Here is a 576,716-nt window from a genome sequence, read left to right on the forward strand (position 1 = left end):
TGAGTGCTCTTTTCATATGCTTATTGGCCATTTGTATATCTTCTTTAAAAAATGTCTATTCAAGTCTTTTGATCATATTTTGAGTTATTTAGGGGTTTTCTTGTTTATTTTTAAAACATATATTCTGGATATTAACACCTTAACAGATTTTGATGATTTGCAAATATTTTTCCAATTTAGTAGATTGTATTTTCACTCTATTGATGGTTTTCTTTGATATGCAGAAGTTTTAAAATCTCATTTGTCCTTTTGCTTTTCCGTCCTTCCTTCCTTCCTTCCCCCTCCCTGCTCCAGTGCTAGGGATTGAACCCAGTACCTTATGTGTGCTAGCCTTGTTATCTGTGGGTTTTTTGTTCTTCTTGTTGTTGTTGTTGTTTTGGTCCTAGAGATTGAACTCAGGGGCACTCAACCACTGAGCCACATCCCCAGCCCTATTTTGTATTTTATTTATAGACTGGGTCTCACTGAGTTGCTTAGCGCCTTGCTTTTGCTGAGGCTGACTTTGAACTTGCGATCCTCCTGCCTCAGCCTCCCAAGCTGCTGGAATTACAGGGGTGCACCACCACACCTGGCTGTTATCCATGCTTTTGATACCCATTTCTGTGTCAGTCACTGAAGCACATGTTCTATTTATTTGGGAAAAAAATATATTTAAAACTTTTTAAGAACATAGTGAAATAAGATTTGAAAACTTCAGGAAATTTCTTGAAATATATAACATGGAAGTTGTTATAGTTTGGCGTGGTAAACACAAGAGGCTAGTTTACACAACTATATAAGAAGAAATGAGAGAAAAAAAAGAACCACCCCCTCACTATCTGGGGGAGTGATAATCTGCACACAGCATTGGTGCCTCTGCTCCTGCCGCACCCCTGGCAGTTGCAGCTGATGAAATGTCTTTTTTCGTGTTGAACCAAAATGTGCTTCAGAACATTCAACACAGAACTTCAGGAATCCTTTCACAAACAAGCAAGGTGGAATATTAGACAAAATCTATTTGTTATCCTGTCCTCAAACACTTCCCCAAACATGCCACACCGAAAAAGATGCACAGCAAGTAGATTTGTAATGATTATAAGCTTATTAAACTCACTGAGAAATCCCATAGAAATTTTACCAATTCATCATTCTCTAAATTGACTTGATCATGAAACTCTTTTTGTCTCATTCTTCGTATTAAAATACTATGGAATTTGATTTGTATGAAATGTATTATTGAAAATGTGATATTTCCCATGGGACAATCATTTATAAATTTCTGTTCTCTGAAAAATGTTAACCAACTTTATATCTATTTTGTAGAAATTTGGTCTCCACAAAAATGTTTAATTTTTAAAGTTTAAAAAACAAGGATATGAGGACACATCTTCAATCAAGAATGAAAATTTCAAAAAGTGGGGAGAAAAAATTCTAACACTGGCTTAGTTTTAGTGATTATTTTAAACCAAAAGTGGTTTAAAAGATTGAATAACAAAATCATTAAAAGGATGATATCATTAATAGGGTATCTACCTAGTATTTTAAACAAATGAGATTTTGTGGGTCCTCAGACTGACAAACTAGAGTCTGGTTTTTTAATTCTAGATTTCTGTATGTTTAGATATAGTTGTGGTGAGCATTTATTATTAAATTGGCCTTTTTTAAGAGCTCATAGAAAAGAAACCATTAAAAAATATCATACCAGGGCTGGGGCTGTAGCTAGTGACAGTGCTTGCCTACCATATTGTAAGGCACTGGGTTCAATCCTTAGTACCACATAAAACTAAACAAAGTCATTCTGTCCATCTACAACTATAAAAAATAATTTTAAATCATACCAACAGTTGCTCTGAATAAGCAATGTTGAAAAACATTTAAGGCTTAATGTTTTCTAATCTCAGATGTGTTCATAAGAATACCTACTAAAAGAACTAAATCTAAGCTGGATCCAATTGTATGTGCCTGTAATCCAGCACTCAGGGGGCTGAGACAGGAAGATCACTTGAGTTTAGGGTTTTGAGACCACGTGAGGCAACACAGTGAGACCCTGTCCCCACCTCCCCAAAAATTAGATAACTAAACTAGCCTTTCTCTTATAGTAATATACTATGTGATGTTGAAACAAAGAACTGATTTATTAAATATAATTTAACACTGAAACAATTCATCAAAATTAAATGTAAAAATCTACAGTGGTTCTCAATTTTTGGTTCCAAGACCACAACATCAGCACCACTTGTCAGAAATGGAAGTTGAGGGGCCCTACTCCACGCCTACTGAATCAAAATTGATTCAAAAATCTGGTTTTAATGGGTGATTTCTGCTGCATACCAAGACTTGGAGACTCATGCGTATTCTAGTTTGTGTCTGGTGTTAGGTTGGTCCATCTTACCTAGAATTGTTGAAGCTTCTCACTCTGTGTGAACTAGGCAATAGAATTCCCCCATATTTGAGGAGCAGAATATGGAGACATCTTTCCAAATATAACATCTAATGAGCAATTGGTGACCCTCCCTCTGTAGCAAATTAGAGTACACAAATTGCTTATGTATTTTTAGAATACACAGAGTTTGCTTGTATTTCCAGAAAATGAACCAACTAAAAAAGATCCATTCTTTTATCCCTCGACATAGATAATTGGTCTATAAATAACAAGAAAAACATAACAGGAAAAGATTATAGCTACAAAGTTGACTAACATTATCTGCGACAACTTAAGGAGAAAATTATGTAGCTATTCCCAGTTATGAACCTATCTGAACTTACATAAGTAGAAAAAAGAACATTTTAAGTAACAGGGCCGCCTCCAAGTCAAAAAAGAGGGAATCTTTGCAGTAGGGGTGTCCCATGCCACGGGGCAGATGCAGTGGCAGAGCTTGTGTCTGTAGGAGGCTGCTTGTTGTATAGAGGTGGCACCTGGTACCAGGCCACGGTGGGTGGCTTGAAGGCTCTAGTCAGACACTGCCTTCAAGGAGCTCCTGTAATCTAACTGCCTTCTTAAAATCTTTGTGCTCACTTTGATAGCATTGCAAACCATGCTGAGAGACCAGGACTCCAGCCAAGCATATTTTTAAATTCTTGGGTAATGTTTCCACTTGCGGGGGATACTTTATAGTTTTCAGTTTAAAATAGCACATTCTCTAGAGCAGGGTTTCTTCCTTTTGGCACTATGGGCATTTGGGGTTGGATAATTCCTTGTTGTGGGAGTCTGTCCTGCGCACTGTAGAATGTTCAGCAGCACCCCTGGCCTCTGCCCACTAGATGCCAGTAGCACATCCCAGTTGTGATAACCAAAAATGTCTGAAGATATTGCTGAATGTTCTCTGGGATATGTGTGTGTGCACACATGCAAAATCCCTCCAAGCCCCAAATTGAAAACTGTTCTAGAGAGATTTCTTCTTTTTGCTAAATGGGGCAGGAAAAAATAATCATTCCTCCCGTGAAGGATTGTTCCACTCCTGGTAATGGGTTGTCTACATGCCCTGTTAAGCCCTGTAGGGCGCCTTAGCTGGTGGAGGAAGAAGAACCCAGGCCACCCTCCCCACTGGACACCCGTAGCTAAGGGGTCACCAAGAAGATTATTCCCTGACTCCAGCTATCTTGTTGTCACTCACCTCTGGTAGACTCTACAGCTGAAAGAGTTGGTTGGAAAAAAGCCCTCAATGTCACCCTATCCCCAGGCATGCACTGCTAGGGGTTGGCCAGATGTCCCACTCCTGGGCAGACACTCTCAGAGTAGCAACAGAGAAAAATCATAGTTCCTTTTGTCACCCATACAGAAGTTCCCACAACTCCCACATCTTGTCTGATCACACACTGTTGACAGGGCTGCATGTGAGAGCCACAGAGGGGTTGTAGTGGTTCCTGCTACCACCTGTTTTCAAGAAGAACCTGGGCCTGCAACACTGTCTAATTGGAGGACAAGTGCGTTAGGTCCCTCGCCACTACTGGTGCAGCCAGTGCCAGAGATCCTTATAGGCAACAGAATGAATTTCAACAGTTAGGAAACCCCTATCTTCTGGTAGGTGTTACTATTCCCATTATAGGGGGACACATAGTGTGTGCCCACACAGACCTACTCTCTACACCACACCTGCCTAGATTGTTAAAGTGTCCCCACTCTTGCATAGCCCACAGATATGGTGGGTTTCTGATCCCGACACAGTACATGCTGTGCCTGAATTCACTAATCATAGTTAAAAGAAGCTACAGGGGGATTACAATATGGTACCCAGCTGGAAACAAAGGCATAATTGCAAAACAAATTGATACTCCAATATGTATTTAGGAGAAAGTTGCTTACCAAGAAGGCCTCACTATAAAAGTAATAGATATACTTGATGTAGGAATACAAGAAATATGAAAAAGGTCATATGACATCTCCAGAAGATAATGCTAGTGACAAATTACAAAGAAATTGAAATAGATGAGGTGCCTGTTAAAGAGTAAGAAAAAATAAAATTTTAAAGTTCAATGACAGCAGATAAACAGTTAAATAAAGTTAGGAAAACAATCATGTTATGAATGAGAAATTCAGCAAAAGTGATTTTGAAAAAGAACCATACAAATCTTGGAAATGAAGAGCTCAATAAGTCATAAGTTTGGTGGAAAGTCTCAATAACAGTAGAACAAGCACAAGAATGTCTGAGCTTGAAGACAGGCCTTTTGAAATAGTCCATTTACACAGGAAAAAAGCAAAGACAGCAATCAAGATCTCTAGGACACCTTTAAATGACCAAATGTCTGCATCATCAGAATATCTAAAGGTGAGAAGATGAAGCACAGAAAACCAGTTTTTATAAACAAACCCCACACACACACACTTTATTGCATAAATTTGAAAGTTATAATTATAGCATTTGAGTCTATGTTAGACAGAGAAGCACTATGATTTGAAATTCATATATTTGCCTCTTTATTTTGATGGTGGATTGATTTTCTTTTAAAGTAAAATCCCTGAACTTGTGCATTGGTAGCATGAAATTTATCTGAGGCATCTTTGTATGATTGTGTTTTAGCTCAAATAATCAAAACTAAAGTGAAAAAAAGTATAAGTTTGTTCTGTCTACTTCTAAGAACTTTTGTTCTTCATAATAAGATAACCTTATGTCACGGATTTATAGGGAGTTTAAATTAATTCTGTGGGTTAGAACACCAGAGTTATTATTCTCCATTTTCATCTAAAATCTTTATTCTCTTAATGTTCTTATTCCTATTGAAAATTTCAGTATATAAAAATACTGCACCATTAATACCCAACAGAAAAGCCATTATTATGTATATGCTGATCATCATGATCATAGTGTCCCAGAGATTCTGGTATGTTGTACCACTATTCTCATAGTTCAAGAATTTTTCTTGAGTCCAAGAATTTTTAAATTTCTCCCTTGATTTTTTTTATTATTCAAGAATATTATTCAATCTCCATGTCTTTATGTAATTTCTGTGGAGTTTTGTCATGTTGATTTCTAATTTCATTCAATTATTATCTGATACGTACAAAGAATTATATAAAATTTTGAATAAGTTTTCTATGCTCTTTTTTTCGAAGAGCATGATAGTTTATTTTTTTATTTTTATTTTTAGAAATATTTTTATTAGTTATTGATGGAGCTTTATTTATTTATATGTGGTGCTGAGAATCAAACCCAGTGCCTTGCACACGCGAGGCAAGCACTCTACCACTGAGCCACAACCCCAGCCCATGATAGTTTATTTTTAAAAATTGTACCACACTGATCATGATGACCATAGAAGAATAGTCAAAGGAGAAACTAATTCAAATTAAAAACCAGAAATAAACCAAACTGACAGGGAATAAAAATAATTTCTCAATAATAACATTGAATGTAAATGGCCTAAACTCAATTAGAAAACAGACTGAAAGATTGAATTTAAAAACAAGACCCAACAATATGCTGTCTCCAAGAGACTCACCTCATAGGCAGAGACATCCACAGACTGAAGGTTAAATGATGGGGAAAACAAAACCTTATCATTCACATGGATTTTGTAAACAAGCAGGGGTTTCTATCTTCATATCAGATAAGGTAGACTTCAAACCAAAGCTAATTAAAAGGAACAAAGAAGGACATTTCATACTCCTTAAGGGAATTATACATCAACAATACATAATAATGTTAAATATGTATGCCCCAAACAATGGAGCATCTACCTACATCAAACAAACCCTTCACAATTTCAAGAATCAAATAAATCACAACATGATAATACTGGGTAACTTTAACATGCCTCTCTCATCACTAGATAGATCTTCCAAACAAAAACTAAAGAAGTTATAGAACTAAAGAATACAATTTATAATATAGACTTAACAGACATATATAGAATATTTCATCCATCAATAACTGAAATACAATTTCTTCTCAACAGGACATGGATCCTTCTCTAAAATAGACCATATCTTAGGGCACAAAGCAACTCTTAGCAAATACAAAAACATAGAATACCTTGTATTTTATCAGATCATAATGCAATGAAATTAGAAATCAGTGATAAAATAATGGTGAAGACACCATCAAAAGCCTACCAACAAAGAAAACCCAGGACCAGAACCTCTTCCACAAATGGTGCTGGGAAAACTGGAAATCCATTTGTAGCAAAATAAAATTAAACCCCTATCTCTCACCCACCCTGCACAAAACTCAACTCAAAAATTGATCAAGACTTAGGTATTAAGTGCCTACTAGAAGAAAAAGTAGGTCCAAATTTCCATCATGTTGGCTTAGGAACCAAATTCCTCAGCAAAACTCCTAAAGTGCAAGAAGTAAAATTGTGAATCAGTAAATGGGAAGGTATCAAACTAAAAAGCTTCTTCACAGGACAGAGAGCCTACAGAATGGGAGAAAATCTTTGTCACCTGAACCTCAGAGCATTAATCTCCGGATATACAAAAAACTCAAAAAACTTACCAAAAAATAAATAAATAATCCAGTCAATAAATGGACAAAGGAAACGAATAGGCACTTCAAAGAAGAAATAAGATCAGTCAAATGTTCAACATCTCTAGCAACTGGAGAAATGCAAATCAAAACTACACTTAGATTTCATCTCATTCCAGTCAGAATGACAATTATCAAGAATACAAGTAACAATAAATGTTGGCAATGATATGGGGGAAAAGGGACACTCATAGATTGCTGGTGAGACTGAAAATTTGAGCAATCACTATGGTAAGCAATATGGATATTCCTCAGAAAACTTGGAGTGGAATCACCATTTGACCCAGTTGTAGGCCCAAAGGACTTAAAATCAGTATACTATAGTAATACAGCCACTTCGATGTTTATAGAAGCTCAATCCACAATAGCCAAGCTATGTAAACAACCTAGGTGCCCTTCAACAGATGAATGGATAAAGAAATGTGGTGTGGGGGCTGGGGATGTGGCTCAAGCGGTAGCTCGCTCACCTGGCATGCGTGTGGCCCGGGTTCGATCCTCAGCACCACATACAAACAAAGATGTTGTGTCCGCCGAAAACTAAAAAAAAAAATAAATACTAAAATTCTCTCTCTCTCTCCCTCTCTCACTCTCTCTTTTTTTTAAAAAAAAAAAAAAGAAATATGGTGTGTGTGTGTGTGTACACATATGTACAGAATAGGATAAATGTGTACATATATGTACATATATGTACACACACAATGTACTATTACTCAGCCATAAAGAAGAATGAAATTATGGCATTTGCCAGTCAATGGATGGAACTAGAGACAAATATGCTAAGTAAAATATGCCAATACCAAAAAACCAAAGGCTGAATGTTCTCTTCAATATGCAGATGCTAACACACAATAAGGGAGGAAGGGAAGAATAGAAATTCATTGGATTAGACAAAGGGGAATGAAGGAAAGGGAGAAGAGACAGTAGAATGAATTGGACATAACTTTCCTAGGTTCCTATATGAATACACAACCAGTGTAACTCCATATCCTGTACAACCACAAGAATGGGAAATTATACTCCACGTACATATGTCAAAATACACTCCACTGTCATGTATATCTAAAAAGAAGAAATTTTAAAATTTTTAAAAAGAATACAAATAATAAATGCTGGAGCAGATGTGGAGGAAAAGGAACACTTTTACACTATTGATGGGACTGTAAATTAGTACAACCACTATGGAAATCAGTATGAGAATTCCTCAAAAAAACTAGACATGGAACCACCATATGACCCAGCTATATCACTGCTTAGTATTTACCCTAAAGAATTAAAGTTATCTTACTTCAGTGATACGTGAATACCCATATTTATAGTAGCACAATTCACAATAGCCAAACTATGGAACCAGTGTAGGTGTTCATCAATGGATGAATAAAGAAAATGTGGTATATATACACAATGGAATTTCATTCAGCCATAAAGAAAAATTAAATTATGTCATTTGCAAGAAAATGCCTGGAACTAGGACCATTGTGCTAAGTGAAATAAGTCAAACTCAGAAGGTCAAGTGTTGTGTGTAAGTTTTCTCTCATATAAGGAAGCTAGAGAGGAAAAACGAAAAGAAAAGTGGGGTGGGGCTGGGGTTATGGCTCAGCAGTAGAGTACTCACCTCATATGTGCAAGGCCCTGGGTTCGATCCTCAGCACCACATAAAAGTAAATAAATAAATAAAATAAAGTTAAAAAAGTGGGGTGGCACTCCTTAAAAAAGGGACATCAGTAGGAGGGACTAAGGGGTGAGAGGTGAGGAGTGAGGGACAAGTGCTGGGAAGTGATAATGGCCAAATTATATTGTTAGATTGTGTGCATGTACTAATATGTAACAACAAATCCTATCAGTATATACAACTATAATGCATTAATAAAAATGTGTGTGGGGGGGAATCTATTCAATGAAATAATAGCAGATAAACTCTTTATCTGGGGAAAGACATGGACATCCATATTTAAGAGCTTTCAGAGCTCCAAGAAGACATGATAGAAAAGATCTTCACCATGATATTAAAGTCAAACTGTTAAAAGTACAGAAAAATTTTTTAAAATTTGCGAAAGTACCAAGACATCTTTAAGGGATACCGTGTTAGACTAACAACAAGTGTCTCAGAAGAAACCCTACAGGCTGGAGGGAAGAGAATGACATATTCTAAGTACCAAAGGAAAATAAATGTCAACCAAGATTGAACTCAGTGTAGCTATCCTCTAGGAATGAGGGGAAGGAGAAAAGATGGTGGACGAGAAGCACTTAGCATTTATTGGCTGCTCCATAGGACTGAACCAAATTGATGTGGGCAGCGGCGTGAGGAGGTAAGGGACATAGAAAAGAGCTGGCATGCAGCTCAAGACAGTCAGTGACTCGGAGAAATCCAGAAATACTGATTTTTAGAATAAAGGAAATCATAAAAGTATAGCAGCACCAAATGTGTGGCAGCTCAGTGAGGGAGAGGAAGCTCCCTTCTGGGGCTGAAAGAGAATCCCAGCAGTCTCTAGGAATGCGGGCTCTGTTAGCAGGCAAATGTGAAGTCTGAGCAGATGGGAAACCTGGAACTGCATAGCAAGCCAGGGCAAAAGAGCTTCCCTTTGGGTTCAGATGGTGCCATGACAGGGAACCATCTTAAGGGTCCTATTGTCTAGGCTTGCTGTGAAGGAGACCAGAAACCTCTGCAATTTTTTATGTCTTAAAACTGCTTTTCTTCACTGGATCAGGGGGCACTCACCTTGAGAGTAAGACATGAAAATTATAGCAGGAAAACTGAAAAAAAAAAAGAGAAAGAGGATTGAGAGAGAGAGGAGGAAGGGAAGGGGGACCAAAGATACGGAGTGGTGGGTGAAAATTATAAAAGTATTGTATGAATATGTCACAAAGAAACCCATTCCTCTGTACAATATACACCAATAAAAAAAGAAGTGTCAAGATAAAAACCTTCCAGGATAATCAAAAACAGATCAAATGACCACCAAACCAGCCTTACAAAAGATGCTTAAGGGAGTCTGACATCCAGAAATGAAAGATAGATAATGACCATCATGAGCATGTGAAAGTATAAATTCCATCAAAAGACTAGATACACAAAAGATAAAAGAAACATTGTCAAAACAGTAAGCCATCCAACCAGAAAGATTAATAAGAGGAAGAATTATTTTTTAAAAAACTAGATGGAAATCAACAAAATGACAGATATGAAGCCATACCTTTCAATAAAAATCTTGAACATAGGTGCTGGCGTTGTGGCTCAGTGGTAGAGCACTTGCCTAGCATGTGTGAGGCACTAGGTTCAATCCCCAGCACCACATAAAAACCAAAACAAATAAAATAAAGGTATTGTGTCCATGTACAACTAAAATTTTTTTTTAAATTGAATATAAAATGGACTGGTATCTTCAATTAAAAGATAACAGACTGAGCTGGGTGTAGTGGCACATGTTTGTAATCCTAGCAACTTGGGAGAAAAACTAGAAAAATGACCCTGAAATTCATATGGAATCGCAAAAGACCCTGCATATCAAATGCAACCTTGGGCAAAAAGAGCAAAGTTGGAGGCATCACAATACTCGATTTTAAACATATGACAGTTGTAGTAACCAAGAGAGCATGGCGTTAGCATAAAAACAGATACATGGATCGATGGACCAGAATATGGAAATGGAGATCTACATCGACAGCCAACTGGTCCTCAACAACAGTGCTAACATCGTTCATTGAAGAAGAAACAGCCTCCTCAACAGGAGTGGTACTGGGATTCTGAGCTGAGCCTGGGCCAAGTGCACCTAAGCCTAAGAGTGGCAGTGACAGCCTGAGCTCTAGAGAAGCCCACTCCCTCCACCTCCCTCTCCTTCCACCACAGTCAGCCTGAAATCCTTCAGTGAGGTTAATAGGAAAAGCAGCATCTCTGGGAGCAAACCCCCAGTGGACAAGCTGATGAGGCTGCTGTACAACATGAAAATCTACCACCCCAGTTCAAGAAGCTGGTGCCTAGCAGCCCCACCCCAGAACAAGGTAAGCAAGATGGAAATCCTGCAGCACCTTATTAACTACATCTTGAGTATGCAGATTGCTCTGCATTTACACTCCCATGAGATCCAGGCAGAATCTGGCATCCAGGATGCTACTGACCACCCTAAATGTGAACATCAGTACCCCGTTCTTGCAGGCTTCTGAATTCCCTTCTGAGTTCATGTCAATAAACAAAACATTTTTGCTGAATAAATGGTGCTCCTGACTTTTTTTTCCCCACAAGAGCAAATCTACAGGATCTTTTAAGACACTGAACTTATTTTCCAACCTTCCCACCAGGAGGATGACAAATTGAAAGAATCTTTCCAAAAAGAAAAACAAATAGAAGGAAAACTAAGACTTATCCTCTTCTCAGGTGTTCTCTGACCTGGACTGTGACATTTATTATTTATGAAAAAGACTCAAATGCCCTTTCTGCAGTTGGAAGTTTTACTTTATATTGTATTCCCACCATATACATTTCATTAATTCATTCATTTATATATATATATAGTATGTATGTATATATATACACACACACAGTTCATATATATATATATATATATATATACACATTTTATATATCTATATATACATTTCAAATATATGGGGGAGCTTGTAAACTACAGTTTTCTTGTATAGTGGCAGATGTATATTCCTGCATTAAAAAAAATGTAATGATGTACTTATTATTCATGCTAAACTTTTACAAAAAGTTTAGTTGTAGACTATTTATCTGTCAGATATTTATCTGACAATTAACAAACTTAACCCTTTTATACAAAACATATCAGGTATGTTTATTAAATGGTGATTGCCTCCTTTATGTCAGAGAATCAGTGATTTTATATTATATTTTAACTGAACACAAATACAAGTTCAAGTTTATTGACTGTATCAAGATAATAATAAAATGTGTCTGAAGGGAAAAAGTGGTGGTAGGAAAAACTGGACATCCACACACAGAAAATAGAAACTTGACCCCTCTTACCCTGTGCAAAAATGAACTGAAAGTAAATCAAAGACCCTAAGAGCTGAAACTCAAACTATTTGTAGAAAACACTTCAAATCTTTGTACAGGTAACAATTTTCTGGATAGAGCCTCAAAAGCACAGGAAGCAAAAGCAAAAATTGATAAATGGGATTACATCAAACTAAATAGCTTCTGGACAACATAGGAAACAACAGAATGAAGAAACAACCTACTGAATGGGTGAAAATATTTTCCAGCTATTTATCTGACAATTAATATCTAGAAAATAAAAACTCAAAATATTTAATTAAAAATTGTCATCTGATTAAAAATTCAGCATATGATATGAGCAGATATTCTCAAAAGAAATAGGCCAATAGACATATGAAATAATGCTCAATATCATTAGCCATCTGGTAAACATAAATCAAAACTGTAATGAGATTTTGTTTCACCCCAGTTAAAAGGGCTATTACCAAAACCACAATAAAATAACATGCTGCTAGGGGCTGGGGATGTAGCTCAGTTGGTAGAGTGCTTGCCTCGCATGCACAAGGCCCTGGTTCAATCCCCAGTACCACCAAGAAAAAAACTTCTGGACTAGGGATGTGGCTCAAGCGGTAGCGCGCTCGCCTGGCATGCGTGCGGCCAGGGTTCGATCCTCAGCACCACATACAAAGATGTTGTGTCCACCGAAAACTAAAAAATAAATATTAAAAATTCTCTATCTCTCTCTCTCTCTCTCTCTCTCAAAAGAAATAAAAATAAAAAATAAATAAATAAATAAAATAACATGCTGGTGATTGTGTAGAGAAAAAGGAACTCATATACTCTTGATGGGAAGGTAAATTAATACAGCCACCATAGAAAACAGGATGAATGTTCCTTAAAACAGTAAAGCTAGAACTACCATATGACCCAACTAACTATCCCACTCCCATGTTTATTGGTTCACAAGAGCCAAGACATGAAATCAACCAAGACATGAAATCAGTGTAGGTGTCTATCAACAGATAATTGTATGAAGATAATGTGAATAAAATTCTGCCATTTGCAGTAAAATGGATGGAAACTGAAGATAGTCATTTTAAGCAAAATAAGCCAGATACAGAGAGACAAATGTTGAGAGCCACAGCCAAAGGGGCCCCAGCAAACTTCCAGCTGCCAGCAAACTTCCAGCTGCCAGCTGATGATTGGCTCACAGCGGCCCCAGCAACTTCTAGCTGCCAACTGATTGGCTCCTCTTCGGTGATGCTCATTGGGCTGTTTCCCCGCCCTTTCAGACCATGGAGCTGCTCATTGGGGGACTTTTTTTGGCTCTGCCCACTAGACCCAGCCAATGGGCCTCAAGAGCAGGAGGAGTGGGGGAGGTGGAGAGGCTTATGGGAAGCCGGTGGTGGCAGTTGGGCTCTGAAGGTTTTTCCTGAGGAGGTGTTTTGTTTTGCATGTGTGGTTCTAAAAATAAAGTTCGTTTCTTTTGACAAGTGGCTCCTGAATTGTGCCCAGCCAGACTGCGGCAGACAAATATTGCATGTTTCCTTCTTCTCAGGTGGAAACAAACAAAATGTGAACCTGAAGTTAGAATAGTGATTACTAGTGACTGGGAAGGATGCCAGGGCAGTGGGTGGAGCTGGGCTGTTAGAAGGGTGGTGGGATTTGATCAATATACACTGTGAGAATATACAGATATATCATACTGAAACCAGTACTATGTACAATTGATATTAATTAAAATAAAGCTTTGTTGTCTTTCCCAATCTCCATTTTCATCTATTTCAGACTTTTCTTGTGCTCTTCAAACTTTCTGTAACCACTTGACCTTTCAAATATGACCTCACACATCATTTAACCTTGTTCACCATGAATATAAAGCAGATACAAATTGCTGTTATCTGAACTATACATTGTAACTGAGAACATTGAGTAAAAGAGAAAAATCACCAAAAAGTGGAATGTGTGTAACTTAAACATTTTAACTTCAAACATAAATGTGCAACCATTTGTTAATCTTCTGAGCTAGGGCCAAGAAGTTTTTTGAGAGTTTCCATAAATTCACATTCTGAAAAAAATATATACATGATTTTTCTTCCTGATGTCCAATTTGGACTTAAGGGAAAAAACATGAGTGCAAAATCCTATGCAATATTTGGTTTTGGGTTCTTTTACTCCAAAATTTTACGATGGTTTTGCCCATACCTACTTTGACCAGAAAAAAGAAATAGCAACTCACTTTTTAAAAGATTCTCAAAGTTTGGCTTTCATGAAAACAATTTCATTTTAAACTCTTAATCCTTCAACTTACATTATTAGGTACAACTGGCATGTGCAAACAGGTCACAAAGGAAAGATGTCTTTGGGGGAGAGAATGAATTTACAGAGCTTCTGCCATGATTTGATTTCCTTCCATGGAACTGACCAGTTCACCACAGTCCTATCTCCTCCCACCTCCTCTTGTCAATGCAGTAGAGGGCTCCTGTGATCTAAATACCCCTCACCCAGGCTCTGCATCTGATCTCCCTATACCACTTCAGACACTCAAGCCTGTCCACGGAAAATAACTCTGCTTTGAGGAAATTAAAAATGGCTTATTTTAAACCAACAGAATGACCACAGCCCAAGAACACAAACTCAAGCTAACAATATGAGCTCCGGAAGGATGTGGTTCCCCAAGGTCATGGTTGTCCTGTGAAGAGGTTACATAAACTTTTTTTTTTTAAATTATTTTTCAGTTCTAGATGAACACAATACCTTTATTTATTTATTTTTACATGGTGCTGAGGATCAAACCCAGTGCCTCATATGTGCTAGGCAAGCCCTCTACCACTGAGCTACAACCCCAGCCCCTCACATAAGCTTTTATTGTCCCAAAATTAGGCAGGATCATCAAGTGAACCACAAAAAGGTGGGAAAAAGCCAGGCAAGTGGTGCAGTGGCTTGGGAGGCGGAGGCAGGAGGATCGGGAGTTCAAAACCTCAGCAATTTAGCGAGGTGCTAAGCAACTCAGAGACCCTGTCTCTAAATAAAATACAAAATAGGGCTGGGGATGTGGCTCATTGGTTGAGTGCCCCTGAGTTCATTCCCTGGTACTGGGGGAAAAAAAAAAAGGTGGAGAAATCTTCCACAAGATTCTTTTTTTTTTCAGGGGGCAGGGGATACCAGTGATTGAACCCAGGGGCACTGAACCACTGAGCCAATCCCCAGTCCTTTTTATAGTTTTTATTTTGAGACAAGTTCTCACTAAGTTGCTTAGGGCCTCGCTAAGTTTCTGAGGCTGGCTTTCAACTTGCCACATCCCCAGCCCTATTTTGTATTTTATTAGAGACAGGGTCTCACTGAGCTGCTTAGCACCTCGCTAAATTGCTGAGGCTGAGGTTTTGAACTCCCAATCCTCCTGCCTCCGCCTCCCAAGCCACTGGGAATACAGGCGTTCACCACCTCGCCTGGCTTTTCTCCCCCTTTTTGTAGTTCACTAATTTGGAGACAATAGAAGCTTATGTGAGGGGCTGGGGTTGTACCTCAGTGGTAGAGGACTTGCCTCGCACATATGAGGCACTGGGTTTGATCCTCAGCACCATGTAAAAATAAATAAATAAATCCTCTTGCTGAACCCCTGGGATTATAGGCATGTACCATCGTGCCTGGCTCAGTCATTGCTTTCAATGAAGCAGGTGACTTTCCTACAGGATTTGGGTGCTGTCTCCTTCTGTCAAGCTTAGCATATGTTTATCCAGCGTTACAAAAATGCTAGGTCACACAGAGGCTACTGATTCATGGTTGTCAAACGAGCCTAAAACAGCCCAATACAATTTAGTCTTCTTAATCTACAACATGTCATCTTTCCAGAAGCCTCAATGCTCCAATCAGTGAAATTCAAACTTCCTGAAGCTCCCAAATATAAATATAGCCTCTTTGGGGAGGCTTCAATTCTTGAGCCCCTCTCCCTCTTGTGTCTTCAACATCCCCCTCCTTGTATTGCTGTCCCTTAGGCACTTAAACCTACTCTATTTACTTTAATTTAAAAACAATCATCTGCTGGGCTCAGTAGTGCACACCTGTAATCCCAGTGATTCTGGAGGCTGAGGAAGGAGGATCATAAGTTGGAAGCCAGCTTGAGCAGTTTAATGAGCCCCTGTCTGAAAATAAATAAAGAGGAATGGGGATGTAGCTCACAGGTAGAGCTCCCTGGGTTCAATACCCAGGACTGACGAAACAAAACTGATCATCTGTGGGTCCCACATCTTCCTCTTTATAATTGGGTTTGTGTAAACTTGCCCACGCTTCCAGGCTTCCTGTTTTCACATCCTCTCCTCAGATTCACTTCCTGTCTCACACTCCTCCATGGAAATGCTTCTCTTTAAGGTCACCAATAACCTCTAGCATTTATTCCTTTTGAACATTTGTCACTGCAGGCCACCTTCTCCTTTTTGGAATCTTCCTCCCTCGGTTTCTGAGATACCTGGATACTGGTTTTTCTTCAACCCTCTGGCCATTCAAGAGTTGGAATTCCTTCAGGCTTCATCCTAGGCTGCCTTCCTGCACTTTCTGTGACCTCACTCTACTACAGCTTTGCTACCACCAAGTTACTGATGATTCTCAAGTATGATTCCATCCAGATCTCTCTCCTTAGCTCCAGAACTATATATCCAACAATTTCTATGTTACAGAAACACCTCAACCTCAACTTTTTCCTTTCTTTCCAAACTGTCTCCTCTTATTTTCCTGAAGGGTACCAGGATTTGCCCAACTTTCTAAACCAGGAACCCAGAGGATATCACTTATTCATTCATTCCTTCCTTTCTCTCTCTTTCTCTCTCTCTCTGTCTCTCTCTCTGTCTCTCTGTCTCTCTGTGTCTCTCTCTCTATCCCCCTCTCTCTCCTTCTCTCTCTCCCCACCCCCTCTCTCTTTCTCCATCTGATCAACCACATTGTCCGTTCAAGAAACATGAATCTATTTATGTCAATTTTTTACAGGTTAGAGTTGCCAGCCAGTTCAGCAAAGAAAAAGAATACCCAGTTCAAGTTGAATTCCAGATGCACAATGAATACATTTTTTGTATAAGTATATTCTATGCACTATTTTGAATATATTATACTGAAACGTTACTGTTATCTGAAATTTAGCTGGGAATTCTATATTTTATCTGACAGCCCTATTATGCTTTTGAATTTCAATTACTCATATCACTGTCTTGGTTTAATATACTAAAATAAATAAAAGTCACAATTCCAAAAGTGATAACAAGCTACCTTAACTCTATTTGTTAGAGCTGCTCCTCAGATCCATGTGTTCCCAGATAAGAATACAGACTATTTTAAAAGTTAACTCCACAGGGAGTTAACCACAAGGTCACTTTGCTGTCCCAGAACAGCTATCTCAGCTCAGGCTGCTGCAACAAAATACCATGGACTGGATGACTTAAACAACAGAACTTAGCTGGGTACAGTGGTACAGATCTGTAATCCCAACTACTCGGGAGAATTGAAAGTTCAAGGCCAGCCCAACCACATGGCAAGACCCAATCTCACAAAACAATAGTAATTAATTTTCTTATAGTTCTGGAGGCTGGGAATCCAAGATCAAGGTGCTAACACGGTCTGCTTCTGGCTTGTAGATGTCTAGCTACCACATGTGTCTTCATGTGGGGAAGAACCCACTCTCTCATGTCTCTCCTTATAAGAACATTATTCCCATCATGAGTGACCCACCCTCATGACCTCATCTGAGCCTAATTATCTCCCAAAAGGCCCATTCCAAATACAATCAAAGTAGGGGAATTATGGCTTGAATGTATGAATTTGGCCAGCATAAGGGTGACAGGAAGATGACGATTCAATCCAATGTCATTTATTAACTCCTGCTCTGAAACTGCCCCATGACTAACCAGTATCCTAACTGCCTCACTTGGAAACACTGCTGGAACCCATCAATGTCCCTTGATCATTGAGCTCAGTGAAACTTGAGGTGAGGTCTGTGACAGAATCATCATCTCTGTTTCCTAATTAATAAAGTAGCTTCTTTCCTTTTCCTCATTCTAACACAATGGTTCTCAAACAAAAGTTGCCTCTGAGTCACCTGCGGGCTTATTAAACCTCAGACTGCAGTGCCCACTCCCAGAGTTCGTAATTCAGTAAGTTGGGGATGGGACCTGGGAATTTGCATGTCTAACAATTTCTCAGGTGATGCTGATGTTGCTGGTGCAGGGAGGAGACTTTGAAAACCACTGCCTTAGAGATCTTCTTCTAATTGCCTGGTGTAGGAGCTAAGTATCCTCACTTCTTAAAGTTCTCCAGGTGATTCCAGCATGCAGCATGCACTGTTCCAATGCAGTTCCACTCTCTAGTGAGTGTGTTTTTGGAAGTGCAAATCTGATAAAGAAACTTATCATCGGAAAACATTAGTATCTCAGGGTTAGAAACATCTCCTTATCCAATCCTACCAGGTCTGGATCATGAACCTCTGAAGTGCTCTTCAATCTCACTTCCAGGGCCATCTCTGGCTCCTTCACCACTCCAGGCTCTACAATGCAGGCTCATTGGATCAAGCTGTTCCTGAAATGGATCTTGTTATTTGTCTATCTGGATTTTTACACATTTGGCCTCTTTACTGGGAAAGTTCTTATCAACTCACCTCTTCACCTGACTATGCCTTACCTTCCCTAATAGCCTTACTTCTAAAAAGTGTGACACATGGACCTGGAAGCCTTTTAGCACTGCAGAATTACCCCAGACCTAGTGAATCAGAATCTACTTTTTAGCAAGATCCCAAGGTGATTCATATTTACACTAACATTTAAGAAACACTGTTTTCAAACTCCCATAGATATTCTTTCTCTGGATGATGCTTCCAAGCCCCAAAGACTCAGCCAGATGCCTCTCCTATGAGCTGTCATGGTATTCTTCCCTAACACTTAATACACTGCATCAGATCAGCTCCTTTTGTACTGTGGGGCAGTAACTGAACGTTTATTCATCCTTGCATTCTCCACTGTAGCACAGTACCGGGCACCCAGCAGAAGTTCAATAAATAGTTGTTAATTAAATGAATGGAAACAAGTAGAGAAAAATCAGCTTTTAAGTTAGAGAAAACTGGACATAAATTTCGAATGGCTACTTTATTAGCTGACTTTGTAATTTACCAACCTCTCAGAACTTGTTACTAAGTTGAGAATACAGGGTGTTGTCAGGACTGGTGATATAATAAATATAAACTCAGAACACAAGGCCAGCTGGGACAAAGTTCCTCAGTAACTATGAGAGTTACTTCCCTTTAGTTCTCCCAAGTAGCAAGAATTTACTAAGTTCAGTAGAATACTACTTAGGTTTTTTTGTTTTGTTTTGTTTTGTTTTTGTTTTGTTTGTTTGGTACTGGGGTTTAAACCCAAAGGCACTTAACCACTGAGCCACATCCCCAGTCTGTTTTATATTTTATTTAGAGACAGCTCTTGCTGAGTTGCTTAGGGCCTCATTAAGTTGCTGAGGCTGGCTTAGAACTCACAATCCTCCTGCCTCAGCCTCCTGAGCTGCTGAAATTACAGGCGTGTGTCACTGCACCTATCACTACTTGTTAACATAGAAAGAGTGTCCAGATTCAAATTCAGTGCCATGTTTCTTCCTGTTTCCCTCCTATTTCATACAAGGAAAAACAAATTTTAAAAAGTGAGAATTAACCTGGAATCAATGCTTTCCTCTGCTTTGTGTCAAAATAACAAGATTCAAACCTGAGCCATCAGAAATTGTCCTTTAGGGATCCATGTTTGCAAGGTGACCCCGTCAGGCTCTGAACCCCTGGAATTGAACATTTTAAATTATCGCCTAGATAGAGGTGAAATTTGAGAAAGCTCTGCTATTTTTTTGATCATTCACCTTGAGTTCACTCTAACATCCTCCACCTTTATTCTCCAACCACATGATTCTAAATCCTTTAATCTCACACTTCCACACTTCATATAATAGTTGACCAAATAATTACAAAAGTGAGATGGTCAACATCAGAATCAAAAGAGTGAAGGACAGAGGGGCTTTGGAAATAGAAAAAGAGAAGGCATGCGGAGGGAAACTCTCAGTCCACTGCTGACTTCACAGTACTTGGCTAAAGTTGAGGACTAGGGCTATCCCAGGTCTCAGCCACCCTCGGGGCTTTTTATAGGTCAGAAAATTGTGTCACTTGACCTGAAGTTACATTCTCAAGTGTTGTACTAACCGAAGGCTTTCATTATAATTCACATTCCATGATCAGAAGCAGGAGATGATGTTAGATAAACCACAAAGGTCATAAAAGATGTTCCTTTGAACTGCTATAATCAAACCAAATAATTTGCTTTAGTCTTTGCATAAACATTTGGATAAATAAACCTTTCATGTTTTCAAACATTTTATATCTTTATCTATCTAAATGACAGAGTAATTCATTACCCACTGCATACTTTTAATTAAAGGATAGAAACAAGTTGACTAACTTTCTCTTTTTTTTTTTTTTTTTTGCATCAGGGATTAAATCTAGGTGAGCTTAACCACTAAGCCACATCCCCAGCCCTTTTTTATATTTTATTTAGAGACAGGATCTCGATGAGTTGTTTAGGGCCTCACTTAGTTGCTGAGGTTGGCTTTGAACTTGTGATCCTCCTGCCTCCTGATCTGATGGGATTACAGTCATGCACCACTGCACCGGGCAAGCTTTCTCAATTATAAATAATTTCTCTGCAAACAGTAAGTTATTAAAATTAGTTGTGAATAATACAGCAAACTGCTTATGGAGGGTTAAAAAGACTGACATAGTAATGAGGCTCCTCTCCCTGTTTCCTTCTTGGAAAATTTTTTCTGCAGAGAGAAAATTTAGCTTAAAATCCATTGTGCCTTGGATTGAGTTAAATGTACCACACTTGAGGATTTATACTAAATGAGGTCTTCTCTGATCCCTTGAAGTGGGGAAAATGTTAAAATACCTGATATCAATTCAATGAGCAACACACCAGCAACACAACTGTCTCACTTCTCTCTTTATACATTACAATTCCATGGCTTTGGGTGGGTATTTCTGTTGGTCCTATAGTAGAACTATAGCTTCTTCTAAAGCTAATCTTCCCCCCTTCAGAGAGCCTAGAGAAGAGGATGAACCCATTTCTTGGGCTTCAGTGCCTGGCTAGCTGTATCTAACATCTCTAGCCAAGACACTCCTACAGAGCAGTTGGTTCCCTGCCTCTGCTGCCCACTCCTTATCTTTCTCACGTCTGACCTTCTCTTCATCTGCCAATTTTAGTTCATGACCCCTACTCCAACCAGAATAGCCTCCTCTCAAGCCAATCTTATCAAATGCTATGAGGAATAAATTCTGTGGATCACATGCAGGAACACAGGGTTCATCCAGGGCTCGGTTCTGTTCCTCTCAGGAGCAAAGTCTGTGGAGGTCACTTCCCTGGCTGCCTCAGCCTGCCTATTCTGTCCTGACAGTCATACCTGGTCAACATACTCTATTCAAGGCTATGGAGTCTCCATTCCTGGTTCAGGCCTGCTTATCCCTCCTTTGCATATGAGGCAAGCACCTTATTTCTCCAGCATCCCTTCCTCCAGCCCACCCCTGCAGACTGCACTGGGCTGTCTGACCAGCACCACTTGACCTAACCTCCTTCTGATGCCCAGTTTTCACTTAGCCACTTATGAACTTTCACTAACAAACTTTATCAACTAGCTGAGGCTTTTTCTTACCTAGTATATTAGGGTTCTTTAGAACAACAGAACAAATAGGATACATATGTGTGTGTATGTATATATGTATATATACATATATATGGATTTATTGCAGTCTATTGAACCATCCCATTTAGGGCAAATTTCCCTCCTCAGTCTGAAGTCCCCTGTCTCTGGAAACATTCTCAAAGACACACCCAGAAATGTTCTTTGCCAATTTCCTAGGTGTCTCTCAACCCAAACAACTTGACAATCAAGATTAACCATCACATCTAGTTTGTTAGCATCCAAAGCTATTAAGTCTAGACTGTTACTTCAATGCAAATAGTATGACGAATATGCATGCAAATTAACATCAATCTGAATCCCCAGGGACTCTTGGGAATCTATACTTCAGAAGTGTTAAATTAGCATGAGCAAGAGTTCTAACAGAGAGAACAGCTCTGCAAGTCTTTAAATCAGGAATTGAAAATTTCTTAATTATCTGGAGGGTGTTAGAAATAATGTTCACTGGTGAAATACTGTCCCTATAGTTATTTAGAAACTGCATTTCAAGAAAATAAACCTATCATATAAATAAAATTATAAAAATTATGGGTATTAAGGTAAAATGAGCTAAATCTTTTTAGGTAGTGATTTCTTGGCCCTTTTGTTTTGCTAGCTCTATACAAGTGAATACTGCAAAAGTGTTTCTGTAAATGAGATTATCCTCATAGGGAAAGAATAAGTCTTTGGGGCTGGGGCTGTAGCTCAGAGGTAGAGTGCTTGCATAGCATGTGTGAGGTACCAGGTTCCATCCTTAGCACCACATAAAAACAAACAAATGAAATAAAAGAATGCTGTTCATCCACAGCTACAAATAATAATAATAATAATTCCTTGGGGGAAGTGCAAGAGAAAATTTAGAATCTTCATGAGACATTGATCTATTCCAATGCATTCCAGATTTTGACAAACCTTATAAATTGCCAAGCCAAGGCTGTCCTTTACCTTTCTCAAGTAAATAACAGAAAGATACAAATACATTTGTCATTTATTTTATCTCTAAAGACAACTGATCAGTTGCCATATGTAGTCCTTCCAAATTTTCAGATTACAGTCAATTCTCATTACTCATGGTCATTGTGTTCTATTGAGTCACTGTGAACACTGAATTAGCAAATATTGAACTGCCTCTCCCAGGGAAAATACAGTTAGGTCCCATGAGCCTCTGCTCATATTTTTATCAATTGATAAGTATATGACCTTGTTTCATGGGTATTCCTGCTTAAATCCATCATATTTAAGATATGCTGTTGATGTGAATTTATGACCAACATCCCTGTAACATGTGCCTGAATGAAATTTATGTCACACATGTATTTTCTCTATAAGGCACATCACAGCCTTCTTGTGCTTAGGGACACTACTAGCGCTTCAGTGCTATGCTTGAAGGCCCTTTTAATCAGAGAAATTACCAACAAAAGCACAAACTGCAAAACAAAACACAACACATGGTAAAGTGTCATGGAAAGGACATTTTATGGCAGAAAAGCTGAGAGAAGAAGGCAGAGTGTCACCCTGCTCAACCTCAGCTAGGAAGATCAGTGTCAGGTGATTCAATGAATTACCATGAATTCTGCACATATCCATGAATTAGGTCGAAAGCACCAAGAGCCTTTATTTTGGGGAGTTACAAATAAATTTTACAGATTAGGTAAATTAATAAATACAAGATTTACGACTAATGAGGATCGATGAGGAATAATGAGAAATGTAGATATTCTTGGTTTCCAGACACCCCTTTCCCAAGTCCCCTCATTCTTTGTCTCCTCTTCTAGAATCCTTCTGAACATGTCTCCCTGAGGCAGAGTCCATAACAGGAGTCTTTCTTTCCTTATTGTTACAGTCACCTAATATGTGTCCCCCTCTTCAGGAAATATTTGTGAGGTAGTGGGAATTGGGTACAATAAAGTAATCACATTTAGGGGTCATAGCTGATCTGCTGCATTTTTCTTCTTCAGTGCTGGGGATTGAGCACAGGGCTTTGCACATAAAATACAAATGATCTACCACTGAGCTACACCCCAGCTCCAGTCATAATGAATCTGATACCCGTTCCAGGGATAGTCATAATTTTGAAAGAATCTACTGACTTTAACAGAAGGATTGCAGAGTGGTAGGGAGGGTACTAAAGGAAATGAGGGAAAGAAAGCACATTTCTGACATCACATCATATAAGAAACCGTCTAGTTTGGTAATTAAAGCTTTCTTTCTGGGCCCACATTGTAAAATTGGTTCCATTGAAACCTATGGTTCTGGAGTTCTGTTTGAAGCTGACAATCTCGGAGCGTTAGTGCTCACATCTCACCCCATCCTGGGTCTCTCTCCCAGAGCATTTCAAGCTGTCATCTAAGTTTCCAAGGAGAGGCATGCCTGTAGGTGAAATCCATCAGATCATATAAAATTCCTGGTCTCAGGAGTGTGTGCTCCAGAAATTGGCTGATGGGAAGGTGCGACCCAAAACAGCCTTCCCTTCCTAGTGTGGTCAAGATTCTTCAGTTTAGCTTAGGTATTCTGTCTATTGTTCCAAGGCTTATCATTACAAAAAGACAATTTTAAACAGAACCTGCCAAGATAAAAGCTATGACCCCATCCTGTGCTGGGGAATATAAGTGTTATTTCAAGGGTGTTGTACACAGCTCTGAAAATCTATACCTTGGATTAAAGCCCAGCTGGAAAATGGAACATTCCCTTATATATAATCCCTGGAAAACAGTCACATATGCTCAGATATGAAAGAGCAGAAAGGCTGACTCTGGCAATTCCCCTCGCTACAGAATTTCAAAAATGCCTGCGGCCTCACCAAAATGAACTGTCTGAACGAAAGTGAGTAGGAAGAGTGAGGAGAAACTGAATGTTGGCTGGTTCTGTGGCCTCTCCCCTTTCCCTCTTTCCCTACACATGTTTTTGCTGGGCTTCCCTCAGCCTTCTTGTCTTACTCTTTGGCACCCATCCTGTGGAGCTGAATTCAGGCAAGTGTGGCAAATGTCACATGAATCGAGAAAAAGGGTTGGCTCTTGCTAGTTAATTAACTTTATTTTAGCTTGCTCTAAAAACAACATTTGTTCTCCCTAATTACAAAAGTTGTCAATCATTGCAAGGATTGCTGATTATCCCTAGAGACACATTTGCTGGATCTAAAAATATGATAGACTGTGGGGCTTTTAGTATTTAATTCCAAACAGTTTTTCAAAAGTTAATGCAATTTGGGCTGGGGATGTGGCTCAAGCGGTAGTGCGCTCGTCTGGCATGAGTGCGGCCTGGGTTCGATCCTCAGCACCACATACCAACAAAGATGTTGTGTCTGCCGAAAACTAAAAAATAAATATTAAAAAAAAAAAAAGTTAATGCAATTTGCAATTCTGCCAAGATTAGCTTTTTGACTGACTTTACCATTAAAATTTGTGTGCCACAGAGTAGGTTTTTTGCTCAGTTTCTCTTAACCTACTTTCATATGGGTTGTTTTATCCCAGCTGAACCCAAACCCAGAGTTGCCCCAAAGGCAGTGGCAGGGAGTTAAAGCAGGAGAAAGCCCCAGCCTTTTGGAAACAGGACTGGTTGGTCTTCCGTAGAAACACTCATGAAATGCCAAGGTGATCTGTCCAGAGCATTTATGAGGGGAATTTAGAGAATGCGATAGTGTACCCTCACTAAGGTCAAATACAAGGGAGCTTCATGGCTGAGCTACGTCTTCAGGAGAGAACTTCCTGCTTCCAGGAGTGTGGTTGGTTGACATGGCTCTGTCCTCGTTCCCTGCAGTTTCCACCTCAGCTTTTGCCTGAAGGTCACCTGATACCCAAGGCAGCATTGGCCAGCCACTGAGCAAGGCAGGGGTACAGGGGTCTGGCCATTTCTGCCCAACATAGGATTCCTTTAACTGCCATTCTTTCCTCTGAAGCTTCCTATTGACTGGCAAAGATTTTGTCACTGTTCTTCATGATTCAATAGCTCCTGACACCCAACCCAGGTTCCTTGCTTTTGATTCTGGCAGGTGTTAACTTCCCAATAAACCTCTTTGTATTCCTAACTCTGTCTCCTGGTCTGTCCCTGGAGAACCTGAGACAAATTACAGCATTTCTTATCTATCTGTCTGTCTATCTACCTATCATCTATCCATCTACCTAAATTTGTATTTTATTACATATCAGCCATAAGTAAAATATTTCTTCCACTAAAAATTAGTATTAGGATAATCAATCAAAACAGGGAAGGACCTCATCCTCAGAGATGAGATTCAGGAACAAAGAAGAGAACACATGAAAACTGTGCAGGGTGCCAGGCAGATTTGGGTCAGAATTAATGCCAAGAAGGATCTAAGTCTCAGAAAAGAAAAAAAGAAAAAGAAAAAAAAAATACACCAGTATTCAAAGCACAGAAGCAGATGAGCAAAGAGTGAGATAAGAAATACCATAACATGTCGAGAACAAAAATTGTAATAGTATTAACTTTTAAGGTGTAGTCATTTAACCAGCTGTACATCCACTCAATTTTCATTATTTCTACCACTGTTTCTCATATTGATCACAAAGTCATGAAAGACCTTTTCAAATGCCTTTTTGAAATTTAGACCTGAGCTGTCAGTTAAGTTTCCCTAAAAGAGTAGCAAAGTAACTATCATTCAAAATGAAACGAATGTCACAGGGTTTGTCTGGGAAAACCCATGTCAGTGCCCAGGAATCACTGTTTCATTTCTAACAGCTCAGAAATCATGTCTTCCTTTATAAAACCTTGCCTGAAACTGATGTGCTTCTACAGCACAACTTGGGTCATATCATGGCCTTGCACAGAAACTTCCCTGCTCCCCATCTCTGGCACACTTGTCTTCCTGCTTTCCTTCCTTTCTTTCCTAATTTCTGAAATCTGGACTGTACAGAAAATCATAAAAATTTCCATCACTCTAAAATTGCCACTTTTAGTGTTTGGGTGAACATCCTTCAAGTTACTGCTCTATGTAAAGAAAAAATATAGATATGGATATGAATATATACTTATGTAAATGTTATCTTTCACTGTTGCCTTCACTTCTGTTTAAGTGATTAAGGCATTAGTTAATTTCCAAATTAATAAAATACAATGAAATTTGTTAGGAAAAAAACTCTCTCCCTTCATCAAATTCTATGTAAGTTTGAAAGTCTTACTTTGGTATTTAAGACAGTTCCCCTCCTCTGGAAAACTTTCTTTCATATTCTTTATTAACCTGAACAAATTTTTTATTTTTTTAGTTGTTTATGGACCTTTATTTTACTTATTTACATGCAGTGCTGAGAATCAAACCCAGTGCCTCACACATGCTAGGCAAGCGCTCTACCACTGAGCCATAATCTCAACCCCTACCTGAACAATTTTTGATTCAGGTCCCAACTACCATGTGAAACTCTTAAAAAGCATTAGAAAAGCTACTCTACCCCTATGTAGGGATCGATCCTTCCAGTAATCCTCCCTCTACAATCCTGTAGGACAGACATATACCCCTCACTGCATTCAACCCACACCAACTGTTGTTATTTATGTCTTTCTACACAGAAGATAAAGCCTGTCTTTGGAATGCTTTCAGACACTACCTTACTTAGCACAGTGTCCTAGATCAAATAAGCAACTGCTCAATATTTGATAATAGGGATGAAGATGCTATTGCCACCACATAAGGAACTTCACATTGATGTTTTATTCCTAAATATCTCTATTATTCAGCTTTTCATTTCTGTGACCAAGATACCTGACATGAACCACTTAAAGGAAGCAAAGTTTATTTTGGGCTCATGGTTTCAGAGGTTCATGATTGGCTGATTCCATTGCTGTGGGCCCAAGGTAAAGCAGAACATCATGGCAACAGGGCATGATGGAGGAAAGTTGCTTACGTCATGGCTGTGGGAAGCAGCGAGGGAGAGAGGAGATAGGAACAAGTAGTCAGTGACCTACTTCCTCTGGCCACATTCCACCTACCTACAGTTACCACCCAGTAATCTATTCAAATGATTAATCCATCAAATAGTAACAACATTCATTATCTATCATTTCACCTCTGAGCATTTCTGCATTGTCTCACACGTGAGCTTTTCAGAGGGCACCCCATCTCCAACCATAACAATATCAGTGACAATGTAGGCACTAAGTTGCCCTCATCTTTCTCCTTCAAGGTGCTAACAGTTTCTTTAACTCCAATTCTGACATCACTCTTGGTTAGAGACTTGTCTAAGGGGAAGTTTCTTTAATATCATAGAACACCACAGTTTCCCTTCCTCCCTGACTCCCTTTCCTCTTGGTTTGAACTCAATTTCCTTAAATAGAGTGACTTCATCATTTTACTAAAAGGCTAGAAGCCAGGGGCTTCCCAGATGTAAAATGATTAATGCTGTCCTCTCTTGGTGGTCAAGATCCTCACTACCTTCGGGTCCATAGAGTCTGTTCCTCCAGGCTCTTACCTCTCTTCTCCTCAGTGCCTACCACGGTCCAGGTGCTTTATGCACAATTAATCCACTTCATGCTCACAATAAACCTGCAAGGTAGATATGATTCCCCCATTTTGTGTATGAGAAAAGGGAATCTGAGAGACATTAAGTAATATGCAGTTATTGCTCTGTCCTGGCACAGTTTCTTAAGAGGCACATTCAAACCAGATTAGCCTACCTAACTACTGGCTTTGCGCCAATATTTGAGAGAAAATTAAAATATCACAAATCCCTCTAAGAAAAGGTACTCGTTCAAAGGTTCAGATTCCTGTGAGACTAATAATGTATTTATTCCTTCCTAAACTTAATTCCTGAAATCTCTGGGCTCTCAGGGGAGCCTTTTGCTAACACACTCGAGAGTTAGGGTTTTCACAGGACTCTGGTGTCTTTTTTTGCTAGTAAGTATAACCATCTCAGGACAGGCTGGGCTGGCAGTGGCTTGGTGCAGGGCAGGTAGGACAAGCTGGGACTAGTGAGGACCTCCTGCTGGGACAGGACCGACGTTATGGAGTTAGACCTGGGAGGAAGTTTATTTCTGTTGCACTGAGAGGTGATGTGACTGGGCAAGATGAGGAAGTTCAGAAAGTGGTTAAGGTTGCAAAATCCAATTACTCTAGTAGGGATGCTCCATGGCTGTGGCTGCCCCTGTTTATGAGTGCTTCCTGTGTGTCTGGAACTTCACTTATGTCATCTATTATCTTACAAAGGCATTTCTCAAAGTATGAGCCTAGAAACATAGCACCTAAAAGGCTCTGGGATCAAATAAGTGTGAGAATCAAAACATACTATTTCCAACTAGCCAAAGAGTTTAGATTATTAAAATCTCTAGAAATACAAAAACAAAGTAAACAGAAGGAAAAAAATAGAACTTGTGATCAAGAATACTGCTATAGGGGGCTGGGGCTGTAGCTCAGTGGTAGAGCACTTGCCTTGCAGGTGTGAGGCACTGGGTTCCATCCTTAGCACCACATAAAAATAAATAAATAAATAAAGATATTTGTGTTCATCTACAACTATATATATATATATATATATATATATATATATATATATGTATTGTGTCCAACTACAACTAAAAAATAAATATTTTTTTAAAAAAGAATACTGCTATAGGGCTGGGGTTGTGGCTCAGTGTTAGAGCGCTTGCCTACCATGTGTGAGGCACTGGGTTCAATTCTCAGCACCACATATAAATGAAACAAATAAAATAAAGGTCCATCAACAACTAAAAAATTTAAAAAAAAAAATTTTTTAAAGAATGCTGCTATAACAATTCACAATAGCAAGTCTGTGGAACCAACCTAGATGCCCTTCAATAGATGAATGGATAAAAAAATGTGGCATTTATACACAATGGAGTATTACTCTGCATTAAAAAATGACAAAATCATAGAATTTACAGGGAAATGGATGGCATTAGAGCAGATTATGCTAAGTGAAGCTAGCCAATCCCTAAAAAACAAATGCCGAATGTCTTCTTTGATATAAGGAGAGTAACTAAGAACAGAGTAGGGTCGAAGAGCATGAGAAGAAGATTAACATTAAACAGGGATGAGAGGTGGGAGGGAAAGGGAGAGAGAAGGGAAATTGCATGGAAATGGAAGGAGACCCTCAGAGTTATACAAAAGTACATACAAGAGGAAGTGAGGGGAAAGGGAAAAATAATACAAGGGGGACAAATGAATGTCAGTAGAGGGGGCAGAGAGAGAAGAGGGGAGGGGAGGGGAGGGGAGGGGGGATAGTAGAGGATAGGAAAGGTAGCAGAACACAACAGACACTAGTATGGCAATATGCAAATCAATGGATGTGTAACTGATGTGATTCTGCAATCTGTACATGGGTTAAAAATGGGAGCTCATAACCCACTTGAATCAAAGTGTGAAATATGATATATCAAGAACTATGTAATGTTTTGAACAACCAACAATAAAAATTAAAAAAAAAAAAAGAATGCTGCTATAGTTTGAATTTGGTTTGTCCTCACCAAACTCATGTTGAAGCTTAATTCCTTGGTGCAGCAGGATAGAAACTTTTAGAGGTGAGTGAGTTGTTAGGAGGGACTAATGCCTTTCAGGGGGACTGTGCAGAGCTTAGTAAATGGATTAGTTCTAGAGAGACCAAGTTATTATAAAGGAGGGAATCCCAAGTGCTTAGCCCCTCTGCTTTTCTACCATGAACTGAGCAGCATGTGGCCCTCACCAGAAGCTAAGAAGATGCCAGGACCATGCTGTTGTACCTCCAGAACTGTGAGTTAAATAAACCTCTTTTCCTTATAAACTACCCAGTCTCAGGTGTGTTGTTATAGCAACACAAAATAAACTAAGGCACATATGATAAGAAGTTAAAATATGAATACGTAATAAGCAACAGAGATGGCAAACTTGAGAAATTTTGTTAAATGGTAGAGAAAAGATAGGACAGTTGTATAAGTACACAGAGGGAAGGGGAATTTTTTGTCTGTTTGTTTTGGCAGTACTAGGGATTGAACCCAGGGGCACTTTACCACTGAGCTGTAGCTCCAGTCCTTTTATGTTTGTTTTGGTTTTTTTTTTTTTTTTTTTTTGGAGATAGGGTTTCAATAAATTGTCCAGGCTGGCCTGGAACTTGCAAATCCTCTTGCCTCGACCTTTTGAGTGGCTGGGATTAAAAGTATGCACCACTGCACCTGGCTTGCTTTTTTTTTTTTTTTTTTTTTTAAGAAAGGAAACAGGAACAGGCTTGCATATATAGGCAGAGCTTGAAGATATAAAAAGTATATTGCTGGGCTGGGGCTGTAACTCTGCTGTAGAATGCTCATTTAGCGTGTGCAAAGCCATCCCCAGTACTGCAAAAAGAGAAAGAAAGTATGTCTGTTTCCTCAAATAAATTGTAAATTTCCAGTGGCGTGCTGAAAGAGGCATTCAAAAAGATTTTCTGAAATTGCAAAATGAAGGGAATACAGTCCTTAAGAATAAACAAGAGTCTGAGGGAAGGGAGGGAGCCTTAAGAAAAAGGGTGGGTCAGGACTTTCCCTGAGAGACAAGGGATGGGAAACAGAGAAAACACAGGGATGTTATGAATGGAGAAGAGGCTTCAAAGGAATTGTTTGGCAGTGGAGAGAAGAGTCACATCAGCTGGCCTTGATCAGGCAGCGAGGTCACTGCTTGCAGAGGGAGCTGGCAGCAACCAGGAGCCAGGCAGAGTGGGAAGGAAGCAGCAAGACAGAAACCAGCTGCTGGGCCCATGTGTTTTGGAGTCAACAGAGATGCAGCAAAGCATTACCGTTACCGAGTAGCAGTGGAAAACCAGAGTGAACAGTGGTGGTATACAGTGGTGCCAATATACATGGTCCTTAATGCCAGGGTTAACTGGGTTTGGATTTGAATCCCAAATCCCTTCTTTTTTTTTTTTTTTGAAAAGTGAGAATTAAATTAGGTAATGTATGTAAAACAAAAGATTGCCTGGCATGTTAGGAAGCATGCAATAAGAATTCACTATTATGATGATGGTGGAACGAATCTGAAGAATTTTGTGATTTCTCTTAAAGAAACATGAGGTCACCTGAAACCATCAAAGACAGGAGCAGATTCATGAAAGGAAGTGAAGATCCAAGGCTGAAGACTGGCCCAGCAGGCTGTTGGAGGGCAGAGGCTAATGGAGTCTGGCATCCTAACTAGACGGAGAGTATAGTCAATCCATTAGAAGAAAGATGAGACACTGAACTGAACTTTCAGCTGAGAAAATGCTCAGAGTGATGATGAGACCTAAAATGTTGCCATAATCAATCATAAACATCCTGGCTACTCTACATGCATTCATTCCATTTCTTGAACAGCTTTTTTTTTTTTTAGCACATATATACAGGCCACTCTTCTGGGTCTACTTAATGGGTTCATTGAGAGGATTAAGGCAATTATGTAAGGAAAGCATTTAGGGCAGAATTGGAGAAAATTGGTCCAAAAACCCCACAAACATCCCTCTCCTTGTGAACCCTAAGTTTAAATGGGAGCACTAGCAATTGTCCAGCTCTGCCCTGACCTCCTTCCTTACATAATTGCCTTAATCCTCTCAGTGAATCATTAAGTAGATACTAGCCAATCCTTTTTAGAGATGAAGAAGTTATATTTGGCCCCAAATCAAATAGCAAAACTATGTAATCCTAAAATTCATGCTTGTAAGAACCATTCTATATTTTATCTCCATGTTGCTGGATAATTTTGGTAGGTAAAGAGGAAAATCTGAAGTGCTTAGGATTTGTAAGGTCAGTATTTTAGGCTCTTCCTTTGGGTGCTCATTTTCCAAAGAATGGGAAAATGAGAACCAGTGAGAAATGTGAACTTAGCACTGAAGTCTTGGAACAAGGTGAAAGAGTGAAGGAAGTATGGACTTCAAATGAAGGAGGCCAAAATGGCAAAACCTATAGGGTAGAAGCAGCCATGTTTTGCAAGATCAACTGCTTGCTCATTCCTGCCTGTAGGGAAAGAGTGGGGGAGGTCTCATCCTCCATCATAGAAGATCTTTGAGCCTCTGTAGAAAGCTGGATTCTCTGAAAGAGAATCAGATGATGCGGCTAGAGATGAGAGGGGCAGGTATGGCAGAAAAGGCTGGGGTTGGAAGAGCACCCAGGTTGCCATGTCAGAGGTCAGTAGCTGGGTGAGCAGAGGACAGGGTGGGAGAAGTTGGCAAGCGAAGCGAGGAAGCCCGGAGGCAGGCTGGTGTTGCAAGTTAGAAGAAAGGCAGGAGAGAGCCCAGCTGCCGGAATCTCCTGAGAGGGGGTTGAAGGGTCCATGTGCCGAGTTCCAATTGGAATGTCAGAGAGGGAAGGCCCAACTGCAAACTTACCTGCCTATGTGTGTACCACTCTTCAATGGCCTCCTCTTTCCCGTTGATGCTGGGGAAAGGAGGCTTTGCCATCACCAAATCTTTCCAGGGAAACTTGACTGCTGCTAGTCTACCTCATTGAATTCAGAGACATTACTGATTACCAAATTGGGAAGAAAGAAGATATCACCAGGTATAGAGACTTTTCCCCAACTGTACCAGCTCATTTTGACCTGGCCAGGAGCCTAGGCTGACATCAAATCCCTGATGCTTTGATGCTTGCCTAGCATGTGTGAGACCCTGAGTTCAATCCCCAGTACCAAAACCAAACAAACAAATAAACAAAACAAAACCATGCTTGGTAAATTTCTGAGATCCCGAATAACCAGCTAGCAGGGACAGAAGAGGGTAATTTGAGTTATCAAGCCTAGAGAAAATTCCCTCAAATTATAAGTTAGAGATTTCATTAACTGTCTTTCTATAGTTTATTCATTCCTAAAATGTATGAATGCTTCTCCAAATTTTTTAAAAAGCTTTTATGGACCTGGGCACAGTGGTACAAACCTGTTATTTCATCTACTTGAGAGGCTGAGGCAGGAAGATTACCAGTTCAAGGCCAGCCTAGGCAATTTAACGATCTATTTCAAAATAAAAAATATAAAAGGTCTGGGGAGGTAGCCCAGGATAAAGCACCCCCCTAAGTTCAATCCCCTGTACTGGAAAAAAAAAAGTTTTTATGGGGCATGAATGAAGGAGGAAAGATTCACTCTGGTGTACCAAACAGTCCTATAGAATAAATGAAGAAAGTGGGTAGGGAAGGAAGAAGATGAGCCCTTCCAGACTTTCCTATGTGTATGGATCATCAGGGATCTTGTTAAGATGCAGGTGTTGATTCAATGATCCTGGTATAGAACCAGAGATTCTGCCTGTCCAGCAAGCTCCCAGGCCATGCTGATACTGATGCTCTGCAGACCACACTTTGATTAGTCAGGACTTTCACTATATAACTAGCCAAAAGTTATGACTGCATTCAGAAGATGAGTTGTTTTAGTGGTAAGAAAGCTGTTAATGAGTCTATGAGAACAGATTGTCCATCAGGGTTGGGTAATACAGTAGAATGATTGGAGAACTTAGAATCAGAATTGGCAAGTTTAAATGCTGCTTCTACCATTTGGTAACAATAAAACTTTCAATAAGTCATGGTTGTCTCTGAGAGACAGCTTCTTCATCTAAAATGATAGATAAAAATATCGCCTTATTAATAGACCATGAGATGGTATGAGGATTACACGAAACAATTTGGTAAAAGTGCTTTATTAACTGAAAGTGCTGCATATGATACTGCTTATGTAGCAGTTATTATTACTGCGCTATTTGAAGTTAAAGAAACCTTCCTAATTTCTCCATTTCCACTACTTTCATTTTGATTGATAGGTAGGTAATTTTGGTGTTTGCTGTCTACCTGATACTGTGTTAAACACAGTAAGAGAAAGATACTTGGCTTACTCCTCACAGCTTCAATAACATTGACAGTAGTATTGTCAGCCCCATCTTATAGATGAGGAAGGAGGACCAGAGGAATAGAATTATATCTGGATGCTGAGGGTTGATACTAGGATATGAACTCAGCCTGACTTTCCAAAATCCAACTTTCATTCACTGTATTCAACTGATTAATCGTAGTAAACACCCAACACCATAGAAGAAGGTGATAGTGTAGAACTGGAGTTGGCAAATTATTTCTGTCAAGTACAAGACAGTAAATATTTGGGCCTCTGTATGCCAAATGGCCTCTGTTGCAACCCTCTAACTCTGTCACTGCAGTGCAAATGCAGTCATAAACAACATGTCCAGGAATGAGTATGATCCTGTTTCAGTAAAATTATTTACAGAAACAGGTGGCAGGCTGGATGTGGCCTGCAGGCCATGTTTTGCTTTGCCTACTCCAGAAAATTCTGAGTTGTGCAATATAATAGTCACTAGATACATGTGGTTACAAAATTAATTCCTCAGTTGCATTAGCCACATTTCAAGAGCTCAGTAGAAATATGTGGCTAGTGGCTATTGTATTGAACACCCTGGAGGACAGTTCTATTATCACAGAAAGTGCTATTGGAGAGTCCTGGTCTGTATCATTTTTGGAGGTAGTCCTAGGGGAAATCTCTTACAAGTAGCTCTGAGGACATGGAAGATGAGTTCTGGCTTTGCTGTGTAATCATCCAAATAAATTATCTCCCAGAGCCTTAGTTAATGTGTACATAAAATGAGGATCATACCTTCCTGGTGGTGGTGGTTTAGGAAGGGAGTGAGAAAATATGTGGAGAGCACTGTGATGTCTTAGGGGGGGGGAGGGGGTGCGGACATAGGAGCCATCAGGATTCTATTGTTATTGAAATGTGAGAAATGTGAGATAGAATTTGTGGGGTGTCCAAATAGAGATCTAGGTTTTTAAATCACTCCGGAGGAAGCCCTTAAGATTTCAGAGAGTTGATGAAATAAGGAAATTTTATTTTTTGTAGAGTATTCTATTTTTGTGTGTGTGTGTGTGGTGCTGGGGATTGAATCCAGGGCCTTATGCATGCGAGGCAAGCACTCTACCAACTGAGCTATATCCCCAGCCCTAGTATTCTAATTTTTGAACAAATTATGGTGGCACAGTATATTGGTTAAACCTTTTAGATAGCAATCTGCTTCCCTAAATCCTTAAAAACCTGTACTTTGTACAATGTGAGGCAGCAATTCCACTTCTAAGCAATATCCTAAGTTTATAGTTTGTAGCCTATAAACATATATATAGATTTTAAAGTTTTTTTGTTTTTGTGTTTTTTTGTAACAGGGATTGAACTCAGGGATGCTTAACCACGAAGCCAGATCCTCAGCCCTTTTTTATATTTTATTTAAAGACAGGGTCTTGCTGAGTTGCTTAGGGCCTCGCTAAGTTGCTGAGGCTGATTTTGAACTTGTGATCTTCCTGCTTCAGACTCCAGAGCCACTGGGACTACAGGAGTACATCATTGCACCCGCCTCATTATTATATTATTTATATTATAAACAATAAGAAAAGATCTGGTTGTTAATAGTGGGAAAAGAATAAAACAAATGTCAAATTTAGAAACAAAGATAATGTACCAAAATACTAGCAAAGGTTAAATTGGGCAATCTGGAGTTATCTTTGGTTATCTCTGGAGTAGCAGTAATTTTATTTTCATCTTTCATCTCTTCTGTTTTTTGCGATGAGCATATTATTATATCATCAGAAACAGGCTATAAAAATGGAGATTCCTGGGCTGGGGTTGTAGCTCAGTGGTAGTGCGCTTGCCTACCACGTATGAGGCACCAGGTTCAATCCTCAGCACCACATAAAAAAATAAATAAAAGTACTGAGTCCATCTACAACCAAAGAAATTGTTTTTAAATGGAGATTTCCATCCCTTCAGCTGGCTGTTATATATTCCTCTATAGTATTCCCATTTGGGGATTCAAAATACATCTCCCAGCCTCAGACATGGGTGTGTCCTTGGGGAGACATACATACCACCTACTCTCATTTATATGGGCAGAGAAACCTCAGAGCCAGTTTCAGGTCCTTTACAATGATGGCCAGCATGGAAGGTCAAGGACCTTGGTTATCTCCCTGAGGAGGAATCAGCTAGGTGTCAAAGGAGATGATGGAGTTGCCATCTGGCATGAAATTACTCTTTTGTCCCTGTCCCTGCAGTCTGAAGGAATGGAGCTCACACCCCCAAGTCTAAATGATGGGACATCTCTGCAGACAAAGACAGCTGGGAAGGAACAACCGTTGACTGAAAAAAACAATGGCTTTCTCCAAAATCTCGGTGTGACTGAAGGTGCAATGAAGTAAGTGGGGCTGCGCCTGCAGCAGCTGCTTCTGCGTAAGTGTCTGGAGGCGTCCTCAGGCCAGTGGGATGAAAATGATGAGATCGTGAGCTTTTTCAAGTTCAGGGTCTGGGTGGATGTTCTTCCTACAATTCACCTAATTTTAATCTCATGAATATTTATTGAAGGAGGCCTAAGGACACACTGAGGAGGCCTGTGATCATGAACTAGGAAGACACCACCAAGTAGAAACTGTCAAGACTCTGATCTTGATTTGGGAAAATTGATAGTTTCAGGGCCTCATTATCTTCACTTGCTAAAGACGTAAGCCATTTTAAATACTTTCCAGATTAGAGCTAGTACAAATATTATATAAGTGTGGGTATGTATGTACATATACACACATATTAGCATACAATAAAAGTATGTACATATAGGCTAATGATTAACAACATTTTTGATTAGGAAACCCTCTCTCTCTCTCTCTCTCTCTCTCTCTCTCTCTCTCGTTGGTTTGATACTGGGAATTGGACCCAGGAGCTCTCTACCACTGAACTACATCCCCAACCCTTTTTATTTTTTATTTTGAAGTAAGATCTCACTAAGTTGCTGAGACTGGCCTAGAACTTATGCTCCTCTTCCTGCCTCAGCCTCTTAAGTAGCTGGGATTACAGGTGTTCAATACACCCCTATCCCCATCCAGTAAGAAAACTTTTTTTTTTTAGTTTGTATTCTTTTAGATGTTGATGGACCTTTATTTTATTAATTTATTTTTATGAGGTGCTGAGAATCAAACCCAGTACCTCACACATGCTAGGCAAGCGCTCTACCACTGAGCCATAACCTCAGCCTTGGAAAACTTTTTTAAAATGAAAGATTTTCCAGAATTCCTCACATATCAGAAAACCTATTATGATAAGAGATTTAAAAAAAAAAACATTTTTGTAGTCATAGAGGGACACACTACATATTTGTTTATTAATGTATTTTTATGTGGTGCTGAGGATTAAGCAGTGCTTCACACATGCTAGGCAAGCGCTCTGCCACTGAGCTACAGCCCCAGCCCCACCAAAGATGTTTTTAAATGCATTTATAATTTATTGAAAATAGTAGCTTGTACATCTGGAAACTTAGAGAAGTATTTATTCATGTAAGCAATATTTATTCAGGCTGAAGAAATATACATAGATTCCAGAATCCCTTCCTACATCACAAATGTATTATGATTCATTGAAAAGTGTGTGTGTGTGTGTTTGTGTGTACATATGTGCATTTTAGCAAAACATCAACAGTTCAAGAGGAAATGGACAAATGATATCAACATGATTGTTCCAGGAAAGGAAATATAGCTGAGTTGTATACATACAAACAAAGACGCTCAACTTCACTCTTTAAAAAAAAAAAAAGATTAAAATGAGGTACCCATTTAAATATACCAGGCTGGCAAAGATATGGTTCTAGAAAAAGAGTGGGAAAATAGTTACTGTCATCATTTTTCTGGAAATGTACATTAATTCCACCTTATAAAAACATGATTTGGTAAAATCTATCAAAATTTGGAATGTATAAAACTATTGACCTAGCAAGTCAACTTTTCAAGGATTTCCAATAGATGTACATATATATAACATACAGATATGTAAGGTATTCACTATAGCATTGTTTTTAGTAGCAAATGCTAGGAAACAAACTACACGTCCGTTAATAAAGAACTGAGTAGAAACTCATCATACAGGGGCTGAGGTCATAGTTCAGTAGTAGAGCAATTACCTCATATGTGTGAAGCACTGAATTCAATCCTCAGCATCACACAAAAATATTGTGTCTATCTCCAATTTTATATATATATATATTAAGAAATTTATCATATGGTCTTACCAGATAGTCATTTCATAAATAAAGCAGTTTTGTATATACTAATATAAAATAGACTCCAAGGGAGTTTGTTAAAAAAGAGATTTACTGTATTGGTCTCCCTTTTAGAGAAAGGGGATTGAAAGGGAGGGATGAAAGGAGGGCACAGGAATTGCAGAGGAACAAAATCTACCAAATGATGCTAGGTCTGTGGATGAATATGCCATAATGAATAGAACTTATTATATAATTATGATGTACAAAAAATATTGATAATAATAATAGAAGGAAAATCAGTAAGCAAGCAAAGGGGGGAAGGAAAGGGAAGATAGTGGGGAATGAGGCTGATCACATTATGTTACGTGTATGTACAAATACGGCATGATAAATCCCACTATTACATATAATTATAATGTACCATTAAAACTGCTAAAGATCAAAAATAGAAAGTAAAAATTAAAAAATAATTTTAAAAATGTGGCTGTGTAGAATACTCCTCTAGCACATGCGAGGCACTGGGTTTGATCCTCAGCACCACATAAAAATAAATAAATAAATGAATGTCCAACTACAATAGAACACACACACACACACACCATCACACCATGCTCTTGGGAAAAAATAATAATCATAAAGAAATTGAAGGCACAGAAACAGTATATAAATATCCTCCCACTTCTGATTTAAAAGGCGCACACACACACACACACACACACAGACACACACTTAGATAAACAACCACATCTGCTTATTTATCATGGACTGTCTGTGGAAGAATAATAAGGGAGAAACATAAACATTGTCAGGAGACGAGTGGGGGTACGAAGGTCAAGAGGACATCATAAACTTACTCCCCTCTCCCCATTATTTTGTTTTTTAACTCTACTTGTTTATTTTGAACACACATTTATACATCCATATACACACAGCTGCAATGACTTTGAGATCTCATTGACAAATAATTGATTGACTCAGCCAATAAATATTTATCCAGCCCCTCTATTTCTCTTTTTTGTGTGAGATGGCCTGTGTGGCATTATTCACACAGAATGAACTCAGAACCTGACCAGCAGGTGCCCCTTGGGGCTGGGAAGATCCCAGGGTCCTCCTTTAGAAACGGGGAGGGCAGGCCTGAGCTCTGGCCCGTGACATAGTAACAGCCTTGTTTCCATTGTGTGGCTTACAGTTTGCTAAGGGAAATGACCAAAATGGACCAGAGCTTGGACGGATCGGACAATAAGGAGAAAGTTTGCTCTGAAACTCCTCAAACTGACTTCCTTCACAAAGTGGACACCAAAAAATGGGTAAGCAAGACACATCTCCTATCTCAATGTGGTAAGAATGAGGATTTCCTCCCAATAGGGACAAGACTTCAGAGCTTGAAACCAGAAAGGAGGCAGGGTGTGGCCTTATTGCCACTGTAGTCTGTTGTTAAAACATGAGGTAATTGCTAGTGTTCCCGTGGGAAAAAAAAATGTGAATTATGTGTTATTTTTGCCCTCGGTGATTTATGAAATAACTAACATTTTTCACCTTAGAGAAGATTGCTACATGAAAAACCACTCTGGGTTGCAGATTGTCTTTCAATAGGCTTCATCGCTATACCCTCGATTTAATCTCTCAGGGAGAATCCATCTTCTTCCTCCTTCTGGTGGCTTTAGGTCTTCACTGACTTGCAGCTCATACCTCTAGTCCCTGCCTCCACCCTACAAGGCCTTCTCCCCTGACGCTATGCTTTTCCTCTTCTGTCTCTCATTGAGATATTTGTCATTGGATTTAGGATCCATCCAGGTAACCCAAGATGGTCTTTACTCAAGATCTTTAACTTAATTACAGGTGCAAAGACTCTTTTTCCAAACCAGGTAATATTCACAGGGTCCTAGTATGAGGACACAGATATGTCTTTGGGGGCTACCACCTAACTTGCTGCATTATGTGAACTTGGATGAGTCATTAATATGAATGGCCTAGAGGATTTCAAGTGCCTTTATTCACCTCAAATCTATCATGAGAATGAAAAGAAATAATTCACTTGACAGTGATTTGTAGAGTTATGTGGGTGGGAGTTATCCTTCCTGACTTGGCCAGTAGTTTATGCAGATATTTCAATAAGAAATTGATCTGTTCTCCCTACTCCAAATTTTTCTCTTTCCAGTTTAAAAAGAGTTATGCTGAAATTCAGGAATTTCAGGTCAAACATCTTCACAGGTCAGAGAAATATTTCTCAATAGTTTCTTTAAAAAAAAAGAAAAGAAAAACAACATGTTCAAAGACAATCTATTGTTAATCTTTGTATGTATAGAACTGATGTGCCAGAAAATGCCTTGAATGTTTTTCTAGAACAAGGCAAATAAGAAAGAAAGAAAGAAATTTTGTGGCTCAAACTCAGAGTAGGCTGTTACCCCAAACTCTTTGATATGAAAAAAAATTAAATCAAAAGAGAGCTTAAAAGAATTACACAGTGATCCACCACATTCCACACCTACCCTTTAAAACCTTTTAAAAATTGCCGAAGTCTGGCTGGGCACAATCAGGAGCCACTTGTCAAAAGACGCAAACTTTATTTTTAGAACCACACACGCCAAACAAAACAGCCTCTCAGGAAAAACCCTCAGAGCCTCAACTGCCACCACCGGCTTTCCACAAGCCTCTCTCTCCCCTCCACAAGCCTCTCTCTCCCACACCCCACAATCCTCCTGCTCTTGAGGCCGATTGGCTGGGTCACGTGGGCGAAGCCAAAAAAGTCCCCCAATGAGCAGCTCCGTGGTCTGAAAGGGCAGGGAAACAGCCCAATGAGCATCACCGCAGAGGAGCCAATCATCTAGATGTTGCTGGGGCCGAGGAGCCAATCAGCTAGATGTTGCTGGGGCCGCTGTGAGCCAATCTTCAGCCAGCAGCTGGAAGTTTGCTGGCAGCTGGAAGTTTGCTGGGGCCCCTTTGGCTGTGGCTCTCAACATCTCCCCCTCTCTGTTTAAACAACAAGCATGTGGCTTAGGGACCGTGCCTGTTAGGCAGTCCAATTCAACATATGGTCCTTACCCGTCATCGGATGAACTGACCTCTAGGCGTCAGCCTCCTGTCTTAGGTTGGTACCACTGCAATTGGATCATACCCGTCACTGACTACCGGTCCAGCATACAGCCATACTTGTGGATAGGCCTTTGCACCTGTGGGGGGGTGAGGTTCTTTGCCTCACCTCTGTTGGCCCCCAAATTTTAGACCATCACTAGTAGAGGAGGATGCAAAATGCCATGACATTAAGCCAATTGAGGGCTCCTTTGAAAAATTGTACCACCGGTGACACCATCAGCAAAAATACTCCAGCACTACCACAATTCGCTGTACCAACAGATAGTTCACAATGCATACAGGTGAGCTCACAATGTGTCCAGGCAAGTTCTGCAAGCAGTTCAGTGATGGCTATTGTAGAAGCTGTAGATTGGTTTTATCTTTGACTTCACTGGGATGAAGATAGGAATTCTGGCAATAATGGCTCTAGAAAAAATTATGTAACATTACAGAAGGCACTAAAAGAAAACAATTTTCTTAACAATTTACATTATCTTTAAGAGAATTATTAAATATAATGAAAAGGAAAGGTGAAAGTAAACAAACAGATCTGTTAACCTTCTTTTTTGTTTACATATTAAAACAATCCTCAACAGTTGTTTACCCAATTTAAATTAAACCATATAAATCACGTGAAAAAAAATATTTGGATCCATTTTATCATGAGCGCTCATCATATATGATATATGGACATACGTACATTCAAACATATAACACAAAACACAAGTGTGCACACATAATATAATACATACAACATATAACATTATAGTAAAGGCCTTATAACTTTTTACAGGTGAAATCTCCATTGCAATGTTTAAAAACTCTATAGTCAAAAAATAGAACTGATCAGCAAAACATTAACCTAGGTCTGTATGAGCTCAAAAAACAAAAAATGTTAACTTTCACCACATTTGCTTAGTATTTATATATATATAAATAGATGGAATTTTCTGAACCATTTAAAAAGTAGGTCAGAGACAACATAACACTTCATCCCTGTTTACTTCAGAAAGCATCCCTAAAAATAGACTTTCTTTTACATATCTGAAATACTGTCATCACATCTAGGAAGATTAACAATAATTCTATAATTTATTCCTGTATCCTCAATTCTCTCACTATTCTAATTTCTGCAATTGTGCCCGAAATTTAGGGCACAATTTAGGGCTGTATTTTTTAAACCAACATCCAAGCAAGATCTATGCAATGCATTCAATTGCTATATCTCTTTAGACTCTCTTGATATATGGGACAATTCCTAACACCTTCTCTTTTCCATTAAAATAAATTTGAATAGATCTGGAGAGTCATCTTATTTGAGTAGAGTTTTAGAGTCCAATGGTCAGGTGGAATTCTAGTACTCATCAACGCTCAAAGGAACTCTGGTTTGTTGTTGTTTTGTACTGGGGATTGAACCCAGAGCACAATACCCCAGAGCTACATCCCCTGTTCTTTTTATTGTTTACTTTGAGACAGGACCCCACTAAATGGTTGAGGCTGGCCTTGAACTTGTTATCCTCCTGCCTCAGCCTCCTGAATCACTGGGATTACAGGCATGAGCCACTGTACCCAGCAAGAGCTCTGAAGTACGTGTCTCTGCCCCAGCCTTTCATAAACTGAAGGTGCAGGCCTCAGAGGGCTGTGTTTGCTCTCAGAGAAGGGATGTTGGGTGGAGCTAGAGGAACCTCTACTTCTTGTGATAACCCATTTGTTCTGCTTTGCTTCCTTCGTCATCTTGATCAGGATATGTTGGAGCCGAAAGCTGAACAGGGCCAGGACCTTCAGAAAGAACAGGATGAACAAAAACCAGATCTTGTTCATGAAGTACCTCAAGTGTCCACATCGATGCTGTTTCCAGAGAACAAGATCCCTGAGCTGTAAGCCTTGGCACCTGCAGAAAAAGTGCTTAATGATTGGGGGGCAGGAAGGATGAAATTTAGCAAAGTACTGAGGGAAAACCTAATGGATTTAAATTCCATACATGTCTTGAACCACAAATCACTCGTCTCTTTGCAAACTTATCCTTAAAGCTTGAAATTAATACCTACCTCAACCCTCTCATATAACTTTCTAGATATGGAAATCATTCTCATTATCATGACAAATATATGTGAAGCCCTTGTAGACCCTTTCTCCATTGTATACTTCTTCCTCAACAAGATGCAACCATTATCCTGATACCAAAATTTAGCATTTGCCCCATGGAAGGAAATTAAAACTACATCCATGTTTTGTCAATAAATACGAAATATGCTTTGTTTTATCCAGCCTTTTAAAGACCTGTTAAAATGGATATCAGATAAAGGCCCAAACTTCTTGAGTCCTAAGTGCCCACCTGTTCCATTTTGATGATAAGAAATGAATAAACAGACCCATTTGTCATTCGAAAGAAGGGAGTTTGGGGCTATGTCAGCCTTTCCCACTTGCTTACCTACCAATGGTTCTAACATTTCTGCAGGAGTCCACAGAGGATATTTCTCAGGCTGAACTACTGGAATGCAAAGATGGGTCTGCAAGTGAAAGACGTTGGAGCCGATCACATTGACTGGATGGAGAAAATCAACAACATTATACAAAAGATAAATACAACGGAAAGCACAGTGAAAAGGTAGGATACTGAAGTCGGTCAAAAAATAGTGGAATGTTTTATAGCTTCCAAAACGTAAGATGTTCTGGATTTAAAGGGATGAAATTTTTAGGATAAGAAGTATAAAGTCCTGTGATCTGTAATCAATGCCACAAAATCTTAGAGCGGAAATTGAAGTTATCTGCATCTTTGCTCTGTGTTCTCTCACACACTTTCTTTAAGGCTGAGTTAGTTACCACAGTAATGTGTTCAGGTCTTCAGTACCTTTGAAGGTTATTCAGTATTGTTGACAGGACATGCTTAGGGGGAAAAAAAATGTGAAGCATATTTGGTAATGTGCCTCTGGATTTCAGTGGGACATTTTAAGGTGAAGAAAAAGAAAAGGTAATTGTTATTGCTGAGCATGGTGGCACATGCCTGTAATCCCAGTGACTCAGGAGCCTGAGGCAGGAGGATCACCAGTTCAAGTTTAACCTGGGCAAGTTAATGACACCCTGTTTTAAAACAAGAAAAAAACAAAAAGGTTTGGGGGTATAGCTCGGTGGTGGAACACCCTAGCACCAAAGGAAAAAAAAATCATAATAATAATTGTTATTCATTTAACCACTAGAATAAATAGAATGGGTTCTGGAGTCAGAGGGACCTGAGTTTGAATCCTGACTGACATTTCTTGGCTAAATCACGAACCTTTTTAAAGCTGTGGCTCTCCTCTTCTATGCAGAGGAACTAAAGGACACCTCACTGGCATACTGTAGGGACTCAATACAATTCCATATGTAAAGATCGTAACATAGGACCTGGTCCATAACAAATGATTAATAAATGGAAGTCACTGTTAGAAATGCGTACCTGTAGAGCGCTCGCCTCACATGTGTGAGACCCTGGGTTCGATCCTCAGCACCACCTAAAAATAAATAAACAAAATAAAGACATTGTGCCCATGTATAATTAAAAGAATTTTAAAAAGAAAAGAAATGCGTACCTGTGGCCTTCTGAACTTACCTACTATGCTCCAAACCCTTCCTACTGCAGGGCTACCTTTCTCGCTGTTCTCCTACCTTTCAGGGGTTAGCTTTTCAGCAAAAGATTCCTTCACAGAAGCCTTCTGACCATCCTATCCTAAAGGGTCCTTTTCCTCTACTGAAGCATTAATAATATTATCTTTTAAAAGGGCTCTGTGGTTTTATTAATTCAAATCACATATATCAAGTTTTTTTCCCATTTTTAAAAGGAAGGTATAATTCACATACAGTTAACTATGTCTTTTAGTGTATGGTCCTGTAGGTTTTGAAAAATGTGTATAGTGGTGGAGCCAACGGAGTGAAGATGTGGGACACTTTCATTGCTCCACGAAATCCTTCATGCCGTCCTGAAGTCCACCACTGTCCCCAGGCCAAGCTGCTGGTGACCACAGATCTATCTGTCCCCATCGCTTTACCCTTTCTGGAATGTTGTATGATGGCATCTCAGCACATGAAGCCTTTTGAGCCTGCCTTCTTCCATTTAGTAGAGCGCACTTGACATTCACCTATGTTGCTGTGTGTATCAGCAGTTTCCTCCTTTTAACTGCTGAATAGTATTCTTTTACATACATCTAACACCATTTATTCATTTAGCAATCAAAGAACTTTTAGGATTTGGGGTAAATATGTATAAAAATAACATAAACATTCATATATAGGTTTTATGTGTGAGCACACATTTTTCTTTTTCTTGCATAAACAACAAGGAATGAGAATGTTGGGTTATATAGGGTTGTATAGTAAGTGTACATTTAATTTTTTTTCTGACAGAATGGCTTTTATTTTGGAGTATTGTGAGTGGAAGAGGGGGGAGTCACTCAAACAAGGGATTTTCTTTACATATATATATTTTTATTTTTAGATATACGTGACAGTAGAGTATATATAATACATACATGGAATATAACTTTTTCTAATTAGGATCCCATTCTTGTGGTTGTACTTGATGTGGAGTGTCACTTGTCATGTATTCATATATGAACATAGGAAAATTATGTCTGATTCATTCTACTCTCTTTCCTATTCCCATCCCCCATCCCTTTCCTTCATTCCCCTCTGTCTAATCCAATGAACTTTTATTCTTCCCTCCCCCTCCCTTATTATGTGTTAGCATCTGCATGTCAGAGAGAACATTCTGACTTTGGTTTTTTGGAATTGGCTTATTTCACTTAGCATGACATTCTCCAGTTCCTTTCACTTGCCAGCAAATGCCATTATTTCATTCTTCTTTATGGCTGAATAATATTCCATTGAGTATATATACCACTGTTTCTTTTTTTCATGTAAATTTTTTATTTATATATGACAGCAGAATGCATTACAATTCTTATTACATATATAGAGCACAATTTTTCATATCTCTGGCGTATACATAGCATATTCACACCAATTCATGTCTTCATACATGTACTTTGGATAGTAATGATCGTCACATTCCACCATCATTAATTACCCCATGTCTCCTCCCTTCCCCTCCAACCCCTCTGCCCTATCTAGATAGAGTTCATCTATTCCTCCCATGCTCCTGCTCCCTATCCCACTATGAATCAGCCTTCTTATATCAAAGAAAACATTCAACATTTTATACCACTGTTTCTTTATCCAGTCATCTATTGAAGGACACCTAGGTTAGTTCCATAGCTTAGCTATTTGAATTGAACTGCTATGAACATTGATGTAGCTGTGCCACTGTAGTATGATGATTTTAAGTCCTTTGGGTATAAACCAAGGAGTAGGATAGTTGGGTCAAATGGTGTACATTTATATTTTTAAGAAACTGCCAAATAGTTTCAAATGGCTATACCATTTTGCATGGCTTCAGCCGTGTATTAAGAGTTCTAGCTGCTCTGAATCCTTACCAGCTCTCGGCATTGTTAGGATCCTTCTTCTTTCTTTCTTTTCTTCTTTTTTTTTTTCTTGTTTTACTATAATTATTCTAATAGATGTGTAGTGGTATCTTATTGTCCTCAATTTTCATTTAGCTAATAACTAATGATGTTAAGTCTTTTCTTATACTTACTTGCTATATATATATATCATCTTGGATGAACTGTCTGTTTGCATCTTTTGCCCATTTAAAAATGTGGGTTGTTGGTTTATTTATTATTGAGTTGTGAAGGTTCTTAATATATTCTAGATAAAAGTCCAGATATTCAGGATGTAATTTGCAAAAATTTTCCTTCCTAATTTGTGGCTTGACTTTTCATACCCTTAACCATGTCTTTGGAGCAGCAGTAGGTCTTCATTCTATTAGGCCTCACAGCTCTTTCATATTATCTAGATGACATTGGGTGTTTTTTTTTTTCTTTCTTGAATTTAATTTAATTTACAACTTCTCATTCCAATACAATCATTGCCCAAGTATCTATATAGGAACAGCACTTCATTTTTGAAAAATCAAAAGTATCGATTCTATTGAGTGGCTTTTCTTAATTCACAGGACTTAGTTCATCCCTTAATCTATTTGCAGCTTATTAAATGAGGTGATGTCCCTGGAAGGCCAAACTGAAAATCCGGGGGACCGGGGCCTTGACCCTGACAAGGAGGCAAACATTGAGGTAAGCTGGAGGCTTGGGAGCTTCTGCCGTTTCCCCCTACCCCTTCTATCATTTCACAGGCTATAACAAGAAGTAAGATGCCTCTCTGTCACAAAGAGGGGTGCTCTCTCATGGTCAGTTCTGAGCGCCTCCTGGGTAGCACCACTTCTCTCATTCCTCAAGAAGCCTAGACTTCCCATTCTACCTTCAAACTAGGTAAGACAGAGACGATAAATCTCTATTTGGTGTCATCTTAAGGTACGTATAAGTACCTTAAGGGAAGTTCTTTCCTTAATATTGGTATCCCACCACCTAACAGCACAGAGAAACCACTCAGGAAATAAATATTCCTAGAGAATTGCATCTTTAGAATATAAGTGCTTGATGAGTTCTTGAGTGGTTTTCACAATCTTCAGTTTTCCGATTGCTTTGTCTCCTTGCATTTCATAGAAACTCTTTTTAGAGAAAGCGTTTATTTTCTATTTTTAAAAGAGACAGGATATGAAGCTGAAAGGTAGTGATCAATTTTGAGCATGAATAAGACTTCAGAATTCTAACTGGTAATTCTTCCACTATACTGTAAGCCAGGCCTTTAAAGAGAAGTCCAAAATGAAAATTTTCACTTTTTTCTAAAAAAAAAAAAAGTCTGTATTTATCTCTTTTCTTTTTATTGAAATTGCCAACCTCTGCTTTGTTCAAGCTCTAGAATTTAAAGTGGATTTTGGAAGAAGTAAAATTTACTTTATGTATTGTAGGAAGGTAATTTTTTTTAGATTCCTCACATATTAAAAGTCACCTCCAGACCAGCACAGATTTCTTACCTAGAGAAGAAAAAATTACTTTTAAACATAATATAGTCTAATATTCTCAGTCATAATCTTATTTTGCACTAGTTAAAAAGAAAAGAGCTCCCCACCCACCCACCCACACACATGCACTATTTTGGGCTTTGGAAATTGCAAACTCTGGAAAAAAGAAGCGGACAGTCTCCTTCGACATTTTTCCCAAAAGTCAGCTGAATGTATTATAGGAATGTGGTTTTCATCAGGAAGCAGAGATTAGGAAGGACAAATATCTAAAGACTGGGGAGAAAGATGGAGGAGCAAAGTTAAATAAAAGTGAGTTTTTTGTTTTGTTTTGTTTTGTTTTGTTTTTGAACAAAGGAGGAGTTTGGGATAATAGGAAAAGGGCAGACATCATACCTATGCCTGGAAATTGTCTGTAATGGAAATATGAAACTTTGTATACACATTAAAAACAAAACTAAACAAAACCAGGCCTGTGCTTAAAAACAAGAAACAGTCCCAGTATCCACCAGTGGGTATGTGGATAAACTGTGGGTTCTGTGTGGTGAAATACCACTGTGCAATAAAAAGGAACAAACATCTTATTCACCCAAAACATGAGTGGACTCTGATGCCTTAGGCTAAGTGAAGGACCCCAGACTCAGAAGGCTATGGGCGTATGACTCTATTTAGGTAACACTCTGCAAAAACCATAGGAAGAGAAAATAGGTTAGTGGTTAGGGGTTGAGTGGAGAAAGGGAGGAGGGGATTGACAAAGGGCACAAAGAAATGAAAAGAAATGAAGAAAACAGTCTGTAATCCTGGTGGCAGTGATGACTATGTGACAGTATACAAGCATCAAAATTTAGGAACTGTATGATCTTGAAAGGTGAGTTTACTGTACATAAATTGTACCTCAATAAATATGTTTTTTTAAAAAAAAGACCCAATCTCTGTTGTCAAGTGTACGGGCTGATGGAATTTCCTCTGGTGAGGAAAGTAAGGAAGTTAATAAAATTAAAATAATATCACAAGTATTGGCTTATTTATTCCTCATGATAAAATGGAGTAAGAAAAATGTGAAAGAATAATTTAGTAAAATTATTTCTGGAAAAAAAGAAAAACAGAAACAAAGATGGGTTTATTTAAAAGACCTTTAAACTGTGGACTGCCTTTTTTAAAAAAATTATTTATTTTAAAAAGTTTTTTAAATTTTAATTCGTTATATATGACAATAGGATGCATGACAATGCATATTACACATATAGAGCACGATTTTTCATATCTCTGGTTGTACACAAAGTAGACTCACATCCTTCGTGTCTTCATACATGTACTTAGGGTAAAGATGACCATCGCATTTGTGGACGGCCTTTTGAGGTGGCCTTTGGGTATCACCTGATCATTGAGTCCTCACGTCCATGAAGCTTTCTGAAATCCCCAAATAAACATCTAGATTTTTATTCTGAGATGAACTCTATCCTAGTTATCTTTGACAAGTTCTGCATAAGATGTTTGTTGTAAACAGTAAACCAGAACGTCAATTAAAATGTGATCAGTGTAGCATAACTCCTTCCTGAGTAATTAAATCACATGATCAATTTGGGGTTGGTGACAAATTAACTTGGTACGACATGGAGGTGACTACTCACTTTCCAGGGTAGCAATAAGCTCCTGGTGAGTAAAAACTGCTTGAGGAGATAAGTACTCCTATTACTTGTGTCCAACTCGCTCAGTGTCTACCTCCGTGGCCATTTATGTAGGATGCAGCTAGCGATATCTTGATTTAATGCTGTTTTGTAGATTAATACACAGAACGGCATTGGGGGTGGAACAGCTTTTATTCAGTCTGAAACTTTTTGACCTCACATGTACTTTCTCCTAAAAATAATTTGTTTTGTTTCACTTCCACACATCATTCATTATAACTTCTACTTTATATGCTTTTGTTTTCTAGGAGAAGATCATAGAAATTAGAAAGCAATTAAGAGAAATGAATAACAAATTGACCCAGGTAATGATAAAATGGCTTTAAGGAGGTAAATAATTCTTCAAGAAATCTCAAATTTCGAGAATTTCAGGGAATGGAATCTAAAATTCAATGAAAATACTCTCAGAAATTGAAACCAAGAAGGGAACTTACTGTCATTTAGTCTGTAGTTTTACTTTCAAAAAAAGAAAAGTATGATTCAAAAAGACGAAGTGATGAAGTCACTTGCCCATTTTTCCAGATGAAAAGAACCAGTCTTTGTCATGCTCTCCATTTATATTAATATTATACATAAACATGTATATGCACTTTTCTTCTAATAGAAGTAATACATACTTATTTTAGCAACTAAAAATTGTGAGACTAATTGAGATTTTTTAAAAAATGAAAAATAATCCCAGTCCCTCAAAAGGGACATGTTATTTTAGGACATTTATATTTTAAAATGTAATAGGACCTTTACATCTTAGGACATTTATATTCTGATATTCTGAATTTTTCTTGTACATATATTTGTGTATTATTGTTATTTCAATGAGATCATATTATACACACTATTTTGCAATTGCTTTTTCATATAACAATTTTCTTCAATAGTTTTCTATGCTTGTAGGTGTCCTCTTACCTTTTTTTAAATTCTGACATATGTGCAGTTGGCATTCATGTCTTAGAAGTGAATGGTTTGGTTTTGGCCCCTGTCTTGTTCTTTTTTTCTTTTTAAAGATTTTTAGCTTGATATGGACACAATACCTTTATTTTATTTATTTTTATGTGGTGCTGAGGATCGAACCCAGTGCCTCACACATGCTAGGCAAGTGCTCTACCACTGAGCCACAACCCCAGCTCCCTGTCTTACTGACAGAAACCATCTGTGTTCTCTCCTTGATAACTTATTGGAAACATGGGAAGAAAATAGGAACCATAACTTTTTTATGAATAGCTTTTGCTAAACCAGGGAGCCTGAATATTCAATTAAATAAAATAGGACTTCATAGTTATAAATTTTTTTAAGAGAGAGAGAGAGATAATTTTTTTAATATTTATTTATTTATTTTTTTTAGTTCTTGGCGGACACAACATCTTTGTTTGTATGTGGTGCTGAGGATCGAACCCGGGACGCACCCATGTCAGGCGAGCGCGCTACCGCTTGAGCCACATCCCCAGCCCTAAATTATAAATTTTTAAGTATTTAAAAGAAATACTTTTTGCCAGGCACTGTGGCACATGCCTGAATTGCCAGTGGCACAGGAGGCCAAGGCAGGAGGATCACAAGTTCAAAGCCAACCTCAGCAAGTTAGTGAGGTGCTGAGAAACTCAGCGAGAAGTTGTCTCTAAATAAAATACAAAAACGGGCTAAGGATGTGTCTCAGTGGTTAAGTGCCCTTTAGTTCAACCCCCCGTACCAAAAAAAATGTGTGTATATATATATATATATATATATATATATATATATATATTTTTTTTTTTTTTTTAATAAACACTTTCTGGGCTGGGGATATAGCTCAGTTGGTAAAGTGCTTTCCTCTTGTGCACAAAACCCTGGGTTCAATCCCCAGCACACACACACAAAAAAACCCTTTCTTATTTTCTCAGATACATACTAATGTCCTGAAGAAGTTTTGTTTTGTTTTTTCCTAAGGAGCAAGGAAGGAGTACTGCAGAGAGAAAAAGATGATTTATAACAAGTGGCTAATGTGTAAATGTATACTTTCAAAGTACTGAAAATAATCTTGGTAATCTATTGATTAATCTTTTGGCAGTTTGCAATTCATGGTTCATGAACAATTCATGAATTTACTCTAAGAGGAACAATTTCACCAAATAAGAGTAAATTTCAACCCACACTTTATAAGTGGTGTCAAATGAAATGAGGGATTTTATTGTATAAACCAGAAATTATAATTTTCATTTTGCTCAGAAATATGGATATCCTTTCAGGTAGATGCTTGTAATGAAGCTCATGAATTAAAGGAGAAACTCACTGAAAGAATAGAGGTAAGATTTTACAGATACACCAGTTCAAATAAATCACAAGATTTCTATCTTAACCCAGAGGTCATTTGTTCCCTTAGAACTTGCAGGTACACCACACTGCAGTCTGTCTTTAGTCTTATCTCCTTCTCCCTTCCTGGCCTTCTGCTTCAGGCCAACAGAACATCTCACAGTTTTGGTGCACTCTTGAGCTGATACCCCTGTGCTGCTTCTACTCTGGAGCTTTTCTCCATGTCCACGAATTACCATTCTGGGTGTTCTCAGTTCAAATGTCATTTCGTCTTCCAGACCTCTCTTATTCTTCCCTGGCCAGGAAATGACTTCATCTTTGAATTCCTTCCCCATAGTCTCACACATCCAGGTAAATGTGAACAAATGAATGAATGTATCAACCTGCTTCCTTCTCACAGGTACCTATTCATCCCACATCTCCAGTAGATGCCCCCAAACCTTCAGCTACTCTCTGTTTCATTACCTAGTTTTCTCTTTAGTGTGTATACTAATCCATAGCATCTAATGTATGTGTGCATTTAGTTATTTGTTCCATAGCCCCTATAAATGTACATGTAATTGATTGCACCTTCCTTGTGTATTTTATTACTACTGTATCCTAGAAGAGTGCCTAGTTGGCAATAGTCACCCAATGAATATGACTACATATGTATTTACATAAATGAACAAATTAGATTAATTCAGTACACAGATATCTTCCTACTTAAATAATCCAATGAAGATTAGCATGCAGGGGGGATGGGTTGTAGCTCAGTGGTAGAGCACTTGGCTAGCATGTGTGAGGCACTGAGATCTATTCTCATCACCACATATAAAATAAAATAAATAAAATAAAGGTCCATAAACAACTAAATATATATATGTGTGTGTGTGTGTGTATATATTAGAAAAATATTTAAAAAACAGATTAGCATGTGGGTTTCACTTAATTGTCTACTATGGTGCTTCCTTACACTGTGAATGTGTAAGTCCCCTCTTATTGAGTATGCCCTTACCAATGATTTCCTCATGTCACATGCACATGATTTATCATGCAGGCACCTGAAGTCTCCCTACTTGGGAAGTTGTGAGGCAGAAGGATCACAAGTTCTAGTCCCTCCTGGGAAACTTAGTGAGATCTGGTCTCAAAATAAAACAAAACAGCGCCTGGGGATGTAGCTCAGTGGAAGAGTGCTTGCCTAGCATGTGCACTGCCCTGGGTTTGAGCCCCAGGGCTGGGGTGTGGTGGGTGAGGACTAGGAGATGGCTAGAATGATTTAAAAAAAAAAAAAAAAAGTTGATTTCTCTCTCTCTCTCTCTCTTTTTTTTTTTCCAGAACTTTTATAAGGAAATGACTCTGCTGAATACTAAGTTGGGAATGTACCAAATTCAAGAAAGGGAAACAGATTCTTACAATTCTGAAGAAATGAATGTGGAAGAAACAGATCCACTGCTTCCTGAGGCCTCACCACCCCCTTTGGAACAGAACTCTCCTCCCCACATTGCAGCATGGTGAGTTGGAAAGAGGGGCCCTTATGGGCTGAATTTTCTTTCTTTCTTTTTTTTTGGGGGGGGATAAATTTATCTATATATGATATCTATATGTTTATCTATATATGAGATTTATCTACCTATTATCTAAATCAAGTTGTGATAAACCTCCACCACCAAAGGAACATTCTCACTAAGCAGATTTGAAAACCTTTGGTTGCTGGACAGGATGCCTTTCTCCTGTGTGGTATTGGAGACCTGTATATGGTAAATTCTGATTCTTTGGGTCTTTTTCTAGAGATGCTACATTATCCTAAAGACTCTGAGCAATATTCTCCTCTAAGAAAAGAATTCTGATTCTTCATTTCCAACCAACTAACCCATGTAGAAGCTTTAACACTCTATTTTCTCAAGTCCTTTCCTTTTAAAAGCTGAGTTGTCTTTTTGTTGTTGAGTTGTCAGAGTGTGTGCACCCTGCCTTGCACATAATCTTATTATACAGCCAAGAGCATATTACTGCACTTCAGGTGTTGCAAATCTCTTTTCTTGTAATACTCAATGGGATACACAAAGGCAGGGAGCTTATCTTCATTTGGGGACATATATGGAATATTCTTATAATTCTCAGCAAATGTCAAATTAATAAATAAATGAGGAGTACATTCAGTGAAAATGATGAAGCAAAAACCTCAGAAAGAGCTGGGGATGTGGCTCAAGTAGTGCGCTCGCCTAGCGTGCGTGAGGCACTGGGTTCGGTTTTCAGCACCACATAAATGTGAAATAAAGATACTGTGTCCACCTAAAAACTAAAGAAATAAATATTTTTTTAAAAACTCAGAAAATTTTCTCTTCCTTAAACCTGAAGAAAATTATCAGAATCAACTTTTTCAGAACTCTCAAAATTAAGGATTTAGTATCTGGAATCTATAATAATCTCTTTAACGTCCAAAAGAAAAATAACCCAGTTTTCAAAATAGTCAAAGGACTTAGATATGACATTTCTCCAAGAAGATAGATGTGTGGTCAATAAGCATACTGGTCAAAAACCACAATGAAGCACATGAAAAGATGATTGATGTCATTGGTCATTAAGGAAAAGCAAATCAAAACCACATTGAAACATTGTGAGATGCTACTATATACCCAGTAAGATGATCTACAGTCATCTCAGCCGGGTGTGGTGGTACATGCTTGTAATCCCAGCAACTCGGGAGGCTGAGGCAGGAGGATTAAGAAGTCCAGACCATCCTCCACAATTTAGTAAGACCCTCATCAACTTGGCAAAACACCCTGTCTAAAAATTTAAAAAATATAAATAAAAAGGACTAGGGACTTAGCTCAGTAGTAGAGCACCCCTGGGTTCAATCCCTAGCACCAACAAAACAAAACAAAACAACACACATCACACACACACACACACATACACACACACAAAAGCATTAAAGAAAATGTGGAGAAACCAGAACCCTCATACATTGTTGGTGAGACTGTAAAATGATACAGCCACTTTGGAAAACAGTTTGATGATTCCTAAAAATGTTCGACAGTGTTACTATGTGACCCAGCAATTCTACTCCTCACTCCTCGGTATATATGATCTAGTCAGACATATGTCCACACAAAAACCTGAACATAAATGTTTATGGCAGCATTATTCATAACTGCCCCCAAATAGAAACAACCCAAATGTTCATTAACTGATGAATGGATAAACAAAATGTGGTATATCCACACAATGATGTATTAGACACAAAAAAGAATGAAGCACTGATACAACATGAATGATCTCAAAAAAACATGCTAAATACAAGAAGCCAGACACAAAAAGACATGTTTATGATACCTTTTAAGTAAAGTTCAAAATAGGAAAATCCATACAGACAGCAAGTAGCTCATTGGTTATAAGAGCACATTATAATAGAGAATAGAGAAAGAGTGACTGCTCGTGAATATGGATTTTCTTTTGGGGAAGATGATATTTTCCTGGAATTAGTGACATTGGTGGTACACCCTTGTTACTAAACTAAATGCCACTGACACATACACTTTAAAGGGTGGATTTCGTGGGATATGAAGTACCTCTCAAAAACATAAATAAGTAAATAAGCAAATGTCTCTCAGTTATTACTTCATTGTTATATAGGAAGATTATGATCCAGTTGAGTTAGCCATCTTTTTCTCAAATCATTACATCCTAATTAAGATTTTGTCCACTCTCTTGTTAAAGAACTGGAAGCATATTAGTTCCATTAAAGCATATCTATGTACTGCTAAATTTTGAGGAGGTTTACCTTGTGCAAATATTCAATCATTATGTATCATTTTGTGCTATTTTGGCTTCAGAATGTGGCCTCTTCTTGGTATTGTCCTCCAATCCTTTGATTCTCTTTCTATACTGACCCCTTGTGTAATGACCACAAATAATATGAACACTTTGGAAAAGACTGAAAATTTTTTTGTACCACAAGATTTGAAAATTAAATAAATAGATAGTATTCAAAAGTTAAAAGAATATTTTTAGTCTCATAAAAATAAGTTTTAAATGAATAAAATTATTAAAAACACTAAGGGGATGTTATAAAAACCTTATTTTAATTTAATAGCTATGATGTTTTCCAGAGAAAAAATAGATATTATATACACTTATATTTGCTTAATAAAATATTGAAGAGCCTTTAAATTAAAAGTTCAGTTATTATAAATTAAAATCAAGTGATTCAGTAGTATCAAAAAAACAAACATGAGTTCATCTATACCTAGAGAATTCACTGTAGGGAGGAAAAAACCTGGAATGATACAAAGAGAAAAAGAAGGGGAAAAAAGGAAAACAAAAAAATACAAAAACAAACAACAAAACCCTAAAGTACAATAGAAATAAAAAATGAGGGGCTAGGGTTGTAGCTCAGTTGGTAGAGTGCTTTCCTAGCATGCACAAGGCCCTGGGTTCAATCCTTAGAACCACCAAAAAAAGAAGGGGGGAAAAAAGAAAGAAAGAAAGGAAATAATAAGGGAAGAAAGGAAGGAAATATTTTTTTAATTGCTTATATTAAAGCTATGGGATTATAATTTCTTCTTTTCTCTGTTTCCCAAGTTATCTATAATTCAGAAATTTGCATCTTTTTAAAAACTTAAAAAGTGTTTTTTAAAGAAAGTATTCTAATTTCATGTTTTCAAAGATGACTATTTTGGGAAGTTAGGAAGAATAGAGTTTTTTACATTTTTTTTTAGTTGTTGATGGACCTTTGTTTAATTAATTTATTTATATGTGGTGCTGAGACTCAAACCCAGTGCCTCACACATAACTAGGAAAATGCTCTACCACTGATCTACAATCCCAGCTCTATATATGTTTTGGTAATGAGTATTTTTCCTTTTCATAAGAAAGAATAAATCTAGACTTAGGGGCCCTTAGGACAGGACCTCTCTACTTCATGTTAGCAGCACACAAAGCTCCTTCTTAACAGAGTATCTTTAAAATGTTGGTTCTTTAATAAATGTGTGAGGTAAAATCAATTACTTATGCAACTGCTACGAGGTAGCCAGGGGGTATAATACTAAGAAACTTGGCTCTGGTTTCTAAAATCCACCGAGTTAGGTCACAAAATAGATCCAAAGCTGGCTTTACCTGTGCCCCAGATTTTCTCTTACGAAATAAATCCTACAGTATTTATCTCTAGGTAATTAGATTATCTGTGACATTTCTTTTCTTCTTTATGTTTTTCTGGATTTTCTAGATTTTTCTGCCCTAGTCATAGATTGCATGTACAATTAGAAATTAACAACGCAAGGACTTAAAATCAAATGAGCAAAATACACCATGGGTCCAGCCCAGAAAAGGATTTGAAAAAGCTTAGATTACTTTATAAGGGAAAATCTTGTGGCAGAACAAAACTGGTGACAGAGCTTCATTCCTACCTACCATCATGATATATTTTGTGTGATATCTGATATATTTATGGTTTGGATACAAGGTATCCCCCCAAAGCTCCTATTCTCAGGAATATTCAGAGGAAAAGTGATTGGATCGTGACAGCTGTAACCTAATCACTTCATCCTAGTTGGAAGAGACTTACTGGTGGTAACTGAGGCTGGGGGAGGTGGGTCACTGGGGCATGCTCTGGAAAGGTTGTTTCTCCAGCAGCCTCTTCCTCTCTCTGCTTCCCAACCCCGCGATGAGCTAAGCAGCTTTCCTCCATTGGTCCTTTTCCTCTGATGTTCTGTCTCACCTCCAGCCCAGAGAAATGGGGTCAGCTGTCTATGGACTGAGACCTCTGAAACCATGAGCCCCAAATAAACTTCTCCTCTAGGTTGTTCTTGTTGTGTATTTTGGTCATAGAGATGCAAAAACTGACTAAAACACATGGGAAGAAAATCTAACTGCCAGTGTCTTTCCATGCCCCCAAATAGGCATCCCACACCTCAGGACAGGCAGAGCTGGGACAACCTGTGGGAGTGTGAGAAGAGCCCCAACACATCCAGGGTTTTGTTGCCTTGTGGCTGTCCCACATTAGATTCCATTGCCAACCCCCGTGTGGGCTGTGAGCACTCATCTGTTCCAAGCCCCTTCTTTTACAGATGTGAACCAAGGTCAATTTTTTTTAAATATTTATTTTTTAGTTTTAGGTGGACACAATCTTTTATGTGGTGCTGAGAATTGAACCCAGTGCCTCACGCATGCTAGGTTAGCATGCTACCACTTGAGCCACATCCCCAGCCCCCAAGGAGCCAGGAGTCCTATCAATGCATTCTCTTCAGGTGTTTTTTTTTTTTTTTTAACACAGATGTTTTCTTTCCTCCTAGGAAACGTGCACTGAGAATTTTCATCATGTTTTATGTCCTCACCTTCACTGGAATTTCATGTTACGTCCTGTTTGTGGATGCTACATTTATCTTTGAGAGGGTGCTCCCTAGCATACTTGGGCGCCGCACAATGTGGGAACTTCGGGAGATGATCGGGCCTTTCTTGAACTTGGAAGTAGAAGACTTGTTACCCTCCTAAAATTTCAGAAGCTACTGTTACCCTACTGACTTTCTCCCCAATAAAATTCTGGCTGTTCCTGTATTATGAGGGTTGACTTATTTTTTTAAAATACTCTTCAGTATTTTCTGAAGCTCATTATAATTACTTGAATATGAAAAGTTTATCTTTATCCTAATGACTCCTGGTGACTTCTTGAATCAATGCACACACTGTTTAAAACATCTGAAACCACTAGCCTGCCTGCCTTTCACCAACATGGGGACAGTCAACTGAGACAGTCAAGTACTAGCACTCTTGAGCTATTATTGTCCCCATTTTGACCACTGATGTCTCAGAAAAGAAAAGCACAGAATTCCTCCCCTCTGTGTCCAGTTTTACTTCATTGGATTGGGACCCTTTTTGGAGTATAGTAGATATAGATATAGATATAGATTTTTCTCCTTAATATTTGTTTCTTCTTTTGGTGACCACACCCTGATTTTGCCTTGAAGGAACTATCTTTCTCCTGTAAGTATATTTATAGGTGGCTTTTCAGTTGATGCCCTGTCTTCCTATTAATAAGAATTAGAACTATGTTGCATCAGATGACCTTTAAGAATGAGAATTTTAAGAAGAATCATGCAAACAATGGAAATGATTGCAACTTCAATTTTGTGAACTTGTCCGTATCTTTTCCTGCTTAATTAGAGTCAGTTCTGTCGCTTACAATCAGAGGGACTCTATCTCATACAGTAAAGAATTTTGAACATTAAGCTAGAGCATTTTATCCCTAACTTTGTAGGTATTTTAATATAAAAAATAGTTTTAACTGAACCATGCAAAATTAATAGAACCACAAAGACTAAATGGTGTAGGAGGGCAGATGGAGAGCTGGAGATTAAGTTAAGAGTTAAAAGTTCGATCTGAGCAGTCTAAAGAAGTTGAAAAGGGAATGAAAAGGAGGTGATGGAGAAGTGGACAGGTAAATGTGAATTTTATGAAACATGGTAGTGTAATGAGCTTGGGGTGGAGGGCAGTGACAAAGGAATGTGAAATATGATCCATCTAAATAGATCTTGAAGGGTGGATATTTTCATGGCAGAAAGGAGGAAAAAGCATTTCAGAGGGGGGAAACACCATGAGTACAACTTAGAAGTCAGGCATATTAGGCAGAGTTAGGACAGTTGCTATAGCATAGAGCTTGCCATGCTGGTTTGTTCATTCCTTAAAAACAAACACCACACTTCACTCATTTTTGTGGTCTCAAGAATAGACCCAAATGCTAGCCCGCAGACTGGATGAATCAGAATAATTTGGGGGAACTTTGTATTTAGAGATTTCCAATCCCACCCCCCCAGATATTTAGATTTAGCAGAACTAATGTGGAATACAAGAACTTTATTTTTATTTTATATATTCATTTATTTATCTATCTATTTGGTACTTGGGATAGAATCTAGGGCTATAGGCTATCAAGATAAAACTGATATTTGAAGTTTGTACTATCCAAAGCTGTGTGCATAATGGCAATCTTTTTTTTAAAGACTCTAGCTTTCTATTTATCTCTCTCTCTCTCTCTCTCTCTCTCTCTATATATATATATATATATATATATATAGAGAGAGAGAGAGAGAGAGAGATAGATATAGATATATAGATATATGTATATATATATCTATATATCTATATATATATTCCTTAGTTGTATGTGGACACAATACCTTCGTTTTATTTATTTATATGTGGTGCTGAGAATCGAACCCAGGGCCTCGCGCATGATAGGCAAGCACTCTACCACTGAGCCACAACCCCAGCCCATAATGAGAATCTTTGGGAGTAGAAACAACAGGCTGCATTTCTCAACAGTGATGCATTTGTACAAGGCCTGTTAGAATGGTAACAATATAAGTACGAAGAATGGTAGCTGATCTAAGAAAAATTACTATAGAAGAATTGGTATGACAGAGCTTATGACTAGGAATACAACATTCCTAGTCACCCCCAACACACACAAACACACACACACACAACTTATTCTAATTTTGAGGCAGTCTCACTAAGTTGCCTCAACTGGCCGTGAACTTGTTATCTTCCTGCCTCAGCCTCTTGAGTCACTGGGATTACAGGCAAGACTTTTGTTTAAAAAATTCTCCCCAGCTAGGGAGTGTAACTCAGTGGTAGAGCATCTGCATAGCATGTGCTAGGCCCTGCATTCAATCCCCAACATCAGAAAAATATAAAATAAACAAAATATATCTCCCCAGCTATGTTTGATGTAAATCCGAATTTGGGGACTTTACCTTAGTACAACATAGGAAAATGCTGTGTATATGGTAAATACTCAATAAATACTCATTAAAGTAAATTAAACTAGGGGGCTGGGGTTGTGGCACAGAAGTAGAGTGCTCGCCTACCCATGCGTGAGGTACCGGGTTCGATCCTCAGCATCACATAAAAATAAAATAAAAATTTTTTAAAAAAGTAAATTAAATGAGGTGTTCTTATCTTTGTAACCTCCCTATCACCTCAGTTAGTGCTGTATTCAATATTTATTTGTTCAATAATTTGTCAATAGTTATTTTTCCAACATTTCTTCACACTTTGAAATAACTTTCAACTCCTTCACTACCTTTTTTAAAAATATTTTCTTAGTTGTAGATGGACACAATATCTTTATTTATTTTGATGTGGTGCTAAGGATTGAACCCAGTGCTTCACACATGCAAGGCAAGTGCTCTACCACTGAGCTACAGCCCCAGTCCTACTTTGTTGTTGTTCTTTTTAGTTATACATGACAGTAGAACGTATTTTGACATATCATACATATATGGAGTGTAACTTCCCACTCTTGTGATTGTACATGATGTGGAGTTACACTGGTCGTGTATTCATATATGAACATAGAAAAGTTATGTCTGATTCATTCTACTGTCTTTTCTATTCCCATCCCTCTTCCCTTCCCACCATTCCTTCCCCTCATCCAATCAGGTGAACCTCCACTGTTCTTCCCCTCATTGTGAGTCAGCCTCTGCATATCAAAGCGAACACGGGGGCCTTTTATTTTTTTTTAATTTATTTTTTAGTTGTAATTGTACACAATACCTTTATTTTACTTATTTATTTTTATGTGGTGCTGAGGATTGAACCCAGGACCTCACCTGTGCTAGGCATGCATACTACTGCTGAGTCACAACCCCAACCCCATGGGGCCTTTGATTTTTTTGGGATTGGCTTATTTCACTTAACATGATAGCTTCCAGTTCCATCCATTTATCAGCAAATGCCATAATTTCATTCTTCTTTATAGCTATTCATTACCTTTTTGATTTTTGCATCAAAATCAAATCCCTTAATCACTGGGTCATACCAATTCTTCTATAGTAATTTTTCTTAGATCAGCTACCATTCTTTGCATTTATATTGTTTCCATTCTAACAGGCCTAATACAAATGCATCACTGTTGAGAAATGCAGCCTGTTGTTTCTACTCCTAAAGATTGCCATTATGCACACAGCCTTAGATAGTACAAACTTCAAATGTCACTTTTATCCTGATAGCTATAGCTAGAAAACTTTATTTGTTGCTAGAAATGTACAATTTGTTTGTGAGTGGTACTTAAGCTGTGATATTAACAGAATTCTAAAAAGAGGCATTTAATTATACATTTACCTGTGCATTGCCTACAGAAGTTCTGATTCTTTAGAAATAGGATGAACCTCTGGTATTTTCTATTTTAATGGATTCCCCGGTAATTCTTATGATCCATATTATGTTGTGGGCTAACAGAGATTACAAATTAGTCATTAACCATACAAGGTTAATCCAGAGATGACTAACTTTCTTCAGACTGGAGGGGGGTGGAGGGGCATACAAAAAGGGAAGGAGTCAACAGTTCTGGGAACAATGATTTATATGTTCAAAGAGTCTTGTGATAGTGTGTGTATATGCTGGCAGACATACTTTAAAAGTCACAGCAGCTTGTTTACAGATGAAGGAACTATTCAGACTGATTTGTACAAAGAACTTGGTGTATGTTTCTGATAATCCTTAGGTAAATTCCCTAACTAGATACAGTACCAACTGATTTAGTTGTACAATCCAAAAGGGAAATACTAAGTTTAAATAGGTCAAATCAAGCTAAAAGTTGTGTGATAATCATATAACATTAGTGGGAAAATATGGTAGAAAATAAGGTTGTTTTAAAGAAAAAAAATCAATATTTTAGTAACTTCCAAGATCCACTTTATTAAATTAAATTTTGATTAAGATGGAATAATTGTCCCTGGAGGTGAATATCCTTCAAGTGGGAATGGCACTATTTGCACATTAATTTTTATTTTCAATTTGTCAGCACCTCAAACTGGAAAACTAGAAGTCACACTGTTCTGTTCTATTGAGCGAGGGGAACATTTGGTAAGGACTGCGATATTAAAATGGTCTGACTCTCCACATGTGGTTATTCAGTTAACTGCTTTTGGTTGGTTGGACTGGGTTTTATTTCAAATCTTTTAATGCCATATTCAGTTGAGCCCACTGCCATGCTCTGGATCATTTATGAAAAATGTCTGAATCATTGTACAAATATGGCCTCAGTTTTTGATTATGAGAAAAGAAAACAAATGTTCACACAATTCCATTTGTCTGTTTTTAAATGAAGACAGCTATGCTGTAGTGATAAGAGCTTTGAACTTAGATTCAAAGTTGGGTTAAAGACATGGTCTGCTGTGAACTGTGTGTTTGGTGGCATCATCCAATCTCTCCCCCTGGGAGAGGTCCCACTACCTGCTTCTTAGCTTCTTAGATTGTTGACTATTGAGAACTGAGAGTTGAGACTCTTTCTTGGACTTGCTTTTGCTCAAAGAGAGCTGCCTTCTAAGGTTCCCTTCCTTCTGTAAGGGTGTCCAGTGTCCAGTGACTGATCCAGAGCACAATTCTGATTGGTCATCCCAGCCCCAGAGCTCCCCATGGGGTCACCTGACTCCTCTAGTTCAATTATGTCATATATCAACTTCTCCATCTGCCCAACCCTATTCCCATCACCCCCTTCACAGGTTCCATCCTGAGAGTATTCCCCAATACATCTGTCTGCAAGTCTTCATCTCAGAGTCCATTTCCCAGGGAACTTGACCTATGACATCTACAGAAATAAACAAAGACCAGCAGTATCAAGGGAATTAGTCACTATTATTCACAGTATGACAGAGACTCAAAGTGGGCCAGAGGAGTGAGCAAGTTTTACAGTAGTAAATGGGAAGGCTTCAGGTAAGTTCTGATTGAGGACTGCTGGCTGGGGAAGCTGTAGGCAGGCTAACTAAAAGTAGGGCATCCTGTGTGAAGGTTTATAGTGCATACTTGGTGTATTAGTCAGGGTTCTCTAGAGAAACAGAATCAAGGTAGATATTTACCCCAAAGAACTGAAGACACATGTCTAGATAAAATCCTGTATGTGACTATTTATATCTGCATTATTAACAATAGTAAAAAAAAAAGTAGGTGGGTGTGGAAGCATATGCTTGTATTTCCATCTACTCAGGAGACTGAGGCAGGAGGATCACTTGAGCCCAGAAGATTGATATTAGCCCCTTTCAAAAAATAAACAAATAAATAAATAAATACAACCTAAATGTCCATCAACTGATGAATAGATAAATTGTGGTATATCAATATAATGGAGTATAATTCAGCCACAAAGAAGAATTAAATACTTACACATACTACAACATGGAAAACCACTGAAAACATGCTAAGTAAAAGATATCAGACTCAAATGTCATATATTTTATAATTCCATTTACATGAAATAAATTTGTCTCTTCAGAAGAGACAAATCCATACAGGTAAGGTAGATTAATGGCTGTCAGGAGCTGGAGGGGAGGGTTAACTAGTAATCAATATGGGGCTTCTTTTTGGATAATTGAAAATATTCTGTAATCTGATAATATTGATGGTTACATAATCTTGTGAGTCTACTACAACCCACTGAATTGTACACTTTAAAAAGGTGAATTTTAAAGATGTCATCTTTTTAATGAGGCCCATGTGACCATCATGGTTAGATTGCATTCCTCCCACTCTTATCCCATTTCTCCCAGTCTTTCTTTCTTGTTTTGTTTATTTATGAGGCTTATTGTTTATATGTCTTTTTTCATTTTTAAAATGTAAGTTCTACAAGAACACAGACTAAATTAGGACTATAAAAACATCCAATATTATATATGTAATATCAAAAAATATGCCCATTTAGAAAAAAAACAATAGCATTGAAATTAATAAAATTTCCTAAGAGTGATTATTTCACCTTGAATGCCAAAGGCTCAAAGAAGAGGAGAAAGCTGTAGATGAGGGTGTCAAAAACTTTAAAAGGCTAGGTAATCATAGGGAGGAAAAGGGTTAGATTCACCAGAGGTTTTTGCCTAAATGAAACATAAAAGAAAAAGAGAACATGTTCTATGTATAACCAAGTGTGTTTCCCATACCTCGTTCATGTATTCTATGTCTCCACAGTAGGTTAAAGAGAAGGCAGATCAGCAGGGAAAATGTACTCATGTGTCCACTTGTTATATGTGTTGGTTAATTTTTTTGTGCCAACTTGACTTGGCTAAGAGATACCCAGAAATCTGGTAAAAAATTATTTCTGCATGTGTCTATGAGCGTGTTTCTGGGAAAGGCTAGCATTTGAATCAATAGACTGAGTGTAAAAGATCTGTCCTCACCAACACAGGTGAGCATCCTCCAATCATTGAGGGCCTCAATAGAAACAGAGGGCAGAGGAAGGGCAAATTTGTTCTTTCTGCTTGAAATGGGACATCCATCTTCTCTTGTTCTTTGTGTTCCTTGTTCTGGGACCTTCAGACTCAAACAGACTTACACCATTTGTGCCTCTGGTTCTTAGACCTTCGAACTTGAACTAGAATGTCACCACCAGCTTTCTTAGATCTCCAGTTTGTGGATGGCAGATTGTGAGACTTTCCAGCTTCCATAATCAAATGTGTCAATCCTTCACAGTAAATATCTATCTATCTATCTATCTATCTATCTATCTATCTATCTATCATCCATCTATTGATTTACCTATCATGCATCATCTATCCTACTGATTATGTTTTTTGGAAGACCCTAATACAGGTCCCAAGGAAGCAAAATTAAATTTACTTATGGGTAGAATTGAGACTAAGATTACATTACTCACCTTGGATTGGGACCTGATAAGACTGTGTCTTCAAATGAGGGGCTTTGGGTTTACAGCCAAGCAGAAGTGGGGGAAAGGCAGATGGCACCTTAATATTCATATCTCTGCTTAACTCTGAGTGGGATCCTAATTGGCCTAAGTCAATCATAGTGACCCTGAGCACCCTGCCAATATTGGTATAGTTGAAAACATATGATTCAATTCTGATCAATGAGATTGAAGGTACGTGTATGTGCTGAAGGAGGGGAGATTTCTGTGTAAAGCTTTCCTTTATCTTAAAAGAGACAATAGGAAGAAAACCAATATCTCTCTCCCCCACCACTCCTCCCTGCTTCCTTTGGATATCACTGTGTACCTGTGTACACATTTGATGTTTGAAATTCCTTAAGTATTTCTTGCAACTGGTTTGAGCATGCAACCATTAAGATAAGGCCAATAGATACCACAGAAATATAGAAAAAGCCTGGCTGTTCACTGGTATTAATGAGTACTGAATTAACCCAATCTGTAGTCCTAGTATGAATGCCTCTTTCATGGTTCAAGGCTCTTAGATTCAAACCTGAGGAGAGCAACTAAGAAAGAGGGGGCAGAGGCAGATGAGATAATTACTTTTCAAAGTTCAGTTTTAATTCCTTATACAATATATATATATATATATATATATATATATATATATATATATATAACCATTTTTAAAATAGTTTGAGTGATTTAGGGACTGAGGATGTAGTTTAGTGGTAGAATACTCGCCTAGCATGCACAAAAACATAAATAAATAAATAATTAGAGTGATTTTTATTTTCTGTATATTTTACTTATGGGTAGCTGTCACCTTTGTCCTCTATGCAATATCTCTTCCATTAACCACTATTCCAAGAGGCCAGATTGATGCAAAGATCAGACACATAGACTGGGAATGGCCTATCGCCCCATTCTTCACCCTGGCTGCATTTGAGACGCAGGCATTGAGATTCTCCAGGGATAAGAACCTTTTCTGTTTCCTCCACATTCTATAATCCCAAACTGAATCCCCTTCTGGAAGGAAAAGCAAGTCTAAAGTCCAGTTACCTTTTTCTAGCATTCAGGACCTCTTCCACTTCAGGGCATGAACATAGCTTCTTTTCCTATTTTTAGGCAAGACCTTACATTGTCTGTCCCAATCTGGAAACTTGTGTTTCTTTTACCTTCTGGATGGTGAGATTGCCACGTGCTCAAAAATCACATTTGTTATCATGACTGTAACAAAATTCCTAAGTAATATTGGCTTAAAGAACAAGGCTATTTATTATGTCATTTGGCAAAATATCCACAACCAGGGCGGTTCCAGAGTCGGTTAATTAAGCAGTTTAATGATCAGTGCTCTGAATCACATTATCTTTCATTCTTTTGGATTTTCCCTTATGGTCCCAAGATAGCTACCATTGCTCCAAACATTGTTATGTGACACAGCATGCAGAAGAACAAAACAGGGGAAGGACATCTTTCCCAGAAACTTCCAGCACTTCTCTTGGGCACTATTAATTAGATTAGATTATGAACCCTAACAAACCAAGTACTGACCCAACTTGCCACCCTTCCCGATGCACAACAAACATTCACACTACCCATTTCTTCTAAAGAAATAGGGCACTTGCAAAAAGTAATAGCTATCTCTGGGTGGTGAAATTGCAAGTGATTTTTTTCTTCTTTATTCATTGAATATTTGCAAGTGATTTTTTTCTTCTTTATTCGTTGAATATTTGTTCTAAAACCATTTTTTATTTTAAAATAATATTAAACTTAGGCTGGGTGTAGTGGTGCATACTTGCAATCCCAGTGGCTGGGGGTGCTGAGGCAGGAGGATTACGAGCTCAAAGCCAGCCTCAGCAAAAGCGAGGTGCTAAGCAACTCATTGACACCCTGTCTCTAAATAGAATACAAAAATAGGGCTGGGGATGCGGCTCAGTGGTTGAGTGTCCCTAAATTCAATCCTGGTACTCGTCCCCCAAATAATAATAACATCAGGGGCTGCAGTTACAGCTCTGTGGTAGAGCACTTGCCTGGCACATGTGAAGCACTGGGTTCCAGCCTCAGCACCACATAAAAATAAATCAATAAATAAAATTAAGGTATTAAAAAAATATCAAACTTAGAAAATTTGCAAGTATAGAATGAGGAAATTTCATAAGCTCTCTACCCAGATTCACTAATATTTAACATTTGGCCACATATTGCTTTAATGATTTCTCTCTATATATTGTTCCTGAATCATTTGGAAGTCTGCATATATCATTCCCTTTTCTTCAAAATATTTGAATGTGTATATCTAAGAAAAAAGAATATTCTCTTACAACTCAACAGTATAATTATAAAATTTAGGAAATTTAACATTGATACATTATTTTAATCTACTACACATATTCTAGTTTTGTCAATTGTCCCAATACTGTCTTCCTAGACATTCTTTTCCATATAGAATCTAGTTCAGGCTGGGTGAGTGATGCACACCTTTAATCCCAGCGGCTAGAGAGGCTGAGACAGGAGAATCACGAGTTCAAAGCCAGCCTCAGCAAAAGCCAGGCACTAAGCAACTCAGTGAGATCCTGTCTCTAAATAAAATACAAGAATGGGCTTGGGGGGCTGGGGTTGTGGCTCAGTGACAAAGTACTTACCTTGCACGTGTAAGACACTGGGTTCGATCCTCAGCACCACATAAAAAAATAAAATAAACAAAATAAAGATTAAAAAAAAAAAAGAATAGGCTTGGGATGTGACTCAATGGTCAAGTGCCCCTGAGTTCCATCCCTGGTACCAAAAAAAAAAAAAAAAAAAAAAAAACCCATATAGAAACTAGTTCAATATTATATTATGTGCCGTGTCACATCCCCTTTTCCTTTTTTATTGACACATAACAATTGTACTTGTTATTTTTTAATCATATTTTAACTGAATGACTTTTTAAATACTTTTTTATTGTTCATACCCATGACATTTTTTAAAACAGTAGGCCAATTGTTTTACAGAATGCCCTTCAATTTGGGTTTGTTGAACATTTCCTTGTGATTAGAATCAGATTATGCATTTTGACCCTCAGTACTACCTAAGTGGTGTTATATCTGTGAAAGTGATGTGAATTTTAATCCCTCAATCAGGGTATTGTTCTCTGGTTTCACCAGATGTATGATTTTTTAAATCACAAAGGAAATTATTTTAAAATAGACAAATGCATTGCAACAACAAGGAACTAATTTTCTTTTTCTTTTTGCAGTACTGGGGATTGAACCCAGAGGAACTCTACCACTGAGTACACACCCCTAGCCATTTTTAAATTTTTTTATTTTGAGACAAGTTCTTGTTAAATTCCCAGTCTGGCCCTTAACTTGCAATCTCCCTGCCTCAGTCTCCTGAGTTGTGACATATGCCATAGGAACTGAATTTAAGTGAAAAACTCTATCTAATGCTCTCTCATTTGGACAAAGAATATTTAATATACCCCATGGATGATGCTGAATTTGAGAGCTAGAGTGGGACTTGAAAGCATCAGTTTGCATAAAAGAAATGAAGGTTTGGAGAGGTAAAGTAACTTTCTCAGAATTAGTGGCAAAGACAGGACTAGGAAAAGCATCCTCTGTCTCTGATGTCACCCTTCTCACCCCACTGTCCTTGTGAGCAAAGCATAACAAATGCTTCTGCTTCTCAGCTGTCACCAAAAACTCTTCAAGAAAAGAAACCTTGTTCGTCCTCTCCTTGCCACTTGTTAACACTCCCTGGTCTTCAGTTTATTCTTCAGACCTTTTCACATTAAAAAACTATCCATGTCCAAACTGGAAATGAGTTTCCTGTCTTATCATTTAAATGAGTTACCTTAATCCCTGGTTATCTCAGCAAACTCACCTCTCCCTGCTCGGCTTGGAGCCAGCTAAGAAGGAGATAAGGAGCCTGGACTACAGTATGTTGGATTCGGTCCTCAGAGGTGTCTTTGTATGACTTGTGAGTAGAAGAGTCATGAAGTTTTCTTTTTTCCTGGCTCAAAGCAGAGTTAACTGTGCTATTTTGAAATCTACCAAAGGCAGACAGCCGAAGAACCTATAATTGCAGAGGGACTGTCATTCCTGGCAGCTGTGTCTGTGTATGTAGGTGGTGAAGGGCAGGACTGGCCCAGCAGTAGGGTCAGTGCCAGGCAAGCTGAGATTTAGATTCAGTGCTATCTTGATTCTAGCATATTTCCTGTATTGTTTTGTTCACAGTAGCAGAACTGACCTTTCTGTGCCTCTGCTTCTCTAAATGGAGATTAAAAAAAAAAAGAGCTGCTTTTACTTGTCGACATGGGTATTTCATAAAAGCAAGTGGAGAATACTCAAGGGGACAAACTTCAGTGGCTCTTCCACTTGATGGTAGAACTTCTATGGCTGAATTGTGTCCTCCCTGAATTCACATGTGCAAATCCTAATCCCAGTACCTCAGAACATGACTGTATTTGAGAGTCTTTAGAAAGATAAATTAAGACAGACATGGTATAAACCTGCAATCCCAGCTAATCAGGAGAATGGAGGATCACAAGTTTGAGGCCAACTAGCCTGGCCAACTTAGAGAGAACCTGTCTCAAAATAAAATTAAAAAGGGGTTGGGGACGTATGAGATCGTGGGTTCAATTTCCAGCACCATATTAAAAAAAAAGTAATAAAGTTATAATGAGGCCATTATTGTAGGCCCTCATCCTGAAGACCACATAAAGACACAGAAGGCAACTATCTACAAACTGAAAAGTGAAGCTCTGGAAGACACCAATCCTGTGGGTCCTTTGATCTTGGACTTCCAGTCTCCAGAATGATGAGAAAATAAATTTATCTTGTTTAAGTCTCTCTGGTAGTGGAAGTTTGTTATGGCAACTCTAGCAATCTGATACAGGGACCCTGGGGAAGTGACTTAACTCTTCCAGGTAGGATAAGTGACATAATTCACAGAACACAGAACAAAATGTAGAGCCCCTTGTTAAAAAGATTGTTAAGAATTTCAAAATGGCCATAGCAGAGCATTAAACCAAGTTAAACCCCTCTAAGCTCAGAGGTCCTGAACAGCTGCACACTTCAAACCCTTCCCTCACCAGGAAGCTGCCTCTGCTCTAGGCCTCAGTTTAGACATCTGCAAAGTGGTGCTAATAATGGCACTTACTTTTAGGGTTGTTGGGAAGATTAAATCAGATTCTAAGATAAGCTCTCAGAGGACATGAAAGGGTGTTCAAAGTTTCACATTAATTGTCTTGCCTGGGTTGAGTCCCGGGATCACAGGAAAGAAGAGTTTGTTTTCTTTTTCTCGATTTATGGTCAGTGAGCCATTAGTCAGTGGGACAGAGAGTGTTTATGGCGGGGTGGGGTGGGGTGGGTGTGGGAGCAGAGACTTTAAGAGCTGAGAGATTCTGCCAGGTGAGCCATGCAAATCATCTGCTGACTGAAGTCTGGGGGTCTCTGCTGCAAGGCAAGTGATTTCTTTTTCGGCCTCCCCGTCTCCTGCCGCTGCCCAGGAAGTATGCCCCAGTGCAAGTGGCATTTGGATCCCAGGCTTCCGTGTTGTTGCCTGACTTTCTGACAAAAGTGTTATTATTTCCACACACATGACTCTTTTATTCTATAAATAAATAAAGCTTTAGAAGGCAACTGAACACAACCCTGATTTCTAAAATGGGACAGGACAAATAAAGCAGATCGTTATAAGGTTGATACCCACGAGGAGACAGAGAAAGTCAGGGGATTCTGAGTGGCATTTTGGAAGGGGCGATTATTTTATTTGACATATTTATTACTTTCTAAAATCATTTCGAAGCCAGCGGTTTGAACATTTAGGATAAAAGGCCCTTTTCAAAATAGAATAAAATGCCAACACTAATAATTTTTCAAACTATCACAAGGAGATGATTTTTTGTTTAAGACATAAAGTTCTAAGTAGATCTTTTACTGGTATCAGCAGATTTTGTGGCATAGTGATCAGAACACACCTTACTGGTTCTTCTTTGCAATTTATTTGCAATTCACCTTTCCTACAGGAGGGTTAAATCTATGGGCCCAGCTCTTCTTTTTTAATACGATGGTAGCATTTGTTGATTGCCCTTCTGGTAGGAAAGCTCAGAACTTTACAAATGAATCTACAAGAAAGCAGCATCTTTCTTTGAAGTGCTGGTCACTCTCCCAGATATACTCAGTAAAAGCAAAACAAGGTTTATGGAGGGAAGTTATTTGGATTTATTCTTAGTGAAAGAGATGATAGTGAGTTATGTCCTGACTTTGTTTTCATTATAATTAGAATAAATCTATATTCCTTCAAGACCCAAAGTGATCTGGCTGCCGAGAGACTGTAGAAAGATAAAACAATTTCCAAGCTCCTTTTCTTTGGTCTTTATTCATCGCCCCTATAATCATAGCCTCTTCATTCTAGTTGCTTACGGAAAGGAATGAGGTAGGACAGGGTCAGTAATTAATATAATGATATTTAATTAATATGCAATGATAATTACATGTTGTAAACTAATATATTCTTAATTCCCAGGGTATATGGCAAATATACCTCCATGACAGCTTGGGGCTAACCCAAAGTAATGTAACATCATAAAGAAATATGAGTTAGAGATAAACTCTGTCTCCATCACCAGATAGTAACTTCAAACACTTTCACTTTGTTTCAAAATAAAAAAGAAAACACTTCACTTTGTCTAGTACATTTCTTTCAGGGCCGGTAAATTGCTCTCACATGTATTATCTCACTTAAAGTTGGAGCATTAGTTACGCTCTTTCAAGTGGAAGGCATTAAGGGGTGGGGGGTAGTCAGATGATCTCAGGTGATAGAGATTTAGTGTGTAACTACCCGGAGAATGAAGGAAATCGGGAAGCCACTGAACTACTAGGCCTCAAGAGAACTGGGGACTCAAGTCACTCTACTAATCTATCTTTCTTGTAACTCAGGTTCTCTTTCAGCACAGATTCTAATGCCAAACTTGAATTATGCTACTTCTTAGCTATGTGTCCTCAGGCAAGTTACGAAAACTCTCTGTGGCTGTTTCCTCTTTTAGAAAATGAAACAGACCTCCTCCACATGGTTGAAGTTTATACACTTAAAGTATTTAAAACAGTAAGCAACCACTGGGCTTGGTGGAGCATGCCTGATCTCAGTGCCTTGGGAGGCTGAGGCAGGAGGATAGAAAGTTCAAAGCCAGCCTCAGCAACTTAGTGAGGCCCTAAGCAACTCAGTGAGACCCTGTCTCCAAATGAAATACACACAAAAAAAGGGGCTGAGGATGTGGCTCAGTGGTCGAGTGTCCCTGAGTTCAATCCCCGACATCCACCCCCCAAAATAAATAAGACAGTACCCAACACACAGAAATTGGAATTTGCTTTCATCATTTTTGTTATTGTTACGTTTTCGATTACTTCAGCAGATACTAGCTGTCTACTACCCCCATGGTATCTACAAGACTTCTGATTACTACCTCTTCTATATGTGACTGTTAGCATCTGCCCCTTTCAGTTTTATTGTTTTACTTCAGTTACTGGATACTTTTGTTTATTTTATTTATTTAGATTTTTAAAAATAGTGCTGGGCATTGAACCCAAGCCCTCATGCATCCTAGGCAAATGCTTTACCACTGAGCTACACCACAGCCCTGACAACTTTCTATTGATCTCATCTTCTACCTTCTCACGCATGCTTCCGTTTATTGCTTTTATTCTTTGTGCCCCTTTCCTTCTGCTCTTCTCTATCACAAGGCTTTCTGGGTCTCACTTTTAATATCTGTAGAGAAGATTTCATTGGGCCAGCTAGTGACTAGTCAGTGTGGATTTCTGTCAGAGTTCCTATCTTTCTTGCCCCAGGCTGTTGGCAAGGTTATACTGGATTGTCTTTGAATGTGATGAGAATCCATGGTCCAATCAGTACTATGGAAGGTGGCAAGGGTCTCAGCATGTTAGCTGAGGAATCCTGTGCAGAGAACCATTTCAGACTCTGTTAGGAGGAGGCCATGGTGGGAAGCAACATCCAACTTTCATGGCTCCAATTTAAGACACGCTTTTGCACTATTGCCACCCATTTATGATGGAGAAACTGAAGCTCAAAAAATATCAAGTGATGCTAGGTCGTATAGCTTAGAGCACATACTTTATATTTAATTTTACCAAAGGAGAGGTGCTATTTCTTACACTTTATTTAGTCAGTAATGGGTGATGATATTTTTTTCCTCTGGAAATGGCATCTTGAAATGTAAAGAGTACTTCTCTTGCTATTACACAATATCTCATTTAGGATTCAAGCAATATAGAGTCAAATGGAAATTATCTCAGGTGAAATAGAGGTAAAGAGGTTTAATTCACTTAAAAGACAGACATACTGAAGGATAGTTGTGTCACTTTGTCTTTGTTTCCTTAATACTCTGGCTAGTTTAACAAACCAGAATATTAATTATCTGGCAATTGAAATGCCATAGAGTCAGCATCCTTCTGTAGAAAAGTTTTTTCTGAAATAGAATTTGGAGGGGCAGGGGAAGGCAGCAGAAAATCCAACTTTTACAGGACTTGGGAGATAGACACTTCAGACTAAAGATTTATTTATCAGCAACTTGTTTCAACTTGCCAGGGAAATTCCTTGAGTGAAAACATTTATCTAAACCAGTTGTTCAATTCTCATCTTACATCTGTTTTTAGCTAAAATTCATTCCTTAGTCCTTTTAGACAGAAGTTTGTGGATTGAAATGCCACTTTAAAATGTAAATTCTAGTTAAGTGGAAGAATTCCAGTTAAGGATTAGGAGAGACTAAATAAAGAAACAGTAAATTAATGATTGTCCAGGTGAAAAGGTGAGCGAGCGGGGTAGAAATTAATGAATCAATCTGAGGACTGGGAATCACGTATGGCACTGGTCCAGGGAATGGCATGCACCACAATGTCGAATTGGATAAATTTTGATTAGTAGTGAACCATGAAATATTATTTGAAACATGAGCCTTACTTAATATTGTGGCTTGTGAAAATCAAAGGGGGAGTTACTGGTTATGAATAATGCTCTGTTGTTGATTGAGCATGTTTCTGAGAACCCTAAAGAGGTTGTCCATAATGCATGTTGGGAGGAAGGATGGCAGCCTTGGAAAGGCCTGACAGTTTGGGGGAAAGACTGGGCCTGCTGGGGATGAATGCTGTGCAGATCATCTGCATGGACTAGAAAACAGGAATTGCTTCTCTATATTAAAAAGGCTGGCATACTCTTTGGGTACCTCTATCAGATTATAGGAACCTAACTTTTTGTTTTTTGAGACAGGGACTTGCTCTGTTGCCAAGGTTGGCCTCAAACTCCTGGATTCAAGTGATCCCCCTTCCTCAGCCTCCCCAGTAGCTGGGACTACAAGAGCTTGCCACTGCACCTAACATATTTTTTAGAAAATTTAATTAACTAAATTTATAATGGGGTTAATTGTTTAAGAGAATTTAATTTGTTTAACTTAGCTATTAATTGCACATTAATCAAAGATCATGAAAAGAGATCATTCTTAGTTTTAATTAATTAAAAAAACTTATAAATGGATTAATGAGATGCGTAAGTTGAATGAAACTAGGTTTTTTTTTATTTATCTGGTGGGCAATCAGAGAATGACCTTGGGTTGTAAGGAAAAAGTGATTAAAATAAGTCTCTCCCTGTGGAGCAAGATGTGTACCTATTTCTAACCTGTCTTAATAGGCAGAAGGAGGGCTGGATTCATAAATGATGTTTGGTAATAGTTGAATAATGATTTGGTATTCAGCTAAAAGATATTAAAATAGTATCTAGGTTGTCACCAATGCCATGCTTACAATCAGAACAAGCAAAAACTTCCTTTAGAAAGAATTCTAAAACAATGATGTTTCATGTAGACTTGGTTCATGACTTATACCATGGTTTAGCCCATTCTGTGTTGGCAATATGCCTGGGATCAGAACAGCAGGAGGATGCAAAATCCTTTATTATCAGTCCAGTGAAGTTATTCAATTTCTAAAGACCTAGCCATAGCAGGTTAGGAGTTTAAAGCAAACAACAGCATTCACTTATTCATTCAGTGAATTTTTTATTGAATATCTACAGGACAAAAAAGAATCTATCATAAAGGATGTAAAGGTGAAAGGACCTAGTGTTCTACCCTCAAGGACTGTAAAGGACTTATAGTCAGTGAAGGATATAAGCCATCTATAACAATAATAGTACAGTTGTTTTATGTCACAAGAAAAAGAAATATGTTTATCATGATCTATTATGTGTCAGGCAATATGCTCTTGTCTATGACATCTGGTCAGATCCTTGTAACAACTATGGGAGATGGATTTGAATAGAAACCTGCAAAAATCATTCATAACTGAGGATATCTGATTGGGGAATACAGGTGCAAAGGAATTCAGGTCGTGCAGTCTGTGTGGTGTGGGCGGACAAAGAAGCTTAGTTCAGAGAGCTAAGTGGGGGGCCAGGATGTAAAGGCTCTTGAATGTTAGTCAAGAAAGTCTAGGTTTTGTGCCTTACTAAAGTCAAGAGTGACCAGGCTGTGTTTTAGATAGCTGCACCTGGAAGCCTGAGAAGACCAGGCAGGCATGATGATTAGGGCAGCAGTTTCTTGGAGTCTGCATCTAAACAAACTGAAGTAGGGAAGGTGCCCTCAGGCCTGCTTTTGGAACATATTTCTGTTCCAAAACAAGCTGAAGACTCAGCTTGGTCTTTGTTACTCCAGAGGGCAGAACTAATAGAGGGTAAATCATGGACAAACAATGTTTTAGATATGGAAAGGAAAAATAGCTTGGGAGTCTAGCAGACGTTGGTTTCAATCCCAGTTCCTGGTGTTCTAAAGCAATCCATTTACACAATCTTGCTGTGCCTTTGAGTTAGTATGTTACAATGCTGCTAGTAACATTCACTTTACAGGATGGTTGAAGGATTAAAACAAGGTGGAGACCTTTTGGGAGAAAAGTCAAAAACAGCATCTGGCTCAACTGGAGAAAGATCTTCAACAGTGGGCTGCTTTCCTAGTTTGTGTCCTCCTGTTGCCAGGGAAATTCATGCAGGGGCTGCAGGCCACCTGTCAGGAATGCTGTAGAAGGAGTTCTTGCATCCGATAGGGGTTGCATCAGAAGACTTTTAGGACTCCTCTCTGCAGAATTTCTGCTGCTTTGGTTGTGCCCCATCCCCAATAGTGATGATAATACCTGGTAATGTTCATGGGTACCAAAGGGAAGGTTAATCATCAGAATAGTTAGGCAGAAAATAGTTACCTAGACCTAATTAATGTTGAAACCATAGACATTGTAAAGGGGACATTTTCATTAAGAGAGCTAAGACCCAGGATAGTGGGTAAGTCCTAGGTTCCTGCCCATCTGCCATCTGTTTTTGCTTCTGTTGCAGTGTCCTGATCCTCTGGAGTCTTCCCAAGACACCATAGGCCAGTTATTTAAATGTGTTAGATTCTTTTTTAAAAAATAAAATCTTATAATGAAGCCTAAATGGGCTGGAGTTGTGGCTCAGTAGTACAGCGCTTGCCTAGCATGCGTGAGACATTGAGTTCAATCCCCACCACCACATGCAAAAATTAACAAATTAAAAAAACAGCTGTCAGTGGTTAAAATGGGCTGCGGTGGGGTAGGAGAGGTGGCTGAAATCTTCCCTTTCTCTGGGTAATCCCTGGTTTGAATACTGCTGCTCCAGACCTGGCCTGTTTTCAGCTCTCCTCTGGAGTCTTTTGTTTTCTGGATTCCGATGGCAGCTGTTATCATTCCAGCTGCAGAGGGGATGGGAGGCAACTTCCTGTTATTCTATCCTGCCATCCCTACGGGGGTGGACATTCCTCCCCCATCTCCTGTGTTCAGCAGTAATTTGGAAGAACTTGAGCCTAGAGGCAGCCAATCTATTTCTAGGGCTGGAGGAATGGCCATGGCCAGTTTGAATGGCCAGTTTGAATGGCTATGGCCAGACACTGAAGGCATCTGGGGAGCAAGGCAGGTAATGGGCACTGACAGACAAGTGCATCTCCGACTTAGAGGAGGAAAGATGAGTGGCAGAGAGAGGTTGAATTGTAGATTCAGAAGGTGTCTGAGTTAAGGGTTGTTAAATAAATGGTGGGTGGGTGAGTAGGGGGAGGGAAGGGCTCTGATCCAAGCAGAGATAGAGGATAGAGGGGGTGTGGGGAGGTGAGGGTGTGAAGGAGGGGGGGCTTGAAGAAATCAACGTTGAAGTTTTTGGTCAAGGGATTATTTGGAAGGAGAGCACATTTAAGATGTAAGAATGGTGATCTCTGCATCCTGTACAACAAGAGAAATGACAAGTTGTGCTAAAAAAAAATGAAAGGAACGCAAGAGGGAAAGAAATGATATGAATATATATTTCCTGGGGCCCTAAATATTAATCAAGGCTTTTCATTGAATTGACTATAAGGAACACAAAGAGGAATGAACCAGGGAGCTTACTCTTCAGAAAGCAAGAAATGTATTCAACAGGAAGGCAGGAAATGTATTTAACTGGACATGTAAAACCACATATTTATTTATTTATTTTTTTGGTGGTGCTGAGGATTGAACCCAGGGCCTTGTGCATGCGAGGCAAGCACCCTACCAACTGAGCTATGTCCCCAGCCCCAAAACCACATATTTAAACATCTGTACAATCTCAATTATGCTTATAAAAACCTCTGACATAGGTATTGTCAGCCTCCTTTTAGAGAGGAGGTAACTGAAGTTTAATTTTAGTGACTTCCCCAAAGTTACTGACCTCAGTGGCAAAGCTGTGCAAAGGACTCACTCCCTATTCTTGTTCATTGTAGCACAGCCAAATCTTGGCAGAGGACAAAGACTTTAATTTAATTAGGCTTTGAGAGAAGAGTGGGGATTCCAGTTATGCCCAAAGATGAGAAACAAGCGAAGATCTGTGAGAGACAGGTTTGATTGCAGCAGAGGGGTTCCCAGGAGTGATGTAGTAGATAAGGTGGGAATTTAAATAGAAGCCAGATTGGGGAGTTTTAAGAGCCAACCTGAGAATTGCAGGGAAAAGGAGCCCCGAGGAACGCCCCACTTCCATTCCTTATATTTAGTAGTGGTGCAGAGAAAGAATTAGAGCTGGGTGGGTGGGTGGGGAATGGAATCAGGAATACAAGTGAGGAGTTTGAAATATTTTATATTATAATAATACTTTATATTATAATAAAATAAAGTAGGTGTGAAAGCCATAGCTCAAGCCTGTGGGTTTTTTTTTTTAAATAGCATTACAGTGTTTGAAAGAATGTGGAGTACAAACACGTGTGTATAAACACAGGATGGTTGTGGGGATTAAATATAACACAATGCTGGAGTCCGCACATCTACAAATTTTGACAGACTGGTGAAATGGATGACCAGTCATCAATTACAAAACAATAAAAAGCAACAGAAAATCAATAATTAATTCATTGCATTTCCAGAAGATGATGGATAATATGCTACCTATATCCTATAAAATAGAGCCACTTTTCAACATTCGTTTCTGCCTTGGATAAACTGAAAGAACGTGGTCTGAGAATCTTTGTTTTCTCAGCCAAGGGAATTACACAGCGAAATACCCGCCAAGGGTAAATGTTAGTTAATTCTTAATGATAGCTCAGCCAATGCAATTGGTTCCATTCAACAGTAATTATTCTCTTGTGGTTTGTTGAACTCAATTGTGAGGTTTCTCCCCTTTCCCCCTTTTCAGTTGTTGCTTCGAACAGCAGTCTTAAGGTCCTTAAAAAGGTAAATAATACACATATGTGTATATATATATATATATATATATATATTTTTTTTTTTTTTTCTTACTCTGGAGATTCCATCCTATTTGCCTTGGAAGCTTGTGTGGCGTGATTTTTTTCATCGCCAAAAGGAAAATCAGTCACATTAACCCACCAGTTAACAATCCAGAGCTGGGTCGCCGTTTCTAGGGATTCTCTTCCCAGTCTCTGGAAGTGCTTTTAAGTTTTAAATTCCCCTTCTGAGGCAACACCCAGCAGACCCACGAAGAAAAGGCAGGAGGGTGAGCTGGCGTTTCCTTTATTTGCATGACTTGAAGCTAGCCATTTTCTGCACCACGCGCCGCCGGGCTCTTACTTGCCCGTGACACAGAGGCAATTGTTTTGCCTCAAAAAGGGGGCTTGGGTGGGTTGGTTTCGTTTCTGATCTGGAATATAATAAATACTCCAAGGGGGAAAAAAAAAAGTTTAAAACTCGGCTCGCCAGGTTCTTCGCCATCCCATTATCTCCGTTCCTCACAGATAGCAGGAAGGGCAGCATTTTTTTCTATCAACACCCACTTCCAGCCCAATCTCGCTCAGCGAGGAATGTATAAAATTAGTGGACTCCTCTGAGTGACGCTCGTCCGGCCCAATCAGTGGGGGGCGCAGGCGCAGCCGCCCCGCCCCGCTGCCAACGCTCTTTGGCTCATTCCTGCAGGCGGGGACGGGAGAGGGCGGCGGTGGGAGGAGGAGGTACCTGGGGCTGGGAGTGATGTCAGCTCCCAGCTCGGTGCCTGCCCGGATTCCTGACTTGGTGTAGGGCAGACAGGGTGGGGACTGGCCGGGGAAGGAGTCGTGCGCTGCTGGCCTGCGGCGGGGCCCTGTGGCGGGGCTTTGAACTGGGAGCAACGGTGAACGGAACTTTTGGAAGTAGTGCCGGCGGCTCTCCACCCCCAGGTAAGGGCGGTTGGCCGCGCTCCCTCGGCCACCGAGCAGAGTGGCACAGCTGCGCGGCTGCAGCCGCCCCTCCCCTTCCCGGGGTCGATTTCCTTTTTCCAGCTCGCTCCTGTTTCCCAAAGGGGACCCGCACTTTTGGGGGGCGGAGGTGGGGGTAGGGCTTAACTCCTTACGGCGCCGCGGCGGCGGCTTCCGTGTGGAAAACGCCCGCACGGCTGGGCGCCGGGGGTCTTGTGTGTGTGTCCGTGGGCCCCGGACCCTGCTCCCGCAATAATTCCAGAGAAGCCCAGTCCGAGAAGTGTGGGTGAGGGTGGGCGACGGGGTCCTTAACAATGCCACAGATATCTTAGGAACCATCCACTCAATAATTAAGCTTTCTGAGAGGGAAAAAGTTTTGTAATTCTTCAGTCTTCCTGTGGCCTGTTGTTACACGTTAAGTAAAGTAATATCAATCTTTTGCTTAGAGATCATCGTACAATCTTTTTTTTCTAATCTGGTCAGGATGTGAGAAATGCACTTGGGGTGCATTTATTGTGAGCCTGTGGGAAAACTGGTCTCCTTGGGCACACTCTAAAACTGACCCCTGTTCGCTTGCATTTCTGCCCCAACTTTGGGCTCCCTGGGGGGTTAGGCAGGCCGCCCAGAATCTTCACATCTGCTTCCTGTGGCTGCCTGACCTGACGGAAGGATGAAGGCTGTTAGTTGTGTTTTCAGGAATCATTTTTTTTAGATAAGCGAGTTTTAAGAGGGAAATGTGGTGGAAGGCATACAAGCTCTTCATTATACGGCGTGTGAAGTTTTCAACATGTGGGACCAAATCAAATCCTTGCTTTCACTAAGAACCCCAGACAGCAATGCCGAGAGAACTTGATTTAAAAGACTATGTATGGTAGTTAGAGGAAAGCTTTTGCTGCCAAGAGGGAAAAAGTCACTTTAAGAAGTGTAAGACTGTGATTCCTATGTTTATTTCCTGTTTCAGACCTATTCTTTTTCCTGCGTGGAGATTTTGTGTGTGCAGGTCACTAGCTGAATGTGATTGACTTTTTGAAGAAAAGAATTGACTCTGCACACTGATTCAGAACGCTGCTTATCAGTACTTCAGGGCTCATTCTTTTGGCTGAGACTTGCGAGTAGTTTCCCTTTTCTTTCTTGCAGTCCTCTGTAGTGAAGATCCTCCTGTTGCCAGGTCTGGAGGAAATGGAGTGGACTTCACTGTGAGTCAGGAGCTGTTTCCCAGGCCTCTGACCAAAAGGGCATTTCCAGCAGGTGGGGAAAAAAAGAAGCCACATTAGTGATGGAGGACTTTATGGATGGTTCTCTTGTCTTTGTAGCAGATGACAGGTTTCAGAGCTAGAAAGACCTTGTTGTGTTTTGTTCTGTTGTTGTTTATAAAACACCTGGGTGTGTATTGTTCTTAGTTCCTGCAAAAATTAAATAGCACAGGGTGGATCAGAGCAGGCTTTTTGAAAAGAGAATGCATACTTTACTGGAAAGACCAGAACATTTTAATTTTGGTTTGTGTTTTGGATGGAAACACAGAAATTGCTAATGGCTCAGCAATAATGGTGAATAAGATTTTTCTGTTTATGTTCTATGGTGAGTATGGAAAATGTACTGAATTTTCCAGTTTGTTTTTTTCAGTAGGAAAGATGTGGAATTCTTGTGGGCTAAAGTGAGCTCTCCCTACTTTGGTTGATTAGAGTATTCAAACTGCAGCTTATACTATCAAAAGATGGAGCTGCAAAAACTAGACAGGCAAGCAAAAAGTATCTTTAGGATATTATCTTCATGCGCCAAATTCAGATTTACACTTTCTTTCCAAGAAGCTAGTCTCAGTTTAGGGACTTGAATATTTCATGGCTCTAAATTTGATTCACAGTGTTTGTAATAACAGTCATTTTACCTTATTTTTCTTTCTCCATCCATGTTTATAGGGACAGATGTGGTACAGTATAACATGGTATTCTAAAGGACAATATTTTAAAAAAAAAGTTTGCATTATTGACAAAGGTAGGATCAGGGTTTGGTTAAATTCCTTTTGATAAACAGCTAACATTGTTCCAGTGTACTTTAAAAATTAGGGTCAATTGGCCTTAATGAACAAGTATGGACTTGAAATCCAGGCCACACTGTAGTTTCAGATCAATAACGCCTAATCACAGGGTATCAGACAGTTCTTGGGAACAAGTTCAATGAGGGGGATTTAGTCAACTATGTGGTCTTTTTGTCACTCTTTGTACCAGCATGAGATAAATCAGTACAAGATTATTTCCCCATTACTTACTGATTTATTATTTTTTAAAAAAATCTATCTTATCCATGACATGAAATATTTGTTTTTGTAGTGAATTTTGTTGACAGTTTGTTATATTAAAATTAATTTTTGAGTTTCTCATCTTCATTTTTAAAGGTACCTTGTCTCAGAATACAGCGTTTTTGAACTGCTGACTGAAAGAAGACCTCATTCAACATTCTGACTTTTCAGAAATATTAGTACATGTCTCTGACCTGATTTGGATTACCTTCTCAAAACAACAAATGAATGAGTTAATTAGAGCATATTCATTCATATGTCACCTCAAATGAAAGCATGGGCAAGATGCATTGTATAATCCAGAGATTACCCTAGAAAGTTCTATCAGTTTTGAATTAAGAAAAAAAAAATCACAGTTGTGCAGCTAATTATGAAATCTTGCAGGGAGCCATAGTTGTTATATGAGATGGGTTTAAACAAGAGATTCAAAGCTGTTAAGGCTAGTGTCACATTTTGATGCTTGGCATTGTTTGGAAATAAAGAACAATGTGTTTGTCCTTTGACTAGCGGTTCTGTTCAATTAAAAGCTGATAATTTCACAATTAAATCAATCATCAAACTGTCCAAAAACTGACACTACCCCAAAACTGCCGCAGGCTGATGCAGTTTTCTCATCTGTAGTATTTTATGTCATTTATTTCTCACACTTATTGTAGTGTGTGTCAGAACCTGTATTGTCACATATATCACAGAAGTTGATGCTTTATTAATGGAGCTCATGGCTCAAAAAAACAAAAAACAAACAAACAAAAAAAACCCCCAAAACTACTTTGAGTTAACTCACTCTACAAAATACAAATATTTTAAAAATATTTTATTTTAAATACAATAATTATTGATGTAAGTTTGGCATTAAATGTTGATGTTTCAGAAAGCCAAATGGTGAGGGTTTTTGTTACTTCAGTATTTTTTCCCCCTACCTTAAAGGAACTGAAACACCAAACAGCTGGAATTTAAGAAATGGGCTCTTCCAGAAGTTTAAAGTTTGCACACTTGGTAGGTAACTGGGGGGGAGAAGGGAGGGTCTGAGTTAAACATGTAGCACTCTGTACTTTTTCTGAAATGTGGGCTTGGACTCTGAGTGGTCCAGGTGGGTGTGTTGTCACAGTTTGCGACTGTACTTGGGTTATGAGTCTCCCTGGAACGTGGTGTGACTCACGTTTTGACTGGCGCATATGCACATCCTTGTTTTTGTTGGCAAGTGTAAAGGGTTGAGAATAGAAAGACCATTTGGTGGTTTCTGTACAGTGGTACACCTAAAAATGTCCGTGACTGAAGGAACTGTACAGACTCAAATTGCATTGAGTATCAGTCATGCTGGCAAAGGCTCATAGCTTAAATATGGGTGGTGTAGGAGGAAGATCAAGTACTATAATGTTTGGGGCTGACTGTAGATTTCTTGGACATCCTCTGAACTCTAGGTTTAGGCATATTTACCTCTCCTTTAATTTAGGGAAATCAAACACTGGACATAAAAACACACAAGTTTAGGGAAGCAGGTATGCTTATTCCTAGAGTATTTGTTAAAAAGGCAAACTTAACTTCACCTGGTGAGAGACTGAGAATTTGGTTACTTATTTCTGAATAAGACTTGCCACTCTTTTCAGAAATAAGTAACCAAATTCTTTAGTGAGGGAGACAGTTCTTGAGAAGAAGTAGGTAGGCCCACTGGGAAATGTGTTAACTCTTTCATAGGAGGGTTGTTAGGCTGTACAGTATCACTCAATGTGCCTACATTATCTTGTGTTTCTGTGCCTAGGATGTAGATCACTGCAGTTCTTTTTCTGGCCTTTTGTCATCTTTATCTTCATCTGTATTACATCGTACAAATGTCATCTCACTGCTACAGAGTTGTATGAGTATTTATGAGGAAAGTTTATTGAATCGCGTTTATTTGGAAAAAGTGAAAACTATTTTTAAACTCTGGCCTACTTTCTTCATGTAGTAGCTTGACAGTGTAGCTGCAGTTATACAGATAAAGTCCCTATAACCACTATCTTTTTCTAAAGATGCTGATTTTTAGAACAACACACAGTAGAGAATTTTATTTCATTTGAATTGGAATTGAAACATGTTCTTTTCTTATGAATGATAGAAGAGTCAAATGGGCTTCTAAGTTAATTCTGGGAAGTGAGAAGGGAGGTAGGGAGTCATTGAGCAGTCAGGGGAAAACACTCTGTTTGAACCTGTGATTCCATTAGGACCATATGTGTGAAGTCACCTGGGTCTCAGTGTTTTTCCTCTGGATCAGCTGCTTGGATGTTCTTGTCAAACTTTTACATTCTTCCATCCTCCACTTCCAACAGTGTATGACTTTGCATAACTGAAAAAGCTTCTAAATACAGAATTTAGGTTCTTAGTTGTTCTTTACTATTTATTCTTTGCCCAAGATACTTTGATTCTTTAGGTTGACTTGCCCTCTACATCACTCTGTGGACTGGACACACCCAGATGTGTATCCTGCCCATGTCTTCCCTACATCTAACCCCATTTTGTTTAATTCACCACCATGGCCAGTTAAAAGTGCCCAATTTTCCAGAATCCCCTGCAGCGGGGGTATCTTAGTGATGTAGTCTAGGCCAGTGAGATGTAAGTACCAGGGTCCTTCCTCCCTTATCCCCAAAGCTCTGATAAGGGGACAGCCTCTATGAGCTCACCTGTTAGGCCTTTTGTTTGTATTTCTTTTTTCTCCCTGGAGAAAGGGGACAAAGCATCTTGTGACCAAAGACAAAAGGCTTGAGGATTAAGAATGGCTGGGTAGAAGATAAGAAGGAGGCTGAGAAGCTGATGGCATTCTGAAACTGCTGTATTAGACCTTGTCTACCCATGACTTTGATGAGAAAAACAAAATCTCTAAATCACAGAAATTGGATATGTACTTGTAGCCAAATGTGGTCTTAACTTGTGTCTAAATTTTAAAAAGTTATCTGTTCTTTAGGAATTAAAAGGCATTATTCTGTATGAGGGGAAAAAGGGTAGGACTTTGGAGCCACACAGATCTCAACTTGAATCCCCACTTCCAACTTGAATTCTGACTTTGCTGTTTATTACAGTCTGATATTGGCAAATAATTGAACTTCCTTGGGTCTCACCTTTGCATCTATAAAATGGTAATAATAATGTTTGTGTCAGACAGTTTTTGCAAGGATTAGACATAATTAGAAATTATTAATAGAAATAATAATGTATATTTGGCCTTGGTAGATTTTCAGCAAAGAATGACATGATATTACGGAAGGAGAGTGTAGTGGGGAGCCTGAGGAGGGGGAGGGAAGTAACTCAATAGCCCTTCTCCTCATAGGGCCTCAGTAAACCTAGGTGGAATGGGTGAATGGTAGGCTAGTATTATAGCTGCTATCATTTGTCTCCATCTGCTCATGATTCCTTTTAGCTCCCATCTTAGTCCCACATGCCCAGACAAGGATTCTTGGAACTTTCTATTCTCCAATATTGGTTGAGAAAGTAAAGGATGTTTTTATGAAACTTTTATTAACTATAGCAAAGGGATAAAGGTGTGGGCTCTGGAGCCAGACAACTGTAGATTAGAATCCCCTGTCCTTAATAACTGTGATTTTGGTTAAGTCTTTTGTGAATGGAAATAATTGGGTGGTTATGAGGATTAAATATGATAATGTGTGTGAAGCACTAACAGCTGTTTTCCTGGCTAGCTACCTGTACTGGACTGAATATAGTTACTGTTATTATTTGTTGAGCATTTGATGAGCAATTCTAGCCTTGGTATAAGGTCCTCTTTGAGATGAAAAGATGAACAAAACATATTATTTACCCTTTACAGTATTCATGTATAGGAAATGAGGACAGAAAAGGGATGGCATATCTTATACATAACCATTATAAAACCAGATTTTGAATACTACTTAGCTGTTAAAAAGATTGAAAAGAATATACTGAGTTGTACAGGTATCTGTATATTTTAAGGAAAAAAACTCCCACATACATAACGTGTTTGGATTTGTCAGTGCATGGGGAGGGGGTTAGAATGTCAGAGAAGATGAAGGGGGCTTCATTATTTATTTTACAGCATAATATGTTTCCTTTACAATTGCTGCACTTGACTTTGTTTGCCCATGCATTTCTCTTGCAACAGAAAATGTGTTAAATTTAAAAACAACACACTGTTGGACCCTTTGGCGGTAGGTGAGGAAAGATCATAACTTAAGCTAGAATAATCACTCAAGCAAAGGAAGAGTGGGTTTATTGGGGTCCCACTGAAGGAGGTAAGGTTTGAATGGGTAGGTAGGAGATTTTGAGGAGGAAGTGAGGATACCTGGGTTTGGAATAAAATTTAGAATACAATGATTAGATTAAGAGAGATGGCTAGAGAGATTGGTATTGTTGGGAGGTAAGATATGTTGGGACTAGATCTCAAGAGGTTTTTAACAGGATTAATAAGATTAAGCTCTTCAATGGAATTTTTTTTTTTTTTTTTTTTTTAGATGAGGAGGAAGGTGATTATTTTATAAAGATGACTCTGGAAATAGAATGTTGAATGTTCTCTGGGGTAAATGTGGTAAGAGGAGTGGGAAGGACAGAACACCTTTAATTAAGAAGGGTACACAAGCAAAAGTTGAATCTTAATGGGAAATATGATGAGTTAAGATTTGACCATCTGGAGTTTGAGATTCCATCATGATCCACAATTATCCACCTTAGTTTTCTCATTAAGTGAATTGATAAAATAATAGTACTTGCCTCCTCAGGTTATTAGGAGAATAACAACAATGTAAGAACAGATAATGTTTACATCGCTCTTAAAATGTAGCAGGCACTGTTCTAAGATATTTAACTTAGACATAATTTCACATCACTCCTAAGAAATACATAATGCTATTGTACCTGTAGTACACATGAGGGCTCTAAGGCTAAGAGAGGCTAAGTAACTTTCTCCAGGTCACACAGATGATTCATGCTAGACTCAGGATTTAAACTCATGCAGTTAGGGCTCCAGTGTCAGTATCCTTAATCTCAGTTACTTCATATACCTGCAACTGGCTTGCTTCTGTACTTGGTACATTAAAAGCCATTAAGAACTGTTGGATGGTATTATTCACATAAAGATTTTAAGTAAGAATTTAGATTTGGAGTATAGGCATAGCCTAGAATAATAGACCACCTTCAAGGAGCTTTCACATAAAGAATGAGGGTAGCTGAACTCCTCAAAGAAGATCATGAAGAATAAAAGAGAAGCAAGCACCCAGCTTTCAGGGAATTATTGATGTTTAGAAATGGTCAGGCAAAAGAAGTAGACAGTGGTGACAAAGGGAAGAAGCTCAGTCAACATAGGGAACTGTCCACACCACCCAGTGCAGCAGACTGGTCATGAGGACGGGCCTGAGATCTATACCTAGTCCACTTACCAGGCCATTTCGTGGATTTGCCGGGAGTGGTTTCAGTAGCATGGAAGAGATGGAATTCAGAGGGCAAAAAATTGAGCAGTACATAGGTGGCAGTAACTGCAGGTGGCCAGTTAATCTGTTCTTTCAAGAACTGATCAGAGAAACATGGAATAGTAGCTTAGGTTAGAGGAAGGTACAGAGAGAAAGGGTGATATTATAAAATGAAAGAGAGCAAGGAATGAGTGCAAGGTGTGGGCGAGAAGGACAGGGATAGACTGAAAATTGGGAGGAAGGGTGACTGGTGAGTCTTAAATATTTAAGGACACTTCTTTGGATGGGCTGGAAGAAAGAATGGGGGAGGGGGGAATGGGGAAAAATGGTTAAAAGTTGAGTGAGTCTACTGCAGGCAGTGTGCAGTAGAATAGGAAGCAGTGAAAGGAAATTCATAGACAAGTAACTGGCTCCAGAAAGGCTAGCTGTAGGGATTACTGGTACAGAGGAAAAATTTGACAGAAATCTCTCATCTAAACAATACAGAGTGACATATTTGCAAGGATGTGTCTCCAGGCAGGAAGGTAATTTATTGAAGTGGAAAGTAGTGGTCCAAAAAAAAAAAAAAAAAGGAAATCAGACAAAAGGAAAACTTGACTATATTTGAAGTAGGAATATTTAAAGACCAGACCAGACTTAATGTTCACAGACCAGCTTCTTGGAGAAAACCTGAGAAACTGCCTGGGTTTGGTGCCACAGTCAGAATTTGGTTACAATGGAACCATCAAGGCACTGGGAAATATTCTAGAAAGGAGTTGTCCAGAGGAGAGACTACTGTGTTAAATATTTTCCTGACAAGATTGTGTTTAGACTTCATTTTAACTTATTACTTTTAGTTAACACTTTAGTTGGAAACACATTATGTTGTGGTGTTTAAGTAGATTTGTTGTGGTAATGACATCAGGGTGATAGAGAAAAGGCTTGAAGCAATCTAGTAATTATGAGTGCAGTGCAGTGGTTCCCCTCTTATTCTTGGTTTCACTTTTTGCTGGTTCAGGTATCTGCAGTTAATTGTGACTCAAAGATATAAAATGGAAAATTCCAGAAATAAACAATTCATAAGGTTTAAATTGTGTTCCATTCTTAGCAGCATGATGTAATCTCATGCTGTCCTGCTTTGCCTTCTCAGGACATGAACGATCCGTTTATTCAGCATATCCACCCTGTATATGCTATCTGCCTATTAGTCACTTAGTAACCACTTTAGTTATCAGATTGATTGTAGCAATATTGCAATGCTTGTGTTCAGGTAACCTTTATTTTGTTTAGTGACCCCAAATTACAAGAATATGATGCTGGCAATTAGCATATGCTGAAGAAACTAGCAAATGTTCCTTTAAGTGAAAAGGTAAAAATTCTTTTTTTTTTTTTTTTTTTTTTGGTGGTGCTGGGGATTGAACCCAGGGCCTTGTGCATGCAAGAACCCAGGGCCTTGTGCATGCAAGGCCCCAGGGCCTTGTGCATGCAAGGCAAGCACTCTACCAACTGAGCTATATCCCCAGCCCCCGGTAAAAATTCTTGACTTAATAGGGAAAGAGAAAATACCATATGCTGAGGGTGTTAAGATCTACAGTAAGGGGCTGGGGCTGGGGCTGTATCTCAGCAGTACAGCTCTTGCCTAGCACGTATGGAGGCACTGGGTTCAATCTTCAGCACCACATAAAAATAAAGATATCATGTACATCTACAACTAAAACATATTTTTAAAAAAGATTACAATAAGAACAAATCTTCTATCCATGAAATTGTGAAGAAGAAAAAAGAAAAGAAGTTTGTTAGTTTTGCTGTTGCACCTCATATTGCAAAAGATATAACTCTGATGTTGTGGTAAGTGTTTAGTTAAATTTTGGGTGAGAGACATGAATTGAAAAAGTTTGCCTTATTTTGTAAATGAAACTTTATCATAGGTATGTATAGGAAAAAGTATATGTATAATGGTTAGTACTATCCTGGGGTTTCAGGAATCCCCTGGAGGGTCTTGGAAGGCATTCCCCTTGGATAAGCGGCGGGGGGGGGGGGGGGGGGGGGCTACTGTATCAAATCAACATCACTCCATCAATCTTTGATGGTTCTTTTGGAAGTTGCTTTGAAAGATATCAGTATTTATTTCTGCTGTTCCTTCCTAATAGAAGGATAAAAATGCTGATAAAGGTACTAAGATAAAAGATTTTTCCTTTCTTCTATAGTCTCTCTCCATGGTATTTTCTTTTTAATGTCATTCTAAGTCAAAGAAAATTAAAAATTATAGCATGGATTAAATTTAAGAATTTAAATAAAAATTGAGATTATTAGCATAAATTTTACTATTCATCTTTATATTGTGCAGTGCTGGGGTTTAATACAACTATAAGACCATTGAGCTTATATGCAGAATTACTGAAGTCCTGTAATTTGTATTTTGTAGTTGATACATCCATGTGTACATGTTCTTACCAGAACAGTAGAAACACTGCATAAAACTCAACTATTTTTATTTCCCTTATTGATATGCACACAATTTATCAGCACTGTATGTTTGACTTACAGGGGTGTAAGGAAGGACTGAAAGAAGAAGAAACTGTGGGTTGCCCTATCTTTTTTTTTTTTTCCTATGCCATTATTTTCAGAAAGCCTAAGTTGTTGGCTAATACAGGGAAGTAACATTAGTAAGAGTGATAGAATTCCTTGGTCATGTGTATTTCTTAGAAAAATGTTGCCGCCTTTCTGTGTGCAAAGCAATTCTGGTTTGAATGGAAGACACCTTAGAGCTGTCAGTTCCCACCCACCTGCTCACTCAGTTGTATTTGTAACATACTTACCTTGAACTTGCTTTGAGTCTTGTTGAACTCCTGTGCATTGTATCATGTCACTGGAATTTTGTGCTTATGGAACCTTGCAAATGCTTTGTGTGGATGGGGTGACAAGGAGCAGTGGTCATATGTGTTAACTTGGATCTCTTGCCTGTGTGCATTTTCCATTGTCCTGTCAGATTTCATTTACAAAATACAAGTTCAAAGTTAAAATTAAGATTCTCAAGATGGAGGCAGCAGAGCAGTAAGCCTAGCATGGTGCCTTTTTGAGCATGGGGTCCTGGGTGACAATCTAGGTCACAGGTCCATGAAGATAGCCCCACTTGTCAGAACTCAAAATGCTTCCTTTTAAGCCTGAGTTTTCCTCAGGTCTCAGAGTTTCAGATTTATCATCGAAGTTTGCAGTGGGTCAAGTTTGTGTGTTATATCTTAGAGACTCTCTGTTGGCCATCAGCACTGTTATTACCTTTCAAATATTTTCTGAATCACTGTCTGTTCTCTCATTGCCTTGGTTCTCATCCCTATCCTGTCTGGTATAGACACTGCAGTTGTCTTGTACTCAGCCCCTGAAGTTAGTCTCTTCTCTCTTATTTGCGTCTTATGACTAGACAGATTTCTAAACAAGCCTTTGGTACCAACTGCCCTGCCTGCTCCAAATCCTTGGACTTCTTGTGAGCTATATGGCTTATAGTAGAGTTCTCATATTGGTGGTCCTGGGATGGAGACTGCATGGAGACAGGTTAGGTGTGGACTACATAGTCTTTAAGAAATTTTACACAACACTTAGTTTGGGAAGTTCCACTTATGGAATTAAACTTCTGAAATTCACATTTAAAAGAGAAGATCTGGCTACTGTGTCTCTTATTCTGGTGCCTTAGAGAATAAAATGAACTGAACATGAGGAGGAAGATGTTGGGTTTATGTTTAGGGAAGATTGATTCTTTGTTCTGGCAGAAGCTTTACTTTCAGCTATGTAAATTTAAATTTAAAGCAAATATTTGCCTATTCTCAGAGAATGCTGTGAAGCAATCTGAATATTGATATTTTAGTCTGAGAAATTTCTCAGTTCATAATGTAAGTTGAGTATATGCTCTGTAGCATATTTTTATATGAGAAATATTGCTTGGATTTTGCCTGGCCGTTGTCACTGTTTGCCTCTTGTGATCTTGACCTCTTCCCGCAACAATGTCTTTAAGTCCCCTTGTGCTCCAATTCCTGGTGTGCATGAAGTACCCTAAACCTTTCTGTTTTTCCCATTGCTCTTAAACCCACCTTTTTTTTTTTTTTTTTTTTTTACCACTTCAAAGCAGTTCAGCAGGAAAATTTTGCTGAGAGTCTCAGTCAGAGCTCAGCCCAGGATTTCTGTGGGAATCAGGTAATCAAATTTTTGGATTTTAAATGTTCACCTACATTTAAAATCACGGGTCATAAGTTTAGTTTCTCTTCAGATTCCTTCATCCCAGTAAATTTTGAGATGCTTTGATTCCTACAATGCCTAAGCCTACTTATTGACACACATTCTTGGTATTTAGTTGTTTTTTCAAATTGTATTTTTTAATAGGCATTTCATTGCATGATCTGAGTTAATTATGAGAACAGCCCTAGCATTGTCTCCATTTTACATATGAGGAAACAAAGTTTTCTTTGAGTCTCCAAATGGCTTATCTCTGAATATGTCTTACTTTTTCAAATAGACAATGATGAACCACTTGCAGGCCATGAGTCCCTTCATTGCCTGGGCCTATAGCCCAGTTTGAAGTAAATAAATATTATGTGATGAGAGTAATGGTTTGTTCAACTAACATGTACTGAAGTTTGTCCTTGGCTCCATGGGGGTGCAAAGGTGAATCAAGTTGAAAAGAGATGTGTGCGTCTTCTGCCTGTATGGAAATGTGGATCTTACGCTCTGGAGTTAGATGGGTCTATGTCTCAATTTCATTTGTCAAATGGGGGCAGTAATAATATCTTCTTTGAAGCCTTGGTTTTCAACTGAGGGGATTTTGACCTATAGGGGCCATTTGGCAATGTCAAGAGACATTTTTTTTTTGTGTTACAACCAAGTGGTGTAGGTGCTATTGGCATTTGGTTGGTAGAATCCAAGAATTCTGTTAACTGCCCTGTGAGGCACAGTACAGCCCCCTTTAATAATTACCTGGATCCAAGTATCAATAGTGCTGTGAAGCCCTGCTTTGAAGAGTTGTGAAGACGAAACAAGATACCGAATGCAAAGAAAATTTGTCACAGTTAGCTGTTCCTCCTAGAAAACTATCTCAGAGACCACGAAATCAGCCTTTGAGAGTGAGCTCCAAAAGGCTTATTTTCAGTGATTATTGCCAAGGAATTAAGCCTGATGCTCAGGGTTTCATGCTCTCCTGTTCAGAAGTGGGGACAGACTCTGGAGATTGTTTATGTTACACTGTGTACTGACACAAACTGGCAGGGATTTAGCAGATCTGTAAAAACAATTGTTAGTTTTTAGGGTGTTCCTAGTAAACATCCTGCTTACTTAACTAGCTTGTTCTAGTGTACAGATTTAAATATTCTGATGGAAAAGGTTTTGGTTAACGAATTTCCAAAATGTGTTTTGATACATGAGACATGCAGAGTTTTTGTTTTTATATCAAGAAGCCTAATGCTTGTCTAGGCTCAGATGTAAGAGCAGCTTACCCCCACCATGACTGCCCTACCTGCCAACCAAGGAGCGTTTTGGTATCTGTGGGAGTGGGGTGGAGAACTGTGAGATTTCCATCTATAGTTCATTGTGCATTTACACTTGAAATAAATATTTTTTTTCAATTATAAAACCAATGTATGCACTTTATAGAAGATTTGAGTAGTACAGAAAAATGCAGAAAAGATGTTTGTTTTTTTTTAAAGTCATCAGCAGTCCTACCACACAAAGGTATATCTGCCTTTTGTGTTTCTTTCATTCATTTCTTTCCATTCATATTTTTTTCTGCAATTGAAATATATTCTGAGTCATGATTTTGCATCCCACTTTTTAAAAACTTAACACTGTTTTATTTGCATTTCTTCATGCTATTAAAATACCTGTAAATAAATGTATTCCTTTTTTTTGGGCGGGTACTGGGGATTGAACCCAGGGGTGCTCTACCACTGAGCTACACCCCTAGCCTTTTTATTTTTTATTTTGAGGCAGGGTCTCACTAAGTTACTGAGGCTGGCCTTGAATTTGTAGTTCTCCTGCCTCAGCCAACTGAGTCGCGGGGATTATAGGCATGTGCCACAAAGCCTGGCTAGTATTTCTAAGGACTGTGAAATATTCCATTTGTGGATGATTTATTTAATCTCATTGTAGAATGTGTTTTCCGATTTGATGGGCTTCTATGTCACCAGCATTTTCTGTGTTCCACCTTGCTCACATTTTCACATTAAATGAATGGAAAGTAAACCAAGGGTTTAGATTGAATGTATGTGCATATCCTACTCAATATCGCCGTCATTTGTCAAAAAGTTTCTACTAATTTTTGTTCCCATTAGCAGATCTCATTTTACTAAAATTTGGTAATTTTCTAGGAGAAAAGTTATTTCATTTTTTGTATTAATGAGACCAAACATGATCATATGCCTATTGGCTGTATTTCTTATTTAACACGTTGTTACCCATTTTACCTTTTGGAAATTAGTATTTTTCTCATTTGTTATAAAATCTAGTTCAGTATTTCACTTATCAATCCTCTGTTGTCATTGTTCTAAATATTTATACCTTTTTTTTAGTATTTTATTTAGTTTGTCTTTTAATTTTGTTTTTAGTGATGTAGAGATACAAAATTTTTGTGTAATCCGCATTCTTGATTATTTGTCTATTTTTATCTATTTTCTTTTCCACCTGGAATCTTCAGTTTGTCTCTTCCATATTGATATTGATTCCTTCTGCTTAGGAAATCACTTCTGTGTAATCACTGTTTAAAAATATAACTCATAGTGGGTGACTGCAGTTTCCTAAGGAGAATAAATTCTTCACGTGGCTAAGGCTACCCAGCGTGTGCCATGGAAAAACTTATGTGTGTGGATCTTTTTTTTTTTTTCTTTTTGGTGTGTGTGTGTGTGTGTGTGTGTGTGTTCGCTCATGAACTTGTGATAGAGAGGGAGGGGTGTGGGGTGGGGGGGAGTGGAGAAAGAAAATGAATGAATAGGCAGGTGTAATGGCACTGGCGTACGCCTGTGATCCCATTGGCTCAGGAGGCTGAGATAGGAGGATCATGAGTTCAAAGCCAGCTTCAGCAACAGTGAGGCGCTAAGCAAGTTAGTGAGACCCTCTCTCTAAATAAAATACAAAATAGAGCTGGGGATGTGGCCCAGTGGTTGAGTGCCCCTTTAATCCTCGGTATCCAACCCCACTCCCCACATCCCACCCCCCACCAAAAAAAAAAAAAAAAGAAAAAGAAAATTAATGAATGAATATGAATGAATAGGAAAAGTCAGTGAGGAAAGATGAGGTATAACTGGGTCAAGCCTTGCTAGCTTGGTTTTTCTGTTCATTTCCCATTTCCCAGGGTGGAAGTAGGCTTACTGAAGGCAGATGGGCTTCGTGGATTCCCAAGTGGCCAAGTAGCTGGGTCCAGTAGTTTGCTGGTCTGTGGCATGGTCTGTGCATGGTCAGAGTTGGCCCACAGTTAGGGTTTTTCTCTCTTTTTGTTTTTTAGCAGCCTCTGATTTATTCATCTACTCAGTAGATGATCTTGGGAAGCATGAAGGTAAGAGATAGACAAAGGAAAAGCCATTGAAGGGTACATAACTGAGTTGGTTACCACTTTGGTCAATATGAACTCAGTTGCAGTAAGGACTCTGCGAGGAATCCTGTAGGATAAATTTTGGAATTTTCCCTCCCTGAGAGGAAATGCTGACACATTCATCCACTGATTCCCTTCACTCATTGGTTGAGGTTGGTTCCCAGGAGAATTAACTCCCCTGAATATAATTCACTGTGCGTTTATTGAACATTCCATGGTGAGTTTTTAAGTGTTTCGTTGATAGGTAGGCAGACTGAGCAGAAACTGTGGTGAGACCCATCCAGGCCTCTCCTCTTCGGGTCATTCTCTGGGGCTCCAGGCTTTCTCCAGCTTCATTGAGGTCCTTTGAGTACATTCAGCGATGCTAACTTGGCTGACCTATCTGAAGAGGGAAGGCGACAAGAACTAGTTCTTATTGAGCTCTTAACTGTCTCTCCAAGCCCTTTCACTGGGGCTTTTATAGATGCTTCTCACCTCAATGTTATGAAGTTAAATACCATTTTCATCTCCATTAATTTGTGGGAAACCACCACTCATTGGAAGCTTCATTAAAATCTAGAGCTTCTAACTCTAAGGCTGATCTGCTATACTTAGGCAACAATTCCATCTTTGTAATTTGTGCTTGTGTAATTTTTGGTGGAATTATGAGGTAGAGGGTAGCAGCAAGTGTTTTAGGTTTTGAATTCAGGTATATCTTGAATAGAATTCCAGACATAGTACTGCTTTAGTATTGTGACTTTTTTCTTTACTCATCCTGAGCCCAGGTTTTCTGGTCTTAAAAAGGGAATAACCTCCTTGGTCTATACCCAAAAGACTTAAAAACAGCATACTACAGGGACACAGCCACATCAATGTTTATTGAAGCACAATTCACGATAGTTAGTCAGTGGAACCAACCTAGATGCCCTTCAGTAAATGAATGGATAAAGAAAATGTGGTATATATATACACAATGGAATATTACTCAGCAGTGAAAGAGAATAAAATCATGCCATTTGCAGGTAAATGGATGGAGTTAGAGAATATAATGCCAAGTAAAGTTAGCCAATCCCAAAAAACCAAATGCTGAATGTTTTCTCTGATACAAGGAGGCTGATTCATAGTCGGGTTGGGAGGGGAAGCATGGGAAGATTAGACAAACTCTAGATAGGGTAAAGGGGAGAGAGGGGGAGGGAGGAGGCAAGGGGATAAAAAAAAAGATGGTGCAATGAGATGGACATCACTACCCTAAGTACATGTATGAAGAAGACAGGAATGGTGTGAATATACTTTGTATGCAAGCAGAAATATGAAAAATTGTGCACTATATATGTAATATGAATTGTAACGCATAAAAAACCCCCTAAACCTCATAATGAAAATGTACCAGATGCTATAGTTCATATGTGAGGAATTCCCCAAAGCTCATGTGAGATGATGTAGGAATATTCAGATGTGAAATGATTAGATTATGAGAGCTGTATGCTAATCAGTGAATTAATCCATTTGATGGATTGATAATTTGAAAGGACTACTTTACTGGCTGGTAACTGTAGGCAGGTGGAGCATGCATAGCTGGAGGAGGTGGGTCACCGGGTGCATTGCCGTTAGGGAACATCTTTTTTCCTTGCCCTTCTCTCTCTCTACTCCACCCACCTCTCTTTCCCAGCTGCCATGAACTGAGCATCTTACCTCTGTCTTTCCTTTGCCACACCCTTCTGCCACTATGAGTCTCACCTCAGGACCAGAGCAATGGAGTCAGCCAAACATAGACTGAGACTTCTAAAACTGCGAGCCCAAAATAAAGAACTATTTCTTAAGTTAAAAAAAAAAAAAAAAAAAAAAAAAGGAAAACCAAAGTCTACCTGTAGGAATATTCTAGATGCCTAGCAGATTACCTGTCTCATTCAGTAATGATTGTGTCTTAGTCTCCAAGCCAAAAATGTAACTTTTTTGTTGTTCAAAAGTTTCATATTAAGTGATAAATCTTCTTGGACTTAAGAAATTTTAGTATCACTTACATTTAAATGCCTAAACATTTATGTGAACTCCTTATTTTCCCATCCATTAGATTTTCTTTTCTATGTGAGTAGTTCACCTGCTTCTCTGAAATCCTTCTGCTTAGAAAGTTTCATAGTGAATTCCTAGCTTAGGATTGTACTTATAGCCAAAATAAAACATGTTGTGTCTACATGTTCATGTAAAAAATACGGACAGTCATTTCTTCACACATGGTTGAGATTTTTGGCATCATGCATGGATTTATTATTTGTCTCTGCTTTATAAATACTCAGGTCACAGAGCTGCTGAAAAAAAAAAGGATTGTAGAAAATCAGAAGACAAAGTTGCTAAATAATTCAGGAGAGAGAATTGCTAAATAAATCTTCATTTTTTTTTTTTTTTTTTTTGGTACCAGGGATTGAACCCAGGGGCACTTAAATCATTGAGCCACATCCCTAGCTTTTTTATTTGTATTTTATTTAGACACAGGGTCTCACTGAGTTGCTTAGGGCCTCCCTTAGTTTCTAAGGCTGGCTTCAATCCTCCTGTCTCAGCCTCCTGAGCTGCTGGGATTACAGGTGTACACCATCTCACCTGGCTTTTATGCCATTTTAAAATTAGGTAAGATTTGATTGGTGCTTATGCTGGACCTTGTTAATCACACAAAGAACTCTAAAATTATAAAATCATTTTTTGACTGGAAAATTTGTCTAGCAATTACTTCTACTCTGTTTATTCAGGCTTTTCCATTTTAATAAATTTAGTAAAGTAGTTACAGATTTTTTTATCTTTTATTGATTTTATTTATTTTTTTAAATACATGACAGCAGTGGAATGTATTACAATTCTTATTACACATATAGAGCACAATTTTTCATATCTCTGTTTGTGTATAAAGTATGTTACACCCAATTCAAGTCTTCATACATGTACTTTGTATAATAATGTCCATAGTTACAGATGTTCTTAGAATTATATTTTATGGTCTGATATAGTCTTTTTCTATAAGGAGAGATACCCTTTGGGAATCTCTAAAATATGTCTTGGACTTTCTTACTTTTTGTCCCTAAAACTGTGGTTGCATGGCTTTTTTTTTCTTCCTACAATAAATCAACTTAGTATTGTAATATGGGAAAGATTATGTTATCACAGATGAGGCTTTATTGGGTTAATAATTGATGTCCTTGCTTCTGTTTGGGAACTTTAGATCTGTTGCCCTATGATTTTTCCATCCCCAACCCATCTTGGTAGAAATGAAGAGACAAGGCTGTGAAAACCATTTTTAAATAATTTATATAAATTCATATGTCAGAATTTTTAAATAATTCAGGCCATATAATCCTTAACCAAAACATGGATACAGTTAAGTATGAGTGATTATATAAGTTTAAATTATTTTTGAGATCCCATTTATGTCTAGAGTTTAAGGATCAAAGTGAGTAGCAACCGTTGGCCAGATAAATCTCATGACTTTTGCACACAGAGTGCGGGACATGGTAAAATGTCACATCCAATTTTAATGGTCAGTAGGAAATTCTTTTCCTGAAATTACAAGCCTATTGCTTAATTTCTTAATTAATAACCAATGTGGACATTGCTAGCTGAGATGATAGCAGTGATAATGGTGAGAAGAGAATGGAAGAATAAAATGGATACTGACTTGACTATTAGTTGACAGGCTATAAAGGCCTGAAGAATATTCTTTGTGATTCTAAGATAACAATCCAGTTGGGCAGCTCTGTCCTGATCACTTGAAATCATTTTAGCACCAGCCCTTTGAAACGAAGCCTGGATGGTGGGTATGAGTACACAGCAAGATTTACCAGGCGTTTCTTGTTGCTGGCTGGGTGGCTTATGGAGTAAATAGAGTGATTAGCTTGCATTAGTACTCCCACAGCTGTGCTGCACCTACTGAGGCAGAGATACTTGCCTCTGTTCTTGAAAACATGAAAATCCCCATCTGATCTCTTCAGTCCAAGCATCTTTGCATTGCAGAAACAGAATGCCAATTTGTTATGAGTGATATCCTCCAAACAAAAGTAGGTAAAACCTAAAGACTAGGGACAAAGGTTTTCTTAAGAAAAATGACTATGTCTAAGAAATTCGTGAACTGTTTAAACCTTTTTCTTCTTCCCTTACCCTTTTGTTTATGCAACTGGCATGAACCAGATTAACAAGAGATGGGGAGATAGCCTCTTGTCAGCTGTACTTCTGTACTTCAGAAGTTGTGGTCTGTATCTGCAGAGTGTCTGGAGTGTTTAGAGGAGGGAGAGAGAGAGAAAGAGGAAAGGGGGGAGAGAGAGAGAGAGAGAGAGAGAGAGAGAGAGAGGAAAGGGGGGAGAGAGAGAGAGAGAGAGAGAGAGAGAGAGAGAGAGAGAGAGCGCGCGCGCACTTAGATGATGATTTGTGCCCTGGCTAGGACCCTTTGCCATTGATAGTCCTTGTTTCTGTGAAATATTGGTCTGTAGTATAAAGGTGGGAGTCAGAGAGGTGAAAAGTTGGAGCTGAGTTTTGGGGGCTTTATACACAGGCCTGGAAAAATATATAGACAAATTGTAAATTGGCTGAATTTTAAAAAGAAGAAACCTGAACCAAGAATCTGGCAGTTTGTTCCCAACATTGATTCTGGGCAAATAATTTAACCAGTATAAAGTTAGTATAATACCAGGCCAATCTTCATAGGAAGGGCTTTCAGTGTCCCATGAGATCAGATGTGAAATGCTGTAAAAGTAAAACATTAGGCAGCAACATGAATTTAAGCTGAGTTTTCATATGGAGTAGGTTATTTATGTTTTTAACATTCTGAGCCCAAACTTCTTGTAATAAGTAGACACTGCTTTTTCTCTTGACTTCGGGTGCTGTGACAGCTCTCATTCCACCCCTGTGTCTTAAACTGGACTGCAGCCTGAATGCTAGTTAGTCCTCGAGGTTTTCTGGAAGGTGGGCAAGGCAGTGCAGGAGCTCCTCATTTCAGCTATGTAATGTCTACTACCTACTTTTCTTGGGGATGCAGTAAATATCACAAAGTCCTCAATAGTCTATCAAAACTAGCCATTGTGCCCTGTTGTGCACAAGGTATTCAGGACTTAGTTTTATACTTTTATATAGAACTATGGTCTCTAGGTAGTTTTAGAATGATGATCGACTGAGATTTGAAGTTACAAAGCAAGCATGCCTTGTGTCTTTAATGGTGAAGGTTGGCAGTCTCAACCCTGGCAGAGGCTAAGACCAGGAGTTGGATATTGAAGGATTTTAGAGTGAGTTCTTAGGAGCTACTTCTGTAAGGAAGGAAAAAGATGCGGTTGGGTAGAGAAGCTCACCAGCAAATGAAATTGCAGTGAAGGCCCCAGCTGCTGCTTTAGGTAGGTTTGCATTTCAGTCGGCCCTTCATGACTGTCCTCAGTTGAAGCGAGGGACTGGACCTTTGTGTGCCCATATCAGCCTAGTATTGGCAGCAGGCCACCCTTGTGGTGGCATCACTTTGGGTGAGGCTATATCCTGCAGCTGGCTGAGGACCAGCCTTGTGATCCATCAGCAACCAAGTCTGGGTGCAGTGAAGTCCAGGTGGAGCAACATATACTGTTCCAAAGACTCTAAACCTGGGCTAGGAATATAGCTTAATTGTAGAGGGCTTGCGCAGCTTGTAGGAGGCTTTAGGTTTGACCCCCAGCACCACAAAAGGGAAAAAAGTGCCCCTGCCTCCGCCCAAAAGAAGAAAAACAAAAAGAATCTCTCCCCTTGAAAAAAAAAAAAAGAACAACTCCCCTTGAAAAAAGAACAAGAGGGAACACTGGGAGCTTAGCATGATAAGTCCCTTTATCTGCAAAGTGCAAAAGTTTGGATCCCACAGCAAAACTGAAGGAAGAAATTAAACCCCCCTTTGTTAATGTTAAACAACAGATTTCTGGCTTCTTAGAAATTGATGAAGCACTTGGATAATGTTTGCATTTGATTGTGTGTGGTGTAATAGGTTGTAGTGTCTGTATTTGTGGAATGGCTAACCCAAAACTGAGTAATTTCCCCCAAGAATGAATTACTGCATGTTGAAAATATCAATCGTAGGTGTACATAAGTGCACTTGGTTCTGGAATATTTGTTACATTGGGCTTGCAGAACTGTTGGGTCTCTACCCCGAAAGGAAGGCGAACAGGCAAGGCACAGAACCTATCAAAGCCAGAACCTTCTGGGGACCTTGAGGATGGAGGGCAGACTGAGGAGATCATAGCTTCTACTGAAGTTTCAACATCCCTGATATGTTTTAGTCCTGGTTGAGAACAAGGATATGAGTAGGAGTTTTATTGCCAATATGCTTTGAAAAAAATAACGTCTTCTGGCATTTCTAGAAACTAGTTGTATTCAGCAAATTTTTGACTGTCTGGCATGGTTTGTGGTATCAGTGGGATAAGTAAACAAGGCCCAAGTCATACATAATCATACTCTTTCCCAACTACAGCTTAAGTCATATCTGTAAAAGTGAACATGGTTGTTCTGCATTTTCCATCTCCTAGTAAGTAAGGGAGGTAGTGAGCTCAGCTCACCTATTGTATCAATAGTCTGAGTGTGTTGCAGGGGCTGGTGGCAGGGAAGCCTGAAAATTTGGCAGAGCAGAGGCATGATATGTCTGGGAACTTGGCTTCCCAGTGAGGCTTCCTCAACTCCTAGATAACTTTGTATTCTTAGCCTTGATCTGTATTGCCACCTGGGAACTCTGTAATGCCAGGTTTCCGAAGATGTTACTAACCTATTTCCATTATGGGTATAGTGGAAAGATAAATAGGTCACTGATCTTTATTCAGAAACCAGCAGATACAAGCTGTCATAGTGACAATTTTTGTTGTATAAAAACACCCAACCCCAATGTAACAAAGCACAGAGACTTGGCTGTGGAGAAAGACTCAAGCAAAGCTCTGGAATGTGTGCTCTGTTCTTCTGGAGCTCTCCATTTGCCCTTTGTGTCCCTAGAGTATTTGGTGGTGATCTGAGAGTACCAGTAGCAGAAAGTTCTAACTTTGTGCCCATCTTCTTCTCACTTTTCTATCCTCCTAACATGCCTGTACTCTGGTCACTTGTCCTTGGCACACTGGAGTTAGGAATATTACCTTTTGTACAATTCAGATTAGGGCTCTCCAGCTATGCATTTTCACTGTGATTTAACGTCTGCAAAGGATGAAAGAAGAATTTCCTGGCCAGGAAATGTGGTTTTGTGCAGAGAGAAATGCCTGTTGTAAGGAGAGAAACTTTTGAAGAACCAGAATGTTTAAAAAAGGATGAAGGAAGTCTGTCAAGAAAAGCGGGACCAAAGTGATTTGCAGTGTTGCCTGGAGATCTGGGAAATAAATCAAGACAAGAAATGTGAAAAGGTCAAATAAACAACATTGCCAGTTAGGACTGACTAGAGTTCTCCAAAACCCATGGACACTCTCACTCCACACAGAACTGTCCATCACCTTCAATTCACCTGGAGTAGGAGGCAATGACACTCCCAGGGAGGACATTCTTGTGCTGTTTGGAAGGCCAGACCTCCAAGTGTGGGAGAACTTTGCTTCCCTTAAGCTAATGTTGCCTAACATCCCTGGGAGGCACAACATAGTGGTTAAGGACTGGCTTTGGAACCAGGCAGACTGCTGTCACTTGGGTGTGACTTAAATGCTGGGCCTTTGAAAAATGAGTTATTGTGAAAGGTTTGGCTGAACATAATGAATAAGTGCTCAAAATTGTTGTTATTAAATGCCAAGAGTTGTAACTGAGTTTGTGAAAAGCACCTTCTTCAATTCTCAGGCCCTACTATATAAATTTTGAAGCTGAGCTCAGTCTCAGCAGGGAGCTGGATTCTAAATGGCCCCACTTGCAGGGCTGGGCAGTATTCCCAGGTGCTGGGCACGGTGTTTATAGCAGCTGCAGGTACTTTCAGGCCTGGGTACCCATATTCTTCCTGGGGAGGGTTCTTATAGACCCTGATCTTTAAAAAAATAAAATAAAAGATGCTTCAGCTGGGACATCTATCTGCACACTCGCACATTAACCTAGAATTTTAGTGAATAATGGATTGCTCTGCAAAATATATGGATTTATTCATCTCCTAAGCATCTTCTATACAGAAGACTTTGGACTCACAAAAGTGCAAAATTCAGTGCTGTTGGGCATTATGTTATGGGTATGGTTATGTTCTTTTTGCTTTATTACACAAATTATGTGTGTGATTGTTGTTTGTGCCTTACATCTCTAAGAGAGGTAGGTAATATTACCAGTTGTACAAAGATTAAATAATTTGCCCCAAATGAGAATTTGGACCCTAGTGCACTAACTCTAAGACACCACTGATTTAAGATACATTATAATATGTAAGATGTTGAAATTATGAAAAGTGTGTAATTTTAATTAATGAAGTATTCTAAGCAGCAGAGCCTGGTTTCTGCCTCATTTCTGTTTGATTTAAAGTTTTTAGTCCCCATGCTACGTCTCACATAAGAATTCGCTATCTATTTAACTGGTAAAGATAAAATAAGAACAAATAAGAGACAATTAATGTGTAAGACTTGAAAAAGTGTCATTAATAACAAGAATTGTGTTTACTGTTTACTGTAAAGTGGCCACACTTTCATTTGCTTTAGTTCCTAAGACCATTTTAATCTTTATAAATCAATCAATCCAGGAATTTTAATTTTTTAAAAACACACAAGGAAACTGAGATAGGTACTATATTCCCATTTTCAGATGAGAAACTGACAAAGGTTAGCTCTGTGACATTAAGAATTTACTAAAAGTAAATTCTGTATCATGGTAGTCAAGTTTATTTATAATCATTACAGACTTGGTCTGGGTTCCAGAGGGTGTGATCTGATGTGAGGGGTGGTCAGTATTTTCTGGGAGCAACTAACCTAGACTTGTGGAGGTCAGGAAGGATTCCCAAAGAGGGTGGCACCTAAACTGAGATGGGACTGTTTGTCTCTCTATCCCTAGCCACTAAACTGCTAAAAATAAACATGGTTGTCCTACGTTACAGACCTCCACTAGTACTGTATCTCTAAACCTGGTATTAGCTAGAAGGAACTGGCTTTATTTACAATTTACATCCTTTCCACTTCCCAAGAGCAATTAATGTGGTTTAAAAGGGACATTGTAAATTAGACAGTTGTTGGAGAACCAAGGGAATGACTGTAGAAGTTCTTAGGAATAAAAAAAAATTATCATTTGATGATATTTTGTCATTTAATGTACCTGGAGATGAATGGGTGGATATTCTTTGTGTAATTTTAATCATTTCATGCTTTTTCAGGTCCTGGGAAAGCCCCATCCCTGCTCAGTGCTCACATTCTGGTTAGCCAGTTTCTCTAACAACTCAATTAGTTGATTTTTCATGTTTCTCTAATATCTTTAATGGAATTAATGATTTTTCTTTTTTGTTTTGTACCAGGGATTAAACCCAGGGGCGCTTAACCATTGAACCACATCCCCAGCCCTTAATATTGTTTTTTAGTGTCTCACTAAGTTGCTGAGGCTGGTTTTGAACTTGGCGATCCTTCTGCCTCAGCGCTCAGGGCTGCTGGGATTATAGGCGTGCACCACTGTGCCCAGCCAAAATTAATGATTTTTATTCAAGTTGATGTGTTGTGAAAGGCTGTGAAATTGTGCATCAAGCTACCATCCTGAAATAAACAGAATATTTTAAAATGGGTAGATTATTTCAATCATTAGAAACAAATTATTAACTGCTCAACTCACAATAGCTACCTATGGAACCAACCTAGATGCCCTTCAACAAATGAATGGATAAAGAAAATGTGGTATATATACACAATGGACTATTACTCAGCCTTGAAGAAGAATGAAATCATGGCATTTGCAGGTAAATGGGTGGAGCTGGAGAATATCATGCTAAGCAGAATAAGCCGATCTCCCCAAACCAAAGGCCGAATGTTTTCTCTGATAAGCAGATGCTAATCCATGTGGGAGGTGGGTGGGAAGAATGAAGGAACTTTGGATTGTGCAGAGGGGAGTGAGGGAAGGCAAGGGGGGATGGGGATGGGAAGTACTGTGGAATGAGATGGACATTATTACTCTATATACATGTATGATTTCACTACTGTTTTGACTCTGTACCATGTTCAGCCAGAGGAAGGGGAAGTTGTGCTCCATTTGTGTACAATGTGGCAAAATGCATTCTACTGTCATGTGTAACTAATCAGAACAAATTTTTTAAAAAGGAAAAAAACAAATTATGCCTGTTTCAAAATATATATGATAAATATGTATGTCCAATTTTTACTTATCAATTAAAATTTAAAAATCAAAATAAATTGACAGATTCTGGTCTATAAGCAGAAAGAGATTAGAAGACACTGAAGAGAGTGCATGGAACATAGAGCCTGAGTTCTAGGTATGTGGTCACTCCCTCAAGATCCTCACCTTTAAAATGAAGGACAGAGGGTTAGATATTCCCAAACCTCTTAGAATCTAAAATTCTTTTGTCTCAAACATTTCTAATCAATTTTAATACATTTTTTTTGTTCCCAGTAATTCACCACAGTGGCTGCCTGATGCCAAATGTTGAAATTTGTCTATCTCTGAGTTCTGTTGTTAGTGAATTGAAATGGATGCTGTATTTTAAATTCTGATCACCCACAGATAACATTTCAAAGGAAAAGGATGTGGCCATTTCTTCATCACATCTTTGGAATTGAAAGACTTACTGTTAATGAAGAGAATTGAGCCACTGATGGTTTGGGATCAGGAGGCCTTTTTGCTATAGTAATCCTGACTGTCAGTCCCAGCCACCATCTAGTTTAGTTGTCCTGAATTTCAGTCAGGAACCATCACTAAGTATAGGGTTATTGGAGGGATGCCTGGAGTAAAGAGAAATGGTTGGGTTGCTTTGAGAGAGGCCCAGCTGCATGGAACTCGGAGAACAGAACTAGGAACAGACAGGGCTGAAGATGGGAGAGGATAAATGTACTCATACTCGGCTCACTGGACCAGAGGTATAATTTTAGTTGGGATTCCAAGTTTATTTTTCAAAGGAGAAGGGGTCTTTTTTCTGGTTCAAGGTTGTTTGATAACTAAACTCATTTGATAAATCTGAACTTGTGTTGAAGAAAAAATTATCCAGTAATACTTGTTAAAGTACAATAAGGAGACCTTTATTTAGGAACATCACGATAGGTATAGAGATCAAGGCAATGAGATCTTGCAGACGGGGAGAGAGAATGGTCTCAACTTCAAATGCAATATGAGTAAACAGGAATTGACAGCCAAGGAGCAGGGTTGGGGGTGGGGGTCAGTGGATGGAAAATTATCAAAAGGTAACATCATGGGTAAGGGTGATTCTGGCTAAACTAACCTAAGACGATTTTGCTGAAGACAGGCCAGGGTGATCTGATATCACATTGGGGGTGATACAGGATTAGGAACCCACCCAATCATACATAGAGGATGATTGGGTATTGGGTTTCGGGAATTCTTGCTAAATTGACTTAGCTGAGTTCTTTGCTAAAACTGGATTTTACAAGGAAGTACACAGATGGGCCTAAGAGAAGGTTCAGAAGTCTGACTAAAGTTTCGTCAAGCAGAGAATTTGGCACTGAATGCACCTCATGGCCGTATGACCTTGGTTTCTGCTGGGGTGGGAGGCAGTGGTTAATTGACAAGACATAGAACTTAGGCTTACATTGATATAAAGACAAGGCTGATCTCTCCCACAGGCCCTCAACAATGCCATCTCTGTCACCACTCACCCCAGCTGGGCTAGGAATGCTCAGCAGTGCCCTCTGTGAATGCTGTTTTGTGCCCTACTGTTGCCGTTCTTAAGGATAGGTTGCTGTCACTGCTCTCTAACTGCCCAGAGGCTGGCTACCCTGCTGGACAGTAAGAGGTGACTTCATGAGTTCCCTGCAGAAGCTAATAGTGCCCAGTGTAGCTTTCTATGTGGATGGGACTAATATGCTCTATGACATGTGTTGTCCCTGGAACTTGATGAGTCCTTCAGCAGCCTTGAAGTTATATGGCTAACCCTCTAGGACTGATTGATTTCCTATGACTTGGTGACTTAGGAATTGCATAGAAAACAATACTTGTCTACAGAGTTTATCTCCAGTGATAAGAAAAGGCTGCTAAGAAAGCTATTTGATTACTAGGACCTTATACTCAGTACTAGGCATCCATAACTATCAGGGGTGATGTTCACATTTCCCTAATTTGATCCTCTTAGTAATTTCCCATACCTCTTAGGACATTTTTGGCTGATCCTCTGTTGGAACAGGCAGAGGGAGGGGGAACTTCCTGTGGCTAGTTATCAAATGATTCCTTGGGAATTCTTACTTTTCTTCCTGAGAGGCCTTCCAAATTGAATAACAAGAATGCTTTCTAAATTATGTGTGTTATTTAAAAAAAATATGTATAAAGAGGAAGTTTTTCACAACTCTCACTAAGTGTCTTGGAAAACCTGCTGTCTCACAGAATTGAGCAGGGCAGAAAAAGGCATCTTATAGGCATGCCAGTGTTTCAGCAAAATTTAATTTGATGGTAAGGGCCTCTTAACAACACCCATCTGGTTAGCATTGAGTGCTTGGATGTGCATTTGGTAACTGGCTTAAAACTGGCAACTTGAGACATCAACTGGCAGTTGTGTTAAGATTCCTGTTAAGTGTTGGAGACAATGCATAACTTTGGTGTGATCAGGAAAGCTGAAGTGGAGGCACAGGTCTGGTAGAGAGAGCTGTGTTTCTCATTTCAACAAACTTGTTTTAGCCAATTATTCCTTCCTTACATGTTGCCATTTGCCAAATTTCTCAGCCTAGTGAAGCTGTTTGCTTCATTTAAAATGATAGCTCTCTAAGATTTCATCTCACTCCAGTCAGAATGGCAGTTATCAAGAAAACAAGCAACAGTAAATGTTGGCGAGGATGTGGGGCAAAAGGTACACTCATACATTGCTGGTAGAATTGCAAATCAGTGCAACCATTATGGAAAGCAGTATGGAGATTCCTCAGAAAACTTGGAATGGAACCACCATTTGATCCAGCTTCTCACTCTTCAGTTTATACCCAAAGGACTTAATATTAGCATACCACAGTGATGCAGCCACAGCAATGTTTGCAGCAGCTCAATTCACAGTAGCCAAACTATGGAACCAACCTAGGTGCCCTTTAACAGATGAATGGATAAAGAGAATGTGGCATATGTACACAATGGAATATTACTCAGCCTTAAAGAAGAATGAAATTATGGTATTTGCAGGTAAATGGATGGAGCTGGAGAATATCATGCTAAATGAAATAAGCCAACCCCAAAGAACCAAAGGCTGAAAGTTTTCTCTGATATGCAGATGCTAACTCACAGTAGGGGGTGGGGCTTTAGGGACAAATGGAGATACTTTGGATTAGGCAGAGAGGAGTAAGGAAGGGGAGGAGGCATGGGGGTAGGAAGTATAGTAGAATGAATCAGACATTATTGCCCTATGTACATATATGATTACATGACCTGTGTGATTCTACATCGTGTACAATTGGAAGAATGAGAAGTTACATTCCATTTATGTATGATGTGTCAAAATGCATTCTGTTGTCATGTATAAATAATTAGAACAAATAAAAAACTTAAAAATGTTGACTTTCTGAAAATTTGTATCCTTTGGTACAATGATGCATATTAGGAGAAAATGATTTGGAATTTTGATGCTCTTATCATAGGATTTTTTTTTTTTTTTTTTTTGTGGTGCTGGGGATTGAACCCAGGGCCTTGTGCATGCAAGGCAAGCACTCTGCCACTGAGCTATACCCCAGCCCTTATCATAGGATTCTTATTCAGCATTTTTTTTTTTTTTAATCAATGACTAGTTGGGAGTTGTGGTTTAACCAAAGCCGGGAGAGACAACTGGTGACAGTTAAAATTCAGAAAAATGATCTGGACAAGATGATATGGTAAAATAAAGCTGTTAAAAATTTAACAGAGCTGCATGCCATGTGAATTTACATTTTTAAAAATCAGCTAAAAATGGGAATGTGTTGATTTGATTCACACTTTGTGAGGTTTGTAGTTCAGCACAAGCCAAACTTGCAGTGTCTCTGCTAATGGAAAGTTAACCTAGCCATGGTTCACAGATTTAATGCAGCTTAGTGCCCAGTGCCCTGAGATAATGGTCTCTTTGTGCTCCAGGTCAAAGATTATACATCTGGAGTCTGCTCCACTCCATGTTGCCTGGTGGGATTGTTTCCAGTGTTGGGGTGTGGAGCCCATGCTGACCAGGGGCCTGGAAAACTATTAGGAGTGGTTTGAAGAACTGGAGCTGTGGAGTCCTAAGAAGTTCAGGGAGACAGAGTTGCTATTATAGAACATTTGTCTGGTTGCCAGGAAGAAGGACTAGACTTGTACTTTTTGATCCCTGAGGACAGTCCTCCAACGAGGCCAAGCGATTGGGGTGGGGTGGAGTCTGACTGAGTTAGGGAAAGCTGCCCTTCTGGGAAGGTGATGGCAGGGCTTACAGAGATGGCTCAGAAAATACTCAGGCCCTGGGGCTAGCTTTTTAGCCCCTTTAACAATTAGGTTCTTTGATTTTGTAAGCTAGCCAGCTCCTCCTGTTTTTTTTTTTAATGAAAAATCATTTTATTCATAGAGAGAATGAAAGAATGATGGCAGAAAGGCTGTCTTTCCTGTGGCACAGGTCACACAAAGTGCAATTTTTTCCAGCTCTGGAAATTTCTCTAAATGTGTCTGTCTTTCCTTGATCTTTATGTTCTATAGATCTTGTCAGGACTCTAGATCCTTTATTCCTTTGTTTGGTTTGATGTTTTACTTGAGAGGACTAAATAGCAGTGGTTATTACATGCAAAAAAAGATTGCTACATATTTTTCCCTTGATGTGAATGCTAAGCCTTGTGTTTCTGTTCTTGGCAGACAGTGTGCTTTTTTTCCTCTGAAGGAAATCATAACTCAGTATTAAAGGCAAAAGATGTTGTGACTCCTCTTGCCCTTTTCTCTAAGTAGTAACAGTCACTTGGTTGTGATATAGCACTACAGAGATAGGTGATCTAGAATTAATTATTTTTATCTATTAGCAATCTAGTATTTTTTATTAACTCATGTCTTTTTAGGAAATAATATTTGGGGTTTAAGCCCCTACTTTATGTTAGTTTTTCTGATTCTATTTGGCAAGTACATATATTTTAAGCAAGCTGGACACCACTTTACATTAAATTATAGCTTATCTTTTTTAATATAAAATGTTATATTTTATGTAATTTTACATTTATATAAGTTTATATAGTTTAACATTTTATGTAATTTCAATTTTACATAAAATTAGACTTATAATTGAGAGACTGCTGGGGGGAAAAACTCACAAATATTTATTTGTCCATATTAAGCTTAGACACAGTGTTTAGAACTTAGAATGTGAAGTTTGTGTAATGAATAGAGTATTTTGGGATTAGCAACTAGCCAAACAACTAAAGTTGCTTCCTGAATACATCTGTTGCTTTGGAGCATTTTCTTGGCTTAAATATACCGATTTTTAATAATCTAGTTGTGATAGGCTGATTTTGAGATCTGCAGCCAAACTTCTACTATACATTTCTGACTTCTCACATGCCTCACTGTAAGATTTCTGACATACTTATATCTGTTATACCTTAATAGTATTTCCCATGGTCCCCTGGGAGTAACAAAGAAGAAAACACTTTTTTTTCTGGTGACAAACATAAATATTGAAATACATTGTAGGATTTGGGTCTTTAGTAATGCTTCTGTTCTTTGCCAGTGATAGCACTTGTTATCAGAGTGGAAACAAGTTTGTGGGTTATTACCAAAAGGTTACTACCATGGTAATACCCAGGAAATTGATGCAAGACTAGCTGTGTGCGTTTAGCTTGCAATGCAAGTTAGACATATTTATTTATTTATTTTAGATATTTTCTATGAGGTTAGGTTTATAGGAATTAGGAATTAAAAATGGAGTCTTATGTTTATTGTTTCTTCATCCACAAACATCAGGTCTTGCTTTTGAAGCATTGACGAGAAGAGAACAAGTTACAAGAATGATTCACAGAATTGCTATCAAATCACCTATTTTATGCTTCAGTTTTCAAACGGGACACTTCTTACAATTATTGAGAGCTAATAAATTCATAATGTAGGCTTGTACTTCCAAAAGGAGTCATTATTTTACAGTTGCTTGGGCATATATGTTTGGAAGTGGGAGAGAGAATTAAGAGTCTTAAAATCTCAGTAAAGACTCCCTTCACTCCTACATATCATTCCCCTCAAATTCCAAGATCTTGAAATCATTTTTACTCACATATTTAAGTTTAGGCTTGGATTTTTTAAATTTGAAAATATGAAATTGTGTTGAGTTTTCTTATTTGAAACCCTTCATGACTGCTTCACATGTATTTTAGGAAAAAGAAGGGGGTTTGCTGTAGAAATCTCTTCCTAGCTAGATTTATTTTTAAATTAACGAAGGACAGAATTTTCTCTCTTCCCACTGATGTTTTTAGTATCAAACCCAAGGGTTTAGAAGTAACATAATGGTGACAGTACTTACTTTTATAATAGGGAAGGGGATAATCTGGAAAATTAAAATTGTAGTGTTTCCCAGAAATGCAAAAAGAACTGTAGGATGACACTTAACATGGATGTTTATACAGGCACATCTACTACTTAAAAGAGCACTGTCTTTAGAATATTAGCTTCTATATTCATGCTGTTTTTACCTTTGGGTCAGCTCATGAAAAGTGTCCAATGTAGTAGACATGATATATTTTGTCTATTTAAGTGCTAAATGCTTTACTATAATGTTTTCTATGAGAAATGAGTGATTCAGATATATTTGGGACAAACTTACAATTACTGAAATGTGAACTCCCTTCTTATATTTCTTTTTTTTGGGGTACTGGGGCTCAGGGGCCCTCGACCACCAAGCCACATCCCCAGCCCTATTTTGTATTTTATTTAGAGACTGGGTCTCACCGAGGTGTTTAGTGCCTCGCTGTTGCTAAGGCTGGCTTTGAACTTGCAATCCTCCTGCCTTAGCCTCCCGAGCTACTAGAATTACAGGTGTGTGCCACTGCGCCAAGCTACTTCTTATATTTATCAATTTTTTTTTCTCTCTCAAGAGTTCTAAAAACATTCTCTCATTTTGTTCCATGGGATAATTCTGGGAATTGAGAATCACTCTGTTGTTTAAGGGATCCCATGTATTTGAATTTGTAAATTCTTTATTTTCCAAAGTTGGTTATTTTCTTCCATGTAGTCAAACCATACTCTATATGACTAGGTATTTTGAATATATAAAGTGTGCATGGTTCATAAGATCTTAGTTATACTGTGGGTATATTTGACAAGTTGGCTTTTGAATTGTTTCGGAGTAAAATTATTAGGCATTTTATCACTTATAAATGCTTTATTAGCATACTCACATATTCTATTTCTGATACCTGTTTCTTTTCCCTAAAAATCTTCTGGGTTTTTCTAAGATTATTTGGTGCTTGGAACCTGTAACTATGATTTTAAATGAACATGGCTACTTCTAGTAGTTTATATCATATAACTAAGGATTGAAAGTGCTAATTTTTATCTCTTCCTATAATAACAATGTAGAAAAGTGGGACTATATGTAATTATTTAGGATATTATGTATTTTACATATATTATATAGGACATTACACACAGTGTTCTAATAGGTTAAGAAATACCTTACTCTTTTGGAAGTACGGATTGAGGAAAATAGTTTTTGTACATAACACTTCTCCTTTTACCCCTCCCAACACAAACATGCTGCTTACACTTGAGTAAATTATGAAATGTAAATGTGTTTATCTTCTGCAAATTGGAAGCATAAAGGAGCATGTGTAAGTTGGGTGTGGTAGTGCTCACTTGGAATCCCAGCTACTGGGAAGCTGAGACAGAAGGATTTCAAGTTCAAGGCCAGCCTGGGCAACTTTGTGAGACCCTGTCTCAAAAAAAAAAAAAAAAAAAAAAAAAAAGTGTTGGGGATGTAGCTTGGTGGTGAAGCACTTGTGTAGCCAGCTTCAGTCCCTAATATGGGGAGGGAGAGAACATGTTCACAGTGCATTGTCCTGGCCCTAATTAGAAAGTTGTGTGATTACAGTCTCATTAGCATTACCAGAAGGAATAAGGTTAAATGTAACCTAAATTTGCCATTAACCTGTTTTTCTTTATGTAACTCATAGTTATAACAGTGATTTTTTTTTTTTTTTTGGCTAAATACTATTAACAGTTGTATTAGGTTAGTTTCTATATTTAAAAGGAAAATTTCTTTTAAAGGTGTGGCTGTGTGTGGCTCGGGATCGAACTCAGGGCCTTATGCATACTGGGCAAGTGCTCTACAACAAAATCTTTGAACGATCAGATTTTCTAATGCTTCCTGAAGTCTGAAGAATGCAACGATTCAAGGGGTGGGGAGCAGCCCCATAACACAGTACCAGAACTCCCTGTTATTTTACAATTGGATCATAGGGATACCTATGGTATTAGAAAGCCTAATTATAGTTATACCTCATGGTATAATTATAAGCTTGTCTCCTTGCAGACACGAAAATTAAATAGTGAAATTTCTATGCACATACACAGCACCAATGTGGAACAAACCCTGCAATTTCCCTACATGAAAAATAAATGTAATTGGGCTAAGTTGACATTCTCTAGAGAGGACACATAGGCTAGGAGATGGTAGTTGTTTATTCCTCCCTCTCCAAAAACAAAACACTGTAATTGTCATTTAAATTAGAACATGGAATGCCAGTAGCTGAGGCTTTCCTTAATGATAAAATGCAGTCTGTGTACTATTCTTCTGTGGAGAGAATTTGTGTGGATAGTAAATATTACAAATGGAAAACTTCACTCATTTGAATGTTTTAAAACTCAACATGCTGAAGTTTGTCCTTATGTAAAATATAGTGCTGTCTTTCTATCTACACCAAGGTTTTTTTCCTTTATTATCAAATAGTAGTTAGTAATCCTGCATTTTAAAATCAAATTATTGGCTGGTTTATTAAGATCTTGATAGGACTAAAAGATGAGCGGTTGGTTGAGAAGAGATGAGTTTACAAAACCTCAATAGTGAATTAAATGCAAAATAAATCTATTTGTTTTGGTGGTCTGGATTTTGCATCCTTTGCAGCAAAACCTCATGACTTCTATTAGTGTGGATTTTGGGAATACAGATGAGATTGGTGTTTTTTTTTTTTTTTTTTTTTTTTTGAGAGAGACTTGCAGAAGGTAGACAGAAGGGGAAGAGCCAAGGGGAACACTCACATCCAGTACATTGCAGATTTTGGTTGGTCCTTAAAGAAGGTTCTAGCTGGATCTGTGCTTGCAGGTAAAACTAGTGGATGCCACTTGCTGGGCTTTTCCTCTGAGCTCTTAGTGCTGTGTGAGTGCTTTGCTTACAGCACAACAGTCAGATGAGGTGGATATTATTACTACTCTTTTAAGATGAGTAAATTGAGGTCAAGAGGGATTGGGCAGTTGGAAAGGGCCCCACTGGAGCCACAGTGTACTTTTCTTCTTTGTGCTTGAAAATTTACTTGAGAGTCTTTTCTTTTTTTATAACTTTATTTTATTTGTTTTTCCTTCCTTCCTTCCTCCCTCCCTCCCTCCCTTCTTTCCTTCCTTCCTTCCGTGCTGAGGATCGAACCCAGGGCCTCACACGTGCTAGGTAAGTGCTCTACCACTGAGCCACATCCCCAGCCCCAGAGAGCCTTTTCTTTTAATAAATATTTTAAATGATAAGTAAGTAAAACTGTAAAACAAAAGTTTATAAATCATCATCTCATCCTGAAGAGATAATTATTGCCAGATTTTGTATATAGGGAAAAAACTTCTCTGCCCTATTATGTTCAGCTTCTGGGGGCCTGTGAATTAAATTGATAAAAGACAGATTGTCAGCAGAAGAAAATCTTATTTTTATGTGACTTTCTAAATGATTAGAGGCTTTATATACCTAATTTAGTAGGGAGTAGGGTCAGAGAGGTTCTCTGGAAAGAACAACTGGTTTTCTTTAGGAATGGACAAAGGTTTCTAGAAAGCTTGCGATGTTTTAGCATTTGCGGAGTGTTCCTTTTGTCTTTCTGTCTTCTTTCTGGTCATAAAACTCACTGGAGAGAGGATTTATGGTAGGCTTACTTTTGGTCTCCTTTCTGAGAGTAAAAGCCACCTGAAGAGGGAAATTTTGACGGCTGTATTTTTCTAGAAGTTTCTGCTTTTAGTCAGATAAAGGAAGTCCCAAGAAAGCTGCTTTTTGTATGTGTTGAATCCCAGATGTCTTTAGCTTAAAATAGTCATTATGCCAACTTTGAGATTCTGAGAGCATCCCTATGGGAGTATTAAACTTCTATTTTTTTTCTTTATGGATAAAATAATACCATTTTTTTGTTCTTCTTGTACTCAGAGCCCTCTGATGGTTTCTCATCTCCCTCACCAGGAAATCACAAAGTCTTTAAAATGACACAGAAGTCCATTATTGTCTCTGATCCTCGGTTTCCTCTGATCCTGCTTCTGCTGCTCTTCACCTTGTATACTTTGCTGTGTCCAGAGTTGCCTGCTTTCTGTTACTCTTGTTCTCCAAACACAACTCTGCCCCAGGGCCTTTGCACCTGCTATCTTCTCTGCTTGGAATGCTTTCCACCAGAGAGCTGCATAGCTTACTCCTTTATTGCACAGTGTTCTCTGACTAGCTTATGAACATTACAGTCCTCTATCCTAAGCTTTCTTTTTCCTTATTCAACTTTATTGTCTCCATGATATTATCACTGTCTCTTATATTTTGTTTATTTGGTGTTTCTAGGCAGGGACTTTATTTTGTTTACTGCTCTGTCCCCAGCAACTAGACAATGGACTGGCTCATTAGGAGGTGCTTCATAAATATTTGTTGAATGAAATAAATAAATGAAAATGGTTGTGTGAAGCATACATATATGCACATACCTGTGCACACATGTATGCAGACTGTTATACAGTATTTTGTAGCCTGAGCATTATGTCAGGACTAGTATTATATTGGGTGGGTCTTCTGAAATTTTTTAAATTAAGACTTTTGATTTTGTATATTGTCTGTCCTATCCCTAACTCCTTGGTAAAAATTACTGCAGTTTCATTGAACCTACGTAATTAGCTTACCTCAATTTGTTCTACAAATGTTGGTTGGCTTTGGTTTATCTTTTTCTTCGTCTTTAATTTTCAGCAGTAAATTAGCAGTTAATCCAGTAATGCCCTACCTAACCTTAGATATCAGTATTGCTTATTCCCATCCCTGCTAAGTCACTCTTTAATAAAGTCATAATGGTGCCATGCTTCCAGAAGTATCAAAGGGAATGAGCCTTCTAGACTGCTAAAACTGGGTTTAATTCTGATTGTCCCACTTCCAGCTCTTGTTCTCTTGGGCAAGTTAATTAACTTCTGAGCCATGGTTATTGATTAAAAGGATGGTTATGATAATACTTAGATAGCAAAGTAATTTGCAGGTTTGATTGAAGTAACTCTTATAAAAGCAGTGAGAGTTCATGACTGCTCTGAAAAACAACTGCCTGGGTGAGGCACAGTGGCACACACCCGTAATCCCAGCTTCTTAGCAGGTTGAGGAAGGAGGATCGTGAGGTCAAGTCCAGCCTTGGCCACTTAGTGAGATCCTGTCTCAAATTTAAAAAAGGGACGGGGGAAGGCTGGGTATGTAGCTTAGAGATAAAATACTCCTGGGGTCAGTTCCCCAGTCTCAAACAAAACAACAAAAACAGACCTATTAAAGTTGATTGGAATGCTTGGGCCCATTTTTTTTCACCTCAGAATATATAAACATATGATAGATGCTTTGGTTTGCCTCCCTAGAGTCCACATGATGCAGTCTTGGTCCCCAGGGTAGTGGTATTGGGAGGCGGTGGAACTTTTAAGAGATGGGGCTTGGTGGGAAGTCCTTAGGTCATTGGGGGTATGATCTTAAGCAGGATAAAGGTATTTTTGGTGATATCCTTGAGTTCTGGCAATAGGGTTGTCATAAAAGAATGAGCTTGGGTCCACTGATTCTCTACTTTCTGGCTTGAGATGTCATCTTTCTTCCCTTTCCTGCCTTTCTGTTTGTCATGGGTCCTCCAAAACTATGAATTAAATAAATCTCTTTACTTCGTAAGTATCTAGTGTCAGATAATTCATTATAGTTATGAAATGTTGAATAACACAGGCATAATTCTAAAGATGTCCCTCCAGGCCTCCTGTCTTCTGGTTGTCCAGTGAAAGACTGGTCTGGATACTGCTGTGGAGTTTCTTTGCAGATGAAACTAAGGTTACTAATCAGCTAGGTGACTTTCACATGGTTCATTTTATCCCTGTAGGATTATTGATTTCTGTTAGCTTTGCTGGTTTAACTTAATTTTTGAAACTCTTATCTACCAAAGCAATATGTGCTCATTGTAATGTTGAAATAATATCTTAATATTAAGAAATAGAAATCTTTTTCTCCTCTTTGCTTCTTTCCCATTTCCATTCTGTAATTATAAGTTAAACATTGTTTGCATATTCTCCTAGACATACAGTGTTCATGTACACAAGTGTATCACATGTGTATCTGGATATTTCTGTTTACAAAGATGCTGTCATTCAGTTACTTTGTTTAATAGCTTCCTTTCCCCATGATGTGCCATGAGACACCTTTCTGTATCTGTATGTATAGTTCTCTTAGGTTTTTGGGGTTTTTTTTGGGTACCTGAGATTTATTTATTTATTTATTTATTCATTCATTCATTCATTCTAATTTGTTATATATGAGAGCTGAATGTGATACAGTTCATGTTACACATATAGAGCACAATTTTTCGTATCTCTGGTTGTATACAAAGTATATTCATCCTGTTCTGTCTTCATACGTGTACTTAGGGTAATGATGTCCATCTCATTCCACCATCTTTCCTACCCCTATTCCCCCTCTCTTCCCCTCTCACCTTTTGTCCTATCTAGAGTTCATTTAATCCTCCCTTGCTCCCCCTCCCAACCCCACTGTGGGTACTGGCGATTTAACTCACGGGAACTTGACCACTGAGCCACACCTCCAGCCCTATTTTATATTTTATTTAGAGATAGGGTCTCACTGAATTGCTTAGCACCTCACTTTTGCTGAAACTGGCTTTGATCTGGGGAGGCTGCTTCAGGTGTGTTTCATAATATCCCATCAGATGGATAAACTGTATTTATGTACTTACATTTAGGTGGTTTCCAGTTTGTCATTATTTCTTAAATGTTGCAGTGAGCATCTAGGTAGTAGAGCACTTATGTAGAGTCCAATAAGCAGTGTTAGTAGTGAATAAAGCCTGTGTATTTAAAGTGTTACTAAATGCTGCTATACTGTCTGCCCACTAATAAAGTGTACCAATTTGTACTTCCACCCATGATTTGATATGCTCCGGAAAAAAGTGCAAGTTCTCCTTTCTGTATAGGATGATGGGACATAATGGATTAACAGTAGAATTGATTCCATTGTGAGGAACTGGTGTCTGGGAAATTAGGAACATGAAGGATACTTAATGCATCTACAAAGGACCTGTTGTAAAAATTATCTATTCAGAGAAGAAAGAAACAGTGACTCCTAGACTTCTTGTTTGCCCAGCCTTCTATGAATATCGTGTGTATTACAGGCTACATATCTCTATCTAAAAGGCTTGGGACCAGAAGTGGTTCTTGCGGGTTTTTTTCAGATTATGAAAAATTTTGCATGGATTGACTATCCCTAACCTGAAACTTTTGGTGGGGAGCATTTGGGATTTTGGATTTTCCGTTTAGGGCTGTTCAATCAATATCACTCTTTTTAGTACTTGAAGCAAAGGGTCTCATTTTAATGTACAATTCTTAAGATTTAAAAATTAAAATTGTTATATACAACTGACGGCACCCCGTAGTTTACATCAGTCCCCACCTATTGCCTTATTCATTTTGGTAATTCTAATGGTCCCAGTTGACATTTGAATTTGTGACCCCTGACTTAGATCTTTTCAATAAAAAAGGAGATGACATAATCCTTAGTAATTAGGGACTGTAGCTTGGAACTTGAAAATTGTGAAAAAAATATATTGCAATATCCATTGAAAAAATTGGGTTAGAAAGTCAATAAGAGATGAAAATTAAAAAAAATCAAAGGACATTTGTCAGTTGGGCATAACTTTACAGAGTTCTTCTCTGCGTTTAATGTCATTTTGTGTGTATGTTTTTAAGACATCAAGGAACTTTCAGAGTATGTTGATCCCAAAGGTTCAGGTACTAGCTAGACAGGCCAATCCTAAACACTGGATACCTTTCCATTTTATGTGCATTTGATATGTGAGACTTTGAGAACTTTATAACTTTGAACTTTGGATCTTCTTTCTTCTTCAAAACTTGAGATAATGTATACAGTCCTGTGCATAGATATTTGTGTGTGTGTGTGTGTGTGTGTGTGTGTATGAGTGGGCTTTCAGTCTCCGGAATTGTATTTAAGAATATTTGAAGTCAAGTGTGTAGTTTAAAAATAGTCTCCTTAAGCATTCATTTGGGAGGCAGGGTGTAGCTCAGTGGTGGAGCACATGCTTAACATGGGAGAGGCCCTGAGTTCACCCTATCCAATCCAAATGAAACAACACTCACTTGGTTCATTTCACAAAAATATAGTTCTTTGAGCTTACTTCATTATATCAAGTCTGGTCTTATTTTCACCACTAGATTTTTATTTTTATTTTTTTAAGAAAATCTATAGATGATTTCTAGAAGTTAAATAGTAGAGAGATGAAGGTACACTACAGAGACATTTTTGCATGACTTTTGCCTTTTATGCTAATTATACTTTCACTTTCCTTCATAGGTCTCCCAATTCATCTTAGCTTTTTTTTTTTAAATTTTTAATATTTATTTTTCAGTTTTCGGCGGACACAACATCTTTGTTTGTATGTGGTGCTGAGGATCGAACCCAGGCCGCACGCATGCCAGGCGAGCGCGCTACCACTTGAGCCACATCCCCAGCCCTCATCTTAGCTTTTGATGTGTCTATCATCTAATTTTTTATACAGATAATATTTTCAAGTTCTGGCCAGAAAAATTCCAGGAAGAATCTTTTTATCTTGCCTTCCAGATCCCTCCCTCCCTTCTCTTGATCTGTTCTTTGCTCTCATGAGGTTTTGTCATCTTTTTTCCAGGCCACTATCCCCTTTATCAAGGCCAGACACTGGCCAGTGTCCTCACTGATGTTCTCACTAGCACCCTAGATGACAACCTCAGAACACCTAGATGACAAACCCGGAACAAACCACCGCCCCCAGTCTTGTGCCACAATGCTTTGTGATCTCTGTTTGCAGGCTGTAGGGCTCTGCCAAGTCAAGTGAGTAATCACTGCTGTTTCAGCTGCCCTTTGATTCTTTTTTTTTTTTTAAATTTTCATCTCTTACTGACTTTCTAACCCAATTTTTTTCAATGGCTTTTGCAGTATATTTTTTTCACAAATTTCAAGTTCCAATCTACAGTCCCTAATTACTCTCTAAGGATGATGTCATTTCCTTTTTTATTGAAAAGATCTAAGTCAGGGGTCACAAATTCAAATGTCAACTGGGACCATTAGAATTACCAAAATGAATGAGGCAATAGGTGGGGACTGATGTAAACTGCAGAGTGCTGGCTCTCTCTGGGGGCTGGGGCTGTGGGGGAGCAGCAGTGGTTGTTGTCCCATGGAATCTTGGGCCTAATGTTGTTCCATATTCTGTTTTCTCTAGAAAAATCAAATATCTAATTTGGTATATAAAATCTCAAATTGTTTGAGTCACACTTTTGGAAACACTGTGTAGACTACCAAAACAGACCTGACAGTTAGGCATCTTTATTTAAACCTCAACATATTTCTCTGTTTTTATTTATCACTATTTCTTTGTCTTGTCTGTTGTCATCCTTCCTGTCTCAGATGTTTAAAGTCTTCTCTCCCCACCTTTTTCTGCTTAAAAACATTCAGGATGTCTTATTTACTACTGAAATAAGTACTACCTCTTCTTCAGTGCCCTTTCCTATGCCCCAGCATCCCATCTTTTCTCGTCTGGCTGATTGTATTTATTAGACAGGGTGTTCATTTGTTGCCTGTACCTGTTCTTCTTCACTCCTACCCCTGCAATCTGCTTTGGTCTTTATAACTTCTCTGAAGCTCTTGCTTTCTTCAGATTCTGTCATAGCACCAACTAGAATTTTCCTCTGAACACTGCTTTGCCACCTGCTTTCGGTAGCTCACTGTGCTATACCTCAAACACTGTACTTCTTAAAGACTTTCTCAATGGCCTTCTTCCTGTGTTTGTGTTGATTTTGATGTCCCCCTGTGGCATTCTGCTGGAACTTCAAACTCCGCCTGTTGAGGTGGAATTCATTCTGTACCTTTCTCCCGATCCCCTCTTCTCCAGCTGATTTTATTTCTGTAAGCTGCCCCATTTTCCTCCTCCCTGCCTCAGACATTTAGGTTTCAAACTCTGGATCCATCCTTGAATTTTCTTTATCTCTTCCATTTCAGTCATGGAGCGACTGTGTTTCCTTCAAAACACAGCTGGTATCCATATCTTCCTTCCTAGGCCTTTGTCTTCTAAATAATACAGGTGGTCTCTGATTCTCCCTACTTTCTGCAAAATCAAACTCTCCTTAGTTGATTAAGGGCTCTGAATACATAAGGGCTCTGAATACTCAGCAGTCTAGGCCCCCCTTGTTACCACCTTTTATCAAGTGTCTTCAAGGTCTAGTCAGGTGAAGTCTTCTAGTCTCTGTCTCACTCCCCCCATCCCATTAGCCAAGTGGATCCACTGCCATCTCCTGAACATGCTTTGCTTTGGCCCTTCTGTTTCTGATTCCTTTGCCTGGAATTCTCTTCTTCTTTCAGCTCTTCCTTTAGCCTGATGAAATTCTACACATTGTTCAGATTTTCTTCATATCCACCATTCTTTCTTAAATGCCTCCCATAACTACCCTTAACTTTAAGTCATTTCCCCTGTTTGTCTAGCATTTCACCTGGCCATTTTATGTGACACCTACCATGTTGTTATTCTTCCTGTCTCAGATGTTTCATGTTATTAATAATTAAAACAGAAGACCATTGAATTTCCTCCCCTTCCCCCCTAAATTCAACAGATTAGAATTGATGAAGTTTTTTGTGCTACATGTCACATTATATTGCAGATCATTAATAAGCCTCTTTTAGCTGGGCATGGTGGCAGACGCCTGTAACCCCAGTGGCTCTGGAGGTTGAAGCAGGAGGATTGCAAGTTCAAGGACAGCCTCAGCAACTTATCGAGGCCCTAAGCAACTTAGCAAGACCCTGTCTCTAAATAAAATATAAAAAAGGGCTGGGGATGTGGGCTCAGTGGTAAAGTGCCTCTGGGTTAAATCTCCAGGAGCCCTCTCCCAAAATAAAAAGATAAAAATAAACAAACCTCTTTTATCTCCTATTGGACAATAAACTCCCCCCCCCCACCAAAGATGCTGTGCCTTATTATTAATTTTATATCCCTGTAGCATGTAGCCCAGTGGTAGGTACAAAATACATATTTTATTTTTAAATATTTATTTTTTAGTTGTAGTTGGACACAATATCTTTATTTTTTAAATTTATGTGGTGCTGAGGATCAAACCCAGGACTTCACATATGCTAGGCGAGCGCTCTACCGCTGAGCCACAATCCCAGCCCCTACATATTTTATTTTTTTATATTTATTTTTTAGTTGTAGTTGGACACAGTACCTTTATTTTATTTATTTATTTTTATGTGGTTTTGAAGATCGAACCCAGAGCCTTGCACGTGCTAGGTGAGCGCTCTACCGCTGAGCCACAACCTCAGCCCCAAAACACATATTTTAAATGAGAACTTTTCACGTTATTAATAATTAAAACAGAAGACCATTGAATTTCCTGCCTGTCCCTCCCGCTAAATTCAGCAGATTAGAATTCATGAAGTTTTTTTGTGCTAAATGCCAGACTTGGCACATAATATAAGCAGTTAGTCAAAGAAAGTACATCTTTATCTCTTGTGTAAATGCTTCTTATATAGTTAAGATTAGCTCTGTGATAGTATTTAAGGATAGCTGATTTTGCCAACTGTTTGCAAACTATGTAAAATATACGATTACATAGCAGGAGTAAGTTGTGTTCAGAAGTACCATTATGAACAGAGATTGAATTTATGATACAAAAAATTTAATGTTCAATTTAGAAAAATTTTGGCTCTGAGCTAGGCATGGTGGTGTATGTCTGTAATTCCTGCAATATGGGAGGCTGAGGCAAGAGGATCTTAAGTTAGAGTTGTTCCTGGTGAAAGTACCTCAACTTATTGAGTCTGTGTCTCAAAATAAATAAAACGGGCTGTAGAAGTAGCTCAGTGGTAAAGTGCCCCTAGGTTCAATCCCCAGTACTTTACAAAAATAAATAAGCAAATAAATAAATTTTTTGGTTCTGTTTTTTTCTCTCAATAACATTTTTTTTTAAAATTTTTAGTTGTAGATGGACACAATAACTTTATTTATTTATTTTTATGTGGTACTGAGGATTGAACCCAGTGCCTCACACATGCTAGGCAAGTGCTTTACCACTGAGCCACAACCCCAGCTCAATAACAGTTTCAATTAGAGTAATTATTCTTAAAAATTTATTTCTGCTGGAAATTCATATGCAGTAGAATGAGGTTGAACCCCTATCTCTTACCCTGCACAACATTCAGCTTAAAGTGGATCAAGGACCTAGGCATTAGACCAGAGAGGCCCAGCTTTCTACCTTGTCAGCTTAGGAACCGACTTCCTCAATAAGACTCCTAAAGCGCAAGAAGTAAAATCAAGAATCAATAAATGGATGCTATCAAACTAAAAAGCTTCTTCACAGCAAAGGAAACAATCAAGAATTCGAATGGACAGCCTACAGAATGGGAGAAAATTTTTACCACCTGCAGAGCATGAATCTCCAGGATATACGAAGAACTCAAAAAACTTAACATCAGAAAAATGAATAACCCAATCAGTAAATGGGCAAAGGAACTGAACAGGCACTTCACTGAAGAAGATATACAATCAGTCAATGAATATATGAAAAAATGTTCAACAACTCTAGCAGTTAGAGAAATGGAAATTAAAACTATATCCATCCCCAGTCAGAATGGCGATTATAAAAAATACAAGTAAAAATAAATGTTGGTGGTGATGTGGGGAAAAAGGTTCACTCATACATTGCTGGTGGGATTGCAAATAGTGCAGCCACTCTGTAAAGCAGTGTGGAGATTCCTTAAAAAACTTGGAATGGAACTACATTTGACTCAGTTATCTTACTTCTCAGTTTACACCTGAAAGACTTAAATCAGCATACTACAGTGATGCAGACACATCAATGTTTATAGCAGCTCAATTTACAATAGTCAAACCATGGAACCAACCTAGGTACCCTACAACAGGTGAATGGAAAAAGACAATGTGTTATATATACACAATGGAATATTACTCAGCCATAAAGAAGAATGAAATTGTGGCATTTGCTGATAAGTGGATGGAACTGGAGGCTGTCATGCTAAGTGAAATAAGACTGCCCCCAAAAACCAAAGTGTGAATGTTCTCTCTGATATGTGGATGCTAATCCACAACAAGGGAGGGGAAGATTAAAAGTTCATTGGATTAGATAAAGGGGAATGAAGGGAAGGGAGAAAGGATGGAAATAGGAATGACAGTAGAATGAATCGGGCATAATTTTCCTATGTACATATATATGAATATATGACAGTGTAATTCCACATCATGTACAACCACAGGATGGGATACTAATTAGAAGTTATACTCCATGTATGTATAATATGTCAAAATATATTCTACACTCTACTATCATGTATATCTAAAAAGAACCAAAAAAAAAAAAAAAGTCATTCTATGCTTAGGAGTAGCAACAATCTTAAGAGGAGTAACAGGGAATATAATCTCTGAATAAAATACAAAATATGGCTGGGGTTGTGGCTCAGTAGCTGAGTGCTCCTGAGTTAAAATCCCCAGTATGCCCTCCCCATTAATATATTAATATATATGTATATATTAATCTGTTTCCATTTTGTGGAAGTGGAAAATTTGGTTTATTTAGATATTTAGATACTTATTTTTAAGCTGTTCATTATTCAAAAGTTAATGTATTAATATAGTTGTCCCTCAGTATCTGAGGGGAATTGGTTCCAGGAACCCCAGAGAATACCAAAATCTTTGATGCCCAAGTCCCTTATATAAAGTTGTAATAGTAGTTGCCTATAACCCGTGCGTGTCCTCCTGTATTCTTTAAGCCATCTTTAGTTATAAAGCCTAGTATAATGTAAATGCTAAGTAAATGATTCTTGTACTGGATCATTTGGAGAAAAGGACAAGAGAAACAATCGGTATGTGTTCAGTATAGATATAACCATTGTAGGTCTGACTATGGAGCACATGTCAGCAATAAGGCAAAGTTTTTCTTTTTAATATTTTCAGTCCAAGGTTGGTTGAATCCATGGATGTGGATTCCACAGATATGGAGGGCTGAATGAATATAAAGGTTCAAATGGGAGAAATACTGTGTTAGCTACTTGCTCATTTTTACCAACCAACTACAGCAGGTTTGTTTGGTAATCAGCCAGTAAATTGTAGTCTAGTGTAGTACTCAGAATGGTTGACGGTAGACTTTCTAGAGTTAAACTGCCTAGGTCAGAATCCTGTTTTGGGATTTACTAGATTGGGCAATTTGCTTCATCTCTCTTTCTACTCCTCAGTTTTATGTCTGTGAAATGAGGTAATAATAATAATGTTTCCCTTATGGGTAGTGTTGCCTATTGCTTAAAGGATACACCCCTAAGCACAGTGCCTGACCCCACAGTGGTAGCTGCTTTCTTCTTTAATGTCCAGCAATTCTTAAAAAAAAAGAAAAGGCAATATGACACCTTTTCATATATTTACTAGGGCTTTAAAAAACTAATACTTTGTGGCATAGCACTTGCCTAACATGCACAGGGCCCCGGGTTTGGTCCCCAGCCCTGCAGGGGAGGAGATGGGAAGCTAAAACTTTCATTTTGTAAATTTTAATACTGGTTAGAAAATTTTGTGTTTTGTGGATATGAGATTATTTGGGAAATATTTTCAAACTGCATACTTTTCCTTCAGAGTACTTCCTCTCTAGGACAATGTCATCTTTACTTTAGAGGGACAAAGGGTACCATTTGGGTTGTACAATGTGATCAAGTAGAGATATTGGTTTTGCCAATTTCTTGTGTTCACTGTGCGTACATTGTTGATGTTATCACTGTTGTGGTTCCTTGAAACCACACGACCATTTTGTAGGAGTGAGGTTGGATGAATTGTAACAATAACGTAGTCCATTTGTCCATACACCAGTGCAGGTGTCAATAGTAACACTTGTAGTTCACTGAAGGAGACCAGGAAGGTTGCGCCTTCTACTCTTCCTTCAGTGGACCTCCTACTCTTCCTTCAGAAACTCTTGCTGTGTCTAAATGGCATCTGGATTGAGAAGAGGGTGCCAGTGGCAGTCCATGCACAAAATATCAGTAAGTTGTGATTTTTTTTTTGTTTCCTTTAAAAAGAAGAAATAGAACTCTGTTACCTTCCATGCAAAAGAAATAGCATGGTTTATCATGTTCACTCAACTCACTAGTGAAGACACCATGTGAGTCCATCCTGTGCTTTGTACCCACAGTTCCTCAGCCTAGCAGTCTCCCCACCTCATTCCCCTCATGCTCCCGTCACCTTACTATTCCTGTGCACAGTTTACACAGTGACAAATTGGATTCTGTTGTTTTCATTTAGGTTTTATTAGCATTATAACCTTATTGGTTTTCTAATTTTATTATGTTGACATTGTAGAATTAACTTTTGCTATCCTCTAATAATGGGTACTCAGATAGATAGTTCTAATTATTCTTTAGAATTCTGTAATAAATAGCTTTTGTGTACTTACAAAAAAAAAAAAAACTTTTGCAAATTAGTTCCTGAAGACAAATTTGTTATAATGGAATTATTAACTCTTACTACATGGTACATTGCTTTCCTAAAGGGTTCACATTTAATATGGTGTCTCTAGTAAAAACAGCAGCTTCACTACAACATTTCCACCAGTGAGTGTTAGGATATTTTTGTGTGTGTGTGCATTTTAGTATATGTAAAGTGGTAACTCATGGTCGTTTAATATGCATTTTTGCTTACCACAGCAAATGAAACATTCCCTGTTTTTATTTATATATTTTTTCTCCTATAAGACTGAGATTTAGGTTTTTTAGTAGACATTTAAGTAAAGTTGCATTTTATATAGCAAGAACTTCCTTTGTCCAACATGGAATTCTGTTAGCTTCTCTAATAAAATAAAGTTCTGGGGACTTTTATTAATACATAGGATTTTAACAGAAGGTAGTTAGCTGGGTAGGACCTGTTTTAGGCAGAAAACCTCCAGTTTTGGACATTACTCTGAGACACTTCTGCATTGTAAAATGATACATTGTTTTGAATACCACACTCTAAGCCTTTATGTGTAGCCATTCCTTATGATTCGATAGCTTAATTCTCAGGAAATAAGTCAATGAGCCTGCCAGTCCATTTCTTTTTAAACACATAGGATGTAGAGATGATGATTACAGTCTGATGGCAAAAATACATGTGCTCCTTGTGGGGCAGATTAAGGGGCAAAGCCCTTACTGTCTTGCTGGCTCAAGTTCCTGATGGGATAGAGTTCCTAATGGGCAGCCCACTTTCCAGACCTGTGACCACCTCACTGGGGTGTGCTGCTTGTGGAAGTTCCACTGGCAGGACAAAGTATTCTGTGCCAATGGGCTGAAGTCATTGTTTTTATTCAAGTACTCACTATTTTAGATTCATATTAGTTCAGAATGCCCATTCAGAATGCTCATGGGACCAGAGCAGTTTCATTTTATATATTTTTAATGATATTTGAAATAACACATAAGCTAATGATTTAGAAGTACTTGATTCTATAAGATTTCTTGGGCAGGGGTAGCAGCATTTGGGGGATAGTCCAATCATTTCTCCTATATTTTCAAGAGCAATAGAATGCATTTCAGGCCATTTATGGAATTTTTTTTTCTCAAGAAATGGTAACTATGACAGCAGTCTCTGATTTTGTTTTGGTTTGTTTTTTGGCCATAAAAGTAATTTTTTTTAAAAAAAATTAAATTTATTTGTTCTAATCAGTTATACATTATGACAGCAGAATGCCCTTTGATTCATTGTACACAAATGGGAACAGTTTTTCACTTCTCTGGTTGTACATGAAGCAGGATCCCACCATTCATGCCATCATACATGTACCTAGGGTAATGATGTGTGTCTCATTCCACCATCTTTTCTGTCTCCATACCTCTTCCGCGCCCCCCTTTGCCCAATCCAAAGTTCCTCCATTCATTCTATGCCCCTCCCCATTAAGGATTATCAGAGAAAACATTTGACCTTTGGTTTTTTGGGATTGGTTTACTTTACTTAGCCAGATATTCTCTAACTCCATCCATTTACCTGCAAATGCCATAATTTTATTCTCTTTTATTACTGCATAATATTCCATTGTGTGTATACACCACAGTTTCTTTATCCATTCATATAATGAAGGGCATCTAGGTTGGTTCCACAGTTTGGCTATTATGAATTGTATTGCTATAAACATTAATGTGACTGTGTTGCAGTTTTTAAGTCTATACTGTGTTGGGTATAGACCGAGGAGTGGGATAGCTGGGTCAAATGGTGGTTCCATTCCAAGTTTTTAAAGGAATCTCCATACTACTTTCTAGATTGGTTGTACCAATTTGCAGTCCCACCAGCAATGTATGAGTGTCTTTTCCCCTGCATCCTTGCTAACACTTATTGTTGCTTGTATTCTTGAGCTGTCATTCTGACTGGAGAGAGATGAAATCTTAGAGTAGTTTTGATCTGTATTTCTCTGATTGCTGGAGATGATGAACATTTTTTCATATATTTGATGATTGATTGTATATCATCTTCTGAGAAGTATCGGTTCATTTCCTTAGCCCATTTATTGATTGGGTTGTTTGTGTTTTTTTGGTGTTAAGTTTTTTGAGTTCTTTATGTATATTGGAGATTAGTGCTCTATCTGATGTGCATGTGGTAAAAATTTGCTCCCATACTATAGGCTCTCTCTTCACTTGAGTGATTGTTTCTTTTGCTGAGAAGAAGCTTTTGAGTTTGAATCCATCCCGTTTATTGATTCTTAATTTTGTTTCTTGTGCTTTAGGAGTCTTGTTAAGGAAGTCAGGGCCTAATCTGACATGATGAAGATTTGGGTCTACTTTTTCTTCTATTAGGTACAGGGTCTCTGGTCTAATTCCTAGGTCCTTGATTCATGTTGAGTTGAGCTTTGTGCATGGAGAGATTCTGGGGTTTAACTTCATTTTGCTACATATGGGAAATCTCTGATTTTTACCCAACTACACTAATGCTCCAAATATGCAAATAATAAAAGCATCTACACTGAAGTTCTTGCCCCAATCTTAATTGAAATCTGCATAAGTATATTGTTATGTAATTTTTAAAAAATACATGGCAGCAGAATGCATTACAATTATTATTACACATATAGAACAAATTTTTCATACCTCTGTTTGTATATAAAGTGTGTTCACATCAGTTCATGTCTTCATGCATGGATAATGATGTTTATCACATTCTACCATCCTTGTTAATCCCCTGCCCCCTCCTTTTCCCTCCCACCCCTCTTCCCTATCTAGAATTCATCTATTCCTCCCATGCTCTCCCTCCCCACCCCACTATGAATCAGCCTCCTTATATCAGAGAAAACATTCTGCATTTTTTTGGCGGGGGGCGGGGATTGGCTAACTTCACTTAGCATTATCCTCTCCAACGCCATCCATTTAGCTGCACATGCCATGATTTTATTCTCTCTTATTGCTCAGTAAAATTCCATTGTGTATAAATGCCACACTTTTTTTTTTTTATCCATTCATCCACTGAAGGGCATCTAGGTTGGCTCCACAGTTTAGCTATTATGAATTCTGCTGCTATAAACATTGATATGGCTGTGTCCCTGTAGTATGCCGTTTTTAAGTCCTTTGGGTATAGTCCTAGGAGAGGGATAGCTGGGTGGTTCCATTCCCAGATTTCCAAGGAATCTCCATACTGCTTTCCATATTGGCTGCACCAATTTGCAGTCCCACCAGCAATGTATTAGTGTACCTTTTCCCCCACATCCTCTCCAACACTTATTGTTGTTTGTCTTCATAATAGCTGCCATTCTGACTGGAGTAAGATGGTATCTTTGGGTAGTTTTGATTTGCATTTCTCTGATTGCTAGAGATGATGAGCATTTTTTCAAATATTTGTTGATTGATTGTATATCCTCTTCTGAGAAGTGTCTGTTCATGTCCTTGGCCCATTTATTGACTGGGTTATTCGTGCTTTTGGTGTTTAGCTTTTTGAGTTCTTTATATACCCTAGAGATTAGTGCTCTATCTGATGTGTGGGGGGGTAAAATTTTGCTCCCAAGATGTAGGCTGTCGGGCTGGGGATGTGGCTCAAGCGGTAGCACGCTCACCTGGCATGCGAGGGGCACTGGGTTCGATCCTCAGCACCACATCAAATAAAATAAAGATTGTGTCCATCGAAACTAAAAAAATAAATATTTAAATAAATTCTCTCTCTCTCTCTTAAAAAAAAAAAGATGTAGGCTGTCGAAGAGTATTGATAGTAGTTCTTCTTTAAACGTCTTGTAGAACTTGGCTGTGTAACCGTCCGATCCTGGGCTTTTCTTGGTTGGTAGGCTTCTGATGGCATCTTCTATTTCATCACTTGATTTTGGTTTGTTTAAATTGTATATATCTTCCTGATTCAGTCTTGGCAAGTCATATGCTATTTTATTGAAGTATAAGTTTTCAAAATAATTTCTAATTATCCTCTGTATTTATGTAGTATTTGTTGTGATATTACCTTTTTCATCTTGTGTGCTGGTAATTTGAGTTCTCTCTCCTTCTCTTCATTAATGTAGCTAAGAATCTGTTAATTTTATTTATTTTTTCAAAGAACCAACTTTTTGTTTTGCCAATTTTTTCAATTGGTTCTTTTGTTTTGATTTCATTGAATTCATCTCTAATTTTAATTATTTCTTTCCTTCTACTGCTTTTGATGCTGATTTGTTCTTTTTCTAGGGCTTTCAGATGTAAAGTGAGGTCATTTATTTGTTGACTTTTTCTTCTTTTAAGGAACGAACTCCATGCAATGAACTTTCCTCTTAGAACTGCTTTCTTAGTGTCCCAGAGATTTTGATATGTTGTGTCTATGTTCACATTTATTTCTAAGAATTTTTTAATCTCCTCTTTGATGTCTATTGTTTATTCAGTAGGATATTGTTCAGTCTCCAGGTGTTAGAGTAATTTTTATTTTTTATTTTGTCATTTATTTCCAATTTCATTACATTATCTGATAAAATACATGGTAGTATCTCTACTTTTTTGTATTTGTTAAGAGTTGCTTTGTGGCATAGTATATGGTCTATTTTAGAGAAGGATCCATGTGCTGCTGAGAAGAAAGTGTATCTGCTTGATGCAGGTTGAAATATTCTATATATGTCAGTTAAGTCTAAGTTATTGATTGTATTATTGAGTTCTATAGATTCTTTATTCAACTTTTGTATGGAAGATCTATCCAATGGTGGGAGAGGTGTGTTAAAGTCTCCCAGGATTATTGTGTTGTGATCAATTGGACTCTTGAATTTGAGAAGAATTTGTTTGATGAACATAGCTGCACCATTGTTTGGGGAATATATATTTATGATATGTCTTGTTGGTGTATGGTTCCCTTGAGCAGTATGTAATGTCCATCTTTATCCCTTTTGATTAACTTTGGCTTGAAGTCTACTTTATTTGATATGAGGATGGAAACCCCTGCTTGCTTCCGCAATCTATGTGAGTGGTATGATTTTTCCCAACCCTTCACCTTCAGTCTGTGGATGTCTTTTCCTATGAGATGAGTCTCTTGGAGGTAGCATATTGTTGGGTCTTTTTTTTTTTTTAATCCAATCTGCTATTCTGTGTCTTTTGATTGGTGAGTTTAAGCCATTAATATTCAGGGTTATTATTGAGACATGGTTTGTATTCCCAGCCATGTTTATTTTTGTTATTTAACTTGACTTGATTTTCTTCATTGATTAGTTTTTCCTTTAGGGTACTACCTCCCTCTGCTAATTTTCATTGTTGTTTTTTCTGTCGTCTTCATGGAATATTTTTCCAGGGATGTTTTGTAGTGCCGGTTTTCTAACTATAAATTCTTTGAACTTTTGTTTATTGTGGAAGGTTTTTATTTCATCTTCAAATCTAAAGCTTAATTTTGCTGGATTCAAGATTCTCAGTTGGCACCCATTTTCTTTCAGAGCTTGATATATGTTGTCCCAGGATCTTCTAGCTTTCAGGGTCTGTGTTGAAAAATCTGCTGTTATCCTGATTGGTTTTTCTTTATATGTAATCTGATTCCTTTCTCTTATGGGTTTTAAAATTCTCTCCTTATTCTGTATGTTGGGCATTTTCAGTATAATGTGCCTTGATGTGGATCTGTTGTGATTTTGTACACTTGGCGTCTTGTAGGCTTTTTGAATTTGGATTTCCAATTCATTCTTCATGTTTGGAAAGTTTTCTGATATTATTTCATTGAATAGATTGTTCATTCCTTTGGTTTGGACCTCTATGTCTTCCTCTATACCCAGTAACTCTTATTTGTTTTTGTTATGCTATCCCACATTTCTTGAATGCTCTGCTCGTGGTTTCTTACCATTATTACTGTGTGTTCTATATTTTTTTCAAGATGATATATTTTGTCTTCATTGTCTGATGTCCTGTCTTCCAAGTGGTCTACTCTGTTAGTGATGCTTTCATTTGGGCTTTTAATTTGGTTTATTAATTTTTTCCAAGGATGTCTGTTTGGTTTTATTTTAGGACCTCTATCTTCCTGTTAAGGAGATCTTTTGCTTCCTGTATTTGTTTATGTAGCTCCTTGTTGAAGTGATCTTTCACTGCCTGTATTTGCTCTCTTATATCTTCCTTGAGTTCCCAGAACATTTTAACATTATTTTATACATTATTTAACATTATTTTATACATTATTAGGATAATGTATATCCTAATCTCCTTCTCTGTCATTCCTTCTGCTGTAGCTGCCAATGATTCTAGTGATGTGGTGTCTTCATTTGTTTGGGACACTTTCTTCCCTTTTCTTTTTTTTTTTAATCATTATAACAAATCTTCAATTTATTTGAAGCAATTTTGTTTCAAAAACTTAAGTTACAGCAGTCACAGGAAAAATATCGAATAGTTAGAAACAATAAAAGAATGATCATGAGTGCTGCTTTTTGATTCGTTTTTAACACTGTCATGGCTTTATTCAAAAAACATAGTTGCACAAAAGTATTAACCTCAACGTTTACAGAAAGATTCTTTTTTTTTTTTTAAAGAATTTTTTAATATTTATTTTTTAGTTTTTGGCAGATACAACATCTTTGTATGTGGTGCTGAGGATTGATCCCGGGCCTCATGCATGCCAGGCGAGCGCGCTACCGCTTGAGCCACATCCCCAGTCCTACAGAGAGATTCTTAAAGAACTTAACGCACTATATACATACTGCAATACAAAGAGTATTAAAATAGGACCCCAAATTTCTACAAAATATAAAATCCCCTTATTTATTTGCATGAAAATACCACCCACAAAGCTAAATAAGTTCTTAAAAGTTATCTGGAGGTTCACTATGTGTTGTTTTCAAACCAAAGAACTCTAATTTTGATTGCACAACAAGATGATTGATAAGAAAGTCAATATATAGATTTCATTTTAAAAATAAGTTTTTTATAAACTGTACATAGTATGTAATGAGAATTCTTAGAGACTAAAGCAGGGCATATCAATTGTTAAAAATTAGGAGAAAAAAATGTTAATCTTTTGTACTTTCTGATCCCCCTACTAAATTTATTCCAAGTGTTTTATTTCAGTCAGTTGTGCAACTGTTTTAGTTTCTCCACAAATAACCTTTAAAATGCCAAGTCATACATTTTAAACTAAAAAAAAAAAAAACAAACAAGCAGTATCAGTACTACACTCAGTAATTTAAATGTGTCCCAGTAGAAGAATAGCTTCAATTAGTTTACTGACACTAACTTTTAAAACCTTACAAATATTCAAAACAAAGAAAAAATTTTAAGATAGTCAATGTGAACAAAGCAGTTACCTTGAACATGGAGCCTCCATGACAAAAACAGAGATGTACTTGTGTACTCGTTATATTTTATTTAGTAACCATGTAAGTAAGCACACACTCATACTTATCCCAAATATTCTTCTATTTTAATGGACATTCACTTGAAAATAAGTCTTAATTTTAATATTTAATCCCAAATATTTTTCCAACTGCCTGTAATATTCCAATTAAATGCTACATCTGGTAATGCTTTAAAACTATAGGAACAACTAAAGGTTCTAATCAGAAAAATTATAAATACTGTGCAGGGTTTGTATCCAAATAATTTGGGGATGCCAACTTAAAAGTTGATTTAAATGTCTCATTAATTATCAACAGGCAATGAACATTGATGCTAATCCAAAAACCCTCCCCTGCTTCTTTACTTTCTTCATCCTACTTATATGGTCTTAGAGCTTGCTGCCTAAAATTGTATCAATAACAATATTTGTATCTCTGAAAATTCTCAATTTCTTCCACTCTGTTTAAAACCCAGAGAGATCTGAAAAGGTGGTTGAGGTATAAGACTAAAGGTTTTCTGGGTATCCAGAAGTTCCCAGCTTTCTTTTGGGATAGAGGGGAATCAATAAGAAGGGAAGGTGATCATAAAGAAATTGATGAGAAAATGTACACCTAAAACAAAACGAAATAAACATCCATTGGCATGTCATGATCTGCAGCCTAAAGCGAGGGCTCACCTGCGTGTCTTACTTAGTATAGGCAATTTTTCCTTCAAAAATAAAATCTTATCAATCACCAGAAAATCCATGAATTGTATTACTGACTAGAACTTCCCCCAAATCCACAAACTATATTGCTGAATAGAACCTTTATTATTCTGCTTCTACTTTTCCAACTTAATTCATGTGACAAAAAAAACCACTCAAATATCTTGAGCTATTTAAAAAAAGTCAATGCCTTCAAAATAAAGATCCCTGGATCATCTCTAAATAATAATAATAATAATAATAATAATAATAATAATAATTAAAAAAATCAACTTATTCAAGAGACTACTGTCATTTCATATTATAGATGACTGTAATTTCAGTTAATTTATAAATAACTTTAAAATCTTATGAATGAAATGCATCAAACTTCACCTGTGTAAAAGCAATCATGTTTTAATTACAGACTAAAAATTACTAATACAATGAACTTGAGTTTGAATTAGAAAAAATTAAGCTTCTAAATATAATTGCTAGAGAATATCTTAATGGGGGGAGTGTCAATGAAATTTTTTCTCTATATACAATATGATCATTAACAGACTAGTAAATCTTAACTGGAACGATAAGGCAAAAATAGTAAAACCACACTTTTCTATAAAAAGTTACACATTATCTTCTGTAGGGATAGCTATCGTACATGAAAAAACAAAGATGTGATCACTCTATTGCACACCCAGGAATGCTGGGGAATCTGGTCTTAGAATGATCTAGTCATCTTCTTCCTCTCCATCATCTTCAGCATCTCGTTTCCTCTTCTCCCCCCAGAGACCTTCTTCTTCCTCTTCCTCATCTTCTTTCCCTTCTTCATCCTGAATTTCTTCTTTCATCAAGTAAGAAAGGCCCACTTCTTCTTCTCCCTCTCCCAGTTCTGACCCTGCTTCATCTTTATCCTCCTCCTCATCATCTTTCTCCTCTTCCTCGTATCCTTCAGGTGGACCAGCTTCATCTCCCTCTTCATCTCCATCATCTTCATCTCCATCCTCATCATCCTCCTCTTCGGAGTCAGGTGCTTCATTCTCCTCCTGATCAAATCCATCTAAGTATGTGATTTGTTGCAGCAATTCAAAAATACTTTCTCTGTAATCTTCCAGATTTGTGATCTCACCGTTAAACAAGTCAAGACTTTTCAAATTTTTAAGATTTTGCAGAGCTTCTACTATACTGAGATCTTTGATTTTGTTTCCACTCAGATTGAGGTAGATAAGATTTGGACATTTTTCTGCCAGGACTTCCAAGCCTCCAGAAATTATATTGTCACTAAGTTCCAACTTTAGAAGTTTGTTTAAGCTGGGAAGTTGGGCCAGTGAACTTAATTCCACATTAGTCATACTCAGAAAGTCTAGTAATTTAAAAGTGTCATTCAGGCCTTCAATTTCCCCATTGACATACAGGCAATTATCAAGAACTAACTCTGTCACCTCCTCCGGGGCTCGGTTCCTTAACTCTTCTTCATCTCCATGTCCTCCTCCTCCTCTTCTGTTCCTACTCTCCTCCTTTCCCCTTTCCTGCTCTTCCCACTACCCCCCCCCAACCCTAAAATTTTAAAAAGATTTGGAAATGAATGAAAAGAAACGCAAATTTAAACTCCCACTACCACCAGATAGATGTGGGGGAGAAAGAAAAGAATAACAAATGGATTCCAAGGAGTTGGGACTCTAACTTGGCTGCCCCCACCTCCTTGTCCACACACCTGCGCTCACACACACACCAGCAGTTCCTTTCCCTTCAATGGCTGCTCAGAGACCTTCCCTTGTCTTTTCATGTTGCTCTTGTGTCTTCCTTTTCAGCTCCGTGGTTCTAGATTGTTATTGTTTTTACCGTATAGGTTTGTAGTGCTCTTGTAGAGTTCCAAGACCTCTCCTTTGTGGGGAAGGACAATGTTAACAGATCTTAATATCAACAATATACCACCTGTGAACAGTTTGTTGTTATTAAGACGTTCACAGTTTTGTCTTGATGTAAAGAAATGTTGAATTCAATTATTATCTAAAATATAATCAGTAGTTTTGTAAAAATGTTTCTGACAGTGGACAATAACCTGGGGGTGGGGCTTAGGACCATATGCTGAGGAGGTAGAATCTGAGGATATAGAGTCAATGTATCTTAGGAAGTATGAAGGAGAAATCTAGTGAAGAGGGTTAGTAGGAAGAGACTAGACAGGAAATAATTTAGGGTAGGCAAGTAGGTGGTAAGACAGTAGAGTACATAAAACAAACACACATATGTATTTAGAAAAATACAGGATGTTAAAACAGTAAGATTTGGAGGGGGAAAGAAATGAAAGAATAAAAAGGAAAAGAAAAAAAAAGAGCATGTATAATACCTCTATATTATATCATTCAGATGACTCAGTCCTCAAAGTCCTATTTCATGCAAAGTTCTTGGTTTCACATATGTTGGGGATGTGAGGGCCGTAGGATGGAGGGGTAGAGGAGAAAAAACCAACCAACCAACCAACCACAAACAAACAAACAAAAAACTCAAAGGAAGAATCCAGGGTTGTAGCTAGCTTTAGAGATCCGTATCTTTCCTGCTTCTCTTCTCATCCAGTAGGAGGCATCGTCTGTTGTAAGCTGGTGTCTCTGTCCTCTGGATGGTGGAGATAACCAGGGTGGAAAGTCTGGTACTGGTGCGGGGCGCCTGGATGCGGAGGGTGGCACCCACTCGTTCCCTGGAGAAAGACTGCACCTCACGGGTCTCTTTTTGGGACCTCTCGCTGGTATGATGGGAGCATCCCGTACTATCTCCCTCTCCCTCTCCCCCTCCCTCCCCCCCCTCTTTTTTAGAGAGAGAGAGAGAGAGAGAGAGAGAGAGAAATTTTTTAATATTTAATTTTTAGTTTTCGGTGGACACAACATGTTTATTTTATTGTTATGTGGTGGTGAGGATGGAACCCAGCACCCAGCGCATGCCGGGCAAGCGCACTACCGCTTGAGCCACATCCCCAGTCTATCTCCCTCTCTTGCCTGGAGAATTCCCAGTTCTGGGTCTTTTCCCTCTCCCCTAGCAGTTCCCAATTGAGGAAACTCTCACCCAGGGCTCCCGTGGGCGGCTCCTGGTCACACTGCACAACTATGTTGGGCAACTACTGTGTTGGGTTACCACTCCTGGGGAGGGGGGATGGTTGGAAACCTGGTACTTGGCTGCTGGAGATCCGATCTGGAAATTGCCCCCAGCTAAATGGCGAGACTGTTGAGTCAAGGTGGCAGCGGTGTGCTTTCAGCGCCTGGGTGTCTGGTGAGGTGGAGGGAGCCTGGTGAGGTGGGGGGAGCCGGGTGATGGCTTTGTGCTGAGGGTAGGCAACAGCTGAGTCACTTGTGTGGGAGCAGTGCGAAGACTTGGCAATCTGCAGATGTGTTGATAGGTGATTCTGCTAAGGCTCACCAAATCTTGTGTGGACTGGAACTTTGGGCTTTGAGCCTGCTCCAACGCAGGGTGTCCTACTGGAACGCTGAGGCCTGGAGCCCCATGTGGGGTCACAGTGCTGGTGATTTCTGTAGATAGCAGCTGGATGGTGTCCTCTACCACTCTCGGAGATCTGCAGGTCTGGCTACCCTGGCATGGGGTGGCTCACTGTCTTCCCGCCACTATGTTTGGTCTTGTTACGTAATTTTTACATTATAGTCAATGATATTTTTCACATCAATTTTAATATATTATTAGTAAGTTTTGTTCATAATATTTTTCATATTGTTTTAATACATTATTATGTAAGTTTTGTATATATGTTTTCATATAAAGTTTAAAAATATTTGCCACAAAAGATGATGAGCTAAGAATCTGAACCATATTAATTCCCCACCATCCACATACTGCACCATATAGAAATGAACCATTTGTGTGTTTATTTTTGAATTTTTAAATATTTATTTATTTATTTTTAGTTATAGGTGGACACAATTCCTTCATTTTTATTTTTATGTGGTGCTGAGGATTGAACCCAGTGCCTGATGGTGGGAAGAGTAATTGCTGTTAGCAGCAAGAGCAGAGGAATACTATATTAGGACATAATATGAAAAGGTTTCATGATTTGGGCAAGACTTAAGAACACATGCTAGGTGAGTGCTCTACCTCATCCCTATGTGTATGTTTATTTTAATATAAAACTTTATAGCAAACTTTAGTCATTTCAGTTAATTCAGTCACAACTTTCAAAGAGTAGCAACTTTTGAGTTCCTAATTGCTTACAATCTTTAGAATTGTTAGAATCTTTCTGTATAAAATTCAAAATGATTTGCCAATATTGGCAAAGAAAATAAACCATTACTAAACACTTCAAATATGATTACAAAGCAACATTCTAATTTATAAACATGTGGGCTTTGTAATAAGTCAGTAAGCATGGCAAATCCTGCACTTTTGGAACCTTAAGAGAAACTGCCTGTGTTGACTTATATTTTGTCATGGAAGGTGAGTTCACTGAGGACTTTGAAATATGAGATTATCAGATTATTAATTCAGCTTGTATTTATACTGGTATTGTGAAAAAATACACACTAAATCCTTTGAAAGCATGAGTGATGGATCCCAGGCCCTTCATTCATCCTCAGGTTTGGAAATATACTACAATAGCATATAATTTCTTCTGCTCTTTAATGTCTATTTATTTGTTTATTTTTGGCTAATGGCCGTAGCTTCCTTGTGCCACTCAACTTGATTTTCAGTTTCATCAATAGCTCTGACCATTAGTTTTTTTCTGACTATCCCACGCGCGCGCGCGCGCACACACACACACACACACACACACACACACACAAAACAAGCTGTAAGTCTGTTTCTAGGAGTTACTGGGTAGGCAGAAAACAGTGCTGTGTTGGAATACAGATGTTTCTTTGGCTGGGCCACATGTAACTAGCTGCAGACCCCAAGCTTGTGACTTAAATTTGTTTCACATTTCAACTGGCAGTAGTTGTCAAAGACCAAGCATCTGTTTGAAAGGATATTTTATTTGATAACAAAGTCTTATTAAGAAAGCAAAATATACTTTCAGAATATTTGAAGAGTGAAAGTCAATGTGTGATTAATTCCCTGAATGAATGGGTGGTGGGAAGAGTAATTGCTGTTAGCAGTGAGAACAGAGGAAGACTGTATTAGGACATAACATGAAAAATTTCATGATGTGGGCAAGACTTAAGAATTGGCTACAAATATGATTTTGAACATGGTTAGGCACCAAGATATTTGATCTTACCTTCTACAAACCCTATTCCAATGAAAGGACACTGAGATTTTGGACTCCAATCTGTTTTCAAAATTTGTGATTCTGTGTGTTACCCCTATAACTTTGAGTTCAACCGCTCTTCTTCCTTCAAGGTCCAATTCAGTGATGGCCTATCTAGTCTTTCTAGATTTGCTTGTCAGGGACCTGTAGCATTTTGAATCTTTCACATCCAGCTTTAGTTTTGTCTCTTTTGTTACTGGTTTCCCTGCTGGATTGTTAGAATCAGGGGGCAGGAAATACATATTACATCCCACACCATTGATCACATTATTTAGCTTGTACACTGAATGTGATGTTGATAGAAGAGGAAATAGAATGTTTAACAAAGAAGACAGAGTGAGTGTGGCCTCAGAAGGAGGAGTAGGTGTGATATGCTGAAGAAAAGCAGCCATCCTAGGTATATGAACCACCACAAATCAGAAAGAGTTAGGTTGGAAAAGCAGGAAAGGAGTTCAAACTCAAGGATTTGGCTTTTATTCTGCAGTCACTGAAAACCAGGTAGAGACTAGCCTGATTAAAAAGAGGGTTGAGACCATTTCTGACTGTGCACAAATTGGTGATGAAGATAGTAGTGTATTTCTCCCTTTTATTTGGAACCACATCAAAACCTGTCTTTTAGTACAAAGGGGTACTAGGTCACATTTATGTGACACATTTCCTCCAGAAATCCCTGAGAACTTGAGGAAGTGATGGAAATGATTCATCAAGGGGACTTCTTCCTGCACATGCGACGGACAGTTGTGACTGGATAGAGCTCTTAGCCAGCCCACAAACAGTCTTTGCGTGATTTCTGTTGATGCTACTTCAAGCTTTTCCCAGATGGAAACTCCACAGAGGATGAGACTGAATGGAAATACATTTGGAAGACTTAGGGTCCTTCAGGTAAATTTCATCCTGAATGCTGACCGAAGAGCCTGAACTACCTGGAGATGACTGACTCATCAAGAAGATAGACATTTTGGTCATAGCCTGATTCTTTGATTACGTATGGCAATAAAGAATATAATGGGCCAGTTGCTGTGGTATACACCTATTATTCATAGAAGAAAAATCCTTAGTGTAAAGACAAGTACTTACAAACAGCTTTTTATATGACTCAACAAATCTTTCCTATACAGAATTATAAGAGAAAAATGCGACACTGGAGTGACACTGGAGGCTGAGGAAGGGGGGGTCTCAAGTTGGAGGCCAGTGTGGGCAATTGAGTGAGACTGTCTCAAAATAAAGACTAAAAAGGGCAGGGGATATATCTCAATGGTAGAGCATCCCTGGGTTCAATCCCTGGTTCCATCAAAACAGAAAAACAGGTGGTGAGCTGTGCTTGTCTTACAGACCTATGCTTTAGACACTTAGGTCATATCTAAGAGGAGACTTTGGGTTCCACTTAGTTTTGGAGCATGGACTGCGACAGTATTATAATAAACAGTAACTTTCCTAATGATTGTTTGGCATCTTCCTCCTAGTTACAATGGGCATGCTTTAGAATATCAAAGAGTTTTAGAAATAAGAAATAGTAATAATGTGTTCTTCATCTTAAAGGGATGTATAGGTGTCACTTATTTCATGGTTTGGAGGGTTTTCTTGGAACTCAAAACCTGAGATTGTGGGAAGGATGTTAAGGGTTTGTTGTATTCAGTGGACACAAATATAGACTGTATTTTTTTCTCTTGTAATTCTGTATAAGAAAGATTTGTGAGTCATATAAAAAGCTATTTGTAAGTACTTGTATTTATACTAAGGATTTTTCTTCTAGGAATGTTGTTTGCTTGGGTTTGGGTTTTTAAATGGCTTACTTTTCAGTTTAATAATGCACTCTTGTTTTTAAATTAAACTTGTCAGTGAGCCTTTTTGTGAGTGGCTGCCTGTGTTGGTTAGTTAGTATTTATAGCTTAGGTCTGTTTTTGAGGAAATGACTAAAGCCTCTTGCATTCGATCAAAACTGTAAAACAAAGAACATCTTTGACTTACTTAAACAAGGCCTGTGATCACAACTAAAAATTCTAATGGTTCATGTTTATAAATGTTTTTATGTATTCTATCTCAGTTGGGCTAAATAATTGGAACTCTGTGCTGAGGGAGGAATTGAATAAACTCAGTGTCTCTTGGTGTCAATTCCTCTGGAGCAAGTTCCGGCAACACTTCTTACAGAACATAGGTGTACTCTTTTCTTCTCTTTAATCTACTCTATAGGTTTTTTCCATTGACATTTCTATCCAAGAACCTTGACATATGTTCAGCAAAGAGACTAATGGGCAATCGGGTAGGGCCTAGGAAGTGAGTGATTGACAGACATCTATTGTGTCTTGTTCCCTGCCAGAGCTCCCTGCTGCCTTATCTATCTGAATCTGTTTTGTGTTGTTATAACAAAATACTCAAAACTGGTTAAATTATAAGGAAAAGAGCTTTAATTTGGCTCACAGTTTTGAAAGCCTAAGAACATGATAATGGCATTAGCATTTGGTGAGGGCCTCATGGCCAAAGACATTACATGGTGAAAGCTTGTGATATATAGGGGAGAGAAGGGATGGGGAGAGATTGGTTGGTCCGTCACTTGGTGGGAGAGGAAGCAAAGGAAGGGAATGGGCCAGGCTCAATCTTTTTTATAACAGCCAACTCTTCTAAAAATTAGTTTACTCTTTTTAAGAACTAATCCACTTCCAGAGACCAGCATTAATCCCTTCTTGAGGACACTCATGACCTAGTTACCTCACACTAGGCCTCACCTTTTAGAGGCCCCACCACCTTTCGATACCATTACATTGGGTACCAAACTATTACATGAGTTTTGGTGCAGACAGACCACATCCAAATCATAGCACCATTTCTGGAACATTCACAGGCTCTTCTACTCTAAACTCACCCTCTCACCATTGACTCAGTCCTCATGGAAATGTAGTTCTTCCTTCTCTGCTTCTTCAAGCCAAGAGATGAAGGAGGTTTTCAGAAAGTAAGAGATAGCTTAGCTCCTGTCTGCTCAACCTCTGACGGGCCTGTGCTTGGGGTCCAAGCTGGAAGTCACATTTTCCCATAAAAGTTGAGATGATGATTGGATTCTGTGTGTTTCAATCAGCCATGTTGTGAACTCAGTTGGGATTTTCTGCACTAGGTTTTCTTGATAATGAATATTTGGTTACATTGATTATTTCAACCCTTTCATAAGCAACTCAAGAAACCACTTCTCCAACTAAATGATTAATCAAAGTGAAATTGCTCTGCCCACATATCACTGGCTTCTGCCTTTGTTCTCAGAAATATTTATATATTGAGATTCCTAGAAGCTCACTTTGAAAGCTGTTCATTAATGGAAGCATTTTGGAGCATAATTTAGTCTTAATCAGGCTTGCCTAAGTAGACACCATTAATCACTTAGAATTTGGATTGGTGTGTATGCCTAGACTATATATGAAACCAGCTTTAAGAGAGGGAAAAAAATGGACAGATGCTTACCTGATGTGATGGAAGAAATTCCTTCAAGATGGTTCACACCCCAATTCATGACTAAAATTCTGTTGTGAGCAAAGCATTTTAAGCACCTGCTTCTCTCTCTCTCTCTCTCTCACACACACACACACTCTCTCTCTCTCTCTTTAAAAAAATTTTTTTTGTTTGTGGATGAATACACAGTGTCTTTATTTATTCTTATGTGGTGCTGAGGATCGAACCCAGTGCCTCACACATATGAGGCAAGCGCTTTACAACTGAACTACAGACCCAGCCCACCTGCTTCTCTTTCTCTTTTGAAATTCTTTTTTTTGGTGGGGGTAGAGAGAGAGAGAGAGAAGGGAGAAAGGAGGGAAAGGGAAGGGAAGGGAATGTTGTTGGAAGGATATCCATTGTGTTGTTGCAGCCTTGGATCTGACCCTTTTGTTTCCCTGCTGGATTCAAAATCTGGGGTCATTGGATCCTCTATTCTATCCCTTAGCAGAAGGAAGCAGTCACATTCTTGTGTCATAACATTATCTAGGACTGGCCCTTGTTCTTTAAAAAAATGCATGTGTGCATTATCTCTTGTATTTAACTTGAAGAAACCTTACTTTCTCATTTGGATGGAGGTAGTTAAGAGAATTTTGAAGAGTAAGCACCTAAAAAGGAACATTTACTGTTCTTAAATATTCTTTTCCACCAAATTATCTATATCATCATAGGGATATATGTGCCCGTTGTAAGGGACCGGCGAATGACGGAGGAAGAGACCACCAAGAGACTGACTCATGCAACAGCAAAAGGGGGTTTATTGCGGATCCAGCGCGCTGGTGCTCCGTGCTCACCCAAGAAGGGAGAGCGGCCCAGAGCCCCGAGCAGGGGTTAAGCAGTGCTTAAGTACACTTTTTGGGGAGGGCGGGGGCTTTGCATACATCAGAGCAAATCATCATGAGGCGTGGGAAAATCGAACAACAACTCTCAAACATGATTAGCACATTCACTGGCGGGAACAGATCGGGTGGGGGTGATAGGTCAGTCCTAAAGCGGGGTACACATTTAAACTGATTGGTTTAGGCCCTGAGGTGCCCACATGCTGAGCTGCACTGGGTCCAGGTTGTTAAACAACTAAGTGGTTGGGGGGATTTTGTCACATATCTAATGGGCAGTACCGGGTATTGTCTTAACTGCCTCAGGAATTTCAGGCTTTGAGTGTAGCTTAAAAACTTAACAATACCTGGTCCTTTACATTTTAACTCAGGCTTTGCAGCTTAGAAGCTTTACACAGCCTGGTCCTTTACATTTTAACTTCAGTTTCTTTTATCCTTTCACCCGTATACACTAATGCGGGGATTTTTTTCCCTACATGAGTTATTTAAGAGATAAGGGAATCAGAAATGCATTTCTGAAAAACAGTATATTTGTTTCTGTGCATTGCCTTTGTACTATTCTTCTTGGAAGACAAAATAATAAATGAATTGCAAACATTTCTTTTTTTCTTTTTTTTTTTTTAGCTTAACAACTAAATGTACTTGACTTTTTATACCTGTGGTTTCCAAATTGCAAATTCAACCAACTGCACATTAAAAATATTCAGGAAGAAGAGTTGCGTCTGTAGTGAACATGTGCAGACTTTTTTCCTTGTCATTATTCTCTTTGTAAGGTCCTTGCTTAGCATCTGGACGGCCACCTTAAGCGACAGCAGCCATTTTAAGAAAAATTTTGCTTTCCTGCCCAAGGTCATTTCTGAGAAAGGCTCACCACTCCCTCATACCAACCCCACCCTTAACTACCCGAATTAGGACCCCTCTGGCTCTAATCCCTGAGCTTGCTCCTTAAAAGTCCTGAACCCCAAACCTCTTGTGTGTATCTCTTCTCTTTCATTTCTTGCCTTCTGTCTGGCTTTCCTCGCCTTCCTTTCACTCTTAACTACTATTTACATGGCATTTACATTATATTAGGTGTTGTAGGTAATCTGAAGGTGACCTAAAGTATTTGGGAAGGTATACACAGAGTCTACACATATACTGTGACATTTTACATAGGAACTGGAGCATCCTTGGAGTTTGGTATCTGAGGGGATCCTGGAACCAATCCCTTGCAGATTCCATGGGATGACTATTCTAAAAACATGATTACTTTACTCAACAGATAGTCATAGAGTATGTACCATATGCTAGGTAACTTGATGATGGTTTTAGCAGAATATCAGTTTTCAAGGAACAATTGAAGCTGTTCAATAACTAAAGAAGGAAGAGAAGGAAGGAAGAGAAGGAAGGAGAAAGAGCAGGGATGCTGGATGGGGAGAAGGAAGAGGAAGGGAGAGGATGGGTAGATAGAGGTCAGTCCTTAATACATATTTTCTTGTTTTGAATTATACCTGTGTTACTTGGTTTGTTCAATAATAGCCATCTATACTTTTTTTCCCCCCTGGTGTGTTATAATTTGGAATTAGTTTTGATTTGCCATTTTTTATTTTTATTTTTTTTCAGTACAGAACTTGTATGGATCAGTTTGCTAAGGACGTGCGAGATTTGAAGAGCTGAAAAAAGTCAGTATTAAACCTGTTTTTTAAAAATGTAAGTAAACTCACTCCTCACCATTCATATCTGACATCTTTAGAGTGTAAATTTCTTCGCAGCAGTAGCGGTACTTGGCTATAGTCAGTCTGCTCATTTTATCTTGAAATTGTATGGCCTACCTGTCTGTTTTAGAACTTTAAAATTTTAAAGGGTTTGGACATGTTGTGGCACCCAGTGAACAAATCTTTATTTGGCACTGATAAAGAAAACGCAGACCTGGTAGCATATAAAAGGCATGAGCCTCTTTGTTCTTAGGTTCTTTATTGCTCTGTACCTCAGACAATTTCAGTGCCTCATTTAAGCCACTGAGAATTTTTGACCCATTAATGACCTGATAGGCTGAGAAAATGAGATGGTAGTTTTTACAGACGCTTATTCCTTTTAATGGTCATAACTGCAGTTTATTGAGCTTCCGCCAAGAGATAAGCATTGATTAATTCAAGTCAGTATTCATTCTGCAAATACTTTTTCTAAATATTTGATAGGTGCTTTGACATTCTGACCTTATCCTCATGACAGCCTTGCAGAGTGGAAGTTAATATTTCAAAAATCTAGATGAGGATATTGAGGGCCAGAGAGAGGTAGGGAGCATGTCCTCAGTCATTCAGATGGTAGATGTGTACACAGTGCTGTGTGAACTCAATAGTGTCAGTGCTCTTCCTGGCATGGGTGTTAGTAGAAGCGTTTTGGGTTGTGTTCTTTTTTTTTTTTTTTTTCTTTCTTGGTGCTGGGAATCTAACCCAGGGCTTTGAGCATGCTAGTCAAGCACTCTACCATAGAGCTACATCTCTAGCCCTTTTTATTTTGAGATGGGGTCTACAGGATCTTTCTAAATTACCTAGATTGGCCTTGAACTTGTAATTCTCCTGCCTCAGTCTTCCAGGAAGCGGCATCTTGTACCTGGCCTTGGGTTGTATTCTTAATAAGAACAGGAATCAATCCTTCTAATATTTAGCTGTGGTAACAACCAAGAAGGAAGTTAGAGAAACATTTCCATGTTTGAGAGGTAGCTTGAATACCTAGATGGAGAGTTAAGAGATCTGCTGTCGAGTTCTAGCTTCTTCAAGGATTTCCTCTGTGAACTTATTAGATTAGATTAATTTAGCAGGAAACAATTATTTTTAAGCCAACTGTGTGGATAGGCCTGATGCTCACTCTCAAGGTCTCCTTCCATGGATTTTTTTATCCAAGTGTCTTACACATGGAAGAAAATGGGTACATCATAACTGGATAGCTTGATGGAGCAGTTGTCACTAAGTGGACACACCTGTGTAATTGCAACTCAACTAACTGAACCTTTGCAGTACTCTAGAGTCCCCTTTTCTTCCTGTTCAAGAGTAACCATTATTCTGCTTTTGGTTAGTTTTGCCTGGTGTTGTTTTGGTACTTGGAGTTGAACCTACCACTGAGATATACCTGCCTAGCCCTTTGTATTTTTTATTTCAAGACAAAGTCTTGCTAAGTTGCTGAGGCTGGCTTTGAGCTTATAATCCTTCTGCCCTGGCCTCCTAAATTACTGGGTTTATAGGTGTGTACCACCAGGCCTGGCTAGTTTGCCTATTTAAAAAAAAATTTGTGGAGCTATAAATATATCATACAGTATATATTCTTTCATGTCTGGTTTATTTTGCTTATTATGTTTGAGCAGCTTATCCACAATATTGCACTTAGTTTATTTATTTTTTTTAATTCCTCTTGTTTAATGGTATTATGTGTCTGTTTTATGGTTGCTGGACATTTAGGTAGTATCTGGTTGAACATGTTACTCATAGGGCTCCTACAAATATTTTGTGTGTATCTTTTGGTGATGATGTTACTCATAGGGCTCCTACAAATATTTTGTGTGTATCTTTTGGTGATGATGTTACTCATAGGGCTCCTACAAATATTTTGTGTGTATCTTTGGTGATGGTTTGTTTAGGGACTACCCAATAATTTAGGTTCAGCAGCCTTCTGGAATGATGTTGGAATAGACTTCTCTGAAAGCAGAGGAGCTGATTTTAGATAGAGCCAACTGAATTGCCTGCTTCGAGGGCATGTTCTAAGCATGCTCACTCATCAGTAACGGATGAAGATATTTTCATAGGTTATTTGGGGATGTGGCCAGGTATCTGAATAATTTGGTGAGGGTGTTCCCTTGGCAGAGAAGGGTTTTGGGTCCGTGGTATAGGAAGGAATTACAAAGGGGAAGAGAAAAGAGATTCTGAAGACTGATGTGTCTGGATCACCTTAGAAATTATCAGGACTTCTGCAAACAAGATCAAGAACCTGGGAAAGTGACAACCCAGGAGAAGACTCAACTTAATGAGACCTGGTAAATCTAAAGAGATGAACAGAGAAATAAAAATAGATTTGGTCAGGCAGGCTGGAGCTCAGAAGGAGCTCCCAAGGTGTTTCCTGTACAAATTCATTACTTTTGTTTTAAGGAAGCTTTGACAAAATAGTCCCTATAATCTAAATCTTTAGTTGAGCATAAACATAGCAAAATTATTGAATGGGGAAAAATGTATTTTTTTAAACAAATGGGGGATGTGAATATAGGGACTCTGCTGTGAGATTGTTCTACCTTCAAGCCCCAGCTCTTTCATCTTCTTGTCCTATGACCTCTCAAGTTTGGCTTCCTCATCTGTAAAATGTGACTGTTAATATGCCCACCTGTAAGTATCATGAATTTGCTGTGACAACTTATTGCAAAGGTGTCAGCAGCGTGTCTCTGGGCACATAGCAATAGCATTAAAATCACAGTCATCATTTTTAGTATTTTTCCCACTCTTATTTCTAATATCTGTATGACTCTGTATGGTGCTTTATAAGAATTTTCAGATACTTTTTAAAAAATATGAGACTCTTTTCTTCTTATGTATGGTGAATGCTAACTAATATATTTTTCTACTTGCCTTACCTTAAAATGAAACTTGGAGGAAGGATGAAGGAAACGTGTTGTCCTTGGCGTATCCTTCCGCAGGGTGAGCCAGTGCAGATGCTCTTGTTTGTCTGCTTTGCTTGGTTAGTTCAAGAAGAAGCCAGTGGGGCTGAGAATCAACAAGAAAGTAGGGCTATTTTGCACAAAGGAAAAATTTAATTTTATGCATTATATTCCTCTAACTCATGCTGGCATTCTGTATATGAGTGTCCTAATGGATAAAGGTGCTTGGTGAGGCTCTGTGGGTGGCTGACTCTGAAGACCATGGCAACTTCAGAGTGTACGTCCTAGTTCCAGTTGACTGTGCTTGGTGACCTCTTGAGACCACTGTGGGTAAGGTCTGGACCAGTCCTGCGACTGTGGTGTGTAGATGAAGATTGAGTTTGTCCTCAGTGAGACTGTCAGCTAACAAACGAATAACCCGATGTTTTAAAAAGCAGATTTGTAGAGATACTTAAGTCAAAGAGAACATTGACCCAAGACTCTGATTTTCTAGTTCTGGCTTCCCTACTGTCATTATTTAAACTTGCTGGGTGTCATTTCCTCATCTGTAAAATAAAGACATTGGTTTGGGTTGAGACTTTGAAGCAGAGGCAGATTCTGTGAATCCCCCAAATGTAATCTCTAATTTGGGAGGTATTTATATTTTTCTAGATGCTGGATTCTTTCACAGGTCTGTCCTATATCAGAAGTTCTTGTGACACTAGATTGTGGTACTTATGACAGTAGGAGAAGTAGTATTAAGATAGGACCTAAGTTTACAAAATAGTTTCCACAAGCAGATAGAAAACCATATAACCATATAGTTAAGACTTTCTGAAGGCTCTGAGTATATGCAAATTCATTTTCACACTGATATTTACTTTAATCAGCTCTAACACACAATCAATTCATTAAAATGCACATATGTTTCTGTTTGAAATATGTACATACATATATAAGATATTGCATATGGACATGGAATATTTAGATTATGAAAGCTACATTAGGACTCTGTATTTAAATTCTCAGTCCCCATACTGTCATTACAGTCAAGAATCTCCCAAATAAAAGTTGGGTTCGTTTTGTTATTTAGATGTTAAAGAAAATATTTATTAAAAAGCAATACTTAAAATTTAGAATTTAAGTTAAATATTAGATTAGTGGAATTAATAAAATAAAAATAAATAATAGTGTTCTCACTTAATTACTTTTAAGTTCTGAACTTTATTTTCTTTCATACAGAGGTATTTTCATGAAATAGAAATGTTCCTGATAGCAGGAACAATCATTTAGGAAAGCAATTAAACAAAAAACTTCAGAATCTTTGTACTGTCATTGTTCAGGTGTTCTAGCAACTGGCAAAAAGATGAAATATCATCTACCTTGGAGCATGTGCTGATGATGGCGAAAGCTTCCTTGGCCCCGCTTTTGAGGCTGGATGGACCCATGCACAGGAATGAGGTGGAGAGCTTGTCTTGCTTTATCCCTGCCTGGTCTTCACTAGGCTGAGGAAGGTTGTGGGATTGTGTAGTTAGTGCCTCACTCAGGCCCACCTTGTAGGCAGGCATCATAGCCCCTGGCTACGAAGATGATATGATAATATCATTTTCAAGGAAAAGCACCTGCCATAGCTCTGTCCATTTGTGCTCTTTTCTCTATTGCAGTCTTTATTACTTTAATTATTACATGGGCTTGAATTTTCTATCTTTTGTGGGCCAAACGTTCTTTATATTAAGCATTTTGTACAAAAATTTCTGCAAATACAGGCTGAACATTCTCAATCTGAAATCCAAAATATTCCAATACCCAAAATATTTTGAGCATGGTACTTTCACATTTTGATTTTTTTAAAAAATATATTTAGTTGTAGATGGATACAAAATATATTTAGTTGTAGATGGATCGAATCCAGGGCCTCACACTTGTGCGGCAAGTGCTCTACCACTGAGCCCCAACCCCAGTCCTCACATTTTTAATTTTGGAGCATTTTAGATTTTGCATTTTCAGACTAGGGATGCAGAATTGGTAAAGTCTACGCAAATATTCCAAAATCCTAAAAGCTTAAAAATCTGAAATTCATCTGATCTTAATGTTCAGGATAAAGGATACTCAACCTGTGTTGCTCTGAGATGGCAGTCTTATTTGAAATTGTGTCATACAAGGAGGTTTGTCTTGTGTTTACTTTTTTCTTTATAGCTTGAGACAATGTGTAAATGAATTTTTTCATCATTCTAACTCACAAAAGGTTTTCCTTTCCCCTTTTCTCCCTCTAGTGATCTCTTCTACCAAATATCTAGGAACATCTTTATAATCAAATGCTTTTGACTGAGGGTATGGATGGAGTTTGAGAGTTGCTAGTACATTTGCTCATCTTGCCAAGGCTATGACAGTCTTATGATTTTTAACTTATTCAGAAATTGACATTCAGGGACTTTGATTTGTTTTTTTTTCTCTGTAAGACAAAGATGCTAGAGTGTAAGTGGAACAGAGAGAGGAATAGGAAGAAACAGAAACAGTTTATATGTTTGGCAGATAATCAGGTGTGTGATGTATGGGTGCACATACGGGCTGTATAACTGGAGAGGTGGTGTTTTTTTTCTTTCTTTCATGTCACCATGCAGTTATACATTTAATTAGGAGACCTTAGTATCTTTGTGCATGGTTTCTAGTTGTAAGTCTATAAATAGTTTTTGAGAAAGGGGAGAGTCTAAGGGAATTTTGTTTTACTAAGTGGATTTGTGGTTTAATATTATTGCATTTTTGGAAGACCTAGGTTCTGACACCAGAGCTTCCATGAGCCAAGGCCCTCCATTGCTTCCAGAGAAGAGAAGTGGGGAAAGGATTTTAATAGTTCTTAAATCCATTATTTAGGAGTAACTCAAGGCTCTGTGCATCTTAAGTAAAGAAATGAATTTGGGTCCCCTGGGAGCACTCAGTGGTCCTTTAGTATCGTCATGCAATCTTCTCTTGGTCAAATCACATTACAGAGTTTCTTCAGCCAAGAGGAGAGTTAAATTAAGGATATGGCAGTTTACAGCCTTTGTAGCATTATCCCTCTGGTCTCTAGGGAAAACGTAACATGTCTTCTCTGTAGAAATTATGGCAGCTTTTGGGTTGAAGTAGCCTTGACAGCTTCCTGGCACTCCTACCTTGAACTAGTTTGTAAAAGCATGAATTGTCATTGTACCATCAGCTTTTCTCGTTTGTGTTTGTTTTATACTTCATTTCTTTGCCTTTGTAGTGGTAATTATGTGCTTGATTTTAGATACTTTGGTCATTTGATTCTGTGATATTTAGAGATTTTAGAGGGCATTTTTGTCCTATATTTATTTTGGATCTAATTTTTCTTGCCCTTGATTTCTAATTAGTTGTTTCTCTTCTTTGCCTTGGTCTCAACTTGCTTGGAAGTTTTTTAGACAGTTTTGTATTTGGATGACTATTTTGTTCAACAAATAGACATTATCTCAGCCTTGGGGGAGAGTTAAGAAGACGTAGGATGGAACTTTCCACTAATGCTTTGGTGTTGTATGTGTGGGATTCCTCAAGCAAGGAAGCAGCTTCCTATGTCCTGACATCTGGAAGTGGTTTCTTGCTTGAGGTTAGCTTTTATTAAGGGAAATATAAACTCTGAGGCATTCTCAAATGTTTTGGATGGTTTGGTAGAGTTTAAGTTGTCTTATTCTTTATATATTTTTAGAAATTACAGAATAAGTTATTCGCTTACAAAATGGGACCTTAGGATTTTCATGCTTGTTCCAGGAAAATCTAGTACATGAGAACTAGCCGCCAAGGGCAGAAAATGCCAAGAGTATGAAGAAAGAAACAGACAAATCCGGGATTACACAAAATGCAATTTATTAGGGACTTAGGGATAGAAATATGTCTTGGGAGGCAGCAAGATAGGAGGATCCCAGCAACTTGAGAAGGGGTTTTTATGCTAAACTAGAAAAAGGTAGCTTGTGGCCAAGCAGAATGTATCTGGGCTTTGTCAAAAAAAACAAAAAACAAAACAAAACCAACAGAAAACCCAAACAATTACTGATATTTCCAGTGTCAACTAAAAAACAGTCTAGGGCTGGGGTTGTAGCTCAGTGGTAGGGAACTAGTCTACCATGTATGAGGCACTGGGTTCAATCCTCAGCACCACATAAAAGTAAATAGATTTTAAAAAGTATTATGTCCATCTACAACTAAAAAAATATCTTTTAGAAAAATAGTCGAGTTATTAATGGCTGATCCAAAGTCCCCAGGTGACCATCTTCATGACTGTTTATAGGGTTTGCTCTGTGTGCCAGGGTCACCCAGTGGACAAAATGGCACTTATTACCAAGATAGCTGAAGTCATGTCAAGCTGGATCTCTGCAGTTGTCTGCATTGGTCTTGTCAAGGCCTAGATTGGAGCACCTGTGTGATTGAGGTAGTTAAAAAATCAAGTCTCAAAGACAAAATAGCCACAGTGGTCTTACAAGAGAGAACAGCAGAGGCCTTCCCTGACCCACAATACCCACTGGCTTGTTGGACTCCTTTTCCCTCCTTTCCTTGGTAGCCAGGAGAGTAGCCAGCTCTGCAAAACCAGAGGGACAGAGGATACCAACTAGTTCCACCAAAATGTTACAGGTTCCAGTGGGTGATTTTTGTTTCCTTACTTTGTGGCGCTATTGAAATCCTCAGAATGTAGAGCTGAAAACAAAACAAAATAAACAAAGAAACCAGTGTACATGACTGGGTTTTTGTTGTCTTTCCCTAGGTGTAATCAGATGCTGCTGGTGTGTGTGTGTGTGTGTGTGTGTGTGTGTTTGTATGGTAGTTTTGGTCCATAAAGTCACTATGAACCCTGAATTACAGAGTACTTCTCTTAGGGGAAGTATAGAGTTAGTCCTGCCCACCTCAGGTCATGTGTTTGTTAACTCATCAATACATAACCTTGTTTTATGGGTGTTTCTGTTTAGACACTCATATTTAACTATTGAATCATTAACATGGACCTCATGGCCACCTGCACTATACAGTGCATGCCTGAATGAAGTTTGTCTAACATGTATTTTGTCCCTGAGGTACAGGGCAGCCTTGCCCTAGGAACATTGGATAGCATTTGAGTACTATGCTTGAAGGCTGTTTTAAACAGCAAAAGTTTCAACAAAAAAACTCAAAAATGTGAAAAACATGACACAGGATAATAGACTGTGAAAAGGACACATAGAATATGAAGACTGAGCATTGTGTTGTTCTACCTCAACTGGGAACATGTGTGAGAAACTCCATGTATGTCTGTGAGTGACCATGAAAACACCTTTGTAGTGTGAACTGGGGATTGTAAATAAATTTTAGCAAGCAGGCAAATCCATAAATATTGACTGTATAAGTAAAGTGATTCCAGTTAGTGTGTCAGGAAACCTCCTCCATCTAACTCTACAGTTCATGTAGAAAATCAATCATTGAAGGCAAAAAGGAGTTACAAGCTGGTATAGCTAAACCAATTAATGTCCCAAGTACATTTTTTAATGGACTCACATAAGTGAAGACAGTCAAGGAGAATTTGACCAATAAATTATTATTTGTTGTTGTACAAATGGTAATTAGCAATACTACCAGGCTTTGGACAATACCAAAGATCAGAAATAGTAGTGTCTTAGAGCTGTTGTATTTTGAGGGTACCACAGCTGGGCCTGAGTGGAATAGAGAAGTACCATCAACCATATTGAGAAAATGATTCTGTATGGAGAAAACTACTTTTGGGCCAGGACTGCATCTGACTCCTCCTTCCATCTTGCCATGGAACCTGATTGGCAGGGTTTTTCCTCTGACGTTCTGGCTGCCAACTTTAATGTACTCCAGTCCTGTCCTAATACTGCTGTTTTTAGAAAATTCTCTCTAGAACACAGATTCAGGCATCCCAGTCTCTTGATTTTGCCTCTACCCTGGCCCAGGTTAAATTAAAAATTCCTTAATTATCTGGCTTCATCCTTCCACTACAGACTCTTGTTTCTTAGCATTGCACTGAAATATACCTTTTGCTCAAGCCAAGCTGGACTTGTACACTTTTCAAAGTCTGCCTTTTAGGACTTCTGGACTCTGCATAGCCTTTTAAATTCAAAAGAGAGGATCACATACTAGTTTTTGCTCTGGCAGTTAGGAATATATGGTTATTCTTTTATTAGCTAGCTTTGTCTATTGTACAAAACTGCGCTCTTCTACCCAGGAAACATCTACACTATGCTACCTCCATCTGCTCCAATAAACATCTAGAGACTAGTGTAATGAGTAGGAGCAAGTTAACTGTTATGAGAGGAAGTAACATTCCATTTTAGATATTATCTGTTTAAATTATTTCCTGCAGATTAACTTTGCATTTCACCAAATATTTATTGTGGAGATTCTATGTACAAACAACTGGACAGGGGCTTTGGATCATGCAAAGATAAGCAGAACATAGGGGCTTTTCTAATGGGATAGAAAGATGTTGATGTACATTTTTTTTAAGACCACTATAAAATCTACACTGGCACACATAAAAGTAATGCTGTGGTGGCACAAAGAGGGTGAAATTAATTCCAACCTGCTGTGATCTACTGAGGGGCTTGAGTTTAACCTGACCCTTGAATGATACATTTGAGAGTTAGAGGAATAGCAGCGCAGACTGGAGAAGTAGCATGGTTAGGGTAGTAATTAGAAGAGGGAATCACAAAAGCAAAGGCACTGAGGTAGGAGGAGACAGGAAGTTAGTGCTATGAAGGTTCTGGAGGGTTAGCAATGAGGCATGGGTATTATGAAATAAGACTGGAGAAGTGTGACAGGATCCAGTTGTAGAGAGATTTATTGGCACTTTGTTGGAATTTATAGTTGTTAGGTGCTTTGGCAGATTTTTACAACAAAGGAATCATGGGGCAGCAACCAGCAGCAGCTAGAATTTGTAAGCACTTCCTGTGTGCCAGATACTTTTACTAAATACTCATTTTTACCTTTTGAGGTTAGTGCTGTTGGTATTGCAGTTTAATAGATGAGGGGACAAAGCCCAGAGAGGTTACATAACTTCCTCAAGATTCATAACAATAAGTGATGGGCTTGGGATTGAAGCCCAGGAAGTCTTATATAAGAACTTGGGTTTTAACCTGGATTCAAAACATGAGATTCAGTAAGTCTCTCAACTTTCAGTTATTTGCAAAGTGTTCAGTATATATGAATGTTTAAGAGAGGACCTGAAGCTTTAGTCATTTAATAAGTACATAGCATACACTGTTGTTAAAGATCACAGCACAGAGTGGGTACCCTCTCTCCCTCTCACAAGTCCCCAATGTAGACAGTACAGGATCTGGGGGCTCTATGCCTGAGGTTGGAAGAAACACAACAATCTAGTAGTGCTCAAAATAAAAGGAAATGTCAAAACAATTTGCAGGAATTATTAGTATTATAAGTGTCGGGCTGTTCCTGATTTGTGAGAAACAAAATGTATATAGTAAGTGCTTTTCAAGGTAGACATAAGACATTGAGGCTTTGAAACTGATGATAATTTTAAAGGGCAGGGGACTTGCCTCCCTACTGGGTAAAAATTGTTCTTTTTAAATCTCAACAAAAGCTAAATAAACTCCTTCAGTCTTGGTGCTAGTCTGCTCTCATCTGGACCATTTTGCCTTTTTACAGTTAGGACTTGAGAGATAAGTACTTACTAATCCGTGAGACCGAAAATTCCTTACAGTCAAGGAATCCAAAGGTAGGCAGGTCCCAAAATGAATCAGTGAAGCCATATTAAAGAACTGCCCGATTTATATCACTTGAAATCAAATTAATGTCCATGTCTTCATGTTTTAAATATAAAATGTTTTTATATTTTGAATATGTGTATCTAAAATATTGTCACACAGGTGGAGCAAATACATTTTGATAGCAGAGATGTGGATTCTTTTACTTACTGAAGCTTTTCGTAATATTTTCCTCATCTTTGCTTTCTGATTTTTCTCTCCATGTTTGTATTTTTTTCCTGGACTACTTGGAAGTAAGTTTCAGGTATCATGACACTTTACCCTTAAATACTTCATCCTAAATTTCCTAAGAACAAAACACATTCTCTTATATAGCCATAATGTTATTGCACCCAATAAATATTCAGTCATTTTATCTATTAATAAACATTTGATCTTATCTAATGCTCAGCAGGCATTCAGATTTTACCAATAATAGCAAAAATGTCCTTTACCTGTAGTCTTGTCTTGTAAGACTTAGGTCTGAAATTTAAAACAAAACAAAACAAAATCCTGTCAAAAATCAGAGATAGTAATCAGTTGTCATGTCTTTTTAACCTCTGATATGACATGTGTTGTCTTCCTGCCTCTTGTGCTTCTTCTTATGTTACATGACATTAACATGTTTGAAAAGTCTAAGACAGTTGTCTGATGCAACGTCCTATAACCTCAATTCATCTGACTGTTGGTGTCCTCATGACTAGATTCAGATCAAACACTTTTAGCAAGAATGCACTGCTTTGCTCAGAAGGTGTATGATACTGGCTAGGCCAAGTTTGCTCACTTGCCTAACCTGCTATTATTCATCAGACCTCTCCATTGTAAAGATGCCTAATCCCCTCTAGAACTAGAAGGTAACCTGTGGGACAGTTCTTGGATCTTGCGCATGTACTGTCCCTTGACAATCATTTGCCCAGTGGCTTTGGCACCCAGTTTTGATCCTTACGCGGATCAGTTATGTTGGTTGTTCCAAGATGGTACTAACAATATCTGAAGTCACTTTATTGAAGAAAAAAATTTCCTTTCCACTGCTAGGAAAAAATCTAGGCCTCAAAGACAGAGTGCAGTAGAGTTGATAAAAATGAAACTTGAGAATGAACATCTAGACATATATTAACCACTAAGATGTCTGAAGCATTTTATTGTTCTTTGTAAGGGAATAGACAGGGAAGTCGGAGTAGGGGTAAATGAGAGCATATGCTCTGGTCCTATAGAAATGTATATTTAAAATAATAAATCTTCATTGATGCGGATGAGAAAAGCTAGGTAAATTGCCATTCTTATTTCTCCTAGACTGAGAGAATTCACCAGTAATGAGATTTTAAAATTTAAACTTAAATTTAAAATTTTCTTTTAAAAGCCACAATCTAAGAAGACCCCCACTTGAATATACCAAGTTCTCTATCAGACCTATTGTATTGAAATCCAATAAGCATTAAAACCATATAATTCCTTTGAAAGCTGAGGGGAAAAAAGGAAATTGTTTAGTAAGGAGACTTCTTGATTTACGCTAATAATCTTTTGGGGAGTTTATACTTAGGTCTTTGTACTCATTCTGCTGGTGATGGGTTCATTCAGTGAGTGTTATCTGATGAGGATTTTCTTTCACCTTTGAAAGCAAAGCATTGTACTATATTTGTTGGGGTATTAGGGGAGATAGTAGAAAAGATTGATTCCAGGCAATGCTGTATAAAACCTACACATTCAGCTTGAAATTAGAGACTATCCTGCATGCTATAAAGTTCCTTTACTTGCTTTTTTACAATGAGAAGACTTATATTTTGTTTCTTGTTTTTGTGGTGCTGGGATCTAACCCAGGGCCTCATTCATGCTAGGCAAAGTGCTCTACCACTAGTTACATACCCAACTCAAGACTTCTATTTTTGAAACAACAGTTCCTCCTAAGTAAACAAAACTGTTCTTTAATCTCAAAGTAAAGCTCTTAGCACTTTCCAGGAATGAATTTATAATTTGCTTTATTTTTCTTTCCATTATTCTGAAAGAGGATTTTAGAAGTTCTTGTGTCCGTATAGATTAGGTCCTGTGCATATTCTTGAGCCATGTATTCACATATCTGTTTAAGTCTGGAAAAAAGATTTTGCACCTATTTTGCAGATATGATTCAATGCTACATTTTCTTCTCTGGGATTCTGCCAAGCAAAAATCGGCATGACACAGGTAGATTATGATGTATTTATATTAGCCATCCCAATTCTGAATACCCGCTACATTTGATTGATAAATTCCCTTGCTCATTCTGGCATATTATAGTATCATTATGGATTCTAGACTATGAATATTGAAGTTAATACCCAGGTAATTCAAGCAGCTGAGCTGATGGTCTTCAGGGTTGAGCCTCTCACTTGAAGGAATGATTTTACTTTTTACTCATGAGATAGTGAATCCCAGAATTTATTGGTTAATTTGATTAGCATGTCCTTGGCAATTACATCATTCTTGAGAGACTGAAAATTATGGTGAAGCAGTTCTTTTTTAGTGATCACTTCCAATTAGCTCTCAGTCTTTTTGACACTTGCACTGGCCTCCTCCAGTTGCAGCCCCCACCCCATGTGTGTGACACCAAGCATAGGACTTTGTTTGACACACAACTAAGCTTCATAATATATCTGACACTAAAATGAATAAGGAGGTACTGAAATGTTTCCTATTTTAAAATATTTTGTCTTTCTTTCTGATATGGGGCATTTAACCCCCTGGGGTATTTAAGGCTTACTTTATAATAAAGGTTAAATCATAGGGACAGGTTCATACCTGTCAGGTTTATACAACATGGAAAAATAAACACAAATATGTAAAAAGTCTTACTGAAGAACAGGACTTCTTATTCAGTGTAGGAAATCTTCTTGAAATTATTATCATCATTATTATTTTGGTACAGGGGATTAAACCCTGGGGCTCTTAACCAGTGAGACACGTCCTTAGTCCTTTTTTTTTTTTTGTACCCAGGATTGAACTCAGGGGCACTCCACCACTGAGCCACATCTCCAGACCTATTTTGTATTTTATTTAGAGTCAGGATCTCCCTAAGTTGCTTAGCACCTCGCTTTTGCTGATACTGGCTTTGAACTCGCGATCCACCTGTCTCAGCCTCCTGAGCCACTGGGATTACAGGCGTGTGCAACCATGCCCAGCTCCTATTTCGTTTGTCTATCTATCTATCTGATATCTATCTATCTATCCATCCATCCATCCATCCATACATACATACATACATACCAGGGATTGAACTCAAGTGCACTCAACCACTGAGCCACGTCCCCAGCCCAATTATTTTTTTATTTTTTATTTTTTTGTATTAGAGACAGGGTCTAACAGTTGCTTAGCGCCTTGCTTTGCTGAGGTTGGCTTTTTTCAGGATCCTCCTGCCTCTGTCTCGGGAGCTGCTGGGATTAAGAGGTGTGTGAAACTTTGCTGGGCTCTCAGTTATTTTTAACTGACATTACATAATAATTATACATATTAAGGGGTACAGTGTGGTAATTTGATACATATATAAATAATGAGTAATGCTCAAGTCAGGATAATTAGCATTTACATCTCCTTAAACATCATTTTGTTTTGTTTTGTTTTGGGAACCATCAACGTCCTCTCATCTATTCTAGTTCTTCATTGTTTGTTCTTGTTCTTTATAAAATATATAATGAGGGTTGGGGTTGTAGCTCAGCGGTAGAGCTCTCGCCTAGTATGTGCAAGGCACTAGGTTCGATTCTCAGCACCACATAAAAATAAATAAACAAATAAACAAATAAACATATTGTGTCCAACTACAACTACTATATATTTTTTATATATCACATATATAATTTTTGTAAAATACATAATTTACATATAATATATTATATATAATATATGTAATATATATGTAAATTATATAAAATAGATATAATTTATAAAAAGTATATAATTTTTGTAAGCTATAGTCACCTTGCTCTGCTATAGGACAAGAGAACTCCTTCCTCCTGACTGTATTTTGATACTGATTATACAACCTCCCTCTATCCTTCCTTCTCCTACCCTTCCTACTCCTGTGCTAATCAGTCACTCCTCTAGTTTCTTCTTTTGGGAGGTCAGCATATTTTAGCTTCCACATATGAATAAGATCATGCAGTATTAACCTATCTATACATGACTTAGTTTTTACTTTGGACACTCTTTGAGTCATATCTCCATCCTTTCTCATTTTTTATTTTTTTGAGACAGGGTCTCACAAGGTGCTGAGGCTGGCTTTGAACTTGTGATCCTCCTGCCTTAGCCTCCGGAGGAGCTGGAATTACAGTCATATATCACTGTACCTGGTTTGGACAGTTTTAAAGTGATTCATTTTGGTTGAATTTTTTTAGAGCTTGACTTAATTACTAGAGAAAGAGCTAAAATAATAACAAAACTCTGGTTGCAGGATCTCTGAGGTCAGGAGACTCCATCTTTCTTTTAGACCTATTATCGTATTCAAAAGCACTGTAACAGTTCCATGCATATTTGTTGAATATGTGTATTTGTTAAATTTGCAAATGAGGTTTTAAATTCATTTGTTCTCAATAGGCTTCTCAATCTGCAGTTCATCCTATCATTTGATCTTCTTCTGATGGCCATTTTCTCTTTTCTTTTTCTTTTTTTTTTTTGTACCAGCAATTGAACCCTGGGGCACTCCACCAATGAGCCACATCTCCAGACCTATTTTGTTTTTTATTTAGAGACAGGATCTCCCTAAGTTGCTTAGCACCTCACTTTTGCTGAGACTGGCTTTGAACTCGCGATCCACCTTTCTCAGCCTCCTGAACCACATCCCCAGCACTTTTTATTTAAATATTTTATTTAGTGTTGCTAAGTTGCAAAGTCCCTCACTAATCTGCTGAGGCTGGCTTTGAACTCTTGCTTCAGCCTTTCTCCTCATTACTCTTAACTCTAGACATCAATCACTTTTGATGTAAGGAAAAGCAACTCAATTTAAATTTGTTGTGTTTCACTTATAAAGAATTGTTTTAAAAAAATTGAGAGCTGTAGGATGTATTGAAAGCATTTTGAAGAATTACATAGAGCCAGAGAGACAGATTACTGTGGACTAGGCACTGTGTTTGGATTTCAGTCTTTAGGTAAAATAGATTTATAGGAGAATTGGAAAGTACAAGTCATGCTGTGGGGACCAGAAGAAAGGGCATATAGCCAGCTTTACCTAGAATGACCACTGTTGGTCTACAGTAACCCTAGATCAAGTACTTGAATGATGAGTTGCCCAGGCATTCTGGGAAAAGAGAAGGAAATCTCAGTAATTTTGTGTGATGGTCTATGAGAAGCGAGAGTGTCCTCTAGGGGAATTGGGTGAGTAGAGATTAAAAACAGATGTGGAAGAAGAGAAGGGCAGGCATTGTGCATGTGACTAGAGGTGGTGACACGCCACACTTTGGGAATGAGGCACATAGAAAGGATGAATATTAGGGACAAGTGTGGTGATGGGGCTGCAGGTGTTGGTGAAGTAAAAGAGCAAGAAGGTGGAAGGGGAGGAGTATATTGAAGTGATCTGGTGGCATGGGATAGAGTTCTCAGATAGGTGGGGAAAAGACAAATCTGGCTTTGAAGAGACTCGTGTGACCTTGGGCAGGCACTGTATTGGTCAAAGGGCCCTGTTCTTTGATCTTTTTCATCCCCTTTCTGTTGTCTTTCCTGGGCCATATCAGCCACACGTCTCTCACATGTGTGATTAGCCAGGCATGATCTCACCTCCACTCCCATGTATCTGGCAGCATAAAGTCCTCTACCTCTAACTACCATATTGCTACCTTAGGGAGCCTCATGTATGAAAACCTTGAAAGTCACCCTTCCTGTACTGAATTTCTTCCTTCAGCATCCTCTGTATGCCTCCTACAGACTACTCTCACATACAACCATTTATGGTCATATGTTTACGTGGCTTTAACTCTTAAATAAAGAGCTCTTTGAGCCCAAAGATCTAGGCATCTTTTTTGGTATGTTAAGGTAGTAGGGTTTCAGACATTTCTATGTGCTCAATGTTTGGGGAAGGGAGGGAGGAAGGAAATGAGAGGTTGGGATTGAGGAAAGGAAGGCCTTTGAGAATAAACACTCATATGCTTTTCACTTGAACTCTGAAGGTCACACAGGGTGGTAATAGAAGCTGGAGGAGGAGGACCTTTGGGGGAACCTGTGGTGAGTGAGGAAGATGACGGTGAATTGGCAACACAGGAAGAATGAGAAGAATGAGTCAAGCTTCCTAAAAGAAGTTGACTGGTAGAGGGAATTTTAATGACACTTGCAAAGGGATTTCAGAGACAACCTCACAATGGATCGAGGGAGTACTTGGTTAAATCAAGTTCTGCTGAGAGAAATCTAACCTTGGTAAAATGGCTTCAATGAGAAAAATAGCTTAAGGAGAGTTGACTCCAAATCTCTCCCTTAGATACTCCTTAAATCAAGACTAATGGAGAGATCCTCAGGCACATGACCACCACCACCACCAATAGCATATATGAAGTGCCTGCTTTGTCTGATTCGTTCTCCAAAGAATCCTGTGAAGTCTGTGGCCCTATCTGCCTCAAGAATGAAGAAAGGCAGGCTTAGGGTGGTTAAGCAGCATTCCCAGCCCTCATCTTTCATAAGTGTAGGCCACTTATGCCAGCCAACTTGCTAGAACTGACCAACATGCTAGGACCAGTCTGGTGCTCTAGGAACATCACAACTGCTTTTTTGGGGGTGCTGGGGGAGGTTACCGGAGATTGAACTCAGGGGCACTTGACCACTGAGCCACATTCCCCAGCCTTATTTTGTATTTGCCATTGCTGAGGCTGGCTTTGAACTCATGATCCTCCTGCTTCAGCCTCCAGAGCCTCTGGGATTCCAGGCATGTGCCACCATGCCTGGCACACAAGTGCTTTTTGAGAGTCTGAAACACTGTTGATTCCCTAGTGACTTGCTGCCCATTGCCACTTGCTCTAGAATTAGAAGTTCCTCTAAAACCATCCTGCCATTTGGGAATCTCATAGGTGTCCTGCTGCGTTGTGGCAGTGGGAAAATGAGTTAATGATAAAAAGAGGATAAAATGTATGAAATAATAAAATAGATAAAATGGGGGCAAATGTAGTATGAAAGGATGGTGGGAGAGAGAAAAATTATGCCTTCTGTTTAGGAAGCATAATGACACCCAAAATATCCTGAGAATGAATTTCAGTTTTCTAGACAACATATGCACCTTTTTTTTTTTTAATTCTTTGGTTGTCAATGGACCTTCATTTTATTTATTTGTGTGCCGTGCTAAGAATCGAACCCAGTGCCTCACACATGCTAGGCAAGCACTCTACCACTGAGCCACAACCCTAGCTCCCAACATATGCACTGTTAGCCTAGGCCCATATGTTATGATGGAAGTAGAGGATGATGTGGATAATATTTATTTTGTTTATTGGCAAAACATAAAACTATGGGGACTATTCAATAGGGGCAAAAATTTAAAAATCTGGGGTTATAGGTTGTAGTGATTCAAGGGATTCTTGAGGTTTGATTTTCTTCCCTCTAAGGAAATATCTTTTCTTTGGCTCCAGCAGACTGGGGCTCTTGGTTGACCTTTCAGGGTGCTTTCTCCCAGGTAGGGAAGCGAAGAGCCGTGTCCTGAGCCAGTGAAAGATGGACCGGAAGTTCAGACAGGATGTGGTTTCTGTGATGGAAGATATGTCAGTCTCCTTTGGCTGCCCTGCTGAGACTGAGGGAGTCTCTGCAGTGCCACACACCTCGCTTATCATCTGTCAAGAGAACACGCATGAGTTAGATACATGTAACCAGCAGCAGTGGAGTCAATATTTACTCATTTATGGAAACCTAATTTTTTAAATGAAGACAATGCCAACTGTAAATGCAGTTTTCAGTACTCCTTAATAATTAAACACACACACAGTTTCTTTGTTTGTTTCATAAATATCAGCCCTTCTCTTTCTTTCCTTCTTCTCATCTCCCTCAGTGCTCCTTGGCATTTCCCTTACATATCCTCCCCAGCTCCTTCCTTGTTACTCTTCTCTCATTCTTCATCTCCTTAGACACTGGGGTCACAACTGCTTCCTAGCAGGTAGAATGACTCCATGCTGTCCAACCTGGTACCCCCACTGGGTCTTTCACTTGCTCTGCAGTGAGGCAGCTCTCTGCTCACTTCAATAAGTTCAACTTTCTCAAGCCTGGGTAGCATTTCTAGAAATTGATTGACATTTTCATTTTCTGATGGTTTACCCTCAGGCAAGGCCTGACAAGTTTAATATTCTTATTGACTGACCTGATACATATTGAGAGGGAAGTAGCTGGAAGGTTGGAGATCTTCCTCCTGAGTAGATTGAGAGAGCACAGAGTCATCATCTGTATCTTCTTTCTGATTTTCTAGAAATGCCTTAAGCTTTTGCATTAGATTGTCCAGTTTGCAGAGAGTCAGTTTTGTCCTCTCCTGTGGCCACTTTCCTATCCACTGGTTGTCTCCATTTAGATCTAAATTAGATAGTGAGTCTTGATGATCAGAGCCCATATCAACATCCCAGGCCAGTGAGATGGTTAGTTTGGAAAACATCTCTGGGTTGTCCTGAATTTGATCTCTTATCCCAACAGGCCTCCTTAAACTTTTAATCCCCCATGTCCCTTGGATGGGAGGGAGAAAGTGGCAGGAAAAACCTTCGGAAGTCAAGTCTTCACAGGAGGTTGTGTCTTCATAGGCAATGCTGTCCTCATAGGGGAAATAGCCTACAGAGAGGCTCAGGTTGGATTCAGATTCAGAAATGCAGTCCTCTTCATCAGTGCAGTTGCTATTGGAGGATGAGTCTTCCATGGAGGCCAAGGGCTCAAACACAGATCTCCCAGAACTCAGAGAACTTCAAAAGAAAAACACTTTAGATGATACTGGAAAATACTTTAGCAACAATTCCCATTGATTTTTCCATTTAGAACTATCCCACAGGCAGAAGAACATCCTTTGTTTGCACTCTTCAGTCAAGGGCAATTTTAAAGCTTTCCTTTTGAAACATATTTTATTGTAAACTAGCTCTTTGTACTAAACATCTCTACCAGCTACATCTCATTCTTTGTCTTCCTGAGATGGAAAGAACTGCCTGTCATGCTGGGCATGGTGACGTACCCCTGTGATCCTAGCTGCTTGGGAGGCTGATGCTGGAGGATTGAAAATTTAAAGCCAGCTTGAGCAACTGAGACACTGAGCCTGTCTCAAAATTAAAAATAGAAAAAAGGTCCAGGGATGTGGCTAAATGCCCCTGGGTTCCAAAACCAACCAACAAACCAAACAAACAGGAAAATAACAACAAAAAGAAACTACCTATCATGTAGTTGTATAAAATTTGAAAAATACAGAAAAGTGGGAGGATGTAAACTACCATCCTTAATTACAATAACCTTCAGTAAAAGAGTTTTATGGGTTTCCTTATCACTTTTCCTTTTCTCTCAATGTACATAAATGTATATTGCACATATATTCATACATATATTTATAGATGACACATCAAGATAAACTGAGATTAAATTTTGTGTCATAGCTTGTAAGAAATACATTCGTGCCTATTCTGTAATTCTTAACTAGTTTCTCATTAGTGAGTCTTAGGTAATTAACTATTAATGATCATTAGGTTAGGTGATCAATGACCCTTATATTATTAAGACTATTAACAGTAGTCTTATTCATGACAGTAAATCCTCTCATTCATAAATATCTCTTTCTTTATAGTCCTAATGGTTGGATCATTGGACCAAAGATCACAAATACATTAAATTCTTATGGTAGTTGATACTAAATTACTTTCCAGAAAGAGTATAACTATTTCAATACCCATCCTCCCATCATCTCATGGTATCTTTAGTCCAGCATTTTTCATGATGCCCCAGCAAATAAGTGTGGAAGAGAATACATACATGTTGCAGACTCTGATACGACCACCTTTGATAGCCACCCACACAAAAAAGATGCTGCCAACTCCTTCATCATAAACAATATATGAGAAGTCCTTCAGATCCCTCGTTGTGGTGGCTAAAATGTCCAACTGTCAGAAGTTTGTGTTCTGAGACTGTTGGCTACCGTGGCAACAGAGGAACCAAATTAGAGCCGTTAAGTGTGGAAGGAGAAAAAAGGAATAAAAAAGCTAAGTACCCATCCACTTTTAGTCAGTTTTTGTGTTGCTATGACCAAAATACACAACAATAACAAGAACAACATAGAAGAGAAAAAGCTTTTTGGGCCTCACTTTTTCAGAGGTCTCAGTTCACTGGCCAACTACATTGCTGTGTACTCACAGCGAAGCAGCACATTATAGTGGGGGAAGAGCCCATGGTAGGAAAGCTGCTCAAGTGGTGGCAGAGAGAGAGACAGAAAGGGACTGTGGGAAAAGCAACTTTCCAGGCCGTGTCCCCATTCACCTGTTTCCTCCAGTCTTGTCCCACCTGACTACAGTTCCCATTCAGTTAGTCTATTCAAATCAGCATGGACTGATTAGGTTACAGCTCTCACACCGACTTCTTTCACCTCTGAATATTCTTACATTAATAGGAGTTTCTGAAGGAAATCTAGTACCCAAACCATAACATTCTGATCCTAGCCTCCTGTAGCTCATTTCCAGTCTTACAATGCAAAGTGCTTTTAGATCCTATAGTCTCAACAGCTCTGGCATGGCCCTAAAGTCCAATTCAAGTCCAAAGGCTTTTCTGAGACTCAAGGCAAAGTTTTGGCTGTAAGCCCCTGTAAAAGTAAAAAACCCAAGTTTTATATATCATTACAGTGGCCCATAATAAACATTCGAAAAGGAAGGATGAGGAACCCCAAAAGAAGGTTTAGGGCCAAAACAAGACTGAAAACTTATTGGGCAAAAAGGATTCTCTAGCTCAGCATATAGCATCTAGGACACATGGCTGGGAGACATTGTTTCCAAATGACTTCCACAGCTCTGCCCCTTCAGCCTTGCTGGTTGCAGCACACATAGGTCTTTTTAGCTGTAGCCCTCAGATTTTCTTGTACACAGTCCATGTTAGTGGCATCTCTTGGTTCATGTAATCTCTTAGTTCCTAGAATGTCCATTCAAAATTTGGCTTCACCTTTACAGCTGTATAAGTTGAACTCTCAGGGACAGCCTGAGGGATAGGACCTGCCCCTCTTTTCCTGTTCTCCCATGCCTTCCGAAATCTTGGTAGAAGCATCCATTACCATATCTTGAGACTCCTGCATCAGTAGAACCAGCACCATGTGGATGATGCCAAGGTCTGCCTCCAGCTCATGCAATGCCTATGGCCCCTGGGATCACAACTACAGTGGCCTGAGTACATGTTTGGCTCTGACATGGTGAAATGACTTCCTAGACCCCCCCGTGTAAGCAGGTCCCCCATGTTGTATTCTGAAAAGTGTTTCAACTTTTATACCCTACAGTCTGTAGGGGATTTAGTTCCTGAAATGCCATCCAGGTATCTCTCTTATCTTCTGTGTGCACAGTAGTTAGCATCCCTTTAAGGGATGTTATCTCTTAAACAAGCACACCTCTTTCATCCCAGCTGTACTTGCACTTTTGTGGCCAAATGCCAGTTTTTAAACTCCTTTAGTTGTGCTTCTATTACTGATTCTCACAGTAATCCTGGTTAAAAGCTTCCTGCAATATCCATGCCACCAACCAAATGTTGTAGTGCCTTGAAATTTCCTCTGCCAGATTAATTAGTTCATTACTTTTAAATTTAGCATCACACAATTCTTAGGACATGGGTAAAATATAGCCACGCTCTTTGCCTGAATATAACAAGAATGACCCCTAGTACAATTGTGAGTCAAGTTCTAATTTCCCTCTGAAATCTCATGAGCACGTCCTCATTCTTATTTGCTTTCTGGTATACTGAACTAGTCTCACCTGTTAGGCTCCATTCACAACCTTCTAAGGATTGCATCTCTAGCCTTGTTAGAATTGCTTCTGCAATCCATTTCCAAAGGATTTTGAACCACATGGTCAGGATAGTCACAGCAATAACCTCACTTCTCGGTATCCATTTCTATTTCAGTCACCTGTTGCATTTCTGTGACCAAAATACCCAAGAAGAACAACTTAGAGGAGGGAACTTTTATTTGTGGTTTAAGGGTTCACAGGTCTCAGTGCATAGATGGTAGACTCATAACTCTGGGCTCAAAGCAAGGCAGCATATCATGTGGGAAGGGCCAGTGGCAGAGAGTTACTCAGCTGAAGGTGGTGTCAGGAATCAGAGAGTAGGAAGGGACTACAGAAAATGCAACCCTTGCCAGGAAGCCACAAGAAAACCATATCACCCACCCTTGTACCAATTGCCAAGAGTTACCACTCAGTCACTCCATTCAAAGTAGAGTGGATTGATAAGGTTGTACTCTCATTCTCTAATCTATTAACTACTTAATTCCCTTGCATTAACAGGAGCTTTTAGAAGTCATCTCATATGCAAACAATAACACTTTTCCTTCCAACTATTTTGTACACATACTGTGAAGGGCTGAAGAGGGTCCCTCTCTGAGAGAGAGGAGGAATGTGTGGGTGTATCACTTCCTTCCGGAAATGTGCTTTTCTAAGATGGCTCCTCTGTCTAGCGAATTGAGAGCCTGTTTGGTGAAATGGATAGCAAAAGCCTATTATAAAACAGGGTGTTATATTTAACAAAAAATGTAAAAGTAATTTCAGGCAAAAATGAGGTTATATCATATAGCCTTGTTGGGAATGTGATAGGAGTGCAAGAAAGGCATCCAAGGGCAGATGGTTTCTGACCCAAGAATTTCTGCCATTATGTAAGTTACTGAGGTGAAACAGAGGTAGGGATGTGATGAGAGGCCACAGGTCAAGCAAGGGTGAGAAGATGAGAAACGACCTCCTGTATGGGGAAATGATGTGCAGTGTGGTATATGGGTGGGTATCAGTGAGGAAATGAAGGCCTTCCCCCACTGCCAAGTGGCCTGGATTTTGTTCTCTCAGTCTGTAAGGATTGTGGTATTCAGTTATCATGTACCTTCCTGAGGTACTCAAGATATATTGGAGGGTTGGACATGCTTTAAAAGACAACTTCCATTGGTTTGACTGTCTGCACATCCATGGTTGACCTAGTGGAAGTAGAAAGAAAGGATTTTTAGGGCAGGAGCCAGGCTGCAGGGGCTTGAAGGACCAATGGAGGAAAGCAAATGGCAATTGAGGAATGTCAGGGTGAGAAACAGGGGAGGAGGAAGCTGTAGAGAATGAGTGTCCCTACCTCCTCCCCCAAATGAAGGAGAGTTTAGGAATCAATAGAGAGGGAAGAAGTTCCAAATGGGATGCCGAGCTTGGCCTGTGGAGGTGACTATAAGGGCCAGCATGGGAAGGTGTGTTGTAGTCAGAGAAGCATATCATCCCTCCATGTCAGAGGGAAGCAAGCGACAGTGGGTGTGAAATGCTTGGAGGGGTGCACAGTGGAGGGCTCCTGCTCCTTCAGATATTTCCAAGTAGGGCTTCGGCCATATTCCTGAAGTCGAAGTCATGTGTGTTTATACCATTTCTGTCCACCTATTCTCTGTGTTAGATGTCCTTGTTCCCTTGTGCCCACATGCTATGTGTCTTGACAGCAGCTTCAGTACCGAGAGGTATTCTAGTCCTTGTAGAAGCAGAGTTTTTATTTTACTGGGGCACACCAAGGCTGTCCGCCCTCTTCTCTGGATCTACACCATGGGATGCTGCTTGTTTGCTGATGGCATCACGAAATGAAATGGATCTTGACTGACTCACAGCTCCGCAGTGAGGCAGTCTGGCCCCTTTGTCATCCCTTTGCCACCTGGACCCTTGACACCTCAGTGCAGTATTCAACACAGTCAAGGTAATTACCCCATGCAACGCCTTGCAAAGTTGTGTTTTGGATATGCAACCCTTTATGCATGGTGCGAACACTTACGGTCTATTCTCTTAGCCAGATGATAGTGTATGAGGTTTGTAAGCATGGCCACCATGCTGTATGCCAGCCCTCCAGAACTTAGTGGTCTGAGGGTACCAGTTTGACAATTTCAGAGAGCAGAGCAGGATAGCATCTCATTTTCAGTCCCCACAGTAGTGGGATTGTCCCTACAATACCCACATCTCTTTGTGAGAACCACTCTCTTGGTGAAAAATCATTTGTAGCAGATCGTGTGCTAAATGACACCTGTCTGGTGTGGGAGGGCGGGAAGTGTGTGTGAACATATTGTTTGTTGTTGATTTGATTTTCTGTACGTATGTGTTTTTTTTTTTTTTTAATTTTTGAATTTGCATGACATTAGAATGCATTCATGCGCATTGATAGATCATACATAGATGGGATGTAATTTCTCATTTTTCTGGGTGTACATGTTGCAGAATAATATTGGTCATGCAGTCACATATACATACAGTAATAATGTCTGTCTCATTCTACTATCTTTCCTTTCCTCACATCCGCTCCCCTTCCCTCCCATCACCTCCCTCTACCTAATCTAAGGGAACACTATTTTTTTCCAGTGGGCCCCCACCCCCTGCCTTGTTGTGAATTAATAGCCACATATTATAGAAAAGATTCGGTTTTTAGTTTTGTGGGATTGGCTCATTTTGCTTAATATGATGTTCTTCAACTATAACCATTTACTGGCAAATGCCATAATTTTACTCTTCTTTCAAGGCGAGTAAGATACCATTGAGTACATATACCACATTTTCTTGATCCATTGATTTATTGAGGAACACCTAGGTTGATTCCTCAGAAAATTGGGAACGGAACCATTATTTGACTCAGCTATTTCACTCCTTGGTTTATACCCAAGGACTTAAAATCTGCATAGTATAGTGATGCAGTCACATCAATGTTTATAGCAGCTCAGTTCACAATAGCTAGAGTATGTGTGCGGTTTTGATTGGTCATTCATGTGCTAACTACCACACGGTATGGGTTAAAAATAATTGTCGATCTTGAATCACCAGTGGTCATGTTGATGTCTTTTAAAATACTGTCTATGTACAGAAGGTCTTTCAACCATTCGGGTTTTTTGGTTTGTTTGTTTTGTTTTGTGTGTGTGTGTGTGTGTGTGTGTTTGTGTGTGTGTGTGTGTGTATATATATATATATAAATATTATATAAGTTGTAAATGAACACAATATCTTTTATTTTTATGTGGCGCTGAGGATTGAACCCAGTGCCTCACCCATGTGAGGCAGGCGCTCTACCACTGAGCTAGGGCCCCAACCCTCAGCCATTCATTCTGTAAACCAACCTTTTCTCCTAGGCATTGCTGGCATGAACCTCTTTTTAGCTTTGGTTGAATTCCTCAGGTTCTATGGCCAGGCTGTTGCGGGGTGGAGCCAGTTCCTTTATTATTACCTAGATGAGAATTAAATGCCAATCATTTCAACTTTTGCCAGACACACACAGTAGATAGCCTTTCTTCTTTCATTTCCGAAGTTCAGGGTCAGCATACTCCTTACTGAGTCTCATGGCGACTCTTGCAACACCAAATCCAGGCAACCTTTTGAACTCTTCCATGTCCCTTGTAGAATATTTTCTGCATTGTTTCAAAAGAGTTGAAAAGAAGTGGCCACCACTGTGTACCCACCCGATGAGTGCCTGTCAAGTTCCTGGCCCTGTATCCTGCCACTTCTAGCAGCAGTAAGTACGTTTTTAACCCAGCCTTGCTTCATCTATGAAATAGAGATAATGGTGTCTTCATTGCAGAGTGTTTTGGACTCCAGATGTTGGTGAAGTCAGGGAGCCAGCAGAAGGCGAGGAGGGTGTTTTGAGTGAGCCAGTGAAATGGGTTGGCGTTCTCAGAGAGGTGGAGAAGTGAGAAGTGTGGCTGGAAAGAGACTTGTCTGTGACCTTGAGCATGGACAGTATTTGTGGAAGGGCCCTGTCCTTTGATCTCTTCCAGACTTTGAAAATCAGTGTTCCCATGCTGCATTATTCTTTTCTACTACGGACTACTCTGACCCACCACCGTTTATAGTCCCGTGCTTACATGGTTTCAACTCATTTTTCAAAAAAGCAATATTAACCCAAAGATACGGACATTTTAATCTATCTATCTATCTATCCATCCATCCATCTATTTATGGGGTATGTTAAGCTGGCGAGTTATCTGGCATTCCCTTGTGCTCAGTGTAAGTGCCAGTAAGGGAGGAAGGGAGGGAGGGAGGGAGGAGCTAAGGAAGTTGAAGTCGAGGAAAGAAAGGCCTTTGAGACTAAACGTTCATGGGCTTTTCCAGTGAACAGTGAAGGTGTCTCACAGGCTGGTAGTCCAAGCTGGAAGAGGGCGACCTTTGAGGGAACCTGAGGTGAGCGAGGCAGAGGATGTGCATTGGTAACACAGGGAGAGTCAGCAAGCAGATGGAGTCCAGGCTTCCTCCAAGAAGTTGACCTGTGGGGACAATTTTCATGACGCTTGCAAAGGAATTTCAGAGAGAACCTTGCAGTGGGTTGAGAGAGGACTTGGCTAAATCAAGGTCTGCTGGGGGTGGGGGGCGGTTGGGAACAAACCTTTGGTAAAATGACTGCAGTGAGAAAAATAAAAATAGCTCAGTGAGAGTTCACTCCAGATCTCTCTTGGAGAGAGAATCAAGACTAGTGGAGAGATCCTTAGGAACATGACCTCTGCCACCAGCAAGAAAGAGTGTGTATGGGGTGCTTGCTTTGTCTCATTCACTCTCCCAACAACTGTATGAAGTCTGTGGTACCATCTCTCTCATCTCGTGAATGAAGATAGCCAAGCTTTCGAGTGGTTAATCAGCATTCCCAGCCGTCACCTTCCTCCTCTGTGGGCCATTTAGGCCAGCCACCTTGCAAGAGCCAACCAACATGCCAGAACGTGTTAAAATGACATAATAGAATAAGTCTGGTTCCCCAGGATCATCAGAACTGCTTTCTGAGTGTCCAAAACACTATCAATTGGAACGAGCTTCCCCTGTGCCTCCCTGTCCGCTGCCACCTGATCTAGACCCAGTAGTTCCACCAAATCCATCCTGCCATGTGGGAGTCTGACAGGTGTCCTGCTGCCTTTGGCAGTGGGGAGATGAGTTGATGATAAGAGAAGATAAAATGCATGAAATAATAACACAGATGAGACGTGGGCAAATACAGTAAGACGGGATGTTGGGGGAGAGACACAGAATGCCTTTTGTTTAGGAATCATACTGCCACCTGAGCGGTTCTGAGAATGCACACCACTCTCTAGACAACATATGTGATTTGAACCTGGGCCCACATTTTATGATGGAAGAGGAGAAAGATGTGAATAACAACAACATTTTTATTGGGGGAAAAAAGCGTGAATAACAGCAACATTTTTTATCGCGGAAAAAAATGTGAATAACTACAACATTTTTTTATTGAGGGGGGAAAAAACCTTAAAACTATGGGGACTATTTGAATAGGGATTGTCAAAACATTTGAAATTCTGAGTATATAGGGTTTCCTAACGGGGGTGGGGGGTTTACTGAGGTTGAATTCTCTTGTCTCTAAGGAAGCAGTGCTTCTTTGATTCAAGCACACCAGGGTCCTTGTAGGCCATGTCAGGGCGCCTTCTCTGCCTCAGGGAGGAGAACATCCGCTTTCTGAACCATTGGACAATGGATCGGACATTCAGACAAGATGTGGTCCCTGAGTTGGACCCCTCCGTTGACTGCCCTGATGAGACTGAGCGGGTGTCTTCAGTGTCTCTCTCCTGGCTTATCATCTGGCAAGAGAAGGAGGATGAGTTAGAAACGTGTAATGTCAGCAGCAATGAAGTCAGTATGTGTTCCTTTAGGGAAATCCATGTCTTTTTCCTTACCCGTTTAGCCCAACTGTAACTGTAACCTTTTAAGCACTCATTAATCATTAGACAGTCAGACAGACACACATATACACACACACTTTTGTTTTATAAATATTATCATTAGTCCTCCTCTTTGTTCCTCCCCCTCCCTTGTGTTCTCTCAGTGCTCCTTGTCATTTTCCTTATACCTCCTTCCCCAGCTCTTTCCCTTGCTGCCGTCCATCTGTCAATCTGTCATTGCTCATCTCTTGGTGGACTGGGTTCTACCTCTGCTTCACAGCAGGTAGAATAAGTGAGTCCGTGCTGTCCAACCTGGCACCCCCACTGGGCCTATCCCTTGCTCTGAAATCGAGGAGCTCCATGCTCACCTCAATAAGTTCATCTTCTCGCCTGGGTGAGATGTCTGGAAGCGGGATGATGTCTTCGGTATCTGGTAGTTTCCACCAGGGCCAGGCCTGACGAGCATCACGTTCTTGACAAGTGAGCTGATCCAACTGGGGAGAGGCACTTGTGGATGCCTCTAGGTCCTCATCCAGAGCAGAATCAGAAAACGTTTGATCATCATCATTATTGTCATCATCGTTGTTGTCGTCATCGGCATCGGCATGGGCACCGTGTTTGTCATGGTCATCGTGTTTGTCCTGGTCATCATCTTCGTCGCCTTTCAGATCCTCTAGAAATGCATCAAGGTATCTCATTAGACCTTCCAGTTTCCAGAAATTCTGGTTTCCCCTCTCCTGTGGGTACTTGACCATCCTTTGGTAGTCTCCATGTGGATCTGCAATAGCTGGTGAGTCTTCATAGCGGGAGCCCAGATAATCCTCCACGACCTGGACGATGGGCAGCTCACAAAGCTGCTCTGAGTTGTCATAAATTTGTTCTTGCCTTCCCATGGGCAACCTGCTTCTTTCAGTCACCCATGACTGTTGGACAGGAAAGAAGAAGTAGTAGGAAGAAACGTCTGTAGTCGAGTCTTCAGAGGAGTTACTGTCCGTCCAGTCGATGGTGTCCTCATAGGGGGTATGGCCTCCAGAGAGGCTCATATTTGATTTGGATTTGGAAAATCCAAAAAGAAGTCTTCCTGGTCAGCGCAGTTGCTGCTGTACGGTGTGTCTTTCGTGGTGCGCAAATCCCAGTTCTGCCTCAATCTGGAAGCTTCAAAAGACAAAAACCCTTGACGTAAGATATTGGGAAGAGATCATGCACTTTAGCAATAATTCCCACTCCTCTTTCTGTTCGCAGTTCTTGCGCTCTGTCAGAAGCTCATCCTGTGTTTGCACCCCCCAGTCAAGGGCAGAAGGAGCAGGCCTTTCTATCTGCAGTGTCTAATAACCCTCTGTACTGAGCGTCTCCTCCTGTTCCCTCTCACACTTTGTCTTGTTTAAGTTGAAAGATCTACCTGTTATTCAAGATAGTTGAATAAAATTTGAAAAATACAGGAAAGTGTGAGGTTGAAAATAAAAATCTGATGCCTCGATCCAGAGGAAATGAGAATGAGTACTATTCCTAGAAGAATTTGGTGGATTTCCTTATAATCTTTCCTTTTTCTTCACACACACATACTTGTATGAGTGTACATTTTACATACATACACACACCCATATACATTTGGAGTCACATCAGTAGAGAGATTATTAAATGATAGCACAGCCAGCAAGAAACCCATGTATGACTGTTGTGTAGTTCTTAACCCTGTTCTTATTAACGCTACTTCAGCGATCACTTATTAATGACCATTAGGTTACATGTTCACGGGTCCTTAACATTGTCTTATTAATGTCAGTCAGTACCTTTTATCTATCAAACTCTGAGTGTCTCTGTCTTCCTATTCCTATTTGTTGGATCAGTGGACCAAAGCTCACAAGTCTTACGATAGTTGCTACTAAATTTCTTTCTAGAAAGTATGGCTGTTTCAGTGCCCATTCTCTCATCATCCAATGGCACCTTAATTCAGCATTTTCCTTTATGTGCCAGGCATGGAAGTGGGGAGAAGCCCAGGCACAATGTCTATGCGCCCCATCCCCTACGCGCGCGCGCACACGCCCGCATACACACAGCACACACACACACACACACACACACACTCACATTGAAGATGAGTCTTGCTGAGCTCTGCGTGCTGCCCACACCAAGAGATGCTGCCAAACCCAGTGGCATAAACGAGCTGTCTGAAGTCCTTCAGACCCTTCTTCGAAGTGGCTTTAAACATCAACTGTTAGAAGCCTGTGTTCTAAGACTGTTGGCTAACATGGCTACCGTGGCAACAGAGGAACCTGTTGTCATAAGCATGGAAGGAGTTAAAGGTATACAAACCCAAAAGGACCTATGCCTTTATTTTCAGTTATTTTTTGCATTACTGCGACCAAAATACATATTCAGAACAACTTAGAGGCGATACAGTTTATTTGGGGCTCAGGTTATCAGAGGTGTCAGCATATGAAAGGCCACCTTCTTTGCTCTGGGTTCACATTGAGGCGGCACATCATGGGGACAGGGCCCAGGATAGGAGAGGTACTCTACTGATGATGGGTTAGGAAGCTGACAGAGAGGAAGGGGCCCCAGGAAGAAGAGCACTCTCAGGACACCCCTTCAGTAACCCACCACCTCCAGCCATGTCCCACTTGCCTACAGTAACCACTCAGTCGGACTGATTAGGTTGTAGCTGTCATAATCTACTCCTTTTCCTCTGAATATCATTGCAATAGCTTGAGCTTCTAGGGGACACCTCATCTCCAGATCATAATATTCTGCCCCTGGTCCCTAATAGCTACTGTCCATTTCACAGTTAAAGAAAAAAAAAAAAAGTTCCTTTACAAGAGGCCCATCATTTTAGCAGATCAGCACTGCCAAAAAGTGCCCCCTGAGACTCCAGGCAAGATCTTGACCGAGAGCACGGGTAAAATCAAAACCCAATTTCCTACATCCAGTATGCAGTGGTACAGAATAAATATTCCCCTTTGCAAAGGGAGGAATATGGTTGTGGCAGAAAGAAGGGTTGTGGCAAAATCAACCCAGTGTTGCACACTGGTCACCTGTTTCTGAGAAAATCATCTGGGATTCGTGGTTGTAAGACGTTACTTCGAGAGGGCTTTCTCGGCCTTGCCCCTTTAACCTGGCTGGTTGCGTGCACATGGGCTCCATTTAGACTTACATCTCTGTAGCCTCCAGGTTTTCTCAGCAGCCAGTCATGTGATTGGCATCTCTTAATTCCTGGTGTCTCCTTTGCAGCTTGAGCCTCAACCTTTCAGCTTCGCACACGGGCTGCTTAGACGCAGTCGGCAGGGCCTCTGGCTCTGCTACACTCACTCTGGCCTCCCAGACCCTTCATTTGAAATCTGGGTAGAATTGTCCATTGCCCCCTAACCTCAGCATCTGCATTCCAGAAGAAGCATTGCCACTTGAGTAAGGCCGAGTTCTGTTGCCAGCTTGCGCAATACCTCAGGCACCTGGGATAATGACCGTTGCAGGTCCTGGGCAGCTGAACATGCTGAAAACAACTTCCCAGTCCCCTCTTTTGAAGCAGGTCACCCACATAATCTCTAAGAAATTTGCTTTCCTATACTCTGGACCTCTGGTGGGTATGGTCTTGCAAATTCCTGAGATGCCCTGCAGGTTACCCTCCTGTCGTCCCTGTATATATATAGTACTTCGCGTCTCTTCCAGAGCTCAACAAACACACCTCCTTGGCCCCAGTGTTACACACATTTTTCTGGCCAAATGTTGTTTTTTTCCAATGCCCCGTAGCTCTGCTTTCTGCTCCTGATTCTCACAGTAAGCCAGGCTAAAAACTGCCTGCACTGTCCATGGCACTGACTGAATGTTGTGCTGTCTTGAGATTTCCTTTGTCAGATTAGTCCATCACTATTGAATTCAGCCTCACACAGTTCTCCGGGTGTGGGTGAAAGCTACCTATGCATTTTTTTAATTTTTATTTATCTGCCAGAATATGGCAAATGTGGAAGTGGTTTGCAGGAGCAATTTTGAAAAGGTTAGAGCGACAAGGTGGAAATGCTTCAGAACGCTGTCGTCCAAGCTTAATGGGCAATACCGGTGGGAGCTCAGAAGCCCAGAATGCCAATAGGAACCGGTACCATGCTCACGAAGTTTCAGAAAGCAATGAGTTCCTGTTAGGAACTGGACTGCAGTTCTGGAGGGCTGGCATACAGCACACAGCTTCAAGGCTGTCCGCCCTCTTCTCTGGTTCTACACCGTGGGCTGCTGTGTGTGTACAGAGGTCTCCATTCATTCAGGAATCACTTGTACATATTTCTTGGAAGAAAATAAATTATATAAAATAGGATAAAACACTGTTAGAAGGGAGGAGAGGAGAGAAAAAGTCATGATACTATCTAAAACCTCCCAGAATGAATTTCGGTTGTCTAGGCAACATACATACATTCTGGGCTAAGATGTTATGATGAAAGAAGATGATGACATGGTTAATAAGAACATTTGTTTATTGAAAAAACATAAAACCATGGGGGCTATGAACTATGTGAGTCTATAGGGTGTCCTAACTGAGGGATTCTTCAGGGTGAATTATCTTGCTTCTACAGAAATATCTCTTTAATACATAAAACCATGAACTGTCTGAATCTATAGGGTGTCTTAAATGAGGGATTCTTCAGGTTGAACTTTCTTGCTTCTACGGAAATGTCTCTTGGGTGCCCGCTCACCAGGGATCTGGTTTGCCCTCTCAGCGTTCCTTCTCCCCTGAACACAGGGAAAAAAATGCTTCCTGAACCATTTGCCAATGGATCGGAAATTCAGACAATTTGTAGTCTCCGTGTCGGTAGGAATCTCTGTCTCCACTGGTTGCTTCGGTGACCCTGAAGGATCCTTTTCAGGGCAACTCTCCTGGCTTGTTATCTGCCAAGAGAAAATGGATGAATTAGATCTAGGTAATGCCAGCAGCAATGAAGTCATTATTTACTCATTTATGGAAATCTAATTTATTTTTTACCAAGAATAGCCTAACTGTAAATGCAAAGTTTCAGTACTCATTAATACTTAAAACACACACACACACTTACTTGTATGATCATTAGTCCTTCTCTTTGCTCCTTCCCACTCTTGCCTCCCCCCTCAGTGCTCCTTGGCATTTTCCCTACATCTCTTTCCTGGCTCCTTTCCTTACTGTAGTCTCTCTCCCATTGCTTATCTCCTCAGACACTGGGGTCCACATCTGCTTCACATGAGGTACCATGACTCTATGCTGGCTAACCTGACCCCCCACCGGGCCTATTTCTTGCTCTGCAGTGATGCGGCTCGGTGCTCACCTCAGGATTTTCTTCTTCATCAAGCCTAGAAGGTACTTTTGGAAACTGGTCGCTGTGTTCTTTGTCTGGTGCTTCCCACTCTAATATATCCTCAGAACTTTCATTTTCTTCAATACTGTCCATACTTACATGGAATGGAGTGCCGGTGGACAGCTGGACATCTTCAGTGGCTTCACTGTCATATTTTTCATCTTCTAGAAGTTCCTTAAGTTTCTGTGATACATCAGAGAGTTTGGAGATAGTTTGTTTTACCTTCTCCTTCTGGTTTTTATCTAACTTTTTGATTTCTTCCTTTAGTTCCAACGTAATTGGTGAGTTTTCGTCGTTAGAGCCTGTAACAGTATCGAAGATCAGAGTAATGAGTAGTTTGCATAGCTTCTCCGTGTTCAGATTTTCATCCTTTTTTCCTAAGAACTCATTTTCCTGGTTTTTGTTGTCTTCACGGTCAAGGTTTAGAGCATCCAATAATTTGGCGATATTTTGTTTGCAGATTTTCTCTGGCTTGTCCAAATCTTGATCACTTATCTCAGTGGGGATACTTAAATTTTCAGTCTCCAATGACCCATGGACAGGCGGGCAGTAGTGGGAGGAAGAGCTAGATGAAATGACGCCTTCGTAGGGCGCTATGCCCTCATAGGCAATGTTGTTGTTTTCAGAAGCAGTGCCATTATCATAGGCAGTAGCAATCTCAGGGGCTTCGGCAGCCTCACTAGCAGTGGTGTTTTCATAAGCAATGCCGTTGTCATAAGCAACAACGTTGTCATAGGCAACAACATTGTCATCGGTGACAATGTTCTCATAGCCAATGCTGTCCTCCAAGGCTAAATAGTGTTCAGAGGTGCTTGGGTCTGATTTAGAATCAGAAATTTTGTCCTCTTTTTCATCATATTTATTAGTAGAGGATGAGTCATCCATGTTGTTTAAGGTATCAAAAACCGTCTCCACAAACTCAGGAAACTTCAAAAGAGAAACATTAATAGGTGATATTGGTAAGACAGTCATGTAATTTGGCAAGAATTCCCATTCAGAACTATCCCACTAAGGCAGAAGCACATCCTATGTTTGCAGTCTCCAGTTAAGGGCAGAAGAGACAGGCCTTTCTCTTTCTAAACTTATGGTATAAGAACCCTCTGTACTGATCATCTCCATCTGATACCTCTCATATTTTTTCTTATTACACTTCAAAGAATTCCTATCCTAAAAGATGGTTGTATATAATTTAAACAATTCTGGAAAGCAGGAAGAAGGAAATCACTGCCCCTACGATCTCACCTCATCCAGAGATAATGATAACCATCAATAAAAGAGTTCTTTTTCTCTATATATACATACATATACAGAAATTAGGTCATGGCACAGCCTAAAAGAAGCACACATGGCTATTCTGTAATTCTTAACTACTTTCTCATTAATTACTCTTAGGTGACCACCATTAATGACCATTATTTAGCTGTCAATGACCCTTAGAGTATTAAAACCATTAACAATGGTTGTATTAATGACAGTAAACCCCCTTATCCACAAATCTCTATCTCTCTTTTTGTAGTCTTATAGGTTGGATTATTGGACCAAAGATCACAACTACATTAAAGTCTTATAATCATTGATTCTAAGTATCTTTCTAGAAAGAGTACAGCTATTTAAATGCCTGTCCTCCCATCATCTGATGGCTTCTTTAGATTAGCATTTTCCATGATCCCCTGGCAAGTAAGTGGGGAAAAGCACACGTGTACAACCGTTCTCTCTCCCCCTTTCTCTCTCATCCTCTCTCTCTCAATTTCTCTCTCCTCTCAATTTGTCTCTCCTCTCAATTTCTCTTTTCTCTCTCTCTCTCTCTCACACACACACACATACACACACACACACATTGCAGTCTGTCACACCCAGCTCTGAGGGTTTCCACACGAAACAGATGCTGCAAACTCCAGAGGCACGAACGAGGGACGTCTGAACTCGTTCAGGTCCTTGGTTCAAGTGGCTAAGAAGCAGCACAACTATGAGAAATCTATGTTCTGAGACAGTTGGCTACCATGGCAACAGAAGAACCATATAATAACAAGAAATGTATAAGGAGGAAAAGGGGATATAAAAATCAAAGGACCCCTCCTCTTGTTGTCATAAGTTTTTGTGTTGCTGTGACCAAAATATCCAATGAGAACAACTTAAAGGAGGGAAAGTTTAATTTGGGCTCAGGTTTTCAGAGGTCTCAGTCCATAGACAACATACACAACAACTCCCTTGTTCTGGGCCCAAGATGAGGCAGCACATCATGGGGAAGGTCCCAGAGGAGGAAAGCTGCTCATCCATCCCATGGTGTGGTCAAGAAACTGAGATAGAGGAAGGGGCTGCAGGATGAGTAACACTCCCAGGGCACTCCCCCAGTGACCCAACTCCTCCAGCCATGTCCCACCTGCTTACAGATACCACCGAGTGAGCCCATTCAAACTAGGATGAACTTATTAGGTTACGGCTCTCATAATTTACTCTTTTCACCTCTGAATATTCTCCTTAACAGGAGCTTCGGGGGGCCATCTCACATCCAAAGCATATACAAGGTCCATCCTTATACCTGTATATTTTCATATTGTCTACTAAATTTGTAAATATTTACAAATATGCTCACACAATTTTTTAAATTTTTAACAATGTATATTATATATATTTTTAGTTGTAGATGGACACAATATCTTTTTATTTATTTTTATGTGGTGCTGAGTATTGAACCCAATACCTCACATGTGTGAGGCAAGTGCTCTACCACTGAGCTACAACCCCAGCCCTCACACAGTTTTTATAAAGAAGTTAACGTCCATTAAAAGTAGCTCTCACTGCATTAATCCAGCTTTTAAATATAGGAAAAACACATTGTAAAAAAATAAAAACTTAATATTTAAAACTATTATATACAGGATTTGGCTATATCACTTGCAGGGCTCTATGCAAATTGAAAATGCAGAGCTCCTTTTTAAAAAAGTTATTAAGAATTTTGTCAGGGATAGCAGAGCATTAAGCCAAGCATAGCCCCCCTTTTTTTATCAGTGCAAAATATTTGATTCATATTTTTGAAAATAGGTAATTATACACAAAAAATATGGACTTCCAGTGTAACTCTCCCAGTCTCCTCCTGCAGAGGCAGTTATTGCTGTCAGTATTTATGTGGCTTTCCAGAGCTGGTCCATATCCATTTGCAGGTATATATATTTACAGTTTTTTGAAACAATTAGCACATATTACATACTTACACAAATTGTCTTACATGGATTGATTTTTAGTTTAGCATTTAGAGTTTATCTTTTATGACTTCCACATTTTTAATGTTTTTATTAGTGCATTATAGCTATATATAATAGTAGGGTTCATTCTGAAGTAATCACACATGCGGGGAATATAATTTCTCCATTTCTGTTCCCAGTACCTCCTCCCTCATTCCTCTTCATGCTGCCCACCTCCCCATTCTCCACTGCAAAGGTCCCTTTAAGAGTAGGCCATTTGCAAAACCCCAAAACAAACAAACAAACAAACAAAAAACAGCCTGGCTTCTATAAAATGTTAGATTATTTGGTTGAAAAGTTTGAAGAAAATATTTTTATCATGACTAAGTAACTGCACCTTCAAGATCCTTTCATCTGAAAAACTATATAATTCTTAGTAACTCCTACATGCAAGCTTTACCCTTTACACCACATTTTTCTCTTACTCCTTCTCCCCTCCCACCCCTCCTTTTTTTTTCCTTTTTTTTTTTGAGACAGGGTCCCACTAAATTGCCCAGGCTGGTCTCAAACCGGTGATCCTCCTGTCTCAGCTTCCCAAGTACCTATGATTACAAGCATGCACCACCACATCTGAGACAGGGTCTCACTAAGTGGTGCAGATAGCTTTGAACTTTCTATCATCCTGTCTCAGCCTTCCAAGTAGTTGGGATTCATGCTTTATCCTTTATACTGCATAAGATAGATATTATAGCCTATTTATAGTCTTACAAATGAAATTTTAATTTTTAGTATAGAATAAAATTTACTATACTTGATTTACTATACTATACTGGGGAAAATAATAAAAAGTATTTTTTACTCCTCTAGCTCTGGTCATATCTATCCTCTTTAGACTTAAAGAAAGATAAAAAACAAAAAGAAATCATAACAAAGTAGAATAGGGATATAGTTCTATTTTTTTTTTTCAGTACTGGAGATTGAACCCAGGAGCACTCAGCCACTGAGCCACATACCTAGCCCTTTTTTGTATTTAATTTAGAGACAGGGTCTCACTGAGCTGCTTAGCATCTCACTAAATTGCTGAAATTGGCTTTGACTTGAGATCCTCCTGCCTCAGCCTCCTGAGCTACTGGGATTACAGGCCTGTACCACTATATCTGGTGAATCTAGGTCTCTTAACATCTTGCTTATAAATTGAGAATTCTCTGAATATGATCATACTCTTTTTGCCACTAGATTTATATGCACTTATGTACTAAAATATACAAATTTGATAGAGAAAAAGAGGCTATTGCATTGACCCTGAGTTTAATTCCAGTGGCCACCATTTATTCTATGTCTTCTGAAATGTATCTCACTTCATAACAACCAGGACAAGGAAGATATTACTGTTAACCTTTTCCTTGAAACTGAAGCTCAGAGAAGTTAGATGAATTTGCCTGAGATTGCATTCACACCCCACATCCATCTTATTAAAAGGGCCATGCTTCCAATCTTTAAAATGAGGAGAGGAAACACCATGTGAAGACAGAGGCAGGTGTTGGTCTAATGTTTCCACAAGTCAGGGATACTAAAGGTTGCTGGCAAGTATAGAAGTTAGGAAAGAAACATACAACAGATTCTCCCTTAGAAATTTCAGAAGGAACTAACCCTTTGGACACCTGGAATTTGGATTTCTAGGTACCAGTACTGTGAGACAATAAGTTTATGTCCTTCTAAGTCACCTAGTCTGTGGTACTTTGTTATAATCCTAAAAAACTAATATTCCATGCTTCTACTTTAGAGCAATAATGAGATGGTAAGAGATCATAAAAGATGAGGATGCTAGTTAATACAGATACTTATCCATCTCATGCCATTTATCCCCCCACGAACACACATATGTACTGAATGGTTCCCATGACACATTTAATGCTCATAGCTACAATACTGTGAGACACATGCATTCCCCCATGTTCTAATGGTTGTGTGCTTACCAAGTAGTTGGGATTCATGCTTTATTCTTTATACTGCATAAGATAGATATTATTACCAAGAATCAGTTGTGTTTATTCCCAGTTGTTCTTGCTATAATAATTTTGTAACTTGCTTAATAAAAAACAGGGGTTCTATGAGGCCAATATCACCCTGATCCCAAAACCAGTCAAAGACACATCAAAGAAAGAAAACTGCAGACCAATATCTCTAATGAACATAGATGCAAAGATTCTCAATAAAATTCTAGCAAATCAAATACAAAAACATATCAAAAAGATTGTGCACCATGATCAAGTGGGATTCAACTCAGGGATGCAAGGTTGGTTCAACATACGGAAATCAATAAATGTAATTCATCACATCAATAGACTTAAAGATAAGAATCATATGATCATCTCAATAGATGCAGAAAAATCATTTGACAAAATATAGCACCCCTTTATATTCAAAACACTAGAAAAACTAGGGATAATAGGAACATATCTCAACATCGTAAAGGCTATCTATGCTAAGCCTCAGGCCACCATCATTCTAAATAGAGAAAAATTGAAGGCATTCCCTCTAAAACCTGGAACAAGACAGGGATGCCCCCCCATCACCACTTCTATTCAATATAGTTCTTGAAACACTGGCCAGAGGAATTAGGCAGACAAATGAAATCAAAGTAATATATATAGGAAAAGAAGAACTTAAATTAGCAATATTTGCTAATGATGATATGATTCTACACCTAGAAGACCCAAAAACTCTCCCAGAAAACTTCTAGAACTAGTAAATGAATGCAGAAAAGTAATAGGATATAAAATCAACACCCAATAGGAACCGGTACCATGCTCACGAAGTTTCAGAAAGCAATGAGTTCCTGTTAGGAACTGGACTGCAGTTCTGGAGGGCTGGCATACAGCACACAGCTTCAAGGCTGTCCGCCCTCTTCTCTGGTTCTACACCGTGGGCTGCTGGTTGTTTGACCACTGTCCCGCGCACTTTCCTTGCTGATGGCATCACGGAATGAAATGGATCTCGACTGACTCACAGCTCCCCAGTGAGGCAGTCTGGCCCCTTTGTCATCCCTTTGCCACCTGGCCCCTTGACATCCCGGTGCAGTATTCAACACAGTCAAGGTAATCACCCCATGCAACGCCTTGCAAAGTTGCGTTTTGGATGTGCAACCCTTTGTGCATGGTGCGAACACTTACGGTCTATTCTCTTAGCCAGATGATAGTGTATGAGGTTTGTAAGCATGGCCACCATGCTGTATGCCAGCCCTCCAGAACTTAGTGGTCTGAGGGTACCAGTTTGACAATTTCAGAGAGCAGAGCAGGATAGCATCGCATTTTCAGTCCCCACAGTAGTGGGATCGTCCCTACAATACTCACAGTTTAATAATGCACTCTTGTTTTTAAATTAAACTTGTCAGTGAGCCTTTTTGTGAGTGGCTGCCTGTGTTGGTTAGTTAGTATTTATAGCTTAGGTCTGTTTTTGAGGAAATGACTAAAGCCTCTTGCATTCGATCAAAACTGTAAAACAAAGAACATCTTTGACTTACTTAAACAAGGCCTGTGATCACAACTAAAAATTCTAATGGTTCATGTTTATAAATGTTTTTATGTATTCTATCTCAGTTGGGCTAAATAATTGGAACTCTGTGCTGAGGGAGGAATTGAATAAACTCAGTGTCTCTTGGTGTCAATTCCTCTGGAGCAAGTTCCGGCAACACTTCTTACAGAACATAGGTGTACTCTTTTCTTCTCTTTAATCTACTCTATAGGTTTTTTCCATTGACATTTCTATCCAAGAACCTTGACATATGTTCAGCAAAGAGACTAATGGGCAATCGGGTAGGGCCTAGGAAGTGAGTGATTGACAGACATCTATTGTGTCTTGTTCCCTGCCAGAGCTCCCTGCTGCCTTATCTATCTGAATCTGTTTTGTGTTGTTATAACAAAATACTCAAAACTGGTTAAATTATAAGGAAAAGAGCTTTAATTTGGCTCACAGTTTTGAAAGCCTAAGAACATGATAATGGCATTAGCATTTGGTGAGGGCCTCATGGCCAAAGACATTACATGGTGAAAGCTTGTGATATATAGGGGAGAGAAGGGATGGGGAGAGATTGGTTGGTCCGTCACTTGGTGGGAGAGGAAGCAAAGGAAGGGAATGGGCCAGGCTCAATCTTTTTTATAACAGCCAACTCTTCTAAAAATTAGTTTACTCTTTTTAAGAACTAATCCACTTCCAGAGACCAGCATTAATCCCTTCTTGAGGACACTCATGACCTAGTTACCTCACACTAGGCCTCACCTTTTAGAGGCCCCACCACCTTTCGATACCATTACATTGGGTACCAAACTATTACATGAGTTTTGGTGCAGACAGACCACATCCAAATCATAGCACCATTTCTGGAACATTCACAGGCTCTTCTACTCTAAACTCACCCTCTCACCATTGACTCAGTCCTCATGGAAATGTAGTTCTTCCTTCTCTGCTTCTTCAAGCCAAGAGATGAAGGAGGTTTTCAGAAAGTAAGAGATAGCTTAGCTCCTGTCTGCTCAACCTCTGACGGGCCTGTGCTTGGGGTCCAAGCTGGAAGTCACATTTTCCCATAAAAGTTGAGATGATGATTGGATTCTGTGTGTTTCAATCAGCCATGTTGTGAACTCAGTTGGGATTTTCTGCACTAGGTTTTCTTGATAATGAATATTTGGTTACATTGATTATTTCAACCCTTTCATAAGCAACTCAAGAAACCACTTCTCCAACTAAATGATTAATCAAAGTGAAATTGCTCTGCCCACATATCACTGGCTTCTGCCTTTGTTCTCAGAAATATTTATATATTGAGATTCCTAGAAGCTCACTTTGAAAGCTGTTCATTAATGGAAGCATTTTGGAGCATAATTTAGTCTTAATCAGGCTTGCCTAAGTAGACACCATTAATCACTTAGAATTTGGATTGGTGTGTATGCCTAGACTATATATGAAACCAGCTTTAAGAGAGGGAAAAAAATGGACAGATGCTTACCTGATGTGATGGAAGAAATTCCTTCAAGATGGTTCACACCCCAATTCATGACTAAAATTCTGTTGTGAGCAAAGCATTTTAAGCACCTGCTTCTCTCTCTCTCTCTCTCACACACACACACACACTCTCTCTCTCTCTCTTTAAAAAAATTTTTTTTGTTTGTGGATGAATACACAGTGTCTTTATTTATTCTTATGTGGTGCTGAGGATCGAACCCAGTGCCTCACACATATGAGGCAAGCGCTTTACAACTGAACTACAGACCCAGCCCACCTGCTTCTCTTTCTCTTTTGAAATTCTTTTTTTTGGTGGGGGTAGAGAGAGAGAGAGAGAAGGGAGAAAGGAGGGAAAGGGAAGGGAAGGGAATGTTGTTGGAAGGATATCCATTGTGTTGTTGCAGCCTTGGATCTGACCCTTTTGTTTCCCTGCTGGATTCAAAATCTGGGGTCATTGGATCCTCTATTCTATCCCTTAGCAGAAGGAAGCAGTCACATTCTTGTGTCATAACATTATCTAGGACTGGCCCTTGTTCTTTAAAAAAATGCATGTGTGCATTATCTCTTGTATTTAACTTGAAGAAACCTTACTTTCTCATTTGGATGGAGGTAGTTAAGAGAATTTTGAAGAGTAAGCACCTAAAAAGGAACATTTACTGTTCTTAAATATTCTTTTCCACCAAATTATCTATATCATCATAGGGATATATGTGCCCGTTGTAAGGGACCGGCGAATGACGGAGGAAGAGACCACCAAGAGACTGACTCATGCAACAGCAAAAGGGGGTTTATTGCGGATCCAGCGCGCTGGTGCTCCGTGCTCACCCAAGAAGGGAGAGCGGCCCAGAGCCCCGAGCAGGGGTTAAGCAGTGCTTAAGTACACTTTTTGGGGAGGGCGGGGGCTTTGCATACATCAGAGCAAATCATCATGAGGCGTGGGAAAATCGAACAACAACTCTCAAACATGATTAGCACATTCACTGGCGGGAACAGATCGGGTGGGGGTGATAGGTCAGTCCTAAAGCGGGGTACACATTTAAACTGATTGGTTTAGGCCCTGAGGTGCCCACATGCTGAGCTGCACTGGGTCCAGGTTGTTAAACAACTAAGTGGTTGGGGGGATTTTGTCACATATCTAATGGGCAGTACCGGGTATTGTCTTAACTGCCTCAGGAATTTCAGGCTTTGAGTGTAGCTTAAAAACTTAACAATACCTGGTCCTTTACATTTTAACTCAGGCTTTGCAGCTTAGAAGCTTTACACAGCCTGGTCCTTTACATTTTAACTTCAGTTTCTTTTATCCTTTCACCCGTATACACTAATGCGGGGATTTTTTTCCCTACATGAGTTATTTAAGAGATAAGGGAATCAGAAATGCATTTCTGAAAAACAGTATATTTGTTTCTGTGCATTGCCTTTGTACTATTCTTCTTGGAAGACAAAATAATAAATGAATTGCAAACATTTCTTTTTTTCTTTTTTTTTTTTTAGCTTAACAACTAAATGTACTTGACTTTTTATACCTGTGGTTTCCAAATTGCAAATTCAACCAACTGCACATTAAAAATATTCAGGAAGAAGAGTTGCGTCTGTAGTGAACATGTGCAGACTTTTTTCCTTGTCATTATTCTCTTTGTAAGGTCCTTGCTTAGCATCTGGACGGCCACCTTAAGCGACAGCAGCCATTTTAAGAAAAATTTTGCTTTCCTGCCCAAGGTCATTTCTGAGAAAGGCTCACCACTCCCTCATACCAACCCCACCCTTAACTACCCGAATTAGGACCCCTCTGGCTCTAATCCCTGAGCTTGCTCCTTAAAAGTCCTGAACCCCAAACCTCTTGTGTGTATCTCTTCTCTTTCATTTCTTGCCTTCTGTCTGGCTTTCCTCGCCTTCCTTTCACTCTTAACTACTATTTACATGGCATTTACATTATATTAGGTGTTGTAGGTAATCTGAAGGTGACCTAAAGTATTTGGGAAGGTATACACAGAGTCTACACATATACTGTGACATTTTACATAGGAACTGGAGCATCCTTGGAGTTTGGTATCTGAGGGGATCCTGGAACCAATCCCTTGCAGATTCCATGGGATGACTATTCTAAAAACATGATTACTTTACTCAACAGATAGTCATAGAGTATGTACCATATGCTAGGTAACTTGATGATGGTTTTAGCAGAATATCAGTTTTCAAGGAACAATTGAAGCTGTTCAATAACTAAAGAAGGAAGAGAAGGAAGGAAGAGAAGGAAGGAGAAAGAGCAGGGATGCTGGATGGGGAGAAGGAAGAGGAAGGGAGAGGATGGGTAGATAGAGGTCAGTCCTTAATACATATTTTCTTGTTTTGAATTATACCTGTGTTACTTGGTTTGTTCAATAATAGCCATCTATACTTTTTTTCCCCCCTGGTGTGTTATAATTTGGAATTAGTTTTGATTTGCCATTTTTTATTTTTATTTTTTTTCAGTACAGAACTTGTATGGATCAGTTTGCTAAGGACGTGCGAGATTTGAAGAGCTGAAAAAAGTCAGTATTAAACCTGTTTTTTAAAAATGTAAGTAAACTCACTCCTCACCATTCATATCTGACATCTTTAGAGTGTAAATTTCTTCGCAGCAGTAGCGGTACTTGGCTATAGTCAGTCTGCTCATTTTATCTTGAAATTGTATGGCCTACCTGTCTGTTTTAGAACTTTAAAATTTTAAAGGGTTTGGACATGTTGTGGCACCCAGTGAACAAATCTTTATTTGGCACTGATAAAGAAAACGCAGACCTGGTAGCATATAAAAGGCATGAGCCTCTTTGTTCTTAGGTTCTTTATTGCTCTGTACCTCAGACAATTTCAGTGCCTCATTTAAGCCACTGAGAATTTTTGACCCATTAATGACCTGATAGGCTGAGAAAATGAGATGGTAGTTTTTACAGACGCTTATTCCTTTTAATGGTCATAACTGCAGTTTATTGAGCTTCCGCCAAGAGATAAGCATTGATTAATTCAAGTCAGTATTCATTCTGCAAATACTTTTTCTAAATATTTGATAGGTGCTTTGACATTCTGACCTTATCCTCATGACAGCCTTGCAGAGTGGAAGTTAATATTTCAAAAATCTAGATGAGGATATTGAGGGCCAGAGAGAGGTAGGGAGCATGTCCTCAGTCATTCAGATGGTAGATGTGTACACAGTGCTGTGTGAACTCAATAGTGTCAGTGCTCTTCCTGGCATGGGTGTTAGTAGAAGCGTTTTGGGTTGTGTTCTTTTTTTTTTTTTTTTCTTTCTTGGTGCTGGGAATCTAACCCAGGGCTTTGAGCATGCTAGTCAAGCACTCTACCATAGAGCTACATCTCTAGCCCTTTTTATTTTGAGATGGGGTCTACAGGATCTTTCTAAATTACCTAGATTGGCCTTGAACTTGTAATTCTCCTGCCTCAGTCTTCCAGGAAGCGGCATCTTGTACCTGGCCTTGGGTTGTATTCTTAATAAGAACAGGAATCAATCCTTCTAATATTTAGCTGTGGTAACAACCAAGAAGGAAGTTAGAGAAACATTTCCATGTTTGAGAGGTAGCTTGAATACCTAGATGGAGAGTTAAGAGATCTGCTGTCGAGTTCTAGCTTCTTCAAGGATTTCCTCTGTGAACTTATTAGATTAGATTAATTTAGCAGGAAACAATTATTTTTAAGCCAACTGTGTGGATAGGCCTGATGCTCACTCTCAAGGTCTCCTTCCATGGATTTTTTTATCCAAGTGTCTTACACATGGAAGAAAATGGGTACATCATAACTGGATAGCTTGATGGAGCAGTTGTCACTAAGTGGACACACCTGTGTAATTGCAACTCAACTAACTGAACCTTTGCAGTACTCTAGAGTCCCCTTTTCTTCCTGTTCAAGAGTAACCATTATTCTGCTTTTGGTTAGTTTTGCCTGGTGTTGTTTTGGTACTTGGAGTTGAACCTACCACTGAGATATACCTGCCTAGCCCTTTGTATTTTTTATTTCAAGACAAAGTCTTGCTAAGTTGCTGAGGCTGGCTTTGAGCTTATAATCCTTCTGCCCTGGCCTCCTAAATTACTGGGTTTATAGGTGTGTACCACCAGGCCTGGCTAGTTTGCCTATTTAAAAAAAAATTTGTGGAGCTATAAATATATCATACAGTATATATTCTTTCATGTCTGGTTTATTTTGCTTATTATGTTTGAGCAGCTTATCCACAATATTGCACTTAGTTTATTTATTTTTTTTAATTCCTCTTGTTTAATGGTATTATGTGTCTGTTTTATGGTTGCTGGACATTTAGGTAGTATCTGGTTGAACATGTTACTCATAGGGCTCCTACAAATATTTTGTGTGTATCTTTTGGTGATGATGTTACTCATAGGGCTCCTACAAATATTTTGTGTGTATCTTTTGGTGATGATGTTACTCATAGGGCTCCTACAAATATTTTGTGTGTATCTTTGGTGATGGTTTGTTTAGGGACTACCCAATAATTTAGGTTCAGCAGCCTTCTGGAATGATGTTGGAATAGACTTCTCTGAAAGCAGAGGAGCTGATTTTAGATAGAGCCAACTGAATTGCCTGCTTCGAGGGCATGTTCTAAGCATGCTCACTCATCAGTAACGGATGAAGATATTTTCATAGGTTATTTGGGGATGTGGCCAGGTATCTGAATAATTTGGTGAGGGTGTTCCCTTGGCAGAGAAGGGTTTTGGGTCCGTGGTATAGGAAGGAATTACAAAGGGGAAGAGAAAAGAGATTCTGAAGACTGATGTGTCTGGATCACCTTAGAAATTATCAGGACTTCTGCAAACAAGATCAAGAACCTGGGAAAGTGACAACCCAGGAGAAGACTCAACTTAATGAGACCTGGTAAATCTAAAGAGATGAACAGAGAAATAAAAATAGATTTGGTCAGGCAGGCTGGAGCTCAGAAGGAGCTCCCAAGGTGTTTCCTGTACAAATTCATTACTTTTGTTTTAAGGAAGCTTTGACAAAATAGTCCCTATAATCTAAATCTTTAGTTGAGCATAAACATAGCAAAATTATTGAATGGGGAAAAATGTATTTTTTTAAACAAATGGGGGATGTGAATATAGGGACTCTGCTGTGAGATTGTTCTACCTTCAAGCCCCAGCTCTTTCATCTTCTTGTCCTATGACCTCTCAAGTTTGGCTTCCTCATCTGTAAAATGTGACTGTTAATATGCCCACCTGTAAGTATCATGAATTTGCTGTGACAACTTATTGCAAAGGTGTCAGCAGCGTGTCTCTGGGCACATAGCAATAGCATTAAAATCACAGTCATCATTTTTAGTATTTTTCCCACTCTTATTTCTAATATCTGTATGACTCTGTATGGTGCTTTATAAGAATTTTCAGATACTTTTTAAAAAATATGAGACTCTTTTCTTCTTATGTATGGTGAATGCTAACTAATATATTTTTCTACTTGCCTTACCTTAAAATGAAACTTGGAGGAAGGATGAAGGAAACGTGTTGTCCTTGGCGTATCCTTCCGCAGGGTGAGCCAGTGCAGATGCTCTTGTTTGTCTGCTTTGCTTGGTTAGTTCAAGAAGAAGCCAGTGGGGCTGAGAATCAACAAGAAAGTAGGGCTATTTTGCACAAAGGAAAAATTTAATTTTATGCATTATATTCCTCTAACTCATGCTGGCATTCTGTATATGAGTGTCCTAATGGATAAAGGTGCTTGGTGAGGCTCTGTGGGTGGCTGACTCTGAAGACCATGGCAACTTCAGAGTGTACGTCCTAGTTCCAGTTGACTGTGCTTGGTGACCTCTTGAGACCACTGTGGGTAAGGTCTGGACCAGTCCTGCGACTGTGGTGTGTAGATGAAGATTGAGTTTGTCCTCAGTGAGACTGTCAGCTAACAAACGAATAACCCGATGTTTTAAAAAGCAGATTTGTAGAGATACTTAAGTCAAAGAGAACATTGACCCAAGACTCTGATTTTCTAGTTCTGGCTTCCCTACTGTCATTATTTAAACTTGCTGGGTGTCATTTCCTCATCTGTAAAATAAAGACATTGGTTTGGGTTGAGACTTTGAAGCAGAGGCAGATTCTGTGAATCCCCCAAATGTAATCTCTAATTTGGGAGGTATTTATATTTTTCTAGATGCTGGATTCTTTCACAGGTCTGTCCTATATCAGAAGTTCTTGTGACACTAGATTGTGGTACTTATGACAGTAGGAGAAGTAGTATTAAGATAGGACCTAAGTTTACAAAATAGTTTCCACAAGCAGATAGAAAACCATATAACCATATAGTTAAGACTTTCTGAAGGCTCTGAGTATATGCAAATTCATTTTCACACTGATATTTACTTTAATCAGCTCTAACACACAATCAATTCATTAAAATGCACATATGTTTCTGTTTGAAATATGTACATACATATATAAGATATTGCATATGGACATGGAATATTTAGATTATGAAAGCTACATTAGGACTCTGTATTTAAATTCTCAGTCCCCATACTGTCATTACAGTCAAGAATCTCCCAAATAAAAGTTGGGTTCGTTTTGTTATTTAGATGTTAAAGAAAATATTTATTAAAAAGCAATACTTAAAATTTAGAATTTAAGTTAAATATTAGATTAGTGGAATTAATAAAATAAAAATAAATAATAGTGTTCTCACTTAATTACTTTTAAGTTCTGAACTTTATTTTCTTTCATACAGAGGTATTTTCATGAAATAGAAATGTTCCTGATAGCAGGAACAATCATTTAGGAAAGCAATTAAACAAAAAACTTCAGAATCTTTGTACTGTCATTGTTCAGGTGTTCTAGCAACTGGCAAAAAGATGAAATATCATCTACCTTGGAGCATGTGCTGATGATGGCGAAAGCTTCCTTGGCCCCGCTTTTGAGGCTGGATGGACCCATGCACAGGAATGAGGTGGAGAGCTTGTCTTGCTTTATCCCTGCCTGGTCTTCACTAGGCTGAGGAAGGTTGTGGGATTGTGTAGTTAGTGCCTCACTCAGGCCCACCTTGTAGGCAGGCATCATAGCCCCTGGCTACGAAGATGATATGATAATATCATTTTCAAGGAAAAGCACCTGCCATAGCTCTGTCCATTTGTGCTCTTTTCTCTATTGCAGTCTTTATTACTTTAATTATTACATGGGCTTGAATTTTCTATCTTTTGTGGGCCAAACGTTCTTTATATTAAGCATTTTGTACAAAAATTTCTGCAAATACAGGCTGAACATTCTCAATCTGAAATCCAAAATATTCCAATACCCAAAATATTTTGAGCATGGTACTTTCACATTTTGATTTTTTTAAAAAATATATTTAGTTGTAGATGGATACAAAATATATTTAGTTGTAGATGGATCGAATCCAGGGCCTCACACTTGTGCGGCAAGTGCTCTACCACTGAGCCCCAACCCCAGTCCTCACATTTTTAATTTTGGAGCATTTTAGATTTTGCATTTTCAGACTAGGGATGCAGAATTGGTAAAGTCTACGCAAATATTCCAAAATCCTAAAAGCTTAAAAATCTGAAATTCATCTGATCTTAATGTTCAGGATAAAGGATACTCAACCTGTGTTGCTCTGAGATGGCAGTCTTATTTGAAATTGTGTCATACAAGGAGGTTTGTCTTGTGTTTACTTTTTTCTTTATAGCTTGAGACAATGTGTAAATGAATTTTTTCATCATTCTAACTCACAAAAGGTTTTCCTTTCCCCTTTTCTCCCTCTAGTGATCTCTTCTACCAAATATCTAGGAACATCTTTATAATCAAATGCTTTTGACTGAGGGTATGGATGGAGTTTGAGAGTTGCTAGTACATTTGCTCATCTTGCCAAGGCTATGACAGTCTTATGATTTTTAACTTATTCAGAAATTGACATTCAGGGACTTTGATTTGTTTTTTTTTCTCTGTAAGACAAAGATGCTAGAGTGTAAGTGGAACAGAGAGAGGAATAGGAAGAAACAGAAACAGTTTATATGTTTGGCAGATAATCAGGTGTGTGATGTATGGGTGCACATACGGGCTGTATAACTGGAGAGGTGGTGTTTTTTTTCTTTCTTTCATGTCACCATGCAGTTATACATTTAATTAGGAGACCTTAGTATCTTTGTGCATGGTTTCTAGTTGTAAGTCTATAAATAGTTTTTGAGAAAGGGGAGAGTCTAAGGGAATTTTGTTTTACTAAGTGGATTTGTGGTTTAATATTATTGCATTTTTGGAAGACCTAGGTTCTGACACCAGAGCTTCCATGAGCCAAGGCCCTCCATTGCTTCCAGAGAAGAGAAGTGGGGAAAGGATTTTAATAGTTCTTAAATCCATTATTTAGGAGTAACTCAAGGCTCTGTGCATCTTAAGTAAAGAAATGAATTTGGGTCCCCTGGGAGCACTCAGTGGTCCTTTAGTATCGTCATGCAATCTTCTCTTGGTCAAATCACATTACAGAGTTTCTTCAGCCAAGAGGAGAGTTAAATTAAGGATATGGCAGTTTACAGCCTTTGTAGCATTATCCCTCTGGTCTCTAGGGAAAACGTAACATGTCTTCTCTGTAGAAATTATGGCAGCTTTTGGGTTGAAGTAGCCTTGACAGCTTCCTGGCACTCCTACCTTGAACTAGTTTGTAAAAGCATGAATTGTCATTGTACCATCAGCTTTTCTCGTTTGTGTTTGTTTTATACTTCATTTCTTTGCCTTTGTAGTGGTAATTATGTGCTTGATTTTAGATACTTTGGTCATTTGATTCTGTGATATTTAGAGATTTTAGAGGGCATTTTTGTCCTATATTTATTTTGGATCTAATTTTTCTTGCCCTTGATTTCTAATTAGTTGTTTCTCTTCTTTGCCTTGGTCTCAACTTGCTTGGAAGTTTTTTAGACAGTTTTGTATTTGGATGACTATTTTGTTCAACAAATAGACATTATCTCAGCCTTGGGGGAGAGTTAAGAAGACGTAGGATGGAACTTTCCACTAATGCTTTGGTGTTGTATGTGTGGGATTCCTCAAGCAAGGAAGCAGCTTCCTATGTCCTGACATCTGGAAGTGGTTTCTTGCTTGAGGTTAGCTTTTATTAAGGGAAATATAAACTCTGAGGCATTCTCAAATGTTTTGGATGGTTTGGTAGAGTTTAAGTTGTCTTATTCTTTATATATTTTTAGAAATTACAGAATAAGTTATTCGCTTACAAAATGGGACCTTAGGATTTTCATGCTTGTTCCAGGAAAATCTAGTACATGAGAACTAGCCGCCAAGGGCAGAAAATGCCAAGAGTATGAAGAAAGAAACAGACAAATCCGGGATTACACAAAATGCAATTTATTAGGGACTTAGGGATAGAAATATGTCTTGGGAGGCAGCAAGATAGGAGGATCCCAGCAACTTGAGAAGGGGTTTTTATGCTAAACTAGAAAAAGGTAGCTTGTGGCCAAGCAGAATGTATCTGGGCTTTGTCAAAAAAAACAAAAAACAAAACAAAACCAACAGAAAACCCAAACAATTACTGATATTTCCAGTGTCAACTAAAAAACAGTCTAGGGCTGGGGTTGTAGCTCAGTGGTAGGGAACTAGTCTACCATGTATGAGGCACTGGGTTCAATCCTCAGCACCACATAAAAGTAAATAGATTTTAAAAAGTATTATGTCCATCTACAACTAAAAAATATCTTTTAGAAAAATAGTCGAGTTATTAATGGCTGATCCAAAGTCCCCAGGTGACCATCTTCATGACTGTTTATAGGGTTTGCTCTGTGTGCCAGGGTCACCCAGTGGACAAAATGGCACTTATTACCAAGATAGCTGAAGTCATGTCAAGCTGGATCTCTGCAGTTGTCTGCATTGGTCTTGTCAAGGCCTAGATTGGAGCACCTGTGTGATTGAGGTAGTTAAAAAATCAAGTCTCAAAGACAAAATAGCCACAGTGGTCTTACAAGAGAGAACAGCAGAGGCCTTCCCTGACCCACAATACCCACTGGCTTGTTGGACTCCTTTTCCCTCCTTTCCTTGGTAGCCAGGAGAGTAGCCAGCTCTGCAAAACCAGAGGGACAGAGGATACCAACTAGTTCCACCAAAATGTTACAGGTTCCAGTGGGTGATTTTTGTTTCCTTACTTTGTGGCGCTATTGAAATCCTCAGAATGTAGAGCTGAAAACAAAACAAAATAAACAAAGAAACCAGTGTACATGACTGGGTTTTTGTTGTCTTTCCCTAGGTGTAATCAGATGCTGCTGGTGTGTGTGTGTGTGTGTGTGTGTGTGTGTTTGTATGGTAGTTTTGGTCCATAAAGTCACTATGAACCCTGAATTACAGAGTACTTCTCTTAGGGGAAGTATAGAGTTAGTCCTGCCCACCTCAGGTCATGTGTTTGTTAACTCATCAATACATAACCTTGTTTTATGGGTGTTTCTGTTTAGACACTCATATTTAACTATTGAATCATTAACATGGACCTCATGGCCACCTGCACTATACAGTGCATGCCTGAATGAAGTTTGTCTAACATGTATTTTGTCCCTGAGGTACAGGGCAGCCTTGCCCTAGGAACATTGGATAGCATTTGAGTACTATGCTTGAAGGCTGTTTTAAACAGCAAAAGTTTCAACAAAAAAACTCAAAAATGTGAAAAACATGACACAGGATAATAGACTGTGAAAAGGACACATAGAATATGAAGACTGAGCATTGTGTTGTTCTACCTCAACTGGGAACATGTGTGAGAAACTCCATGTATGTCTGTGAGTGACCATGAAAACACCTTTGTAGTGTGAACTGGGGATTGTAAATAAATTTTAGCAAGCAGGCAAATCCATAAATATTGACTGTATAAGTAAAGTGATTCCAGTTAGTGTGTCAGGAAACCTCCTCCATCTAACTCTACAGTTCATGTAGAAAATCAATCATTGAAGGCAAAAAGGAGTTACAAGCTGGTATAGCTAAACCAATTAATGTCCCAAGTACATTTTTTAATGGACTCACATAAGTGAAGACAGTCAAGGAGAATTTGACCAATAAATTATTATTTGTTGTTGTACAAATGGTAATTAGCAATACTACCAGGCTTTGGACAATACCAAAGATCAGAAATAGTAGTGTCTTAGAGCTGTTGTATTTTGAGGGTACCACAGCTGGGCCTGAGTGGAATAGAGAAGTACCATCAACCATATTGAGAAAATGATTCTGTATGGAGAAAACTACTTTTGGGCCAGGACTGCATCTGACTCCTCCTTCCATCTTGCCATGGAACCTGATTGGCAGGGTTTTTCCTCTGACGTTCTGGCTGCCAACTTTAATGTACTCCAGTCCTGTCCTAATACTGCTGTTTTTAGAAAATTCTCTCTAGAACACAGATTCAGGCATCCCAGTCTCTTGATTTTGCCTCTACCCTGGCCCAGGTTAAATTAAAAATTCCTTAATTATCTGGCTTCATCCTTCCACTACAGACTCTTGTTTCTTAGCATTGCACTGAAATATACCTTTTGCTCAAGCCAAGCTGGACTTGTACACTTTTCAAAGTCTGCCTTTTAGGACTTCTGGACTCTGCATAGCCTTTTAAATTCAAAAGAGAGGATCACATACTAGTTTTTGCTCTGGCAGTTAGGAATATATGGTTATTCTTTTATTAGCTAGCTTTGTCTATTGTACAAAACTGCGCTCTTCTACCCAGGAAACATCTACACTATGCTACCTCCATCTGCTCCAATAAACATCTAGAGACTAGTGTAATGAGTAGGAGCAAGTTAACTGTTATGAGAGGAAGTAACATTCCATTTTAGATATTATCTGTTTAAATTATTTCCTGCAGATTAACTTTGCATTTCACCAAATATTTATTGTGGAGATTCTATGTACAAACAACTGGACAGGGGCTTTGGATCATGCAAAGATAAGCAGAACATAGGGGCTTTTCTAATGGGATAGAAAGATGTTGATGTACATTTTTTTTAAGACCACTATAAAATCTACACTGGCACACATAAAAGTAATGCTGTGGTGGCACAAAGAGGGTGAAATTAATTCCAACCTGCTGTGATCTACTGAGGGGCTTGAGTTTAACCTGACCCTTGAATGATACATTTGAGAGTTAGAGGAATAGCAGCGCAGACTGGAGAAGTAGCATGGTTAGGGTAGTAATTAGAAGAGGGAATCACAAAAGCAAAGGCACTGAGGTAGGAGGAGACAGGAAGTTAGTGCTATGAAGGTTCTGGAGGGTTAGCAATGAGGCATGGGTATTATGAAATAAGACTGGAGAAGTGTGACAGGATCCAGTTGTAGAGAGATTTATTGGCACTTTGTTGGAATTTATAGTTGTTAGGTGCTTTGGCAGATTTTTACAACAAAGGAATCATGGGGCAGCAACCAGCAGCAGCTAGAATTTGTAAGCACTTCCTGTGTGCCAGATACTTTTACTAAATACTCATTTTTACCTTTTGAGGTTAGTGCTGTTGGTATTGCAGTTTAATAGATGAGGGGACAAAGCCCAGAGAGGTTACATAACTTCCTCAAGATTCATAACAATAAGTGATGGGCTTGGGATTGAAGCCCAGGAAGTCTTATATAAGAACTTGGGTTTTAACCTGGATTCAAAACATGAGATTCAGTAAGTCTCTCAACTTTCAGTTATTTGCAAAGTGTTCAGTATATATGAATGTTTAAGAGAGGACCTGAAGCTTTAGTCATTTAATAAGTACATAGCATACACTGTTGTTAAAGATCACAGCACAGAGTGGGTACCCTCTCTCCCTCTCACAAGTCCCCAATGTAGACAGTACAGGATCTGGGGGCTCTATGCCTGAGGTTGGAAGAAACACAACAATCTAGTAGTGCTCAAAATAAAAGGAAATGTCAAAACAATTTGCAGGAATTATTAGTATTATAAGTGTCGGGCTGTTCCTGATTTGTGAGAAACAAAATGTATATAGTAAGTGCTTTTCAAGGTAGACATAAGACATTGAGGCTTTGAAACTGATGATAATTTTAAAGGGCAGGGGACTTGCCTCCCTACTGGGTAAAAATTGTTCTTTTTAAATCTCAACAAAAGCTAAATAAACTCCTTCAGTCTTGGTGCTAGTCTGCTCTCATCTGGACCATTTTGCCTTTTTACAGTTAGGACTTGAGAGATAAGTACTTACTAATCCGTGAGACCGAAAATTCCTTACAGTCAAGGAATCCAAAGGTAGGCAGGTCCCAAAATGAATCAGTGAAGCCATATTAAAGAACTGCCCGATTTATATCACTTGAAATCAAATTAATGTCCATGTCTTCATGTTTTAAATATAAAATGTTTTTATATTTTGAATATGTGTATCTAAAATATTGTCACACAGGTGGAGCAAATACATTTTGATAGCAGAGATGTGGATTCTTTTACTTACTGAAGCTTTTCGTAATATTTTCCTCATCTTTGCTTTCTGATTTTTCTCTCCATGTTTGTATTTTTTTCCTGGACTACTTGGAAGTAAGTTTCAGGTATCATGACACTTTACCCTTAAATACTTCATCCTAAATTTCCTAAGAACAAAACACATTCTCTTATATAGCCATAATGTTATTGCACCCAATAAATATTCAGTCATTTTATCTATTAATAAACATTTGATCTTATCTAATGCTCAGCAGGCATTCAGATTTTACCAATAATAGCAAAAATGTCCTTTACCTGTAGTCTTGTCTTGTAAGACTTAGGTCTGAAATTTAAAACAAAACAAAACAAAATCCTGTCAAAAATCAGAGATAGTAATCAGTTGTCATGTCTTTTTAACCTCTGATATGACATGTGTTGTCTTCCTGCCTCTTGTGCTTCTTCTTATGTTACATGACATTAACATGTTTGAAAAGTCTAAGACAGTTGTCTGATGCAACGTCCTATAACCTCAATTCATCTGACTGTTGGTGTCCTCATGACTAGATTCAGATCAAACACTTTTAGCAAGAATGCACTGCTTTGCTCAGAAGGTGTATGATACTGGCTAGGCCAAGTTTGCTCACTTGCCTAACCTGCTATTATTCATCAGACCTCTCCATTGTAAAGATGCCTAATCCCCTCTAGAACTAGAAGGTAACCTGTGGGACAGTTCTTGGATCTTGCGCATGTACTGTCCCTTGACAATCATTTGCCCAGTGGCTTTGGCACCCAGTTTTGATCCTTACGCGGATCAGTTATGTTGGTTGTTCCAAGATGGTACTAACAATATCTGAAGTCACTTTATTGAAGAAAAAAATTTCCTTTCCACTGCTAGGAAAAAATCTAGGCCTCAAAGACAGAGTGCAGTAGAGTTGATAAAAATGAAACTTGAGAATGAACATCTAGACATATATTAACCACTAAGATGTCTGAAGCATTTTATTGTTCTTTGTAAGGGAATAGACAGGGAAGTCGGAGTAGGGGTAAATGAGAGCATATGCTCTGGTCCTATAGAAATGTATATTTAAAATAATAAATCTTCATTGATGCGGATGAGAAAAGCTAGGTAAATTGCCATTCTTATTTCTCCTAGACTGAGAGAATTCACCAGTAATGAGATTTTAAAATTTAAACTTAAATTTAAAATTTTCTTTTAAAAGCCACAATCTAAGAAGACCCCCACTTGAATATACCAAGTTCTCTATCAGACCTATTGTATTGAAATCCAATAAGCATTAAAACCATATAATTCCTTTGAAAGCTGAGGGGAAAAAAGGAAATTGTTTAGTAAGGAGACTTCTTGATTTACGCTAATAATCTTTTGGGGAGTTTATACTTAGGTCTTTGTACTCATTCTGCTGGTGATGGGTTCATTCAGTGAGTGTTATCTGATGAGGATTTTCTTTCACCTTTGAAAGCAAAGCATTGTACTATATTTGTTGGGGTATTAGGGGAGATAGTAGAAAAGATTGATTCCAGGCAATGCTGTATAAAACCTACACATTCAGCTTGAAATTAGAGACTATCCTGCATGCTATAAAGTTCCTTTACTTGCTTTTTTACAATGAGAAGACTTATATTTTGTTTCTTGTTTTTGTGGTGCTGGGATCTAACCCAGGGCCTCATTCATGCTAGGCAAAGTGCTCTACCACTAGTTACATACCCAACTCAAGACTTCTATTTTTGAAACAACAGTTCCTCCTAAGTAAACAAAACTGTTCTTTAATCTCAAAGTAAAGCTCTTAGCACTTTCCAGGAATGAATTTATAATTTGCTTTATTTTTCTTTCCATTATTCTGAAAGAGGATTTTAGAAGTTCTTGTGTCCGTATAGATTAGGTCCTGTGCATATTCTTGAGCCATGTATTCACATATCTGTTTAAGTCTGGAAAAAAGATTTTGCACCTATTTTGCAGATATGATTCAATGCTACATTTTCTTCTCTGGGATTCTGCCAAGCAAAAATCGGCATGACACAGGTAGATTATGATGTATTTATATTAGCCATCCCAATTCTGAATACCCGCTACATTTGATTGATAAATTCCCTTGCTCATTCTGGCATATTATAGTATCATTATGGATTCTAGACTATGAATATTGAAGTTAATACCCAGGTAATTCAAGCAGCTGAGCTGATGGTCTTCAGGGTTGAGCCTCTCACTTGAAGGAATGATTTTACTTTTTACTCATGAGATAGTGAATCCCAGAATTTATTGGTTAATTTGATTAGCATGTCCTTGGCAATTACATCATTCTTGAGAGACTGAAAATTATGGTGAAGCAGTTCTTTTTTAGTGATCACTTCCAATTAGCTCTCAGTCTTTTTGACACTTGCACTGGCCTCCTCCAGTTGCAGCCCCCACCCCATGTGTGTGACACCAAGCATAGGACTTTGTTTGACACACAACTAAGCTTCATAATATATCTGACACTAAAATGAATAAGGAGGTACTGAAATGTTTCCTATTTTAAAATATTTTGTCTTTCTTTCTGATATGGGGCATTTAACCCCCTGGGGTATTTAAGGCTTACTTTATAATAAAGGTTAAATCATAGGGACAGGTTCATACCTGTCAGGTTTATACAACATGGAAAAATAAACACAAATATGTAAAAAGTCTTACTGAAGAACAGGACTTCTTATTCAGTGTAGGAAATCTTCTTGAAATTATTATCATCATTATTATTTTGGTACAGGGGATTAAACCCTGGGGCTCTTAACCAGTGAGACACGTCCTTAGTCCTTTTTTTTTTTTTGTACCCAGGATTGAACTCAGGGGCACTCCACCACTGAGCCACATCTCCAGACCTATTTTGTATTTTATTTAGAGTCAGGATCTCCCTAAGTTGCTTAGCACCTCGCTTTTGCTGATACTGGCTTTGAACTCGCGATCCACCTGTCTCAGCCTCCTGAGCCACTGGGATTACAGGCGTGTGCAACCATGCCCAGCTCCTATTTCGTTTGTCTATCTATCTATCTGATATCTATCTATCTATCCATCCATCCATCCATCCATACATACATACATACATACCAGGGATTGAACTCAAGTGCACTCAACCACTGAGCCACGTCCCCAGCCCAATTATTTTTTTATTTTTTATTTTTTTGTATTAGAGACAGGGTCTAACAGTTGCTTAGCGCCTTGCTTTGCTGAGGTTGGCTTTTTTCAGGATCCTCCTGCCTCTGTCTCGGGAGCTGCTGGGATTAAGAGGTGTGTGAAACTTTGCTGGGCTCTCAGTTATTTTTAACTGACATTACATAATAATTATACATATTAAGGGGTACAGTGTGGTAATTTGATACATATATAAATAATGAGTAATGCTCAAGTCAGGATAATTAGCATTTACATCTCCTTAAACATCATTTTGTTTTGTTTTGTTTTGGGAACCATCAACGTCCTCTCATCTATTCTAGTTCTTCATTGTTTGTTCTTGTTCTTTATAAAATATATAATGAGGGTTGGGGTTGTAGCTCAGCGGTAGAGCTCTCGCCTAGTATGTGCAAGGCACTAGGTTCGATTCTCAGCACCACATAAAAATAAATAAACAAATAAACAAATAAACATATTGTGTCCAACTACAACTACTATATATTTTTTATATATCACATATATAATTTTTGTAAAATACATAATTTACATATAATATATTATATATAATATATGTAATATATATGTAAATTATATAAAATAGATATAATTTATAAAAAGTATATAATTTTTGTAAGCTATAGTCACCTTGCTCTGCTATAGGACAAGAGAACTCCTTCCTCCTGACTGTATTTTGATACTGATTATACAACCTCCCTCTATCCTTCCTTCTCCTACCCTTCCTACTCCTGTGCTAATCAGTCACTCCTCTAGTTTCTTCTTTTGGGAGGTCAGCATATTTTAGCTTCCACATATGAATAAGATCATGCAGTATTAACCTATCTATACATGACTTAGTTTTTACTTTGGACACTCTTTGAGTCATATCTCCATCCTTTCTCATTTTTTATTTTTTTGAGACAGGGTCTCACAAGGTGCTGAGGCTGGCTTTGAACTTGTGATCCTCCTGCCTTAGCCTCCGGAGGAGCTGGAATTACAGTCATATATCACTGTACCTGGTTTGGACAGTTTTAAAGTGATTCATTTTGGTTGAATTTTTTTAGAGCTTGACTTAATTACTAGAGAAAGAGCTAAAATAATAACAAAACTCTGGTTGCAGGATCTCTGAGGTCAGGAGACTCCATCTTTCTTTTAGACCTATTATCGTATTCAAAAGCACTGTAACAGTTCCATGCATATTTGTTGAATATGTGTATTTGTTAAATTTGCAAATGAGGTTTTAAATTCATTTGTTCTCAATAGGCTTCTCAATCTGCAGTTCATCCTATCATTTGATCTTCTTCTGATGGCCATTTTCTCTTTTCTTTTTCTTTTTTTTTTTTGTACCAGCAATTGAACCCTGGGGCACTCCACCAATGAGCCACATCTCCAGACCTATTTTGTTTTTTATTTAGAGACAGGATCTCCCTAAGTTGCTTAGCACCTCACTTTTGCTGAGACTGGCTTTGAACTCGCGATCCACCTTTCTCAGCCTCCTGAACCACATCCCCAGCACTTTTTATTTAAATATTTTATTTAGTGTTGCTAAGTTGCAAAGTCCCTCACTAATCTGCTGAGGCTGGCTTTGAACTCTTGCTTCAGCCTTTCTCCTCATTACTCTTAACTCTAGACATCAATCACTTTTGATGTAAGGAAAAGCAACTCAATTTAAATTTGTTGTGTTTCACTTATAAAGAATTGTTTTAAAAAAATTGAGAGCTGTAGGATGTATTGAAAGCATTTTGAAGAATTACATAGAGCCAGAGAGACAGATTACTGTGGACTAGGCACTGTGTTTGGATTTCAGTCTTTAGGTAAAATAGATTTATAGGAGAATTGGAAAGTACAAGTCATGCTGTGGGGACCAGAAGAAAGGGCATATAGCCAGCTTTACCTAGAATGACCACTGTTGGTCTACAGTAACCCTAGATCAAGTACTTGAATGATGAGTTGCCCAGGCATTCTGGGAAAAGAGAAGGAAATCTCAGTAATTTTGTGTGATGGTCTATGAGAAGCGAGAGTGTCCTCTAGGGGAATTGGGTGAGTAGAGATTAAAAACAGATGTGGAAGAAGAGAAGGGCAGGCATTGTGCATGTGACTAGAGGTGGTGACACGCCACACTTTGGGAATGAGGCACATAGAAAGGATGAATATTAGGGACAAGTGTGGTGATGGGGCTGCAGGTGTTGGTGAAGTAAAAGAGCAAGAAGGTGGAAGGGGAGGAGTATATTGAAGTGATCTGGTGGCATGGGATAGAGTTCTCAGATAGGTGGGGAAAAGACAAATCTGGCTTTGAAGAGACTCGTGTGACCTTGGCAGGCACTGTATTGGTCAAAGGGCCCTGTTCTTTGATCTTTTTCATCCCCTTTCTGTTGTCTTTCCTGGGCCATATCAGCCACACGTCTCTCACATGTGTGATTAGCCAGGCATGATCTCACCTCCACTCCCATGTATCTGGCAGCATAAAGTCCTCTACCTCTAACTACCATATTGCTACCTTAGGGAGCCTCATGTATGAAAACCTTGTTTAATTTTTTGAGTTCTTTGTATACTCTGGATATTAGGGCTCTATCTGAAGTGTGAGGAGTAAAAATTTGTTCCCATGATGTAGGCTCCCTATTTACCTCAAAAAATTAAACAATAAGAAAACAAATAACCCAATCAACGAATGGGCCAAAGACCTGAACAGACACTTCTCAGAGGAGGACATACAATCAATCAACAAGTACATGAAAAAATGCTCACCATCTCTAGCAGTCAGAGAAATGCAAATGAAAACCACCCTAAGATACCATCTCACTCCAGTAAGATTGGCAGCCATTATGAAGTCAAACAACAACAAGTGCTGGCGAGGATGTGGGGAAAAGGGTACTCTTGTACATTGCTGGTGGGACTGCAAACTGGTGCGGCCAATCTGGAAAACAGTATGGAGACTCCTGGGAAAGCTGGGAATGGAACCACCATTTGACCGAGCTATTGCCCTTCTTGGACTTTTCCCTGAAGACCTTAAAAGAGCGTACTACAGGGATACTGCTACATCGATGTTCATAGCAGCACAATTCACAATTGCTAGACTGTGGAACCAACCCAGATGCCCTTCAATAGATGAATGGATAAAAAAAATGTGGCATTTATACACCATGGAGTATTACGCAGCACTAAAAAATGACAAAATCATATAATTTGCAGGGAAATGGATGGCACTAGAGCAGATTATGCTTAGTGAAGCTAGCCAATCCCTAAAAAACAAATACCAAATGTCTTCTTTGATATAATGAGAGCAACTAAGAACAGAGCAGGGAGGAAGAGCAGGAAGAAAAGATTAACATTAAACAGATACATGAGGTGGGATGGAAAGGGAGAGAAAAGGGAAATTGCATGGTAATGGAGGGAGACCCTCATTGTTATACAAAATTACATATAAGAGGTTGTGAGGGGAATGGGAAAATAAACAAGGAGAGATATGAATTACAGTGGATGGGGTAGAGAGAGAAGATGGGAGGGGAGGGAGGGGGGATGGTAGAGGATAGGAAAGGTAGCAGAATACAACAGTTACTAATAGGGCATTATGTAATAATGTGGATGTGTAACCGATGTGATTCTGCAATCTGTATTTGGGGTAAAATTGGGAGTTCATAACCAACTTGAATCTAATGTATGAAATATGATATGTCAAGAGCTTTATAATGTTTTGAACAAGCAATAAAAAAAATTAAAAAAAATATAGTGAATTCTTGACCATAGTTCACGAATACAAACTACAAAACTTTAATATAAAAGATATAGCTTTTATTGTTGTAATTAAGACAAAGTGGGGGGCTGTTTGTAGCTTAGTGGTAGAGCAGTTACCTAGTATATGTGAGGCTCTGGGTTCGATCCTCAGCACCAAATAAAAGTAAACAAACAAATAAATAAAGGAATTAAAGGTACTATTAACTAATATGTCCATAAATAAATGTATTAAAGGTACTATTAACTAATATGTCCATAAATAAAGGTATTAAAGGTACTATTAACTAATATGTTAATAGTGTCCATCTACAACTAAAAAAAATTTTTTAAAAGACAAAGTAGATTGAAATCAGTACTATTTTTGGCTCCTGGGGTGCAAAGTATTAGTAGTTCAAGTACATTACTCCAATTGATGTTAATTTCATACAACCAGAAATGATTTCTCTGTCACCTTCTGATCTTAGCAGTGCATAATTGTCACTAGTGCTAGTTTCTGACTTGCCATTTAATTATTTTCATTATTGTATCTTTGTGGAAGAGAGCCGAGCTGAACTTTGCTCCCCAGTTGTTGTGGTCTTCTTGGTTTCTATGCTGCCCCTTCTGCATGTCCACAGATGCAGTTTCCAATCAAAGCACTGTGTACGTGTGTGCCCAAGATTCTTGGTCAGTGCATTCTCCTGAGCAGGGCTGCTTGCTCACACTATGTTTGGTGAAGAAGTGTTTTTTCTTAGTTCTACTTGATTGTGGATTGATTTCTTTTGTAAAATTTAATACAAAATAAAATTGAGTTGCCAGGAAAATTATCACAGGTGGGCATCACAGTGAAGTAAAAAAAAAAAAAATACTTATTCCCAGTTTCTGTACTTATCTTTTAACAGACCAGTAAGTTTGTGGACTAATACCAGTCCATAGACCACATACTAAATAGCAACATCCTAGGCAATGTTTTTGACCCAGTGTAAAGTAGACTTTCTTATATCAGTATGCAAAACATGTTTATGTTTGCACATGTAGACTCTCTCATTACTGAAATGGCAGCTACTACCAAAAGGCAGAGAGCTTTTCTTGGCCTATCTTTTGCAGTCTTCTATCTCTAATACATGGTAGGTCCTCAGTCAATAGTTGTTGCAGGCGTGTATGTGTGTGTGTGTGTGTGTGTGTTATGTGACCAAATCAAAATTTCACAAAATAAGACTTAAACTTGATTCCATGTGAAACAATCCTTTTTGTTTTATAATTTATTTAAATGAATGTTGATTCCATGCTATTAAATATTTCATAACCTTCTAATCTTAGGGATCTTGACCCATGGTTTATAAAATATTCCTTTAGCGGGTACTTGTATTTAGCAACTTGTTTCTCTTTTCCTCCCTCCTGAGTTTTCGTAGCTCTTAACCCACTCCTGCCTTCCTTAGGGTACAAGACTCTCACATATTCCGCACTGGGCAGCAGTCCAAGTAGCCAGGATAGGCTGGGTTGGTACATCTGTGTAGGGAAATAGGAAACGGATGAGTCTCGAGGTTTTTAAGAGCTAAAAGGAAGAGATATATGGAGTTAGGGTTACAGTAGATAGAACAGTTACAAGTTGAAACAGGCCCCCAGGTACTCCTCCATCCTACTGGGAATCAAATTTGCAAACTTCGGAATAATGACATTCTAAAGCAACATCATGAATTTGATTCATCTACATCTTGAGGAGCATGACATTTCACTTTGTAACGTTGTGGGCAGCAAGGCTGATACCAGTTATCACATCTACCCCAATTTATCTTCAAAGTCATTGTTGCCTGGGCCCGGTGGTGCGCACCTATAATCCTAGCAGCTCAGGAGGCTGAGGCAGGAGGATTGTGAGTTCAAAGCCAGCCTCAGCAACAGCAAGGTACTAAAAAAAACTCAGTGAGACCCTGTCTCTAAATAAAATACAAAAAAGGGTTGGGGATGTGGCTCAGTGGTTGAGTGCCCCTGAGTTCAATCCCCAGTATGAAAACTGGAATCGTCAGGACATTAATGTATGTTTGAGGAGCCCCTATATTTGGTGTGTATCACGTGAGACAGTGGGATCAGATATTAGAAACATGGTCTCTGTTTTCAAGCATTTTACAGCTTAGGCAAGAAGACAGACACTTTAAAATCAGGGCTCTCATACAGGCGTGTCTGGGATGTGATAAGAAGTAGGATCAATAAAGCTTTGAAGGACAGAATGCCTGAGCTGAATCTTTTTTTTTTAAATTTAATTGATTTTATTTTTTTAAAAACATGACAGCGGGATGCATTACAATTCTTATTACACATATAGAGCACAGTTTTTCATATCTTTGTATATAAAGTATGTTCATGCTAATTCATGTCTTTGTACATGTACTTTGTTTTTTTGTATTACAATTCCTATTACATATATATATATACACCACAATTTTTCATATCTCTGTTTGTATATAAAGTATGTTGACACCCAATTTGTGTCTTCATACATGTACTTTGGATAATGATATCCATCACATTCTACCATCCTTGCTAATCCCCTGCCCCCTCCCTTTCTCTCTCACCCCTCTTCCCTATCTAGAATTTATCTATTCCTCCCATGCTGAGCTGAATCTTAAAAGTACAGTTGGCCCTCATTATCTGTGGATTCAATCAACTGCAGACTGAAAATATTCAGAAAAAAAAATTATATTGTACTGAATATGCATAGACTTTTTCCTCATAGTTATTCTCTCAACTATACAGTAGAATGGGTATTTGCATAGCATTTACATTGTATTAAGTATTATAAATAATCTAGAGATGACCTAAAGTATATGGGAAAGTTGTGAGTAGGTTATATGCAAATATGGTACCATTTTATATAAGGTACTTGAACAGCTGTGGCTACTGAGGGACAACTGTATGTGTCCCAGGACATAGAGGGTGGTCCAGACAGGGAAGGAACAGCACATGTGATGTTTGTCACAAAAGTAAGAGAGTCAGGATGTGTTCAGAGAGGAGCATATCATAGAGTACTGTGCAAGACCAGCAGGGATGGTATCCTCTGGGTAGTTTGAAGTTTGGGTTGGAAGCTTATGAGAGAAATCAGGTATTGCTAGTCAAGGCATAATAGCCATTTGAAAAATACATACGGAGTCAGCGAGAGGCATAGTTGGGAACAGCATGAGTCTTACACTTAGTTATCACTTCTAGAGTGACCTTGGACAAATTTCTAACTTCCATGTGGTATGCCAATAGCTTAGATTAGGTAGAAGGGCAGCATTCTTTCATCTTGTCATAAGATCGTAATTTACTGACATTTAATACACATCAGTTTAAACAACATCCTTTTATCAAAGAAGCAGAAGATCTTAACTTATCGTGTGGACCTTTTCATCAACTCCATTCTGCTTACCATTCCTAAGATTAACAGCAGAGAATTGGAAGGCTCATTTCCTTTTTCCTTGTCTTATTTTCCCTTGCTGCTTCATTTGTTTCAATACGTACCAACTTTGCCACAGCACCTTTTGTAACTGTATTTTAGTGAACAAAAGAAGTAACTATTATTAAATCAATGCACCATCATTAATACTCCTTCTATGTTCTAGCTTCCTTTGAACCCTCTTAACTGTAAGAGCCTGTTCCATTTTGAGAGAGAGAGAGTGTGTCTGTGTGCATGCACACATGTAGATAGCTAAAATAAAAAGTATTTTACTATTTGGTTTGTAAATACTTGGGGAGTTCCTTAGTATGATAGAAAAATGAACAACTTAAGACAGTGTCTCATGGTCAAAGATGTTTAATTGTTCTGTGGTTTAAAGGTATAGATGAAAAAATCTATAGGAAAAATCTAACATTTTATTATAGAAATCCTTAAATACATAATAGTATAATGTAGTTTCATGTACTTATTATCCATCTTCAACCATTATCAAGCCATACCTAATCTTGTTTCATCTATATCTTTACTCTTATTTCCTTCTATATTTTAAAGCAAATTCTAGATGTCAATATCATTTCATCCCTGAATATTTTGTCACTCATTTCTAAAAACTGACAACTTTAAAAAAGATTACTATAGTAGCATTATAAACAACTTTAAATTTAAAAATTCTTAATTCAACTGCATAGTCTTCAGTTTTCTAATATACTAATTTGAGTATACTAATTTTATAGTCTGACCAATTTCACACCTGTGTGTGATAACATTAGACACCAGCCCTGCCATCAACACCCCACCCCAGCCTTTTCTATTTTCACTTCTTACCCTGTTTCCCTTTTCAGGTGATTCCAAATTATTTTTATCGGGTTTTAGAGCATATTGGGGTTAAAAACTTTTGAGCTGATGGAAGTGGGGAGTAGAAAATCTGTGATAATAGATATATCATAGAGAACTAGAAAACAAAGGGAGCTGTGTATAAGAATCCCTAAAATATTACAGACATAAGGAGTTAGTGGTTGAGATTTAAAGGGAGAGGTGTTTTTTTTTTTTTAAGTTAAAACCTGAATTGCTACTTCAAAACTGTTAATTTTTTTATGTATATTTTTAGTTGTTGATGAACGTTTATTTTATTTATTTATGTATATGTGGTGCTGAGAATCAAACCCAGTGCCTCACACATGCTAGGCAAGCGCTATACCACTGAACCACAATCCCAGCCCCCAGAACTGTTATTTTTAAATCAGAAATTAGAAGCAAAGGCAGGCAGAGAGGAGTTGAGCCCTTATTTATCTTGTAGCCAGTTCCTGCCTCATCTTGGCGTGGTGGTTGTCTCAGAGAGGAAAGGCTGGCCTCTTGCTTATTAGTACAGTGATTAGGTCTACCTCTCCATCTCCTGGTTTGCTTCGGCAAACAGACTGGTTAACTAGGTCTAGAGAGGGGCCTAGAGATTTGCATTTCTAACTGGCTTCTAGGTGATCCTCTGTGAGTGCTGATATAGTAATCCACTGATGTAGTTCCACTAATGTAGTAATCCTTCCTGTTCCGCTTTGGCTGTACACTTTTTGTTTTGCTGCATTGGGGCCCCTTGCATATCAGGCAAGTACTTTACCACTGAGCTATATCCCCTGCCCTGGTCCTTTTGTCTTTAAGACAGTTTATCTTTATACTGTTGCACAACTTTGGAGCTCAGTGTGTAATGGATTACCCTCCCTGAGTAGCTTGTTGGTGGGGAAAACCTGGTAAGAAGTATGTGGATAACTTATATGAAAATATATTCTGTTTCATGGCGACCACATCATAATGTGGCATTCCACCATCCTTTTCAAATATATGTCAGCACTCATTCTTTCTCAGAAGGGATTTCTTGTTTCCAGTGTTTGAATCCCAGTGAGTTGGGCAAGAAGTTTGAAACCCATTTTCAAACCCAGACCTTTTACCTAAGGCACACTAATAAAGCTAGGACAAATGTAATTCTCATTAAAGGTTAAAAACAGATTTCATGTAGCCTTTCTTTTCATCCTCACAGAATGACTAGGTAGCTTGCCTGAGCTAGAACATTAGTTAGTCAGCAACCCTGCAAAAAATTGTGGTTTTCTGCCAAACCTTCAGCCACCACATCCACTGCTGGAACTCTCCCTGACATTTCATCCCATTGAAATCTGCTCTAAGTGGGTCCTGACCAAGCTTGAAATATACCCTACACATACTTATGTTGGTTGTTGTTCTTTTGGGGGGAGGTTCCTTTAAGATAATAAATGAATATTATCCCCAGAAATTATTTTTCCAAAACTTTGCTAATTTTTATTAATTCAGTAGGATAGAAAACCACTAGACTCAGGACACCTGCAAAACAGAGCTTTGCTTTGCTGTTTACATGACCCAACAAAAAAAGTGGCTTCTTCACTTTGAACCCAGGCTCTACTCTTTTGTTGTGGTAGTTATATTTCCTGGTACCTTTTCTTTTTAGCAAGTCATTTAAAGAAGTATATACTAAATAGTTTTACAGAAATAAATTTGCTATCTTGTGAGAATTATTGAATGGTGAAGTTTTTTAAAATTTATTTATTTATTCTGATTTGTTATATGTGACAGCAGAATGCATTTCGATTCATAGTGCACATATAGAGCACAATTTTACATGTCTCTGGTTGTACACAAAGTAGAGTCATACCATTCGTGTCTTCATACATGTACTTGGGGTAATGATGTTCATCTCATTCCATTGTCTTTCCTACCCCAGCCTTCTCCCTTCCCCTCCTTTTCCTTTTTCTATCTGAAGTTCCTTCATTCCTCCCATGCTCCCCGACCCCATCTCCATTATGGATCAGTATCCTCATATCATAGAAAACATCCAGCATTTGGTTTTGGGGGGTTGGCTTACTTCACTTAGCATAATATTCTCCAGCTCCATCCCATTTACCTTAAATGCCATGATTTTATTCTCTTTTAATGCTGAGTAATATTCTGTTGTGTATATATGCCACAATTTCTTTATCTGTGAATGGTGAAGTTTTAATGGTAAAGTTTCTAAGTGGTCTTATCCACTCAAAAAACTTGAGTTATAATCAGGAACTTTCTAAGTAAGCATATAAGAACAAGGGCGAGCCTTTTATTTTAGACCTGAGGTGCATGTGATTGGATCTTTTATCGTCCTTTATTCTTGACATTATTATAGCTCCATCAATATCCTACTTATATTTATTTTTAAATATTCATTTTAAAAATTTTTAAAATGTGATTTTATTTTTCATAATCATCTTTATTCTTACCACTTTAAAATTTGAGGTGAAATTTGCGTATAGTGAAATGCACATCATAATTATACAATTTGAAAGATTTTTTCCCCCCAGATAGAGAAGATTTATTTGGAAAGTAATTATAGGAAAGAATTAGAGAAATATGACAAGAAAAACAAAAAGGAGAGCTAATAAATGATGCACGTAAGTCTCTAGTATTTCTGAGAACCAGTGTTGATTATGACATGAATCAGAGTTATCCCTTTCAAGGGGAAAATGTGCTTGACTATTTAAAGTTGATGACTGTTCCCAGAAGCCTTAATTCTCAGCATTTCCAGACCAACAGGTGCAATGACAGAGCACTTCCTGAAATCTTGGGAAGTTAAAAGTTGGGCTGACATCTGTGGAAATATCTATGGGGTTCCAAAAGCATCTGCTTTAGTTAGCAACTGAACTGTGCTATTAATGCATATATTGTAAAGGAGCTTCTGATTAAGTAGGCTTTGAACTAATATTATGCTCTCAGGAGTTAACGAACAACTAACACTTCTTTCCTAGTTAAAATAAAGAATTTAGATGGGATTGATAGTGGGCTTCTTAATGCAGGACAAGTTTTAAAAACCATTACTTACTTGGATGAATTGGCAATATGTGTAAACAATACCCCAATCAAGTTATTAGAAAGTTCCCCCATGTCTCTTTCAATCATTCGCCATTTACTTCAAGTAATTACTGTTTTACTTTCTATAACAGATTGCTTGTTCTTGAACTTCTCTAAAAGGAATCATATAGTAGATGCTCATTGGTGTCTGGATTCTTTAGCTCAACTTAGTATTCATGTCTTACCAGTCATTTTTATTATGGAGTATTATTTCATTATATTAGAATAATATTCTACTATATTAATTATGTGAAGAAATCCAGGAAATCTTCCTCTCAGAAATGTTTGTGAGGATATAGGAAAATCTTTTGGGGACACTGGGTTTTCTGAAGCCTTTTTATTTAACTTTACCATGTAAAAAAAAAATGCTTGACTAAATACTGAAAATGAACATAGCTTTATCAACACTAGATCAGGCTGTCTCTAAAATAGCTTAAGTCATGGGCAAGGCAGAATTTTAATAAGTAAAGAAAGTCTATTCGTAGTACTTTACTACTTCTCATTGTGGTTTTCATTCTTCCAGGTAGTTCTTTAAAACCCCATTTAAAATTTATTGACATTTTCTGGCCTTGTACACATGGCCTGTGCTGGTAAGTATAATGTGGGTACTTGTATATTCTGCATTTGGATACTTTTTTATATATATAAATTGAATTAGGTTAAGATGGGTTGCTAGTGTTATGCAAATCTTCTATAATACTAGGGTGTTTTTTTCGCCCTTGTCTGTTAATCCAAAAAAAGGTTAGAAAGGAGGAACAAATGATAAATAAGACAAACAGAAAAACATGGTAGAACAGAAAGAAGATTTAAATCCAACTATGTCAGTAATTGCATTCTACATAAATATACTAAATTTGTCTAGTTCTCCTGTAATTCTACCAGTTTTTGCTTCTTGTATTTTGAAACTCTATTACTAGTTGCAAAAGCTTTTGTGCTTCTTATGACTTCTTGATTAATTAACTCTTATCATTTAAAAATATTCCTTCTGGGTGTGGTGGCTTGTGCTCAGGAGGCTGAAGCAAGAGTATCACATGAATTCAGGAATTGATGGCCATGATGGGCAATATAATAAGACACCCTGTCTTAGGGGGGAAAAAAAACCAAATAAATAACCCTGCCAGATGCAGTGGCTCATGCCTGTAATCCCAGTGACTCAGGAGGATCGTGAGTTCAAAGCCAACCTTAGCAAAAGTGAGGCGCTAAGCAGCTGAGTGAGACCCTGTCTCTAAATAAAATACAAAATAGGGCTGGGGATGTGGCTTAGTAGTAGAGCATCCCTGGGTTCAATCCTCAGTTCAAAAAAAAAAAAAAAAAACCCACAATCCTATTTGTTTCTCTTAATATTTCTTGATTGTGGTTGTTTCTGAGGGATGAGTGTAAAGCTCAGTGGTAGAGTGTGTCCTTAGCATGAATGAGGGCTTGTATTCAATCACAGGAAGGAAGGGAGATAGAGAGAGAAGGAAGTGAAAGAAAAGAAACATAGTTTTTTTCTTATATACTCATTCCTACTTTTCTATGCTTACTGCTCATGATTTGAAGTATACCTCTGTTAACAGCATATAGTCCAACAAGCTCAGGCTCTTATTGAAAAGCCAAGGTTCGTCGTCAGAGATTAAAATGCACACACACAGATCACAGTGACAAAGATGAAGCACTTTATTGCAAGCTGGTGCTAGCTTATATAGAAAGTGAAAGTCAGTTATCTTAAACCAGGAAGCTCCCGGGGCCAATCATAGTAAAGATCAGGTCATCACCTACAGTGCACGCACGTCCGCCCTGCATAAGATTCATGGGGGCCACAAACTCTCCAAGAGCACAAGAGCATGGAAGACAGGAGGACCAATTAGAACATTTTCAAAACAACTTGTTATCAGCCCACTGGCAATTTGCCTGCCGCCATGTTACATTATGGGCTCCTTATCTGAAAGGCCTGGAGAGTTCTTAGCCGGCCACTGGCAATTTGCCCACCGCCATGTCTAAAAGGCCCGGGGAGTTCTTAGGGAAACTCCCAACATTCCCCCTTCTTTGTTATTATATGGAAAGGGACGTTGATTTATTCTAGGTACTTCCTGCTGAGTGGGGGCGTCACCGGCGAAGGGGTCTGAAGGAGGGAAGTTAGGAGTCCCCACAAGAGAGCTGAAAAGATTGGTATAAGGTCAGATGTGACATCACAAAATGTTCCCTGAAGCCAAAGTCCATTATCACTTCATTCCAGTTGGTATAAGTCTCTACGTGTGGTACAAGCCAGGCATCATCAGATATCGCTCTCAAGAGGGTATCCCAGGGATCTTTGAAGGGTTTTTCAGCATTGTGAGGGATATTCTCTGGAGAAGGCGGTTGATTCATCTGTGGCCAGAAGCTGATAATTTCCAAATAGAAGCTGGTTAAAAGTCTGGTTAGAGGTTTTACCTACTTGAGTTTGAATAAACTTTATAATACATGGTAAAAATAGACACATTAAAAAGATTACACATAGTGGTCCAAGGAAGGGGAGTGGACATTAAGGAAGAGAAAAGGTTTTGACTTGTTGGGGTCCTTAAGGTGGCTGCCAGGTCAGTGAGCTTAACAACATTGTTTTCTACAAGACCCGATTAATTGATATAATAACAGCATTCTTCCCTAAGGAAAAGATAGGTTCCGCCCTTTTCAGTGGTGAGTAAATCTAGGGCCCTGAGATTCTGAAGGGTGACTTGTGCCAATGAGGTGAACTGTTTTTGTAAGGATGTTAGAGATTCTGCTGTGGAAGTAAGTGCTCCTTCAAGCTTTGAATTAACGTCCTTGACAGCCCATAGGGAATGACCTAAGGCTTCTCCCGATATCCCTGCGCTTGCCACTGAGGCCGTTAATGAAATGCCTACCACTAACAGAAGAAATGCAGCCCATTTTCCACATTTTAGAGGGTTAAGGATGGATTTTACTTCAGAGTTGCTATAGAGAGTGAGCTATGGAACTATAGTGACTAATAAACATGTGCCAGACATGTTGGAGAGTATAAGGGTGGTGAGAGTGCCATTGCACTAGAAGAAGAGACCAGGTGGGGAATAAGTGGTTTGGTTGATGGTTAGGTTATGGTGGCAAAAACCTGGCAGAAGGGAATTGGGAATTGTGGATCCCAGAAGGCAAACCCGAGGAATTATGGTGAGGTTATTTTCCTCAGGTTCCCATAAAGGAACATTCTGCAGGGGTTTAATAGGATCGTTTTTGTAGGATGAGTTGGGCAAGCTGGAAACATCTGCGCTGGAAACTTTTATTGGAACTGCGGCAAGTAAGGGCCGTGCTAGGGAAGCTCCCAGAAAGCAATTTGCTGGACTTGCAGCAGGAAAAGTTTGGTTTAGGTAGGACAATGTGTCAGTGATGATCTGTAAGCAGGTATAGATCAATGAAGCCTAAGAGTCAGAAGTGCGTTGGCTTTCTAGGGATGCAAGCAGCCGTTGTTCTGAGTGTTTTATGTTGGTTCAGACAAAAGAGACTGGGGACTCTATGGAAATATATTCCCGGGTAATGGATAAGGAACCACAGGGAGTGGAAGCATACCCCCTGCAATAAAAGGAAGCTTTTACTCCTGCTGCTCAGCGTGGGTTCCCAGGGTCTGGATGGTCAGCTTGTATTGGTGGGAGGCAGACTCAAATTTGAATTTTCTTATATTTAATTGTCCTGAATATGCATCATGAATTCTGCATGACCAATAGGGGCAGCCTCTATAGGTTTCCTGCCACTGTTTGCAGTAATCCTTATTTTGGTCATATAAAAAACATAAGTAAGGGCAGCTGGCTTCCTTAATGAGCTCAGAGGAAGAGGAAGAGAGTACAATATAGATGGCTGAGGAGCATCCTGTTAGGGGACAGTCAGAAGTGGTAGCCACGCGGGTGGTCTGGGTGTTTTTTTGTGTGTATGTTTCTCTCACCTTGAATCTCCAGATATAACGATGGTGAAGGCATTACCCTTGGGGTGCGGATGAGGATGAGAATCAAAAAGTTAAGGTACATTTTTGGATATGTTCTCAGCTATGGGTGTATGGGCAAAAACACCAGAGAGACAAATTTTTAAAGGGTCAGTAGGGCGGGGAGAGCCAGAGTATGTAGATGTGGATTCTTGTGAGTCCTCTGGTCTGATGTTGCCAGAATCAGTTTCCCATATGCATGGTTTGAGCCTGGAAATGTGAATCCATGGAGTTAATTGATTATCTGTGAGTTTGAGTTTTGCTGCCGAGGGAGTGCACATGATGACCGAGGTGGGGGCCCTCCCATTTGGGGTGTAGTTGGAGTCTTTCACCTGGGGGGCAGTAATATGCCTGTTAGCTGGGCGTTAGGGTGAGGGGGTTTTGAGTAATGGTTGGGTCAGATAAAAGCCAGTCCTGGTATTTCCAAAGTTCAGAGCGTAGATGGAAAAGGAGAGGTAGAGCATAGGAATCAGGTATAGGTAATTGTTCAGTCTGTATTCTGGGGGATAAGAATGAACGGCCGTACATAACCTCAAATGGGGAAAGGTTGGATGGTTTCTTTGGTAAAGCCTTGAGACGCAACAGGGCCAAGGGGAGGACCTTAGTCCAGTCTAAGCTTAATTGATGTTGAATTTGATGAGGGTTTCTTTGAGAGACTGATTAGTTCTCTCAACTTTCCCAGAAGCTTGGGGACGGTAAGGGCAATGGAAATGCCAAGGGAGTGATAGTGCGCTAGCTAGCCCCTGAGTTATCTTCGAGGTAAATTCTGGGCCATTACCGATTGGATGGAAGTGGGCATCCCGAAACGAGGGATTATGTCAGATATCAACCAATCCACAACCATGGATGCCCGCTTATTGGATATGGGAAATGCCTCTATCCACCCTGAGAACGTGTCCACCAGTACTAAGGGATATTTGATGTTTTTTACCCTAGGCATGTTTGTGAAATCAATTTGCCAATCAGCTCCTGAGGTGTGACCATGGGCCTGATGAGAAGGATAGGGTCTGGATTTTAAGGGGGTGTTGGTATTGGTTCTCTGGCAGATCTGGCATGTGGATGTAACCTGTTGCAGAAAGGTCCAGTCGTCGGAGGAAAGAGGGAAAAAAGATTGAAGGAAAGTCGATAAGCTTTGGGGGCTAGACTGGAACAGTGAATGGAGAAATCTAAAGAGCTGGTGAGGGTCAGGATGTCGTTCTCCAGAGGAAGGATGAGGGTCAGGAGTTCGCTCCTCAGAGGAAAGATGGAGTAATGAGGAAGAGGATGGGGCCTGCAGGGCGTCTGAGCAGGCTGCCTGAATTCAGGTGAGGGCCAACAGCAGGAGATTGGGCCAGAAGGGCCTAAGTTCAATAGCAAGTTTAGTGAGATGATCCTTGAGAATGCCATTAGGCCTCTCAACCTTACCCAAGGATTGGGGTCGGTAGGAGATGTGGAGCCTCCAAGTGATGTTGAGGCCTTTGGAGACTAGTTGAACAACCTGAGAAGTAAAGGCCAGACTATTGTCTGACTGGATGGAGGCGGGAAGTTCGAACCTGGGAATGATCTGCTGGATGAAGATGGAGGTGACAGTGTTAGCAATTTCCCTGGATGTAGAGGAGGCTTCTATCCAACCTGAAAAAGTATCAGCCAAAGTAAGTAGGTAGCGAAGTTTTTTGTGCCTAGGCACATGAATGAAGTTGATCTACCAGTCTTTGCCTGGCTAGTGGCTCCTCATCTGAGGTGTGGGGAGTTTAGGTTTGATGCTTCCTTGTGGGGATGGATATTGTAGAGCAGACAGAATAAGCAGAGTGGACCTGCTGGAGAGTAGTTCTCATTCCTAGGAAGTGAAAGAGGGGTTGTAAAAACTGGAAAAAGGCGTTAGAGAGGGTTTTAGATGGGCACAGAGTCTCTGGAGCCAGAGGAGTTGGTTATGAGTCGTAGGTCTCCATCTTGGGCATCAGGGCTGGTAGTCTTAAAGAAGTAGTTGATTGTCCAGCTTGTTGGTGAATTTGTGTATCTGATCTTGCAGGAACTTCTGTGGGCAATTTGATAGACATGGTCCTATTAGGAGAAACATAAAGAGGACTAACAGAGATTCTGTGAGCCGGGGGAACCAAGGCCATACTTGACTGAACATTCCCCATGGAGACCGTTGGCTAGTTGCTGTCTCCTCTTATTTAGCTGTTCTAGTCTTTTATTACTCCTCAGAATGACTTTTTGGCGTAACTGTTTTTGTTAGGTGTTTAAGATCAAGCTGGTCAAAATTGACTTTGTTTCTATCTATTGTTAAGAGTCAGCCGAGTTCCCATAGGGGTCACTCGAGGGTGAACTTGTGAACAGCTTCTTAGTTCTGCTAGTGCCATTTGCGCTAGGATGGGTCCAGGTCTTGCTTGACCATGTAGCTTCCCTTGGAAGCATCAGGGATGTCTCCTGTCTCCAATGACCCTCCTATTCACAGAAAATGTACGGATTGGCTTTTCATTCTCCAGTGGTCTCATTAATCTCCCTGATCAGGAGGTTATGTGGCCCAAAGCTCTTTAGAGAAGTTCCCTATTCTCTGGATTCGGATCGACTCAGAGGGCCAGAGCCAAATATTGGTTTTCTTGGCCATTTTAATTTGACTTTAAATCTTGATCATAAACATCCAGCAAAGTCAGTTTCACCTTAAATTGAGAGTATTGGGCTTTACCTGAAGCCTGGCTCACTTTGGAGTCATTCTTACATTTAGTAAGATGGGGAGGCACAGCCTTATCTCAGGTAAGCCAGGGCTCTTTATAAATTTTAGGTAAAGTGTTCTAGTATTGAAGTTGATATTTGTTTTTAAATGTCATTTTATAATGTTTATATATATATATTGTTGCTTGATGTCACATGAATACTACTAACACAATATGATATTACATTTAAATTGTACCCAGTGTATAGAACTTTATATTAATCTTATTGATAACAGGTCCATTTATAGAACATTAAATGATATAAATAAATCTCCAATATGTTATTATTATAAGCCTAAAATTACCATGTAGCCTTTTGGAGAACATCAGCTTGATATCATTTTTTTTTAAAGCTTCTATCTTAATGACTTATATACCTGGAAAATATGAACACATTTAATATACAAAGAAGAGTAATAAGTACCACAATTATTATTGATGTTTTTATATTAATCAAGTTTAGCTCTTAAAGAAATAACATATCACAATATTGCAAAATAACAATTGTTGTTTAACCATAGTTGTATAATGTTTAATTCCTTTAAGATTACTTGCTCAAAAAACTTACATATATAACCCACTTACATAGACCTTCTTTATCATTTACTTAAATCCTCTTATTTACTTAATTGTGTAGACTCTCTTATCCAGGAACACATTTTCCTTCTATTAAATCCATATTTAGAATTTTCTAATTTCTCTTTCCCATCTGTTAACTCCTTCTTTATTCACATTTTGAAATAATCCTTGTAAATTTCTGTATTTAGGCAAATTATTCCATTTTAATGAGAGATATTTTGTTATTTGCAGCACACAATTAGTCACATCTGTTTACCATTTCATGAAACATAAACAATGTTTAAGTATATAGAATTATACTGTTGTAGGGACAGACAAGGCAAGGCACCTAAGATAGCAGTGAAGATAGGGAAACAGTCTTATTTGGTTGTAGCCAGATTCAGAGGGAACATCTTCTGCTATAATCTATTAATCCCCTGAACCCCAAGTTCAGGTAGTTTCAGAATTTTGTACCCAACATGTAAGGGAAGGGGCTCAGAAGTTCACAGTCTGCAGAAGTTCACAAAAAGCAGTTTTTTTTTTTTTGTTGTTGTTGTTGTTTGTTTGTTTGTTTTTTTGGTGTGTGTTCTGGGCAAGTTAACCTTTCAAGGACACTTGGGAAAGGGAGACCTTTTTTTTTTTTCTTTTTCTTTCCTCCCCCTGCCAGCTGTTACCATGGAGCCCAGTTGGTAACTTTGTTATCTTAGAAATGTAGCCATCTTTGTGAAGCCCCAGCTCAAGGCCAGAGGCCTTATTTATATATTTTGTGAAAAACTAGTAAGGGGGTGTCTAGCTTTTGGAGTGCTGATTCTTCCAGCCAGTGGCCAAGTAAAACAGGGTAATATGAAAAGAGGAAGTTTATCTACATAGGGGAATGTCCTTCCACTTTTTTGAGTGCTCGCAGAAGTTAAAAAGGTCACAAAGAATTTGAGGATCTAGAGACCCCTCTGGGGGCCATCGGTTTTGGTTGTCTAATTGGTAATATGGCCAATTCTGTGTACTGAATTTGATGAGGAGTTTGGGTTTGATGTCAGGAGTGAGGGACAACTGGTTAAGATTAGCCAGGAGGCATTTGAGAGGGGAATCATCAGGGAGGGAAGAAGAGGCTCCCATAATGCCTCTTGACAGGAAGAAAAGAGGTGAATTGCCTGGACTGGAACAGATTTTGGTTGAGTTTCCTATAGGCGTCCCCGAAAAGAGAAGTCAACCAAAGAGACTCGGGCCCGGAGGGCAAATGAGTCGTCACCAAAGAGCCCAACCAGTGAGACCTCGGAAGGCCAGGAGTCACAGGCCGCCTGAAGTCAGGGCTTTTCCCAGGAGAGGAGAAGGAAAATTTAGATAAAGAGAGTCAGAGAGTGCCTAGTCTTCTGTCCCTTATAGCTCATCAACCATGAAATGGGCATCCACAGAGTCCACCGTTACTGTGAAAGTCATGGTGGGGTGCGTTCTCTCCTCCAAACTAGGCTTCAAGAGCCTTGCTGGACGTTCACAGTCAAGGCCTTTGCATATAGCCGTTTGGAGATGGATTCCCAAAGAAGGGGAGGGGACTCACCTATTGTCTATCAGAAGGAATCACCTATTGGAGAGCCGATGTTGGGTGGAATGTAGCAGCGCTCAAAAAGGTAAACAAGGACGGGGAACCTTGAGAGAGGGGGTCCTCAGAATGAGGAATCTCTCCTCCCAGGTTTCGGCACCAATGAAAAGCCAAGATTCGTGGTCGGAGATTAAAATGCACACACACAGATAGCAGTGACAAAGATGAAGCACTTTATTGCAAGCTGGTGCTAGCTTATATAGAAAGTGAAAGTCAGTTATCTTAAACCAGAAGCTCCCTGGGCCAATCATAGTAAAGGTCAGGTCATCACCTACATCACGCACGTCCACCCTGCATAAGATTCATGGGGGGCACGAACTCTCCACAAGCATGGAAGACGGGTGTGGGGGGGGGACCAATTAGAAAATTTTCAAAACAACTTGTTATCTGCCCACTGGCAATTTGCCCACCGCCATGTCTGAAGGCCTGGGGAGTTCTTAGGGAAACTCCCAACGTTTATTAACATTTATTTCATTTATATCTAACGTAATAATTTATATGGTTCAACTTAAGTCTACCAGCTTGGCATTTTGATATTTTTCTTTCTCCTTTTTATCCATTGTTCCTCCATTGCCTTCTGGGTTTAATGAAATTGAAGATTTTATTAGTATTCCTTTTCATCATCCTCATTGTTTTTTTACTTATATCTTTTTTTTTTTTTTTTAGAGAGAGAGAATTTTTTTAATATTTATTTTTTAGTTCTCGGCGGACACAACATCTTTGTTGGTATGTGGTGCTAAGGATCAAACCCGGGCCGCACGCATGCCAGGCGAGCGTGCTACCGCTTGAGCCACATCCCCAGCCCCTACTTATATCTTTTTATTGTTTGGGTGGATTATGTTTTATCTTCTTGTCATAGTCTGCCATGTGTTAGAAATTAGATATCTTTGTATAATGTAAGGATTTTACCCCATCCTGTTCTTTGAGCCAATAAGCTTGCAGTTGTTTTCTCCTGATTCCCAGCAGGCACTCTGTATCACAGGGTCTGGTGATGCCCTAGGGGAGAGCTGTATAAAGGTAAATCTTATTCCTGGTTCTCTTTTTCTGAAGAGCTGAATTCCCCCCACTGTCTGTCTGCTTCTAGTCACCTCTCCAACTTCTTCAAAACATGTTTTTATATTTTATTTACCACTTTGTTTTGCTATTTGTGAAACAGTTCATTTAATAAAATCTATCCCACCATGATCAAAACTAGAATTACCCTTGGTTATTTTCAGTATTGTAATAAACACTTTTGAATTCATCACTCAAAAATTTGTGAGTAACTTTGTTATCATTCCCTTTTAATCTTTTTGTATAGTTACATTGAATTTGTATTTCTAAAATGTATAATCAATATTTACTTACAATATAATGAATATTTATTAACAGATATGTATGTGTGTATGTGTGTGCATGTGCATATAGAAAACCAATTAAATACATAGTTGTGAGAAGAAAGGAGTTAGAGAGTACTGGGATCTGAATTAGAACAAGATATATTCCATGTTTGTATATTTATGTCAAAATAGATTCTACTCTTATTTATAACTAAAGAACCAATGAATAAAAAAATTATGCATAGCCCTCACCCTTTTAATTATAATTAAAATGAATTACCAATAAAATAATTAAATACATATATGTCATTGCTTTAACTTTATAAAACAATCTTGTTACTGGAAACTCTTAAATTTACTATTGTATTGCATAAATTTGTCCATACTGCACATATGTTGGTTTTAGTTTGTTTTGACAACTGTGTGTGTATCCTGCTGTTGTGCTATGACACGAGTAAACTGGTTAGGGTCACTCCAGGAGAAGTGGGCTGTCATGAAATAATGACACATAGACAGAGAAATGCCTTTTTTCTTTGGGTTCTGTGATGGCCCCTCTGACCCAGCTCCCACCAGGTAGGCAAGGCAGGCAAGAAAAGGAGGGAGCACACCTCGAACCCGGGTTTTATTAATGGAGGAAACTAATCCCATGGAACATTCTATCCAAAAAAGGGCAGAAGGGTAGGATTACTACAAACATGTGGGTGTGATTCAACCCCATCAGGTGACATCCACTCCCCGAGCTACACCTTTCTTATCCAAGCAGAGGTAAAGTCCAGTTGCATTGCAGGGTGCAATACCAGTCCAGTACCTGTTTACTCAGGACTTAAAGGTGTGTTCATAGCTCCTAAACAGGGCAGCCCTGACACCACAGTTTGTTTATCTTCTCTCCTGTAGATGGATATTTGAGTGGTTTTCTGTGTTTTTGTTCTTGTAAAGATTCCTTCTTGTGAAGATTTGTGTATTAAAATCAACGCAAAGTGGGTCAAAGACCTAGGAATTAGATCCCAAACTGCAACAGCTAGAAGAAACTGTAGGCCCAACACTTCAACAGGTTATCACAGGAACTGACTTCCTTAACAAGATCCCTAAAGCACAAGAAATAAAAACAAAAGTCAGTAAGTGGAATGGTATTAAATTATAAAACTTCTCACAGCAAAGAAAAAAAGAGCATGAAGAGAATCCCACAGACTGCAAGATCTTTGCTCCTCAGATAGGACAGAATATTTATGAAAAGCTCAAAAAAACTTAACACACACAAAAGAAAAAGAAGTAAATAACCCAGTTAATAGATGGGCAAAAGAACTAAACAGAAATATCTCTTTCTCTCTCTCTGTCTCTCTCTGTCTCTCCGTGTATCTCTCTCTCTCTCTCTCTCTCTCTCTCTCTCTCTCTCTCTCACACACACACACACACATACACACACACACCAGGGATTGAACCCTGACTTAATCATTGAGTCACATTCTCAGACCTCCACTTTTTTTAGTTGTTGATGGACCTTTATTTTATTTATGTATATATGGTGCTGAGAATCGAACCCAGTGCCTCACACATATTAGGCAAGTGCTCTACCACTGAGTCACAAACCCAGCCCTTTTTTACATTTTATTTAGAGACAGGCTCTTGCTGAGTTGCTTTAGGGCCTCCCTAAGTTGCTGAGGTTGGCTTTAAACTGTGTTCCTCCTGTCTCAGCCTCCTAAAATGATAGAATTGTAGGTGTGCACTGCCATTCCCACCTAAAAAGAAATTTCTCAAAAGAAGAAATACAAATAGCCCCAAACATTTTTTTTTTAAGTTCAACATTTCTAGCAGTTAGGTAAATGCAAATAAAAAAAACAAAACACATTGTGATTTAATCTCAGAATGGCAGTTATTAAGAATACAGATAATAAGAATTGATGGTGACGGTATGGAGAAAAAGTATATTGCTGGTGAAACTGCAAATTAGTGCAACCACTTTGAAAAGCACTGTGGAGATTTCTTAAAACAACAACAACAACAACAACAAAAAACTAGAAGTGAACCCACCATATGACCCAGCTATCCCACTCCTTAGCATATTTCTAAAAAATCTAAAATCCACATATTATAGGAATGCAGCCACATCAGTGTTTATAGAAGCATAATTCACAATAAACAAGCTATGGAAACAACTTAGATTTTAAAAAATGTTGGATATAAACACAAGGGAGTATTACTCAGCCATAAATAAGAGTGAAATTATGGAATTTGCTAGTAAATTAATGGAACTGGAGACTATGGTGCTAAGTGAAAGTTGGACCCAGAAAGTCCAAAGTTGAATGTTTTATTTGATATGTGGAAGTTAGTCCAAAATAAAGAGGGGTAGAGGCAGGATGGGAGATTTCTATCAAAATAGAAGATCAGTGGAGTAGAGGAAGGGGATTGAGGGGGAGGGAGGAAGGACAGGATAAGGCAAAAACAGTGGAATGAATCTGACCTAACTTTTCATTTAGGTATATGGTATGTGGATATACCATAGTGAATCTCACTATTATGTATAGCCAGAAGACACTAAAAGAAAAAAAAAAAACTAGCAGAAAGATCAGCAGAGTAGAGAAAAAGGAACAGGAAAAGGAAGGCAAATGAAAGTACTGGGGACCAAATAAAAGCAAATTATATTCCACACTTTTATAATTTTGTCACAATGAGTTTGTTATATATAATTAATATGAACCAATAAAATATGAAGGAAAAAAATATTATGTATTGTTCTTGGTTATATACTTTGGAGGAAATAGTATTGTACTGGCAATGAATGTGAATGTTTAATTTTAGATGATAATGCCACATCATTATTCAAAGTAGTAGAACCATTGTACAATCCCACCACTGCTCTATAGGAAATTTTGTGACTTCACATCCTCTGTAACACTTGGCAGTGGCCATTTATTTTGCTAATCAGGTAGCAAATGATATGACATGTTTTAAGTTCTTTGATTATTAAAGATATGAAGAATCTCCTTACGTTTTTATTAATTGAAAGTATTTCCTTTTCTTTTACATGTCTATGTGCTCACCCCTACAATTTTTTAATTATCTTTAGGAATTCTTTACTTGTATAATACTGATCTGTAGATCACCTATATCCAACTACTCTCTTTATTAGAGAGCTCTGTGGCCTTTGAATCTGTCATTGTTCCCTGACCACCTATGTAATTGCAAGCCCCTCCAAACCCGGGACCCTTTTATCCTACTCCATCTTTTCCTCCTTAGCACCTACCACCTTTGCCAAATTATATATGCTTTATTACATGTCTTACTATTGTTCCCTTACTGTTACTTGTAGGCTGCTGTATGATAAATGTAGAGATAGAAAGTAAGCATTTGTAAGCTCTTTTAGCAATTCAATATTGTCATTATTTTAAACAAAGGATTTGGTCTCTAATGAGCTGCAGTGGTTTTTTTTTTTTTTTTTTTTTTTTTTAAATTTTATTTCAAGACAGGGTCTTACTGAGTTTTTTTAGTGCCTTGCTGTTGCTGAGGCTGGCTTTGAACTCTCGATCCTCCTGCTTCAGCCTCCTGCACTACTGGGATTATAGGAGTGGGTAGTCATGCCCAGCTTGGAGTATTTTTTAAAATTGACTCCTCACCCACTTGACAAACATAGTTGAGGCTGTCTCACCCCTCCTTGTCATAGCATTTAAAAGGCTCACTGAAACACAGATGAAATAGAGAACTACATGTCACACTTGAGAAAGTGATTCTGTTCTACACAAAATACAGTTACTAAACAAGACAAATATTGGATTTTGTAGTTTAGTGAAGTGGTAAATGTTTTTCTAATGTGGGCATTACTTTTATTGGTATTCCTATGTCTATAGCTGAGCCTGATGTGTTTGTCTTTGTTTTATATGTACACATATGTACACGTTTATGTATGTACATATGTGTGTATATATTGCTACTTTTAAAATGAAAGGGAATGGGAGCCACTTAATTATGTGAAATTCAGGGATTGTCACACTCTTCTACTTAATCTGTTATACTCTCAGTTTTCATATTTCAAATATCCAGCCTGAATTGTGGCTATTAAATTTGTGTCCCATCTCTTTGGTCTGTGACAGCTGAGTATTTGAGTAAAAATTTAAAATTTCTCCAGGTTTGTAACCTAGCTTGTTGACCTCTTGGTTTCTGATTAAACAACAACCAAAACAAACAAACAAAAAAACCCCCACAAGATATGGACAGCAAGTATTTTAAAGCGTTTTGCCCGTCAGACACCTATTTGATCTTACTATAAGCTAACATTTTAAAAAAATCAAAGTAATATTTCAGAAGAATTATGTGGCATTTTATTAGAAAGAATAGGAGAGAACTGATCCAAGAAACTGATAACAGAGCTATAAATATATTTATGAAGATAAAGTGGTAAGTACTATGTGGCTGCTTGGTAACAGAGGGCAAAGGTTTCTGTTAAACAGCGTGTTCTTTATTTCCCAGATATTTAGTACACCACAATATCTACAAAACAGCAAGAGCCTTATTCAGGCCTTTTGGGAGAATCCACATGGCTGCCTACACTGGTACCTAAAAAAGCATTAATTAACTAATGTTGAAAATCATATAATCTTGACTTTTTCCTATCAGTGGCCAATTTTTTAGAAGTATAATTTCAATATATTTTCACAGGTAAAAATTGTGACACAATTTCAGAATAAATCTACTCCTGAGATAGAATCAAATAAAAATTCACCATTATAATGGAAGTCAGAGAGACCTTGGTTCTATGAAGGGCATTCTTTTCTCTATTTACTTGCTGTTTCCTTACAAATATCAAACATCTCAGTCCTCATTTATAAAATGGAGAGATAAATTTATCCATTCCATAGAGTTGTTGTTATGAATATTATAAATAATTACGTAACAGTGTGGGGACCACTACAGGTACTCAGTACATGATAGCTGTTGTTATATTACAAAGTACCAGTAGTTGGGGGTAGGGGTGTTTAGTACAGTTGGTCCTCTGTATCCACAGATATAACCAGCTGCAGATGGAAAATGTTTTTAAAAATTGCATCTCTGATGAACATGTACAGACTTTTGTTTTTGTTTTTAGTCCCTAAACAATGCAATTTTACATCTATTTATATACCATTTATATTGTATTAAGTATTATAAGTAATCTATGCAGATACCATGTTATTTTATATAAAGGCATTTAGGATCCATGGATTTTGGTATCCAAGGAGGAGTCCTTGAACCAGTCCCCCAGGGATGCCAAGGGATGACTGTGTATATACAGTTAAACCCTTTTCTTAGATCTTACTATAAACTTGCATTTAGAAAAATTTTAAAAGCAAGGTGCAGTAGAACACCCTCGTGATTCAACAACTTGGGAAGCTAAGGCAACTTAGCAAGACCCTATCTCAAAAAATAATACAAGGGCTGGGAATATAGTTCAATGGTAGAGTACCCCTGGGGTTCAATTCCCAATACTGAAAAATTAAGAGAGCAGAGATTGGGTAGAAATGGTACAGTCAGAAAGAAGTCTTTCTGAGCCCCCATGGCCCTCATTAGGCTTCTATCACCTTCCTGATGCCCTTTGCAGACTCCTGGGGCTCTAAAGAGAACAACATGGAAATCATTGTGTTGGGTTTTTATTGATTGATTAATTGATTGATTGATTGCTGTGCTGGGGAGTGAAAACGGAGCCTTGTACATACTAGGCAAACGCTCTACCTGTGAGCTATATCTGCAGGCCTCTACTGAACTTTAAATAACCTTGAGTGCAAGAACTGAAACTTATTTTATTAACTGATATGGGTACATTACAGTAAATGATTGGCCACAGCCTATTAAAAAATTCAGTTAATTCAGCTCCACTACTTCTGAAGTTCTCTCTCTCTCTATTTGACTGCCAAGTGGAGTTATAATTTGAAGTGGAATTAGCAGACTCCACTAGCAGGCATGCATCATTTTAAGCATGTAATGATATTATTTCTTTTCAGATCTTCATCCAAATTTGCCATTGACAAATAAGAAAATGATGAGTGATGCAAGTGACATGTTGGCTGCGGCACTAGAGCAGATGGATGGTATTATAGCAGGTAATCTGATCTTCTGAAGAATGGAATAACGACAGTTCCTCTGCTCATTTGACTTTTTCATTACAACTCTTCTATTACTTCCTACACTTTGTCTTATTTTCACTATTAGTTCTCTGCCCAATGTCTTTAGGTTCCCCATGATTTTATCTTTGTTCTTCTCCATTCTTTACCAGAATTATTCTCAAATTTTATTTTTAAATATCAAAAATTCCAATTTTATCCTAGATTTTTCATCAAGGTTAAAGAATTTGCATCTCAGGCTGTTCTGATGTAAGTGATTCATGGACTTTATTTTGAGGGTTAGTGCTCTACCCCACATCCATGAATGATCTGTTCTCTTCAATATACACTTTACCAGTGACTCTGGTAAAGTCCCAATCCACTAAACTTCAGGTCTATAACTCTAATTGCCAGCCAGATCTCTCCCCTGAAATGTCATAGAGGTACATCAGTGTCATTATTTAAAACATTGAGTTATGTAATGTGTGCCTGGGTTCAATCCCTAGCACAAAACACCAACCAACCAAACAAACAAAAATTGAGTTTAGTATCTTTCCCTGGAAGTCTCTCTAGTAGCCTGTATCTCACTTCATTTCATAACCCTCTATCTACCATTTCCTAAGCCAGAAATTTAAGTCATTTTGGACACATGAGAAAATAAAAATAAAAGAGACAAAGAGCAATATATGCTTGTTTTCAGAATGGGCTTTGGGTCAGTTGTATGAATTTAAGCAGTTGTATGAATTTAATTCTGGCAAGTTAACTGGGAGTTGGACTTCTTGTCTTTGGAATTGTGCTATCAAATTTCTGCCTCCATGCATAGCTCCTTTTCAGGGAATTTGAAGACTATAAATTCTCTAAAATTTTTTTTTTCTAAAATGCATTACTCTACCAAAACTGCTGTGCCACCTTTTCATCTGTCGTTTTCTGGGCGCAGCACACCTTACATCAAGGACTACCATGTTCTTTTTCTTTTTATACCATACAGTTGGCCTCCTTGTTAGATATTGCACCATTGATAAGTATCATCAATTAGATGGTTTTATTTTTCCATCAAATATCTGTGACTTGGGAAGATTTACATGATAAAATTATTGTCTTACCCTGTTTCTTGTTTTGATTAATTAGGTGGTTTACCCCCTTCAGCTATGATGTTTTATCGATCATAAATTCTCTTGCTTTCTGTCTTATTTTTTTTTTTAATCTAGGTTCTAAGGCCCTGGAATATTCCAATGGGATCTTCGATTGCCAGTCTCCCACCTCTCCATTCATGGGAAGTTTGCGAGCTCTACACCTTGTAGAAGATCTTCGTGGATTGTTAGAGATGATGGAAACAGATGAGAAGGAGGGCTTGAGATGCCAGATTCCCGATTCTACAGCAGAAACGCTTATTGAGTGGCTTCAGAGTCAAGTGGTAAGTGTCCATGTGCAGTGTATTTGTGCTGTGAATCTTGGTTGCTTATTCCAAAATTTAAAGCGTAAAATACCTAATTAGAACTAGAAAAAAACTACAGGGTAACATGTTAGTTTCTCTTTTATCCCTTAAGAGATTCCAATTTGTTTTAAGAATAACTTTTTAAAAAAGTGCCATTTCCGTCTATGAGTGCCAACCTGTCACTAATTTGCTCATAAGTACTGGCTTTTAAATTGTGTCTGAATAACCAGTTATGGCTTAAAACAAATGGTCTTGTAAATATAATAATAGATGCTGTCTCAATGATAATGGGAAGTTCACTACAAATGATTCAATGACAATTCTCTATGGAAAGTGTAATGAGGGGCTAAGGTTATAGCTCAGCCATAGAAAGTGTAATGAGTAAGACACTTCAAAAAGCAACAGAAGGGGCTGGGGATGTGGCTCAAGCGGTAACACGCTCGCCTGGCATTTGCGGCCCGGGTTCGATCCTCAGCACCACATACAAACAAAGATGTTGTGTCCGCTGAAAAAACTAAAAAAATAAAAATTAAAAATTCTCTCTCTCTCTAAATTAAAAAAAAAAAGCAATAGAAGTTTAGTAGTGTCATTTGATATGAAGTGCCATCTAGTAGTTAGTGCCAATCATTTCATTTCAATTCCAGTTCTGGATTTGGGCTTTAAGTGGTTTTTAGAACAAGGAGCCTTCTTTTAAGGTCTTCTCAAAAATTGATGATGTGGTAGAGCTGCCCTTCCTTTAGACACAATGGGAGCAACTAAGAACAGAGCAGGGAGGAAGAGCAGGAGGAAAAAGTTTAACATTAAACAGAGACATGAGGTGGGAGGGAAGGGTAGAGAAAAGGGAAATTGCATGGAAATGGAAGGAGACCCTCATTGTTATACAAAATTACATATAAGAGGTTGTGGGGAATGGGAAAAAAAACAAGGAGAGAAATGAATTACAGTAGATGGGGTAGAGAGAGAAGATGGGAGGGGAGGGGAGGGGGGATAGTAGAGGATAGGAAAGGTAGCAGAATACAACAGTTACTAATGTGGCATTATGTAAAAATGTGGATGTGTAACCGATGTGATTCTGCAATCTGTATTTGGGGTAAAAATGGGAGTTCATAACCCACTTGAATCTAATGCATGAAATATGATATGTCAAGAGCTTTGTAATGTTTTGAACAACCAATAAAAAAAAATAAAACCTAAAACCAAAATCTGTATACAAAAAAAAAAAGAATATCACAAAACAGATTCAAAGATAGGAGAGGTGGTATTTTCAAATATTTAAAGGATACTTAATTTTTAGTAAGATGTATGAATAGTTTATGAATTAATTTTGTTTATATAAAAACTAATGACAATTTGTGTGGAAGGATCAAGATCTGTTTCTGGATCTGTGGTAAAAGTAAAAGCTGCTTGCTCCGGAAGGCTTAATAGCTAAAATATTTTTTTGTAATGTGTAGCAAATGCTGGTACTCCCAGCCCATCCTGCACTGAATGTTCTTTCATTGATACCCAATTTACCTCTCTATATCTGAGTGCATATTGTATGATCCATCCTTCAGTGGTGGTGCTTAATTTTTCTGTTAAAGTTTTTGTGAGAATGATGAAAAGTGATGATGATGATAATGATGATAACGAAGATATCTGAATATGTTAGGTCCGTCACTCACTCCTTTTTCAGAAACTGCAGTGGTGGTATCACTGATGTTCAGACATGCCAAGTACTAGCCTCAGGGCGTATTCACGGCTGCTCACTCTCCCTGAAAAGTTTTCTTCAGGTGGCTAGCAAGCACCCTTACAATCTTCTGGTATTTACTCAGAAGTTGTACTCTCAGTGGGGCTCTTTTCATCTTGTCTAAAATATTCACATTCATTCTGTCTCCCTGCTTAGTCTTTTTCTTAGCATTCACCACTTTCTTATGTACTATGTATTTATCATATTTATATAATTTATTTCTGTCTTTCTAGCCACAATGTAAGCATCATGAATTACAGAATTTTTCCTTTAAGCCACAAAAAAAATAAACCATTGTATTTCTGATGTCTGGAATGACATCTGGCATACGTTAAGTGCTCAATCCTTATGTGCATAATGAGTGATACTCTGTGAATGATAGAATAGTATGTATATTCAAATGAACTAAAGTCATTTGTTTATTCCTTGGATGAGTACTGATTTGTTGGTTTGTATTTTTGGTGGCTTTCTATCTTATTATTTAACATTTTGAATCCACAAAATGACAAATACTTCACTGAACTCACAAAGATTCAGGTATCATCCTAAAACTGGCAACAAGAAGTGAATGTGGATTTAGAGAGATAAGGGTTTATTGTTGTTGTTGTTGTTGTTACATTTATTTATACCTATCTAATTTACTTATATCTATTCCCTTAACTTGGTCCTAAACCTTTCAAATTAAGTGTGCTTTCTCAAGTACAAAGAGAAGGAAAGAATAAAACAAGAGGCAAAAACCAAAGATGCTTCATTTACTTTATTTATTTAAAAAAATTTTTAGTTGTAGTTGAACACAATATCTTTATTTACTTATTTTTATGTGGTGCTGAAGATCAAACCCAGGACCTTGCACGTGCTAGGCGAGTGCTCGACCACTGAGCCACAATCCCAGCCCTCATTTACTTTTGATCTAATTAGATGAATTACCCTGGAAAGTTCTTGCAATATTTTCTTTCAGTCAATGAAACTGAGGACCATGACCTGATCCTTATCAGCAAGGGGGTCAGACAATGAAATCCCAAATGCATCTGATTATGTGGCAGTTTTAATTTTGAGACAATCTCAGAGTCAGCAGAAGTTCTAAAAATATAATTTTAAACAAAAGGAATGAAAACGCTTATGGTGATAACTCCAAATCATGGGGGAAATGAGACATTCTTACCAGCTTCTCTTATCTGTTCAGTTATCATAATATATTACTTTTTTGTATACTTTTTTTAAAGTAGATAATATTAATTCCAAATATGCATTTTTGAAAGTTTCTGTAAAGAATGGCAATCATCAAGAATATAGGCAACAATAAATGTTGGCAAAGGTGTCGTGGAAAAGGTACACTCATATATTGCTGGTGGGACTGCAAATTGGTGCAACCACTATGGTAAGCACTATGGAGATTCCTTAGAAAACTGGAAATGGAATCACCATTTGACCCAGCTATCCCACTCCTTGGTTTATACCCAAAGGACTTAAAATCAACATACTATAGTGATGCAGCCACATCAATGTTTATAGCAGCTGAATTCACAATAGCTATACTATGGGATCAACCTTGGTGTTCCTCAATAGATGAATGGATAAAGAAAATGTGGTATATGTACTCAATGGAATATTACTCAGCTTTAAAGAAGAGTGAAATCATGGCATTTGTCAGTAAATGGTTGGAATTGGAGAATATCATGCTAAGCAAAATAAGCCAATCCCACAAAACCAGAGGCCAATTTTTTTTCCTAATATAAGGATGCTAATTCACAGTAAGGTGGGGGTACTAGAGAAGAATAGTGTTATCTTAGATTACCTTAGGTAGAGCGAAGTGATGGGAGGAAAAAGGAGGGGATGTGGGGATAGGAAAAATAGTGAAATGAAATAGACATTATTACTGTATGTATATATGTGACTGCATGACCAATATGATTCTGCAAACATATACACTCAGAAAAATGAGAAATTATATCCCATCTATGTATGATCTATTAAAGTTCATAAATGAAAAAAACAAAAAACACCATGAGTCACAGTGGCTCACATTGGTAATCCAGGGACTTGGGAGGCTGAGGCAGGCGGATCAACAAGTTCAAGACCAACCTGGGTGACTTAGTGAGACCCTATCTCAAAGCAAAAACAATAAAAAGGGTTGGGGATATAGCTCAGTGGTAGAGTGCCCCCTGAGTTCAATTTCCAGTCTGGGAAAAAAATGTAGAAACAAGCCAAAATTTATCAATAAGCATAACATGTAAGTTAAATAAAGGGACCCATTAAGAACCACCCCTCCAAAAAAAAGTTTCTGTAAAAGTACCAATACTCCTTAAAGAGTTCAACCATGGGACATGTTCTCCCCAGGGCTGCTGGCAATACTCCCTGGGTCCCTGACTCCTTGCTGCACAGTTCAATCCATCCCACCCTCCTCCCACCCCTGCTGCTCTCTGACCAGCCTCTCTCTTCATGTGTGCCTCTGGAAGATATTTTCTCAAGCCTTGGCAAACAAGATACATCTTAAGCTTGTGTCCTATAAAGGATCACAGTCATCTGAGTTATGCAGTATCTCAGGGAGACGTCCTAGCTAAAATTGTAGCAGTTTGCATCTGAGGTTCAGCATAGGAAAACAAATTGACCAAGTCAGCAGAATTCTCAGTTGAGAGGCCAGGGCAGAGTAAGAGATGAGAGGTGTGCTTTTAATGGTATCCCAGACTGCTGGTATTTGTTAGGATTGAATGGAAGGAGCTTTCTCTGTTACTGTATGTAAGTATGTAAGTGAGTAAAGAACCAGTAAGTGAGAAGGACAATAGGGACAGCATTTTTTCTTGCTTTGTATTATCCTTCCCAAAGTTGAGAGACGCTTTTTGCTGGATATGCATCCTGTCGCATAGTTGGCTTTCAACAAATATCAAATAAATGAATGAGATGGGTGAATGAATTACTGACTGTGCTACTACACCAGGATAGTAGCTGGTGCTTCTCTACTAGGGACTCGGGGACCTTCATTTCTTTATCAACTCAGAACTTTGGAATATACCTCTGACCAGGATAATGTACTCTCAACATGTAGCCTTTTCCCAATTGCAGAAGCTTCAGGAATCATGGTCTGCATACAAATAAGATCAGAGGGACCAGAGCTTGTCTTTCTCACTCAAGCAAGGTATCTATAAGAGCCTTTTAGGAGACACTAGGAAATCTGTCCAACTTGCTCACCCTCCAACAGCCATGGCTACACACATGCCAGGATGCTTTGTATGCATTAACTGTAAAACCAAGCAGCCACTGTGTATTGGCAATTGATATTTTGGTAACAGAACACCTAAATGCTGTAAGAGAAGCCTCTCAAGATATTTCTGTCATGACTGGCAGATGACAGCACGTGGCATCTGCTTTTTGAGGCAGAATTTCGGGTGTAATTTAACTTTTTCAATAGTAAATTTTGGAGACTGGCCACCTGGTTTTCTCACTCCAGAGCACTGGTTTTTACTCTGGTTTACACTCTCTGTGTATTGAAAATAAACACTGAGAAAATAAAACTCAGAAAAACAAACAAAAGTAAAATCCATTGTCTGTTTTTGACTACATATGCAGCTCTACTTGAAAAGTGCAGGTTACATTTAAGCTTGTCCTAAGGTTCTGTCTCTAAAGCATGTTCTGACAGCACTTAATAAACTGATGTTTTTTTTATAGCTGAAGGGTTTGGTTGGGCTTTGTGGGTGTGATGAAGTATATGTGAGGTATTTCCCTCCTTTTTTTCTTTTTGAGCAGAAATAATGATGAGATTTGGTGGATAAACAAAGGGCTTCTAAAGAGATTGTTCCTATTGTTTGAGGATCTTATTTAATCTTTTGAGTTACAATAGAAACTTAGGAGGGGAAAAAACAATCGAGCTGTTTGCAGGACTGACCTAGAGTTAGAGGTGTAGTAGTACACTATAGGCACTGGCAAATCGGAAGGGATGATTGAATGGCAGCCAGAGTGGCCCTGAGAGTATTACCTATGTACAGCATAAAGATGAAGCTTTGCCACTCACATACCCTCATTCCATCACATCTGGTGAGAGGACATGGAACAGATTGCTGTCTCTGCCTGAAGACTGATTTCCAATATTGTTGGTATTGTGCTCTTTCTTTCTTGGACACAAACTGTGTGAGATGCTTTATTCTGTTGGACTCAAGTGAAATATGATTTCTGTATTGATGGCTGAAGGATCAAGTCTCAGTCTCCTTGAACAATGTCTAACAGAAAGCAGATATGCAATAAATGTTTAATCATAGTAGTAGAGTTATAATACTGATGAGGACAAGAAACACTCCAGTAGTAGACATGTCTTTTAGTGACTAGAGATAACATTTAATTAAAGGAGACAGTGGGACAGAAAAGGCCCAGTGGCCCGCGGAGAGGCAGAGCTGCCAACCACTCCTGCAAGGTAGGCGGGCCTGCGACCCACCGGCAGAACAGGAGCAGCGGCCTGCTGAGAGGCAGAGCCGCCCCCTCCCCCCACGCCTGCAAGGTAGATGGAACTGTGACCACCCACAGAATAGGCCCAGCGGCCTGCTGAGGGGCAGAGCCGCCCCCCACCCCCCGCGCCTGCCAGGTAGGCGGAACTGTGACCACCGACAGAACAGCCCCAGAGGCCTGCAGAGGGGCAGTGCCACTGCCTGCGCCTGCAAAGTAGGCAGAACTGCGACCACCGATAGAACAAGCCTAGCGGCCCGCAGAGGGACAGAGCCACCGCCTGCGCCTGCAAGGTAGGCGGACCTGCTACCGACCGGCAGAACAGGCCCAGCGGCCTGCCGGCGTGGTAGGCACATTGCCCCAATTGGAGGAGGGGCAGAGCCGCCGCCCGCGCCTGCGAGGGAGACTTTGCAACTATACAAGAACAATATAAATATATAGGGGGAAAATTCAATAGCACAACAGTTTCACCAAGCAGAAAGAAATGCGAACAGTATGAAGAGACAAGGAAAGAAAGGACCACAAGCAATGCAGGTCAACTCAACGTTAGAAGAGGTAATATCTGCAGCAGATGGAATGTCAGATAAAGAATTCAGGATATACATGCTTCAGATGATCTGGAGTCTCAAGGAAGACATCAGACAGCAAAATCAGACAATGAAAGATCACTTCAACAATGAATTACATAAACAAATCCAAGAAGCAAAAGTTCAACTATACAGGGAGATAGAGGTTATAAAAAACAAACAAACAGAAATCCTAGAAATGCAGGAATCAATAAACCAACTTAAAAACTCAATTGAGAATACTACCAGCAGAGTAGAACACTTAGAAGATAGAACATCAGACAATGACGATAAAGTATTTCAACTTGAAAAGAACATAGACAGCTCAGCAAGACTGTTAAGAAACCATGAGCAGAACATCCAAGAAATATGGGATAACATCAAGAGACCAAATTTAAGAGTCATTGGGATACAGGAAGGGACAGTTTCAAACCAAAGGAATGAGCAATCTATTCAATTAAGTAATATGAGAAAACTTCCCAGACTTGAAGAATGAGACAGAATCCCGAATCCTAGAAGCCTACAGGACGCCGAATGTGCAAAATCATAAGAGATCCACACCTAGACACATTATAATGAAGATGCCCAACATAGAGAATAAGGAGAGAATTTTAAAAGCTACAAGAGAAAGGAAGCAGATTACATTTATGGGTAAGCCAATCAGGATAACAGCTGATCTTTCAACACAGACTCTGAAAGCTAGAAGATCCTGGAATAACATATTTCAAACACTGAAAGAAAAGGGGTTCCAACCAAGAATTGTGTATCCAGCGAAATTAAGCTTCAGGATGGAGAATGAAATTAAAACCTTCCACAATAAACAAAAGTTAAAAGAATTCGCAGCTAGAAAACCATCTCTTCAAAACATCCTCGGCAAAACATTACAGGAAGAGGAAATGGAAAATAACAATGAAAACCAACAGTGGGAGGTAGTACAGTAAAGGGGGGAAAAATAATCAAAGAGGAAAACAAACCATGTTTAGTAACATAAATAAACAAATATGGCTGGAAGAACAACCCATATCTCAATAATAACCCTAAATGTTAATGGCTTAAACTCACCAATTAAGAGACACAGGCTAGTAGAATGGATCACAAAACAAGACCCAACAATATGCTGCCTACAGGAGACGCATTTGATAGGAAAAGACATACATAGGCTGAAGGTGAAAGGTTGGGAAAAATCATATCACTCATATGGACTTCGGAAACAAGCAGGTGTGTCCATACTCATATCAAATAAAATAGATTTCAAGCCCAAGTTAATCAAAAGGGATAAAGAGGGACACTACATACTGCTCAAGGGAACCATACACCAACAAGACATAACGATCATAAATATGTATGCCCCTAACAATGGTGCAGCTATATTCATCAAACAAACTTTTCTCAAGTTCAAGAGTCTAATAGACCACCATACAATAATCATGGGAGACTTCAACACACCTCTCTCACCAATGGACAGATCTTCCAAACAAAAGTTGAATAAGGAAACTATAGAACACAATTAATAACCTAGACTTAATTGACATATATAGAATATACTACCCAACATCAAGCAGTTACACTTTTTTCTCAGCAGCACATGGATCCTTCTCAAAAATAGATCATATATTATGTCACAGGGCAACTCTTAGACAATATAAAGGAGTAGAGATAATACCATGCATCTTATCTGATCATAATGGAATGAAACTGGAAATCAACGATAAAAGAAGGAAGGAAAAAGCATACATCACTTGGAGAATGAACAATAGGTTACTGAATGATCAATGGGTTATAGAAGACATCAAGGAGGAAATTAAAAAATTCTTAGAGTTAAATGAAAATACAGACACAACATATCGGAATCTATGGGACACATTGAAAGCAGTTCTAAGAGGAAAATTCATTGCTTGGAGTTCATTCCTTAGAAAAAGAAAAAACCAACAAATAAATGATCTCATACTTCATCTCAAAATCCTAGAAAAAGAAGAGCGAAACAACAGCAAAAGAAGTAGAAGGCAAGAAATAATTAAAATCAGAGCTGAAATTAATGAAATCGAAACAAAAGAAACAATTGAAAAAATTGACAAAACTAAAAGTTGGTTCTTTGAAAAAATAAACAAAATCGACAGACCCTTAGCCATGCTAGCAAAGAGAAGAAGAGAGAGAACTCAAATTACTAGCATACGGGATGAAAAAGGCAATATCACAACAGACACTTCAGATATACAGAAGATAATCAAAAATTATTTTGAATCCTTATACTCGAATAAATTAGAAGATAGTGAAGGCATAGATAAATTTCTTAAGTCATATGATCTGCCCAGATTGAGTCAGGAGGATATAGACAACCTAAACAGACCAATATCAATTGAGGAAATAGAAGAAACCATAAAAAGACTACCAACTAAGAAAAGCCCAGGACCGGATGGGTATACAGCAGAGTTTTACAAAACCTTTAAAGAGGAACTAATACCAACACTTTTCAAGCTACTTCAGGAAATAGAAAAAGAGGGGGAACTTCCAAATTCATTCTACGAGGCCAACATCACCCTGATACCTAAACCAGACAAAGACACTTCAAAGAAAGAAAACTACAGACCAATATCTCTAATGAACCTAGATTGAAAAATCCTCAATAAAATTCTGGCGAATCGGATACAAAAACATATCAAAAAAATTGTGCACCATGATCAAGTAGGATTCATCCCTGGGATGCAAGGCTGGTTCAATATACGGAAATCAATAAATGTTATTCACCACATCAATAGACTTAAAAATAAGAACCATATGATCATCTCGATAGATGCGGAAAAAGCATTCGACAAAGTACAGCATCCCTTTATGTTCAAAACTCTAGAAAAACTAGGGATAACAGGAACATACCTCAATATTGTAAAGGCAATCTATGCTAAGCCTCAGGCTAGCATCATTCTGAATGGAGAAAAATTGAAGGCATTTCCTCTAAAATCTGGAACAAGACAGGGATGCCCTCTCTCACCACTTCTATTCAACATAGTTCTCGAAACACTGGCCAGAGCAATTAGACAGACGAAAGAAATTAAAGGCATAAAAATAGGAAAAGAAGAACTTAAATTATCACTATTCGCAGATGACATGATTCTATACCTAGCAGACCCAAAAGGCTCTACAAAGAAACTATTAGAGCTAATAAATGAATTCAGCAAAGTGGCAGGATATAAAATCAACACGCATAAATCAAAGGCATTCCTATATATCAGCAACAAATCCTCTGAAATGGAAATGAGGACAACCACTCCATTCACAATATCTTCAAAAAAAATAAAATACTTGGGAATCAACCTAACAAAAGAGGTGAAAGACTTATACAATGAAAACTACAGAACCCTAAAGAGAGAAATAGAAGAAGATCTTAAAAGATGCAAAAATATACCCTGTTCATGGATAGGCAGAACTAACATCATCAAAATGGCGATATTACCAAAAGTTCTCTATAGGTTTAATGCAATGCCAATCAAAATCCCAACGGCATTTCTTGTAGAAATAGAGAAAGCAATCATGAAATTCATATGGAAAAATAAACGACCCAGAATAGCAAAAACAATGCTAAGCAGGAAGTGTGAATCAGGAGGTATAGCGATACCAGACTTCAAACTATACTACAGAGCAATAGTAAGAAAAACAGCATGGTACTGGTACCAAAACAGGCGGGTGGACCAATGGTACAGAATAGAGGACACAGAATCCAATCCACAAAACTACAACTATCTTATATTTGATAAAGGGGCTAAAAGCATGCAATGGAGGAAGGATAGCATCTTCAACAAATGGTGCTGGGAAAACTGGAAATCCATATGCAACAAAATGAAACTGAATCCCTTTCTCTCGCCATGCACAAAAGTTAATTCAAAATGGATCAAGGAGCTTGATATCAAATCAGAGACGCGCTGTCTGATAGAAGAAAAAGTTGGCTAGGATCTACATACTGTGGGGTCGGGCTCCAAATTCCTCAATAGGACACCCATAGCACAAAAGTTAATAACTAGAATCAACAAATGGGACTTACTCAAACTAAAAAGTTTTTTCTCAGCAAAAGAAACAATAAGAGAGGTAAATAGGGAGCCTACATCCTAGGAACAAATCTTTACTCCTCACACTTCAGATAGAGCCCTAATATCCAGAGTATACAAAGAACTCAAAAAATTAGACAATAAAATAACAAACAACCCAATCAACAAATGGGCCAAGGACCTGAACAGACACTTCTCAGAGGAGGACATACAATCAATCAACAAGTACATGCAAAAATGCTCACCATCTCTAGCAGTCAGAGAAATGCAAATCAAAACCACCCTAAGATACCATCTCACTCCAGTAAGATTGGCAGCCATTATGAAGTCAAACAACAACAAGTGCTGGCGAGGATGTGGGGAAAAGGGTACACTTGTACATTGCTGGTGGGACTGCAAATTGGTGCAGCCAATTTGGAAAGCAGTATGGACATTTCTTGGAAAGCTGGGAATGGAACCACCATTTGACCCAGCTATTCCCCTTCTCGGTCTATTCCCTAAAGACCTAAAAAGAGCATGCTACATCGATGTTCATAGCATTACAATTCACAATAGCAAGACTGTGGAACCAACCTAGATGCCCTTCAATTGACGAATGGATTAAAAAAATGTGGCATTTATACACAATGGAGTATTACTCTGCATTAAAAAATGACAAAATCATAGAATTTGCAGGGAAATGGATGGCATTAGAGCAGATTATGCTAAGTGAAGCTAGCCAATCCCTAAAAAACAAATGCCAAATGTCTTCTTTGATATAAGGAGAGTAACTAAGAACAGAGTAGGGTAGAAGAGCATGAGAAGAAGATTAACATTAAACAGGGATGAGAGGTGGGAGGGAAAGGGAGAGTGAAGGGAAATTGCATGGAAATGGAAGGAGACCCTCAGGGTTATACAAAAGTACATACAAGAGGAAGTGAGGGGAAAGGGAAAAATAATACAAGGGGGACAAATGAATGACAGTAGAGGGGGCAGAGAGAGAAGAGGGGAGGGGAGGGGAGGGGAGGGGAGGGGGGATAGTAGAGGATAGGAAAGGCAGCAGAACACAACAGACACTAGTGTGGCAATATGTAAATCAATGGATGTGTAACTGATGTGATTCTGCAATCTGTATATGGGGTAAAAATGGGAGTTCATAACCCACTTGAATCAAAGTGTGAAATATGATATATCAAGAACTATGTAATGTTTTTGAACAACCAACAATAAAAAATTTAAAAAAATGAGACAGTGGATTGAGCCTCATGTTTCCCCCCTCAATGCTGAACTTTTAAAAATAAAATTGTGTGTCAAGACTGTGAAACAGTTTTTAAAACTGCTTTTAACAATAAGGACACTGGATAGGATATGTGTATTTATGTATATGTAGTAATACTAGTCTAACTATTTATTCACATTTAGTGTCATTATAAAAGGACTGGGGTTTTTCCCCCCATTTTCATTTAGATAGCACCCTGATTTGGGTCTATTGCATTCAAATTATGTTGCTGTTTTCTAAATAACTACCATTGTGGCAAATCACTGCCTTGTATGTTGATTTTGGATTTAGATAGGAGAATAGAGCCCAGGAAGAAAGAAAAAAGCAAAATGAAGATGGTGAAACAAGGAAGAAAACTGTAGTCTAATGCAAACCAATAGAACCCAGAAAATCAAGGGAAAACAATACTCTAAGTGGAAATAACAGGCAAAGGCTCCCACTTACATGAATGAATAACTATGGAAATTAAGTTGTGTGTGCATGGGGTTTTAAGATAGTCTAATTTTACATGTATTTGAAATTTTCTAATAAAGTTTTAAACAAGTACAAAGGGAAAATACTAAAAGTTATTACATTTGATTTTTCATTTTTAATACTTACTAATTCAAGGAAAATTTATAAGAAAGATTTCACTTAGATGGTGAAGAGTAAGGTAGGTGGTACTCTAATGTTATGTATAGCACTTGCCATGTGTGTTCAGAAAATTCACATTCCCAGGTGAGATTACTGGCTAGTTCTCGATTCAATAATTCTATGAAGATTATAGCTTTTTAGATGTTTTTCTTTCCCCCATGCCAGGATAATCTGATGAACACCATACATTTCCTAAAGTCTCACTACTGTTTCAGAGCTGAATTTCCACTTGATCCTCCATATACACCATTATTTGGATGTTGTACTTTGAAGTCCTCATTGATTCCAGTTTGACTTAAACTTTCAAATGGATGTAGGTCAATAGGGGTTGCACAATGCTTAAGTATACAGGATGGTCTAAAGGAAACAGGAAATCAGGGTTCCAAATAGAAGGGGAATGTTGAGCTTTTAGTTATCCGGACACTGGCTGGAAGGAAGGAAAGATGGAGAAGTAAATGTAGTGAATTGTGTACTAAAAAACTGTGTAAGAAAGGTGCCAACTTGTCCATCCAAAAGGCTCCAAGACCACCTCCTAAGCATAGTGGTGAAGGATCACAGGCACAAGGAGAAAGGAGCTCATCCAGAGGCTAGCCATGGAGTAATACATGGTTGGAGGGACACGTGAATAAAAGTCTTACCAAGAAGCAAGAAGGCCAGGTTAAAAATGAACATGCATTCATCTTACATTCAACCAGTGTTTGTCAAACACATATCATTGTTCCTTCATTCAGCAATTATTTAGTTAATACCTATGGTGTAAGGTACAAGATGAATCTACTCATAAAAAATGTAGAATCTGCTGAGAAAGGGACACATCCATAGCCAAGTGTAAACTTAGTCCATTTCATGTGATGCCTGCTGTAATGAAGGTGCATTTGATGCTGTAACTTGCACAGAAGTGAACCATTATTTCAAGGAAGACCTCACCTACCACCTCCCAGTGGAAATGGACCCTAAAGCCTCAGAAAAAAATAGGAAAAGAAAAGAAAGACATTTCATGTAGAAGGAATTAGTATGTGAAAAAGCATGCCATATTTGGGAAGGTTTTGAGTGATCTGATAGTGGAGCACAGGAGTTGAAGGAAGAATGGAGGTGACAAGGTATTAACCTAACAGATATACCTCCAACACAGTCTTATGGCAGAGGTATTAGTAGGTAGAACAGATCTTTTCCTGCATGAATAAGTTAACACAAGTATGTAACTATTCCAATAGTGACTCTTAAATTTTGCTTTAAAAAATGTGTTAAAAATTTTAAACTAATCTTGAGTACAGCAAGTGTTTATAAGTGTGAGTATATTGAGAAACATAATTTTGCTCATTTTGAATCAGTTTCCATCATTTGTTTTATTTTGATGAACTGATTTTGGAACATCCATTTCTCTGTCATACTTAATAGTTTGAAAGGAAACTCTGCTAATCTGGCTACATTTCTTTCAATCAGAAAAAAAGGAGTTAGGGGGATAGGTCACTGGTAGAGTGTATGCATACATGCGTGAGGCCCTGAGTTCAACCCCCAGCACACTAAAGAATAAGAATATACTTTGGTGGAGTGCCCTGGTATGTACTACCCAGCTACTTGGCCTTAGCTATTTGGGATACTGACACAGGAGGGTCACTTGAGCCCAGTATTCAGCCTGGGCAACATGGCAAAATCTCATCACTTAAAAAAAGGAAAAAGAAAAGTTTTAGTTCTTGTCTTCAATGAACAGAAAGCATTTTTTTTCTTCCTGATGAGAAGTATGTTTATAAAAATTTGCTTGTGTGGCATTTTAAAATCAGATGCCTGTTAGTATTCGTAATCAAAATGAGGGATTTAAAGTTATACTGGGCATGTCTCAGCATTTTTTCAATTGAGAACATGCATTATGCCTCCTGGCTGTTTTCCAAAAAACTGTCCTTAAGAAGTTATGTGAATTTCATTTGCAGCAGTCTACAGGGATGGAAGTCATTCAGACCACTCCTTCAGACTCTTGTAATTTAATTCTGGGCACTTGAGTTAACAACATGAACAGAGTTTTGTAGTGGTAATTGTATAGGTATGTGGTCAAATAGATGATCTTAATTTTTTTTATCTACCCTAAATGTACATTGCACACTTACTAAATTAGCTTCTGATTTTTCTTTGGCCTCTTGGGAAATATGATCCAGCATGCCTAAGTTTGTAGAAAAAACATTCTGAAATTTGGGTTTTTTGTTGTTGTTGAAGCCTCATTTTTGTCTGATTTTTCCTTCCCAACAAATGACTTTTGTTATTCCCAGAAATAATACTGGAAAGTGCATTAATTGGAAAGGTAGAACAATGGCACCAGTTAATTGGAAAAATAATAGACATCATATCAGATGTAACATCTTATATACAGTTTGTATTTTTCCTATGGTTCTAAAGGTGTTACTTGCTTTTTCAGTTGAACTCTGGATGTCCCCATCTATCCATTCTGGACTCCAGCTAGCTTTTATTTCTGTTGTATTTGAATAAAGAATCTAGAAATTCTGTGAGGATTGCGTATTAGATGATTGTGAACTAGTTAAATGAGATTACAAGACACAAATCACATATTATATGTTCAAGTGGTATTTTTACACTTCTGCTCTTTGTGAGCTTTTTCAAGTGACTTGCCAGTGAGATAGCTGAGAAAAGGAATCTATACTTCCTTCTTAATCTATACCTCTTTTGGCATTTGTACCATGCATGTGGTATAAACATACCCAAATCTGACTTTAAAAAAAAAAAAAGTAGGCAGGAGAGAAAAGAAAGATTTGAGTGTCAGTATGTGCAGAGCACTAAGCCAGATGCTATGGAAGTTATAAGAGGATACCAGTTTAGGGGCTTTTCCCAGGAGCTGAACATGGCATTACATGAACAAACAAACTCACAAGAAGTTAACGAGGTGAAGAGAGAAAGTGGTAAGACACTGATAAGCAGAGTCAGTGCTATGAGTGTTCACTGAATGGTTAAGATTTTGGGAGAAGAAGGAAAGGCTTCCAGGACTCAAGGCTTCAAAGAAGTAGGGAACGTTTGTTCTGAGATTAGAAGACCTGAGGGAACAGGAAGAAGTCCATGGTTTAAGTTGCCCCTGTTCTCTCCTACTTAAAGGCAGGCATCTGCTGTCCTGGATGTGGAGCCTGGGGATGGATATAGTGGGAATAGAAGAGTGTCAAAGATCTGAACCTCTCTCTACACCCAGAATTAGTGATACTGAGGGTTCAGGGAAAACAGTGATATCAGACCCCACCATATACTCTCAAGACCTTGTATGATTCTGAGAGTGTGTCAGTTGTCACTGAAGAGTATAAGTAATGCTGTTCCTGAGAGTCATTATTTTCTGATTGTTAAGAAGTTGTTTAGGTTGATAAAGTCATATCCAAATGTCCAATGTGCCTTTCTTATGTATATTAGTAAATGAATTCTCATATATTCCATTAATGGCAGTGACATTTGTGCTGAATGTAATTCCACTTCCTTGGACTAAAATATACAATTTTTGTTTACTCACAACATCAATCTAAAATAGAGAGTCAGTCTTAACATTATTATTTCCTTTTTCAGACAAATGGACACTTACCTGGGAATGGAGATGTATATCAAGAAAGGCTAGCTCGCTTAGAAAATGATAAAGAATCCCTTGTTCTTCAGGCAAGTAATTTTAAATGTCACTTTTCTCATGATGTACAGTTGGCCCTCCAAACTTTGGATCAAAAATATTTGGAAAAATTGAAGCTGTTCTAAACATGTACAGACTTTTTTTTTTCTTGTCATTATTTCCTAAACAATATATATGACAACTGTTTACATAGCATTTACATTGTGTTAGGTAATTAGAGGTGATTTAAAGCATATGGGAGGATGTTCATAGACCATATTTAATACCATGCTGTTTTATATAAGGATTTGAGCTTCTACAGATTTGGTATTTGCAGGGATGCTGGAACAAATCCCACACAGATACCAAGGGAAGCCTGTACTTACAAGATGATTTTAAATTGAGATGGTCAGTTCAGATACTTACAAAAACAAGGTTGCTAAATAAAAGTGCAGTAGACCATCTGTACACACTAGGAAGTAGTGAGGATGGTGGTGGAGTGTGTATCCAGCCTAGAGGGAGCAGTTCTTAGCCTCAGCCCTTCAGGGCCAGTCTGAATACAAGCTCACTATCATCTGATAAGACTTTCTAATATCATCCATCATTTGATCTGATGTTTTAATATGTAACAGAAATTCAAATATATAACTGTAGTATAAAAATGTCAATGTTATAATTTCTGAATATGAATATATAATTTTTCTATTTATAAAATGATACCATGGGTCAAACAGAACAGAACACAACAGTGAGTGGAATCCTGCTTGTAGACTAAATTTACTTACTTCCTCATAGTGTTTGGACAAGTAATTTTTACTTTGGTATTTTGACTAAATGAATATTTATTATATTATTATATTTATTAGGCTGATGATCAGTGAGGAAAAACATGTAGATCTCAATAAGTACTAAGGATGAAGGAGTAAGCCTACAGTTTCTTGTGGATCTTTGAATATGTTTCATTGTACCCTGGGTGTTTTTTTGTTGTTGTTGTTTGTTTGTTTTTTAATACTTGGACTTGAACCAGGGCTTATGCATGCTAAGCACATACTCTAGCATTGAGCTACACCCCTAGCCCTGCATCTTGGCTTTGAATACATTTGCAGTCAGTGTGATCTTGAAAGATATTGTGGAATTTAAATTCCCTGGATTCTTTTCCTTATTCTTCAAGCATCATATTTGAATACTCATTGACAATATCTGCTTCAAATATTAACTTAATTTCCTCTCTTCCATTCTAATACTATCTCCTACATCCCCCCAAACAGAAATTGTGTTCATAAATTTTTTCATCAATGATTGAAATCGATAAAGCATTGCACATCCCCAGTCAGCACTAATTTTCTCATAAACTGAACAGGAATTCTTAGATCCAGAAGCAACATGTAAATAGTACTATAAAAGACCTCTGTAGTCTTCTCAGATTGTTTTGCTTTTCTTTTTCTTTTTTTTAATATTTATTTTTTAGTTGTAGTTGGACACAATACCTTTATTTATTTATTTTTATATAGTGCTGAGGATCAAACCCAGGACATCTCACAAGCTAGGCAAGTGCTCTACCGCTGACCCACAACCCCAGCCCCTCAGATTGTTTTTCTTTACCACCATGAGTAGTGAGATTATTCTAGTTTGTGTTCACTTAGAGAAATAAACTATGCCAATAGAATCCAAATTCTGTTTTTCTTTTTTCTTTCCTTCCTTTTTTTGGGGGGCAGTGGTGTGGTCCTAGGAACAAACCTAGGGCCTCAAACATACTAAGCAAGCATTCTACCATTGAGCTACATCCCATACCATTTTTTTTTTTTAATTTTAAGACAGGATCTGGCTAGGTTTTCCAGGCTGACCTTCAACTTGTACTCCTCCTGCCTTAGCCTCCTAAGTTGCTGGGATTGTGTGTACCGTCACACCTATTGGAACCTAAATTCTCTCTCACTCATTGCAGTATTTTACTCTAAATATAGGTCAGTGTGTTAACAGACCAGGTGGAGGCTCAGGGAGAGAAGATTCGAGATTTGGAGTTTTGTCTTGAAGAGCACAGAGAGAAACTGAATGCCACAGAAGAAATGCTGCAGCAGGTATGTGTAAAATATGATGAGGGTAGAGGTGGTGGTGAGATGTGTCTGTCTTTACTCTGATGGAGCAGCAAATTTCCAGACTCACTCTGACTGGCACATCTTAAGCTAAAAACTAGAGTAAGAGGGTCCCAAACTACACAGACAAAAAGTGTTTAATTAGAATCAAAATATTAATGGAATTGTAGGTTATTTTCTTCTTTTTGCATTCACACAATTCCCTAACTCAATCATGGACATATTTTATGATTAAGGAAAAGATAATCACTATACATGGCCTATGTTATTGGGAAAAAACTTGTACACACAGTGCTCATATATGAGAGGCCCTATAGGTTGTGGACAAAATAAAATCGCTATTGCAAAACAGCTTAGTTTGAATTCCTGCTCTGTCATTTCCTTGCCATGGAACTTTGACAAGTTCTTAACCTCTCTGTTCTTCAGTTTCCTCTTCTGATGAATGAGGATAAGAGTTTCTACCTCACAAGACTTTTGAGGCGATGGAATCACTTAATATATGTCACATCAGTACCTGGTACATAGCAGACGTGTCGTCGTCGTCGTCGTCATCATCATCATCATCATCATCATCAGGCTTAGGAATATGTAAAGGATCTGGGGGTGTAACCCAGTAGTAGAGTACAGGCTTAGCATGGGTTCAATCCCTTGTACCAAGGCAAAAAAAGAATAGACAACAACTGAGTGCAGGGGTGCACTCCTGTAATCTCAGGTACTGCAGAGGCTGAGTTCTGTAGGCCAGCCTGGGTGTGTGTGTGAGTGTGTGTGTGTATCTGCTTTAATAAACTGATATGTGTTCTCTTCAGAGAATAGTAAATAATCTAAAAGTACGTATGTCTAGTAATTATTCTTCAAGGCACCCTCTTACTTCAGATCTTCGCTGCTTTGCAATCAGAAATGTCCCAAATTTACATGTGGACATTTATAATAAAATAACTTCTGAATGTGTTTCTTATATTCTAATAGGAGCTTCTGAGTAGGACATCCTTAGAAACTCAGAAGTTGGATCTAATCGCTGAAATATCCAACTTGAAGTTAAAACTGTCAGCTGTAGAGAAGGACAGACTGGATTATGAAGACAGGTTTCAAGACACAGAGGTAAGTGACCCCTTCTCTTTGTCTGTGTGTCTATGTCTGTCTGTCTCTCTTTCTCTCTCTGTCTCTGTCTCTCTCTTTCTCTGTCTCTCTCTCTCTCCCTCACACACACACACACACACTCTCTCCTAGGGCAAAGTTGAAATTCCCTGAAGGTGTGAAGGAGAAGTAGCTCATTACCATGTACTTTCATCCTACTTCTTTTTAATAATAAACTTTTGGGGGTTTAGCTCAGTAGTAGAGCACATGCTTAGTATGCGCAAGACCCTGGGTTCTATCCCCAGCACCAAAATATAAGCAAGTCAACTTTATTATAATGAATTTTATTGCTAAATGCTAATGGTAATTTTTATTTGGGGACTTTGATTTGAAATATTAATCCTTTCTTTTATTTATTTTTTAAATTTTTAATTTGTTACATATGACAGCAGAATGCATTACAATTCATATTACATGTATAGAGCACAATTTTCATGTCTCTTATTGTACACAAAGTAGAGTCACGTCCTTCGTGTCTTCATACATGTACTTAAGGTACATTCGAGCTTCTTTCCTACCTCCGTGCCCCTTCCCTTCCTCTCCCTCCCCTTTTCTCCTTTGCCCTATCTAGAGTTTATTTAATCCTTCTATTCCCCCACCCCCACCCCACCACATTATGAATCAGCATCCTTAAATCAGAGAAATCATTCGGCATTTGTTTTTTGGGGAATTGGCTAATTTCACTTAGCATTATATTCTCCAGTTACATCCATTTACCTGCAAATGCTGTTATTTTATTCTCTTTTATTGATGAATAATATTCCCTTGCGTATATATGCCACATTTTTTTTATCCATTCATCTATTGAAGGGCATCTGGATTGACTCCAGAGTTTAGCTGTTATGAATTGTGCTGCTATAAACGTTGATGTGGCTGTGTCCCTATAGTATGCTGTTTTTAAGTCCTTTGGGTATAGACCAAGGAGAGGGATAGCTGGGTCAAATGGTGGTTCCATTCCCAGTGTTCCAAGGATTCTCCATACTGTTTTCTAGATAGGCTGCACCAATTTGCAGTCCCACCAGCAGTGTGCTTTTTTCCCCACATCCTCGCCAATACTTATTGTTGTTTGGATTCTTAAGAGCTGCCATTCTGACTGGAGTGAGGTAAAATCTTAGAGTAGTTTTGATTTTCATTTCTCTAATTGCTAGAGATGTTGAACATTTTTTCATATATTTGTTGGCTGATTGTATATCTTCTGAGAAGTGTCTGTTCAGTTCCTTGGCCCATTTATTAATTGGGTTATTTGTTTTTTGGTGCTAAGATTTTTGAGTTCTTTATATATTGTAGAGATTAGTGCTCTATCTGACGTGCGCGTGGTAAGAATTTGTTCCCAATTAGTAGGCTCTCTATTCACCTCACAGATTGTTTCTTTTGCTGAGAAGCAGCATTTTAGTTTGAATCCATCCCATTTATTTATTCTTGATATTAATTCTTGTGCTATAGAAGTCTTATTAAGGAAATTGAGGCCTAATCTGACATGATGGAGATTTGGGCCTACATTTTCTTCCAATAGATGAAGTGTCTCTGGTTTAATTCCTAGGTCCTTGATCCATTTTGCATTGAGTTTTGTGCATGTTGAGAGATAGGGGTTTACTTTTCATTTTGTTGCATATGGAAAGAAAGAGAGCATCCCTGGCTTGTTCAGTTTTTAGAGAGAATGCTTTCAATTTTTCTCCATTTAAAATGACGTTGGCCTGGGGCTCAGCATAGATAGCTTTTATGATGTTGAGATATGTTCCTGTTATCCCTAGTTTTTCTAGTGTTTTGAACATGAAGTGGTGCTATATTTTGTTGAATGTTTTTTTTCCATCTATTGAGATGATCATATGGTTCTTATCTTTGGGGGATATATATTTATAATTCTTATGTCTTGTTGGTGTATGCTTCCCTTGAGCAGTACATAGTGTCATTCTTTACCCCTTTTGATTAGCTTGAAGTCTACTTTATTTGATATGAGGATGGAAACCCCTGCTTGCTTCCGCAGTTCATGTGAGTGGTATGATTTTTCCCAACCCTTCACCTTCAGTCTGTGAATGTCTTTTTCTATGTGATGAGTCTCTTGGAGGCAGCACATTGTTGGGTCTTGTTTTTTTGATCCAACCTGTTAGTCTATGTCTTTTGATTGGTGAGTTTAGGCCATTAACATTCAGGACCATTATTGAGACATGATTTGTATTCTCAGCCATTTTTGTTTATTTTTGGTATTTAACTTGACTTGGTTTCTCCTCTGATTAGTTTTTCCTTTAGTGTAATACCTCCCTCTGCTGATTTTCATCATTGTTTTTCATTTCCTCTTTGTGGAATATTTTGCTGAGGATGTACTGTAGGGCAGGCTTTCTAGTTGTAAATTCTTTTAATTTTTGTTTATCATGGAAAGTTTTTATTTCATCACCAAGTTTAAAGCTTAATTTTGCTGGATATAAGATTCTTGGATGGCATCCATTTTCTTTCAGAGCTTGTTATATGTTGTTCCTTGATCTCCTGGCTTTGAGGGTCTGGGTTGAAAAATCTGCTGAGATATGAATTGGTGTCCCCTTATATGTGATCTGATTCCTCTTTCTTGCAGCTTTTAGATTCTATCCTTATTCTGTATGCTAGGCATTTTCACTATAATGTGCCTTGGTGCAGATCTGTTGTAATTTTGTACATTTGGTGTCCTGAAAGTCTCTTATATTTGGTTTTCTGATTCATTCTTCATGCTTGGGAAATTTTCTGATATTATTTTATTGAAGAGATCGTGCATTCCTTTGGTTTGAAACTCTGTGCCTTCCTCTAGTCCTCTTAGCTTTGGTCTTTGATGCTGTCCCATAATTCTTGGATGTTCTGTTTATGGTTTCTTACTATCTTCACTGTGTGATCAATTTTATTTTCCAGATTGTAAACTTTGTCTTCATTATCTGACGTTCTTTCTTCCAAGTGATCTAGTCTGTTGGTTATGCTTTCTAATGAGTTTTTATTTGATTTATTGTATCCTTCATTTCAAGGATTTCTGTTATTTTTTTTTTCAGAGTCTCTATCTCTTTCTTGAAGTAATCTTTTGCCACCTGTATTTGCTCTTTTATCTGTTGGAGTGATCAATTTTTTGCTTATATTTGTTCATTTAGGTCATTCTTTAATTCACAGCTCATTTTAATTATGAGCCTTCTGACAATTTCACTGTCCATGGGTTCTATTATTATAGTATCCTGGTTTGTTTGGGGGCACTTTCCTCCCTTGTTTTTTCATGTTGTCTATATGTCTTACTTTCTTGCAGTGTGAATCTGAGATACTACAGTTTCTACCCTATGTTCTTGTAAAACCCGTGCAGATTGTCTGTACCTCACCTTGATGTTGGGCTTCCAGACCCTGCTGGTGTCCCTCAATGTATGCTACTGCAACTAGACGTGGTAGTGGCAATATTGAGATAATAGTGGAGGTGCCCCAATATGGATGCAATGTCTTACAGAGATGGGGCTCAAAGGGTAGGCTTCATGCTGTCTTTGTGATGTCTGCTCTGAGATGCAGCTGCTTCTAGGCTCTGTCTGTTGTCAAAAATGTAGGGGCTACTGCGTGCGGAAGACTATGGTGATGTTTGCAGTGTCCCAAGATGCAAGTGGGTTAGGCTTCGGGTCCCAGGTGCGGCGGAGGTGGCGAACTTGGACGTACCCTGTCCGTGTGGGCGAATCTGGGCTGGGTGTAAGCTCCTGCAGTGGTCTGCTGGCTGGAAGAGGCGTTCCTGTGCTGGAACCTGAGCTCCAGTGGTTGTCTGCCTGTGGCAGGATGGACCCAGACTGTGGGCCTGGGTCCCGCACAGGTCCCTTAAGTTTTAAAATAAATGTATTTATATGCATGATTTTATTAGTAGCCCTTATTGAGGCACACTGATTATTTACTTACATAATAAGAGGATTTTTAAAAAATATTTTATTTTTTAGTTGTATTTGGATACAGTACCTGTATTTAATTATTTTTATGTGGTGCTGAGGATCGACCCCAGGGCTTTGTGCATGCTAGGCAAGCACTCTACCATTGAGCCACAACCCCCACCCAAGAGGATGTTTTTATATATAGAGAGAATATGTCCACATCATGCAATCATACAATCACAAAGCTTTGTGGAGGTCATTTAATTTGGCCTTCTATTTTTGGTCTGCTCCACACATAAATCAATTAAATGAAATTCATTGTACCTTTTTGAAACTCAGGGTAGATTCTATAACCTGAAATACCTGTGGCTGGCTAAGCAAACTTGTCTGTTCTCCCCATTTTATTGTTAACCCAGGTGTTCCAGTTTGTAGTTTTGTTCTTTAAAATGAAATGTAGGGCCCAGGATGTAGCTCAGTGTTACAGTGTTTGCCTAGCATGTGAAGGGATCTAGGTCCAGTCCCCAAACTAAAATAAGTAAATAAAAAGATAAAGAAAAAAATTAGTTAAATGTAAAGAGCTGTAGAAATTCTCCAAATTCTCTCCTCCTTTTCTTCTATTTCATTTTCTTCCTTAAGAGGATGGGGAGGTACCACATTAAATCATAAAATGGGAAATAAGAAAGAGGGGAAGGCAATCATTTCCTTATGTTTCCCTTCTCTGCATATCAAATATTAATTTTATATCAACTATGTACTACCATGATCCCAGATTAATCATGTATATTATCTATTGTCCACAGTTTGAAAGTCTAATTTGAGGTAATGCGATTTACCTCATTATTATTTGCAAAATTAAATTTCCTGTCAAAGATTTAGCTTTAATGAAAAGTCTTGTTTTTATTTCTTGCTTCCTCCATAGGAAAAGGAAATCCCTAACTCATTTGTGTTTCAATCTTGAAGCTCTGTCACCTATGTGAGCAATGTTTTTCCTTTGATTGAGACTGGAGCGCTTAAAAAGGACTTAGAAAGTTACCCAATGTCTTTAAAATTCTTGGTTTTGTGCTTTCTTTAAAAATCCATTTGGATATTTTTCTTTCTTTTTTTCTGTCATTTCCTGACTTCATAGTCACTGCCTAACATAATAATAGAACTCGGTCAACAGGTAGACAACATGGCAGGGAAGCTAGTTCTACTACAGGGGAAAAAAAAAAGGAAAAGGGATCAAGATGTGGCCTTCTTCATAACATCTACAAAGATATGCAAAGTTTAAAAGAAGTCTTAACTTGTTCAACTGTTAGTTTAATTTGGGTAAGAGATCCCAACTTTGGGACTAAATTGCAGATGTTTTGGGATTTCTTGGTATGATCCCAGAACAATGTTTACATTTCTGAAGTTTGTCTGTGTTAGGTGCAGAACAGGCTGAACTATGTTGTCTGCAGGGCAGGCTGATCAAATGTTAGCTGCAGGATGGCCCATGCACTCAAACCTCCTTCTGTCTGGTCCTTTATCACCTGTTTGCATCAAAGCTGAACATTCAACCCCCACTCAAGGCTGAACACTCAACCCCCCTTTGTGCCAACAAGGCAGCTTGCAGACCAGAGGCCCTGTTAGATTTGGGCTATAAAAACTCCCTCCTGCTGGGCCCCTCTCTCTCTTGTTCTCTTGCTCTCTTGCTCTCTCTGTCTCTCTTGCTCTTGCTTTTGCTCTCTCTTTCTCTCTCTCTCTCTCTCTCTCTCTCTCTCTCTCTCTCTCTCTCTCCTCTTTCTCTTTTTTCTCCTCTGTTGCACTTCTGCAAAAAGAACTCTTGGTCCCTCCAAGTGTTGTGGTCACTTCCCTTTCAGTCTGCATTTTCTTTCACATTCCCCCACTGCTTTCTTACTTTACTCTTGAATTCTCTTCCGTAGGCAAGGTGATCTTGTCATCACACTTCCCATAGAACTCAGTTTCTGATGATTTTCTAATAAATATTGAATGCTATTGGTAAAATGTAGTATGCACATACCTACAAATTATAGACTATTTTATATTTGTGATGTTATATAAGAAAATAATTAAAAGTCTTCAGAATTAAAGCTGAATTGGATGTGCATATGTTCCTGTTATTATTGTTCAATAGAAACAAAATGTTTTCCTAGCTGTATCATGAATCCCAAATCCTTTAACTTTGTCTTAGAATTTAAAAATATATGAATAGTAATTTCTAATAAAACATTGAATTGAGAAAGAAATATAGGCAGTTTCCAAAAGATTATGAGTTAATATTGAAACCTTGAAAGATTCCAGGCTTGATTGTCCCAGGAATTGCTGATGAGAGATGGTTAATATTGTTCAACAGTGCCCTCTTCTGGTAAGAACTCAGATGTCAGAAACTGAATTGCTGTGGGAGCCCTAACTTGAGTTCTTTATAAGGACAAAGGGGAAGATAACACGTTTTCTTTAGGACTGAAATTCTGATAAGTTAATTGAAATAATCAATATTCCCCTGTTAAGATTTTCATACTAAGGATCAATTTCCATGTTTTCCAACTTGAGTTAATATGGAAAGATTTATTTCTTCTAAGTTGGAAATGTAGATTCATGTTCAAAGTATTGCCATGAAAGATAATTGAGTAGTTTGTTTGTTTGTTTTTCTTTTTGGTACTAGGGATTGAACCCAAGGGTACTTAACCATTGAGCCACATCCCCAGCCTTTTTTTATATTTAATTTTGAGACATGGTCTCCCTAAGTTGCTTAGGGCCTTGCTAAGTTGCTAAGACTGACTGAATTTATGATCCTCCTGCCTCAGCTTCCTGAGCCACTGGGATTTCAGACCATGTACTACCATGCTTGGCAAGTAATTTTGTTTGTTTAGAAGTATACACTATGCTTCTTCTCTTTTGGAAATTGCCACTAAAGGAAGTGGTAAAATATGCAACAGTGCCAGATAGGAACTCAAAGCTGTTCTTTAACAGTGAGAAAGTAGAAAAATATTTTGTTTTAGTCAGCCTTTCTCCTTCTGTGACCAAAAAACCTGACAAGAACAATTTTAGAGAAGGAAGAGTTTATTTACAGTTTGTTCACCATTTCAGAGGTCTCAGTCCATAGATGGCTGGCTCCATTGCTCTGGGCCTGAAGTGAAGCATAACATCAAGGAAGAAGGGCATGACAATCAGGAAGCAAAGAGAGCACTGTTCATCACAGACAAAATACAAACCCTAAGGCACGCCCCCAGTGACCCACCTCTTCCAGCCACATGTAGTCAGCACCCTGTTAATCCTTATCAGTGGATTGATGCACTGACTAGAGTAGGGCTCTCATAACCCAATCTTTTCACCTCTAAACTTTCTTGTAGTCTCACATATGAGCTTTTGGGGGAATATCTCTTATCTAAACCATAACATATATTTTAAAGACTGGATGAAGGAAGATCACTAATGACTTGTATTATGCAAGGATGATTACTAAGTGGGAGAAACTGACTTTCTTTGAACTTCAGTTCTGAACTTAAAATAAGGGATCATAACTAAACTTTTTTTTTTTTAGTAGTCACATATTCTTGACCTCATAAAAGGAAAAAAGTCTATTTTCTCTTACTGAACACATTATATAATTATCATTAAGCAATTTTATAAAGGTAGGGAATAGTTTTACCCTTTTTACAAGAACCCTTTTTATAGTTTTACTGGGAAGTATATTCCTATGTAGCATCCCTTTCCCCAGCGTTTATGACTTGGAATCATTACACTTATAATTTTAGAATAATCTGTTAATAAAGTTGTTAAAGCATTATTCTACTTTTTTGACATGTTTGTATACTTCTGCTCTACAATCAATGAACTCGTTGTCCAGAAATAAATGTCATATAAGATGAAAGAGATATTAAGATATTAACCATGGAGGAATCTTTGTGATGTATAGCTGAAAAGAAAAGGGGGAAACAAAAAGTCTCCTTTGCAATGTATCTGAGCTTCTTATTTGGAGGAGTTATTATTGTTTAACATTCTAAATTCCTTTTCTTCCTCTCTGGGCTCTAGACAATAAATATACTCAATATTTAGGCAAAATTTACAGGCAAATTAGTTTTTTTTTAAAGTGGCAGTAGAAAGGTACCAAGTTTTTTTATATTCTATTATGAAAACATTAAGATTGTTTTCTTTCTCATTTTCCCAATATAAAATTGTATTATGTAAAATATATGTGTAAACTACAGTACCTTCATCTTCAAATTGAGAATCTTTTTGTTTAAAGTATTTAAAGGTAATCTGTATTTTTGTAGACTAAGGAAGAAATTATTTAAAAAAATTTTTTTATAAATACTTACGTATCAATGAGAAGGCCTTCAAGGTAAATGGCTTTACAAGAAAATTTATTTGGTTTATTTTAAAAGACAGAGTTCATAGTTTTAGTCTAGAAACATCCAAGAAATGGTTGTGAGTCAGATATGAAACTACTTTTCTGTGTTACTTAGCTTTCCATCACTATGTCAGATACCTTAGATAATGTATAAAGAGAAAAATGTTTATTTTGGCCCAGTCTTGGAGGTTCCAGTTCATGATCAATTGTCCTTGTTCCTTTTGCAAGTAGGAGAGCATCAGGAGAACATGTTGAAGAACAGAATTGCTCACTCCATGGCCAGGAAACAAAAAAGAGAGAAAGGGGTTAGGGTCTTACAGGCCCTTTAAAGGACAAAGACCTCAGAACCTCCCAGTAGATCCTACCCCTTAAAGGTTCTACCACTTCCCAGCAGCTCCATACTGGGGATCACAGCTTGTGTCCTTGGGGACACTCAAGATATAAACAGTAGAACTTTGTTAATCTTTTATTTTTGTAAGCCCACCACTTTAGGGCAGAAGCATTGGGAATTTAAAGCAGTGTTTAAATAAGAAAATGGTTTGATTTGGGGCTGTAGCTATAGCTCAGTGGCACAGCATTTGCCTAGCATGTGTGGGGCACTAGGTTTGATCTTTAGCACCACATTAAAAAAAAAAGAAAGAAAGAAAGAAAATAAATACGCTGTCCATCAACAACTACAAAAAATTTTTTTCTAAACAGTTTGGTCTTAAGGAAATACATTTACTGGTTTTCCATTTGTCAGACCTGATTCACACAACTTAAACCCTAGGAGCTATTTACCTCTTAAGATTTCCACCTTCTTAAGATCAGATATTCGGTGGCACAGGTAGTGCATACCCATAATTCCAGTGACTCTGGAGTCTGACACAGGAAAATTGCAAGCTCAAGGTCAGCCTGGGAAATGTAGCAAGACCTGTCTCAAAATAAAAAATTAGAAGAACTTGGAGATGTGGCTCAGTGCTCAGTGGTAGAGCACTTCCCCAGTACTTAAAAAAAGAAAAACTAAGCTGCTACTTTGGTACAGCAGGTAACTGAGGTAACTGCTACCACTTTCCTAATGTGTTTCTTGTTTTTTCTTTTTGGACAGGGACTAATTCAGGAGATCAATGATTTAAGGTTAAAAGTCAGTGAAATGGATAGTGAAAGACTTCAATATGAAAAAAAGCTTAAGTCAACCAAAGTAAGTTTCTTACCTATAAAAACAAATTTGAATAGCTCCACTACTCATCTGTCACCAGTAATATAAATGAAAATGTTTTCTACTTAGTATATGATAATAAGGTATTTTATAAGTAAATGATATTTTTCTCCAAGCTGGAAACTTTGAAAATAAACACTACTGTTCTGAATAATAAACAAGGCTTAACTAATCTCCCAGAATGTAACCTGCCATTTCTCTGAGTTATCTAACCGCCTTTATAAACTGATACTGTTTTCTTGTTTATTTAGTATGTCTGTTTCTCTCTAGTTTTCTTTCACTCCTCTGTCTCTCTACCAGTCTTTAATGGCCAAACTTTCTAGCATGAAAATCAAGGTGGGTCAGATGCAGTATGAAAAGCAGCGGATGGAACAAAAATGGGAGTCACTGAAGGTGTAGTAGACTTTGGGTGATGGGCTCCATGGCCTGTCACTTTCTGGCTTGTGTTGTTTTGCTGTGATAGTGTTTTTAGTGGCATGTGCATTTATTTTGTATATGTGTGTATGTCAGCTGTTTATTAAAAATACATACAACACTGATGAAAGAGACAATGAGATCCCTAATGCTATTTTCAGAAATATCCAACATAATAAATGAAAAATAATAAACAAATAAAATAAAAGTATTAGCTAGGTGTGGTGGCATGTACCTGTAATCCCAGTGATTCGGGAGGTTGAAACAGAAAGACACAAGTTTGAGACCAGCCTTAGCATCTTAACGAGATTCCCCAAGCAACTTAGCAAGACCCTGTCTCAAAACAAAAACTTTAAAAGGACTGGGGATGTAACTCAGTGGTAAAGCACTCTTGAGTTCAAGCCCCTAAATAAATAAATAAATAAACAAACAAGCTTATAAATTAAATCTAACCCTCAGGTTCTTTGATCCCCCGAACATCATAAAATAATTGTAAAAGTTCATCTGTGAAAGAATTTTTATTTCATATCAGTAGTAGATACTGCTTTTCTCCTTCAGGGCTTTCTTGAAGATATATAATGTTATGTTATCATGGCCTTGAACAGAAATTACTGCTAAAAAGCAGCACAATGAGAAAAGCACAGCAAATAGTACTACTGAAAATGTCTTGGACTTGGTGTTCATTCTTACCATAAGTCAGAACTGTAGGGCAAACCTTCTACCTTCATTGGTGTACTACATCTTCTCATAATACTAAGTGTAATAAATATCTGTAGACTCTGAAAATGAAATGTGATATTGAATATAAAGTTATGCATATTAGCATTGCACAGCTCTAATTTTTTGCATTAAAAATAGACAGTAGAACTTAGATTTGCTAAAACTAGTTCTTTACTAAAATGAAACAGAAATCTAAAATATTAGCAAAAGGGATGGGGCTATAGCTCAGTCAGTGATAGAGCATTGTCTAGTATGCACAAGACTCTGGGTTTCATCCCCAGAATTGCAAATTGAATAAATAAATATACAAATGACATTGAAGCCTTTATAGTTGACTAGTTTGATATTTAAGTCCTTTTTTGAAATTTTTCTTTTCCCATTGCCATAAAAGGTTCTGTTCTTTTGCTTAATTATAAGAATGAATAATTATGTCCTATAATTTAGCTAAGGTGGTTCATGACTTCTACCTTGCCCACTGGTTAAAGCTCAGTGCTTGTCTAGGAAGCATTAGTGTGCCATGTTGAAATGCTGAGTGAATGTCAGGAAGTCTTTTCCATTTGCCTTTTATTTTGCCTTTTATGACATTAAGAATGTAATTTTGATTATCTTAATCATGTTTTGTAATTTAATATAATATACTAGCCAGCCTTAATTATACTTTAAAAGATTTCTTTTTAATTTACTCACAAAGAAACCTGTCATGATTATTATAAAGTATACTTTTTTTAATAGTCTTGCCTCCTGCTTTTCATCGCTACTGTGTAATTTCTGATGTTTGTGTCTAAATTCTTGTAGATTTTTGTTTCATTTGTCCAATCAGATTACTGATCTAAAGAGTTAATGTGCTCTTTAAATATTCCCTTTCAGTCATAATATACAATTTTAAAATAAATTTACAATTTGTAGGATGAACTGGCATCTTTAAAAGAACAACTGGAAGAGAAGGAATCTGAAGTAAAAAGGCTGCAAGAAAAGTTGGTTTGCAAGATGAAAGGAGAAGGGGTTGAGATTCTTGATAGAGGTAGGAATATTTGTTTAACTATTGTTATCTTACTTTGTTAAAATCCTCAAAAATCTAGGAGAGAATCTAAAGTTAGTCAACATATAATTTCAGTATGAAAGAAATGGGGAAAGTAATAGACCAAGTATGCCAACAGCCACAGGGAGTTCTCTGGGACTCTACTGTGGCAAGAGAAGTCCTGACCTTTCTCTGAAGCAGCAGGGGTAGGGCAGTTTTGTACTTCATTGGGTGTTCACTTTAATTGACGAAATTGTACATTTTCATCACAAGAGCATACTTTTTCAAATTGCAATACAAGGGAATGTTGGAAGAAGCAAAAGGAACAATTACTGTGTCCCAAGATTGTTTTCCTCTGAACTGAACTTGAGAAAAGATGAAATAAGGGATCTAGAAACCTCCCCTACTCTTTTAAGAGAAAAAAAGGAACGGCTCTCTATCTTTGGAATATTGGTGAAAATTTCCTACTGTGGGCCAAGCTCTCAATCTTTTAGAGAGCAAAGATAGGCTTATTCTGTTTTGGAAAAATGTATGAATTTATCCAAAGATTTTTTTTTCATAACTAAGGAGGATTTTTTTGAATACTGTATTGTTTGTAATCCTGATAATATAGGTTATACATGATAAAAAATAACTTGATGAAACATGTTTTTGTTTTAATGATAATTTGTAAATATAATGTATAACATCTGACAATACTAGGTCAAATTTAGCCTTTCTTTGTGATTATAAAGGAAGGAAGACTGCAACACTAAAATACCAAAGCAACTTCTGAGTCATTTGAAACAGAACAGATTTCAGTTAGTATAGCATTGGCATATTTTTATCTGTTATGTGAAAATGAATAACATTATTTTCTGACTCGAATTAGATTGCCTCTAAAGTCCTTCTTGGCTCTAGAATACTGTGGTTTTATATACCTGCAGGTATCATAATTCCCTGTTCATCAGTTCCTCAAACCTGAAGGGAATGGAATCCCCTCCTCTCATCTCCCATATTTTGGAATATGTAAGATATTGTCAAAGAGCATTCAGGAATAGGCTTGCTTCCCCACACACACACGCTGAGGATTAATCTAGGCACAAGGCCTACTACTGAGCTACAGCCTCAGCCCCACTTTAGTGCTTTGAAAAGAAAATGGAATCACAGGACTTGAGGATGTATTAGAGTAGTGTTGCCCACAGTCTGAACTGAGGACTGGACCCAGTGTATGAACTTCTTGTTACCAGTGTACAAACAGATAACGGCAGATACAGAGAAGAGTCTTGGAAATTTTGTGGCAGTCTGCTACTGGCATATATAACTGGCTCAACCATGACTCATCTCATTGAATGGCTGATAGACCATTTCAGTGTTGCAGAACTTGAGTGTTGAATTCAGTGTGGCATAGCATTGTACTGGCCACTTTCCAGAGGACCATGTTTTGAACATGTAACATTTCTGTTATAGAAATGAAAAAACTACCAAAGCAACATTAACTCATTTTTCACTTCATATGGTGTTTAGGAAACACTTGGATTTTGTTATGTCTGATTTTCCCACAAAAAAATCAAGGTTCAGAAATATGAAGACTCAGATGTAGTAATATGAAGTTAGATTTTTCTGATCAGTCTCCTCCCATCAGTCCTACAGTCACAAAATAATGCTTCTTATAATGTTTTTATAAGGTTAGAATCCCTTCATTTTAGGTAAAAGGAGACTAATAGTATGTTTAAAATATTTTTTATTGCTGTAATGTTTGCTGACTTTCAATTCAATGGGTTTTCCCGCACAGATGAAACTTTTAAAAAGAAGCTCAAAGAAAAAAGTAAGGTTTTGGTGTATTTCCATCAGCCTTTGCATCACCAGAAGTACTACTTTGTTCTTTGCATGTGTTTTAAAACATTTCTCACCAAAGATGTAATGTTGCTTCATCAATAAGCCCTCCATTTCTTCCGAGTGTACAAAATAGAGGCTAGACAAACAGACAATGAAAATGAAAATATGGAAGAAAAGATCACTTTGCAGATTTTGCCCGATTCAACCCTTTAGCTGCGCAGGATAGAGCAAGGCATCCAGTAGGGTGGAGATCAGAGAACATTTTCTCTGTCATCCAGGTAAAGAGGGAAAATTTTCTATGAAAATGCATTGTTTTTAAGATTTACCACAGTTGAAAGATCATTTTGAACTTTTCTTTAGCTTTTCCATGTTTGGAAATCCACTATTTCATGAGATCTACATTAGAAGCTTTTTTGCATATATTTTCTTGGTGTTTCAGTTATTTAATTTGTACTTTCACTTTTGGATGAATTTTTCATTTTTAAAATATTTTGTTATTCAAGTAATCTGCTTTTGCATTTGAATATCAAATTTTTAAAAGATGGACACAATTATCTTTACTTTATTTATTTTTATATGGTTCTGAGGATTGAACCCAGTGTCTCACGTGTGCGAGGTAAGCGCTCTACCACTGAGCTATAACCCCAGCCCCTGAATATCAAATTTTAAGGAAAATTACATTCAGCTTACTTTGGTCCTTATGTCTTGAAGTTTGCTTTAAAATAGTGTTGGAAATGAAGTTTATAGATGAAGCAAAGTATTATTCTTTTGTATGGAACCTACAGCCAACTTCTAAGCATGACTATTCATGTAAATATCACAATCCATCAGGCTCTTACCATCCATGCCTCCATCTTAGTTATAAATGAGCATCATTTTCTCTGCTTTAGTCATTATGTATACCATTCGTTGCTTTCAATCACTGCTTTATAGCTTCCATTTTTGAAAACTGAGCTTTTATTGTTACACAACCAAGTTCCATCTTTAGTGTACTAGGGAGAATTTCATTGTTGCTTGAGGGAGAACTTAGTTCTCCTGTACCCATATCGTTTTTCTGGAATCACAGCTTTTAAGATAAGAAGTGTTCACCTTTTAGGTTTTCCTTAAAAGAGAATATAGATGTTAAATGTGTTCCTTTTTAAAAACAAATAAAATAAACCAATAACATCTTTACCTTAAAACATTTCATCTGAAGAGTAAGTAGCTTCTCAGGATAATTAAACTGATTTATGATTCAATATTGTATTATTTTCAGATATTGAAGTACAAAAGATGAAAAAGGCTGTGGAATCTTTAATGGCAGCAAATGATGAAAAGGTATTGGATGAAATTTAAATATGTACATTAATGTTATGTGACACCATTTTGACCATTCCACACAATTTCTTGAGCTTTCTCAGTTTGAAAGAACATACCCTGAACTCTGCCCACATTAAGGGACAGCCTTCTCCCTCCCTGCCTGTGTGTGCACATTCTCAGCAATGGCAGTTGTAATCATGGCTTTACACACAGAAATAGGGAGCAGCGGCACTAGCTCCACTGAGATTCCTACCTTCTCCTATTCCTGTGAATATAGAAAATGTTCAGGCCATCAGAGGAGTTCTGCATAGTCAGGTGACAAATAAAAGAAAGTACATTCTGAAACCAATGTCACTGAAACCAATGCCTCCAGAGGTCTTTTTCCTGGCTGGTTTACCTCCCCAACATCTGATGTTTCATCCTGTCATGAGCAGGGATGCAGTTACCCACTAAGGTGATGTGTTTCTTTGTGGCCTACATGATCATTCATATATCCAGCAGACCAGAACTGTTAGGTCCAGTTCATGTTGTTAGAACTACTCTCCCCTTTGTATCCCTGAATGAACAAAACAAGGGGACATGTTCCCCCAACAAGAGTAGTTTTAGGGAAGTAAAAAAGCAACAAAATGTCAAGAACTTTGGCTTGATCATTTTCTGTCATCATGACTTTCTCTAATTCTTGCCTGTTCTGTTTTTCTTACCTCCTTATTTATAAAAAATGTTAATCATTTTGTCTACCATTTTCTTTATTTTCTGTGGAAATAAACTCATTGTCATACTCACCTGCCCATCTGCAGGTTTCTTTTTCTAGTCTTTCCCAATATTGAATAAAAACAAAAATAATTAGCAAGCTGCCCACCATACCTTTTATTTAAACAACAACAACAAAAATGACTAACGTTCATTTTGTTTTAGTTTTTCTTCCTAAAAAAGCAACAATAAGCAAAACTCCTGATGTTTAATGAACTCCTATTAGATGCCCAAGCTGCCAAGAACACCAAGAGTAACAACTTTCTTGAGGGTTCCAGAGTTCAAAGAGGAAAATTCCAAGGAGAAACAGTAGTTCATCAGGAAAATGAAGGCTTCTAGCCAAAGGGCCCATGAGCCAAAACACACATGGAAACCCAGGCTTGAAATATCCTAGGATATAGTGGGAAGGTGTTGAGCGTGATATCCAGGGGTTGTGGCTGGGTGTGTGGCTGACCAAAGCAACTTTGCTAATCTCATGATTTGGGGACTGAGCTTGTAGACCTTGAGAAATGATGAAATTAAATTGCTATTTTTAGAAAGCTAACTTTGGTGGCAGAATGGAGGCAAGAATAAGAGGGAGAATGAACACAGCACAATTAAGAGGATGTTGATATAGTCATGAGAAATGATGAGGGCTTACAATCAGGCAATGGCAGCAAATTGGTAAAGAAGGACAAAATCTTAGAGAAAGTTACAGATTGACAAGCTTCTCAGATCTCTGGATTTGAGAAATGAGAATAAATTTTTGGTTTGAGCAACTGGGTGGATGATGATGAAGGAAATCCAAGCAGAGGCTTAAGTAAGTCCTAGGGGGAAATAATGAGCTTAGTTTTACATGTATTCAATTTTATATGCCCATGGGACATTTTAAAGGAGATTTTTCATAGAAAATTGGCATACAAATTTAAATTTTAAGATTTGTGGAATTATAAATTAGTGGGGATTGAACCCCTCCATTTCTGAAGAAATCCAGAATTGTAAATTGGTAGACGCTAACCTACAGTTGATGTGTCAGTTAGCTTTTGCTTCATGAGAAACCACGTTTATCATTTCTAATGCTTCTGTGGTTTGACAAGAAGGTTCTTCTGGTCTAGGCTGGCTTAGCTGATCTCTAAGCTAGCAGCTCAGAGGCATTACATGGTCTAGAATAATTTGACTTAACACGTCTGGTAACTGAGGCATTGGTCTGAGTTCACCCTATCTTGAATGACTTGTCTCTTCTCCAAATAATCTCTCTTCCTCCAACAGACTAGCCTAGGCTTTTTCACATAGTTCCTCAGAGTTCCCTAGAGCAGCACCAGAGGGCAGCCTCAAGGTGCAAATGCTTAGTTGCTATCTTATTGGCCAAATTAAGTCACATGTCCAGTCCCAGAATCGGGACTAGGGGAGGCCATTTTAATTGCCACAATTGAGGGCATAGGAAAAGAGTCAAGAAGGTCAAGGACAGAACTTTGGAGCTCCAGCATTTTATAGCTCAGGTTGAGAAATAATGGGGGTTATAGAAGTAGACTATCTAAAGCTGGGAATGTAGCTCAGTAGTAGCAGCTCTTACCTGGCATATATAAGGCCCTGGCACCACCAGAAAATAGATAGATAGGTAGATACATACATAGGCAGATAGATAGATAGATAGATAGATAGATAGATAGATAGATAGATAGATAGAAGAGAAGAAGACAATGACAAATATCTAGTTAAAGGATTAAGATATCAAAAGAAAGAGTGGACAGAGAAGTGAAAGGAGTTAAGAGTGGGGTCAATAAAGTTCCAGACAGAGATTAAATTAGAAAAGGGATGAAAAATATTAATTAGTAATATATTGTTTAATAGATTGAAGGTCAATGATGATGAATCAAATCTGCTTTGGTGAGTTGATACCTATTAATAGTGGATAATAAAGATAGCTAACACAGGTTTTAGGTTTTTCTTTTAAGACGGAACCTCTAAGTTAGAAGAGTAATTAAAGCTGATTTTTTTCATGTTTTTTTAATTGTATCTTATTACCATGTTTTGTTTTTGTTTTTTAAAGATGGCAGCTGAAGGATAGGATCTCTAAATTCAGAGGTACTTTTTCCATATCTCTGATATATGTAGGAAAAATATTCTAGATATTACCAGTTTTACTAAAGTTTAGAAGTATTCTTTGAATAATGTATGTAATTTATGTCTGCTTATTCTTTCTGTCAGACTTACCACTACTGTTTTAAAACCATAGTGTTAAAGATGATAATTTATTTTATTTATAGGATCGAAAAATAGAAGATCTCCGACAGTGCCTAAACAGGTATAAGAAAATGCAAGACACAGTGGTACTGGCCCAAGGTAAAAAAGGTAGAGACTTTTCTAAAGACTTCTCTACTTTACTTGATTCCGAGTGGCTATGAACTTATACATTTGGTCCTAATTTCTTTCTTTTCTTTTCTTTTTTTTTTTTGCTAAAGTAGTATATTTATTTTGTTGAATTTTTAATTGACACATAACAACTGTACATATTTTTTAATTAATTTTTTATTAGTTGCTCAAATCATTACAAAGATCTTGACATATCATACATTTGATTCAAGTGGGGTGTGAATTCTTTTTTTTTTACGTGTACAGATTGCAGTATCACATTGGTTTTACAACCACATTTATACATACAGCCATATTAGTGTCTATTGTATTCTGCTACCCTTCCTATTCCCCCCTCCCCTCCCATCCCCTCCCATCACCTCTCTCTACCCACTCTATGACACTTTTCTCTCTCTCTCTCTTTTTTTCTTCCTCACACCATCTTATATGTAATCTTGCATAACAATGGGGGTTTCCTTCCATCTTATGTGCAATTCCCCTTCTCTCTCCCATTTTCATGCATCTCTCATTCCTATTTAATGGTAATCTTCTTCTCATGCTCTTCCTCCCCGCTCTGTTTTGAGTCTCCCGCCTTATATCAAAGGAGACATTCAGCACTTGCTCCTTAGGGATTGGCTAGCTTCACTCAGCATAATCTGCTCTAATGCCATCCATTTCCCTGCAAATGCCATGCTTTTGTTATTTTTTTTAATTTATTAATAGTTTATTTCTTTTTTTATTATTAGTTGTTCAACACATTACAAAGCTCTTGACATATCATATTTCATACATTTGATTCAAGCAGATTATGAACTCCCATTTTTACCCCGTATATGTATTGCAGATTCACATCGGTTACACATAGAGAGAGAAGATGGGAGGGGAGGAGAGGGGAGGGGAGGGGGGATAGTAGAGGATAGGAAGGGCAGCTTTTGTTATTTTTTAGTGCTGAGTAATATTCCATTGTGTATAAATTACACATTTTTTTTTTATCCATTCATCTATTGAAGGGCATCTGGGTTGGTTCCACAGTCTAGCTATTGTGAATTGTGCTGCTATTAACATTGATGTAGCTGTGTCCCTGTAATATGCTCTTTTAAGGTCTTTTGGGAATAGTCCGAGAAGGAAAATAGCTGGGTCAAATGGTGGTTCCATTCCCAGCTTTCCAAGAAATCTCCATACTGCTTTCCAAATTGGCTGCACCAATTTGCAGTCCCACCAGCAATGTACAAGTGTACCCTTTTCCCCACATCCTCGCCAGCACTTATTATTGCTTGACTTCATAATGGCTGCCATTCTTACTGGAGTGAGATGGTATCTTAGAGTTGTTTTAATTTGCATTTCTCTGATTGCTAGAGATGGTGAGCATTTTTTCGTGTATTTGTTGATTGATTGTATATCCTCCTCTGAGAAGTGTCTGTTCAGATCCTTGGCCCATTTATTGATTGGGTTATTTGTTTTCTTGTTGTTTAATTTTTTGAGTTCTTTGTATACTCTGGAGATTAGAGCTCTATCTGAAGTGAGAGGGCTAAATATTTGTTCCCAGGATGTAGGCTCCCTATTTACCTCTCTTATTGTTTCTCTTGCTGAGAAAAAACTTTTTAGTTTGAGTATGTCCCATTTGTTGATTCTTGTGCAATAGGTGTCCTATTAAGGAATTTGGAGCCCGACCCCATGAGATGGAGATTAGAGCCAACTTTTTCTTCTATCAGACGCAGAGTTTCTGGTTTGATTCCTAGCTCCTGGATCATTTTAAGTTAACTTTTGTGCATGGCGAGAGAAAGGGATTCAGTTTCATGTTGTTGCATATAGATTTCCAGTTTTCCTAGCACCATTTGTTGAAGATGCTATCCTTTCTCCATTGCATGCCTTTAGCACCTTTGTCTAATATAAGATAGTTGTAATTTTGTGGATTGGACTCTGTGCCCTCAATTCTGTACCATTGGTCAACCCGCCTGTTTTGGTACCAGTACCATGCTGTTTTTGTTACTATTGCTCTGTAGTATAGTTTAAAATCTGGTATCGCTATACCGCCAGTTTCACTCCTCCTGCTTAGAATTGCTTTTTCTATTCTAGGTCTTTTATTTTTCCAGATGAATTTCATGGTTGATTTTTCTATTATATATATATATATTTTTTTAAGGAGAGAGTGGGAGGGAGGGGTGGGAGGGAGAGAGAGAGAGAGAGAGAGAGAGAGAGAGAGAGAGAGAGAATTTTTTTAATATTTATTTTTTAGTTCTCGGCAGACACAACATCTTTTTGGTATGTGGTGCTGAGGATCGAACCCGGGCCGCACGCATGCCAGGCGAGCGCGCTACCACTTGAGCCACATCCCCAGCCCAGCTTTTTTATATTTCTGTGAGGAATGCCATTGTGATTTTGAGTGGGATTGCATTAAACCTATAAAGTACTTTTGGTAATATGGCCATTTTAATGATGTTAGTTCTGCCTATCCATGAACAAGGTATATCTTTTCATCTTCTAAGGTCTTCTTCTATTTCTCTCTTTAGTGTATTGTAGTTTTCTTTGTATAGTTCTTTCACCTCTTTTGTTAGGTTAATTCCCAAGTATTTTTTTTTTTTTTTTTGAGGATACTGTGAATGAGGTGGTTGTTCTCATTTTCATTTCGGAGGATTTGTCACTGATATATAGGAACACCTTTGATTTTTGCGTGTTGATTTTATATCCTGCCACTTTGCTAAATTCATTTACTAGCTCTAGAAGTTTCTTGGTAGAACCTTTTGGATCTTCTAGGTATAGGATCATGTCATATGCAAATAGTGCTAATTTAAGTTTTTCTTTTCCTATCTTATGCCTTTAATTTCTTTCGTCTGTCTAATTGCTCTGGCCAGTGTTTCAAGAACTATGTTGAATAGAAGTGGTGAGAGAGGGCACCCTTGTCTTGTTCCAGATTTTAGAGGGAATGCCTTCAATTTTTCTCCGTTTAGAATGTTGCTAGCCTGAGGCTTTTCATAAATAGCTTTTACAATGTTGAGGTATGTTCCTGTTATCCCTAGTTTTTCTAGTTTTTTAAACATGAAGTGATGCTGTACTTTGTCGAATGCTTTTTCTGCATCTATTGAGATGATCATATGGTTCTTATCTTTAAGTCTGTTGATGTGGTGAATAACGTTTATTGATTTGCATATATTGAACCAACCTTGCATCTCAGGGATGAATCCTACTTGATCATGGTGCACAATCTTTTTGATATGTTTTTGTATCCAATTTGCCAGAATTTTATTGAGGATTTTTGCATCTATGTTCATTAGAGATATTGGTCTGTAGTTTTCTTTCTTTGAAGTGTCTTTGTCTGGTTTAGGAATCAGGGTGATGTTGGCCTCGTAGAGTGAATTTGGAAGTGCTCCTTCTTTTTCAATTTCCTGAAATAGCTTGAAAAGTATTGGTATTAGTTCTTCTTTAAAGGTTTTGTAAAACTCTGCTGTATACTCATCCGGTCCTGGCTTTTCTTGGTTGGTAGTCTTTTGATGGCTTCTTCTATTTCCTCAATTGATATTGGTCTGTTTAAGTTGTGTGTATCCTCCTGACTCAATCTGGGCAGATCATATGACTTAAGAAATTTATCGATGCCTTCACTATCTTCTATTTTATTGGAGTGTAGGGTTTCAAAATAATTTCTAATTATCTTCTCTATTTCTGTAGTGTTTGTTGTGATATTACCTTTTTCATCCCGTATGCTAGTAATTTGAGTTCTCTCTCTTCTTCGCTTCGTTAGCATGGCTAAGAGTCTGTCGATCTTATTTATTTTTTCAACGAACCAACTTTTAGTTTTGTCAATTTTTTCAATTGTTTCTTTTGTTTCAATTTCATTGATTTCAGCTCTGATTTTATTTATTTATTGCCTTCTACTACTTTTACTGTTGTTTTGCTCTTCTTTTTCTAGGGTTTGAGATGAAGTGTGAGATCATTTATTTGTTGGCTTTTTCTGTTTTTGAGGAATGAACTCCAAGCAATGAATTTTCCTCTTAGAACTGCTTTCATTGTGTCCCATAGATTCCGATATGTTGTGTCTGTGTTTTCATTTATCTCTAAAATTTTTTTAATTTCCTTCTTGATGTCTTCTGTAACCCGTTGATCATTCAGTAACGTATTGTTCATTCTCTAAGTGATATAGGATTTTCCCTTCCTTTTTTTATCGTTGACTTCCAGTTTCATTCCATTATGATCAGATAAGATGCATTGTATTATCTCTACTCCTTTATAATTTCTAAGAGTTGCCCTGTGACATAATATATGGTCAGTTTTTGAGAAGGATCCATGTGATGCTGAGAAAAAAGCGTAACCGCTTTATGTTGGGTGGTATATTCTATATATGTCAATTAAGTCTCAGTTATCAATTATATTATTGAGTTCTATAGTTTATTTATTCAACTTTTGTTTGGAAGATCTGTCCAGTGGTGAGAGAGGTGTATTGAAGTCACCCATAATAATTGTGTTGTGGTCTATTTGACTCTTGAACTTAAGAAGAGTTTGTTTGATGAACATAGATGCACCATTGTTTGGGGCATATATATTAATAATTGTTATGTCTTGTTGGTGTATGGTTCCCTTGAGCAGTATGTAGTGTCCTTCTTTATCCCTTTTGATTAACTTTGGCTTAAAGTCTATTTTATTTGATATGAGGATGGACACTCCTGCTTGCTTCCGAGGTGGTATGATTTTTCCCAAACCTTCACCTTCAGTCTATGTATGTCTTTTCCTATCAAATGAGTCTCCTGTAGGCAGCATATTGTTGGATCATTTTTTTTTTTGATCCAGTCTACTAGCCTATGTCTCTTGATTGGTGAGTTTAAGCCATTAACATTTAGGGTTACTATTGAGATATGGTTTGTACTTCCAGCCATATTTGTTTATTTTTATTACTTACCATGATTTATTTTTCCTCTTTGATTAGTTTTTTCTTTACCTCCCACTGTTGGTTTTCATTGTTATTTTCCATTTCCTCTTCCTGTAATGTTTTGCCAAGGATTTTTTGTAGCGCTGGTTTTCTAGCTGCAAATTCTTTAACTTTTGTTTATGGTGGAAGGTTTTAATTTCATCTTCCATCCTGAAGCTTAATTTCGCTGGATATACAATTCTTGGTTGGAACCCATTTTCTTTCAGTGTTTGAAATATGTTGTTCCAGGATCTTCTGGCTTTCAGAGTCTGTGTTGAGAGATCAGCTGTTATCCTGATTGGTTTACCCCTAAATGTAATCTGCTTCCTTTCTCTTGTAGCTTTTAAAATTCTCTCCTTATTCTCTATGTTGGGCATCTTCATTATAATGTGTCTTGGATCTCTTGTGATTTTGCACATTCGGCGTCCTGTAGGCTTCTAGGATTTGGCATTCTGTTTCATTCTTCAAGTCTGGGAAGTTTTCTAGTATTATTTCTTTGAACAGATTGCTCATTCCTTTGTTTTGGACCTCTATACCTTCCTGTATCCCAATGACTCTTAAGTTTGGTCTCTTTATGTTATCCCATATTTCTTGGATGTTCTGCTCATGGTTTCTTATCAGTCTCTTTGAGCTGTCTATGTTCTTTTCAAGTTGAAATACTTTGTCTTCTTTGTCTGATGTTCTATCTTTTAAGTGTTCTACTCTGCTGGTAATACTCTCATTTGAGTTTTTAATTTGGTTTACTGTTTCCTTCAATTCCAGCATTTCTGTTTGTTTTTTTTAATATCCTCTATCTCCCTGTAAAGTTGATCTTTTGCTTCTTGGATTTGTTTATGTAATTCCTTGTTGAAGTCATCTTTCATTGTCTGAATTTGCTGTCTAATGTCTTCCTTGAAACTCCAGATCATCTGAAGCATGTATATCCTGAACTCTTTATCTGATATTCCATCTGCTGCCGATATTACCTCTTCTAATGTTGAATTGACCTGCATTGTTTGTGGTCCTTTCTTTCCTTGTCTTTTCATACTGCTCACGTTTCTTTCCACCTTTGTGAAACTGTTGTGTTATTGATTTTTCCCCCTATATATTTATATTGCTCTTTTTTAGTTCCATAGTCCCTCTTTTGTGGAGAAAGAAATGTTAACAGTTCCCAATATCAATAGTACATCATCTAAGCACAAGTTTTCATTATTAATACAATTATAGCTAGGTCTATGTCTACCGATTTAGCTTCAATTGTCATTTAAAAATATAGTCCTTAGTTTCATAAAAGGCCTACCATTTCTGGTAGCATGAAGAAAACTGAATTTCAGGTGTAGGATGCTATGTTTAGGGGGAAAAGAGTGAGGGTATGGGGTTGATCTAACCTAGCAACTTTGGAGAGCTCTAACCAATAGATGGGTAATTAATGGAAGAATGTATAGATTCAAACTCCTATCTGTATTTATGAGATTACCCTACTCATAGATAGTAAAATTTAGGGGGTTGAAAGTGGGATAGAGGGAGTAAGAAGGAAAGAAGAAGAAAAAATAACAAGGAAAAAAAAGAGAAAAAAGAGGGAGGGGAAAAAGAAAGTAAGTGAGGAAAGAAAAGAAAAAAAGTCTCTCCGAACCCAATTTTATTTTATTTTATTTTTTTCCCCTTCCAGTAGGTGGCTTTGTCTAATCCTAGCTTGAGTCCCTGTGTTCGGGGTGGTGGATGTAGCTAGTGTGAGAGGACTTGAGCTTCCACATGTAGCCTCTCTAATTTTAGTCTCTGAGATGGAAACCAGGTGCTTGATCCGTCCCAGAACGCACTGGTAGCCACGCCCACCGGGTGATGGGTTTAAAGGGTTGGTGGGATTTTCCAAGATGGGTTCCATCTGTTTTTCTCCTAACGTGTTTTATGAGGTGGAGGATGTTGGGGAGACCTTATGTTTGTCCAGAGCTCGGTCTGGTGACCCGCAAGCCAAGTTTCTGCGTTCTGTGCCTCCTTTGGTCTGACCCCAGCGCCCCATGACAGCTCCTTCTCCAGGTCTGCAGGGCGGGTGGCTGGGCCGATGGCTGGCTGGGCGCCCTCCTGCCTCCAGCTAGGCTCTGGATGTCTGCTTACCGTGTGGGCGGAGCCAATGGCTGGCTGGGCCCCGGGCTAGCCTCTGGTCTTCTGCCTACCAGGCGGGCAGGCAGAGCGGATGTCCGACTGTGCCCCCTCCCACCTTCGGCTGGGCTGGGCTCTGGACGTCTGCTTACTGCATGGTTGGAGCAGATGTCCAACTGTGCCCCCTCTAATTTCTTGCATTATTCTAAATTCAGTAGCTCGTTTATTTATTGAATAATATTATCAGGCAGTTGATTTCTACCAGAAAGTATCCAGGCTAATGAGTATAAGAATAGTGGATTAGTTGGCCAGGAAGAACATCTATAAGAAGTTGATTAGATAGCATTCTAGAAAGGGAGAATAGCAACATGTGCAAAGGGCCTACATCCTGGTATATTTAAGAGTAAAAGGAAACCAATGTGACCAGAAGGTAGTGAGCATTGGGGAGAGAGATATGATGAGATGAGCAGCAGCTCAATAATGGGGATGAAGGGTTCAGCTCTTGTTCAAGTGTGGAGAGATCCACTGCAGGATTTTTAATAGTCTTCAGCATGGTCGTATAACAACTGGACCAGGTGGAGAACGATATTGGGAGCAGGGGAAAGCAATTAAGACTCTTGCAGTATTCCAAATGAAAAGATCTAGTGGGACCGGGTCTGATTGAAAATGTGGTATGGTGTTGAAATCAACACAGTGGTGTGGGATAAATTAGATGAGAGTAAAGCGGAAAACAATTAAGAAAGATAGATGATTTTGACTATAGCAGTTGTGCAAGTGATGGTACCATTTACCAAGATGGGGAAGCCTTGAGAAAGAACATTGTGGTGATTAAGGGAGATGAGTTCAGCTCTGAACATGTGTGTTCAAAGAATCTATAAGACATCTAAGTAAAATTAGTTCTATTTATTACTGCTTTATCTGCATGTGGGACAATTAGCTATCTTCGAATGTGGAGAAAATTTGAGGGTCATTCAAAGCAAAAATATGAGGAACTTTAAAAGTGCTCTTGTTTTGTTTGTTAGTAAGTCATGCGTAATTATTTGCTCTGAAAGTAAGCACTGGAACTGAACATGTCTTTTGAAAAATACTCATGAAACACTCGGACTTTGAAATTTTAGTTTTGATAAATTCATGAAGAAAAAAATAAATGCTTTGGACCAGGATATTTTGGAGGGAAAAAAGAACCTTTTTCTTTTCATACTAACATATGAAGATTTTATAAACATCTAAATAAGCAAATCACCCTCTAATTATCCATGTAGTCTATGACAGTTCTCATCACCCAGCATTTTTCTGTGCCTTCAAGTATCTCTTTTAAGGATTGTTGCAAATTTGTAAGTGATTAATTTTTACACCTACATAACATTTAAAATATTATGGATTTTATGGAATTTCAACCCAGCAATTCTTATGTTTGAAACCCAAGAAAGATGTGGAATGAGATTTGTCATGTACAAATACAGCATAATGAATCCCACTACTATGTATAATTATAACGCACCAATAAAAAGGAAGAGTATTAATTCCCATAAATAGTCTGTATGCCAAAGTATTTAGAAAATAGAGAAAAGGGGGAAAATACACTAAACATTTGTACCAGCATGATCACTATTGATATTTTCACATATTTCTTTCTAGTACTTTTTTCTTATGCACATAAACATGTAGATTAGAAAGGTAGTTTTGGAATTGGGGATTTAGCTCAGTGACAGTATTTTCCTAAACTTGCACAAGGCCCTGGGTTCAATTCTTAGCAACAGAAAAAAACATAATAAGCTAGTGTTATGTTTGTAGGTTTTTGTGATGCTGGCATTCAAACTCCTTACATATGCTAGTGTTCTACCTCTAAGCTACATCCCCTGCCCCAAAGGTAGTTTTAAGCTTTAAGTTTTAAGTAGTTTTAATTTTTAACCCCAAAGGTAGTTTTAACAGTGCATAGGTTTTCATAAAACATTACAGAGAATGCCCTGTTCCAGTAAAGAGTTACATAAACAGGGATGTCTCACTAGCATTTATATTTATTTATTTAATCTTGACACAACTCTTTAATAACACTTAAGTTCTGGTAAAATTAGAATAAAATTCTAGTAATATTTCAATTTAAGAAGTTATGGTCTGATTAAGATCTTCAAGCAAGTATATGATTTAGCGTTTAGTGTCATTTAGAGACATTAGTTCTACTTTTTAAAAAAAATGACTATCTGGCTCCATGTTGTTCATCAATTAATCCTTTTTATTTCTATAACTATGAAGAAATAAAGTCACTGCTTTGCTGAATATGTGGTTGCTTTTCTCTGCTAAGCTGTTCTTTCTTCTTTGAAATGGTATAAAAAGATATTTTTGAAGATTAAATTTCATTTTTTTTCTATTTCTATTTTCCTCTCTCTGTATTTTCCAGAGTAGCGATGAAAAATGAGTCATTTTAATAGGGGCTATGTTCCTATTCAAAATTAGTTTGTTGTGTCAGCTTGGTTTTTCTAAACTAAAAATGTGTAACCAGCCCCCCCCCCCATTTTCCATGTTTGTTGGAATAACTTAACTTTTTGTTTTATTGCAGTCTTGTGAGTTAATAACCCTAACAAATATGATTTTTTTCCTCTACTAATAACACCCCTGGGTACTCACTGGCCTTAGGTGCTCACAGTTTAAGATGCTGTTTGTACATGTAGCTCTTTTTCCAGTGATGCCAGGAACAATTGACTCTTGGATTTTTGAGAATCAGAAAAATTTTTTATATTTTGGAATGTGGGTGGAGCTCAGTAATAAGGTACATATTTATTATGCATGAGGCCCTGAGTTCAATCCCTAGCACCCCCACCCCCTCAAGAGAAAAAAAAGAAAAAAATTCTGGTCACTCTAATTCCTCTAAAAGTGAAATAAGTGAAGAGCTGCTATTATCTTCTTCTTACTTTTGTCTTTTTCTAGGCAAAGATGGTGAATATGAAGATCTGCTCAATTCCAGTTCCATCTCTACTTTGTTGGATGCACAGGGCTTTAGTGACATAGAGAAAAGTCCATCATCTTCCCCAGTAATGGGATCTCCCAGTCGTGACCCATTCAACACAAGTATTCCAGAAGAGGTATTTACAGAATGTCAATATTTTCTTCATGTTGAAGAGACTTTGTCATTAAAACACTGTTGATAACATGAAAGCATGGATTCTCTTCTCAGTTGAATTACTAAATTGGTTCTAGCAATTTTTTGTGTCCTACAGGTCTTTTCTCTTCTCCCAGTCTGCCCGTTCTTCTTTCCTTTCTTTAAAAAAATGCTGTGAGCATTGTCAAAATTGCTTATAAAATTCAGGAAAAACAAATCGTTCATAGTGCCATGCACCCATGGTTCCAGGTACTTGAAATGATGAGGCAAGAGAGGATCACTGGAGCCCCAGGGGTTTGAGGCCCGTCTAAGCAATATAGCCTGTCTCAAAAAATTTTTTTCTTGAAAACCCCCCTGGAGGAGGTAGATATCATTTTACATAGGAGATTAGAATCTATTTATTAAAGAATACATAGGAAATTAATAAAGGGGGGATAAAGTGAGATATAAATAGGTTTATTTTAATCATTTTTTTAAGTTGTAGATGGACACAATACCTTTATTTTACTTATTATTATTATTATTTTTTTTTATGTGGTGTTGAGGATCGAACTCGGGGCCTCACACATGCCAGGCAAGCGCTCACCACTAAGCCCCAGCCCCAGCCCACTATTTTAGTCATTTCTGATGATGACTTTGAAAGATGATAGAATAAAAGTTCCCTCAGGCTTGTTGAGACTTGGAAAAGGCCACTGTAGGGAATAAACCATCTTAAATTCATCTACATTACATCAGACTCGAATGTCCATCAGTTTGTTATCTGTTGTACACCAGTTCAAAACTTTGCAGCTTGAATGACAGTACCTACCTTGCTGATCAATGTGCAAGTCGGGGAGGGCTCAGCAAGCATGTCTCATCTCTCCTCCACTTGGCATCAGCTGAAGTGTCACAAAAGCCATGGGGCTTGAGTTCTCTGAGTGCTACTTACTCATGTGTCCTTTGGTGGAGGCTTTCTATTGGCTGAGACCTCAGCTGAGGCCCTATCTTCCCTCTAAGGCCTATTGCATGTGACTGCTTGGCTTCCTTGGCTTCCACAGTGTGGTGGCTGTGTCCTAAGGGTGAGAATCCCAAGAGGACCAGGCAAATTTGCATCCCCTTTTATGACATCTCACAAATCACATAGTCTCTCTTCTATGTGACTGAGAATCAAAGAGAGGGAACTTAGATGTTGTCTCTTGATGGACAAATCACGGTACCACATTGTCAGAATACATGAGGTGGGATATGTTGATACAAACATATTTGGGATATATAGTCTATCATTTTACTCTCTGGCCATAATTTATGTCCCTGTCCCATGCATAGAGTCAGTCTTTCTCCAAAGACATCTAGGAGCTGGTCATCCAGATCAGATCAAGATATAAGTGAAACTCCTCAGGTACAGTTTTGGGCACAGCTTCTTGACAATCATTTCAATCAATTAAAGTAGCTGGGAACTTAAAGAACAAGTTACCTCCCCTCTGCACCCCCACTCTACACACAACATACAGTGGTGGGGTAGATGTGCTGCAACCTGCTATAGGCACTCCCATTTTAAGGAGAGGAAATTGGCTGAGCTCAGTGGCATATGCCTGCAATATCAGCTACTCAGTAGGCTAAGGCAGGAGGATCTCACATTCAAGGCCAGCCTGGGCAACTTAGCAAGATTCTGTCTCAAAAATAAAAAGTATTAGGAATGTTTCTTAGTAATAAAGTGCCCCAGGGTTCAATTCCCTAGGATGGATGGATGAATAGATAGATAGATAGATAAATAGATAGATAAAATTAAAGGCACACAGTGGCCATAGTCTGTGGCAATTTCAAAATCTATCTAGGCAAGTGTTACCAGTTCCTATATGAGGGCCCAGTCTTCTATCCAAGTCTTCTTTCCTTTTCCAAGTATTTGCAGATAAGTATTTACAGGCAGTTTTGTGACTGTAAAAATGCCATAGAGGTCCCAAGCCACCCTTTCATTCGCTACCTGCTCTCTCCTTTTGAGTCTGACTTGGTGTCCTACTTGGTTTTTTTTGTTTTTTAATTTTTTTATATGTTCTTTTTAGGTATACATGACAGTAGAGTGTATTTTGACATACATACAAAGGAGTATAACTTATCCTAATTAGGATCCCATTCTTGTGGTTGTACATTATATGGAGTTTCAGTGGTTGTGTATTCATATATGAACATAGGAAAGTTATGTCTGATTAATTCTACTATCTTTTCTATTCCCACCTCCCCCACTTCCCTTCATTCTCTTTTGTCTAATCAAATGAACTTCTATTCTTCCTCCCCCATTACCCTTATTGTTTGTTAGCATCCACATATTAGAAAGAACATGTGGCCATTGGTTTATTTCACTTAGCATGATAGTCTCCAGATCCATCTATTTATGGGCATATGTCATAATTTCATTTTTTGTGACTGAGTAATATTCCATTTTGTGTGTGTGTGTGTGTGTGTATCACATTTTTTTTACCCATTCATCTGTTGAATGGCACCTAGGTTAGTTCCATAGCTTAGCTATTGTGAATTTAGCTACTATAACATTGATGTGGCTGTGTCACTGTAGTATGCTAATTTTAAGTCCTTTGGGTATATACCAAGGAGTGGGATAACTGGGTCAAATGATGGTATGTCCATACTGCTTTCCAGAGTGGTTGCACTAATTTGTTGTCCCACCAGCAATGAGTAAATCTTTTTCCCCCACATCCTTGCCAACATTTAATGTTAGTTGTATTCTTGATAATTGCTATTCTGACTGGAGTAAGATGGAATCTCAGTGTAGTTTTAATTCACTTTTCTCTAATTGCTAGAGATGTTGAACATCGGTATACTACTTAAACCCTTGGAATTGTCCACGTCTTAATAAGAAGCTTTTCTCTTAGTTTCCCTCTAAGGTTGCTGGGGGACAGCCCCTGATTTTCAGTCTTTGGACTTTATAAAAGGTTCAGTGAGACATTCAGTCTTCCTGTGATGTCAACAAAGGGCTTTACTGCCATGTTCCTGGATTCATCTTGAGACCAGGTTTTTTTTTGACAGTACTTGTGCTTGTTTTTACCATGAAACCATGTCTTAATTTTAGTATATAAAATTTAAGACTAGGAATGGGAAATAGTTTTAACTAAACAGTCTCAACTCCTTTATATTTATCAGTTCCTTCTTTGGTCATTTCTCCTTTCACATTTTTCTATAGTTAGAAAAAACACATGGGTAACTTTACTTTTTTATATCTGTTCTTGATAATTACATAATGAGAAAGTGAAATTTGAATTGAATGAAAATGAATTCAAGGAGAAAACAACTAAATTTCCTTCTTAAATGTCATCGATCAGGAATTAGTTAAGAAATAAACTAGTTTAGAAGCGAAATCCTCTCCTTATTAACTATATATTCATACTGAAGGGAAAATGACATTTGATGATGAGTGTGCTTCATTTATAGAGAGGGGACACATACCACACACCCAAATGATCTCCCATCTTTAAACAAGTGTCTTTGCTACATGAATGCCAGTTTAATGATAGGTTTTTAGTTTGGAGCAAAAATAATTGGATGAGAATTGAGGAGTTCAGCCACATTACTTAAAAGCCAGAAGGGAGATTTGAGGCTGGAACTAAAGCCTTAAAGTTTCAAAATCAAGAAAGCGAGTCAGATTGTTAGTATCATTGTTTTTTCCCCATGATTAGGAATCCAAGGAGACATATGAACTTCAGGAAACAGGAACAATGACTAAATAAAATAAATTGTCCAGGATTAATTATAAGACTCAATTTGAAAAACTGATAGTGAAATAATATCCTATTTTATAATATGACTTTGTTTTATAACCTTTGATATACACTCACACACATAAATATTCTTTTTTTTTTCCAGTGGGAGAATTGAACCCAAGGCTAGGCAAGTGCTCCCTCACCCCTTTTATAACCTTAAATAGTGTCAAAGGATGAGACCGCTACTCAACAACAGAAATAAAAATCACAAAGCTGAATTCATTGCTTGCTTAACCAAATGAGCTTTATGAGCTGATCCTGTATAGGGTCTTTAGATGCTTGCTGGCTCCCTTTCGGAATTGAGGAGCTGTCACTAACTGCTTAACTTGCAGGAGTTCATTGGGATACATTTTGATCATTTTCTTACTGGAATATTTCACAAAGTGTTTGATTTATTAGCTCTGATGTGACCTACAATCTAACTGAAACCCTGAATAAAATTCTTTTACACACTCCAGTTTTAGGATATATGAAGCATTCGAGAAAATGTGTTATACATTTTACTTGTTGCTGTAAATATTGTTATTAAGCAAAATCTTTTTTAGTGATAGCCACAAAGTACATTTTAATTGGTTTTAATTACATTTTTTATTAATTCTGTGAATTGAAATTAGTCAACTAGTTCACACATGGAATAATGATTAATTTGACCAATGTACCATATTAGATTAATGGCAGAAATTAAAATGAAAGTTGTGCTTTGTCTACAATAAGTACTTTTCTCCAACTCTCATGTGAAGTCATTGGAACCCTGAGGAGGGTGGGCACTGTCATCCTCATTATACAGAGGAGGAGATTGGTGCAGTTAAAATCACATATGCAAGTATGTCAGAGCCAAGGATTTAGCCAGGGCTCGAAGCCATTAATATTTGCTGTAAACTTGCTTAATGGTACTTGATATGTCTTACTCACAGTATTCAGTGTCTTACTCAGAACCAAGTTTAAAAATTACCTCTCTCCAGGATATTTTCTTTGATTAATGCTTCTTTTATATAGATGCTTGTTTCCTGAAATAATTTTATAAATATTAGAATAGAGTTCTAAACAGAGATATATGAGGTATAGGATTTTGTCACTATACCTTTTATTCATCTTATTTATGTTTTGTTTCTCTCTGGCTTAAGTCTTTGCTTGTTTGTTTGTTTGATTGATTGATTGATTTTTTTTTTTTGGTGTATTTTTGTAATTACAGTTCCACACCAGCATCTTGCAAGTTTCAGTCCCTTCATTATCGGCAGCAACTATAGGAGTGGAAACTCCTGAAAAAACCAAGTTGCCTCTTAAACCAGAGACTTCATTTGAAGAGAAGTATGTCATTTGTAGCCTACCATTGCAATATAAGTGTTCGCAAAAGTAGATCCAAAAAAAAAAGGCTTCACATGTATTTACAAACATAGTTTTTACTCATAAAACAGGAAACAGGAAGAGATGTGCCAGGAACCCATAATCAGTTGTGTATTATTGAAGTAAAAGGCATAAAGCAGGAAGTAATAGGACCTGAGACTGAAGATGTGAGATGGTCAGGTTAGAGAGGGGTTTTAAGGAACTTGGATTTTACTTCCTAAAGATCATGGGTCACCAACAATGTGTTATAAGCAGGGTAATAATAGTGATGTGCCACAAGGCTGTTTAGAAGATGCCTATGAAGGAAACAGAAGAGGGAATCTATCTCTATAGGCCAATAGAATTTTTGCTGGCATACTTCTAACTGCCTAATCGTACATTTAGGCCAACTAAAATAAAGCAGAATATTAAAAAATAGAAATATCTTCTTTTACTATTCTTTCATTCTTGACAGTTCTGTTCACATAGAATATATAGGCAGTACTAACCTATATTGGTTCAACTCAGTGATTTTTCAGCTTCTACAATGTTGCTGGTTTTCACTTTCAATACGGCATTCAGTAAATTAGACAAATTATTCAACACTTCCTTGTAAAATAGGATTTGTGTTAGATGATTTTGCCCATCTGTAGGCTAGTATAAATGTCCTAAGTTTAAGGTAGGTAGGCTAAGCTGCATTGTTGGGTAGGATTGTTCAACACTGATGAAAAATCAGCATGATTTTTCCACTTATTATGGGTTTTTCAGGACTTAACACCATTGTAAGTCAGGGATCATTGGTAAGATTTTTTTTATTCATGACATTAATAAATACCTTTTTTTTTCATTTTAGTGAAGGAAAAGCAATCCTTGGTGCTGCTATTGAAACCCAGTTGTGTGATGGTCTTTTGTAAGTTACATATTATTGAATGTCAAAAGTGTGATTGAGTCTTGAGAAAGAAAAGGGTCTCTTACACTAACAATAATCAATATTAACAGTTAGTGTATTAGTGGCAATGTATGTGTCTGTTAAACTAATGAATAAATTAATGCAGCTGTAATGACTGGGTGGGAGTGCAGGGTTGTAAGTTTACAAAGAGACACTCTTTTACCATCAGCTTGTGTCCTGTTTTTGCAGATCTTTATCCTTTATTAGTATTTATTTGAACTTCAGTGCTTTTAATTCTTTTTTGTACTGACTTATACTTTTGATTCCAGCAGCAAAACATCCCACAGAGTGTTGTGATGACTGGAAAAGTTGAAATAGTTTAGGTTGTTGTTGTTTTCTGGGTTTTGTTTCATTTGTAAATTTTTTTGTATTTTCACTTATAAGACCTAATATGAATATTTATCCAAGTTGCAGTCTGTATTAAATTAGGAAATCCTTTTTATAGAGCAGTACTCAAAGATGAGATCATTTCTGTTTTGCCATTATCTTTTACTTTAGTTGGTAGTCAACACTTCTGGCAATTTACATACACATAAATACAGAAGAAATGCTTTTAAAAGTTTGCATATTTATAATTTTTAGAACAAATGCATTCCTTTTTTTTTTCCTTCTCTCTGTCTCTCCCTTTCTCTCTTCTTTTCTCTTTTTTTGTGATACTGGGGCTCAAATCTAAAGCTTCATGCATGCTAAGCAAGAACTCTACCATTAAGCTACATCCTCAGCCCCTTTTTTTCTTTGTAAACTGGTCATATATTCCTACTTTTAGTTTGTGAGAAAGTCCATTTCCATATCTGTTTACTGAATGCTAATAATGTGAAAGAGAAAATCTCTTGAGTATTTATAGTATCATTTTGCCTTCCCTACGATAGCTAATGAATTATTATGGTCAGCAATAGGGATTCTTTCATTTTGCTTGGGTCAAACTATAAGTCAAATTGCTTTGCCAGGCTCAAAAAAAAAAACACAATTCCTTTGTGAATTGGAAAATAAAATTGTCATTCTTGATTTTATTAAAAGAATTAGTTCCTGATAAAAATGTATACATGCAAAGGATGCACCATTAGTCCATGGAAAACACTGGCTTGTTTTAAAATGTTGACATTGTAAGGATAGTCCTAAGTGCTTTTCCAGCTATTCTAATATGTAAGAGACATTTAGAGCTATTGGCAGGATAATTAACCACCCTTGCTTTTAAAAGAACTAAATGTTATAATTTAGTTAAGTATGTAAGTGACTGATTCCAGATTTTCTATTATTTTCAAGATTCAACCCACACACACACAATTTTCGTTTCTTTCTAAGATGATCTACTTAGAAACAGGAATCAGAGTCACATATTATTAATACTAATTATTATTATTATTATTATTTTTTTTTAGAACTTCAAGTCTGCAAAAATCCAGCAGCCTAGGCAGTCTGAAGAAGGAGACAAAAAATGGGGTAGGTTTTGTGTTTTCTTCCTGTTACCCCTAGAAGAATATATTTAGGGATCTTCATTTTTTTCATTTTGCAAATAAAACTTATAAGAAGACTTGTAGTTTCTTTAATGGATAATTATTAGCAACCATGGCATAATTAACAATAAATATTAATTATGAATATAAGAATTCAAAGTAGTTAATAAAACCAAGAATGGAGATTGTAATAGAACATTTTAGGAAATAAATGAAACTAAGATTTTGTAGCTTAGAGGTGATGTAAACTTCTGATTATGGAACAGTATGTGACAAATTCTGAATATATGAAGGATTCCTGTAACAACCTTAAATGTTGTCATTGTTTTGAACAGGAAAAGGAGTCTATTCAGAAGCCTTCAGAGGTAATTTTATGTCCAAATTAAAATATTAAAATGTTTTCAACTTCTATTACATGTAAATTGCTTAAATGTCTCCAGGAGACCAAAATCCTCAGAGCCACCAAAACATCATGCTAGATGGAAGACACAAAAGGCCATCTTCTATGATTTCTTCTCTATGCAATATCCAGAATAGATAAGTCCATAAAAACTGGTTATAGATTTGTATAGTGGTGAAAGGAGTAAAAAATGGGGGGAAACTGCATAATGGTGAGGGGTTTTGCTTCAGAATGATGGAACTGTTTTGGGACTAATTAGAGGTGGTGATTACACAACATTGTAGATGTACTAAATGCCACTGAATTATTCATTTTAAAATAGTTAATTTTATGTTATCTGAATATCACCTAACAGTTATTAAGCAAAATCAAAATTAAAAATTCACAGTCATATTACTTGATGTTCTTAATGACCACAAATGGGTTTCCTTAGGCCTTATTAAAAGCCCTTCTTGATAGGGCATGGTGGCACACACCTATAATCCCATTGACTAAGGAGGCTGAGGCAGGAGGATCACAAGTTCAACTTCAGCCTTGGTAACCTAATGAGACCTTATCACAAAACAAAACAAAACAAAAAAAAGGACTGGGGGTGTAACTCAGTGGTAGAGCACCCCTGCATTCAGTTCCCAGTAATATGTGTGTGTGCGTCTGTGTGTGTTTTTAAGCCCTTAGATTACGAGTAGTTTATTTTATAACACCATTTCCATTGGAGGCATACATTTTGGTATTTTTAGGATATTCATCTACATGTACTTCTTTGCCCTCCTTTTCAATCATGAACTTTTAAAGGTTCCAGTTGGGTTGACAGGCTACTTCCAGAGGTGGTCTCCTGACTGTCCACTCTTAGTACCTGTGTTAAACATAGATAGAACTAGCAAGGCAGTCAGTAAAAAGGGCTGTCATTTAAGTCCTTTTTGTCTTGTCAGCTCAATAAATGGTTGAATTTTTGACATCAGTATTGAGACACAGATAACAACCCTGCTACTACATTGCATCATCTGTAAACTTGCAGTTACTATGTGCACTAGATACATAGAATAAAATCTCTGTCTTAGATGCTTGTGTTTCCCCTTACCCTTTTCTCTACCTATGCAAAAGAAGGAAACAGAATGCAAAAGATATGAGGGACAAAAACATGAAACTAGAAGCATTTTGGGATAATACTAAAACCATATAATACTATGATACTATAATTGCCAATTCAGATAACCAAAAAGCCCAAAATAAGCAGTTGCTGTTTATATCTGCATTTTATTACTCTTCGAATGGTGAAAATAACAGAGTAGAATCTCCTTATATTGCTAATATAAAAATGTGGGCTAATGCTTGCTTTGCAGAATTACATTAGGCTTCTGTTGATAGAGTTGTAATATAAAAATGTGAACTCTTCTGGACTTGGTGGCACACTCCTTGTTATTCCAGTGACTTGGGAGGCTAAGGCAGGAGTTGAAGGCTAGCCTCAGCACCTTAACCAAGACCCTGTCTCAATAAAAATAAAAATGACTGGGGATATTCTCAGTGGTAAAGCACCCCTGGATTTAATCCCCAGCACATCCCACCTACCGCCTGCAACATGTGAACTGTATTCTAGTTCTATACCATGATTGCTAGAAAATTTAGAAATATGCTATTCTGGTTATAATACCTTCATTCCATGTCTTAAAGAATGAGGCAAATAAAATAAAATTTGGGCTGGGGTTGTAGCTCAGTGGTAGAGTGCTTTCCTAGCATGGGTGAGGCACTGGGTTTGATCCTCAGCACCACAGAAAAAAACAAATAAATAAAAAATAAAAGTTAAATTCTTTAAAACATAAAAAAGTAAAATTTGATGATTTCTCTTATCTTAAAAATTAAAACTGTAAATACATTGATTATGGATTAGTGATGAAGGGTGTTTATCTTGTTGCTATTGCTGTTTTTTTAAGTAGCTTTCATTGTGGATTTCTTAAAAAATACTTCTATTTTATTTGATATTGGTAATCAATGTGTTACTTCAGTCCCCCCCCCCCCCCCCCCCCCGGTTCTGGAGATTGAAGCCAAGTACCTCAGTCTTGCTAGGCAAGTAAGTGCTCTGCCACTGAGCTATATGCCCAGCTCTTAGTTATTCTTTTAAGCAAAACATGCATATATCATGGTCTAAGGCTTAGTGCGGGGCCTGGTGTGTTGCAAGGATTGTGCACATCAGTGCTCTGTTTCACTGTTGTCACCCTTCTCTCAGGATAAAGCTTCAGGAGAAAGTAGCACATTTGGGAGCCTCCCTCCCAAAGTTCCAGGACGAGATGCCTCCGTGGATGACAACCCCTTTGGCACTCGAAAAGCAAGATCTTCCTTTGGCCGGGGCTTCTTTAAAATCAAAAGTAACAAAAGGACAGCAAGTGCACCAAACTTGGGTATGTGTGGCCAAGATGCATGTAACCTGATCTTTGAGGGAAAAAATAGGGAAAAGATCAGTCTCTTCCTTCCCCTATTCATCTATTTGTACATGATGGTGAATGACTTGGGGAGGGGCAGGTATAGTTAGCAAATGATGTTTTTTTCAGTGGATTTAATTTAGCAGTGTGAGGATGTATCAACTCGCACCATACGCTGTTTCCTGTGGTATAAACAGCAGAAAGACCTAAAAATGTGATTGTCCATGGCATCATTAGAGAGTGTCCCATCTGTTTTGATAGTAGATAAGCTAACCCCTTGCTGACAGCCCTGGTGGAGTCTATGTGTAGCCTCAGAAGCACAGTGTGTGCCTTTCCTCCATGGTGCACATTTGTTAGGAGGAGTCTCATCTGTGTTTCATTTTGTCACCCCCTGTGTTCTCTCCTTTGGGCTGCGTGTGATTGTGTGCATTGTTGGGATTTCTGAAGATCGTAAACGAAGTGCCAGTGCACCCACCTTAGGTATTGTACCCCTGCATGTCAACCTTCACCAGCGCTGTGCTCCAAACCTATCTAATCCCTGCTCTTGGCCTCTATAATCTCTAGAGAGGGAGCTGGCAGCAATCAGAAAACGTAGTTCTCCATTCCAGATTGGTTTTTCCATTTTCTACAAAAAGTTTTCCATAGAACCTTTGCTTCCAAGCTTAACCACAGTTTTAGCCAAGGCTGTTGACACCTTGTGGGGAGACCTGAGAGGCCCCCCAAATGCCCTGCAGATGGCAGAGTCAAGGGTAGGAGTGTCCTGGCATTGTCCATCCCAGCTCTCTCACCCCTGGTACACATATCATCACTCATTCACTTCCAATCCCTTTTCCATGTGTACCTTTCCCCCAGCCTTCAAAAAGAAATGTTTTTAGTCAGGTAGGAAGCTTTATAGAAGACACTGAAATGATAAGTATGGACTCAGTTACCTTAGGGAGCATTTCTCTGACATCTTACTGCTTTGAAGATGGAGACAGCATTTAGCAGTGACAGAAGAAACTTTACATGTTACCTGAAGAGTCACCTGAAAGTGATTTTAGGAGAGGAAGCTCAGTGTTTGTTTTTTTTTTTTTTTTTTTTTTTTTTTGTATGGCAGTGTTCGGTAGGGAGAGAAAAAAAGAGTCTTCAGAAGGAAAATATGATTCTCTTAAAATGAGGGTTTGCTAGGCAACATTTCCAGGGATACCAGTACCCATCTTGTCTGTAGGGTGCAAATGGGTAGGTTCCCTTGGTTTTCCCAGTGGGTATTGTCACCTCATATAGACATCCACATGTGTATTCATGTGGACCAGCAAAAGTGACATGCTCTCTTGTAGTCTTAAACATCTAGAATGAGCACTGGATACATAAAACAAGATGATCTATTTAGACAACTCTTTTCAAATAATCTGCTTCATCTTTCTTAGAATTGGATTGTTGTTGCTTAGAGGCAATTGCTGCTTATTGTATAACCTGTAATCACAGCCCTGCTTCATAGAAAAGTCAACTTCTGCAACTTGTATATCTTGCTGAAACATTGTTCCTGTGATTTTTGTACAACTTTTACTTTCCTTTACTAAGTATAAAATCTCACATCGAAGAAATAGTAGCCCTTGTATTTGTTAATGTACAACTAAGAGACAGTTAACAGAACTAAAATAGATCTGGCAGTGGCAAATATGGATGTTATTATTTTAAAGCAAAATAAATAGGTACTAACTATATCAAAAGGAAAATTTATGTATATCCAGTTTAAAATTTTCTCACTGCCCAAATCATAATAATTGGGATAAATTTCTTTAAAAATTGCTAGGCTGGGTGCCATGGCTCATGCCAGTAATCCCAGCTACTCAGGAGGCTTAGACAGGAGGATTGCAAGTTTAAGACCAGCCTAAACAATTTAGTAAGATCCTGTCTCAAAATAGAAAAATAAAAAGTTTAGGCACTCCTTGGTTCAATCCCCAGTATTGGAGAGGTAGGTAGTACTTGATAACTGAGGTGATTAAATGCCAAAGGAAAAAAAGGGATAAAAAGAAAATGACAAGAGTTTTAAATGGAGTAACAAAGAGAATATTAGTTAAATATAAGAGACTCTCAAGGAAGTTGGCTGGATTTGAGTACAAAATGTCTCTGGCACATTGAATTGGGAACATGTACAAATGTTCAGATACTGAGACTGGGAGAAGAGACCAGGCCCAGAAATTTTATTCCACCTACTCTTAAATGATAAAACCATCATTTAGTGCCAAGCTTAAGCTGGGCATAGAGGCACACACCTCTAATCCTAGCTGCATGGGAGACCAAAGAAGGAGGATCTCAAGTTTGAGGCCAGCCTGAGCACTTAGTGAGACCCTATCTCAAAATAAAAAATGGGCTGGGAATGTGGCTCAGTGATAGAGTGTTAGCTTACCATGTGTGAGGCCCTGGGGTTTAATCTCAGGACTACACACACAAAAGCAAAAGCTATTTTTTAGTGCCAAGTTTCAAGTGGATGAGCTTGTCGAAAAGATCCTACAGAGGGAACTTCCAATCTTAAAATGGAATAAGAGGAAAAGAAACCAGGAATGCATTGAGTGCAGTGGCACACACCTATGATCCCACCTGAGAAAAAAAGATAGCAAACTAGAGGTCAACTTCAGTAATTTAGAGAGACTGTGTCTCAAAAAAGGGGTTGGGATGTAGTTCAGTGATAGAGGAGTACCCCTGGGTACAATCCCTAGTACCAAAAAGAAAAAAAAAAAAGGAGGGGGATGCTACAGCAAAGGAGATACTGTCAGATGATGATCTAGGAGTGTCAGGGCAGCAAAAAAGAGAGAGAGTGCTTTTAAAGAGCGTGGGAGGTAGTCAACAGTGCCATGAAACTAACTGTAAGATTGGAGTTCAGATGAGTTGAAGAAAGTTTAGAAGTCCCATCTTACACTTTTAATCTCAATGCAATTGTGATTTTAAGTTAATCATCTTTATACTCAAGAAAGTAAACTGCAGTGTAGAATATACATTTGTGTTACATTTTTCATATTTATCAAGCTCTCGATTAGTCACTGATTTATAGACCAACAGAAGAAGAATCCCTAACAGTTGCTAAAACCAAGGTTGATTTCTAATCATGTTCATTCTGCATTTTAAAATTCACCAACTCTTCTCTTCTGTTCTTGGAATAGCTGAAACAGAAAAGGAGACAGTGGAGCACCTAGATCTGGCTGGGACATCTTCTCAGCCCAGAGATTCACAGGGAAACAGTCCTTTCCAGATATCTCCACCATCTCCAGATTCCAAAAAGAAATCCAGAGGTATCATGAGACTCTTTGGAAAGTAAGTGAAAGAGTGAATGAGTAAAGTGGAATTTGTCTTACTTGCTCAAATGAAGGGATAATTGGAAATCTGGCTGAAAATGGGTATGAAATTTTTAAAGCTTTTATGTTCCTCTTATGGAAGGAAGATTGTGATTTGGGATTCATTAACTCACTGGGCTTTGGTTCAAGTTTAAGTATAGTTATATACATTACTACACTACAAGGAAGAATAGCTCAAATCTACGTACCAGTTAAAAATGTTCTGATTAGTTGGGCTCTGCAGTGCACCCTTGTAATCCCAGCTACTCAGGACTGAGGCAGGAGGACCATAAGTTTGAGACCAGTCTGGGCAACTTAATGAAACCCAAGTGTGGTGGCACGCGCCCATTATCCCAGTGGTGCCTATAATCCCAGCAGCCCAGTAAGCCGAGGTAGGAGGATCACTAGTTCATAGCCAGCCTCAGCAAAAGCGGGAAACTAAGCAACTCAGTGAGGCCCTGTCTCTAAATAAAATACAGTAGGGTTGGGGATGTCGCTCAATGGATGAGTGCCCCTGAGTTCAATCCCCAGTTCGAAAAAAAACACCCAGTATCAGAATTTTTAAGAATAAAATAAAAGGAACTGGGGATATAGCTAATCAGTAGGGTGCTCTTGGGTTCAATATCCAGTACTGCCAAGAAAATAAGTTGATTGACTTTAAAGTCTAAAGCTTCTTCAGTTCTAATATATGGCAATGAGGGGTTGTGTCTTCTTCAGACTTAGGAGAAGTCAATCGACTACGTTCAACCCAGATGACATGGCTGAGCCTGAATTCAAAAGAGGAGGGACAAGGGCAACTGCAGGCCCCCGATTGGGTTGGTCTCGAGATTTGGGACAGTCTAACAGGTAAGTATAGCCAATGAATGAACGTTAGCATCTATACCTAAGCATCAAGGCTCAGGGACATCTGCAGTATACTGTCACTAGGTTAAATTATCAAAAGTATAGCTTATCATCACACAGGGTTCGTCATCTAAAAAGTGGTGTGGTTTGTCCATGATTGGTAAGAGCTGGAGAGAAAATGAGGACTGGGTGAGTTAGGTAAGGAGCCAGAGCTAAAGTGTCAGCCACATCTGTATTACAGTGGTTCTTGGACATAAATTTTATATAATTATTGCTTTGGAAGTACTATGAAGAACAGCCATGGATAGCATAGTGCTTAAAAGTAGACTCTAGGGGCTGGTATACAACTCAGTGGTAGAGAGTGCTTTCCTAGCTTGGTGTGAGACCCTAAGTTTGGCCTTCAGCCACATACCGCCCCGCCCCCCTCACACACACACAGAAGATTAAGTTGAAACTTGGGTTTGGTTTCTGTCCTTACCGCTTTCTACTAGCCAGATGATCATAAACAATGACTTCCATGCTGTGTACCTCTCAATTTTCTTGTCGTAATAGTTAAGACCCATCACAAAAGGTGATTGTGAAGATTAAATGTTAATATGTTTTAAGTATCTGGCAAATAATAACTATTCAATAAATATTTGAGACTAGTGGAGTCTTCGAAAATACTTAAAGACAAATTCTATCACATTTCTTAGACTTATCAAGGCTATGTAATGTTTTATATATTAAGACTCTTAAGAACTTTTATCACCCTTATCAAAGTGGAGAACTATTCTTCTGACCTTCTAAGCATGGAGAGGTGGGGTTGGCAAACATACAGTACAAGGCGTTGATACTAAATTTAAAACAGTCCCTCCCAACAGGCAGGTCATTGGACACAGATTTCAGCAAGGAGGAAACTCCCTTTGCCTTTTCCAAATACCTAGTGATCTCGTTTGCCATATGTTCTCTTTGAATACAATGAAGGACTTTCTTGTGCATTAAAAAAAAAAAAATTCAAAGTCATGTTCATCTTTACTTGTTTTCCCTCCAAATAGGAACACTGTGTCTAAGTAAAAGCAAACAAATTTTATTTTGATTACTCTATTCTATACTCAATGGCAGCATATTGTCCTCTTCCCATAAATTATCATCAGGAAAAAAACCATAATTCTGTCAAAGTTAATTCCAGTTAGACTTGAGTTTTTTTGTCCTAGAGTTTTCTCTTTGGGAATACAGTCTTAAAACAACATTGGTTGAAACTGGTTATAGTGATTTGTGTTGGTTCAACTTAGTGTTTTTCTATAGAACATATTCTTGCTAAATCACATTGAATCTTTTGTGGTTTCATTTAAAATGAAGACAGTGGTCTTAGAAGATAACTTTCAACTCTGGTACTACTTCCTTCTCCAAATACACATTAAAAATTAAATTTTTCATGGTCAACTGTGTATCGCCAGGGACTTTCCATATCTATTGAATGTAGAGTTGTTAAAAATTGATGATAAGCTACACAATTGTCTTTGAATTGTTTCTCTTGCACTTGTTCATTTTCCTGCAGTGATTTGGATACACCATTTGCCAAATGGACCAAGGAGCAAGTTTGTAATTGGCTTGCAGAACAAGGCTTGGGATCCTACCTGAATTCTGGCAAGCACTGGATTGCGTCTGGTCAAACACTTTTGCAGGCTTCTCAGCAAGATCTAGAGAAGGTGACTGCTTCTCTATTTTATTTATAAAATACTAAGAGAAAGTGAATATAATTATATGGTAACTTTATACTCCAGGAAGGGGCATGGGTGGAGCCAGTGTTAGTAATCTTGAAAAGGTTTGAGTTTTCAGCCACTTTATACTTATTTCATTTCATGGACTTAAAAGGAAGGGCCTGGTCTTAATGATTCTTTGTGGAACAAAAAAGCCACTGAGAATTCTAAGGAAAAATAATTATATAGCTATACTAATAAACCTTAAGCTCATATGACTTAAAGTCATTTTGTGGCTTTATCACATTGACTTATCTTTTCAACGTAATGTATGCAATTCAACTTAACTTTATAAAAAGAAAAAATGTTCTGTGTCCCATTTATTTAAAATTTTACACAAAATAAGAGTGAAGTTCCTATTATGCATGCCACAGTTGCTATCTTACAAAAAAATAAGTCACTGGGGAATGTCTAATATATCACTAAATTAATTGGGGCCATCTTAGCTCTCTAACAACCTCTTATCCAGCAACATTACTAGCCTGAGTTAGTATGTTATTTAATGTAGATTGAATCCTTACTGTTAGTTTCATTTTGGAAGAATTTGCATCATTTTCCAGAGTCATAAGCCCACATAGTTAGAATTATCAGTTTAGTTATTTTTTATTGTTTTAGGAACTTGGAATCAAGCATTCACTTCATCGAAAGAAACTCCAGCTGGCACTGCAAGCTCTAGGATCCGAGGAAGAAACCAATCATGGGAAGCTGGATTTCAACTGGGTCACTAGTAAGAGGTTTTTATTTTTAATAAAATAATAAGTAAATAAATATCGCTGCCTTTTCTTTTTAATCACAAAAACAAGCGTTTTGTGACACTGTAATGATGCTGGTTTCTGTTCTTTAGGATGGTTGGATGATATTGGCCTCCCCCAGTATAAGACCCAGTTTGATGAAGGACGGGTGGATGGTCGAATGCTACATTACATGACAGTTGTAAGTGATTTTTTGCTAGGGTTTGGAGGAGTTAAGACTTTTTTCCTTTGAAAAAACATACAAATAGAGTAATCAAAATATAATGTTTTCCTAATGGTTCCACCAGAGTATGAAGATGTCACTTTAACTTGAGGAGTGAGGGGAAAATATTTCCTGTGACTAGAAATTGTAGGATTTGGCAATTGCAACTGCTCTGGGATTACCTGAAACCTCAATTTAAGCTAAGCAAAACTTAATTTAAACTAAGCTGTCCAGAAAATAAATATTTTATTTATATATATGTATATATATATATATATATATATACATATATATATATACACATATATATATATATTCAACAAGATGAACATTGAAGTGTCTACTTGGATGAGTTTTATGGTATATGAATTAAATCTCATAAAGAAATTTTTAAATTGAATGTGGAGTTCTGAAGCCCTGGAAGTTTTTAAGTTATGTATTCCTATATGCAGTGACTATTCAGAAGAGGCTTCCTTTTTGGCCTGACATCAACATAGGGACTTGCCTTCTCCCCTCCCTTCTCTTGGACATCTATTTCCCGAAACACTTCTTGACTTCAGCCCAGTTCTGTGAGGGCAGGAGTTATCAGGGTAAAGGAGAAGAGCTGAAGGCTAGACTTTCACTCTGATTCCTTCTTTTACTGTCAATGAATAGAAAATGAATAGAAAAACTCTTTCCTACTTTAAAAACAATGAGAGAGCCTGTTGTGATGGTACTCAGATATAATCCTAGTGACTTGGTAGGCTGAGGTAGGAGGATTCCCAAGTTCAAGGATAGTCTTGCAACTTAGTGTCCCTCTTTCAATTTTTTAAGAAAGGGATGGGAATATAGCCAATGTTATAGCACCTCTGGGTTCAATCTCCAGTACCACAAAAAAATAAAGAATAAAATAAAATAAACAATAAAACAGTGGGGAAGATAAATTCCAGGACAATATTGTTCTAGATAATATGATTAAAATTGTAGTGAAGGTACTTTTATTTGAATACCATTTTCAGATGGTATTCTATAGATATCATATTTTTTACATAAGAGGAAAGAGTGACTAGCTAACTTGGATAAGAATCTTTTAATGTCTAAGAAATGTGGAGTTTGAGTCATGGCATTTGTTTTCTTCTCTTACCATTGAACTTTAACCCTTTTCTTAATGGCAATATCATGTGAGCCTGCATGTGATAATACTAATGTGTGTAACATGTTGTATATTTGTTGTGTTAGTCTCTTCTAAGCATTTTACACATGTTAGTATTTGATTTTCAATAACCCTTTGGGTTAGTACTAATAATATCCCCATGATTTGGATGAGGAAACAGGAATCAAGAATTTGGATTAACTTAACCAAGTTTCCACAGTTAGAAAATGGTAGAAAGCCATAAAGCATTTAAACACAATCTGATTCCAGAACTGTTTCTTAATAGTTTGCTGTTCTACCTGGAACAAATTCAGCGACTATTTACCTGTCTGTCTAGGTGTAAGTATCTTCCCCTGGAAATTGAGCAGATTAAGACTTAAAGTCACAAAAAGGATGTGCATAACTTTTGTGACCAGAAATATGTAAATTACCTTGAAAAATCCAATCCCATAAGTCCTAGGCCACAAAACATCTGCTTTAAATATGGTATCCTTGATTGGATCCTGAAACAGAAAAAGATCCTTAGTGGAAAAACTGGTGAGAATTACGAAATAAATATCTGAATAAGTCTGTAGTTTAATTATTTATTGTCTATGTTAATTCCTCAGTTTTTACGATATAAAGATGTTAATATTATATACCGTATTATTATAAGATGTCAATATTAGGGGAAACTGGGTAAGAAGCATACAGAACCCAATACTATCTAGCAACTCTTCTGGGTATCTAAAATTACTCCAAAATAAAGTTTTTTAAAATCCCAAATTAAAAAGAATCACAAAGTCTATTTTGATTTGAAAGGAAATGGTCTTTCTTATTTATTTATGTATTTATTATTGTTGTAGGTGGACACATACCTTTATTTTATTTATTTCTATGAAGTGCTGAGGATTACACCCAGTACCTCACAGGTGCTAGGCAAAGGCTCTACCACTAAGCTACAACCCCAGCCCCTGGTCTTTCCTTTTAAGACCCTTCAAAATATAAATATTTTCAAAAGTAACTAACATTTTATTTACATTGGAAACATTGTACATTAGATTTTTTTTTAATCTGATATATTTTAATTAGATTAAAATAGCCAACAGTGAAATGTTTGGGCCATTCTGTACCTCAATTTTAAATTAATATATGTTAAATGCATTTTCTAATTTATCTTAAGATCCTGTCTTTAAGAAATTAATCCAGAAAAAAAATTCAGGAAATGATTTTTTCTCAGTTAGTAGCCTTAAGAATTTAAATTGCTGTCTAATATTTTTATTCTTAGAAGTATTCTATAGTAGATTCATTTTTTTCTTCTTCTTTTTTCCTCTTATAAGAAATGTCTTGGGCTGGGTTTGTGGCGCATCGGTAGAACGCTCCCATCACATGTGTGAAACCTGGGTTTGATCCTCAGCATCACATAAAAATAAATGAATAAAATAAAGGTATTGTGTCCAGCTACAACTAAAAAATAAACATTAAAAAAGAAAACAAGAAATATCTTATCAGTAAGGTGTGCCCAAAGTAGGTGTTTTCCTTGTTTACTTTTTGGGTGTGTTTGGAGGTAGACTGGTACCCCAAATCACTATCTTCAGAAATAATTTGTTTTGGTGTGTTTGAAAAAGTTCCCAGTGGCTGCAGACTGGTGAAATGTTTTCCTTGAAAGGGTTGATAGGTGATATATGTTGATGCTTATAATTTCTTCATTTCTTTTCTCTTTTTCACTTTTACTAAAACCTTTGCATCAAGTGACATAGTATTTGCAAAATTGGTCATAATGTCTAATGAAAGCATAGTAATATAGAACTAGAAGACTCTTTTAAGGCCAGAGAATAGTGTAGCAAGTGCATTCTTCTGAGTTTCCCTAAAACTATCATGTGCTTCTTAGTTCAGAAAACCAAACCTTGGCTCTTAGCTGAAAGAAAAAAGAGAGGGCAGTTGTCAGATGCCTTTTATTGTACTTCTTAAGTCTCAACCTTACCTGCAGATAAAGTTGTGGAAACTAAGGAGGAAACAAAGAAATTCCTTTATTTGCAGTATGTGCAAATTATAACAGATAGAGCTGGAAATGTATGTTCAAGGCCCTGGGTCCAATCCTCAGTTCCAAATCAAAAAACAAATTATCTTTTATACTGTGACCCAGCGCTATTCTCTCTCTCTCTCTCCCTCCCTCCCCCTCTCCCTCCTCCCTCCCTCCCTCCCTCCCCCTCCCTGCCTCCCTCCCTCTCTCTCTCTCTCTCTCTCTCTCAGATTTTTTTTGAGTGAAAGGAAGATACAGCTGATGAATTACTTTCACATTTTTCTGGATGACTTTTTACTTCATGTTGAGACAGTGTCAATTGGTCAGGGAGATGAAACACTTCTGATGATAAAATCATAATTAGAAATTGGCTCAGAGTTGATAGGCAAGATTTAACTGAAATAAAAACTCATTTTACATGTGTTTCATGCCTGTAGGCAAACTAATCCTAATATAAAACTCATAACAGAAAGCACATTATGTCATCATTGTCCACACTTAACTAAAAAGTCAAGTAAATAACTTAACTGTGTATCATACTAGCACAATATTTTTTACTTCATGCAGACTGTTAATAAATTTAAATAATATGTTTTCTGTAGTTTCCTTAGAAAAATAGAACATATTTGGAATCAAATCTAAACTATTCATTTATGATATAAAAATACAAATAGTAAATCATTCAAAATAAAAATTTGACATTATTTTGTACATGATTAGTGTACTTTCCCTTGGAATGTCTTTTCTTCATTTTCTTTTGTAACAATACTCCAAATTATTTAAAAGTTTACTAAAGCACTTCATGGCTTTAACTCAAGTTCGTTATAAATGCCATTCTGCAGCTACCAAGATACCTACTACTGTGAAATGAGATAATAGTTACATGTGCCCATTGGTTAGCACCTATTCCATGATAGAAGTGCATTCAGGATGCACCTTTTGGGAGAACTGATTTGGATTCATTTCATTGTACTTATTCCCTCCTGCATGTAGGATCTTGGTTATTTTAATCACTTGAGGAGGAATGCTCAGCTAGTGCTTTTCAAACTCTGTTTTTCAGAGGTGTGAGATTCTGTTATCCTATCAGAGCATCTGAGAGAGAAGCAGTTGGCAGTCATCTTCCTTGGAAACATTAATCTGGGGTCTGGGAGAGAATTTTATTCAGAACAGAAAAAGGGGTTCTGTTACTAAATAAAAGCTTAGAACGCACTGACAAGCTCATGGGGCGTATTTTTTTTTTTAATTGGTGGTTCTACTTCTTCAGTTTTCTGAGCTTTCCCTAGGAAAGTCTTCCTGTTATAAGCCACAGTGAGACTCCCTTTGTTCTTTTTTTGCAGGATGACTTACTGTCTTTGAAGGTTGTGAGTGTGCTGCACCACCTCAGTATCAAAAGAGCCATTCAGGTCCTGAGGATCAATAACTTTGAACCAAATTGCCTACGAAGACGACCATCTGATGAGGTAGCACATCGAGGGAGGCTCAAGTAGGCACTTTACATGCATATGCCTGAAGAGCTGATCTCCTGATAGCTTTGAATCCAGCCTCACTTACTTCTTGGGCTTTCTTTTCCTGTAACCCACCTTCCCGCCCCCCCGCCCCCAACATGATGGTCCACTGTATAACCAAAGCCAAGATTTACTCATCATTTATGCTTTCTCCTTTTAATGGGTGTATTTTTCCTGCCTTCTTAATCCACAGAGTTAAATATCACTATGAAGACTTCCTTTTCCTTTTCTTACTAGTGTGTAAGAAAACTTGAAACTTTGTCGTATAAATCCTTTAAAAGAGAATTCAAATTATCAAATACCTTTTATCCTTTATTTTAAACCTTTCATGGGATGTTAAGTGGTGGTACTCAATGGGGCAGACTTTTTGGAGTTTTGTGGGTTTACTATTGAGGATCATGTTGTCCCAACATCTAAAGCTCATGGTAATTTTATTTGTTCATACAGAGTAGCATCACCCCATCTGAGGTTCAGCAATGGACCAATCATCGAGTGATGGAGTGGCTGCGCTCTGTGGATCTGGCAGAATATGCTCCCAATCTCAGAGGCAGTGGTGTCCATGGTGGGCTCATGGTAAAGCCCTGTTACTATTCAATTGACTTCTCATTTTATTTCCTTTTAATCTAAAAAGTATGGTGTTACAGGTCAGGCATCCCTAATCTGAAATCTGAATTGCTCCCAAATCTGGAAACTTTTTGAATTTCCATACCACAAATGGAAAACTTACACCTGACCTCATGGTATGGGTTGCAAAGTGCAGATGTGCAAGCCCAAAACACTTCTGGTCCTAAGCATTTTGGATAAAGAATAACCTTTATTAGTTTACTTGTTCTAATCCTAAAGTCATCTTTCCCAACACTCCTGTACTATTTCTAGTGAGTTTTACTCTCAGGGTGTTTTTATTTATATTATAAAAATCTAGATCCGATTGAAATTCATTCTTCTTGTACTGTTTTCTTTTATGTTGAATACCTATCTTTCATATGATCATGATTTAAAACACTTGCAAAAAAAATAGATTATATCTCTGCACATACATGTTGCATAAGGAGTTAGCTTTCAGAGTCAGCACTCCAGAGAGGTACAAGCGCTGGTGTGGTTAATAAGGCCTGAAGCCTGGATTATAGGACCAGCCCCACCATTTCCTAACTCAGGAAAAATAAAGAAAAAATACATAAATTAAAAATCAAAGTCCATAGCCTGTCTACCTCTCTGTACTGTAGAAGGGTCATTGGAGATAACCCAAATGAAAGATCTTTGCAAATTGTAAAGTACAATACAAAACGTAATAACTATCGTACTTTTTAATAATCTTAATTTTTCTTAAAATTTTTTTTAAATTTTTCTTAATTAATCTACAGGTTCTAGAACCTCGTTTTAATGTAGAAACAATGGCGCAGTTATTAAATATTCCACCAAATAAGACACTGTTGCGAAGACATTTGGCCACTCATTTTAATCTCCTAATCGGTGCTGAGGCCCAACATCAGAAGCGAGATGCCATGGAGTTACCAGATTATGTACTTTTAACAGCTACTGCCAAAGTGAAGGTTAGCTCAACTCACCTGAAGCAAAGACTCAGTTTCAGCTGTTACCCGGTTACTCTGTTTTCTGGGGTTTACTAACTTCTGTGGGTTGATGAGATATATATCTTAAAGGTATATGTGTGTATGTGTGTGTGTGTGTATACATACACACATGTGTGTCTATGTTTATATCTTTAAGAGTAATTTAGATAATGCATTCTTAAAGATTTCTGTGTAAATTATTTTTTTTATTAGCATTAACAAAGATAAAGAGCATGATGTTGGTTGGCTTCTATAATCAATGTATTGCCAAAGAGTGGGAATTATTTTACCAGTCACTATCCTGATATGGCAGCAGAACAGGCATATAAAATAATGAAAGCTTTACCCAAAAAGAAATTATAGTAAGGATCTTTGTTTGTTTGTTTGTTTGGTGCTCTTAGATTGAAAATCTTCGCAAAATTGGTTTTATCCCTGAGAAATTCCATCATTGCACTAATCCTGCTTAAAAACATAAAGGTTTTTGACAAATTTTATCACAGTGATTGTCCAGCTCATGGTATGAATAAGATTAATCTTAGGCTTCATAACAAGGATTATTTATGATATTGATGTATTACTCATATGCCTAGGATGTATTTGCTATGCAAATTCAATCATCCAGTTGCTTTTCTCCATGAGAAGGGGTGAATAATTAAATAATACATTATTCGTTCTTTGACATATGAACTTTATCAAATTCCTCGGGCATTTTGTTTGCTTTTAAAGCCAAAGAAACTTACCTTCAGCAATTTTGGGAATCTGAGAAAAAAGAAACAGGAAGATGGAGAAGAATATGTTTGTCCAATGGAATTGGGACAGGTATCAGGAAGTGCCACTAAGAAGGGGTTTAAACCTGGTTTGGATATGCACCTATATGATGAAGACGACTTAGATCGGTTAGAGCAGGTAGGTGCACCCAGCACTCAGATGCTAAATGGAATCTACACTGTTAACTACTAATCAAGGATGTTTTCTTTAAATGCCTAAAAAATATAATAAAATAACAATGAGTACTTAGAGATTGCTTATTACTTTGCTGATTCTATCCAAAACACTGAACATATTAATATTCTTGGTAATCTTAAGACATAGAATATTGTAATCCACATTTTAGACATAAGAAAGCTAAAGCACAGACAGCTAAGTAACCAGCTCAAGGTCTCTAGCCTACCAGGCTAGATCCAAAGCCTGTACAATTTACCTGTGTTGTATGTTTCTGTGTGAAGGAAATCTGTGCACTAGAACAAGTCAGGATTGGACAGGTCCTACGACCTAGGCTTTTCAGATTCAAGCTACACACTGCATGTTTGCCCTCTAATCAGTAGTCCTTTGGTGCCATTGTCAGAGTCATCAGACTAGATGTTCTAGTCCAGTGTTCCTTCTAATAATGAAAAGAGATTATCATCAAAAATGTTATGTTGCTTCTACCCATTCCATACTATTTGTGTTATTTCTGCAATTTTTCTTCTACTTTTATTCATATTTCTGCTGTTTCCTTGAAATTATGAAAATGAGTATGTCATGTCATGATTTGTCCACAGATGGAAGATTCGGAAGGGACAGTGAGACAAATAGGGGCATTCTCTGAAGGCATCAACAATCTCACAGTAAGTTTGAAAAATGAATTGAAACCTAAAATAACCCCAAGGATTGCATGTATACTGGAGAATGTGTAGTTCTGAGCTCAGAACTCAAGAGTGTGAATCCCTGTCTGCTTGTTTTTCAGCACATGTTGAAGGAAGATGACATGTTTAAAGATTTTGCTGCCCGCTCTCCCAGTGCCAGCATTACAGACGAAGATTCAAACGTTTGACCTGGATGAGCAGTAGGAGCCCTTTGTCTTTTTTCCACTTTATTTTTTAAATACTTACATTGTGTACTATAAGCAACAGACTGTATATTGTTTATCATTCCAACTTTTTCTTATTTAGAAGTGGAAATGGACAACAGGAGAATTGTGCCTATTCAGAATTTGCCACAAAAAATGAGACACTGGTGAATGAGAGTATAATTTTTGTTCCTCTATTTAATGTAAAAATCCATGATGTATTGTATTTAAAGTGTTGCACTTAAGATGAGTATTTTATGTTTCCATTCACATCCCAGCATGGAGGATTGGGGGAGCAGTAACCAGGGTGTGAATGACTTTGACACATCATTGCTCACTGCAGCCATCTAAGCAGGACACTCTGTGCTCAGAGGCAGTGTATGGAATTTTGTGTGCCCACTGAATGCCAGCTACACCTCCACTTGCCTCTTATCTTATTTTTATATATTTTTCTAAATATATGTATATATATATATATATATAGTACATAGAAAATAGAACTTTTATTTTGTGACATAAGGAAGATAATGGCAAGATCACATTGAAAATAAAAACAAAATCAGATAAAAACAAAACATAGTGATCTAAATTTTCATGTTCCAGATGGTCCTTAAGAGATTTTTCTTTCTTCACAGCTGAACTTTTTAACAAAGTTTATCTTTCAGGCTAAATTAACATACATGAAATAGCCTTTTTTAATGGCACCACAGAATTGTAGAGCAATCTATTTTGATTTTAATCTTGGATCCATTTACCTTACAAGGAAGAACTCAAGGGACATTAATATACCATTAACTTGAATATATTCATAAACATTCACACAGACCCCTCTCAAAATTGGTAGAGGTAATTTCTAAAGAAATCAAAAATAAAACAAAAACTTTATAGTGTTTTTTATTTTCTTCTTTGTTACATACATCATTACATCAAAGTACTAACAGTCTACCTAGATAATGGTATGTTTCTCAGGCCATCAATAAATGGAGCTTCATTTCATTTCAATCAGATTCAAAAATTCTGAGGCTGCAAAACTAATTATATAATGGCTATTTCCTTACATAAAATGTAGTTCCTGTTTTTCTATAACACAAAACTCAAATTTTCTTTATTTAAAAAAAATAGTTGCAGCAAAAACTGTACTATTCGTGTTTTTTATGGGGTATTAGAAAAAAATCTATTTTTCATTCAGTGCTACATATGCTTATGATGGTCAACTGTGGAAAGGATGGGTGTTCACAAGATGGAATGAGGTGGGCAGTTCAGTCAATGTGAGTGAACTTGTTTATAAACTCTATTTGAATATCAGTGGTGTTATATTTTATATTGTCAGCAAGTTACCAAGCTATTCATCAAGGAACTTATAACATAGATTACTATTTATTCATAAATGAAAGGATTTGATGCTATGGGATTTCCTTTGAACTTTTTATCATTCATTACTTGGTAACTATATTGGACTCTTCCTGTATTTGGATTTTATTTTAATATGAATATATGTCACCATTTGAAAAACTCTATTTGTTATTAGAAACTGGTTGAAAATACCAGAAGACTGTTAAAAAATGCCAAATTTTCTTTATTAGAACAATATAACATAATATTTGATAAGATTAAAATTTTTTCAATGATATATTTTATTTGCAAAATATTATACACAATACTTAATTGCCTAATGCCTTTATTATCATTGTTTAATTTTTACCTGGTTCAAAATAACAGATGGGCTTGGTTTCTGGTATCGAAAATAGTAACAAACTCTTTCTCATTGGTAAACATCCATAAATTTGTTTAAGTGGAGTGCCTAACGTGTATCATTGGAGAAAAATTTGAGGTCTTTGAGAAAGATTATATGAAAGGAATATAATCAACTGAGTGGGGGAATGAGGAATCATGACAGAAAGGATATAGGAAAAGTAAACAGCAATGACTCTCCTACAGATTTGAAGCCAGTTATAGAAAAAGGTGTATGAATAATGACCCATACACCTTTGAAGAACATACTATCTTTAACTAAAATTTTGGAAGAGGGAATATCTAGGAAGAAATTACCAAAGATTAAAAGTAGAGTAAACATAACACAGAGAAGAACAGATGTTTTGTGTGAAATTGAAAACGTGTAACTTAATAAACCAGCAGGAATCTATATGAATACAGCACACCTACTTGACAAACAGGGAGCCCTCACATGTTTGCTTAGCAGTGTGTCTATATGCTTAGCTATACCAAGGAAGTATAGTGCTAGGAAACTGTGATCATATTAACAGATGTGACTTCATTGCAGAACTTTTCCTCTGAAAAAGAAGCAATTCTGAATGACATTCACATGCTTGATGTTTGGGAGCAGTATTGATTGGGTGCAGAGAAAATGGGGCAAAAAGCATCACAGCAGTTGGCTCTGAAGGACAGCACTGAGATTCTCAGCATCTGTGAGGTGGTCAGTGAAGCCATAGTCCATGCAGCTCAGAAGCTCAAGGAGTATCTTGGATTTGAGTATCCACAGAGCAAACTCTGCCCAGCTGCAAATACTCTGAATGAGATCTTCTTAATCCACTTCATCACTTTCTGCCAAGAAAAGGGAGTTGATGAGTGGCTCACCACCACCAAGATGACCAAGCACCAAGCCTTACTATTTGGAGCAGACTGGGTTTGGACTTTTTGGGGATCTGATAAGCAAATAAGGCTTCAGCTGGCGGTTCAGACTCTACAGATGGCTTCTCTTCCTCCTGTGCAGTCAAAACCTTGTGACTTCCCCAGTCCGGAGTCGAGGATAGAGGAGTCTTCCTGGAAGAGAAGTAGATTTGATAAGCTGGAAGAATTCTGTAACTTGATAGGAGAGGATTGTCTGGGCTTGTTCATCATCTTTGGTGTGCCGGGAAAACCTAAAGACATCAGGGGAGTCGTCTTGGACAGTATCAAAAATAAGACTGTAAGGAGCCATCTGCCAGGACGCAAGGCTGTGGAACAGTTTGTCCTGGAAACCGAAGATTGTGTCTCCATGAAAGAACTGCTTGGAAACTGCCTGAGTAAGCAAGATGGGCTGAGAGAGGTGGGCAAAGTTTTTATTAGCATCCTCTGAACTGGATGTGTGCTGTGACTGGCCTGTATCATAAAAAGAAAAAAAAAGATATTCTTATAAGCAAGCTCATTTACATACATCATTCCTACATGGGTTTTTTTTCCCCCCTCTTCCCTTATCCCATTGATTGAAAATGATTACCTGGGTCAAAGTTAGTTTGACAATTATTGGTTTCGTAATTATGGAACAAAAAAAAAGAAAAAGAAGAAAAACCCTGGCTGAATTTTAGGAAATTTTATAATTAGGTTTAATCTTTATTCATTTATTCAGTAATAATTGGAAAGCATAATAAGGTTATGCATAAAGTTTGATTTGCAAAATAAAGTGTATTTGTTTAAAATAAAAGTCTAATACTCAAAAGTATAAAAATATATTTTTACTGCTGTTGGTGGCCAGTGGGTAGGGTGGAGTGGTGGGGAAGACCACAGAGCTGGTGGTCTTACATTTCTAACACCAGTTTCAATACAGGATACCCAAGCAGAACTTTACTCTGCTCTTTTCCTTACTCTTGGTCGTTGCTAGCAGCTTTCTCTGCACAGTAGAATTTTGGTGGGATTTAATTGAGAGTGTTAACTTTACCCATGATTTACAAAATCACCCATAAAACAATTTCTTGTTATAATAATATTACAATTTTCAGTAAGGAATGTGCATACACATAAAATAACCTCTTTTGCTTAAAAGCCTATGTTAGATTCAGCAGTACAAAGAGGAATCACCGTTACTCATAGAACTCATACTGCAGGCCAGATGCTTTACATATATTATCTCTAGTTACATAAAGCCTCCATGATTCCAAGAGGCATTTATTTCTGTTTCACAAATCAAATAGATTTTGCAAAAAAAAAAAAAAAAAAAAAAAAAAAGCCCCCAAGGTCATAAAGCTATTAGGTGGCTCATAACAAAAAAAGCAAGGTCTGTACAGTTACAAAGCCACAACTCTTTCCTATAGTTATATAAAGAAAATTCCTTGATTCTAAGTTATTGGAATTGCTGAGACCACAAAGATGTACCTGCCACTTCCTGGCCACTTCCTGCTGTTGCTGCTCCTCCTACTGATGAAAGTCTTGTTCACAACATGTAGTTCTTGGCAAAAGGTGGGCTAAATTGCAACTATCCAAATTCTGAAAATGTTTGCTGTTTTTGAGTCTTCCCATGGGTTTGGCCCTTTCTATATTTTGGAATCAAGGGCACTTCTTGTGAGGTTGCATGAAGTCATATGAGGGTAACATATCCAGCAATGTATTTTAATGGGGTGTTATCCAAAGTAAGAAATAACATTTTTTTGTTGTGATTTATGTGACTGAAACCTGTCACAGGGCACTCAGAATTTTCTGTTGTACATATTTTTTTAACTCCTAAACTGATATCAGGAGTATACATGGGAGAGTCCAAGTTCAGAGAGCGGGGAGGTTTGGAATTTATTACCCCACTGTCTCTGATTTGATACTCTAGGATACAGATAGCTCCTGTCCAACCTTCCTCTGGAATCCAACTCCCTCCCATTTTTAAGCCACTATCAGTTCCCCAGGTGCTTTTTTAGTCCCCTATGCCTTGCCCCTATGCTGAAAATATCTTTTTTTTCCTCAGTTAAACTTTTAGAGAGTACATTGATTTCTTCTGGAACTGTAATCCTTCCTGATTTTCCCATCCAGAAGCTAAAGATGATACACCTATCTTGTAAGACTGCTATTCATTACATAAAATGAAGACAAACCAAAATGTTTATAGTACAGTAAGACATATCTACTCTTTGAATCTTTATCAAGCCCAGTACACAGGATTCACAGAGAACATAGGGGTGCATCATTTAACTTCAGTCTAGGTTGAGCATGAAGAGCTGGCTCCTATTTTCTGTCCACTGAGCCTGGTGTTAAATTCGAATAATCCTGGCAACATTAGGCAATGCCAGCCCAGAATCCCTTCTCTTAAGCTTTATCATTCCAGGAAGTCCTAAATGAGAAGGAGGAAGGGCACTTTCCTAATCCCTATGACGCCCTCTTGCTTCAGAAAAGGTATATGGCCTCCTCACCTTTGTTTTCCCTCCTTAAAATGTTGATTCATCACTGTGGTCCCCTTCTTTGAGGAAGCCGAAATAAGGAAGAACACAGAGGCAGCCTTGTAGTAGTCCTACATTGGAAATTAGTGTGAATTGGTGTCTAATATCACAATAGAGAGACCATTAATGTACACAAGTATTACCTATTAAAATTTTTAAAGAAGTTGGGAGAGGCTGGGGTTGTAGCTTAGTTGCACTGGCAGAGCACTTGCCTAGTGTGTGTGAGGCACTGGGTTCAATCCTGAGCACCACATAAAAATGAAATAAATAAAGGCATGCTGTCCATCTACAACTACAAAAAAAAATTGAAAAGAAGTTGGAGTGTTGGTAGAAAAATCAATTTCTTATTTCTCTTAGCAAAGTCTCTAAAGCACAGCTCAGCTTCTGCAATTTGAGTATATATATTGCTCCCCCCCTCCAAAAAAGATGCTTCCAAATGTAAATAGACCATCGGTTTTGTTCACAAGTAATTACTAAATGCTAGTTACACGTAGGCCCTGTTCTTTGTCCTGCATAGAAAATAAAGCATACGGCATTTGTTGCAGATGGGATGGAGAGGGTATGAAACATGCTGCAGTTGGGATGTTGCACTTCCAAACTTCAATAATAAAAATATGCAGCCAAGATATGGAGTCAACTAAGTGTCCATTAACAGATGAATAATGAAGATGTGGTAAATATACACAATCTAATATTATTCATCCATGAAAGAAGGATGCCAGTTATGGTAAATTAACATGAATGAACTTGGAGGACAATGAGTGAAATAAGCCAGGCATAAAAAGACAAACATCACATGACCCCACCCATAGATAAAATCTAAAACAGCCAATCTCATAGAATTACAAAGTAGAATAGTGGTTACCAGAGTCTGGGAAAGATTGGAGAGGCCAAGACAGATGGGGAGAGATTGATCAATGGGTACAAAATTACAGTTTGATAAGAGAAATAAGTTCCAATGTTTTATCGCATAGTAAGCTATAATTAAAATATAATGCATATTTTAAAATACTAGAGAGCATTATGCATGTTCTCACCACAAAGAAATGATGTTTGAAGTGATAGATAAGTTAATTACCCTGATTTGTTCATTACACAATGTATACATGTATGAAAACATCACACTATACCCCATAAATATGTATAATTATTATATGTTCATTAAAAGAAAACCCTAATCTGCTTTCAGATTTTAAAAAAAATAAATACAAGTGCAGAAATAAATGCCTTGGACATTCCTTCTCAAGAAACCAAGTAATCAGTCATTAGTAAACTGGGCATGAATAGCCCAGGAAGCATCTCTTGAAGTTACGCAATAATTATTCCTACTTTGTCTCTGAAAGTTTAGCGTATTCAGCTAGTTAATATTTCCTTGGTGAATAGTGACCCCTGTCCTCAGGAAGGCTATCAAGAGTATCAAGTAGGTGGTATGGCAGAGCAAAAAAATATCCAACTGGGAACAGATTTGAGTTTTGAGTCTCCATTTTCATAAGAGTCAAGTGCCTTAACTCTTAATTTGTTTCCTTAATTTGTTACCTGTAAAATGGGGATGACTTCAACTAATTCAAGGAGATAAGACTTGTGAAATATGTTGTATACTAAAATATAAGATTATAAAAATTTCAGAGAACCTAGTACAAATTGTAAGCATTTATGTTATAAACAGCTGAAAGTTATAAATCAAAGACTTACTGTACTTTTTGTGATGTGAAAATAAAAGCGGTATCACAAGACTGGGATCCCAATTACAATAAGATATATTCTGTGTTTGCAGAAATATGTCAAAATATACTCTACTGTTATGTATACCTAAAAAGAACCAAAAAGGTGTTGCTTTTCCTGTTTTTAAAAATACTACATAGTTTAACTTTTTAAAATTTTTACTCTTTTAGTTATACATGATAGTAGGATCCATTTTGATACACAAGCTTGGAATATATCTTATTCTACTTAGGATCCCAGTTTTGTGGATATACATGGTGGTGAGATTGTGGTATATTTATATATGTACTCATTTAATTTTTTTAAAGTTATGTTCTTGGTGTAAAAATTCTGTAAAGAAAGTAAAGTCTTTAGCAGTCTCTCCTCCACCACCCTGCTTACCACCTCAGGTTTGCTAATTATCCTTTCAGAGTTTCTATTGCATATTTAAAATATTTCACACAACAGGATCTTTTTATCCATAAATGCCTTATGACCTGCATTAAAAAAAAAAAACTTAACCATATACTGTGGACAATTTTCTAGATTTATATCATTCTCATCATTTTTTAAGACTGACGTCAGTGATTTTCAATCCTGCTTGAATAATAAATTAACTTGGGAGATTTAAAAAAAAACAAAACAACAAAAATAAAGTCAATTCTCCAAAAAAACCTATGACTAGCATTCATAGAGAGAAGGCAAAGAAAATTTTACTCTTTTTAATCTCCTGGGGGGATGTTCAACCTGGAGAGGACCCATGTGTCTTAAGCTGTACTTTGTATTTTGTGATCTAATCAATGCTATTTTCATGAATATTTGGGTTACAAGGTATTTTAGTCAATACTCGTGTACTTAAAACTTGGTTTGGTCAGGCCTTAACATTTTGTCATATTTGATTCATTCTTTTTTAAAGAAGAAATGTTACAAACTTAGGCCCTCACTTTCCCTGCTTTGCTGGTCCCTTCATTTCCCACTTCCCGTGAGCATTATTCTCAATTTGGTATTTCCTTTATATAGATATTAAGGGTATTTCATATTAATATATTGTATTACCTTTAGGGACATAACCTGTAAGTAATGAATTTCCTTAATACATCTGAATTGTGCATTTAAAAATGGGTAAGATGGTCAATTTGGGGAGCGAGTACCACGGATCAAACCCAGGGCACTTAACCACTGAGCCACATCCCCAGCCCTTTTTATTTTTTGAGACAGGTTCTGAGTCTTGCAAAGTTGCTTAGGGCCTTGCTAAGTTGTTGAGGCTGGCTTTGAACTCACGGTCCTCCTGCCTCCCCCTCTCAAGGCACTGGAATTACAGGCATGCCCCACTGCCCCCAGCAAGGTGGTCAGTTTTATGTTTTATCCAATAAAAACACACAGTGGGGGGCGGGGGGGGGCAATGTAAATGGACTAACAGTGATGGGGTTTTTTGTTTTTCTTTAGTAGTACATGGATATCATACCTTTATTTTTATGTGGTGCTGAGAATCGAACCCAGTGCCTCACACATACTAGGCAAGCACTCTATACTGAACCACAACCGCAGCCCCATAGTAATGTTTTTCAAAAAGGGAAGTCACCTTATTCCCATTACTACTTTTGCTTTATCAGGATTATTGGGACAAGAAACTCCTTACAAACAAATTCTTAGCAGCGATATTTGTAGTATTTATATGGGGTTGGAGGTGGGGATTGGTAGGTGCAGTTTCCTATGCCCTGTTTATATGTTGGTTCTCAAATAGGAGCTTATTGGAGCCTGAGTGGTTAATTGAGGGGAGGGATGGGGGTGAAATAAAGCATTTTGGTGTAGGCACAGTTCAATGTTACCAAACCTGTACCAAATGCCACACACTCTACTACATGCTTTTCTGTGTTTGATCATTTATTTTCATGACAACGCTCTTGAATTGTGAATTTTCTTTCTAATATTCAGTTGTACAATTGAGAAAACCCAGATGTGCCTCCAGAACCCAGAGGCTCTCTGGAGTTGTTTGCTGCTGCTCTAGAGAGCTAGCCTGTTTTTGCATCCTGGGTCCAAAAAGGTTTGTCAGCAAAGCCAAAAGATGAGAACTCTAGGTTTCCCTTCCAACAACCTCATCACCTAGCATTGCCCTGAAAGCAAGGCCCAAACCAAATTCTGCCACATGTATAGGCATTGAATAGAAAGAAGGCACAAATACACCATAAGGCCATGCTCCAAAAGCTACAGAACGGTGCTGTGCTCCACTGTCAGCCACCAATCACATGTTGCTACTAAAGTTAAAAGTTAAATGAAAGATCTTGTTATTGAATCACATTGCCATTTTTCAAATGGCCAGCAAGCATGGTACTAGTGGCTGCCTTATTAGGATAGATGAAACATTCCCATCATCTCAGAAAGTCCTATTGGACAGAGCTGCTCTAAAAAGTTCCACACTGTGTGCCCTCTGGTGCATTTCCATGGCACTCTGAACAAATGGAAGTTTCCTTAGAAGCAGAGGCAAAAATAACTCTAGTGTCAGGATTTAGCCAACTTTCAGGATTTGACCCACAATCAGGATCAGGTGACAAAATTTCCTCAAAAGCAGCTAGAAAGAAGACTGGTGGGAGTCAGCCAAGGGCACTAAAACCCTCTTGAATTTTACTGACAAATTGACAAATAGAAATTGTACATTTAAGACATGTCATGTGATGATTTGTTTTTGTATAAACTGAACACCTCCATCCTTACATAGTTTCTATTTGGACATGGTTAGAACACCTAACTTCTACAGTCTTACAAAAATTACAGTGTAGGATATTTTACATGCTTTGAAGACAGAATATGTAATCTTGAGTACACAGGATATAATAAAGGGGAAAGTTATACATACATGATGTGCCAGAATACATTCTGTCATGTATAACTAAAACAAATAAAAGAATATAATAAAGCAGAAAAGTTATGGAACATGATCAGAATATACAAGAACACTGGAACATTAAAAGACCAAACCTAAGAATCATTTGGGATAGAAACAAACGTGAAGATGCAAGCTAAAAGCATAAAGAACATTTTAAATGACATAGTTATAGAAAACTTTTTGTATACCAGAAATGAGGTAGAAATCCACATATAGGAATCTACAGGACTCCAAATAGAACTATTTAAATAAGAAGATTTCCAAGACATATCATAAAATGCCTAACAGAAAGTAAAGAATTTTTAAAACTGCAGGATAGAAACCTAAGGTCACATTTAGAGGCAAACCAAAAATCTCATTTCTGATTTCTCGGTAAAATCAACGAGGACCTTAAATATGATATTTCAAGCTCTAAAAGAAAGCAACTGCCAGTCAATTTTACTTTACCCAGCAAAGTTCAGATTCAAATTGAAGGGGGAAATAAAAACTTTTCATGACAAGAATAAACTAAAAGGGCTCATGAGCACCAAACCAGCACTACAAAGAACAGTCAAAGGTAAACTGCACACAGAGGAACAATTTCCAAAGCTCCCCAAAAGGAAGTTTGATAGAAGAATAATTTACTAAATGAGAAGACAGGATTAAATAAAATAAAAACTCAAAATGGCAGGAAACGACAAAGATACCCACAAGCTAAAGGTAAAAGGATAGGGGGAAAATTCCATGGATAAGGATCCCGAAAACAAGTAGTAGCAGCTATTCTAATATCTGACAAAGTAGATTTCAAGCAAAATTAATCAGAAGAGCCAGGCACAGTGGGGCATACCTGTAATCCCAGCCACTTGGGAGGCTGAGGCAGGAGGATCGTGAGTTCAAAGCCAGCCTCAGCAACTTAGCAAGACAAAATATAAAACAAAATATAAAATATAAAAAGGACAGGGGATGTGGCTCAGTGGTTTAGTGCCTCCTGAGTTCAATAATTCCTGGTACCAAAAAAGAAAACAATCATAAGACATAAAGAAGGTTACTACATTCTGGTAAAAGAAACAATCCAACAAGAAGATACAACAATATTTACATACATACCTACATACATCCTTTTGTTTAAAAAAACCCTCTATGCCCTTAAATCCCAGACAGACTCCAACACAACAATACTGGGTGATTTCAACATACCCTAATCACCAATAGAAAGATCCTTAAACTTAAAAATATCTCTGACCTAAATAATTCTACAAATCAAATGGACCTAACAGACATTTACAAAATATTTTACCCCAAAACAGCTTAATTTACCTTCTTCTCAGTAGCACATAAAACGTTTTACAAAGTAGACTATATTCTAGGCCACAAAGCAAATTTTAGCAAATATTTTAAAAATGATGTAATCTCATGTATCCTATCAGACCATAATTGAATACTAGAAATCAATAGTAAGAAAATTAATAGAAACCACATAAACACATGGAGATTGAACACTTTCTTACACGAAGAATGGATCAAAGAAATGAGAAGTCAAGAAATCCTCAGAAAAGAATAAGAACAGAGATACAGCATACCAAAATCTATCCCTAGGCCTTAGAAAAAGAAGAACAAACTAATTCTATAATCAGTAGAAGAGAAGAACTAATTAAGATCAGAGATGAAATTGAGAATAAGGAAACAATATACAGGATCAATGCAACGATGAGCTGGTTCTTTGAAAAAAAAAATAAGATGGGCTGGAGATGTACCTCAAGCAGTAGTGTGCTCCCCTGGCATGCATGGGGCACTGGGTTTGATCCTCAGCACCACATAAAAATAAAAAAAAGATGATGTGTCCACTGAAAACTAAAAAATAAATATTAAAAATTCTCTCTCTTTAAAAAAAAATAAGATTAACCAAAAGAAATGAGAAAACCCAAATCAACAAAATCAGAGATGAGAAAGGAGATACCATACTTCTGAAATACAGAGGATTATCAAAACCTGTTTTGAAAATCAATACTCCAATATTAATTTATTACTCCAATAAATTGGAAAATCTGGAAGACATTGACAAATTTCTAGACACATATGATGCCCAAATTTAATCAGAAATATGTAGAAAACCTAAACAGATCAATGTCAAGTAATAAAATTGAAATAGCAATTCAAAGTCTTCCAAAACTTTTCTACCAGAACTCTACTGAAGAAATAACCAGTCTTTCTCATATTATTCCATGAAATTGAAGGGGAGGGAATACTCCCAAATACATTCTATGAAACCAATATAACCCTGATACCAAAACCAGACAAAGACTCATGAAGGAAAGAAAACTACAAATCAATACCCCTGATGAACATAGATGCAAAATTCCTTAATAAGATATTAGTAAACCACATTCAAAAACACATCAAGGACACCCATGGAGCTAGGGAGGCCCAGGTCAGCTCCACCAACACCCTCGGAGCCCAGGCAGGCCTAGGTCAGCCCCACTAATGCCCACAGTGCCCGCACTGGGTCCAAGATGCATCTTTGAACACATTGCCCAACACCACCACCGGCCCCCCCCCCCCCCCCCTTGACACTCCATCGCTGAAAGCAGCCCCCTCCACTTGGGACACTGACTTTGCCTTATTTAGTTGTGGCAACTCCCAGCTTGGATCACCAGCTGGGCAGGAGAGGTATTGGAACCCTGCAGGAGTACTATACGCCTAAAGTGTAAAAACCAGTAACGCTGCAGATCCTCGGTGCTAGAAGGAAAGACACACGAACAGCATGAAAAATTAGTGAAAAAGTTGCCCCAAACAAATCAAGATACTACATTATAAGAATCCATGGATAGCACAACAGAAGAAATGACGTCGAAGGAGTTCAGGATGTACATAATTAAAACGTTCTGTGAATTAAAAGATGATATAAGAGAACAAGAACAGACAGAAAAAAGATTATTTCAATAAAGAGCTACATAAGCAAATACAGGAAGCAAAAGATTACTTCAATAAGGATATGGAGGTTCTGAAAAAAAAACCAGTAATCGTTGAAATGAAAGAAACAGTAAACTAAATTAAAAGCTCAATAGAAAGCATCACCAACAGATTAGACCACTTGGAAGGAAGGACCTTAGACAATGAAGACAAAATATATAATCTTGAAAAGAATATAGATCACACAGTGAAGATGGTAAGAAACCATGAGAAGAACAGTCAAGAAATATGGGATAACATAAAAAGACCAAATTTAAGAGTTATTGGGATAGAGGAAGGCATAGAGTTCCAAACCAAAGGAATGAGCGATCTATTCAATGAAATAATATCAGAAAAGTTCCCAAACATGAAGAGTGAATTGGAAAACCAAATACAAGAGACTTATAGGATGCCAAATGTACAAAATCACAACAGATCCACACCAAGGCACATTATAATGAAAATGCCTAGCATATAGAATAAGGAGAGAATCTTAAAAGCCACAAGAGAAAGGAATCAGATTATATATAGGGGGAAACCAATTAGGATATCTGCATATTTTCAACCCAGACTCTTAAAGCTTAGAAGATCCTGGAACAATATATATCAAGCTCTGAAAGAAAATGGATGTCAACTGAGAATCTTATATCCAGCAAAATTAAGCTTTAGATTTGATGATGAAATAAAAACCTTTCATGGTAAACAAAAGTAAAAAGAATTTATAACTAGAAAACCGGCACTACAGCACATTCTTGGCAAAATAGTCCACGAAGAGCAAATGAAAAACAACAATGAAAACCAGCAGAGGGAGGTAGTACACTAAAGGAAAAACTAATCAAAGGAGAAAACAACTGAATTTAATACCAAAACTAAACAAGAATGGCTGGAAATACAAATCATGTCTCAATAATAACCCTGAATGTTAGTGGCCTAAACTCATCAATCAAAAGACATAGACTGGCAGATTGGATTAAAAAAAGACTCAGCAATATGCTGCCTCTAAGAGACTCATCTCATCAGAAAAGACATCCATCCACAGACTGAAGGTGAAAAATTGGAAAAAAAAAATACCATTCACATAGATTGCAGAAACAAGCAGGGGTTTCCATCCTCGTATCAAATAAAGTACACTTAAAGCCAAAGTTAATCAAAAGGGATAAAGAGGGACATTACATACTGCTTAAGGGAACCATACATCAACAAGCTATAACAATTATAAATATATAGGTCCCAAACAATGGAGCATCTACATTCATCAAACTCTTGTTAAGTTCAAGAGTCAAATAGACCACAGCACAATAATTCTGGGTGACTTTAACACACCTCTTTCACTACTGAATAGATCTTCCAAACAAAAGCTGAATGAAGAAACTATAGAACTCAATAAAACAATAACTTAGACTTAACTGATATATATAGACTATTTCATCCATCAACAAGCAAATACACTTTCTTCTCAGCAGAACATGGATCCTTCTCTAAAATAAACCATATATTATTCCACAAAGCAACTCTCATGAAATACAAAAAAGTAGAGATACTATCCTGCATTCTATCAGATCATAATGGAATGAAGTTAGAAATCAATGATAAAATAAAAAATAACAGCTACTCCAACACCTGGAGACTAAATAATATGCTATTGAATGAACAATACATTGCAAAAGACATCAAAGAAGAGATTAAAAAATTCTTAGGGATTAATGAGAACACTGATCTAACATATTAAAATCTCTGGGACACTATGAAGGCAGTACTGAGAGCAAAGTTCATTGCATGGAGTTCATTCCTTAAAAGAAGAAAAAAACAAATAAATGACCTAACATTTCATCTCAAAGCCCTAGAAAAAGAAGAAAAATCAACTCTAAAAGCAATAGAAGACAGAAAATTATTAAAATTAGAGCTGAAATTGAAACAAAAGAAACAATTGAAAAAATTGACAGAACAAAGTTGGTTCTTTGAAAAAGTAAAATTGATAAACCTTTAGCCATGATAACAAAGAGAAGGAGAGAGAAAACTCAAATTAACATCAAATTAACATCCGTGATGAAAAAGGAAATATCATGACAGACACTACAGAAATACAGAAGATAATTAGAAATTATTTTAAAATTTGTACTCCAGTCAAATGAAAAATACTGAAGGTATTGGCAAATTTCTAGAGTCACATGATTTGACCATGTTGAACAGGATGATACACACGAATTAAACAGAACACTTTTAAGGAATGAAATAGAAGATGCCATCAGAAGCCTACCAACCAAGGCAAATTCAGGAATGGATGGATACACATCTGAGTTCTACAAGACCTTTAAAGAAGAACTAATACCAATATTCCTCAAATTATTTCATGAAATAGAAAAAAGAGGGAACACTTCCAGACTCATTCTATGAGGCCAGTATCACCCTGATTCCAAAACCAGGCAAAGACATGTCAAAGAAAGAAAATTTCAGACCAATATCTCTAATGAACACAGATGCAAAAGTTCTCAATAAAATTCTGGCAAATCAAATACAAAAACATATCAAAGAGATAGTGCACCACAATCAAGTGGGGTTTATCCCAGGGATGCAAGGTTGCTTCAACATATGGACATCAATAAATGTAATTCATCACATCAATAGACTTAAGGATAAGAATCATATGATGATCTCAATAAATGCAGAAAAAACATTCAACAAAATACAGCACCCCTCCATGTTCAAAACACTAGAAAAACTGGGGGTAACAGGTACTTATCTCAACATTGTAAAAGCTATCTATGCTAAGCCCCAGGCCAACATCATTCTAAATGGAGAAGATTTGAAAGCATTGCTTTTAAAAACAAGATAGGGATGCCCTTTGTCACCACTTCTATTTAACATACTTCTTGAAACACTATCCAGAGCAATTAGACAGACAAAGGAAATTAAAGGGGTACAGATAAGGAAAGAAGAACTCAAATTAGCACTATTTGCCAACTATATGATTCTATACATAGAAGACTTAAAAAATTCCACCAGAAAATATCTAGAACTAATGAATGAATTCAGCAAAGTAGCAGAATATAAAATCAACACTCATAAATCAAAGGCATTTCTGTATGTCAGTGACAAATCCTCTGAAAGGGAAATGAGGAAAACTACCCCGTTTACAATAGCCTCAAAAAATAAAATAAAATACTCAGGAACTGATGACAGAGGTGAAAGACCTCTACAACAAAAACTAAAGAACACTGAAGAAAGAAATTAAAGAAGACCTTAGAAGATGGAAAGATCTACCTTGCTCTTGGATAGGCAGAATTAATATTGTCAAAATGACCATACTACGAAAAGCCCTATACAGATTTAATTCAATTCCAATCAAAATCCCAATGACATTCCTCATAGAAATATATAAAGCAGTCACAAAATTCATCTGGACAAATAAGAGACCCAGAATAGCTAAAGCAATCCTTAGCAAGAAGAGTAAAGCAGGTGGCATCACTATACCAAACCTTAAACTATACTACAGAGTATCAAAAACAGCATGGTATTGGCACCAAAATAGACTTGTAGACCAATGGTACAGAATAGAGGACACAGAGACAAACTCACATCAATACAATCATCTTACATTAGACAAAGATGCCAAAAACATATATTAGAGAAAAGATAGTCTCTTCAACAAATGGTGCTGGGGAAACTGGAAATCCATATGCAACAAAATGAAATTAAGCCCCTATCTCTCCTATCTCTCATGAACAAAATTCAATTCAAAGTGGATCAAGGACCTAGGAATTAAACCAGAGAACCTGAACCTAATAGAAGAAAAAGTAGGCACAAATCTTTATCATGTCGGATTAGGCCTGACTTCCTTAATAAGACTCCTGTAGCACAAGACTTAAAATCAAGAATCAATAAATGGTATGGATTCAAACTCAAAAGCTTCTTCTCAGCAAATGAAACAATTAGTGAAGTGAATAGAGAATGGGAGCAAATTTTTACCACACGCACATTAGATACAGCACTGATCTCTAGGATATATAAAGAACTCAAAAACTTTTAACACCAAAATAATAATAATAATAATAATAATAATAATCCAGTCAATAAATGTGCCAAGGAACTGAACAGACATTTCTCAGAAGATGATATACAATCAGTCGACAAATATATGAAAAAATGTCCAACATCTCTAGCAATCAGAGAAATGCAAATCAAAACTACTCTAAGATTCCATCTCACTCCATGCATACATACAAATGGCAGCTATTAAGAATACAAACAACGGGGCTGGGGTTGTGGCTCAGTGGTAGAGTGCTTGCCTAGCATATATGGGGCACTGGGTTCGATCCTCAGCACCACATAAAAATAAAAAAAGATTGTGTCCACCTAACACTAAAAAAAAAAATTAAATAAAAAAAAGAATACAAACAACATAAGTGTTGGTGAGGATGTGGAGGAAAGGGCACACTCTTACATTGCTGGTGGGACTGCAAATTGATGCAGCCAATCTGGAAAGCATTATGGAGAATCCTTGGAAAACTGGGAATGGATCCACCATTTGACCCAGCTATTCCACTCCTCAGTTTTTACCCAAGGGACTTAAAAACAGCATACTACAGGGACACAGCCACATCAATGTTTATAGCAGCACAATTCACAATAGCTAAATTGTGGCTCCAACCTAGATACCCTTCAGTAGATGAATGGATAAAGAAAATGTGGTGTATATACACAATTGAATATTACTCAGAGTTAAAAGAAAATAAAATCATGGCATTTCTTAAAATGGATGTAGTTGGAGAATATAATGCTAAGTGAAGCAAGCCAATCCCAAAAAACCAAATGTCAAATTATTTCTCTGATATAAAGATGCTGATTCATAATGGGGATGGAGTTGGGAAGCACAGGAGGAATGGAGGAACTTTAGATAGGGCAAAGGGGATAGAAGGGAAGGAGGGTATAGGAATAGGAAAGACAGTGGAATGAGACTGACATCATTACCCTAAGTACATGTATGAAAACATGAATAATGTGACTCTACTTTGTGTTCAACCAGAGACATGAAAAATTGTGCTCTATTTGTGTAATATGAATTGAATTGCATTCTACTGTCATATACTAATTAGAATAAATAAAATTTAAAAAATTTTTAAAAACACATAAAAAAGATAATACACCATGATCAAATGGGCTTCATTCCAGTGATGCAAGGTTGTTTCCACATACAGAAATCAATAAATGTAATTCACCACAAGAATTAAGGACAAGGATCATATGATCATTTCAATAGATGCAGAAAAGACCTTTCATGTTAAAATCCAGCACCCATTCATGTTAAAAATGCTGGAGAAGCTACATATTAAAGACCATTTATGACAAACCCAAAGGCAGCACTATATTGAATTAAGACAAACTAAAAGCAGTTCCTCTAAAATCAGGAACAAAATACAGCTGTCCACTCTCACCACTCCTATTCAATATAGTCATCAAAACATTAGCCAGACTGATCAAGAAAGAAAAGGAAATCAAAAGGATACAAATAGGAAAAGAAGAAGTCAAATTATGTTTGTTGATGACATGATCCTCTATCTAGAAGACCCAAAAAACTCCACAAGAAGACTTCTAGAACTTATAAATGAGTTCAGCAAAGCAGAATATGAGATCATTATGCATAAATCAATAGCTTTCCTATTCTCCAACAGTGATTTAGTCAAGGAAGAAATCAGGAAGACCATCCTATTCACAATACCTAAACAATAAAATAAAATAAAATACTTGGGAATCAATCTAAACAAGGAGGTAAAAGAACTCTACAATGAACTTTGTAGAACACCCAAGAAAGAAAGTGAAGAACACCTTAGAAGATGGAAAGACATCTCATGTTCTTGGATAGGAGGAAATAATATTGTCAAAATGGCCATACTACCAAAAGCAATACACAGATTCAATATAATCCCCATCAAAATATTAATGATATTCTTCACAGAATTAGAAATAATGATTCTTAAATTCATTTGGAAGAATTAGAGACTGAGAATAAACAAAGCAATACTACACAAGAAAAAGCAGGGGACATCACAATACCTCAGCTGAAATTATACTACAGAGCTCTAGTAACAAAAACAGCATAGTATTGGAATCAAAATAGACACGAGGACCAATGGAACAAAACAGAAGAGACAGAGACAGATCCACACACCTACAGCCTAATACTTGAAAGAGGTGCCAAAAATATGTTTTGGAGAAAAGACAGCCTTTTTAAAGAACTGGTGCTGGTAAAACTGGACAACTATACATAGAACAATGAAACTAGACCCTTATCTATCTCTCACCCTTACAAAACTCAAATTTAAATGGATCAAAGACTTAGAAATTAGACCAGAATCCTTGCAATTGCTAGAAGAAAACATAGGGTCCACACTCCATCATACAGGTACTGGCACTAACTTCCATAATAAGGCCCCTAAAGTGCAAGAAATAAAACAAATAATTAACAAGCAGGGTTTATCAGACTAAAAAGCTTCTGTAGTATAAAGGAAAATATTCTCCAATGGGAAAAAATCTTGTTCAGAAAGGGGATTAATATCCAGAATATATAAAGAACTCAAAAAACTTAACACCAAAAAATAATAATAATAGCCCAATCAATAAATGGGCAAAAGAACTGGAGAGAAGCTTCTCAAAAGAAGGAACACAATTGACCAACAAACACATTTTTTAAAATGTTCAGAATCTCTAGAATCAAGGAGGTGCTATACTAAATCAAAGCTATACTAAAATTTCATCTCACTCCAGTCAGAATGGCAATGATCAAGAATATGAACAATAATAAATGCTGGTGACGTTGTGGGAGGAAAAGGTACCCTTGTGCATTATTGGTGGGACTGCAGACTAGTACAACTCCTTTGGAAAGCAGTTGGAGATTTCTCAAAAAACTAGAGATGGAACCACCATCTGACCCAGCTCTCCCATTCCTTGGTATTTTCCCCCCTCACTGTTTATGGCAGCACAATTCATAATAGCTAAGTTATGTAATCAACCCAATGCCGGTGAATAGATGAATGGATTAAGTTGTGTCATACACACACACACACACACACACACACAATGGAGTTCTACTCAGGTATAAAAAAAAAGAATGAAATTATGGCATTTGCCAGTAAATGATTCAAATGAAGAGAATCATGCTAAGTGAAATTAGCCAAACTCACAAACTCAAAGGTTGAATGTTTTCTCTCATATGCAGAAGCTAGAATGAAATAAAGGAAAGGGGGAGGGAAGAATAGGATAACATAAAGATTAAGGGAAGATCAGTAATGTGGAAGAAGGAGATCAAGAGGTAGACTAGAAGGATGGGTTAGGGGAGGCAATGCAGAATGAATTCTTTAAAAAGTCATATTATGTGCATATATAAATAATCCACAGGGAATTTCACTTTTATGCATAAGTATAAAGAACCTATCAAATATAAATAAACAGGAAAAGGAAGTAGAGGAAGAACTTGGCAGGGGAAGGATGGGAGAAAAAAAGGGGTAGGGAAAATGGAAAATCATGAGCTGAAATTAAATTCCATGCACCTATGAGTCTGTGGGGATGATCCCAACTACTATGTATAATTATAAAGGTTTTTTTAAAATAAAGACATGGGAATGTATCTCAGTGGTAGAGCAACCCTGGGTTCAATCTTCAGTAGCACCAAAAAAAAAAAAAAAAAGAGTACAACTCTGAATATACTAAAAACTACTGAATTATTCATTATAGAATGATGAATTTTGTGTGTGAATTATGCCTCAATAAAGCTGCTCTTTAAAACAAATAAAAAATTTAAAAACACATTTTTTATAAGAACCTTCTGTACTGATCATTTCCACCTGATACCTCTTATGCTTTGTCTTATTACACTTGAAAAAACCCTTGTAATAAAAGATAGTTGTAGATAATCTGAAAAATTCTAGTAAGTATGAAGATGAAAAGTACTGCCCCTGTGATCCCACAGCATCCAGAGTTAACAGTAACCATCACTTAAAGAGTTCAGTTGATTTCCTTATAATCTTTTATTTTTCTTTCTATATACATACATATATGATTGTATGTTCTTTACCATATAGATAGATAGATAGATAGATGGATGGATGGATACAGATAGATAGATAGATATGGATGTCACATCAACAGAAAGTGACAAAAGTAAAATTCAATGGCACGGTCTTCAGAAAACATGGATATTCCATAATTTTTATCTACTTTCTTATTAGTGACACGTAGGTGATCACCTATTGATGACCATTAGGTTAGGTGATCAATGACCCTTAGATTATTAAGACCATTTACAGTTGTTTATTAATGATAGTAAGCCTCATTATCCACAAATCTCTTTTTCTCTCATCCTAGTCCTATAAGTTGGATAACTGGACCAAAGATCACAAGTATATTAATACCTTATGATAATTGTTACTAAATTATTTTCTAGAAAGAGTGTCTTTACTACAGCATTTGATGCTCTGGCAAGAAAGCAGGGAAGAGCACACATGCATGTGCGCACACACATGCATGTGCGCACACAAACACAGTGCAGACTCTGTCACACTCAGCTGCCCACATGAAAGTGATGCTGCCATCTCCTGAGGCATAAACAGGGGGTTTCAGAAGTCCTTCAGATCCTGGGTCCCTATGACTACAAAGTCTAACCCGCAGAAGTTTTTGTTCTGAAGCTGTTGGCTACTGTGGCAACAGAGGAACCAAATTGTAGCCATAGTATATAAGTAGAAAAAGGGAATAAAAAAACAAAGGATCCATCCCCTTTGTTTTAGTTGGTTTTTGTGTCGATATGACCATGTGTTTACATGACAAAAACAACTAGAGGAAGGAAAGTTTATTTTTGGCTCACATTTTCAGAGGTCTTAATCTGTAGAGAGCTGGTTCTCTTGCTCTGGGCCCAACCTAAGCTAGCACATCAGGGAGGAAGATCCCAGAGGACAAAAACTGCTCAGGCAATGGTGGGGTCAAGAAGCTGAGAGAGCCAGGCATGGTGGTGCACACCTATAATCCCAGCAACCTGGGAGGCTGAGGCAGGAGGATTGCAAGTTCAAAGCCAGCCTCAGCAACTTAGTGAAGCCCTAAGCAATTTAGTGAGGCCCTGTCTCCAAAAATAAAAAGTTCTGGGATGTGACTCAGTGTAAAGTACCCCTGGGTTCAATTTCCCAATACTCCCTCCCCTTCAATAAAAAGAAGCTGAGAGAGAGAGGAAGGGGCTGCAGGATGAACAACTCTGCCAGGGCATGCGTACAGTGACACACCTCATCCAGCCATATCCCACTTGCTTACAGATACCACCCAGGGAGTCCATTCAAACTAGGATGGACTGATTAGATTGCAGCTCTCATAAAGTACTCTTTTCCACCTCTGAATAGTTTTGTATAACAGGAGCTTCTGGGGGACATCTCATATCCATACCCTAATATCTACCCCTGTTCCCAAATAGCTCATGTCCTTCTTACAGTACAAAATGCATTCAGTTCATCTCCAAGAGTCCCATAGACTTAATGCCTCTGGCACTACCCTAAAGTTCAGTCTACATCCAATATCTTCTCTGAGATTCAAGGCAAACTCTCAGATGTCAGCCCCTGTAAAAAATCCAAAACGGATTACATTATATCCAATATATAGTGTCACAAAATAAACATTGCCATTTGAAAAGGGAGGAATAAGGGCATAGGTAGAAGAGTTGGGGCCAAAGCAAGACTGAAACCCCACTGGGCAAACAGGTCCCTTAATTCCACATAGAGCATCTAGCATGCTTGGATACAAAATGATATTTTCAAAGGACTTGGGCAGCACTGCCCCTTTGTCCTTGCTGGTTTCACTGCAAATGGGCTCTCTTTAACCTGGGTCTCTGCAGCCCCCGGGTTTTCTTGGCAGACCATCCACGTGGTTGGCATCTCTTAATTCATAGGGTCTTCATTCCAGTTTCAGCTTCACATTTACAACTTCATGAATCAGCCTCCTGAACGTAGCCTGCAGGGAATCCAACCCTGCAACATTTTGCCTTGCTTCCCAGGCATTCCTTTGAAATCTCAGTGGAAGCCTCCATGACCCCTTAACTCAAGTATTTTGAATTCCAGTAGAACCAACATCATGTGGAAGACACTAAGGTCTGCTGCCAGCTCCTGCTCCCTGGGATCAGGCCTGCAGAGGCCTCTAAGTTACTGCAGGGCTTGAGCGTGTTTAAACACTTCCTAAGCCCCCTGTATTAGCAAGTCACTCCCACAGTCTCAAAGGAATTTCATTTTCTGTAGCCTGGAACAGGTAGCAAGTGCAGTCTTACAAAGTCCTGAGATGCCTTATAGGCATCCTGCTGTCTCTGTGCACAGTACTTAGCATCTCATTAAGCACTATAATCTCTCCAACAAGCACACTACCTTGGCCCCAGGTTTACATGCACCATTCTGGCCAAGTGGAAGTTTTTAAACTCCTTTAGCTCTGCTTTCTGTTCATGATTTTCACAGAACCTGGCTAAACACAACCTACAATATCCATGCCACCAATCAAATGCTATGCTGTCTTAAACTTTTATCCACAGGATTCATTAGCCCCTTACTTTTAAATTCAGCTTCACACAAATCTCACAGCAAAAATAGCCAAGTTCTTTGCCAGAATATACCATGAGTATCCCCTAGTCCAATTACCAGTTGAGTCCTAATATCCCTCTGAAATCTCATGTGCAACAGACGCCATTCCTGTTGGAATTCTGGTCTTCTGAACTCCCACCAGAATCACCCATTAAGTTCTGCTTACAATGCTCTACAGCTTTTCTAGTTTGCATCTCTTAACTTTTTCAAATTATATCCTGCCAACCATTTCCAAAGGCTTCTGAACTATATGGTCAAGTTAGTCACAGAACAACTCCATTTATTGGTACCAATTTTACTTTCAATCACCTTTTGTATCACCATAACCAAAACACCCAACAAGAACAACTTGGAGAAGGAAAAGTTTATTTGGCTCATGGCTTCAGAGGTCTCGGTCTCTAGATGACTGATTCCATTGCTCTGGGTCCAAGGTGAGGCAGCACAACATGGGGAAAGGGCCCAGTGGAGAAAAGCTACTCAGCGGATGGCAGGGTCAGGAATCAGAGAGAGAGGGAAGGGCTGCAGGAACAACAACCATTACAGGGCATTCCTCCAGTGACCTCTCTTCTCTAGCCATACCTCACTGCTTGCAGTTGCCACCCAGTGAGTCCGGTCATACTGACGGATTACATACTCTCATAATGTATTCCTTTCATCTCTGAATATCTTTGCATTAACAGAAGCTTTTGGAAACACCTCATATTCAAACCGTAACACCCTTTAGCCCTCTGAAACCTATGTTGTAAGGGAACCAAAGTGAAAACTTTACCCAGCTAGGCAGGATAGAGTCTCATTTTCGGTTTATATGGAAGTGAGACTATCTGTACAATATTCATGTGAGCACCATTTTATCAATGAAAAATCATTTGGACCAGATGTTAAACTAAAGGACAAACCTCTGGGTTTCATGTGAGATAAACATACTTGGGTTGATTTGGTTTTCTGTATATGGTCTTTTAATTAGTCATTTGATGCTAATTTCCCCAGGGAGTAGGTTATAAATAATTATTACCTTTGTATCACAACTAACCCTGTTGAAGTCTTGTAAAAAATTGCCTATGTATTGATTGTTTCATTCAGTCTTGAAAGCCACCCTTTCTTCTAGGATTGTAGGTATGAACTTCATTTTATCATTTGTTGAATTCCCCCAAGGTCTTTAGTCAGGCTATTGCTGGTTAATTATTTGTTTTCAAGCATATAAAGCATATAGCCTTTCTTATTTTTTTATTTACAAGGTCAGCATACTTCTGTCTGAATATGACAGTGGTTCATGCAAAACCAAATACAGGAAATATTCTACTTCACTTTTACAGTAGTTTCTGTATTTTTGAAAACTTTTGGAAAAAATCCCACAACAATGTTTCTACCAGTTGAGTGCCTATCAAACTTCAAGTCCTGCAACCTACCACTTCTACCAACATCAAATCCATTTTTAACTTGTTATTGCTTCATATGAAATAAAGTCTTCCTCACAGAGTTTTTGGAATGTTTAGACATTATATATGTGGTATGCTGTGTACATGTTTTATTTTCATTCCAAACCAAGTCCCTCCTCTGTGTTGCAATGGTAGGACCTCTCTGGGGAAGCTGTTTTATTTTTTTGTAAAGTTTCAGGCAGACTTGTTTCCACCACCGATGGAGTGTGAGAATCATGTGCATTTAATAGTTATACTTCTGATTATCTGATTGTTTTCTGCACTTGTCTGTAGCCTCCATGAGTCCAAGGTGGATCTATTTGTTCTAGATATTGCCTGTATTTGCCAGCTTGGTGACTGATCAGTGACCCCTCCCCCTGAATTTGGTGGTCATAGTTAAGAAGTTCCCAGAGTTGGCATCGTTTCTCAGTGTCAGAGAGGAAATCAGAGGCCATAGATAAAAATAGTTGGAAGCCAACAGTTGTTCTCCCTTTGGCTGCATTCTAAACTTGACAGGGAGAATCCCCTTGGTGGAAAGAGTTTTCTACCACCCCACTCGAAGGAGGAGGAGGGGGGGGGAGGAGGAAAAGGAGGAGGTAGGCAGGGGGTGGGGAAGGAGGAGAAGTTGTTTGAGGAGAGGAATGGGGAGGATGTAGAATATCCCCAGGAAACAAGAAACCACAGACCACACCACAGTTGGCATATTATCTTTCTTTACAAAAAAAAAAAAAAGCAAAAACCTAATAGTAAAATACTTAAAATGCTTTGTTTCTCTATGGGACTGTAAAGAAAGGGTGGAGGTGGAAGTGAGTGGTAGAAATGCTCCAGGTTGACTATCTAGAAGGATCCCAACGTATAGCAGCAGACAGGGTAGCAGCAACCTGCTCTCAGATTAACCCATTCAGAGAAAATGAAGTAGCCAGTGTTTTTCTTATATTTGGAAAAACAGAAAGATGCTGTACATTATCACAAGGGTAAGTAAAAAATGAATGTGAATAAGAGCAGGAAAACTGAATGTCTATTACAAATAATAATTCACTTCATTTCCATTTGAAGGGACTTGAAGAAAAGCATAATGGGCCCAGGAAGCTTAGTCTGGGGTGTGGTGACATAGAAGTTTGATGTCTGCCTGTGACATCACAGAGTTCCCACTAATTTATATACCTGCTGGACAGAACATCCTGTTCCTGTTCTCCCTCCCACCTTTAAATGATTTGCCAGTTCAGTTCTTTGCATCTCTGTTCAACCTCCTCTTTGGGATAAAGCCTGTTCTAAGTAAAATTAAGGTGTGGTAGGTTGCCCACCTCTGGCTAGCTCTGCGAATGGGTATTGTTTTGAGTGTGTGTACAGAGGTCTCCATTCATTCAGGAATCACTTGTACATATTTCTTGGAAGAAAATAAATTATATAAAATAGGATAAAACACTGTTAGAAGGGAGGAGAGGAGAGAAAAAGTCATGATACTATCTAAAACCTCCCAGAATGAATTTCGGTTGTCTAGGCAACATACATACATTCTGGGCTAAGATGTTATGATGAAAGAAGATGATGACATGGTTAATAAGAACATTTGTTTATTGAAAAAACATAAAACCATGGGGGCTATGAACTATGTGAGTCTATAGGGTGTCCTAACTGAGGGATTCTTCAGGGTGAATTATCTTGCTTCTACAGAAATATCTCTTTAATACATAAAACCATGAACTGTCTGAATCTATAGGGTGTCTTAAATGAGGGATTCTTCAGGTTGAACTTTCTTGCTTCTACGGAAATGTCTCTTGGGTGCCCGCTCACCAGGGATCTGGTTTGCCCTCTCAGCGTTCCTTCTCCCCTGAACACAGGGAAAAAAATGCTTCCTGAACCATTTGCCAATGGATCGGAAATTCAGACAATTTGTAGTCTCCGTGTCGGTAGGAATCTCTGTCTCCACTGGTTGCTTCGGTGACCCTGAAGGATCCTTTTCAGGGCAACTCTCCTGGCTTGTTATCTGCCAAGAGAAAATGGATGAATTAGATCTAGGTAATGCCAGCAGCAATGAAGTCATTATTTACTCATTTATGGAAATCTAATTTATTTTTTACCAAGAATAGCCTAACTGTAAATGCAAAGTTTCAGTACTCATTAATACTTAAAACACACACACACACACTTACTTGTATGATCATTAGTCCTTCTCTTTGCTCCTTCCCACTCTTGCCTCCCCCCTCAGTGCTCCTTGGCATTTTCCCTACATCTCTTTCCTGGCTCCTTTCCTTACTGTAGTCTCTCTCCCATTGCTTATCTCCTCAGACACTGGGGTCCACATCTGCTTCACATGAGGTACCATGACTCTATGCTGGCTAACCTGACCCCCCACCGGGCCTATTTCTTGCTCTGCAGTGATGCGGCTCGGTGCTCACCTCAGGATTTTCTTCTTCATCAAGCCTAGAAGGTACTTTTGGAAACTGGTCGCTGTGTTCTTTGTCTGGTGCTTCCCACTCTAATATATCCTCAGAACTTTCATTTTCTTCAATACTGTCCATACTTACATGGAATGGAGTGCCGGTGGACAGCTGGACATCTTCAGTGGCTTCACTGTCATATTTTTCATCTTCTAGAAGTTCCTTAAGTTTCTGTGATACATCAGAGAGTTTGGAGATAGTTTGTTTTACCTTCTCCTTCTGGTTTTTATCTAACTTTTTGATTTCTTCCTTTAGTTCCAACGTAATTGGTGAGTTTTCGTCGTTAGAGCCTGTAACAGTATCGAAGATCAGAGTAATGAGTAGTTTGCATAGCTTCTCCGTGTTCAGATTTTCATCCTTTTTTCCTAAGAACTCATTCTCCTGGTTTTTGTTGTCTTCACGGTCAAGGTTTAGAGCATCCAATAATTTGGCGATATTTTGTTTGCAGATTTTCTCTGGCTTGTCCAAATCTTGATCACTTATCTCAGTGGGGATACTTAAATTTTCAGTCTCCAATGACCCATGGACAGGCGGGCAGTAGTGGGAGGAAGAGCTAGATGAAATGACGCCTTCGTAGGGCGCTATGCCCTCATAGGCAATGTTGTTGTTTTCAGAAGCAGTGCCATTATCATAGGCAGTAGCAATCTCAGGGGCTTCGGCAGCCTCACTAGCAGTGGTGTTTTCATAAGCAATGCCGTTGTCATAAGCAACAACGTTGTCATAGGCAACAACATTGTCATCGGTGACAATGTTCTCATAGCCAATGCTGTCCTCCAAGGCTAAATAGTGTTCAGAGGTGCTTGGGTCTGATTTAGAATCAGAAATTTTGTCCTCTTTTTCATCATATTTATTAGTAGAGGATGAGTCATCCATGTTGTTTAAGGTATCAAAAACCGTCTCCACAAACTCAGGAAACTTCAAAAGAGAAACATTAATAGGTGATATTGGTAAGACAGTCATGTAATTTGGCAAGAATTCCCATTCAGAACTATCCCACTAAGGCAGAAGCACATCCTATGTTTGCAGTCTCCAGTTAAGGGCAGAAGAGACAGGCCTTTCTCTTTCTAAACTTATGGTATAAGAACCCTCTGTACTGATCATCTCCATCTGATACCTCTCATATTTTTTCTTATTACACTTCAAAGAATTCCTATCCTAAAAGATGGTTGTATATAATTTAAACAATTCTGGAAAGCAGGAAGAAGGAAATCACTGCCCCTACGATCTCACCTCATCCAGAGATAATGATAACCATCAATAAAAGAGTTCTTTTTCTCTATATATACATACATATACAGAAATTAGGTCATGGCACAGCCTAAAAGAAGCACACATGGCTATTCTGTAATTCTTAACTACTTTCTCATTAATTACTCTTAGGTGACCACCATTAATGACCATTATTTAGCTGTCAATGACCCTTAGAGTATTAAAACCATTAACAATGGTTGTATTAATGACAGTAAACCCCCTTATCCACAAATCTCTATCTCTCTTTTTGTAGTCTTATAGGTTGGATTATTGGACCAAAGATCACAACTACATTAAAGTCTTATAATCATTGATTCTAAGTATCTTTCTAGAAAGAGTACAGCTATTTAAATGCCTGTCCTCCCATCATCTGATGGCTTCTTTAGATTAGCATTTTCCATGATCCCCTGGCAAGTAAGTGGGGAAAAGCACACGTATACAACCGTTCTCTCTCCCCCTTTCTCTCTCATCCTCTCTCTCTCAATTTCTCTCTCCTCTCAATTTGTCTCTCCTCTCAATTTCTCTTTTCTCTCTCTCTCTCTCTCACACACACACATACACACACACACATTGCAGTCTGTCACACCCAGCTCTGAGGGTTTCCACACGAAACAGATGCTGCAAACTCCAGAGGCACGAACGAGGGACGTCTGAACTCGTTCAGGTCCTTGGTTCAAGTGGCTAAGAAGCAGCACAACTATGAGAAATCTATGTTCTGAGACAGTTGGCTACCATGGCAACAGAAGAACCATATAATAACAAGAAATGTATAAGGAGGAAAAGGGGATATAAAAATCAAAGGACCCCTCCTCTTGTTGTCATAAGTTTTTGTGTTGCTGTGACCAAAATATCCAATGAGAACAACTTAAAGGAGGGAAAGTTTAATTTGGGCTCAGGTTTTCAGAGGTCTCAGTCCATAGACAACATACACAACAACTCCCTTGTTCTGGGCCCAAGATGAGGCAGCACATCATGGGGAAGGTCCCAGAGGAGGAAAGCTGCTCATCCATCCCATGGTGTGGTCAAGAAACTGAGATAGAGGAAGGGGCTGCAGGATGAGTAACACTCCCAGGGCACTCCCCCAGTGACCCAACTCCTCCAGCCATGTTCCACCTGCTTACAGATACCACCGAGTGAGCCCATTCAAACTAGGATGAACTTATTAGGTTACGGCTCTCATAATTTACTCTTTTCACCTCTGAATATTCTCCTTAACAGGAGCTTCGGGGGGCCATCTCACATCCAAAGCATATACAAGGTCCATCCTTATACCTGTATATTTTCATATTGTCTACTAAATTTGTAAATATTTACAAATATGCTCACACAATTTTTTAAATTTTTAACAATATATATTATATATATTTTCAGTTGTAGATGGACACAATATCTTTTTATTTATTTTTATGTGGTGCTGAGTATTGAACCCAATACCTCACATGTGTGAGGCAAGTGCTCTACCACTGAGCTACAACCCCAGCCCTCACACAGTTTTTATAAAGAAGTTAACGTCCATTAAAAGTAGCTCTCACTGCATTAATCCAGCTTTTAAATATAGGAAAAACACATTGTAAAAAAATAAAAACTTAATATTTAAAACTATTATATACAGGATTTGGCTATATCACTTGCAGGGCTCTATGCAAATTGAAAATGCAGAGCTCCTTTTTAAAAAAGTTATTAAGAATTTTGTCAGGGATAGCAGAGCATTAAGCCAAGCATAGCCCCCCTTTTTTTATCAGTGCAAAATATTTGATTCATATTTTTGAAAATAGGTAATTATACACAAAAAATATGGACTTCCAGTGTAACTCTCCCAGTCTCCTCCTGCAGAGGCAGTTATTGCTGTCAGTATTTATGTGGCTTTCCAGAGCTGGTCCATATCCATTTGCAGGTATATATATTTACAGTTTTTTGAAACAATTAGCACATATTACATACTTACACAAATTGTCTTACATGGATTGATTTTTAGTTTAGCATTTAGAGTTTATCTTTTATGACTTCCACATTTTTAATGTTTTTATTAGTGCATTATAGCTATATATAATAGTAGGGTTCATTCTGAAGTAATCACACATGCGGGGAATATAATTTCTCCATTTCTGTTCCCAGTACCTCCTCCCTCATTCCTCTTCATGCTGCCCACCTCCCCATTCTCCACTGCAAAGGTCCCTTTAAGAGTAGGCCATTTGCAAAACCCCAAAACAAACAAACAAACAAACAAAAAACAGCCTGGCTTCTATAAAATGTTAGATTATTTGGTTGAAAAGTTTGAAGAAAATATTTTTATCATGACTAAGTAACTGCACCTTCAAGATCCTTTCATCTGAAAAACTATATAATTCTTAGTAACTCCTACATGCAAGCTTTACCCTTTACACCACATTTTTCTCTTACTCCTTCTCCCCTCCCACCCCTCCTTTTTTTTTCCTTTTTTTTTTTTTAGACAGGGTCCCACTAAATTGCCCAGGCTGGTCTCAAACCGGTGATCCTCCTGTCTCAGCTTCCCAAGTACCTATGATTACAAGCATGCACCACCACATCTGAGACAGGGTCTCACTAAGTGGTGCAGATAGCTTTGAACTTTCTATCATCCTGTCTCAGCCTTCCAAGTAGTTGGGATTCATGCTTTATCCTTTATACTGCATAAGATAGATATTATAGCCTATTTATAGTCTTACAAATGAAATTTTAATTTTTAGTATAGAATAAAATTTACTATACTTGATTTACTATACTATACTGGGGAAAATAATAAAAAGTATTTTTTACTCCTCTAGCTCTGGTCATATCTATCCTCTTTAGACTTAAAGAAAGATAAAAAACAAAAAGAAATCATAACAAAGTAGAATAGGGATATAGTTCTATTTTTTTTTTTTCAGTACTGGAGATTGAACCCAGGAGCACTCAGCCACTGAGCCACATACCTAGCCCTTTTTTGTATTTAATTTAGAGACAGGGTCTCACTGAGCTGCTTAGCATCTCACTAAATTGCTGAAATTGGCTTTGACTTGAGATCCTCCTGCCTCAGCCTCCTGAGCTACTGGGATTACAGGCCTGTACCACTATATCTGGTGAATCTAGGTCTCTTAACATCTTGCTTATAAATTGAGAATTCTCTGAATATGATCATACTCTTTTTGCCACTAGATTTATATGCACTTATGTACTAAAATATACAAATTTGATAGAGAAAAAGAGGCTATTGCATTGACCCTGAGTTTAATTCCAGTGGCCACCATTTATTCTATGTCTTCTGAAATGTATCTCACTTCATAACAACCAGGACAAGGAAGATATTACTGTTAACCTTTTCCTTGAAACTGAAGCTCAGAGAAGTTAGATGAATTTGCCTGAGATTGCATTCACACCCCACATCCATCTTATTAAAAGGGCCATGCTTCCAATCTTTAAAATGAGGAGAGGAAACACCATGTGAAGACAGAGGCAGGTGTTGGTCTAATGTTTCCACAAGTCAGGGATACTAAAGGTTGCTGGCAAGTATAGAAGTTAGGAAAGAAACATACAACAGATTCTCCCTTAGAAATTTCAGAAGGAACTAACCCTTTGGACACCTGGAATTTGGATTTCTAGGTACCAGTACTGTGAGACAATAAGTTTATGTCCTTCTAAGTCACCTAGTCTGTGGTACTTTGTTATAATCCTAAAAAACTAATATTCCATGCTTCTACTTTAGAGCAATAATGAGATGGTAAGAGATCATAAAAGATGAGGATGCTAGTTAATACAGATACTTATCCATCTCATGCCATTTATCCCCCCACGAACACACATATGTACTGAATGGTTCCCATGACACATTTAATGCTCATAGCTACAATACTGTGAGACACATGCATTCCCCCATGTTCTAATGGTTGTGTGCTTACCAAGTAGTTGGGATTCATGCTTTATTCTTTATACTGCATAAGATAGATATTATTACCAAGAATCAGTTGTGTTTATTCCCAGTTGTTCTTGCTATAATAATTTTGTAACTTGCTTAATAAAAAACAGGGGTTCTATGAGGCCAATATCACCCTGATCCCAAAACCAGTCAAAGACACATCAAAGAAAGAAAACTGCAGACCAATATCTCTAATGAACATAGATGCAAAGATTCTCAATAAAATTCTAGCAAATCAAATACAAAAACATATCAAAAAGATTGTGCACCATGATCAAGTGGGATTCAACTCAGGGATGCAAGGTTGGTTCAACATACGGAAATCAATAAATGTAATTCATCACATCAATAGACTTAAAGATAAGAATCATATGATCATCTCAATAGATGCAGAAAAATCATTTGACAAAATATAGCACCCCTTTATATTCAAAACACTAGAAAAACTAGGGATAATAGGAACATATCTCAACATCGTAAAGGCTATCTATGCTAAGCCTCAGGCCACCATCATTCTAAATAGAGAAAAATTGAAGGCATTCCCTCTAAAACCTGGAACAAGACAGGGATGCCCCCCCTATCACCACTTCTATTCAATATAGTTCTTGAAACACTGGCCAGAGGAATTAGGCAGACAAATGAAATCAAAGTAATATATATAGGAAAAGAAGAACTTAAATTAGCAATATTTGCTAATGATGATATGATTCTACACCTAGAAGACCCAAAAACTCTCCCAGAAAACTTCTAGAACTAGTAAATGAATGCAGAAAAGTAATAGGATATAAAATCAACACCCATAAATTAAAGGCATTTCTGTATATCAGTGACAAAGCTGCTGAGAGGGAAATGAAAAAAACTACCCCATTCACAATAGCCCCTCCCCCCAAAAAAGATACTCAGGAATCAACTTAACAAAAGAGGTGAAAGATCTATATAATGAAAACTACAGAACCCTAAATAGAGAAATCCAATAAGTCCTTAGAAGATGGGAATATCTACCTTGTTCTTGGATAGGCAGAATTAATATTATCAAAATGACCATACTACCAAAAGCATTATACAGATTTAATGCAATTCCAATCAAAATCCCTATGACATTCCTCATAGAAATAGAAAAAGCAATGATGAAATTCATCTGGAAAAATAAGAGACTCAGAAGAACTAAAGCAATCCTAAGCAGGAAGAGTGAAGCAGGTGGCATCACTGTACCAGACCTTAAACTATACTACAGAGCAATAGTAACAAAAACAGCATAGTATTGGCAACAAAACAGACTGGTAGACCAATGGTATAGAATAGAGAACACAGAGTCTAACCCACAAAATTACAATTATCTTATATTAGACAAAGGTGCCAAAAACATGCACTGGAGAAAAGATAGCCTCTTCAACAAATGGTGCTGGGAAAACTGGAAATCCATATACAACAAAATAAAATTAAACCCCTATTTCTCACCATGCACAAAACTTAAAATGGATCAAGGACCTAGGAATTAGACCAGAGACTCTATGTCTAATAGAAGAAAAAGTAGGCCCTAATCTTCATCATGTGGGATTAGGCCCCAACTTCCTTAATAAGACTCCTATAGTGTAAGAATTAAACCAAGAATCAATAAATGGGATGGAATCAAACTAAAAAGTTTCTTCTCAGCAAAGAAACAATCTGTGAGGTGAACAGAGAGCCCAAATCCTGGGAGCAAATTTTTTCCCCTCACACGTCAGATAGAGCAGTAATCTTTAGGATATATAAAGAACTCAAAAACCAAAAAACAAATAACCCAATCAACAAATGGGCCAAGGACCTGAACAGACACTTCTCAGAAGAGGATATGCAATCAATCAACAAATATATGAAAAAATGCTCATCATCTCTAGCAATCAGAGAAATGCAAATCAAAACTACTCTAAGATATCATTTCACTCCAGTCAGAACGGCAGCTATTATGAAGATAAAGAACAATAAATGTTGGAGAGGATGTGGGGAAAGGGTATACTCATACATTTCTGGTGGGACTGAAAATTGGTACAGCCAATATGGAAAGCAATATGGAGATTTCCTTGGAAATCTGGAAATGGAACCACCATTTGACCCAGCTATCCCTCTCCCCGGACTATACTCAATGGACTTAAAAACAGTATACTACAGGGACACAGCCACATCAATGTTTATAGCAGCACAATTCACAATAGCTAAACTTTGGAGCCAACCTAGATGCCCTTCAGTGTATGAATGGATAAAAAAAATGTGATATATATATATATATATATATAGCATTAAAAGAATAAATCATAGAAGATAATGCTAAGTGAAGTTAGCCAATCCCCCCAAAAAACAAATGCTGAATGTTTTCTCTGATATAAGGAGGCTGACTCATAGTGGGGTAGGGAGGGGGAGCATAGGAGGATTAGATAAATTCTAGATAGGGAAGAGGGGAGGGAGGGAAAGAGGGGGCAGGGGATTAGCAAGGGCTGTGGAATGTGATGGACATCATTATCCAAAGTACATATATGAAGACTCGAATTGGGTGTTAACATACTTTATATATAAACTGAGATATGAAAAATTGTGGTATATATGTGTAATAAGAATTGTAATGCAAAAAAAAAGTAAATATATAAAGGCATGAATTGGCATGAATATACTCTATACAATGATATGAAAAAATTGTACTTATATGTGTAATAAGAATTGTAAAGCATTCCACTGTCATGTATTTAAAAAAATAAAATCAATAAAACAAAAAAAAAATAAAAAATACTGGATAATTTAATTAAGGCTCTAGTATTAATCTGTCCTAGAGTAGGAAGGATTAGGTCATTAAAAGTACACTATGGCTAGGGTTGTGGCTCAGTGGTAGAGCACTCACCTAGCACACACAAGGCCCTGGGTTCAATCCTCAGCACCACATTAGAAAAACAAATAAATGAATAAAGGTATTGTGTAAAACTACAACAACAACAACAAAAAACCCCAAATATTAAAAAAAAAAAAAGTATGCTATGTTCTATGTTCAAGTGAGTTCTTGCTTTGTAATTCTAATGCTATCTGACAAACTAACCAAATCATTAAGAGTTATAGGCTATACACACACAGTGCTCACAGCATGCCAAATCTGCAGGAAGCTATACTTTTAACTACAAGAGGATAACGTCGCCCTCCCCTTATCACAAATCACTTGCACTACTTGAAGACTTTAATAAAAGTGTTGCAAGCAGCCATTGCAAATTGGGGCCCGGGAGTAGATGGCCTGACTCCTATTTTGAGAATCCCATCCAGAATACATCTGCCCCGTGTGAGTCACAATTCCCCAATCCTTTATGGGCCTTATTCGCAATTGTTTTTGAACTAACTGACTTGATTTTTAAAAATCGTTTCTCTCTTTTTATTACTTTTTTCTATTTGGGGACATCTCCCTGCACTTCAGACTGGGTCTTTGAGTGTGCAGGCCCTGGAGCCAGCATCCCTTTCCCGGGGGCGGGGCCAGGCTGGCGGGAAGGCGTTCCGTAGCCCAGATCCGCCCCTTGGGGGCGAGGAAGACTTTTTTCCTCCTTTCGCTTTCCGTTCTCGCAGCATGGCGGCCCCCGTGGTCCGGCTGTGGCTCGGCCTTCAGCCGGGGGTTAGGACTTTGAGTACCCTCTCCGCCGCCGTGTCCCCGGCCACTCACGCTCGGAGACCTGGCCTGCGTGAGTGTCTGCCGAGTTGCCTCCAGGTTTGGGGGGAGGTGAAAGGACGGAACACCGGCCCGACCAGGCCGTAGGGTCCCGGGCAGGCCGATTTTCCTCTGCTGGCCTCTTCCCTGCGGGGCCACTAGGAAGGCCGCAGGTGTGGGTCTGTCTTCTGCCCCCGGGTTTCCTGGCTGCCCGCTTCTGCGTGTTCTGGACACTAGCCCAGAAAGCTTGCTCTCTTTCGTGGTGACCGGCATTTTCTGGTGTTCCTGCCCCCCGGGCCACGGCCCGGGTCTCCCTCTGGTTACTAGTGCTCAATGATAAGGTTTGTTGGCAGTGTTTGAACCTTGGAGTTTCCCTAATATTTAAAAGGTATACTGCTGTGCCAGAAGAAAGTACAACTGGGAATCCCAGGTCACCAAATGGGATGACCTTCATTCCAACAGAGATTATAGGGATGCTTGATAGCGTTCTTGACAGAGAAAGATAGTGGAAAAGACAAATTTGTTGACAGAGAAATACTGTGTAGTGTATTTCTCATACTTATCATAGCACAGTGTCAGGCCATCCCGTCTCACTTCTAAGGGCTTTTCGTGTCTTTAAAGTAAATTGTAAATTCCTTAATGCATCAATAGTGGCTCCTCATAGCCTTAACACTGTTTATTTAAAATTTTTTATTCTCTGAATACTTAACTTCTACTGTATGCTAGATAGTGCCCTAGATATTGGGGATGCAGCAAAGTCCCTGAGCTAGTGAAGTTTACATCCTGTTGGGAAAGTCTGAGTAAAAAAAAAAAAAAGTAAACCAGCTATATAAAATTCAAGTATTATAGATGAATGGATAAAAAAAATGTGGCATATATACACAATGGAATAGTACTCAGCAATAAAAGAGAATAAAATGATGGTATTTGCAGGTAAGTGGATGCCGTTGGAGAATATAATGCTAAGTGAAGTTAGCCTATCTCCAAAAACCAAATGCTGAATGTTTTCTCTGATATAAGGAGGCTGATTTATAGTGGGGTAGGGAGGGGAAGCCCCAGAGGAATAGACGAACTCTATATAGGGCCGAGGGGAAGGGAGGGGGCATGGGGTTTGAAATGATGGTGGAATGTGATGGACATTATTATCCAAAGTACATTTATGAAGATATGAATTGGTGTGAATATACTTTGTATACAGCCACAGATATGAAAAATTGTGCTCTGTATGTGTAATGAGAATTGTAATGCATTCCACCGTCATATATAAGTTTAAAAATTAATTTAAAAATGTCAAGTGTTTACTGTTAGGAAGAAAAATAAAGCAGAATATTGAGAATGATGTATTGGTGGAGTAGTGGCTATAGGGTAGGATGAGATGGTCAGGAAAGACTTCTGAGGAAATAAATCTTAAACAGAGCCTAGAGACATACAGTATTTGGGATAAGACCATTGTCGGCCTAGGAAACTACAAGTGAAAGGCCCACAAGTAAGAATAAGCTTAGGGATGTGATCAAGGACAGAAAGAAGGCCAACTTTGACCTAGAACTAGTGAGTAAATGGGAGAGTGGTAGGACAAGATGTCAGAGGTAATGGACTGCTCTTATAAATGGTTTGGAAGCATTTAGTTTTGGTATTTGGCTTGAATTTTATTAAAAGCTGGGGATCATGTTGGATAGCTGCTGGCTTTGAACAGGGAAGTGATGTGATTTGCACTTTTAAAAGGCCCTGGCTGCTGAATGGATAAAAATGGAGAATTAATTTTGGAGGGTAATAGTGGAAGCCAGAGACTACTGTTACAGTAGTCTGAATGTCTTGATGGTGTCTTGAGGTTATAGGAAAAAGGTGGTGTAGTTGGATTTAGGATTTTGAAGTTTGGGCTGATAGGATTTATTGATTTGTTGTGGTCCTTGAGGAGAGGTCTCAAGGAAGCTTGTTAAGATTTTTGTCCTGAGCAATTGGATGAATTGCAATACCATTTAAATGGATTGGGAAGACTGGAAGAAGTAAGTGAAGAACTCTGCCAAGCATTTATTATAATTGAGACATCCATTAAATATCTTTAGCCTCTTTTTTACTCTTCAGTTCTCTCACTGTTCTCTTACATTTTCAGCCACATTGAATTTGAATTTGTTTACTTACATTGATTTTCCAAATTTTTTTCCAAATATTTTTTCTTACCTGTTGGGTGCTTGGGCTACATCCTACTCATCCTTCAAGTTTTGGCTTAAAGTTTACTTCCTCTGGGAGGTTTCCCACAACCATATTAGTTACTGTTCCCAGGAGAGACAGAACTGGTAGGATGAATGGAAAGGTAGATAAGTAGATGAAGGGATTTATTAAGGGAATTGGCTCAGGATCAAGGAGGCCGAGAAGTCCCTTAACAGACATCTACAAGCTGGCAACACAGGGATGTCAGTAGAGTGGCTCAGTCCAAGTCTGAGAAGAAAAGTATTCCAACTCCAGGAGAGTTAAAAAACAAATTCACCTTTCCTCTGCCTTTCAATTTTATCCTTCCCCTCAATGGGGGGGATTAAGAATGGAATTTATCCACTCAATCTACTGACTCACACACTAATCTCCACTGGAAATACCCTCACAGACACACCCAGAAATAATGCTTTACCAGCCATCAAGTTATCTCTTAATCCAGTCAAGTTGGTACCTCAAATTAACAAAAATGCTGGCCTTAGTGGCACATGCCTGTGATCCTGGGTAGTTGAGAGACTGAGACAGGAAAATCTCAAAAGTGTGAAGCTAGCCTGCTCAATTTAGTGAGAACCTGCCTCCAAATTTAAAACAGAGCTGGGGACAGCTCAATGGTAGAGTGCTTGTCTACATGCATGAGACTCTATGTTCCATACCTGGTAACTAACACACACACACACACACAAACAAACAACAACAACTAGTTGACTAGATTCAGTTCTTTGCTGTATGTATCCATAATAGTACACTGTTTATTGAAATCACTTGCTAAAATTCTGCCTTATTTGACAGATTCTACATTCTGTGAAAGGAAGGACTGTCTCTTTTGTTCTTTGCTGACTTCCTAGTTTCTGGTACACAGCAGCACTTAAATTTATCAATGAGTGAATGGTAAAGTATTGTGAGATGAAATGAAATATGTCAGATGAAGAAATGGAGTGAATAGGGATGGGGCAGGAGCCAGGAAGATGGGAGGCACATTATAAGTAAAGAACAGAAAGTTGAGAGAAATCCTAAAGGGTCTGGTACTTGAAGTTCATTGTAGCTGCAGAACCTTGTAAGGGAAAGTGATCAAATTATGAAGAGTCATACTTTTGTCACCTTAACTTTTTGCTCTTTAGTTTTCTTGAATATAATAGACCTTTAAGAAGGATAATAATAGTACTTGTGTTTGTTGTAATGAGTAAGATTAAATGAAATAATGAAAATCATTTAGTACAGTGTCTTCATGTGAAAATGCTCAATAAATATAGCTGTTCTAGGATAGCAAAACATTCATTTAGAGAAACATAATGTAAGATTTTAAAAGGTATTTTCTGTTTGAAGTAATCCACATTCTTCTATAATCATGTGATTGGTAGGAATAGCCACTTTTGTTATTGGTGTTAATTATTGTATCACTGGCTTTTCTAATATATAATAGAGAAGGAAAAACTGAAGGGCTGACATTTTGATAGAATAGAGTGATTCCAAATATGAGCAAGTATATTTATAATTAGGACATTTCAAACCAATCATCTTTAAATATTCAGAATACTTATTTTTATACTTATAATTAGGACATTTAAAACCAATTATCAGGCTGGGGATGTGGCTCAAGCGGTAGTGTGCTCGCCTGGCATGCGTGCGGCCCGGGTTCGATCCTCAGCACCACATACAAAGATGTTGTGTCCGCCGAAAACTAAAAAATAAATATTAAAAAATTCTCTCTCTCTCTTAAAAAAAAAACAATTATCTTTAAATATTCAGAATATTTATTTCTAACTAGGTATTTTAACTTGGGAAAGTAAGTTTATTTTACTGTGAACCTTAAAATTTACTGAAAAATATTTCTTTAGATGATGAGTTCACTGTATCAGCAATCAAAATAAACTTTATGTAACTGTGAACTTTTAAAGACTATTTGTTTTTGTTAAGATGATTTTAATTTGAACTTAAAACAGATTGTCATTTCATGCTTATGTTACTAAGTATTGGTTTTTTTTTTTTTTTTGAGGGGGGGGGGTCTTAACCAGGGATTGAACTCAGGGTCACTCAACTACTGAACCACATCCCCAGCCCTATTTTGTATTTTATTTAGAGACAGGGTCTCACTGAGTTGCTTAGGCCTTGCTAAATTGCTGAGGCTGGTTTTGAATTCTTGATCCTCCTGCCTTAGCCTCCCGAGCTTCTGGGATTACAGGCATGCACCATCATGTCCGGCACTAAATATCTAAAATTGTGTTAGCAATAAGGGATAATGATGACTATTATGTTATCTTTTAGGTACAATAGAAAGAACATCCAAAAGTGAAAGGCAGCTGAGAAGAAAGGTAAAACAATTTATATACTCTACTATACACTATTTTAATGTTTTCTGAAATTCTAAAGAGAGGCAGATGCTCATCACAAGGCAGAAGGGTTCTGTTAGAGAAGGCTTCACAAAGTCATGTTTATTGGGTGATTGCCACAGTCCCAGTAGGGGTTGTTAATCTTTGACCTTTTTTGCCCTGTACCCATAAAAATGGGTCATCTTTAAGAGGTATACTCACTCATATACTCCCAGGAAACAGAATATAGAACTATTTTTTATGATGCCCTTGTCAGTCATGTAGCTTGGGTGTATGCATTCATCCAACCAGTCAGTCTTACCCTGTAGGTATCTCTATGGAGGAATCCAAATTATAAGGTCAGTTGATGAGCTTGGAGTCAGAACAAAAGCACATTAGCTGGAAGTTAAGTGGCACCAAATTGTAATCATCTAGGCGGTAGTTTTTGTAGGAATATTACCTGCTTCTATGACATACACTATACTGGTTTTGATGTTGCTTAGATGGACATTGCTGCATTTTGCCACCTTAAAGCCTACTTTTGTATGCTAGCCATCCTTCTACCATTAAAAAAATATGTATTGTGTGTGTTTTAATATATGTATTTTAAAACACATACATACGTGTGTGTGCGTGTGTGTGTGTTAATATGATTGACTAAGCTATCAAGTAGTTTTTCTCTGGGCTCAGGAGACATATAATTTCTCATTATGTATTTATTCAATCTGTTTAGCCCTAATTTACTTATTTCCAAGTTCCAAGTACTTATTTTTTTATTTCCAAGTTCTTAGTGTTCCCTTATATACTGACTTCCATGAAAGAAATATTGTATGATATATAAATAAATATACTGCATAAATAAAATGTAAAACAACTGCTGAAAGTCTAATTAAATAAATCAATTTTTAGTGAAGGAAATGTGACATTAAAAGAGATCTTTGCCAGAGAGTTTGAAGAAATAATTCAGAGATTATTTAAGTAGGTTTTTCATTTGAACAGCAATAGATTTGTTGGAGGCCAGATTTTATATAGGTTGCAATTCCACTTTTATTTCTCATAATTACTGCTTATGGTTTAAAATTAAAGAATATGTTTTAAAATTTTAAGTATTTTATGTTTCTTAGGCACTGCCTCCTAGGACAGAGAAAATGGCTGTTGACCAGGACTGGCCTAGTGTTTATCCTGTTGCAGCACCATTTAAACCCTCCACAGTACCTCTACCTATTCGAATGGGTTATCCAGTAAACAAAGGAGTGCCTATGGCAAAGGAGGGAAATCTGGAACTTTTAAAGGTAAGATTAACTGCTGGTATATTGGCTCAGACATACCTAAACAAATGCTGATCTCCCCTCTATTCCTACCCACCTTCAAGGTTCAGTATATAGCAGCATATTGTATTTTAATATAAATTTTCTTTCCAGGTGATAATATTGTACTTTGATCATTCACGATACAAAAGATTCAAAGAATCCTAAGCCTTTGAGAATGTAATTAATCAGTCTGTGTCTTTTCTTGTAGCCTCTAAGAATAGTGAAATAAGCTAATTTGAGATTGAGAATCAGGATGTGAAGATTCCTTTTTTTCTTTTTTTTTTAATTAATTAATTATTTATTTATTTTGCATTACAATTCTTAATACACCATTATACAATAATTTATCATATCTCTGATTATATATAAGGTATGTTGACACCAAATTCACATCTTCATACATGTATTTTGTATAATGATGAGGGTCTCCTTTCACCATCCATAAGATTCCATTTTTAAAAGAGGAATTTTAAAACTTTCTTTCCAGAAAGGTAGAATATTGTTTAATATTATTGTGATAGTCCACCAACTTTACCTGATTTATTGCTTAAAACAAAATAGTTCACTTTAAAAGCTTCATTTGATAGCATCTATAATGATTTATGTACTATAGATTTTTTTAAAAAGGAAAACATAAATGCTTAGTCTGAGAGTACATATCTTAGATGATTTCCTTTTAACATACAATGGAAGTTATAGTAGAAAAGGAACTATTTTCCACTAGATGAGAGTCTTCTTTCAGAATCAAAAAAGTTTATTTAAAAGGTGATGTTAAAAAGTGAAAAAGGGGGTCTGCTTAATGACAGAGCACTTCCCTAGCATGAGTGAGGCACTGGGTTCAATCCTTAGCACCACATAAAAATGAAACAAATAAAATAAAGGCATGCTGTCCATCTACAACTATAAAAAACAAAACAAAACAAAAAACTTAAAGTGAAAAAGGAAGAGGAAGAAGCAGTACTCTGCTACTGGACAAAGTGTAAATCAAATTTGAAAATAGGAATACTTCAAGAGACACAAGAAAGCAAACATTGAGGAAAACAAACCTTTTCTTCAAATGAAGAGAAAGAGAACTTAATTGAAAGGGAAGGCCTTTGGAAAATGTCACTGGGTGGGAGAGAACAGCAGTATATTTATAATAATGTTGATGATTGTGAATGGTATTTTAATAAATATAAAAATCCAAACATTTAATGCATGGCATCTATTCAGAAAGTCACAGTATCATTGAATGCACTTAACTAAGCTAATGTGTTAAAGTGCTTAGAACATTGCCTATGTAAATCCATGTAAACGTTAGCTATTATTTTTTCTTTTTATGAACTTGAGGTATGCATTTTCATGTTTCAAAAATATAAACTGAAAGTAGTGGTGAGAGGCTATAATACCACTGCTTGCGGGGCCTGAGGCAAGAAGATCACGATTTCAAGTCCAGCTTGTACAAATAGCAAGACCCTGTCTCAAAAAAATAAAAGTATAGTAAATGAAGCCACCCAGCCCATAATACCAATGGTCAGTGCCTATTTTAATATTGTAAAAGAACTACCAGATTTTATATGCTGCATAGTTTATTGGCCTATGATTTAGCTTTATGAGGAAAATTACATTTTTTAATGTTTTTATTACATTTAACTACCGGACCTATAGTTCTAGCTCTTTAGGAGACTGAGACAAAAATCTAACTTAAGCCTACAAGTTCAAGACCACCTTGGGCAACCTAGAGAGACATTGTCTCAAAAAAAAAAAAGTTGGGCTGGGGATGTGGCTCAAGCGGTGGCGCACTTGCCTGGCATGCATGCGGCGCTGGGTTCGATCCTCAACACCACATACAAATAAAGATGTGTCCGCTGAAAACTAAAAAATAAATATTAAGGGATTCTCTCTCTCTCTCTCTCTCTCTCTCTCTCTCTCTCTCTCTCTCTCTCTCTCTCTCAAAAAAAAAAAAAAAAAAAAAAAAAAGCTGTAATTTATTGTTTAAAATTTTCTATTTTAGATTCCCAATTTTCTGCATTTGACTCCTGTAGCAATTAAAAAACACTGTGAAGCTCTTAAAGGTAAGTAATATGTTTTCAAATAAACTTTATGTTGACTTTGAACAACATTTAAAAATTTAAAGACAGATTTTTAAAAATTGATAATCTCAGGTCTGATGAGATTCAAAATACTTAGAATAGTGCCTGCATAAGTCCATGTAAACATTAGCGATTATATTCTGAGTGATTGTCAGTTTCTTCTTCTTGTTGTTTTTTAATTTTTTAGTTATTGATGGACTTTTGTTTTATTTATTTATTTATATGCAGTGCTAAGAATTAAACCCAGTGTCTTACACACGCTAGGTAAGCACTCTGCCACAGAGCTACAACCCCAGCCCAGTTTCTTCTTTTTTAATGAAGGATTTTTAAGTTGTTTTCAGTGAATTATTAGATATCAAATCTGCAACTTTTTTTCCCTCACCACTCTAGACAGTAACAAAGAGAAATTGAACCATAATCCTTGCTCACATGTTTTGAACTTACTGTTGAGTTGTTAAGTCACATACATTAAAAAAATTGAAGAAAATATTACAGTTTTGCCAATAAATACAAATCAATATGATTTAAACTGAGGATAGTAAAGAAGAATGCTAAGTATCACAATAGTCAGTGGGTTCAGTAATGGGATACAACACAGGGAACAGCTATTTTGATGAAATTGTTAAGATTTTTAAAAAATTAGAAGTGATATATGCATATGGTGAATCAAAAACAAGTCTTATGTTTTCTTTTCCATACCAAGCCCATTATTCTAGAAATGTTCTCTTTTATTCATTATTTAGTTCTAGTGATTACTTTCAGAGAGTATTTATTTATACTTATGTTTATAACAAGTACTTTTTATGTTGTGTGTATATAGAATAAATAATAAAAGTAATCACCAGAATGTGATTAACACCTCCAGTTCTGGATTTATTAATTTTTGATCAATATCTGTTGATTCGTAGGCATAAACATAGATTTCACCCACTTACACTAATTACTACTTCTCCTTACATGCATAAAGGAAAAGACAAATTTTTGTTCATGGTTCTATGTGTTTTCCTAATTATGTATACATTCCAAATTAATTTTGATCTAATTTGCATTGGACTATATATAGGATAAGCGCATTTTGAATTGTTCCTGGTTCATAGCTATTAGTGATTGATTTTGTAGTTTAACTCAAGAGTTAGTACCTTTGGATAAAGTCTTAATGTATTAATGCTGACTAAAAAATGTATAGCTGGCACAGTAGTCCACTCCTGTAATCCCAGGTACCTGGGAGGCTGAGGAATGAGGATTGCAAGTTCAAGGCTAGCCTTGGCAGCTTAACAAGACCCCGTCTCAAAACAAAAAATAAAAAAAGGGCTGGGAATGTTGCTTAGTGGTAGAGTGTGCCTGGGTTCAATACCTAGTACTATAAAAAAGTAAAATTTAAAATAGAATTTTTTTTTAAAGTATTGTATAAATGTTCAGCATACTTGTTAAGGCTTTTCAGGGAGAAAAAAAGAAACCCAGAAACATTTTATAGGTAAGTTGTTTATGTTGGAAGGAAATATAGGATAATGAACATAATTATGATTCAATCTGAGCTTTTGGGAGGACATTACATTAAAAAATGTAAGGGAAAAGGTATCAAAGGGTCCTAAATCAGAGGAATAGTAATTTTCTCTTAAAATGAGGATAGAAAAACCTATTTTATTTAATGTGGTCCTTTGCTTTGGGATAATGCAATGGCCTTTTCGGGTGTCTGTCTGTTTTTATTTGTGCTTGGAATTGAACTAAAATTGATGACTATTCCAAATTTTTGTGCCTTTTGGCACAAATCAGTATCACTTTTTGATCCATTGTAATGTCAGTTAACAAGTGCATTACTCTACACTGTGATAAATTTCAATTTTCTTCTTTTTAAGCACTATTTTTAAATGTGTGTTTATAATCTAGTATTTGCTTATTTTAATGAAATATTTCTAAAATTCCTAATTTTTAAACCAAAGGCTTTCATATGGCACATTTAGAAGAGTAGCATTTCTAAAAAATATTTTTAGTTGTAGATGGACACAATATCTTTATGTATTTTTATGTGGTGCCAAGGGTTAAACGCAGTGTCTTACATGTGCTACGCAAGGAGCTACATCCCCAGCCCACAGCATTCTCTTTTACAGTACTTAAATAAGTTTTTTTAAATCTTTGCTTAATTGTGCCTTTACACTTCTGCAAGCCTCTGGATTTAGATTCCATCTTCCAAAGAACTCAAAATCTTTCAAATATTCTCAGTTCTCTTTCAAATAGGGAAAATCTGAAGTGCAGAAAAGTTAGGTAATTTGCCAGAAATTTAATAATCAGTGGTAGAAGTTGAATAAAAACCAAGGTCTTTTATTCATGTCTAGTCCATTGCTCACCTATCGGATGAGTAAAGGCTAACAGGAGTCTATTATATACTCTCCAGTTGGCTGTGTTTTTTTTTTAGACACATAATTTAGGTAATTGAATTTAAAAACTATAATTATCATCTGGTGATTGAGATGACTTATTCGCAGTTTAAAAGAAAAGAAAAAGATTCAGTACAAACCCAAGAACTCATAATTCTCCAAAGTAGTCTCTTATAAAGTGCTTGGCAGTAATATATCTTATGGTACAGGATGTTGGAATTTGTTCATGATGGGATTGAAATCTAAACTCAAAAGTCTTGCTCTGTTCATTTTTTTAAAATGTCAAATGTTCTTAATTCCAAAATTATGTTTCCCTTCAAGATAACTGAATATTTATCTTTTGAACAGGATGTTTAAAGAATGATGTGAGCTATGCTTAAATTGTGAGCATGTTTTGAGTCACAGATATCAGAGAATGTTTATAACTCAGAGTGAAATTTTACTGACTCTGATTTTAAAATTAAGCCTAAAGGGAATTAAATATAGTACTTCATATTAGAAAATTGTTATGTTGGGAATATAGTGTTAGCAAACTATCTCTTACTGTCCCTTAAATTATCACAGAGGAGCTCCTACATCCACGTATGTTTATGACCAGCCTTTCTTGCAGTTGGGCTTTGTTGGAGAAAGCCATGAATCTGTGAGGTCTAACTTGTTTGGCCCAAGAAACCAGTTACTTAAAGTAAGGGAATTTAAGGAATGAGAAGGGGAGCCTAATAGACTCAGAATTTTTCATCTCAAGCCAGAAGCCCTCTATCACACTAACTCCATAGGAATAGGACAGTATGAAGTCAGCTATTGATACTAATGGGAGGCTGAAAGGCAGTGCTCTTCTCCTCATTGACCTGACATAATACCCCTGTGCTCTGGAAATCAACAGGAAGCCATGGTCACAGTTACCATGCTTGGAACTTCCTTTTGTGGCCTAGGTCTCAGACCCAGTCCCACCTCTACTCTGGGCTGTTTTGACCAAATATATGAAGACAAAGCTGTTTCTCTTTTCATTTAGCCCCATTGGCACACAGAAGTCATGTGGAAGAAACATGAGTTATTGTTAGGATTCGTATAAGGATGACCTAGGCTTTTATGCCTGTTCAAGTTGAGGCTTTAGTCAGTTCCATTTCTGGAGAATTATTGACTACACCTTGCTTTCCTCTTAGAACTTTTCTAGAGCCTCTTTCAATTCCTTTCAGCTGATCTTTTATAACCTTCATTTTGGAGTGAGTTAACATTATCCATTGCTTTTCACAAACAGTAATGCTGTGGGCACTGTGAACAGTTTGTTTTTAATTAATAAGGAAGAATTAAATTGTCCCATAAAAGGTATATGTAGAGCCATAATACATTTCAATTTTATTTATTTATTTAAATCTTGGGGCTGGGAATTGAACCTCATGCATGATAAGCACATACTCTACCACAGAAGTTACTGCTCCACCAAAACCTGAGGGTTCTCTTTTAACTGAACACACTGTTCTCCACCAAACCTAATTTATCCAAATCATTCCTATAATTCCTCCTTAGGGCCAGGCATGGTGGCACATGCCTCTAATACCAACAGTCAGCTCTGAGGCAGGAGGATTATAAGCACAAGGCCAGCCTGAGCAACTTAGTAAGATCTTGACTCAAGAAAGTAAAAAGATTTGGAGATGTATCTCAGAGATAGAGCACTCCTGGGTTTAATCTCCAGTAAAAAACTGCCAAAAAAGTACCCTATTTGTACTGAAGAAGAAAAGGGATAAGGAATGATGATGTGTGTGTAAAAAAAATCTGTGTTGTCATTTCATGTGACCTGAGAGTTATATAAATAATTTGGTATTGTCATTACACATTACAATGAGGAATTATTTGCAGAACTATAACTTTTTAAATTCTCAGATTTCTGTACTGAATGGCCAGCTGCACTAGACAGTGATGAGAAATGTGAGAAGCATTTTCCGATTGAAATTGACACAGCTGATTATGTTTCATCAGGACCATCTATTCGAAACCCTAAAGCTCGAGTAGTAACCTTAAGGGTAAGAGATTTGTTAAAAAATAAGAATCATTAGAATACTGTATTTAAAAATACATTTTGTAATATGATTACAAAATTAATACATATTTGTCATGGAAAATACAGAAGTTTTAAATTATAGAATAAAATTGTCTCTAATTCTCCCATTCAAAAATAATAATTATTAATAAGTAGCTCATTTTAGTATAAATACAGGTACCCTTTGTATATTTTGATGGGATGATACCATGTATGTTGTAGTAATCTGTTCTTTTTCACTAATTAAGAATTAAGCAAAAAATAATAATAATTCCTAGTGATTTATTTTTATTTTTTATTTATATATGAGAGTGGAATGCATTACAATTCTTATGTATATAGAGCACAATTTTTCATACATCTCTGATTGTATACATAGTGTATTCACACCAATTCGTGTCTTCATACATGTACTTTGAATAGTAATGATTATCACATTCCACCATCATAATAACCCCATGCCCTCTCCCTTCCCCTCCAACCCCTCTGCCCTATCTAGAGTTCATCTATTCCTCCCATGCTTCCACTCCCTATCCCACTGTGAATAATTCCCAATATTTTTAAGCATTCTTTAATTTTATAGTTAATGGCTACATAATGTATATGTGAACATCTCTTATGTGCCTGGACAATTTTTTTTGAGGTTGGGATGCAGTGTGCTGTTTTGTTATTGTTGTTGTTGTTTTGTAGTGTTGGTATCAAATCCAGTGCTTTATGAATACTAAGCAAGTACTCTACCACTTGTGTTACATCCCCAACACCAATAATATTCTTTTATGGAAAAAGTTGTAATAAGTATCCTTAGAAACCAATATTTGTATATGTTCCAAATTATGCTCCCAAGATAATTTCCTAAAAGAAAAACTATCAGGGATGGGGTTGTAGTTCAGTGGTAGCATGCTTGCCTAGCATGTGTGAGTCACTGGATTTGATTCTCAGCACCGCATATAAATAAATTAAAAAAAATAAAGGTCTATGAACAACTAAAAAAAGTATTTTAAAAAAAGAAGATCAAGTCAAAAGAAGTAGCTCCTTTGAAGTTGTTTGATATAAATTGAAAAATTTCTGCTGAATATGTAAAAAATAAAACACTAGCAGATTGTGAGAAAGCCTATTTTCTTATACATTCTTGAATGTAGATATTATTACCCTTTCATTAACCTCTTTTCAGTTGCTCTAGACACCCGTCAACCACTAATCTTTCTGTCTCTATGAATTTGCTTATGCTTGACATTGAATAATAAAATATGTATTCTTTGGCTTAATGTAATGTTTTCAGTATGTTTTGTCTGTTCTAGCATGTGTCCTTTTTTACTCCTTTTTATTGCAAAATAATACTTTATTTTATGGATGTACCACATTTTATTTAGCAGTTTTCACAAGAATATAGATGTTGCTGTGTATTTTACATTACATCATAGGACACATAAGGTCTGGTTGTCTGATTTCTTAGTAGACTGAAAGTGAAATTGAGCACATGGTTAAGAGACTTAAAACCTGCGCATTCTATTGTGGAGTTGTTTTTGATTGTTTTGCTTTTCCCTTAAATGACTAACCTATGGGTGGATATATTCAATAAGTTTTAATCAAGTAAAATATTTTTTCCCCTGGTGGTAGTGAGGATCGAACCTAGGGATGCTGTACCCACTAAATGACATCCCCAGCCCTTTTTATTTTATTTTGAGACAGGATCTGCTAATTGCCCAGGCTGGCCTTGAACTTGAGATCCTCCTGCCTTGGCCTTCCAAGACACTGGAATCATAAGCATGTACCATGATGCCCAGCTTCATTATATTTTTTAAAATATATTTTTTTTTAGTTTTGGATGGACACAATACCTTTCCTTTCCTTTCCTTTCCTTCCTTCCTTCCTTCCTTCCTTCCTTCCTTCCTTCCTTCCTCCCTCCCTCCCTCCCTCCCTCCTTCCCTCCCTCCCTCCTTGAGGATTGAACTGAGGGCCTCATGCATGCTCAGCAAGCGCTGTACCGCTGAGCCACAACCCCAGCCCCCAGCTTCATTATTTTTGATGCTCAAAGTACATTCTAAACTTTCGCCAGTGGGTACTCTTTTAAGTTGGTTCCTTTTGTTCCAATTTATTAGCATTTGAGTTTGCTTGTATTCTAGTATAACACAGTGATCAAGGTGTATATTTCTTATTGTAGACTTGGAATCAGCCATTTCTCTAAGGAGCCCTGATACCTGTTAGTGTACAGTGGTATTTAGAAACCAAAATTGGTATGGTAGAAATTTTCAGTGGATTCTTTCAGAAGTTTTCCAGTAAATAATTGATAAGTCGGGGTTGGGATTGTGGCTCAGCGGTAGAGTGCTCGTCTAGCACATGTGAGGCCCTGGGTTCGATCCTCAGCACCACATAAAAGTGAATAAATAAAATAAAGGTATTGTGTCCAACTACTTCTAAAAAATAAATGTTAAAAAAATAATTGATAAGTCATGGTTAATTCCCCCTTTTAATTACATGTAGCTTTTTTTTTGGTCATTTGTATTAAAGAAAATTTCTAAAATAGTATTTATATTGTCTGTTATGCTGTTCTGTACATTAATGACTATGCCTTTAGTGTTTTGTCTCTTAAGCATAAGGTAGAATTTCAGCTTAATAGTCTTTGTTATATTAGAAATGTATCCTATTCCTAATTTATTAGCATTTTTGTAATGCTCTCCTTTGAATTCCTGAAACAGTGAATTATATCAATAGTTTTCCAATTACTGAAGCATTTCTGAACTCTAGGCATATCATTCTTTTACTCTGCTGCTGATTTGCCTTGCTAGTAATGTATTTAGGATAATTGTCCTTTCCAATATTGCTTTGGAGAAACATCAAATCACCCCTCTTACCTGGAGCATACTACATGGTATTACATTTCCAAATTTTTGCCCTAGTAACTTGTAATTTAGTATTTGAAGTCTTGGTAAACACAGCAGTCATGGGGCAGTTACTTCATATATATTTTTTAAATTAAACTTTGTATTTTAGAATAGTTTTAAAATTTACAGAAAGTTTCGTGAAGACTACAGAAGATTCTCATATTTTCATTCTGAATTTTCTCCTTTTGGTAGCATTTTACATTATACTATGTTACATTTATCAGGGCTAATGATTTAATTTTTTTTTAATTTTTTTGGTATCAGGGATTGAACCTAGTTCTTTTTATATATTTTATTTAGAGACAGAGTCTTGCTGAGTTGTGTGAGTTCTCGCTAAGTTGCTGAGGCTTGCTTCAAGCTAAAGATTATCCTGCCTCAGCCTCTTGAGATGCTGGGATTACACGCATGCCTCACTGCATCCAGTTAATGATTTAATATTGATATAATATTCTTAAAGTCTATGCTTTATTTGAATTTGCCTAGCTTTTACCTGATGTTCTTTTTCTGTTTTAGAATGCCATTGAGGGTACCACTTTATATTTAGTCATCATGTCTTCTTGGACTCCTCTTATCTGTGATGTTCCTTAGACTTGTTTTTGATGACCTTAACAGTTTTTTTTGTTTTTCCATGCTGGAATTAAACCCAGAGTCTTATGCGTGCTAGTCAAGCACTCTACCACTGAGCTATACCCCAGTCCTAAAAGATATTTCGTTTTGTTTTGTTTTTGAGACTGGATCTTACTGTGTTTTTCAGGCTGGCCTCAAGTTCCTAGGCTCAAATGGTCCTCCTGTTCATCCTCCTGAGTTCTGGAACTCAGGTGTGAGAGAGACACTGTGTCTGACTTGACCTTGACAATTTTAAGAATTTTAATTATGTATTTTTTTAGAATGTCCTTCAACTTGTTATGTATTTTGAGGGGGAAAATCCCAGACATAAATTGCCATTATTATCACATTATATCAAAAGTACTGGCTGTTTACGTGATTGTTCACTGATGATGCTAACCTTGATTACCTGGCTGATGCTAATTAGCATTTGTCAGTTTCTCCACTATAAAATTACCTTTTTCCTGGGCTGGGGATATAGCTCAGTTGTTAGAGTGCTTGCCCTGCAGGCACAAGGCCCTAGGTTCAATTCCTATCACCACACACACACAAAAATTACCTTTTTCCTGTCCTTTCCAGGAAAGCAAAGTAACTAAAGTAACTTTCTCCTTGAGGGAGAAATACCACATTCATTGTTTGGAATTCTATGTGGAAAATTTGTCTGTTCTCCCATATATATGTATTTGTTCAACCATTTATGTCAGTATGGACTCATGGATATTTATTTGATACTCTTTTAATTGGCTTTTCTATTTCTTTGCCATACCTCCATCATCTGATTTTTAAACATTTTCTTATTATATGTCACTATAAAATACTCCAGACTCATCTCACATTTTCCCTGTCCTAGTCGAAGAATCAGCTATTACTCCAAATAGCCCTGACTAATGTACTTTTAATTCATCTGGAGGAGAACTGCCCATCTCTTTGAGGTACCTTTAAGAAACCTCAAAAAAAAAAAAAAAAAAAAAGGTTGTTTTTTTTTTTGTACTGTATGTAGCCTGTATCCTAGTAAGAACATATAGCAAAAATGTGTTAAATCTATTTTTGTATTAAGTGCTAACAGATAGATAATTGCCAGGATTTTCTGATGTAGCTGTGATTGATTTGTAATTTTTAAAGCATGGTTTCTTCAGTGTCAGAGATCAGGACCTTCTGCATGTTAGACAAGCACTTTTCCACTGAGTATACCCCTAACTCCTGATTAATAACTTTCTTTACTAGGTTTTGGTATCAGGGTCATGCTAAATATATAAGATGAATTTATGAAACAATAGAATTAAGCATGTGGAGTCTAGTTTGTCTCAATCAATACGGTGGGGTAAATATGATTTAAAGATATTCAGATTTTTAAATTCAGAGAAGGAAAGTGTTATGTTTTTCTCTATAGTCAGAGAAGTAGTTTAGAATTAAGAACTTTTGTTTAAGACTTTACTTTAAAGCACTGTCTTCTGTTTGTCTCGTTTATTCCTGACAAAGATCCTGTGAATGAAGTTGTACTGAGGAAACTGTCTCAGGGAGGTAAAATAATTTGATTGAAATCACGTAGCAAGTGGCAGTCCTAAAAATCAAACCGAGCTCTTTTCTCATGTGTAATACCAGAGTTTTTAAATCATACCATACTTGCATGTTGAGAAAATATCTCACATTTAAACCTTAAATTTATGTTGCTTCTTTTGTGTTAAAATATAGACATTTGAAGATAGACACATACAATCACAACCTCCTGTGATTTGAAATATCCATATTATTTTGGGGATAATATTGGTGGCACAATACCTGTTCTTTGAAAAATAGCAACTTGAAAACAAAAAGCTTAAGCATTGCTTTGAATTTTGATAAGGAAAGACAATTGAATGCCACTCCACCTTGCAATCAGTGTTAGTCCATGTAAGACTATAATTCTGCAGTGCCTTTGAGTGCTAGCAGGTGGCGTGAGTGTACTGCACACTATTTCTCAAGTATTTATGAGTTTCTGGCATTTAATGTATGTAGTTTTGAACATTAAAATGTCAATGTGAATATGAGTTTTAAGGTTGTTGTTAGCTGCTGTGTTTTTTGATATCTTATGGCAAAAAAGCTAAAACACATTTTAAAAATGCCTTAATGTATTGCTAAACATTATTATGATTTTATTGAAGGGAGTTTCAAAAGGACAGATCACTACATTCTTACTATCCTAATATAAACGCTATTCATTTTCTCTGTAGACTGTCTCTGTATATGTGCATATGCACATGTATTTGCATAATTATAATAATGTAGGTACATTTTCTTTTTTTTCTTGTAATTCTCCATCTTGTTATTAATCTGATTTTTCATAAAATGGGTTATTTATCTCTTAAGCTGTAAATCTAGTTGTTGATACATATTCTTTCCAGAAGACTGTGGTAATTCCTAGACCATTGCTAAAAACAAAATAGATATTTTTCTTGCATTAAAGATTTGCCTTTCAATGGGGAAAAATTGGCATATAAATAGGCTGCTATGGCATGGTGTCTTGAGGGAAGTGCAGGATTATTGAAGCTAGAGACAAGAACCAGATGGAATTTAAAAACGCTTAGCCTGTTTGCTTCTTCATGAACACTTTCTTAATGCTCTACATGAAGAATAATCTATGCTTGCTATGGTTTGGATAAGAGTTTGTCTCCCAAGGATTCTTGCATTGGTAGCCCCTCAGTGTGGCAGTCTTGGGAGGAGCCAGACCTTTAAGAAGTGGTGTCTAGTGGGAGGTCCTTTGGTAATTTTGGGGAGGGATTAAGGTAGTTCTAGAAGAGAATAAGGTCATTCTCAGTGTGAGTCCTTTACAAGAGTGAGTCTGACCCCTGAATTTTTTTCTGGCTTCCTGTCTTGCAATATGTTTTCCTTTTTTTATATGTCCTCCTACATTCTGATGCCAGTGCCTTGACCTCAAACCTCCACAACTGTGAGCTAAATAAATTTCTTTATAAAATTACTCAGTTTCAGATATTTCATATAATAATAAAAAATGGGTGAATACAATGCTTTACTTTATTTAACTGTATTATCATATCATACCTATTCATCTCTAGATACTTTTAGCTCATGCTATAATCTCTACAATTTAAAAAGTATGTTATTTTATTCCAGTATTTCCCAAAACATGTGTTAAGGAAGACTAATTCTGTGAATTATTCCTTGAAAATTGAAATCTGAGGTCAAATAAATTTGAGAATCATTTATATACCAAGCCTGTATTTTAAAGTCTCAAAATACTCCAAGAAATACATTTTTAAAATCCTGTTAATAAACTCAGCATTTCCTAAATGTAAAAAAAAAAAAAAAAAAAAAAATCTTAACAGGCTGTGTATTAACTTTTGGAAAACATTGAACTGAATTGTTTAAAATGTTTTGAGCTGGGCGCAGTGGCACATGCCTGTAATCCCAATGGCTCAGGAGGCTAAGGCAGGAGGATTGCAAGTTCAAAGCCAGCCTCAGCAACTTAGTGAACCCCTGAGCAACTTAGCAAGACCTTGTCTCAAAATAAAACATAAAAAGGTTGGGGATGTGTAGCTCAGTGATTAAAAGCTCCTGGATTCAATCCTTGGTATCAAAAAAAAAAAAAGTTTTGATCCTTCCCTGATGTAACATTCCAGCCTCTGAGACATCTGTAGCTTTAAAAAATGAATGTCCCTAAGATAGTTGCAGTGATATAGGTCTTATAATTGCATGGTAGAAATTTCTTAAAGCTATTATATTTTATCCATTTATTCTAGTGTCCAACTTTGATAATACTAACTGAGCTTAATTCTGTTTGTGCTTCTAATAAACATTGTAATTTGCCTTCTTTAGGACATGTCATTAATTCTTTCAGGAAGGTACACATGCTCAGAACTTTCAAAGAACTCCCAATAATATATTCTTTTTATTTTATTTCTTTTTCTTTCCACGAACAAGATCAGGCTTTATAGTGTATGCCACTGTAACTGTATAGAAAGTAGTTTGAAAAGATTTATGTTTTGTAGGTTTAATATCAATACAAATAACATTGCTACTTCTTTAAACAAATTATATGAAATTATTTTTTTCAAATAATTTTTTCTTTTACTTTTAAGGTGAAACTTTCCAGTTTGAATTTAGATGATCATGCAAAGAAGAAACTTATTAAACTTGTAGGAGAACGATACTGCAAGACCACAGATGTACTTACCATCAAAACAGATAGGTAAAGAAAGAAAAGTTGAGCAGACTGTGCACATGTGTTTTTTGTCCTCCAGCACTTCAGCAATGCTTTTAGTAACAAAGGGTTATTAGCAAAGTTGTTCAATTCCTATCTTTAATATCTTCACACTAGCCTACTTTTGTTATGTTGTTCCTGTATGCAGAGAGGACTGCTTAGCTAAATTATTGCTATTTTAATATTAATTTTTATATATCCATGCATATAAAACTTAAATTTTGAAGACAAAGTATGATTTGCTAGTGATTAATGCTTAAACAGGTAGTTTGTTTTTTTGTTTTCTTAATTGGCTTTATTTGTGATTCTGTAATCTGGCAACATCTCATTCCATAAAATAGAATACATGTTCCCGTAAATAGGTTTTTACAAAATGAAAGCATCACAAAGAGTCTTGTAGTTCAAAATTAAAATTATCAAATTGTACATGTGGAAATTTATCTAGGCATTTCTGGGAATAAGCAGAATTCCAGAGCCAGGATAGATATTTATAAGTCCAGTTATAGTTTATTATATATGAATTTATTAGTTTATGATTTTCAGTTGATTTAAAGAAAGGTTGTTGGTATATCTTTGCTAAATGGTTATTTTGTTATTAGAATTATACTTCAGTTGTTTCTAAATTATGTCAAAATATAAAAGACCTGTCTTTAGAGAAAAGTGAGTGTACAGGTCACCTTTCTCTCTGCCTAACCCAGTTTCAAAGCATTTGGAGGTATCAGAAACAATTTGGTGTTACATCATCAGTCTTGGTGATAGGAAGAGGGAACATGGCATACATAGAGATATAGTAATAGGGTAGAGGCAGAAAAGAAAGGAACCATGGTTTCTGATTATTTCCTTATGAGGGAAATAGATATGAAACATATTAGGAATATTCCTTTTACTCTTTTTAAAAATTGCAAAATAATGTTGAATTTTACTTTGTTCAACTTTAAAAATACCCTTTAAATGTTACTGTTTGAAACTCTGTAAATACCTGATAATGTTGCTTTTTTTCCAGTATCAATATATATGTTTTATGGTAATGCTTATATAGAATAGATAACTATTAAATAAACATAAAGGAAGAATGAACAGTGTAGTTAGTTAAGTCATTTGTCATTATATGGTTTTATTTTATATCTTAAGAAATTGGAAGAAATATTTTGTTTTTCTTTTATTAATTAACCTTAATACATGTGCTATCTCATGTATATGTAGAAGTTCTAACTAATTTTAGGATATTAGTTCTGTCTTAAATATAGCAGTAATAGTACAGAATTGTATATAGTGTAACTCATATTTAAAGAGAATCAGCTCTGGAGAAATCAACACTTGATTAACATCTATCATCTGCCTATTTGTTTATTTATTTATTTTAAGATAGAATCTTGGTGGGTTACCCAGTCTGGCTTTAAACTCCTGGACTCTAGCAATACTCCTACCTCAACCTCCCAAGTAGATGAGACTTTTTACACACCATTGCACCCAGCTTGTCTTAACTATTTTTAAAATGGTTCATTAGATATGCTTATGCCATTCAGCAGATTTTGACGTGGCGAAGGGGACTTCAGTTGGACACAGTCATATTAAAAATAGCATAAGCTGTTGTATACAAATAACTACATTAGTGACGAAAGCAGAGTTGAAAATAACACCAGTGTTCAGTATCCTTAAATAATGTTATACATAGAATGATATACACAGAATGTTCTTATTCTAAAAACAAAATTTTCTTAAAAGCAGAGAATTTCTAAAGATATTATCTTCTGTATATACTTTGCAAATCATTCTGTATACTAAGTTTCTAGAATTTTGACTTCTTCCTTCTTTCTCTTTTAAAGGTGCCCTTTAAAAAGACAGAATTATGATTATGCAATGTATCTACTAACAGTTTTATACCATGAATCTTGGGTAAGTGTATATGAATGTTTAATGATTTTTTTTTAGTGTAATTTAGATGACATTATCCTTTCAAAATACTCTTGTGTGGCAAGTACTTAATTGAATATTTTGTGGACCACCACAAAATATTATTATTCGATTATTCCATAATCGAAGCATGTATGGAATAGCATAGGTGGCTTCTCCTGATACCCAAAGCGAAGATCTTGAAGTAGTTTATCTAGTCCATCTCAGGCCCATATTAAAAAGTGCCTGAAATACTCTTGAAATGCAGAGTTTCTGACTTTTGCTAGAAAATCACAGTGTTTTGCTTTGCTGTTATGTTTTGTTTTGTGTTTGAGTGAAAGTTGTCTGTTATGGGAGAGTAATCATTTTTTGTATAACTTTAGAATTTATGATTTATCCTATTTTCCAAAACTTTGTAAAAAGGTATTTTAGGTTTATTAAAATTTTTAGTTAACATTTACTATCTGACTATTACACGTTAGGAACAGTTAAGAGCAATTAATTATTTAGATAGTATTAAAAGATGTCTTGTGGGGCTGTGGTTGTGGCTCAGTGGTAGAGTACTAGCTTAGAATGGGTGAGGCACTGGGTTCAATCCTCAGCACCACATAAAAAATAAAGGCATTGTGTCCACCTACAACTTAAAAAAGAAAAGTGGTCTTGTGTCTGAATTTATTCAGTTGTAATAGAAATATATATACATTTATGAAAAAGATTTTGCTATATTTGAGCATCAACTCATCTGATTTAATGTTAGAAACTAGAATTTTTTTAAAAAGCATTTTTAGTTGTAGATGGACAAAATGCCTTTATTTTATTTATGTATTTTTATGTGGTGGTAAGGATCAAACTTAGTGCCTCACATGTGCTAGGTAAGTGAACTATCACTAAGCTACAACCGCAGCCCACCAATATGTTTTGTGTTTAGGTAATTCAAAGTTTTAATTATTGTTGGGTATCCTAGCTACTGAAATAGGAGAACCACAAGTTCGAAGCCAGCCTTGGCAACTTAGCAAGACCTGTCTCAAAATAAAAAAGGGCTGGGGACACAGCTCAGTGGTAGGATTCCCTTGGATTCAACCCCCAGTACCACAATAAAAAAATAATTATTTTAAGAATGCATTCAAATTAAGTTAAATTTTTGTAGATTGCCCAACATAAGGAACTTAGGAGATTCGGTAGCATCTCATATTAGGAACATTTGAAGGACTAGAGCTAGCTACAGAAAGTCACTCTCTTTAGATGTTCAAAGAACTTCATATGAAGAAGAACTTAAATAATTTGTTTTTATGACTTAAAGATATAACTGGGTGGAAGCAATAGTAAGATTTCAATTCGTTAAATGAGAACCTTCCAAGAGAAACATCCATAGATGCTGGGGGCTACTTCGATGGGTAGAATATGTTCCATGTATTGGCCTTCTTCTCTAAGATATGGTAAAAGAAACATATTCCTGAGACAGGTAGCTGCATTAGATGGCTTTTGGGACTTCCTTCCAGCCTTCAGATACTGTGATTCTGAGAATACATGCAGCTGTTCTCTAAACTGTGAACAGCATGTTTATTGATGTTAATAATAAAACAGTTTTAAAAGAGAATGAGTGGCAAGTGGAAACAAAGAAAATTTTATTTCAAGGTTAGTAAAGAACAAAAAGTAGCTAGTTGCTCTTTTCTTCTTTTGCAGTTTTCTCATTTTCATAATTCAGCTGAATTTTCTAATTTCTGCTTCAGGAGCAATATGATAATAACAGTTAATCTCTCTTTCCTGTCAGTTGATTTTAGAAATCCCTTTGGCTTAAGATGATTAAGTTCCCTTCAGAACCAGCAACATGGCTGAATTAACTACAGTTGTATGGCTAGTGCTTAAAGAGTTAATAATAAACAATAAAAGCCAAACAGTTTTGAATTTTTCCAACAGTCTTTTTAAAATGAATTGCCCCAAAGGAAATGACAGGCATAAATAAATTCAGTGAACGTTGACTTACTGGATTCTTTCTGTGGTTCCATGACATAGAATCCAAACAAGCTTGTATTCTGGATTCATGCAAGAAGCCTTTGATCTTTAATGCTAATCACTTTGATGCCAGGATGGATAGCCACATATAACTGTCTTAAACAGATATAATTAAAGAATTCCTATATTAAAATTGGCTCATAGTCCTTTCTAAACAAGTACCATCAGTGAAGAAGCTTTAAGAGAATGCAGATGAGCCATGAAATTTTGCAGAGCTACTGGAACAGAATTTTTATTGAATCAAAATTCTTTTTTCCCTCACCAGCATGGAATTCATACTTGAAATTGATGTTACCACCTGGCATTTAATCCAGTATTTTAAAAGCCCCTGTTTAATCCATTGCTTTCTTTTTTATAGGCTAGCTTCTAAAGCATTTCATACTCAAATATGTGTATGCCTTGGCTTTTTAACCTTTCCATGGAGGTTACCTTTAAATAGCATTGAGAGGAAAGTAGTTGGAACCTTCTGAAGAAGGTTCATCTATACTTAAGCTTAAGGATGTTACTGTTGTATAATATTCAAAACAGTTTAACTATAGAAGTATCAAAAAGGGGATTCCAGGGTTGGGGATATAGCTCATTTGGTGGAGTGCTTGCCTAGAATTTACAATGCCCTGGGTTCAATTCCCAGCACCACCACCACCAAAAAAAAAAAAAAAAAGGACTGGATTCCAATGCCAGTTTCATTGCTTTCAACCTCTGAGGTTCAATTTTCTTTTAGAGAGTTTTTGGATAAATTAGAGAACACCTATGTAAGTGTGGAACAAATAATGGGTTCTCAGTAAATGGCTATTAATATTGTTAACAATACTAAAATGAAGAAACCTTTTTTCTTAGAATTTCAAATTCATTTATTTCTAATTTCAGTACATAGTTTACGATGACAGTTTACCCAATTAAAGTCATATATGTACCCTACAGTGTTTAAAATTTTAGAACATATATTCTACTCACAGTTTGACTTAATTTATAATAGTGAAACTTCCGAAATTAACTTTTATTGCATGATGTTTGTTAACCTAAACCTTCCAAAAGCAATTGGGTTAAGAAATGATTGAAAAAAGCATTTCCTAGAAGTCTTGCCAAAAGATAGAGTGAAACACAAACACAATAAAAAAAATAATCATTTTAAGAATGCATTCAAATTAAGTTAAATTTTTGTAGATTGTCCAACATAGGGAACTTAGGAGATTCAGTAGCATTTCATATTAGGAACATTTGAAGGACTAGAGCTAGCTGCAGAAAGTCACTCTCTTTAGACGTACCTACATTTACTCTGGAAGATGTAGAGCTCTGAAATCAAATTCCAAAGATTCTTCAGTGGTATTGATATTGAATTAGTACTAACAATTACTTTTTAAAATTTAAATTTTGGGCTGTCTTATTGGATTTCATGACAGACTTATTGTCAAAAATATATCTAGCTTTGTAATAGAGTGATTCTGAAGTTAGTTAACAAAAATTTCTAAGTTAGATAATTTTATACTTACTAATACAGGTCATTTTTAAATGGGATCTTACTGCAAATACTTCTGATAAAAGTAAAGTTGAAAGGAGCAGAGGCATTCAAGCCAGATTGAGTAAGCTCTACTGGGGAGTGTTCATGATACTTGTAATGGTACCTCCATCAAGTCTTGCCCCACAGACTCTAGGGATGATCCAACCTTAGCACAACTGTGAACTTGGAATGGATGTTCATTGAGAAGAAATTGGACCTGTGCCAGAAGTACTACCTGGGTGGGTTGACTTTCCTGTTTGTTCTCTGGAGCTGGTCAACATCTGCTTTTTCTAAGTCTTCCTTCCCTCCGCCTGCACTGAGCAGAGCTAAATCAAAAGTTAAGTCTGGGGCTTCCTTTTCTGGGTGATCATGCTCAACACCTGAATCACCATTTTCTAGATTTACCAGTTCTGCTGGGCCACACTATGCCCCTGATACCCCCTGCCAACTTCTGCACAGGACCTGCTCATTCTCAAAATGGGCTTCTCTTCTCTGAATTCACACTCAAGCCCCTAATACTTGTTCCCTTTTCCCATATTCTCTGCTGACATCCTCCAGCAAAGAATCTTGACTTAAAAAAATACTTTCGCAAAACCATAATCACCATTTAATTTTGAGTTCATTTTGATTGTATGTGTGTGCTGACATACACATGCATTGCCAGGTCCTATTAGAGAACACTTGAACAATGTTTGCTATGTTGTTTACTCTTTCTTATATTCAACAGCTGTTTAGTTCTTGTATACAGCCAGCCCTCCAAATCCATGGGTTTCACACCCATGGATTCAATCAATCTCAGATCAAAAATAGTCTTTTAAAAATTGCAGCTTTTGGGGACTAGGGTTGTGGCTCAGTGGTAGAATGCTTGCCTAGTGTATGCGAGGCTCTGGGTTCGATCTTCAGCACCACATAGAAATAAATAAATGAAAACAAAGGTATTGTGTCCAACTACAACTTAAAAAAATAATTTTAAAAAATCGTAGCTGTTGGGCTGGAGTTGTAGCTCAGTGGCATAATGTTTACCTAGTACATGTGAGGCACTGGGTTCAAGCTTCAGTACTACATAAAAATAAGTAAATAAAAGCATTGTGTCCATCTATAACTAAAAAATTTTTTTTTAAATGCAGCTGTTTTGAACATTAGCAGTCTTTTTTGTTGTTGTTATTCCCAAAATATTTGACAACTGTATATAATAACTGTTTACATAGCATTTACATTGAGGAAACTTTAACTTCTGCAGATTTAGGAATCTGCAGACTCCTGGAACCAATCCCCCATGGATTGGGACAACTATACAAGAAAAGGTGCTATAATCCGTAGGACTATCAAAATGAATGAGCCTTCACCCTTAGGCACCTTTATTTCTGGAGGGAAATTGATGGTTATAATACAGTCTGTTGAGCTGGATAGCAGAAATTAGGCATAGTGCTGTGAGAGATGCAGACCAGGATGAATTCTACCTGACAGCTTCAAAGGAGTGGTGACAATTTTGGAAGATGGATAGAAGAATATAGTACAGAAATGGGTGAAGGACTTTCCAGACCTTGTGAGGTTAGAGAGTAGGCAGAGGTTTGGTTTGGAAGGATATAGACTAACAGGATGGGGGTAGAAAATGAGACTGGCAATAAGTCAGGTCCAGATTGTGAAGCATGCTGTATAGCTTATTCACAAAGTACACATTTATAATCAGAGGGCAACATCAAGCATTTTACTAGTTGTCTAAAAAGACATCTCTCACTATTTTAGAGTTTATAAAGGAATAAGTTGTCCTGTATCAAATGTCAAGTGTTCTTTCATTAAAAATGACAAATGTTTATTAACTGCCATTTATTTGCATGGCATCATTAGATATAGAGGTTAATATGAAACAGAAAAAACATAGTTCCCAATGGCAGAACACTAGTGAAAAACAGCATGTTTAGTAATAAATATTATAAGTGTTGTAAGGGTTGTTTTAGTTTGGGCTCTGCTCTAACAAATTACCACAGATTACGTGGCTTTAAAAAAAAGAAATTTAATTCTCACAGTTCTGGAGCTGGGAAGTCAGAAATCAGAGTGCAGCATGGTTGGACTAGAGTCAAGGCCCTCTTCCTGGTTTGCAGTAGCTGTCTTCTTGATGTATCCTTGCATCAACCAGAGAGAGAGGAAGCAAGCGCTTTCCTATCTTCTTATGGAGGCACTAGTCTCATCATGAAGTCAACATTGTTGGCCTCATTATTTCCCAAAGACCCTATCTCCAAATGCTGTCATATTGGGGTTGGGGTTTCAATGTGAATTTTGGGAAGACACAGACATTCAAGGGTTGTATTATTTAGTATTTAATTTTTTATTCTTTCCCACTTACTCTTTTATATATATAGTCTTCAAGGCATTAAGATCTGATTTGAGCCTCTTATTCTATATCTAACCCCTATTTTTGTACAGGTAGGTTTTTTGTTTTGTTTTTGCAGTACTGGGGATTGAAACCAGGGATTCTGTACCACTGAGCTCTACCTCTAGTCCCTTTTTAAAAAATTTTTATGTTGCTGAAGCTGGCCTCCAACTTGTGATCCTCTTTCTTCAGCCTCCTGTGTCTGGCGAAGTTATATTATCTTACTTTCTGTATTGGTCACTAAGCACTTGACTGTAGATACTTTGTCATTTAGTGTTGTTTTGCCTTTCTAACTAATTGTAAAGGGCTTCATTAGCAAGGATCTGACCTTATTGTAATTTGTGCTTCAAAGTATCTAGGTTAATGTTAGGTAAGAACACTTAATATTATAATAGCTTTTGAAAGAAATATTATCCATTCTTTTAAATTTTTATAAATAGTCTTTTGAAATGGGTTTTCAACTCTATGTCTGTTCACAAATAAGGTGAGAAATGAAGAGGTAAACTTCCTTTTCAGTATTATAAAATGTGCCATATTTATTAGATGTTAGCAATAATTAGCTTACTGGTGTGAACTATTAATAATTCTTAGATAAAATTATTAACAGTCAAAAATTATGACCTCTTTTGAAGAAATATCTTTGCAAAAGTTAAAGAGACAGTGTTCATAAATGTATAATTTGGATTATGTGTAGATCAGGTTTTTCATATGACTTTATTTTTAAAGTTTAAAATTGTTTTAATTCAAAATAAATAAATAAATTGTTCTAATTCTACATTATTTTGGAAGCTCTCCACAATGTTTGCTTTTGTGAGTTTATTTTATGATGTAAATTTACATTTGACAAAGTTCATAGAATCTATATTCTTTAAAAATATTGGCTTCTCCTAGCAAGGTACATCTATTTCACATGAAGTGTGTATTCTGTTTCACACTTCATACATAAACCTAATACTACATGTTTGCTAAAGAAATGCAACTGTCTAACCACATTAACTGAACTCACATAATGAGTCTGAGAATTAATGCTGGGCCAGTAACAATAAAGAGTGACTACATGCCACAGTTTTACTTGATTCCATACAAATATGTCTGACCTTTGTTCTAAAAGTGGATCTGTGGTGTTAATATGAGGGTCATCTGTGTCTTTATCTAGACTTCTTTTTTAATTTCTCTGCTGTTTCAAATGGTCACCTTGGGTTAACATAAAAAAGAAACCATGCTGGGCATGGTGGTGAACACCTGTAATCCCAGCTACTAGGGAGGCTGAGGCAGGAGGATCACAAGTTCTAGCCTAGCCTGAGCAATTTAGCAAAACCCTTTCTCAAAATAAAGTTTTTTTTCAATATGGCAGAATAGAGAATGTCACTTTCCTGGCTACACCGTGGAGTGAAACCAAGAAAACAGGCAGCTTCTCAGCAAGGTGGGTAACCCAAAAAAAGGCAGGGAGGACTTTACTGGAATTTAAAACTGGACATTCAGAGCAGATTGGGGACTCAGGAGGTTGGATGTATAAAATGAGGAAAGAGTCCCCAGCAGCACAGCCATTGCTGTGGCCAGGCTGGAAGCACCAGCCAGAGTAGTTTCTTAACAAGTGAGATGGAGGTATAAGGGGATTAAAGGAAACTGAATTTTTAGGAGGCCTGATGTGTGTGTCTGGGTATGGAACATTTATAGATCAGCAACATTGCCTGACAAACCTGAAAGGCACACTGCACATATCCCTGTGCAGAAAAGAAGGCATCATCTCTCCAGTTGAAGTGCAGAAGACAAAAGAAGGAACCATTTTGCAGCTGCAGTGGAGGAGTGGGGAGGGTGGACAGCTAAGGAAGCTCATTTCCGGGCACACCCGAGTTTGGCCCATAATACAGGCCCAGGAAGCACACACTGCATGCCATAAAGTGTGTATAAGCAACTAGGAAAAAAAATCAAACATGGAGAGAAGTTTACTGGTTGTGGAAATCCACCTAGCTTTACCCCTCCCTGTTAAACCTGCTGCTTGCAGCACTGGCAGGGAGAGAACACATCTGGTCAGGAACCAAAAGGGTGGGGGCAGGAGAGATTGAGTTTGGAGACTGAACTCAAGACCAGGAAATGTGGGGCCTGCAGGTGATGTAGGAGACTAAGAATTGACTCCTGTACTACACAAGTGGAACCCAGGGGAGATACCCGGGGTATAGTCTTCTAGTGTGGACTGTCAATTTCTGGGCCCTGGAGGTGTGCTGAAAAATCTCCAGACCAATTGGCATTCAGCGAAGAACCTGGTGCCCACTTAAGCCTAAACCCTGCCTCTAGGAATTCCACCTACAGGATTACCTCTTTCCAGCAGCCCAGAGAGTGGAGCATCTCAATCCAGATGACCCCACCTAAAACTGCTGAGAAGAGAAGCTGAGAATTTTTTGAACTCCAATGGAAAGAATTCTTTAACTTTTCATCAGGATTTTTTCTTTCTTTCTTTCTTTCTTTTTTTTTTCTTTTCTCTGTTTAATTGTGACCTTAATGATACATGGGCATTTATACATACTCATATCTGGGCTTTTTTCTCATTTTTCACATTTCTAAAGCCAGTCATTTTTCATGGATCAGTTTTTTGAGGACTAGGATGTTTGATTAGTGTATTTTAGTTTTGTTTTGATTCTCTTTATTTTTAATTTTTTTAAATTTATTTTTCACTTACCTGTTTCCCTTTATTTTTCTCTTTTCTTCCACTAACAGTCAATCTCTGTTGTTCTTTCACTCTTCCTTTAAATTTTTACTTCTGTCTTCTCTCCTCCTCCCTCATAATCATCACATCCTATATCACTTATGTTCACCCCCTTCCACCATTTGAAATTGTAAACCCTTTTGCAAACTTGCTGTTTTTATTATAGGCAATAACTGATCACATCATTTCTGTTTATTGTGATGATTAACATTAAGATGATATAGTAGGAACTCTTTAGTTTAGTGCTGTATATTGTTTGCATTGGTTATTATTGTCTCCCCCTAAATGGTGAGGTACTGGAAACCTTCAGGAACACTACAAGCACACAGGGTAGAAACTCTGCTATCTCAGATCCTACTGCTAGATGGTTAGACACACAACTAACATGAAAAGCAAGGGAACAAATTGCCCCAGACAAACCAAGATACTTCAAAAACAGAATCTAACAACACCATGGTGGAAGAAATGTCAGAGAAAGAATTTAGAATGTACATAGTTAGAACTAATCTGCAAGATAAAGGGCAATATCAGAGAAAAAAATACAGGAAATGAAAGATCACTTCAGTAAAAAGAGATTCTGAAAAATAATCAAGCAGAAATCTTCAAAATGAAGGAATCAATAAACCTAATTAAGAATTCAATGGAAAGCATTATCAACATACTAGACTACTTGGAAAGCAGAATTTCAGGCAATGAAGACAAATATATAATCTTGAAAACAAAGTTGACCATGGAGAAAATATGTTAAGAGACCATGAACAGAACTTCCAAGATATATGGGATAACTTGAAAAGACCAAATTTAAGATTTTGGGGGATAAATGAAGTCTTGAAGATACAAACCAAAGGAATTGCACAGTCTTTTCAATGAAATAATATCAGAAAATTTCCTAAATCTAAAGAATGAAATGGAAAATCAAATATAGGAGGCTTAAAGTTCCACCAATATACAAAATTACAACGTACCCATACCAAGTCACATTATTATGAAAATGCTTAACATACAGAATAAGGATAGAATTTTAAAGGCAGCCAGAGAAAAACATCAGGTAACGTTTAGAGGGAAAACAATTTGGATCTCAGCTGACTTCTCAACCCAGACCCTCAGAGCTAGAAGGTCTTGGAATAATATATACCAAGCTCTGAAAGAAAATGGATGCCAGCTGAGACTACTACGTCCAGCAAAATTAAGCTTTAGAATTGATGATGAAATAAAAATCTTCCATAATAAACAAAAGTTAAAAGAATTCACAACTAGAAAGCCTGTACTACAAAACATTCTCAATAAAATATTTCATGAAGAATTTTTTTTAAAAAGTGAAAACCAACAAAAGGAGGAACTAACATTGGAAGAATAGTCAAAGGAAAAGTAATTCAAAGTAAAAGCCAGAAATAAATCAAAATGGAAGAGAATAAAAGTCATTTCTCAATAATAACATTGAATTTAAATGGCCTAAACCCACCAATCAAAAGACATAGACTGGGTGGGCAGAGCTGGGGTTGTCCCTGGTGGCCATGTTGAGGCCCACCCTCCCCTTCCAGCCGCCTCTTCTGTCCCCACCACCAACCCTGCTACAACCATAGGATCCTCAGCCCTTTGCTGCAGACAAAAAAGCAAGTTGCAATTGGACAGGAAAAGAATGGCATTCAAACAGATATCTAGCAACAAGTGCTTTGGGGGATTGCAGAAAGTATTTGAACATTACAGTGTTGAGCTGAACTGCAAAATGAAATCTACTCACCATTGAAGGCAGAAAGTGGAAAATGCCCTGCACTGTATTGGGTGTCTGGTTTCACTTGCATAGAACAAAATTTTATATCAAAATCTGGTTACCATCAAGCTGCCTCAAAACACAATCTTGTGGTCATTGCTTCAGATACCAGACCTTGAGGCTACAATATTAAAGGAGAAGATGAGAGCTGGGAATTGGCACTGGTGCTGGGTTTTATGTGAATGCCACCAAAGATCCTTGGAAGACTAATAACAGAATGTACTCTTAAGTAACAGAGGAGCTTCCCCAACTCATAGATGCCAATTTTCCAGTGGATCCCCAAAGGATGTCTGTTTTTGGCTACTCTATGGGAGGCCGTGGAACTCTGATTTGTGCTTTGAAAAATCCTGGAAAATACACGTCTGTGTCAGCATTTGCTCCAATTTGCAACCCAGTGCTCTGTCCTTGGGGCAAAAAAGCCTTTAGCGGTTATTTGGGAACAGGTCAAAATAAATGGAAGGCATTAGATTAGAGGAGGGTTATGATCATAGCTACCACTTCATTGCAACCTTTGTTGCTGATCACATCAGACATCATGCAAAATACCTGACTGCATGAAAAACTTCTAATAAGGGAGTCTCTTCAAGATTATAAAAATTAGAATTGCTGAGGGAAAATATTTCAAAACATTGGATTTCATAACTCTAAAGGAACTTCATTGAACAATTGAATCACCTAAATAAATATATATATTTAAAAAAAAAAGTCATAGACTGGCAAATTGGATTTGAAAACATGACCCAACAATATGCTGTCTCCAAGAGACTCACCTCATAGGCAAAGACATCCACAAACTGAAGGTAAAAGGATGAGGGAAAAAACATCTTTCATAAGGATATCGTAAACAAGCAAGAGTTTCTACCCTCATATCAGATAAAGTGGACTTCAAGTGAAAGTTAATCAAAAGGGACAAAGAAGGACACTTTTTAAGGGAACATATCAACAAGACATGACAATTGTAAATATTTATGCCTCAAACCATGAGGCATCTATGTACATCAAACCCTTCTCAGTTTTAAGAATCAAATAGATCACAACACAATAATATCGGGTAATTTTGACATGCCTCTGTCACCACTGGATAGACCCTCCAAACAAAAACTAATTAAGGAAGCTATAGAACTAAAAAATACAATGGATAATTTAGATAATTTAGACTTTACAGACATATATAGAATATTTCATCCATCAATGACTGAATACACTTTCTTCTCAGCAGCACATGGGTCCTTCTTTAATGCAGACTATGTTATGTAAGTTATCTCGTATGTTAGCATGCAATTGTAGTACTTTAATATATTTTTATTGTCAGTAGGGTTATTTTGATAGCTCCCTTTCCACTGATATTTTTGTGATCTTGCTTTTTCTTGATTAGACTTCTTTCATTTTTATCAATTTTTAGCTGTATTATTTCTTCTTTATTTCATACATTTCTGTTTCTACTCTTAATTTTTCCTTCCTACTACCTAATTAGAAAATAATCTGATTGCTAATCTAGCTTCTTTCTGATACAGGTACTTTTAAGTTTAAATGTTCATCTGAGTACTGTTTCATCCCAGAGATTCTGATATTTTAAGCTTTTATTATCACTTAGTTCAAAGCACTTTTTATTTACTTTTCTTGTGCTTTCTTCCTTCACCTGTGTTTATAAATGTGAATTTAATTTTGAAGTAGTTGATATGTGGGGGAGAGGTTCTATATATCTTAAGGTGGTTGATTTCTAATGTCATAAATCATGCAGGAAAAACAGTCTGCATAATTTTAAATTTTAAAATAAAACAATGGAAATGCTTTTTATAGTGATTGTATTGGTTACATGTGTGTCAAAACTGATCAAATTGCATACCTCAAATATGTACATTTTATTGTACTTCAATTTTGTCTCAGTAGAGCTATAAAAAAAGAAAAAATAAATTATAAAGGGATAGGGATATAGCTCAGTGGTTGAATGTTTGTTGGTATGCACAAAGCTCTGGGTTCAGTTCCTGATACTGCATGGAAAAGAGGGGTGGGGAGGAACCCTAAGGGTCGGGAGAAGAATTATTCCTTTCTTAAAAGTTTTTTCAATGTAAAATGTCTTTTTTTTTTTTTTTAACACAAAGTGTTTAGTGTGGCCACCCATTTTAAATTAGGATTAAATTTGAAGATTAAGAATCAAATAATTTATCTTATTACAACTTCTTCATTTTTACATTGAGGAATTCAGACATAGAGAAGAGGTCAGGTACGTTGCCCAAGATCACAGGAACTTATTAACAGAGGAACCCAGACCTGAACTACAACTTCAGAGTTTCATATTCTTTGCATAGTATCATATTTAGTTTTGAATATTAGGTAATAACAGATAAAATCAAAGCTGACTTTGGCTAGTAGATTGCTGTCTTCTCAAAATTAGCAATTGACTGAAAATTCACTGATCTCTGCAACCTGTTTTCAGCTGGGGTAAGATCTGTCTCAACTGTGAACCTTCTTAAACTATAGACACCTGGGCTCCACAGAATCAGACTCTAGCCACGAGTGTAGCTTAGAGGCTCCACAGCTGATTCTGATGCTGAACCCTGGTTATGAATGACTTCCTATCTTTTTTTAAATGAATTGTTTTTCTTATGACAAAGAGACTTGGAAAGGAGAGCTCAGAGACAGAATTTAGGGTTTGTTAAACATACCACTGGGAGTTTTGGAGAGAGCCAGCTAAAGTTCTCTTTAGAGGAGTTGGTCCTTTTACCTAGAAGAATGAAATAGCACTATACACATTGTTTCCCCTTAGTCTTTGAACGTTAATAAGGAAACTGATTAGAAATTTGGCCTCTTTTTTTTGGGGGGGGGGTGGGTACCAGGGTTGAACTCAGGGGCACTCGACCACTGAGCCACATCTCCAGCCCTATTTTGTATTTTATTTAGAGACAGGGTCTCACTGAGTTGCTTAGCACCTCACTTTTGCTGAGGCTGGCTTTGAACTCACAATCTTCCTGCCTCAGTTTCCTAAGCCGCCGAGATTACAGGCATGCGCCACCATGCCCAGCTAGTGCCACCACCCACCTCCTTTTGAGACAGTTTTTGTATTTGCAAGGAGTATCAAAGCTGATGATGTCTGGTGGGAGTTAGAATGACAGGAGTAGGCAAGAAAGTGAAGGGATTTGTCTGTCACACACTTAGGAGTTTAGATTTGTTGTAGAAAGCAGGGATGGTGATACGCTGAAGGTGATGCACATATGCACCTCAAATCTTGTTGCCTTCAGCCATGACCTTGTTTAACTTCTGACTCTCAAAAGCCTATATATGTAAAAATCTTTAAGAAAAACCCCTTGTTCATCTTTTCCATGCAGTGGCTGAAGTCAAAAATCTGAGAGTTATACTGTCTTCTTTCCTCTCTCCTATATCTGTTAACAATTTTTTTTTCAGTTTTTGCTTTTAAATACCTGCTAAAACTATTTTCTCCTCTTCATCCTCACTGCTATTACTCCAGAATAATCTTTATCATCTTTCACCTGAATAATTGTAAGAGCCTTCTAATTGAGTTCCTGTCTTAGTCACTTTCTGTATTACAGTTAGGGTAACTATTGTAAAAAAAGAAAGAAAAGGAAAAATCCCCCAAATCTGTTGTATCACATTGTTTTATAAAACCCTTCAATGTTTTCCCATTTCCTACGATAAAGTCTAAACTGTAGCATATCATTGGCAGTAATTTGCTACTTCATTACCAGTTACTTAGGAAATGTAGGTTTAATACCCTGTACCTAAGCCATGATACAAAATTCTCTCAATTTTTCAAGTATTATTGTCTTATCCTTTTTTGCATTTGATCAGTTTTGCAAATTCATACGAATCTTTTAATACTCCCCAAATGTAAACTCTCTTTTTTTTCCTGCCACTCCTTTTTCCTTCCTCAAGTTAGCATTAGTTTTATCACTTTTATGGTAATTGCCTGTATACATGTCCACCTCACTCCATTAGAGTTTGTGATTACTGAGGGTAAAGACTGTATATTTCATTCATCTTTATTTTCTCATCATCTAGTATAGTATCTGGAGTGTTAGCATTCAGTCAGTTTTTAAAGACTGATCTAAATTGAATTGATTTCTGTGACATTCAGTTAAAATTTGGCTTTGGTAGCTGAAAGAATTGACAGCAGGATTTTTATTTTTTTTCACTTTTCATCCATTATGAATATTCACCTCTCCCTGTTTTTTTTATGATTTTAAAGTTCCTTGCAATTTTTTAAATCATTAAACTGTTTTCCCTCATATAATACAATACTTTGCATGTAATCATAAGTTGTGGAATATTACTATGATTCATGCTACAAGCAAAGGGAGTTGTAAATAAAATGTTAGGAGGTGATAAATTTGTATGTTTAATGAAGCAGATACTTTTTTGCCTACTGTAGCTTGAGAATATACTGACCATTACATCAATTAGCTGTGTATGCTTTTCTTTTTATTAAATTTTTATTTAAAAGGGGGAAAAGATGATAGGTTTAGATTAAGTTATTCTTGTGTTCTTTTGATAATCTTTTTACCATGTCTCTGTGTTCCTCCTTAGAACATGTTGTTCTACCACTAACAAACAGTGTGGTTTGGGGCAAATTATTTAATTGCTCTGGACTTTAGTTTCCTGGTCTGTAAAGCAGATGATAATATCACGAACTCATAGGATTGTGTGAGAATTCAACTGGTTAATGCATTTAAGGGACTGAAACTAATGGTTGGCATGTAGCAAGTATCGTAATAGTCATTTGTCCTCATCCCCTCATTGGCTTTCTTTCACTTCTTTGAATGTGCTAAGCTCTTTCCAGCTCCAAGGCCTTTGTGGATACTTTTCCTCCACTGGGATTACAAACTTTGACTGGCTCCTATTCAACTTCAGGTTTCTTGTTAGACTGGCAGATCCAGGAGAGTACAGTGTCTAGCATGGTAATTAGGCAGTAAAAATTATTGAATGAATGAGTAAATGATAATTGAGCCAACTGGAAAAGAAAACAGGATCACATGGAATGGAAAGTTGCTGCTTCTAGGTTTGTGGTCAGGCAGGTTTTCTCATTGCAGACAGGGAGGAAAAGAGAAACTGTGTATTATATACATACTTTTAGATTAAATTGTGAACATAAATGTTTAGTGATTGGAACATTAAAATAGGTGTCTGTAATATAATTGAATTCTTTGCCTGAATGATGATCAACTTTAACTTACAATGGAATTTTAATTGTCCCCAATAATTTATTAATTTTATATATTAATTTTAAAGCATAAACAGTATGCTTATGCTTTAAAATTAATATATTCCAACCACACTTAGTACTGGGCTTTATTATTTATTTATTTATTTATTTTTTAATTGTGGTTCTGGGCATTGATTCCAGGCACACTGTACAACTGAACTACATACCCAGCCCCCACTTTTAAAAAATATTTTGAGACAGGGTCTCACTAAGTTGCCCAGGCTGGCTTGAACTTGTGTTCCTCCTGTCTGAGTCTCCTGAGTAGTTGGGAATGCTTTCACACACTAACCATGCATAGCTATTCATTAATGACATCTAATAAGTTAAATTTATTATTTATTAATGACATGTTTCTTCTCTTTAAATAGTTATTTATTGTACGGCTGCCATTGTGTCTTTTTTTTTAATTTTTATTATTGGTTGTTCAAAACATTACATAGTTCTTGACATATCATATTTCACACATTTGATTCAAGTGGGTTATGAACTCCCATTTTTACCCCGTATACAATTGCAGAATCACATCAGTTACACATCCACTGTTTTACATATTGCCATACTAGTGTCTGTTGTATTCTGCTGCCTTTCCTACCCTCTACTATCCCCCCTCCCCTCCCCTGCCCTCCCCTCCCCTCCCATCTTCTCTCTCTACCCCCTCTACTGTAATTCATTTCTCCCCCTTGTTTTTTTTCCCCTTTCCCCTCACTTCCTCTTGTATGTAATTTTGTATAACAATGAGGGTCTCCTTCCATTTCCATGCAATTACCCTTCTCTCTCCCTTTCCCTCCCACCTCTTGTCCCTGTTTAATGTTAATCTTCTTCTCATGCTCTTCCTCCCTACTCTGTTCTTAGTTGCTCTCCTTATATCAAAGAAGACATTTGGCATTTGTTTTTAGGGATTGGCTAGCTTCACTTAGCATAATCTGCTCTAATGCCATCCATTTCCCTGCAAATTCCATGATTTTGTCATTTTTTAGTGCAGAGTAATACTCCATTGTGTATAAATACCACATTTTTTTTTATCCATTCATCAATTGAAGGGCATCTAGGTTGGTTCCACAGTCTAGCTATTGTGAATTGTGCTGCTATGAACATCGATGTAGCAGTGTCTCTGTAGTATGCTCTTTTTAGGTCTTTAGGGAATAGACCGAGAAGGGGGATAGCTGGGTCAAATGGTGGCTCCATTCCCAGCTTTCCAAGAAATCTCCATACTGCTTTCCAAATTGGCCGCACCAATTTGCAGTCCTACCAGCAATGTACAAGTGTACCCTTTTCCCCACATCCTTGCCAGCACTTGTTGTTGTTTGACTTCATAATGGCTGCCAATCTTACTGGAGTGAGATGGTATCTTAGGGTGGTTTTGATTTGCGTTTCTCTGACTGCTAGAGATGGTGAGCATTTATTCATGTACTTGTTGATTGATTGTATGTCCTCCTCTGAGAAGTGTCTGTTCAGGTCCTTGGCCCATTTGTTGATTGGGTTATTTGTTTTCTTATTGTTTAATTTTTTGAGTTCATTGTATACTCTGGATATTAGGGTTCTATCTGAAGTATGAGGAGTAAAAATTTGTTCCCAGGATGTAGGCTCCCTATTTACCTCTCTTATTCTTTCTCTTGCTGAGAAAAAACATTTTAGTTTGAGTAAGTCCCATTTGTTGATTCTAGTTATTAACTCTTGTGCTATGGATGTCCTATTAAGGAATTTGGAGCCCGACCCTACAATATGTAGATCGGAACCAACTTTTTCTTCTATCAGACGCAGAGTCTCTGAGTTGATATCAAGCTCTTTGATCCATTTTGAGTTAACTTTTGTGCATGGCAAGAGAAAGAGATTCAGTTTCATTTTGTTGCATATGGATTTCCAGTTTTCCCAGCACCATTTGTTGAAGATGCTATCCTTCCTCCATTGCATGCTTTTAGCCCCTTTATCAAATATAAGATAATTGTAATTTTGTGGAGTGGTCTCTGTGTCCTCTATTCTGTACGGTCCACCCGCCTGTTTTGGTACCAGTACCATGCTGTTTTTGTTACTATTGCTCTGTAGTATAGTTTGAAGTCTGGTATCGCTATACCGCCTGATTCACACTTCCGCTTAGAATTCTTTTTGCTATTCTGGGTCTTTTATTTTTCCATATGAATTTCATGATTGCTTTCTCTATTTCTACAAGAAATGCCATTGGGATTTTGATTGGCATTGCATTAAACCTATAGAGAACTTTTGGTAATATCGCCATTTTGATGATGTTAGTTCTGCCTATCCATGAACAGGGTATATTTTTCCATCTTCTAAGATCTTCTTTTATTTCTCTCTTCAGGGTTCTGTAGTTTTCATCGTATAAGTCTTTCACCTCTTTTGTTAGGTTGATTCCCAAGTATTTTTTTTTTTTTTTTTTGAGGTTATTGTGAATGGAGTGGTTGTCCTCATTTCCATTTCAGAGGATTTGTCGCTGATATACAGGAATGCCTTTGATTTATGCGTGTTGATTTTATATCCTGCCACTTTGTTGAATTCATTTATTAGCTCTAGTAGTTTTTTGTAGATCCTTTGGGTCTGCTAGGTATAGAATCATGTCATCTGCAAATATTGATAATTTAAGTTCTTCTTTTCCTATTTTTATGCCTTTAATTTCTTTCGTCTGTCTAATTGCTCTGGCCAGTGTTTCAAGAACTATGTTGAACAGAAGTGGTGAGAGAGGGCATTCTCCGTTCAGAATGATGCTAGCCTGAGGCTTAGCATAGATAGCTTTTACAATATTGAGGTATATTCCTTTTATCCCTAGTTTTTCTAGAGTTTTGAACATAAAGGGATGCTGTACTTTTTCTGCATCTATCAAGATGATCATATGGTTCTTATCTTTAAGTCTGTTGATGTGGTGAATAACATTTATTGATTTCCATGTATTGAACCAATCTTGCATCCCAGGGATGAATCCTACTTGATCATGATGCACGATCTTTTTGATATGTTTCTGTATCCGATTTGCCAGAATTTTATTGAGAATTTTTGCATCTATGTTCATTAGAGATATTGGTCTGTAGTTTTCTTTCTTTGAAGTGTCTTTGTCTGGTTTAGGAATCAGAGTGATGTTGGCCTCGTAGAATGAATTTGGAAGTTCTCCCTCTTTTTCTATTTCCCGAAATAGCTTGAAAAGTATTGGTATTAGTTCTTCTTTAAAAGTTTTGTAAAACTCTGCTGTATACCCATCCGGTCCTGGGCTTTTCTTAGTTGGTATTCTTTTGATGGCTTCTTCTATTTCCTCAATTGATATTGGTCTGTTTAGGTTGTGTATATCCTCCTGACTCAATCAGATCATATGACTTAAGAAATTTATCGATGCCTTCACTATCTTCTAATTTATTGGAGTATAAGGATTCAAAATAATTTCTAATTATCTTCTGTATTTCTGAAGTGTCTGTTGTGATATTGCCTTTTTCATGCCGTATGCTAGTAATTTGAGTTCTCTCTCTTCTTCTCTTCGTTAGCATGGCTAAGGGTGTGTCGATCTTATTTATTTTTTCAACGAACCAACTTTTAGTTTTGTCAATTTTTTCAATTGTTTCTTTTGTTTCAATTTCATTGATTTCAGCTCTGATTTTTATTATTTCTTGCCTTCTACTACTTTTGCTGTTGGTTTGCTCTTCTTTTTCTAGGGTTTTGAGATGAAGTGTGAGATCATTTATTTGTTGTTTTTTTCTTTTTTTAAGGAATGAACTCCAAGCAATGAATTTTCCTCTTAGAACTCCTTTCATTGTGTCCCATAAATTCCGATATGTTGTATCTGTGTTTTCATTTATCTCTAAGAATTTTTTAAATTCCTCCTTGATATCTTCTATAACCCATTGATCATTCAGTAACCTATTGTTCATTCTCCAAGTGATGCATGATTTTTCCTTCCTTCTTTTATCGTTGATTTCCAGTTTCATTCCATTATGATCAGATGGGATGCATGGTATTATCTCTACTCCTTTATAATTTCTAAGAGTTGCCCTGTGACATAATATATGATCTATTTTTGAGAAGGATCCATGTGCTGCTGAGAAAAAAGTGTAACTGCTTGATGTTGGGTGGTATATTCTATATATGTCAATTAAGTCTAGGTTATTAATTGTATTATTGAGTTCTGTAGTTTCTTTATTCAACTTTTGTTTGGAAGATCTGTCCAGGGGTAAGAGAGGTGTGTTGAAGTCTCCCATAATTATTGTATGGTGATCTATTAGACTCTTGAGCTTGAGAAGAGTTTGTTTGATGAACATAGCTGCACCATTGTTTGGGGCATATATATTTATGATTGTTATGTCTAGTTGGTGTATGGTTCCCTTGAGCTGTATGTAGTGTCCCTCTTTATCCCTTTTGATTAACTTTGGCTTGAAATCTATTTTATTTGATATGAGTATGGACACTCCTGCTTGTTTCCGAGGTCCATATGAGTGATATGATTTTTCCCAACCCTTCACCTTCAGTCTATGTATGTCTTTTCCTATCAAATGCATCTCCTGTAGGCATCATATTTGTGGATCTTTTTTTTTTGATCCAGTCTACTACCTGTGTCTCTTGATTGGTGAGTTTAAGCCATTAACATTTAGGGTTATTATTGAGTTATGTATTGTTTTTCCAGCCATATTTGTTTATTTATGTTACTTAACATGGTTTGTTTTTCCTCTTTGTTTATTTTTCCCTTTACTGTACTACCTCCCGCTGTTGGTTTTCATTGTTATTTTCCATTTCCTCTTCCTGTAATGTTTTGCCAAGGATGTTTTGAAGAGCTGGTTTTATAGCTGTAAATTCTTTTAACTTTTGTTTATCGTGGAAGGTTTTAATTTCATCTTCCATCCTGAAGCTTAATTTCGCTGGATACACAATTCTTGGTTGGAACCCATTTTCTTTCAGCGTTTGAAATACGTTGTTCCAGGATCTTCTAGCTTTCAGTGTCTGTGTTGAAAGATCAGCTGTTATCCTGATTGGTTTACCCCTAAATGTAATCTGCTTCCTTTCTCTTGTTGCTTTTAAAATTCTCTCCTTGTTCTGTATGTTGGGCATCTTCATTATAATGTGTCTTGGTGTGGATCTCTTGTGATTTTGCACATTCGGCGTCCTGTAGGCTTCTAGGATTTGGGATTCTGTTTCATTCTTCAAAGTCTGGGAAGTTTTCTCGTATTATTTCGTTGAATAGATTGTTCATTCCTTTGGTTTGGACCTCTATACCTTCCTGTATCCCAATAACTCTTAAGTTTGGTCTCTTTATGTTATCCCGTATTTCTTGGATGTTCTGCTCATGGGTTCTTAACAGTCTCGCTGAGCTGTCTATGTTCTTCTCAAGTTGAAATACTTTGTCTTCATTGTCTGATGTTCTATCTTCTAAGTGTTCTACTCTGCTGGTAGTACTCTCATTTGAGTTTTTAATTTGGTTTATTGCTTCCTGCATTTCTACGATTTCTGTTTGTTTTTTATAACCTCTACCTCCCTGTATAGTTGATCTTTTGCTTCTTGGATTTGTTTATGTAATTCATTGTCGAAGTGATCTTTCATTGTCTGATTTTGCTGCCTAATGTCTTCCTTGAGACTCCAGATCATCTGAAGCATGTATGTCCTGAATTCTTTATCTGACATTCCACCTGCTGCAGATATTACCTCTTCTAAAGTTGAGTTGACCTGCATTGCTTGTGGTCCTTTCTTTCCTTGTCTTTTCATATTGCTCGCGTTTCTTTCTGCTTGTAAAACTGTTGTGTTATTGAATTTTCCCCTTATATATTTATATTGCTCTTGTATAGTTGCAAAGTCTCTCTTTTGTGGAGAAAGACAATGTTAACAGTTCTCAGTATCAATAGTACATCATGTAAGCACACGTTTTCCTTATTACTACATTTATAGCTAGACTCTATGTCTACAAATGTTGGTTTCGATTATCTTTTACAAATATAATCATTAGTTTCATGAAAGGCATACCGTTTCTGGTAGCTTGAAGAAAACTGAATTTCAGGTGTAGGATGTTATGTTTATGGGGAAAGGAGTGAGGGTATGGGGTTAATCTAACTTAGTAACTTTGGAAAGCTCTAACTAATAGATGGGTAATTTATGGAAGAATGTGTAGGTTGAAATTCCTATCTGTATTTATAAGATTACCCTACTTATAAATAATAAAATTTAGGGGGTTGCAAGTGGGATAGAGGGAGTAAGAGGGAGGAAAACAAATAACAAGGAAATGAAGAGAAAAAAGAGAGTGGGAAAAAGAAAATACGAGAAAAAAGAAAAGAAATAAAAACGGGGGAGGGAAGTGGGGCATATGCAATTCTTCTATAGTATATTATTCTGCTGATCCAGTTGTTAAAGACCTTTTTCGTGCACAATTTTTAGTTTCACATATGTTGAGGTTGCGAGGACCCGAGGGGGGAGGGTAGAGGAGACTGGGTGAATGGCTGAAAAGAGAGAGAAGAGAGAAAAAGAAAGAAAAAAAAATGTCTCTCAGAACTCTGTTTTCATTTCTTCCAGTTGGTGGCGTTGTCTGTTCCTAGCTTGAGTCTCTGGGTTCAGGATGGTGGTGAGGACTTGAGCTTCCACCTGTGGCCTCTCTACTCTTATTCTCTTAGATGTAAACCAGGTGCCTGCTCCACTGCAGAACTGCACTGGTAGCCACATCAACCGGTTGGTGGGTTTTAAGGGTTGGTGGGATTTTCCAAGATGAGTTCCATCAGTTTTTCTCATAAGGTGTTTGATGAGGTGGGGGTGTTGGGGAAACCTTATGTTTGTCAAGAGTTCGGTCAGGTGACCGCACGGGCGGGCGGCAGGGCCCCTCCTCCAGTTGGAGTGGTGTCTACCGCACTGGCGGGAGGCTGGGCTCCTCCAGCTGGGGAGGTCTGTCTACCGCGCAGGTGCAGGTGGCGGCTGGGCCCCTCCTCCAATTGGGGTGGTCTGTCTACTGCGCAGGCAGGCGCTGAGCCCCTTCTCCGGGTCCCACGGTCTGCCTACCACGCAGGCACAGGCTGCAGCTGGGTCTCTCCTCCAATTGGGGTGGTCTGTCTACCACGCCGCGGGCCGCTGGGCCCCTTCTCGGGGTTGCGCGGTCCGCCCACCGCGCAGGCCGGAGGCTGGGCACCTCCTCAAGCTGGGGTGGTCTGTCTACTGCGCAGGCGGGCCCCTGGGCCCCTTCTCCGGGTAGCACGGTCTGCCTACCATGCAGGCACAGGCTGCAGCTGGGCCCCTCCTGCAATTGGGGTGGTCTGTCTACCCCGCCGGCGGGCCGCTGAGCCCGTTCTCCCACCATTGTGTCTTAAGAGATTCGTAAAGCTCCAGTTGGTATTGTCCAACAGAAGGGATTCCTGGTTTTTCTCTTAAGCAGACAGGGTCAGGGTTTTATTTAATACATTCATGATTGACTTGGGTTAGGACTGGTTGTAGTTCTTGTAAGATGAGTTCACTGTTGGTTTCTTCATTTTCCTCAGGCATAGCCTTCCTGGCTTTTGTTTGGGAACTTGGTGAGTCTGAGTTCACATCACTGAAAGAGTGCTGAGGCATTACTTACACCCTTCAAAAGTTTTGTGCTTAGTCTGGTAACTGCTTGCCCCTTGCAGCCTCAAAATCTAGTGCATCTTGAGAGGGAGATTTGTTGAGTATTTGTAAAAGGACCTCCTCCCTCTAGCAGGACTGTCTCCTAAATACTGTGAGATTATGGGACATTACACTTTGTTTTTTAGAAGCCCTGGTGCCCTAGTTTCCTATTTATAGCTTCAGAACTAAAACCAGTTATGTTTGTGGCTTCTCAAATTCTAATCTATCACACAAGCCCTGGCTAATAGCTCAAACCTCCCAAACCACTCATTTCTCTTCCATTAGATAGCATGCACAAGGCCTTGGGTTCAATCCCTAGCACTAGAGGGAAAAAAGTATCACCTTTAGATTGTGACAGAGAAGAGCAGACTTCTTATTTCTGTTTATTTTATCCAGTTTTATAAATATCAATCATTTGATTTTTGTGAATAGGGATAACATGGTAAAACATTTGAGGCAACTGTGTTTGTATTTACCTTTAAAGTTTGAGTTTATTGCTTGATGGTGGTACAGGTCACATTCACTTTGAAGACATTTTCCAAAAGTTTTGTAAAAATGCCCCCTGCCATCATCCCTAAGTATTCCTTCCCAAACCCATGGCATAGGTACCTAGGTTTGAACTCTACTCTTTGAAGTTACGTTATTAACAGCAAACATTTATATAGTGTTTACTGTGAGCAGGTGCTCCTAGTACAGGGAAATCCTTGACCTCTTTTAATGCTTAGAACAGCCCTATGAAATCAGAGATGCAGCTAGGATTTAAATTGAGGCCTAGAAACACCGAAGCCCATGTTAAATATTGTTTTATATCACCTTCCTATTTGATGTTGACCCCATTACAGATATGCAAACCTCTGTAACTCTGAAACCCAAAAAGCTTTAGAAATGGATAGTCTTTTCATGTCTCATTTGGTGGGAAAAAAATGTGATCTGAATGGATAAGAAGCTATTTATGTTATTTATTTTTTTAAGATGGGGTTATATAATGTTGCCCCAGGCTGGCCTCAAACTTCTGGACTCACAGGCATTTTTTTCTTGCCTCAGCCTCTTGAGTTGCTGGGACAATGAGTACATGCCAGTGTGCCCAGCTATTGATATATTTTATTTATTCCATGTAATGTGAATATTTGCATATCTTGCTGCAGATAGAGTAAATGTGTTAGATCAGTAGGTACTGCTATAGAAACTTTCTAAAAGAGTTGCTAAATATATGGTATGTGCACTATGTTACTTCCTAGAATACAACACATCCTGGTATCTAAAACTCTCTAAGAGATTGTAGCTCTCTATTTAATTTTTATAATATTTAGTTTTCTTTTCTGTAGAGATGTTAAAATCTCCTAGTAGGTCTGTATAAGAATTATGTGAAATAGTTAATATATATAAGCATTTGAGATACTGGTGATAGGAAATATTCAGTTTGTTGGGTTATTACTATTGATATCTTGGACTTTATATTCAGCTGTACAATTTGAATTCTAAAGCTAGAATATGTAGAAAATGTGAATTTTGTTCAGCTTGCAGCTGAAGCCCAGTGCTGCAGTATATTGGTAACAAGATTAGTGAGAGCCATGCCTTTTACAGAATGTTAGTTCATTTTACCTACCAGTAACTGTTTAGAACATAGTGATTTTTCTCTTGTAAGCATACATTATCCTGTAGGCAAGGTTTTCTTACCTTTTCATGTCATTATGCACATAGAAAATCCTCTACTGGAACTGGGGATGTGGCTCAGTGGTAGAATACTTGCCTAGCATGCACAAAGCCCTGGGTTTGACTCCCCAACACCACAAAAAGAGAGAAAAGAAGGCAAGAAAATTTCTTTTTTTTTTTTTTTTTTAAAGAATCAAATGTATAGGTCAGTTTTTATTGAGTGAATTTTGTGGATTTTTTTTGTAAATATATATATTTACTTATTTTATTTTTTAGAAAATTTCTTATCTAGGTAAATGAGGGAAGAGAATGTATGACACTACTTCTGAAACTCCAGGCTTACATGGCCTCCCTGAGGGCTGAGGGAATCAATATGGCATACCTGAGAAATACTGTGGTAAACCACCATGTATATACCAAATGTAAGGCGAAGATAAATGAAATTCTAGAAATTATTAGTGGATTTACCTTTTATCACTTCTTCAATAGATATTTTTTCAATAAGTATCTATTGAAAGCATTTTAGAAAGTCCAGATAAAACATGGATGAAACTTAAATTTTTTTTTCAGTACTGAGGGTTGAACCTAGTGATACTCTACCATTGAGTTACACCCCTCACTCTTATTTTTTATTTTGAGATAAGGTCTCCCTTAGTTACATAAGTTGTCTTCAAACTTGGAACTTAGAATGTTTTAAATAATTAAGTCTCTTAATTGCTTGTCTTCTACCAGTCAGGAATGAGATGGAGTAACAATTTTACTTAATGTTTTGTAAAATATATTTGTTGGTATCCTCAATTAAGTATGCTTTACCCCTAAGTTAGAATTATGAAACAATCATGATGTTTTCTTAAAATATCTAAAGCATTTCAATGAGTATATGATGTTTAATTTAGGGCATTCAATTTTTTTAAGGGTCTGTCATTTATTCTTTCTCCTAAAATTGCAATAAAAATTAGGTTGGAAGCTGGGGTTGTGGCTCAGTGTTACAGTGCTTGCCCAGCATGTGTGAGGCACTGGGTTTGATTCTCAGTACCACATACACATAAATAAAATAAAGGTCCATCAACAACTAAAAAATATTTTTTAAAAATAGGTTAGGTCTGATAATTTTGCCAGTTTTTTTTTTTTTTTTTTAATGTACAAATTTGGAGTTTGTTAGAAATTATTTGCCACAGGGTTTTAGGGCAAGGGCACAATAAGAAGTAGTTTCACATTATCTCTACCCCACCTCCTGTCAAGCCTAGTCTTTCTACCAGATTAAAAAAGGGAATAAGAGCTTTATAGAACATAAGCTGGGAAAATTATTTCTATCTGTAAATTTCATTTAGAACTGCAAAGCAAACATTCAGGAATTGTGAATGCTTAAGACTTTGGCACAAGAATTTGGGGACCAGAAAAGATACCCTATATCTTATTAGTTTCTCTTGAAGGATTCAAAGGAAGCTTTCTTCTTGCTGGTCTGTTTGTGTTGGGGGAACCTCTTCCTTGGGTCTCAGCAATCTAAAGGGGTTTACTGATTAAGTGGTGTCTAGTGATCTATTTATGGCTTCTCTTTTTTTCTCTTTTCTCGAGCTTCTATAGAGAGGATGAGGATGAGAGATTGGCATAGGTGGAAACTATGTACCCATGTCTTAGAACACAGTTCTGATGAGACCTGAAGCTCTGCCTGCTCAAGGTTGGGTTCTTTCAGTAGGATTTTTCTGAAGTAGAATAGTATTTCTGACAGGCTTACACACCTTTTTTGTAACATTTTACTACTTTTAAACTTGTTACTCAGAATAGGGATGATTCTACAATAGTCATTAGCTTAGAATATTTGTATGTGTTAATTTGGAAAGAATGTGGCTGTTCAGCATTTCTTTGAACCAGGGCATATTACTTATTAGCTAGATTGCTTGTTTTTTTTGCAGAATGTTACATCTCCCATTCAAATCCCAAATTTGAATTATAATATCATAAAACCTACCAGTATTCCCTAGAATACATGGTAATAAATTTTGTTAAGAAAAAAACAAATACTAACAAATTTGTTTTCATTATGGAAACAAAGAGTCATTTTGATAAAAACCATGTATTGCTTATGGACATGCACATATACTTTGAATTTTTATTGTAATTGCCCTTCCCTTTCATTCCCACAAGACTGTTAAAAAGATCAGATACAGTTTCCTCTCAACCTTCATTATTTTTAACCTCAGAAGTGTGAAATATTGATGTATTAAGGGAATAGAAACTACAATAAAGTTTTCTGTAATTGTTGGAAAATAGGATAGCTCTGTAAGTAAAATTTGCAAGGCAGATAGAGCAAATGAGTGGTAACAGCTTGACTGACTGGTGTTCTTAGAATAGAGCATGCAGCCCTAAAGCTGGGCCAGGTAGTCACAACAGTGCTTCATGAGGGGGTCAATCAGTGTACAAAGTGTCCCCTGGATCTCTCTACCTTTTGCAAACTTCTCTTACCTTAAAACAAACAGAGGGTTAGGGCTTGCCTAGCATGTGAGAGGCCCTGGGTTCAATCCTCAGCATCATGTAAAAATAAATAAAATAGGTGTCCATCTACAACTAAAAAAAATTTTAAATATTTAAAAAAACAAAACAAAAATATTTTGTCTTTTGATAACAATCTCAGAATTGAGAACTCTTTGTTTTTTTCCTTTTAGAAAACTGAAGAATGGGAAAAAAATAAGACTGAAGCAGACATGGAAGAATATATATGGAAAAATAGTGCCTCAGAAAAAAATATCCTGGAAACACTTCTTCAAATTAAAGCTGCTGAGAACACAGAAGTAAATAAAGAAGAACTTCTTGGTACTGAAGAAGTTGAAGATTACCAAAAATCTGTTGTTACTCTTAAGAATGAGGGGGAAAATGAAATTAGCCTTTCTCAGTACAAAGAATCAGTGAAAAGAATATTAAATTTGGCATGAATTACAACATAGAAAACCCTTATGATATATGTAATCAATATCTAATTTGATATAAAAGTGAAAATGTTTAAAAACCATTGTTTTACATCAGAGTTAAAATTGTTCCTTTCATTCTAATGTATGATGGCAATGATTATTTCCACGTTTTCTAAGCTTATACACTGGGTTTATTAGACTAATCAGAAGATCTCTGTGATTTCTCTGGTTCTAAATTTGATTTTATTTCTGTATAACATCTTTAATATTCGTATACTTACATATATAATATTAAAGGTGTTAATATTCATATTAAGTATTATTTTGTCACATGCCACATTTCTTTCCCCTCAGATTGGCATTATTGATTGCTTTTGAAAGATGATTTTGGTTATTTGAAAAGCTAGGCTCAGAACCAGCCCCTACATTATCGCCAATTCTGGGTTGAAACAGATCCTCAATTAAAGTATTTTCTAATCTAAAAAGTTTGTTTCATCTCTCCCTTTTAGGGTTCTTCATGTTATTTCAACTCTTTCTATGTTCTGGAGCTCATTTTGGCAAACCCAAGCTAGCAGAAAAATACAAGTGGATATTAGCTGGTATTCATCTCTCTGATGGCCCAGTTAGGGATGCCACAACTCGAGAACGAGATGAGGATTAGGGCCTTGAATTTCATTGGAGTAAGTGGCAAAATGAAAACTGCTTTTAAAAACATTCCATTCATTTGTCAATTCAGTGTTTGGTTTTGGTTTTGGTTTTTGTGCTGGGGTTTCAACCCAGGGCCTCCTGCATGCTAAGCTCACTCTGTACCATGGAGCTATATACCAGCAGCCCCAACTCAGTATATTACAAGTTACTTTTACCATTTCCAAGTTGTTAACAGGTGATTAATTTAAATCACAATGAAGGAATTATTGAGATTGCATTTACCTAACAGATGTATTTTGCCTAACAGAATTAGAGAATATAAATGAAAGTCAAAAGGAGTTTCAAACCAGTTGTCTAAAATATTTGTAAAATGATAGTGTGATTTGGTAGTAGTAAAACCAAAAGTCTACAGGTTATAAAAAGGATGAAAATGTTGCCTGGAGTACCAAACAACAACAACAAAAAAGAATGAGCAGTATGTTGTGTTCCAATTGGATACAGACAGTGAATGAAATGCAAGACAGTTAAAAATGACTTTTTCAATCATGTTAGAGCATACCTGAAGAAATATGTCAGCATATTTAAAATTCTGTGGTGTAAAGGAAAACAGATACAGACAGAGTTGAAAAAGGAAATATTTTGAAAGCAGTAAAAGCTGAGGGGGTGATAATTTGCCATCATGTCAGGAGGCATCAGTTGGGGTAATCATTCAGTGCAGATGAAAGGTGAGGGAATAGTACTATGCAAAGAAGAATTTGATCTTGCCAAAGATAGATCTGGCCTTTGCTCTCTGCCTCTGGTAGGCAATCTACATCATACCTGAGAGGAGTATCTTTATTTAGGGTGGGGGGCAGCCCCCAAGAATCTGAGGGTGGGACCAGCCATGCCAAAAAATAAATAAAACTCACAATTCAGGGTGGGAGTTTTGGGTCACACAGTGTCAGTCCACCTAGCACCTGAGATCAACTACCCCTGTGATCTAGTCAGTTATACCTGTGTGATGGTTGCTTCTCTTGTGGGTGATTTTAACCTGTGCTTTCACTATGATAAACCACACTGTGCAAGTAATAACTTTCATTGAATTCTGCTAAGTTTTTCTAGTGAAAAAAAAATTTTTTGTACTTGAGATTTAACCCAGGAGTGCTTTGCCACTGGGCCATATCCCCAGCCCTTTTCATTTTTTATTTTAGGGACTTAGTTGCTAAATTGCTGAGTTGCTTAAGGCTTAATTGCTAAATTGCTGAGATTGATCTAGAACTTACATTCTCTTGCCTTAGCTTCCTGAGCTGTTTTGATTACAGGGATGCCCTATTGTGCCCCACTCTCTAACCTGAGGGTGGTTTTGCAATCACCTGCAAACTTATAGTTTGTGTCAGAAGTGAGGACAGTGTTTGATTTAGATGTGGTGTTCCCTAAAAGCTCACGTGAGACAATGCAAAAAGCTTCAGAAGAGAAATGATTGGGTTATGAGAGTCTTAACCCAATCAGTGAATTAATCACCTGATAGGGATTAACTGAAAATTTAAATTGAGGGTGGGACTGAAGGATGTGAGAATTGGGATGTGGTTTGAGGGTATGTATTTCTATCTCTCTGTGCTTCCCGATCATGATGTAAGCTGCTTCCCTCTGCCACACTCACCCACCATGATATTCAGCCTCACCTCTAGCCTTGAGGAATAGAGCCAGCCTTCTATGGACTAAGGCCTCTGAAACCGTGATCCCCCAAATAAACTTTTCCTCTACAGTTGTTCTGGTTAGGACCTTTTAGTCATAGCAGTGAAAAAGCTGACTAAAACAGACAGCCTTGTAGGGGGCTGTGTCCTCTCAACTTTTGTAGTTTGCCAATTCCAAGTAACTGACTTGAGGCTGAGGGTCATAGCCATTGACAAGTTCAACTGCCTAAACTGGGTATGGTGGCACACACCTGTAATCCCAGCAACTGGGGAGGCTAAGCAGGAGGATTGCTAGTTTGAGGCCAGCTTGGACAATGTGGTGAGGCCCTAAGCAACTTAGCAAAATCCTGTCTCAAAAAACTAAAAAAGGGCTGGAGCTGGAGCCCAGTGATGGAATGTCTCTGGACTCAATCCCTAGTCTCTGGACTCAATCCCTAGTACTGCAACAGTATCTCAAAACTTGTTGCCATCATTATAATTTTAGCAGTAATGAAGTGGCTTTTTTTGTCATTAATTACCTCCTTGTCCTTTAAAATCTGTTAGTTGATACAATATATACTATGAACATTATCATATTCATCCTTAAGATAGGGACTCTAGGGTATATATTGATAGTGCAGTCATTTCTTACCTCAAATTCTGTTGTATCATTCAGAAGTTGCTTGAACACTTAGGCAACTAAGAAGTAGATCAAATCTGCTTTCTGAATTGTGGGTTTTTGTTTTTTCTTTGCCTGTTTTCATTCCAACCCAAGTATGGTAGTGCAAGGCTATAATCCCAGCTACTTGGGAGGCTGGGGCAGTTTTGGTATTTCATAAAATTGAACAGTTACAGACTTTTTTTTTTTTCTTTAAAAAGTCTGGTGAGTTATATTGTTAAGAAGATTCCATGGTTACTTCCTAAGTGGGCTTAACAACCTTAGCCTTAGTTACTGACTGGGCCCTCAGATTTTTTATTGTTTCTTAATAAAATTTTAAATCTTACTCTGAAGTTTTCTTTGGTCCTTTTGGCTTCTAGTATGGATATAGTTTCTAGCCCCAGTTATTTTTGCTTCATTTCTGACTGATCTCTAGGTTGCCTGTCCAATCCAAGTTTACTCAGTTTATCTGAAGGGCAAAAATAGGGCCTGAAGAAGGGCTGGAGTATGTTGGTTTCCTTACAATTGCAAATATGTTCTTTTTAAATTATGGCCATTTCTATGAAACTATCAACTTCAAGAAATAAGTAAAATTCTGAGAAACTCCAAAGAGGAAAAGAAAAAATTTTTCCCCTTAGGAGCTGAAGTTTGTTGAAAGACCTAAGCAATTTATACATACTTAAAGTTATTTTTTAAAAGAATGAATATAATTGAGGGTGTAATTCAGCAGTTGTGTGATTGTCCAGCATGTGTGAGGCCCTGAGTTTGATGCCAGTACTACATTAAAGGAAAAAATCCAGAAATATAATTGTATGGTAATTTAAATTTTGATATTCCCTTTACCAGTGAAATGGGGGTGCCCTCTTAATGTGTTAGGAAATAACACATTCTTTCTTTGCTTAATATTATGATGATATCTAATATTATGAATCATTAGCAAGTTCAGGTAAATTGATTACATTTAAAAATCAGATTTCTGGGGCTGAGGATGTGGCTTAGTTGGTAGAGTGCTTGCCTTGCATGCACAAGGCCCTGGGTTCAATCCCCAGGCCTCACGCACACACACACACACACAAAAAAAAAAAATCAGATTATTTGTAGTTGATATTCCACTGACAAGAGATTTTGTATACTTTTTTTTATTAAAAGAAATATTCATTCTCTTTTTCACTGATTAACAATGCTGGAGAAAGAAACATCTTTTAAGCCATTGGACAGTCTATTTTAACACCTGAGAAAAGAGTAGCATTTTATTAATCTTGTAATAGGATGTTCTCTTATCCTTTATGCTTATTGACTATCTTTCAGGATTAAGATGAAGGGCCTGAAGATTAAGATCATTAGAGACTTGAATTACAGTATTCTATATTTAAGAATCTGAGTGTAGCTTGGTGTGGTGTGGTACACACCTGTAATCCCAGTGGCTTGGGAGGCTGAGGCAGGAGGATCACCAGTTCAAAGCCAGCCTCAGCAACTTAGGCCCTGAGCAACTCAGTGAGACCTGTGTCTAAATAAATCATAAAAAGGGCTGAGGGTGTGGTTCAGTGGTTCAATCCCTGATACCAAAAAATAAACTAAATTTGAAAAATTTAGTGTTTAGAAGTAGGGATAAATCTGGTTTGACATTTAGACAGAGCTGAAATACCTAGAAATAGTATTTCCACCTGGGAAAAACAACGGTTTTGTTGTTTTTCTTTGGTCCTTTTGTTTAATGTGTGTGTGTGTGTGTGTGTGTGTGTGAGGATTGAACCCAGGTCTTTGCACATACTAGGCAAGTGCTCTCATATACCTAGGAAAACAATGTATACAAGCAAAGGATATAAAGTAAAACTCCCAAATTTTGTTCAACAGAATAAAGGAGCTCAGAACCATACTTACTGAAAGATATCTCAGCTTTAGAAAATAAAATTAGGATTAGGATTGAGAAGGATCAATCAATTAAACATAAAAGAAGGAAGTATTTGCTTGTGGATTAATAACAATAATAGTGTGTTTTGGTTAAGCCACTAAATGATTTTATTACCACATGTGACAGTAATTTGACTTCAACTTTGAGATAAATCTGATGGTATTTTCTTCTTGGTGTCCTTTTTTTCATGTTAATTGGAAAAAATAGGTTCTTAGTCTATTGGTGATTCTGAGCATGGGCTTTTGAATTAGACTGCCTATGTTTTAACTAAGTCCTGAACCTGATACTTACTAGCTATGTGACTTTAGCCAAAATGCTCACTCTCTCTTCACCTAAGCTTCCTTAGCTGTAAGATACAATAGTAATAGTATAATAATAGCATAATATTGGGCAACAATGACAGTTAATAATAGTTCATCTAACAGAGTTTCAAGGATCCAGTTAGTTCATATCCCTAAACCACTGAGAACTTTATCTCCTACATGGTACTAAATAACAACTCTAGGAGTCAGACTTTTGGAACTGTGGCAGAGGGACCACTACTCAAAAATTGAAAATAATCAAGAAAGCAGTTATGTTTACTAAACATTTTCCTTTTTAGAAATAGGAGTGACCATCCTGTATAATTATATTTTTTAATCAAACTTCCCTTGTCTTACAGAAAACTGAAAGTTATTACCTTTAAAGCTTATAATCTCACAACATCTTTTAAGAGTTGTCTTTTAGCATATTATATTTTTTACTTTGCTTGGATCCTGACTTTTGCTGTCCTGGTTTATACTGGCCCTGTTGCTTTCGACAGCATCTGGTTGCCAGGATGACCATACAACAGCAAAGAAAGAGGACAGAGGTGCATAAGGCCACAGAAGCCAGCCAGGTCTTTGAAGTCACAGGTGCCCCATTAAGTGTCTCTTCTTCATTTTCAGATGTCTGGTTTCTGCTGTTGTACCCCTTGGTTTTATTTAGTAATTGCTTGCTACTGTTGAGTCGGGATGGAATAGGCATAAGAGAAAGCTTTGTGTCGATGGGCACAAAGAAAGGAGAAACAGTCTGATTGTCTGGATCACTGATTAAGTCAGTGCTTGGTGACACCATATTTACCTTGGTGGTAATGGAGTCATTCAGGGAAATGAACCTTGCCCAAAGATCTGTTGTTAATTCCTTGGAATAACCGGTACTGTTTGTGTTTACAACCAAATCTTGATGTGGGGCTGATGATGGAGCCTCTGTTGATGGCAACACACGGTTTATCGTGGTAGTTTGTTGTTTATTATCTAAATTCATAGCTTTTAGAATCCTTAGTCTATCCCACCTATCAGATGAAGAACGGGTGTTTAGATATGTGGGAGGTGATTGCTCAAAAACCAGCAAATCTGGATCCATACCTGAAAGATAAATAAAATACATTAATTCAAAGAGAAAACCTTAAGCACAAATTGGAGAAAACTGTTGGGTTTTGCCACGATGAATTATTGAACTAAGCTAAGTTCAACCATTGCAAACTCCTAAAAAGCTTAGCAGTATACTAGCTTCATTTGAATTTATCCTAACTTCCAGGACATTTTCTGCTATGGACAAATTCAGCTACACCCAAGAAGGTTTTGCACAATAATAGTGTTAGTAGAAAGCTGCAGAAACAGTAACCCTGTGAGCTATGATAGAACATTTTTAAAATAAATTGATAAAATAGGATCATAATTCAAAATCAAGAGTAAAGCCTCAAATCTCATCCCTTTCCAATCCTTGAGGGTCCTGCTTTTAGTATTTCCTCTTTTGTAGACTAACTCCTTTTCCTCTGACTTCCGGCATGCTCAAATCCTCTGCTTCTTTAGAGAGGAAGAAAAAAGCTCAATAGCTTTCTGATGGTCTCTGTTAAGAGACTACATGGTGGGTCTGTCTGTCTGTCTGTTTCTCTCTCTGAAATCATGCCAACATCCATCTCCTTCTTTGTTTTGCTTCTGTAGTCTTCTTAACATTCCTCACTATTCTGTCAAAATAATGTTTCTCTTGTTTTTTTGGTCCTAGAGATAGAACCCAGGGGCACATTACCACTGAGCTCTATCTTCAGCCCTTTTTATATTTTTGTTTTGAGAACAACTTAATGAGAACCTTCTCACTAAGTTGGCCAGGCTGGCCTTGAGCTTGCAGTCCTCCTGTCTCTCCCTCCTGAGTAGCTGGGATTATATGTGTGCACTACTGTGCCTGGCTTTCATTTATAATTTCTTGGTTACTTGCATCTCATTGCTTTGGCTGCTCTCTGGTCCTCAATAATGCTGAGGATCCTCTTGAAATTCTTCTCGCTAGACTCCAGACCCCTTCACATTTGCCCCAGGCTCCCTGCTTCTCAATTTTACTGTTTTGCTCTCTTCTTGTTCCTAACTGGCTGTATAGTTTCTACATTCTCAGTCCTTGGCCTTAAGTTCTGCTACCCCTTGACTGCTTTTTTATCACCCTCCCTCCCCCCACACACAAGAAAATTGTCCCCATCTGCCACCACAACATTGATGACACTGGAATCTATATCACCAATTTTTTTCCTCTTTCTTGAGTTCTGGCCTTGTCTCTCCAGTGTCTTCCACCTGCACACCTTGTGTCGACTTAACTGAATAAGCCCAAAGCTGACATCATTACATCTGCCTCCTTGTCTCAGTCAGTGGCATTATTATTCTTCCATTGTCTCAGTCAGTGGCATTATTATTCTTCCATTCCCCAAACTGGAGTCTGCACTGGAGTGATTTCTGACTCCTTCGTTTCCTTCATTCAGAAGGTAACTAAGGCTAGACACAGTGTCACATGCCTATGATAGCAAGTTTGAGGCTGGCCTGGGCAACTTAGTGAGACCATATCTCACAATAAAAAAATAAAAATTGCTGGAGATATAGCTTAGTGGTAGAGTGAAAGTGTCCCTGGATTTAATCCCAGGTACAAGAAAGAGAAAGGAAGGGAGAAAATGTGAAGAAAAAGAAAGAAAGGCAAAAAGATAAGTCCAGTTCACTCTGTTTCCAAAGAAATTCCAATATTCTGGTAATCATCCCTCCTTTCTATGGCAACTATAATTACCTTGCCCAGATCTTATGCCTCTCTGACCAAATTTTCTTTCTCTTCTTTTTTTCTTTTTTTCCCCCCTCCAGTACTGGGGAGGTATATATCACCAGTCCCTTTTATTTTTTATTTTGAGACAGGATCTTGCTAAGTTGCTAAGGCTAGCTTCACACTTGGGACTAGACTTTCTGCCTTGTGCCCTGCATGTAATTTTCCTAGACTAAGGTCATCAGACTTACCATTTTAATTATGTTGTTTCCTCATTAAATGTCTTTATCAATTCCCTATTTCTGAAAAATCCCTTCCAAAACACTACTCTGTCCATAGCCCTTTGGCTAACTGACCCCACCCTCTCTAGATAGCCATATTTTCACTACAACTTCAAATGTCACCATACAGTAACTACTCCAGTTTTCTTACTTTCCTATGATGTGATACAGAACTCATTTTGCTTCCTCCTGGCCTTTTCCAAGGACTCCCCACCACCACCTGCTGAATAAAATAGCTCTCATTAGTCTGCCCTTCTTGGAGCCTTTGTAATGAGGCAGTATCAAATATTTTTGTACTTAGTTATATCTTTTACACTAATTGGAAGACTTGTCACATCAACAAGATTATAAGGAACTTGAAGGCAAAGATATGGCCACAGTTTTCTACAATGTTGAACCCAGCCTGGAGCATTACGTTTTCAATGAATACAAATACCCCCTTTGTATTTTGATGACAAAACATTTTCTTCAGAATCCTTTTGTATTCAGTGTCTATAAACCTCAAAGCTGCCATTTATTATTTTCTTTATTTCTTAGCATCACCCTTTGCCACTATAGTAGAAATGCCTAATTTGGCTCTTGTTGCAAGTTCTTGAAATACAACGCTTTAGCTTTTGTTCAATTGCATATGACTTGTGATTGTCTGGAATGAATTCATCCCTGTTGAATGTGCCAAACTAAAGGGAATTTCCTTCCAGTTTTCTGCCCTGAATATCCAAACCATTTCCAGGCAGAGTTCACTGGAAAATAATGATTTAGGGACGTAACACAGAGCTATTGCCAGGATATATGCTTCTACTAGAGTATTACCAACATTCTTCAAAAGTTCTGAAATATATCATCATTACCATCTGTTATGTTGTACAAAATGGCACTGGTCCCGGGCTCTAATATGCAGCTCTCCAAGGTTGGGCAGTGAATATGTAGGCAGTTGACATTGTCATGAATAGGATCATAGAAGAAGACAGCCAAATTACAGGAAACTGAAAAGGAAAGAGACAAAGTACATCTGTAGAAGGTCTTGATTTCCATCAGTTTGATGATCTCTGAATAACTTACATTTCTTTCAGAAATACTAGATTAACACTATATTGCAGAACTATATTCAGACTTTTTTTTTTAATGTACTAGAGATTGAACTCAGGGGAACTTAACATTGAGCCACACCCCTAGCCCTTTTTATTTCTTTTTATTTTTTATTTTAGAAGTCTTGCTAAGTTGCTTAGGGCCTCACTAAGTTGCTGAGGCTGACTTTTTTCTTTTTTGGGTTCTGGTCTGAGAGAACTTTATTTACAAAAACAGGTGGTAGAATATTTTTACAAATGTTTTAATTTGTTCTAATTCATTATACATGATAGTAGAGCTGAGGCTTGGCTTTGAACTTGTGATCCTCCTGCTTTAGCCTCCGGAATCCCTAGGTTTACAGGTGTGTGCCACCATACCTAGTTTATGTTCACACATTTCACAGAACATTATGAATTACTGTAATGGCATTTATGAATATTAAAAAAATGCCTTTTGAAAGGAAAACATCCCTTAATTTTCTCTAAGTAATCTTTCACACATTCCATTCCAGTTGGATGTCTAGAATCATTATTTTCTAGTCTCAGTATTTTGTATTCATGAAAAATTTAATTGGCTACAAAAATCTCTGGGGACTTATATTGGTTTCTGGGTGCAATGACCTCATAGAATGCTAAGATGCTGAGGCCCACCAGAGAGAGAAATAGGAAAATAAAGGAAAAAATTCTGTAACCTAAGAAGAGGGAGTAACAGGAAGGGCAAAAGAATAATGATATTACTGGGAGAAGCCAAATGATGGAAAAGCAGCAGGCCAAGTGACCCTGACTACAGGTGTGCACTAGCCCTGTGTGCAAAAAAATTACATCCAAGGAAAAGCCTAATCAGTGTCAATTAGAGTGGCAGGCTGTGGATATGCAGCAGCATTGGCACACAGATTGTAGTGATGAAGTACATCATTTGCTCATGCTGTTTCCCCTTTTCTAATCAAATTTGTTCCTCAAAAATGTGCTATTTTCTGGAAAACCTGAAGTCAGATTTGTTGGATGCAAATCTTCAGTCAGATTATCTATCTTCCCTAAAATGCAACCGATTTTGCTTTTGTTCCAGTGTAGTCATAACCATGTGAAAAATTCGTTGGCCAAGAGGTATCAAATTATTTAATAAAATTAGACTAGAGAGGGGCAGTTTATGGTTACCAGACCCCAGAGCACGTCTTAGCTGTGGAATCGCTGCTGGTAGAAGCTGTATCACTTCTGTGTAAGGTTAACTATAAGGAGCGGCATCTCCACCATTACTTCTGGGACACCCTCAGCTTTCTGCATCCTTTATTTTTCCAGAAGAAGAAAGAATAGGACAAAAGTTAATGAATAATACATTGCTAATACATTACAGATTATAAGTATAATCTCTAAGGACTGTGAGGTAAAGTTTTAAGGGAAAGGTATTAAAAAATTCAAATTTAAGACATTTAAATTTCTGACAAGAAAGTAGTTTATGCTGTAGAGAACAGTTTTTAAAGATTTTTTTTAATACTCCAGGTGTACATTTCAGAGTCCCATTTCTGAGCATGATTGTGGCAGTTGTGGCTTCTAGCTAAAATCTGGGATATGCCTTCCTGCCCTTTCCTGTTCTGAAGGAAGAAAGCCACAATGTGGAAGCTACAGAGGCTCTAGGATTGTGGAATTGTCCTAGATCTACAATAGCCCTGATAATACAGGGGCCACAGGCCTTGGGCATTCATGCCTTGGGAAATTTCAGAAAATGTACAGCCCCTCCCGTCCCCCACTTCCCCTCAGTGGTGGCTTATGAGAGTTAGAAGCATCTGGAAGGTAGAAATTTGGATCAACTGTCATTTTTAAAAGAACTCCCCTTTATTAAATTAATTGCTTTCTTTGTGCCTTATTAACATTTTTCCTTTTTCTTTGTGCTTCAGGGGATTGACCCAGGGGTATTCTACCATGGAGCAACATCTTTGTTTGAATTTTTAGTTTTGAGACAGGATCTCATTAAATTGCCCAAGCTGGACTTGAACTTTTGATCCAGCTGTCTCAGCTTCCCAGGTTATTGGGCTTATAGGCATGTGCTGCCAAGCTGGCTGTGCCTGATCAGCTTTTGAGGACTTGGCCTGTGACATTTGCTCACATTGCTGTTCCTTGATGATCTGATAATACTCTCCAATTAGCTCCAAGTTTCATTTCAGACATCTTACAGGCATAATTGGGTCAGTGGGATTGGTGAGGGTACCGAATCATGGTTAAAAAAAAAAAAAGTGTGAAATGAAAGGTACGCAGCTCAGTGTAGTGTGTGTCTAGTTTGCAAGAAGCCCTACGCTACATCCCCAGTACTGAAAAAGAAAAAGAAAAAAAAAAAAAAGTGAAACAATGAAGGGAATTATTTTAGTACTGTGTTGCTTTTGTTGTTTCTTTCCAAGTAGGTTTTAAATCATGGAGGAAATGAAAAATAAATGAAAGAAATCTTTAGGCAATTGCAACTTAAAATTCTGCAACAATGAAATGCTTTCCTGATTGAAAGCCTGAATCATATCATAGCCATGATGTTTACACCCAGATTCCATATCACAGAGAAAAAATCCATTAGAAAATTTGGAAAGTATGATTGTTATTATTTGATATTTAACAAAATATTTCAAAACATGATCTAAATTCTGTATTCAATATATCCCACATTTGTCAATCCAAGCAAGCCCATTTCAGAAATCTGCTATGGTACTACTATCACCAAAAGGCATTTTGAAAAGGAAATTAATGTGAACATTTTTGAAATCATATATGTTACATTTTGGGCTATAAAAATACTAATCCTGGTGGAAATATTTTCACTTAGCACTTTTTTGAAGAAAAGAGGATTTTGTTTCTTTTATATTCTATAGCATTCTGGGACCTTACTAGATTTGTAAATTGAGCCTGCTCTGGCTCATCCTGCAAAGCCAGTCTGGTAGCTCTCTTTCTTTCTGCTAGCTTGCTCTCAGGTTCTCTGTCTCCCCCATCTCTCATCCCGCAGAATCTTCTCTGGTCCTTTTTACCTCTTCACTGGCCTTTTGCCTAAGACTCCTGACTTAGGTCTTCATTCTTGGGCATTCCCTCCTATTTTGCTCAAGTGTTTTATTAATACTCACCATCTTTCCTAAGACAGCAGCTCCTACTGCACTTCTGGCCAGTGCTCTCAGAATAATATTTCAAGAACTGGGCTCCCAGCTTCTGAGACTCTTCCAAAACAATTTGAAGACCTGGGAAGCGGCGGATCCAGCAGTCTCTGTAAAAAACAGTGGGTGAGCAGAGAGAGTCTGATGTCCATCCCATGCTTAGGAGCAGTATCACCTCGGCTGCTACCACTGCCACATGCATTTCTTTGCTGTGAAGAGAGACTCGGAGAAAGTCTGATTTCCGGACAGAAAAAACTGACCATTAGGGTTTAAGCTCTAAATCTTCTGGGCTCTGAGTAAGGGTAAGCATCCTTGGGACCTTTCTGGAGAGTCATTTTGTAGAAAAAGGAGGCTGTCCTTTGCACATTGGTTTTTCTTTTGTTTCTTCCCACCTGAGCCCCAGGTGAACTTGGGATTTATGGGAGTTCTTTCCAAACTCTTTTCAGGCTATTCCAATCTTCTGTCCCTTTGCCACTTGAAGACGTAGGTTCTCTCCTCTGCTTTTCTTCATTCTCTGAAAGCAAAGAGCCACAGACACCTTTTACTAAATAAATATAAAGACAAGTGGAAATCCTAGTCAAGTCTTTCTGAGGAAAACAATAATTCAGTAGCTCAAAATCAGATAAAGGAAAGATCTGTTTCACCGGAAATAAGACATTATTTTGTGAGGTCTTCTTTATGGCTTTTAAGGAACTTGTGACCTTGGATTTTTTTTATCAGCTATTTATTTCTTTGAATTTAAATCTGGTGTCCACTAGAAAAACAGTTTGTACATTGTCTAAGTTGTTTTGTTTGTTTTTTACCTAAAAATCCTTGAAAGTAAATAAAATATTAAAATAAAATTTTTATTTTGGAATAATTTTAAGACCATTGAACATAGATCCTGGACCCTCTTTGAGATAAGTAATTTTTTTGTAAAGTAGTCATAAGGGGTTGGGGTTGTGGCTCAGAGTAGAGCGCTCGCCTCACGTGCAAGACCCTGGGTTCGATCCTCAGCACCACAAAAAAATAAATAAGTGAAATAAAGGTTAAAAAAAAATGCTCTCCATTAAAAAAAAAAAAAGGACAATAAGATTTCTTCTAAAGATTCAGCCATTAGAAAGTGTTCATAATGTACATGGAATACAACACCCTTTGAAGTGTATAGTATCCAACCAAGAATAATTGTAATTTATGGTAAAAATTGTGAAGAGGTTTAAGAAGAGAATCACTGTTCTCTTTTTTGTTTTCTGATGTTCACATTTGCAAATTATTAAATGGATGACAGCTTTATGAAGTACACACAGAAAGGCATAGCATCTCTGAAACAAAGTAGTTGCTGTAGAATACACATTTCAATGGTTTTAAATATCTAAATAGTAACAGAAATACTTCAACTGCAGTGTCCAAACATTTGAGACTGCAGTGAACAATGGCTTCCTGGTTATATGATAGTTGTGGATTCTTTATCTCAATCATGATAACTAATCATGTCCAAGCTAACAAATTAGTTTAAATCAAGAAATTGCTGCTTTCTTCTTTCCATTTTTATATAAAGCAGTGCTTCTGGCATGAAGTACTGCTACTTTAAAAAGGAAAAGGTGAAACTAATCTTCCTGATCTTTGATCTGTGTTTCTGTCAGACCTTTTTGCTCAATAACTTATTTACCTCATTAACCTACTTGACCCCAAAATGTTAACATTATTCAAATTTTCATCTCTCCATGTGTTTTCTAATTATAGATAGCCTACTTATAACTTTAACTTTTTAGAAACATATATTAATGGGGAAAATGAAGAAGAAAACATTTAAGACTGAATAACTTTAAAAATCATTTGACTTGATTTGGAGGAAAAATGATATCACATATTAACTCCTAACTTTGCATAAGCCACATGAAATACACTAAAAATAACTATCTTATTCTAATAACTTCTTACAGAAAGAAAGTTTCAGTTGCTTACCTGCTAACAGATTGTTCCACCTGTTCTGAGGGGAGAGGGAAAATAGATTTTCTAATGGCAAAGCAAGGGACAAATGAGTAACAAAAAAAATCACTCTCTGTTTTTCATGAAATTCCATAGTTATTTCTATTAAGAACTGCCTCAGGACATAACTGGAAACTCTACTTTCTAACTTTGTGACCTCCAAATCTTTTAGTTACATTAAATTCAGTCTTTTGTGTTTGATATATAATTCCTTAAAGTTCTCTTGTTCCCTGCAGGGCTAATGGAACAATCCACAATTGTTAAAGCTGGCAAATGACTTTTGAACGAAGATCAAAGTTTCATATTAAAGGATTTACAAGTTCCAATGCCAAAACAAGATTTTTATTTTTAAAAACACATTGTGTGTGTGTGTGTGTGTGTGTGTGTTTGCATAAATATTAAGTCTGGGAGTGAGTAACTTCTTCAGGCTAAGTATTCTGAAAAGGAAAGATAGAAACTGGACTGCAGAGACTAGGATGGGGGGACAGTCCACAATACTCTCAAAACTTGTTTATGTGGGACAAAATTGCAGAAACTAGGGAGCAACTGCAACTTTGAATCAAATTGGTATATAGCTTTTATTACAAATCTTATCAATTGTCCAGAACAATTACACTATTACAATGCGGTGATACATTATAATTATTTCCAATCGGATGCTCTTGAGAGGGGCTGGGAAATTAGATTCATATCTCAAAAAGCACTTAATTTCTGCCAACAGAATGATTCAGTTGCTCTGGTATGGGGACCAGGATTTTTGTTTTTAGAAGTGCCCCAGTTGATTTCCTATGATGTTTAGAAAACACTGATCTAGATGACTGAAATAAATGGAAGTTTATAGGAGGATGCTCACTTTGAATTAAGTAGAGTCATTTTAAGAACATGTACTTCCTTCATCTTATCTAAATCACCCCATGTTTCCATGAAAGAAGGACATTTCCATTTTGCCTGTTTAAAAAAAAAAAAAAAGAAAGAAAATTATTCTAGGAACACTGGAGGGACAAAAAAAAAAAAACACTAAAAACAAAAACACCAACAAAAAACAGAGATGAGGGGGGTACAGTGACACAGGTCTGTAATCCTAGCAGCTCAGAGGCTGAGGTAGGAGGATTACATGTTTGAAGCCAGCCTCAGAAACTTAGCCAGACCCTGCCTCAAAATAAAAATAAAAAGGACTGGAGATGTGGCTCAGTGGTTAAAGCACCCTTGAATTCAATCCCTGATTGATTTTTTAGTAGTGAAGTAAAAAGCATGTATTTGCTATATTCAAGGGTTAAAGCACCCTTGAATTCAATCCCTGATTGATTTTTTAGTAGTGAAGTAAAAAGCATGTATTTGCTATATTCAAAAGACATTTGAAAAACAGTAAATATTTCACCCTTAAAGTTTTGAATTATGTTATTTATTTAACATTTTTATTTCATTAAATTGTATTTAAGGGGTTGGGGATATAGTTCAGTTGTTTGAGTGCTGGCCTAGCATGTACAAGGCCCTGGGTTCAATCCCCAGCACCACCAAAAAAAAAAAAAAGTATTTAAAGATGAATCCTGAGAAATAAAAATATGTCATTAATTTTTCTTTAATTGTTTTGGCTTTTACTAAATTGATGCATAGTCACTTTAAGAATTCAAGCCATATAGAAACATGTGAAAAGAAATAAAAACCTTTAAATATCTTGTTATCTTAACATCTTGATAAACATCTTTCTGGACATATCTATTAAAATCATATATGTATATAAATACATAATATACATATATGTGTAGTTTTACATAAAATAATTTTATATAAATTAAATTGCAGATTTTTTTTAATGGTACTGGGAATTGAGCCCAGAGACTCACATACTAGGCTAGTGTTCTACCACTGAGCCACATTCTTATCACCTTTATTTTTTAAATTTGAGATAGTTTCTCACTAAGTTGCCTAGCTAGCCTCAAACTTGAGAACCTACTACCTTAGCCTCCTGAGTCACTGGGATTAAAGGTGTGTGCCACCATGCCTGGCCTACAGAACATATAATGTAGTAGGCTCAGGCTGGGGCTTAGTGGTAGCACACGTGCCTGGCATGTGTGAGGCACTGGGTTCGATTCTTAGCACCACATACAAATAAATAAAATAAAGGTCTATCAACTACTAATTTTTTTAAAAAAAAAATCTATTGTAAAATTATGTTTTTTAGTGCCTTTAAAGAATGATCTACGTTGAAGTTATAATGGTTATATGACATTTCTTTTCGTTCTTTCCTTTTGTTTTTTCTTGTGCTGGAGATTGAACCCAAGGATGTTCTAATTCTGTGCTATATCCCCAGATGTTTCAATTTTTATTTTCAGACAGGGTCTCACTAAGTTGCCCAAGCTGACCTCAAACTTGGAGTCCTCCTGCCTTGGCCTCACAAGCAACTAGGATTACAATCATGTGCTACCACTTTACCTTTTTTGTTATTTTTGTTTTTTATTTTATTTTATTTTTGTAGTGCTGGGAATCAAACCCAGAATCTTCAACACGCTAGGCAAGCACTCTACCACTGAGCCATATCCCAGCCCCTCATTCTTTATCCACACCAAAAGTTACTCTGCACCACAGCTTTCTCAGCTATAAAATATCCTCCAAATGGTATTGTAATCCACAAAGATCACTTAACAACAGTGCCTGGCACATAATAAACACTCAGTAAATCTTAGTTACTATTATTATTATACATTGTGTTGGTTTCCAATTTTCTATTACTAAAAGCAATACTATGACTAAATTAAAAGGCATATTCTCCTCAAATTCTTAAATAAACTGCCTGTGTTTGATCATTACTTTGGTCTTTTATAAAACACAGTGATGAAAAGTATTTGAAATGAATTATAGTTTCAACAAAGGCCAGTCTTTATTGTTCAATGATCAGTCAATAACTGACCTATATAATTATACCTCTAGTTATATAAAAATATTTTATAAAGTTTAGAAATGATATTTTAGGTCTTTTTAAAATAAAGGTTTCACAATTCTAGATTAGCAGAAAACGTATTATGTGGTTTGTTGAAATGATTGATCTTTTAAGATGCTTCCAGTCCTAAATGATGTTATTGTCATGTTGGGGACGAAAAGGCTTGCAGGATCAGTGTCCAGTGTTGTCAGACTAACACCCCAGATTCCCTGTCCAACCTGATCTAGCCCTGATAATATTACTGTGCTTGAATGCGCATCATTCATTGAGTGTGATTTTTCAGTCTGCTTAAAAAGGCAAGAAAATACCAGTCTGAGGCATATCTATGACAGCTGGGAAACAAAAGCATCTATTCGTGAAAGATTCTAAAGAGTCAGAGGAGAGTCTAAGAGCTCATTCTTGGGGCTGACTCACTGCATCCTGCATTGTCTTTGAATGAGGCACAAATCCATCCCAAGTCCAAGTCCCTTTGATACAGGGTCTCCCAGCCAAAGACCCCCACCTAATGCTGAATAGTGGATGTTGCACTTTACCTTCCCAAAGACTCTGCTAAATCCTTGGTCACTTACCTGGCGCTCACCGCAAAACCCCACCATACCCGAGGATGTCTCACTGCTATCTCACTGAGAATGGAAGTGTGAGGCCAGTGTGACAATGGAGTTTTATCAGTAATGATTTCCAGGCCAGGTGAAACAAGGGGAAGTGTTCAATAGACCCGAGAAAGAAACCTAACAAAACAAGTCCTAGATCCATATTTGGTTCTTCTGTTTTTACCAAGGAAGCCAGAATCTACTAGAATTTTTCCAGTCCCTTATTCCTGGTATACAAAAAATAAACGATGATAACACCTTGCCATGAAGCAGCTAAATTACACATTCAGAAGCACAGAGGTAGTATATTGAAAGAATTTCATGTTTTACCAGGATGACTTTTTTTTCTCTCTGGTTTTTAACCCTTCTTCCCCTTCCCCACATAAAATGCTTATTGGCATAGTAGGATGCATCTTCAGTTTGAAGTAGGGTTATTTTATCTATGAAGAAGATGTTATTTAACAACTTGTTACTCTAAAAGAAAGCTGAAGTTTATAGTTTGACAAATAAATGTGGGCTGGGGATGTAGCTCAGCAGTAAAATGAATGCTGCCTGAGGACCAGGGTTTGAACCCCAGCACTCCCCCCCACACACACACATACAGAATTAATTTTTAAAAAAATACTGCTGGGTGCAGTGGCACACACCTGTAATCCCAGAGATTCAGGAGACTGAGGTAAGAGGATCTAAAGTTGAGACCAGTCTCAGCAACTTAGCCAGACCCTGACTCAAAATAAAAAAGTAGCTGGACGTGGTGGCACATGCCTATAATCTCAGCAGCTCCGGAGGCTGAGGCAGGAGGATTGAGAGTGCAAAGCCAGCCTCAGCAAAAGCAAGGCACTAAGAAACTCAGTGAGACCCTGTCTTAAATAAAATACAAAACAGGGCTGGGGATGTGGCTCAGTGGTCGAATGCCCCAGAGTTTAATCCCTGGTACCAAAAATAAATAAATAAATAAATAAATAAATAAAGTAAAAAAGGGTTGGGGATGTAGCTCAGAGGTAGCACCCCTGGCTTCAAGCCCCAGTACCCTGAAAAAAAAATCCAAATACATATTCTAAGTTGAGGACATTTGGTTCTGAAATCTTGGTCTGGGGAGGTTTTGAAGACTTTTTTTCATAAGATAAATATGTGAACACAAATTTCTCTCTTATAATCTTTACCCCTCCTTCTGTATTTTGTCTAAAGACCAAAAAAAAAAAAAAATACAACAAATTTAAATATATTAACTGGATTTTATTTTCAATTCTAGAACAAGGCAACACCCTGATCAATAAAATACAATGAGTGTTCTGTATTAGCCAAGCAAAGGAGGTTTGTTTCATGGTCAGAAAAGGACCAAGGAAAGCAGAATCAGAGAACACAAAATAGATAGGTAACTCAGTTACTTTTCTTGTAAAGGTGAAAGCAGGGGTACTTCCTCATTATGTCAGCTACAGTTGGCTTCTTTGGAGATTGGTCTCTTCTCTCTCCTGAGATGGAGAACTCTACTGAGATCAGCTAAGGAACTTAGTTTGGACTTGGTGAGGTGGAACTTCAGCATGAGTTTGTGCATTTTGGTTTGAACTAGTGCAGGAGCTCAATCCAAACCAAAGGTCTCCTGAAAATTTTATTTAACATATGTTCAAAGAACAGTACAACAATATAAAGATCTTAATAGGCTTGATTTTCAATTCTAGAATCCAGCAACATTTCATACTATAAATTAGAATAAGTGTTCCCATGGTGGGAGCAAAGGAAGCTGGTTTTATAGACAGAAGGGCCTGAAGAAAGCAGAAGCAAAAACCAAAGCAGATCAGTCACTTCAAAGTTACTCCGTAAAGCAGAATACCAGGAAAAAATAATGCTGACTAGTTAACATCAGGCTATTTCAGGTTACCTATTTTGTGTAAGAATTCTGTCAACTGGAACTGGCTTGTTTGGAAATTTGGATGTTATCACTCTAATCCTGATTTCTTGGAAGGTCAGAAAAACAGCTTAGTTTCAACTTGACACAGAACTTCACTCTGACTCCATTTTGATTTTTTGCCTGGTCTGTTGGGGCCTAGAGCAGAAGCTCAATCCAAAATAATGGTCTCTTCTCGTTTGTAGATAACACCCCAATCTAACAATAGTTTTCTCTACCCTCTTCTAGGATTCATTTATGTCTCATAAGCAACACAAGAAGGTCCTTATTATTTGGAGTAAGCCTTCTTACTCCCATGTACTGGAAGATGGGGAATAATTGGTCTTCCCTAACAGTCTTCAGTGGATGGGGTATGGGTATGTAGGGGAAGTGGGTGGCAAGAAAAAGTCACCCCTGTAGGCAGACGTGAGCATAAGCGGCCAGACCTCTGCCCAAAGGTAACATTCCGTATTGGTTAGCCCAAGCAACCTGAAGCAGGAACCTGTTACCAAGATTTTAGAAGAAAAAAGGCACGCGACCTAACTTTATTTAGCTAAGTTGTACTTCCATCTTTCTTTTAATAACATAGAGAAGACAAGGAGCCCCAAGGGCAAATGCACTGCCCCCTACTCCCCACCCTGTTGGACCCGTGCACTGGGCACCTCAGGAGCTGAACCCTGCAGAACTTGGGGCCAATCTTCCTGGGCCTTCTGCAAGATGGCTTCTACACGACAAACACAGACCTAGGTGCCAAGGTCCAGTGACGATTTAAGTGCCTCTCAGCCCATGATGCCGATTGGGCCAAATGGGCGGTGACCCCGATTTGATGTCGTTTTCATTCTCTGGATCCGAGATTCTCTCCATCCCTTTCCTTCCACGTTCCTTCCTTTTTCTTTCGCTCTTGTAAAGCAGCACGGAACAGAAACACAGTCTGCCTTACTACGTGCTCCCTGCCCCACCCGCACCCCGCTAGCATCTCCGCAGCCCCCGGCAGGAGGCAGAGCCAGTGCGCCCAGGCGGGCGGGGAAGCTGCGGGGACGCGCGCCCTCCTGCCTCTGCCGCCTGCGCGTCGGCAGCCCCGGCGTCCGAGGCCTGCAGCTCGCCCGCTCTGCCCGAAAGCCGGATCCAGCCGGCAGTTCTCGCCGGCTGCAGGGGTCCCGCCGGCGGAAGTGAGAAGGGCGGCGTGGGAGGAGGCTGCAGGCTGGGGGTTGGGATTCCCTTCCCGCTTGACGCGGCCCGGGAGAACCCGAGCTAGGACGCCCGGTGCGGGGCAGCCGGGCCTTTTTTGGTGCTGAGAGAGAACTGGAGGGCAGGGCCGTTGCTTTGAGGGAGACGGACACCAAGAGGAGGGACTGTCCGAGAGGCCGGCCGAGCGCGGGAGCGGGCGGCCCTTTGCCTCCTGCTCCTGCCGGGCCGCCATCCCTCGGCGCGCCCTACCCGGAACCAGGCGAGCGCGTGGGGGCGGGGAGACGAGCGCGCAGAGCTGGCGGGGAGCCCCCAGACCCCCGGGGCCCCAGCCATGTCGGCGGAGGAGATGGTGCAGATCCGCCTGGAGGACCGCTGCTACCCGGTGAGCAAGAGGAAGCTCATCGAGCAGAGCGATTACTTCCGCGCCCTCTACCGCTCCGGCATGCGGGAGGCCCTGAGCCAGGAAGCTGGCGGCCCAGAGGTGCAGCAGCTGCGCGGCCTCAGCGCGCCGGGCCTGCGGCTGGTGCTGGACTTCATCAATGCCGGCGGGGCCCGCGAAGGCTGGCTCCTGGGCCCGCGGGGGGAGAAGGGCGGAGGGCTGGAGGAGGAAGAGGACATGGACGAGGTGAGCCTGCTGTCTGAGCTGGTGGAAGCAGCCTCCTTCCTGCAGGTCACGTCCCTACTGCAGCTGCTGCTGTCCCAAGTGCGGCTCAACAACTGCCTGGAAATGTACCGCCTGGCGCAGGTGTACGGGCTTCCAGACCTGCAGGAGGCCTGCCTGCGCTTCATGGTCGTCCACTTCCACGAGGTGCTGTGCAAGCCCCAGTTCCACCTCCTGGTGTCTCCTCCCCAAGCTCCGGGGGACATCAGCCTGAAGCAGAGGCTGAGGGAGGCCCGGATGACTGGGACTCCTGTCCTTGTAGCCCTGGGGGACTTCCTGGGAGGACCCCTGGCCCCTCATCCCTACCAGGGAGAGCCCCCGTCCATGCTCAGGTATGAGGAGATGACTGAGCGTTGGTTCCCGCTGGCCAATAACCTTCCTCCCGATCTGGTGAATGTCAGGGGTTATGGGTCAGCCATCCTGGACAACTACCTCTTCATAGTGGGCGGGTACAGAATCACTAGCCAGGAGATCTCCGCTGCACATTCCTACAACCCCAGCACCAACGAGTGGCTCCAGGTGGCCTCCATGAACCAGAAGAGGTAAGAGCCCCCAGCAGAGTCTGCTTCTTTCTCTTCGTTCACTTGTTTGTTCGTTCATTCCCCAGTGTTTACTGGGCCGTCACAGAGGGTGCTTTGAGGTGGGAATGACATCTTCAGGAGTGTTGCTGGCCTTGACTCTGGCACAGTTCCAGTGAACTGAGAACTTGCAAGGAAGAAGAGGCTTCAGTGAGGTCAACTAGCTGAGTGATTTTCTCTCAGGTATTGTGCCTTTAGTTAAAACTGCTTTTTTTGCTTCTCTCCTAGTGGAAAGGTGATGTGGTTTCCCAGGATACTTTAAAAGAAAACTGGTCTTTCATTTTTCTTAACTTTTGTTTTTTAGCATCTGATCCTGATTATAATGACACACTGGACAGTGATTTAAAACACTGACTTTGGGAGATTTTTGTTATCCATGACTTTGAAGCCTTCCATACTGGGAAGACAATTTGGGACCAGAAGATCCTTTTTAGGGAGTTATAAATATGTACTATATAGGATTGCCTCTCTTAGTTTTCCTTTCTTTTACTTCTTCCTTCCTTTCTTCCCAGACAGCCATCATCATTGACCCAAAACTTGAGCCTGGCAGTGGTCAACTACAGAAATGGATCACAGTCCACTTAGTATCTGGTATCTATAGGAGATTGATTCCAGCACTCCCTCAGATACCAAAATGTGTGGATACTTAGGTCCCTTAGATTAAATGGCCACAGTACTCACATATAATCTGTGCACATTCTCCTGTATACTTTAAATCATTTCTCCAATACTTATAATACCTAACACAGTGTAAGTGCTGTGTAAATAGTTGTTATACCATATTGTTTAGGGAATAATGACAAGATAGTCTGTGCGTGTTCAGTAGAGATGAAGTACCCCCATACATTTTCCACCCACAGTTGGTTGAGTTGAGTTGATGCGAAACCTGCAGATATAGGGTGCCAAATGTATTTCCATCCAACGCAGCCATCTCCTTTCCCATTCTGCAGATCCCTCCTACCAGTTCTTGGGAGACTTGAAGAAAAGACTCAAAAAGGAGAAACTTGGGGGTGGTGGTGGGAGGGGAGGTAGGGAGAGGAGCCAGGAAAGAAAGATAAAAATAAGAGCAGAGGACAACTAAAGGAAGGAAGGGGTAGGAAATAAGATGGTAGGGCCCAAGATGCCTCAATCCATTATTCAGAAGTGGGAAGAAGAATCAATGTGATCCAGGAAAGAAATGAATACCTTTCTTCCAGGCTACCTGTTGTCATCTCAAGCACCACCCTGGTCCCTGCCTGACATGTAGAGCAAAGAATTGGGGAACTCATAGCCAGACAAAGAAAGTTTGAACAGTAATGGGACATCCATTATACATATATACTCCACTCGAGGATCCCCCTATGTCAGAGATTATTTGGGGGAGCACTGGCTTTATTTCTACCATAATATAAATTCATTTGGGAAAGTGTGCTTTTTTGTTTTTTTTTCCTGATTATAAACATACTGTGTGGTTATAGAAAACTGAAAAAATGAAGGAGTAGAGAGACTATCACTCCTACTCCTTCCTCCTAGAGGAAGTATCTCCAGCTTGGCACATTTTAGTCCAGCCTCTTCTTAATGCATTGTTTACGTCATTGAGATTTCATGTTTACAATTTGGTTTTAAATATGTTATTTTTAAAGAGATTTTAAGAGCTTTATTTATTTTCAACATGGGTTCTTACTATATTGCCCAGGCCGTCCTCAAATTTGAGAGCCTCCTGAGTAGCTGGGATTACAGTAAGGTGCCACCACACCCACCTTTATTTATGTATTTGTGCAGTAGGATGTGAGCTACACATCCTACCTCAGTTTTAAGAGCCTTAATTGAAGCAACAAAGGAATATTTGATAGCTATAGGCGATGCTCAGTAGGGATGGAAGGCTCAAGTTCTCTATTACCTTTTTTATATGTCTCTAGGTATATCAAGTTATACTCAATATACCATCCTTAGCACTGTAGCACTAACACTACACCTCAGACTTTTTTTTTCTTTATAAATCCTTGGCAGTCTTTTTTTTTTTTTTTTTTTTTTTTTAAGAATGCTCTTTCTGTTTACTTGGAAGAAAAATATTAAGTAATATACAAGGACATGCTTCTTAGAAAAACTACAAATGAGTGACAAGAGGTGGAGGCAGGAGGATTGCAAGTTCAAGGCCAGCCTCAACAACTAAGTGAGACCCTGATCAATTTAGTGAGACTTGGTCTCAAAAAATAGAAAGGACTGAGGATGTGGCCCAATGGTAAAATGCCTATAGGTTCAATCACCAGTACCAAAACCCCCAAAACTACAAATGACTTGAAAAAGTTTAGAATGAAAAAATATAAGTATCTGTAGATGTATATTAAATTTATGTACTATAAGTTTGTAAACATGTATTTACTTATATATTGATAATAATTAACAATAGGGAAAACATGTATGTATATTCCTGAATATGCCTAGGATATGAATAATTCGTTTGTTGAGTGTATCCATGCTGTATATGCTACCCACCCCATTACTCACTTAGTAGTTAATGTATAACTATATAGTATATTTATCATCAGGATGAATATCACTTTACACGTATTTATTTTTCCTCTAAAATTATTTGTTTATGCTAATTATTTAATATTTCCACTTAATAGTACACTGTATCTGAGTTTTTTCTGTGTCAACAAATGCAGATTTACCACTGTCTTGTGTAGCATTCCAGCCTGTGGGTATACCTTAGTGTAATTAGCCTTTCCTTTATTCATAAACATTTAGGTCACTTCCATTTGCCATGATAAGCAATGCTGAATTGAACTTCTTAGTATATATGTATCTTAGTAGATGCATGTGAGTTAATTCCATATGTCAAAATCTTGAAATCCCTGGGTAGGTGGGGTAAAATAAAGTGCATGAACATTTTAAATTTTGGTAGCTCTTGACAAATTGCCTATCAAAAAATGTTCTAGTGTCCTTTCCAATCAATAGCATTTGAACATGACAGTTCCATAGACTCTTGCCAAGATGAGATATTATCATCTTTTCCTCCCATTCTAATAGACAAAAATACTGGTGTGATTTCCCCTGATTAGAAGACTTTCTTTTTCATATGTTTATTGGATATTTGTACTTATTTTGTAAATAAATAATCATTGTTGTGTTTTAAAAATTCGCTTACCTTTTTCATATTCATTTTAGAAATTATATATACATATTTTTCTTGTATATTAGATCATATTGAGAATATTTCTCCATGCTTTTATTTTTTGTTTTATATGATTCAAAAATGAAGTTCCAAAGTGGTCAGGGAGGTGAAGTGAATGAATAGAATGATGGGTGGGAGTTTTGATGATCCCGAGAACTACTCTCCCCAGAAAAGTGGGCTCTACTCTCAGCCACATCTGGTTATTTCCAAGTGGAAGTGAGGAAATGGTATTGCTAGATATCCAAATATCCCAGGTTTTATATGTTGGCAATTAGTTTTATTAAAAAAAAAAAAAAAAGCAATCAACAACAAAAACCTTGTAGAGCAAATAAAATGCAGCCTAGCATTAACCTGTGACCCATCAGTCTTAGACTTCAGATTTGTAATGTCTTCTTACATGAAGAAACTTTAAGTTTTTTGAAGTTGGATTTGTTACGTGTCCTATTAGTTTTGTGTTTTCCAAAGGAAAGTCTTCTACAGCTAAAATATACAAATACTGATTTGTATCATGTTCTATCTTATGGCATGGCCTTTTTTCATTTAGATCTGAAAGTGGGATTTGTTTTCGTAAAAAGTGTTTTCAGTTTGGCAAAGTGATCATTCCTTTATCAGTGCTACATTTTAAAATTAATGTAGTTTGTTAACATGTTTTATTGTCTGGTGGAACTGAAACCTCTTTTCTGTTTCAATTAATTTTACTCTTTGTAATGGTTTGGATATGAGGTGTTATCCTCTGGTGCCACCCCCCACAACCCCCAAAAGGCTCATGATTAGATTTGTGAGAGCCATAATCTAATCAATCCATCCTAATTGGAATGGGATGAGTGGTAGCAATAGGCAGATGGGCATGACTGGTGGAAGTGGGTCATGAGGGTAAAAATCCTCTAAGAGTTCATCAGTCTTTGGCCCCTTTCCCACTCTTTCCATCTCTGCTTCCTCCATGAGATGAGGTGCCTTCCATGCAATAATCCTTTTATCATGTTGTTCTGCCTTACCTTGAGATCAAAGTGATGGAGTCAGGTAACCGTGTAGTGAACCTAACCTCTGAAACTGTGAACCCCAAATAAACTTTTCTTCCTCTAAGTTGGTCTTGTTGGGTATTTTGGTCATAGTAATGTAAAACTGACTAATAGAGTTATTGGTACTGAAAAGTGGGGTTGTGGCTGTGACTAGCCTGTTCATATGGTTCAGAAGCCTTTGGACCTGGTTGTGGGAGGAGTTTTGAAAGTTTGAAGATGCCAGCTGGAGAAGCCCTGGAATGTTGTGATTGGGGCTTAATGGGTGGATTCTGGTGAGAACTGAGAAGACCTGAATGCTGATAAGAATGCAGACTGTAAAGGCTGTGCTTATGAGGTTTTAGAGGGAAACAGGGATTCTGTTTTGGCAAAGAACTCGTCTACATTTTGCCCATGTACTGAGACTTCACATGACTCCATATGTAAAGATGATGGACTGATTAACCTGGTGGAAGAAATTTCAAGGAAGCACAGCATTCAGGTGGTGGCATGGGTATTGCCACTGGTTTTTAGCCATGTTTACTGTGAGAATCAGAAGAAAAAAGTAGAACAGGACTTTGAAAACTTGCAGTTTGGCTGGAAAAGTGTGTAAAACTGGAGACAAGGAAAGTGTAGTTTTGAAGAGATTATAACCTCTAAAATGATGCTAAGTGATGCACAGAGGCAATAGGAAAGATACCTTCAGGGCCTTCTCAGGAATTATCAAGACCACACCCACCACAGGCTCAAAGGTGTAAAGGTACAAGTTCCTTTGAGAATAGACTGCAGGAGCACCCTTCTCACATGGGGAGGGCCTACAAAGTTGTTTCACTATACTCAGTTGCCTAGTTATTCAGAGGCTGCTGCAGCGGTGCTCTCAGAGGGCTCAGCTACTGGTAAAGCTGGCAGCAGACATTGGCATTGTCCTTGTGCTAGATCTGCCGGAATGCAGGATGCTTAAGTTAGGGGGTCATAGAGACTTCAACCAAGACTTCAAAGGAAGGCCTGGAAGGCCAGGCAAAATATAGGGTCAGAATTCCTGAGAGAGTGGTGGGCTGCCTCTGAGAGAGAGGTGTATGAAGCTGTGAAGATGAAGCCAAAGCTGGAATGGAGACCCAAGGAATTAAGAGATGCCTGTAATGTGCTCTCTGCCAAGAAAACCTGCTGTCGGCAGAGAGTGCCAGGCTAAGAGAAGCCATGAGCGCTGCAACAAGTAAGGCCAAAGGAGCCAGACTGCTCCAGCCCCTGGGAGGGAACATGTTACCACCTTGTGCCCCAGACGCCAGAGGTAGAGCTATAGTAAATGTTTCCTTGGCTGGTTTTCAGTTTTTTGGGGGGGTCCTATCCCTTCTTTCTATACCCCTATTCCTCCCTTTTAGAATGCAAATATTTACTCTGTGCCATTGTATATTGGACATGTGTAACTTACTTTTGATCATTATAGGGGCTCATAGCCAAGAGTCTGCCTTGAGTCTGAGAAAAGACTTTAGATTTGGCCTTTTGGACTGTTAACACTATGGAGACTCTTGGAGATGGATTTTGCATTGTAAGATAAACAAGATCTTTTGGAGGCCAGGGGTAGGATATTATGATTTGGATATGAGATGTCCCCCCAAAGCCTCTGTGTTAATGCAGGAATAATCAGAGGTGAAATGATTAGATTATGAGAGCTATATCCTAATCACTCCAAAATAGTTTGGACTGTGTGTTAGCTGTAGGCAGATGGGGCACGGCTGGAGGAGGTGGGTCACTGAGGGGTTCATCTTCTTTTTGGCCCCTTCCATCCTCTTTCTGTGCTTCCTGGTCTCCATGAAGTGGCCCTCTTTCCTCTACCACCACCTCTCCACTATGATGTTCTGACTCACCTTGGGCCCAAAGCCATGGAGTCAGCCAGTCTTGAACAGCACCTCTGAAATTGTCAGTCCCTAATAAACTTTTCCCTTTCTGAGTTGGTCTTGTTAGACATTTTGGTTGCAGCTACATAAAGATGAGGAACACATTATTTTTTGCACATTTCTCTTTCAGTTAAGTTTTTAGAGTCAGCTTGTCAAGTTCTATAGGAATTTTGATTGGAATTACGTGGTATTTATAGATTAGAGGAAAATTAATAGTTTTATCCACAGTAGGGTCCCCCTTATCAGAGGTTTGGATGTCCTTGGTTTTAGTGACCATTGGTCTGATGATGTTAAGCAGAGAATTCCAGAAATAATTTGTAAGTTTAAATTGATGTCATTCTGAGTAGAGTGATGAAATCTCACACCATCCTGCTCCTTTCTGCATAGGACATGAATTGTCCCTTTGTCCAATGTATCCACATTGTATACACTACCCACCCATTAGTCACCATAGTCATTTAGTAGTTATCAACAGTCTTGGTATTGCAGTGCTTGTGTTTAAGTAACCTTTTTTAAACTTAATAATGACTTCAGTGTGTAAGAATAGTGATACAATTAGTATATGTCACAGAGAAACTGTAATATTTGTCCTTAAAGGAATAGATGTTCTCTATTTAAAAAGGAGAGAGAAAATAACGTATGCTGAGGTTGCTAAGATCTATAGTAAGAATAAATCTATTTGTGAAATTGGAAAGAAAGAAAAAGAAATTCATGCTAGTTTTGCTGTTGCACCTAAAACTGTAAAAATTATGGCCATAGTGTGTGATAAGTGCTTAGTTAAAATAGAAAAGGCATTATTATAGGGTTTGGTATTGTCTGTGGCTTCATGTATCCCATTGGGGGTTGGATAAGAGGAGACTGCTATAGCTTGTAGCTAGAAAAAAAATTGTTTTTTCATATATTTAATTCTTTTAGTCCTTTGGAAAATTTTCCTTTATTATTTTCATATAGTCTGGGTTTTTTTGTTGTTTGTTTGTTTGTTTTGTTTGTTTGTTTATTTGTTTTGTTGTTTTGTTTTTTGGTGTTCCTGGAGACTAAAGCCAGAACTTCATCCCCAGCCCAACAGAATTTTGTTAAGTTGCCCAGGTTGGCCTCAAACTTGAGATCCTCCTGCCTCAGCCTCCCAAGTCTGGGATTACAGGTGTATGCCACCTTGCCCAGCTGCAGTGATCATCTTCATTGCAAAAAATTTTTCCCTGTATTTAAATTTTCTTTTCCTTTCAAGATATAAAGCGTCGTGCTTTTTGTACTACTATATTCATTTTTAAAATGTCACCATATGAGTCTCAGCTTCACCAAAGCACTTTCCCCATCACTACTGGAAAGAGAAACAGATGTTTATGGTTTCCTGGCCTCAGTGAGTTTAAAATCAAATTTGAATGATGAGACGAGTAAAAATAAAACCTGGAAGGGGATTGTTCCTGGATAATGCATTCAGGACAGATTCTTCTCTGGAAGAAATTTGGAACCCTGAGTGAGAAAGACAGGTTTTGGCCTCTGGCTACACAGCATTTCAAATCTACCTTGATTCACTTTTGGCAATGACTGCTTTTGGGATGTGTCCATACTGACTTTTACTTTGATGAAGGGGTCAAATTCTGAGTGGCGCACTTACCCTGGGAACTGAACCAAGCAGTGATCCAGAATCTTCAATGACAGAATTGAAAGATTTTTATATAGCTCTTTGCACCTGCAGAACATGGTGCCGTGTGACCAGCAGTGGGTAAGAAAGAAACCTTGAGCACTGCGCCCACTTGCTTGAAAAGGACAATGCAAGTGAGTATCATTCTTTGAGAGGTCTCTTTCAAGTTTAGGGGTGCAACACTGCCTTATTGTCTGAACAGGAATTTGATCTCAGGAGTCTTCGGGATATAACTCATCATGTAAAAGCTTGTGTGACCACAAAATTGCTTTCCCTCCTCGCTTTAATTAGCAATAACTTGCAGGAACTGGCCACTGTTACTGCAGTAGGTTTATTAGTGTTCTGCTTTTCAAAGTCGTCTCTGGTCTCTTCCACGACACTGAACTTTTGCTCTGAACATGGAGCTAGGGTGTGTCTTCCTGCTGGAAGTGAGCACAGCAGGTTTAGGGACAGACTTCACAAACACTTTTCCCCGGCAGAGATGGGATCACAGTGGTCAGTCCCAATGCTTCCCAAGCTGTCCCTGATCCTCACAGCCAGCTTAAATATTGGCAGGGCATTTCTAGAAATGTGAAGCTTTGGCAGGTTTTACCCACCATGGTGGTGGTTGCAGTGAATGCAGGAATAGTGCAAAGCAAAGGGTTGTCTGTTCATCCCTCCCCCAGTTTAATTGTAACCAACAGTATAAATTGCAATTTGTGTTTTTGCTTTTGAATTTCTCAGAGGTGGGGAGGTTACTACATAGGGAAACAGCAAGCAGAGGAAGGAGAAAGGGTGGGACGAGAGGGTCCAGATGGCCTGCACACTAAATGGTCATCACCTGTGTGGTTGGGAAAGGATCCTAGCTTTTCACCCAAATTTTGACTCTAGCAAACTTCTCTGTGGAGTAAGTTACCACGGTGGTTTACATTTCCTGATATTCTTCTGGGTCAGGGCTTGTGGTCACTACTCAGGTCCCACTTCATACTTCATGCTCACGGCATCTCTGTGAGAGAGGTCCTGTTAATGACCCCTTTTTCTCAAAGAGAGAACTGAGGTTCGAAGAGTTGAATTAATCTCCATAGGATCACAAGGCGAGGCTCTAAGCAGCTTGGATATATCTGTGGCACCGTGCCTACCTGTGGTTGTATATTAATCATTGATATCTGTGCACTAGATTTAGCATGTTTCAGGTTACATGAGGATTTGAAGAGGTTGCTTTTTTTCTTTTTTTTAATTGGTGCTGGGGACTGTGTCGCTGTCCTGAAGAGTTTTCTTCTTATTGTATTTTTATTTGTTCCTTGGTTGGTTGGTTTTGTGGTTCTGGGGATTGAACCCAGGGACTTGGGCACTGAGCTACATTCTGAACTTTTTTAAAATTTTGTTTTGAAAAAGGGTCTCACCATGTTGTCTAGTCTGGCCTTGAACTTGTGATCCTTCTGCCTCCGCCTCCCAAGTAGTTGGGATTGTAGGCGTGTACCACACATATGGCCCTAAAGAGCTTTTTATTTCTTGTAAGTGAAGTAGAAATTAAATTGCTGTATTTTCTAATTTTTCTCATTTGCATTTCTATATATTTCCATTAATTAAGTGAATCAAGTATGTAGCCATGACAAATTACTTGTAATTTGGTTTTAAATTTTTTTAACCATAGTATATTAGGGATCAATATGAGGAAAACACTGTAGAAATGATCATTTTTAAAAGTGATTGATATGCCAGTCAGGTGGTGCATGCCTTTAATCCCAGCTACTCAGGAGGCTGAAGCAGGAGGTTTGAAAGTTCAAGGCCAGCCTGGGCAACTTAGTGAGACCCTTTCTCAAAATTAAAAAAAAAAAAAAAAATGGAAAGGGCTGGCGGTATAACTCAGTGGTAGAACATCCTGGGTTTAATCCCCAGCACCAAAAAATAAATAAATAAAAGTAATTGACAGCTTGGATGTGCATCTTTACACTTCAGGGGTTGAAGACTAGAAGTATTTTTGGGAAGTTGGAAATGAGGTGCCAAATGGCAAGAATCTGTAGATGAGAGAGCACTTTACAGAGTTCCACGTATATCCTGGCCAGTGACTGCTGCAGTTGACAAATAAGAAACCAACCTTCCCAAGTTCGAGAAACACAGCCTTAGGACACAGAAAAGCACCCCCAGAGTGCCAACAGAGAGTGGCACTTCTTTCTGCAAGTGCTGTCCTTTTCACCCCTTACTGAGTGCCAGACACTATGCTCTTATCCCCACCTCTCAGATGGAAAAACTGAGGCACAGATAAACTGAGATTTGGTGATGTCCCAAGGCCTTCAAGATGTTCAGCAATAAGCTTTTTCTGTGCAAGCCTGGAGTTAGAACCCTTATGGTATGCCTCTTCAATGGTGGTTGTGTTGAGGTGGCAGTTTCATCTTAAATCCCACATGAGTAAAGTATTTCTCTTCTCTTAAATCAGTGTGAGCAGGTTGGGATGCCGAGAAATGGAATTGTTTACTTTTTAACTGCTTAGTCACTCAGCCTCAGAAAGAAGCCCCTTACCTGTTTGCTTAGGACAAATGATCATGCTGAATGAATAGCAAAAATTGTTTTGATCTTACAAAATTTACTATCTGTGTACCTTTGGGGAGCAAAAACAAATTGAGGGCTGGTAAAATTTAGTGCTTATTTACTAGCTTGACTTCCTTTGGTTCCCCAAATTTGCACACACAGAGAGGGCACCTTGGTTGGATTTTAAGGACCATTGGCAGCAGGAAAGGCAAGCAGCATGAATCAGGGACCCCCCAGGAACTGCCACCCTGGTGGAGTCTGTTGGCATGAGAGACTGAATGGCTGGCTGGGTTTAATGGACAGTGTGAGCTCTTGTTGAAGAGTACTCTGTTCACTCTCTGATCTGAAAAATAAAACTAAATGAAAACACATTTTAAAGGTAAACATCATAGGCACCCTTTAAAAATCTTAACTTTTTAGTAGGTTATTAGTAACGTCTCTTCTGTCTCACGAGGCATCCGTGTTTATGGAACACCTATCAGGAGACCAAGCTCAAGCCTCTTTACTGCTGCTTCGTGATCTACTCTTACATAATTTTGTTTTGTTTTCCTTTTGTAGTCCCATTCCTTCCTAGCATATTGTTATTTTTGAGCCTTGTGTTGGCCTGCAAATTCACTTGACCTAGCATCTGTATTTCGCACAACAGAAAGCAAAAAAATGTCAAAAAACACTGTCCTAAAATAAATAAATAAATAAAATTTAAAAACCCAGTGTCCTATCTCAGTACCTGATGAGCATTTGAGGTAAACATTGTGACCCCTTGTGATGGAAATCATCCTACCTTAGAGACTAGGATGTGAATTGGTCTGAGTCAGGCTGAGTTAGGTGGCTGTCAGCAGAGCTGGATCTTGACCTGGGGGTTCCTGATTTGAGGCCAGGTCCTTTCCAGTTGCCTCTTGTTGCTCCTCAGCCTCTTGTTCACTTGTGACGGGTGCATGTATCACAGCCAACTGACTCAGCACTCCCAAATATTTATCCTTCCTGGCTTTCAGAGGACCCGTGAGTCCCATATGCTCATTGAAACAAATTGATTTTATCTTACCTTTCAACTCAAAAGTCATGAGACTTATCTAGTATCTGAGGCTTATGAATAGTGTTTAATTTTATATGGGATATGATGCTTCAAACCAGTTTATTTTAATTTTATTTTTTTTGGGGGGGTACCAGGAATTGAACTCAGGGACTCTATCATTGAGCCACATCCCCAGCCCTATTTTGTATTTTATTTAGAGATAGGGTCTCACTGAGTTGCTTAGTGCCTCACTAAATTGCTGAGGCTGGCTTTGAACTAGCGGTCCTCCTGTCTCAGCCTCCGGAGCTCCTGGGATTATAGGCATGCGCTAGTGCGTCTGGCAGGATCGGAGTGTTTTTAATCAGTTTAGTGCTTAATCTCCTTATTTGTAAGTTGTGAAGCAATCTGTGAGATTCCCTGTGGTGGAGGTGGAGTGCCAGTGAATGGTTAATGGAACAGGCATATTGGTAGTAAGGGGCTCTCCCCAGCCACCTTGGTCTCTGCCTGTCCTTGTAGGCAGTGCCTATATCTACCAAGATAGAGCCATCCCGCTCAGCAGGAAGAACAGATAACTATTCTGAGAGGAGAAAGACAAGGGCGGGTGGTTGCTTTTCTCCCTTATCATTTACTCTGCCCTGGAAAAAAAAGTACAGTCATCTCCCAGTGTCCATGGGAAATTAGCTCCAGAACCCTGTCAGATACCAAAATCTGTAGGTGCTCAAGTCCCTAATATTAAAATGACACAGTATTTGCATAAAACCTGTGCACATCTTTCTCTCTAATAACTTATGATACCTAATATAGTGTAAACACTATGCAAATAATTGTTGTGCTGCGTTTTTTAGGGGAAAATGACAAAGAAAACAAAGTCTGTACATTTAGTGTAAATGCAGTTTTTCCCCCAAATATTTTTAATCCGTGGTTGTAAAACCTGTGGGCCTAGAGCATCGACTGTTTTAGTGTATAAAGTGTCTTCAGTTCCTGGCCTGAAGCTGAGCCAGATTAGTACTTGTTATATTGAACTGCTCATCTTCAGTTGCTAATGCTGGAACGAAGTGCTATCCCTGTGAAGCCTGAGGGACAAGAGTAAAGCATGAGAAGTCCTTTCATTCCTCTGTCCTCAGGGAGGATGGCCCCCAACGTGGAGAGCTAATTTTCTGTAGCTGGCTCGCAGGTTCCACACTCTGCTTTAGCCGTTCACACCGTCGTCATCGTCGTCCTTCATGATCAGAAGAACTGACTTTAATGGTCCCTTGTGTCTCTTTTTCAGGTCTAACTTCAAACTCGTGGCTGTTAATTCAAAACTCTATGCCATTGGCGGGCAGGCCGTTTCTAATGTTGAGTGTTACAATCCTGAGCAGGATGCATGGAATTTTGTGGCACCCTTACCAAATCCTCTGGCCGAATTCTCTGCGTGTGAGTGTAAGGGGAAAATTTATGTCATTGGAGGATATACTACCAGAGGTAAGTGGAGGGGCCAAGTGAGGGTTCTGTGTAGAAGCTTCAGTAGCCTGGGGGAGGGCAGGAGGGTGCTGAGGAAACTCTGGAATGCTGAGTGTGATTTTATACATTGATTATATATGTACACATCTGAAGGAAGGAGAATCCATATGACGGGTGGTTTAGATTGGAGGGACCTTTGATGACTTTGTGAGTGTGAAAGTTCCAATAGGGTAGGGGAAGCCATGAAGAAAATATATTTTCCTTATATTTCTGAAAACACCGCCTGTGGTCAGCTATGACCTGATTGGACCTGGTTTGTAGAGGTCGTTTGGGTCTCAGGTGCTCTCTGGGTGGGAGGTCTTTGTAAGGGTTCTTTAGCTGAGAATCCTTCTCCCAAACACACCCAGTCCACCCACCCAGCACTGAGGTGCTGCTGCCTTCCGGCAGATGTGGGCTTTCATTTGCTCCTTTCATGAGTACAAGCACGTCAGGTATGGTTCCTGAAGCCCAGCTCTTGCACATTGTTCATATTGGTCCTAGGAGGTGCGTCAATACTAGAGAATTCTTTTCTTGATCAGTAAGAGGCAATTGTGCTATTAAACTGTACATGTGTTTTTCATTTTTTGAGACTGGATCTCATTATGTTGCTCAGGCTAGTATCTAACTCCTGGGCTCAAGTGATCCTCCCACCTCAGACTCCTAAGTAGCTGCAGGGATGCACCACACGCCTGACTCTGGGGAAGCCCTTTGTTGTTGAAACTGCTCAGTATATTTTCTTCTTCCCTTTTGTTTCTTCTCTTTCCTCCTTCCTTCCTTTTCTTTTTCTTTTCTTTTTTCTTTTTTTTTTGAACTGGGGATTGAATTGAGGGCCCTGCACTTGCTAGGTCAGTGTTCTACCACTGAGCTGCACCCCAGCCCCACTTTTCACTTTGTTTTGGATGTCATTTTATAATTAGTAATTTGAAAATAAACCATGTTTCCAGCAAGTTTTATCCTGCTGTACTTGGTAGGGAGCATCCCAGGTAACAGTGGTGGAAACAGCATGTTGTGAGAGGGACAACAACGAGGGATAGCCAGGGAGAGGTGTCCTTTCCTTTACCTGCCCCCACCCCCCACCCTGTTCCTTAAAGCAGTTGTCTCCAAGTTATCTCTTGGCCAGGGAAATTTCTGTGTTTGATCTGTTTGACTGTATAGACTCCAAAACTTACAGGAAGGTATTACTGGACTCAGGTCTTTTAGCCACACTTGAATAGTAGAGTTACCATTAAATTTGACATAGTGAAATAACCTAATGCTTCTTTATGGTACAGTGTGGGCAGGACAGAGCTGTCTAACTCAGCCTGGTCACAGGCATGGAAAAGGTTCTTTTAGGCCACGAGCAGCCATATGCCACTTCCTAAAGGGCAGAAATCCATGTGCTAGTATAGAATTCAAATAGATGACAAAAATTCTTTTCACCATATCCAAATGTCTTGTTTGGGGGACTTATGTTAGAGGAAGAAATTAAATGCCAAGTATTTTGATTGACTTTTTTTTTTGGTGACAGAATATTTTGATACTTTTTAAATGTTGATTCAGTGGGGAGGATGATGGGTTGTATATTATTTTCCTGTTGTTGCTGTAACAAATTAGCATGAACTTGAGAGTCTAGAACAATAGAAATGTATTTCTTCGTGGTTCTGGAGACCAAAAGGCAGAATCAGAGTTATCAGCAGGGTCCTGCTCCTTCAAATGGCTCTAGGGAAGAATTCTTCCTTCCTTTTCCCCCACTTGTGTTATTCCTTGGCTAGTGGCTATGTAACGCCAGCCTGCCTTCCGTTTTCACGTGGCCTTCTTATCCATGTGCATCTTCTTTTCTGTCTAGTATAAGTGTAGTTATTGGATTTAGGGTCCCACCTGTGTAATCCAGAGTGATCTTAAGGTCCTTAATTATATCTGCAAAGATTTTTTTTCCCCAAATAAGGATATACTCCCAGGTTTCAAGAATTAGTGGGTGGACATATCTTTGGGGGAGCCACCATTCAACCTACTACGTGTGGTATGTGTATTCACACACTTAAGGAGAGGTGGTGGCAGAGGAGTGCATTGGAAGGAGTAAGGCTTTGTTGTTGCTTTGCTGTGCTGGGGTTGAACCCAGGGCCTCCTGTAAGCTGCATCCCCAGCTTCACCCCCTGCCCTTTTTCACTCCACATTGTCATCACTTGTGAAGCTATTTCCTCTCTAGTGACCTTCTGCTGAAAGTAATTGCCAGTTTTTTCTTTGCAAATAATTGAAAAAATATGAGACTTAGCAGATACTTCTTTTACCTTCAACCTTGGTGTTTATTTAGGTTTCAGTGAACAACTTTCTATGCTCCGATACATGGCCTCTCCAACCCCAATCTCCTGTCTCCAGGCACGTAAACTGTTATATATCTATAAGCAGTTTTAAGAATCCCGATTCCTCCCTAGACTGAGTAATGCGGAATGCATCCTGTGGCCTGACACAACTTCTCAACTTCCTCAACTTCTCTTATCACCAGGAACTGCTGAGCACCAGTGCCTGAACAATACTCTGCTGGTAGATTTCCTGGTTTTTCCATGACCTTGGCTGAGCAAATGTCCTTTAGAAGGAAAGCCCTTCTTGTGTGTTTGGTAGCATTACAAGCCACTGCTAGTGAGCCTTCTTCACTTGGGCCACCCACCGTGATTTCTGCCCTGGATTCCAAATGCCAAAGACCATGATGGGATGGTTAGCTGATGTGGGTGGATGGGTGTTTGTGTAAGTCTTGAAAACAAAAGTGTTTTCGAAGATGAGAGTTCAGGGCAGTTACTTGCACTCTGAAGCCCTCCTCCTCTGCATGGGCTTTCCCAGCTCTTTGTAAGAGTTCCCTGTAGTTCAGTCATCCCAGTTGTTATGGGAAAAATATATATCAGAACTTAAAGCTGCGTTCTTAGCCTGCCTACTACTTAAGTTAGGTGAGGCTTTTAAAATTCAATAAATAATAATTCATAACTTCAAAATAGCTATTTGATTTTTTAATTCTTTGGCAAGCACTAAAGAAATAAGAATTCAACAGAAAGTCATAGTAACCACAGAGGGAAGAAGGACGATTTGTGAAACTTCAAAATCAAGTTTAAATGTAAAAATGAAAAGATTATCCCACCAACTCAAGATCACCTCAGTACATAGTCTAAGTGTGCTGAGTGAGGACAAAGAACTCTACAGAAGACCTGGAGAGACCTTGTTGCCTGAACTAAGAAATCAGTGGGATTGTCACTAGAATAAGTCCTTTATTCCTTTAGTGGGGAGTCTAGTTACTAAGTCAGGAGCACTTTTTAGCAGATGAGTGGCCAAACTCCCTCAAACCCCTCTCCTAGAATGGTTTTACCACAGAGGCTACAGTAAAATGAAATATGCAAAGATATCAATCAGGACAGTTTCCTGAAGCTGTAATAATTCTAGAATTTCTATAGTACACAGAGTTGCCCACGTAGGACGTGGTCTGTCTGCATGCCCTCCTGGGAGGCTCTTTGGCTGGACCAGATGTGGCTGTGGAGCTCTTTAAGCATTGCTAACTCTGGGTGGGCCCTTCTTTCTCAAGAGGGGGGTGCTGAAGGAAGAGGCAAATCCTTGAGAAAATGAGCTGTCTTCTGAACAGCTTCTGTAGCCATTGAAATGCTGTATGCTTTAATAGTGATCCAAGTCCCAAGTTGATCTGCCCCTCCACTCCTGAGTTTTTGTTGTTTGTTTAACAACAAACAGAAAGTTCATTCTTTCTGATAACTCATAACACTCTTTTTCCTCAGAGACTAAAATATTACATTTATTCTTTCTTAGAGGAGAAAAGGAAAAAACAATTAAAAAAAAAAGAAAAGAAAAGCTAGCTGGGCACAGTGGCACACGCCTGTGCTCAGGAGGCTGAGGCAGGAGGATCGCAAGTTCAAAGCCAACCTTGGCAAAAGCAAGTCATTAAGCAACTCAATGAGACTCTTCTCTAAATAAAATATAAAATAGGGCTGGCGGGTGCAGGTGGAGGGGGGTTGCTGGGGTTGTGGCTCAATGGCAGAGCACTTACCTAGCATGTGTGAGGCACTGGGTTCAATTCTCAGCACCACATATAAATAAATGAATTAAATAAAGGTCCATTAACAACTTAAAAAAAAATAGGGCTGGAGATGGGACTTAGTGGTCGAGTGCTCCTGAGTTCAATCCCCTGTACCCACCTCCCCCCCCCCCAAAAAAAAAAAAGAAAGAAAAAGAAAAGCTAGGCCTGGTGCTATGGTGCATGCCTGTAGTTCCAGCTTCTTGGGGGGCTGAGGCTTGAGGATTGCAAGTTCAAAGCCAGCCTGGGTAATTTATTGAGAATCTGTCTCCAAAATAAGATGAGGGCCTGGGGATGAGGCTCAGAGGTAGAGCACTTGCCTAGTATCCATAAGGCCCTGGGTTTAATTTCTAGCACTGCAAAAATAAATAAACTAGCTAGTCTGGGAATGTAGGTCAGTGGTGGAGTGTCCCTGGATTCAGTCCCCAGTACCAAGGAAATAAAAGCTAGATATTCTAAATTTCACAGGCTCTTTTCAAAGAGAGAAGAGGCAACCTTTTTCCCTAAAGAAAATAGCTATTAATTAGAAATAATATTAGAGAGACCTTTCAAGTGTGATTTCATCCACACAATTAACCATCTCTTTAGAAGTGGGCAGGGGCGGGTGGGCCTTTCTTAGTTTTTTTCTCCTGTGTTACAACTGGGAAGCAGAATAGCCAGGTGAGTCTGTAGCTTGTTACAAGGCAGAAGGTGAGACTCTTTGACATTTCTCTTGACTTGTAACTTTGTGTCCTTTCCTCTTGCCAGTCCTTGTAGATACTGCTGAGCTTGTAGATACTTGTGTTCTTAGGGTCAGCTGTCCAGGATAGGATCTTCAGGGCTGGGTTTGCAGGTATAAGATCTTGGGTTTGATTCCCCTGCACTGACCTGACCTGATAGTTCACAGGAGTGAAGGTACCAGCGAGGAGGGACTATATTTAAATCAAAGCTGTTTCTCTGGCTCTAAGACTCTCAAGGGGGGCCGGGGCTGGGGGGGAAGCACATGAGCCTATTTTTCTGAAATATTTTCTAAATTATTTTCACCAAATAATTCTACCAGTAGTCTACTTATAACACTGTTCAAGGGTTTCTAAGCCATATCCATTTATTTTCAAATACTAAGCTTTTTTTTTTCCTTAATAACTGAACTGAAATCATCCCAAGAATGATACTTAAAGAACAGATTTATTTTAAGTTATATTCATTGTATAGTTGCATTTCCAGGAGGTAGATTGGGATGAACCCAAATGTATCTTTTCCCAGCCATTTGGAAAACTGTTTCTCAAACCTGTTTTTCTGAAAGGGTTTTTCCTCCTTGTGACGGAATTATGCACACCGAGGAAGAGGTTTATGTACGGCCTGGGTCATCTACAGTGTTGCTGATGGCTGTCATCATTTGCTTCTTTCTGTGTTTCAGACCGAAACATGAACATTTTGCAGTACTGCCCCTCTTCAGACATCTGGACGCTCTTTGAAACATGTGATGTTCACATTCGCAAGCAGCAGATGGTGTCTGTGGAGGAAACCATCTACATTGTGGGGGGATGTCTCCACGAACTGGGGCCCAACCGGAGGAGCAGCCAGAGCGAGGACATGCTCACTGTGCAGTCCTACAACACTGTCACCCGGCAGTGGCTCTACCTCAAGGAGAACACATCCAAATCCGGGCTTAACTTGACTTGCGCGCTCCACAATGACGGCATCTACATCATGAGCAGGGACGTGACCCTGTCCACCAGCTTGGAGCACCGAGTTTTCCTCAAGTACAATATCTTTTCAGATAGCTGGGAAGCATTTCGGCGATTCCCAGCCTTTGGACATAACTTGCTGGTTTCTTCTCTTTATCTGCCCAATAAAGCAGAAACATGACTGAATTGACTTCGTACTTCAAACAAACCTGGTTCAAGACCAAAAAAAGGAGAAACAAAAAACAACAAAGGGAGACTGATTTCTAAAGGGAAAAAAATGTGGGCTAGAGTAGGTCACGGATATATACCAGTAGCAGCTGTAAATAAGCTTACTTGAAAACTTGTGGAAAAAGAGACCAACTTTATTATTTTTTAAATTATTGATTTTTAAATTATGGGAACAAATCCATGATAATGTTTTCATCCAAACACAATATTCTTGGGTCAGTGATGGAAACTTAGCATTAAAAAATGGGTTCAGGGGCTGGGAATATAGCCCAGTTGGTAAAGTGCTTGCCTCATATGCACAAGGCCCTGGGTTCAATCCCCAGCACCACTAAAAAAAGTAAGTGGATTCATTGGGTCTGCTTGGTAAAGGGCCAAAGTCAATGATAGACATGAATGGTAAAGATGATTTTAAAATCTGTTTTATTTAGGTCACTTTAAATATCAGTAGTACCTTAAGTAGGAGACTTTAAATTATCAATTTACTTGATAATAACTTTGTTATTCTCCCTCCTCTCCCCGTCTTACCCACAGGTACTTCTAATGTGTTTAAAATAGGGTTCCATGTTCATATATTTTATTTGCACACTACTTTTCAGGAAACCTCCAATGATGGAACCCTAGAGTGAATCCTTGCAAGAGTCAGTCCACCCAAAATTTGTTTAAAACATTCTCAGTTTTCTTATCTTTTTTTTTTCAGTTATGAATGACAAAATAAATAGATTGATAAAACCTCTTTACTTCATATGTGGCATATTGCAGATCTATGTGGATCACATAAATTGCATTTCTAGGCCTACTGTGTTGTTTAAAAGAGAGGGTATATTGTTTAAAAGGATGGCTATAAACATATATTTTTAAAATTGAATCTTGTATAGGAAGGGAAGGAAATACCAAATAAGAAAAAAAATTGCCTTTAAGAATTCCTTTTATTGAATGTATTTGACTTAGTTTTTGTTTATCACGTTTAAATCAGGATACCTTTCTAATCTTAGCTTTGTAGTTCACGTTTTGCTTTTGTGGATTAAGGTGATGGTGGCTGTAAAACATTTGTGCTAGAAAGAGAGGAAGAAGAGAGAAATGGCCACTAGTGGTTGTTTTTTTTTTTTTTTTTTTTTTTTTTTTTTTTTTTTACCTCTGCTACTGGGGATAGAACCCAAGAGTGTTTTACCCTGAGTTACATCCCCACTGTGCTCTCCACCCCCTGCCATTTTTAAAAATTTTGAGACAGGGTCTTACTGAGTTGCCCAGGCTGGCCTCAAACTTGACATCCTCTTGTCTCAGCCTCCCGAGTCACTGGGAGTGCAGGTGTTTGCCATCACCCCTGACCACCTCTGGTGGTCTTTCTGAAATTAGGTAAGATGCTTGACTTACCTTAGTTGTGAACCCAGGTGGCCCACACAGCAATAGCAGTGAACAACTCAAGCAATTTCATTAAGTCAGTTAACAATGAGTAAAAGCTTCTGCCAATCATAGATCAACATTCCTTTACAAATATATACTCGGGTAGAGTATGCCAAGTGCATGACTAGCCATACATACTTGAGGGCCTGGGTTTAATCCCCAGCACTAAGCACCAACGAAAAACTCTATACCCATACTAATGGAAATTTTATTTTGATTGAAAAACATTTTCTGAGGTTATCTGGTATTTTGTAATGGAATCAGTAAAACTGTGAGCCAGAGTCCAACTTTCTGCACTAATGGCAGGCAAAACCACTTTAGTCACAGCGTGCCTCTCCTTAAGAAAGCCCCTTAGAAAAACAGAACCGTCACAGTAGATAAACGTGTTCCCAAACACTGTGTGCCTCCAGCATGCCATTCACCGTGCAGATGCAGTAAGGAGAACAGTCGCTCCAGAGTTCTTCAGTTCGTTGAAGCAGTCACTACAGGGTTACTTTACAACCATGGCCTCAAGTATCTGGTTACAAAAATCCCATTTGCATGACTTTCCAGAAATATTAGGCAAAAATGATTAAGCCTTTATTTTGGGCAAGGAGATAAATCTTTGTATCTTGTCAGCAAATAATTCTATTAGTAGTCTACTTATAGCACTGTTTAAGGGTTTCTAAGCCATACCCATTGATTTTCAAGTACTAAGCTTTCTTTTTTTTTTCCCTTTCTAAGCAACTTTGAACTGAAATCATCCCAGGAATGATACTTAACGAATAGATTCATTTTAAGTTATAGACATTGTAGAATTGAATTTCTAGTGACCTCTATTTTCATGATGTATCTTTTAAAGTCTAATTTATTTTTGTTGCTACAGAGTTTAACTTTTTAAGGTCGTAGGTGTTCAGAAGACTAGCCAGTGGATTTAGTATGAACCCAGGTGATTAATTTGTACATAATCACATCACATAAACCACAGTATTATTTCTGCCAACCAGTTAATTCTCTTGCTGATTACATACTTTGGGTCTATTTTCCTAATGCTGACAATTAGATTTTTTGGACCAAGTGAAGGTAAACTCTGATCCACAAAGCTCTTTTATAAGCTTGATTTGGTGTGTGTGTGTGTGTGTGTGTGTGTATGCTTGTATATTTTAGCTCTAAGATACACAGACTCCTAACAAGATTGTGTTTTCAGCTGCCAGCAGTGAAAGATAGAATGTGTAATAGGAACAGATCTGTGGCTTTTATGACATCACCCTGCTGTGCGCATCATCTGTGTTGACATTTTGAGGGTAGTTTTTATTTAGCTCGCTCTCTCATTGGTGCCAGTATTATATTGAAGACTCTGCCTATAATGAAGGCAATGTTTCCATGAAAATCTCCCCTTATCCCAAGACTGTCCTTTACTAAATTTGCTAATATCTATTTTCTTCCCATTCGCCTTCTCTAAATGCTTTATCCTCCCCCATCCCCAGATGCTCCTGAGGGGTGCTGACTTACTCTCTGGGGAGGGAAGTGGCTGGGAGGACCCGGTTGGAAGCTGTCTGGCCAGAAGTACCCATCTTCACAGGATGGTCTGGTGGAGGAGAGGTTGTTGTTTCTTCCTTTCATTCCTTCTGACTTTACTTTCAAAAACGCCTAGTTTCAGAGGTCTCTCTCTTTAGCCTCATTTAAAAGGTTTTCTGATGGATGTGTAAGAGTTGGTTGTTTTTGACAGTATTGGTTAAGTCATAATAATAAGGTATTAAGGAGACATGGATACCAGTAGGAAATAAGCGAAAGACATAAGCAGGAAAACCAAAGAGAACTGAACTCTGCCATCTTTATTAGTTTTTAAAGCCAAAATCCCATGTAATTCCAAATGCCTTAGATATTAATTAAAGCTATCGTGTGATAGACAAAGCTCTTTCTCTCTACAAAACAAATAAGTAAATGTTTCCTTTCAATGAACAGTTGCTTACTGAACATCAAGGGTGCAGTGCTTTCTGATGTCCAGGTAAAGTTATGATCCTTTCTGTTTGGCCAAGAGGTAAATTGAGGAGAAAAGCCTTGTTTTTCCTTATCAAACAGCATTCGGTGAAGAGTGGCTTATGTAGACCACTTAAGAGGCAGCCTGGTGAAGGGAAAAGGGAAGCATCTCGATGCCTTTTCCTAGATGAGCAGCAGAGAGTGTGTGGCTTCTGTGCTGCTGTTCTTTCAAGGTGACATTATGAAGGATTGTGGCCCTCCCTCCCTAGGTCAGGATTCGCACTCAGAACCCATGTCCAATCCATGCTTCCAGATACCACTTACCCATCCATCAGAATGGAATGAAACCTATTTTCAACCCTGCTTTAGGAGTTAAGGCCTTGAATGCATGAATAGGTACCTTGAGAAATGGCTTTCAAAGCAACAAGTGGATTCATCTCCATTCCCTGATTACCAGAAATGCTTCAGTGTCTCATCAGAGCAAGATAATGCTGAGAACCAGGAACACATGAATAGTAAGCCACAGTCCCTGACCTGGAAGAGTTTACAGCCTTGTAAATGTCTGTTCTAATGGTCTAAACAGGGCTTTCTTCTCAAAGGTGTTAGCTTCTTTCGGGCACATTGCTCTGGTCTGGCAGCCTCTTCAGTCTGGGTCCACAGTCTGTCTTTGACTTCATGGTATCTTCATCATCATCATCATCATCATGAACCTGTTTTTCTTTAAATTCAAACATCCCATCCTGTGGTTTAGTTTTTTACCGTATTTTTTTCCCTCACTACTTACTATAATCTCTATACTTCATTTTAAGTCACATGTAATCTGCTTTATTTAGAAATATTAGCTAAGCATCACAGCCTTTGTAGCAGAGGGCTTGGCAACTTGATCTGATGGAAGGAGGAGGGAAGAGAGCCTGCTCTCTGCCTGCCTGTGTGTATAGCTTTGCCTCCAACACGCTCCCATGAGGGGGATTAATAAATGTTCGCTCAGACACTACTAAAATCAGTTGATTCTGCCTTTGTGATGATTATCCAACAGTAGCTTTCCACCCTTCGGTTTCATTCACCAAAGAGTGTTTGTTTCCCACCTTTTGTGTGAACTTGGGAACACAAGGCGCAGCACACCAGTGCACATCTGCTTCACTTTTGCCCTCACGGTTCTGATCCATTCCTACAGGAAACAATCACAAAAGAGGGTCCATTTTGAAGAGCAAAGGGTACTGAAATCACTTTTGTAGGGTTGGCTGGTGCTTTTTCAAATGGTTGCCAAGGTTTATTATTGATAAAGAAAAGGAAAATGTGATTTGCATTATTGTGTCATTAAAAACAATTTCAGAATAGGGACACTTCGGTCGTCCCTATGATGTTTTCCTATCTAGTAGTCATTTTAGGAAAAATGATATTCTGTAGGATGAATAGTTCTGTTTTGTTTTGACTGATACTTTGTTAAAAAAAAAAGTTGTACGGAGTCTTTAATTCTAAGTGTGGCTTGAAAGTGTGAACATTATCATGATTCATTTAAACGCAATGCCTGCAAAGCACTCACAGTGACAGCATTTTGTTTAGAACTAGAACTATAGAAGAAAATTTTCTTCAAATAAAATAGTTCTGAATCAGTGTCTGTTGTCTGTTAGGTTCTGTGCACCACCATAGGGCTATGTCAGATACTGGAGGAAAGAGGAGAGTCCCAGGGGAGGGGGGGCTGTCATTTGTAAGGAGGTCAGGGGATGGCAATCCTGCTGAAGCCACACTGGGTAGTGGTACCTGGAGCAGCAGTGAGGGTTTGGAAAAGAGGGATCTAAGACTGGCTTAGAATCCTGAGCATCCTTGGATCCATCCTTAGCCCCATCCTATACTCTTTGAGTCCTTAGCATTCTGAATAAAAGGCTGGGCACAGTAGCGCACACCTCTAATCCCAGCGGCTCAGGAGGCTGAGACAGGAGGATCATGAGTTCAAAGCCATACTCAGCAAAGGTGAGGTGCTAAGTAACTCTGTGAGACCCTATCTCCAAATGAAATACAAAATAGAGCTGGGGATGTGGCTGAGTGGTTGAGAGCCCCTGAGTTCAATCTGTGGTACCAAAAATAAATAAATAAATAAAAAGGCAGAGTCTAAATCCCACAATTTAGCAACGATGGCCCATCGTGTTCTATGCCTCTGTTTTGAAACTTTTCCCATTTTCCGTTTAATCACTTCTCAAAAGCTGAGACACAACTTCTTGCCTTTGCATCACATTGGTTGTGGCTCTGGTTTTGAGGCTGGGAACGGGGTCTGGAGGTCAAAGTCCCCAAAAGGGGTCAGTCTGATGCTGTTCCATAGTTCGTTCATTTCTTTTCAGCCTTTGGTTCATTTCAACACACACACCCTTGCATGTACTTCAACAATGAGCCCATTTAAAGTCCACTACCACCCCATAGAAAAGTCTAAGACATACTTACCTTTCTCCCCAAGGGAGATGATCTGAGCCAGGAACTGCATAAAGGTGACACATGGCTCATGGATCCCAAGCCCAGGGGATGTCCATTCCTCCTAAATCAGAAGACAGTCTACAAATACATGGGTAATTAAACCATTTCCCTATACCACAACACATGGTGGGAGGATGAGTGACAGGAGGACGATGCCCAACACTAATCAAGCTCTTACTCTGCACCAGTCATCTAAGTTTCACATCAATCCCAGGTGGGAAATATCAGTTTTACCCCCACATTACAGTTGAGGAAACTGAGGCATTGCAGAGTAAGAATTGGACTTTGTAAAAGAGAGAAGGGAAAATTACGTAAGCTGTCATTGATTCAAAGTATACTATTGAAATCCCAGCGACTTGGAAGGCTGAGGCAGGAGGATGGTAGGTTCAAGGCCAGCTTGGGCAATGTAGACTCAGTTTTAAAAAATAAAAAGTACTTGGACATAGCTCAGTGGTAGAGCACTTGCCTAGCATGTGTGAGGCCCTGAGTACCAGTACTTAAAAACAACAAGTACACATTCTCTTTTTTTCCTTGCTGGTCAGGGATAGCAAGGCTCCCTGCCCCAATGGAGCAGTGGGTTTCTGGGTCATCCAGTCTGAGAGCCCCCGGTTCTGGCTTTGTACCCGGGTACAGCCCTTCCTTTTAGCACACTTATTAGGAAGTGCATGGAGGGAAGCCTGGAAATCTCTGTAGAGGACATGGAATCCCAGGGCCTGTTGCAGGCCATCGACATTGCTTGGCAACCAAATCCCTTTAAAACCCCCTGCTAGATGCTGGTAGGTCTGACGTCTGACAACTCTGTGGGTTAAAGGCCCAGATTTAGTGGAGCACACTTTCTTGAACTTGGAGTTACCCTGTGATTAGTCATAGGCTTCCTGCCCCTACCCTACACCCTTAGCTGGATGGTACCAGTCTCTCTTTCAGCTTTGGGAAAACAGTTGTACCTCCCCTTGCCAGACAGCATGCCAGGGGATGCTGCCATGTAAAACTCAGAATGGCATCTGGCACGTTGTCAACACACAACAAACAAGAGCTGGTATTATTAACAAAGCTCTTGGCTATTCCTTTATATCTTCAAATGGGCCAGCTTGGCTGGAAGCCTTCACCTTCCTTAATATATCTTACTGAAGTCATTAAAAGGTAGGTAACAGCCTGTATTCCCAGGAACTTGGGACGCAGAGGCAGAGGGATAACGAGTTTGAGGCCAGCCTCAGCAACTTAGACTCTGTTTCAAAATAAAAATGCAAAAGGGCTGGAGGTGTAGCTCTATCGTAGAGCACCCTTGGGTTAAATCCCCAGTACCACAAAAATTAATTAATTAAAGAGGCAGGTAATGAACTCCAAGATCCTGGCGTATTCCTATCCCTTCTCCCCACCAATTGGCTTGAGTGGTCTGAATCCCAAGATCCAGCAGCATAATCATTTGCTTTGCTTAACACACGAGGAGAATCCTACCTATCTTGTCTCTCTCCCATATTTAGTTCATTACATATTTCAGCTTTGGATATCTAAAACATCCATCCCAAGCGTCAAACCCTTTATTCAGACTTGGCTTGGACTAGCCCAGGTCATGTGTCCATTCTCTGAGGTAAGCACTGTGGCCAGGGGATGGAGGAGGAACATCAGCTCAGCCATATGAAATTAATTCAACTCAGATAACATGGGTCTCACTTAGCAAAAAAAAAAAAAAAAAAAAGGGTTTGACTGTTAATGCTCCAAAGACCAGCTGAATAATCTGAGGATCAAGCAAAGCTCAGTTTATTATGCTGACTGCAGAAGGAGGACAACCCCTGCCAAAGGCTTAGTAGTGTCTCAGCAGGGAGAAGCTGGTTCTTTTGGCCTGGGTTGGGTGATTTTAGAGTGGGTCTTAAGACTGGACAAAGTTTATTATATACAGACTTTGGGCATAGGACTCTGTAGGCATAGCACCAAGAGTCTCAAGCTAGTCTTCATGAATAGTTTTGGTAGGTAAGCTAATTAGTTGGTTCATGGTGTTATGGAAGATGAGTCTTATGAAAATACTTATTCCTGGAGACAGCTAAGCTGCACCTTGGCACAGATGATTGTCTTTTAGAGCAGGTCTTACATACTTGTCTTATTCCTGTTCTATACTGCACTTTCCTCCACAAAACAGAAAGCGTTTTATCGATCTCTTTATCATTCTACGTCAGGCCATTTGCCAGATTCTTTTTTTTCCCCCCCTGGTACCAGGGATTGAACCCAGGGGCACTGAACTACTGACCTACATCTCCAGCCCCTTTAAAAAAAAATTTATTTAGAGACAATGCCTTGCTGAGTTGCTTAGGGCCTTGCAAAATTGCTGAGGCTGACATCAATGTTTATAGCAGCTCAATTCTCAATAGTTAAACTGTGGAGCCAAATTAGCTGCCCTTCAACAGATGAATGGATAAAGAAAATGTGGTACATGTACACAATGGAATATTACTTAGTCTTAAAGAAGAATGAAATCATGGTATTTGCAGGTAAATAAATGGAACTATAGAATATCATGCTAGTGAAATAAGCCAATCCCCACAAAACAAAAGCTGAATGTTTTCTCTGATAAATGGATGCTGATCCACAGTGGGGAGGGGAGTAGGGAAGAATGAAGGAAATTTGGATTGTGCAGAGGGAAGTGAGGGGAGGGGTGGGGCAGTGGGGATGGGAAGGACAGTAGAACGTGACACACATTATTACCCTGTATACACGTATGATTACACTACTGCTGTGACTCAGCAACATGTACAGCCAGAGGAATGAGAAGTTATGCTCCATTTGTGTACAATGTGTCAAAATGCATTCTACTGTCATGTACAACTAACTAGAACAATTTAATAATATTTCTGAGGCTGGCTTTGAATTCTTGATCTTCCTGCCTCAGCCTCCTGAGCCCCTGGGATTGCAGGCATGTACCACCAGCTATCAGATTCTTATATATATCAGATTATTTATGTATTTGTTGCATTTGTGTGTGTATATGTGCAATTACATGTGTGTCGTGTGTGTGGTGCTAGTATTGAACCCAGGGCCTTGTATACACTAAGTAAATACTATACCCAAGCCCCATTATTTATTTAATTTGGAAGGTTTTGCAGACTTCTGGGGTTTTCTAAAAAGAAATATAGGTTTTTTTGGTTTATTCAGTCCTAAAATTTCCTAATAGGAAATAATAAAGTGTTTTCTTAATGAACAGCGCTTATTAGGCAAACAGTATCATTTTCTGTCAATGCGCATAACCCATAAATGTGGGAGAAATTTCAGCTTCTGCCTGGAAACTTGACCACAAACAGTATTGATGTTAATGTCCAGGAACCCAGGAACCCTGTAGGTAATGGGAGTTGGGCTCCATCTTGTCATTGTTGTCTTATCAGAATTAATATTTGGACAAGAGTGATGTCATTATCATTAGTACTGAGGATTGAACCCAGGGGCTCTTTCCTACTGAGCTTTATTCATGGTGCTTTTGATTTTCTAATTTTGAGACAGGGTACCAGTAAATTGCTGAGACTGGCTTTAAACTTGTGATTCTCCTGCCTCAGCCTCCCAGGTAGATTGGATTACAGGTGTGTGTCACCACACCTGGCTATTACCATTTATAGAATCACTTTCTTCCTAAAATCTGAATTGAATGTTACAAGTATACAGTTACCAGAATTTGAATGAGAAAAAGAGACAGAGAAAAATCAGGGACGTGTTTTTCCAGGGAGTGTGTTGTTAAAGAGCTAGTGTCTGGCCTGTGGTCTGCTTCCCCTGAGGGCCTGCGAAGGGTTTCTTGAAGGGAAAGGAAGTTCAGGGATTAGATCTAATTTCTCTCATGTCACTTTCAACCCTGATTAATTTACAGGTGTTGTTAGGTGGAAGGACAAGGAATTAAAGGAAAGAGATCTAGAAAGAGACGCTGTAATACAAGTGGTTTGTGGCTGGGGCCAACTTTTCTGGCCAAGTCTAATGTGTGCGTATGTACGCATTTGCCTGCTGGTCTTCTTTCGCCAGTGTTTCTGTAATTAATTGTCCGTTGGAAAGTCGAGTTACAGGGCTGTTTTAACAAAGTACCCCAAACCTGGTGGCTTAAAATGACAGAAATTTATTGTCTCACAGTTCTGGAGACTAAAATCCAAAATCAAGGTGTTGTCAAGGGCGTGCTCCATCTGAACGCTGCAGGGCAGCCCTTCCTTACCTCTATTCCTAGCTTCTGGTGGTTTCCTGGCAATAGGGCATTCCATGACATGTAACTGAATAAAACTCTGTTTTGTCACCACGTGGTTGGTATTCTCCCGTCTCCACTGGAACATGGCCACCTTCTTACAAGGGCACGAGGCAATACACCTTGGAGTATGACCTCATTTTAACTTTATTAGTTGTATTTGCAACAACCTTACTTCCAAAACAGGGACTATCCTTAGGGGCTTGTGGTTAGACCTTCAACATCTTTATTTAGGGAAGACACAATTCAACCATAACATGTTTAATCTTCTTTCAGACTCCTATTAATTTTGCTATTTTCTACATATATCACTCATCAAGAAGGGATACATTACATGAACTGAGGTCTACTTGGATTTGCATACCTTGATGCCTCCCATAAAGTAGTATCTTTTAATAATTACAGGTCTAATCAGGCACAATGACCCAGGCCTGTAATCTCAGCAATTTGAGAAGCTGAGGCAGGAGGATCACAAGTTCAAGGCCAGCCTTAGCAATTTAGCGAGACTCACACCAACTTAGACCATTTCAAAAAAAAAAAGGGCTAGGGATATAGGTCAGCAGTTCAATTCCCAGTATCAAACAAAAACAAAAACAAAAACAAACCAACAAAACCAAAGAAAATCACAAGTTTAAAAGAAAAGGATAGGTAAATATGGTGCTGTTGGTCATACTTTGGTTTCAATTTTTACTTAAAAACAAAGTGTCTTTCACAATTGAATAAAATTATAAATGACAAGAGGAACAGTAGAAATTTCACAAACACTTGGGAATTAAACAATATATTCCCAGTGACTGATGGGTCAATGGAGAAATTAAAGAAAAATTTTTCAAAATGTCTTGAAACAGATGAAAATACTGGCTACATGTGATGTTTTCAGGCACTTGTCCCTTTGGCTTTTGGGGGCTCCTTCCTTCATAAAAATATACCAAGAATTTTGTTTTATTATTCTATTAGTATATAGACAAATATAACCTAGTCTGAAGCCAGTGCTATTTTTTAATTGTTATTTATCATTCATTATTACCTATTAAATTATGATACCCATGTTTTCTTCTGATTTTAAAAGAGTTACAATTCAAACACTTTTGTATTTCTCTAGAAGTATCATGGCACCATGTCGCTATGCCTCATGGATAAACCAGTCCTGTCTCACTTAGTCCTAGATGTGGCCACCTTGTCTTGTGCCTGAGTACTACAAGTCAAAGATCCCCTTCCGAGAACCCTAGCATCAGACAGCCTGGAAGCAGTACCAGGTGACCTGGATTTCACCACAAGGACCTCATTTTTCTCATTTGTGGAGTGAGGTAGTAGTGATACTGGCTATCTTATTGGTTTCCTATGAAGATTACCTGAGAAACTGAACACTTTCCCTAAGATCTCAGCTATGCTGGGTACTCCATGCACAATAGCTACAATTCTTGCTCATCCTAGTTTGTATATGTAATAACCCATAGAAGGGGCCCTAAAGGGGATCCAGTACATTATTTAATGACTTACTTTCTCCCCTCATTTCCTGATGCAGCTGCAGAAGGAGATTGATGGGGGAGTACAGGTACGTCACATAGAGTCAGTGCCATCACTTGAAAATCACTTACACAGAAAGAAGTAGAGGAGGGTTTCTATGTTTCTCTTGGAAGGGTGCTGGGATGAGGAAAGCTGAAAACACATGAAAATGTTCTGTGTTCCCTACGATCGTTGGTGTTGTTGTTGGGCTCTGGGCTCAGGTCTGGACAGCAGGCTGTCCTGTAACACAGGAGCCAGTGCTCTTGATATAAACTGTTGTCGTGAAAAGGGGTGCCATTTTCTGACTACTTACAACCTCCAGGATGGTGGGTACATGGCCAGTCCCTTGGCTACAGCAGATTGGGAGTCACTAAAAACCTAAAAAGACTTGACCTTCGTATTTTCCCAGCTCAGTTTTCAGAGAGGCGTTTTCTAGTAGTGCTGATGTTTATTTGTTCTGAAGTCTTTTCTGCTCTGTTGTGGGGTCTTGAACTTCAACAATCTTCAGAGGCAGCTTTGTGAAGTGGGGTTTAAATATCACATACTCCCAGATTGGTTGCATTGCTTCAAAATATTTCCCATCTTGGTGCCTGCCCAGGGGTCCCTGTAAAGCATGGTGATTATTGTTTCACCAGCACAATTGCCCTTCTGTTTTCTCCTGAGGTTTGTAAGGTTATCCTGCTCTCCTCATAAAGAGCAGGGTAAATCTTTCTGGCAGGAAGGTGAAATGAAATGGCAGCTGCTGTGAATACTGTGGAAAGCAAAACCTGTCTCCCACACACCTACTTCCCTACTTAGATCCTAATACATTCGAGATATGAAGAAAATTTCAAAGTTGACAGCGTTGAACAAAATTACCATAGAATCAGGTTTGTCCGCATGTAATGGAAATCCTAAAATAACAGTACCTTAAATAAAATAGAAGTTAATTTGCCTGGTAGGGCATTGCACGCCTATAATCCCAACCACTTGAGAGTTCAAAGACAGCCTCAGCAACTTAGTGAGACCCTCAAAATAAAAAATATAAAGAGCTGGAGATGTGGCTCAGTGGTTAAGTCCCCCTGGGTTCAATCCCTGATACCAAAAAAGAAAAAAAAAATAGAAGTTAATTTTCTGTGATAAAAAAGAAGCTTGGGAGCAAGCAGTCTGGAATGGTGTGCGGGACTGGCCTGTATGTAAAAACCAGATTTTGGCATCTCTTCCCTTCCTAACTTTATATTCAATAATATAATATTGGTAACTTGAAATTAGCCATGATGGAGTATTTACGTCCCAGAATTGGCAAATGTCACAAATCAGTAGGAATGACCCTTCAGAGAGCCTGCTGTTTACCATTTAACTACATACCAGGCCAGGAATGGTAGCACAGACCTGTAATCCCAACTTCACAGGAATCTAAGGCAGGAGGATTGCAAGTTCAAGGCCAGCCTCAGCAACTTAGGGAACAGACAGATGTGAATGATGAGAACATGAGACTGAGAGAATAATTCTATCAAATGGGCCCACTGTGCTGACTCTCACATTCTTTTTTTTCCAAGAAGCCATTTATCTGCAGCTCTGCTTGGCCTCAGTGGACAGGATAGGTCACATTCCTCAGCAAACTAACTGTTATTTGCAAGAGAAATGCAGGCCTGAAATTGATAAGAGGAAACAAAGTTACCCTCAAGGGGAGACTTTGTTGACCCTTTTCATGGACCAGATCCCAAAACTCAGGGAAATAAGGATAATTCCTCCTAACTACAAAATCTGTAAGAATTTATGGTTCCAATTAGAATAAGTCAGCATGGGACAAGGTGACCTACAGTTGTCATGGCCATGGGGATTTACAAGTCTGATGTCATGCTGCTGTCAGTCAAAAGTCAAGAGGTGGATCTGGATGGGACTCTCTAGAAACTTCTCTGGGATCCCCAATAAAACTGGAATGCAGGAGAGGCACACTGTTCCTGTCCTCTAAGAGGACCCACTCTCTCCCTTGAGAGTGTCCCCTTTCCTTTTTTCTTCAATAAACTCTGAGTAACATGTCTGAAATCTTTCTGACTTGATCATAGAATCAGGGTTTGGAGAGGGGAGTGTCTTTGCATTGCCTCAGTTTCTCAGGAGGTCCCAACTCTGTAACAGCAAAACCCTGTCTCAAAATAAAAAATAAATAAATAAATAAATAAATAAAGGGGGGCTAGGGACATAACTCAGTGTAGAGCACCCTTGTGGATGAGGCTCAGTACTACAAAACAAAAACAAAAACTCAAAACCCAGCACACCACTGCCCTCTCTCCATGGATTCCAGGCTCTTTCTCTCCTCCTGCCTCACCATCCTCCTATGAGGCTCTCATTCTCATGTCATTTTATAGTCTAAAGTCCCTGCAAGAAGCTCAGCCATTAATGTACACACCTTCCAGGTGGCAAGAAGAAATCAGAACATAAGGGTACAGATATTGAACGCCAGCAGTGTTTTAAAGAGGTCTCTCAGACGTTGCTATACATTTCTTTGGCAAATTCTTAGATGCATGGCTGTGCCTGTGAGGGAGGCTGGGAAATGTAGTCTTTAGTAGGAGAATGATATGTCCCCTGAAAGGTAGGTGTAAGGTGCATGGTTGATCTGGTTGTCAACCTGACGGGCTTGGGAGACACCTAGGAAAGCCATCAAGCATACTTCAGGGTGTGTCTGTGAGAACATTTCCAAAGAAGACAGGGCTGTGGGTCAGTGAGCTGAGGGCAGGAGCCGTTGTTTTGCTGCTGCCCTGTTCTGGAGACGCCAGACTCAGGTTCTTCAGCTTTTGGAGGTGGGCTCACACCAGCGCCTCTCCAGGGAGCTTCCAGGCAGGCCTTTAGCCTTCACCGGTCCCTCTTGTTCGGAGGCTTCCTGCTTTTTTTTCCCTGCCCACCAGACATTGTGGGAATGTTACAGAGCTGGGGACTTCCAAGAAACTGAGGCAGCTTGAAGACCCCCTCTTCAAACCCCAATTCTTGTGATCAAGTCAGAAAGATCTCAGATCTGTTGCTCAGAGTAATGGGAAGGAGTTTATTGAAGGGATAAGGAAAGGGAAAGGGGACATTCTCAAGGGGGAGAGTGAGTCCTCTCAGAGAGGAGAAGGGCAATGTGCCTCTCCTGCTCTCCAGTTTTATTGGGGATCCCAGAGAAGTTTCCAGAATTCCACCCAAATCCATCTCTTGACTTCTGACTGATAGCAGGGTGACATCAGACTTTCAAGTCCCCACTGGGATGGCAACTCTAGGTCACTCTGGCCCATGCTGACTAGTTCTAATTGGATTCTTAACCATATGTTCTTTATGGTTAGCCGGAACTATTCTTATTTTCCAGAGTTTCAAGATCTAGTCACAAAAGTCTCCTCTATCAGGGTAACTTTGTTTCCTCTTATCAACATTATGTGGGTCTACATTTCTCCTGCAAATAACAGGTAGTTTGCTGAGGAATGTGACCTATCTTGTCCATGGAGGCCAGGACAGGCTGCAGGTAAGTGGCTTCTTGGAAAAGAAAGCATGTGAGGATCAGCACAGTGAGCCCATTCTATAGAATGAGTCTCTTAGTTTCATGTTCCCACCATCCTCATCTGTCTGTTCCTTAATAGGACTATCAGCCGCTGATCTTGTAAGCCAATCTAATAAATCCCCACTCATAATTATACCTACATTCTCTTGGTTCTGCTCCTCTAGAGAACCCTAATATAAGAGGGGTCTGTAGTTGAGTTTTAAGATATCCTTAATGATCTTCATCTTGCATAATATCTTGCCCTTGAGCAGGGGTGGACCTTGTGAATATGATGAAATAACCACTGCTCTGATTATATTAGGCCCCCAAATAGTTGACATTATGATGGGGAGATTATCCATGTGGGCCTGATGTAATAAAAAAATTCTCTTTTAAAAATATTTATTTATTTTTAAGTTTTAGGTGGACACAATATCTTTATTTTACATTTATGTGGTGCTGAGGATCGTACCCAGTGCCTTGCTAAATTGCTGAGTTTGAAACAAGTGCTGAGTTTGAAAGTGGATTTTTTTCCAGTCTGAAGAGAAGCACTCAGGTGGGCCAACACCTTGCTTTCAGCCTTGGGGTGCCCTGAGCAGAGAACTGTCCATGCCTTGCCAGTTTTCTGACCTAGAGAACCATGAGTTTGTTAATGAGTGTTGTTCTAAAGCTGGCAAATTATTACACAGCAAATGAAAAGGGAAACAGAATCTACTCTTTTTTTTATACCTTTATTTAATTTATTTATTTTTATGTGGTGCTGAGGATCGAACCCAGCGCCTCGCACATGCTAGGTGAGTGCTCTACCGCTGAGCCACAACCCCAGCCCCCAGAATCTACTCTTAAGGAAGAAGGAATCTACAGATATTGGAGTGGACAGCTTGCAGTCTTTGCTCATTGATGCAGTAAAACCCCTATATTTGTTACACCTGATGGAATCAGAGGTCAGTGAGCCTAACCTCGTGCTGGCATCTGGGACTGCTCCTGTTCAAAGGAACTTTAATATGCAGAACAATGGTCCCTTTCACACTTGGTGTCCCTGGGCAGACCTTGTACCTGAGTCCCTGCTTCCTCTCTTACTCTGAAATTCCCCTTGTGTTGTGAGTTGAGATCTGCAGCCAGTAGCTCTCTAGGCTGACATTCTGCTGGTCCAAGGTGCTTTATTGAGGAGGAAGCCACCCGAAGAGAAGGGGCCCACCCCATCCTCATCCCCTTTGTGCAGGAGAGGAAGAGGGAGGGTGTGTCTGGAGAAGAGAGAAGGGTTCTGCTCCTTTGTTCCCCCCCCCTGAGAGCTCTGCCCTCTTTGGTCTGTACCCCTCTGCCTGCTGGAGTGAAGAAAACCAGGAATGACCAAAAGAGCACTCTGTATCTCCATTTCTTGAAGTTTGGGATTTGGACTTTTGTCAGTTACAGAGCCCCCAGGCCTCTGTTGGTGAAGAGCTCCTTTAACCAGAATCATTACTCTCCATGCTCTTCCTTCTAAATTCCATTGCAGCTCTGAGGGCTTTTGGCTCTCCAAGAGTTAATGAGTAGCTAGGTGTGGTCCTGCATGTCTGTAATCCCAGAAACCCTGGAGGCTGAGGCAAGAGGATTGCTAAAGCCAACCTCAGCAATTTAGCAAGGCCCTAAGCAATTTAGTAAGACCCTGTCCCAAAATAGAAAATAAAAAGTGATATGGCTCAGGGGTTAAGTGCCTCTGGGTTTAATTCCTGGTATTAAAAAAAAAAAAAGTAAATTATGGAGGTGAGGTTGAAACTTTTAAATTCATGTTATCAGGGGCTGGGGATGTGGCTCAAGCGTAGCGCGCTCGCCTGGCATGTGCGCAGCCCGGGTTCGATCCTCAGCACCACATACAAACAAAGATGTTGTGTCCGCCGGAAAAAAAAAAAACAAAAATAAAAACAATAAAAAAAAAAATTCGTGTTATCAGTCATAAGGAACTGCCACATATATTGTCTTTAATTAGGTGACAAGCCAAGCATGGCATCAGCATTTTGTATATATATTATTATGTTTTTCATTTCTTTGGTGGTGGTGCTTTTTATTTTTTTAATTTGTTCTAATTAGTTATACATGACAGCAGAATGCATTTCAGTTCATTGTACACAAACGGAGCACAGCTTTTCATGTCTCTGGTAGTATATGATGTAGAGTTGCACCATATGTGCAGTCATACATGTACCTAGGGTAATGATGTCTGTCTCATTCCACCTTCTTTGCTACCCCCATGTCCCTCCTCTCCCCACCCTCCTGCTTTGCCCAATCAAAATTCCTCCATTCTTCCCATGAACCTCCCCCCCTCCTTATGGATCAGCATCCACTTATCAGGGAGACCATTTGGCCTTTGGTTTTTGGGGATTGGCAGTGGTGCTTTTTATTTGAGACAGACTCTTTCTAAGTTGCCAACGCAGGCCTTGAACTTGTGATTCTCCCACCTCAGTTTCCTGAGTAGCTGGAATTACAGGCATGCATGACCATAGCTAGGCCTATACACATTATTTTATCACAGCAACCTCAAAGGATACATAGTATTAAGTAACCAGACTCTAATTCCAAAGCCCATTGTCTGAATTGCTGCTACATGATTCCCAGAGGAACTGCTCACTCTGAGACAAATAACTCAGGGGTCATGGATGTTTTTCCTGATAATGGTAAAGGATCTATACTCAAGCATAAAGGTAATAGGTGGGTGGGTAGCATGTTAGAATAGAATGGAATTTTTAGATCAATTTGATTAATTTGTGATTTCTTGTAGAGTGGCCTTTCCAAAAGAACCACAGTCTGTTGCTGAAATCTTTGATAAATAGGATTGAGGTGAAAATGTTTACTATAAATATGCTTAGAGTGGGGTGAGGAAGGTATAAGGTCCTTGCTTAGCATCTGAATGGGCATCTTAAGTGACAGCTGCCATTTTAAGGACAAAATTTTGCTTTCCCACCCAAGGGCATTTCTGAGAAAGGCTCACACCTCCCTCATACCAACCCAACCCCTAACCGCCCTCATTAGGACCCGCCTGGCTCTGATTCCTGAACCTGCCCCATAAAAGTCCTAGAACCCAAGCATGTTTGCCTCTCCCCTCTCTCTGCTATCGAGAGATGGCCTTTATTCGTCAGCTCTGACAAATAAACTCTCCTGTGTATCTCGGCCTGTTCTCCGTCTTTCATGTCTCACCCATCTCTGGTTCCTCACTTTCCCTTCAGAAGGAAGGAGTTTACCATTCAATACTTTGTAACTCTTTCCCTGAGTCCTCTTTACCCCTGGCTCCTGCTGGAGGACCAATGGCAGCCACATGTCCTGGTCACCCTCTCTGTCCTCTTCTGATCCCCTCCTGGCTTCACAATCTCTCTTTTCCATTCTCACTCTCTTACATTTTCTTTCAGCAGGTAGCTTTCTTCCTTGTATCCATCAATTGGCCTCCCTTTCAGATGCTTCTGATATTTCCACCTGTTTTTTTTTTGTTGTTGTTGTTGTCCTTAAAACTGGAGTGTCCCAGTGGCTGAGCACAAGAACTCTCCTTGAAAGCTGGGAAAGGGAAATATTGACTGTAATATTTTTGTGCATCATCATAGGAGTCTAAGGCCATCTTTTTTGTTCAGAGTGCATAGAAACATAGCTTCCTTGGTACCTAACATTGGTCATATATTTTAGGATCTTGGACTCCAACACTTAATGTGTGCCAGGTGCTCTGGGGAGTTCCTAGACAAATTAACACAGAAACTAACATTGAAATACAAATTAGGATAAAGACCACAAAATAGAAAAGAGTAATCTGGAAGTGAAAAAGCAAGAGTAAAAATCAATTTTTCTATGAGGAAATATGAAAACTGAGAAGAAGAGTTAGGAAGAATTTAGCCATGAAAAGACCTGATAACTGACAGCTAGGACTGCATGCTGAAGGCCTGGAGGATGGCAGGACCTTGGTAAATTGGAGGGACAGAAAGGAGGAAAGTGGGTAAGCAGGTGTGGGGAACAGGGTGGAACACACAAGGTTCTTTAGGCTACATTGAAATAGAGCTAGCTTTTTTCAAATTCATCTTGGGAAATTGTTTTTATTAAATCTGAATACATGGGGGTGTACTATTTTCCTAGGGATCATATAGCAAAGTACCACAAACCTGATGTCTTAAAACAACAGAATGTGTTCTCTCCCAGTCTGAATGGTAGAGGTCTGAAGTCAAGGTCTCAGCAGAGCCAAGCCCTCTCTGAAACCCTGGATTGTAGCCTCCTTTGCCCCTTCCTAGTTTATGGTGGTGGCTGGCAATCCTGGGGGCTCTTTGTCTCACAGCTGTGTGAATCCAGTCTTTCATGCATCCCCCCCATAACATTCTTCTCTCTTACAAAAACACCAGTCACATTGGAATAAGGGCCCATCCTACTCTAGTATGATCTAACTTAATTAGTTGCACTTGACCTTATTTCCAAATCAAGTCACATTCTGATGTAGTAGGTGTTAGGACTTCAACATATTTTCTTGGGGAACACAAAGCAATTGGTGAGGAAATAGTATGTTTTAACATGTGGTGAAGAAATGGGCTCCCTCCCATGCCCTTGGACACTTCATTGATTTTAAAGTTGTCAGTGCCCTTAGTGCTGGTATACTTTTATGCTAACTTGAATATGGTTGTTATGGTTTAGACATGAGGTATCTCCCAAAAGCAAATGGTGAGACGATACTAGAACATGCAGAGGTGAAACGATTGGGTTATGAGAACCTTAACCTGATCAGTGCGTTAATTCACTGCTAGGGATTAATTGAGTGGTAACTGTTGACAGGTGAGATGTGGCTGGAGGGGAGTCACCACCTCCTTTGGGATATATATATATATATATATATATTATCCCAGGTGAGGAATGCTCTTTTTGCTTTCTGATGGCCATGTGCAGAACTTCTTTCTTCCATGATGCCCTCTGCCTTGATGTTCTGCCTCACTTTGGGCCCAGAGCAATGGAGTCAGTCATTTATGAACTGAGACCCTCGAAACCTTGAGTCCCAAATAAACTTTTCCTCCTCTAAATTGTTCTTGTAAAGTCTTTGGTTACAACAATGGAAATGCTGACTAAGACCATGATAGGTTTTTTTAAAAAAATATTTTTAGAGATAGGATCTTGCTATGTTGCCCAGGCTGGTTTAGAACTTCTGGGTTCAAATGATTCTCCTGCTTCAGCCTAGTAGCTGGGACTATTGCCAACATGCCCAGTTAACTTTTTCTCTTTTATAAGTAAATTGCCTCAGATATTTCACTGTGGTAATAAAGCTGACTAATATGAATGGGATCCATGATCTCCATGGATTTTAGTTGCAGAGATTAGAGTGTAAGGAGGAAAATAAACATGGAAAGCATTAAAATATGACTTATATACAAAAAAATTAATCAAACCCAACTTGACTGCCATGGCAGGCACTGTTGGTTACCTTGCCATATACATTTGCCAGTTCTCCCTTGATGTTGTCTTTTGCCACACAGCAAGGTACCACTAATTTTGCAGCTTAAAACATATATTTATTATCTTAGAGTTTCTGTAGATCAAGAGTCTGTGTATGACTTAGCTGAGACCATGGTTTAGGGGATCACAAATGTGTGTTTTCTGGGCTGCATTTTAATCTGGAGATTTATTTTTATTTTGTTTTTTGATACCAGGGATTGAAACCCAGGGGTGCTTAATCTCTAAGTCACATCCCCAGCCCTTTTTTATATTTTGGTTTGAGACAGGGTCTTGCTAAATTGCTCAGAGCTTTGCCAAATTGCTGAGGTGGGCTTTGAGCTTACAATCCTCCTGCCTCAGCCTCCTGAGCCTCTGGGATTACAGGTGTGAACCACTGTGCCTGGTTTAATCTGGAGATTTAACTGGGAAAGGATCTAATTCTAAGGCCAGTCATGTTGTTGGCAGAATTATGGTTGTAGGACTGAGAATGCTGGCTTTGTGTCAAGAGGCTATCTTCAGCCTCTTGCCATGGGGGCTTGCCAACGTGGCCACTTACTTCTTCAAAGCCACCTAGGGAGAATCTCTAGAGTGAGTCTTAGCCAGACAAAATCTTATGATATAATCAGAAGTGACATCTTATAACCTCTGTCATATTGAATTGGTTTGAAGCAAGTCACAGGGCCCACGGAGGGGCAGAGGGAAGGAATTATAGAAAGGAGTGAAGGGCAGAAGGTGAGGATCACTGGTGTTACCTTAGAATGTGTCTGCCATACAAACCTCAGTTCTGTTCAGGTTCTTCATGCTTCTAGTTCTAGATCATGACTGAACTAAGCTGACTGTGACACTGTTTCCTGCTTTCCTCATGTTCCTGGCTATGAGGAGTGGTCATGTGAACAATGACAGCTTACCTTCAGAGAGGTTTCTGGAAAATCTTTTGGGCTCCTCTGATAAAATGGAAGGAACAGAGATGGCTCCACTCTTTCTTCCTTTAAGCCTTGAATTGTATGTGATAACTGGAACCATAATAGCACATGACCCCAAGGGAGAGGCTGAGGGAATCAGAAATATCAGTTTTAGGTCTGACAAGTGACTGAACTAATATCAACAATACCTCTAGATGGTTTCTTGGTCTGTCAGAATGATTAATTTTTATTTGCTTATGCCACTGTAACATGATTTGCATTATTTGTAGTCAAAAGCATTCCTTACTAATAGAATTAACCATGCTTTTCCTTCCCTCAGCCTGGGGTAATTATCCTTCTGACTAAAGTAAACAATTTTGAGGATATCTGCCAAGCTTGGGATCTCTGTTCTCTGCCTCTTTAAACTTATTATTTTGTGGTACTGGAGATTGAACTCAGGGGCTCACCATGCCAGGCAAATGATCTACCACTGAGCTACATCCCCAGTTTTTTAAATTTTATAGTTTGAGGCAGGTTCTCACTAAGTTTCTGAAGCTGATCTCGAACTGGCAATCCTTCTGCCTCGGCCTCCAGAGTAGCTGGGATTGTAGGTGTGCGCCACCTTGTCTGTTTTTTTCCCACTAAGTATTTTTGCATGTGACCTTGCCATAGCCACACCTGAGTGCACCAGGAATGCTTTCTTGACCAAAATTGGGCCAACTGGATTCTCTTTTGCATTTAAATAGAGAGACAGAGGAACTGGCTATTGGGAACTGAATCCACTTTAATTCCAGAACCTTGAAATAAAGGTTTGTACTTCTGTGGCTAGGGTCCTAGAGCCAAGTTCCAAGCCCTTCATGATGCCTGGCCGTTGAATTTCTCATTGGATTCCATAAGGACATCTGAATCCTCAATTCTTCTTTGTTTAAGCAAGATAGATTGTTCTAAGGAGTTATGGATCAGGAAATGTGGCATACAGAATCCTTCAGATTTAACCTTCATTCTCTCTCTGGCAGCACAGTCTGTATTCATCTTCAGTTCCAGCATTATTTTCTCAGCAAAGCCTTGCTCTGTCCCCATGGGGCCAAACGTTTGGGTTCCTCCACTGCACCTGCCTATTTCCCACTACGATCTGACTGAGAAGGTAGACACTGCATCTTTTCCATTTTTGTGCTTTCAGAAGCTAGCACAAACTCTGACACCTACTAGGCACTTAGTTAATGCTTTTTGAATGAATATAGACAGAGATGTCTGGGTATGGTGGCACATGCCTATAATCCCAATGGCTCAGGAGGTAGAAGCAGGAGAAACACAAGTTCAAAGCCAGCCTCGGCAACTTAGTGAGGCCCTAAGTAACTCAGTGAGATATTGTCTCTAAATAAAATATAAAAAGGAGCTGGGGATATGGCTTAGGGGTTATGCACCCCTGGGTTCAATCCTCAGAACCAAAAAAAAAAAAAAAAACAGAGATGGAAACTTCTGACTTAAGTAATAGTACGACAATAACCACGGAGAATAAGGCTCTGTGCTTCGGGAGGGCAGGGACCATGTCTTATTTGCCAAGCACAATGTCTGACACTTAGTAGGTGTTCCTCTGAACCTTTGATGAACTACATGGTGTATCGCTGTTCTGAAAATACCGAATGTCCTCATGGGGCTGGAGATATTGGTAATTATTTCTGACCAAGGTAGACAATTCAGCTTTGGCGAATTATGTTTCTGATGAAATTAGACAATTTTGAAGATATTTGTCAGTCTGGGCTCTCTGTTCTCTGAACTCCCCCTCCTCCATCCCATACTGGAGATTGAAACTAGCACAATATTTGGCACTTAGGTGTTCATTAAAATCTTGATGAACTACAGTGTACATCGTTGCTGTGATAAGGCTGGGTCCCCATGGGCGGAGGCAAGAGCTCTGTGTCTGTGTGTGAGTGTTGGGGGTGGTGACAGGTGGGGTGTGTAGTGGAGAGGACATGGACAACACTAGGGCCGTGCAGTGGAAGACTCTGCACCCTAGGCTAGGTCCTTGACATTTATTTTATAAGCAACAAAGAAATATAGCAGTACTTGATTCACAGACATAAATGAGGCCAGGGGTAGAGAGATTAATTTATAAACTTCTAAATAGTTCGGAAAACACGTAAAAAGTGACTGAACTGGGAAGCAACAGTAGAATTAGAGCATTGGCTTTTAAGAGCTTATTGTTAAATTTTCAGGGATTTTATGAGCCAGATGTTAAACCTTTGGTAGCTTGAAATTGTCCAGAGTGGGGATATTTATACTACTGACATTGGCAAACATTACAAACTACTGAGTTTAAAAATTTTTTATTGGGGGGGGGGGAAATCATTTTACCAGGATAGCACTAAGATTTCAAAAGAAATATTTGGATAGAAGTGACAGGTCGGGATGATTGGTTGGAGTGGGCATGGCATTGGAAAGTTGTTAAATATGATGCAGAAATTTCTTATTTGAGATTTAATTCTGCATGACTTGAAGGATTAAGATTTTACCTGGTGGGAACACTGGGAGTTTTGATTCTGGGGAAAAGATGATGAATGTGATGTTTGCTAAATAAATTCGGGGGTATAAAACAACAGGCGTGTGACTCTTCCAAAAAAGGAATTGAAGCCAGGTACAGTGGCATGTGTTTGTAAATCCCAGAATCTCAAAAATAAAATAAGAGACTGGGGATGTATGCAAGGACCTGGGTTCAATGCCCAGTACTGCCCCCACCCCTGCCAAAGCAAAGGTACATATTGCAGATATCTCTTATATTCTGAATTTTCTCTCTTTCTTTTAACTACCATATGATTTTCATTCCTGTCATTAACTTTCTTTTTCTTTTTTGGGCACGAGGTATTAAACTCAGGGGTACTTGACCACTGAGCCATATCTCCAGTCCTATTTTTTATTTTATTTAGAGACAGGGTCTCACTGAGTTGCTTAGTGCCCGACTGTCATTAACTTTCTTCTACTAGTTTTTAAATGCATCACACAGAGGTTCCAGAGATATGTTACCTGAAAGAGGTATTCAGGTCCCCCAACTTGTTTGTACACAGCAAGGAAGAGGGGTTAGAAATAGCTGCATAGGCCAGCTGAGGTGGTGCATGCCTGTAATCCCAGCTACCTAGGAAGCTGAGGCAGGAGGATTGCAATTTAGCAAGACTCTATCTCAAAATAAAAAATAAAAAGAACTGGTGATGTAAATCAGTGGTAGAGTGTCCCTGGGTTCAGTCCCCAGTACTGCAAAAATAAAAATAAATAAATAAATAAATATAAAAATAAAGCAAGTAACGGTGCAATTCCCATTCAGTTCACTCCTTTTCTCTCACTCAGTTATTGCCAGTGAATTCCCTCCCCTCTCCTAAAGTTCAAAACTGTCAGCCCCAAATTAGCAGCAACTTGGCGCAGAAAGGGCAGCAGAAAGTAGGGTGGTAGCAGCTGTGACCTCTTGCAAATCAGCTCTTTAACTGGAGTCTTAATTTCACAAACACATCATTGAACAGTTGCTAAAAGCACTCACTACTTCTTGGCATCTAAAGAATGCACTGCAGGACTCCTCAATTTTAATTTAATTTCAGGGAAGTTTGCTGAGTTTGCTGATGGGCCAGAGCGAGGTGTTCAAGTAAATTCTCTGCAGTTCCCACCCTTCCACATTTCCAAACAAAAGCTAGAAGGTGCAGATGAGTGCCAGCCATTCACAGCAACCTTGCTATTCATGATACATGAGCATTTCTTAGCATTTCCTGCTTTATTTAGTTATAAATTAACCTGAAAGGGGAAGGCAATTGAATAACTTTGTAAAGAGCCACTGTTTTGTTCTCTCAAGCAGATGTCCACCATGCAATATTGCAATGTGCAATATTTGGTGGATAGGATTAAATAATTGAGGAAATACTTCTTGTTTTCTGATTTTAGTGCTAGCTTTTCCTTTGTATCAGGGTAAGGAGATATACTTTACCTCCAAGACCCAAAAATGATCTACGTCTCCCACTTACTTCCATTATGGAGAAGTATGATTCTTTTTTAGTGCACTAGGAACACTTAATTAGTGATCCCATTTAGAATGCTCGGTTGGTTCTCCTGTGTCTGCAACTTCATCTGGCCTTGCCACCACAGTCTCTCCTGAGGCCATCATGTGATCATCCTCTTCAGCTGTACTGGGAAGGGTTGCACTTCTCCCTGGGTAATGTGCATATGATTCTCTTGGGCCTTTGTTAAAATGCAGACTCTGACTCAGTAGGTTGGAATGGAGCCCCAGGTTAAGGTTTTCCAACAAGGTTCTAGTTAATGCATGTGCTGCTGGTCAGAGAATCATGCTCTTGAGTAGGAAGGTGTAATGGAGGAATGGCAGGTGGAGAGAAAAGAAAAGATTATAAGCTTCAAGCCACAAAGGAGTACACAGGAAGAGAGGGAAGAAGAGACTTGTATATGTGGTTAAGTATTTGTTTGTATGAATGTGTAAGATACGTGGTAGTGAACAGTGGCCCACTTTATGCTTTGAATATAGCCCTTGCTGCTCTGCCACTGCAACTTATTTTTAAAATGGACGTGTTTCTTTTTCTTCCTCTTTTCTTGCTCCTCCCTAATCTCTCCCCTTCCCTAATCTCAGGAAAACAGGAGTACCTTTTTTCCCCCATTTTAGGCAGATTTATCTGTCCTTGAGTACACAACCACCATAGGAACAAGTAATCCAGACTTTGGGGATGGTACCAGAAGATCTCAGAAATGACTATCTCCCAAATTAACAAGTGAATTACAATTCCAACCAAGAACCCTTGGCATGTAGCCTTTGAGTCACCTCTTTAAAAGCCCCCTGTTCCCGCTGATGGGCCGAACCACAGCCTCTGGGACAGGAGTCCCTTGTGTTTCTCCTTTGCTTGCAAAGCAATAAACCTTCTTTTACCTTTTTCTCAAAACCGTGTCCTCATTATTGGATAGGCATCAGGGACAAGGATTGAGCTTTCAGCAACATGAATACATAAACTATCTCTTTAAAAATAGCAGCATTCAATTGCTATTTAAAAAAAAACTTAAAGAAGGAGTAATAGAGCTATCTTGGCATATTTTAGAGATAATCTTTAATATTTGGTGTATTATAGCTTAAAATAAGCTAATGTATGAAAATGATGAGTATGCTGTCTAAGCACAATGTGTTTATTATATTTACTATTATTATTTAGCAGTGCTCCACTTTATTCTTTGAATACAGCCCTTGCTGCTCTGTCACTGCAATTTATTTTTTAAATGGACATGTTTCTTTCTCTTCCTCTCTCCCTGCTCCTCCCTACTCTGTCCTCCTCCCTAATCTCAGGAGAAACAGGATGAGCTTTCTTCCCCTTGTTCGGCAGATTTATCAGTCCTTGAGTATACACTTACCCTGGAGTGAAGTAATTCAGACTTTGGGAGTGGTACCAGAAGATCTCAGAAATGACCATCTCCCAAATTAACAAGTGAATGACAACTCCAACAGAGAACACCTTCAAATCTCTCTTTAAAAGCTCCCTGTTCCCCCTAATGGGCAGAACCACAAACTTTGGGACAGGAGTCCTCTGTTTTTCTCCTTTGCTAGCAAAGCAATAAAACTTCTTTTTTCTTTTTTGCAAAACCATGTCCTCATTATTGGATTGGCATTGGGGATAAGGACCAAGCCTTCAGCAACATTATTATTATTGTTGTTGTTGTTGTTTTATCTTGGTCCTAGGATTCAGAGGTCTAGGAATTAGAATGTAAAGTAGTCTCTTTCTGGCTTGTCTGCCTGCCTGCCTTCTTTCCTTCCTCTTTTCCTTCCCTTTCCTTGTCTTTCTCTTCCATTTAGGGCTTGAACCTAGGGACACATTTAAACTGAGCTAATCTCAGCCCTTTCTATTTTTTATTTTGAGATAGTCTCCTAAATTGGTGAGATTGGCCTCCAACTTGCCATTTTTCTGCCTCAGCCTCCCAAATGGCCGGGATGCATGTGCCACTGCACCTGGCCATGGAAATGAGAATTTCTTGGAGAAATAAATTGTTCATGATTGGCAAAGGACAGTCATTGTGATAGTCACCACAAATCAAAGAGCCACTTTTTTTGTGTGTGTGTGTCCCTTGAAGCAGTTGCTCACCATACAATAACCACACCAGATTAAGAAGGGCCTGGGAAGTAAGCTCGTTTTAGGATATTGCAAATACTTTTTAGCTGCAATAGAAGTTACAGTTGCTTCTAACCTAAGCTGCATTTATAGTGGTAACTCCTCTGACCAAAAAAAAAGCATTAGGAATGAAGGGAGGAAAAAAGAACTAGAGTTTGTCTCCTAAAAATTGAAAAAGTAAAACCAAGATTCGATGCAGCAGTAATCAAGATTAGGTCATCAGTAACTGAAGTTTAGTGAGAAAGGCTCTAAATTGTAGCAATTTGAAAAAGAAGTTTGTTTCTCTGAAGTCAGATTGGTTAATACTTCTAATTTAAAGAAGTTATTTTTACAAAATAGGAGAATTAAATGGGATTTTGTTAAATAATAATTTTTTAACCACATGATGTTATTGTTCTCGCATCCTATTTAAATTATAAAGTCTTGTTTTCCAGTGGTGCTCATCGTCTTTAATTAAACTGGTATAACTGACTTTATAAACTTAAATGTTTATCAGTTGCTGGGCAAAGCTTACTACTTATTCAGCCAAACCATTAGTGCTGTATAATAAAGTACTACCATCCACCTAGTGGTAAAAATCCAAATTGCAAGCATTGAGCCTAGGTTGAGGTGCTCCAAACCGCTTTTTGAGAAGTTAGCCAGATGAATTCCAGCTTCTGTAACCACAGGGGCCACGTGTGGTCAGCTGCGGCTCTGCCATTCCTCTGGGGGTTCAGCAGACCCAAAGAAACATGGGCCACTCTTGAGGCTGGAGTTAATACACTGCTTATTCCTTTAGTTTACTAAGTTAGACCTGTCTGTACACACCAGAAAAGCAGATAGTGCTCTCTTTATCATCACTGCATTCGGGGTAATGTGGGAAGCATGTTTTTGAGTTGTGCATAGAATGGAAAAAACGTATTTATGAGCTCTATTACTATTTGTAGAGCTTATCTAAAACAAAATGACAAATACTATAAGAATTATGTATAGGAGGTTCATAACATGTTTTACATCTTTTGAATTCTTGCCGATAGCCTCTTATCAGGAGGCAGTGAAATATAAGTGAAAGAGCACTGGGAATATACAAACTTGGTTGTGGGACCTTGATGGGTTCTCTGAGCCTGTTTCTTCACCTGTAACATGGAATATTTCCTAACACATACTATTAGGAGATTAAAAATATATGCAAAATAATTAGTGCAGTGTGGTTACAGAGCCTGGTTTAGGGATCAGAGGCAAAGGTGGTAAGGTAAGTTTTTCCTTAGTTTCTGTATGTTTGTGAGGAGCTCATCACCTCCAGGAACATGCATCCCCCGCCACCACCTGGGTACATGAGCTCAGCATTGAGTCAGAGGAAAGGAGGTCTCTGTCTGAATCATGGTTCCACTTCCTGAGGTTCCTTAGTCATCTAAACTGGGCCAGACGAGGCTGCCCCTACTGAGAAATGTTCGCATTCTGTTTTGAGTCAAGTACATTATTTACTGATAGTCTTGCCTAGATGTACATGGTGTTTGTGTATTGGTACACAACGTGGCCAAGGTAACACATATGTTCTTCTGAAGCTGGTTTTTATTTTTTTGGAGAAAGTTATGACTAGCCGCAGAGAACTGGAAACGGTCTTTCAGTCTGGAGGAGCAGCAGCGGAAGCTGCAGTAGGTGGAGCAGAAGCTGACTAACTTGCAGGGTAACCTCTATGGGGGTGTTACATAACCTGTGGGTTTTGTCACCTGTACAGCAAAAGCTATGGTTCCAGGGTTGCTTCCTACTGTTGGTGAGGGGTAACTCATAGAGTGGTTTCCAAGTACTTTTATTAAACATTAGCATTTCAGTAATAGTGATTGACACATTTATGACTGTCAGGTCTCATACTTGTGGTGGTAAAGAATTTGAATAACAGGGGCTGGGATTGTGGCTCAGTGGTAGAACGCTTGCCTAGCATTGTGAGGCACTGGGTTGGATCCTCAGCACCACATATAATACATAAATAAATAAATTAAATAAAGGTCCATTGACAACTAAAAAAAATTTTAAGAAAAAGAATTTAAATAATGTAAATTTTGATTTATGATTTAAATGACAAGAGTAGACTCACAAGTTAGAACTATGGGCATTTTTTTAAGGTACACAATACTGCCCTTGTACTTTTTTTTCCCCCATAGTTCTAGCTAATTTTATTTATTTATTTATCTATCTATTTATTTATTTATTTTAGTTGTAGATGGTCACAATACCTTTATCTTATTTATTTATTTATTTTTATGTGCACCAGGCACTGCTCTACCACTGAGCCACAACCCCAGCCCCATGTCCTTGGACTTATTAAAATGATATGTGCTCAAGGCAGAACATTTGGTGTATATAGTTGTCACTTGGTGTCCTAGGGGTTGGTTCCAGACTATCCACCCTAAATAAAATGATGTATTTTCATATAACCTTTTCATATCTTTATAAAAATTTTAAATAATCTCTAGACTACTTATAATAACTGATACAGTGTTTATTTTTAGGGAAATATGACAAGAAAAAACAGTCTGTATATATGTTCAGTACAGATGCAATTTTTTTCTGTTTTTTTTTTTTTTTTTTTTTATCTGCTCTACATTGAATCTGGGGCTGTGGAACCTGTAGCTACAAAGGACCAACTTTGTCAAGCACGACGAAAAGAGTCATCCACAGTTAGGCCACACATTCTAGTACACCTAGGACAGTCCTACTCATTTCACTCATAAAAGTGTCCCAGTTAGATGATAGCTTATGTGGTCACTCTATTACTACAGTGTCCCTACCGCTGTCTCCCAGAGATAACTACTGTGCACATGTTGATCAATGGCTATGGATCCCTTTTTCTTTTGGTCCTGGGGATTGGACTGAGAGGCACTCGACCACTGAGTCACATCCCCAGCCCTATTTTGTATTTTATTTAGAGACAGGGTCTCACTGAATTGCTTAGTGTCTCACCATTGCCAAGGTTGGCTTTGAACTCACTGTCCTCCTGACTCAGCCTACTGAGCTGCTGGGATTATAGGCAAACGCCATGGCACCCAGCTGAACCCCTTTTTCTAGCAGCAGGGTCATGGCAGAGTGATAAGGAATCTATGTTGAAGAGCCAATAATCTGGGATGAGGAGCTTGATTGGGTCACTTATTAGCTCTGAGATTTTAAGCAAATGGCTCTTAAAAATTATTTGCTTGTTGTACCTTGCCAAATGCAGCAAAATAATATATGCATATGGAAAAAAGATGGCATCCATAGCATCTCTACCCTATCCCCCAGAGTTAGCGTCTTTAGTTGGGTTGGTTATTTCTCCTCTTTGCACCTCATTCTCTCATCTGAAAGATGGGAGGTATGATGCTCTTCTCAAATACTCATTCCTTATCTGCCCAGCACAGGTCCTAATGTATAGTCAATGCTAAAAAAATGGCTACTAATATGATGATCACGGGCGTGCTCTTTGGTAGGCTGCTTATTTTCACTTTGCAAGTATACAGAATGGTTGCTTAACCTCTTGTAATAAACAAAATCCCCCAGTAAATATGAAAATGTGAGTTTTCTGAGGGGCCTCTATTCAAATGTTGTTCTTAAGCAAATATTACCAGGCTCAACAAGCAGAGAAGTGGAACCATCATCCCCCCTTGTAGAAACTGGTCCTTCCAGGTGGGGTTTGGGGTAGTCTGGGTGTGTGGGAGGCAGTGGGGTGGAACATTTACACTGCTGTTTGTGGTGTACCTGTTCAGTTATAAACAGAGAGCTTTAGTTTCCATCTGGCTCCTCTCACTGGCTCTAAACTCACATTAAAAAGAAAGGAGAGTAATGAAAAAGAAAGTCATCTCAACTGTTCCAGGGACAAGGTCAAAACCAAATTTGGTCCTACAGTCCCAGGTTCTAATGTGGTCAGAACGAGGCAGGAGATGGAGTTTTCTGAAACTGAAAAAACAAAACAAAACAAAAAGAAAAACAAAAAAACAAAAAACAACCCAGGGCCACGTATTTTGACTATGAAGATTAGTTCTTGTCTGTTCTCAGTGATGAGTGCTACTCTCTCTGTAGTCAAAACATCCCGCTGAAACTGAGGATTGCTGACAAGAATGTCCTCCCTTTCCTGTTGCTTTATTTAGTTATAGTCAGTTCCAGCTTGTTTTGTCACAGTCCGACATGAGGGAGATGCCTTCTTTATCCTCAGTATAATGGAAACTTTGGTTCACAGAATTCATCTTTGAGGCTCCTGTAGCCCGGTCTCTCCTCTCCTGGGCTCCACCCTAACTGTCTGTGGTACTGGGTTTGAAAACCTTTCCTTGAAGTTGGGATTCACTCTTTAAGCTGTGGTAACTTGAATGGTATCCCATTTTTATTCACTCCTATGTCTTCTTAGGCTCTTCTAAGAGCATTAAAATCCTGTGTGAGGAGCATGCAAAATTAACACTGACATTTTTTTTTCAATTACAGAGCTATTATGGTACTAAATACATATCAGTAGTATTTTATTCAGAAGATATTCTTTCATGCTGTTAAAAGCAAAGATTTTTTTTTTTTTACCTCCTCCAAGAATAATAGGTTATAGATCTGTGCTTCTTTCTTCAAGAGTAACATCTTGGTTCTGGGAAGTATTTTTTTGTATTTTGATGTCCTTTACATACATAGGGTGGCATGTAGTATTAGTTGTCATCCCTATGTGTGTTATTAAAATTTTAGATAATAAATACAGTCTAGCCCTGCATAATGACATTTTAGTCAATGATGAACTGCATAATGGCGGTCCCATCAGATTATATTGCCTGGTTATGTTGTAGTCATCTAGTTTGTATAAATACACTCTGTGGTGTTTGCAGAATGATGAAACACCTAATGACCTATTTCTCATATCCCTGTAGTTAAGTGATACACAAGTGCATATACTTTAAACCAGGCAGACATTTATTTTTAACCTTATCAATGAAACTTCAGAGAATTTTTTTCTGTATTAGCTATCTGGATTTGTTATCTACTGGTACCATTACAGTCAGCATTTTGTTACTAACACAAAATACCTCAGATAATCAACATACAAGAAGAAAAGTTTATCTTGGCTCATGATTTTAGACATTCCAGTCCATGATCAGGCAGATCCATAATGTTCAGGCTTCTGGTGAGGGTGCCAGTAGGCAATGGTGGGAAGCATACATTAGAGCAAAACCAATCACCTCATGACCAAGAAGCAAACAGACAGAATGAGGAATGGGCCAGGGTCCCATAATCCCTTTTGAGGGAATGCCTCCAATGACCTAAAGACTTCCCACTAGGCTCTACTTCTTTTTTTTAAAATTTTATTTGTTCTAATTAATTATACATGATAGTAGAATGCATTTTGACACATCATACATAAATGGAGTGTAACTTCTCATTCTTCTGGTTGTACATGATGTAGAATCACCCCAGTTGTGTAGTCGTATATGCACATAGGGTAATAATGCTGGATTCATCCTACTATCCTTCCGAACCCTTTACCCCCTCCCCTTCCTCACTCCCTGCTGCCAAATCCAAAGTATCTCCATTCTTCCCTAGCCCACCACTTATTGTGAATTAGCATCTGCATATCAGAGAAAAAAAATCTGGTCTTTTTTTTTTTTTTTTGGTGATTGGTTTATTTTGCTTAGCATGATATTCTCCAGCTCCATCCATGTACTGGCAAATGTCATGATTTCCCCATCTTATGGCTGAGTATTATTCCATTGTGCATATACACAACATTTTCTTTATCCATTCATCCTGGCTGGTTCCATATTTAGCTATTGTGAGTTGAGTTGAACATTGATGTGGCTGTATCACTGTAGTATGCTGATTTTAAGCCCTTTGGATAAAAACCAAGGAGTGGGATAGCTGGGTCAAATGGTGGTTCCATTCCAAGTCTTCTGAGGACTTTGCATACTGCTTTCCATAGTGATTGCACCAATTTTCAGTCCCACCAGCAATGTATGTAGGTTCTAGTTGTAGATGGACACAATACCTTTTTTTTTCCTTTTAATTTTTATGTGGTGCTGGGGATCAAACCCAGTGCCTCGTGCATGCTAGACAAGCGCTCTACCTCTGAGCCACAACCTGGACCCAATATGCAGGTTTTACTTCTTAAGGGTTCTACCATCTTCCAAGAATGCTACCCTAAAGATCAAGGCTTTAAAAACATAGGATTTTGTAGGATTTTGTATAGCAGATACCTAATGAATTACCCCCAAATTATCATCTTAATAAGCAAATATTATTTACTTGCATTCTGAGGGTCAGGAATCCAGGAGCAGCATTGCTGGGCCGTTTTGGCCCTGAGTCTCTTATGTGGTTTCAGTCAAGATGTTGGTTGGGGTTGCAGTTTTCTGAAAAATGACGGAGCTGGAGAATCCAATTCTAAGCTCATTCGTGAGGCTGTTGGCGAGAGGCTTCAGTTTTTTTTACCACGTGGGCCTTTTCATAGGGTGGCTTATGGCATGACCATTGGCTTTCTTCAGAATGATTGATCCAAGAGAGAACAGGACAGAAGCCACAGTGTCTTTTAGAACCTAATCTCAGAAGAGATTTAATACCATTTGAACCATAGTCTGTTGGTCACACAGATTAATTCTGGTACCATGTAGGAGGGGACTTTTGAAGGATGAGAATCATAAAGGGTTATTTTGGAAGCGGGCTCTCACAGTTCATTCTTTGGGTCCTAATGATTCACATTCCTTCCACATGTAAAACACACTGAACCTTTCATAAATTCACCCAAAGTCTCATCCCATTGTAGCCTTAGCTTAAAGTCTAGGACATTGTTATCTAAAGTAGGTCTGGGTACAGATGAGGCTTGTCTGGTTTAGTTCACTCAAGAACCATTCTTCTCCACAAACCTGAGTGCTACACAGACAGGTTGCTCCCCAACCCAGCATACTCAGCAAGGCATAGGACCACCACGGTAGATATTCCTGCTCAGATATGGGGAGAAAGGGAGGCACATAGGAATCCCTACAATTTCTGAATTCCAGCTGGGCAAACTTGGAACTTCCCTGTGACTCAGTCATGCTCCTGACTAGGAGTTACTCTACATTATTCTTGCTCTGCTGTTTTGACTCTGTTCAGTCCTCTGAGTCACCCTCTTTGTTTCATGAAAATTAACATTTTTTTCTCAACACCTTTGTTTTCATAGAATCTTTGGGGTTCAGTAGCCTCTTTGTTTTTGTTCTCTTCTCTGTGCCTTCCGATCAAAGCTAGCAGTGCTTCTTCTTCTTTTTTTTTTTGAAATATTTATTTTTTGTAGTTGTAGTTGGACACAATAACTTTATTTTATTTATTTATATGTGGTGCTGAGGATTGAACCCAGGGCCTTGTATGTGCGAGGTGAGCGCTCTACTGCTGAGCCATAACCCCAGCCCCAGGGCTTCTTATTCTTTTAAAAACTTTATGGGGGCATGCTGGGGATGTGGCTCAGTAACAGAGCACTTGCTTAGCATGCATGAGGCCTTGGGTTTGAACCCCAGCACCACAAAACAAACAAGCAGAAAAACGTTATGAGTCTTTTGTGAATACTGTTGGGGTTTACTCCATTAGAAAATATTGATAAATCTCTTTGAGAAAAGACTTTGTTTAACTATAAGCTTTGGTGGAGAGACAATGTCCTTGGACTTCCTGAAAGGCCTATTGTTTAATTGAATTTTAAGAGTTGTGACTCCAACCCTGAAAATCTCAAGCCCTTAAAGTCCAAGGCCCACTATTTTCCTCACAGTGTCCTGGATTTATTTTTTCTTAAAAGTCATTTCTAAAATGTATTATTGTTTGTTATCTGGAAGGGTTGAAAGTTTCAAAACCAAGTGTTTAATGGTTTCCTGGTGTTACAGTTACTGGCTACAGTTCTGTGTTAATGCAGGGACATTCAGAGGTAGAATAATTGGATTAAGAGAGCTGTGACCTAATCATTTCCATCCTACTTTGAATGGACTAAATGGGTGGCAATTGTAGGCAGGTGGCGCATGGCTGAAGGAGGTGGGTCACTGGAGTTTTGCCTGGAAGGCTGGATGGTCCCTGAGGTTCTTTCCCCTCTGTTTCCTGGCTGCCATGAAGCAGCACTCCTCCACCATGATGTGGAGCACCCCTCCTTCTGCCATGATGTTCTGCCTCATCTTGGGTCTGGAACAATGGAGTTGGCCCACTGAGGACTGAACTTCTGAAACAAAATAAAATTAAATAAAATTTTCCTTTTCTAAGTTGTTCTGGTCAGGTATTTTGGTCACGGAGACACAAAACTGACTAACGTCCTAGCTTGTTCAATTTAACAGTCTTTTATGTAACAGTATTACTCTTTTTTTTTTTTGCACTAGGGATTGAATGCAGGGATGCTTTACTACTGGGCTACATCCCTTTTTATTTTTATTTTGTGTCAGGTCTCACTAAGTAGCTGAGGCTGGTCTTGAACTTGCAACCCTCCTACCTCAGCCTCCTTGGGATTATAGGTGTATGTGTCATAGCACCTGACAGTGGTCTTGTCTTCTATGAGCATTGAGAAGAATCCAGGGGGCACTTTTTAACACTCTGGTTGGAAATATTCTCAGTTAGAACACCAAGTTCATTGGGTACTTTTTCCACTTTCCACATAACTTCCAGTGATAATGTTAGCCAACTTTTTGCCACTATATAAGGATTGTACTTTATTCCAATTTCCAATAGGATTTTCCTCAATTTCCCTTAAGGCCTTACCAACATCACATAGTTCAGAATTATATAAACATTGTGTTCAATGCACTTTTTTTTTTTACTTGTAGATGGATACAATACCTTTATTTTATTTATTTATTTTTATATGGTACTGGGGATCGAACCCAGTAGCCTCACTCATGCTAGGCAAGTGTTCTGTCTACCACTGAGCCACAACCCTGGCCCTCGACGCACTTTCATATTTCACCAACACTCCTCAAAATTCTCCCTGCTTTTCCAATTTCAAATCTACTCCCACATTTTAGGTGTTTGTTATAGTATTCCATCTCCAAATACCCACATCTTTAAACAGTTCTTCCTGATGAACACATTTATTCCCATTTTATTCTCAATTCCAGATTGGGAACTAGAGGCTCAGAGGGCTTGGGACTCAAGTTTTCATAGCCGTGATATGACTGAAATCTAAGAAAGCCTGACTTCAAAGTGCGGCTTCTTTTTATTGTACCATGCTGTTGCTGGAGAAGAACAGGCAAACAGAACTTGTTAATAATTTGAAATTGCTAAAGTCTTGACAGGAGCATGATACCATACAATTCTAGGTGGCATCTTTGACATATAGTCTACTGTTTTGATTGCCCAGTGCAGAGGTCCTGTGTCTTTAGATGCTTCATTTTATCAATGAAGAAACTGAGGTTTCTTAGGATCACACAGCTAAGAAGTGTCAGAAACCAGGTCCAGCTGACACCCAAATCCTGCATCTTCCCAGTGTTGAACATCACATACACCGTTTCTTTTCCATTGGGATTTGGATGGACGTTGAAGGCATTGTGGGAAGGGACAGAATAGGACTAACTACATGGCCTTATATTCTTGTACTTAGGGTTTCTCAAATGTCAAAAAGGGAAATGGGTAGTTCATCATGGGACAGTGTCACTGTTGAATGAAGCCATGAACATAAAGCTTAGCAGTGCCCAATGTGTTATAAACGTTTTACAAATGACCTCACAGAGTCAGTGCTTGGGAGATTTGTATGCTAGCTGCAGTCCTGGGGCTAACCTGAATTATTTAAGGTCCTGTTTCAGGTTTGCTTTAAAACAAAGATGGAAGTTCCATTTGGGATGTCACTAAAATTTTGATGAGGAAAAATGAAATGAGTTACACGACAAGTATTGAGTTCCTCAGGAGAAAGTTATTCCAGAAGTCTGGCCTTCTATATCACCATCTCAGAGGGTATGAAAGAGCCTCATTCTGAGCCTGTAATGCCCCTTTGGCTCCAGCCGGGAGCCCACGCTTCATTAAAACCTGTGAGCTGTGCCAATGTGTCTGGGGCTTTATGAGGTGGATGAAAAGGGACCTCGGAAGAGACTATCGGTTCCACCCTGGCTTGGGCTGGTGTTTGCCCCCAGACTCATGTGGTAAGATGACAGCACCAGCTCACCCACTTCGCTTCAGCCTGGGCTTCTCGCAAGGGCCAGGGCATTGATCTTGCCCCCAAAGCTTGGAATGTGGCTCCAGCCTTATCCCCAGACCTCTTGAGGTCTCCACAGTCGGCCTCACACTTTCACAGGTTTATTCCTGGTGGTAACTGGTCTCACAGGGTAGGAAAGTATGAATTTGGAGCTTTGTGGTCATTTTTATGTAACAATGTTTTAATACATAAGATGTTAGAGTCAAGCTTTCTATGCTTTCCAAACGGTGTCTGTATTTTGATTTTTAATGTGCTCCTGAACAAGACTGTCTGCCAGCATAGGCCAAATCTGGTTAAGAAGGGCTCCTGTACCTGGAAAGGGTCCCTTGAGAAAGCACTTCAAGTCATTTATCCAGTGCTGGCTGGATTTGCTCTTGGCTTGGAGACTGTCAACTTTCCACCAGACCTGCCGCATAGTAGAGCACATCCTCTCAGAGAGGGCGTTGGGGCCAAGGAGAGAGCAGGTTGCAGGAACGACAGCTATAAAGCAGATGTTATTAGTGGGCATTGGGTGAGGTTGGGAGGCTGAGTACAGTAGCTTTATTTCTGCCTCCAAGGTGGGCCACAAGACTGTGGTCTAGAAGGAAAGCTGTTCCCATTTGGCTGAGTCTGGCATCCTGAGAATCCCCAGGCGAAGAAACACTTCTGCCTGGTGTGTAAATTCGGAGCTTGGGTCTGGAAGGAGTGACGTGGATGAAACGCGACATTTGGGGTGCAGCCTTGAAAACCGTCAAAAAGACACCAGTTGAGAACTAGGAGCAAGGAGTTTAAATGTCTCTTGACCACCCAGTTTTCACTTGGCTTTGATTATTAATTAAAGTAAGAAACCTGATTTAAAAAAAAAAAAAAGGCTAGGGAAAATCAGTCTCAGCAGGGTGGACACTGGCTTGCCGAGATGGAGTGGAGCTCAATTGTGTGTGTTCTACATGTTGCTAGGTCTGTTTGCAAGAGACTCAAAGGTAATTTAGGTGAGGATACATGCCCCAATTTGATATATGGAACTCTAAAGACACCTTCCTTCACTGATTTCTTCACTTTGACAGGGAATCTGGGCCAGTTCAGTGTCCTTCCCCCACCAACCCTCTGGTGTCTATAGAGACTCTTGATATATGGTGACACAGCTGGACTTCCCACTGGATAACTGAACACTAGTAGTTTATGTTTGGATTTCTTTTTTTTCCTCCCAGAGAATTGATGAAAGAATAATTCTTTGATTCTTAATTTGACCTGATTTTGTATCTGATCACCCCACATCATCTGGGGGTCTGTAGTACCTCTGAGTACTTTCTGACCAGCCTCTTGGGCTTTCTTGATGCCTTCACTTTGTCATGACTTCTCTCCCATCCCTCTTATTCACATATTCCCTTAGGAAGAATCAAATAAAATAGTCTGATAATTATTATTTTTTAGACTCCAAACTATACATTGAAATGGAATGAAATGTACAACCAAACTTAACTGAGTTGTGTTTGGGCATTTCAAACTCAAATTATATGACTGTATGTATATAATGAACAACATATTGATGATTCCCAGAGAGATTTATGAATTGTATTCATGAAATACACCATAGATGGAGATGGTGTTGACTGTGAATTTGTTTGTTGTGCAACAAATTTTTGCCTTTCTGAAATTACCTTTCTGAAAATTATATTTGTAATTCTTTGCCACCCTTCTTGGTGCTGGGGATTGAACCCAGGGCCTCATGCATGTGAAACATGTGCTGTGCCATTTAGCACCACCTAAACCCGGGAAGCTTCTTTCCATCTTCAAGTCCAGTGTGCAGAAGTGCTCCCTGGTATCTATAATTAGGCTGCCCTGAGTATTTAATCTGGAGAGAGCTAAAAGGGAACACTTCCCACTTTCCATACCTCCTCAAGGAGAAGTCCATTGCTGTCGTGTGCCAAAACCTGAATGTATAAAACAGAAAACACTAAGACAGGCTGGAAGCTGGGTCACATCCACGAGAGAAGCATTTCCAACCTCCCATACTTCAAGTGTGTGATGCCAAACCATTAACTCACAGCCCTGCTCATTCATTCATTCTGGAGTCCTTTCCTGTCTTCCTCTGCATGGTCGGTTTCAGTGTTTGAAGGCAGCTTCTCTTTCTACTGTGATTTGTAAAGTGACCTCATCAACATCAGGGTGGTGCTGGTGCAGAGTTTGGAGTTGGTAGTTGACCTTTCCAAATATAAATGGAGCAGAGATTAACCCAGTAGCATAGGTGTGAGGTGTGACACGGAGGGCAGCATTGAACTAAGGAAGAGATAATGCTGGGCTTAGGGAACAACATGTTGATCTTTGGTCTCTTTATTGCACCTTTCTGCTTTGTCCCTCTCAATCCCGTGCACATCTGTGCTGCTGCCCCATCTTCTCATGCCACCTGTCCTGCCATCATCTGAAACACAAGTCCACACTAAGATAACAGTGACTGGATGTGCCTTCCTTCCTGGGTGTCATGGGAGTTAAGGACATTGAGCACAATGGACAATGCTTTACCCCAAAGCAAATATCTAATGATTCTGGTAACATTTGATTAACAGAGGTAGTTTAAAGGACTTCAACTGTGACCAGTGAAATCGCCTAAGAAATCGTCCACCCAAATTATTCATATGCCAGTTTCCTCAAAAAGCTTCTCATATTTTATTTATTTATTTATTTATTTATTTTTCAGTAAGTCATCAAGGTGGATAATATGTTTACAAGTTTCCCAATATTTAGCACTTAGGAAAGTGAGGAATAGAGAGTTTAGAGAGACTGAGAGGTCAGGGGAATCAATCCTGGTTTATAAAGCCAATCTTTTTCTTCTCTGTAGCTTTAACTCATACTTGGCAATTTCTGGGAAGCCAATCTCAGAATCTCTTAGATGAAGACTTTTCATAATGTTAGCAAATTAATATTAAGTAATCACTGGCAAAACCACCACTGTACACTCCCACAATGGTTAAAGAATTTTGAATTACTGCTTTCCCTAGGTAATTATGATCAGGCAATAACCATACTTTTCTTTCTTCTTTCATATGTGTATGTTTTTGAGAATTTTTGATTTTATTGGATATTAGTATCTGATACAAACTGATATTTATAAATTAGTTTTTGAAAAGCTATCATTTTTTGGATAGAGGTGAATCATTCACGTATGTACATATATTTACATATAAACTGAAAGCAGTATTAAGAATTCTTTGAATTTTCTAAGTATTAGATGTTTTCAGTATTCCAGTAACTATCAAATAATTACATTTTACTTGATACAGTACTGTTATTTATTATTTCTAAAAGTTGAAATCTAAATCAATTAAGTCTCAAGATTAGGAACAGTGATTTATTCTTTTTTTATTTGTTCTTTTTACTTATACATCATAGTAGGGTATATTTTTGACCTATTTATACAAACATGGAGTACATCTTTTTCTAATTAGGATCTCAGTCTTGCAGTTGTACATGATGTGGAGATTCACTGTGGTATATTCATATATGTATACAGGAAAGTTATGTCGGATTCATTCCACTGTCTTTCCTATTCCTGTCCCCGCTCCCTTCCCTTTATTCCCCTTTGTCTAACCTACTGAACTTCTACTCTCCCCTTCCTACTGTGTATTCTTTCAATAGAAATAAAAAGGCAATATGATGCTCAGTCTACAAGTCCAAACATCTGTTCTGTGCAGGATGCAGTAAGCAACTGAATTGTAGTATTGCAGCTTCAATTGCAATAATATTTTAAATTCTTTTTCAGAATGATTTGATCTAGTGGAATATGAATATAATAGGGTTGAACTCTAAATGTGATAAAACAAAGAAAATGAAATAAATCCAAACTAAAAAAAACAAAAACAAAAACAAAAAGTACATGTTTTTTTAAATCAACAAAAGATTGATTTTGCAAAAAAAAAAAAACCACAAAAAGATTTCCTTAAAATTATTAAATAAATGCAATATTATTCAAAGATAGAATAAAGAAAATATTTGCAGACAGCCTATAATTATATCCTCACTAGTCCTCAAATAATTATAGTTATAAGAAGGGTTTCCTAGTAGCTGGAATATTTGTGTGAAAATTTATATGATTTAAAAATGACACACCTTGCTTTTTAAAAAGATAGCATTTAAAAATATTAAGTCATTTAAATTCTTTATTAACTTTTTACTGTTCATTATTTTCATTTTCACATTAGTGACTTTGGTTTTGAACATTTATTTTTATGAATATTATTTGCTACTACATTATTTTATAATGACAATTTATATTTAATGTTTATATTTATATAAATACATTTTTCTAGAGATGATTTTAGTTTATAAATGTTGATTTTAATGCACTACATTTTTGGTTTCATTGACATTTTAAATGAAATAATTTAAATTGAAAAGTCTGGTGTTAAGTGAAATAAGTTCAAATATGATATTTTCATTTTGTTCCTATAATACAACCAGTACAGTTTTCTACTTAACTTTGAAATATGCTAATTTTCATTTTTAAGAGGGCTTTGAATTTCAGAATTATTGCATGAGCACCCCATTACATATATACTTTAAATTAAAAAATTAAAAAAGGTATCTGTCTGAACAATATGTCCGAAGAATTTTGATCATCATAATATTACAGACATGGAAATAGAGAGTTCTGGGATATAGTTTTAATTTTAACAATATTTTATTGCTGTTTCATTAAGACTTATTAGTGTTTTATGATGTTATTAATCATCTTCCAACTCGTTCTGGTAGATTGAAAAGTTAATTTAGATTTTATCTGTAAGTAGTTTAAAAAGTCACAAAATGTTAAATGGCTTTTTCTTTATTACAGAAAAATAATAGTTGTTTATCTTTCATTTCTATCCATCTCAATCCCCAGAAGCAATTATTTTTAACTCTTAGACATGTATCTTTTGGCATTAACCCTGTATTTCGATCTTTTGATTTATTAGTTGTATACCCTCCCATCCAGTCCTCAATTTCTGCTCAAATGTAACATCAAGTCTTTCCATTATCATAACGGTGTTTATATTTTCCCACTAAGCTGACAGTAGGCTATGCTTACTTTCTTCTTCTTGGAGGTAATATTATTATAATGACTTCATTTCTTCATGTCTAGTTTTCTAAGATCATATGGTGTGGTCTTCCCATATGTTCTACCAGCATCATAAAAAGCACATAGTACAACTGCCTGCACTGGCAAAGCTGGTAGACATTTTCTTTCACTCTTCTCATCCCTACCTTTGTGGAAAGAAAGGATCTGAAGAAGCATTACTTGTTTACAATGCAGAGCATCACCCCTTCCTTCCTCAGAGCACCATGGCTGGAGTCTCTCTGGTCCAGTTGTAGGGGAAAGAGTGCTAGAGAGAAAACCACAGATGTCCTGTGGTCGGGGTGGGACGAGGGTCTAGTATAAGCTTTCCTCATACAGACTTTCAGCCAGGTCTTTTCAGTGCCTGGGCCTCTTGCCTAACAGGTGGCTTTCATTCTGGAGTGTTCCAGGGTTTGTTTCTCAAAACCATACCTCTCCTTTGCTCCCCACACCCCACTGTTTCAATATTGTGTCTGACCTTCCTCCTCACAGGTACTATTTTGATTCAGGGCTATAGATGATTTTGATTTCATCAAAAATAGATAGTATTGTTTCTATTTCCTGTTTTTTCTTGTTTTTGAGATGATGTTTGAGAAGGGATTAGAAATACCTTTGCTCTTGTGACTTGGAACTGGATGCCTTTTTATAGAAGACTTCAATTTTATTAAAAAAAGGAGACTTCAATTTTGTTTAACAACCAGCATGTAGGGTCTTATGGTCTGGCTGATCTTTCACCTGTAGGGATTTGGAGAATTCCTTTATATTCAATAGATGTTGCTTTTAGGCCTCTTTGGTAGCAGACAACAGAGACCAATTCTGGTTTAAGCTCACAAAATCCAAGGACAAGCTGAGCATCTGGGTCTCAGAAAGAGCAGAGACCAGGAAAGTCCCAAGGATCTAAGATATAGGAATGACTGGGCTGTTTCTTTGTTGGGCAGTTTTAAAGGACTGCACCCCAAACCCTTCTTGTTCTTTTATCACTTCAATGAAGAGCCAAATTCTGAGAAACCAAAATCTGATTGTCTAAATTGGGATTACATGTCCTTTGCCTGAGTGTTCTTAGCCAAAAGAAAGGGAAAGGAATGTTGGCACGCGAAACAAAGCAAACAAATAAATAGATGTCCACCCAGGTGATAATTTTATAGGGTGGGAGAGGTTAATGGAAGCTGGCTTTGCCTTTTTGAGTTCTTTTAGGCAAAATTCTCCTGGGGACGTGCCAGTGGTACTGGCAGGTCACTTTTTATTACAATGTGCTGGCTGGTACAGGCTGTACACATTAGATTAAGTGAATACATTTGCTACCAAACACTTGCCTGAATTTTCTTAGGTTGGACTCCCTGGAAATGGTTTCCATAAGATGTTTGGGTCTGGGATTCTTTGGAGTGGAATTAAGAAATCTTTCTAGGAAGAAAGTGCTTTCTTTTCTTTTTATCACCCGCCCTCCACTCGGCTTTGAGTGCTTTCATTCTAGGAAAAATCCCTGAGATAATCACGTAGTTTTCAGTGGAGAAAAACGTTGAGTTCTTTTCTCTAGGTTCCTGTGAGGACTCAGGGTCATACATCTCAAGTTTGTGGGGCAGAGTGATTTATGACCTGTAACTTCAGGAGTCAGCTCTTAAGCATTGGAGAGAGAGAAGGACAATTGAAGTATGTTTTCCTAAATCCTTCCCTTTGTAGATCAAATGGTCATCTTCTTAGCCACGCATCCATCTAAAATAACAGCCATATTTCAGTCTCAAGGGGCAAACCAGTCTTAAAAGTTTGTGTATTGTCAGCGCAGTTAAACCAAAACTCTGGCGTGGCACAAAGATTTCCCAGAAACGTTATGCCCCAAAAGGAGACTTATGTCAAATAGATAGAATAGTTTCAGATTTCTCAAGAAAAGGAAAATTACAGCAATATTTATAAGGTGAATCAGTACAAATCCAGTGTTTTCCTAAAACCATCAGTTTTTAGACTTCACCATGAGAGTGCTTTTGGATAAATAATGTGGAGTTAGTGTGAATTTTTGGTGTTTGGAAAATTTATTAGCAGAATTAATCTCAGGAACATTGCCCTCTTCTGGAAATCCTTTAATTTTTTTTTCCTTCAGAGAGGTGTAATAATGCAATATGAATGTAACAAGAAACATATATGTACCAGATCTTTTTTTTAAACCTCAACCATCAAATGCGTGTGTTTCAGTCCTTACTTGTTGTAATATAAATAGGAATATCACATTTGAAATGCTGCCGTGTCAGGGCCTGAGAATTGTAACATATTTAGACTATAGCTGCTTCCAAAAGATTTGGCAATTAACAAATTACTGTGAAACATCATTTAGCGTAAGCAGTCTGTAGTTATCCAGAAGAGGAAGCTGAACACGGAAGAACAAATGAGAGACAAGTGTGGGATCTAAGGAAGAGCTGAATGAAGCAGACACTAAATTGACTTCAGTGTATTGTTCTCACTGGATCTGGAAGTAAGGCCCTAAGAACGGTTTCTAAGAAGACAGAAACTGCTTAAGACAACATGGCTGAAAGTAGTACAGTGAATTCAGCAAAGAACAAAACTATAATTGATGGTTGGGGAGAGTACCCAGTTAGCAAATTATAAATCTTAATTGCAACCAAGATAGAAAGTGATCTTTGTTGTTTTGTCGCTGAAGTTTTAAAAGACAGTGCCACTGAATAGGGATTTGATCAATCTTGTCAGCTAAGTAGCCTGAAAGGGGCAGATAATTATCTTGTGTTACAACCAGCTGGAATAGAGTGCTTTGCCCTGCTGAGGTTTAAGAGACCTAAGTAAGGAATTTGTCCTGTTTTGATGGTGGTCTCAATACATCCATGATGTTGGAATGAAGTCTGACAACTTTTGGAAAAAAAAAAAGGAAAATTCAAATGAATTTCCACCCCAACACTATCATGCTTTTATGTGTAACAGGCTGCAATTCAGTTCAGTGAACAGTTTTGAGCACCTCCAATTTTTTTATTAACCCTAATGTTAATATCAATGCTTCTAGAATATTTACAATAATGAATTTCTTGTGAAACATAGCAGGCAGGTCATTAATCCCTTTAAAGTACAATTTAATGCAATGCTTCATGAGAGGAAGTGAGCAAGATAATAAAAACCTTTACTGCTTAAAACCACACTTAATATTTTTATGGCCCACTTGGTCTGACAAAATATTCTCTGTGAGTCATCACTTCAAAGTAAGGTCCTAGGGACTTATTAAAGACATAACAGCAGCCTCATGCCCATTGTAGAAGTCCCCACAAACTTGAAATGCTCAGGCAAGACCTTTCAAGTATAAAGAAATGCATCAGAGAGACACTACAAAATTTTCCTCATGTATCCCATGGTTTGGGAAGCCTTGTGACTAGGTGCCTTTCAGGCATATTTTTTGACAGTTTAGCTTTTATGAAGTCTACTGACTGAAGATCATCAAGACTTGCATGATCCTATGTATTTGTTTGTAGTTAATTCTGCTAAGTCCATTACATAAAGATTTAACTTGAAGCCATTTTCAATGTATGTGTTGAGAGGAGAAACAATTTGTATTGGGCCAACCGTTGAGCAAAAGCCAGGACAGCCTCAGCACCTTTTTAAAACCAAAATAAAGCAAAGACAGAATATAGAAATCTTTTTGGCTTTTATGCAGGATTTCCTAAACTTACTGCAACTATCATGACAAATAATTTGGATAGTCTATTTTCTTATAAAGCTCTAGGGGTTAGAAATCCCATAGCTTATATCGATACCCTTAATAATGTTTCGGGAATATTTTCCATTCCTATTATCTAAATCTTACAGTTTGTTATTTGAAAGCCATTTTCTCTTCATATTTCAAAGGAAATGGATTTACACATCATTTAAAATTTATTTACTGAACATGGTCCATGCTCCAGACACTATGATAGATCTGCAGGGAACAAATAGAGACTTGTCTCCATGGAGTTCTGATTATCTTGTGTGGCATATACCTTTTTATGTTAGAATATGATCAGCCAGCCTCTTCCCATCAGGAAACTTCCAAACTTCTCAAAGGAAGCTACTTATCAAAACTAAATGGTTATCATCTGGCCTTCATCTCCTCTTTCCACAACATTTCAATCTCTTTTTTTCCCCCATTCTCTGTTGTGCCTAAAATTTATTTTGCTTCCTGTTTTTCATTCTTCAAATTTCCTAAAAAAGAAAAGTAGAAAGGCAACAAAGCAGACACAAAAATATCACATAAACAAATGCATGGTATTGTCTATCATCTCTCTTTAGGAATCAAAGCATTTTGGAAATAGCAGCTAGACCTATTTTCAAGTGGACCTACCAGGGTTAATTTAGTCATTTATTTATCCATACAGCAAACATTTAAAATTATGCATTTATTTGTAGAAATCTCTATACTACATAAAGGTACAAGGAGAAGATAATGCTAACTCACTCATATTCCCATCACCCAGAATTCATATTAGCATCTTGCTGTCAGTTTTCTGGACATTGAACATGACATTATAAGAACCTAAACCTAATAACAGCACTTAATAAGAATACCCATTAGGTGCTTCATTATATTCATTTACTCAGAAGAGTGAATGATTTTTGTGGAATTTTTTCCAAACGCGATTTCTCAAAATATAGCTGAACGACTTGCTGTAGCTCTTGTTGCAAGATCCCCACATCTCAGCTCTCACTCGAGTGTCCTCACCACATGGCCACAAAGCTTGTCTGTGTACCTACAAGCGTAACCTGGCAATGGCTGTTCTGTTATCTACAAAATATTTGGGTGTGGGTTTGGCGGTTGGACTCTACTGAGCTCAAAGGCTCTTGTGAACTCAGACTTGACCGCAGATGATTAAACACACACACACACACACACACACACACACACACACACACACCATTGGCTAAACTAATTAAAAATGTTTAAAATAAATCATTTTTGACAGTGATTGCCCCTGGAGGAGGGGTAGCAAGTTACATTGGAAACTGCCCCAATTTCTTCCTCAGTCGTGTATGCACTGGCCAGGAGGAATTTCCCAGCAAGCCTCTCCCACTCATCTGATCTCTGGCAGTTTTATTTCAGGGATTGTGTCTGAGTGCAGTTCTGATAAGTCACACACACGGAGAGGATTTCAGTGCTTCTCATGTCTCTTTTAGGGAAAAGAATTTTTTTTTCTGTCTTGGTTGGAGTTTTGGTGGGTTGTTAAGAGGGGCAGATTAGCTCCAGGTGCAGACTGTTTCTTTCCTTGCCTTCTGTCCTCAGTTCTGAACCAAGTATAGGATCAGACATGTTTGGTTGGCTCCTCCCCCTGCCCAGGCAGGAGGCCGTGCAGAGCTGGTGGGGTGGAAGGCAGTGAGAGTCCTGATGTGAAGTCCCTGTTGACTCCAGGCCAAGTGTTCCAGACAGCAGGCCTTTCATAGCTGGGAAAACCCCAGCTCGACCTGCTGGACACTCCACACAACCACATAGGGCTCTGCTCGTGTCAACAGAACTGATAACCAAATTGGGCTTCTTGGCTTCCTGCCCCGAGTAGCCTTGCCAGCCCGCTACCCTCCAAGTCCCAATTAACACACGACCATGCTATAACCAGAAGGCGGGAGTTGAGGGTTTGTTTACCACATAGTTAACAGGCAAATACAACTTAATCACAAGGAAAACAGCTTTTATGAGAATCATCTTGAAGTCCTTCTACAGCTCTATTAAACCATCCTGGAAGCCAAAACCTAACGTTCCATCTGATTTTGCCCTGCTAGCTAGAGAAGAGGCCAGCTGGGACAGGTGGCGAGGCCTGTGGTCTTGCCTTTTGGTCATTTACAGCTGCCAGGCTAAGAGAACATCTCTTGCAACCCCAGTCTGAAGGCCTTTCCAGGTGGTCACTCTGCATGATCTGTGATGGGTTGCAGGTGATTCTGGAAAGAACCACAAGGTTAGGAAGGGATATTTCTACCAAGTAGAGCCCATGGAGCACCAGGCAATTTACACATGCTTTCAATCCTTTTTCTATCACTTTGACAAAGGAGAAAATCAAGGCTGGGCAAAGTTGAAAAACGATTGAAGGTTACACAGTTTAAGTGCAAAACTGAGATTTGAACCCAGGTCACAGACAGCTTCCAAAGTTCAATTCTTTCTACTCCATCTCTTATTCTACCAGAAGTAATTAGTCATGGGATACTAGGCAAATCCCTTACCAGCTTAGCACCAATTTCTTTACCAGTAAAATGTGGTTGTGGAAGAATAGGCTTTGGTAATTAAAGTTCATAAATTATTATGCCAAGCTCATTGATATTACTTACATTAAAGACTGGACAGAGACTTTTCAGAGTCACAATTTGTTATGAGGCTTGTGGGTTGAAAACCAGATGGTATTTTATTGGAAAATTCTGATTTTTAAAAATTGCTCGATATTGCATTCAACATCAACGACTTGTGTATGCCATAGATATTTATGAATAGAAGTGAAACATGCCTCTCAGGATGAGAAATGAATCCATTGAATCAATCATGATGGGGGAGGGAGTTGCCAGCATCTACCCTCCTCTTTCTCTTTATTAACAGGACCTCAATTTTGTTCATCTATCCTCCCACCCTACTTACCGACTTGTGATGGCTAATTTTGGTTGTCAACTGGATCAAGAGACACCTGGAAGATCTGTAAAACACACTTCTGGGTGTGTCTGTGAAGGTGTTTCTAGAGATGATAGGAAGTAGGAAGACCTGCCCTGAGTAGGTGGCTTCATCCAACAGGCTGAGAATGTGGACTGACTGACCATAAAAGTGAAGAGGAGGAAGCTCTCATGGGCTCGCTCCTCCTTCTTGAAAGGTTGCATTATTTTTTGTTTTTGGTAGCTGCTATCACTTGTGGACATCAGACCTCCAGATTTTTCAGCATCTGAGTGTGACTTTGCACCCCGGACTCTCTATGGAGCCTGCCGCAGTCTGGCTGGGCACAATCAGGAGCCACTTGTCAAAAGAAACTAACTTTATTTTTAGAACCACACACGCCAAACAAAACAGCCTCTCAGGAAAAACCCTCAGAGCCCCAACTGCCACCACCGGCTTTCCACAAGCCTCTCTCTCCAACACAAGCCTCTCTCCACCTCCCCCAATCCTCCTGCTCTTGAGGCCGATTGGCTGGGTCATGTGGGCGGAGCCAAAAAAGTCCCCCAATGAGCAGCTCCGTGGTCTGAAAGGGCAGGGAAACAGCCCAATGAGCATCACAGCAGAGGAGCCAATCAGCTAGATGTTGCTGGGGCGGATGTGAGCCAATCATCAGCCGGCAGCTGGAAGTTTGCTGGCAGCTGGAAGTTTGCTGGGGCCCCTTCGGCTGTGGCTCTCAACATCTCCCCCTCTCTGTTTAAACAAAAAGCATGTGGCTTAGGGACTGTGCCTGCCTTAGGTTGTCCAATAGTACATATGGTCCTTACCCGTTAGGTTGGTACCATTGCAATTGGATCTTACCCGTCACTGACTACCGGTCCAGTATACAGCCACACCTGTGGAGAGGTCTTTGTACTAGCGGGGGGGTGAGGTTCTTTGCCTCACCTCTGTTGGCCCCCAAATTTTAGCTGGACGATCATGACAAGCAGAAGGGAGGAAGATACACCAAGCCAATTGATGGCTCCTTTTGGAAAAATTGTATCACCGATGACATCATCAGCAAAAATACCCCAACACTACCACAAGTCGCTGCACCAACAGATAGTTCACAATGCATACAGGTGAGTTCACAATGTGTCCAGGCAAGTTCTGCAAGCAGTTCAGTGATGGCTATTGCAGAAGCTATAGATTGGTTTTATCTTTGACTTCACCAGCACTGGGATGAAGATAGGAATTCTGGCAATAATGGCTAAAGAAAAAATTATGTAACATTACAGAAGGCACTAAAAGAAAACAATTTTCTTAACAATTTACATTGTCTTTAAGAGAATTATTAAATATAATGAAAAGGAAAGGTGAAAGTAAACAAACAGATCTGTTAACCTCCTTTTTTGTTCACATATTAAAACAATCCTCAACAGTTGTTTACCCAATTTAAATTAAACCATTTAAATCACGTGAATATAAAAAAAATTTGGATCCATTTTTTCATGAGCGCTCATCATGTATGATATATGGACATACGTACATTCAAACATGTAACACAAAACACAAGTGTGCACACATAATATAATACATACAACACATAACCTAATAGTAAAGGCCTTATAACTTTTTACAGGTGAAATCTCCATTGCAATGTTTAAAAACTCTATAGTCAAAAAATAGAACTGATCAGCAAAACATTAACCTAGGTCTGTATGAGCTCAAAAAACAAAATAGAATGTGGGAAAGGGCAATAATAAAATTGATATTGAAAAAAGCATCCTGGTTCTATCGCAGATGTAAGGATAGCCAAACTGGAGTTTTGGATATCAGCTGTTATGGACTTGAGTCAAATCATCTTCTTTTTGGTCTGTAGAAATCACTTTAGTTAATCTCTCTGGAATCCAAATCGGCTGCTGTTCTCCCTGTGGAAACACACAAACAGGCCCCCGACTCCAGACAATCACTGGGTCAGGACCTTGGTTAATCTCTCTGGAATCCAAATCGGCTGCTGTTCTCCCTGTGGAAACACACAAACAGACCCCCGACTCCAGACAATCACTGGGTCAGGACCTTTCCATTGTCCTGTTAGAATATCCTTCCAAAGTACCTTGGGCTTATGCACATTTTTTGGACACATATGCCTTTCCGCAGCACTAAGTCCTGATGAATCCAAATTTAAAAGGTTTAGAGTAAAAAGGGTTATTTTAAGTTTATCTTTGGGGAATATATACCCCTTCCCAATTCTGTCTTTTTGCTTTAATAAGTACATTTTAATAGTTTAATGAGCTCTTTCAACTATGCCTTGTCCCTGTGGATTGTATGGGATTCCTGTTATATGAGTAATGCCAAATGATGAGCAAAATTGTTTAAAAGAGGTAGAAGTATAACCAGGGGCATTATCTGTTTTTAACTGTTTTGGAACACCCACAGTGGCAAAATTTTGTAAGCAATGAGCTATAACATCTTTAGTTTTTTCTCTGGCATGAAGGGAGCCCATCAAAAATCCAGAAGAAGTATCAACTGTAACATGCAAATATTTTAATTTTCCAAATTCTGGCAAGTGTGTGATGTCCATCTGCCAAATATGGTTAAGTATCAATCCTCTAGGATTGACTCCAAGATTAACTTGTGGTAAAAAGGTCACACAATTTTGACATTGTTTTATTATTTGTCTAGCTTGTTCCTTAGTTATTTTAAAACGCTTTTGTAAAGTATTAGCATTGACATGGAACCCTTTATGAAAATTTATAGCTTCTTCTAGTATAGAGAAAATATGTATGTCATGTGTAGTTTTATCTGCTAAATCATTGCCCAAACTAAGGGCTCCAGGCAATCCTGTATGTGCCCTGATATGTCCTATAAAGAATGGATCTTTTCTGTCCCAGATTAGACTTTGTATAGTGGAAAGCAAAGAGAAAACAGTAGAGGAAGGGGAAAATCCTACCAGCATCTTCAAGGGATACTATAGCATTAACTATACACTGACTATCAGAAAATAAATTAAATACAGAATCTTTAAACATCACAAAAGCTTGTAATACTGCATTAAGCTCTACCTTTTGAGCTGATTGTTTGGGTACTAAAAATGTAAAAGTTTGATCAGGTGTAACTATTGCTGCTGTACCATTATTTGATCCATCAGTGAATATATTTGAAGCATTCATGATAGGTGTTTTTCTTGTCATTTTTGGAAAAATTACAGGATGTGATGACCAAAAAGACAATAAAGGATTAGATGGTAAGTGGTTATCAAATGAAACATTAGATTTGCACATGATTATTGCCCAAGTATTTAACTCATTAGCTAACTCATCAATTTGATTCATAGTATATGGAGTAATAATTTTATTGGGAGAAATTCCAAACACTCCCTTTGCTGCTTTTATTCCTTTGAGTATTAATTGTCCTACAGCCTCAGGATACCTAGTAAGAATAGTGTTAGGAGAATAAGATAAATGTATCCATAATAATGGACCTTCTTGCCAAAATACTCCTGTAGGAATATTTTTTGTTGGTAGTACAATAAATAATAAAGGCAAACTTATATCAATTCTATCCAAATGCATATTTTCCATATATGTTTCAATGATTTTTAATGCCTTTCTTGCTTCAGGCGTTAACATTCGGGGTGAATTTGGATCTGATGGACCTTTTAGGATATCAAATAAAGGTCCCAACTCTCCTGTTGGTATACCTAGATAAGGCCTTATCCAATTTATGTCTCCTAATAACTTTTGAAAGTCGTTAAGTGATTTGAGTTGATCTACTCGTATTTGAATTTTTGGTGGACGGACCATGGTTGAGGATAATAGAACTCCTAAATAATTAATTGGAAAATTTAATTGTACTTTATCTATTGCTATCTCTAGATTATAATTTTTTAATAAGTTTGTAAGTGTGGCATAACATTCTAGCAATGTGTTTTTAGCTTTGTGTGCTAATAATACATTATCCATATAGTGAAATATTTGTAGTTCAGGATTTTGATTTCTAAGTGGCTGGATTACTTTGTTAACATAAATTTGATACATAGTTGGGCTGTTAGCCATCCCTTGAGGGAGTACTTTCCATTCATATCTCTGATCAGGACCTTCATGATTCAGTGCAGGGATAGTAAATGCAAAACGTGGACTATCCTCAGGATGAATTGGAATTGAAAAAAACCAATCTTTAATATCTATAACTAAAACATACCAGGTTTTTGGCAAAGCAGACAACTGAGGAATCCCCGATTGAGCAGGTCCCATAATAACCATCTCATTATTAATGGCTCTTAAATCTTGCAATAATCTCCATTTACTAGATTTCTTTTTGATGACAAAAATGGGAGTATTATGGGGAGATACAGAAGGTTGTAAATGTCCTTCCGCTAATTGTTGTTTGACCAGGTCATGGGCTGCTTGTATCTTTTCTTTAGTCAGGGGCCACTGAGGAACCCATACTGGTCTTTCTGATTTCCAAGTAATTTTTATTGTCTCAGTGGCCCTTTCTGAAAATCCAACCCATGTCTGTCTGTTCCTTGATCTATTTGTATTGGTGCTGCTATACCTTGTTCTTGTTTTTCTAATCTTTTTCCTTTCCTAAAACCTTGTCTAGCCATAATAGTGGGTGCATTTTGATTGATGTTATTTGTTAATGTCAAACCTAATTGATCTAGGACATCTCGTCCCCATAAATTTACGGGAAGATGATCCAATACATATGGCTGTATAGTTCCTTCACATCCTTCAGGATCCTTCCAATCTAATACCATTGCACTTCTATGGGGATTAGTCGCCACTCCTAGGCCTCGAAGCGTTTAAGTGGCTTGTTGTAATGGCCAATGTTTTGGCCATTCTTGACGAGAGATGATGCTAAGGTCTGCGCCTGTATCCAGTAGCCCATTAAATTCATGTCCTTGAATATTTAGTTTTAGCATGGGGCGAGAATCTAAATTTAAAGAAAGCATAGCCCAATCTACACCTGTGGAGCCTAATCCCTTGGAACCTCTTTCTACAGTACGACTGGAAAATTTATCATGTAGGCTGGGTATTATTAGTAACTGTGCTATTCTATCTCCTGGTGAAATTACTGATATACCCTTTGGAGAACTGGCTATAATTTTTATTTCACCTTCATAATCGGGATCAATTACCCCAGGACTTATCATAAGTCCTTTTAGTGTAGAAGAGCTGCGTCCCAATAATAAGCCTACTGTTCCTTTGGGAAGAGGTCCTTTCACCCCTGTGGGAATGATTTGAACTCCCATCTCTGGAGTTAGTATTGCTCTGGCGGAGGCGCAGATGTCCAACCCTGCGCTCCCTCTGGTTTGTCTGATGAGGGATCTGATGGACAATGTGTCCTGGGAACTACCCTGATGGGGTTGCTGGGTTCCTCCAGTGCTCCGTATATTTGTGGTTTTGGGCCCTGGAGCATTGGGCCCCCCTGTCCATTTTTTGGCAATGGAGCCCGATGCCTTTCTCCACGATATCGTGGATAAACACCTGGTCCTTGTTCGTTTTTTGATAATGGAGTACCCTCTATGGTGGTTTGAGAACGGCATTCATTAGCCCAATGTCTCCCTCTATGGCATCGTGGGCAAATACCTGGTATTCTACTCCTTTGATACCTAGTTTTGGTAAACCCTCCTCCAATGGGGCAATTCCTTTAAAAATGTCCTGTTTGTTCACAATTGTAGCATGTTCTTGGCCTGGCATCTAAAGCCTGTTTTACTGCAGCTGCCACAATTTGCCCTTGTTCATTAATGTCTCTGGCATCTAAAGCCTGTTTTACTGCAGCTGCCACGACTTGCTGTTGTTCATTAATGTCTCTACATAATTTAATATATGTGTTTAAATCTTCATGTTTCCATGGTCTAATGATATCTCTGCACCAACGATTCGCTTGCTCATAAGCCAGGTGTTTTAGTAATGGCATTGCTTGTTCTGTATTCCCAAAAACTCTGGTAGCTGTTTGAATAAGCCTATCTACAAATTCAGCATAAGGTTCATTAGCTCCTTGTATTACCTTAGATAATTGACCTTGTAAACCTCCATGTCCTTGTAAAGTCTTCCATGCCTTAATTGTATCTATAGCAATTTGTGCATATACACCAGGATCATATGCAATTTGTTGCTGCTGATCCTCATAAGGTCCCTTTCCTAACAACATATCTAGATTTCTCTGAGGATAACCAGCTGCTGCATTTCGCCTAGCCGTCTCCTTGCAAAATTCCTCATTGGCAACCTTCCATAACAGGTATTGTCCTCCATTTAGCACAGCTTTACACATATTAGCCCAATCTGCTGGCGTCATGTTCAAGTTGTTAATGGATTCGACCATGCTTACAGTGAAGGGTGCTTGAGGACCATAGGTTGTTATAGCCTCTTTTAGCTGCTTCACTGTTTTGAAATTTAAAACATGGTAAACTCGCTGCCCTCCTGCCTCAAATACAGGGCATGTTAATATTTGAGATCTTGTCTCAGGATCCCAACTATCAACTGCGGGGGTTGGGGGCCTCCCATCATATGGAGGTGGCCTTGTTAGTTGGACACTTACGTCCTCTGGTGATAGAAAGGTGTTAGTAGCAGTCTCCTGTAGAGGTGGTGCTGTTGGTTGGACACTTACACCCTCTGGTGATAGAAAGGTGTTAGTAGCAGTCTCCTGTTGTAACTTTCCCCCTGATGGCTTTTTCTGTTTTACACTTTCTTTCTCTGTCTGACTAGCTTGGGAGGCCTTCTCTTTTACTTGAATTTTTTCCTCTTTCTGACTAACTTAAGAGACCTTCTCTTTTACTTGAATCATTATGTCTTCTCCTTCCTCTACCTTTGTCTGAACTGAAGGCTTTGGACTAAGCAAACAAGATACCAACGTCCACAATGGCAATGTGCCAACTGGCAGAGTCCCTGGGCTTTTCTTTTCTACTCTTTTTAAATCTTCACCATGATGGTTCCATTGTGATATATTTAACAACTCCTCCTTAAAAAGCCATGGGCTACATTTTTGTATTGTATCAACGTATGCCCTGACTGTTCTTGATTTTACTGAGATGCCTCCTTCCTCTAACAATTTACTTAACACTCTTTCAATTTGTTTTTTACTAATTTCTGATCCCATATTTCTACTATAATACAACCCAACAAGATAACGCCTAACAAAACTGAAACAGAGTGAAACAAAATTGGAACAACACAAAATCATTATAATAGCCTCCTGAAATGTCCATCCGTCCTTTCTCCCTATCTGTTCCTCAGATGTGAGCGGTTTTTCTTCCATCTTACACATCTCCAGGGACAGGCAACTTAAAACAAAAGTGAAACAAAATAACAAAAGAAGAATCTTAAAATGGCTACCCATCCTCTCACCCTGCCCTCAGAGGCAAGCAGTTTACCTTCTCACTTACCCTCAGTTGTTCCCCGTGCTAGCCACCAAATGCCGCAGTCTGGCTGGGCACAATCAGGAGCCACTTGTCAAAAGAAACTAACTTTATTTTTAGAACCACTCACGCCAAACAAAACAGCCTCTCAGGAAAAACCCTCAGAGCCCCAACTGCCACCACCGGCTCTAGACCTTCAGTTTCAACAGGGGCTGTATCATTGGTCTCTTGTTCTGAGGCTTCCAGTTTCTTGGACAGAGTAGCTACTGATTTCCTCAGTTCTCCATCCTGCAGATGGCCATTGTGGGATGACCTGCCTCTGATTGGGTAAGCCAATCCAATAATTCCCCTCTTATAATTATATATATTCTATCGGTCTGTTCCTCTGGAGAACACTGACTAACACACTGACCTTGTCTCTGGTTCTAGCTTCTTGGGTAACATGAGAGGAAGAGGTTTGCTGGACTTCTGGAAAAGTTGTTCTGGAACAATTGGATTTTCAGCCCAGATTGGGAGAATCCATTATTTCTCAAACTTTGTGATCTGTACTTAGGGAAGTATTTACAGATAGGTTGAATGATCTTCCCATGTGAGGAATTTTAAAAATTCTTTTTTATGTATATGAATCTTATTATATTGACGATTTAATTTAAGCTAATTTTTAACATCATCAAAACATGAGACTACAAGGAAGAATTAGTTGCAATGTTGCAGCTGGATTTTCTAATCATAATGTGGTGGTAACATTCATGACCCACACACTAAATGACCTTGCAGTGCTAAGGGGCTAGAAGGTTCAGACAAAATGGGTAGTTCCGGTGATCATTTCTACATGAAGTCCAAGAGGAGAGATGGCTGGTAAAGTGGAGAAGAAGAAGGAAAGTCTTAACTGGGATCTTGAAGGATGATTAGTTTGTATAGTTGAAGAGATGGGAAAAGTGTTTTTGGAACTAGGAAAAGAAAGCAGCTTAAGTAAAATCTCAAAGGCAGAAATGAGGCATTTCTAGTGTGTCAGCTCTTCATTTTGGAAGATTTATTCTGTAGGCCTTGAATATAATAGTAAGAATCATGAATTTTATTTTTTGGCTTTGGTGAATCATTGAAGGTTTCTGTGTGGGGAGTTAGTTACATGGTGAAAGTATTTTTTTTAAAGGCTATTGGGCATTAATAGTCCCCAGAAGTATAATATCAGTGCAATGGGCCATACATTATTATGTACATGATAATTTATTTTAGTTTTTCCTAGGTCTGTTGGGCTTTTGGACCTGTGTTAACCCTGACTAAGTTAGTATGTTGACTAAGTCTAGTGTTCGTCTGCTGTTTTCAATTTTTAATTTCTCTTACTTAGTCTCTGTCCTCTCTGTAACATCCCATTTCCCCCCTTCCCTGATATATGTGTCCTACTCCCTTTATCTTCCCCCTACCCCATGTCAGACAGACTCGCCTCTCTCTATTACCAGCCACATCCTTCATCCTTGAATTCTCTTTTCCCTGGTCAATTCCTCCTCCTTTTTAAAAGGTCATAAGAAAATGCTGGAATTAATTTACCTCTGATGTTTGATTTATTCTACATGTATTTAGAGCTAGCTGGGTGCCAGGTACTATGGTAGTTTCTGGGGACAAAGGGTTAAGACACACTTGTCCTTTAGTGACAGTATGGTGGGGGAAGATGACTGTTTTTACAATGTAGTATGATACAAATTTCATTTAGAAGTGTGAGTCCTTCACTGATAATCCCCAAAGACCAGCTTCTTGCTTGTCTGTTTTAAGATACCAGGACGGGAATGTGGTCTAGATTTGGCTAGACAGATGCCTCTTCTCAGGACTTTGAATTTCAGTCTAGTGAAACAAAGGAACTAGCACGGAAAGAAGCAATTCATTTAGGGAAGAATTGCTGCAGTGGTAGGGATGTTGGTGGCAGCATCCAGGGGCCAGTGCCAATGGTCATGGCTATACTACTCTCTTCATTGCTAGATTGGTTCCTTGTGGTAATTCTGTCAGTGATTCTGGCTTCCTTGGCAATTTTCATTCCTGCTAATTTTCTGAGCTTGGTTCTCAAGACTTTCTTGCAATTCTGGAAGCAACCACATATCACTTGGTACATTTATTTTTTGTTAAAGACATAGTTGCTTTATGTTGCTTTTATCTAAGCACCCTGACTAATAGTGCAAAGAGGGGCCACATACTGCCAGGGAAATGAGTGTAGGGAAATTTGGATTTTGTTAGACTAAAAGCAGTGAACAATCTAGGTAGAATCTAAGGGGTGGTAAATTCTATCTCATACATAGAATAGGGAAAAAAATTAATTAAATTGAGATTTATCATAATCTGGAATAAGGCTCTTTGAGATTGTTGGACACTAGTTTTGAGTTAACACCAGTTTGTGTGGACCTATGACCCCACCAGTGTACCAGTCAGAGTGAAATCTCATGGTGTCAGGTGAAAACTGGAGCTGGACATGGATATGCCTAATGTTAGGTCCCTTAACAGTCACTTCCAGGGTATTTTCCCAGATCATGATTAATGATCTGGAATAATGCTACATAGAAGGCTACTGACAAAGACCAAGATGAAGGACATGAGAGGTTCAACAGTCATGACGTTAGAGGTTTGCTTCTAGTGGCCCTGAATAGTGTAAAGAAAGAGGATGCAAAGCTCAGCTCCCTGAATTATTGGCCTAGAATCAGAGTTCAAAATTGAGAGAATTTCATAAACTGTCCTCAAATGATTTTTCACTTCTTGCAGCTACAGAGCCGTTGAGAGCTGCTACAAATCAGCTTTATCCTGTGTTGCCAAATTATTGTATAAGTTGAATTTGTACCCTTACCAGATCTCTTATTTGATAATCAAGATGAATATTTGGATATAATGGGATCCAGATAATCCAAAGGAAAGTTCAGATATGTTTAGTACTTGATGTAACTAAGTTCCATTTGCTAGCTGTGGTGGTAGAATAATACCTCAATGTTGTCCATGTCCAAATCTCTGGATCCTGTGAATATGTCACCTTACATGGCAAAAGGAACCTTGTAAGTATGAATGAGGTTAACTGAGGACCTCAAGAGGGGTAGATCATCCTCGTTATCCAGATAGGCCCAATCTAATCACATGAATCCTTAAAAACAGAACATTTCTCAGCTATCAGAGCTGGGAAGTCAGAGAAATGACTTTGGAATCAAGGTCAAATAGTGATGCAACACTGTTGACGTTGCAGATGGAGAAGGGGGCCACCAGCTAAGAAGTGGGTAGTATCTGCTTGAATCAAATGTATGAAATATGATATGTCAGGAGCTTTGTAATGTTTTGAACAACTAATAATAAAAAAAAAGAATAAAAAAAAAGAAGTGGGTAGAGTCTAGAAGCTGGAAAAGGCAAAGAAATGGGTTTCCACCGAAGAGATGGCAGAAGGCAATACAGCCAAGCCAACACTTTGATTTTTAGCTCAGTGAGACCCATGTTGGACTTTATATTACAGAACTATGAAGTAATAAATTTGTATTGCTTTAAGCAACTAAATTTTTGTTAATTTGTTATAGTAAAAATAGAATACACTACACAAAGAAATTTATCCTCCATCTTCTGATAAGGCTTTTCCTTCTTAGGTCATGTAATTTTCCTACTTAAGGGATCAACCTGCCAGAAGAAATCATTTATTTTCATGTCCCCTCATCTACTACTCATTTTCTTTATATGCATAACTAAAGTTAGATCCTGGCACAATCCAGGGGCAAAATACTTATACTCAGGAGAATGTCAGATACCAACAAAACTAGATTTTTTTTTCTTAGATCATATCAGCCCAAATCTATAGGATACATGTGGGCATGGATTCTGAAGGGTTAAACTAAGGAGATAAGAGTATTATTTTAAATCAACTGTCATGAGGTGGCGGGAGTGTCAAAATTCAGTTTGCTACCTCAAACATCTTATTGGGTAAAATCTTATTGATTGCTCATATAGGTTACTAAAATTTGCACCTGACAATTTTGAATAAAATGGAGATGTAATAAATTCCTTGGTATAGTACAGTGGAAGGGATCCTGAGACTTGGGACATCAGGAGTGTTGGAATGGATTTATCATGTGACTTTCTTAAGAAACCCCAGAAGGTGCCTCCTTCACCTGATCCTTAGTGCACACAACCTTGAATTTGAAAGGTGCTTTGGAGAATGTTTTTTATGGGCCAGGAATGCCAGTGGAAGATTCTGTAGTTCACATGAGCTCCTGTGTTTCAGTGGTAATAGGAGGTTTTCAGGAGGGCAGAGTACAAGTAAAATCACTTAACCCACAGTGAACAAGGTCACCAGAATGTTCCTTGGAATGGCCAATGGATTGCATGACCCCTAGGCCTGAGAATGGGCAGTTCTCTAGTATTCTCCTTACTTTGTATAACAGAAAAACTCTACTTTGAATGAGTAGATGAATAATGATCTGACTTGACCACTCTGATTTCAACCACTCTGCTTCTTCCAATTCCCCAAACTGGATTAATTTATAGACCTAGAACCCCTGGAGTAAAGAGAAGCCTGTTGATCTTGAAGGTGTATGTTAAAAAGAAAAAAGTGCAAACTGAATCTTCCTATTAACTCTCTCTAAAGGACAATGTGGCCATTTAATTTTAGATGGCTTTTAGATGGCTTTGCCTGATGTGCTGCACCAGGCATCAGTAGTGGGAATTTATTCGGTATTAAAAATCAGGGTAAGTGATTATACCAAGGCTCTTTGAGATTGTTGGACACTGGCTTTGAGTTAATACCATTTTGTGTGACCTATGATCTCACCAGTGTACCAGTCAGAGTGAAATCTCATGGATGTCAGGTGAAAACTGGAGCTAGACATGGATATGCCCAATGTTAAGTCCAATTGGATCCTCAGTCATTTCCAGGGCATTTTCCCAGATCATGAAGGAATCATTGAAGTAGATATTTATAACATCAGGAAGAGTTCCCACACTGGCTATTTTGATATGAAAGGCCAAGTAAACAGTAAATCAAAAATAAAATAGTAGCAGTCTCACTGTCTTTCAATATCTTCTGGTTCACATGTTGATTACACTCTCTGAACATCCTGAAGGGCAGAACTCTCTTGTTCCTGGTGTATGATGACCATAACACAAGGACCTCTGCTCAGTATCATTTCTGGAGTCTAAGGATCAGCAAGCATGTTAGAATGACTCCTCCAAAGTGAAGCCCTAGTGGGTATACTTTCAGTCAGAGTTATAACGCATAGCAGGCCTCCTTGGATTTGAGAGAAAAAATGTGCCGCATTTGGGGGTGTGGCTTGCAACTGTTGTCAGTGGTCAAGAAACCAACAAGTCTGAATGGAGCCTAGACTAAGGAAGGCTCTCCACCTAGGCTGATGCAGGACAAGTGCCTCTGAACCTGGTCCTTCTCCCAGTTGACATCTGAGTATTAGATGCTGGAATGGAACCTATATGTCAGCAAAGAATCAAGAGATTTGGAATAAGATGCTTTCTTCAGCAAGCAACTTTCCCTTTGAGAAATAGCTTTAGGTCAGTTATAGGGTCCTGATGGAGACTGAATACCTGAGCATGGACCTGTGATTGGAGCTTCCCTTTAGGAACAAATCCTACTGATTGAGGAATCTAGAAACATTTTCTCATCAAATGGAGGCTTTATGTGCAGGAATGGGTTTGAGCAGGTTCTAAAGATATAAGTAGCATTTAAAGGTGTTTTCACTCTTCAGGTGCCTGTTCCTGTCATGTGGCAACCACTCTCTCCAGCCACACTGATAACATTATGGGAAGTCTCCTAGGACTGGCTGACTGAGGAGGAAATCATTTACATCTGGCACCAGGCATTGGTAGACGACTATAGCATGGCAGCCCCGCTAAGACAAGACTTTTGACCACAGTGGCAAAGGGAAGTACTGAAATCCTCCTTGGGGGCAGAATATTGAGAAAAGCATTTCATCTAATTTGTTTGGAAAGACAGAATGGCTTAAATGAAATATCTGTAGAAATCAATGGTAAGGGAAAAAGGAAAGACTGACAGGCAGAAGTTTCGTCAGCTGGTTAGAGATTTGGAATGATCAAGATTAGAGATTTCATGATAAGTAGATTGGAGAATAGGTAATGAAGGAGGAGATCTAAGAAACATTTAACAACTAGCATAAGATGCAGTGGAGGCTTCCGCTCCCATGTTAGCCACACAAGGGGAATTCTCGAGGTAAGTTGGTCAGCATTGATCAGCCAGTCTCAAGGGGCCCAAGGGGGCAGCAGTGTTAACACCACCAGCAGCACCTGCTCCTGGGATTTGGCCCTGTTCTATCTAGGGAGATTTGCAGGGTTGGGGGCCAGCCTTGGTAATTCTGGTGAGCTGACTGGAGGGTCTGCAGGATGACAGGGGACAGTGTTCCATTTGGTGGTGATGTGGAACTTCGGGTACTAGGAAATCTGGGCAAAGTAAGGGAGTGAGCATGCTGGTGGTTCAGGATGGCTTCTGTTTATCAATCAGTGTGGAAATATGTTAATATTTTAATAATCCATCTAGACTCACTCATAGGTACTAGGTAAGAAGCATCTTTGGGAAGAGGTATGTAAAGGAGCTCAGAATGAGCATTATTATAAGAAAACTCTTAATAATCAATTGGACCAAATCATCAAAGCTGTGGATGTCAGTTGGTTTCTTTTTCCATCCCTCTAGTCTAGTCTAATGGACTCGTGAACAAAGTAGCCAAGGAGACAGTGATGGAGACTATGACTGAATCATGGATTCCACAAATGGTCTTTCCTTCTCAGGGCTGACATGGCCATGTACCTTCTGATCACTGAGATGGCCAGCAGTAGAAACTAGTCCTGAATCTCCAAACGGGGGAGGCGGAGACAGCTAACTGGGAATTATACTGAATCCTGAAGTTGGCCAAGGTCATGCCTGTTGCACTAAAATCTCAAGTAGGCCCATTGATGTAGCAAGAAATGAAAACATCTTTTACTGTAGTGCAATAAGATTTTTTTTTTAATGGTGATAAGATAGGTCCTTGAGGGCTGAATGAGAACTTCCTCCAGTGTGCACTGAACTTTGGGGATGCCCCTTTAAGAGCAATAATATCTTTTTTGTAAAATATATTTTTAGTTATAGATGGACACAATGGCTTTATTTTATTTGTTTATTTTTATATGATGCTGAGGATTGAACCCAGTGCCTCACATGTGCTAAGCCAGCACTCTACCACTGAGCCCCAACCCCAGCCCAAGAGGAATAATATCTTGTTTGTGCTACACAAGGTCTGCTAGTTCCATAGAAAGACAAAGTGAAAATACCATCAGCTGAGGGCTTATTGATGTTAAACCTGGATCTATTGATCTGGCTCAGCCCAGACTCCAACCAGAAAAGGTAGTGATTGAGCCTAACTGAACTAGTTACTGATTTTAGATTTGGATTTGCTTTCAATGCTCACCATGATGCTGGCCATCCTTGAATTTATGAAACCTTTCAAACTGCCATGGCAGCACACGTGACAGTGTTTCTGACCAAGGAACTCACTTTACAGTGTAAAAAGGAAGGTAAGAATTGTATTACCTTATAACCCACCAGCCACACATACATACCACCTTGTAGGGTTGGGTGATATCCCATAAGGGGTGGTATGTGTCCTGAGTCCACTGGTCAGTTAAGACCATAAAGTTGGGTGTTCAAATATTGAGAAGATTGATGATTGGGACTCTTTTTCCTCCATAGTTACCTTTATCACATTCCATGTCTTCTAACCTCATCAGGCCTCCGAAGGCCATGACACACCATGCAATAATCAACAGATTGAGATATTTCTCCCGTAGCTTGAAGACACAGGTAATGAAAGTAAGAGATGGAACTGAAAGTGGTGCTTTTCACTTTGTACCTAATGACAAACTTGAAAAGGTCATGCATCTTGGCTTTTCAACTGTTGCTTTTGTTGGTTTAGAAGTTTTGATACACAAGGAAGGAATGCTTCCATAAGATTATACAATTCTATAGATGATACATTTTGTGAGTGGATATATCAATATTAGAATCAGTACTGATGTGACTTTGGTTTGTTTCCCTTTGCAGACATGCTGAAGGTATTCGAATAAATATATAGACAGCTGTGTGTCTTATGTTAGAAATACAACTTTGCTTTTGTTTTTAAAGTTTAAGAATGAAAAGTATTTTCATTGGCAATCATCATTTTTTAGCTGCTGACCAGCCTATAAACCCAATTTTTGTTTTCTTATGAACCCTGATGGGAAACTGAGCACACCTCCTGCTACATGGCTGAGAAAGCCACCTCTTGATTGCTCTGGGTCCTTGGCAGTCAATAGGACCTCACATGGCAGCCAATCAGTCACACTCACTCAGAAGGAGCTGAATATGAACCAAGAGATAAAATAAGAGAGGTGGTGGAGAGGGGCTGGGGCTGGGGCTCAGTGGTAGAGCACTTGCCTAATGTGTGAGGCACTGGGTTCTATCCTCAGCACTACATAAGATAAATAAATAAAATAAAGATATTGTGCCCATTTACAGCTAAAAATATTTTTAAAAAAGAAAGAAAGAGGGCTGGGGATGTGGCGCAAGCGGTAGCGCGCTTGCCTGGCATGCACGGGGCGCTGGGTTCGATCCTCAGCACCACATAAAAATAAAATAAAGATGTTGTGTCCACCGAAAACTAAAATATTAAAAAAAGAAAGAAAGAAAGGTAGTGAAGAGCATATTCTACAGGTCGCAGCAATGACAGCAGCATCTCACCTTGTGAGGGAGACAGTGACAGGAGGACCAGAAGCAGTGTCTTTACAGAGGTTCTCTTGGACACCAGCTCTTCAATATCTAGTTATTATTTTTTTTTTTTTTCTGGAAGAGGTGCTGTTCTCCCCTGGCTGGCTTTCTAGTATGTTTCTGAGCTTAGCCTTCCCAGAGATTTAGTGTGCTCTCCAATATGCTTTAAAAAATCGCTTTGCTGGGGCTGGGGTTGTGGCTCAGGGATAGAGCGCTCGCCTAGCACGTGTGAGGCCCTGGGTTTGATCCTCAGGACAACATAAAAATAAATAAAATAAAGGTTTGTGTCCAACTACAACTAAAAAATTTTTTTTAAAAAATCGCTTTACTTCTTAAATCATCTAGAGTTAATTTATGTTATTTCCCATTAAGAATCATGATTCAAAGGAGAGAGAACAAAAGATGAGCTAGAGGGGTAGATTTAAATGAGATTGTCAGGAGCCTTCCATAATGATTAATCAGCGTGAGCTTTGTTAAGCAAAGATGAATGTCATCGGTCGACTGTGGTGGGCCCAGCAGGGGCAAGGATTCAGTCCCCAGCAGACTTTGTCCTCTGGGCTCCTGTGGCACAGGGCACCTCAGAGCTGCTCAGCAGGCTGGGCTGTGCTCTGGAACCCCAAGCCCCGTTACTCACCCTCCACCCTCCTGGTGCCTTGCTGTGACCTGAGCTCCTGGTACACCCTGACTGGCGTTCACATTTAGGAGCTCCAGCCTGGGACGATGGTGCGCATTCCTTGCATCGTCATTCCTACTCTCTGGATCTACAGAAAATTCCTGGACTGTATGTACACTGGATGATGTCCTCTTTTGTTAGATGAATATGGCCTAGAAAAGTTGTTCAAGGATCCAGTGATGAAAGCAAAAGCAAAGTAGACTGTGAGGATGCAGACAGGAGTGACTGATCACAAAGGTTCGTCCTTTTTTGGTGCTGGAGATTGAACCCAGGGCTGCTGAACCACCGATCCACATCCCCAACCCTTTTTATTTTGAGATAGGGTCTCACTAAGTTGCTAAGACTGGTCTTGACCTGTGATTCTCCTGCTTCAGCCTCCCGAGTCACTGGGATTATAGGCGTGTGCCACTGTGCCCAGCTGGATTATCACAAAAGGACCAACAGAAATCTCTGATTAAAAAGACAGATGAACGCAATTTCCCCAAAGGATCTCAATTGTTTTACTGACAGACCTTCTTTGTTAATTGTCTCAGATCTTTTTTTTCTGAGGCCAGAATTCTTGATAGACAGTTTATTTACCAAATACTTCTCAGGAAATACACAGCATTTATATTTAAAACATATTTAGTTATATTCAATGATCTCTTTCTTGAGTTTCTTTTTCTTTGCAGTCACTTTCATTTCAACTATGCAGAAGGTTTGTGCCTGTAGATGGTACTTAAAACTCTTGGGTCCCTGGCATTTGTTCACATGAATTTGTTGTTTGCTCTAAATCTATGGGTTCTTCTAATTTGAGTGGAGTGCATTTTACTGTGAAGTAGTACTGATGATAGTAATGTGAGACATAAAGGTAAAATTAGTGTCCAATGCAGTGGAGCAGTTTATCTGTGAGAGTAAGTAACTACTGTTTATTGCTTTGAGGAAGATGGAAAAGAAGGAAATAAGGAAACATGGCTGAAAAATGAAACTTTCAACATAAATGTCTACTATATATTATAATCTTGTTGCATTTCTTCCATTCCTACAAATACATTAAACTTTCTTTTAACTTGGAAAAAAAAGATAAATGTAATCAGATGAAGGTTTCAATGTCACCTTCACTGAAGTAGCAAGGACAGACTGGAAAGAGGGAGAAAATGGAGGTGGGGGCCAGTTCAGGGGATGTTGCAGTAGATCAGGTGACAAATGATGATGATGAGCCATCACAGTGGCAGAGAAGCTGGAGGGAGTGGGGTGAATAAAAGATATTGGGGAGTGAGATTGTCCAGATGTTGATGACGGGATTGGTGGGATCCAGACCGGAAAGAATCAAGGTGACCTCAGAGTTCCTAACTTGAGTGAATAGTTGAATGATGGCACCATTAATTTAAGAAGGACAGGAGAAGAAATGGGCCTTGTGGGGGAGGGAGGAGAATTCAGGGCTTGTTGAGTTTGAGATTCACTTATTCAGGAGAAGTACAGGCTGCAGCAGCTGATCTGGTGGTCCTTGTTGTAGTGGCAGGTGAACCAAGTAAGCAGAGGAGATTCTCAAGGATAGTGGGAAAAGTAGGAACTTCTTTATGGATTTGAAGACTCTAAATTGATGTGAACCACTTATTGGTTAGGACTTTGTATATGGTGCTGTAAGTGCCCACAGGGCCTTTTCATGACCTTTGTAGGCCCAGTTGGCTTTGGGTTTTTGTACACTTGCTGCCCCTTGCCATATTTCCTCAGTGCTGCCTGATCCTGTACCACCACCTCCAAGCACCAGGGCACTCTGCCTCCCAGTTTTTAGGAAGGCAGATCAGAAGTGCCAGGGAATTAGTGTGCCTGGAAGCAGCCCTCAGGTGTGCAGGATGAGCATATGAGAATGTGTATCCCAGATTCCTCATTCCTCATATGGAATGACTGAGAGGCATATTCTGCCCTATCTCCCACAGTCATCCAGCAGGTTTGAGCCTCAGTTGCCCACAGTGAAAAATTACTTGGGTATGCATGACTGGCTTTCTGAACTTCCTGGTTCTCTTCTCATACCCCTGGTGATACTTCTTGGGACCACCTTTCAAAATAACTAATTGCATTCAAATTACTGCCTCAGGATCTGCTTCTGGAAGAATCTGAACTAAGACATAAGACAGACTTCCTGTTCGCCCAGTTTGCTGAGGGTATAAACTCCTTGCTTTTTTTCTCATCTGCACCATATTTTCCATCTCATCTCATGCCTCATGTTTCAATGCTATCATCTGTAATTGCTCCAAAAAGGCATGGAATTATATAAGTGAACCCCCTTGATAAAGGAGACACCAAGGGATAGTAGACATCTGGATAAAAGTAACTCATCTTTTCTAGGAAATAGGTGTAATGATAATTTTATTTGCAAAAATTCTTCTTTCTGAGGAGTTCAAAGTGATTCTTATATATCCCCTATGGGTAAGGGCAGGACTGGCTTCTAGCACAAATGTCAATTATGTGTAGTGTAAGTTATGTGAAACTGGGCTTTAAAAACCGTTCTATTTCCCCTTCAAGTGGACTTCTCTTTGTTCCTTTGGATTCTGGAAACTCGGCCACTTCCTGGTGCCCCATTTCTGTTTTACCCCATCTCACTCCTTCCCACAGTGACTTGTACTTTGTCAAACAATCTCAGGAGTGATTATTAATTCCCCCCAGAATATTGGCATTTTAATAGGTCACATTTGCAAATAGAACCCCCTCCCCCCCGCCAAATGAAATTGTATAGCAAGATCATAGGCAAATAAGACTTTTTGATCAAAGACAGTACTTGGCCTTCTGGTCATCTATATAATTTTATTTTATTTATTATCTTTTATAGTTCTAGAGATGAAAACCAGGGACTTGAATATGCTAGGCAAGTGTCCTACCACCTTGAACCCCCATACCTTTTTATTTTTTATTTTGGGACAAGACAGGGTCTTGCTAGGTTGATGAGACTAGCATTGAACTTGCGATCTTCTCAGCCTTCCAAGCTGCTGAAAGTACAAGTATGTGCCACCATACCCAGTCATCAATATGATTTTAAGTTGACCAATGGGGAGATTTTGAGAAAAAAGGCATGGGTTCATGGAATTCCAGCCATTTCTGCTTCAGAAATAAGTTTAAAAACAAAAATGAGGCCTGGGGATATGATTCAATGGTAGAATGCTTGCCTGGCATACATGAGGGTCTGGTTTTGATTCCCCAGTACTGGGAGGAAATAAAAGTGGAACTAAAGATGATGGTATTTCATGTCAAAAGTTCTATGCATTTGATGATCCAGAGTGAATTAAATGTGTGTGCTTTAGATTAAGCTTTATTGAGCTCAGTAGTCCCCACTTATCCTTAGGGGATATGTTCCAACATCAGTGGATACCTGAAACTGAAGATAGAACCAAACCACTATGTTTTCTTCCTTATATATACACACACAAATCTAATGCCTTTTCCATCTTATATAAGCACTATCACACACTGTGGCAACTTTTGCTGTTTGAGGTGTGACAACAAAACTAACACAGATTTCTTTTTCCTTCTTCACAATTTCACACATGGAGGATTCATTCTTACTGTAGATCTTAGTGACCTCAGCATATAATTTCTTTTTCATTCCTTATGAACTTTTACCTTTTCATTTAAAGAAACCACTTTCTGCCTTTTCTTTGGCACATCTGAATTACCAGCATCACTGCTCTTGCTCTTTGGGCCGTTTTTAAAGTAAATTAAGTGTTATTTGCATACAGGAACTGTGATACCATTGCACTTGATCTGATAACCAAGACACTACTAAGTGACTAACAGTGAGCAGGTTGTATAGTATGCATATACTAGACAAAGGGACGGTTCACCTGATAAACAGGACAGAGCAAGATTTCATCACAGTACTCAGGACAGCATGCAATTTAAAATGTATAAATTGTTTATTTCTGGAAATTTCCATTTAATATTTTTGGACTCTAGTTAATGGCAGGTATAATTGAAACCACAGGAAGCTGAGGATAAGGGGGGCCTGCTATATGTACTGGGTGTAAGGCCCTCATGGGAGGACGTAGGAAGAGAATGCAGAAGAATGAATGAATTTCCTGTCTTCAAGCATCTTGCTTGTGATGGCTTCTCTTTAGGACTAGGTTGAGGCTTGAGGACTTCAACTCTATAAATGGGATCCAAAGTCATCCTGCCAGAGAGAGGTGGGGAATTTGGATCTTATGGGAATGCAGAACATCTGCCTGAGTTGAAGAAAATTTTGCACTTCCCGTTTAGGAATGGTTTAATAAAAGGCACGTCCTTTTCCTTAAAATCCAAACTCAGGTTGGAAACAGTGTAATACATGTAGAGGGTAAAAAAGACACTTCTACAACCTCTCTTATTAATTTATCTATTATTTTTTTTATAGTGCTGGGGAATGAACCCAGGGCTAGGCAAGCACTCTAGCAACTGAGTGAATCCTCAGCCCATACAACTTCTTTTAAAAACTAATGATGGGGCAAAAATTCTCCCCAAGTATATCTCCCCTAAAAAAAAAATGAACTCCACTGAACAAGTATTGATTGAAAACCAGCACCAATAAATTGTTTTTCTCACCCCTTCTCCTGGATGAAATATCAGCTTCAGGGAGGTGGGGGGATATACTATGCCAGAAGCTTAGCAACGCAAACCACCAACTTCAAACCAAAGAGGGAATTCCCCTGCCTTAGGAAGGGGACTGGTGTCTTACTGAGCATGGCTGAGCCTCTCTGCTAGAGACAAGTGTTAAATCCTGCCTCTCAAGACGGGAACAAATGCTCTGTTAGTCCAGTGTCCCAGAATGTACTCAGCAGAAGATTTATTTTCAAAGCATCTGAAGGCGAGTGAAGCAGCTACCCTGTGTCTGGGCTTTCTACACCCTCAGATCTTCCCTGAAAATTGATTCAAACTCTATGAAAAAAAAATATATAATTTTTTTCCGGCCACCATAACAACTATTTCCATAAAGAGGTCCAGATGTTTAATTTTTCCAAAAGAAATCTTAACTAAAACAAAATAAAAGTAACTGAGGAAGGATCATTTTTCCATTGACTTCTTAACCCAAATGGGACTGGCTACACCACCAAAACCACAGATTCACTTCCCTTGAGCACTCATCCTTTCATCTCTTCTCTCTGCCTTGACACAGGTGCCTTCCCAGAATGCTGCTGGCCAGGCACTTGCACCCCTGCAGTTAATTTCAAGAAGTTGTTTCCAAAGGCCAGCTGTAGACAGCTGTAGGTTGTCAGACTTTCTCTCCAGCCCTCTGGGCCTACTAATATGTACAACACTGTCTCATCAGCTTGAGCTACATTTTCCTGTCAGTTAGGAAATCCCCTCATCCAGTGGTTTGCAAAAACAAAGGCAGCCTCTTAGAACAGGTTTTTATATAGACAATGCCCTATTCGTATTTTCAGCAAGAGAGAAGGCTAGTTTGGGAAGATGAGAATTAAACTGGGTTAAACGACCAGAGTCAGGGGAGCAGTAGTTTAAAATAGCATCAACCAGTCATAAAGTCATTCTTTAGAGTTTTTATTTCTCTCCAAAAAAGTTTTGAAGCCTACACTTAGAAGGAGTTTCTCCTCCTGGAGTTTCTAAACTTATGATTTTTATTAAGATAAATTTCTGTGGAAATAGCGAAGGTTGTAGGCCTCTCTGTGAGCAGTAGGATACCTGGACACCTACGTGGGCCTTCCTGCCATCTAGCACCATAAAAATAAGAGATGCCTGTGGGCGTCCCATAGCTTGTTTGGTTAATGCAATGGTTCATAACTAAAATGCCAGTTTAACCACCAGTTTGTTTTGCTGGTGTTTGGTTTATACATAAACATGAGTGGGAAGGGACCAACATTTTTTTTTTAAGTACAAATTTTATTTTTATTACTGCTGCTTTGTTTTTTGTTTCAAAGGGATGGCAGGGACTCAGGGTACAACAGCTGTACTCAGCCCAGCTGGAAGGCCCCTGATTTTGAACCTCTGTTTCTTAAAAAGGGGTTGTGTGTTGAACATTCAAGTGTAGTTAACCATCTCTATTTTCCTTAAAACTCCTCATAGAGCAGAATCCAAGACCACCTCCAGCTCAGACACATGGAAAGGTTGGGACTGAGGAACTGGCAGAGGTAATTTAGACCAGGATGTCTCATGGAGAGTTGAGCTGTGGCTTAGTACATTTTATGTTGCTGTAATAGAATATCACAGGCCGGGTAATTTCTAAACATTAGAAGTTTATTCAGCTTATGGTTCTGGAGGCTGGGAAATCCATGTTAAGGTGCAGCTTCTGGTGAGGGCCTTCTTGTTGTCATAGCATGGTGGAGGGCACCATATGGTGAGGGCACAGAGCCAGCTCAGGTCTTTCCTCCTCTTCTAAGTCGCTAATACCATCATGGGGGCCTCACCTCCCAATACCATTAATGCATGAATTTGGGGATTAAACTTCCAACACATGAATTTTTTGGGGGGCACTCAAACACAGTAAACTGCTATCTTCAAGGCCCTTCTTACATGTTCTTTACTTTTGTCTTTGTCCTCTCATTCCCTCTCCCTGGCTTATGGTTTACATCCCTCAATGATATAGCTTTGGCCAGGCTGGCCCTTTCTTTTATGTCAATCAGAAGTAAGGTTGGGGACTGCTATTGTGGCTCAGTGGTAGAGCACTTGCCTAGTATGTGTGAGGCACTGGGTTTAATTCTCAGCACCACATATAAATAAATAAATAAAAATAAAAGTCCAGGGGCTGGGGGATGTGGCTCAGCGGTAGAGCACTTGCCTAGCATGCGTGGGGACCTGGGTTCGATCTTCAGCACTACATAAAAATAAATGAATGGAATAAAGGTATTGTGTCCAACTACAACTAAAAAAATAAATAAATATTAAAAAAATAAAAGTCCATTGACAACATATATATATATATATATATATATATATATATATAGAGAGAGAGAGAGAGAGAGAGAGAGAGAGAGAGAAGGTAGAACACTCTGAGACTCTACTACATATAAAGCAAACAGCACTGAAAGATTTACATGTTAGATGATGAAATGATTACAAGAACTTATGGGTCTTCCTAAGGAAAAAATTAACAAAATCTATATTACTCCCCAAGACCATTTGATCTTCTTAAAAAGATCAGACACAATGGCCTAACCCTGATCAAAACCAAATCCCCAAGGTGGATCTGGAACAAGTTAGGTCCCTTTGAGATGTATTTAAGAGGCACTGAATTCTCGTCCTTGTTTTGTGTTCATTTAATTTTTTTAAAATGTTAGCTCTTTTGTCAAACCTAAACCTCATGTGCTTTTGAGTGGCAGTGGTCACTCAGTAACAAAACATGGTTTATGAAGGTATATTTGACCCAGATGAAATGATTTAGTAACATCTTAGAAAATCAATTTTTAAAGATGATCTTATCATTCCTTCTAGAAAAGAGGTAATCCAGGTTCTTTCAGGTCCAGAATGAGTTCTAACTGGGAATTCTGGCCTGATCCCAGAATATTTCTTTTTCTTTTCCCTTTTTAAGGAGGTATTTGATTTAAATTTATCATTTTAATTGGTATGAAAAATCTTAAAAATCCATTCATTTATGGCGTATCAGGTGATGTTTCAATACTTGTCCAGGATATTTCTTGACCATATGTTGCTATGTGTGGAGTTAAGGAGGCTTAACCAATTGATAGCTCAGGAAGAAGACAACGCTGAGAAAAGTGAGAAACTCACTTTCCTAGTGAGTTGTCTGTTTGAAGGGGTTGAGAAGTCTGGAAAAATCTTTGTACACACTAATGAGATGACATCCAGGGAGACTTGGCTAGAATGAGCCTAAAACAGAATAAGTAACAAAATTGAGAAATAAATAGCCTGAGTGGTGAGAAGGTGATGGCAGCAGTGTTTTATGGGGTGGCAGTGGTTTTGGGTGTGGTCCGGGAGGGAGCCATTAAATGCCCCAACTTGGTGTGAATGCCTCTTAAATTTGTTTCTAGGAAAAACAGATTGGAAAATCGATTAACTAAGAATAATGGGAGGATGAAAAGAAGAGTGGGATCAAAAGAATAAGGGAAATAAGAGAGTACAGTTGGAGGTGGCTCATCCCTCTGGAATAAAATGCAAGTGCTTTGGTAGGAGTAAAGTCAAGCTTCCAGAGTAAGTAATTTCTATTCTCCTACCACTGTGCTCAGGAGATCAGTTATAATCCTGGGTTGTTTGGAAGTAGTAATAGCATTAAGGGTCTGAAGGTAAGCTCCTCAATAATTTTCCTGGAGGGGAATGATTTATTTTATTTCATTTGATATTTTTTTTGAGGAAAATTGCTTTTGACATACAAAAACCTATACAGAATTAATGTATACAATTTCATGAGTCTGGCGACACATGCACCCATGAAACTGTGATCTATGTCACGATAGAGGAACAAGTCCACTGCCTCTAAAAGGTTCCTCCTACTCATGTTTATTATTATTGTTGTTTGTGAGAAGATGATGTAACAGGGGAGCTGTCCTCCCAGCAAGTTTCTAAGTATGCAACACAGTAGTGCTAACTCTAGGTACTGTGCTGTGCAGGGGGTTCTAGGACTTCCTCTTCTGTGCGACCCAAGCTGTACCCTTTGGCTAATACCTACCTCTGGCAACCTCATTCTCCTCCATAGTTCTATCAGTTTGACTATTTTTGAGAAATCGCTCATTTGATTTGTATAGAGTTTTTTTCTCTAAGTTACTAAGTTACTTGACTCTATTCAAGATATGGGCCATATCAAGTAGAAGTCTAAATTCTACTCAATCTCACTTACTGGGATTGGTGATATTTTGAAAAGTGGGACTCAGTAAGTTGTTCTTCATAGATTGCATTTATTACTTTTTATACTGATAGCATTTTGGGGGGTACTGGGAACTTAACACAGGGGCACTCGACCACTGAGCCACATCTCCAGCCCTATTTTGTATTTTATTTAGAGACAGGGTCTCACTAAGTTGCTTAGTGCCTTGCTGTTGCTGAGGGTGGCTTTGAACTCATGATCCTCCCGTCTGAGCCTCCCAAGCCGCTGGGATTACAGGCATGCACCACCACACCCGGCACATTTTTTCCTTCTGATATAAACAGCTTATTTTTAAATTGTTTTGTCCACCAGTACCTTTAATGTGAATCCAATTCTGGGCCTTAAAAACACACATTTTATCTTAAATTATATTAATATAAGTTTGTAGATCTATTTTTTTATGATTATAAAAGAAATATATTTATTTAAAAAAAAAACCTACACATGATTTAAAGGTGTATTAATATAAGAGTCTTCACTAACACCACCAGGGTTAACAATTGTTAACCGTTTGAGTTACTCAATTTCCTTGGAGCACTTACTCTGTGTCAGTCTCTGGGCCAAGGGCGGGGTTGAGAGAATTGAAAAGGACACTGCTGCTGCCATGGGCCAGCCCTGGCCTACTGCCATTCCTTTGCTAGCATGTTGTCTGTGGCTGCTTTTTCAGGACTTTAGCAGAATTGGATAGTTGGGACAAAGACTCTGGAACCACAAAGCCTCACATATTTACTATCTGACCCTTTCCAGAAAGAGTTTGACAACTCCTGGACTATCCAAAGGTGATAGCGATGGGGAAAGAATATAGAAATGAGAAATGTTTAGCAGTGATAAGGTACAATCAGCAGAAGTTGGTGAGCAGTTGGTCGTGGCTTGAACAATTGGGTGGGTGAGAATGTGCAGGGGAATTAGTTTTGTGGAATTAGAATGGTGTGTGTGTGTGTGTGTGTGTGTGAGAGAGAGAGAGAGAGAGAGAGAGAGAGAGAGAGAGAGAGAGAGAGAGAGACTTCTACGAGGAAAGTAAAAAATTCCTCAATGCACCTTTGCTAAAAAATGGCTTTGATAAACCCTGGTGAGTGACTGTTGTTAAATGACCTAACACATGGAAGTTGTTTCCAGTATTTCTTCATAATTTTAGAAAGTAGAAGAATCGAATTTGTTTTCCATATTTATAAAAACAAGGTGCCCATGGGGAGAACATTTTGATTCATTGTATCTATGCTCAGCCTGAATATCTCATCTGTCTACCACATTTCCTATTTAATCCCAAAGGACTTATTAGGGGAAAAGGACATTTAAGTGAAATTGAAGCTCAGTTCTTCTATCTCCTTCTCCGAAACCAACTGGGAAATGGTTTCCTGAATTGGGAAAGATCTCACTCCCCAACTTGGTGATTTATGATTCTGTTAGTTGCATCTGTTTATTTTGCTTGCAGCCAATTCATGTTGGTTTTAAAGAAATATAAGTGCAGCAAGAGAGGAAACATTGAAATGGCAGAGGAAGGAAGACTTTGGGATATGGTGAGGGTGAGAAGAATTTAGGAAAACAGAAGCTCATCTGGATCTGGGGGAAAAATATTGCTGAAAGGACAAAGACCAGAAGGGAAAAAGAAGTAAGAGGAGAGGGAAATGGAGGAACAAGTTGTGCAAAACCTTGTTGAACCGGGCCTGAATCCAATCCAAATTGACCCCTGATCTCATCCAAGTACTGTCCAGCCCCTTTACAGTTTGTAAGATGTTATGGAACCACAGGCCAAAGTGGTGTGGCTGGAGGCCATCAGTCTTGGGGAAGCATCTTGCCAGTGGGGTGATGTGGGAAGATGGAGTGCCAAGCTGGCCAGACGCTGGTCTCCAGTGCTGTGTGATGAAGGCTAAGTGACAGACGGATATCCACTTAACTGCTGATCCCATCTCTCCATACCCTGTTATCATCCTTCAGCTGCTCTGCACAAGGCAGATTTTGCCAGAAAATATGTTTTATGTTACTTGATTTTTGTGGTTCTCTGTCATTAAACAACTTCCTTTTCCTCCTTGGTCAATGTCAAGGTAAAACTTGAGACAGTGCCATTCCAGATTGTCCTTCTTGTCATTCCCCAGAGATTCCAAATGACATCTGGGGAAACTGCCAAGATGATATGTTGACTCTGATGACAACAAAGTGATTTCCACACAGACAGCCTTCTTCAGGAAGCCAAAATGGTGCTACTTGTGGAATGTGTTGTGTGTGTGTGTGTGTGTGTGTGTGTGTGTGTGTGTGAGAGAGAGAGAGAGAGAGAGAGAGAGAGAGAGAGAGAGAGAGAGAGAGAGAGAGACTGAAGAGGGACGGAGCCCAAATGGCTTACCGGCATAATCACTTGTCTCTACTTGAGAATAAGCTGGTATTGCCCTTGTTCTAATCAGTTTGTCTTCTATATTTTTGCTTATGGGAGCTCAATAAATCCTTAGGCATTTGGGGAAAGATTAAAGGGTTCCAAGAAATATGGGAAGGGTTCCCTTTGCTAACTATGAGGCTATAAATTAAAAGTAACCCTCTTTTTATAAACCCTCACTCTTTTAGAAGTAAGAATCTCTTTTGAAAACAAAACAGAAAGCTAAGCAAAACACCCCCACTTCAGTTATTTATTTATTATTTATGACATTTGAAACATTAAAAGCCATCGAACGTATGTGAACATGTTTGGAATCATAGAAAACTCTGGAAATTGAGAGCCAGAACGTCCATATGTAGTGTTTAGGCAATTACAAGTACTTGCGAGGTCACTCAGTGCTGTGTAGGAAGAAATAGAAATAGAAAATGCCCGGGGAGGGGTGCCTGCAGGTAGTAGATTCTTCTGAGAACCTTAGCTTTTATTTGCCATCCCAGAGAAAAATCAACCTGCATTTCAGTGACAAGGGTGAAGATCTTTCTTCTAGTTGGAAATCAATGACGAAGATAGTTTTTTTAAATTAATGAAGTTCCTGAGTCCTGGGTTGAGGAAGCTTCATATGCCACCATGCCATCTCAGCTCCCTTGTACCCTTATTCTTTCCTTCTGTCCTACTGTATCCTTACCATTTTCCCCAAAAAAATGTTTATTGAAGATCTATTATGTGTTCAGTCTGAGAATATACAGGGTATTCAACTATAAATCGAGGAGATATGCCTTTATAGAACTATCTCCACTTATGAGATTTTATTTACATGTTCATAATCCTTAAAAATGTCCTATGTAAAGCTAAGTGCAATGGTGCACACCTACAGTCTCATTTGCTTGGGACCTTGAGGCAGGGGCATGTGAATTGTTGCATGTGAGTTGTTGCCCACTATGTTGCCCAACTTGGGCAACGTAGTGGGCGACAAAATGAAAAGAAAAGAAGGAAAACAAAACACTATGTCCTATATAATATTTCCTAATTAGGTTCCTAATTCTTTGGAACTGGTATTCTTTTATATACAAAATGTAGCCAAAATAAATGTTACAAAAATAGTAACAGTTATAATAATGCTCATAAAACTTCTCATAATATGCAAATTTGAGCTCCATGGGAAGTGCATTATAAGTATGAATTGCTGTCATGTTAAGTATAAAAAAAAAGAAAATTTTATTTAGTAATAATATAAAGATATATTCTAATGTGCTTTCGTTTCAACGGCCATGCTTTGAGTAGTCTCCAAAATCTTTGGAGGACTGTCCAAGGAGTTTTGAGAGAGTGTTAAAGGAATTTCAACAGCAAAAGTTGTTGCCCCCAAGGGGAGCTTTCCAAGGACAGCCCTCCATCTTGGAGAGAAGAAAGCATAATTTTTGGGCGACACCCTGTCTATTTTAAAGCACTGAACAGGGGGAAAATATTTGTCTTCAAGACTGTAATTTTCCAGATGACGCCATATTGTTGCACAGTTGCCATACCATGAGGATGAGCATTCTTGTGGTTTCTGTACTGGAGATCCTGTAGGAATGCTATTCATAATAAGGCCCAGCAAGTATGGGGAACAGACAGGCCAACCAGATACAGCCTGTGGTCTTGGAGCACTTTAGAAAAGTCCCTTCCACATAGTACTTTTTATGGGGTTTCTCAGTGTATGAGGTGTTGAGTGGGATGGATGATGAGGAGCAAGGGTGGAAATATTAGTCCAGATCAAATCCCAAAGCAGTGGGCTGGTCAGACATCTGGACTTTCATGTGATTATTCTCTCATAAAAATAATTTTGAATCTCCAATTTTGAATTTTGTCTTTTAGCTCATGATATAAATATCTCTTTTAAAAATTATTATTATTATTTTTTTAATACTGGGTTGAACCCAGAGGTGCTTTACCACTGGAACCACATCCCTAGACCTTTTTAGTTTTTATTTTGAAACAGGGTCTCACTAAGTTGCTTAGGGTTTTGCTAAATTGCCCAGGCTGGCCTGGAACTTGCAATCCTCCTGCCTCAGCCTCCCCAGTCTCTGGGATTACAGGCATGCACCACCGCACTCAGCTCAAAATTAAATTTGATAGCCTGGGACCACAACTGAGTATGTATTCTAATAAAATAAAAGTGACTTGATGGGTAGACTGATATTCAATAGTAGTTTTTTAGAGTTTGGTTTCTGTGAAAAACTGAGCTGAATACCATGTTTAATAAATAATGACTTGGAAAAAAATTACACAGAACTCTTTTTTTAAAAAAATGAACTTTATTGGCTTTATTTTCAGTGTAAAAATCAGCAAACACTTTGGTTCATAAAATAGAATAAATATTCTCTAGAATTCTTTTTGAGAAAGGAAAATCATAATGATTTTTAAAACTCTGGCAACATTTTTTCCCCCCAGGTGATGTGTTTTACTTAGAAAGTATGCTGTCTTTGAATAGCTGCTTCCAGAAATACTTCTAAATTGCTGCAGTCTTTCTCCTTGGAGGTGAAAACATAAATAAGGAAGGTGCAAAACTCTTAAAAGGCTGTTTAATGCTGGAGTATAAAATTTGTGCGTGTGTGTATGAAGGACAGTATTAGAAGACTTTTTTTTTTTTTTTTGGTACCAAGGATAGAACTCAGGGACACTTTACAACTGAGGCACGTCTCCAGCCCTGATTTGTATATTTTATTTAGATACAGGGTCTCACTGAGTGTCTTAGGGCGTTGCTAAGTTGCTGAGGCTGGCTTTGAACTCTCCATCCTCCTGCCTGAGCCTCCTGAGCTGCGGGCATTACAGTTGTGCACCACCATGCCCAACTTTTTCTGGGCATTACTGACATCAGAATGTATCACGGAATTGGTTGAACCCAATAGCTGAAAAACAAATGAATTAACCCCATTCATAATAGACTACATCTTTTTTGCCAAATGTTCTTCAAATACATCTTCTCCTCCTACCCCTTTTCTCTTTCCTCTTTCTTTCCTCCCTCTAGCAATTCAAAAGAAGAAAAATAGGAACAACCCCAGCATATGCCCCAGACTTTCTCATCTTCTGCTTTCCTGTTCAGGGCTTCTGTGGGTAGGTTGAGGAGATAATAACTTTGGTCCCAAGGACAGGGTATGGAGAGACCATATATATGGTTTCTCTGGCAGTTATTGGGAGCAGTGTTGACAGACTTGGGAAAAAGCCAAGGTTGAGTCTTGAAGCCAGCAGGAGGACCACAGTGACTGACACAGAGCCCTGTAGGCAGGAGTAAGAAGCACAGCCTCAGAGCCCAAGGGCTCCGGAAGGCCTGGGTTTAATGCCTACTTAAACTCTTCAAGAAAATGAAATGAAAAAAAAATCCCTTCTCTTTGTAAGGGGGAGAGGCAATTCTTTGCAAATAAGAAAGCTGGAAATTGCTTTTATTCATATAAACAACAGAACTAAGATATTTGAAATGCAAGGCTAGGGGGAGATCCCTTGTGGAATCCTAACTTTCATTAGTTAGGTGGAAGAGAAAGGATGTGTACAGTTAGCTTCTGAATGTCATTTGAAGAACCTTTCTAGGCTTTTAAAGAAGAAGTGGAGAATATTTCTGGAAATTTCTATGACTACAAAGGAAGAAGATGATAAATTGAAAAGTAAAGGTATTAAAGAATATTGGGAAAATGGAGCTCAGGGCTTTACTTTCAGTTTCTATAAGTTCATAAGAAAGCAACAGTTTTGAGAAATGACTAGAGACTGTGTACAGGTAGGAAGAAGTTAATGTAATCTGGTCCTTCCTGTGCTCTGAGATGGCTGCTGGTTTGTGTCATGACTGAAGCAGTCTGTTAGCACCTGAGTTTCCTTTAGGAAGAAAATGACTCTCAGAATGTCCCTCAGCACAGGCACATTAGAAGACTGCCCTTCAATGATGCTGTGGTCTGGCTCTTGGTACACATGGGAGCCAGTGTCCAGAGGGACATGTGTCCAGATGGGAATGTTTTGGTCCCTTAAGGGCCTCTCAGAGTCACACGCTGTAGTCCATCCAATCTGTAGATCACCAAAGATAATTTGCTCTACCCTATTTTCATTGTGTCCCTTATTCTGCCTGCTGTTTCTTCCTGGGTTGTTATAAACCTGGAAGACAGTTTTTTAGAGAAACCCGGAGAAAGGCAGCAAGGGTAGAGAAGAAGTTATTGGGTTCAGAATCCTGATTGGATTCCTTCAAGCCTCTGCCTGATTTCCTTTTGGGTAGGCCTGTTTCCTTTAATATTCTGAACAATATAATTATCTGCATGACTGGTCAGAAAGAAGTGACAGACTTTGATAAAAAATATCACTTCAATTAAAGTCACAGAAAGAAAAATAATAGACTGTCACAATTCTAAGCCAGCTGGGCAAGGACATTGTGCTTCTCTGATGGTTGGCCATTTAAAGAGTTTTCAAGGATTAACAAGGAGAGTTAGTGAGAAGATCTGTGGTCACATAGGAATTTGCTACATATCTTGTGGGCTTTTCTGGAACTAGATTTGATTTAGGGAAAAATGCGAGACTGGATTAATGCCACATGCGAATCTCGATACCTTCCTTGATCTCAGCTACATCTCTAGGCCTGAATTTAAACCTGTGTTGGATTGCACAGTGCTCCCGATGACAGCTTGACCAAAGTATTTATGAAATAATGGAAGAAAAAGTACAACTTAATGATCGAGAATTGGCCTGTGGATTTCTGGTTCACCTCTCAAAATGGAAAAACGATGTACAATAGTTAATGATCTTTGTGGACATTGTGGGAATGATATTGTGAATACAGTTTTGCTTCTTGCAATTCTCAGGCTTGATTAAAAAGTTATAATAAAAGTAATGAAAACTGTATGTATCAAAGACACAATTTTTAATTCCTAGAAGTACTGATGTGGTCTTAAGAGTATATCATATTTTCCTTCAACTACAAATCACCTTCCAGGAAAGTATCTCCTCTCACTAGTAAGTTTTTATGCTGCATCATGTGGGTTTTGAAAAGGTTAGATCAATCTTTAAAGATTTAATAACTTTTGCTCATTTAGCAAGTCAGGGCAAACAACAAAAAAAGGCAAATTATGCAGAATTTTCATTATGACAAATTCTGAGAGTAAAAAGCATTTCAGTTTTGCACCCAGCACTGATTTTTCTCAGAGGGACTAATATGTTTGTTTCTAAACAAAGCATTTTGATTTATTTCATTAATTAAACTTTTTAAAAAACCCGACATTTAAAAATTTAGCTTCCCCATGCAATGTTTCACAAACTGAAGAATATGCAAGGATTTAATTATAATGGACTAGGGGGAAAATCAAGCCTTTTTCTGTTTTGATGCAATTAAGTACCTGTCAAACGCAGGCAACCCTTAATTTTCCATGAGTGAAAGCAGTTGATGAACTTAAAACTAATCCTACCCTTAAGGCTCTCTTTATGAAAGCCCTATAATTAGAAATAAAGGTTCATCTGAACTTAAAAGGTTTTCTTTTTTTCCTGGAGACATTTCTACTTTGACAAAAGCTGTACGATTTTGTACTTAGTGTTGCTCGGCAGAGCTGTTCCAGTTTTAGCGAGCACTGAAGAGCCGATGTGTATGGACCTGTGGTGGCAGGAGATGGGAGAAGAGGACATCATTAGCAGTTGTCCATGACCTTTCTGCTTATCATAGCATGACAGCCTGACCTGCTTGATAGAAGAGCAGAATTTCAGTTCCTGTCCAGACCCACTGAAAGCAGCAGTTGCAATCTGCTGAGAACCCCAAATGTCTTGAGTGCATGGTCAAACTTAAAAAACACGGTTCTTTCAAACTCTCTAGTTTATTGTGGAAAAGGTGAACTTTTAAAGTCATAAGTGGAAGCTGTTCATAGGGGAAGAAAAGTTTGTTAAATTAAAGAGCAGTCAGTCTTATTTCTCAGACCATAAAATCTAGGCAATTAGTGTTGCCAAAAGAACATTTTGAAGTTTGCTCCTACCCGCAGGAGATCCATGAGAAATGGCTTTGCCTTAAATTCTAGACTATCTCTTATTGTTTCCCAATCTAGGTAAGAAGCAAAATCTTTGATCCATGGGGCAGATCTGTTATTTTCTTACAGGAAATGTAATTTCCATGTAAGAGTGTCTGGCTGCAAGTAGTTGCTCAGTATTTTTTGAATGAATCAATGAATACATTCAGGTCACAGCTAGTTTTATGAAATTAAGTGCATAGAAGGCATTCTTCCCCCCCCCCCCCCCGCTTTTTTTTCTGGGTTACCAAAAGCATTTGTGAATACCTCCATTATGAAGCCTATTGTTTTATGGTAATTTATTTCTTTCTCTCCCACTATACTGAGAGCTATCTAGATGTTTTAGTTTCCCAAAGTCTATACGGAGTTGGAAATGTTTGGTTACTCCATAATGTGTATGTATATTTTTAGTTGTTACAAAATATCCATAACATAAAATTTACCATTTTCCAATGTACAGGTCAGTGACATTAAGTACATTCTCTTTGTCTGTGACCATCATTACTGTCTACCCACAAGACATTTTTTATCTTGCGAAACTCCATACCCATTAAACCATAACTCCCCGTTTTGCCTTCCCCAACCCTGGTAGCTACCGTTCTACTATCTTTCTCCATCAATTTGGCTACTCCAGGTGCCTCATAGAAGTGGAATCATGCAGTATTTGTCCTTTTGTGGCTGGGTTAACATGGCGTCCTCAGGTTTCATCCATGTGATAGCAGGTGTCGGAATTTCCCTTCTTATCAAGCCTGAATAATAATTCATTGAATTTACATACTACATTTTGTTTATCTAGTCATCTGTCAGTGGACACTTGTGTTACATCTATTGTAATGCTGTTATGAATGTGGGGGTACAAAGATTTGAGTCCTTGCTTTTGATTCTTATGGATATATGCCTAGAGTAAAATTGCTGGTCATATAATAATTCTAATTTTATTTTTTTGAGGAAATGCCATACTATTTTCCTTAGCAGCTACATCATTTTTATATTCCCACTTTGTTTTTAAAATTTTTTAAAGTTGTAGTTGGGTACAATACCTTTATTTTGTTCATTTATTTTTATGTGGTGCTAAGGATCGAACCCAGGGCCCCGCAAGTGCTAGGTGAGTGCTCTACCACTGAGCTACAACATCAGCTCTCCATGTCCTTTCTAATCCTTATTGTTATTACTGCTTTTTTACAATAGCCATACTAATGAGTACACGACAGTATCTAATAGTGGTTTTGATATGCATTTCCCTAATGTTAAACATCTTTTCATGTACTTACTAATCATTTGTTTATCTTCTTTGGAGAACAATCTATTTAAATCCTTTGCCCTTTCTTTAATCATTTTTTGGTCCTTGAGTTATAGGAGTTTTTTATATATTCTGAATGTTAATTGCTTCTTAATATATAACTTTCAAATATTTTCTCCCATTCTGTGGGTTTCTTTTCACTCTGTTGACTGTGTCTTTTCACCAAAGCTTTAAAAAATATTTTTAGTTGTAGATGGACACAATACCTTTATTTTATTTATTTATTTTAATATGGTGCTGAGGATTGAACCCAGTGCCTCACAAATGCTAGGCAAGTGCTCTACCCCTGAGCCACAACCCCAACCCTGCACAGAAGTTTTTGATTTTTTTTTTTTCCTTTTTGGTAGTTCTGGAGATCAAACCCATGCTAGGCACTCTACCATTGAGCTAGACTCCTAGTCCAAATGTTTTAAATTTCTAATGTAGTCTAGTTTTTTTTTTTTTTTGGTTGTGTTGTTGCTTGTGCTTTCTTAGTATACCTAAGAAATTGTTGTGAAATCCAATGTCATGCAGCTTTCCCCCATATAGTTTCTTCTAAGAGTTTTATAGTTTAAGATTTTGCATTTAGATCTTTGATTCATTTTTACTTCATTTTTATACGTGGTGTATGTCCTACTTCATTCTTTTTGCAGTGGATACCCAGTTTCCCCAGCATCATTTGTTGAAAAGACTGTTTTTCTCCATTAAATGGTCTTGGCAACTTTGTTGAAACTCACTTGACCATACATGCAAGAATTTATTTCTGGGTTCTGTATTCTGTTCCACAGGTCTATATGTCTTCTTCTTCTTCTTCTTTTTTTTTTATGGTACTGGGGATTGAAACCAGGGCCTGGTGCATGCTCGGCAAGCACTCTACCGACTGAGTTATACCCCCAGCCCTATATGTCTTTTTAAGCAATTAAATAAAAAAGATGGTAAGGGAAGGAAGAGGAAGTTAGAGGGGAGAAAGAGAGAGCTTCCTTAGTTTGTGCCTTAAGTTTGGTTTTAAGTTTTCTGGCAATTAAGTATAAAGAGGGAAATATAACAAGGCAAAGCAGTATCTCAGTACCAAATATGAGGAGTCAGTCTCTCTTGTCTCGCTCATCAGAGGAGAAATTCTAAATACCTGTTTTTCATCCTCCCTCTACCTGTGCCAGCCTCAATGGCTAGGTCCACTGAGCTTCTAACTACAGGCTTGTTTTTTGTTTTTTTTTTTTTTAATCAGTACTATCAAAGGATCTCTATTCTCAGAGAAACAAGGATTTCAGAGTGGGAACAATTGCGTAATCTCAAACAAAAGTCCAATGCCTACTACTTACTATGGTCCAGGCACTGATGTTTACTCCTGACAACATCCCTATCAAATGAGTATAGACTCATGTTTGCTTGGGACTTATGAGTCCCAGGTCCCATCCACTTTGTGAGCTCTGCATTATTATTTCTGGTCCCATTTCCTTCTGCGTTTCACCCTCTTTCTGAGGTCTTATTTTGGCACTCTACCTACTTTTCCAAATTCAAGTCTGCTCTAACACCAGGCCCTGCCTTGCTTTTCTTCTTCCCCATTCTGGGGCTGCAGCCTCATTCCACATTACAGTTCTTGGTGGACCTTTTGCCTTTCCAGTAGTATCCCATGAGCCTCTGCTTCAGACTCATCATCACTCTGGAATATTGTTTATGAAATTTGTTTCTATTCTTGGATGTTTGTGCTGACCATTTGCCTGAACCATGATGTGTACCAGGTCTCTTTACAAAAACATTCCTCTCAGAGTTTGTCCTCTTAGGTGCCAGTCTTGCCCCTGTTTCTCTTGTTTTGCCTTGAGAAAACTGCCCTGGTTCATGGATTAGTTACAATAAAATGACAGAAGCATTCTTCGTCCTTTTTTACTCTGGGCATTAATGAAAACCAAAGGGTAATGACAGTGATTCCTGGTGACAGAATTTGAGTTTTCTAGGAGGTAGACTCTGAGAGCATATAGTGTTGAGGTGTTTATGAGGTATGCCCTTGGGATCAGCATCTGTGGATGGGCAGTCAGGGAAGCAAGACTGTGGAGAGGGAGAAGGAGTTGAATGCAATGCAGCTAGTGGCTTCACCCAAACCAACTTAGTGAGTTCTAGAGTTAACATAGCTTGTCAAGAATGGCCAGGGCTTTGTCCTTCTTCCTCAGCCACTGGCTATGGACTGCTCCTGAAAGACTAGGCCAGACTGCGGTCTGGACCTGAGGTAGTATCTGAAACAATTGATAGCTGGAGGCTGTCTGCTGATAGTACTCCTAAATTCCTGTGTCTGTTGTACTCTGGAAGTAACTAGCCCTATATTGTCCAAGTCATATAATTTCTAGAGATTGGGCTTGGCACAGGGTTGGAATTTAGATAAATTGCTTGAAGATACATTCTTTAAGGATTAAAGCTATCTACATGTATTGTTCTATAATGGTTATATTCATTTACTATATAAATTGGGCATCTTTGCATAGTGATATATATGTATGTGTATACATATATACATATACACATACATATATTTCATGCAAAAATTTAAGGGCTACAAAATGTTTTATTGTATGGATAATCTTAGACATGCTTGCTTTTTAAATTATTTTTATTTTTTAAAATTTATTTTTGCATTATAATTCTTAATACACCGTTATACCATAATTTATCATATCTCTGATTATATATGTTGACACCAAATTTACATCTTCTTACATGTATTTTGTATAATGATGAGGGTCTCCTTTCACCATCTATACTATTTCCCTTCTCCTTCTCTTTCCCTCCCACCCCTATTCCCTATCTAGAGGTAATCTTCCTCCCTTCCTCTCCCTCCCAATCCCATTTTGAGTCACCCCTCTTATATCAGAGAAGACATTCGGTGTTTTTTTTGAGGGGGGATTGGCTAACTTCACTTAGCATAATCTTCTCTAATGCCATCCATTTCCCTGCAAATGCCATGATTAGACATGCTTTTGACTGGGACTAGAAAACAAAATTGGAGATTGAATTTACTGTGAGTACCAAAATGGACATATGATGACTACAAAGGAGCATCATGTACTTAACTGTCAGGCATATAGGTAAAGGAGTCACAGGTAGCTATAAAAATCAGGATTCTAATTTTGTACAGTCTTGTATTTTTTGCCCAAGTTTGGGAACATTTTTGCCCAAGTTTGGGAATATAAGTACTTTGCAAGGAGTACTTATATTGGAGGATAAGAAATTTTTTGTTGTTTTATTTTTTTAAATCATGAAGTATCTATATAGCTATGTTTGCACAAGAGCTTCAGTAAGTCCAGAGTACTGAATGGTTAAGCAATGAAAACTGCATGTTGGTCAGAAAAATTTTGAGTAGAGGTCTTATTTATCATCTGCCTCTCTCATAAATTACCCTAAAATGGCTCATGTAGAAATTTTGCATCTCAGTGGATCTGCCAAGATGATTTAGCGGCAAAGTATACCCTTAAATAAGTTAATCTGCAAGAGTAATTTTAGCAGTATTTATGTTAGAGACATGTCTGGCAACAGTGATGTTTTGGGGTACACAGGATATAAAACTATTTTTTTTGTTGCAAACTAGATCCTGAAACAAACTTAAAATTCTCTCTTTTTTCCTCCATAGATTTAACATTTGATGCACAAAAGATATGTGGTAGAAGAAACAAGTAGCAAAAAAGAGTGAATAAATATAAGTGTTTTGCCTTTTCTAATTTCTGATTCTACAGTAGCACCCTTAACAATTTTTTTGGTGTATTCTTCTGGAAATTTTCTGTACATATAAAAGTATATACACATACCCTTCTTCACTTATAATATAGATATATAAATATGGGTTTTAATAAACCCATCACAAGTTGAATATATTATGAGTAAAAAAATGTATTTACATTGTAGAATTTTGTCTGTTTCTGTTGTTGATGATGGCTAACTGGGAGCTGTGGCTCATTGCTGCTGCCCAGTGAGAGAGTATCATTCTGATATCAATAGTCCAGGAAAAGATCAAAATTCAAAATTTAAAGAATGGTGTCTAGTTGGACACAATGGCACATACCTGAAAACCCAGTTCCTAGGGATGCTGAAGCAGAAGAATTTCAAATTTGAGGCCAGCCTTGGCCACTTTGAGAGACCCTGTCTTAAAATAAAATAATATAAAAAGTGGTAGAGGGCCCCTGGGTTCAAGCCTCAGCCTTGTGAGTCTCTCTCTCTCTCTCTCTCTCTCTCTCTCTCACACACACACACACACACACACACACACACACACACAGAATAGCTTCTACTGAATGTACTTTGCTTTAGTACCAATTTAAAAAACTGTTAAGTCAAGGACTTTCTGCAAATGTGCATATATTTATATTAATACATTGGAACTAAACTATATATATTGTTCTATAACATGCTATATTCAGTTACTGTATTATTTGGACATCTTTGCATAGTTCTATATGTAGATTTACTTAAAAATTTAAGGGAAATAAATTGTTTTATTATATGGATGTAGCATACTATATTTAACCAGTTTATTGCTGATGAGATTTATGTTATTTTAAATTTTTGTTATTACAATTTTTCTATGAACATCCTTGCACATGTATTTTTAAGCCTTTGTGTACTGATTGCCTTAGTATAAATTTCTAGAAGTAGAATTGCCAAGTCTTAGCATATGCATATAAAATTTTGATTTATTTGGCCAAAGTATGCCCTGAAGTGTTGTGCCAGTGGTATTCTACTGATATTCTGTGAGAATGTCAGTTTCTTCACACTGTTGCCAACATTGGGTTTCATCAAATGTTTAATCTTTGCCAATCTGTTGAATGAAAGTATTTCATTAATTTGATTTGTATCCTATAATTATGCTTATTTTTGGGCATTTGTATGTAGTTGCTGGTTTTCTTTATGAAATTATTTTTTAAACTGGCATATGATAATTGTATACATTCAATTTGATGTGAATATACAATGGGTAGGGATCAAATCAGGGTAATTGGCATTTCTATGCTTTAAATATTGATCATTTCTTTTTGTTGGGTGTTTGTTGATCCTTTTATGTCTTCTCCAGTGAACTATTTGGTCATTTCTTTTCTATTAGGTTTTTTTTTTTTTTTTTTTTGATAAAGAGTCTTTGTATAGGAAGGAATTTAGGGATTGGGGATGTGTTTATTGGTAGAGTGCTTGTCTAGCCCTGGGTTCCATCCTGGCACACCTCCAATGCCACGGAAAACATGAAGGAAATTAATTATTTGTTGTTAGTGTTACAAATATTTCCCTAAGTTTCATATTTGCATTTTGGTTATATTTATGGCATTTTCATATAGAAAATTTTAATGTTTCAGTAGCAAAACATCACCTTATTTCCTTATAGCTTCTAAAATTTGTTTATATGTTTTCATTTTAGTTTAGAGTTAAAGGCAAATTCATTCATGGTTTTATCTAGTACTTTCATAGTTTTATTATTTATACTTAAATCCTTAGCTATAAAGTAGAGAATATAATTGATTCTAGGTTATAAGATTATGGGAAGGATTGGAGGAATAGGAAGAAAAACATTACTTTTTATCTTGTACATCTCATTTGAGTTAATACTTCTTAAGGTTAATACATTAATTGCGGCTGTAAAATAAGTAACTGTGATATAGACATTTATTAATAAAATTATAGATTACTGTATACTAATTTTGCAATCTGCTACTTTACTAAATTCTCATGGTTTTAAATGGTTTTTGGGTTCCTCTTGTTTTTTCTAAATTTAGAGTCATATCATCTATAAATAATGACAATGTATCACTTTCTTCTTTAATGCATTGGTTGATACTTGGTAAACAATGCTAAATAATAATTTTGATAATGGGTATTTTTGTCTTATTTTGCTTGATGCTAAAAGCTTATTAAGCATGATTCTGGCTCTTGGTTTGAAGTATACAAACATATTTAAAGAATTTTATGGTAGTATTTCAAAAAGTTAATACATGCTTATGGTTCAAAATTCAGACAAACAAACAGGTAAATAGAGAAAAGTAACGCAGTACACCTCTTTTCCTTGTCTGCCCACATCTTCTTTTGGAACAGCCATTGTTACAGAAGACTTCTTTCATATTGTCCCAGAGACATACATTTGCATATGTATGTGTGTATGTCAGTAGTGTAGAATTTTTATTCAAGTAGGTCTAGTTTTTCTTTGTGTTCCACTCTGTGGAATCATAAGGCATTTACAAAGATGTCAGTTATAAGAGAGATAGAGATGAGGTATCTGGGTAACATTTTAAGAATTCACCTCTTTTACAAAGATAAATTTTATTGTGTATATTTAAGGTGATGATGTTATGGGATACACATAGATACTAAAAAATGTTACTATATTGAAGCAAATTAACATTCATATAGTGCTCATTTTTAAAAGAATTTCTTTGACATTTTTTCCATATTTTGATTGGTACATTATAATTTTATATACATAATGGTGGGATTTGTTGTTACAAATTTGTACATGCACACTATATAACAATATAATTTGGCCAATATTATTCCTCACTATTTACCCTTTCTCTCCCCACTTTCTCCTCCAGGTCCTTTTCCTCTCTCTACTGATCTTCCTGACACCCATTTTTGTGTGTCTCAAGAAGAGTTATAATATTTTCATTTAGCATGAATCCAAATGCAGTACAATTTTATTAGCTATAATTCTCTTGTTGAACATTAGATTTCTAACTTGCTCATCTTGCACATCTGTTATACTGTATCTTCTTACCTACATCTCCCTATTTCTTTTTCCCTCTCTGTAACCATTGTTTTGTTCCCTATTTTTTGTGTATTTGACATATTTTTAAAAAATAGTCACCTCTAAGTGAGATCATGTAATATTTTTCTTTCTGCGTATGGCCTATTTCAATTAGCATAGTGTCCTTTAGACTCATCCATATTGTGGAAAATGGCAAAATCTTGTTCTTTTTTAGGGCTGAGTAATATTTGATCATGTATATATGTCTATTTGATCATGTGTATATATGATCATATATATGTATATATTATATATATATACATACACACACATACATAGGACAGTTTCTTTATCCATTTGTTGATAGATGGTTGGTTAAATTGTTTCCATTATCTTTTTCTTTCTTTTTTTTTTCATACTGGGGATTGAACCCAGGACCTTGAGATTTCCACATCTTTTTTTTATTGTGAATATTATTGCAATGAACATGAGAATACAAATAACTTTTTAAAGGGGTAATTTCATTTCTTTTTGGTATATGCCCATAGTAAGAACTTCTGGGTTGTGTATTAGTTCTGTTTTAAATTTCTTTAGAAACCTCCATACTGTTTTCCATAATGGCTGTACTTTTACATTCACACTAACAGTGTGCAAGGGTTCACTTTTCTCTACATCCTCACCACATTTGTTACCTTTAGTCTTTTTTAAAAAAATTCATTCTTTATTCTAATTTGTTATATATGACAGCAGAATGCATTACAATTCATATTGCACAATTTTTCATATTTCTGGTTGTATACAAAGTATATTCACATCATTCATGTTTTCATATGTGTATTTAGGGTAATGGTGTCCATCTTATTCCACCATCTTTTTTACCCCTGTTTCCCCTCCCTTCCCCTCCCACCCCTTTGCCCTATATAGAGTTCATCTAATCCTCCCATGCTCCCCCTCCCAACCTGACTATAAATCAGCCTCCTTATATCAGAGAAAACATTCAGCATTTGTTTTTTGGGGATTGGCTAACTTCACTTAGCATTATCTTCTTTAACTCCATCCATTACCTGTAAATGCCATGATTTTATTCTCTTTTATTGCTGAGTAATATTCCATTGTGTATATATATACCATTCATCTACTGAAGGGCATCTAGGTTGGTTCCACAGTTTAGCTATTGTGAATTGTGCTGCTATAAACATTGATGTGGCTGTGTCCCTGTAGAATGCTGTTTGTAAGTCCTTTGGGTATAGACCAAGAAGTGGGATAGCTGGGTCAAATGGTGGTTCCATTCCCAGGAATCTCCATACTGCTTTCCATACTGGAAGCCATTCTTACTGGGATGAGGTGATAGCTTATTGTAGTTTTGATTTGCATTTCCCTGATGACTAGTGATATTGAATATCTTTTCCATGTATGTGTTGGCCATTTGTGTTTTCTTGTGAGAAATGTCTGTTTTAGATCTATTGCCCATTTTTAATTAGGTTATTTATTTATCTGACATTTAGTTTTTGAGTTCCTTATATATTCTGGTATCAATGCCTTGTCAGATATACATATTGCAAATATTTCCTCCCATTCTTTAAGTTGTCTTTACACTGTTCTAAGTGCTTCCTTTGCTGTACAGTTTGATGTAATTCCACTTGGACATTTTTGCTTTTGTTTCCTGTACTTTTAGGGTCTTATACAAAATTTATTTGCCCATTCCAATGTCTGAAAGCAATTCTTATAGTAGTTTTATAGGTTCAGGTCTTACATTTAAGTCTTAAATCCATTTTGAGTTGATTTTTCTAAGTGGCGAGGGATAGGAGTCCAGCTTTATTCTTACGCATTTGGATATACAATTTTATCAGCACCATTTGTTGAAAGGACTGTCCTTTCTCTGATGTGTGTTCTTAGCATTTTTGTCAAAAATGCCTTTAGATGCATGGGTTCACTTCTAGGTTCTCTCTTCTATTCCTTTGTTCAGTGTGCCTGTTTTTACTCCAATGCCATGCTGTTTGATTATTACTGCTTTGTGGTATTTTTGAAGTCAGGTAATGTAATGCATAATGCTTTGTTCTTTTTGTTCAAAAGAGCTCTGGCTACTCAGGGTTTTGTGTGGTTCCATATCAATTTTAGAATTGTTTCTGCTAGTTCTGTGAAGAAGGTCTTTGGTATTTTGATAGGGATGGCATTGAATCTGTACATTGTTTTGGGTAGTATGGACGTTGTGTGTCTATGGAAAGACATCACCTCTGAAACCCTAATTCCCAAATAAACTTTTCCTCTGCTAAGTTGTTCTTCTCAGACATTTTTTAAAAATATATATTTTTAGTTATAGATGGACACAATACCTTTATTTTATTTATTTTTATGTGGTGTTGAGGATCAAACCCACATGCTAGGCAAGTGTGCTCTACCACTGAGCCATAACCCCAACATTTTGACAGGTATTTTTGTCACAGTGACAAAAAGCTGAATAACACAATCCCACAGATGGTCTTCACTCTCTTCATTCTTTATTATTTTTTCTCCCCGCCACTTATGGAATCATTAATGACCAAGCTTCAGGTTCATAGACTTTTTCTTTTGGTTGTTATAGTCTTCTATTGTGTTTTTAATTTTACGGATTAACCTTTTCAGTTACAAACTATTTAGTTCTTTTTAAACGTCTGTCTCATTGTTGAATTTCTCTTTGAGATCGTAAATTGTTTTCCTGATTTTAGTGGGTCGTCTATTGATATTCTCTTATATATTGCTGAATTTTCTTTTGATCATTATCTTGAATTCTTTTTCAGAAAATTCACACATTTCCATTTCTTTGGGGCCAGTTATTGAAGAATTATTGTGTTCCTTTGGTGATGTCATTTTTCTTATTTTTTTTTCATGTTTCTTGTGTCCCTGTCTCTGTACTTCTGGTTGTGCAGTCATGTCTTTAAAACTTAACAGAGTAGTTTTTGTAGGGGAAAACTTTAATCCAAAGATGGGCCTAAGGGGGCTGGTTGGTCAGGTGCCATGGCTCTTGTTCCATGTGATACAGAGGTATAACCTCCATACAGCCTCTTCAGTTGTCACCAGTGTCAGAGGTGACTGAGTGCCTCAGTGGTCTAAACTAGAGAAGTTTGCAGCGGTAATGGTGGCTGTCTAGGCTATTAGGACGAGGGCTTTAGGGATCCTCCTATGCTTTTCTTCCCGTCAGTGGGAAGAGTTTTTTATCTGAACAGATCCCTCTTGGTGTCAGGTCTGACATGGCCCACAGGCAGCTTCAGGGGCACTGGAATCTCAGGCACAAATATTCAGATTGGCTCTGTACTCAGAACCTTGTGAAACTGCTGTAGCAACTGGAGGTTCAGGTTTACTCTTTGTGTGTGTGTGTATGTGTGTGTGTGTGTGTGGTGCTGGGGACTGAACCCAGGGCCTTGTGCATGTGACGCAAGCATTCTACCAACTAAAGTATATCCCCAGCCCTAGGTTTACTCTTGAAGATATAAGTGGATGTTGCTTTGCTGTGCCAGTGGCCTGTGGTTCCCAGGGGCTGGGGATGGCATCAAGACCATGGGTTTTCCAAGAGTTCCAATCTCTGCATCCTTGGAAGAGTGAGGCATCATGTCAGTCCAACTCTTAAGTTGCGCCAGCAACTGGGATTGGGGGATGGCGTTGCTCACAGTGGCTTGGCTCTTTGGGGCAAGTATAGAAGCATCTTGTTTCTGGGATGGTGCATCAACAGGTGGTTGTGTGCTGTGGAAGCTAAGCCTAAGTGATGGAAGGATGCAGTGGTTCTAGTTCCAAGGTGGCACAAAGTAGTAGAAGCATAAAACACAGGGGGTGGGGGGTAATACACAGTGCTAGATATTTCTCTGGGGCTAGCTTAGTGGGTAGACTCTTGGGAGATCCTTCAGTTGGGTTTAGAGCCTGTGCAAGTGTCTCCAGTAGTGAAGACTGCAGGTGTCCATGGTGGGGACATTAGCTACTGGAGTCCTCTTGCTTACCTTTTCCCCAGAGGGAGAAGTCTGTCACAGTTCAGGACTGGGTCACAGGGGCAAGGTGTTATCTTCCTTCCCAATGTGGTTATCCTCAGGTTCTGTGCTCTACAAGGTTTCTACTGCTTCTTTGTTGTTCTCTGGTGCTTTCCATTAATTATTTTGGTCAAAATGTAGGGGCTTTTGTTTGTTTTTGTAGGGGGGCAGTGGGGCAGAGACTAGGGTTTCTAGTTGGCCACCTTGCTGATGTCTCCAACTAGCTACTTGTTTATTATTTATGAGTTTCAACATGTAGTTATAATCCATTCACATTTATGATACTTTTTCTCTTTTTAAAGTCTATCAGAAATGGTAGCCGCACAGGTATGTCCTGTCCTTGGCCACAGATTTTTCAGATGGCTCCAATATGTCCTTGTACATAGCACTCGTTTGTCACCTCCACCATTTGTTCTGGGGCCTTCCCTATCTTTCCTTTGTTTTCTATGTATTTCTCTCTCTCTCTCTCTCTCTCTCTCTTTTGGTTGTTGTTTGTTTCTAATTTTGGCAAACATGATTTCTAAGCTTTTCCTGAGAAAATTAATGGGAAAGAAATTTTTGAGTTCTTACATCTGAAAATATTTGTTATTCCATGTTTCTACGTGGTTAATAATTTGACTGCACATGAGCTGAAATTATTTCCCTTCAGAATTTTGGGGGCATTTGTTATTTCAGTGTGGAGTCAGTATTGCTGTAATGAATTCAAAACCATTTCTGATCCTTTGTAAATAGTTCTTTTTTTTTGTAAATAAATCTCTGGAGTCTTTTAGACAATTCTCGTTGTCTTCTATGTTATGAAGTTTTATCATGATGTACAGTGGTGTGGTTCTATTTTACCTACTGTGTTGATGCATTTGATGCACCTGCTTAATTTCCATCCTCCTCTCTTGGGAGATTTTAAAAAATTATTTTATCGCTATTTTCCTTTCCTTTAATTTCTCCATTTGCTTTCTGAATACTCTATTTTAAAAGATTGTCCTGTTCTTTCATCATGGATGCAAAATCTTTTATCTCTCTGAATATAATAATGATTATTTTCGAAGGCTTGAAAATTTTACTCTTTTTTCATGTTGCTGTTTTGTCTTTTAATTTTTAATGTCAGAAATTTAATCTTTATCATTAGAATTATATCATAATTGTTGAGTGTCTATTATTAAAACTAAGAAATTAAAAGCTATTTAGGATCTTTGAGCATATAGGTGAGGCCTATTGACTTTGAGCTTCTGTGTGGGGTAATGTGGCTATTGTTGAGGAGCCTGAGCTGTTGGTATCTCATACTGATTAGGTTTGTCAGGGAAGAATCTTTGAATCTCTTTCCTGGGAAATACAGGACAGACTGTGAGCCTTCTGGAAGGCATGTTGGAAATGGGGTGGGCTCAGCAGTCTCAGCATGACCCTCAGTATACTTATGTTAGATCAGGCCTGATTTTTTAGTATGGTAGCCCACTATTTGACTCTAGTCCCTAGTTGAGAAACCCTTAATTTATCCTTTTCATAGACAAAGCCTTAACTTCTGAGATGGGAACGTGACAGTTACCCAACAGTTTGGAAAAGAAAAGGAAATTTAATAATCTAATAACTTTTCAAAGTATTTCCCTCAGTACTCCTTGATGATCTCCCTTTCCATCCTTTATCTTCATCCCAATTCTAGGAAGAATGTGTGATATTAGTTCCTGAGCTTTTTGAGAATTCTGTGGTTAAGCAAGGTTGTTCCAGATGTTGCCCTAGATGATAGGGAACGTGATAGGTGGCCAGGAAAATCACTCTTGAAGGGAGGTGAGTACCATTTACATCCTTTGTAGGTGGCCTAGGGTCCCAATTTGCCTAAGTCCCCCTCTCCCACCCACCCCTTTTTACACTGCCCAGATAGGCTTTGACTATCTTGGCTAAGTTAGATACCATTAATCTATTTGGCTTCCAGATTCGAACTTAATTCTAGTTTTCTTTTCTAATTTCCCTAATTATGTTGCTCCACAGGTCTGTTCATCTCTGCCTAAACTCTTAGGCTTTATCTCCTTGCTCAGTGGCTGCCACTGCTGCTTCGGTCTCCCGGAGCTGCTGACTATCTCAGGCTGTTCCAAATGAAGATCAGGCTTTGGCACAGTTTCCATTGTCCTGCTGTCATTGAGCCACAGATGCTCCAGTTCCTCCTGATTCACAGAAACAATGCTGCAGGGTGTAGGGTCTCTCTCCCTCAGCTACTATCTCAATAGGGCTGGGCAGTATCACATACAAGTATATGTGGGCAAGGGAGGGAATGTTAATGCTCTGCGTGGCTGATGTAGGTCAGTGGTGGACGTAAGATGAGGAGAAAGAACTGCTTCTAAGAACAGGGTTCCATCACTCCTTTCTGGATATAACCTAGGCCATGGCACAATCCCATTGGGTTTTCTTGTGAAGCTGTCATCAATTTGGCAATGTTTCTTCCTCCTTCCCTGTCTCCCTTACCTTTTCCCCTCACTCTTGATATTTAAGGCTTATACCTCTCAATCATGTGTCAGTAAGTAAACTTTGCCTTTGGCTCTGTTTTCTAAAGAACACTAGCTTGGGTACCATTTTGATGGCTTATAGGAAGGAAAACTGAAGTTAAATATGCTGATTCAATTTTGCTGTCTTAAAATTAAACCTCTGAGACATATCTTAAATTTATATATAAAGGAGGATTTAGATAGGCATTTTATAAAACTTTTTAAATCAGTAATGAAGGTTGATCAATTAATCAAATTCTTTTGTGGCATATATAGGAGTAATTATTTTTTCTCCACTGAGTTTTATAAATTGACTTCTCAACACTCATTGTTTTTGTTTTGCTGAGATAAAGCTTTCTTGATTGTAGCACATTATCCTTTTGAATTCTCCCAGGCTCTTTTTAAAATAGCACTTTACTTAGGATTTGTATTAACATTTGTGTGTAATACTGCCCTAAAAATTTCTTTCTCATGACTATTATCTTGTTAGAAATTAGTATCATTTTATGTTGTCTTTGTTTTAGTTTTCATAAAAAATGTAATAAAAATCTATGAATACACTATTAACATGAGATAAAGAATAATAAAAAGAATTTACATCTTCCAACAACATTAGAATTGACCTGTTCTTGTGCCTTACTCGGCTTGTGATAACAACTATTGAGTTTTTTTTCTGTCATTCCCTGTGTATCCCTGTGGGGACATACTCACATACGCATATGCATATATTTTTTTCTCATGTATATATTTTTTAGTTTCAGTTGTTTTTAACTCTATGAAATGGTGATGATTCATTTCCTTCTGGTCCATCTCACAGAATTTTAAAAACTATTCAGAAAGAGGGCTGGGGTTGGGGCTCAGTGGTAGAGCCCTCGCCTAGCACATGTGAGGCCCTGGGTTCAATCCTCAGCACCACATATAAATAAATAAAATAAAGGTATTGTGTCCAACTACAGCTAAAAAATAAATATTAAAAAAATAAAGATATTGTGTCCCTGTACAACTAAAGTTTTTTTAAATTATCCAGAAAGATAATAAAGGTGAAATTATTTTGAAATTGCCAAGTACAATTCAAATGGGAGTTATCAGAAGCTATTGTGTTAACTGTCCTTGAAATATAACTGAAAACTACTTTTGTTGTTGTATATATTCTAGGTCATTTAATATAACTTGAGTGTAGGAGTGAGCAAGAAATGGGCAAGGCAAGCCTTTGGTATTACTTTATCAAACCTTACTACTTCATTCTCTATCCTAGGACAATAATCTAATGCAGTTTATTTATTTATTTATTTAAACTGATATGTGGTTATTGGTTGAATTCTCTTCTAATGCTTAGAGTAAATTGGTATAAGTTAAAAAGGCCTTTTTGTTTTGATTTATTTACTTTTATTGTAATTTTAATGCATATTAATTGTATAATTAATCATTTTCATGGTGATGTTTGCATACATGCATATATCATCTTTGCTCTTGTCTACTCTCCCTTCTATTCTTTTAACAAATCCTTTAGGAAATATGTACCAAAATGCAAAATATGTGTAACATTTTGTTTATAATCCATTTTCTAGTTAAATACACACCAAACACTGTCCACATAAAGATGTTAATTTTAAGGAAACCTGTAATCCTAGCAATTTGGAAGACTGAGCTAGAAGGATCATAATTCCAGGCTAACCTGGGTTACTTATGGAGACCCTATCTCAAAAACAAACAAACAAACAAACAAATAGTAAAAAAAAAAAGTCTCCAACAAAAATGACTTGGTTAAATAAATTATTTCAAATTACCTTCAACAGAATACTATGAGTTCTTATGTTGTTTAAGATCTCTGTTTAGGGCTGGGGTTGTAGCTCAGTGTTAAAGTGCTTGCTTAGCATGAGTGACGCCCTGGATTTGATCCTCAGCACCACATAAAAATAAAAATAAATAAAGGTATCGTGTCCATCTATAATTAAGAAAAAGAAAAAAAAAAGATTTCTGCTTACTCACTTTGAAAAATGTCCCAAATATGGCAATTGGAAATCAGAGTGTTCATAGTGGTATCTTCCTTATATGTATAAAGAAATTCATCAAAAAAGATAAAAGATGGTCACCAAAATGTCTACAGTGGTTACACTCCAGGTGGTAACATTGGTTTCTACTTCTTTGTCTTTTTTCTATATGATTTAATTTTTGCTTCTTTTTAAAAATTTGTATTCTATGGATATACATGGCACTAGAATGCATTTTGACATATTATACGTACATGGACTATAATTTTCCATTCTTGTGGTTGTACATGATGTGGAGTTACAACCTGTTGTATATTCATATAGGAACATAGGAAAGTTTTGTCCAAATCATTCTGTCTTTCCTACTGTCATCCCTCCTCCCTTCCCTTCATTCCCCTTTGTCTAATCCAATGCACTCCCATCCCTCCCCAAGACCATTGTGTGTTAGCAACTGCATATCAGAGAAAACATCTAGCCTTTGGTTTTTTGGGATTAGCTAATTTCACTAAGCATGATAGTCTCCAGTTCCATCAATTTACCAGCAAATGCCATATTTCATTCTTCTTTATGGCTGATTAATATTCCGTTGTGTATATATACCACATTATTTTTATCCATTCATCTGTTGAAGAGCACCTAGGTTTGTTCCATAAAGAATATGTAATGCTTCATGAATTTACGTGTCATCCTTGCTCAGGGGCCATGCTAATCTTCTAGTGCTGCTGGAGCGAGCATAGCTTCTTTTTTTTAATAATAAAAAATTAAAAGTCTTTTTAATTTCTTGTTTAGTTTCCTTTTTTCCTCTTTATCTTCTTTAAAAATGATCAACTTAATTTTTTTATTTTTTTAAAAGTTTATATATGACAGTGGAATGTGTTAAAATTCTCATTATACATATAGAGCATAATTTTTCCTATCTCTGGTTGTATACAAAGTATACTCACACCAATTTGTGTCTTCATACATGTACTTTGGAAAATAATGTCCATCACATTCCACCATCATTTTTAACCCAATACCCCCTCCCTTCCCCTCCTACCCCTCTGCCCTATCTTGAGTTCGTCTATTCCTCCCACTCTACCTTTCCTACCCCACTATGAATCAGCCTCCTTATATCAGAGAAAACATTCAGCATTTTTTTTTTGGATTGGCTAACATCACTTGGCATTATCTTCTCTAACTCCATCCATTACCTGTAAATGCCATAATTTTATTCTCTTTTAATGCTGAATAATATTCCATTGTGTATATGTACCACAGTCTCTTTATCCATTCATCAACTGAAGGGCATTTATGTTGGTTCCACAATTTAGCTATTGTGTATTAAGCTGCTATAAGCATTGATGTTGCTGTGTCCCTATAGTACGCTGTTTTTAAGTCCTTTGGGTATAGACTGAGGAGAGGGATAGCTGGGTCAAATGGTGGTTCCATTCCTAATTTTCCAACAAATCTCCATTCTGCTTTCTATGTTGGCTCCACCAATTTGCAGTCCCACCAGCAGTGTATGAGTGTGCCTTTTCCCCCCATGTCCTCATCAATACTTATTGTTGTTTGTCTTCATAATAGCTGCCATTCTGACTGGAGTGAGATGCAATCTTAGAATAGTTTTGATTTGCATTTCTCTAATTGCTAGAGATGATGAACATTTTTTTTATATATTTGTTGATTGATTGTATATCATCTTCTGAGAGGTGTCTGTTCAGGTCCTTGGCCCTTTTGTTGATTGGGTTATTTGTTTTTTTTGGTGTGTAGCTTTTTGAGTTTATTTTTTTTTTTAAATACCCTAAAGATTAGTGCGCTATCTGATGTGTGAGGGGTAAAGATTTGCTCCCAAGGTGCAGGCTCTCTATTCACCTCACAGATTGTTTCTTTTGTTGAGAAGAAACTTTTTAGTTTGAGTCCATCCCATTTATTGCTTCTTGATTTTAATTCTTGCGCCAAAGGATTCTTATTAAGGAAGTCGGGGCCTAATCCCATATGATGGGAGATTAGGGCCTACTTTTCTTCTATTAGACATAGGGTCTCTGGTTTAATTCCTAGGTCCTTTATCCATTTTGAGTTGAGTTCTGTGCATGGTGAGAGATACGGGTTTAATTTTATTTTGTTGCATATGGATTTCCAGTTTTACCAGCACCATTTATTGAAGAGGCTATCTTTTCTCCAATGCATGTTTTTGGCACCTTTGTCTAATATAAGATAATTGTAATTTTGTGGGTTAGTCTCTGTGTCCTCTATTCTGTACCAATGGTCTACCAGTCTGTTTCGGTGCCAATACCATGCTGTTTTTGTTACTATTGCTCTGTAGTATAGTTTAAGGTCTAGTATAGTGACAGCACCTGCTTCACTCTTCCTGTTATTTTTTCAAAGAACCAACTTTTTGTTCTGTCAATTTTTTAATTGGCCTCATAGAATGAGTTTGGAAGTGCTCCTCTTTTTCTATTTCCTGAAATAAATTGAAGGTCTTGTAGAACTCAGCTGTGTATCCATCCGGTTCTGGGCTTTTCTTGGTTGGTAGAGTTCTGATGGCATCTTCTATTTCATCACTTGAAATTGATCTGTTTAAATTTGATATCTTCCTGATTCAATTTGGGCAAATTATATGACTCTATTGGAATATAGGTTTTCAAAATTATTTCTAATTATCTTCTGTTTTTCTGTAGTGTCTGTCATGGTATTTCCTTTTTCATCACTTATGTTAGTAATTTGAGTTTTCTCTCTTCTCTTGGTTAGCATGGCTAAGGGGCTATCAATTTTATTTATTTTTTCAAAGAACCAACTTTTTGTTCTGTCAATTTTTTAATTGTTTCTTTTGTTTTAATTTCATTGATTTCAGCTCTAATTTTAATTATGTCTGTCTTCTACTGCTTTTGTTGTTGATTTGTTCTTTTTTTTCTAAGGCTTTGAGATATAATGTTAAGTCACTTATTTGTTGACTTTTTCTTCTTTTACGGAATGAATTCCATGCAATGAACTTTCCTCTTAGAGTTGCTTTCATAGTGTCCCAGAGATTTCAATATGTTTTATCTGTGTTCTCATTCACCTCTAGGAATTTTTTAATTTCCTTCTGGATGTCTTCTGCAACCCATTGTTCATTCAGTAGCATATTAAATAGTCTCCAGGTGTTGGAGTAGCTTTTATTTCTTATTTTATCATTGATTTTTAATTTCATTCCATTATGATATGATAGAATGCAGGGTAGTACCTCTACGTTTTTATATTTGCTAAGATTTGCTTTGTGGCATATTATATGGTCTATTTTAGAGAAGGATCCATGTGCTGCTGAGAAGAAAGTGTATTCGCTTGTTGAAGGAGGAAATATTCTATATATGTTAAGTCTAAGTTATTGATTGTGTTATTGAGTTCTATAGTTTCTTTATTCAACTTTTGTTTGGAAGATCTATCCAGTGGTAAAGAGGTGTGTTAAAGTCACCCAGAATTATTGTGGTCTATTTGACTCTTGAACTTGAGAAGAGTTTGTTTGATGAACATAGACGCTCCGTTGTTTGGGGCATATATATTTATAATTGTTAAGGCTTATTGGTGTATGGTTCCCTTGAGCAGTATGTAGTGTCCTTCTTTATCCTTTTTGATTGACTTAAGTTTGAAGTCTACTTTATTTGATATGGGGATGGAAACCCCTGCTTGCTTCTGCAGTCCATGTGAGTGGTATGATTTTTCCCAACCTTTCACCTTCAGTCTGTGAATGTCTTTTTCTATGAGATGAGTCTCTTGGTGGCAGCATATTGTTAGGTCTTGTTTTTTTGATCCAATCTGCTAGTCTATGTCTTTTGATTGGTGAGTTTAGGCCATTAACATTCAGGATTATTATTGAGACATGATTTGTATTCCCAGCCATTTTTGTTTATCTTTGGTATCTAACATGACTTGGTTTCTCCTCTGATTAGATTTTCCTTTAGTGTAATCCCTCCCCCTGATGATTTTCATCATTGTTTTTCATTTCCTCTTCTTAGAATATTTTGCTGAGGATGATCTGTAATGCAGAATTTCTAGATGTAAATTCTTTTAACTTTTGTTTATCGTGGAAGGTTTTTATTTCCTCATCAAATCTAAAGATTAGTTTTACTGGATATAAGATTCTTGGTTGGCATCCATTTTCTTTCAGAGTTTGGTATATGTTGTTCCACAATCTCCTAGCTTTGAGGGAATGGGTTGAAAAATCTGCTGAGTTACAAATTAGTCTCCCCCTATATGTGATCTGATTCTTCTCTCTTGCGGCTTTTAAGATTCTATCCTTATTCTGTTAGGCATTTTCATTATAATGTGCCTTGGTGTAGATCTGTTGTAACTTTATACATTTGGTGTCCTGTAAGCCTCTTGTATTTGGTTTTCCAATTCGTTCTTCATGTTTGGGAAATTTTCTGATATTATCTCATTGAAGAGATTGTGCATTCCTTTGGTTTGAAACTCTGTGCTTTCTCTAGTACTCTTAGATTTGGTCTTTTGATGCTGTTCCATAATTCTTGGATGTTCTGTTTATGGTTTCTTACTATCTTCACTGTGTGATCAACTTTATTTTCCAGATTGTATACTTTGTCTTCATTATCTGATGTTCTTTCTTCCAAGTGATCTAATCTGTTGGTTATGCTTTCTATTGAATTTTTTATTTGGTTTATTTTATCCTTCATTTCAAGGATTTCTGATTGTTTTTTTTTCAGAGTCTCTATCTCTTTCTTGAAGTAATCTTTTGCTACCTGTATTTGCTCTCTCATATCATTGATGGAGTGATTAATTTTTGCCTGTATTTGCTCATTTAAGTCATTCTTTAATTCACAGATCATTTTAATTATGAACCTTCCAGACTCCTTCTCTGACGTTTCTTCAACTTTGCTGTCCATGGATTCTGTTATTGTATATCCTGGTTTGTTTGGGGCACTTTCCTCCCTTGTTTTTTCATGTTGTCTATGTGTCTTCCTTTCTTGCAGCATTGATCTGAGATATTACAGTTTCTATCCTATATTCTTGTAGTACTTGTGCAGATTGTCTGTACCTCACCTATTTGTTGGGCTTCCAGACCCTGCTGGTGTCCCTCAATGTATGCTACTGCAACTAAAGGTAGCGGTAGCATTAGCTGAGATATCTTGAGATAATAGTGGAGGTGCCCCAAGATGGATGCAATGTCTTACAGAGATGGGGCTGAAAGGATGGGCCTCACACTCCCTTTGGGATATCTGCTTGGAGATGCAGCTGCTTCTAGGCCCTGTCTGTTGTCAAAAAGGTGGGGGCTACTGCACGGGGAAGGCTATGGCAATGACTGCAGTGTCCCAAGATGGAAGTGGTTTAGGTTTAGGCTCCTAGGCGGAGCCGCGGGGAGGGAGGGGGGGCTAACTAGACCTACCCTGGACCTGGGTCCTGTGCAAGTCGGTGTGGGCAGATCTGGGCTGGGCCTGGGCCTGGGCTCCCATGGTAGTGCGCTTGGGTCATGCAGAGGCTGGTGTGGGCAGAGCTGGGCTGCTAGGCTTGACCTCCCATGGTAATCCGCTGGTCGAAAGGGATGGTCCTGTGCCTGAGGCTGGGCTCTGGCGCTTGCCGGCTGAAGGAGGGGTGCCTCCTGTGAACCTGGGTCCAGCACAGACCCTTGTGGGTGGATCTGGGCCTTCAGGCTTTACCTCCCTTGGTAGTCTGGTGGTAGGAAGGGGTGGTTCTGTGCCAGAGGCTCGGCTCTGGCAGGTGTCTGCCCTGCTGGTGGAGGGGGTGGACCAGGGCCTACTATGAGCCTGGGTCCCATGCTAGCTGGTGTGCTTTCCTCTTTATCTTTTAAAAAATCATTTTGAAACTCCTTATCACTTAAAGGAAAATAAAAGATATTCATATCAATTATTTTTATTACTTCATTAAAAAGTTTATTTGGGGAGATTTTATAAAAGGAAAAACTTTGTAATACCTGTGGCTTCAAGTTTTTTTATGCTATTTCGTTGTCCCCAGTTTTATTTCTAAGACTATAAAATTGAAAGATATTTAGAAAAATAAATTGAACAGATAAGTATGGTTATTTCCAAGTTTTAAAAAAATGTCCTTTGTGTATCATTTATTGAATTTGCCTTCATTCAGGGTTAAATTAAATAGTGCACCCTCATTTAGCTGTGCTGTGAGTTTAGAAATGTGTTTGATCCTATTAATGGGCAAACTTTACATATGTGTATATATGTGTTACATATGCAGTTATAGTGTGTGTACACATTATATATTGTGTATTTATACACATTATATAAATGTATATTATCACATACAAATCATATATCACATATAATGTTGATATTACATTTATTATACATATGCATATTTATACACATACATATAGACTTCTGTTTTTTTGAAGAGGGAGAAACTTCAAAGAGTTCATTCAAAGAAAAAGTGTTTTCATTTTCACAGCCAATAAAAAAGCTACAAATACATAATTCCCCTTGAGGACACAGGAAAGGCCTTGAAAGAGCTAGGGATTTTCCCTTTCATCTGTCAGAAACTCCTTGTTTTGGACAATAACACAATGTTCTTCCTTTATGGCCTCTACTTTCACAAATATGCTCATTTGATGTTTTATGAAAGCTGAATAACTGAATATCTTTCTCTTCAAGTTGGTAGAAATGTTGTTTGTCCTATTCTGCCCTTGACATATATATGAAAACACTATCCAAGTAAAAATGGTCAAATGAAATGAATAGACTTTTTTTCAAAAAGAAATGCAAATGGCCAATAAATATATGAAAAAGTACTTAATATTTTTAGCCACCAGGGAAACGTAAATCAAAACTATAGTGAGTTTCTATCTCACCCAGTTAGAATATCTATTATAAACAATGAAATAAACCATAACAAATGGTGTGTAAGGATGTGGAGAAAAAGGAACACTTACATAATGTTGGCAGGAATGAAAATTAGTATGACCACTATGGAAAACACTATGGAGGTCCTTCAAAAACTGAAAATGGAACTACCATAGGATTCAGGTGTCCACTGTTAAATGTATACTCTAGGGAAATTATGTCAGCATACAAGATAGATGTATTTATACCCATGTTTATTGTGGCATTATTCACAATTGCCAAGATATAGAAATACGGAATTGGCCTAGGTGCCTGTTAACAGATGAATGGTTAAAGAAAATGTGACTGAATTCTCTGTCTGTCTCTTTCTTTCTCTCTAGCATTATTCAGCCACAAAGCAGAATGAAATCTTGCCATTTGCAGGAGAATGGATAAAACTAGAGAACATCATTTTAAGCAAAATAAGCCAGACACAGAAAGACAAGTATCAAGTGATTTCTTTCATATGTGGAAACTAAAGAAAAAACAAATGATCTGACAGCAGAAGAGGAACTATTAGGGACTGGTAAGGGGCTCAGAGGAAGTGAGGAGAGGGCAAGAGGGAGGAAGGGTGGAAGGAGGATAGATGGACATGATAAATATATGATTTATGTATGTATGGAAATATCAGAGTGAATCTCATTAATTTGTCAAACTAGTGTGTGTTAATCATTATAATTTAAAATTCACTTAAAAAGAAAAATCTGGTGACAAATCCAGAATTATAGTCCTTAAAACCTACAGTTGATCCTCTGTCATGAAAACATTAAAATGTTTTCAGTTATTCTAGAATCAGAATTTCAAGTTATAAAGAGTTTTAAAAATCATCTAACTCAATTTCTTCTTTTGGTAAGAAATAGAACTTGGGCTCAGTGAGAGATTGAGAGGTTTTCCTAAGGCAGACCAGAATTGAGGATGGAATATATTTCTCCAGACTCGTGCTTTGAGCCCTGGTCCACAGTCCTGAGGAGCTCTTTCTGAATTAGTAAGTGATGGGGACAGGCAAAATGAACAGTTTAGGTCAAAATCCCGTACTTACTGATGCTTTTCTCTCCAGAATTATAATACCCTATTTCTAGCAGGAAAAAAATTCTTTTAAAATAGTCTTGATAAAGTATGAACTTTTGTTATTAGTAATTATAAATCTGGGTTCATTAGTTATGACAAATAAGAGCTTAATAGAGAAACTGGGCCCATCTAAAACTATTCTAAATTAAAAATTTGTTTTAAAAACATAAGTCTTTGTACAGTTGGCTCTGTGTATTAGTAGGTTCTGCAACTGTGGATTTGACCAACCACAGATTGAAAATATTCAGAAAAAATATTGCATCTGTACTGAACATATACAGACTTTTGTCTTTATTCCCTGAACAATAAGAATAACAGCTGTTCACATATATTTATATTAGCGTAGTATTATAAGTAATCTAGAGATGTTTAAATATATGAGAAGATGCTTGTAGGTTATATGCAAATGCCATGCTGTATTATATAGATTTAAGCATTCTGTGCAGCAATATCAAAAATTTTTTTCTTATATGACTTATTTAATTTAGCATCCCGTTCCAGCCACTCATCAGCAAATGGTATCATTTCACTCTTTAAGACAGGGTAAAACTTCTTCATGTATGCACACTGCATTTTATAATCCATTCAGTATGTCACGGCTAGTGAGGGTTATGCTGCTATAGATATTGATGTAATTGTATCCTTACTGGTCTGCTGAACACCTACCAAGGAGTGGAATAACTGGATCATATGGTGGTTCCGTTCCTTTTTTTTTTTTAATATTTATTCTTTTAGGTGTAGAAGGACACAACATAATGCCTTTATTTTTATGGGTGCTGAGGATCGAACCTGGGTCCCTCTCATGCTAGGCGAGTGCTCTACCGATTAACTTATTTTAGTTAGGTATTTATTATAGCAGAATACATTTTGATTCATTGTACACAATCGCAGCACACCTTTCCATTTCAACTTTTTCATTTTTGTACATGATGTGTCATTGCACTGTATGTGCAGTCATACATGTACCTGGGGTAATGATGTCCGTCTCATTCCACCATCTTTCCTGCTCCTATACTCCCTCCCCTCCCTACACTTCCCTTTGCCCGAAGTTTCTCCATGCAATATCAGATTTTTTAAAAAATCATGGACTGCCCTCCCCCCGCGCCTGCAAGGTAGACGGAACTGTGACCACCCACAGAACAGGCCCAGCGGCCTGCTGAGGGGCAGAGCCGCGCCCCCCCCCCGCGCCTGCAAGGTAGGTGGAACTGTGACCACCGACGGAAAAGGCCCAGTGGCCCGCGGAGGGGCACAGCTGCCAACCACGCCTGCAAGGTAGGCGGGCCTGCGACCCACCAGCAGAACAGGCCCAGCGGCCTGCTGAGGGGCAGAGCCGCCCCCTCGACCCGCGCCTGCAAGGTAGGCAGACTTGTGACCCACCGGCAGAACAGGCCAGACCTGCAACTGACAGACAGAACAGGACCAGCGGCCTGCGGAAGGGTAGAGCCGCACCCCCCCCCCCGCGCCTGCAAGGTAGGCAGACCTGCGACCACCGACAGAACAAGCCTAGCGGCCTGCAGAGGGGCAGAGCCGCTGCCCGCGCCTGCAAGGTAGGCGGACCTGCTACCGACTGGCAGAACAGGCCCAGCGGCCTGCCGACGTGGTAGGCACATTGCCCCAATTGGAGGAGGGGCAGAGCTGCCGCCCGTGCCTGCGAGGGAGACTTTGCAACTACACAAGAGCAATATAAATATATAGGGGGAAAATTCAATAGCACAATAGTTTCACCAAGCAGAAAGAAACGCGAACAGTATGAAGAGACAAGGAAAGAAAGGACCACAAGCAATGCAGGTCAACTCAACGTTAGAAGAGGTAATATCTGCAGCAGATGGAATGTCAGATAAAGAATTCAGGATATACATGCTTCAGATGATCTGGAGTCTCAAGGAAGACATCAGACAGCAAAATCAGACAATGAAAGATCACTTCAACAATGAATTACATAAACAAATCCAAGAAGCAAAAGATCAACTATACAGGGAGATAGAGGTTATAAAAAACAAACAAATAGAAATCCTAGAAATGCAGGAAGCAATAAACCAACTTAAAAACTCAACTGAGAATACTACCAGCAGAGTAGAACACTTAGAAGATAGAACATCAGACAATGAAGACAAAGTATTTCAACTTGAAAAGAACATAGACAGCTCAGCAAGACTGTTAAGAAACCATGAGCAGAACATCCAAGAAATATGGGATAACATAAAGAGACCAAACTTAAGAGTCATTGGGATACAGGAAGGGATAGAGGTTCAAACCAAAGGAATGAGCAATCTATTCAATGAAATAATATGAGAAAACTTCCAAGACTTGAAGAATGAGACAGAATCCCAAATCCTAGAAGCCTACAGGACGCAGAATGTGCAAAATCATAAGAGATCCACACCTAGACACATTATAATGAAGATGCCCAACATACAGAATAAGGAGAGAATTTTAAAAGCTACAAGAGAAAGGAAGCCGATTACATTTAGGGGTAAGCCAATCAGGATAACAGCTGATCTTTCAACACAGACTCTGAAAGCTAGAAGATCCTGGAATAACATATTTCAAACACTGAAAGAAAATGGGTTCCAACCAAGAATTGTGTATCCAGCGAAATTAAGCTACAGGATGGAAGATGAAATTAAAACCTTCCACGATAAACAAAAGTTAAAAGAATTTGCAGCTAGAAAACCATCTCTTCAAAACATCCTCGGCAAAACATTACAGGAAGAGGAAATGGAAAATAACAATGAAAACCAACAGTGGGAGGTAGGACACTAAAGGGGGGAAAATAATCAAAGAGGAAAACAAACCATGTTTAGTAACAGAAATAAACAAATATGGCTGGAAGAACAACCCATATCTCAACAATAACCCTAAATGTTAATGGCTTAAACTCATCAATTAAGAGACACAAGCTAGTAGAATGGATCACAAAACAAGACCCAACAATATGCTGCCTACAGGAGACGCATTTGATAGGAAAAGACATACATAGGCTGAAGGTGAAAGGTTGGGAAAAATCATATCACTCATATGGACTTCGGAAACAAGAAGGAGTGTCCATACTCATATCAAATAAAATAGATTTCAAGCCCAAGTTAATCAAAAGGGATAAAGAGGGACACTACATACTGCTCAAGGGAACCATACACCAACAAGACATAACAATCATAAATATATATGCCCCAAACAATGGTGCAGCTATGTTCATCAAACAAACTCTTCTCAAGTTCAAGAGTCTAATAGACCACCATACAATAATCATGGGAGACTTCAACACACCTCTCTCACCACTGGACAGATCTTCCAAACAAAAGTTGAATAAGGAAACTATAGAACTCAATAACACAATTAATAACCTAGACTTAATTGACATATATAGAATATACTACCCAACATCAAGCAGTTACACTTTTTTCTCAGCAGCACATGGATCCTTCTCAAAAATAGATCATATATTATGTCACAGGGCAACTCTTAGACAATATAAAGGAGTAGAGATAATACCATGCATCTTATCTGATCATAATGGAATGAAACTGGAAATCAACGATACAAGAAGGAAGGAAAAAGCATACATCACTTGGAGAATGAACAATAGGTTACTGAATGATCAATGGGTTATAGAAGACATCAAGGAGGAAATGAAAAAATTCTTAGAGATAAATGAAAACACAGACACAACATATCGGAATCTATGGGACACATTGAAAGCAGTTCTAAGAAGAAAATTCATTGCTTGGAGTTCATTCCTTAAAAAAAGAAAAAACCAACAAATAAATGATCTCATACATCTCAAAATCCTAGAAAAAGAAGAGCAAAACAACAGCAAAAGAAGTAGAAGGCAAGAAATAATTAAAATCAGAGCTGAAATTAATGAAATCGAAACAAAAGAAACAATTGAAAAAATTGACAAAACTAAAAGTTAGTTCTTTGAAAAAATAAACAAAATCAACAGACCCTTAGCCATGCTAGCAAAGAGAAGAAGAGAGAACTCAAATTACTAGCATATGGCATGAAAAAGGCAATATCACAACAGACACTTCAGAAATACAGAAGATAATTAGAAATTATTTTGAATCCTTATACTCCAATAAATTAGAAGATAGTGAAGGCATCAATAAATTTCTTAAGTCATATGATCTGCCCAGATTGAGTCAGGAGGATATAGACAACCTAAACAGACCAATATCAATTGAGGAAACAGAAGAAACCATAAAAAGACTACCAACTAAGAAAAGCCCAGGACCGGATGGGTATACAGCAGAGTTTTACAAAACCTTTAAAGAGGAAATAATACCAATACTTTTCAAGCTACTTCAGGAAATAGAAAAAGAGGGAGAACTTCCAAATTCATTCTACGAGGCCAACATCACCCTGATTCCTAAACTAGACAAAGACACTTCAAAGAAAGAAAACTACAGACCAATATCTCTAATGAACCTAGATGCAAAAATCCTCAATAAAATTCTGGCAAATTGGATACAAAAACATATCAAAAAAATTGTGCACCATGATCAAGTAGGAATCATCCCTGGGATGCAAGGCTGGTTCAATATATGGAAATCAATAAATGTTATTCACCACATCAATAGACTTAAAAATAAGAACCATATGATCATCTCGATAGATGCGGAAAAAGCATTCGACAAAATACAGCATCCCTTTATGTTCAAAACTCTAGAAAAACTAGGGATAACAGGAACATACCTCAATATTGTAAAAGCAATCTATGCTAAGCCTCAGGCTAGCATCATTCTGAATGGAGAAAAACTGAAGGCATTCCCTCTAAAATCTGGAACAAGACAGGGATGCCCTCTCTCACCACTTCTGTTCAACATAGTTCTCGAAACACTGGCCAGAGCAATTAGACAGACGAAAGAAATTAAAGGCACAAAAATAGGAAAAGAAGAACTTAAATTATCACTATTTGCAGGTGACATGATTCTATACCTAGCAGACCCAAAAGGCTCTACAAAGAAACTATTAGAGCTAATAAATGAATTCAGCAAAGTGGCAGGATATAAAATCAACACGCATAAATCAAAGGCATTCCTGTATATCAGCGACAAATCCTCTGAAATGGAAATGAGGACAACCACTCCATTCACAATATCCTCAAAAAAAAAATAAATAAAATACTTGGGAATCAACCTAACAAAAGAGGTGAAAGACTTATACAATGAAAACTACAGAACCCTAAAGAGAGAAATAGAAGAAGATCTTAGAAGATGGAAAAATATACCCTGTTCATGGATAGGCAGAACTAACATCATCAAAATGGCAATATTACCAAAAGTTCTCTATAGGTTTAATGCAATGCCAATCAAAATCCCAACAGCATTTCTTGTAGAAATAGAGAAAGCAATCATGAAATTCATATGGAACAATAAAAGACCCAGAATAGCAAAAACAATGCTAAGCAGGAAGTGTGAATCAGGCGGTATAGCGATACCAGACTTCAAACTATACTACAGAGCAATAGTAACAAAAACAGCATGGTACTGGTACCAAAACAGGCGGGTGGACCAATGGTACAGAATAGAGGACACAGAAACCAATCCACAAAACTACAACTACCTTATATTTGATAAAGGGGCTAAAAGCATGCAATGGAGGAAGGATAGCATCTTCAACAAATGGTGCTGGGAAAACTGGAAATCCATATGCAACAAAATGAAACTGAATCCCTTTCTCTCGCCATGCACAAAAGTGAATTCAAAATGGATCAAGGAGCTTGATATCAAATCAGAGACACGCCGTCTGATAGAAGAAAAAGTTGGCTACGATCTACATTCGGTGGGGTCGGGCTCCAAATTCCTCAATAGGACACCCGTAGCACAAAAGTTAATAACTAGAATCAACAAATGGGACTTACTCAAACTAAAAAGTTTTTTCTCAGCAAAAGATACAATAAGAGAGGTAAATAGGGAGCCTACATCCTGGGAACAAATATTCACTCCTCACACTTCAGATAGAGCCCTAATATCTAGAGTATACAAAGAACTCAAAAAATTAGACAATAAGATAACAAATAACCCAATCAACAAATGGGCCAAGGACCTGAACAGACACTTCTCAGAGGAGGACATACAATCAATCAACAAGTACATGAAAAAATGCTCACCATCTCTAGCAGTCAGAGAAATGCAAATCAAAACCACCCTAAGATACCATCTCAGTCCAGTAAGAATGGCAGCCATTATGAAGTCAAACAACAACAAGTGCTGGCGAGGATGTGGGGAAAAGGGTACACTTGTACATTGCTGGTGGGACTGCAAATTGGTGCAGCCAATTTGGAAAGCAGTATGGAGATTTCTTGGAAAGCTGGGAATGGAACCACCATTTGACCCAGCTATTCCCCTTCTTGGTCTATTCCCTAAAGACCTAAAAAGAGCATGCTGCAGGGACACTGCTACATCGATGTTCATAGCAGCACAATTCACAATAGCAAGACTGTGGAACCAACCTAGATGCCCTTCAATAGACAAATGTATAAAAAAAATGTGGCATTTATACACAATGGAGGATTACTCTGCATTAAAAATGACAAAATCATAGAATTTGCAGGGAAATGGATGGCATTAGAGCAGATTATGCTAAGTGAAGCTAGCCAATCCCTAAAAAACAAATGCCAAATGTCTTCTTTGATATAAGGAAAGTAACTAAGAACAGAGTAGGGACGAAGAGCATGAGAAGAAGATTAACATTAAACTGGGATGAGAGGTGGGAGGGAAAGGGAGAGAGAAGGGAAATTGCATGGAAATGGAAGGAGACCCTCAGGGTTATACAAAATTTCATACAAGAGTAAGTGAGGGGAAAGGGGAAAATAATACAAGGGGGAGAAATGAATGACAGTAGAGGGGGTAGAGAGAGAAGAGGGGAGGGGAGGGGAGGGGGCATAGTAGAGGATAGGAAAGGCAGCAGAATACAACAGACACTAGTATGGCAATATGTAAATCAATGGATGTGTAACTGATGTGATTCTGCAATTTGTATACGGGGTAAAAATGGGAGTTCATAACCCACTTGAATCAAAGTGTGAAATATGATATATCAAGAACTATGTAATGTTTTGAACAACCAACAATAAAAAATTAAAAAAAAATCATGGACTAACACATGTAGAGTTCAAACTAATCCCAAAGCAAGTGTGTTTCTTTGGGTAGGTTTCCTTGTTTTTAGCAGCGTCAACTCCCTAGATGTGTCACATGGTATACAACCAGCCCTCCTTATTTATCTTTTTGAGTGATGTTTTTATTCTAGAATTCCCTAGCCTGAATTATCACATTATCTGGATGTTGTTTTGCATGTTTTTCCTAAACCCAAATAAGACAAATGTTATTACATTAACTTTAATAAATAAAGAAGTCAAGCTTTGGAGGGATTGGTCATTTCCTCAGTGCCATTCAGAGGGTAAAGGCAGACTCAGAGCCTGTGTGCTCCAGGCCATCTTGTCAATTGTGCTCACTCTCTTGGGCCTTTCTGTGGTTCCAGCCCTCTTGTCAGTAACATGCAGCCAGAGCAGAGCTGCCCAGCATGCTTTGTTACATCTCCCACCTCAGCATCAGGAGCTCTACCCATTCTACTCTGTCTTGATGAAGGGGAATAATAACATATAATTAGTTTTGTCAGTTACCCTAATTTCTGGATTTTAAGCCCAGAGTTATAATAATCAATAGAACATTGTGAAATTAGAAGAAGAAACGACCTACTGTGACCACAAGGATAAATGCAGATATTAAGTTGCCACAGACTGACTTGCATTTCATGCACCTCGGTTGACTTTGGTAATCAGCCTGGGGATGCCACTTTATTTTATGCTGTTGGGTACAGCAGCCAAGGAAGATGCTACCATGGCCTAAGTACGACCTGAAAACCTCCCAAGTGGAGAGCTCCCAGGATACTGTTCTTGTATTTGGATCTTAATATCATTCTCTCCTGGTTTCAGACAATATTCACAGAATAAACATAAAAACAAAGCAAAACAAAACAATTGAAGTCCTGATAGAAATACAAACACATTAAGAGGGAAAATAAGGGTCATTTGTCAGCTTTTATTAAAACATTCACAGAGTTAAAAAAAATTCACTCAGTCTTTAATATAGACATAGACTCATGTGACCACATACCCCATTCTTTAATTTTTACCCTTTGAATGTGCATCCTTTTCCTTTTCTTCTCATGTTTTCCCTTCCCCTCCCTTCCTATCTCTTCTCTTCCTCCAATTCTTCTCTCTCCCTTCTTCTTCCTCCTTTTTCTTCTCCTCCTCTTCCTCCTTTCTTTCTCTCCTTCCTTCCTTCCTTCCTTCCTTCCTTCCTTCCTTTCTTTACTTTGAGGCTGGAGACTCCTATAAAATCATCACATTTCAGGAATTTGTGTGAACACAGCTCTTATTTTTCAGAATTTTTCTAGTGTTTCTCTTCATATTCACTGTGATTTACCAGATCACCTTTTGAGTCCCTACTGCAGGCATAAGGGGGAATGGAAAGCAAAAGGATGAAAAAAATCAGATGCTCAGAAGATGAGAAAGGATAATAAAAATCCTTATCCTAAAAACTGATTTTACCTATAGGACAAGTGAATGATGTGGGTTGAAAATGAATGCTCTCACAGGGCGCTGTGGCACATGTTTATAAGCCCAGCCACTTAGGAGGCTGAGGCAGGAGGATCCCAAGTTTGAGGCCAGCCTCAGAAACTTGTGAGACCCTTAGCAACTTAGAAAGAGCCTGTCTCAAAATAAAACAAAAAAAGAACTGGGAATATAGTTCAGGGGTAAAGTGCCATGTTCAGTCCTCAGCACCCCTACCACGCAAATAAGAAAGAAATGAGAACTCTCTTTGGTTAGCTGGGGAATCTGTTGGCTCTGTATATAATTTTTTAACTTCATTAAAAGGCTGATGTCTCTTAGAAGAGTAATAGTCATAGAACTTTCAGTCCGTGAGTTTCATGGGGGTAAAGGAGGGAAAGTGTTTAGTAAGGTAGGTCATTTGTAGAAAGGCAGGGAAAACTCTTCCAGGGTTTACCTAAATCTTTCCTTAAACGACAGTGGTGATTATCCAAGCAGCTTCCCTCTCTGCTTCCAGAACCTTCCATGGCTCTCATGCTCTCCTGATACCATCTGCTCCATCCTGTCCAGTAGGCTTCATTATGTTTCTGATGACAGCACAGCTTTTCCTATTTGTAGTTAAATTTAGCATGAATAATGCTACAGTAAATAATGCTATGGGGACTAGCTACTCTGTATTCTTTTTACTATTCTTTTTTTCTTCTTTTCGCTGTGTGTTGCTTTGGAGTGCTACAGCCCTCAAATCTGTGCCCTCAAGTCACTGTAGGAGCTAATTTCTAAATAAAACCAACATAGACCTTTGACTTTCCAGTAAGTTATTTTCCACGTTTGCTGTGCTTTTCCCTCTGCCTGTCCTGTCTTTGTGCACAATGTAGGTTTGGTTTCTCAGATTCATATTGGAAGTTACTCCTTTGGGTTTTTTCCTTGGCGTTTTCAAAGGCAGGAAAGAATTTCTCACCTCTGGAGTTCTACTCTGCTGCAGGTAAAGAATTTAACAGCTACAGGGGTGATAATTAGAGCCAGTAATAATCTGACTGACTTACTCTAGTCACTGAGTTATACAGTAGCTCTCTCCTTTAATATTTTAAGATGGTTATTTAACTCTCTGCATATTTGGTTTAAAAAACCTACAGTGCCTCAAAGTCACTGATAAGATGATTTGTGCAGGGTGTCCAAATGGATTTTGCCGGGGTTGATTTATGTAGGGAACTGCAAAAGTTATTTTTAAAAAACATTTTCTCTTCTTCTTCTTTAGTAGATGGACACAATACCTTTAATTAATTAATTAATTAGTTAGTTAGTTAATTAATTTTTTTTATGTGGTACTGAGGATTGAACCCAGTGCCTCACACATGCTAGGCAAGGTATTACCAGTGAGTCACAACCCCAGCCCTGGTAAAAATTATTTTTGAAATAATTTAAAAAATATATTCCCTTTTAAAGATTGGGATGATGGTGAAAATCAGAAATTGCTGATTTCTTTTGGCCCGAGTGTTACAGGAGTTCCTGGGGACCCTTGGGTTCTGAGAGGTAAGGCAGCGGCATTGTAAGAGGATTCCAAGGAAGACATGAACTGGCTTTCTCCAGCCGAAGCCAGATGCCTCGGGGTCATCCTTAATGTCAAAGGCACCTTGACATGTCTGGGTAAATTTGGCCTACTTTCCCATCCATATAGCCACCACCTTAATACAGAACTCATTGTCGCTCACCTCTCCCCTGGGTTAGTTACTGTACCAGCATCCTGACTGGTCTGCTGTCTCAGACTGTCCAGGCTACTAAGACAAAATATACACAAATGAGTGGCTTATAAACCATACAAACTTATTTCTATTTCTGGAGGCTGGGAAGTCTAAGACCAGGTGCTGGCAGATTTGGTATCTGGTAAGGACTCACTTCTTGGTTCATAAGTTGTTGTCTTTTCATCTTTTTGCTCTGTCCTCACACAACAGAAGGGACATGGAAGCTCTCTGAGGTCTGTGATATTCAGACACTCATCACACTCATGAGTGCTCTACCCTCACAAATTCATCACCCCCCAGAGCCCTCGCCTCTGAATACTGTCACCTCGGGGGTTAGGTTTCAGCCCAGGAATTTTGGAGGGACACAAACATTCATTCTACAGGACCAACCTTCTAATGGGGCAGGGGGAGCACATACTCCATCCAGCTCCCTTTGATAACCAAAAGGAGGGAGACCCCTACCTCGGTTTACCAAGTCAGTGTCACCATCTCCTGTGCCTCTCTGACACAGGATAGCTCTCAGTGATACCCACAGTTTCCCCTCTCTAAACACCTTCTTAAATACTGAGGACCCAAGTGAAGACTCTTCCGTTTTTAGCTCTTCCCTCCTGACCAGGCTTTCGTGAGGTGGCCCAGCTGATGCTTCAAGCTTCAGCCTTTTCTCCGTCTGTGTGAAACTTAGAGCAGCACTGCAAACCCGTGCTCCTGGCTCCACACATGCTTTTCCTGGCACCTAGAAAACTCTCCTTCCTCTGGTTGATTCTCACTCCTTCCCTCTGCACTCATCACTCTGTTGAAATCCCCCAGCAACTTGCCCATCTCCACCTCTGCATTCTGAGCTCCCTGACTGCAGGAACCACATATATCTTTTTTTTTTTTTTGGTACTGGGATTGAACTCAGGGGCACTTGACCACTGAGCCACATCCCTAGCCCTATTTTGTATTTCTAGACAGGGTCTCACTGAGTGGCTTAGTGCCTCTCTTTTGCTGAGGCTGGCTTTGAACTCACAATCCTCCTGTCTCAGCCTCCAATGCTGCTGGGATTACAGGCATGCATCACCACACCCAGCCACATCTACCTTTTTTATCATTGACTCCTCAGTATTTAGTCCACCATCTGGCACATGGTAGGTGCTCAGTACTTGTTTGTTGTACTAGTGAATGGGGGCAACAACAGGGCAATAGCAAGGATGGTCCAAGAAACATGAAATTATCCAAAAGAAATGTGTCTGAGCCTCTCCTAGCTTCTTTCTCACAGGATTCTGAGGCTCTGACTCAGTCTACAGGCCGTCTCCCCAAGTTCTAGTTCCAAAGAGCTGGTCTGATTGTGAAGGCAGATTGATTTTGCTTTTTGGTTCCTATGTTATGTAGACACAACAGGTGCTATTGTATTTAGGAATAAGTAGTAGAGCTTCTCACTTTGCTCATGAGGTTTAACTTTCTCATCTGGACTCTGGAGTCTATCAGGAGCAGAGCATGTTCCTTATTCTATTGCCTCTCCAAGATGAAGACAGGATAGTCCATGGCCCATCGCAACCCGAATCAGAGCCACCCAGCTGGCCTGCAGATCTTAGAGTAGCAATATACATGCATTTTGTTATAGGCCACTGCGTCCTTTGGGATGGTTAGTTACCTGCCGTTACTGAAGCAGTAGGTCACTAATGCACCATCTGAAGCATAGGTGATGGGCTCTTATTGAAACCAAAATACAGACTTAGGAGCATACAAACTGTGGTTGATGCTCACCACCCATTCCAACCTCATTCTGGTATTAGAGAGGCTGGGAATGCCATAAATCACATTTCCCAGAACCTCCTGTGGCAGGGTTTCAAATATAATCTAAGTTCCACCAATCAGATGAAGTTGTGTGAAACTTGAATTGAAAACTGAATTGAGCAGCGTGGCTACACTGGGTGTGCAGACCATGGTAAGTGAGGGAGAAGCTTGTGTAGATGGTGGTAGCTTTGTGATTCTGGGCCCTGGAATTGTCAATCCTCTGCTTAGTCTGCTCTTCCAACTCTTCTAGTGTTTTGTGATTTACCTGACGTTGTGGCACTTAACTTAGAGGATAAGGAGGTTTCTGTTGTTGGCTATCCAAATTTGATAAGAATAATAAAGTAGCAATTTCCAACTATAAACTCTCAAAAATTCCATGGTGAGAATTTCAAACTAGAATTGGGAAGCTGATCCATCACAGATTCTCAGTCACAATGGGATACAGTATAAACTTAACCTGGCAGAAGCTCACAATTTGGATACAACTTACTTCTCCAAACTCTTTTCTTACCTCCATGCTTACAGAGCTGCACAGTATGCAGAGTCTTTGCCACACCTTGGGCATGTTGATGTTTCTGTCATTCCTTTTAACTCCTTGAATCATTTCTGCAGCGAATGTGAATCGATTGTCTACAGTATGCCATATCCTGTGAGGCTCTGAAAATACAGAGATGTAGACAAGGCTGGAGAGCCTAGTCTAGTGTGAGAGATGGAAATATAGAAAAATAATTATCATGAGTCCTATTAAGTGCTTGGATATGAGTTTGAGAAAAGTTCTGGGATAATGGAGGAAAAGAGGGATTTGTTTACCTGCAGAAGTAACGTGATCAAGTCACATCCTTGAGCAGTTCTGGCGGCAAGGTGGAACACGGACTGGAAGACACGGCTGCCTGGACACAATGTAGGAGGGGGTTGCTGTATAATGAGAATGTAAGCTCATTCCGCGGCAACAGGGGAGAGAGGGAAATGGTCAGCAGTCAGAGGTGTGTTCCTGGGATAGAATGTGGGGCATGGGAGGGGGACGAGGTGGGATGCTTGGAGGTTCACTGCCATTACTGGCCAGGTGAGCGCAGGTGCTCAGAGCGTCCAGTAGATATTTATGGATGACATGACTATAATTAGTTCTGCCACCAAGACAGACTATAAAGAAGGATTAAGGAAGTCTGTGTGTTTGTGTGTGCATGCTGGATTGGGGGAGGACAGGATGATGTTTTGAAATCCTACATATGCCTTTGTTTTATGCAGTTAATAATTTCCAGTAGATAGGAAGGGTCTGGGAAGAGAGCAGAGCTGGAGATTGAGTTCATTTTTTCTGGATGTGGACAGCTGGGGGATGATGAGACTGTGTCAGAAAAGCAGTGTGGGGATGAATGTTGGGGAGCCCCAGCCCTCAGGGAAGGATACAGCCGGAAGAGTCAGGGGAGGCAGGGTCCAAGTGAGAAAATCTGTTTCAAGAAGAGGGCACCTGTGGTGCCACGTGCAGCAGCGCAAGGACTGCAGAGTGTCCAGCAAGTTGAAAACCTGAAAGAGCAGCCTGGCAGGAGCAGCTTTGTTGTAGTTTATTTATTTTATTTTTGTACCAGGGATTGAACTCAGGGCCACTCAACAGTGAGCCACATCCCCAGCCCTATTTTGTATTTTATTTAGAGACAGGGTCTCACTGAGTTGCTTAGAGCATCGCCATGGCTGAGGCTGGCTTTGAACTTGTGATCCTCCTGCCTCAACCTCCTGAGCTGCTGGGATTACAGGCGCGCACCACCGTGCCTGGCCTTATTGTAGTTTTATGGAAGAGGTGTGAACGGGATCTGAGGGGAGGAGGAGAGGGTGTTAAGACACACTTGTTCCTGGGTAAGACTAGGAGGAGGGGTGGGGAAATAAGGCTAAGGATAATGGGAAGACTTTCACTAGGAAAGAAGTAAAACTGCTGTTACCACCACCCACCGTCAGCACAACCTCTGCCAATAGCCGTCTTCACTGAAAGTAAATATGCATTGTCTTTGTAGCACTTGTCTCAGCTGCACATACCAACATTGTGCCAAGAGCTTTATCCTGACATTCACAAGAGCCATGTAAGTTGGACATACCAATTTCCTTTTTCTGTAGGATGAAAATGTTATCCTGAGGTCATTCAGTGAAGAGATGGCAGAGCTGGATTTAAACCCAGGATTTAAACTTAATTGATTTCCAAGTAAAGATAATAGTGAATTCTTTTGAAAACACCATTGTATGCCTTATTTAGAATGGAAGTTGGAAGTACAGAAAAGGGAAAGGAGAACCTAACAGAACAGAGTCCTGGTGGAGATGAGGCTACTAATAATAACTTAGCATTTATTGAGCATTTACTATGTGTTAAACAATATTTACTAAATCTTCATGATGAACCTCTGTAAGATTGCTTTTTATGGATAAATAAACGAATGTTTAGAGATGTTAAGAAACCTTTCTAAAGTTCCATAGTTGATGAGGCAGACTCAAGAATCATGCAGGCATTCTGACCCAGAGAGGTCATATTCTAATGGAGCCTCAAAGTTCACTGGCCTCTGCATTAGTCAGCTTTACTGTTGCTATGACAAAATACCTGAGAAAACCAACTTAGTGGAGGAAATATTTATTTTGGCACATGATTTCAGGTGTGTCTGTGCATTGTCACTGGGCTCTGGGCCTGTGGTGAGGCAGAACATCATGGTGGGGAGCAAAGCTGCCCATCTCATTGTGGCCGGGAAGCAGAGAGAGAGAAGAAGGAGGGATCTAGAATGATGTACTCTTCAAGGACATGCCCTCAGTGACCTACTCCTTTGGACTAGGCTCCACCTCCTTAGGTTTCCACCTAGCTGGGGACCCAGCCTTCAACACATGTGCCCTGGGGGGACATTCCAGGTCCAAATTATAACAAAGTTTAAGTCTCTCAGGTGGAGGGTTATCCTGAACATGAGGAGGGACCCATTATTCTCCAAGAAAGAAGAGATAGAGTTGAGAAGGTGTAGATGTGAATTATACAAAAGATGAATGAGGTTGAGTATGAAAGAAGTAACCCATGCCTGGTGACTTCAGTGAATCAAGAGGTAAAGTCATCTGTAAAGAATAAGGGGTTGGGTACAGGGAGGTGTAGGCCTTTCTTTATCCACAACCTTTCGTCGTACCAACCATAGTGATCTTCTCCTTTTTTCAAAACTTTCCACAGGGCCTTTGCACGTTTAGCTTCCTCGACTAGAACACTTTCTGCTTCCCTCTTCACCATAAGCAGTATCCTCCCTTCTTTCAGATCTCAGCTCTAGCACCGTGTTCTCAGGGAGGCCTGTTCCAACCCCCTTGATGGAGTCAAATCTCCTCATTTTATAACACCGGTCACAGTCTCACATTTTGCCTCTCTCCCCCTCTAGACCGAAATCCCTAGAAAGAGAGGGGCCATGTCTGTTGATACTGTTATATTACCCCAGTCGATAGCATGATGCCTACCACACAGCAGGTGATCAATATTTGTTTAACAGGTGAGTGGCTGAACAAAGGAATGAAAGAAAGCATTTCTTGTCAACCAGAGTATATATAAGATTCCTTCACTAGCTGGGCATGCTGGAAGATTGATTTATACTTCATTTCAAACTTTTAAGCTTGTCTTTTGCATGAAGAAGAATCCATATTTAGACTAGGTATATGTCACCTATATATACACAGGTATGTATAGGTATAGGTATCTATCACCTTCTCATGACAAATAGGGCTCAAGAGAGTGTACCATTTATTTAGCCTGTGAAAGATAAATCATACTATTAATTTGGTTACTCAACTCTAGTAGGCAGTGATGATGGAATTTGACCTTGAAAAAATTGTCACATTATGAGACAGAAAATGTAAAAGAATAGTTTATAAAAGTTGGTAATTAGTCCCTTGGAAGAGGATACTCCAATGACTTGGAGAAGCATAATTAATAATATATATATGTATATATATACACACACATACACATTATATATGTACTTACACATATGTGTGTAAATATGTATGTATATATATTATATATATATATAAAATAAAATATAAATTTGTCATGAAGCATGAAAGAAAATAAAGCAACTACCCTATGACCAGTAAAAGACCTTGTTTTCACTGTTGGGAATCTTAGGCTTATCAAGGGCTTTATCTACAAATTGGTAGCCACACTTTAAAAAATATCTATAAAGTGGGGCTGGGGTTGTGGCTCAGTGGTAGAGCGCTCACCTAGCACGTGCAAGGTGCTGGGTTCGATCTCAGCACCACATAAAAATAAATAAATAACATAAAGATTTTGTGTCCAACTACCACTAAAAAATAAGTATTTAAAAAAATCAATAAGGGAATAATTTCCAAATATGACTTGATGAGACATTTCTGAGAATTGAAGATTATATATATATATATATACGTATGTATACCTATATACACATATGTACACACACATATTAACAACTTTATTAGTCAGGGAAGACGTATGTACTTTATTCTTCACAGGATCTAGAAAACATCTAGTACAGTGGCACATATATGTGGGTACATAGTAATTTTTATTTGATTATGGCAGGGAAATGCGTACTAACAAAAGAAATCAAGCTCTCCTTTTAAAGGATGATGAGAATGAAAGCTAAGGCAACGGTCTTCTTGAGCCCTTTGCAGTCTCTTCCATCTTTAAATGTTTTGTTCAATCCCAGTTAACATCTTCAGTGTTTGAAACATGGTTCCTGAACCTAGTGTACAGTAACGTGCTGCCTGGAATCACTTCCCAGGCCTCTCCCTCCACCATCCTAAGACCTACCTCGTGCCATGCTGAGACCTTGGCTCCTCTGATTACAACGTGTGGCTTTCCACAATAGTCTTTTGGAGACATTCAGTTGTATCTCCCAGATAGAAAAATGAAAACCGGTTTCTTTCTTTCTTTTTTTTTTTAAGGAACAAATGTTCTTCATCATAGGTATTAAAATCTTAAAGGTAATTATAGCCTTTATCCTCAATTAAAAAAAAAAACACACGTACTACAGCATTTTTGCAGGCCTTCTTTTATTATGATCTTAATGTTTCCACAGCCTCAGGTTTTGCTGGGCTGCTGATGGGCTTCACCATCAACACACCTTCCCTCTCCCTTCTGCCCTGAAGAAGGTCATGAAACCTAGGAGGGATTCTCTGACCCTCCCCTGAAGCAGGTCACAAGAACTCCATCCAACACCAGGAGGAAGGAAGAGCCTCATCTTGGAAGCCACAGGTGGCTGAGAGAAATCTAAGCAAACAAGCCTCGTTAAATCCTCCCTGTTTATCACCATTAGATCATATGCGGTTCAATCAAACCCAGCATAAAGAATGGGTCTTTGGGTCTTTCTTATGAAGGCTCCCAAGTGAACTAAAACTTATTAAATAATTTTTTATGCTTTTTTCTTGTTAATTTTTCTTTCATTGTGAAGGCCTCAACCACAAACCTGAGACAGGGTGGAGGAAAGGTTCTAATCCTTTACTCAACTCTCCCATGACACCCATATCCATTGTTCTGGGGGAAGATAGTGCCTTTCCTAAGCGGCTAAGGATGCCAAGGTAGGAGGCCAGGTAGGGGCCATGCTTCACGCGTGATCCTGGGCGGCTCCTAATCCCTGCCCAGGTGAACCCTCCTCCCTGGCCAGGCCTTGCTTTCTGAGATTGCTTCTTTCTGTTGATACAGTTTCTCCACCTTCCCTGTCATTCACCGAAGCACAGGATAGCAAAGCTGCTGAAAATTGGGGAACACAGAGGGGCGTCAGAGTGGGGTGTTTGTGGATAGCTTTACGTTAGATCTCTACCTGCATCTCAGTAGGGCACCTTTTCTTTAAGACCACTTCCCTAATGCCCTTATCTGAGGTCCCCAGCCTCTCATCTACTTTCCCGGGAGCATCATCTGAAAATTCCATACAAAATTCTATACCATGGGAGGTACTTTACTCCTGCCTTCTTCCTCAGCTCTAGCCAAACTTTGCTGATCTAAAAAGGCCTTCTAGAAGCAAAACCATAGAAACGGTCTATTTGGAAAACGTGTGGCAGAATTCCTCTAATTTGGGTCACATGAAATTATTTTGCAGAGCTCCACATCTCCACTGCATACCCTCCTTCCTGTTCCTGCTGAGCCAATCCCCAGGGGATCTTTATTTTCTTATCTATAAAATGACGTTGATGATATATCATGGTGTTATCAGTAACCTGAACAAATACGATGTTTTGTGGAATGTGAATTTCAGATATTGAAATTTACAAATAGAATTTTTTTTTTTTACAGTATAACCTCATTTCAGACTTTCAGATATAAGTCTGGAAGTGTCTGCTGGAGTAAATATTACTTCTGATCTTTGTCAACCATTTCTGGTAATATATCTAATTTTTATTTATTTGCAGAAAAATGTGGACTATATGAAACTATAAACTTATGGGCATGGAAGGAGAAGTGAAATGCCTGTGTCCTAGGGCTGGAGGAGCTGAGGAGCAGACAGTGGGTGTGAAAGCATGACCATTAGCTGTAGGGGAGAAGCTGGGGCCGTGCAACACTGAGATGGAGTGTTGCACAGATCTGGCCTTTGGAGTGAGAAAGGCTTGAGTTCTAACATCAGTTCTGTTTCCAATTTGCTGGGCAAGTAACCTTGAACGACCCTCTCTGAACCTCAGTTTCTATATTTTAAAAATGTGGATTGTATTGCCTCATTGAAAGTTATAGTGAGGATTAAGTATACCGGGAATGTTCTTGGCATACAACAAGGGTTCTGTAAACACCGGTGTCCTGTCTTTCTTCTCTTTCTCCTTCCTTCTAAGGTGGGTGCTGTAGCAGTATAAAAATTAAAAAGTCTGTAGCTTAGAAATCCTTAGAGTTAAGATGCATATGACTTTTTTTAAAATAGAAAAGACTACACAAACACACACACACACACACACACAGGTGCTTATATTTTAAAACAAGCACTAACAGGATAAATTAATTTTTTTATCTATAAAGAATGGGAGAGGATATAATAGAAAGATATAAATTAAGGCTTCTTGTAATGCTATTGTAGAGGTTCAGTGGATTGGACAAAGGGGAATGAAGGGGAGGGATGGAGATGGGTATAGGAAAGGCAGCAGAATGAAATGGACATAACTTTCATATATGAATACATGACCAGTGAAACTCCACATCGCATACAACCACAAAAATGGGATCCTAATTTGAATAAGTTATACTACATGTATGTAGACTATCTTAAAATGCACTCTACTGTCATGTATATCTAAAAAGAACAAATACAAATTTTCAGAAGATCTGCCCATTGAACTTGTTTGATTTTGAGCTGTGAAAATAGTTTACATAGTTATAAAAATTAAATCTTAAGAGCAATCTTGAGACAGTAGAAATGAAATCAGCCTATTGTTTGTTGGAAGAAAGGAGCTATATCAAATGACATCAAATAGAGTAATTGGACAGCATACAGCAAGTGGATATACTCTCTTGGGTATAATCTTCTCATAAGTTATTTTCAAAATTCACATTGCTGGTTGATATTGTTCACCAGAGACGATTGTATGTGTATTGTGGGGCAAAGCAAATGAATAATTATATATCATTCTAAATCAAGTTCTAGGATCTTCAGTTTGGGAGACACAAGAAATTGAATAAAACTATCTAGTCCTGGATTTGAATTTCAAGTATCAGTTGAATATATGAGGAATTGTATCTTAAAATAATTTTTATAGTTCTGTCCACTTAAAAAGCCTAGAAACCAAAGTTGACCCAGAAGCAACAAACATCATTAATGTCCAGATTGTGGTCTCTAAATATCATCCCTACTAAAAGAAACTTTGGTACCTTATAGAAATGTCTGGTGCTGAGTTTGGGGGGGTAGGCAGTGCACAAAGTGAGCCTAGGACATCTTGTCCTATCAGAAGGAAGTTCTTTGTCTTTGTTTCTTGACACAGATCTTCTAAAATGTTTGACATTTCCAGAGTGATAGGAACATCTTTTGCTACCCATAATGAGCTCTGTTTCCCCACATATGAGTTTGTGCTAATGAGGTAACCAAGAGGTTTTGAACTTTCAGTTCCTTCCTTTTGTTAGTCATCTCTCTGTCACTATGACAAAATACTTGAAACAATCATCTTAAAGGAAAGAAAGGTTTATCTTGGTTCATGGTTTCAGAGGTTTCAGTCCATGCTCACTTTGCCTTGCTTTTTCTGGGCTTGTGGCAGCATAGTACGTCTTGATGGGATTGTGTGATAGGGGAGGTCTCTCTACTTCATGATGGCCAGAAAGCAAAGAGAGTCAGAGAAAAGGGGCTAGGTCCTGGTATATACTTCAAGGGCTTTCCCCAGTGACCTAACTTCTTTCTACCAGGCTCTGCCTCCTCAAGGTTCCACTACCTTCTAATAGTGCCATGGGTGGGGGCCATTTAACACATGGGCTTTGGGGGACATTTCAGATCTAAACTCCAACACCCTTCTACATGGATGGAAGGGGGGCTGGAGGTAGAGTTCATTTGCTGGTGGCCAGTGATTTGATCAGTCATGTGCACAAAGTGTAATTTTCAGGGAGCCTCTGGTTTGGTGGCTACATGGGTGTGCTAAGAGGGTGGTGTCCCCAGGGAAAGTGTGGAAGCCCAACACCTGCTGCCCTCGCTGTGTGCGTCTCTTCGTCTGGATGTTCAATCGTGTCCTTTATAATAAGTTGTGGTTGTAAATGCATTTCTGAGTTCTGTGAGTCGTTCTAGCCAATTATGGGGATCAGGTGAGGAGGGGGTCATGGGAACCCCTGAATTTGTGGTCTCTTGGCACAAGTGTGAGTAGCCTGAGCACCCCATTTATAGCTGGCATTTGAAGCAGGGGCAGTATTTCAGGACTGATCCTTTTACCTATATAGGGTCTATATTATCTTTGGACAGTTAGTGTTATAATTGAATAGAATTGGAGGACACTTGGTATCAGAGAACTGGAGACTATTTTGAAAGCCAAACAGAAGCTATCAAAGATCACCTACAGTCATAGTAAGTGGACTCAGGGGCTACACTGAAGAACACAGATGTGGTAACTTAAATATTAATAAGAATAATACTGCAAGTATGCCAAGTGTGCTTCTGTTTTTTCCCCCTACTTTCATATATCTTGACCTTTTTTCATAATTAAAAAAGTAGAAAATTGCTGGTGGGACTGCAAATTGGTATAACCACTCTGGAAAGCAGTATGGATAATCCTCAAAAACCTAGGAATGGAACTACCATTTGGCCCAGTTATTCTACTTGTTGGTATATATCCAAAAGATTTAAAATCAGCATAGAACAATGATGAGCCACATAAATATTTTTAAGCAGTTCAGTTTACAGTAGCTAAGCTATGGTACCAATCTAGATGCCCTTCAACTGATGAATGGATAAAGAAAATGTGGTATATATACACAATGGAGTATTACTCAGCCATAAAAAAGAATGACTTTATGACAGTTGCGAGTAAATAGACCTGGAGACTATCATACTAAGTGAAATAAGATTAAAAAACCAAAGGTTGAATGTTTTTGCTGATATGTGGAGGCTAACCCACAATAAGTGGGGAGAGGGAATGAATAGATATACTCAGTAGATTAGACAAAGGGGATTGAAGGGAAGGGAAGGGGGATCTGAAAAAGAAAGATAGTGGAATGAATCTGAAATAATTTTCCTATGTACACATATGAGTACACCACAGTGAATCCCACCATCATATGCATCTATAAGAAGGGGTCTTAATTAGAATAAGATATATTATATTCTATGCTGGTATAATTATATCACAATGAATTCTACTGTCATGTATGATGAAAAAGAAGCAATAAAAAGTAGAAAAAGGATGATATAATTTTAAAAAAGAATAATTTATAAGATATATGTGTTGGTTAATATGCTATATTAGGTCAAATTTCTAAGAATAGGGGTTAATGCTATATTAATGTAATCCGTCTTTTCTGTATAAAATATCAGTTAGATGGAAGTTCTAGTTTCATAGAGAAGTAGGAAAAAAGTAAAGTAGACAAGGTTGAATTTGCATTAGAATGAAGAACAAATGCCCTTGGAAGCAAATAGTTATTAAATATCATATTACATTACCGGGGAAAGAATTGTGGTCATCTTCAGGGTGGACTAAATGTACATCCTTCTGAGAAGCCTCACGTAAGATCTGACGGAAGGCCATCAGGGCAATTGTAGCCCCGGGTTGACTGTTTCGTGTTGCAGAATGTAGTTGTTTGTTTTGATTTCCTTTCAACACATGGTAATTTTTCTCTCCTTTGAAGGGGAAGAAATGGCTTTTATGTGTGCCATGAGCAAAAGATAATTTTTGTTCTTGGAAACAAAACATTCAGACATCCAGTTTCAGATTCCATGATCAATAAAGCCAGATTAAAAATCACGGAGTGTTCATTTCCAAATCTTGTTTCTTAAAATGAGAGTTCGTGCATGCAGTGTGTTTCCTGACTGTGCTACTTCTAATTCCAGACTTCTTCCTGCACAGAGGCATCTCCTCTTTGTTAGCAGGAGAAGTGGGTCATTCCAGCGACAGGCAATGCTACCTTGGGCTCCATTCTGCTAGAATGATTCAGCAGGGGTGGTTTGTGAGTGCGTGTAGTGCTGAAAAGCCTTTTTTTAAAAAAAACTTTAAGTTTCTATAACAGCTTCAGCGGCATGATAAGATGGATTTGTGTATACCATGTGCATCATTAATAATTGGAAAACATACCATATCGCCCAGGTTTCAGGTCATTCCATGTAGGGACTTGTCTTCATACTAGAAGGATAAAAGAACATCTGTTCCCTGGCAGCGTTGGCCTCCCTGGGGCCCAATTTGGCCCTCCCTGTTTGGATTAGGTTCTACCCAAATGGGATGTGGGCCCTGAGTTCTCTAATTAATCTTGCTGTATTTCTTGCTCTCTGCATGCTTACTTTTCTTCTAACCTTCACTTTGGGTCCTTGTCTCAGATGTTATGCCAAGATAAGTTGAGAGAACCTATTGGTGGGCCAGGAGAAAATCCAAAGGTCTCCTGGGTTTTCTGAAACATTAAGGATTTAGACATCGCTAAGTAGAGTGAAAGCAGAATATTAATGCTAATGCTCTAGAAATCTCCACTCCACGAAGCATTGCTAATATTTCTCTGCCATTATTATGAATGTCTTGGTCGATCACTAATGGGGAGGTCTGTTTTTCCCTAAGACAAGGTCTTGCTCTGTTCCCAAGCTGGCTTTGCCTCAGCCTCCTGAGAAGCTGGGATTACAGGCAAGAATCCCTGAGCCGGGCCTAATGGGGCCAGGTTTTCCTCCTAGCACCAGCTTGAGAGGCTCCATCCTCCCAGAGGGGCTCCCTGGCTCAGGAATGGGCTGGGAAGTGCTTGGTGAAGGGCATGCGTTCCTGGGGGGTCCTCTGGCCACTCTGATGCTGCTTTTCCTACTCAGTTCTTTGTTCTTCTGTCTGCCACTTCCTTTCTTTATCCGCTTTCTCTTGTCACATGTCCTTTTCCCCACTAGGCATCACTCCCCCCTAGGGCTGGCCAAAGATGAAGTGGGAAGTCAAAGAATATATCTTGGCTTCCTTTCTTTCCCTCCTCACTGTTAAAAATACTTGCCTCACCACCCCCTCCTGTGGAGGCTCCCTTGGGGGTGAGGGACTGAGGGACTCTTGGAATTAAATTATATATAAAATGCTGCATTCCTCTCCGGGGGCATTGCTCCATTTCCCCACCTGACCCTCCTCTGCAATGCCCACCTTCCTGCCTGTCACTCTGGTCCTTTGGTTGCTTTTGCGTCACACCCCTGCCCCCAACTTTCTGTACTGATAGATTGACTTAATAAGGTCTTATTTTGCCCACAGCATGTTCCTGGTTCTTTGCTTGCAACTCCACTCCTCCTAGACACTAGAATAGCCATCACCTCTTGAACACGACTTTCTTCTTTGACTGTTATGTCATCCTAATATCTTTCAGCTTTAAAAATTTGTTCAAAAGTAAAAGAAACAGGAGTATTTATTTCTTCTTAACTTGTCTTTAAACTCCTAATCATTAGCAATCACCAGCAGATGTGTTTGGCAACAGAATTGTATGAATGCAGCTACTTGAAGACCACAGCACTCTAAATAAGGGGACAGGAGTTACATCAACACTTGGGGTCTCTGGTTGTGAGAAACATACATTTGGGGGCTGGGGCTGGCTCAGCGGTAGAGTGCTCGCCTAGCATGTGTGAGGCGCTGGGTTCCATCCTCAGCACCACATTTAAAAAAAAAAAAAGATACATTTTGGCTAACACAGGGAGTTTATCAGAAGGATCTGGGAGAACTCAAAAGAAATGCTAAACAAAGGAATCCTGAAACACCAAGGACAGGGGCATATGCTCCCTGGGGCACTGCAGCCTGATACAAATGCTATCAGCAATTTCCTCCAGTGCTTGATTCATGCAGCTCAAAACACAAATCTCAATGTCAGAAAATATGAGCAAAGCTTGGTCCACAGGACTCCTTTCTATTGGTGAGAGCTGGGGGAGAAGGTGGGAGTTCCTAGGCCCCTTGAATAGGAGCCCAAGTAGCAGATATCCACGAGAGAAGGGAGTCCCCCAAACAAAATCATAGTTCTGTGACCAGAGGAAGGGACAATGGATGCTGAGGGGGCAAAGTTAACAAGTGGTCATGAGTTGGGAAATAAGTAGGTTGAAGTGAAGACAAGTAGATTTACATGAAATCTATTTATTTTAATCACTTTGATGAAGTCTACTGAGAGTATTGACCTTTTTTAAAAAGCAGGAAGCCAAGATGGTAGTGTTAATGTTCAAGATCAGACTATTTAAGAGAATTAGTTGCATAAGAATATCACATGTGATATAACTATAAGATTTCATCTGACTCCAGTCAAAATGGCAGCTATTAAGAATACAAACAATGTGGGGCTGGAATTGTGACTCAGTGGTAGAGCGCTCGCCTAGCACAAGCGGGACCCGGGTTCGATCCTCAGCACCACATAAAAATAAAGGCATTGTGTTGTGTCCATCTACACCTAAAAAATAAATACTTAAAAAAAGATATTGTGTCCACCTAAAACTAAAAAAAAAAATTTAAAAAAAAAGAATACAAACAACAATATGTGTTAGCAAGGATGTGGGGAAAAGGTACACTCATACATTGCTGGTGGGACTGCAAATTGGTGCAGCCAATATGGAAAGCAGTATGGAGATTCCTTGGAAAGCTGGGAATGGAACCACCATTTAACCCAGCTATCCCATTCCTAGGCTTATACCCAAAGGACTTAAAAGCAGCATACTACAGGGACACAGCCACATCAATTCACAATAGCTAAATTGTGGAACCAACATAGATGCCCTTTAGCAGATGAATGGATAAAGCAACTGTGGCATATATACACAGTGGAATATTACTCAGCATTAAAAGAGAATAAAATCATGGCATTTGCAGGTAAATGGATGGAGTTGGAGAATATTACACTAAGTGAAGTAAGCCATTCCAGGAAGGAGTGGGCACAGGGTAGGAATGAGATGGACACCATTACCCCAAGTACATACATGAAGACACGAATAGTGTGACTCTACTTTGTGTACAACCAGAGACATGAAAAATTGTGCTTTATTTGTGTACTATGAATTGGAAGGCATTCTGCTGTCCTATACAACAAATTAGAATAAACACATTAATTTAAAAAAATGCTTCTTGTATATCAACTAATTTAATTTCTAATGACCCAGAGAGGTAACCATTATTGTTAATCCCACTTTACAGAGGAGGAAACTGAGGCACATAGAAATTCATCAGTTTGCCCAGGATTACACAGCTGGTATCACATGCAGCAGAGTAGATTGTCGAACCCAGGCAGTGTGGGTCAGTCTGTGTTCTGAGCCGCCATGTCATATGCTTCTGGCTCTCTGTATAACAAAATACTCGAAGACAAACATTTAAAAAAATGTGGGGTTCTGATAATCTCTTCTGTGGCAGAGAGAGGGAGCAACGAACAGGAACAGGGACATTTAAGTGATAGTTGTTAATCCCTGCTGCAGGGACCCAGCTTGGGGATGATGTCAATAAACACCTGTTCCCCTTGAAAGGCAACACATGAAGATGGAGCTCGATGGCTGGCGGAGGCTCGCACTCCCATCCCGGCAAGCCAGCTCCATGGTTGTTTCCTAAGGACAGTTATTCGAAAGTGCTGTCATTTTATTTTTAGTTTCCTGCAGATTACACCCCTGAGCACATCTCCTCCCTGTCTCTTCCAGACACTCCTCTGCTTTTCAAAAGGAGAAACACTGAACCTTCTCTCCTCCACACTAAAAGGCCTTTGTCCGAAACCACACATGTCGATTTTAAACAGAAAATAATATGAAAGCACAGTGCTTCCTTTATGTGCCTCATGCAGCTTTCTGAGTTCCTGTGTCCCTGGATTTATGATGTGCTCCACACTTTCCACCTTCTCAGTGCTGTTTTCCCACATTTGAAGGAGAAATGATCAAGAGATTTGTGCTGGAGTAAATTTATTCTGTCTTGAGCTGAGTGAAGGTTCCAAATTCACCGCAGCATGGAAAATATAAATGCTGTAAGCACGGTGCTTCCTTCCCCGAGGCTGCAGACAGGCCATCACCAGGCCTGCTGCAAAAATGAACGTTGCGTTCTTGTATCGGGGTGCCACTTGGGGCCATTTGTCTTTTCCGAATTGAGTGACATATCCAACCAGATTTCATGACCCTAACAGTTGGTTTCACTCTGGGGAGAAAAGTCTCTTGTTCCTCCTTTTAATACCCTCACCATCCTTAGGGATGAGACAACCATGATCTCTGGGGACTCAACATTAGTCTCAGGATAGGACACCAGAACAAACAATAGAGGACCATGAGGTGGAAGCTCATTTCCCCCTTGCAAGAAACCAAGCTGTTGGCTTTCAGGCACAACCCCAAAGGCGTAGGTCATTCAGTTTAAGAAGGTGACACACAGGATTGAGGGGCTCAGAAGTAATGGTTCTGGGAGGGGGATTTCCCCAGGGGTCAGCATACCTCGGTTCTCCCCTGAAGTGCTCCCTCTCATATGTAAAAGTCTGCTTGCTCTTGTATGGTCAGGAGTCTCCTTAACCAGTAGACTTGGCCCTTCAGTGACCAGAGGGTACCTTGAAGGATTAACAGAAAAATATGATTACAGAATTGGGTGAGGGGATCAGCTACCCCCTTACTGATGTCTGCAGTCAGGAGCCTCCTATTATCAAGCATCTTTTATATTTGAATTTGGTCATGCAAGATAGTCCCAGTTTTCAAATCATTCATGCTTTAGTGTTCTCCTTCTGGCCCTTCTCACAAAACCAGACAGACACCCCCTTCACAATTTCCTTCAAGTGTCCTCACTGATGGCACCATGAGGGTAGTCAGTAGTTTGCCTTTTGGGGATCTGTGTGCAAGGTCCACATACCTTTTATCTGAAAGCAGAGGCCTCACGTTGCTTTCCTTACCCTGATCTCACTTCTCCCCATCACTCTCTTGTCTCCAGCCAGGCTGGCCTTCTTGCTATTTCTGGAACAACGAGGCACTCCCAATTCAGCACCCTTGCTATGGCTCTTCCCACTGCTTGGAACTCTGGAATGCTGGAGTGCTCTTACCCCAGGTATCCCCTTGGCTGATAGCAGGCAATCACTACCACTGAGCTACATTCACAGCCCTTCTATTTATTTACTTTTTTGTTTCGAAATAGTGTCTCACTAAGTTGCCCAGGCTGGTTTGGAACTCATCATCCTCCTGCCTCAGTCTCCCTCGTCACTGGAATTACAGGTGTGAACCGCCACATTTGGCCTCTGCTCACTTTCTTAATGAGATAACCGTCTGTCCTCTAGCTATGCTCTGCATCTTCATCTCGAAACACTTACCCCTTCCCACAGCCATGGCACCTACTTATTGATTGTATTTAATACAAGTCTTTGATGTTTTGTCATATTAGAATAAAATGGGAGTTCATAACCCACTTGAATCAAATGTATGAAATATGATATGTCAAGAGCTATGTAATGTTTTGAACAACTAATTAAAAAAAAGAATAAAATCTCCTGGGGGCTGTGATCTTTCTCTCTTTTGTTCACTGATGTATACCAAATTCCCAGAATAGTGATTGGCTCTTCACAGTTCCCTAAAAACATTTGTAATAACTCAAAAATGAGCATACCTGTGAGCATGAGAGTCCTTTGGTGTCACAACTGATGTGCTGAGATATTGACACCTCAGTCCTCGAGGCAGCTGACCAGGTAGCTTACCACCTGGAAATTATATTCTATTAATGCCTTTTCCATTTATCCCAATGCACTTTATAAAATTGCCATTTTCTAGATGTGTCAGGACATCAAAATGTTTGGGAAGAACTTCTGTGTCTGAGTTGTGTCTTGCCAACAATTTATATCACTGAAAATATGTTCTTTTTGAACAAATGATTATATATAATAAATTACATATTTGAAAACATCTAGAATCTATGTTAAAGGAATAAAAGACAGTGAATCCTTAACAAGAGCATGAGGGGGACTATTAAAAAATGTGGCAATGATTGATTGATGTGGGGATGGAGTGAAAAACCTGGAGGTCTTAGAGATAGATGATGGTAATGGATTTCACTCTAAATTTTTATGCCTGATTGCTCTAAAATGGCTGTTTCTTTAAGAGGAACGAAGTAGGGGGATTGTGGGAGGCTTTTCCTGCAAAGATCTCAAAGTCTGAGGATCAGCTTCCCCAAATATTTCTTAAAGAGGTTTTTTTTTAAAAAAAAAAAATTACAGAGAAAACTCTTAGCATCATCTTTAGACAAATCTTCTTTGGTATAACAAGAAAGGTCATGATGTTATATATAAATATATATCTTCATGAAGTTTCTTAAATAATATTCCTGCAGGGCAGATGCAAGGTCTTGGCTGCTTGGTGAGTGGGTATTAAACCAGAACTATAAAAGACAAAGAGGCCATGAACCCAATCTCTGCTGGGAATCTAGACTGCAGGAGGCATGGGAAGCCTGGGAGGAGAACTTAGGGCCAGAGGAGGCACTTGGCTGGGTGTGGGAGTGCCTGGAATCTGGCAGGCAGGATGTGAGTTGGAGCCAAGAGGTAGGCAGAAGCCAGGAAACTCTGGGTTCATGAGGTGAAGGCTAAATGGAGTGGGAGAGGGGTCAGGAGCAAGACAGCAGGAACAAGCAGCAGAGATGTCTTGAAACCAAGACAACTGCTTCAGCCAAGGAGCCTCACACTTGCCACTTGCCAAAGCGAAATACAGTACCAGGAACAGGGCGCCAGGGCCTGCAGGTGTGAGCAGGTTAAAGAGGCTGACATGGTGTCATAGCCTGGAGGAGCTGGAGCCAAGGGAAGGCCTGGCATTGCGCTTTTCTCTCTGAGAAGGCAATCTCTTCCTTCCTCTATTTCTAGAGCTTATGAAGACGTTTTGACCTAGAAAGTCTGGAACAACAGACCAGGAAGCCCAAAATGAGAATGTCTGCTCTCCAAAGTCCCTTCAACAGTGGGACCATGGCCAGAGGAGCCACTGGCTGTCAGTTTTGAGCAGGATGGGACAGCTGAATGGGGAAGTCAGGATGGGACACACCCAGGGTCTGACCATCACACCAACAGCCTCAGTTCCATATTTGTGATTTTTAAAATTAATGCCCATTGATTGATTTAATCAGTAAGGTTTCCTTCCTCCATTTGTCCAGCTCTTATTTCCTGAGTACTTAGTGTATGCCAGGCCTCTGCGGCTCCTTAGCAGGATTAACTTAACTCTCCTGGTCAACCCTGGTCGTCTTTATTTTGTTATTGACTTCCTTTCCTCCTTTAGCTGCTACTTTGCTCTATGAGTGGAGTTTGTTCTGAATTTTATTTACTACTCAGAGCTGCTGCAGATTTTTTTTCTGACCATTCTACAGGCATTTAAAAGATGACTGTTTAGCTTCTGCACATTCTACTATTATATTTTCCAAAGGTTTATAGATAGTACATTCACAAGCAAGACGAAAGCCCAAGAGACAAATAGATACAACACAGCCTGTGTCCTGCTCTAGCTCCAAACTCACTAGGAGTTGGAGTTCTAGGCCCTTGGGTGACTCAATTGGACACTAGGGACAGATGAGTTAGAAGAGTGAGTCTGATATAATGAATGAGGCATGGAGAGAGAATGGATGACGAAAAAATGGTCATAATTAGGTTGCTCTTAATATTCTTAACACTGTTGGAACCACTATAGCCTAGTCATAGGGAGGAACACAGTCTGAAGCCATGAGTCCTAATACCAGCCATGACCTTCTATATAATGCTGATTATGTTATTTAACTTTTGGGGAGTAAGTTTCTTCACCTCTGATTTAAAAATGATGATACCCTCACAGTGAAGGTTGTTTTGAAGATTAAATTAGCAAGGTTGTTTTGTGTATTTCAAGCACCCAGAGGACAAATCCTGTGGTTGTGATATAAGATAGGTGCTTACTAAGTGATAGATAATAATAACTGCTGTGTGTTGAGCATTTATGAGACTCTAGACTGTAGCTAGTATAATAATGTTGTCTCATTTACTGTCATCCATGAGGTAGAAATTATCCCCAGTTTGGCACTAAGGATCCTGAGATTGAGGGAAATGAAATAAGGTTCACATAATTGCTCAGGTTCTTATCCTGTTCAAATAAGAACAGAACAGAATTAATAAGTGGGAAGTGTTAAATGTGCACCAAGCTTACAAGCTTTAACTCATTGAGTTAAGGTAATAATCCTGAGAGATAGGCATTAGTCTCCCATTTTAACATGAGGAAACTAATTGTCTCAAGGGTATACAACACCTATCAGCAGACAGTCAGGATTCCAGCCTACATCTGGTCACCCCCAGTTTATGATCTGTCTTGAAAGCTGGAGGGAATAAAGGCTCTGGTGTTGTCCATTATGAGATGCAGTTTGGGTCTTTAGAATTAAAAAAAAAAAGGTTGACTTCAGGAATGGAGAATAGATTTTGACTTTTGGAACTAATGAATATTCTGAGATCTGCAGCTTCCCTGATGGTTTGCTTTGCTTTCATTCTTAGTCACACCAGGTCTATTTTGGCAAAAACCATGAGTTTATCTTGGTCTCTTACTCAGGGAGTTAAACTTTATGGGCTTACTTCCTGGTTTACTTCCTGGTGCCTTTGCATTTAAAAGGAGCAGTGTCCCTGGCTTGTGCAGGATCTAGGCTTAATGTCTCAAGCCATTCAGGGAAGACGGTCTCAGGACCCAGCACCAAACTTTAAGAATGGCAAAGAAAAATCTTATTTTATCTTGACAAGATGAGAATATTGCTTTTTGTGGGGGGAAGATGGGGGGACCCTAAAGAAGAAATGAGAGAGAAACTCAGATCAGATGAGCACTTGGTTGGTCAAGCTGCTGATCATTTTGCTCACTCTGAGCCAGCATGGTCCAGTCCTGACAGAAAGTCTCCTACACTGTGACTACATGCAGGAGACATGACCATTATGGAAAGCAGGAAGGGAAAGCAGAGTGTCCTCCACTCAGTGTACTGTGACAAGAAGCAGAACAGCAAGGAAAATGAAAGAAGAAAATAAATTAACAACAACAAAAACAAACAAGTACTTTAGGAAAGTCTGCATCTAATTTCCTCTTACATGCCTCACAAGGACAGGAGCAGGGGTGCTGGTGTGCTGGAGAAGATGGTCTTACCTGCCAGCCCTTGCTGGAGGCTTCTCTTTCATCTCTTCACCACACAGTGAGTGGTTACTGAGTACCTTCTGTGTGTCACACAGGATATATCAGTAAGGAACCACTAAAGGGGGCTTATGTTCTAATGGTGGTGGGGGTGGGGAGTTAAGGCCAAAGTAAATACATAAATAATGTAGCAGGGTATTTGAGAAGATGATGATTTCTATGGTGACAAAATAAAATTTAAAATATGTGGACAGGCCCTGCTGACACAAGCACTCTAAGAGGGAGTCAACTCACAACATTTATTTTTTTCAGGAGAGGCAACAAGGCCAAGAGGGGTTAATTTTTTGAGGCCATGTGGCCGAACAGTAGAGATTTAGCTACCAGGTTTTTTTGGAATAGATTTTATTGTCTTCTTTGCTGCCTTCTGCCTTAGCTGAATATGGAGCAAGGAAAGTCAGGAAAGTGCAAGGCAATCTCTAATTTAGTACCCTCATTTTGTAAACTAATCAGAATTCTTCAGCATATGGCACTGAAGAATTCAAATGGACTGTATATTTCAATTCCATTCATAATATCCTGAAAAACAAAAACTTAAGACTCAGTCTAACAAAAGAGGTAAAGGATCTCTACAGTGAAAACTACAGAACGCTAAAAAAAGATATAGAGGAAGACCCTATAAGATGGAAAGACCTGCAATGTTCCTGGATAGGTGGAATCAATATTGTCAAAATGGCCACACTACTAAAAACACTGTGCAGATTCTATGCAATTCCCATCAAACTTCTAATGACATTCTTCATAGAAATAGATAAAGCTGTCATGAAATTCATTTGGAAAAATCAAAGGCCTAGAGTAGCTACAGTAATCCTTAGTGAGAAGAACAAAGTAGGAGGAGGGATCACAATACTAGACCTTAAATTATGGTACAGAGCTATATTAACAAAACCAGCATGGCATTGGCACCAAGATAGGCAAGAAGACCAACAGAACAGAATAGATGTCACAGAGACAAACCCACATAAATACAGTTACCTCATACTAGACAAAGGCACTAAAAACACAAACTGGAGAAAAGATAGTCTCTTCAACAAATGGTGCTGGGAAAACTAGAAATCTATATGTAATAGAATTAAAATTAACCCTTGTCTCTCATCCTGCATGAAAATCAACTCTAAGTGGATCAAAAGCCTAGGAATTAGACCAGAAACCCTGTACATACTAGAAGAAAACAGAGGCCCAACACTTCAACAGATTGGCTCAGGAACTGTCTTCCTTAACAAGTCTCCTAAAGCATAGAAATAAAAGAAAAATATTAATAAATGGGATGGCATGAAACTAATTTTTTTTTCACAGCAAAGGAAATAATCAAGAGTATGAAGAGAAAACCTACAGAATGGAAGAAAATCTTTGCTACCTGTTCCTCAGATAGGGTATGTTTTAGTCAGCTTTCCCCCTGTTTGACTAAAACACTTGAAAACAACAATTTTAGAGGAGGAAAAGTTTATTTGGGAGCTCACAGTTTCAGAGGTTTCAGTCCATGGACAGCTAACTTCATTCCTCGGGGCTTGAAGTGAGGCAAGACATCATGGCAGAAAAGCGTGGCAGATGGAAGCAGCTGACATGATGATCAGAAAGCAGAGAGAAACTCCACTCACCAGATACAAAATATGTACCCTAAAGGCACGCCCCCAGGGCCCACCTCCTCTGACATGTCCTACCTGCCTTCAGTCATCACCCAGTTAATCAGGGGATTAATTCACCGATCGGGTTAAGGCTTTCCTAATCCAATCATTTCTCCTCTAAACCTTCCTAACATTGTCTCACACATGAGCTTTTGGGGGACACCTCACATCCAAACCAGAACAGGATATTAATTTCCAGGATATACGCAGAACTCAAAAGGCGTAACACCAAAAGAACCAAATAACCCAATCAATAACTGGGCAAAGGAACTGAACAGACATTCACAGAAGAAGAAACACAAATGGTCAACAAATATATGAAAAAAATGTTCAACATCTCTAACAATTAGAGAAATGCAAATTAAAACTACACTGAGATTTTATTTCATTTCAGTCAGAATGGGCAATAATCAAGAATACAAGTATCAACAAATGTTGGCAAGGATGTGGGGAAAAGAGAATGCTTTGAAAAGCAGTATGGGGATTCCTCAGAAAACTAGGAATGGAACCATCATTTGACCCAGTTATCCTACTCCTCAGCATATATCCAAAGGATTTAAAATTGGCATACTACAGTGATGCAGCCACATCAATGTTTACAGCAACACAATTCACAATAGCTAAGCTGTGGAACCAACCTAGGTGCCCATCAACAGATGAATGGATAAAGAAAATGTGGTATATATACACAATGACATATTACTCAGCCTTAAAGAAGAATGATTATGAAATTTGCCCATATGGATCTGGAGGCTAAATGTAATAAGCCAGTCCTTAAAAACCAAAGATTGAATGTTTTCTCTGATATGTGGAAGCTAAACCACAATACAGTGGGAGAGGTGAAGAAGAGATGTATTGTAGATTAGTCAGAGGTGAATGAAAAGGAAGGGATGGGGGATAGGAATAGAAAAGATAGTAGAATAACACAACTTTTCTATGTACACATATGAAATACCTAAGTGAATTTCACCATCATGCCTACCCATAATAATTAGAATTATTCTAATGAGAATAAGATATATTCCATGCTTGTATAATTTTACCAAAGTGTGTAACTGTCATGTGTAACTAAAAAGAACTGATTTAAAAAAAGATATACACTTTCTTCTACTAGCAGCAAATATATTTTTGAAGTCAGCATTTCATCCTTAGAGCAGAAGATGAGCTGATGATTGAAAATGTTAAAAGAAGATACTTTGTGTTTCCATCCAGTGCAAAGAGAGCTCGCCTCGGTGGGTGCCCTGGACAAGCATTGTTACCAATCAGCACTCCGTTTCCAGCACTGTGGTAATCATTTGATCTTTTATTAAAGAAAGTTCTTCCAAAAATATTAATTTAAAAAATTAATGTCAACACTTTCTGACATTCCATCCCTGAATGCTGAAGATGAAAAAAGTTTTAGAGTTTTTTAATAATCTTGGTAAATATTATTTGAACTTTACTTCAAGCCAAAACAAGTTTCATGGGGAAAAAAAAATCCTTTCTTCAGCCATGGGCCATAAATTTGGCCAGGAGGATCTGGAAGCGAGAAACTGAACGAGCTAAATACTAAGTAGGCATTCATGCCAGGGGACACCAAGATTTTCAGAGACATCAATTCTATTTCCCTAAACTAAGAAATCTTTTCAAGAAAATCCACAATTTTGCCCATCCTCTCTTTTTCTTCTGAGCGCATTTGTGGGTACACAACATGGGCGGTCTCTTTTCTTTCCCTGTCTCTCTCTCTCTCTCTTTTACCCAGTGGTTAATGAAAAAAAAAAGAAAAAAAAACTTACTGGACACATTGTCCAGTGTCCCTCATATTTGGTAGAAAGAAGGAAGAAATGGGAAGCTAGTGATTCTTTCAGAATCCAAATGTCTTTCCCAAGTTCAGGGTTTTTAAGGATGAAGAGGTGTGCCCATGCCCAGGCCAGTGGTTGTCTGTGTGTAGAAGCCCGTGTAGCTAAGTTTTACCTTCCTTACTGTGAACGGGACTTTTGCTTTTCATTTCCTTCCTCTGTTGCTTATGAAGAAGACAATGTCAAGGGCCTGTAACAGGAGAAAGGATTCCAGATGGTTCTTTCCCACCAAGGAGTAGAGGTTTACTTTCTCTTATTTGGTAATTGCTCAAGTCAGTGGAGGAGAAAGTGGGAGTAGGAAGGGCAAAGTGTTAGGGGGTCCTGAAGAGCCCTGGATTGTCCCAGAAGTGGAGGAGAATGAGCACCACATATAGAATGGTCTGGGTAAAATGGATGCAGGAAAATTAGCTACCTGCGGTAAAATGAAATTAGCTCAGTGACATTACTTGCTGGAGAAGAAAATAAGCTCCTTTGTTTTCTCCTGTAAGAGAAGTTAGATCTGTTCAAGTAATGCTCAGGATGAGAAGTTATACGCCTGGGCTTCAGTTCTCCCTAACTGGGTGACCTCGGCCCATGCACTTAGAGTCTTAAACTACCACATGCTGAAAGTAGTGTCACTTGTTATTCCTAATTCATAGGATTGTCTTGAGGATTAAATGAAATAATTTATTTAGTACTCATTCTTTTTATCAAGCACCTGATGTGAATATAAAAAAAAAGATGACAAATTCTTGCCTCATGAAGCTTACATGACTGGGCAGGTATATTCTAAAATATGATACATAAAATATGTATGTGTATACATATACACACTATACAGTATCTGTTGTAACATAAAGAAGCATAATTTACTTTATTCTGTAAAGATCATGCTACTCTCACTTGTGGTAGAACTTAGTAAGTGTAACTTCTTGTGGGTCACATACTACATATATTTGGGTGCAGATATGTGAATTTAATTAAGTTAGCGTTTGTGGACTGTTGGCATAACACCTCCCTAACCCTTT

The 576,716-nt window shown here is 38.4% G+C and overlaps 10 protein-coding genes and 2 pseudogenes across 36 annotated transcripts; 6 read left to right on the top strand and 6 right to left on the bottom strand.

Annotated features, from left to right (window-relative positions):
• The first annotated feature begins 36,606 nt into the window (after positions 1-36,606).
• On the top strand, positions 36,607-59,099 carry Smco2 (single-pass membrane protein with coiled-coil domains 2). Its single transcript, XM_046435865.2, has 9 exons — positions 36,607-36,740; positions 39,760-39,859; positions 43,386-43,519; positions 44,101-44,250; positions 47,722-47,809; positions 50,531-50,587; positions 52,502-52,558; positions 53,883-54,058; positions 58,838-59,099. The coding sequence occupies exons 1-9, from the start codon at positions 36,610-36,612 to the stop codon at positions 59,034-59,036; spliced, it is 1,092 nt and encodes a 363-aa protein (XP_046291821.1). The 5' UTR covers positions 36,607-36,609; the 3' UTR covers positions 59,037-59,099.
• Positions 59,100-80,627: 21,528 nt separating this feature from the next.
• Positions 80,628-308,542, top strand: Ppfibp1 (PPFIA binding protein 1). Of its 19 annotated transcripts, none has more exons than XM_058576178.1 (33): positions 80,628-80,845; positions 82,001-82,111; positions 147,188-147,274; positions 191,647-191,733; positions 232,784-232,882; positions 234,091-234,296; positions 250,518-250,604; positions 252,513-252,626; positions 253,608-253,739; positions 263,041-263,133; positions 263,452-263,544; positions 265,192-265,306; positions 267,078-267,110; positions 268,377-268,438; positions 271,417-271,501; positions 281,400-281,554; positions 286,513-286,628; positions 287,497-287,553; positions 288,972-289,032; positions 289,382-289,411; positions 291,668-291,839; positions 292,308-292,340; positions 295,001-295,151; positions 295,889-296,017; positions 297,555-297,705; positions 298,372-298,483; positions 298,601-298,689; positions 303,182-303,304; positions 303,797-303,922; positions 304,711-304,899; positions 305,644-305,823; positions 306,459-306,524; positions 306,644-308,542. In XM_058576178.1, exons 5-33 carry the CDS (start codon positions 232,819-232,821, stop codon positions 306,728-306,730), a joined length of 3,111 nt encoding a protein of 1,036 aa, XP_058432161.1. In that variant the 5' UTR covers positions 80,628-80,845; positions 82,001-82,111; positions 147,188-147,274; positions 191,647-191,733; positions 232,784-232,818; the 3' UTR covers positions 306,731-308,542. The 19 variants fall into 19 exon arrangements, with proteins under 19 accessions (XP_058432161.1, XP_058432167.1, XP_058432165.1 ...); XM_058576184.1 differs by having other exon boundaries at positions 271,417-271,492; XM_058576182.1 differs by having other exon boundaries at positions 191,652-191,733.
• LOC124086990 (acidic leucine-rich nuclear phosphoprotein 32 family member E-like) lies at positions 136,548-137,397 on the bottom strand. The gene has a single exon (XM_046435559.2). It carries the CDS (start codon positions 137,380-137,382, stop codon positions 136,762-136,764), a length of 621 nt encoding a protein of 206 aa, XP_046291515.1. The 5' UTR covers positions 137,383-137,397; the 3' UTR covers positions 136,548-136,761.
• On the bottom strand, positions 166,194-166,782 carry LOC124087144 (uncharacterized protein C12orf71 homolog). The gene has a single exon (XM_046435866.2). It carries the CDS (start codon positions 166,743-166,745, stop codon positions 166,194-166,196), a length of 552 nt encoding a protein of 183 aa, XP_046291822.1. The 5' UTR covers positions 166,746-166,782.
• On the bottom strand, positions 180,149-181,897 carry LOC131423855 (uncharacterized protein C12orf71-like). Its single transcript, XM_058576194.1, has 2 exons — positions 181,097-181,897; positions 180,149-180,557 (listed from the first exon to the last, which is right to left on the bottom strand). The coding sequence occupies exons 1-2, from the start codon at positions 181,880-181,882 to the stop codon at positions 180,297-180,299; spliced, it is 1,047 nt and encodes a 348-aa protein (XP_058432177.1). The 5' UTR covers positions 181,883-181,897; the 3' UTR covers positions 180,149-180,296.
• On the top strand, positions 306,644-314,107 carry Rep15 (RAB15 effector protein). The gene is made up of 2 exons (XM_046435557.2): positions 306,644-306,742; positions 309,027-314,107. The coding sequence occupies exon 2, from the start codon at positions 309,111-309,113 to the stop codon at positions 309,819-309,821; it is 711 nt and encodes a 236-aa protein (XP_046291513.1). The 5' UTR covers positions 306,644-306,742; positions 309,027-309,110; the 3' UTR covers positions 309,822-314,107.
• An 18,870-nt stretch (positions 314,108-332,977) lies between these two features.
• Positions 332,978-334,730, bottom strand: LOC124087147 (uncharacterized protein C12orf71-like). The gene is made up of 2 exons (XM_046435881.2): positions 333,932-334,730; positions 332,978-333,390 (listed from the first exon to the last, which is right to left on the bottom strand). The coding sequence occupies exons 1-2, from the start codon at positions 334,715-334,717 to the stop codon at positions 333,130-333,132; spliced, it is 1,047 nt and encodes a 348-aa protein (XP_046291837.2). The 5' UTR covers positions 334,718-334,730; the 3' UTR covers positions 332,978-333,129.
• Positions 334,731-342,542: 7,812 nt separating this feature from the next.
• Mrps35 (mitochondrial ribosomal protein S35) lies at positions 342,543-406,891 on the top strand. 8 transcript variants are annotated; one of them, XM_058576140.1, is made up of 10 exons: positions 342,543-342,691; positions 347,128-347,174; positions 348,296-348,463; positions 350,475-350,535; positions 354,807-354,946; positions 362,528-362,637; positions 364,476-364,545; positions 391,976-392,123; positions 392,728-392,898; positions 406,787-406,891. In XM_058576140.1, exons 1-9 carry the CDS (start codon positions 342,580-342,582, stop codon positions 392,877-392,879), a joined length of 1,008 nt encoding a protein of 335 aa, XP_058432123.1. In that variant the 5' UTR covers positions 342,543-342,579; the 3' UTR covers positions 392,880-392,898; positions 406,787-406,891. The 8 variants fall into 8 exon arrangements, 7 of the variants coding, with proteins under 7 accessions (XP_058432123.1, XP_058432122.1, XP_046291645.1 ...); XR_009225948.1 differs by lacking the exons at positions 392,728-392,898; positions 406,787-406,891 and adding an exon at positions 368,054-368,292 and having other exon boundaries at positions 391,976-392,094; XM_058576139.1 differs by lacking the exon at positions 406,787-406,891 and having other exon boundaries at positions 392,728-395,522.
• Positions 371,858-380,654, top strand: LOC131423852 (S-formylglutathione hydrolase-like; annotated as a pseudogene).
• On the bottom strand, positions 397,165-406,679 carry Mansc4 (MANSC domain containing 4). Its single transcript, XM_046435687.2, has 4 exons — positions 406,527-406,679; positions 404,556-405,096; positions 401,245-401,379; positions 397,165-398,470 (listed from the first exon to the last, which is right to left on the bottom strand). The coding sequence occupies exons 2-4, from the start codon at positions 404,782-404,784 to the stop codon at positions 397,794-397,796; spliced, it is 1,041 nt and encodes a 346-aa protein (XP_046291643.1). The 5' UTR covers positions 404,785-405,096; positions 406,527-406,679; the 3' UTR covers positions 397,165-397,793.
• Positions 406,892-413,418: 6,527 nt separating the features above from the next.
• On the top strand, positions 413,419-433,765 carry Klhl42 (kelch like family member 42). 2 transcript variants are annotated; one of them, XM_046436037.2, is made up of 4 exons: positions 413,419-413,533; positions 413,822-414,354; positions 426,870-427,063; positions 432,523-433,765. In XM_046436037.2, the coding sequence occupies exons 1-4, from the start codon at positions 413,483-413,485 to the stop codon at positions 432,972-432,974; spliced, it is 1,230 nt and encodes a 409-aa protein (XP_046291993.1). In that variant the 5' UTR covers positions 413,419-413,482; the 3' UTR covers positions 432,975-433,765. The 2 variants fall into 2 exon arrangements, with proteins under 2 accessions (XP_046291993.1, XP_046291992.1); XM_046436036.2 differs by having other exon boundaries at positions 413,483-414,354.
• Positions 433,766-533,237: 99,472 nt separating this feature from the next.
• LOC124087494 (U6 spliceosomal RNA) lies at positions 533,238-533,301 on the bottom strand (annotated as a pseudogene).
• Positions 533,302-576,716: the final 43,415 nt, after the last annotated feature.

Source organism: Marmota monax, unplaced genomic scaffold (genome assembly GCF_021218885.2).
Source record: "Marmota monax isolate L192 unplaced genomic scaffold, Marmota_monax_Labrador192_F-V1.1 WCK01_AAM20220418_F8-fsc00012, whole genome shotgun sequence".
Classification (NCBI taxonomy): Eukaryota; Metazoa; Chordata; class Mammalia; order Rodentia; family Sciuridae; genus Marmota; species Marmota monax.

Bases quoted from the DNA above. Each gene is read 5' to 3' on its own strand.
- LOC131423855 (XM_058576194.1), bottom strand. From the start codon at position 181,882: ATGGATGACTCATCCTCTACTAATAAATATGATGAAAAAGAGGACAAA. The intron at 180,558-181,096 runs GTAAGTATGGAC...TTCTCTTGGCAG, and splicing joins CCACCGGCACTCCATTCCAT to ATAACAAGCCAGGAGAGTTG.
- LOC124086990 (XM_046435559.2), bottom strand. From the start codon at position 137,382: ATGACTAATGTGGAATTAAGTTCACTGGCCCAACTTCCCAGCTTAAAC.
- Klhl42 (XM_046436036.2), top strand. From the start codon at position 413,483: ATGTCGGCGGAGGAGATGGTGCAGATCCGCCTGGAGGACCGCTGCTAC. The intron at 414,355-426,869 runs GTAAGAGCCCCC...TCTCTTTTTCAG, and splicing joins GCCTCCATGAACCAGAAGAG to GTCTAACTTCAAACTCGTGG. The intron at 427,064-432,522 runs GTAAGTGGAGGG...TCTGTGTTTCAG, and splicing joins TGGAGGATATACTACCAGAG to ACCGAAACATGAACATTTTG.
- Mansc4 (XM_046435687.2), bottom strand. From the start codon at position 404,784: ATGCATGTGGCAGTGGTAGCAGCCGAGGTGATACTGCTCCTAAGCATG. The intron at 401,380-404,555 runs GTGAGTATTAAT...TTTCCTTTTCAG, and splicing joins CTGCTGTCTTAGGAAAGATG to TTTCCTGTAATTTGGCTGTC. The intron at 398,471-401,244 runs GTAATGATGATA...TTTATCTTTCAG, and splicing joins TTTGTACAACATAACAGATG to GTATGGATCCAGATTTGCTG.
- Rep15 (XM_046435557.2), top strand. From the start codon at position 309,111: ATGGGGCAAAAAGCATCACAGCAGTTGGCTCTGAAGGACAGCACTGAG.
- LOC124087147 (XM_046435881.2), bottom strand. From the start codon at position 334,717: ATGGATGACTCATCCTCTACTAATAAATATGATGAAAAAGAGGACAAA. The intron at 333,391-333,931 runs GTAAGTATGGAC...TTCTCTTGGCAG, and splicing joins CCACCGGCACTCCATTCCAT to ATAACAAGCCAGGAGAGTTG.
- LOC124087144 (XM_046435866.2), bottom strand. From the start codon at position 166,745: ATGGAAGACTCATCCTCCAATAGCAACTGCACTGATGAAGAGGACTGC.
- Smco2 (XM_046435865.2), top strand. From the start codon at position 36,610: ATGGAGCTCACACCCCCAAGTCTAAATGATGGGACATCTCTGCAGACA. The intron at 43,520-44,100 runs GTAAGCCTTGGC...ACATTTCTGCAG, and splicing joins GAGAACAAGATCCCTGAGCT to GAGTCCACAGAGGATATTTC. The intron at 54,059-58,837 runs GTGAGTTGGAAA...CTTTCCTCCTAG, and splicing joins CCTCCCCACATTGCAGCATG to GAAACGTGCACTGAGAATTT.
- Mrps35 (XM_058576140.1), top strand. From the start codon at position 342,580: ATGGCGGCCCCCGTGGTCCGGCTGTGGCTCGGCCTTCAGCCGGGGGTT. The intron at 348,464-350,474 runs GTAAGATTAACT...TTTCTATTTTAG, and splicing joins GAAATCTGGAACTTTTAAAG to ATTCCCAATTTTCTGCATTT. The intron at 350,536-354,806 runs GTAAGTAATATG...TTAAATTCTCAG, and splicing joins ACACTGTGAAGCTCTTAAAG to ATTTCTGTACTGAATGGCCA.
- Ppfibp1 (XM_058576178.1), top strand. From the start codon at position 232,819: ATGATGAGTGATGCAAGTGACATGTTGGCTGCGGCACTAGAGCAGATG. The intron at 289,412-291,667 runs GTAATTTTATGT...CCCTTCTCTCAG, and splicing joins CTATTCAGAAGCCTTCAGAG to GATAAAGCTTCAGGAGAAAG. The intron at 304,900-305,643 runs GTTAGCTCAACT...TTGCTTTTAAAG, and splicing joins CAGCTACTGCCAAAGTGAAG to CCAAAGAAACTTACCTTCAG.